We start from the raw sequence: 502,050 nt of genomic DNA, 5'->3' as shown, positions 1-502,050 counted from the left end.
GGCTCCTACATATTCTACGAAGATCTTTATCGGTCAGACCGCATAACAACATACGTTGTTCCCTTTGTCATCGGTATGTTACTTGCCCGAGATTCGATCGTCGGTATCCAATACCTAGTTCAATCTCGTTACCGGCAAGTCTCTTTACTCGTTCCACAATACATCATCTCACAACTAACATATTAGTTGTAATGCTTGCAAGGCTTATGTGATGTGCATTACCGAGAGGGCCCAGAGATACCTCTCTGACAATCGGAGTGACAAATCCTAATCTCGAAATAGGCCAACCCAACATGTACCTTTGGAGACACCTGTAGTACTCCTTTATAATCACCCAGTTACGTTGTGACGTTTGGTAGTACCCAAAGTGTTCCTCCGGTAAACGGGAGTTGCATAATCTCATAGTTATAGGAACATGTATAAGTCATGAAGAAAGCAATAGCAACATACTAAACGATCGGGTGCTAAGCTAATGGAATGGGTCATGTCAATCAGATGATTTACTTAATGATGTGATCCCGTTAATCAAATAACAACTCATTGTTCATGGTTAGGAAACATAACCATCTTTGATTAACGAGCTAGTCAAGTAGAGGCATACTAGTGACACTTTGTTTGTCTATGTATTCACACATGTATTATGTTTCCGGTTAATACAATTCTAGCATGAATAATAAACATTTATCATGATTATAAGGAAATAAATAATAACTTTATTATTGCCTCTAGGGCATATTTCCTTCAGTCTCCCACTTGCACTAGAGTCAATAATTTAGATTACACCGTAATGATTCTAACACCCATGGAGCCTTGGTGCTGATCATGTTTTGCTCGTGGAAGAGGCTTAGTCAACGGTTCTGCAACATTCAGATCCGTATGTATCTTGCAAATCTCTATGTCTCCCACCTGGACTAGATCCCGGATGGAATTGAAGCGTCTCTTGATGTGCTTGGTTCTCTTGTGAAATCTGGATTCCTTTGCCAAGGAAACTGCACCAGTATTGTCACAAAAGATTTTCATTGGACCCGATGCACTAGGTATGACACCTAGATCGGATATGAACTCCTTCATCCAGACTCCTTCGTTCGCTGCTTCCGAAGCAGCTATGTACTCCGCTTCACATGTAGATCCCGCTACGACGCTTTGTTTAGAACTGCACCAACTGACAGCTCCACCGTTTAATGTAAACACGTATCCGGTTTGCGATTTAGAATCGTCCGGATCAGTGTCAAAGCTTGCATCAACGTAACCTTTTACGATGAGCTCTTTGTCACCTCCATATATGAGAAACATATCCTTAGTCCTTTTCAGGTATTTCAGGATGTTCTTGACCGCTGTCCAGTGATCCACTCCTGGATTACTTTGGTACCTCCCTGCTAGACTTATAGCAAGGCACACATCGGGTCTGGTACACAGCATTGCATACATGATAGATCCTATGGCTGATGCATAGGGAACATCTTTCATATTCTCTCTATCTTCTGTAGTGGTCGGGCATTGAGTCTTACTCAATTTCACACCTTGTAACACAGGCAAGAATCCTTTCTTTGCTTGATCCATTTTGAACTTCTTCAAAATTTTGTCAAGGTATGTTGTTTGTGAAAGTCCAATTAAGCGTTTTGATCTATCTCTATAGATCTTTATGCCTAATATGTAAGTAGCTTCACCGAGGTCTTTCATTGAAAAACTCTTATTCAAGTATCCCTTTATGCTATCCAGAAATTCTATATTATTTCCAATTAGTAATATGTCATCCACATATAATATTAGAAATGCTATAGAGCTCCCACTCACTTTCTTGTAAATACAGGCTTCTCCGAAAGTCTGTATAAAACCAAATGCTTTGATCACACTATCAAAGCGTTTATTCCAACTCCGAGAGGCTTGCACCAGTCCATAAATGGATCGCTGGAGCTTGCACACTTTGTTAGCTCCTTTTGGATCGACAAAACCTTCTGGTTGCATCATATACAACTCTTCTTCTAGAAATCCATTTAGGAATGCAGTTTTGACATCCATTTGCCAGATTTCATAATCATAAAATACGGCAATTGCTAACATGATTCGGACGGACTTAAGCATCGCTACGGGTGAGAAGGTCTCATCGTAGTCAATCACTTGAACTTGCCGAAAACCTTTCGCGACAAGTCGAGCTTTGTAGACAGTAACATTACCATCAGCGTCAGTCTTCTTCTTAAAGATCCATTTATTCTCAATTGCTTGCCGATCATCGGGCAAGTCAACCAAAGTCCATACTTTGTTCTCATACATGGATCCCATCTCAGATTTCATGGCTTCAAGCCACTTTGCGGAATCTGGGCTCACCATCGCTTCTTCATAGTTCGTAGATTCATAATGATCTAGTAGCATGATTTCCAGAACAGGATTACCGTACCACTCTGGCGCGGATCTTACTCTGGTTGATCTACGAGGTTCAGTAGTATCTTGATCTGAAGTTTCATGACTATCATCATTAGCTTCCTCACTTATTGGTGTAGGTGTCGCAGAAACAGTTTTCTGTGATGTACTACTTTCCAATAAGGGAGCAGGTATAGTTACCTCGTCAAGTTCTACTTTCCTCCCACTCACTTCTTTCGAGAGAAACTCCTTCTCTAGAAAGGATCCATTCTTAGCAACGAATGTTTTTCCTTCGGATCTGTGATAGAAGGTGTACCCAACAGTCTCCTTTGGGTATCCTATGAAGACACATTTCTCCGATTTGGGTTCGAGCTTATCAGGTTGAAGCTTTTTCACATAAGCATCTCAGCCCCAAACTTTAAGAAACGACAACTTTGGTTTCTTGCCAAACCACAGTTCATAAGGCGTCGTCTCAACGGATTTTGATGGTGCCCTATTTAACGTGAATGCGGCCGTCTCTAGAGCGTATCCCCAAAACGATAGCGGTAAATCAGTAAGAGACATCATAGATCGCACCATATCTAGTAAAGTACGATTACGACGTTCGGACACACCATTACGCTGTGGTGTTCCGGGAGGCGTGAGTTGCGAAACTATTCCACAATTTTTCAAATGTACACCAAACTCGTAACTCAAATATTCTCCTCCATGATCAGATCGTAGAAACTTTATTTTCTTGTTACGATGATTTTCAACTTCACTCTGAAATTCTTTGAACTTTTCAAATGTTTCAGACTTGTGTTTCATTAAGTAGATATACCCATATCTGCTTAAGTCATCTGTGAAGGTGAGAAAATAACGATATCCGCCACGAGCCTCAATATTCATCGGACCACATACATCTGTATGTATGATCTCCAACAAATCTGTTGCTCTCTCCATAGTTCCGGAGAACAGTGTTTTTGTCATCTTGCCCATGAGGCACGGTTCGCAAGTACCAAGTGATTCATAATCAAGTGGTTCCAAAAGTCCATCAGTATGGAGTTTCTTCATGCGCTTTACACCGATATGACCTAAACGACAGTGCCACAAATACGTTGCACTTTCATTATCAACTCTGCATCTTTTGGTTTCAACATTATGAATATGTGTATCACTACTATCGAGATTCATCAAAAATAGACCACTTTTCAAAGGTGCATGACCATAAAAGATATTACTCATATAAATAGAACAACCATTATTCTCTGATTTAAATGAATAACCGTCTCGCATCAAACAAGATCCAGATATAATGTTCATGCTCAACGCTGGCACCAAATAACAATTATTTAGGTCTAATATTAATCCCGAAGGTAGATGTAGAGGTAGCGTGCCGACCGCGATCACATCGACTTTGGAACCGTTTCACACGCGCATCGTCACCTCGTCCTTTGCCAGTGCCCGCTTATTCCGTAGTCCCTGTTTCGAGTTGCAAATATTAGCAACAGAAGCAGTATCAAATACCCAGGTGCTACTGCGAGCTCTAGTAAGGTACACATCAATAACATGTATATGACATATACCATTGTTCACCTTGCCATCCTTCTTATCCGCCAAATACTTGGGGCAGTTCCGCTTCCAGTGACCAGTCTGCTTGCAGTAGAAGCACTCAGTTTCAGGCTTAGGTCCAGACTTGGGTTTCTTCTCCTGAGCAGCAACTTGTTTGCTATTCTTCTTGAAGTTCCCCTTCTTCTTCCCTTTGCCCTTTTTCTTGAAACTAGTGGTCTTGTTGACCATCAACACTTGATGCTCCTTCTTGATTTCTACCTCCGCAGCTTTCAGCATTGCGAAGAGCTCGGGAATAGTCTTGTTCATCCCTTGCATATTATAGTTCATCACGAAGCTCTTGTAGCTTGGTGGCAGTGATTGGAGAATTCTGTCAATGACGCAATCATCTGGAAGATTAACTCCCAATTGAATCAAGTGATTATTATACCCAGACATTTTGAGTATATGCTCACTGACAGAACTGTTCTCCTCCATCTTGCAGCTATAGAACTTATTGGAGACTTCATATCTCTCAATCCGGGCATTTGCTTGAAATATTAACTTCAACTCCTGAAACATCTCATATGCTCCATGACGTTCAAAACGTCGTTGAAGTCCCGATTCTAAGCCGTAAAGCATGGCACACTGAACTATCGAGTAGTCATCAGCTTTGCTCTGCCAGACGTTCATAACATCCGGCGTTGCTCCTGCAGCAGGCCTGGCACCCAGCGGTGCTTCCAGGACGTAATTCTTCTGTGCAGCAATGAGGATAATCCTCAAGTTACGGACCCAGTCTGTGTAATTGCTACCATCATCTTTCAACTTTGCTTTCTCAAGGAACGCATTAAAATTCAACGGAACAACAGCACGAGCCATCTATCTACAATCAACATAAACAAGCAAGATACTATCAGGGACTAAGTTCATGATAAATTTAAGTTCAATTAATCATATTACTTAAGAACTCCCACTTAGATAGACATCCCTCTAATCTTCTAAGTGATCACGTGATCCAAATCAACTAAACCATAACCGATCATCACGTGAGATGGAGTAGTTTTCAATGGTGAATATCGTTATGTTGATCATATCTACTATATGATTCACGCTCGACCTTTCGGTCTCCGTGTTCCGAGGCCATATCTGCATATGCTAGGCTCGTCAAGTTTAACCTGAGTATTCTGCGTGTGCAAAAACTGGCTTGCACCCGTTGTAGATGGACGTAGAGCTTATCACACCCGATCATCACGTGGTGTCTGGGCACGACGAACTTTGGCAACGGTGGATACTCAGGGAGAACACTTCTTGATAATTTAGTGAGAGATCATCTTATAATGCTACCGTCAATCAAAGCAAGATAAGATGCATAAAAGGATAAACATCACATGCAATCAATATAAGTGATATGATATGGCCATCATCATCTTGTGCTTGTGATCTCCATCTCCGAAGCACCGTCGTGATCACCATCGTCACCGGCGCGACACCTTGATCTCCATCGTAGCATCGTTGTCGTCTCGCCAATCTTATGCTTCCACGACTATCACTATCGCTTAGTAATAAAGTAAAGCATTACATCGCGATTGCATTGCATACAATAAAACGACAACCATAAGGCTCCTGCCAGTTGCCGATAACTCGGTTACAAAACATGATCATCTCATACAATAAAATTCAGCATCATGTCTTGACCATATCACATCACAACATGCCCTGCAAAAACAAGTTAGACGTCCTCTACTTTGTTGTTGCACGTTTTACGTGGCTGCTACGGGCTTAAGCAAGAACCAATCTCACCTACGCATCAAAACCACAACGATAGTTTGTCAAATAGACTCCGTTTTAACCTTCGCAAGGACCGGGCGTAGCCACACTTGGTTCAACTAAAGTTGGAGAGACAGTCGCCCGCAAGCCACCTGTGTGCAAAGCACGTCGGGGGAACCGGTCTCGCGTAAGGTTGGTCCGAGTCGTCTCGTCCAACAATGCCGCCGAACCAAAGTATGACATGCTGGTAGGCAGTATGACTTATATCGCCCACAACTCACTTGTGTTCTACTCGTGCATATAACATCAACATAAATAACCTAGGCTCGGATGCCACTGTTGGGTTTCGTAGTAATTTCAAAATTTTTCCTACGCACACGCAAGATCATGGTGATGCATAGCAACGAGAGGGGAGAGTGTTGTCTACGTACCCACGCAGACCAACTGCGGAAGCGTTGACACAACATAGAGGAAATAGTCATACGTCTTCACGATCCAACCGACCAAGCACCGAAACTACGGCACCTCCGAGTTCGAGCACACGTTCAGCTCGATGACGATCCCCGGACTCCGATCCAGCAAAGTGTCGGGGAAGAGTTCCGTTAGCACGACGGCTTGGTGACGATCTTGATGTACTACAGCAGCAGGGCTTCACCTAAACTCCGCTACAGTATTATTGAGGACTATGGTGGCTGGGGCGCCGCACACGGCTAAGGAATAGATCACATGGATCAACTTGTGTGTTCTTTGGGGTGCCCTGCCTCTGTATATAAAGGACTAGAGGGGGGAGGCTGGCCGGCCAAGGGAGGGCGCACCAGGAGAGTCCTACTCCCTCTGGGAGTAGGATCCCCCCCCCCCCAATCCAAGTTGGAATAGGATTCCTTGAGGGGGGAAAGAGAGAGAGGGGGCCGGCCACCTCTCCTAGTCCTAATAGGACTAGGGGAAGGGGGAGGCGCACAGCCACCTTGGGCTGCCCCTTTCTCCTTTCCACTAAAGCCCACTAAGGCCCATATAGTTCCCGGGGGGTTCCGGTAACCTCCCGGTACTCCGGTAAAATCTCGATTTCACCCGGAACACTTCCGATATCCAAACATAGGCTTCCAATATATCAATCTTTACGTCTCGACCATTTCGAGACTCCTCGTCATGTCCGTGATCACATCCGGGACTCCGAACAACCTTCGGTACATCAAAATGCATAAACTCATAATATAACTGTCATCGTAACCTTAAGCGTGCGGACCCTACGGGTTCGAGAACAATGTAGACATGACCGAGAAACGTCTCCGGTCAATAACCAATAGCGGGACCTGGATGCCCATATTGGCTCCTACATATTCTACGAAGATCTTTATCGGTCAGACCGCATAACAACATACGTTGTTCCCTTTGTCATCGGTATGTTACTTGCCCGAGATTCGGTCGTTGGTATCCAATACCTAGTTCAATCTCGTTACCGGCAAGTCTCTTTACTCGTTCCGCAATACATCATCTCACAACTAACATATTACTTGTAATGCTTGCAAGGCTTATGTGATGTGCATTACCGAGAGGGCCCAGAGATACCTCTCCGACAATCGGAGTGACAAATCCTAATCTCGAAATACGCCAACCCAACATGTACCTTTGGAGACACCTGTAGTACTCCTTTATAATCACCCAGTTACGTTGTGACGTTTGGTAGTACCCAAAGTGTTCCTCCGGTAAAAGGGAGTTGCATAATCTCATAGTTATAGGAACATACTAAACGATCGGGTTCTAAGCTAATGGAATGGGTCATGTCAATCAGATCATTCTCTTAATGATGTGATCCCGTTAATCAAATAACAACTCATTGTTCATGGTTAGGAAACATAACCATCTTTGATTAACGAGCTAGTCAAGTAGAGGCATACTAGTGACACTTTGTTTGTCTATGTATTCACACATGTATTATGTTTCCGGTTAATACAATTCTAGCATGAATAATAAACATTTATCATGATTATAAGGAAATAAATAATAACTTTATTATTGCCACTAGGGCATATTTCCTTCAAGGGGGAGGGGAGGGGCTGCGCCCCCACCTAGGTTTCCACCCCTAGGGGTGGCGGCCAGCCCTAGATCCCATCTAGGGGGGCGGCCAAGGGGGAGAGAGGGGGCGCACCACTAGGTGGGCCCTAGGCCCATCTGAGCCTAGGGTTTGCCCCCTTCCACTCTCCCTTGCGCCTTGGGCCTTGGTGGGGGGGCGCACCAGCCCACCAGGGGCTGGTCCCCTCCCACACATGGCCCATGCAGCCCTCCGGGGCTGGTGGCCCCACTTGGTGGACCACCGGGACCCTCCCGGTGGTCCCGGTACATTACCGATAAAACCCAAAACTTTTCCGGCGACCAAAACAGGACTTCCCATATATAAATCTTTACCTCCGGAGCATTCCGGAACTCCTCGTGATGTCCGGGATCTCATCCGGGACTCCAAAGAATATTCGGTAACCACGTATATCTATTCCCTATAACCCTAGCGTCATCGAACCTTAAGTGTGTAGACCCTACGGGTTCGGGAACCATGCAGACATGACTGAGATAACTCTCCGGTCAATAACCAACAGCGGGATCTGGATACCCATGTTGGCTCCGACATGTTCCACGATGATCTCATCGGATGAACCACGATGTCGCGGATTCAATCAATCCCGTATACAATTCCCTTTTTCTATCGGTACGATACTTGCCCGAGATTCGATCGTCGGTATCCCGATACCTTGTTCAATCTCGTTACCAGCAAGTCTCTTTACTCGTTCTGTAACACATCATCCCGTGATCAACTCCTTGATCACATTGTGCACATTATGATGATGTCCTACCGAGTGGGCCCAGAGATACCTCTCCGTTTACACGGAGTGACAAATCCTAGTCTCGATTCGTGCCAACCCAACAGACACTTTTGGAGATACCTGTAGTGTACCTTTATAGCCACCCAGTTACGTTGTGACGTTTGGCACACCCAAAGCACTCCTACGGTATCCGGGAGTTGCACAATCTCATGGTCTAAGGAAATGATACTTGACATTAGAAAAGCTTTAGCATACGAACTACACGATCTTTGTGCTAGGCTTAGGATTGGGTCTTGTCCATCACATCATTCTCCTAATGATGTGATCCCGTTATCAACGACATCCAATGCCCATGGTCAGGAAACCGTAACCATCTATTGATCAACGAGCTAGTCAACTAGAGGCTTACTAGGGACATGGTGGTGTCTATGTATCCACACATGTATCTGAGTTTCCTATCAATACAATTCTAGCATGGATAATAAACGATTATCATGAACAAGGAAATATAATAATAACCAATTTATTATTGCCTCTAGGGCATATTTCCAACAGTCTCCCACTTGCACTAGAGTCAATAATCTAGTTCACATCGCCATGTGATCAACACTCACAGGTCACATCGCCATGTGACCAACATCCAAGAGTCTACTAGACTCAATGATCTAGTTCACATCACTATGTGATAAACACTCAAAGAGTTTTGGGTTTGATCATGTTATGCTGTGAGAGAGGTTGTAGTCGACGGGTCTTGCCATATTCAGATCCCTATGTATTTCGCAAAACTTTATATCGTAGATGCTGCTACCATGTTCCACTTGGAGCTATTCCAAATTATTGCTTCATTATACATATCCGGTATCTCTACTCAGAGCTATCCGGATAGGTGTTAAGCTTGCATCGACGTAACTCTTTACGTCGAACTCTTTATCACCTCCATAACCGAGAAACATTTCCTTATTCCTCTAAGGATAATTTTGACCGCTATCTGGAGATCTACTCCTAGATCACATTTGTACCCTCTTGCCAGACATGTGGCAAGGCACACATCAGGTGCGGTACTCAGAATGGCATACCGTATAGAGCCTATGACAAGAGCATAGGGGACGACCTTCGTCCTTCCTCTTTCTTCTGCCGTGGTCAAGCTTTGAGTCTTACTCAACTTCACACCTTACAACTCAGGTAAGAACCCCTTCTTTGACTGGTCTATTTTGAACTCCTTCAAAAACATGTCAAGGTGTGCGTTCTTTGAAAGTATCATCAGGCGTCTTGATCTATTTCTATAGATCCTGATGCCCAATATGTAAGCAGCTTTATCTAGGTCTTCCTTTGAAAATCACTCTTCAAACAACCGTTTATGCTTTCCAGAAATTCTACATTATTTCAAATCAACAATATGTCATCCACATATACTTATCAGAAATGTTGTAGTGCTCCCACTCACTTTCTTGTAAATACAAGTTTCTAACTAACATCGTATAAACCTAAAAGCTTTGATCACTCCATCAAAACATATATTCCGATTCCGAGATGCTTGCTCTAGTCCATAGAAGGATTGCTGGAGCCAGCATACATTTTAGCATCCTTAGGATCGACAAAACCTTTTATTGTATCACATACAACTTTTCTTACGAAAACTGATAAGAAAACTTGTTTTGACATCCATCTGTAAGATTTCATAATCGAAAAAAACAGCTAATGCTAACATGATTCCAACGGACTTAAACATCGCTACGGGTGAGAAATTCTCATCGTAGTCAACTCCTTGAACTTGTGAAAAGACTCTTTCCCACAAGTCGAGCTTCATAGACGGTAACATTACCGCCCACGTCCGTCTTCTTCTTAAAGATCCATTTATCTCAATGGCTTGCCGATCAACGGGCAAGTCCACCAAAGTCCATACTTTGTTCTGATACATGGATCCTATCTCGGATTTCATGGCTTCTAACCATTTGTCGGAATGCGGGCCCACCATCGCTTCTCCATAGCTCGTAGGTTCATTGTTGTCTAACAACATTATATCTAAGACAGGATTACCATACCACTTAGGAGTAGTACATATCCTTGTCGACCTATGAGGTTCGATAGCAACTTGATCCGAAGCTTCATGATCACTATCATTAAATTCCTATTCAACAGACATAGGTGCCACAGAAAACATCTTTCTGTGTTGCGTCACTCTCTGGTTGAAGTGAAGGTTCGACAACCTCATCAAGTTCTATCTTCTTCCCACTCAATTCTTTCGAGAGAAACTCCTTCTCGAGAAAGGACCCGTTCTTAGCGACAAACAATTTACCCTCGGATCTGAGATAGAAGGTATACCCAACTGTCACCTTTGGGTATCCTATGAAGATGTGTTTGTCCGCTTTTGGGTTCGAGCTTCTCCTGCTAAAGCCTTAAGCATCGCAGCCCCAAACATTAAGAAACGACAACTTTGGTTTCTTGCCAAACCAATGCTCATACAACATCGTCTTAACGGACTTAGATGGTGTCCTATCTAAAGTGAAGGCAGCTGTCTCTAATGCATAACCTCAAAATGAAAACGGTAGATTGATAAGAGACATCATAGATCGCACCATATCTCATAGGGTTTGATTACGACGTCCGGACACACCATTACCTTGTGGTGTTCCAGGTGGCTTCAACTGTGAAACAATTCCACAATGTCTTAAGTGATTGCCAAACTCATAACTCAGAAATTCTCATCGATCAGATCGTAGGAACATGATCTTATTGTTATGATGATTCTTAACTTCACTCTGAAATCGCTTGAACTTTTCAAACGTTTCAGACTTGTGCTTCATTAAGTAGATATACCTATATCTACCCAAATCGTCAGTGAAGATGAGAAAATAGCGATATCCACTGCACGCTTCAATTCTCATTGGTTCACACGCATCAGCATGCATGATCTCCAACAAGTCACTTGCCTGTTTCATTGTACCTGAAAACGGGGTTTTAGTCATCCTGCCCATGAGGCATGGCTCGCATGTGTCAAGAGATTCAAAATCAAGTGCCTCCAAACATCCATCGACATGGAGTTTCTTCATGCATCTTACGCCAATATGACTTAAGCGGCAGTGCCACGAGAAAGTGGTACTATCATTATTAACTCTACATCTTTTGGCGTGAACATGTGTATTACCACGACCGAGATTCAATGAACCATTCACATAGGGTGCATGACCATGAAAGGTATCATTCATGTAAAACAGAATAACCAATATTCTCTAACTTAAATGAATGACCGTATTGCAATGAACATGATCTAATCATATTCATGCTCAACGTAGACACCTGATAACATGTATCTAGGTTCAATACTAATCCCGAAGGCAGATGGAGTGTGCGATGGTGATCTCATCAAATTTGGAAACACTTCCAACACACATCGTCACCTCGCCCTTAGCCAGTCTCCGTTTAGTCCGTAGCTTTTGCTTCAAGTCACCAGTAATAGCAACTGAACCGGTATCCAATACCCATGTGCTACCAGGAGTACTAGCGAGGTACACATTAATAACACCTATATACTTTGTTGAAGTTGCCAGTCTTCTTATATACCATGCATTTGGGGTAATTCCGCTACCAGTGACCTTTCCCTTACAATAGAAGCACTTAGTCTCGGATTTGGGTTCAACCTTGGGTTCCTTCACTAGAGCGGCAACTGATTTTCCATCCATGAAGTTTCCCTTCTAGCCCTTGCCCTTCTTGAAACCAGTGGTCTTGTTAAACCATCAACACTTGATGCTCCTTCTTGATTTCTACCTTTTGCGGTCTTAAGCACCGCGAACAGCTCCGGGATCAACTCCATCCCTTGCATGTCATAGTTCATCACGAAGATCTAGTAGCTTAGTGATAGTTTCTAGAGAACTCTATCAATCACTATCTTATCTGGAAGTTTAACTCCCACTTGATTTAAGTGATTGTAGCACCCAGACATTCTGAGCACATGCTCACTAGCCGAGCAATTCTCCTCCATCTTGTTGGCAAAAGAACTTGTCAGAGGTCTCACACCTCTCAACACAGGCATGAGCCTGAAATCCCAATTCCAGCTCTTGGAACATCTCATATGTTCTATGGCGTTCAAAACGTCATTGGAATCCCGATTCTAAGCCGTAAAGTATGGTGCACTAAACTATCAAGTAGTCATCAGGATGTGTCTGTCAGGTGTTCACAACATCCACAGACGACGTTGTAGGGGTTTGCACATCGAGCGGTGCATCAAAGACGCAAGCCTTCTGTGTAGCAGTGAGGACACTCCTCGGACTACGGACCTAGTCCGCATTAGTGCTTACAATATCTTTCAACTTGGTCTTTCTCTAGGAACGTATTGAAACAGGGAGCTACAACATGAGCTATTTATCTACAACATATTTGCAAAGACAATTTAGACTATGTTCATGATAATTGAGTTCATCTAATCAAATTATTCAATGAACTCCCACTCAGATAGACATCCCTCTAGTCATCTAAGTGAAACATGATCCGAGTCAACTAGGCCGTGTCTGATCATCACGTGAGACGTACTAGTCAACATCGGTGAACATCTTCATGTTGATCGTATCTTCTATACGACTCATGCTCGACCTTTCGGTCTTCCGTGTTCCGAGGCCATGTCTGTACATGCTAGGCTCGTCAAGTCAACCTAAGTGTTTCGCATGTGTTCCGAGGCCATGTCTGTACATGCTAGGCTCGTCAACACCCATTGTATTCGAACGTTAGAATCTATCACACCCGATCATCACGTGGTGCTTCGAAACGACGAACCTTCGCAACGGTGCATAGTTAGGGGGAACACTTTTCTTGAAATTTTAGTGAGGGATCATCTTATTTAAGCTACCGTCGTTCTAAGCAAATAAGATGTAAAACATGATAAACATCACATGCAATCAAATAGTGATATGATATGGCCAATATCATTTGCTCCTTTGATCTCCATCTTTGGGGCTCCATGATCATCGTTGTCACCGGCATGACACCATGATCTCCATCATCATGATCTCCATCATCGTGTCTTCTTGAAGTTGTCACGTCAACTATTACTTCTACTACTATGGCTAACGCTTTAGCAATAAAGTAAAGTAATTACATGACGTTTATGTTGACACGCAGGTCATAAATAAATAAAGACAACTCCTATGGCTCCTGCCGGTTGTCATACTCATCGACATGCAAGTCGTGATTCCTATTACAAGAACATGATCAATCTCATACATCACATATATCATTCATCATTCATTACAACCTTTGGCCATATCACATCACAAAACACTTGCTGCAAAAACAAGTTAGACATCCTCTAATTGTTGTTGCTAGTTTTTTACGTGGCTGCTATAGGTTTCTAGCAAGAACGTTTCTTACCTACACCAAAACCACAACGTGAATTACCAACTTCTATTTACCCTTCATAAGGACCCCGTTCATCGAATCCGATCCGACTAAAGTGGGAGAGACAGACACCCGCCAGCCACCTTATGCAACTAGTGCATGTCAGTCGGTTGAACCGGTCTCACGTAAGCGTACGTGTAAGGTTGGTCCGGGCCGCTTCATCCCATGATGCCGCCGAATCAAGATAAGACTAGTAACGGCAAGCAAATTGACAATATCGACGCCCACAACTACTTTGTGTTCTACTCGTGCATAGAAACTACGCATAGACCTAGCTCATGATGCCACTGTTGGGCACGTAGCATAAATTCAAAATTTTCTACGCATCACCAAGATCAATCTATGGAGTAATCTAGCAACGAGGGAAGGAGAGTGCATCTACATACCCTTGTAGATCGCTAAGCGGAAGCGTTCAAGTGAACGGGGTTGATGGAGTCGTACTCGTCGTGCTCCAAATCACCGATGATCCTGTGCCGAACGGATGGCACCTCCGTGTTCAACACACGTACAGCCCGGCGACGTCTCCTACGCCTTGATCCAGCAAGGGGAGAAGGAGAGGTTGGGGAAGACTCCATCCAGCAGCAGCACGACGGCGTGGTGGTGGTGGAGGAGTGTCGTACTCCAGCAGGGCTTCGCCAAGCACCGCAAGAGACGAGGAGGAAGAGGGGTAGGGCTGCGCCAAGAAGGATATTGGATCGTGTCTATGGCAGCCCAAAACCTCAAGTATATATAGGGGGAGGGGAGGGGCTGCGCCCCCACCTAGGTTTCCACCCCTAGGGGTGGCGGCCAGCCCTAGATCCCATCTAGGGGGGCGGCCAAGGGGGGAGAGAGGGGGGCGCACCACTAGGTGGGCCCTAGGCCCATCTGAGCCTAGGGTTTGCCCCCTTCCACTCTCCCTTGCGCCTTGGGCCTTGGTGGGGGGGCGCACCAGCCCACCAGGGGCTGGTCCCCTCCCACACTTGGCCCATGCAGCCCTCCAGGGCTGGCGGCCCCACTTGGTGGACCACCGGGACCCTCCCGGTGGTCCCGGTACATTATCGATAAAACCCAAAACTTTTCCGGTGACCAAAACAGACTTCCCATATATAAATCTTTATCTCCGGACCATTCCGGAACTCCTCGTGACGTCCGGGATCTCATCTGGGACTCCGAACAACATTCGGTAACCACGTATATCTATTCCCTATAACCCTAGCGTCATCGAACCTTAAGTGTGTAGACCCTACGGGTCCGGGAACCATGCAGACATGACCGAGATAACTCTCCGGTCAATAACCAACGGCGGAATCTGGATACCCATGTTGGCTCCCACATGTTCCACGATGATCTCATCGGATGAACCACGATGTCGCGGATTCAATCAATCCCGTATACAATTCCCTTTTTCTATCGGTACGATACTTGCCCGAGATTCGATCGTCGGTATCCCGATACCTTGTTCAATCTCGTTACCGGCAAGTCTCTTTACTCATTCTGTAACACATCATCCCGTGATCAACTCCTTGATCACATTGTGCACATTATGATAATGTCCTACCGAGTGGGCCCAGAGATACCTCTCCGTTTACACGGAGTGACAAATCCCAGTCTTGATTCGTGCCAACCCAACAGACACTTTCGGAGATACCTGTAGTGTACCTTTATAGCCACCCAGTTACGTTGTGACGTTTGGCACACCCAAAGCACTCCTACGGTATCCGGGAGTTGCACAATCTCATGGTCTAAGGAAATGATACTTGACATTAGAAAAGCTTTAGCATACGAACTACACGATCTTTGTGCTAGGCTTAGGATTGGGTCTTGTCCATCACATCATTCTCCTAATGATGTGATCCCATTATCAACGACATCCAATGCCCATGGTCAGGAAACCGTAACCATCTATTGATCAACGAGCTAGTCAACTAGAGGCTTACTAGGGACATGGTGTTGTCTATGTATCCATACATGTATCTGAGTTTCCTATCAATACAATTCTAGCATGGATAATAAACAATTATCATGAACAAGGAAATATAATAATAACCAATTTATTATTGCCTCTAGGGCATATTTCCAACAGACGGCGGGGCCATCGGCGGCATGACGCAGTCGCCCTCCGCGGAGAGCCTCGAAAGCCGCCTCGTCCGCCTCCCTCCACCGCTCCTCCTCGCTCTCCTTGATGGCCGCCTGGTAGGCGGCCTCGGCCTCCTCGGCCTGGTGCAACGGCACTTTGATGCGCTGCCTCTGCCGGGGAGCGCGCGCCGGCGCGGGGAGGACGGGAAGGGAGGGGGAATGGCGGGCGGGGTCTTTGCCCTTGCGGCTGCTGCTGATGCCGGAGAAGAAACCCATGCTGGCGGTGGCTAGGGTTGTCGCCGGCGTGGGGGCAGGGGTGGCCAGATGGGGACGTGGGGCGAGTGGTAAGTGGATGAGGACGGCCCCGCCGCACGCCCGACTTAAAAAAGGACGACCGCCATCGCTGACCCGTGGGCCCAAGGTGGGCAGTCGTCATAAATTATGTTGACCGTGGCGGTTGGGTGGCCGCCAGGTGGGGACGCGGCGGACGGCGAGGAGACGCGCGACGCGTCCGCTTCACGTCCGCGCCGACGTATTCCAGGCACAATTTTGGGCCGGAAATGGGTCGGCGCGGACGCCGGGCGGACATGATTTGAGTTTGAGTCGGCGCGTTGGGCCGCCACTTTTGTCCGCGCCGACCCAAACGGACGCGGGCGGACGAAATGGGTCGTCCCATTGGAGTTGCTCTTATGCATTATACCCACACGTAGGGGTCTGAGAAGGACCGCAAGAAAAAAAAGACGTGTGGATGCTAATTGTTTTGCTCCCACATACGCGTGTGGGCTGGTCCTTTTAGACACCAAAACATATGGACTTCCTTAACGCCCATACGTGTGGCAATTACCGTCGTCCTTTTCAAAATTGCCTAATAATTTACGGAAAACAGAAGTCAGAATTCACTCGTGCCAACAATATTTCCCGCCAAAAAAAAACAGTGCCAAAATAGCTGGCCAACAGTCGTATCACATACTCTCCTAGCTAGCTAGTTAAACCCTAAAATACCATGTACGTATAAGCTAGCAAACGTTTTCCCTAACCTAGCCACCGCCACATGAAGGCAACTAGGGAGGCGGTCCTCTACCTCTAGGGCTGGTCCCCGCTCCCTCAGATTACTGCTCCGACAGCGGGAGGGAGGGGGGACTCCGTTCCTCCGCTTTGTAGTTGGGGTTTTGTTTACTAAGTCGTGGTGCATCGTTGTGGTGGTGGGAGCGGTGCTCGGATGAATAGATCTGGTTCAGTTCCACTCCCACGCCGGCGGTGTTCTTCATGACGGCGTATCGGAGTTGATGGCTTCGTGTGTTTGCCAATCCTTCAGATCGATCCACGACGTTAGGGTTCATGGATGGTGTCGGCGAGGAGACGGCAGCGACCCCTTCATGTGTGTCTATACTTCTGTTTTGTCCCTGTTGTTGTGGCGTTGTCTCCGATATCATGGTGGAGCAGGGTGGTTTTGTCGTCCGGGAGTATGCGTGGACGATTGTCTACACAGGTGACAGCTGAAAGAAGGTGTATATATCCTGTGTTCAGTTGGTAGTTGGAGGCTGACATTTACGGTTTCCTTCAGCGACGTTGTAGTCGTGCGGGAGTGTCAGTTCTAAAGTTCAATGGTATGATCGGGGACACGTTGCCCCGGTCTGATTCTTTCAATGACAATGATTTGCTTCACGATAACTGTTTTGGAGGTTCGTAAAGCTGCAGATCAGCGATGAAGCTGTGTCGAATTCGGGTGAAGAGATGATCTGTCACCTTTTCCTTGGTGGAGAGCGATAGGCTGGTTTTTTGTGTAGGATTTTCCTATCTTTCCAGTCCTATAATGTTGGTGTTTACGTGGCTTGTAATTAAATCTTTATTTTATTAAGAAGACACGTGTTATCATGAAAAAAAAACCCTAGTTAAACCCTGGTTGATTACCAAAAGGCTCAGTCTTTGCATAGCGATCGATCATATGGCTTCCACGTAACAAAAGCGCTCACTGTCAACTAACACGAGTTGCTCACAAAGGCATCTACCCAAGATCTCGTATCACTCGCAACCAGCAAGTACGTCTTACGTGGCCACTGCTAGCTTAATCAGTTGGCACTTGTCAGCGCAGTTGGAGAAAATTATAACAACAAAAAATGCAACTGTTATATAGTAATCTAAAGGTTGGTTGCATTATTTGGACGACGGTACATGCACTGCAACTCATGGCCTGAAAACCATACAAAATAAGAATTTTATGTCTTATCAGCTTGAAAATTTTGAAACTGGGGGCCTCTTTGTTGAGCATCTCTAGCCGACCCCTTATAATTTAACTCCACGAACAATGGTTCCTAGCCGGCACCTTAAGTCCTTGTAATTGGTCCTCTAAAAAAGGGTTCTTAGCCGAACCGCTAAAACATATAACTCCCTAAAAAATCTGTTCCTCCACTCTGCTAAGTTTTGTGTACTTATTATATTTCAGCTACATATTTGCACTTGTATTGAATTTAAACTTACTAATCAATGTTCACACAATCCACGAATATCACAAATTTAAAGTTTCCAATTAAATTATTTAGATTCAAACACATGAAAGAGTCCAAATGAAGTAAAGAGCATGATATAGATAACAATCAACTAGTGCATCGAGTAGCCATGAATGCTCAACAAGATCATCTTGGAGCTCGGCATGAACTTCGTGGTTCTCGATGCTTCGATGCGTTGCGAGAAATATTTTGTATTCCGTTTGCATCGTGTTATGGCTCAACAGGATCCCCACGGGTGCTGTACCGAAAGTCCACGGCCGTAGATGCTCTAATTATTTTTTTATCAATGTCGAGCAATTGGGGTGGATGGGGAGGGGATGGCACACTCCAGGGTGGCATTGGCGCTGTCTCCGAATTGCAGTTTGTTCGTGAACCGTCTTTGTTTCCTGGATGCCAAGATGTCCCGGTTTAGCGTGTGAGACAACCGGCGTTGATCAAATTGGTCAAGGTAACTTCAACTATCTATTTGAGAAACAAAAAAAAACTATAACTAGTCAATTTTATCGATGATCACCTAATCTTGGGCAGGAGCTCCATCTCCATCCTACGCTGGCAGTACACGGAAGCTGCCCATTGCCGGTCCTTTTCAGGCCTTCGTTGTCCCTGGATCGGTGTTGTTTTTGTCCGACGAGGGCTAAATTTCGTGTTTTGACCTTTTTCTAAAACCTATTCGAGATTTGACCCTAGTTTGAAAAAAATTCGAGATCTGACCCTTTTGCTACCGTCAGGGATGATGGTGGTAGGGTATAACAGCCTACCGCCAAGGTCCCTGGCAATAGGGTTGCATGCCCTATCGCCAAAAACCTCCTAAGTATTGAACACAGTGTGTGCTCGTGCCTACCGCCAAGCACCTTGATGGTAGGATTGTGCAGGCTACTGCTAGCCCGGTTGGCGGTAGCGATGTTTCCTACCGCCAAAGTCTCTGGCGATAGGCAGTTAGACCCTACCGCCATGAACTCTGGCGGTAGCAAAAGGGTCAGATCTCAAAAAAATTCAAATTAGTATCAAATCTCGAATAGGTTTTAGAAAAGGGTCAAAACACGAAAATTTGCCTCCGACGAGCAGACCAGCCTGGTTCCTTGTCTCGGTCCATTAATATCGCAGCATTCTTTCTTTCCCATGACGCAAACCATACCACGTAGCACAAAACCACAAACTACTTCCCCGGCTACTAGCTATTCCTTTAGTTTTTACGAATCTAGTCAGAAGGGCTCCTGTGATTTTATTAACAGGAAGAGAAAACACAGAGATGAAAAATCATACAACATGATTGATCAGAGGACAACCATGCCAAAAAAAACCAACGACGAACACAAGCACGCCTTAAAGGAAACTAGACTCTGCCACCAAACGCAAGTCGACGTCCGAGGGTCAAATTGAGCCGGGATGGATAGAGGAGGAAGCTCTTCAACAACACCTTCGAGAAGTCATTTAGGGTATGTTCAGTTGCTGTCACCGGATGGAATGGCATGGGTCCGTCCCGTCCCGAGAGCCTGTTCCCACGTTCAGTTAGCCGATTGAATCGTAACCCACCGGTCCCAGAAAAGAGCATATTCGCTCTATATGCGGAACCCAGGCATACCTCCGATTCGAGCGGACGACAGAGAACGGGCCTCGTTCCCCTCGCACGAACCCAAGCCCTATCCTCTCCCGTCTAACTCTCTCAGCCCCTCACGCACCTCTCCAGCGCGGCTTCCCTCTCCTCCCCGTTATCTCTCACCTGTGATGGCGCGCATCAGGGGCTTGGCGGCGACCTAGAAGGCAGTGGCAGCGGCGACTTAGCATGCGGCGGCGCGGCGGCAACCTAGCAGGCAGCTGCGCGGCGGCAACCTAGCAGGCGGTGGCGGCAGCAGTGGCGACCTAGCAGGCAGCGGCGACGAACTAGTAGGGCGGCTAGCAAGTATCAACGGAGGCAAGGTACTGTTCCATTCCCTTCTCTGTATATACATGCTGATGCTCACATTGGATTGATGAACAGATCTATGTTTCTGTATGTGCAATGTTCTTCCTCAATTTCTTCCACATATTGTTGTCTAGATCCATAGTTAGAAGTAATTGGTAGGCACATTTTTGATAGCATGTATCATTGTAGATGGTCAAGATGAGCGAGAGAAAAAGGATGGCTAGGGGAGCACCTTGTAGTTTTAGATGTATCATTGTAGATGATCAAGATGAGCAAAAGAAAAAGGATGGCTAGGGGAGCACCTTGTAGATGGTCAAGATGAGCAAAAGAAATAGCATGCTTTTGGATATTTGGTATGTGAACATGTATGGTTGTAGTGCGCTTTGCTTTGATTATTTGTATGTGGGGGACATGTACTGACTGATTGCTTTTGGATGTGCCAAATGAACTTGCTACCTTGATATTGTTGCTGAAAATTGTGTTCTATGCCACAGTAACGTAGCGTCAAGGTGAACTCTTCGGCTACTAGCTACTACTCCTGGTCACAGCGGCCTCAACAGGTAGCTGCTGCTCTCGTGTCCGGGGTCCGGGCATGGAAGGTAACACGTCGCGCGCGAGGCAAACAGCAACTCCATCGAATCCTGGTCCTAATAATCATCGCGACTATAAACACATGTACTAGTCCTGTACCATCCTTGTACAGACAGCACAGGCACGTACGGCACATTGATTCTAGGCGTATTGGCGGCGTTCTAAATTGTAGTATCACCTGTTTGTATATCGGCATATCGCTTTCGAATTTAGTGACCGTTTCTCACAAGGCTGGAGCCTATTCTCATCCTGGTTTCCTTATCCTAGGCAGCGGCTCCGTCTTGTTCCACGTAGCCGCGCACCAGCCGGTACACCGAATAGTGTCCATCCTTTTCAGGCGTTCGCTGTCCTTTTGTTGTTTTGCTGTACAGATCCAACGAACGAACGCAACAGCTAGCCACTCCTAATCACGTATACTACAGTACGTAAGTGCCAAAAACAGCTGTGCGCTTTCCACGGGCCGGGGCCTGGACACGGACGCTAACACGCCGTGGATCATGGGGCAATCTCTGATCCTGCACGTTCTACTAGCTAGACATACTCCACTACATATATAGCTATAGGTGTTCAACTTGTGTATATAGTCCTGCTAGATTGATCGCTTTCAAAGTGATCGGAGCTCTACTCCTCGTGTGCAAAGTGCCACCCCCTGTAGGATGTGATCGTGCATGGCGCTCACTCGAGCCGCGCGCAGGTCCCTACTAGGCTACTACTACTAGCCACCTATATATGTGGTTAACTCGTCATGGCTCCAACTTCCCAGCTAGCATCGACCTCCAGAGCTTTCTGATCACTCGATGAACATTGGCTAGATTCCAAAACCAATCACAGAAAAGCATCTCACTGGTAATAATAACACCGGTACGTACGCACGCACACATGCGTCCACGGTCCATGGAGACGATGATCGTCCATGCATGCACATTCTTTCGGTTGCTCGCCAGCTTGTTGATGATTGATCGTCTGATTGTTGCACGAGCTCTAGGCCACCCAACGCTTGCTTTAAACAATGGTTACACCTGAAAAAAGGTGTGTGTGGACGAATGTGTACGTGTTGTACAGTGGCGGAGCTTCATGGGCAGAGGGGACTATTGCCCCCTACTTTAGATTTTTTTTGAAGTGTATGCTTGAATATCAAAGATTTCTCAGACTTCATGCATAACTTAGAGCTTGTTTGGTTCTAATAAGTCATCTGACTTATAAGTCAGGTGACTTAAAACCAGTGACTTATAAGTCACGCCTGTTTGGTTGTCACCTGACTTATAAGTCACCTGACTACACCTTCCCATCTTGTTTTTTTTATGTAAAGATGATGGGACCCACGCAAAAGGGGGTGACTTATAAGTTTTAAGTTGGGGTGGCGCAACTTATGACTTATAAGTTGGGTCTGTTTGGCAAAATAAGTCATTTTTTTCATTTTTCGATTTATAAATTGGTGACTTATTTGGAACCAAATAGGCCCTTATGTTCTTCACCCCCTCAACTCTGATTAACCTGCTTCACAATCTTTATCAACCTCCGCCATTGGTGTTGTAGCCCGCGCTTTAGTTCCTACCTTTGGCCACTGTTTAGCTGGCTCTCTATCTGCTGCTTGCCGATGATTGGAGAAGAAGGGGTCTTGTGCTGCCACCTGGCATGCATACATACAACAAAGATGGACCGGCCGTGTCTGCTTTGTACTACTATATATATCCAAAAGCAACACGTACACTGCACTACTACGGCGATGCTTGCATGATTGATATCCTATCATCCGTCCATCTGGCTTAATTAGGTTCTTTGCATACTGGTCGCAGAACATGCGTGCAGTCGGTGGGTAGGCCTTCCTGCCTGGTCGATCCAGGCGAGACACCGGCCGGAAACTTGCAATTTGATGCCGGCACAAATAAGCTAGTTTTAGCAGGCTCTGACAGCAATGCATGTACTACGTAATTGATTCAATTCGTCACCTTTAAGGTACGTATATGCATGCACTTTTTGCTGCACGGTGGTCAATTGTCAGAACGAATCAACGAAGGTTCATATGCATGCATCCACAGGCCAGCCGCAGGCCGATCAGCACAATCAGTATGTCCCTGGCTGAACTTGAGCTGAAAAACTGAGCATGCAACACTAATCAAAGCATTTTCACGGTTGCCACGACGAACAAGCAAAGGTTTATCATAGACCAATATCCCCCCTGCTCAACTTGATCTGAAAATTTTGTGCATACATAGCTGATATCATTACCACTCCAGCTAGGTGTTGTTGGTGATGCTGAATTAACCAGGGAAGGCCTGTGATCTGTTGTTTAATTAGTGTCTGACACGCTCACATTAATGTTTATGAACGGAAGCTAGCGAGTTGGACATATTTATGTATTTTTTCCGTCTAAAAATACTTGTCATCAAAATAGACAAAAAGAAATATATCTAAAACTACTAAAAAAACACGAACAGTGAACAGCACACACACAGCTGGGTTGTGGCAAAGTGAAGTGAAGCTGCCGCAGTCAAGCTTTGGATGACACCGCATCCCTGCAACCAAAGTTTTTAAATCACACGACGTTGGCCGGAGATACCAACCCCAGCACATCACATGCATGCAGATGCGGCCGTACGAGGCGCGCGGCGACGAAGATTAAACAGGAGCGCGGGCCACCTCCCTAGTTAACCTCCCGCCGCGTATGTCCGTCCACTCATGCATCCACCAATATTCCGGCGTACGCGGAATCGAATCGCAGATCCCATCCAAGTTAAAGAACCTTAGCTAGTAGAGTATAGATAGGCTTAGTTGTCGTGATTAGCGTCCTGAGGGTAGCCTTGCTGGTCACGATCGCATGTGCGCATGATCCGTCACCAGTCACCACCTGGTCGAGCAACATTTTTTTTCGAAACGAAGGCAAAATATTTGCCTCATCCATTAAATAAGAGGAAAAAAGAGTTTTACAAGTAACCCACGATCACAGCATGGCGATTACTCGCGTACAACAACAAGCCCTAATTTCTTAGCACCCGCGGTAATCCAAAGGTTGGCCTCAACAACTATGTTATTGAGGATGATTGGCGGCGGGGCACTCTTGTGTCGGAAAACTCGGGTGTTTCTCGCGTTCCAAATAGACCAAGAGACAAGCATGGTGAGGGAGGCCATAGCTCGCCTGTTGGGGTTACGCATGTCAATTCTTTGATCCCACCATCTCACGAGTGAGTCCTCAAGCTGCCAGCTGAAGGTGTCCATGTGTGCGAGCACAAACTTTTCAATGATCAAGCGCCACAATCTAATAGAGAAGCGGCATTGGACGAAGAGGTGGATGCCCGTTTCTTGCTGTCTCTTGCAAAGAGGACATAGACCACAATTATCCCATCCACGCCCCTCCAGCCGGTCGGCGGTCCATATCCGATCTTGCAAAGCAAGCCACGCGAAGAATTTTACCTTTGAAGGAGCCCACGCTTTCCAAACCATGAAGTCCATGGGAAAGAGCGCCAAGCCAAGAAATTGAGCCATGTATGCAGTTGCCATCGTGTATATCCCGTCCACTGCATGCTTCCAAACGATGTCATCCTCGGCACGGTCATCAAGTTGAAAGTCATTCACAAGCATCCATAAGGAGAAAAGCTCCTGAATGTGGCCTCCGGAGACGATGGTTTGGGGTTTGATTTTTACCATCCAAGCATTCCCATGAAGGGCCTCTCGTACTTTCCAATTCTTTCTTGTGGAGGCCTCATGGATCAGAGGAGCAACATCCTTGGGCTTGCGGCCAAACAACCATGGGGAGTCCCAGAAAGGCGTTTTAGCCCCATTCCTAACGGTGATGGTGGTAGAAGCATAGAAGAAGTCCAGATCTTCGACGGTACACGGGTTTTCCAGCCCGACCCAAAGTTTGTTGGGTTCCTTCCATTCATACCATGGCCATCGTAGGCGCAAAGCTCTAGCGAATCTGTCGGTGTTGAGGACCCCAAGGCCTCCGAAAGTGTTAGGCCGGCAAACAACATCCCAATTGACCTTACATTTTGCACCGGTCGTCTTGTTAGAACCCGACCAATGAAAGGCCCTCTCAATCTTGTTGAGATTATGAGGGTACCCTGTGGCACAATGAGAGGCGTGATGGAGAAAACTGCTTGGGAGGTGATGACTGATCTGACAAGGGCCGTGCGCGACATTTGTTTAGTTGTTTAGGTGGAAAGAAGGGACCGAAAGGTGCTGAAGCGTTAGGGCATCTCCAATATCCTAAAGCAAATACCGCATCTGTCCATGAACCAATGAGGCCCAGTCTATGGACTCCGATGCATAAACCGGCCATCCAATCATAGCCGCATACAATTCAAGCCATATTTCACAAACCCGACGAATTACATGCAAGCCGGATAATTCTCATATATACCGGAACAAAACATATACATTTAGGACATACTAGTAAGCGTGCACGTGCAACGCACGTCTCTCAAATATAAAAGATGCCTTCTGAATTCTATATATGTTTAATCGAGTAAATATGCTAGTGTGTTGCAACGGGAGAAACAAAATCCTTGCACCCTCTAACAACTAATAAGTGTTCTACTTATCCTCTTCCCATCATCGGGTACGGGGACACATGCTTGGGGGTTGTCGCGGTCGAACATGTACTTCACGAACTCTACCTCCTTACGGGCTCTTGACGCGTGGCCATCATGGGAGTTCTCGATGTAGAACTCGATTTTATGATGAAATTGCTTTCACTAAAGAAAATTTGATAAAAAGATAACTAAAATAGTAACAAAATATGTTGTTTACCGTAAATGGTTATGGTTGGGAGGATTTCCATGGGAGGATTTCCGAGGAATCATGAACCGGAGTTAGAGAAACTTAACATGTCCCCTAAAATATCTCCCATCAATCTATGTATAGGGACTCATCTATAAAGATCCTCACCTAAATATTTTTTAACTCCAGTAGACTTGTAAACCTCAACCCCTACATTTCAATGTCCTATATTTTATTTATTTTATGGAACTACCAAAATCATACATTCATCATTGTAGTACCCTGCATTTTCGTATGAATGGACATTGGTACAATTACATAATTAACACATGAAACAAACAACCAAATAAAACTTGGTAATTCAAAGGCATGTCGCCTCATGCCAAGGAGAATCCAATTCATTGTGTATTGCGTTGCGGAACACACCCAATAGTTATTAATTATTAAACTTCATAGTGAAAATACATCTTCGTTAAGTAAAAAAAATGAAAAAAAATCAGAACAATCGAATTACGATGGACCTACAGGGCCGGTAATGGTACTCTGAAATCATCTCAAACACATATGTATCTCTAAATTCACATAGATATCTAATTAGTTCACATACATGGATTAAACTCCAGTGCATATAGCCAGAATCATTGGACATCCGCAATGCAAAAATATCGTATTTAACGAAGATGTTGATAATCACTATAAATGTTAATTAATACCTACTATATTATTGGATGTTGCACATTTTCATTAAAATTTTAAATATTTCGTTGACTAAAATAACAATCGAGCTGACAATATCGTATTTTACTTCAAGAGTTCCCACACATATAGTTTTTAGAGATACCGAGTGCTGATGTGTACATGAATTTAACCCAATTGCCAGCTGAAAGGGAAATTATCTTGCATATTTTTTAGAAGTGTTCGAAGTTCATGATAGAAGGCAAACTGTACCACGCCACATTAAAGCGGTACTATCTAAAATATATCACAAGCACTAAAATATTTGAAATGTCTTTCAACAAATTTGTTTGAAACAAATGCTCCAATAAATATTTTCAGCCATTGTTTAGATCATACCTAGTGTTGTGGAAACCCTACCGGTGCAAGGCTCAAATCATCAAATATCATTTAGTCCAACACATGGATAAAATCAGGCTGTCCATTTGTAGTAGCAAGGTGGACCACCAGTTCCTCTACATGCTTATACTTCTTTAGATCCAGAGTCAATCAAAAAGGGAAGTCTACCACTGTACATGTAATAGGGCAGTGTCAACAGTCTAGAAATGGGGATAACAATCATATTCAAAAGAAACTTAAAAGAACATAATCAGATTTTTTTTACACATTGGTAACATTTATTTGGGATTGATTTAGCACCAGAGAAATTCCTTTAACATGATGGGTGGGCATTACTCTAAACATATAAAATCAAGAGGCAGCAAGAGCGCAATATGAATATCTTTAGAACATGTCAGTAAAAATTCCAACCACTTATAAAACATGTCCATAAAAATTGCAAGGCTTGCAAGACGTCATGTATAAGCTGCAAGCTCTCATTCCATGACCAGAAAATAAGACTGTCTTATTATAGGATTAAGGTAAAAAAAATGGCATCAAATCCTTTGTTAAGAATATATCATGTGATAGGATTACGGTAATAAATGGCATCAATTACTTTGATAACCACATGGAACAAATGGCGTATAACTGCATACCTGGTTGGCTGTCTATCCCTTTTCAATACAGTATTAGTGTGCTCCAACCCATAAATCGTTCTTAAGCTCTGCAAAGACACCTCTTATGTAGTACTCCCTCCGTTCCGAATTACTTGTCTTGGATTTTTCTAGATACAGATGTATCTAGACTCATTTTAGTGCTAGATACCTCCGTATCTAGACAAATCTAAGACAAGTAATTCGGAACGGAGGGAGTACTCAAGAGAATAAAATAAGTCAAAAATAAAAGATAAAACAAATACACGGGTATAGAAGCAGTCAAGAATTTGTAGGATCATAGCGCTCTCATGCTTTGTCTGCTTGCTCTTCAAAAGAGAACACGTCATTGAAGAGCGCCACATGCCGAGAATTTTTTCAAGTACCTCACGGGCAACAGCAACAACAATAAGGCGCGAAAAATTAATCATGTGTAACACACGTCTCAAGCGTTAACCAAGGGAGATTCACACGGTATAAAAAATAAAGCAACTGTTGAAAAAAATGTCTACTAAATGTTGTGATGCCATTCAAATTGTATTTTCAAAACCAAGGCACCATTGTGGTCATGATGCTGCAGAGTAACACGCCCTGGATCTCTCACGGGCCTATATGGCAGGAGACCTTGGCGAGCGTGTATCCCGACAATGCCATCCCGCATCCTAATGACTACGACAAAGATCTTGGCGAGCGTATATGGCAGGAGACCTCTCTAGGTGCAAATTGCAGCACACAAACAAGCATGATTCTCGGATAGGTTTTCAATTGTCAGACTTTTCCATCTTAAAAAAATCTAGTCTGTGTGATCAATGCTGAATATAAGGTAATCCAGGCCACCTTTTGAAGTGAGTTAGCTTCTAAAAAATCAAGATGAAGAGGTTGGCCGGGATACAAGCTCGCCACTGTATGATTCAGTCAATGCCAAGCACGTGCCAAGCAAGGCTCAATTGCCAACAAATAATGTGTGGAGGATTCAGTCAATGCCAAGCAAGGCTCGTTTTGAGTGACGTCAGCATCTCTCTTCTCTGATGACCCCTGGCTCCCGGCACCACCACTGTGCAATCCACCCGGCAACAGACAAACAACACATGCACATGCCAACAAAGAAACCACGCCATACCTCCCGGAACTGGAACCACATTTTGATTTTTCTGTTTGAATCGAAAGATTATTCATGCCCATAGAGAATTCGGTTTTCTTATTTATGTTTAAGCACTCAGAGAAGTAAGAAGCATGCAATGCAGATGTTTTAGTGGATGGAAGAGGAGAAAAGAAGAGAATAAAGCTCTGATCATTCAGTGTTAAATAACCAGTCCATCCATTGGATAGTTTCACTGAGCATTTCACTTTGATAATGAGAAAGAAGTACCTGATTATTTATAGCAGATGTCCACCTGCGGTCCTTTTTATGGGGTTAACATCACTACAAGAAACACTTCCAAGTTGTTAAACAAAATACAGTGTGTTAGAATATAACTTGCCAGTAATAATCAGAATATTCAGAATATATTCAAGCTTGCACTTCCATGAATCGATCAGAGATAAAGTTGATCTTTATTTGACATCAATCAAAGAGTCACAATCAAATTAAATTTGAAGCAAGGTAGAAAGATCTAAGTCACAGCAGGGAGAAAAGCTATCAATTGATGAATTACCTACTCACAGATGTGATGACTGCATCCTCGTGCGGCATGGAGAGACGGGAACACACAGAGGAGATGCAGGTGATGACACTTGTGCATGGCTGCAGGCGGCAACTACCTCGGAGGGAAAGCAGTGGGTGCGATGAAATTCTTGACAACACCCTGTAATTAAGAATATAAATGTTTTTTTGCGGGAAAAGAAATATAAATGTTGATATCATCTTAAAATTAAGGACTGCTTGATGACTATAGACTTGACAGTAAAAATGTGCGTCACTGAAAAATTACAAATGAAGTTCAAAACCACGGGTAGATGGCAATAATCTTCAGAATCTAAAACGGTGATTCAGGACATACTGTTGGTTAAATCAATTTGAGGAGTACTGGAACAAAAGTCGAAGCAGCACATCACTGAGGAAATACGATAAACAAAACAAACCTGAGATGGAAGAACTCTTACTCTAATAGAAGAAGAGGTGGAGGAGGACCTCTAGCGGGGATGTCACTGGAGCCGAGTTTGGGCGTCGGCCCACCCGAGGACGGCTGGCGATGGGCTTCGACGGCAGCGGCTCCAGAGCTCAACGGCGCATAGCAACAGAGAGCCATGGATGAACGACATGTTATAAGCGGAGTGGAGGAGCACATTAGGGGAGTTTCGGATGCGGCACGCACACCCTGAGAATCAGTGGTGACAGCGCCCGGCATCCTCGCCGGATTGAGTGGCTCCTGCATCGTTGGAAGCGGCAATCGATGCCGCACAAGCGGCGGCTCACGCATCGCCGGCACACGCGGTGGTACCCTGGCGGTGCGGTGGCTGTACTCCCGCGGTGCCCCCTGATGGTGCGGTGGGGGCACTCGTGCAGTCCAATCGGGTACTGGAACGAAGGAGGGACGCGGGGATGCTAGCCCTCGAAGCGGCGGCGGACAACCTGTGGGCGGGCGGCGTGTGGCGGGCGGCTGTGGAGAAGGCGAGTGGCATAGGAGAGGAGGCCGAGTCGAGGCCGGAGGGGATGAATTTTCTCGGGAGGAAGTTGGATCGGGAGCGAGAAGGTTGGGTGAGAGACGTGCGAACGTGTGCGCGTGGGCCGCGGTTGTTGCTTTTCTGTGACGTGGCTGATGGCAGCGGGGTAATTAATTAAGCATGGCTAAACATGGTTGGTGTTAAACATCCAAGCAACATAGAGCGTAGGATTCGATGGTCTGAATGATGAAGATGATCCGGTTCTCCGCCCTCTCGTGCTTTTATAGTGGTAGTAGATTTAATGATACTATTGCGGACTAACCCACCAAGCACGGCTTTGTCTTTGTGCTCGATGTTTTCTTTTAATCTTGGACCTATCGGGGAAGGTGCCATGTTCCATCACGCACGATATGCTTTCGTGGTCTAATTGATCATTAGTTAGTCTTCCATCGTACTCTGCTACTCATTTCGTTTCGAATTACTTGTTTTGAATTTGTGCTAGATACCTTCGTATCTAGACAAATCTAAAACAAATAATTCGAAATGGAGGGAGTAGTTATTAGCGCACCACAGTGATTAGGATAATCTTGTGTAGGAGTATCGATCGATCTGGGGAATGAATGAATTTTGTGGAACAGAAGAGAAGAGGGCATCGTGAAAGCGTGCCTGCCTGTCGGTGACACTCGTGATTAGATTAGCTTTGGTACAATGTTAAAAAGAGCATTATTAGTTAATTAGAGGAACATGCATGATTGCAGTACGGCCGTGTGTGGTGCAAAAGCGCCAAGAAGTTCCGGCAATTAGCTAAGTTGTTGGCCGGTTACATCGACGGTCGATCGCTGATTGTGGATACTGAAGCATCCGATCGAGTAAAAATAAGAGATGAAACCAGCTAGTGCCGGCAAAGCTGAATCGTGTCATTCCAGAAGAAGCAGTCGTTCTTCCTTTGAAGGACGCGTCGACGACAGGGACACCAAACGCATGCAGGCACGGTCAAGCTAATTAAGAGCCGCCCACGATACTTCAAGTCAAACCCTTCCTGGATTTACGAAGACGTGATGGTCCGGTCAAAGCTAACCCCTACATCCTCTGTTAATTTTGCAGTGAGTCCATGCTAGTAATTGAGCATAACTAATGCCAACTCCACCGCGCGACCTCAAACGGATTGTCCGTTTTGTCTGGATTCTGTCCGTTTGGGTAGGGATTTGAGGTCGTGTCCGGACATGTCCTGAGATACGGTGGCCGTGCGCCCATCGCGCAGACGCATCTTTTTGCCCCATTCTGTCCGTCAGGGCCAAAAATGCCCAAATTTTCATCAAAACTAGTTTCCAACCCAAATATTTGTCTGAAAATTAAAATAGTTTTACAACCCAATTGAAATTGTCTTTAATAAAATAGTTTTACAACCAAATCGAAATTGTCTTGACTAAACATAAAATGGATCAATACATCTATTGGTTGCCAATGTGATCCCACACGTGCTCAACCAAGTCATTTTGAAGATTTAAATGAGTGTGCCAATCACGCATCTCACGGTGGAATTGGGCAAACTGTTCAAATGCGGCGGGGTCTTGGTGCAGGGGCTCAATATTTTCACCTTGATAGTCAAATCCTTGGTCGAAGATACTCTCATCACGCTCGTCCTCGACGATCATGTTGTGCATGATCACACAAGCAGTCATCACCTCCCAAAGCTTCCTTTCATCCCATGACAGTGCAGGGTTTCGAACGATACCCCACCGGGATTGAAGCATACCAAAAACACGTTCCACATCCTTTCTAACACTCTCTTGCATTTGGGCAAATCTCTTTCTCTTCTCACCTCGGGGTTTCGAGATTGTCTTCACAAAAGTTGACCACTGAGGATATATACCATCTGCTAGATAGTATCCCTTGTTGTAGTGGTGGCCGTTGATCTCAAAGTTGACAGGTGGGGAGTGGCCTTCTGCAAGCCTCGCGAAGACTGGAGAACGCTGCAGCACGTTGATATCATTGTGAGAACCTGCCATGCCGAAGAAAGAATGCCATATCCAAAGATCCTGTGATGCCACCGCTTCTAATATGACAGTGCACGCCTTGACATGCCCTTTGTACTGGCCCTGCCAAGCAAATGGACAGTTCTTCCACTCCCAGTGCATACAATCTATGCTGCCAAGCATGCCTGGAAAGCCTCTATCTGCGTTGGTCGCCAACAATCTCTCTGTATCAGCGGCAGTTGGCTGCCTCAAGTACTCTGGGCCAAACACCTCGATCACAGCCTGGCCAAACTTGTACATTGACATCAGACATGTTGTCTCACTCATACGCACATACTCATCCACCAGATCGCCTCGAATTCCATATGCAAGCATGCGGATGGCCGCGGTGCATTTCTGATAAGAGGAGAATCCAAGCTTGCCAAGGGCATCCGTCTTGCACTCAAAGTATGGTCATGAGCAACCACTCCCTCTCGGATACGATTGAACACATGTCTAGCCATTTGAAAACGGCGACGGAATTTATCCGGCTTGAAGAGAGGGGTGTTGGCAAAGTAATCAGCATAGAGCAGGGCGTGATCTCTCTCCCTGTTGCGGTTCAGGTTGGGAGCACGGCCAGGGAGTGACCCCCTGTACCGAGGAAGCTGCCGTTGAATGTGGACGTGAACGACCAGTGCAACCACCACAATATCTTCATCATTCGACGACGAATCGTCCGATGAACAAAGGAAGTGATGGAAGAAAAACTCGTCTCCACTGTCCATACCTTTGTGGGCAAAATGCCGAACACCTTGCGGGCGTGGTGGCGAAGAAGCCGTGATGATCACCTCGACGCAGCAGGGGTGGTTGCCGGCCGGCTACTGGCCACTGTGGAGCTCTCGTCGGAAGCTGCCGAGGAAGCCGTGGTGCGTCGCCGGCGGTCCTGTCCCCTCTGCGGCCGGCAAAGACGGCGACGGCCAAACCTCCGATCGACGGCCAAAACTACGGCCACAGCACGGGCGTGGTGGCGGCCATGTCGAGAAGTGGTTTGATAGGGACGATCGTGACTGCGCGGTGAGGAGGCGGCCGGAGAATACCGGCGGCGGGGCGGGGCGAGAGAGAGAGAGGGTGGAAGCGTTGGGAGCGAAGGGACTGTTAGTGTCCCCGACAGGCGGGCCACAGGGCGGGTGGGGGGCAAGGGCGTGCGTCCAGGCCGTCCGCGCGCGTCCATTTCACCCCAAACCGAGCATAAATTTGAACCGGGATGGATCGAAAACGAACGGAATCCGGACATTTGTCCGTTTGAGGCCGTTCGCTGAGCCGCGATATTCATCCGTTTTACGCCAAATGGATGAGGACGGACAGAATAAGATCGCGGGCGGTAGAGTTGACCTAATTGGCCTAGCCTTTCAGGACCGACCTCCTAGCTATGGCCTAGCCTTTCAGGACCGACCTCCTAGCTAGCCCAGTGGTTTCACACACACACACTCACAGAGAAATGTTAATTAAGTTGACAGCGGCGCCCTTTGAAGGAACCACCGACCACGCAGCTGTGACTTTGGCTTTGTAAAATACTTTCTTCTTGTTGGTACACAGTTGCTGCCGTTCGATCGGTCGGCCGAAAAGCCAAAGATATCGGGCCTTTTTCACTGTTTTGACCTTCTCAGTAAATCTTAGCACAAAATAAACTATGTACAAAACTATTTCACGATCTGATCCTTTTCAGAAATGCCATGGGTCGTGGCGTTGCTACACTATATGAAACGCCAAATAGCTCGCGTTGCTGGCTTGATCAAGGCGTTACGTGGCAGTGCAGAAACGCCTAAGTGTCTGGCGTTCCTGGAAACGCCAAAGGGTGTGACGTTGGTGCCCAACTATGAAACGCCAATATTGGTGGCGTTGCAAGTAGCTTTTTACGTTTGCCACTTATTTATATAGGGGTGCAATGCTAGCTAGGTAGGCGTCTTTAAAGAGAAAAGAAACACCGCGGCTTGTGGCGTTATCAAAAAGGTCAGATCGTGAAATAGTTTTTAAAGAAGTTTATTTTATGCTAGGATTTGCTGAGAAGGTCAAAACAGTGAAAAATGCCAAGATATCGTGCGTCGTAGGTCTAGCTAGGCCCAGGCGAATCACGCAAAGCATATCTCTAGTCTAGGCTCTAATATATATATATAGAGAGAGAGATAAGAGTTGATTTCGTTTGACCCCTATAAATCGTCTCCTTGTAGTTTGTGTGACCCCCAGTGCGTGCGTGCATTTGCATCCGAACACAGCAGCCGAAGTGTCTCGGTCCGACATCACCCACCCTCCAGTCTAGTCTAGGTAAAGCAGGATCGACCGATCGACCGATCAGGATCGGTGCGCGCTTCCCATTTTTATCCAAGCATGCATGTGTGCATCGGTAACGTACGTGAAAACATAATAACCGAGACCTCAAAGGCTGATCACCATCCTGCTAGCTAGTCGAAAACGACAGAAATTCACGGCCTAACCAATTGCGATGGATGATTCGACGAGGCCGAGCTGCTTTGCGTGAGGTGATGTGTGATCCGCGTCCAGTCGTCTTCGGCGTCGCCGCTGCGCTTTCTGAGTACTAGTGGCTGGGGCACGCCCTGGGCGCGCCTCCTATGCGGTCCGTTGCGCATCTGTCTTGATGGCGCAATTGTAAACATGCATATATGCGTGTTAGATTAGCTCAGTTGTTAAAATATGAATAGAGTTAAGACAAGCTTGGCAGAAAAGTATTCAATCATCAGGCATAACAAGCATAGCAAGGTAATAGGTTCATATTATCAGATAAGTGACTGTCTTATAAGATGGATGATAGAGCACAACATTGAATTGAAATCAAAGTCTAAGATGCTCCAGAAAACAAGCGGTCTCCAAAAGAAAAGCAAATTTCATCCGGCCACAATGCAGGATTATTAAGTATTAGAGATAAGCTAAAGACGATAAATGGTTCATATATATACACATATGTGCTACTGAGGGCGTTACATCTAGAGACAATGGATGATGAGGGAGAGGCAACACCTTTCCTTGCGCTTGAAATGGAAGGTGCAGATGTCGCCTTCCTGGATGTTGGCGTGGTGGCGAAACACGACCAGTTCATCTTCATGGGTGGCCCGCTTGTCAGTTCGAAGCATGAAGCGAGTGTCGCAGCTCACGGTGCCGTCTCCAAGCTTGATTAGAAGGGTGTCATCATCTTCATGAATGTATTCTGCAGGTTGTCTTGTGTGTACTCCACCTGAAAGTACTGTCAAGAAAAAGAAAAGCAGTCAGTTCATGGCAAGACTGCTTCTCAAACATTTCACCTGTGAGTATTAGAGTCAGAAAGGATGGTGGTGAAAGAAGATTAGCCTTACAGATAGACATGGCAAATCAAAGTTGTGATTTTCACATGCAGTGTGAGCATGGCACTAAAGAATCAGTAGCGCGGACAACGAATCCACGGTATCTCCTATGGCTCGTCGTTGTTGTCGTCCCGGGCAGTCGGGCACCCGTTCTCCTCATGTCGACGACCAAAGAGGAGAGCTTTCATCGGTGATGGCTAGTCTAGATTCTTTGAATCTTCAACAAAATGGTCTAATTCAGGTCAATAGCATTAATTTCCATTTTTTTGACTTTCCGATTTCTAAGTTCAGTACATGATGGAAAGTAAGATCTTGACATTACAGTATGCAGTAGTTTAACCTTTAAAATGACCATTTGTTCATAGGTACTCCTGTAATTCCGAGTGGCTTATAGATATTGAGTATGAAACCGAAAAGCAGTATATATCATGCGTAGAAAAAATCCCATTCAACAATAGTATGCACATGGAAAGCATGTACATGGAAAGACAAATTATTATCTAGTTGATACCTTCTAAATCTATTTTCTCCAAAATAACACCAACAATCCTTATCTGGGTGTGCATACAATTCAGAGATGCAAGCAAATCGTATTATAGTAAATTGGTAATACAAACTGACGGGCGAATGAAGACAACTCTTTCTGCATTCAAATCTCCTCTCAGTGATGCTATATATGAAGCAGCCCACATCAAATATATCTTGGAACTCAATGCCGATGAAGCAACATAAAATGATAAAACTAAGTCAAACCTCCATTGGATTATAAGAAATTGTGGTGCAAACCCAAACTGAAGTTTTGTAACTGAACTAACAAATCTAAAAAAATGGCAAGCTGCACAAAACAGTCAAGCAAGTGCTTTCTTACCTTTTAGAAATCGTGGTGTAGACCCAAACTTAAGTTTTCTAATTGTACTGAGAAATCTCAATAAAGCAGCAAGCTGCACTGAACCCGAGAAACACTAATACATGTATATGACATAAGCAGGAAAGTAACACTTGAATGAGGTTCAATCCTTGCTGTGGAAGCCGATATAGAAAAGCGCACAGATGAACATCTAATGCCTTGTTTTAATATCAAACCATGGGCTGCTCATGGATAATGCTACGAGCCAACAATAGATGAAGCAAAAATTACCAACTCCCAAGCCCGTGGCCCTGTGAGGCCCAATGAATCCCCACCAGGCCCCCACCAACTCGAGGGCACGGTTTCCCAACCATGTGTATCAATAAACCCATGAAGATCCCCTAAAAACACCCATGAAGAGATCTCAGCGAAAAAAACCCATGGAGCAAAGATTCGACATAATTAGATGACTCTCTTCACATTATTTGTTTTGCTCAAGTTGGAAATGAAAGCTCTACGTATGGGAGCAGCGCATTTCACAATCCACATTCATATCTGAAGGGCAACAACAATTGAGCTAGCAAGGCTGAACACCTCAAATGGAGGGTTGACTGATGGCTTTCACTGTCTGAGGGCACGAATACGTGATCCAGAAGTAATCAAACTGCTCACCTGGCCCAGCTGGAATTAAGAGAAAGAATGAGCAAAGTGAAGTTTGCCTAGCTGAAAAATAGGGAACATTGAGAAATCACCAATTACCAGAATTCACGGTCATGAACTGTTCATACGACTGACTGGGGAACACAGTTTGAGTGACATGGGCAGTAACTTTTGAGACAACATAAGCAGCCAAAACTTTCTGCAGAATGAACAGAACATAAATACTCATGGGGCAAAAAGGAACAACACAGTATATGCAACTGTAAGTCACATGTAGCATCATAATTGACACTTGAAATGTATTACTTCCATTTCACTGAACAATGATACGAAGTAAATATGTCACACCAAATTGACCCACAACATGAAAATTCGCATGCCACATACTCTATTACCAGGTTTGGAGAAGGAATGAAATTGAACGTCTTAACTTTACATGACTAAGCTTGCTGGTAATACTATCAAATGTGGACTCGGGTAAAATTTGAATTCTGAAGGGCATTAAGTTTTTGGTCCGACAACTTGAAATGATAGCACAAGACTGTACCCATCAGCGATTGTAACAGAATTGTAATCTGGCATTTTCTAAGAGTTCCACTAGAATGCACTAAATCATCAACAATAACGACATGTCGCCCTTCAGAATAGCAGCAACACAAGAATTCATGACACAGTTGAAATTAGCAGGAAGGGGTTGCACATTGTCACTCAAACCTTTGCTTGGCCCTCTTTGAGTGACACTAATAAATTGCAGCTAGTTCCATAGAAATTTCCATGCACCCTATGCCACTTAAATGAGACAAATTAATAAGACGAACCTCAAAAATAAAAATGAACCTCTCCTAAAAGGATGCCTAAGAATAACTGGGAAAGATAAGTGAAAACATATACTGAAAAAGGCCGTACCTCATCATCTCCTGCTTCTCAAACTAATACTTCATCAGATGCTTCCTAGATAAATTTTGTGCAAAATACATTTGCTGGATGGCCAATATCAATTTCCTGAAACACCTCCTGATTAGCAAAACTCCAAAATTAGCTGCAGAACAAGTATTGATATTGGAGTAAAATGTATTGCCATTGAACTCTTCAGCCTTTTCAGTCGAATAGGTACAAGCAAACACAAGGCAAGGCCAAATTGAGAGGGTCAGAGAGACAGAGCAGTGTACAATAAATTAGCAAGAAACAACAAATGCATAAGGGAGAAGGAAGATGGATGCATACCTGGGTGACTGCACGAAGGTGGAGGGGGGCGTCGCCGCCTTATCACCGATGGCCAGATCTGCTCTTGGTGGAGTTTCTCCATGGGCTCTCCGTCTCCGTCTCCCTCCTCTCTTCATCTCACCCTCCCTCCCGTTCTCTATTTGACGACGGCGCCGTAGACGGCCATATCCATGGCTAACCCGCTTCGGCCGCCCCTCGACCCAGCACGATAAAATCGCTCTGCACCTCCTCGGCGCCATCGACCTTAGGGCCCCTGCTAGCCACCTCGGCGAGTCCGGATTCATGGATGGGGGCGGCGGCGACAACCCTGGCTGGGAGGATGAGAGGAGAGGGGATGCACCGCGGGCAGAGAGAAGTGGCAGAGCAGTGTCCCGCGGATCTTCTTGAGCGAGAGGAGTGAGACAAGCGGGAAGAGGAGGAGGCAGCTGCGGCCGACGGCGTGTGGGGGAGAGGAAGACGTGCGCGTGTGACATTGCGGACCTGCCTTCGTTGGGAAGGAAACGATCCAATCGGGTCATGCGCCAACGAGGAGGAAAGGACTGAGCGTTGCCCTCTCTCGTCATTGGCTGCGCCGCACAGTGCGCCTCTGTCAACGTGGCACGCGTGAGGAGACGCCATTGACGCCACCGTTATTGGGTTTTATTTGCCGGCCGGAATCCACGGGGGCCGGCCGGAGTTTACATACGTAACTGCCGGCCTAGCTAGGTAGCCTAAACACCGCCCAACTCTTCGACTTGCACGGGCGCTGACTCGTCGCCGCCGCGGCCGGGGGTGCGCTGGGCGAGCCGGTCCACGCACGGACAGAGCATGCATGCCACGAGGTAGCCAACTTTCTCCAACCGCGAGGTAGCGGAAAATAATCCTATACACGTATCGATCGTACGACCCTATCGATTGAACGACACCTGGATTCCTGAATCTCAAAGCAATCAACTGAATGCTACTGAATCTCATCTTCCCCATCAGGCCATCCACGGTTCTTGCGCCGCAGCGCCTCGCCGCCGTACGGGCTTCAGTCGTCCACCGGCGTGATTGACATCCGGCAGGCTGTCCGCGGCGCCGAGTAGCTCGCCGGCAACCTCGGAGTTGATGCGCGCCTGTTCGTTAAATCCATGGAGAAAGAAAAGATTGGCGGTGGCGGTTCCTTTTTCTTGTTCTGCCGCTCTTGTTTCTTTCTTTGGCTCTTCTCTCGCCGGCAGTGCATGCGGCGGTGGTGACATGCCATCCAAACCACCTCATCGAGACATGCTCACCGTCACCGCCATCGGCGTCCTTCACATCACGTGGTCCGGCGGCGAGTGAGCCAAACACTGTACGGTAGTCCTGCTCCTGATGGACCATCACGACTGTGCGGCCTTCCTTGTAGTGCGTACGTTCGTACGTACGTACACATGCATGGCCGCTCATTCTTCTGGCTCAGAAAGGGGGGTTTGAAAATTGAGAGATCGAAGAGTGTGGAAACGGCCACGTCCGTCTTGTCGGATGGGGTCATGGAAATGTGATCGTCTCGTGCATGGCGCTCACTCGCGCCGGCCCCTACTAGCTTAGCTAGCCACCTATGGCTCACTCGATCGTCATGGCTCCAAATTCCCAGAATCGACCTTCACACATGCGTCCATGGAGACGGCGACTGATTACTCCAACTAAACAATAGTCCATGCACGTTCTGTCTCCGATGATGATCATCTGATGTTGTACAAATATCTAATCTAGCGGCCAGATCATGTGCCCAAGCTCCAGTCCAGGCCACACAACGCCTGGTTTATAATAATTAAACAATGCATGGCACGGCCGGACCACCGTGTAACAGCTGAGAAAAAAGGTGTTGGTATGTATGTGGACGACATTGTACTACGTGTTGTACACAGTTGGTGTGTGCGCTTTAACGCTTTAGGGGCTGTTTGGTTCTCAGCCACATCTTATCACATTTTGCCACGCCTAATCTTATGCAAGTTTGACCAAGTTAGATAGATGTCTGGTTCTAGCCACACCTAAGGCAAGGATTTTTTTATGAGCAGTGAACCTCACATGTCGTAGATATAAAAAGTGTGATAAGATTCTCTTAGGCAAGCTAAAGTGTGGCTAACAATTTGAACAACTCAAATAAGACAGATATGACAAGTGTAGCAAAAATCATGTGACAATATATAGCAAAGATAGTCACAATTCAAACAGCCTCTTAATTTCCTCGTTGTGGCCACTGTACATATATCTGCTCCTGGCCGATGATTGGAGGAGGAGGAGTCTTTGTGCTAACACCTGGCATGCATACTCCGGCCGTACGTGTGTGTTTTGTAGTGTATCCAAAACCAAAAGTAACACGTACACTGCACTACTCACATACTCCGATGATTGATATCGTATCACCCAACCCAACTGGCATAATCAGGCTCTTCACATGCTAGTCGCAGAACATCACTGATAGAAAAAGGGTCTGTTGTCCCGGTTCATAAGGGTTTTTTGTTCCGGTTTTGAAACCGGGACTAAAGGGTTGGTACTAATGCCTTGTCCCTTTAATCCCGGTTCAATCCAGAACCGGAACAGATGGGCCTCCACGTGGTCTGTGCGCGGAGCCCAGGCAGAAGACCCTTTGGTCCTGGTTGGTGGCACCAACAGGGACCAATAGGCATCCATGCGTCAGCATTTCTGTGGCTGGGGTTTTTGTTTTTTTTAAGGGGGGGGGGGGGGTTTGGAGGTTTTGGGGGGTTAATTTAGGTGTTTCATATATTGTGTTAGCTAGCTATAATTAATAGAGAGAAGTGTCCTCTCCTATGTCCGTGCTTGGTCGACGCTACGTACTATACATACGTATAGAGAGGACTAGACACGCTAGCTAGCTAGTAAGCAAACGAAGGAAACAGAAGATCGTCATGAACATATATGCATACAGAGAGAAGTGATATCGACCATCTCTCCTTCTCCGAGAGATTGGTCGAACAACAAGTTCTCGTATATCTATCCGACATTACCGGCTACATATATACAATAATTATCTCTTACAAATATAATCATACGGACTCAGGGTCCACATAGAATTCTCCGTCTTCAGGGATCACGTGATCAAGAAAGATGCCGCCAATTCCTCTTGAATTACTCGCATGCGAGCTGGTGCTAGGAGTTCATCCCGCTTCCGAAACATCTAATTTAAAGAAGGGGGTCAATACATATATATATATATATATATATATATATATATATATATATATATATATATATGAATGAATGAAACTCAACACAAATGATGGTAATAAAATAAAATTGTGAATGTTGTTATTTACGTACTTCATATTGTTCGTCAGTGTAGCCCCGCTCACAGGTCATGTGGCGGATGGACTCACAAACGTAGTATCCACAGAAATCATTCCCTTGTTCCTGCCACAACCACTTTACAAGAAATAGAGGTCAATCAAACTGATAAGTAAGAATGCCAAATGGTATTGATGAAACTAGCGCTTGAATCAATAGGAGATGCGCGGAACATGCTACTATAGTACTTACTTTCAGGTGTCTAAATTGCAGCTTCTTCGGGAGTCCCGGCGCTTTTTTGATGAATTTTTTCTAAACTCTGCCAGACAAAGAAAACAATTACTTGATATATCAGGAAATGAACAAAGTTGCTGATATGGTAGAGAATGATCGTTTTAACTTACTTCTCGAGCATTTGAGTCATGTCTGCATAGTCCTGGGGATCTTTTCGTCTTGAGTCTAAGACGGTTACTAGTCCCTGCTCAAGCTTAATCTCTAGAAGAATATAGTGGGAACTGCACACGCATGCATAACTCATCAATTACATTACTATAACCTTGACTAATATATAAGGGAAACCGAATACGCACAAGACAGTAACACTCACTTGAAGTTGTAAGGAAAGAGTATTATATCTTTGTTTTCATTTATTACGAACGATCGTAGCAAGTTGGCCTTGGTAGTTGCGGCATGAAATTTAACCTGAGTTGCATCTATGAGATATGTGTTAATGAACCCAATATCACCGACTTGTCTTTTCTTCAATTCGGCGATCTTCAATCTGCATAATATAGTGAGGATGATTATAAATACATGCAATGAAAGAGCTGAGCTATATAGAGAAACTTAATGACAGAAGTAGTACTACTTACAGACAGTAGCAGGCGACCGTTGTTTTATCGAGGGCCAATTGATTGAAAAACTGATAGAACTCCTCAAATGGAACATGCAACAGTTCAATTTCAACGAGGTCATACTCCTTTTTAACTTTCACATACAAAGTACTCCTCCCCCCAGAGTCTCTGCAGATTTTCAAGTACCAATCATGCAATCTTCGCATTATCGTTGATAGAGATCTTTCATCTTTGACGAGAGGCTTCCCGTACTCGTATCTTTGTATCTGCACGTCCATGGGTTCATAATGTACATCGTCGGGCAGGTAATCTGCAAGATTGCTATAACCGGGTACCATCCTCGGATCATTAGCGACGTTGTGGCTAGGCACCTTGAGCGGGGGGCACGATTTCTTCGCTTGTTCGCTGAGCTGGGCAATTTGTTTCCCATCGTCGTTCTTTCAGCCTTTGATCACTCAGTACTTCCCGACCGCTCCACTTCGGCATATTCCTTTCCAATAATGCGCTCATAGTTTCCTTTCGGCGAAGACTTCGGTGGTTTTGTCAGGGCAGCCAGAGTGCGCTTCGCTTTCACCGGATTTACCTTCTCCTCCGGAAGTGGATGTCTCTTTGCTTTCAACCCTTGAAACCAGTCATCCACTTCGGTTCATGCGATCTCGGCGTTCTCCTCCGGGGTCCTCTCGTATGGTAACTTCTCTGGAGTCTTCAGAGAAGGACCGAATCTGTATGTCCTCCCGCCTCTGGTTGTACTGCTAGACGCCGACCGAGCAGACAGAGCGGTTGTCTTCTTTACTTGCTTACAAGGCGGAGGAGAATGACTACGACGCGCCGGAGCAGCCGGAGCGGCGGCAGGTCTCTTCCGCCCTTGCTGACGAGGCGGAGAAGGAGGAGGCTGGCTGCTCGGGCGCGTCGGTGCAGGCGGAGAAGGAGGCGGAGTGCCGCCACGTGCTGGAGAAGGAGCCGGTCGAGTGCCCTGATCGTCACTCGCCGGAGGAGGAGGCGGTGGAGGAGGCGGAGTGCCCTGACTCGCCGGAGGAGGAGGCGGTGGAGGAGGCGTCCAGTTCGGAAGGTTGATGAGCTCCTTCCGCCATAGGCATGGAGTCTTCAGAGCAGACCCCAGCCTAGTCTCCCCTTCACCGGTAGGGTGGTCAAGCTGGAGGTCCTCAAATCCCTCCGTTATTTCATCCACCATCACCCTAGCATATCCTTCTGGATTCGGCCAGCAGTGAAAAGTTGCGTCGGGTTCAGTAGGATAAACAGAGCCAACAGCCGCCTTGACCTTCAAATTCATCCATTGCGTCATAAGGTGGCAATTTGGAGACTCCGTGATAGCATCCACGGGATAGCTGGCAGGAGCCGTCAAGGCATGCTCCGGCTGAAGCAGCTCGATGGAAGCCATGCTGCTTCTGCGCTGAGATGGCGGGGTAGCTTCGGGGGAAGCTTCGGCAGTACGTTTGCTGCGATTTGCTTCTCGTTCCTCTATCGCGTCTACCCTTGCTTGCAGCGCCTGCATTCGGGTCTGCTGCACTTTTTTCCTCCTCTCATGGGATTTGTAACCGCCTGCGTCCGGAAATCCAACCTTCCACGGAATGGAGCCTGGCGTGCCTCGTGTCCGTCCAGGGTGTTCAGGATTCCCGAGGGCCATTGTGAGCTCGTCGTTCTCTCTGTCTGGAAAGAACGTCCCTTCCTGCGCTGCTTCGATATACTGCTTAAGCTTCCTGACTGGTATGTCCATTTGATCGTTCGTCCAAATGCACTTCCCTGTTACAGGGTCCAAGGTTCTGCCAGCCCCGAAGAACCAAGTCCGGCAACGGTCTGGCCAGTGAATTGTCTCTGATTCGATCCCTTTATCCACCAGATCATTCTCAGTCTTGGCCCACTTAGGCCGGGCTACGAGGTAGCCACCTGACCCCGTGTGATGGTGATGCTTCTTCTTCGCAGCATTTTGCTTGTTTGTCGCCGACATCTTCTTACTCTTTTCCGATGTCTTGTGAGCCATAAATGCGGGCCAGTGATCTCTGATCTTCTCATATCTGCCCTTGAATTTTGGTGTCTCATCATTTTCGACAAACTTATTCAGCTCTTTCTTCCACCTCGTGAATAGTTCTGCCATCCTCTTAAGAGCAAAAGACTTGATTAATTGCTCTTTAACTGGGTTCTCTGGATTATCCTCTGGCGGTAGGGTGAAATTTGACTTCAGCTCAGTCCAAAGATCATTTTTCTGCATATCATTGACATAAGACACCTCAGGGTCTTCTGTAGCCGGCTTAAACCATTGTTGGATGCTTATCGGGATCTTGTCCCTAACCAGAACCCCGCACTGAGCAACAAATGCGTTCTTTGTTCGGATGGGTTCAATCGGTTGGTCGTCGGGCGCGATTGCTATGATCTCAATCCTTTCATCCGAGCTCAACTTTTTCTTCGGGCCTCATCTCTTTACCGAAGTTGTGCTCGATCCGGAGGGCTAGAAAAAAGAACAAAGACTTAATTAATATGTGTACATACCAAAATAATGAATGCATCAATCAGCTAGTCAGCACAGGCTTAACTAATATATATACCTGGCCGGACTCGGTTCGGTCACCGGAGCCGTCATCACGGTCTCCTTCTTGCACCGGCATTGGGTCACCGGAGCCGTCCTCATGTTCTTCTTCTTGCACCGCCATTAGGTCACCGTAGCCAGCTTCTTCACCCTCTCCTTCCAGACCATCGGTGTCGTTGAGAAACAACGAGACGGCATCACTTCCTTCTGCGATTATGTCCCTCAACAACGCTTCTTTTGCTTCGTCTCGGGCGATGTCCATAGTTTCTACAAATATTTACAACATGGCAATTATTATTCAAACATGACAGATGGATATATTAGTGGCAAACGTAGAACTAGCTACCTAATCATAGTAAGGAATCATATATATTAATTAGTGGCCTCGACGCTGCTTCTTTAGGGTTTGGGGTGGCCTCGACAACGCTTCAAGGGTTTGGGTGGCCTCGAGAACACTTCAAGGGTTTGGGTGGCCTCGAGAACACTTCAAGGAGGGGGTAATATCGGCCCCCCCCCACGTGTTGAAGCTATCGGGAGAGGGTATATATCGACAACGACGACACTACATCTATGTCCCTCGACGACCCTCGTTCCCGATAAAAAAAAGAGGAAGAAGAAGAAAAAAAAGAGGAGAAGAACTCCTCTATTCTTTCTTCTCCTCTTTTTTTTCTTCTTCCTCTTCTTTTTTTATCCTCTTCTTCCTCTCATGTTCGAGAGGATCGCCGAGGGGTCGGGAGGTTGCCTAGTGTCAAAGGATTCAACAAAACCATGTCTTCATCATTAGGCGAAAGTAACAGGTGCATGATGGTACGAAGCTCTCCAAAGTTATTTTGGAACGGAGTCCTAGATAGGATAATTCGTTTTTTGGTACAAAGTTCAGTAAGAACCTTCCAAATATCGTTATTTGGAAGGTGTTTGCTGAAATTCATACAAAAAGGCAAATTATCCTATCCGGGACACCATTCCAAAATAACTTTGGAGGACTTCGTCATACCCTGGTTACTTCTGGCTAATGATGAAGCCATGGATTTCTTCAATACTTTGACACTAGGAAATCTCTCTCTCGACCCCTCGGCGATCCTCGACCCCTCGAACCCTCGACGACCCTAGAACCCTCGACCCCTCGGCGACCTCTTCTTCCTCTCATGTTCGAGAGGATCGCCGAGGGGTCGGGAGGTTGCCTAGTGTCAAAGGATTCAACAAAACCATGTCTTCATCATTAGGCGAAAATAACAGGTGCATGATGGTATGAAACTCTCCAAAGTTATTTTGGAACGGAGTCCTAGATAGGATAATTCGCTTTTTGGTACAAAGTTCAGCAAGAACCTTTCAAATATCGTTATTTGGAAGGCCTTTGCTGAAATTCATACAAAAAGGCAAATTATCCTATCCGGGACACCATTCCAAAATAACTTTGGAGGACTTCGTCATGCCCTGGTTACTTCCGGCTAATGATGAAGCCATGGATTTCTTCAATACTTTGAACCTAGGAAACCTCTCTCGACCCCTCGGCGATCCTCGACCCCTCGAACCCTCGACGACCCTGGAACCCTCGACCCCTAGACGACCCTGGAACCCTCGACCCTCGATCCCTCGACCCTATAGAACCCTCGAACCCTCGACCCTGAAACCCTCGACCCTGAAACCCTCGACCCTTGACCCCTTAACGACCCTCGACCCTCTACCCTAGTTCCCGACCCTCGACCCCTCGGCGATCCTCGACACCCTCGTTCCCGATAAAAATTAAGAAGAAGATGAAGAAGAAGAAAGAGGAGAAGAAGAAAGGAATAGCTATAGGAGAAGATCGAAGAAAAAAAGAAAAAAAAGAGGAGAAGAAGAAAGGAATAGTGGAGAAGAAGAAAAAATAGAATATATTCTATTTTCTCTTCTTCTCCACTATTCCTTTCTTCTTCTCCTCTTCTTTTTCTTATTTTTTCTTCTTCTTATTTATTTCTCCTCTTCTTCCTCTCCTCTTCTTCTTTCTTTCCTCTTCTTTTTTTCTTTCTTTCCTATACTTCTTTTCCTTCCTTCTTAATATCACTTAGCAAATTTTGCAATGATAGAGAGGGGATGCTCCCGTGGTCTAAAACCCGTCTATGCATGATAGAAAATTCTAAAAAAATACATCTATGATCCCTCAACGTCCCCGCCTCTCTCATGAACAAAAAAAATGTGAATTAAAAAAACATCATGTTCTATGAACAAAAAAACATCATATTTCATCCACATTTGTGCATACATCATATATGTGATCATCTATAAAAAAACATCATATTCTATAAAAAAATCATTACATATATATATATATATAAACAAGCATATATATATGTATATAAAACAAGCATATATATGAAGAAAAAAATTGCAAAGGGAGGGCGCCGGCGGCCGGACCAAGCTGAGGAGGCAGGCAGGGGCGCAGGCGACGGCGAGGGCGGGCCGGGGCGGCGCGCGTCGGGGCAGGGGCACGGGCGACGGCGACGGGGGCGGGCCGGGGCGGCGCGCGTCAGGGCAGGGGCGGGCGGCGACGGCGAGTCCGTGGCAGGGGCTCGGGGCGCGGGGCGGCGCGCGCGAGCAGGGAAGCTCGAGGCGACGGCGGGGGCGGCGAAGGCGCCGGCGCGCGGGGACGGGACGAGGCAGGGGCAGGGCGACGGCGACGAGGAGCGGGTGGCGATGGCGAGCACGGAGCAGGGGCGCGGGGCGACGGTGACGGCGAGCACGGGCAGCCTGGCGGCGTCGGGGGCAAATGGTCGATGAGAAACTGAAAATTTCTTAAGTCCTGCTTATATACACAAAGTATTGGTCCCGGTTCGTGGTATCAACCGGGACCAATGCCACCTTTAGTCCCGGTTGGTGCCACCAACCGGGACAAAAGGCCTGATTTCGCCAGCCTAAAGGGCGGGAAGCGGCGGCCTTTGGTCCCGGTTGGTGGCACCAACCGGGACTAAAGGGGGGCATTGGTCATGGTTGGTGGCACCAACCGTGACCAATGCCCCCCTTTAGCCACAAACCGTGACCAATGCCCCCTTTAGTCCCGGTTGGTGCCACCAACCGGGACCAATGGCCTAGTGCTGCCCCGCACCCAAAAGTTTAGTCCCACCTCGCTAGTTGAGACGGCTCGGGAGTGGTTTATAAGCGCTGCTGCGCCCACCCTCCCGAGCTCCTCTCAACTTCAGGCTTTCGGGCCTAATCTGTCACTGCAATGCCTGTGGGCCTACTGGGCCTACTGCGGGCCTGAATCCTGGCCCATGGTAGGGTTTCTAGTCGTATTCTGGCCGTGGTGGCCTAGTAGGTGGCATTTTTTTTGTTTTTTTGTTGCTTTATTTATTTTCCTTTGTTTTTTCCTTTATTTTTTTAATTCTTTATGCTTTTAGTTTTAGAAAAATTATAAACTTTTTGTTAATGCCATTAGTTTTCAAATTTGAAAACACTTTTTTAGTTTTTTTGTTTTCTTTGTTGCTTTATTTATTTTATTTTGTGATTAACTTTACTATAAAAATAGTTTTTTCCTGTTTTTTATTTGTTTTTTGCATTATTTATTTTCTTTTGTTTTTTGCTTTAATTTTTAATTCTGTTTGCTTTTAGGTTAGCAAAATTATAAACTTTCTGTTAGTGCCATTAGTTTTAAAAAAATTATAAACTTTCTGTTAGTGCCATTAGTTTTAGAAAAATTATAAACTTTCTGTTAGTGCCATTAGTTTTCAAATTTGAAAACACTTTTTTAGTTTTTTTGTTTTCTTTGTTGGTTTATTTATTTTGTTTTGTGATTAACTTTACTATAAAAATAATTTTTTCCTGTTTTTTGATTTGTTTTTTGCATTATTTATTTTGTTTTGTTTTTTACTTTAATTTTGAATTCTGTTTGCTTTTAGGTTAGCAAAATTATAAACTTTCTGTTAGTGTCATTAGTTTTAGAAAAATTATAAACTTTCTGTTAGTGCCATTAATTTTCAAATTTGAATAGTTAAAATTTGAATTCTTTGAAAATTGTTTGAATCACAAGTTTGTGATTAACTTACTAAAAAAATGAGAATAGATGCGCTTATAAAGAAAATTCAACCTAAATTCCTTTGTAAGTCAATACAGTCAAAGATGGTCCCCTGGACAACAAGTACAACTCATCACAAATAGTGTTGTCACCTCTGAGACGTGTTTCCAACCAACTGCTGAAAGTCCTGATGTGTTCACATGTAATCCAGTCGTCGCACTGCTCCGGGTGTTTGGAGCGCAGACTGTTCTTGTGTTCATCGACATATGGGGTCACCAAGGTAGAGTTCTGTAGAACTGTGTAGTTTGCTTGAGACCAAGAATATCCGTCCCTGCATATTATTGAGTCTCTTCCAAGAGTGCCTTTTCCAGTCAGTCTCCCCTCATACTGCGATTTAGGGAGACCTATCTTGTTAAGGCCAGGAATGAAGTCAACACAAAACCCGATAACATTCTCTGTTTGATGGCCCATGAAGATGCTTCCTTCTGGCCTAGCGCGGTTACGGACATATTTCTTTAGGACTCCCATGAACCTCTCAAAGGGGAACATATTGTGTAGAAATACGGGCCCCAGGATGACAATCTCGTCGACTAGATGAACTAGGACGTGCGTCATGATATTGAAGAAGGATGGTGGCAACACCAGCTCGAAACTGACAAGACATTGCGCCACATCACTCCTTAGCCTTGGTACGATTTCTGGATCGATCACCTTCTGAAAGATTGCATTGAGGAATGCACATAGCTTCACAATGGCTAATCGGACGTTTTCCGGTATAAGCCCCCTCAATGCAACCGAAAGCAGTTGCGTCATAATCACGTGGCAGTCATGAGACTTTAGGTTCTGAAACTTTTTCTCTGGCATATTTATTATTCCCTTTATATTCGACGAGAAGCCAGTCGTGACCTTCATACTAAGCAGGCATTCAAAGAAGATTTCTTCTCTTCTTTCGTAAGAGCGTGGCTGGCAGGACCTTTATACTGCTTCGGAGGCATGCCGTCTTTTTCGTGCAAACGTTAGAGGTCCTCCCATGCCTCAGGTGTATCTTTTGTCTTCCCATACACGCCCAAGAAGCCTAGCAGGTTCACGCAAAGGTTCTTCGTCACATGCATCACGTCGATTGAGGAGCGGACCTCTAGGTCTTTCCAGTAGGGTAGGTCCCAAAATATAGATTTCTTCTTCCACATGGGTGCGTGTCCCTCAGCGTCATTCGGAACAGCTAGTCCACCGGGACCCTTTCCAAAGATTACATAGTGTAAATCATTGACCATAGCAAGCACGTGATCACCGGTGCGCATGGCGGGCTTCTTCCGGTGATCTGCCTCGCCTTTGAAATGCTTGCCTTTCTTTCGACATTGATGGTTGGTTGGAAGAAATCGATGATGGCCCAGGTACACATTCTTCCTGCATTTGTCCAGGTATATACTTTTAGTGTCATCTAAACAGTGCGTGCATGCGTGGTATCCTTTGTTTGTCTGTCCTGAAAGGTTACTGAGAGCGGGTCAATCGTTGATGGTCACGAACAACAACGCCTTAAGGTTAAATTCCTCCTGTCTGTGCTCATCCCACGTACGTACACCGTTTCCATTCCACAGCTGTAAAAGTTCTTCAACTAATGGCCTTAGGTACACATCAATTTCGTTGCCGGGTTGCTTAGGGCCTTGGATGAGAACTGGCATCATAATGAACTTCCGCTTCATGCACATCCAAGGAGGAAGGTTATACATACATAGAGTCACGGGCCAGGTGTTGTGATTGCTGCTCTGCTCCCCGAAAGGATTAATGCCATCCGCACTTAAAGCAAACCATACATTTCTTGGGTCCTTTGCAAACTCATCCCAGTACTTTCTCTCTATTTTTCTCCACTGCAACCCGTCAGCGGGTGCTCTCAACTTCCCATCTTTCTTTCGGTTCTCACTATGCCATCGCATCAACTTGGCATGCTCTTCGTTTTTGAACAAACGTTTCAACCGTGGTATTATAGGAGCATACCACATCACCTTCGTAGGAACCCTCTTCCTGAGGGGCTCGCCGTCAACATCACCAGGGTCATCTTGTCTGATCTTATACCGCAATGCATCGCATACCGGGCATGCGTTTAGATCCTTGTATGCACCGCGGTAGAGGATGCAGTCATTAGGGCATGCATGTATTTTCTCCACCTCCAATCCTAGAGGGCATACGACCTTCTTTGCTGCATATGTACTGTCGGGCAATTCGTTATCCTTTGGAAGCTTCTTCTTCAATATTTTCAGTAGCTCTCAAATCTTTTGTCACCCACAGCATTCTCTGTCTTCCACTGCAACAATTCCAGTACGGTACCGAGCTTTGTGTTGCCATCTTCGCAATTGGGGTATAACCCTTTTTTGTGATCCTCTAACATGCGATCGAACTTCAGCTTCTCCTTTTGACTTTCGCATTGTGTCCTTGCATCGACAATGACCCGGCGGAGATCATCATCATCGGGCACATCGTCTGGTTCCTCTTGATCTTCAGCAGCTTCACCCGTTGCAGCATCATTGGGCACATCGTCTGGTTCCTCTTGATCTTCACCAGCTCCCCCCGTTGCAGCATCACCGTATTCAGGGGGCACATAGTTGTCATCGTACTCTTCTTCTTCGCCGTCTTCCATCATAACCCCTATTTCTTCGTGCCTCGTCCAAACATTATAGTGTGGCATGAAACCCGTGTAAAGCAGGTGGGAGTGAAGGATTTTCCGGTTAGAGTAAGACCTCGTATTCCCACATTGAGTGCATGGACAACACATAAAACCATTCTGCTTGTTTGCCTCAGCCGCATCGAGAAACTCATGCACGCCCTTAATGTACTCGCGGGTGTGTCTGTCACCGTACATCCATTGCCGGTTCATCTGCGTGCATTATATATAATTAAGTGTCCAAATTAATAGAAGTTCATCATCACATTAAAACCAAAGTGCATACATAGTTCTCATCTAACAACATATAGCTCTTCAGAGCATCTAATTAATTAAACCATACATTGAAACTATGTAAAATATTTTAATGCGAAAACAAATGCGATCATAATCGCAACCAAGGTAACAATTGATCCAACAACATAATGATACCAAGCCTCGGTATGAATGGCATATTTTCTAATTTTTCTAATCTTCAAGCACATTGCATCCTTCTTGATCTTGTGATCATCGACGACATCCGCAACATGCAACTCCAATATCATCTTCTCCTCCTCAATTTTTTTTATTTTTTTCCTTCAACAAATTGTTTTCTTCTTCAACTAAATTTAACCTCTCAACAATAGGGTCGGTTGGCATTTCCGATTCACATACATCCTACATAAATAAAATCTATGTCACGTTGGTCGGCATAATTTTCATAAACAATAAATGAACCAATAGTTATAAAGATAATACATATACCACATCCGAATCATAGACAGGACGAGGACCGACGGGGGCGGATACCAAAACCATCGCACTATATAAGATGCAATAATAAAAGTAAGAAAATAATACAAGTATCTATGTAAACATACAAGTAAGAATATTTTTCCTTTCAGAAAGAAGATAAGAACAAGAGGCTCACCACGGTGGTGCCGGCGATAAGGTCGGCGCGGGTGATCGACGGCGGTGAAGACGGGAACGAGACGTGATGGACCGCTAAACCTAGACAAATATTATGAAAAATGGAGTTTGGAGGTCGAGCTTGGAGAGAAGAAAGCTTAAGTAGTGTGGATCGGGCATTCCATCGAACACATTGTGTGCATAGGAGGTGAGCTAAAGCACCACCAAGCCCTCTCCCCCTCGGCCAGAGAAAAACAGAGCACTGGGATGCTCGCGAGTGAGTGAGAGGTATATATAGGCACCTCATTGGTCCCGATTGGTGACATGAGCCTGGACTAAAGGGGAGCCTTCCCATTGGTCCCGGTTCATCCCACCAACCGGGACCAATGGCCCACGTGGCCCGGCCGACCCCCTGGGCTCACGAACCGGGACCAATGCCCACATTGGTCCCGGTTTGAGACTGAACCGGGACTAATGGGCTGACCCGGCCTGGACCAAAGCCCTATTTTCTACTAATGCATGCGTGCAATTGATCGGTCGATCGAATCGAGAGTCGAGACACCGGCCAGAAACCTGCAAAGATCGATGTTCCAAGTTTAAGATATGCTTGCCTAGGTTTAGCCGGCTTTGACAGCATTCAAATTAGCTCGTATTGCCAGGCCAACTAGCGTTAAGGTAAGTGCACGCGTGCACTTTTTGCACGGTTGCCACAGCGTACGAACCAACGAATGTTCATCCACACACTAGCAGCAGCACTGGTGAATATATATCTTCCTCGGCTGAACTTGGGCTGCAAAACTTTGCATAGTTCGTGTAGTTGCCACACTAGCTAGAGGAGGTACAGTGATTCTGGATTACTAGGTGTAAGGGGTACGTACGTACAGACGTACAGGCATGCATGGACATTTTGCACGGTTGATCTGAAAGAAACTATGGGTACATAGTTGATACAGTAATTACCTCACAAGGTGACGCTGAATTAACAAGCAGCCAGGTGTATATATCACTGATCTGTTTCTAATCAATCAGTGTCCGACACGCTCACATGCCTGTTTATGAGCGGAAGCTGGAGAGCTGGACAATAGTGAGTACATGAGCAGTGAGGTTGGGGCCAAGTGAAGTGAAGCATCTCTAGCAGACCCTGCAAAAACGATTAAACCTGCAAAAATTCGTGTTTGCAGTTTCGTGATGTTAAAAAACGTCCCGAAAGGTGCCGGAGCATTACGCACTTGCCAAGCTAGGCTCTAGCTACTGGGAAAAGCATTATACGCTTACGGTGCAATTGCTCTTGTTTGGTCGCTCCTCCTAACTTTCTAACAACAAAATCATAAGTTCAACTTTGACTCCTCAATAGAAATAGAATTTCCGCAAAAGAAATAAGACTCCTCAATAGAATTGTGTATTTCTCTAAAACATGTGTATCTGCTGATCTGCATATCATTTCAGGCACACACAAAAAAACCAGTGCTTTACATGGACGCACAACTCTAGAATAAAAAAAGAGGAAAACAATCAAAACACTGGAAATGATCAATTTCATTAGCAGTCTGATTTGGACTCGCCAGCATGCAGCCACGCTCGGTTCTCCTTCGTGTTACTTCTTGGGCAGAATCTTATTGCCGTTTTCACGGCACTTGTGTAACCATACCCTCTTTTTAATTAGTGAAAATGGCAAATCTTTTGCGTAGTTTAAAACAAAAATTGTTGGACAGACTTTATTTAGCTTCCTTTTTTTAACAGCTTGCTTGCAGGCAAACTTTTTAGCATGGGCAACACGCCAAATTAATTATTCCACTTTTTATCCCCATGTTTCACTTTTGTGGCAGATTTGACTCTTTTTCGAAAAATTCCTGCAGCTGACAGGTGTGACTTACCTCGAGAGCAAATCACAAAAAACCAATCATGTTTAGTGCGCTTGATCGGTTCACTCTTGAAAAACTAACTAGAATCAAACCAGCGAAAAACAAAAAACAACCTGCGTGGCATCCCAACTCAACACCAAATTGGTGAAAAAATAAATTGAGGGTAAAAGCATTTCTAACCAATCCATTATAACAGCTGGCCGATCCCTTGTCTGATGTAAGGGAGTAAATTTTTATTTACTCCCTCTCCAAAATTCTCCTTATATTTACTCCATCCCGCGGCGGCTGAGTAAAAGCCGCGCCTCTCCTTCACTGCCTCCCTCCCTCCCCTCCCGTGCCGCATCAGCGGCAACGCCGCCCCTCCCACCCCTCGCAGCACCCGCCCGCCACCGCGGATGCTCCGTAGGCTCCGCCACTGTCCTCTACCACTTTGATTTGTGCCTCCTCGTCCCGTCACCAACGAAAAAGCGGTGGATCTGCGGCTGCTCCCCCCGGCGCCGGATTTGGCATTTCCGGACGTCAATGGCTGCTCCTTGCCATGGATTGGCCGGGAAGCGGACCACATAGCCCCTGCAACGCCTCCGCGCCGCATGCAGGTACCGACTTCTCCTCTAGCCACTCAAATCTCTCCCGTCGGAGGTTCGCCAGCAAATACACATCCGGCCGTCGCCCGGACTGGGCGCTGGCGCAGCGCCTCGCCGCTGCCGGTCATACAGTGCGACGACTGCACGTGGCAGCTGGTGCACCGAGTTTCTACCACGCCGCAATATCCCGGATGGGTGTTCTTCAAATGCACAAATGATGGGGTATGTGCTCATTTTGATTCGGTTCTTCACCGGATTCGGTTCTTCTCAAGCTCATTGTTTGCTCATCTATGCGTGTAGGATGATGGATGCAAGTAAGAATACATCGATCTAAAATGTCTAATTGTGGTTCTTGTTTTCTTTGGTCTTACTCTCGTAGCAAATAATTGGTGAATTATTATGTACTCCAATATCGTTGAATGAAATAAAGATGCAAAAAATGTGTTTCAGTGGCCAAAAATGAAAAAAAAATACTCGCTTAAATATAGAGGATCGGCTCGGTCCGTCGAAATTTTAGTGAAGTATATATACTGCACTAGCCCTTTTACTCCCTTAACTTTTAGGGGATCAGTTAGAAATGCCCTAAATTCGGTTACAATGAGGTAAAATGTGGCACAAAGTGCATAAATTGGGGTATAATTTATTTTTTTTGTTGCAAAATGGATAAAATCTGTCACATAAGTGTAACATGGAGGTAAAAAGTGGGATCTACTGAGTTAATTAAAATGGGCCTGGCTAGCACAAGGATAACAGGGACGATGCATAGGAACCAAAGCAAGATGACAAGGGTGTAGTTGTGTTCCCACCAAGCACGCCTTTGTCTTTGTGCTGCTAAATTTTTATCTTGCACCGATCGAGGAAGGTGCCATGTTCCATCAGACACGCTACTTTTTCGTCGTCTAATTATCATTAAAGAATCATCTCGCACTCTAGCTACATAGTTAGAGCGCGACACACACTTACACCACAGTGATTATAATAGTATCATGTGATGGATGGATGGATGCATGATTGCTGGATCGATCTTGGGAAATGAATTTTGTCGATCAGAATAGTAGAAGAGAGCACCATGAAAACGTGCCTGCCTGTCGGTGACACTCAGGACCGCTTGCTTGCTTCCTTGCTTTTACCCGATCTTCATCAGTTGTGTACTCTGTTAGAATTGTGTCAAATATTATTATACAAGGTAGGTTATAGTTGGATTTGGTTTTGAACTGTGTGTAGACAGGGTAGGAGTTGTGTCCTAGTAGGACACCTGTATCCTAGGCCTCTCATATATATCGGGGGTAGACACACGATGTAACCCATGCCAACATAATAGCACGGGCACGTGGGGGAGCCGGCGGCGTGTGCCGGCACCCGGACGACCGGGGTGCGGTATTGTGACGGTGTCATGGGGAGGAGCGCCCGTAGTCATGCCCCGGGGATGTAGCCATATCGGTGAACCTCGTTAACAAATCTCGATGTCGTGCTTGTGTGATTGCTTGGTCCTCGATAGATCGACGAAGCGCCTCGAATTTATTCTAACAAGTGATATCATGAGCTAGGTTGTTCGGAGGCTATGGATTATTGATCTAGAAGATGGTGTCAAAAAGTTGATCGCTCGGGAGAGTTCAGCAGTAGATTGGATAGAGTCGAGACAGCGAGGTGATCCCAGGATTGCAGACGAGCGATCGACCGGGATACATCGGTACTTGGGAAGCAATTGAATCAAGCGAGACAGCGTATGTAGTAGCAGGCGGCATCAGCGAGATCGAGCCTCAGATCAAAGGCGGCGGCGAACTCATGTATGGCAGGCAGCGTCCTTGGGTTTGACATCTCGACGAGTTTGGAAGCAGGTGGAGTTCTCAACTGCGGCGCGGCGTATAGCGCAAGCAGCAGGTCAAATCGGATCGTTCGATCCGATCAAAACCAGGGCAGCGTGCGAGAGAAGTCCAAGGCCATGGTGTGATGGCGGCTGCAATCCCAGTAGCGGCCGAGGCAGCAGCAGCGCAGGCGGATGGCATCCGGTCGGCCCGAGGCATCTACAGGCTGGCGTGTGAGGCGTGCAGCGGAGGCTACTATCCTAGCTGTTTGGCTGAGCGGAACGCCGAGTCTGGACGTGGTGCGCTAGGCGGCGGGCAATGGATCGATGCGCAGCGGAGCACACATGAATCCGTGGAGAGCTATAGGGCTGGTTTCAGTGCAGGTTGGAGGTACGTGAGAACACAGGAACGTGAAGCTACGTGAAGAGATTTGTTTAAGGAAAAAGTCTGGTTCCGGGAGGCTTTGCAGTGTGTCAGAACATGAAAATAGCTGCCCATATCGAGTTTAGATCATGAGAAAGGAAAGAACAAGGAAGATTGCAAAGGTGGTCAAGCACGTGTATTGTTTACTGTTGAGCTGAGAGTTTGAGCTAGTTGTTACATGGGCACAAGGCTACGAGAGACTACTTCTTGGGATTCTTTGCTTTGTAGATGGATTGGAGACGGCATGGCAGTAGTGATGTTGTTCAGCTAAGTCAAAAGGGAACCGAAGACAGCGACAAGCGTATAAGGCTCGGAGGAGTCCGGAGCGTGTCGTGGCAGGATCATGCATACACAAGGCGTCAAGGCAATGCACAGATGTGCGGGCGGACACGACGCGGGGTGGAGCATGGTTGCAGTCGGATAATTTCGGCTGGGTCGGACTAGACAGTCTGGCGGATCGACGTGGATGTTGGTCAAAGCAGAAGACGGTGGTGATTTCAGCGACGACGACATAGGAGCGTGATGCTGATGGTGGCCGACTTCTGGGGCATGGAAACACGTGGTGCAGGCCTGAGGGCTTGTGCGGCTTCGACAAGACTATGGCGCGGGGTTGATTCAAGGCAGTGTACACATGAGAGATTGAAGTCAACAGGGCGCGGGGTAGCATGGCGCAGCTACATGGAGTCATGTTGAAGGTGGAGCTGGAGTTTGACGGAAGACTTCACTCTGTGCTGATGGAGGGGCTACGGTGTAAGATATCGGAGAATCGAAGCCTATTTCAGCGAGATAGCGAGAGACACGTGGATCAGACTTGGTACCAATGGTCTGATGGAGACGTGATACTCGGCATCGGTCGGTGATGATCGGTGGTTCTCTGCAGTGGGGGTTGAGGCAGTGTGGGCTAGCTACCCGAGAGACTCGACCAGGACAGCAGAGACTCGACCAGGACAGCAGAGACTCAACGCGATGATAGCAGCGAGGCGTGCGGTAAGCACGGGACACAGCGACAGGCCAAGGCATTGGTGGTCAGACATGTGGTCAGACAAATTGAGCAGGGGGTGCTGACGCAGTGTTGACGAATACCGGATTCAAGTTGGTGACTGGGTCTATCGGTGCCGGTTGATGGACAGAAGTTGACCATGGAGAATCTGAGAAAGTGACGGAAAGTCTGAAATTGTCAAAAACAGAGAGAGTACATGGCCGTATATTCTGTGGTGTTCGGTGCACATGGCAAAGTGCGGATGACAAGTACAAAAGGAGGTGGAGTGCTATAGCTGTGGGACATGTCAGAGACTATCCGGGCAAAAAGGTGAGACAACTGTGAATTTGACTCAAAGTGACACAGGCGACGGTGAAATTCCTTCAAGTTTCAGACAAGCAGTCAAGAAAGAGCGGTGACGTTGAGTTCAGGTAACTCTTATATGTGGCGTTTAATATGTGAGTTGTTCATTTTTCACGCAGACAGTGGTCGGTGTGTGATGTCGTTGAACGGATATTCCGGAAGTTGGAAGCACAAAGTAGAGTAACGAGGAACTTAATTTTTGCTCGAGTGTTGACTGTGACGAAGACGAGAAGGGACTACAGTTGCAGGTGGAGTCACATGAAGTCTGGGAGTAGCAGGGGTGCTCATGGCGTATCTCAAGTCCAATGTACATGGAGGTTCGACGCATGGATGAATCCAAGGTGATGGAGAATATTCGCCAAGGTGGAGTTTGTTAGAATTGTGTCGAATATTATTGTACAAGGTAGGTTACAGTTGGACTTGGTTTTGGACTGTGTGTAGACAGGGTAGGAGTTGTGTCCTAGTAGGACACATGTATCCTAGGCCTCTCATATATATCGGGGGTAGACACACGATGTAACTCATGCCAACATAATAGCACGGTCACGCGGGGGAGCCGGCGGCGTGTGCCGGCACCCGGGCGGCCGGGGTTCGATATTGTGACGATGTCATGAGGAGGAACGCCCGTAGTCATGCCCCAAAAATGTAGTCATATTGATGAACCTTGTTAACAAATTTTGGTGTCGTGCTTGTGTGATTGCTTGGTTCTCGGTAGATCGAAGAAGCGCCTTGAATTTATTCTAACAATGCAAGCGCGAAGGTAACATTAATTAGTGGAACCATTAGCTTATGTAGAAGCTTAGAAAAGCATTAGTTTGAACTCGGAACATGCATTATTGCAGTACGGCCGTGTGTGGTGCAAAAGCTAGCACGATTAAGTAAGTTGTTGGCCGGTTACATCGCCGGTCGATCGATAACAGCCGACACTACTGAAAGCATGCGATGGAGTTAAAACAAGAGATTAATGAACAAGCTAGTGGCGGCAAGGATTTAAGCCAAAAAAAAAGAGAGAGGAATTGAAGAAACGCAGCTAGCTGAATCATTTCATTACTGAAGCAGTCATTGTTCCTGCAAGGAAGGCTAAGTTAAGACCTCTCCCAATGCTTTGGTGTTAAGATGGAATGCTAAATGCATTAAAATGCTTAGCAACTAATGTCCATAATGCATCGATGCTTAGGTTTTATAGCTAAGCCTTTTTTATTTAATTGTTTAGTAATAAAACTTCTTCATGTATTGGTTGATAGTTTTTTTGCCTAGATTCACGTGTTTAGCATTGGTTCTTAATTACTTTGTCACATTATTTTTCTGTCTATGTGACACTCTTAACACATGTACACCGTGAAGCAAGGGAAACATCGACGGCGACACCAGGCTCAGACTAGTCACAGTGGGAGTAACTTGACTAGTAACATCACACATTTCAATACAAAATTGCTTATGTGGCAGCTAATTAATGAGGAGAGAGAGGTTTGTGGTAACTTAGCTAGTTACTATAACATCACACATTTTAAGACATAATGAGTCTATAGCCTAATAAATAAAAATTTTCATGATACTATTCATAAGTTACTACCCACTATGAAGGTAGTAACATAGAGTAGTAACATCAGCAAGTTACTACTCTATGTTACTTCCTACTGTGAGCAGTCTCATGCCCGCATGAACGAACGGTCAACTTAATTAAGAGCCGCCATGACACGTCAAGTCAAATCCTTCCTGGATTTCCGAGGAAGCGATCGATGGTCCGGTCAAAGCTAACCCGTGGATACCTCTCTGTTTGGTAGTACTAGTTGGAGCAGTGATTAATATTCCAGAGAGTCCATGCTGCTAATAACTGCAGAAGTAATTGGCCTTAGCATTTCACAAGACCGACCTCTATCGTAGCTTAGCTAGCCAGTGGTTTCACACCGTTTGAACGGACGGCTGAGTCCGACCAAGCAGCTGTGACTTTGGCTTTTTTTTAAAAAAAAAATTCGCCCTGTTGAAACACAGTCGCTGCCAGACAAAGATATCTTGAGTCTATCGCTAGGCGAATCAAGCTTATCTCTAGGCTCTACGTGTAGACATAACAATGTGATTTCGTTTGACCCCTAAGTCGTCCGTCCCGTTCATCAGGTCTCCCTCCAGCGTGCGTGCATCCAAAATGAAACGGAGAGCAGTCTCGAACTCTTCCACCGATCGATCAGACAACACCCTCCGGCCCTCCTTCCTTTTTTTATCCAAGCATAGCATGCAGCACGCTCAGAGGCCGATCCCGATCCTGCGCCGCTTTTGTCGCAACATGCATGCGCCTCAGGATATGATGTGCGCACTCGATCCCCTTTTTCATTCCTTCCGGTGGTACAGTACTTCTTTCGGTCGATCTGATCGGCTAGTTAGTGATCTCGTGAACGAAAACGACTGGAATTCCGAGTGCCATTTAACCCGACGGAGAGATGATTACGAACGGGACGGTACCTGCGACGGACGATGTGACGAGGCAAAGCTGCTTTGCGTGCGTGCGCGCACGCGGACGCGTGATCCCTGTCGCGTCGTCGTCGGCGCCGCCGCTGCTCTTCGAGCCCTTGCCGGCCATCCATCCACGGGCGCCGGCCGGAGTTTACATGCATAGTGGTGGCCTAACGTTACCCAACTCCATGCGGTAGCTGGTTAGCTGCTAGCTAGGCACGTATACAAGCTCCGCTGACCTGCATGCACGGACAGAGCATGCCACGCGCGTGCGTGCACATCCCGATCGGCGACCGGTTCCGCGCGCCCACGGCCCCTTTACGTCTCCCGTACGGCACCGCCCCGTTCCGGAAAACAGACGTGTCGCTCGCGGACGCCCAACTTTTGTCCCGCCGCCGCGAGCTACTAGCTAAGCTTCCGTGCCACGGCGCGTACCCCGGATCGGCCGCGATATCTCGTCCCCGGCGCAGGCAGAAAAGGCTGCTGCGTCGCCGTCCTAGGTAGCATCGGTGGATCCATCGATTAGAGTCTGCCTGGTCGTCGACCAAGAGCACAAGAAGTTTAGACTTTACTGTTGCCAATATGTCGGTTTATATTTCTTATTTTTTGTCAGACTTTTGGATTTGGCTGTGTGCATCTTAATTATGCAGAAGCCGGATGTTACTCATAATGTTTTGTATCCCCTTATGCTACATTTTGAGATAATAAAATCGCCCTTTATCGAAAAAAGAAGTTTAGGATGTGCCAGCACATCGATATGGTTGGGCCTGCTATATGCGTGCACAATTCTCTTGTGCTTTCTTCTAAAAAAGACAATTCCGTTGTGCTTTTGCGCCGGCTTGCATCAGGAAAGAACCTACACCTATATGTATGAGCGTTGAGTGATAGCAACGTACATCAGTCTAGCTATTTTGGTCAAGGAAAAGTACTAAGAGCGGTACACCTATCTACTCCCTTCGTTTCTAAATATAAGTTTAATATAAACTACATACACAAAAATGCCAAACGGAGTGCTCTCATTCTGCTCCTGCGTGAGCTCTTTTGCTGTATCAAAACCTCGCTGGATGATATCGTTTAGGGCTAGTTCTGTGTTTCGGTGTCCTTGGGTTTTCGCCCCACGGTAAGCTGCTCGAGGACGAGTGCTTGCAGTGGGTTTCCCAAGGATGCGTTGAACTCGCTTTCCTCTTTCTCGCCTCCTTAGTAACTGCAATGGTGAAAACTTTGTATTTCCGTTATGTCAAAGTAATGGAAAGGGGTTATGCCCGGTTCAAAAAAAAAAGATACGAATGTATATAGATATATTTTAGTGTTTAGAGTGTAGGTTGACACCTAGCAAATACATCCTCCCTACATTGGTAGTATTAATTGGTTGACACCTCCCAGTGCAGTTGGAGAAATTTATAACAACAAAAAGTGCCGTCATTATCCGTTTATATGAAGGTTGCATTATTTGGACCACGGTACCTGCACTACAACTCATGGACAGAAAAACCATACAAAAAGAAACAAGAATGCTGTGACTTATCAGTTTCAAGAAATTGGAATTGGGGGGCCTTTCTGTTCCCAAGTTCTAAGAAATACTCTCTCCGTCCAAAATAGGGAGTAGAAAAATAACATTCTGACCAACTTTTTATTCAACAATTACTCTGCTCCCGTTGGTTTGGAATGGACCAGCTTTCCATGGATTACGGGATATGTGTTCATTAGTTTATCGAGTGGGACAAGAAAACATGCACTGCTTCCATGGCAACATTTGTGGACTATTATAATATTGAAAAAATATAATTTTGATTATGTTGTCCCTGCATGTCTCTGAAGGACATGCTAGTACAAATATGTGGAGGAAGAAGTTCTTATTTATAATAACCTAGTACTTAACTTCAAGAGAGGGGAAACATAGCAAAAACGTATGCATGCTGTGGTTAAGCCCGTTTTTAAGGCAAGTAAACGTCAATAACTTCATCCCAAAACAAATAAATTGGGTTCTCATTTCCATCTCTACCATAACTCACTTTTTTCCTGAGGTAGTAGTTGAGGCGCGGGAGCGGCTTGGACGATGGCGGGGAGGACAGCTCCTCCTTCTTGGTGTCGGGGTGACTGTGCGCCACTGGCCCCCACTGACGACGCGGTGGGGAGGGTGCCTCCTCCTTCACACTGCGTTCGATCTGGACTCCGCGGTTGCCCCGTGGGGACAACGGATCCACCTTCATGCGGCAACGTCCGATTTGGATCTCGTGGTTGCGTGAAGGGACAACGGTGTCAGAAAAAATGGTGTATCGCCTCCGCCATCTGCGGGGCAAACTTGTCGTTCTTTGACGTAGCCATGGCGAGCAGGGGTGGCTTCTGCTGCTCATCGTTGTGCTATTTTGCTTCGTAGTGGACGAAGTCGTGGATAACAACAAGCCCGACGACTGTGTGTGTGTGTGGGGGGGGGGGGGGGGGGTGCGAACTCGACTGGGAGCACCCCCCGGATTCACTGCTTGGCGGAGGGTAGCCACCGAGCAGATACCATGCCCAGGTCCTCTCGATGCCTGCCTTCTTGCCCATCGTGGCGATCGGAGGTTTGGTGGTGTACGACGACGATATAGGTGTGGTAGAGAAGGACTGTGCAGATAGGGTTTGCATGGAGGATGATGGAAAGTTTTTAAAGCCGTAATAAGATTCTTGTTCGCCGCATCATTTTGAATGCGGGTAGGCGGCGTGCCAGCCAGCCAGTGTGAATGGGCGAATGTTTTAGAGTTTGGCGATCGGAGAGGGGTTTGGATAGGTCAGAGTCCGACACGGCGGACGTCTGGACTCTCCCATGGCTTCCCTGATTTGGGGCCGATTCGTGGGATTTCATATGTGCCGACTGTCCGGTCCGATTTCATGACCTGTGGTGGAAGCCTAAAAATGTCCAAATGGTCATGCCTGGACATTTACGGGCATTTTAATGATCCGCGTTGGAGATGCTTTAATCCTGGACAGGCGGATCTTCTACGTAGGCACGCACCAGCCATTTCGTACAAGATACACCGAAGCTGCCCAAACAGTGTCCATCCTTTTCATGCATTCGCTCTCCTTTTTGTCAGCGATCACTTGGACACGGATAGCATGTTGTTTTGCTGTATATTCAGATGCAACGAACACAACGACTACTTCTAATCAGATACGTACATATGCCAAAGAAAGAAACCTGGTGCGCTTTCCCTTCCCCTCCCGGGGTGCGGCCACGGACGGTAACACGTCGTCGATCGTGAGCCAAACACTGTACGGTAGCCCTGCTGCTGCTAAGCGCCTGATCGACCATCACGATTGCGTGGCCGAGCGCATTCTTCTCCCTAGCTAGCTACTTTAGGTGCAATAGGTGTTGAACTCAAGTTGCAGTATATATGTACTATATCGCTTTCAAATTGCTGGTCGGCGTTGATTGAGAGAGGGATGTTTGAAAATTGAGAGAACGAAGAGTGAGGAAATGACCACGTACCGTGGGATGTGATCATGCATGGGGCTTCACTCGTCATGGCGGCATCGACCTTCGGATATTTCCGTTCACTCGAACACTAGTAGATTCCAACACCAATCACAGAAAAGCATATCCCTGGTAGTACAATACCAGTACGTAGGTACGGACACATGCGCCTATGGTCCATGGAGGCAGCCAGCCACTACCCACTAGCTAGTTAGTCGACGATCGTCCATACATGCACCTTCTCTCCCTCACCCATGATTCATCATCTGATGTACGTAGTATCTAATGCCTAATGGCCGGTGTCCTGCATGCGTTATCATGCATGTGCCCGAGCTCCAAGCCACACAACGCCTGCTTTAAACAATGGTGACACCTACGAAAAGGTGTATGGATGGATGGGCGAATGTGTACGTGCTGTACACGGTTGATGTGTGCGCTTTATGTCCTGTTTGGTTTGGCTGTGGATTTCTAAAAGCAACTGTGAAAAATCTGCTATAAAAAAACAGCTGTGGAAAATCTGATGTGAAAAAGATGTAGCTCATTTGGCAAACCAGCTGATACAACATTTTCAGATTTTGGCCCGCAGCGGAATCAGATTTTGGAAAGCACGTCCTGGGCTGCTTCTCCTTTTGGTTCAGATTTTGGCAGCGGATTTCTGGAATCGAATTCTGCTGGGTTCGCCCTTTGGTTCAGATTCTGCTGCGCGGCAGCGTAATCCGTTGATAAAAGCTGAACCAAACAGGGCCTTAGGGCATCTCCAGCCGTTGGCCCCCCAGGGGGCGCCTAAAATCGCCGCCTGGGGGTGAGTCGGCGCAAAAATTGGGCCTGGGGGCGAGTTGATCCCCAGCCGCCGGCCCCAAGGCCGCCCCCAGGCATGTTTTAAAATAAAAGAAGTTCGGCGAAGTTTGGCTTAAATACGATAAAATTCGGCCAAACACGATAAATTTCGGCCAAACACGATAAATTTCAGCACATATACATAAACTAATCTAAAGGAAAAACGGGCTGAAGTCGCCGCCGTCGCCGCCATCGTCGTCGTCGGCCTTCTCCTCCTTGACGCGGGCGCCCCTGTTGGACCCCTGCCCGGCGTCGCCATGGCGGACTGGTGGCGGCGCATCGTCGTCGTCGTCGTCGCTATCGCAGATGACGACGACTCCGCCTTCGTCGCGGCCGCATCGACGCTCCGCGAAGCGAAGCAGGGCGGCGCGCTGGCGCTCCTTCGCCTTCTCCAGGCGCTCCTTCTCCATCGCTATGGAGTCCCTGCGCGCCCATTCCAGGGCCGCGTCGTCGTCGTCGAGCTCCGTCGTCACCGGCACTCCTCCGGCGCTGAGCCTCCACCCCGTCGGCCCGGCGCGCATGTCCGGCGGCGCCGGGATGTTCGCCTGGAACAGGAGCCAGGACTCCTGTTCGCGGAGCGAACGGCGGCCGAAGCCGTTGGCCGCCGCCTCATCTCCGGGGAAGCGTTCCGCCATGGTGACGGGCTCGGGAGAGGTAGAGAGATAGAGGGAGGGGCTGGGCGGCGACGCTCGGGAGAGGTAGGGAGAGGGAGGAGCTGGGCGGCGGCGAGGGGCGGGGCTGGTGTGGGCACAGGCGAGTGCAGGCCACCGGCTATATAGCCGCGCCGCACCCGTGTGTACGCGTGCGAGGGAGGGAAGGCGTCGGCGCGCCGTCCCGTGACGCGCCGCCCGTGAGGAATCAATGGTAAGGCTGACCTTGGCATTGATTCCCCGCGGGAACCGAGGCCGTTGGGGGAAGACGAGGCGCCGTGTCGCTGACGCGGCGGGCCCGCGGCTGTTTCGCGTCAAAACAGTTCGCCCCGGCGCCCCCGGGCGCCCCCCAGCGCGCCGGGTTCGGCCTGGGTCCGCCGGCGCTGTTTTCGGCCCAGGCCGGCGAAAATCGGACTCATGAGACGCGAGTGGGCCGTTTTTTTAGCGCCGGTGCGAAAAAATCGCCTGGGAAGGCCTTCCTGGGGCGCAGCTTGAGATGCCCTTAGTTTCCTAGCTGTGGGAGGCCACTGTTTAGCTGGCTCTATGTATATCTGCTCCTGGCCGATGATTGGAGAGGGTGTCTTGTTCTAACACCTGCCATATATACATACAACGAAGATGCACCGGCCGTTCGTGCGTGTTTTGTACACTGCAACACTGCGCGCGGTGATGATTGATATCATGTCATTGTCATCGATGCATCCACCTGGATTAATCAGGTTCTTTGCATACTACTAGTCGCACAACATGCGTCCAGTCGGTAGGTAGGCCTTTCTTTGTCGATCGAGTCGAGAAACCGGCCGGAAACTTGCAACGATATATATTCCAAGGTTTGGATGCATGCCTGCATAAGCTAGTTTAGCAGGCTTTGACAGTGATTATATAGCTGATATGATTACCACTCTAGCTAGGTGTTGACGGTGATTCTGAATTAACTAGGAGCCAGGTGTGTGTGTATACCACTGACCTGTTGTTTAATTGGTGTGTGACACGCTCACATGGATGTTCATGAGCGGAGGCTGGCGAGGTGGACGACAATAACTACATGAACAGTGAGGTTGGGGCCAAGTGAAGTGAAGCTGCCACAATTGAGCTTTGGATGACACCACGTGCATGCAATCAAACTTTTTAATCAGGCCCGTCCCAAGCTTAATACGATGACACGTCGCCGGCCGGAGTTATTAACCCCAGGCACTTCACATGCAGATGCGCGCGTCCGTACGAGGCGCGCGGCGATGAAGATTAAACTCCAAGCTACCTCCCTGATTAACCTCTTCAACCGCCGCGTACGTAGTACGTCCACGCATGCACGCACCTGCAAATATTCCGGCCGTCGTACGCAGAATCGCATCGCAGATCCCATCTTATATACTGTAGTTATTGAACAAGAACCTTTGCTAGCTAGCTATAGGCTTAGTTGTGTTGAGCTTATAGCAGGTACATAGGTCATGTGCTTAGCGTCCCTAAGGGTAGCCTTGCTGGTCACAATCACATGCGCGCATGATCCCGATCGATCGATGGATCACCACCTGGTTAAGCAACCTATTTGTTTAGTCGTTTGGAGGGGAAGAAGGGGCCGAAAGGTATTACGCGCGTGCCAAGTTAGGCGCTACTACTGGGAAAGTACAAGCGTACGGTGCAATTGCCCTTGATCGGTTCGTCTTCGTCTTCGTAACTTTCCAACAAAATCATCTAAAATTCAACTTTGACTCAAAGCAGTTGTCTATTATATTCTTAAACACATGTATCTGCTTAACATTTAAGAAGAAAAGAAAAAAAACTAATTTACATGGACCCACAAGTCTTAAGATGAAAAAGAAGTCGAGAAACAAAAATCAAACGGACACACTAAAGTCCACACGTGTGGCAACATTGCAACTCGCCCATACGACTGGATCACCGTACAGTTAAGTTTGCACGAATCTTGACACACTGATACAGTTTCCACGTGTCACGTAGGACAAGGCCGGTGTATGGGCGTTGAAGAGGTCACCCACACGCCCCACAGCACGTGATTGCCAGCTCCACTATGTGGGCGAACTAGTTTCTGCACACATACCCACCACCTAGTCCACGCGCGTGTGGGCGAACTGCTTTTCGCCCACACGACAGCCGTACGTTGTTAGATGGTAACTGCAGTTGTGCGTACATGGCAACTAGGTAAACACACATGGCAACTAGGTAAACACACATGGCAAGTACGTAAACACACATGACAACTATGATTCGTTTGCTAGACGGCAACTGCAGTTGCGCGTACCTGGCAATCAGGTAAACATACATGGCAACTGTGATTAATCACACGTGCCAACTAGGTAAACACGCATGGTAACTATTGTTTGATCATATGTGGCAAGTAGTTAATCACACACGACAACTATGATTTGATTACACGCGGCAACTACCATAATTTAGACATGGCAACTATAGTTAACCAAAACAGAAAGAGTTGCCATGCTTTTACAACTATATTTGTCATCCCGAATAACTACATATGTCATCCCGGATGGCGACTAAATCGTCATCCCGCGGATACCTATTGTAGTTGCGCCAGGACGTATGGGCATATTTACTTCGTGCCACACGCGCGGGATGAGGATGAATAGTATTTGTTGATCGTGTGACATGAAATAGCTGCGCTCACACGTGTGGACAATTCTAATGGTCGTCCACACACAGCCCGTGTGGGCTGCCCCCTACTCATGCCACACACGGCGTGTCGGCGGATACGCATTATGCCACATGTGTAATGGATATCGGCGTCCAAATCAAAACACTTAACAGACACGCCCGCATTTGGACTCTCCACGGTATGTTATCATTTGTTTGCTCTCTTGGGCTGAATTTAGCTTCCATTTTTTGACAGTTCGCTTGCTTGCAACGGGTGCAGGATAAGTTTTTAGCTCGCGCAACAGCGCCAAATCAAACGGGCCTAGCTAGCGTAAGGATGACAGGGACGATGCATGCATAGGGACCAAAGCAAGATGACAGGGACGTACGTGCTTGTCAACTTGTGTTCCCACTAAGCACGGCTTTGGCTTTTGTGCTCAGTTTTTAGCTTGCTCCGCTCGAGGAAGGTGCCATGTTCCATCACACACGCTACTATGCTCTCGTCGTCTAATTATTATTGTTAATTAACCCTCTTTGGCGCATAGCTGCATGGTTAGTGCGCCTAGCTAGCTTTGGTTAGAGGGCGACATACAGTTACACCACAGTGATTAGAATAGTCTCGTCTATAGGATCATAGGATGGATGCATGATTGCTGGCTCGATCTTGGGGAATGAATTTTGCGGAACAGGACGCCATGAAAACGTGCCTGTCGGTGACACTCCGTACAGGTTCTTGTTTCCATTCTTTTACCTGATCTTCGTCAGCTAGTACTAGTGGTACTCTTGTTCATGCCAGCGCCAAGACTAAATGTACCGTGCTCTCAAGTCTCTACTACTAGTATTACTTGAACCGTTAGATTAGATTAGTTACTAATCTACTTCTAGTAATCTTGCCATGTAAGCGCGAAGACTACAGTTGCCCTCTATGTAGGAGTAATGCTACTAGTCACTTCTTCTCTGCTACTAGTATTAGTGGAACCATTGGAGTAGCTTGGTTAAAAGTTAGAACATGGATGATTGCAGTACGGCCGTGTGTGTGGTGCAAAAGCGCAAGAAATTAGCTCCGCTGATTAAGTAAGTTGTTGGCCGGTTACATCGACGATCGATCGCTAACTACCCACACTGAAGCATCCGATCGAGAAAGGAACAAGAGGTTAAATTAGTGGCGGCAAAGTTGAATCATGTCATTCCTGAAACAGTCGTTGTTCATCGGAACAAAAAAGAAACAGTCGTTGCTCGTGTAAAGGACGAGTGGAGGACGACAGGGAGCATGACCAGGCGCAAGCACGGTCAAACTTAATTAATTAAGAGCCGACGGGATACGTCAAGTCAAATCCTTCCTGGATTTCCGAAGAAGCCATAGTCTGGTCAAAGCTAACCCCTACCCCTTTCTCTGTTTGGTGTGATGGTGGTGTTCAGCATTGTGATGTGATTGCACAAGTGAAGAGAATGTGGCCCAAGCCATGGACATAGTAAATTTTGCTTCTTATTGCTCCAAATGCTGGTTAACTCATTGATTCACAAATTATTTCAATTTGATAATCATCATTTTGTGTAGTCTGGATGCACCGCCGTGCAGGACTTCCAAACCGAGGGTAGACCATTTACGTTCATACATTGTAGGATGAAATTCAAGGGGCATAATGTGTGGGAGACATGTGCCGATTCTAGATCGAGTATCGTTGAATTTGAATCAACGAATTCAAGAAACTTGTTGAACATCTAGTTATCTAGGATGTATTATTTATATTTAGACAATTGTTGTACTAGAGATATTTGCATGTTATTAATGGACTATATTTATTTTAAATGTTGCGCACTTAGAAAGAACATGCGGAGACATTTAGGAGACAAGGTTAGATGGCCGGCTCCCGAATCCGTGTCTGCATACGAGTCCGGACTATTCCATTTTTCATGAGCGGGAGTCCGGACTATTCGAGGGTTCATTTGGAGTGTCGACATTGGAGATGCCCTTAGGTTGTGTGTAATGTGAGTATCATAGATAACATCATGCATGTCAACTAGACAATTTTATTGAGGCGACATAAAATTAAATAAAGAAAAAGAAGGTTGAATATCGTCTCATTGATACATGATGATAATAAATATTGTACTACTATGTATCTTGCAGGACAAAAATAAGATAATCTAAGATACTAATCTATGATAATGTCTATTACGGAAGCAATATTATGCACTAATATCATACGCATGATAATAGTGCAAATGTATTACTACCTCGTTTTTTGAGGGCAAATGTATTACTACCTCCTCTTTTTATATCACGTAATTACTACCTTGTATACAAGAGTAAAAAAATGCTTACAAAAAAAAAACCCAAATATGACCCAAACCGGCCCAACACCCACTTGTCCACCCATCACTATAAAAACCAACATCCCAACCCTAACCCTAATATCCACTTCCCCTCCCACCCTCTTTGTCCCCCCGATGGCTGCTCTCTTCCCTAATGGCTCAAAAATCAGTATCATGCACATCATATGCATTATATAACAACTTACTATGCTACTACCCGCTATCGGCAGCCTTTCAGTCCTTTTTCGCAAAACAAAAAACCTAGATTTTAAGGAATTCGCTGGAGATGTTGTAACACATCAAAGTTCCTTTTGGCGTCTTCTATGTTTTAGTATGTGTTAAATGTCTCCAGATGTTAATGCTGCTGGGTGGTTGCAGGTTGCAACCACACCTCCCCCTGTGTGTCTGTGAATTTGATGTTGGTGTTCTTTTAACTTGTGAGAGCCTGCTTAGTTGCCGGAGGTAGAAGTTTTAGGTGATCCCTCGACATCTCTGTTCCTGCTATGGTTTCGTTAATGAAATCGAAATGGGAACCATAGCAGGAACATCAAAGGCTTGTCTCGATCCTGCTTTGCTTTTGTCCTCATGATGTGCGCACGCACTCGGTCCCCTCTTTGTTGCTTCTGGTAGAGATTAGAAAAATACTAAAATCGTCTTTCGATCCATAGATTTGATCAGCCAGTTAGCTAGTCGAAAGCGACAGAACGAAATTCACGGACAAACCAGTTGGAAGAGATGGTGAACGGGACGGTAATTTCGATGGATGATATGCGACGAGGCCAAGCTAACTTTGTGTGAGTGCGCGTGATCCGCGTTCCGTCGTCGGCGGCGTCGCCGCTGCTTCTTGAGTCTTTGCCGGCCGGAATCCACGGGCGCCGGCGGAGTTTGCATTAGCACGTAATTGGTGACTTTTTTTTCATGGTAATACGTGTTTTATTTATATAGAGTAAAGATCAAATTACAAGCCACGTAAGCACCAACCATACATAACTGAAAAGATAAGGAAATCCTATGCAGAATACCAGCATTTGTTCATTTCCTTCAACCAGGGCCGGTCCATACATATTCGGGGCCCTAGGGCGAGATGGCAAAATGGGGCCCTTGTGGACAAATAAAAATTTATAACATGTTGTATTTCGAAAGCAATTCAGTACATAGCATAGATTGATGGTCCAGAGAACTACATCATAATAGTATGGAAACAATATAGTTCTACAAAAAATTGCTCTTCTAAGTGGCACAAAGAGACCATCATCTCGCTCTTCTAAGTATGAAAACCTTTTCAAAACTCATAGCAACTTGAACCGTTTGTATTTTTTTTCACTTTCTTTTCTCAGGGATAAACAGTTTTTAGAACGCACGTCACCAAACAATTGCAGAAAACTGTCAGTACAGTGAACAAAAGCACCTAAATATAGGCATATGGCTTGATGTGAAATTGTCTATGTAGCTTTCAAGATCTGCAAGGTTGCAACAGTCATTCCCCGTCCCCCTTCTCATCCCTGGATCCAATGAAGCTTTGAAGAACAAACCAAGAGAAGAGTAGAAACTAGGAAGAGAAGAATTGCAGATGTCAGATGGAGCAATCAGAGACGGAGAGGCGGGCTGTTTAATAGCGAATGAAAAGACTACTTGATTAGGCGAAGGAGGGAGATGTACCATCTCTGATGCGGTGATGCCTCAAACGTCTATTGATGGGGAACGTTAAGGATGCAATGAGAGATGATTGGGGAAGGGAATAGCACCATCAATCTCCATTAATGGATGCACGGGAGCGGCACCTCGAATTTGGAAGTGCACGGGAGCGGTGGTGCTGTTCTTTGGGATTTGAGAATTTGGGGGAGGAGGCGAGGAGACTGGAGGAGATCGATGGAGTTGTTTATTTTTTGAGGCAAAAGGAGATCGATAGAGTGCTGGAGCAGTGTAGCGAACTAGCGATCGATTCTTTCGGCTCGGAGTACTAGCTCCGTGGTGGGCTTGGGCCTTCTTATTTTTCCTCTTATTTTTTTGGACCTAATATGTATAATGTACTCCTACCTGGGCCGGGGCCTCTACCTCCCAGGGGCCCAGGGCGGTCGCCCCGGCCTATGGGCCGGCCCTGCCTTCAACACCACTGAAGCGGCCATCAAAGAATAAAATGATAGATCACCTCTTCATCCAAGCTTGATGCGGCTCTATCGCTGATCAACAGCTTTACGGACCTCCAAAGTAGTTTGCTAGAAGCAAAATCATAGCCGTTGAAAGAACCAGACCGGGGCAACATGTCCCCGGACACGCCATCGAACTTCAGAACTGACACCCCCGCATGACGGCAACGTCGGAGGAGGAAACCAGAACTGTCAGCCTTCGACCACACACCCAACACAAGATACTCCATCTTACAGCTGTCACTTGTATAGACAACCGCCTGCGCGTACTCCTAAACGAAAAAACCTCCCTGCTCCACCATGACGTCGGAGACAACGCCACAGCAACGGGAACGAAAAAACCTCCCTGCTCCTGAACGAAAAAACCTCCCTGCTCCACCTGATGGAGTCGCCGCCGCCGCCTCGCCAACACCATCCATGAACCCTAACACTACTGATCTGAGGGATCGACAGACACACGATGCTATCAACTCCGAGACGCCGCAATGAAAGAAAGCGCCGGTGTGAGAGTGGAATTGAGGCAGATTTATTCGTCCAGGCGTCGCTTCCACCACCCCAACGATGCACCACGACCTACAAATCCAAACCCTAACTACAGAGCGGAGGAACGGGGTCCCCCTCCCTTCTGCCGCCGGAGCAACGGCCGAAGGGAGAGGGGGCCAGTGCCCCGGCCGGTGGAGATCGCAGGAAATAGATCGCCTCACCCTATACGCCTGGTGGTGGCGGCGGCTAGGGTAGGAACGCCTCTCTTCCGTAATTGATGACCTTTTTTGCGGGGAAATTCGGAGCTTTATTCAACAGAAACCACCCCGGCCGAATCAGCCAGGAGGCTAGTTACAAGAAAACTAGGAGTGGAGTCTAACCAACAATCTGTTACATCCAAAGTGCTAGCTTGCTTCGCACAAAGGTGAGCAGGAAAGTTGGCTGATCTCGAAACATGTTGAATAACAAAAGACTTAAAAAAAGAGGCATGCTCCTCAATCTCAGTAAGAATAGGCGCCACCACCGAACGATCATGGCGTGAGTGCCAGAGATTCACCATCTCTAGATTGTCGGTCTCCAAGATGAGTTGATCATATCCTCGAAGCCTTGCAAAAACTGCTCCATCTCGAAGAGCCAATGCTTCAGCTAGGAGGGGGTCCGTGATCCCCGTGTAGGGCTTACACCATGCAGCCTTAAGCTCAGACGATGATCGAGCCACCCCTCCAGCTCCACCTCGACGGGATTCCATAGCAATACTACCATAAGTATTGATTTTTATCCATCCTGCATCAGCGGTCTCCACCCATGACCGGGCAAGATACATGCATGCGCTTGAGGTAATTCCAACACAGCAAGAGCTTCCCGTATTCACTTCATAGCCCGAGCGGGATCAAAACCATCTTTGTCATGTGTAATATTGTTGCGTGAAGTCCAGATAGACCACATGACAGAGATCATCTTGGCTCTGTCCGACTCTGAAAATGAGGAGACACAAAGAATGTCCTTTGCCCAAGTGAGAGGATGCAAGTCTGGTCGCTTTATATCAAGCCATTCAGTTGCTTCGTTCCAGAACCGACTCGCATGGGAACAATTCAATAAAGCATGCATCATATCCTCGTCCGAGTGCAAACAGATTTTGCACTTACTCTCGGTGGATATATGTCGATATTTCAAAGTGCTTTCTACGGGCAAAATCCCACGTAAAACACGCCACCAGAAGACACGAACTTTGGGCAAAACCTTGAGTTTCCATAGCCGAGACCACAACTGTTTATCAGTCTCTGAAGTATCCGTCATCGTCCCTTCTTCTAGAGCTTTCTGCCCGTTCTGAATCATAGGAGAGCGATAAGCTGACTTTACAGTGTATATCCCCGACCTCTCAGGTGCCCAAGCTATAAGATCTTCTCCATCTCCCGTTCTCGAAGGTATATTAAGAATTGCATCACACTAGTAGAAAAGGGGGCAACGGTCCAGGCCGGGTCATCCCATTAGTCCCGGTTCAGTCTAGAACCGGGACCCATGGGGGCATTGGACCCGGTTCGTGAGCCCAGGGGCCGGCCGGGCCACGTGGGCCATTGGTCCCGGTTCGTCTAGACCTTTTGGTCCCGGTTGGTGGGACGAACCGGGGCCAATGGCCTCGCTCCTGGCCCACCACCATTGGTCCCGGTTGGTGGCATGAACCGGGCCTATATATACCCATCGCGTAAGAGCAGAGCACACTGCTCTGTTTTTTTCTGACCGAGGGGGAGAGGGCTTGGTGGTGCTCTAGCTCACCTCCTATGCACACAAGGTGTTCGATGCAATGCCCGAGCCACACTACTTAAGCTTTCTCCTCTCCAAGCTCGACCTTCAAGCTCCATTTTCCTCAATATTTGTCTAGGTTTAGCGGTCCGTCACGCCCCGTCCCCGTCTTCACCGCTGTCGATCACCTGCGCCGAGCTCATCGCCGGCACCACCGTGGTGAGCCTCTTATTCTTATCTTCTTTTTGAAAGGAAAAAAATATTCTTACTTGTATGTTTACATAGATACTTGTATTATTTTATTACTTTTATTATTGCATTTTATATAGTGCGATGGTTTTGGTATCCGCCCCCGTCGGCCCTCGTCCTGTCTATGATTCGGATGTGGTATATATATTATCTTTATAACTATTGGTTCATTTATTGTTTATGAAAATTATGCCGACCAACGTGACATAGATTTTATTTATGTAGGATGTATGTGAATCAGAAATTCCAACCGACCGTATTGTCGAGAGGTTAAATTTAGTTGAAGAAGAAAATAATTTGTTGAAGGAAAAAATAAAAAAAATTGAGGAGGAGAAGATGATATTGGAGTTGCATGTTGCGGATGTCGTCGATGATCACAAGATCAAGATGGATGCAATGCGCTTGAAGATTAGAAAAATTAAAAAATATGCCATTCATATCGAGGCATGGTATCATTATGCCGTTAGATCAATTGTTACCTTGGTTGCGATTATGATCGCATTTATTTTTGCATTGAAATGTTTTACATAGTTTTAATGTATGGTTTAATTAAGTAGATGCTCTGGAGAGCTATATGTTGTTAGATGAGAACTATGTATGTACTTTAGTTTTAATGTGATGATGAACTTCTATTAATTTGGACACTTAATTATATATAACGCACGCAGATGAACCGGCAATGGATGTACGGTGACAGACACACCTCCGAGTACATTAAGGGCGTGCATGAGTTTCTCGATGCGGCTGAGGCAAACAAGCAGAATGGTTTTATGTGTTGTCCATGCACTGAATGTGGGAATACGAGGTCTTACTTTAAGCGGAAAATCCTTCACTCCCACCTGCTTTACAAGGATTTCATGCCACACTATAATGTTTGGACGACGCACGGAGAAATAGGGGTTATGATGGAAGATGGCGAAGAAGAAGAGTAGGATGACAACTATGTGCCCCCTGAATACGGTGATGCTGCAACGGGGGGAGCTGGTGAAGATCAAGAGGAACCAGACGATGTGCCCAATGATGCTGCAACGGGTGAAGCTGCTGAAGATCAAGAGGAACCAGACGATGTGCCCGATGATGATGATCTCCGCCGGGTCATTGTCGATGCAAGGACGCAATGCGAAAGTCAAAAGGAGAAGTTGAAGTTCGATCGCATGTTGGAGGATCACAAAAAAGGGTTGTACCCCAATTGCGAAGATGGCAACACAAAGCTCGGTACCGTACTGGAATTGTTGCAGTGGAAGGCAGAGAATGCTGTGGCTGACAAAGGATTTGAGAAGCTACTGAAAATATTGAAGAAGAAGCTTCCAAAGGATAACGAATTGCCCGACAGTACATACGCCGCAAAGAAGGTCGTATGCCCTCTAGGATTGGAGGTGGAGAAGATACATGCATGCCCTAATGACTGCATTCTCTACCGCGGTGCATACAAGGATCTGAACGCATGCCCGGTATGCGGTGCATTGCAGTATAAGATCAGACGAGATGACCCTGGTGATGTTGACGGCGAGCCCCCCAGGAAGAGTGTTCCTGCGAAAGTGATGTGGTATGCTCCTAAACACCACGGTTGAAACGTTTGTTCAGAAACGAAGAGCATGCCAAGTTGATGCGATGGCACAGTGAGGACCGGAAGAAAGACGGGAAGTTGAGAGCACCCGCTGACGGGTCGCAGTGAAGAAAAATCGAGAGAAAGTACTGGGATGAGTTTGCAAAGAACCCAAGAAACGTATGGTTTGCTTTAAGCACGGATGGCATTAATCCTTTCGGGGAGCAGAGCAGCAATCACAACACCTGGCCCGTGACTCTATGTATGTATAACCTTCCTCCTTGGATGTGCATGAAGCGGAAGTTCATTATGTTGGGGAACGTAGTAATTTCAAAATTTTCCTACGCACACGCAAGATCATGGTGATGCATAGCAACGAGAGGGGAGAGTGTGATCTACGTACCCTCGTAGACCGACACCGGAAGCGTTATGACAACGCGGTTGATGTAGTCGTACGTCTTCACGGCCCGACCGATCAAGCACTGAAACTACGACACCTCCGAGTTTTAGCACACGTTCAGCTCGATGACGATCCCCGGACTCCGATCTAGCAAAGTGTCGGGAAAGAGTTCCGTCAGCACGACGGTGTGGTGACGATCTTGATGTTCTACCGTCCAGGGCTTCGCCTAAGCACTGCTATAATATTATCGAGGAATATGGTGGAAGGGGGCACCGCACACGGCTAAGAAAACGATCATGTGGATCAACTTGTGTGTCTAGGGGTGCCCCCTGCCCCCGTATATAAAGGAGCAAGGGGAGGAGGCCGGCCGGCCCTAGGGCGCGCCAAGGAGGAGGAGTCCTCCTCCTAGTAGGAGTAGGACTCCCCTCTTTCCTACTCCTACTAGGAGGGGGGAAGGAAGGGGGAGAGGGAGAAGGAAAGGGGGGCGCCGCCCCCCTCTCCTAGTCCAATTCGGACCAGAGGGGGAGGGGGCGCACGGCCCACCCTGGCCGCCCCCTCTCTCTCCACTAGGGCCCATGAGGCCCATTACTTCTCTCGGGGGGGGGGGGGGTTCCAGTAACCCTCCGGCACTCCGGTTTTCTCCGAAATCATCCGGAACACTTCTGGTGTCCGAATATAGCCATACAATATATCAATCTTTATGTCTCGACCATTTCGAGACTCCTCGTCATGTCCGTGATCACATCCGGGACTCCGAACTAACTTCGGTACATTAAAAATCATAAACTCATAATATAACTGTCATCGAAACCTTAAGCATGCGGACCCTACGGGTTCGAGAACAATGTAGACATGACCGAGACATGTCTCCGGTCAATAACCAATAGCGGAACCAAGATGCTCATATTGGCTCCCAAATATTCTACGAAGATCTTTATCGGTCAGACCGCATAACAACATACTTTGTTCCCTTTGTCATCGGTATGTTACTTGCCCGAGATTCGATCGTCGGTATCTCAATACCTAGTTCAATCTCGTTACCGGCAAGTCTCTTTACTCGTTTCGTAATACATTATCTCACAACTAACTCATTAGTTGCAATGCTTGCAAGGCTTATGTGATGTGCATTACCGAGAGGGCCCAGAGATACCTCTCCGACAATCGGAGTGACAAATCCTAATCTCGAAATACGCCAACCCAACATTTACCTTTGGAGACACCTGTAGAGCTCCTTTATAATCACCCAGTTACGTTGTGACATTTGGTAGCACACAAAGTGTTCCTCCGGTAAACAGGAGTTGCATAATCTCATAGTTATAGGAACATGTATAAATCATGAAGAAAGCAATAGTAATATACTAAACGATCGGGTGCTAAGCTAATGCAATGGGTCTTGTCAATCACATCATTCTCCTAATAATGTGATCCCGTTAATCAAATGACAACACATGTCTATGGTTAGGAAACATAACCATCTTTGATTAACGAGCTAGTCAAGTAGAGGCATACTAGTGACGTTTAGTTTGTCTATGTATTCACACAAGTATTATGTTTCTGGATAATACAATTCTAGCATGAATAATAAACATTTATCATGATATAAGGAAATAAAATAATAACATTATTGTTGCCTCTAGGGCATATTTCCTTCACATTATGATGTCAGTTCTCATCCAAGGCCCTAAGCAACCCGGCAACGACATTGATGTGTACCTAAGGCCATTAGTTGAAGAACTTTTACAATTGTGGAATGGAAACGATGTACGTATGTGGGATGAGCACAGACAGGAGGAATTTAACCTAAAGGCGTTGCTGTTCGTGACCATCAACGATTGGCCCGCTCTCAGTAACCTTTCAGGACAGACAAACAAAGGATACCACGCATGCACGCACTGTTTAGATGACACTGAAAGTATATACCTGGACAAATGCAGGAAGAATGTGTACCTGGGCCATCGTCGATTTCTTCTGACCAACCATCAATGTCGAAAGAAAGGCAAGCATTTCAAAGGCGAGGCAGATCACCGGAAGAAGCCCGCCATGCATGCCAGTGATCACGTACTTGCTATGGTCAATGATTTACACGTAATCTTTGGAAAGGGTCCCGACGGACTAGCTGTCCCGAATGACGCTGAGGGACACGCACCCATGTGGAAGAATAAATCTATATTTTGGGACCTACCCTACTGCAAAGACCTAGAGGTCCGCTCTTCAATCGACGTGATGCACGTGACGAAGAACCTTTGCGTGTACCTGCTAGGCTTCTTGGGCGTGTATGGGAAGACAAAAGATACACCTGAGGCACGGGAGGACCTGCAATGTTTGGACGAAAAAGACGGCATGCCTCCGAAGCAGTATAAAGGTCCTGCCAGCTACGCTCTAACGAAAGAAGAGAAAGAAATCTTCTTTGAATGCCTGCTCAGTATGAAGGTCACGACTGGCTTCTCGTCGAATATAAAGGAAATAATAAATATGCCAGAGAAAAAGTTTCAGAACCTAAAGTCTCATGACTGCCACGTGATTATGACACAACTGCTTCCGGTTGCATTGAGGGGGCTTCTACCGGAAAACGTCTGATTAGCCATTGTGAAGCTATGTGCATTCCTCAATGCAATCTCTTAGAAGGTGATCGATCCAGAAATCGTACCAAGGCTAAGGAGTGATGTGGCGCAATGTCTTGTCAGTTTCGAGCTGGTGTTCCCACCATCCTTCTTCAATATCATGACGCACGTCCTAGTTCATCTACTCGACGAGATTGTCATCCCGGGGCCCGTATTTCTACACAATATGTTCCCCTTTGAGAGGTTCATGGGAGTCCTAAAGAAATATGTCCGTAACCGCGCTAGGCCAGAAGGAAGCATCTCCATGGGCCATCAAACAGAGGATGTTATCGGGTTTTGTATTGACTTCATTCCTGGCCTTAAGAAGATAGGTCTCCCTAAATCGCGGTATGAGGGGAGACTGACTGGAAAAGGCACTCTTGGAAGTGACGCAATAATATGCAGGGACGGATATTCTTGGTCTCAAGCACACTACACAGTTCTACAGAACTCTACCTTGGTGACCCCGTATGTCGCTGAACACAAGAACAGTCTGCGCTCCAAACACCCGGAGCAGTGCGACGACTGGATTACATGTGAACACATCAGGACTTTCAGCAGTTGGTTGGAAACACGTCTCAGAGGTGACAACACTGTTTGTGATGAGCTGTACTTGTTGTCCAGGGGACCATCTTTGACTGTATTGACTTACAAAGGATACGAGATAAATGGGAATACATTTTACACGATCGCCCAAGATCAAAAGAGCACCAACCAAAATATCGGTGTCCGCTTTGATGCAGCAACCGAGAGCGGAAAGGACACATATTATGGTTACATAGTGGACATATGGAAACTTGACTACGGACATGATTTTAAGGTCCCTTTGTTTAAGTGCAAATGGGTCAATCTGTCAGGAGGCGGGGTACAGGTAGACCCACAGTACAGAATAACAACAGTGGATCTGAAAAATCTTGGGTACACTGACGAACCGTTCGTCCTAGCCAATGATGTGTCACAGGTTATCTATTTGAAGGACATGTCTACCAAAGCGAGAAAAAGAAAAGATAAGGAATCGAATACATCATACGATGAGCCAAAGCGCCACATAGTTCTTTCAGGAAAAAGGGACATCCTGGGAGTGGAGGGCAAGACAGACATGTCTGAAGATTATGAAATTCCTCCCTTCAATATCAAGGCTGACCCAAGCATCCTGATAAACGATGAAGATTATCCATGGTTACGGCGCAATAAGCAAATGACACAAGCGATGAAAAAGTGAAGACTTTCTCCCGCAACTATTATGATGATACCATGCCAACTTTGTAACACACGAGTATGCTATGCCAACTTTTTCAGAGTTCATTTAAAAACTATGAATTTAGGTCGAATTTTCTCTATAGGTGCATCTATGTTCATTTTTTAGTAAATCAAAAACTTGTGATTCACACAAATTTCAAAAAATTCAAATTTGAAAACTAATGGCACTAACAGAAAGTTTATAATTTTTCAAAAACTAATGGCACTAACAGAAAGTTTATAATTTTGCTGACCTAAAAGCAAAAAGAATTAAAAAATAAAGCAAAAAATAAAAGAAAATAAATAATACAGAAAACAAAACAAAAAAACTGGAAAAAAATAAAAATAGCAACAATAAGTATTTTGTTGTAAGTAGAAATAAAATAAAATAAATAAAGCAACAAAGAAAACTAAAAAACTAAAAAAGTGTTTTCAAATTTGAAAACTAATGGCACTAATAGATAGTTTATAATTTTTCTAAAACTAAAAGCAAAAAGAATCTAAAAAATAAAGCAAAAAACAAAAGAAAATAAATAATGCAGAAAACAAAACAAAAAAACTGGAAAAAATAGACACTAAAAGAAAAAAACTAAAAAAGTATTTTCAATTTTGAAAACTAATGTCACTAACAGAAAGTTTATAATTTTTGTGACATAAAAGAAAAAAGAAATCACTAAAAAACTATAAGTACTTTGTTCTAAATAGAAATGAAAAAATAAATAGCAAAAAAGAAGAAAATGCCTATAATATTTGTTATGACTAACTAAAATTACCAAATTGAGTATAATGATAAAACACAGTAATATTAAATAGCAGGAAAAAGAATGACTCAAAAATCAAATTTTATAGTAAAGTTATTCATAAACTAGTGATTCGCACAAATTTTAAAAATTTCAAATTTAAACTATTCAAATTTTAAAACTAATGGCATTAACATAAAGTTTATAATTTTTGTGACCTAAAAGAAAAAATCACTAAAAAACTATAAGTATTTAGTTCTAAGTAGAAATGAAAAAATAAATAGCAAAAAAATGCCACCTACTGGGCCACCACGGCGTGAATACGACTAGAAATCCATCCATGGGCCAGGATTCAGGCCCGCAAAAGGCCCAGCAGGCCCACAGGCATAGCAGTGCGAGATTAGGCCTAGAGGCCTGCAATTCAGAGAAGTTCAATGAAGATGGCGGGGCAGGGCTTATAAACAGGTCCTGCCGCTCCTCAGCTAGCGAGATGGGACTAAACATCCCACCGCACCGCGGCTTTGGCAGACGCGGGCCATTGGTCCCGGTTGGTGGCACCAACCGGGACTAAAGGTGGCATTGGTCACGGTTCCTAGCACAAACCGTGACCAATGCCCCCCTTTAGTCCCGGTTGGTGCCACCAACCGGGACCAAAAGCCGCCGCTTCCCGCCCTTTGGGCTGCTGAAAAAAGCCTTTGGTCCCGGTTGGTGCCACCAACTGGGACTAATGCCCACCTTTAGTCCCAGTTTGTGCCACGAACCGGGACTAAAGGCTTTGCTATATAAGTTCACACTTCGGAAATTTTCACTCTCATCTCTCGCAGTTGCCGCCCCGACGCCGACGCCGCCAGGCTGCCCCGCCGTCGCCTCGCCCGTGCCCTTCGTCGCCCGCGCCCTCGCCATCGCCCGCGCCCTTGCCGTCGCCCATCCCCTCGCTGTCGCCCGCCGTCGCCTGCGCCCCTGCCCCGACGCGCGCCGCCCCGGCCCGCCCCTGCCCCGACGCGCGCCGCCCCGGCCCCGTCGCCCGCGCCCCTTCCCCAACGCGCGCCGCCCCGGCCCGCCCTCGCCGTCGCCCGCGCCCATGCCCCGAAGCCATCCTCGTCGCCGACCCCGCACGTGCGCGGTTCTCTCCTCAACTTGGTCCGGCCGCCGGTGCCCTCCCTTTGCAATTTTTTTTCATATATTTGCTTGTTTTATATATATATGCTTGTTTATATATATATGCTTGTTTTTATATATATATATGTAATGATTTTTTTATAGAATATGATGTTTTTTTCATAGATGATCACATATATGATGTATGCACGAATGTGGATGAAATATGATGTTTTTTTGTTCATAGAACATGATGTTTTTTTAATTCATAGATTTTTTTTGTTCATGAGAGAGGTGGGGACGCTGAGGGATCATAGATGTATTTTTCAGAATTTTCTATCGTGCATAGACGGATTTTAGACCACGGGAGCACCCCCTCCCTATCGTTGCAAAATTTGCTAAGTGATATTAAGAAGGAAGGAAAAGAAGGATAGGAAAGAAAGAAAATAAGAAGAGGAAAGAAAGAAGAAGAGGAGAGGAAGAAGAGGAGAAATAAATAAGAAGAAGAAAAAAGAAGAAAAAGAAGAGGAGAAGAAGAAAGGAATAATCGAGAAGATCAGAATAAGTTGTCGAAAATAAAGAGACAACAGAATTCAAGGGCAGATATGAGAAGATCAGAGATCACTGGCCCGCATTTGTGGCCCACAAGACATCGGAAAAGAGTAAGAAGATGTCGGCGACAAACAAACAAAATGCTGCGAAGAAGAAGCATCACCATCGCACGGGGTCAGGTGGCTACCTCGTAGCCCGGCCTAAGTGGGCCAAGACTGACAATGATCTGGTTGATAAAGTGATCGAACCAGAGACAATTAACTGGCCAGACCGTTGCCGGACTTGGTTCTTCGGGGCTGGCAGAACCTTGGACCCTGTATCAGGGAAGTGCATTTGGACGAATGATCAAATGGACATACCAGTCAAGAAGCTTCAGCAGTATATCGAAGTAGCGCAGCAAGGGACGTTCGTTCCAGACAGAGAGAACGACGAGCTCACAGTGGCCCTCGGGAATCCTTAGCATCCTGGACGGACACGAGGCACGCCAGGCTCCATTGCATGGAAGGTTGGGTTTCCGGACGCATGCGGTTACAAATGACACGAGAGGAGGAAAAAAGTGGAGCAGACACAACTGCAGGCGTTGCACGATACGGTACAAGCGATAGAGGAACGAGAAGCAAATCGCAGCAAACGAATTGCCGAAGCTTCCCCCGAAGCTACCCCGCCATCTCAGCGGAGAAGCAGCGTGGCTTCCACCAAGCTGCTTCAGCCGAAGCATGTCTTGACGGCTCCTGCCAGTTATCCCGTGGATGCTATCACGGAGTCTCGAAATTGCCACCTTTTGACGCAATGGATTAATATGAAGGTCAAGGCGGCTGTTGGCTCTGTTTTTCCTACTGAACCCGGCGCAACTTTTCACTGCCGTCTGATTCCAGAAGGATATGCTAGGGTGATGGTGGATGAAATAACGGAGGGATTTGAGGACCTCCAGCTTGACCACCCTACCGGTGAAGGGGAGACTTGGCTGGGTTATGCTCTGAAGACTCAATGCCTATGGCGGAAGGAGCTCATCAACCTTCCGAACTGGACGCCTCCGCCTCCTCCTCCTCCACCGGCGAGTTAGGGCACTCCACCTCCTCCACCGCCTCCTCCTCCGGCGAGTGACGATCAGGGCACTCGGCCGGCTCCTTCTCCGGTGTGTGGCGGCACTCCGCCTCCTTCTCCGCCTGCGCCGACGCGCCCGAGCAGCCAGCCTCCTCCTTCTCCGCCTCCTCAGCAAGGGCGGAAGAGACCTGCCGCCGCTCCGGCTGCTCCAGCGCGTCGTAGTCCTTCTCCTCCGCCTCATAAGAAAGTAAACAAGACAACCGCTCCGTCTGCTCTGCCGGCGTCTAGCAGTACAGCCAGAGGCGAGAGGACATACAGATTCGATCCTTCTTTGAAGACTTCAGAGAAGTTACCATACGAGAGGACCCCGGAGGAGAACGCCGAGATCGCGCGAGAAGAAGTGAGGAACTTCTTTGAAGGGGTGACAACAAAGAAACATTCACCTCCGGAGGAGAAGGTAGATCCGGTAAAAGCGAAGCGCACTCTTGCTGCCCTGACAAAACCACCCAAGTCTCTGCCGAAAGGCAACTATGAGCGCATTATTGGAAAGGAATTTGTCGAAGCGGAGCGGTCGGGAAGTACTGTCAGTGATCAAAGGCTGAAAGAACGACGAGCTACGATTGTTGCCGCAGATACCAAGGCCAACTTGCTACGATTGTTGGTAATAAATGAAAACAAAGATATAATACTCTTTTCTTACAACTTCAAGTGAGTGTTACTGTCTTGTGCATATTCGGTTTTCCTTATATATTAGTCAAGGTTATAGTAATGTAATTGATTAGTTATGCATGCGTGTGCAGTTTCCACTATATTCTCCTAGAGATTAAGCTTGAGCAGGGACTAGTAACCGTCTTAGACTCAAGACGAAAAGATCCCAGGACTATGCGGACATGACTCAAATGCTCGAGAAGTAAGTTAAATCGATCATTATCCACCATATCAGCAACTTTGTTTATTTCCTGATATATCAAGTAATTGTTTTCTTTGTCTGGCAGAGTTTAGAAAAAATTCACCAAAAAAGCGTCGGGACTCCCGAAGAAGCTGCAATTTAGACACCCGAAAGTAAGTACTATAGTAGCATGTTCCGCGCATCTCCTATTGATTCAAGCGCTAGGTTCATCAATATCATTTGGCATTCTTGCTTATCAGTTTGATTGAACTCTATTTCTTGTAAAGTGGTTGTGGCAGGAACAATGGAATGATTTCTATGGATACTACGTTTGCGAGTCCATCCGCCACACGACCTGTGAGCGGGGCTACTCTGACGAACAATATGAAGTACGTAAATAACAACATTCAGAATTTTATTTTATTACCATCATTTGTGTTGAGTTTCATTTATTCACATATATATGTATTGACCCCCTTCTTCAAATTAGATGTTTCGGAAGCGGGATGAACTCGTAGCACTAGCTCGCATGCGAGCAATTCAATAGGAATTGACGACATTCTTTATTGACCACGTGATCGCTGAAGACGGAGAATACTATGTGGACCATGCGTCCGTATGTTAGGAGATTATATTTGTAAGAGATAATTATTGTATATATGTAGCCAGTAGTGTCGGATAGATATACGAGAACTTGTTGTTCGACCAATCTCTCGGAGAAGGAGAGGTGGTCGATACCACTTCTCTCTGTATGCATATATGTTCATGACAATCTTCTGTTTCCTTCGTTTGCTTACTAGCTAATTAGCGTGTCTAGTCCTCTCTATACGTATGTATAGTACGTAGCGTCGACCAAGCACGGACATAAGAGAGGACACTTCTGTCTATTAATTATAGCTAGCTAACACAATATATGAAACACCTAAATTAACCCACCCTTTTTTCAAAAAAAAAACAAAAAATCCAGCCACAGAAATGCTGACTTGTGGATGCCTATTGGTCCCGGTTGGTGCCACCAACCGGGATCAAAGGTCCTCCTACTTGGGCTCCGCGCACAGGCCACGTGAAAGCCCATCTGTCCCAGTTCTGGATTGAACCAGGACTAAAGAGACAGAGCAATAATACCGACCCTTTAGTCCCGGTTCAGGAACCGGGACAAAAGGCCCTTACGAACCGGGACAATAGGCTCTTTTTCTACTAGTGTCAGCATCCGGAGGTATAAAAGATTGCCTAACAACATAGTTTTCCACGTCCAGTTCTCATCATCAATCAAATCAGCAACCCAGCTGATTTGCGCATATCCCAGGCGGGCTACAGGGGTAGATAGCCTAACGCTGGCCTACCCGAATACAGTACGTAGATGCTAGGCATGCATGGTACTCTACGTACGAGAGCCGAGCACGGCCCGCTGACCGCCCGCCCAACTCTTGGACCCCGAACTATGACTCGTCGCCGCTGTCGCGCGGGGGGCACGTATAGAGCATGCGCGTGACGCGTGTGTGCACGTCCCACTCGACCATCGGTTGCGCGCGCCCACCGGCCACCACCCCTTGTCCCGTACGGCACCGCTCCGTTCCGGTCAGGGGCATGCAGAGCGCGAGACCTGGCCGCGCGCGCGCGTGCTGGAAAACCAAACGTCTCGCTCGCAGACGCCCAATTTTCTTCCGCCGTGCGCTAGCTAGCTACCGATGTGTGGCTTGACAGAGAACCTCATGTATTGAGTATTTTTTGACGTAGGAGTGTAACACTATCTTAACAGAATAAATTATCCCCTCTGTAAATACGATCTAAATACATTTATGAGGGATAGTGGGTACTATTGATCTCGCAGAAAATAAATACACGTATGAGCCATAGTAACAGATACAGCAAGCTAGTCAAGAAAAAGTACTGGTACCGCCATATCTAAGAGCATCTCTAATAGATAAAGTAAATGCAAAAATAACAACTGACGTTTACATCTTTGAGTCGCCAGACCTCACTAACGAAGCTATGTACCTAGGGTAGGGTTATGGATATGTTTAAAATACCCTCCCCAAGGACATCTCTAAAAAAACCAGCAGCAGTCAAAGAAAAATCACCATCCACTCGACCATAAAGCCATATTTCACTCGACAGTCTTGAGGACACTCGATCATGCGAACAACCACTCGACTACCAGAAGATGGGAAGCAACTCATTCTGCAACGGTCGAGCGTTAAGTCACAGCTTTAATAATCATTTATAGCACTTTACTTCGGACGTTACCAGTAACGCTCTTCCTTTATGAACATTGAACCCTGCGTAACGGAGGGGAGCTGGGGTCCTGACGTACTCTATATAAGCCACCTCCCTCCTTTGGGACAAGGGTTCGGACCCTCTGTAATTCACACACATATATCCAGTCAACCGCCTCCGGGCTCCGAGACGTAGGGCTGTTATTTCCTCCAAGAAGGGTCTGAACTCGTAAAACTCACGTGTACAACTTCTCCATAGCTAGGATCTTGCCTCTACATACCTACCCCCTATTCTACTGTCAGATCTAGAACCACGACAGTTGGCGCCCACCGTGGGGCTGGTGTCTTAGCGACTTGTTGGAGAAGTTGCAATTTTTCCGATCCCCTTCATCATGGTTTCCGGCAGAGGTTTGGCTGAGGGCCGCGAGATCCGTATCGGCGCGCTCGTGTTTGTCGCCGACGATTCCGCTTGGCTCCAGAAGGCTCCACTCGACGTCGACGCACTTCCTGCCCGCGGGGCAACGCACTTTCACGCGTGCGTCCGCGGCGTCCTCCTGCGGCAGCCGTCGACCCAGTATCACTTGGCTCCTGCAGCTTTCCCCTCCCTGCGGCCCGCCGGAACAAACGTTCCGGTCGATCGAGGCTCCAGCGGTGGGTGAAGCATGTGGTGGCTCGCCAGTCGGCCACCCCTCAAGTCGCGACGATCGAGCCCGACGAAACCCTCTACGGCCTGTTCGATCTGTCGACTGGCTCCGAAGAGACTACATCCGAGTGCGACAGCAGCGAGCTAGCGGCGAAAGTTTTGATGGTCAATGGACCACGCAGTCCTCCTGGCTTCACCCGTGAAGACGGGGGCGATGGGGACGGCGACCCGTCGCGCGTTCATGAAGAGTACCGCCCCGAACCCCTCTCTTCGCAGCAGAGAGAAGAACTTCGCCGCCGAAACATGGATGCACTGCACACGCCTATCGTAGGAGAAACCCCTGAGGCCCAGGCCTTGGAGGCAGCGCGCCTGGCCAACTTGGCGGAGCGCGCTCGACTGGAGAATCTTCAGCGCGCGCTCGACGAGCGTGCTCAACAGCGTGCTCCTGAGTCCAGTCGACGTCAACTTTTTCCACCTCCGACTCAGGTATACCGGACTCCGATCCAGAATCTCGCAGCTGCTGCCGGGATAGCGGAGTCGATCCAACCTTCCCAGTCAGAAGCTGGCCGAGGTCTGGTGCAAATTCGAGCTTTGCTCCGGGCGGTGGGAGAACAGAATACAGCCGTATCTCAGTCGCGGAATAGGATCCATAGCAGATCCGTGGTTGCAGACACAGTTCAGTCGGCTCACAGCCCAAGATCGCCCCCGAGGCATGAGGGACATGGAGATTGACGAGATCAGTACAGAAACCATGAGCAGTATGATCACCGAGTCGATCGCGATGATCATCGTCGAGTGCCCACGCCTCACCCAAGGAGTGGGTCGTATGTGCCTCAGCAACATGATGATAGACGCCCTCACAGTATTGGGCGAGAGATTCCAGTCGACCCCAGGGAGCCAGGCTTTGATGCGAGATCTATTCTCATTCATGGCTTGGTCGACAGAAACAGAGCTCACCGAGAGGGAAATGACAGGGATCCGCAAATCAGCAGCAGGGCGCATGTCTCAGGTCCAGAGTGCTTCAGCAGAGCCATCAGGGCTGCAGTGATTCCCCCCAACTTCAGGTTGGCGACTGGAGTCAGTAAGTTCACTGGTGAGTCCAAGCCTGACACTTGGCTTGAAGACTATCGAGTGGCTGTCCATATTGGGGGCGGCAATGATGAAGTGGCCATGGAACACCTTCCTCTGATGTTGGAGGGTTCGGCTAGAGCATGGCTGAATGAGTTGGCACCCAGCAGTATTTATACTTGGGAAGATCTCGCCCGAGTGTTTGTCAGAACATTCGAGGTCACTTGCAAACGGCCGACAGGTTTGACAGAATTACAGTGTTGCGTTCAGAAACCGAATGAAACTTTGAGGGATTATATCCAGAGATGGATCACCCTGCACCACACGGTGGAGGATGTGTCTGATAATCAGGCAATTTGTGCCTTTAAGGAAGGCGTCAAGTATTGGGAGTTGAATCTGAAATTCGGTCGGACAGGAAATATGACTCTAACTCGGATGATGGAGATTGCCACCAAGTATGCCAACGGTGAAGAAGAAGAACGACTCCGGAGTGGCAAGCACAAAACAGTCGCCCATGAAGGCGGAGGGGGAAACTCCAGTCGGAAGCAGAAACGCAAAGCCGAGCCAGCAGCTCCTGGCGAAGCCTTAGCCGTGATTCAGGGAAAGTTCAAGGGGAAGCCCAAAGGGCCGTGGAACCCCAAGAAAATAAAAGATCAAGATGGAAACGACGTGCTGGATTTGCCATGCCTCGTCCACACGAAAAAAGATGAAGAGGGTAATTTCATTTACCCGAAGCATACCACTCGACAGTGTCGACTCTTGATCCAACAATTCTGAGAGAAACAACCCAAGGAAAAGGAGAAAGAAACAGACAAGGTTGAGGATGAGGAGGAAGATGATGATGGTTATCCCCACGTGAATTCCACTCTGATGATTTTTGCTGATGTTGAGAGTAAAAGTCGATTGAAAATCATCAACAGAGAAGTGAGCATGCTCGCTCCGGTGACACCCAGTTATTTGAAGTGGTCCCAGACTGCCATTACATTCGACCAGTCCGATCACACAGTGCACATAGCCACCCCTGGGAAGCAAGCGTTGGTGGTCGACCCAGTGGTCGAAGGCATCCAATTGACTAAGGTTCTGATGGATGGTGGCAGTGGCCTGAATATTCTGTATGCAGAGACGTTGAAAGGGATGGGCATTCCGATGTCCAGACTCAGTGAAAGTAATATGAGTTTCCATGGGGTCATTCCAGGCAAGAAGGCTGCTTCACTCGGCCAGATTGCTCTCGACATGCTTTTTGGCGATTCCAAGAATTACCGCAAAGAAATATTGACATTTGAAGTTGTGGATTTCCAGAGTGCCTATCATGCTATTCTGGGCAGGCCATCTTATGCACGTTTTATGGCTCGACCATGTTACGTGTACCTCAAATTAAAGATGCCTGGTCCCAAAGGGGTGATCACTATCACTGGTAGTCGGAAGAAAATGGAAGAATGCTTCCAGAAGGGCTCAAAGATCGCCGATGCACAGATGGCCGTAGCAGAATTGCAAGAGTATCAAAAAACTGCAGATCCGAGTGATTTGTTGCGAGCCAAGAAGCCCGCCACGGATTCAGCATTCCAGTCTTCTGGCGAAACAAAGTCGATTCACATTCACCCGACGGATCCCAATGCTGCTCCGACTCACATTTCAACAACACTCGACTCCAAATAGGAAGAAGCGCCCACCCAGTTCCTCCATGAGAACTGGGACATCTTTGCATGGAAACCTTCGGACATGCTAGTTGTTCCCAGGGATCTGGCTGAGTATCGTTTGCGAGTCGACCCAAAATTGAAACCAGTCAAAGAACATCTTCGACGGTCCGCCATACAGAAGAGGAAGGCAATCGGTGAAGAGGTGGCTCGGCTTTTGGCTGCTGAGTTTATCCGTGAGGTTTACCACTCCGAGTGGTTAGCTAATGTTGTCATGGTCCCAAAGAAGGACGACTCACTTCGCGTGTGCATCGACTTCAAACATATCAATCGGGGTGAATGTGGGATTTACATGACTCCATCAAAGCAGAGATGTCCGCACTGTCAGAAGCTCGTTTATGGGATTTACATGACCACGAAGAAGGTTGCACACTATTTCTCTGATCACTCTATTACAGTCGTCAGCGACGCTCCATTGTCAGAGATTCTGCACAATAGAGATGCAACTGGTCGAGTGGCAAAATGGGCGATTGAACTCCTTCCCTTAGATATCAAGTTTGAGGAAAAGAAAGCTATTAAGTCCCAAGCAATAGCAGGTTTCCTCGCCGAGTGGATTGAACAACAACTGCCGACTCAAGTTCACTCGGAGCACTGGACCATGTTCTTTGATGGATCCAAAATGCTGAATGGTTCCGGTGCTGGGGTTGTTCTGGTATCCCCCCGAGGAGACAAGCTCAGATATGTCCTCTAGATTCACTTTGATTCCTCCAAAAATGAAGCAGAATATGAAGCACTCCTGTATGGGTTGCGTATGGCCATCTCACTCGGCGTCCATCGCCTGATGGTCTATGGCGACTCAGATTTGGTAGTTAATCAAGTGATGAAGGAGTGGGACGTCAGAAGCCCAACCATGACTGGTTACTGCAACGCGGTGAGGAAGTTGGAAAAGAAGTTTGAGGGTTTAGAACTCCATCACATACCCCGACTGAAAAATCAATCAGCCGATGATTTGGCAAAGATAGGTTCCAAGAGAGAAGCCATTCCCAGCAATGTATTTTTGGAACATATTCACACACCAACAGTTCAGGAAGATCCTTTTACTGAAGAGCCCCCGCAGCCTAGGAGCGCCACAGATCCGACTGAAGTCGAGGTCCCAGCCGACCTGATCATGGAGGTTCTGGCCATTACTCCCGACTGGACAGTGCCATACATTGCGTACATCCTTAGGAAAGAACTCCCAGAGGACGAGGAAGAGGCTCGACAGATCGTCCATCGATCCAAGGCCTTTACTATGATAAGAGGACAACTGTTCAGGGAAAGCGTGATTGGAGTCGGTCAGAAATGCATAACGCCAGAATAAGGTCGAATGATTCTCAACGACATCCACTCGGGGACCTGTGGTCACCATGCGTCCTCGCGGGCCATCGTGGCTAAAGCATACCGAGCCGGATTCTATTGGCCACAAGAAAATAAAATGGCGAAAGATATAGTCGATAGATGTGAAGGCTGCCAGTTTTACTCCGACATGTCTCACAAGCCAGCGTCAGCCCTGAAGACCATTCCCCTCGTCTGGACCTTTGCTATTTGGGGATTGGATATGGTTGGACCTCTGAGAACTGGTAGGAGCGGATTCACTCATGTGCTCATAGCAGTCGACAAGTTTACCAAATGGATGGAAGCTAAGCCTATCAAGAACCTTGAAGCTAGCACCGCTGTCAGTTTTATCAGAGAATTGACATTCAGATATGGAGTTCCACACAGCATCATCACGGACAATGGGTCAAACTTCGATTCTGATGAGTTTAGAGCTTTCTGCGCTTCTCAAGGCACACGAGTCAACTATGCTTCAGTCGCTCACCCGTAGTCGAACGGACAAGCAGAAAGAGCCAATGGCCTAATTCTCAAAGGATTGAAACCCCGACTGATGTGTGATCTCAAACACGCAGCAGGCGCTTGGTTCGATGAACTTCCGTCAGTTCTTTGGGGTTTGAGGACAACTTCCAATCAGTCCACCGGACGAATTCCTTTCTTTTTGGTCTATGGAGCCGAAGTTGTTCTGCCAAGTGACCTGCTCCACAATGCACCCCGAGTCGAGCTCTTCTTCGAAGAGGAAGCAGAGCAGGCCCGTCAAAATTCAGTCGATCTCTTAGAGGAAAGAGAGATGGCCCTGATCCGATCGACCATCTATCAGCAAGACTTGCGTCGATTCCACGCCAGAAATGTGAGGGGTTGAGCCTTTCAAGAGGGGGACCTGGTTTTTCGAGTGGATCTGCAGAAACCACACAAGCTTGCCTCGGCTTGGGAAGGTCCCTTCATCATCACCAAAGTTCTCCACAATGGAGCATACCATCTTTACAGCGCTGAGCATCAGAAGGACGAGCCACGAGCTTGGAACGCGAAGCTGCTTTGCCCCTTTTATACTTAAGCACTCGTTCGAATAAAATGTAATAAGAAGTACCTTTGTGATATGTTCATTAAAGACAAGAACTTTTTAGTCTTCTCATTCGATTGTTGTTGGCCTTATGTACCTCCGAAATCCCCAGTGGGTGGGCTTAGCTGTGAATCCGTTTCGCCTAAGTTCGAAAGAAAATCCTCCCGAGTGGAGAGCAATCCTCCCACTCGAGGTCTTAGCTGCAGTCCAGTACTCGCCTAAGTTCTCCCACTCGGAGACTTAGCTGCAGTCCAGTACTCGCCTAAGTTTGAAAAAAACCTATCGAGTGGAGAGCAATCCTCCCACTCGGGGGCTTAGCTGCAGTCCGGCACTCGCTGAAGTTCTCCCACTCAAAGACTTAGCTGCAGTCCAGTACTCGCCTAAGTTTGAAAAAATCCTACCGAGTGGAGAGCAATCCTCCCACTTGGGGCTTAGCTGCAGTCCGGCACTCGCCTAAGTTCTCCCACTAGGACACTTAGCTGCAGTCCAGTACTCGCCTAAATTTGAAAAAATCCTACCAAGTGGAGAGCAATCCTCCCACTCAGGGGCGTAGCTGCAGTCCAATACTCGCCTAAGTTCTCCCACTCGGAGGCTTAGCTGCAGTCCAGTACTCGCCTAAGTTTGAAAAAATCCTACCGAATGGAGAGCAATCCTCCCACTCGAGGGCTTAGCTGCAGTCCGGCACTCGCCTATGTTCTCCCACTCGGAGACTTAGTTGCAGCCCAGTACTCGCCTAAGTTTGAAAAAATCCTATCGAATGGAGAGCAATCCTCCCACTCGGGGGCTTAGCTGCAGTCCAGTACTCGCCTAAGTTCTCCCACTCGGAGACTTAGCTGCAGTCCAGTACTCGCCTAAGTTTGAAAAAATCCTATCGAATGGAGAGCAATCCTCCCACTCGGGGGCTTAGCTGCAGTCCAGTACTCGCCTAAGTTCTCCCACTCGGAGACTTAGCTGCAGTCCAGTACTCGCCTAAGTTTGAAAAAAATCCTACCAAGTGGAGAGCAATCCTCCCACTCGGGGGCATAGCTGCAGTCCGGCACTCGCCTAAGTTCTCCCACTCGGAGGCTTAGCTGCAGTCCAGTATTCGCCTAAGTTTAAAAAATCCTACCGAGTGGAGAGCAATCCTCCCACTCGGGGGCGTAGCTGCAGTCCGGCACTCGCCTTAGTTCTCCCACTCGGAGACTTAGCTGTGGTCCAGTACTCACCTAAGTTTGAAAAAATCCTACCATGTGGAGAGCAATCCTCCCACTCGGGGTCTTAGCTGCATTCCGGCACTCGCCTAAGTTCTCCCACTCAGAGACTTAGCTGCAGTCCAGTACTCGCCTAAGTTTGAAAAAATCCTACCGAGTGGAGAGCAATCCTCCCACTCGGGGGCTTAGTTGCAGTCCAGTACTCGCCTAAGTTCTCCCACTCGGAGGCTTAGCTACAGTCCAATACTCGCCTAAGTTTGAAAAAACCCTACCGAGTGGAGAGCAATCATCCCACTCGGGGGCTTAGCTGCAGTCCAGTACTCGCCTAAGTTCTCCCACTCGGAGGTTAGCTGCAGTCCAGTACTCTCCTAAGTTTGAAAAAGTCCTTCCGAGTGGAGAGGAATCCTCCCACTCGGGGGTTTAGCTGCAGTCCGGCACTCGCCTAAGTTCTCCCACTCGGAGGCTTAGCTGCAGTCCAGTACTCGCCTAAGTTTGAAAAAATCCTACCGAGTGGAGAGTAATCCTCCCACTCGGGGGCTTAGCTGCAGTCCAGCGCTCGCCTAAGTTCTCCCACTCGGAGACTTAGCTGCAGTCCAGTACTCGCCTAAGTTTGAAAAAATCCTACTGAGTGGAGAGCAATCCTCCCACTCGAGGGCTTAGCTGCAGTCCAGTACTCGCCTAAGTTCTCCCACTCGGAGGCTTAGCTACAGTCCAGTACTCGCCTAAGTTTGTAAAATCCTACTGAGTGGAGAGCAACCCTCCCACTCACGGGCTTAGCTGTAGTCCGGCACTCGCCTATGTTCTCCCACTCGGAGACTTAGCTGTAGTCCAATACTCGCCTAAGTTTGAAAAATTCTACCGAGTGGAGAGCAATCCTCCCACTCGGGGGCTTAGCTGCAGTCCAGTACTCGCCTAAGTTCTCCCACTCGGAGGCTTAGCTGCAGTCCAGTACTCGCCTAAGTTTGAAAAAATCCTACCGAGTGGAGAGCAATCCTCCCACTCGGGGGCTTAGCAGCAGTCCGGCACTCACCTAAGTTCTCCCACTCGGAGACTTAGCTGCAGTCTAGTACTCGCCTAAGTTTGAAAAAATCCTACCGGGTGGAGAGCAATTCTCCCACTCGGGGGCTTAGCTGCAGTCCGGCACTCGCCTAAGTTCTCCCACTCAGAGACTTAGCTGCAGTCCAGTACTCGCCTAAGTTTGAAAAAATCCTAGCGAGTGGAGAGCAATCCTCCCACTCGGGGGCTTAGCTGCAATCCAGTACTCGCCTAAGTTCTCCCACTCGGAGGCTTAGCTGTAGTCCAGTACTCGCCTAAGTTTGAAAAAGTCCTACCGAGTGGAGAGCAATCCTCCCATTCGGGGGCTTAGCTGCAGTCCCGTACTCGCCTAAGTTGTCCCACTCGGAGGCTTAGCTGCAGTCCAGTACACGCCTAAGTTTAAAAAAATCCTACCGAGTGGAGAGCAATCCTCCCACTCGGGGGCTTAGCTGCAGTCCGGCACTCGCCTAAGTTCTCCCACTCGGAGGCTTAGCTGCAGTCCAGTACTCGCCTAAGTTTGAAAAAATCCTACCGAGTGGAGAGCAATCCTCCCACTCGGGGGCTTAGCTGCAGTCCAACGCTCGCCTAAGTTCTCCCACTCGGAGACTTAGCTACAGTCCAGTACTCGCCTAAGTGTGAAAAAATCCTACTGAGTGGAGAGCAAGCCTCCCACTCGGGGGCTTAGCTGCAGTCCAGTACTCGCCTAAGTTCTCCCACTCGGAGGCTTAGCTGCAGTCCAATACTCACCTAAGTTTGTAAAATCCTACCGAGTGGAGAGCAACCCTCCCACTCAGGGGCTTAGCTGCAGTCTGGTACTCGCCTAAGTTCGAAACACACCCCCATCCTTAAGGAGGACAAGGTGCAGGTCGACTGCAACCTTCTCCTTCGGAGCTACGCCACAAGTACAATGTGCGCTCTATCCCTATACGCAAGGGCGACGAGGTGCAGGTCGACTGGAGTCACCACCTCGGAGCTACATCTCAAGCACAAAGATTATTCAGAACAAAGAACAAAGTCCACTTGAAGACAGAACACAAGCATATTCGGAAATAAACCAAATTCGGATAAATCCTAAAGTTCCAAGCAGCAAATCAAAAGTATTCGAGCATCAAGCCCGAAGGAGTTTAACGGTTACAGCAATCACTCGGCACTCTGAGGCAAATTTAAGGCAGATTCAAGTCTCGTAAGTTTGTTCACTCGGCAGGAGGAGGGCTGGCAGGCTCGACGAATTCGTCCAAGTCGATCCCATCCGCGATCCAAGTGGCAGCAGCGATGAATGTCTTCATGAAGGACTGGAAGTCATGCCTTTTGTTGTTAGTGTCGTGGATTTGTTGTGGCAGATGTCCTAGGTGTCAGGACTTAGTCGTGAGGCCAACGCATCTATGTGGTAGCTTCAGAGGGGTTGAGCGGGACGAGAGACGCGATGTTTTACCCAGGTTCGGCCCCTCACGGTGGAGGTAAAAGCCTACATCCTGCTTCATTGATATTGATGATGATGATGATCATGGTTATAAGAGTGCTCTATCTCGAGAGTTATTGTCTAAACCTAACTTGTTCAACTTGTGGAACTTGTGAATCTTGTCCCTTTTGGGGAGCCCTACCTCTCCTTATATATGTTGGAGGGGCGGTTTACATGTGGAGTCCTATTAGGATTAGGACTAGTCTATCTCTAATACAAACCGGATATAAGTCCAGGTCTTAATTCCTTGTAAGACAAATATTCCTCATGCCTTTCCTCTTAAACCGGCCCACCATTAAACGTGAACCGGCCTTCTGGGCCTTGGGCCTTGTCATCTGTCTGTCCCGTACCTCGCCGGATCACCAGTGAGTCATAATGACCAGGTGGGTTGCTTGTAAACCGCCAGGTCAGGGCGGGTCGCCAGTAACTCGCCAAGTGTCAGCGGGGTCTTCAGATAAACCGCCAAGTCCGGCCGGGTTAACTTCCGGCCGGTTTACACCGCGGGGTATATCCCCGACATTAGCCCCCAGTTTAATTTGGATTTATCCATGTTAAACTGATCCTGTAAAACAAATACAAGAACAAATTTGATAGATTATGCTCCGGGTTAAGAATTCTTGTAAACCGGTTAAGTCCTTCTTATTTCCCCCTTCTGGGAAGTCCGGGTCAACAGACCAGTTTCATAATCAATTTGCCGATATTGGTTTGTCACTGAGAAATATTGTGAAGAATAACTCCTTTGACTCAGCTCCCAAAGCACCGGTTTAAGAAATATGGGTCTTTAAATACTTATCTGATATTCAGCCGGTTTGAAGATGTAAAACTTGCCGGTTTAATATTACCAAAATGGCCGGTTTATAAATATTGATGGCACCGGGTCATAATTGTTGTCGACACCGGGTCAGTAATTGACCTTCCTGATTTACTCAAAACTGATAAAATGAAGATATTCCTCCTTTATATGCATAATACCTGTAGCCCCCAAGTCTTAAGAGGAGAATAGTGATAACTTAAGACTTGCTCCAATAAGTGTTTCAACCTTCGAAGAAATCCGGTTTGTTCATCTCAATCATATAAACTGAATACTCCATATATGTAGCCCCCAAGTGCCGGGTTGTCATGCTTGCAGCAACCTGGGACTTGTAATTGCTTATAAAAACTTCAATCAGTGTAACCCCCAAGGGCCGGGTAATTATGCAATAATGAGCAGGAACTTTGTAAATATAATTATGTAAATTTTAGCAGTGATGTGTAGCCCCCAAGGGCCGGCTTAGTAAGATAACACTGAACCGGGACTTGAAATATACTTCAATGAAAATAACATCTTATAATGTAGCTTCCATCATATGGCTCGAACCCACGTCCACAAGGTTAAGAGCTTTGTGCTTTACCAACTGAGCAATGGATCCTTCAATATTATGGACGAAAACTTGTGTACCTTGAATTGTTGACAGGAGCAATTGGTAGCCCCCAAGGGCCGGCTCATTATAATATGATGAGTCGGGTCTTCAATAAGACTAGTAAAAAATGACTTTGCATTAGCCCCCAAGTGTCATGATGCATACTTGCAGTGACATGAGACTTGCATGTTTGATATAATCTTAAGTTGAATAATGTAGCCCTCAAGTGCCAGGTCGTAAGCCTGTAGCGACTTGGGACTATTCCTTCAATTGTAAAATAAATCATATCTTTTGATAATATAATAGCCATTGCGCTAAAGCGACTTTGAAAACCTTAATCATAATACTGGTTATTGATAACCATAATAAAATCCAGCCATGTTGGCTATTTGAAGATTTGAATAATATAATCCAATGATTATGAGCGTATGATTCCAATGACGCAATCCAAATATATACTGGCGACTTATAGTCAAAAGCCAGGCCGGTTTAACAAACACCGGATAATTTCTCATCATATACTGGCGACTTATTGTCTTAAAGCTAGGCCGGTTTAATAAACACCGGATCATACTACCGGTTTAATAAACACCGGTGATTTATAATCATGCTTTATTCAACCTGTTTCTCCATACAACAAGTTTAAAGTGTCCTGGCGGTTTACCGCCGGACGGGTCATAATGCCCAACATATAACCTGGGTTTATAACCAAGGCTGCACTTAAGAATAATCAAATATGAAATATATCATACCTGTGATATTGAATCACATTGTTGGTTTTACCAACTTTTTGTAGTAAAGGTGATAACACCAATCTCAAGTACTGATAACTCTTTCCTTATTGTGCCGGCTTATGATAAAACCGTACCGGGTTATGATAGACACCGGATTATCCATATATAATACTGGCGACTTGTAGTCGAACCGGACCGGGTTAATAATCGCCGGATTATAATTAGTCATGTACTGACAACTTGTAGTTGAAAGTCAAGCCGGGTTAATGAACACCGGTTTACTCCATAATAAGATGGTAACATAAAATCAAACCGGGCAGATAGTCTCTGGATCAAGATTTAACCGTGTTCCGTCAATTTGTAATTTGACAGCCGAACCGGTTTAAGAATTGTCAGTTTAAAGACGCAACAAAAATAAAAGAAACAGTTATCAAGGAAAATATTGAAGCAAAGGCAATGATAAAACCATTTGCAAAAAAAGGCTTATTGAGACGATCAGATGGTGTTACCATGGTCGGACACGACCAAGCTCCCCAATGGTGTAGCTATGGTTCAAGTCAGCCAGGTCCCCAAATGAAACCGTGGCATTATGCCGATCAAGAGGCGTGGCAATGGTTTGGGTTCGACCAAGCCCCCAAGTGATTCTATGGCCTTAGGCCGATCAAGAGGCGTGACTGGTTCAGACTTGACCATGTCCCCAAGTGATCTGGTGGCTTTCGCCTATCAAAAGGTGTTGCATTGGTTCGGACACGACCAAGCGCCCAAGTGATGTTTATAAAATTTTCAAGGGGTAAACCGGAGGCCGCTTTAAGACAGAACAGTTCCGTGTAACCACGCATAATGTAAAAGGACAAAGACCCCGCTTTATGAAGCAGAAACCCCCATGTGATCAATAATATGTCAGGCCAGTAAGGCGGGATGCCCATGTTTGAACCGCGCATCATGGCAGCAGGTTCTCTTCGGCAACTTTTAACTTTTTGCAAGAGACAAATTATTCTTGAACCGGGATTTTTAACCGGATATTGAGAGTCTCAAAGCTTTGTGGGAGACATCTTTCCCTTGAACCGGATTTTAAACCGGAATCTTCATTTTCAGCCGGAAATTTTCTGACGGCCTTTAAACTCGAACTTGCGAGAAGTTAATTCCTTTTTGAACCGGACATTGTTAAACCGGATTTGAGCGCTTCAGAGCTTTGTGGGAGAAAGATGTCTCTTGAGCCGGATTCTAAACCGGAGTCATTTCTGATGACCTGGAACTTCTTCATCGAGCCGGGATTTTATAACTGTCATATACTTTCTAAGCCGGAAATTTTCTGACGGCCTTTAAACTTTCATCAATATAACAGTAGCCTCTGGGACCGGGTTATCCTTCCCTCCGTCGTCCTGGGGTCCTTAAATTTGCTAAAACTGGCAAGATTCGCTGAGTCATGTCATCGTAGCCCCCGAGTTTCAAAGGTGACTCGAGGAGTTGGCTTGAGACTCTCCATATTTGACCATGATATAAACCGGCATAACTTGTATATCATTGGCGTTGATAGGACGATGTGAATCCATAGAAGGTTGAGGTGACTGCGGCGGGTTGTAAATGATCCCATATGAGCCGTGTCAGCAACTCGGCCAATGGTTCCTTCCAATTGGTGATTTGAAGTTAATCAAAACTGTAATGGCGACGACGTGTGCGCCTGCCCATTGAACCATCCAGTGCAAACGGCGGTTGATGATAATTTTTCTCCAATTTGAGAGAAAACCAGGCTAACCAAGCTGTGACTTGCTCATACCCAATAAACAGCTCATGCAGACAGGTGCGGCCCGGTATGTTGATGTAGACCAGGCCGCGAGAGACGGACAGCAAAGACGACCACAGTATCAGAGGCAGCTCGGACAGATGAGTCAGCCGCATGTCACGGCATTGCAAGCCGGTGCGGACGGGGAAAATCGGTACCGGTGTTGTAAACTGGCATGGACAGACGAATTAATGAAGACCGGTCCACAGAGGCGACAACTTTGTGCATGCTTTATTGGGTAATTCGCACGGTCCTGACGAATTCATGCGGACTGGATCGCGATATAGACCGGCATGGGTTATCCAATAGCTCAGCGATATAATAATCCCTTTTTGCAATAGACCATTTGTCCTGCATTAGAAAACTTGCAAGCCAGAGTAATTGCTCTTTTTAAAGAAAGCAATATATAATATGAAAATATAATGGATGGATTTCACCTGATATGTTAGCCAAGAAACATCCACCGCAGAATTGATGATCACCACGGTGAAACTGAAATCAATCACGGACGAGTCGGCCATGCGAGCAGACGGATGAATCGGCCGCGGCGTTGTAAACCGGTGCGGACGAGCAAGTTGCCCTCCGCGTTGTAATCCGGCGCGGATGCATGAACCGGCGGCGAGGGCGGACGGGTGAGTCGTCCGTGGCGTTGTAAGGTGGTGAGGACGGGCGAGTCGGTCGGCGCGTTGATGTTAACCGGGCCACAGGGATGACGACTTGCGCACGTTCATTCACCGGGTGGTATGACACGGACGAAATACTGGTGCAGAACATTGCTAGCGTGTGCTCCTTGCCCGTAATATAACGACTCATTGATAATGAACGATTGTCCTGCGTCAAAAAATATCACATGCCCAAGTAATTATTCTCAGACGAATTTACATGTTGATAAAATATAAAGGAAAGATATCACCTGATGCATCGGGATAACCAATGATCTTTGCACGTCCATAATTTAGCTGGAATACGGAGCCCAACAGCAACGTGAATGATGACTTAACCCACGTCCACCCCTCTTTTTTTTTTAATGTTAGAAACGGGATTGACTTCTCTTCATGAGTTAATGGCATGCCTCTGGCTGGTTTGACTTGCCCGGAGTGTGTGCACGGAGCGATGGTAGCAGCAAGAGGATCGCCCGGCTCTTCATGTAAAAAATATGGATCTTTGATCGTGGTTGATCACACGCCCTGTTTGCATCTCCGTAATTGTTGGTTTGGGCAGATTGTTTCTTACACGATGTGTCCGCCGAATATGGCCAGTAGGCAAACTTCTCGGCGCTGCAACGACCACGTTTCCGTCTTAGTACATGTTTGATGCTTGCTGTCATTTGACTCTTGATGTGATGGCTTGTCCCTTGTGACCACGTGAGAGCCTCCTTCGAGGTCTTGTTGGCATCATGTTCTAAGCAGATGTAGTAATTAAAGATGAAAAGTCCAAAAGTTGAACTAGTAGCACTAAACTTTTGGCCTTCACGTGATGCAGCAGCAGCGTAACACCTCAGCTGGGATCTGAAATTTTTCTGCAAACAGCGCACTCTCAACTCGAGGCGAAGCCCAGGCAGCTCAGCGGCCATGGCAGAGGAGCGCCGGTGGCTCGGCCGCGGAGGTGAGAAGGCGACATCGGCTCAGCAACAGAGGCGCGCCGGCAAGGCACAGCCGCGGCCGCAGAGGTGACGAGGGTGAGGGCGGTTTGGCACGCGGCAACGGAGGCAACCAGACCACGTGACGACGGCGAGTCAAGGCAAGCCCAAGGCGGCGGTTCAACCCCAAGACTAGTGACTCGGAGTCGGTTTGCAGAGAAACGGAGCGAGGGTGACTCGCAGGTCGGAGATTTGAAGCGACTCGGCACGAAGCCCTCCCGGTGACTCAGAGCAAGGCTGAAGCGGCGACGGCGGAGGTTGGCCGGCTCGCGGGCGGACTCGGCCCGCAGGAACGACGGCGCCTCGGAGTAGGCGGCAGCAGGTCGGTTTGACTCGGACGGAGCAACGACGCATCGACCACGGTGGGTCAACCACGGCAGAAGAGGATAAGGGCGCGGGTGCTGGCAGTAAACCGGTGCGCGTGGAAGGCGGCTCGTCCGGTGGAGCGGCCACGAGGAGGAAGGACGCAGTCGACGAGGCACGGAGGCATATGAGCCGGAGGCCGGGTCGGAGACGCGCAGGCCAGAGACCGGGACGGAGGCGGCTTTGCGCAGGCAGGCTCAGAAATGCTGCGGCGGAGACGGCAGGGCCGAAGCCGGCAGTCGCGGCGCAGATGCCCGATCGTGGAGCCCAAGATCAAGGAGTACTACTAATCCCATCAAGAATATGTGCGTACATGCATGCCTCACTTTTCCTTTAATTGATCCTTCCGTGGGGTCATGGTAGCAAGTACTAGTTGATGCCCTCGGGACTTGAACTGTGTCTAATCCGTAAATAGGCTCCAGAAGAATTGATAATCTTGGCTACTTAAACCGGCTCTCCTTCTTTCTGTAAACCGGACAAGCACTATTACCAATAGAAATTGTTCTGATCTACCCCAATTAGTCTCAGACTCGGCGGGTTATCATGGCCCTTGTAACGGGCGCTGTTGGGGATATTACTACTGGGCGTAAACCGGTCTATCTAGACCGGGTTAACTTCCTCAGTAGTTAAGTAAGTTAAAGTCCAAGAAGACAGAGGAGGGCTCAAGGCCCATGGTCGGCTCAAGGCCTGCAGCCGTAAACCGGCGTTAGTAGTTAACCTGTATTGTAAGTTAGGAATAAGAAGAGACCAAACCGGACACATCTATAAGCCGGTATTGGGACTCCGTAAGCCGACGAGATTCACCCGTGTATATAAGGGGACGACCCGGCGGCGGTTCGAGGACAACAGACAACAACTCGAGACATAGGCGAAGCTTGTTTACTCTCTAGTCATCGAAACTCCATCAATTCTATCACAACTAGACGTAGGCTTTTACCTTCATCGAAGGGGCCGAACTAGTATAAACTCTCTTGCGTCCTTGTGTCCGCTTTAACCCCTTCAAGCTAACCCGTCGCGATGGCTCCACGACTAAGTCCTTTCTCTAGGACATCTGCCGTGACAAAGCCATGACAGTTGGCGCCCACCGTGGGGCCATCGCACGATGGTTTCCGGTTCTTGGAGGGCCGCTTTGAAGGACTCGAGGGCTACGCTGTAGGCCGGATGACTAAGAGTCGTCGCGGCAAGCTCTACATCGACGACGCAGGCTGGGGCCCCGAGGCCGGCTCAATTGAGTACGGGTACCGGGTCCCCTTTGGTAGCATTCACGTTTTTATTGGCAAGATCAGTGAACCGGGCCCTGAGCCGGACATCTGCACCGACCTCGTCGAGACGGCTCAGCGTGCGCAATCCGCCCGGGTTAAACCGGCCATGAAGCGTGCCTTCGTGGAAGTCATCCATGGAGGAAGTTATGAGGACGGATCGGAATTTCGCGGGGCGACTGTCGTTTGTTCCGGTGATGAATCTTCGACCGGAGAAACCGAATCTCTTTGTCAGCTACAAGATGGCCGGATTGGGAGCTGTTCCGATGGCGACAGTATTCCGGACCCCTCGGATCTGCCCAACCGGGTTGGAATATTCATGGCCGGAACACAAGCAGCGCTTCATTCTTCGACAGCTGCGGCAACGATCTCCGGTTCAGCAGCGGCGACGACTGCTGCGGCAGGAGGCCCTGTGTGCCCGCCGGCTCAGGTTCTATCAGAACTATTTGATGCGTTGGCTGTGCTTATGGCGGAAGTTAATCCGTCAGATCAGGACGTTCACAACACGGAGATTGCAAAGGTAAAGGAACAGATCACCCAGGCCAAGGCGGATCTGGCTGCTGAGGACACCAGGATGGCCGCAGAGCGGGCCGCTTTAGACGCACATGCCTACAGGCTTATGTTGGACCAGAGCGCGTCGCATGAAGTCATGAGGAGGAAGCACCGATCCCGCTTACCTCCGGTTTTCGAGGCCAGAGACCTTTTCAACACTAGAAGACCAAGAGCCGGCAATCCGCTGGAGGGGAACCGGGCAGAAGCCCCTGGGACCGGTGCACCGGTTCAGCCTCGTCAGATGGACCCACCTCGTCAAAACACCGTTATACCTCAGGATGCTTTAACACCTCCGGGTCACTACTCCAACCCAATGGACAATTTTGTTGCCGCTACTGCACGGCTGGAGGCCATTCCAATTCAAGGTGACTCGCCGCAGGAAGTAGAGACGCGACGGGTCAAGGAACTTCTGAGGACAGCTTTGGACCAACAGGAAGCGTACTCGTACAGCCGCGACCGGATCCACTCGACCTCCCGTCCAAGCCAGAGCTATAGCAGACATATGGATGAACCAGCAGTGTCGAGTAATGAACGACGTGGAGCACCCCGTGGCAATAACCCGACGGGTGGTGCTGATGACGCTCAGGAAGTGGTGAACCGGGCCCGAGCGCGCAAGGAGGCCGAGTTAGCCGCACAGCATCAGGCTCGGCAGCTCACGCCGGTTCGTCCAACCATCTCGATCGAACCTGGTGTTACTTCTAGTTCTTTGGGGGTGCATTGCCTTATCCCCGCTTTACGCAACGTGCGTCTGCCCAAGGATTTCAAAGGCCCGCGCAAGGTACCAAATTACACGGCGGATCAACCTCCAGAAACATGGGTGGAGAGCTATGAGATGGCCATGGAGATGCTTGATGTGGATGACATGGCGTGTGCGAAATACTTCACCATGATGCTTGAAGGAACGGCCTGTAGTTGGTTAAAAAGCTTGCCAGCTAATTCTATCAGTTCATGGGCCCAATTACGAGCCCGGTTTATCAGCAATTTCAAGGATACCTGTAAACAGCCTATGTCGATAGTGGACTTAGCTGCATGCGTCCAGGAGGAAGGAGAATCAACGACTCATTGGGTGCACCGGGTTTCACAAGTGTTACACTCCTCAGACCGCATCAACGCTGACACCGCAGTATTAAACCTAGAAGGCAACTGCCGGTTTGGGCCCCTGAAGTTGAAATTGGGACGGATGAAGCGTCATTGCACCGACATGGGGACCCTCATGGCCGCTTTGGTGAAATATACTGATTCTGATAGTACCAAGGATCCCGAATCTGATGATGACAAGACAGGGAAAGGGAAGAAGAACAGCAGCTCCAAAGGTCAGCAGCATCACTGGGTAGGCAATGGCGGAGGAGGCAAGCGTAAAGCGGATGGTAACATGGACTTTGTGGCTAATACCAACGCACAGGACAATGGCCAGCGACGCAAGGGTAGGCCGAAAAATCGTAATGGAGCACCCAACCCTAACCCAAACCGCCTAAACTATCTGCTAAGCCAGCCCTGTCCAAGACATGGGACAAAGGAGGCGCCAGCAAACCACCTTTGGAAGGATTGCTTTATTATGCAGGAGTTCAAGAATTCTAATAATTTCCGGTATGATCACGAATCTGGCGGTGGCTCAGGATCCGGGCCGGGTTACGGTGGAGGAAGTTCCGGTTCAGGATTTAATGGTAATCCGGGCGGACATAATGGTCAAAATAGTCAGAACAATCAGGGTGGTTACAACCAACAGCAGCAACAGTCAGGTTACCAGAGCAATCCAAAGCAGTTGAGTAGTGGGCAGTACCATGTCTTCACCACTAGTTTGGACAAGCGATACCGGAAGGTTCAGAGGCGGGCAGTCAACTCTGTTGAACCGGCCATACCCCGTTATCTACGTTGGTCTGAACAACCAATCATATGGAGCAGAGAGGATCACCCACCCCAGGTCGATAATCCGGGTCAGTTGGCTCTGGTGGTGGCGCCTCAGGTGGGAGGTTATAAGTTCACCAAGGTGCTCATGGACGGAGGGAGCAGCATTAACATCCTGTACTATGAGACCTTCCGCCGTATGGGACTAACAGATAAGAATCTCAAACCGTCTAATACAGTATTCCACGGTGTAGTGCCTGGCAGATCAGCATATCCCATTGGTAAGATAGGTCTGGAAGTGGCCTTTGGGGATGATCATGATTCCAGGTCGGAGACATTGACGTTTGAAGTGGTGAAAATCTAAAGTCCATATCATGCCCTGTTTGGGCGACCGGCATACGCCAAGTTTATGGCTCAGCCCTCTTATGTGTATTTGCAGCTCAAGATGTCGGGTCACAAGGGGACAATAACGGTTCACGGAAGCCACAAAATCGCTTTGGAATGCGAGGAAGGAGATGCGGCTTATGCAGAGTCGGTTTGTGCCACCGAGGAGTTGAAGTACTATAAAGACAATGTTGATCCGGCGGACATGACTCCGTTGAAGAAGCTAACTACGGAGCATGATCCGGCCCTGAAGTTCAAATCGGCAGCAGAAACTAAGCTTGTTGACTTCGTACCTGGCGATTCATCTAAGCAGTTCAGCATCAGTGCCGACTTGGATCCGAAATAGGAAAGCGCGCTCATCGAGTTCATCCGTGAGAATCGGGACATTTTTGCATGGAAGCCCTCCGACATGCCAGGTGTACCGAGGCAACTCGCTGAGCACACACTTAATGTGGATCCTAAATATAAACCGGTGAAACAGTTCCTCCGCCGGTTTAACGAAGAAAGACGCAAGGCGATTGGAGAAGAGGTAGCCAGGCTCTTAGCAGCTGGCTGAATTGTTGAAGTTTTTCACCCTGAGTGGATTGCCAATCCGGTGCTGGTCCTCAAGAAAAACGGCACCTGGCGCATGTGTGTGGATTACACAGATCTTAATAAAGCTTGTCCAGCAGATCCTTTTGCCCTCCCCCGTATTGATGAAATTATTGATGCTACGGCAGGTTGTGAGCGTTTAAGTTTTTTGGATGCGTATTCTGACTATCATCAGATCAAAATGGCAGTTAAGGACCAGGAGAAGACAACATTTATAACTTTCTTTGGAGCCTTCTGCTATGTGTCTATGCCCTTCGGGCTCAAGAGTGCCCAGGCAACTTACCAACGGTGTGTATAAAATTGTCTTCACAAACAGATTGGCCGTAATGTACATGCTTACGTGGATGATATCATGGTTAAATCCAGGGAGAAGGAGACTCTGATTGATGATTTGAAGGAAACCTTTGATAACCTGAGAACATACAAGATGATGCTTAATCCGGACAAGTGTGTCTTTGGTGTACCGGCGGGCAAACTATTGGGTTTTCTAGTGTCCAACAGGGGAATTGAGGCTAATCCGGAGAAGATCACGGCTATCACCTCCCTGGCTAAACCGAAGTGTATCAACGATGTTCAACGCCTGGCAGGCCGGATTGCTGCGCTAAGCCGGATTATCAGTCGCCTGGGTGAGAAGGCAATCCCTTTGTATCAGATGTTGAAAAAGACGGATCAGTTTGTCTGGAGTTCTGCTGCTGATGAAGCATTTGAGGACTTAAAGCAGCAATTGGCCAATCCGCCTGTGCTCGCCGCTCCCATTGACAAGGAGCCATTACTGCTATATGTTGCTGCTAATGTTCGGGCGGTCAGTGTAGCTATTGTAGTGGAGCGAAAGGAGGCAGGTAAGGAGCATCCGGTTCAACGTCTTGTCTATTATATCAGCGAGGTGCTCATTGAGTTCAAGTAAAGGTATCCGCATTGGCAGAAGCTGGTGTATGGAGTTTTTATGGCAAGCCAGAAGCTTAAACAATATTTCCAAGGGCACTCAATTACGGTGGTCAGTTCTGCTCCTTTGGGAGATATCATCCAGAACCGGGAAGCAACTGGCCGGATTGCAATGTGGGCCATAGAGCTGGGGCCGTACGGTTTGAAGTATGTGCCTCGGACATCGATTAAGTCTCAAGCACTTGTTGATTTCATAAGTGATTGGACAGAAATGCAAGCACCCGAAGAAAAGCCGGATCATACGTATTGGACCATCCATTTTGACGGATCCAGGCAGTTGGAAGGCTCGGGGGCTGGAGTCGTATTAACTTCCTCACGAGGTGATAAGTTTTGTTATGTTCTCCGTTTAATATTCCCTTCTACTAACAATGCAGCTGAGTATGAAGCCTTGCTCCATGGTCTCCGGATGGCTAAGGAGATGAATCTAAGTCGAGTTAAGTGCTTCGGTGACTCGGACCTTGTGGCTCAGCAAGTGTCTGGCACTTGGGACTCCAAGGACCCACTCATGGCAGCATATCGTCGTGAGGTGGATACTGTCACAGGTTATTTCAAAGGCTATCAGGTGGACCACGTGGACCGGCGGAAAAATGAAGCGGCAGACGCTTTAAGCCGGCTGGGCTCTCAGCGCAAACCGGTCCCACCCAATGTTTTTCTGGATGTGCTGCACAACCCGTCGGTCAAGATCCATGGTGAAGAGGATTTGGCTATTCCTGATCCAGAGGCTCAATTGGTGGCGGCTCTTCATGTTATTCCAGATTGGACTCTTCCTTACCTGGCGTATAAGAACCGGGGTGAGTTGCCAGAGGATGAGATTCTAGCCCGACAGATAATCCGGCGATCCAAGTCCATGGCTATCATCAACGGCGAGTTGCATCATTGCAGTATATCAGGAGCTTTTCAACGCTGCGTGTCTCCTGAAGAAGGTCGTGAAATTTTGCGTGAGATCCACGAAGGAGATTGTGGTCACCACGCCGGTTCAAAGTCTCTGGTGGCTAAAGCGTTTCGCCATGGTTTTTATTGGTTAACTGCTCATGCTGATGCGGAGGATCTGGTCAGACGATGTGATGGTTGCCAAAGGTTTTCAAGGCATGCTCATGTACCAGCTCAAGAATTGAGAATGATTCCAATTACTTGGCCATTTGCGACTTGGGGGCTGGATATGGTTGGGCCTTTCAAAAGGTCCAAAGATAAGAAGGCCCACCTCCTGGTGGCGGTTGACAAGTTTACAAAGTGGGTGGAGGCAGAATCTGTTAGCAAGTGTGATGCGGCCACGGCAGTTCAGTTCATCAAAAAGGCGATTTTCCGATTTGGCTTTCCGCACAGTATTATCACAGATAATGGTACCAATTTGTCCAAAGGTGCTACGAAGGAGTTCTGCGAACGGGAGCACATCCGGCTCGACGTTTCATCAGTGGCACATCCACAGTCCAATGGTCAAGCAGAAAGAGATAATCGAGAGATCTTGAGAGGCATCAAGCCCCGGCTCATGGTTACTTTGCAGAGAACGCCGGGTTGTTGGGTAGAAGAATTACCATCTGTGTTATGGAGCATCAATACAACACCCAACAGATCAACAGGATACACACCGTTCTTCATGGTTTATGGATCAGAGGCGGTTCTCCCCAGTGATATCCGTCACGATTCACCTCGTGTCACGGCTTATATTGAAGCGGACAACGAGACAGCACGGCAAGATGCTTTGGACCGGTTGGATGAAGAGCGTGACATCGCAGCCGCCCGATCGGCGATTTACCAGCAGGATCTTCGTCGTTATCACAGTCGCCGGGTTAGAACCAGAACCTTTCAGGAAGGAGATTTGGTGCTTCGGCTCATCCAAGATCAGACTGATATGCATAAGCTATCGCCACCTTGGGAGGGGCCTTTCGTGGTCAGCAAGAATCTGCACAACGGGTCGTACTATCTGATCGATATTCGAGAGCATAAGGACTCATGTACATCAGAGGAGGAGACTAACAGGCCGTGGAATATAGCTCATCTTCGGCCTTACTATACCTGAGCCATTGGCTATACTTATGTACATATTACGACAATGTATATATTATGACTAAATATAATAAACCGGAACCTCAGCTAAAGCGGGGTATCTGTTCTTTTACATCATGTGAGGTTACACGGAGTTGCTCTAAAGCGGCCTCCGGTTTACCCCTTGAGTTCGCTTTGCTAAAAGCATCGTGTTATATCACTTGGAGGATTGGTCGTGTCCGAACCAATACCATGCCTCTTGATAGGCGAGAGCCACCAGATCACTTGGGGACTTGGTCATGTCTGAACCAGTCATGCCTCTTGATCGGCCTAAGGCCACAAAATCACTTGGGGCTTGGTCGAACCCGAACCATGACCATGCCATTTGGTCGGCATAAATGCCACGGTTTCATTTGGGGACCTGGCTGACTAGAACCATAGTTACACCTAACGGGAGCTTGGTCGTGTTTGGCCATGGTAACGCCATTTGATCAGCTTAAATAAACCTTTTTTGACAAACGGTTTTGTCATTGCTTTTACTTCACACTTTTCTTTGAAGGGGGATTTTTGCTTTTCATTGTGTTTTTTAAACTGATAAAGTTTTTTTTAACCAATCAGTTGACGGAACACAGTTCACGTCAATCCGGAGACTATTTGTCCGGTTTGATCCTTGTTGTTAACATCCTTTTATGGAGTAACACGGTGTTTATTATAACCCGGCACGGTTTACATGGTAAACCAGTGTCATATATATATACAGGAGCTGTTATCTCCTCCAACAGTGTGGGTTTGCAAAACTCCGCTTCAAGATTGGCCAAGCCAACTTCACGCTCAATGATGGCAGGTATTATGTATCTCAAAAATTTGATCATATACTTAAAATTTTGTTTTGATTTCATATATGCAGACATCATATTCCGCCTGACGGTACAACCGCGGTGGCACTTGACGAATTTTTCATTTCAGAAAGTGTTTTGGAAAGTTCATTACCACAGGAAGAACAAATTATGCACGAAGGCATATCAACATCAAAGGTATCAGCTAGCCTATTACAAGGCAACATGGTGCCCATAATAATATAATTGTTTTTCGCAAAGGAGAGGCAGTTTAAAACCGGCTTCCGGTTCAAGTTTGGTCACCAGCCTGGCCTGATGGTTGTGGGTCATCCTGCGCCGCTTCAGCCTCCGTTTCTCTACCCAGTGGCTGGAAATCCACAGTTGTCCAGTCGATTCCCATTAATGCTTGAAAAACAGCTTTTTCATGGATCAGCAATGACGGGTCAATATCGGGAGCGTAAGTATGCTTACGGATTGGAGGGATTAGATTTTCCGATTCATGGATTGATGCAGCTATTCGCTTGTTCTGACTGTCATATTGGGCTTGATAATGAGACAGGTCTGCTTCCTCAGCCAGTTGACAAGCTAGCGGACGTACCTCCCGGTTTATTGCTCGCAGATCCGCTTCGCCAAATTCTGACCCATCTTCCTTCAAGCTGAGATAGCCCTGAGCCGCTTCAATAGGATCAAAATCCGGCACCCAGGCTTTTGCCCGGATTAAGGCATTGATTGCACCGGTTCAAGCAGCAGATTTCTTCAGCTCTTCAACCCGGGCAGGAAGCACTGACAGTTTCATCAGAGTATCTTGAATCAAAGTGGGCGCCGGTTTGTTATGAGATGCGGTACAGATGATCCGCTGGGCACCAGTATACAATTGTTCAACCAATGTATAGGCGGCTTTTAGTTTCTTCCGCATATCTGACCCCAAGTGACCAATGCGTGTCCCTGAAATACCATAAAGGGTTAATAAACCGGCGACTCTGTCAGAAGGCAGAGCCAATTCAGAAGGCAAACTGGCTTACCAAAGATAGCAGTAGTCATGGCATGCACGTGCCGCTTTATGCTGGTTAGTTCATCCGCCACTGGTTTTAGTGCAGCCTCGGCATCCTCTGCTCCTTTGATCAAAGCGTACTTTTCAGTGGCCCAATCTGCCCGCTTCTTCTTGAAGCTCTCCTTAAGCTGTTCCATGGCGCTTAAAGCGCTGGCCAATTCCTCTTTTGCTTTGGAGGTTTCAGCCTGTTGGGTTTTCAGGTTTTCTTGGAGATTGATGACTTGGTTTTCTTTCGTCTTCAGCTCCGCCTGCATGCATACAGATATATGCTTCAACAAATCGGTATAAGGATTCAAGTACCAATCACATAACAAGTTATGCACTTAGCACTTGGGGGCTAATGCATATTCGGTCTTCATCTTTCAATTGCTTAGAAAGTCCCAAGATCAATACAAGTATTCAACTTGGCACTTGGGGGCTAATGGCTATTTGCTCGTATATATTCTGATGCGGCAATTTCAATTACTTAAAGTACCGGTTTAACTACGTTAAGTTGAACCGGCCCTTGGGGGCTACATCAGCGAATTTCAAAGCATCAAGATTTATATTGGTAAGTCCCGGTTTGAAAGAATATTACAAACCGGCCCTTGGGGGCTAGGAGAGTCAGCAAGAATGGAAGCATACAAGCAGGAAGGAGTATATGGAAGTTACCTCATATTTCTCTTTCATCATATTAACCAGACCGGCTTTATAGTCACGACTGGTATACAACCGGTTCAGATAGCCGGAATGGATATCTTGGGCGTTTAGAGCAGCATAAGTCGTCAGATCAGCGTTCCACTTGCCTTTGCCAAAGGCAGCAAATTCTTCCTTGGCAGAACGTTTGGATAAAGCGACAGGATTGCTTGGCTCAGTATGGCCAGTGCCAGTAATGACAACCTCATCATCCTGGGTACCGCCGGTTTGCACTGGGGTTGTTGGCTTGTTAGTAGGTTTTGCTGGACCGGTGGAACTTTCAATCCAGATGGAACCTGTGGGTTGATTGACAGGACCTGAGGCGTCAGTAGGTCTCTCTTCAGCAATAAGATCATCGTCCTGCTGCGGTGGATCGTTGGGTATATCCTCAGGAATAGCCGCTTCAAGATTATGTGTCTTGCCTGGTTCAAGAATGACATCTTCTTCGGCCGCTTTGTCCAGGCGGGCCTTCTTGCTTGGCCTAGGTTTGGCCCTGAGAAGAATAACAAAATCAAATACAGCATATGTTCTAAGGCAATGTACTGCAAACATCACAATAAGTATAGCTTACCCAAGCACCGTTTTGAGCGGTGGGAGCTGAGTAGCCGATGACTCGCCAGAATATGAGTGGGAAGTAACCTGGTAATCGGAGTCAGACGGATTAAGAGGTTGACGAAAGCAGCCCGCTTTAGGACAAGCACTGACAAGCAAATTAGAGACCTCTGAATGGCGTTTTCGAACCGGACTGTTCGGTAAACCGGCGGAGGTAACTACCTGGCCGCTGTGCCGGGTGGTGCGACGAGCTTCGTGTTGTTGGGTCTTCATAAGAAGTTTAGGATCCAAATAAGCAAGAGGATGAGAAAATTTAAATTTCTGGTTTGCCTGACGGGTTTTTTGTGAACGCAAAGTTTCTGAATCGGAAAAGAGAATAATTACCTCTGCAACATCCGCGTGGCTGGCTTCGGCATCATCCTGACAAATATCATCATCAATAAAATGCATGAAAAATAAACCAAGTGAGTCAAGCTCTACCTCAAAGTCCGGATTATCCACCTCATCATCAGGGGCCGGATTAGAAGATGCAGTGGTTCTTTTCCTGTGGGCGGTCTTCTTCACAGCTTTAGTCTTTTGCCGGGTTGCTCTTTCCGGTTTGTCTGGTTTTTCTGGTTTCTCCTGCGGCAGTTTTTTGCTCCAAAACGGATCATTGCCCTGATTATGCAGACACTGATATTAAAAACAATGACCAGACATATCAATAACAGATTCAGCAAAGAGAAAAATCAAAGTCTTACAGCTGGCGGTTTGTTGGTGGCACAGAAGGGAAGCAGGCCGGTTCTAGCGTAGACGTGTTCCGGTTCATTCAGTATCTTATGCACTGCCTCTGTGATTTCTTCATCGGAGAGCTGGAGTTTTGAATGTCGCAGTGGGTCATCAACACTGTCAGTATACTCGCACATCAAACCGGAGCGCTGACTAAGGGGCAGTATGCTCCATGATATCCAACAGCGAGCGAGATCAACCCCTGTTAAACCGTTGGCCATAAAGACTCTGAGCTTTGACAGCTGGGGAGCATATTTGCTTCTTTCCTGGGCAGTCAATCTTTGAGGAAAAGGGTGTGTATTGCTGAGCCGCTCCGGACGAAAGCCAGGCAAGGGATTCTCACCAGCAGGGGAGGTGTCTTTGCAGTAGAACCATGTCTGATTCCACTCCTTGGGGTGACTGTGTAGCTTGGCGTGAGGGTATGTGACCTCTTTCCTTTTCTGAATCGCCATGCCACCCAACTCCGTATTAGAGCCATCGGTAAACTCAGTACGACGGTTTAGATGGAAAAGGTCTCTGAACAATTCCACTGTGGGCTCCTCTTGAAAGAACACCTCACAGAGCACTTGGAAGTGGCACATATTTGTAACAGAGTTGGGGCCAGTGTCTTGCGGATGGAGTTGGAAATCGGCTAAAACATCCCGGTAAAATTTAGAACCGGGCGGCTTAAAGCCCCGGGCTAAGTGATCTACGAAAACAACAACCTCTCCTTCTCGAGGTGTGGGAGGTCATTCTTTGCCAGGAGCCCTCCAATGGATGGTATCTTTGCTGCCTAAAGCGCCAATCAGGACTAAATCGTCCAGTTGATCCTCTGTGACGCGAGAAGGAACCCAATTGCACTCATATACTTGCTTGGCCATGATGGAATCTACAAGGTAGAAGATCCCGGTTCAAAAATGCATTTGATCAAGGTACGTTGGTATGGGCACTGTTAAACCGGAGACAGAACTATCTGAACCGGAGTTTCATGAAGCAACCAACATCTGGCGGTTCAATAAGGGGACTAATGGCATATACCGGTTTGGAAAATTTTCTATAAGGTTAAACCGCCTGATCTAAGCATTGAAAAGCTGAGATTGCGTATGGACAAGTACGCACAAACAGGTTTCACAAGATTTCTTTACAGCATTGGATCTAAAGCAAGTTCAGAGAAGAGATAAATACTTAGAGGTTCAAAGGAGCAGTACCGAACCAATGAGCAAAACGTTCATATAGACCCATGGTTTGAGATGCATAAGTAAAGGCGAAGGTCAAACAACTATCATTGCACAGAATAAAGATTTGCGGATTCATCTAAAGATCTATTGTATGAGCAAGAGGCAGACGATGAACACTGAAGAACTGCGAAACCCTAGGCCAGATCTGTGGGGGAAAAGATAGAAGATTTACCGGAGCTGAGGAAGATGCGGAAGGTTGCCGCGATGTTCTGGTGCGCTCAGGTTGATGCAGCAGCCAAGGATGAGGCAGAGGTTGACGGCGGCGGCGGAGCTCCGAGGCTGGCGACGCGAGGAAGATGAAGAAGGCACGGAAGGAGAAAAGAAATAACCCTTCGGTCCTATTTATAAGGCGAAAGAACATGAGTTAGGCGTGACAATCAAGGGGCCACAAAACGGAGCTGTCGCCTCGATTTCCGCCGATCTATTAAACAAAGAAGCATAATGGATAGCTTCGTTATGACAGGTGACGTCACTCCGGTTTACAGCAATCAGAGAATATGACATCATGGCGGTTTACCAATTTATAAGAAGATGTTGAAGATGAAGCTTTTATTAAAGGATTGACATGAACCCGTTCAAATCAATCTGGGGCCTAATTTTGGGGATATTACTACTGGGCGTAAACCGGCCTATCTGGGCCGGGTTAACTTCCTCAGTAGTTAAGTAAGTTAAAGCCCAAGAAGACAAAGGAGGGCTCAAGGCCCATGGTCGGCTCAAGGCCTGCAGCCGTAAACCGGCGTTAGTAGTTAACCTGTATTGTAAGTTAGGAATAAGAAGAGACCAAACCGGACACATCTATGAGCCGGTATTGGGACTCCGTAAGCCGACGAGAGTCACCCGTGTATATAAGGGGACGACCCGGTGGCGGTTCAAGGACAACAGACAACAACTCGAGACATAGGCGAAGCTTGTTTGCTCCCTAGTCATCGAAACCCCATCAATTCCATCACAACTAGACGTAGGCTTTTACCTTCATCGAAGGGGACGAACTAGTATAAACTCTCTTGCGTCCTTGTGTCCTCTTTAACCCCTTCAATCTAACCCGTCGCGATGGCTCCACGACGAAGTCCTTTCTCTAGGACATCTGCCGTGACAAAACCACGACAGGCGCTGAACCTGCAACCCTAATTTTTTGACTGTTCGTCGGACGTCTTCTACACCAGCTGTTCTTCATCCAATACATCGCGAACTTCTCAATCCCTGAGATGGATCCCTCCAAGAATCTCCACACCACCGTGCGCAGGCCCCACGGTGGGCGCCAACTGTCGTGGATTTGTCACGGCAGATGTCCTAGGTGTCAGGACTTAGTCGCGAGGCCAACGCATCTATGTGATAGCTTTAGAGGGGTTGAGCGGGACGAGAGACGCGATGTTTTACCCAGGTTCGGCCCCTCACGGTGGAGGTAAAAGCCTACATCCTGCTTCATTGATATTGATGATGATGATGATCACGGTGACAAGAGTGCTCTATCTCGAGAGCTATTGTCTAAACCTAACTTGTCCAACTTGTGGAACTTGTGAATCTTGTCCCTTTTGTGGAGCCCTGCCTCTCCTTATATATGTTGGAGGGGCGGTTTACATGTGGAGTCCTATTAGGATTAGGACTAGTCTATCTCTAATACAAACCGGATATAAGTCCAGGTCTTAACTCCTTGTAAGACAAATATTCCTCATGCCTTTCCTCTTAAACCGGCCCACCATTAAACGTGAACTGGCCTTCTGGGCCTTGGGCCTTGTCATCCGTCTGTCCCGTACCTCGCCGGATCACCAGTGAGTCATAATGACCAGGTGGGTTGCTTGTAAACCGTCAGGTCAGGGCGGGTCGCCAGTAACTCGCCAAGTGTCAGCGGGGTCTTCAGATAAACCGCCAAGTCCGGCCGGGTTAACTTCCGGCCGGTTTACACCGCGGGGTATATCCCCGACAGTTAGCGACCTTGATCGTCGCCAGCTTGTCTTCACGAGCTTTCTTGAAGTGGACTCGCACCAAGGATAGAGCCACATCAGCACCACACCGGGCGGAGGACTTCTTCCATTCTTGCACTTGGTCAGGGATCTCACTGAGTCGAGCCATCAGGGATTCCAGGTCAGCTTGAAGCTTCGCCCTTGGCCAGAGCAATGAGTCAACTCGTGAGACTGCTTCCTTCAGACGTGTGAGGTAGCTTGTGACCCCGGCGACACGAGACTCCAGTCGGAGCACGTTCATTGCAATTTCGTCGCAAACTGGAGAAGCGATAGGGTCCAAATCCGTCTCGACCCTTCCAGTTTCCTCGTCAAAGTCTTGGCAGAATTCTGCGGTCAAAAAATTAGTGAGTCGACTAGACAAGGTTCATTTGCAAGCATCAACACAGTCGGGTTGAAAGGAGTACCTTCCAGCATCAGATAGAGCTTCTTGGCAAGGGTTCTCAGATAAGCTTCCATGTCATTCATCTTGTGGACCGCAGACTCCAGCTTTTCATTCACGACAATCTTGTCCTTCTTCAGATGACTCACTTCTTGGTTGGACTCATTGAGGCAGGACTTCAGTTTGTTCACCTCCCCATCCAGCGCTCCGACTGAAGCCAGCTTCTGGTCTGCAAGGGCAGTTTTATCTTGGGCATCCTTCTGCGCAGCGGCGAGGTCCGAGTCCTTCTCTAGAGCCAACTTCATTTTCTCTGCAAAAGAAGCAATCGAATCAAATAAGAGATCGAAGAAATATATTGAAAGACAGTCGACAGGCAGTTACCTTCCATACCAGCAGCTTCATCTTGAGCTTTCTTCAGATTCTGCTGGGCCAATTCCAAGTCGAGGTTGAGTTGCCTCTGCTTCTCCTCAAGTTCAGCAAACTTGAAAATGAGAGTACAAAACTTCTGCAGAAGGCAAAAGACATGTCAATCGGCACGATCAAAGGTTGTTTACTTCCGAGTAGATAAAACCTAAAGAGTTCACTTAAGACCCCAGCCGACTGCACGCAGTCGACTGTGGTCTCGGGGACTACGCCCAGCGGGTGCACTTGGCGTGCCCCCGCTGATTCAGACCCAACTCGACCGGCCTGCCCAGGTTAAAAAAAGAGAGAAAGAACTCAGACCCCAGTCGACTGCCAGCAATCACTGCGGTCTCGGGGACTACACCCACTGGGTGCACATAGCGTGCCCCCACTGGTTCGAAGGAAAAAGAACTCAGACCCCAGTCGACTGCCAGCAGCAGTCGACTGCGGTTTCGGGGACTACACCCAGTGGGTGCACTTAGCGTGCCCCCACCGGTTCAGATGCTACTCTCCCAGACCGAGTGGATGAACGCAAATACCAAAGACAACAAAACACCCAATGGGTGTACAGATTCGACGCAAACAACATGAGATTGTATGGAAGAAAAATTTTCAGGTAGCATATCATGATAGAACAAGGTCAGTTGAAAAGTCTACTTACCTGGACATTGGCCCAGAGAGAAGCACTGGCGTCGTAGGTAGCCTGGCTATGCTCATGCACCGTCTTCATCCGCTCCATCATCACGTCAGCCTGACGGATGGCTTCCGCAGCCGCTTCTGATTGGTTGTCCGGAACGGGGTAGCTGGCGAAAAGGAGGGCAGACGACCCAGGTGTGGCAGCTTGGAGCTCCGTGGCGTGGAGTTGGACGACTGAAGGAATCACCGGTGCAGTCGACGGGGCGGGGTGCTCACTCGACAAGGGTGCAGCGAAGGTTACAGAGGCCCCGCCCGCGTCTTCAGATTGACGGACGGGAGGAGTTGTTGTTGGACCCAGCTGAGACATCCTGCCAGCTGCTACCTTTTTGCTCTTCCTAGGCTTAGGAGCCACATCTTCATCGTCATCTGGGAGATCGATGACATTGGGTGGAGCTGCAGGGAAGATCAGTCGACCCCAAGTGAACCACTAGAATGCAATCGACCAAGTAATCAAGAACAAGATCATAAGAGCTTTTACCTGGGTTGGAGGTAACCGTGTCTTCCATCTCCTCGTCTCGGTACTATTAAGAAGAGGTTCCTGATGTAGCAGCACTGCAAATGTCCGCACTCAGTTGGTTACGTTCTGTTGCTCGAATCGACGAAAAGAACAGGTCAGATGATTACCCGGAGATGGTGGGGACGGCCACTTTGATCCTGGGCAAAGCCTTTGGCAGTTTGGAGGAGGTGGCTTTCGGTGCTTTTGGCGTTGGAGGCAGCACAACCTTGGGCTGTTTCGGAGCTTTCTCAATCGGCGCTGGGGAAGGCGTTCGGGGGCACTTCGAAGATTGCCCACTCGGCGCGGTCGCCAGGTTCGGGGTGCTTGCCGGGTCGTGAGCGTGCTTGGATCTCCTCTCTCTGCGAGGAGGCGAGTCGACCTCTTCGTCGTCGCTCGAGTCGTCGCTCTCCTCGTCCTCCTCTGCATCCGAGTGCCACTCACCGCTCTCGCCCCCGCTCGCTCCTTCCTCGACGTCTTGCCCCTGCACTCCGTTGGGCATCGAGTACATGTCAATGAGGGCCTGAAAGGACAACGAGCAAAAGAAATTCAGCCGACCATTAACAAGGTGTCACACAAAGAATCAAGAAGATACTCGACAAAGCAGAGTCATACCTGTTCCGGCTGGCGCTAGTTGTCGAATGGAATCACCCTCCTAGACCCCCGGGGATTGTCTTTGTTGCTGGTGATTCCCTTCAGCCACTTCTCCAAAGTGTCTTCGCTGACGTCCTCCGGGTGGATCCGAGTGGAGTCCTCAAGCCCCGAGTACATCCACATTGGATGGTCACGGGCCTGAAGCGGTTGGATGCGTCAACTGAGAAAGACCTCCAGCAGGTCCATCCCAGTCACCCCGTCGCGGACAGGTTGGACGACCCGCTCGACCAACACCTTGACCTGTGCCTTCTCTTCTGGGACCACCTTCAAGGAGGAGGGCTTCTCCACTCGAGCTAGGGAAAAGGGAGGAAGTCCAGTCGACTGACCCGGGGTCGGATGGTCCTTACAGTAAAAGCAAGTCGACTGCCAGCCCCGGACTGAGTCGGGAAGGATCATCGCTAGGAAGGTGCTCTTGTTCCTCATCTGGATCCCCAGGCCCCCGCACATCTGGATCACGTGCGTCCTCGCATCACTCGGATTGGCCTTTTGACCGACTGGGAGCGGCAGGTGAAGATGTGTTTGAAAAGACCCTAGTGCGGTCGACAGCCCAAGAAGTTTTCACACATTGACACAAAGGCAGCCAGATAAACTATGGTGTTTGGAGTGAAGTGGTGGAGTTGAGCCCCGAAGAAGTTCAGAAAGCCACGAAAGAAAGGATGGGAAGGCAGAGAAAACCTGCGATCGACGTGGGTGGCGAGGAGAATGCACTCACCCTCCCGCGGCTGCGGCTCGGTCTCGTTCCCCAGGAGCCGCGCCGATTTTTGGGGGATCAGTCCCCCCTCCACCAGGTCGTTGAGGTCGTCCTGGCTAATCATCGAGCGGATCCAATCGCCCTGGATCCAGCCCGGCGGCAGGCCGGATCTTGACGAAGATCTGCCCCGACTGGTCATCTTGCCCTTCGCCTTCGCGGTTGCCTTCTTCACGCGCTCCAGCGTCACCGTCTTCTCCTTTCCCATGGCGGCGGATCGAGTTCGAGCGAGGTTTCGATGCAGAGAGCGGATGCGTGCGCGGCGGAGAGGTCTGAGGAAGAAGAAAGATAATGGGAGCGCACGGTGCAAAGACCCGGTCTGGTACCTTTTATAAGGTCATTCCCCGAGTGACTGACTGGTAGGCCCAGACGATCTAAACAAATCCTGCAATAGTCGCGCGCGCAATACGTGGCGAAAAAGGTGGCGCGGAGATCGAGGCGACCTGCCTAATCCGTCCCGATTACCACGACCTCACCCGTCCGGCGCGCTTCCCAAAATTCGAATACCACGAAATCCGCGGAGAGCAGAGACTTGTCAGGCTGAAAACATCCTCCACATTATCATTCGGAATTCTACCGTGAAAATTCACTCGACAAAAGCCAGGAATGGACCAAGGCGACTGAAAAAGAAGTTGTCGTTGTCTCCTCAGTTCATGGCTCCAGAACAAGTTATACTCGCAGCATGAAGAATGAGTCAGAAGTGTTCTCAACTCCTTCTCCACTCAAACCCTGATCCATTCGGGGCTAATGACGAAGCTATGTACCTAGGGTAGGGTCATGGATCTGTCCAAGATACCCTCCCCAAGGACATCTCTAAAAGAACCAGAAGCAGTCGAAGAGAAATCACCATCCACTCGACCATAAAGCCATGTTTCACTCGACAGTCTTGAAGACACTCGACCATGCGAACAACCACTCGGCTACCAGAAGATGGGAAGCAACTCATTCTGCAACGGTCAAGCGTTAAGTCATAGCTTTAATAATCATTTATAGCACTTTACTTCGGACGTTACCAGTAACGTTCCTCCTTTATGAACATTGAACCATGCGTAACGGAGGGGAGCTGGGGTCCTGGCGCACTCTATATAAGCCACCTCCCTCCTCTGGGACAAGGGTTCAGACCCTCTGTAATTCACACGCATATATCCAGTCGGCCGCCTCCGGGCTCCGAGACGTAGGGCTGTTATTTCCTCCAAGAAGGGCCAGAACTCATAAAACTCGCGTGTACAACTCCTGCATAGCTAGGATCTTGCCTCTACATACCTACCCCCTATTCTACTGTCGGATCTAGAACCACGACACTCACTTCAACAGATGATTTAGATTTGAAAAGTTTACATCTTCACCTATCGGAGATGTAAAATACAACACATCGAGTTGCAAATTTGCATCTCCACCAGTAGGAGATGTAAAAATGGTGTCACGTGCCAACTGCCCCACTGCCTTCAGTCGGCTTCCACCTGCCCACCTTCGACCCCACCGCGATTTCGCCCGTCTGTCCCCTGCCGCCTGCCTTGACGGAGTACCGACGGCTGTCCCCCGTAGCCGCTGATTCGATTTCAATCGCCGCTTCAAATCGAAGCTTCGACGAATGTCCAGCTGCCGCAATGGCTTCCACGGCGTGGTCATGGGTAGGCTGAGCTTGTTCCTAGCCTCGACACCGCCGGAGGAAGGGGAGGCGCGCCACACCGCCCGCCTGATGACCGCCGTTCTTCCCACCGCGCGAAGCCGGCTGCCCGCAGCGCCGAGCTCGCGTCGCCCATCCGAAACTTCTCTACCGCCACTATGCCACTCCTCCTCCTCTCTCCTTCTCGAATCGCCGCTCCACTGCCGCAGCACCGCCCCTGCTCCATCGCCCCGATCCGCGCTGTCGTTGTTCTGATTCACCACCCCTGCCGCCCTCCGACGCTCCTCTACCGCCCCTATGCCGCTCCTCCTCCTCTTTCTGCCTCCAATCGCCGCTCCACTACCGCCGCTACTCCGTCGCCCCGATTCGCGTTGCCGTCATTTCGATTCACCACCCCTGGCGCCCCTCTGGTGCTCCTCCACTGCCGCCACGTGCAGCAGCCGCCGCCCCGACTCGTGTTGCACCGCCGCCGTCCCCATTGCCGCTGCCTACTAGTTTTTACATCTCCATTTTGCATCATCTATTGGAGTTTCTTTTTACATCTCCAATATACATCATCTGTTGGAGTTGCCTCTTTTTCAAGATGTAAAAAGAACCTTTTAAAGATGTAAATTTTTATATTTTCTGTTTTACATCTTCAAATTAGCATCTTCTACTGAAGATGCTCTAACTATACCATCTATCTATCTTGATCGTTATCCGGTTGAGAGGGACAGGTAGGGATTCGGTTCGCCGTCACCAACTAACCCAAAGCATTGGCGATTAGCGTGATTGCTTGTTTCATCAGTGCTCTTATGCACCCAATAATCATCCACGTACGCACATACGCACGCCCTAAACAAGTCACACCTAACTGCTTAATCTACGGAAAACAATAGTCAGAAGTCACTTGTGCCAACAATATATATAGTAAGTACGACTGAACAGCTGATCAACAACCGCATCACATAATAATACTCCTACCAGCGCTAGAAATAGACTGCTGATGGCCTCCTAGCTTGCTAGTTAAACCCCCTGTTGATTAACGAAAAGCTCACTGTTTGCAAGTAGCGATCGATCATATCTAGCTTCCTCATAAGAAAATAAAAGCGCTCCCTGTGCTGCCAACTAACACGGGTTGCTCGCACACGGAAAGGCATCTACCCAAGATCTCGTATCACTCGCAACTTGCAAATACGTCTTCCCTGCCCACTGCTAGCTTAATCAGTTGACACTTGCCAGTGCAGTTGGAGAACATTATAACAACAAAAATTGCTGTCATTATTAGTTTACATCAGGGTTGCATTATTTGGTCCACGGTACCTGCACTACAATTCATGGCCGGAAAACCAGACAAAAAATAAGAATGCTGTGTAATATCAGTTTCATGAAATTGAAAACTGGGCCCTTTATGTCCCCAAGTTCGATTTTTTTTTTCACAAAAATAACATTTTGACCATGTTTTCGTTCAACAGTTACTCCTAATCCCTCTGGTTGAATATATAAATCGGGCATGGATTTTTAAGTCTTCACTTTGACTAATAAAACATGTGCAATATACCACAAGTATATTTTTGTTGTCGTCGGGGCGGGCGGGGGGGGGGGGGGGGGGGGGGGAGGGAATATAACATGTATTTACCTAGTGAAATTATGGAACTAAGAATCTGTGCCAGACTTACAAAACCCAACCGGAGATTATTGGCATATCCATTTTAGATAAGATTGGCGCCATTTGATTTGTATTCTGAAGAACTTTTTTGGTCAAATATTTATGCAAAAAAATTTGAAACCAAATATGGAGAAATCTACTTCCTTACCTGTAGTAAGTGCAAAGTCCATATTATTGCCAAAAATCATTAAACAACATCCCCCGGCAAATTAATGAATCATTGAAAGCAAGTAGCACCTTAAATTGGATCAACAAATGACCATTCAGAATAGTGGCCGTCTAGATCAGCAATTAATGCAGTAATCTCTTTTTCCAAAAATAAGTTATGCTAGATGACCTACGTCTCGTGAGAGAGAGGCGACCAGGGAGAGTCCCAGCAAATCCCCGGTCATCGCCGGCGAGGGCGTGGATCCTTGCCTCCTCCGCTCAGCGCCAGCGGCAAGAGGAGGTGGGGACCCCGATCCTCTACTTCTGGCGTGTGGGAGGGTAGGAGTAGTTCCCATCGGCGTCGGTTTGGAGAAGGTTTCAGAGGTGATTTGGTGCTGGCATACGAGCAATGTTCTTTTCCCGTCAATATGCGCATCGGGCGGTGCTGTGGGTCCTTTTGAGTTTCCCCTTCTACTTCGGCGTTGCGACGGCGAGTTTCCCATTGGTGGTGTGGAGGTTGGGCCCTGGTGTGCTTGTGGGGGTGGATCTCTTCATCTGCGCAAAGATTCGTCTGCGTTGGTTGTGTCTCCGGTGTGTTCTTCCCCATGGCCGTGGTTGAAGACTTCCTGTCTGTCATGGCTGTCTACACGGGTGTTGGCTCCGGGAGGAGTGGCAGTGACGGCGGTGTGCCCTCAACCCGCTCTGGTATGCGTGGTCTTCGCCGGTTGGTATGTGGATCTTGTTGCAAATTTATTTACTTTCAGGTGCTTTGTACTACATCTGAGTTTTCAATATAGTCCTGAGGGCCAAAAACTTTTTATACTACTAGAGCCAACTGTTTGGCCGAGCATTTAGATGGAACCAAATAGACAAAGATGTAATATAGTTAACATTATCTTATTTCGTCTCAATAAACATTATCTTATTCATAATAAATGTGCGATATGGGAACGAACTGTTGCAGAGCATCAGGTACCATACCACAGGGGGTGCAAAAATAAACCTCAAATGAAACGATGCCATGCCTTTGCCATATAAAAGAATACGAAAATGATGCTACGGAGGTTGCGCATGTGCGAGTCCAATTTAAATCTCTATTTCTAATGGAGCAGTTGGTAGTCTCGTTTCCAGATTTTTTTCGTCCCATCTCCTATAATTTTTTTGGTACCTCCTCCCATCTTCGCTGGTTTTTTTTCATAGATTTTTTTTCGTTTCCTTCTGCCACTTCATCGGTTTATTTTTGCATCATCCTCTCAAACAACGAAAGAAATCTGAACAGATCAGAACTTTCCATACTGGCACAAATTATTTAGTAATGTAAAATCAATCACGAACAATCTCTAAATATCAAATCTAAATTAATTAACCTTACCTTAAATCACTCAATCACATTAATTAGAAAACAAATAATTGATTTTCAGAAAAATCGATCAATCGCATTAACCTTACCTTAACTCACGAATGGTAATCAATCTTGAAACAAAGAAAACAATACATTGATGGAGCAGTAAATAAAGTCCCTTTCTTATGACATGTATATGATCTTCCCTCCCCTCTCTGTTGTCGAGCGTTCTTGATTCTCGAGGCCGATGCTTGGGCTGCGTCACTGGGTCGCGACAGTGTCGGAGGACGAGGACGGCGAGGCCGGGTATCGCGGCACCGCGTTGGTCGCGGCCGGTGAAGGGGGCGAAGAAGGGCGACTTCCCTGGCCATGGCCGTGGCCGTGGCCCTGGGAGTTGGCGCAGTGGAAGCGGCACTTGAAGGACCCGGCGTGGGTGGCCGGCGCGCAGACGCACTTGGAAGCGGGCCCATGGCCCGCGCCGGACGGCGCCGACGCCGACCCGGGCCACCTCCTCCGTGTATTCTTGGAGCTGTGACTGGCCGATTTACATGAAATTGGTTCCCTAGGTTGTGTGACAAATATAATACACATAATCCATATTGTTATGCACTAGCGTATGTATGTGAAATAGATGGATTATGATCCCGTATCCAATAAGATGGATATGTGTGTGTGTGTTAGAGAGAGAGGGAGAGAGAGAGGAAGATGGAGGGAGAGAGTGTGTGTGTGAGAATTTGATGATAAAAAAGATCATCAATGTCACTTGATATGTATGAGAATATTAACATTGAGCTTTTAAAGTTAATGTGACCCTATTACAATGCACGAGCGTTCTTCTAATAATTGGAAAATGCCGCTGTCTGTTGCCAATATCGACTCCCGTACTAGCAGACTCGGACCGGGTGACTAGGCGACTCACACACACAAACCGCTCCAAATCAATCAAAATCATTTCGGCGTGGATTTCCTTGGCCAGGGAGAAGACGCCTTTAAAAATACTTCCTTTTCTTTATCACAGTACCGACGCAAACGTTTATATATACGCATATATACTTATCCGTATGAACGTATACATATACACCCTATCTTTATGAGCATCTTCGAAAGACTGAGCCAACATATCATCTTGAGATTTACGAAATCACCATAGGTGTCTCGTAGTTGACGGAAACGTCTCCTTTCACTGAATGTACATCGTTGGAAATGTTGAAATAAATTTAGGATCAATTCGAGCACCAGGACTTAAACCCTGATGGGTCGGGCTATCACTATCCACCTACCCTCCTCCGATCCCTCTGTATGTAAATAGAAGACTTTTTTTAACACGACAATGTGCAAAGGTGTTTTATATTTTTGATACGGATTTTCTTGTGCATTTCTTCTTAGTTTCTCTCATAGAAATATAGCGTTGATTTGGAACGGACCAACTTTCCATGCATCACGGGATCTGTGTTCATTAGTTTATCGAGTTGAACTAAAAAACATCCATTGCTTCCAATGAACCATTTGTGGACTATTAATATTAAAAAAAGACACTTCTGATTATGTTGTTCCTACATGTCTCTAAAGGACATACTTGTACAGATATGTGGAGGAAGAAGTTTTTTGGCCAAAACCCAATCCAGCTTCGCGTCGCCTGGTCCCCTAGAGCTAGAGGACCTGCCTCTATCTACCCCTACTTGCATTCGCCGCCACAGCCAGCAGGCCCCGCCGCCGAAGGTGGCGGGGGTGCTCCCTCATGCAAGCTAGCGCTTGCGGTCGGTCCTGTTGGCAGGGATGGCGGTGGTTGGAAGACCAGCGCGAGGAGGCCACGGCGGCGGCCTCGGGCCTGTCGGCGCACTTTTGTGCTGGGTGGGGGAAGGGTACGAGGGCGGCTCGGGTGGTAGTCAGGGCGGAGGACTCTTCAGCGTCCGTTCTTGGCTGCAATGGCATCGGGCTGCGACCATGGGGGTGGCGCGGTCACACCAGATCTGGGCTTTGGCGCCTGGATCTATGCTAGTGGCAGTGGAGCTACGGGGCCCAACGGCGACTGGGTGGGCAACGAGTTACTCGTGGTTGGCCTAGGCCAGTGCGGGTGCAGTAGCCGTGAGTGACCTGTTCTAGCCAGATCTGGCGAGTGTGGTCGGTTGAGTACTTAGATTTGGAGCGGGGTGTGAGGATGCTGGGGCACCGGCTCCTAGTTAGAGTTGTGGCAGCTTCAAGTGTTGAATCCTGGCGGTAGCGGCATTCTACAGATCGCGGTGGTACGTGGTGGATGTTGGACACTTGGCTACCGGTGCTTGAGCAGAGGTTGGGACGTGATGCTATGACTTTGGGCATCAGGGCCGGTCCCGAGATTTCGGGGGCCCGGGGCCAAACTAAAATCCGAGGCCCTTTTATTAGCATACTAGATGATTTTTTTTGCATTGCAACAAAGACACTTATTAGCTTACCAAACAGTAAGTCAATAAAACATGGGTTAGTTGAGGCGGTTTTGAGAAAAAACTGTGGGAAAACCAAATATGAAAGAAAAAAATCAAAATAAGGAGGAGGCATAGGGAGGTTGGACTAAGGATAAACTTAAGATCCCCTAAAAAAAGGATAAACTTAAGATGGAACATTGCGTTCTTTATAAATAGTAGAGATGGTAATAAGTTAATAAAACATTGGAAAGTTGAGGGTTTTTTTCAGCAAAATTAGTGGGAAAATAATCAAAGATGGGAGAGAGATAAACAAAAACAGACGCGAGCACGTAGAAAAACGAAGGACAAACGTAATACAGAACCTCATTATTTTAGATAGTATATATAGAGATAGATGAAATAATAAGTATATCAAATATTTTCTTCATACATGAAATGTTACCAAGAACATTTATAGATTACCTTGGGATTTTCTTCAAACATTCCATGTTGTCAGCATTGACTTCTATATGGTCATCGTCTCTTGATTAGCATTAGTTTGCTCATCCACAACGATCTCTATGATACTATCAACTCATCAAATCATTTTCTCATCTCTTTTTTCTCACCACCGGACATAGTAGATCTGAAATTTAGAAGAGACAAGTACTAATTAAAAACTTAACACAAGGTCTTGTGGAAAATTCTAGGGCAGAAGATAAGACCAAATCACTAAGACATAAGCTATCTTATTTCAAATCAATGATGGTGTGTATGGCAAGGACCGAGGTAGCCTATGCACGGTGGGCATTCTGTTGCGTCCACTGGCGGGCGGCGGCCGGCGGCCAGCGCTCGTTGGCTCAGGCGACTTTACAATTCGCGATTAGTGGAGATAGAGACGAGGACCGCCAATCCATAGAATGAATCAATAGTGCGTGTGTAATGTACGGTTAGGCTGCCAAAGCACGTACTTGCACGGTTCCACGAAGCCCAGTTTGTATTTTTCTTCGCCTCACCCAGCAAGGCCCAGATCACTAACGTATGTATGTATATGCGGGCCAGGTAGGAGGGGGCCCCAAGATATTGGGGCCCGGGGCGGCCGCCCCCCTGCCCCCATCAGGGCTGGCCCTGTTGGGCATGGTGTGCTCTACGCAAAAGCCTTGTAGCGACTTCAGTCAATGACGAGGATAGTGGCGGCCTTGGACGCCGTTCACCTTCTTCGAGGTGTCGTTGTCAAGACCTTTCACCTCCCATGTTATTTGAATCTCGAAAGCTCCAGGTGACAACCTTAGCTCCGGCAATGGTAGGGGCGGGCGGCGACTACGTTCCCGCCTCATCCCCTTTGGGGCATTGTCTTGGATTCCAGGACTTCTGGCAGACCTTTGGCTGGTGTGGTCCTACGGTTTCGTCTTCGGCTAAGTAGGTGCATGGCCTCGGGGCCGGCAGGAAAGTCGGAGCGACGACTCCAGTGAACACCTCAGTGTTGTGGAGTATCTGATCTGGTCGTGTGAGCAGCAAAGTCGTTGGCTCGTGTGGAGTGCGACATCGGGGCCGGCGGGGAAGTCGAACCGGTGGCTTCAGAGAGCACCTAGGTTTTGTTGAGTGTTGGATCTGGTCGCCTTGGTGGCAGAGTCGTCGACTCATGTGGAGTGTGGCCTCAGGGCCGGTGTGTGCGCGTTGCTAAGGTTCGTACGCTAGAGTGGCGACTCCGGGTCATATGGTAGGGCGTCAACTCTTGGTCGTTTGGGTGATAGAGTCGTCGGCTTGTTTCGGGCCGCAGCCCCAGGGACAGGTGGGTGTTTCGTTGTATTCGGTTTTTCGCGGGTTTTACTTATAAAATGGTTAATTCTCTTCTTCTTAAAAAGGCAAAGCTTATGTTGGTTCCTTCGAAAAATAGCATACTTAACTTGAAGAAATGGGAAACGTAGCAGAAACGTAAGCATGATATAGTAGAAACGTAAGCTTTGGCGGAAACGTAAGCATGATGTAGTAGAAACGTATGCTTTGGCGGTGGGGGTGATAGAGTGGGACGGTCAGAGAGGTGGATGGATCCGGGTTCTCGGAGTCCGACATGACGGACGTCCGGACTCTCCTCTAGAATCCCGATTTGAGGCCGGTTCATGGGATTTCAGACGTCCAGGTCTGTTCTAATTTTGTGCCCTGCGTTGGCAGCCTAAAAATGTTCGGGCGGTCCGGCCTAAACATTTGTGGGCATTTTGATGATCCGCGTGCAATAATCCTGGGCAGGCGGATTTTCGAGTAGCCAGGCGCCATCCATTACCATTACATGCGGGTACACCGAAGCTGCCCTGACAGTGTACATCCTTTTCAAACATTCGCTAGCGATCAGTTGGACACGGATCTCTGTTGTTTTGATCTACAGATCCAACGAACACCACAACATTTCCTCCTAATCATATACTCCCTCCATTCCAAATTATTCGTCGCAAAAATAAATGTATTTAGAACTAAAACACATCTAGATACATCCATATCTGTCAAAAGTTGTTGCGCGCTTTCCGCTGTCCGGGGTGCGGCCACGGACGGTGACACATCGTCGATCGTGAGCCAAACACTGTACGGTAGCCCTGCTAGCTACTGTTCCTGTTCGTCCATCACGAATGTGCGGTCTTCCTTGTGCGTACGTACGTACACATGCATGGGCACGCATTATATTCTTCTCCCTGGCTAGCTAGGTGCAATAGCCTAATAGGTTGTCAACTCAAGTTGTAGTAGTATATGTGTACATCGCTCTCAAATTACTGGTCAGAGTTCAGAGAAGATGTTTGAAAATTGAAGGAACTCAGAGCGTGGAAATGGCCACGTCCGTCCTGTGGGATGTGATGTGATCGTGCATGGCGCTCACTCGAGCCGCCGCCAACTTAGCCACCTATGGTTCACTCGTCGATATGGCTCCAACTTCCCAGCATCGACCGACCTTGGGAGCTCTAAGATCACTCGATGAACGCTGCTACTACGGAGTGGATAAGATTCCAACACCAATCACACAGAAAAGCATCTCACCAGTATAATAACACCGGTACGTACGTACGCGCACATGCGTCCACGGTCCATGGAGACACCCACCACCCACTAGTTAGTCGACGATGATCGATCGTCCATGCATGCACATGCACGTTCTCTCGCTCGCTGGCCAGCCCGTTGATGATTGATCGTCTGATGTGCTAGTATATATCTAATGGCACGCCTGGCTTTAACAATGGTGACACCTGAGAAAAGGTGTGTGTATGGACGAATGTGTACGTGCTGTATACGGTTGATGCATGCGCTTTAGTTCCCAGCTTTGGCCACTGTTTAGCTGGCTCTATATCTGCCCCTGGCCGATGATTGGAGTAGAAGAACTCTTGTTCTAACACCTGGCATATATGCATACAACAAAGATGCACCGGCCGTTCGTGTGTGCTTTGTGCTACAATATCCTAAAGTAACACGTACACTGCACTACTGCGGTGATGCATGATTGATATCTTATCATCCGTCCATCCACCTGGCTTAATTAGGCTCTTTGCATACCTCCATCTGCATGCGGTCGCGCGCAGAACATGCATGCAGTCGGTGGGTAGGGCTTCGGTCCATCGAGACACCGTCCGGAAACTTGCATAGATATTCCAAGTTTTAGATGCCTGCCTGATTAAACTAGTTTAGCTAGCTTCGACGACGAAATAATGGAGGGTTAGGCACAGGAAAATATATCCCTCCTCTGAACTTGATCTGATATTAGTGTCTCACCGCTCACATGTGTGTTAATGACCAGGAGCTGGAGACACTAATGTCCAGCTCTCCAGTGTTGAGATATGTATATTGCATGTATATTTCTTGTACCACAAGCCGTCCTTCTTTCTTGTATAGTTGAGGACTTGGCTACCTTTGTATCTATATATATACGTGCATATGCACCCGATCAATATATCGTGAGTTGCACTAATCCTCTAATCGTCTATATGGTATCAGTCTAATTAGGTCCTCCCGCGCGCCGCAACCCTAGCTGCTGTTGCGCGACTCTTCCTCCGTCGCTGATCTCGCTGCTGCCGCGTCCTGCCTCGTACGCCGCTGCCCCGATCGCCGCCTGCACCTCGCGATCCACTCCCACCCGCGCGTCGCTACCCTCCCTGTCGTGCCCTCGCTCTCGCTTCCAGCCGCGCGCCTCGCTTCCCAGCCACGCCCTCGCTACCCTCCCAGCAGCGTGTCGCCTCTCTCCAGCCGCACGCTGCCTAACCCTAGCTGCACCACTACTCCCGCAGCCCTCCCTCCATCGCCGCCATGTCGCACTCCAGCCGTTCTGCCCGCAGCAACCCCTTCGCCTCATCCTCCGAGGCTGGTTCTCTCCTTGACCCGGCCTACATCCGCGATGTCCCGATCTTTGATCGCGTTCCAATCAAGCTATCCCACACGGAGGCCAACTTCTATGCATGGAAAACCTACTTTAACCTCCTCTTCCGTGAGTACAACCTCCGTGACCACATCGACGGCACCACCGACTTCCTCGCCATGCGTCGCAATGAGGACTGGATGGCGGTTGACGCCACCATCATCCGGTGGCTCTTCCTTACCGTGTCCAAGGACATCTTTCACACTGTTGTTCGCGACGGTGATGATGCCTACACGGTGTGGACGAAGATCATCGGCCTCTTCATCGACAATAAGCTCCAACGGATCGTCTTCTTGCAGCAGGAGTTTTTTGGTTGCCACCAAAACGACTCCTCCATCGACACCTACTGCATGCGCCTCAAGACTCTCTCCGACGAGCTCAACGACGTCGGCTTCAAGGTTGGGGACGAGCTCCTCCTCTCCACCCTCACCGCCGGCCTCAACGAAGATCTCGGTAATGCCGCGTCCAATCTTACTCTTATGGCTAACCCTACTTATGAACGGGCGGTGGACTATCTACGTCTTGAGGAGCGTCGCCTAAAGAACCTGCGGGCTCGTGCAGTTCATACCGCCTTCGCCGCCGGTTATTCCCACGGCGGGTCTACATCAGCACCTCCCACCGGGGGCCACGGCGCCCCACTTCCTCCGCAGCCTCGCCTGCCGGTGCCTCCAGCACCTGCTGGCATGGGAGGTTACGACGCCCCCTACGGCGCCCTTCTGCCTCGGCCTCCGGCGCCGGTTCCCCCGCCTCCACAACAGCAGCAGAACCAGGGCGACCGGCGCGGCCGTGGCGGTGGACGTGGATGTGGCAACCGCTCCAACACCGGTGGTGGACAGCAGCGTGGTGGTGGCCAGCAACAGCAACTTCCTTCGCCGCCATGGGGCACCGGCCACAATCCCTGGACCGGGGTTGTACACGCCTATACAATGCCGGTCCCTCGCGCTCCACTTCCAGGACTTCTCGGGCCTCGTCCCGCGGCACACCAGGCCTTCTACGCGCCCCCCCAGCTCGGCGCTCTGACACAACCGCCTCCCCCCTACCCTGCACCGTTTGGCTATGGCGCGCCAAACCCAAGTGGGGGGTGACTGGGTTTGCTGGCTACACTACCCCTCCGGTCTCCTACGACCCAGCACTGCTCTCGGCGCTGCAGTACACGCCTCAGCCCGGTTCTTACACCGGCGGTGGCGATTGGTTCATGGACACCGGTGCATCATCTCATATGGCAGCCTACCCGGGTAACCTCTCCTCCGCATCTCCTGTCCACACCTCTTCTCGTGTCATCGTCGGTAACGACGCTGGTCTTCCCATTACTCACGTTGGTTCTACTCCTTTTCTTTATACGTCTAGGCCCTTGTCTCTTAATAATGTGCTCGTGTCTCCTCAACTTATTCATAACTTAGCCTCGATTCGTAATCTTTCTCGTGATAATTTTGTAACTGTCGAATTTGACGAAGTTGGTTTCTCTGTTAAGGACGCCCGCACCCGGATGGTTCTTCACCGATGTGACAGTCCCGGAGACATGTACCCCGTCCAGCCTTCATCATCCTCACGCACTGGACCTCTCGCTCTTTCAGCCGGCATTGATCTTTGGCACGCCCGTCTCTGTCATCCTAGCTCCACCGCACTTCGTCAAATAGTCAAGGATTTTTCTTTTTCCTGTAATAAAGCGGATGCTCATTCTTGGCAAGCATGCCACATGGGCAAACATGTTAGACTCCCATTTAGTTCTTCTTCGACAGTTGCTTCTTATCCTTTTGAATTAATTCATAGTGATGTGTGTACGTCGCCTATCACAAGTAATTCTGGTTTTCTATACTATCTTGTTATTCTCGATGACTACTCTCATTTTGTGTGGACCTTTCCGCTTCATCGGAAATCTGACGTTCCCGCCACTCTCCTCGCCTTTTACTCCTATGTGTCTACACAGTTCGGTCGTCCCATCCATGCTCTCCAAACTGACAATGGGAAGGAATTCGATAACATCACCATCCGTACACTTCTCTCCAACCACGGCACCATCTTTCGGTTAACCTGTCCATACACCTCCCAGCAAAACGGTCGGGCAGAACGCGTTCTTCGCACTCTCAATGACTGCGTCCGCACCTTTCTGTTTCACGCCTACATGCCACCCTGGTTTTGGCCGGATGCCCTTGCCACCGCCATCCTCCTCGTTAACCTTCGTCCGTGTCGTGTCCGTTGGAACTACACCCCGCATCATCTTCTCTTTGGGTCTCCTCCATCCTATGATGGTCTTCGCATTTTCGGATGCCTTTGTTATCCTAGTGCCGCAGCCACCGCCCCTCATAAACTTGCCCCTCATTCCTTGCATTGTGTCTTCCTCGGTTACCCGGCTAACACTAAAGGCTACCGATGTTATGATCTGGTGTCTCACCGTGTCATCACCTCTAGGCATGTTTATTTTGACGAGTGCACTTTTCCTTTTGCACAGGAACAATTGGAGATGCCACCCGCTGGCAAGGATCACACGTTGACTGGCTCTACTCGTCGACGTGCTGCACTGGGACCGTTCCCTTTGGTTCCTGCACCGTTGGCCTCACCAGCTCCTTTGCTGGCTTTGTCGGAGTCTTCGCCGGCCTCGCCGGGCTCGCCGGCCAAGCCGGGTTCTTCGTCGGCCACGCCGGTCTCGTCGCTGGACTCGCCGGCCACACGGCCTCTTTGCCAACCTCGCCAGGCTCGCTGGCTCACTCGCCTTCACTAGCTTCGTCGGGGCCGTTGCCCAGCCCGGCAATACCTGTCGCGCCCTCGGCACCTGCTTCTACGGCTACTGCACCACCACCAGCCGGACCTATTACTCGTGCACGCATGGGAGTTCATCGGCCGAGTCTCCGCTATTCCGCTGATGAGTACGCTTGTCCGGCCTCTACGGTGCCCCTGTCGCCTCTTCCGACCTCCGCTCGTATGGCTCTTCGTGACCCGCTTTGGTACGCAGCGATGAAGGAGGAATTTGAGGCTCTACAACGCAATGCGACTTGGCAGCTTGTCCCCCGTCCCCGGCACGCCAACATCATTACCGGGAAGTGGGTGTTCAAGCACAAGTTTCATCCCGATGGCACCCTCGACCGCTATAAAGCACGTTGGGTGGTCCGCGGCTTCCGACAGTGCCCTGGTGTTGACTTCACGGATACATTCGCACTGGTTGTCAAGCCCGGGACGATTCGCACTGTTCTTCAGCTTGCGGTATCTCGTGCCTGGCCGGTACACCAGATGGACGTTTCCAACGCTTTCCTCCATGGTCATCTTGAGGAGCAGGTCTATTGCTAGCAGCCTACGGGGTTCGTCGACGACACTTGTCCGGAGCATGTTTGCCTGCTTTCTCGCTCCTTGTACGGGCTCAAGCAGGCTCCCCGCGCTTGGTACCAGCGCATCGCAGCATTTCTTCACCAGCTCGGCTTCCGCTCCGCCCGCTCCGATGCTTCGCTGTTCATTTACCACCACGGGATGCTACCGCCTATTTATTGCTTTATGTCGATGACATCATCATGACAGCTTGCTCTACTGTTCTTCTTCGACAGCTTACCGATCGTCTTCGCGCTGAGTTTGCCATTAAGGACCTGGGTCCTCTGCACTATTTCCTCGGCATCGAGGTTGTTCGACGTGCAGATGGCTTCTTTCTTAATCACCGAAAGTATGCTCATGAGCTTCTTGATCGCGCTGGGATGCTTAATTGCAAACCCGCGTCTACTCCTGTCGATACGAAGGCCAAGCTCTTTGCCACTGACGGCTCACCTGCTCCGGACGCTTTGTTTTATCGGTCTATTGTGGGCGCCCTTCAGTATCTCACTTTGACACGACCGGAGCTCCAGTACGCCGTACAGCAGGTCTGCTTACACATGCATGCTCCTCGTGATGCTCATTGGACTGCGGTCAAGCGGGTCCTCCGTTACATCCGCGGCACCTTGGATTTCGGATTGTCTCTTCATGCCTCTCCAACTCTGGACAACACAGCTTACTCGGATGCTGACTGGGCCGGCTGCCCTGACACGCGACGCTCCACTTCGGGCTATTGTGTTTACCTTGGGCCGTCATTGATCTCTTGGTCGTCCAAGCGGCAACCTACTGTTTCTCGCTCCAGTGCTGAAGCCGAGCATCGAGCAGTAGCTAATGTTGTTGCAGAGTGCTCCTGGCTTCGTCAGCTTCTTCATGAGCTCTCTTGTCCCGTCGCCAAGGCCACAATTGTCTACTGCGACAACGTCTCTGCTGTTTACCTCTCCGCCAACCCAGTTCATCAACGCCGCACCAAACATATTGAGCTCGATATTCATTTTGTTCGGGAGCAGGTGGCCCTTGGACGCATCCGGGTTCTCCATGTCCCTACTTCCCAACAGTTTGCGGACATCATGACCAAAGGGTTGCCTACGGCGTCTTTCGAGGATTTTCGCTCCAGTCTCTGCGTCGGTCGTCCCGATGCTTCGACTGCGGGGGGGGGGGGGGGGGGGGGGGGGGGTTGAGATTGTAATAGGATGACACGATCGCTCAACCCGAGGCCCCAGCTCAATCGGTCGCGGCAACTCACATGCATGCAGTGTACGAGAGCTGGAAGGATTCGAAAAATCTTTATTCAGCACCGTCATCGTCGTCGCCGAAGCCAACAAGATGGACAACGTAAAAACCTAGATTACGAGGGAGTAAAAATGATCCACGCACGTAGATACGGCGACCCCCCTCATCACCAACGACCGAGGTCGTCGGTGCAGGGGAGCCGCCGAAGGACGGAGCTGGAAGATTGGCCTCTGCTGGCGGCTGCTAGGATTCCAGCCGCCAGTGACGAGAAAAAACAGATAGATCTTCTTCTAAGAGAACGTTTCCTAATTTGTAAAGCTGGGTGAAGGCCTGTTTCTAGAGAGATAGGTTCATCACGCATGCACCTGTCAATATACTGTCCAGGGTACGCAGAATCGAATCGCATCGCAGATCCCATCCTAGTTAAAGAACCTCAGCTACTAGAGTAGACTGTAGGCTTAGTTGTTGTGATTAGCGTCCTGGGGGTAGCCTTGCTGGTCAAAATCACATGTGCGCATGATCCATCACCACCTGGTTAAGCAACCAATTTGTTTAGTCGTTTGTTAAGAGGGGGGGATGGACCGAAAGGTGCTGGAGCATTACGCACTTGCCAAGCTACGCGCTTGCTACTGGGAAAGAGCACTCGCCATTACCGCAGTCGCTCTTCGTAACTTTTTAGCGGAATCGAAAATCGAATTTCAACTCGGTGAAACTGTCTATTTTTCTGTAAACAAGTATGAATATCATTTCTGAAACGAGAGAATGCAGATTCAAGACACCGACGGCGATAATGGCAAGACTAATTGACAGCCTGGTGGTTTGAGGTACTACCTCTCTCTCAGTTTACAGGACGTGCGTGTGTTTCTAGATCGTTAATTTGATTAACCTAATACAAGTTATATATTACAAAAAATATATCAATATAAACTTCAGATGTTCTATTTTCAAACTGTATAATTTTTGTGTTATATAGTTTATATTAAGATGATAAAATTAGCAACCTAGGTATACGCATAGGACTTGTAAACTGAAACGGAGGTAGTAGCTATCTAGCCACCACCATACATCTCGTGTTAAATTTACAACATGCATTGAGTGCATTTTAATTTAGTATTAAGCTTGACGCGAATTCCAATCAAACGACTTCTTCCCTGGGACATAATCGGTCTTTGGGATGACAAATTGAAATCGGCCGAACTAGTACAAGGAGGACACGGATGATGCACAGTACTCTCTTCAAACCATAACGTAGTGCATATAGATTCTTTGAAAACCCAACTCTCATAAACTCTTCATATGATATGGAACGAAGGGAGTTTTGAAACTGAAACAAGATAACAAGGGTGTACTTGTGTTCCCACCAAGCACAGCATTGTCTTTGTGCTCAATTTTTATCTTCCACCGAGGAAGGTGCCATGTTCCATCAGACACAAGCTATGCTTTCGTCGTCTAATTATCATTAATTAATCCTCTCCCACTCTAGCTACATAGTTAGAGTGCGACACACACTTACACCACAGTGATTATAATAGTCCTGTCAATAGTGGCATCAAAGGATGGATGCATGATTGTTGGCTCGATCTTGATGAATGAGAGGGTGCTTGGATCCAAGTGACTTATTTTAGTCTGATTAAAAATAATGTTTTTAAGAGGCTAAAGTTCCCAGCACCCCTGACTAAAGAGGGGATAAAACTAGTTTTGAGACTAAAAAAATTTAGTCAGGGGTACCCTACAAAAATATGGATTAGTCATCTCTCTCCTCATTTAACTCCTCTCCTTTAACACATGTGAGTTCTGGATTGGAGAGTTTGGAGAATAATAAATGCTCATTAACTTGATTATAGTCTCTTTAGTATTTGGATCCAAGCATAAATGAGGCTAGAAAGTTTTAGTCTCACTATTTTTAGTCCTGAGACTAAAACGTATTCAAACACCCTCTGAATTTTGTGAAACAAAACAGAACAGGCCACCGTGAAAACGTCCGTACCTGTCGGTGGGCACTCAGGACTGCTCGCTTGCTTCCTTGCTTTTACCTTATCTTGATTGGTTAATTATTAATCTGCTAGTACTCCTGTCATGTAAGCGCGACGACTAAAGCACGGTACTCCTGCTGCTAGCATTAGTGGAACCGTCAGATTAGTTTAGATACTACAAGGTTAAAAAAAAGCATTAGTCAGTTAGAACATGCATGACTCCTCTACAGCCGTGTGCAGTGCTAGTTGCTACTCGAAGCAGGTTCTCACTCTGCTTTATAGATAAAGTACACATCAAAGCTCACGGTACTCCTGCTACTAGCATTAGTGGATCCATTAGATTAGCTTAGGTTGCGGGAAAAACTTCTTACAGCGCAGATTTTGGGATTGCCGGACAGCATAAAAGCACGTGACTGTGTTGTGTTAGAGTTGTGTCGAATATTGTGTACGAGTTAGGTTACAGTTGGACTTATAATTGTATTGTGTTTAGATAGAATATGGAGTCGTGTCCTACTGGACACTTGTATTCTAGGCCTCTTATATATAGCGGAACTCGACACACGATGTAACCTATGCCAACATAATAGCATCGGAACGGAGGGGAAGCCGGCGGCATGTGCCGGTGTCCAGGGCGACCGGGTGCGGTATTGTGACGGTGTCACGGGGAGGAGCGCCCGTAGTCAAGCCCCGGGGATGTAACCATATCGGTGAACCTCGTTAATAAATCTCGGTGTCGTGCTCGTGTGATTGCCTGGTTCTCAAATGATCGACAGTATGCCTCGGATTTATTTTAACAAGTCGAAACATAACATAGGCAGGCTTGAATACAACATCACGGCACGCCTTATAAAAGTTAAGCTCCACAACAACACCTTCAGGAGAGAAAATGGTGCTAAGAGTCGTTGCTATTGAGTTCTAGACGGGCAAGGGTGTTCGTCTGGAACCTGACACTAAGAGAAGAATCATGACGGATACATCTAAGATATATGGGCCATCCGTTTTAGTGAACCAACGCATCGGATTGACCAATACTACCACCCAATTTGTGCAGTATATTAAGGCATTAAGGATATTTTAGGCAGTTCACAAATCAAACTCAGCTCCCCGACGACATGCGAGGTTATTGACGCAGGCACACCTTGGCGATATGACGCAGCCACGCCACGCCACGCCGCCCGGCGGCCATCCACTGACGCATATGAACTGCTCTCTAAATTGCACGGAGCCCCAGGCCACGGACCTCACCTCCATCCGCTGCCCTGAGATCACTTCCTCACTGCGTCGTCAAGTCAACGACTTCCTCTCCCTCACGTAGATAGTTCGGTCCTTCACCTCTCTCTCCACTGTTAGATGTGTGTGCCTGCTGATGGATGGTGCGCATCTGTGCTAGCTAGTTCTGAATGTCTGTGTGTGTGCTTGCGGATTAGTAGTTTGCGTGGTGGATTGGTGATGGATTAGTGATGAAATACTCAACGAATCAATCCAGTGGCGACATAGGCTTGACACTTCAACCAGCGGATCTTCTGATATGCGCGCCGGGAGGAGAGCAGGCAGCATACGTCAGGACGGCGGAGGTTGTGGGGGCCGGCGGCTTGCAAACGGCTTTGGGCATTAGGATGGCGAAGGTTTTGGGCTGCGCCGTGCATGCTGAGTCGGCGGCGATTATTGGCCACGTCGGTATGGCGGAGCTTGGCGACGACGGCCTGTCCGCTAGGATGATTGCAATTAATTAGATAATCATATTTTAATTAGTTAACTAATCATTACAGTTAAATCTCAAAGGACAGATTTACCTCTCATAGGGAATTACCAAGACCATTGGATTGATTTAATACTACTTATTATATTGGGTAGTATGATGCATTGTAAAACATCTCTTCGTTTGGAACCCTGACACTAAGAGAAGAATCATGACAACGTCCTCAAAAGGAGAGCAACACCATTGGGTGTTGCCGCCATCGGCGCCAAAGTACGGAGCTTTCATTCGGCACATCACCTCTAGTCCTCTACCACTATGAGGCATCCTAGTCACGACAAGCACATGCCTCCATATCTGGATCTGGGCGTCCATACTGCCAAGAAACGATTAGAGCCCGAGCCACCCTCCGCAACACCCCTCGCCACGCACATAACTAAGAGGCATCGCCATCACCATCGACATGGTGCAAGTGGGAAAGCCACCCATGCGGACCACCATCAGAGTCCCCCGCCCTGGCATCCAAGGACCGAGACACCGCCAGCCGCTCACTTCACAGCGCATCAACCACATTAGCAAGAGGAGAGGCACTCCATCCACTCTAGCCCGGTATCAGCCACCAAGCCTGGGTCAGCTCCTCCACGGTAGGACGTGCCCATGATTGCGTCTCCGGCCAGACCGGGGAGGAGTTGGCACTACCGAGTGATTGTCGACTAATGTTGCCTAGCCAGCAATGACCATAGCCCTCTGGCCTTGGGCCAGGCGAGCTCGCACGACGCCATGTCCATAGCCTGCGGTGCCGATCCGTCCCTCAATGCAGCAATGTCACGACCAGCACCGCCGCCCACCATGCCCGCGAGGGGAGGAACATCTCCGCCCACGGGCACGACCCGAACAGAGCCCAGCCTCACCTACCTGGAACAACCGTTCCGACACATCTCGAGCCTATAAGATGTCCGCCTGAGTGAAAGCCCTAGGCCCAAGCCACCGCCTCTGGCACAGACCCAAGACACGATAGGTTGTCGCCACCACCTGCATCCCATGGCAGATCGCCAACCGCCGCCGCCAAGGATGCACTGACCGCACAAAGGATGTGCGCAACCACCTCTGCCACATCACCGACACCTCGGTGCCGTCTCCCGACCTGCCTCAGCGTAGATCCCGACGGTTGAACACGGGCTTTCGGACCAAGCCGATGAGCATCCAGTAAGGTCAACGCGCGCGACACAACGTGACTAGCTAGTCCCTTCGGGATCATGTCGCCAACACCACCAGCGCCGCTTAGATCCAGCGACTCAGGTGCCCGCCACTAAGGCCTTGTACAATGCGAGATGCTTAGGGGAGGTGCTTAGAGAAATAAACCAGACTTTCTTTAAGCAACAACGTCTCTCCTGTAGAAATAGGCACCGGTGCTTCAGAAAAACCTGGTTTATTTTTCTAAACATCTCTCTAAGCACCTCCCATTATACAATGCCTAAGAGCAACTCCAAAGGGCCGACCCATTTCGTCCGCCTGCGTCCGTTTGGGTCGGCGCGGACAAAAGTGGCAGCCCAACGCGCCGACCCAAACCCAAATCACGTCTGAATCGCGTCCGCGCCGACGCATTTGCGGCCCAAATTTGCGCCCCAAATGCGTCGGCGCGAACGCCGAATGGACGCTTCGCGCGCCTTCTCGCTGTCCGCCGCGTCCCCACATGGCAGCCGTCCAACTACACGCTGCCCACGCGGTCAACTTAATTTATGACGACGGGCTGAGGGAGTCCTGGATTAGGGGGTGTCCGGATGGCCGGACTATACCTTCAGCCGGACTCCTGGACTATGAAGATACAAGATTGAAGACTTCGTCCCGTATCCGGAAGGGACTTTCCTTGGCGTGGAAGGCAAGCTTGGCGACATGGATATGTAGATCTCCTACCATTGTAACCGACTTTGTGTAACCCTAACCCTCTCCGGTGTCTATATAAACCAGAGGGTTTTAGTCCGTAGGACAACATACAGAACAACAATCATACCATAGGCTAGCTTCTAGGGTTTAGCCTCTCCGATCTCGTGGTAGATTTACTCTTGTACTACCCATATCATCAATATTAATCAAGCAGGACGTAGGGTTTTACCTCCATCAAGAGGGGCCGAACCTGGGTAAAACTTCGTGTCCCTTGCCTCCTGCTACCATCCGGCCTATACGCACAGTTCGGGACCCCCTACCCGAGATCCGCCGATTTTGACACCGACATTGGTGCTTTCATTGAGAGTTCCTCTGTGTCGTCACCGTTAGGCTTGATGGCTCCTACGATCATCAATAGCGATCCAGTCCAGGGTGAGACCTTCCTCCCCGGACAGATCTTCGTCTTCGGCGGCTTCGCACTGTGGGCCAATTCACTTGGCCATCTGGAGCAAATCGAAAGCTATGCCCCTGGCCGTCAGGTCAGATTTGGAAGTTTAAACTACACGGCTGACATCCGCGGGGACTTGATCTTCGACGGATTCGAGCCACTGCCGAGCGCGCCGCACTGTCATGATGAGCATGATCTAGCTCTGCCGCCGAACAGTGCCCTAGAGGCTGCACCCACATCAGCTCCGACTCTTAATTCGGAGCCAACTGCGCCGATCGAGGATGGGTGGTTGGACGCCGCCTCGGGGGCTGCGATCCCAACGGCGATCGAGCCGAACACCAGCCCCACACTCCGCGAGACTCGTGACTCCAAGGAGCCGGACTCCTCTCCGGACTCCGAACCCTCCGCGCCCCTGCCGATCGAATTCAATTGGGCGCCGATCATGGAGTTTAATGCCGCGGACATCTTTCAGCACTCGCCTTTCGGCGATATTTTGAAGACACTAAAGTCTCTCTCTTTATCAGGAGAGCCCTGGCCGGACTACGGTCAGCAAGGTTGGGATACGGACGATGAAGAAATTCAAAGCCCACCCACCACCCACTTTGTATCCACTGTCGACGATTTAACCGACATGCTCGACTTCGACTGTGAAGACATCGATGGTATGGACGCCGATGCAGGAGACGATGAAGAACCAGCGCCTATTGGGCCCTGCAAAGCCACCTCATCATATGACATATATATGGTGGACACCCCAAAAGAAGGAGATGGCGATGGAACAGCGGAGGATGACCCCTCCAAGAAACAGCCTAAGCGCCGGCGTCAGCGGCGCCGCTCAAAATCCCGCCAAAGCAAATACGGTGATTCTAGCACGGGAGATAATAATACTCCGGAGAGTGCCGAAGAAAACCACCTCCAGCAAGATTCAGCACAGGAGGATGGAGAAGCCAGCCCTCATGAGAGAGCGGCAGACAGAGAGGTCGAGGACGATAACTGTATGCCTCCCTCCGAAGACGAGGCAAGCCTCGACGACGACGAATCCGTCGTGCCAGAGGATCCCGTCGAGCAAGAGCGTTTTCAACGCAGGCTTATGGCCACGGCAAGAAGCCTTAAGAAAAAACAGCAACAGCTTAGAGCTGATCAAGATTTGCTAGTCGACAGATGGACTGAAGTCCTTGCGGCCGAAGAGCATAAACTCGAACGCCCCTCCAAGAGCTACCCAAAGCGCAGGGTGCTACCCCGATTAGAGGAGGAAGCACTTAAACCTACATCACCAGCACTTGATACAGCTGACCGGCCACCTCGTGGCCGCGACAGAGAGGCCTCTCAGCCCTCCACTCAATCCACACCCCGTACCAAGGCATGGGAAAATGCGCCAGACCTGCGAGATATGTTGGAGGACAAGGCAAGGCAAACAAGATCGATCTACGGATCGCGTGGGCGCCCCATGACTCGAGACGGTAACCGTCACGCCGGACACAAATCCGGTAGGGCCGAACACAGTAGACAAAGCTCATTGGAGCTACATCATGATATAGCCCAGTACAGAGGCGCCGCACACCCACTATGCTTCACAGACGACGTAATGGATCATCAAATCCCCGAGGGTTTCAAACCCGTAAACATCAAATCATATGATGGCACAACAGATCCTGCGGTATGGATCGAGGATTATCTCCTTCATATCCACATGGCCCGCGGCGAGGATCTCCACGCCATCAAATACCTCCCACTCAAGCTTAAAGGACCAGCTTGGCATTGGCTTAACAGTTTGCCAGCATGATCAATCGGTTGTTGGGAGGACCTGGAAGCCGCATTCCTCGACAATTTCCAGGGCACCTATGTGCGACCACCAGACGCCGATGACCTAAGCCACGTAATTCAGCAGTCAGGGGAATTGGCCAGGCAATTCTGGACACAGTTCCTAACAAAGAAAAATCAAATAGTCGACTGTCCGGACGCAGAGGCCTTAGCAGCCTTCAAGCACAATATCCGTGACGAGTGGCTTGCCCGGCACCTTGGACAGGAAAAGCTGAAATCTATGGCAGCACTCACAACACGCATGACCCGCTTTTGCGCGGGAGAAGACAGCTGGCTTGCTCGTAGCAACAATATGACCAAGAACCCTGGTAATTCAGATACCAGGGACAGTAGTGGCAGGTCGCGTCGCAACAAGCAGAAGCGCCGCATTAACGGCGACAATGCTGAGGATACGGCAGTTAATGCCGGATTCAGAGGCTATATATCCGGTCAGCGGAAAAAGCCATTCAAAAGAAATCCTAGGGGCCTGTCCAGTTTGGACCGAATACTCGACCGCTTGTGCCAGATACATGGCACCCCTGAAAAGCCGGCCAATCACATCAACAGGGATTGTTGGGTGTTCAAGCAGGCAGGCAAGTTAAATGCCGAAAATAAAGACACGGGGCTGCATAGCGATGACGACGAAGAGCCCCGGCCGCCGAACAACAGTGGACAGAAGGGTTTTCCCCCACAAGTGCGGACGGTGAACATGATATACGCAACCCACATCCCCAAGAGGGAGCGGAAGCGCGCGTTAAGGGACGTATACGCGGTAGAGCCAGTCTCCCAAAAATTCAACCCATGGTCCTCCTGCCCGATCACCTTTGATCAAAGGGGCCATCCCACTAGCACCCGTCATGGCGGATTCACCGCATTGGTTCAGACCCAATCATTGACGGATTTCATCTCACTAGAGTCCTTATGGACGGCGACAGCAGCCTGAACCTGCTTTTCCAGGATACAGTGCGGAAAATGGGCATAGATCCCTCGAGGATTAAGCCCACCAAAACGACCTTTAAAGGCGTAATACCAGGTGTAGAGGCCAACTGTACAGGCTCAGTCACACTTGAAGTGGTCTTCGGATCTCCGGATAATTTCCGAAGCGAGAAGTTAATCTTCGACATAGTCCCATTCCGCAGTGGCTATCACGCACTGCTCGGGCGAACCGCATTCGCCAAGTTCAATGCGGTACCGTACTACGCATTCCTTAAGCTCAAGATGCCAGGCCCCCGAGGAGTAATTACGGTCAATGGAAACACCGAATGCTCTCTCCGAACGGAGGAGCACAAGGCGGCCCTTGCTGCGGAAGTACAAAGCAGCCTCTCCAGGCAGTTCTCTAGTCCGGCCATTAAACGTCTGGACACCGTCAAGCGCCCGGAGTAACCTACAACAAGACCGCCGGGCACGTTCCGAGCAGGCGTAGCAATGCGGCCCCAACCCCAGCCCTCGCAAAAATGCGACACCAGTACTTCGCTTACATAACTACGCTCTAGAAATACCATGGGTACAGGGGGAGGGGCACGATCACGGCACGCCCGAAATACGGCTTAAACCGCACCAGGGGCTGCCGATTTTTTAATTTTCTCTTACTTTCAGGACTCCACTCTTCGGAAGGCCTGTTTGGCAGTTCAATTCCCGCACAAACGATGCAAGAAACAGGGAAGCAGACAAGCCATGTCGCACTACGGAACTCCCAGGTGGTCTCTGTCACGAGCAGTATACCTGTTTCGCATACCATTCCGTAGCCTGCCCCTGGAACGGACATGTTAAATAGTCCAACCTTTTGCTTATCGCATTATTTGTATCGTTCCGCTTTGATCGTAGCCCTTTTCAATAAACAATGCATAGCTTTTGTCTCTTTTGCATTACTCTTTTTTTTTTATAAATATATGTTCCTTAACGACATGTTGCACCCGTACACTATGGTATGGCCAAAATACACCAGGGGCTTTAGTACCCCTCAACATGGTGTGAGAAGTCCGAACACTTTAACAAGTGCGGCACCCCGAACTTATAGCATTATATGCATCGGCTCCGAATCATGTCTTGGGTCAATAGTTGGGTTTGTCCGGCTCCTATGTTTTGGTGCCTTACGTTCCGCTATATCGGCTAAGGTAGCACTAGGAGAACTACTGCGATTGTGCCCTAGTTGAGCTGGGTCGAGCACCTCAGTAGAGAAAGCTAAAACTGACTGTCATGATGAAGCGAGAGCCGGTCGCTGTTCGAGAGGTTTTTCGAGTCCCTAAAGACTTATGCCGCTTAGAGCGAGGAGTCGGCTCTGTCCGGCCAAGGCGTGGATAGCGCCCCGAACACGGTCTTCCGAATACCAGGGGCTTCGCCGAAATTTAAAATTATAGAATTATATGGCTAAGTGAGAGTGTTCACGCATTATGGTCCGATTGCCTTGTTCGTTGTGCTGAGCGCCTCCCTCGAAGGACCCAAACATGGGAAAAAGAGCGCTCAGGTTTATCCCCAAACACCCCAGCACTAGCGGCACGGGGGCAGAAGCCGACGACTCGCCATCTCTCAGAATTGATAAACAGCCGCACAGAAGGTAATATTTTAAATTCCAACAGCATTGCTTAGCGCATATGAACAAGTTTTCAGCGCATAGGACAAAACAAGCGAGTTTTACTCAAAAATTACATCCCTGGAACATTTATCCGCCACAAGGTGGGCACCCTTCAGAACATCCGTATAATAATTCTCGGGCTTGCGATGCTCTTTCCCCGGCGGTGGCCCGTCCTTCACAAGCTTCTCGGCATCCAGCTTGCCCCAGTGCACCTTAGCACGGGTAAGGGCCCTACGGGCACCTTCAATGCAGACGGAGCGCTTGATGACTTCGAGCCTTGGACAGGCCCCCACCAGCCGCCGCACCAGCCCAAAATAGCTCCCAGGCAGAGCCTCTCCATGCCACAGCCGAACTATGAGGCCCTTCATGGCCTGTTTGGCCGTCTTGTGAAGCTCGACCAGTTGCTTCAGCTGGTCGCTCAGGGGCACAGGGTGTCCGGTCTCAGCATACTGAGACCAGAACACCTTCTCTGTCGAGCTGCCCTCCTCGGCTCGATAGAATGCGGCGGCATCGGACACGCTACGGGGAAGATCTGCGAATGCTCCTGGAGAGCTCCGGATTCGGGTAAGTAACAAGTAACTCACGCTTATGTGTTTGCTTTGCATAAAGAATGCCTTACCCGCCGCTATCTTTTTCACCGCATCCAACTCCTGGAGGGTCTTCTGGGATTCGGCCTTGGCAGACTTGGCATTTTCAATAGCCATCGCGAGCTCGGACGCTCGCGTCTTTGAGTCAAGCTCCAAACTCTCATGTTTTTTCATGAGAGCCTGGAGCTCTTGCTGCACCTTGCCAACCTGGGCCTCATACTTCTCCCGCTTGGTGCGCTCCGTGGTCGCCCTCTTCTCGGCCTCGACCAGCGCTTTCTTAAGGGTCGCTACCTCCGACATGGCCCCTACAATAGCCACGATAATCTTGTCATTTTTTGCAATTGCACCTTTTTTATATATATTTAAACAAGGTATTTCTTACCTTCCTTGTCCTCAAGCTGCTTCTTGGCACGCCCGAGCTCTTGCTCGGACTGCTCGAGGTTCTGCTTTAGCGTGTCCACTTCCGCAGTCAGTGCGGCGGACGCCTGCAGAGAAGCCTGCATACGCATATTGAGTCCTTTTTGTTAGACTCCTGCGAATTTTATTTGATCCTCTCTTCGGCTTTTCTTCCCGAATGCCAAATAGAGCATCAGGGGCTACTGTCTATGCGGTAATATTATTTACACATTCTTTACTTACCTCAAAGCCTGTTAAAAGGCTAGTACAAGCTTCAGTCAGTCCGCTCTTGGCGGACTGAACCTTCTGGACCACCGCACTCATAATGGTGCGGTGCTCCTTATCGATGGAGGCGCCTTTGAGAACCTCCAACAGATTGTCCGGCGCCTCCGGTTGGACGGGGGTCACCGACACGGTGGGCATGCTCCTCTTGGAAGGAGATCGCCCGCCGGACTCTGGAACCTTTGAAGGTTCCGGAGCGGTGTCCGGCCTAGAGCCGGACTTGGAGCCCTGGGGGGTTTTATCCCCTCTACTCCTGGGATCTGGGAGGTCGCCTTGCGGCGCCTCCAGGACCACCTCCTCCTGGCTTGGAACCTGTTGGGACAACACTTCGGCGTCGTCCGTAGGGCGGGGGGAGGAAGCCGTCGGAAGCGAATTCACATCCGACGAGTCCAGTGAACCACTCGACGACGCGTCGAGCCGGTCTTTGGGTGGGCTGCATAAACATATTCGACATAAGGGAAAGCTGTGCAATAAAGGAATACTATGAATTACTCTGGTATCCGGATACTTACGATTTCGCCAGGGGCTTGGCCCTGAGCGGCCACTCCTCTCCGCCGTCGTCGGCGTCGGTGGAGTAGTCCGGAGGAAGGGTTTTCCCCTTCTTGGACCCTTCGGTCTCCCAGTGAGGGCGGCCTTCCTTTTCTTCTCTCCCCCCGCTGGAGGGGGAGAGGTCTCTTCTTCCTCCTCCTCGTCTTCACGGGAGGAATGCGCCTTGGAGCCGTCAGATGATGAACCCGACACCTCCCGGCGCCGGGCACTTTTTCGAGTCCCCGTGGCCTTCTTCGTGGCCTTCTTCTCCGGCACCACATAGGGTGCCGGAACCAGCAACTTCGTCAAGCGGGCATCGGCTGGGTCTTCGGGCAAAGGAGCCGGACAGTCGATCTGTCCGGACTTCGCCTGCCAAACCTGTCAAAGGTAAGGGAGCTTAGATCCCGCATAGAGTTAAACTATGAAAAACTAATACCCTGTAAAAGGCACAAACAACTTACCGCGCTGGCATGACGCTGCGCGCTGAATCTGCGATCCTTGGTAGCGGATGCGGGAGCCTCGGCGCCCTTGAAAAGCACCTTCCAGACATCTTCGTACGTTGTGTCGAAGAGCCTGCTCAGAGTTCGGTGCTGCGCCGGGTTGAACTCCCACAGATTGAAGGCCCGTTGTTGACACGGGAGGATCCGGCGGATGAGCATGACCTGGACTACGTTGAAAAGCTTGAGCTGCTTGTCCACCAGGGTTTGGATGCATGTTTGTAGTCCAGTCAACTCTCCTTTGCTGCCCCACGACAGGCCCGTCTCTTTCCAGGACGTGAGCCGCGTTGGGGGTCTGGACCGGAACTCGGGGGCTGCGACCCACTTAGGGTCGCGCGGCTCGGTGATGTAAAACCACCCCGATTGCCACCCCTTCAGGGTCTCCACAAAGGAGCCCTCGAGCCATAAGACGTTGGGCATCTTGCCCACCATGGCGCCTCCTCACTCCGCCTGGTTGTCGCGCACCACCTTCGGCTTGACATTGAAAATCTTGAGCCATAGGCCGAAATGGGGGCGGATGCAGAGGAAAGCGTCGCACACGACGATAAACGCCGAGATGTTGAGGATGAAATTCGGGGCCAGATCATGGAAATCCAGGCCGTAGTAGAACATGAGTCCCCGGACGAATGGGTGGATAGGATAGCCCAGTCCACGGAGGAAGTGGGGAAGGAACACTACCCTCTCATGGGGCCTTGGGGTGGGGAGGAGCTGCCCCTCTTCGGGAAGCCGGTACGCGATGTCGTTAGACAAGTATCCGGCCTTCCTCAGTTTTTTGATGTGTCCCTCCGTGATGGAGGAGACCATCCACTTGCCTCCCGCTCCGGACATGGCTGGAGAAGGTTGAGGTGGGGAGTGCGGACTTGGGCGCTGGAGCTCGAGTGCGCGAAAATGGATAGGCAAAGGAGGAAGAAGGCGTAGGTGAAAAGGTGGATCCTTATCCCCTTATATGGGTGGACGCAACTACGTGTCCCCACCAGCCTGGTAAAACTCGCTTATCTCCCAGCGCCATAATCAATGGCGCGGTTGGGTTACCCATGCCCGTATTGATGAGAATCCCGGAATAAGGGGACACGATCTCTGCTTTAACAAGACGTGCCAAGGAAACCGCCTCGCATGACGCGCTGAGGTGGGATAATAAAACGATTCGAATAAAGGCTTGGCCGTGGTGCATCACACTACGGAATACGTCAGCAGATTAGATTTGTGTAAATATTATTCTCTCTATGGCAATATGTGGAAACTTATTTTGCAGAGCCGGACACTGTCTTTGTGTTCAAAATCTTCTATGAAGTACTTGGAGGAGGAACCCGCCTTGCAATGCCGAAGAAAATTTGCGCGCCGGACTCGTCGTCATTGAAACCTGGTTCAGGGGCTACTGAGGGAGTCCTGGATTAGGGGGTGTCCGGATGGCCGGACTATACCTTCAGCCGGACTCCTGGACTATGAAGATACAAGATTAAAGACTTCGTCCCGTGTCTGGAAGGGACTTTCCTTGGCGTGGAAGGCAAGCTTGGCGATACGGATATGTAGATCTCCTACCATTGTAACCGACTTTGTGTAACCCTAACCCTCTCCGGTGTCTATATAAATCGGAGGGTTTTAGTCCGTATGACAACATACAGAACAACAATCATACCATAGGCTAGCTTCTAGGGTTTAGCCTCTCCGATCTCGTGGTAGATCTACTCTTGTACTACCCATATCATCAATATTAATCAAGCAAGACGTAGGGTTTTACCTCCATCGAGAGGGCCCGAACCTGAGTAAAACTTCGTGTCCCTTGCCTCCTGTTACCATCCGGCCTAGACACACAGTTCGGGACCCCCTACCCGAGATCCGCCGGTTTTGACACCGACACGGGCCCACGCGTCAGCGACGGCGCTCGTCCTTTTTTAAGCTGACCGTGCGGTGGGGCCGTCCTCATCCAAACTCGCCGTCCCCATCTGCCCACCCTTGCTCCCTCGTCGCCGGCAAACCCTAGACACTGCAACCACAGCGACAATGGGCCTCTTCTCCGGCGCCAGTGGCAGCAAGGCCAAGGGCAAGTCCCCCGCCACCCCTTTCCCCTCCGAGTTTCTCCCACCCCCGCCGGCGCCTCACCGGCAGAGGCAGCGCGTCAGCGTGCCAGTGCACCAGGCGGAGTGGCACTGGCAGAACCGCCAGCCGCTGCCGTATCCCGACGTGATGCTGTCGCACGACTGGCATCTGGATCCAGATAGGATCCCAGTGCCGGCGGCACCGCGGTCGGCTCGTGCTCACGCGGAGGAGGTGCGGCACCGGCGGGCGCTTCTGACGGCGGAGCAGCGCCGCGACAACGCCTACGCAACCGACTCGCCCAACTGGGCGAGGTGGTTCGCCTTCGAGCACGAGGAGGCGAGGCGTCGGGGCGTGCGCGAGGTCGACCGGAGGCCAACACCGCTGGTCGTCCGCCAGGAGGACCAGGCGGCGGAGGACGCCTACCAGGCGGCCCTTGCGGGCATCTACCATGAGGGCGAAGAGGACGAACGGCGAGGCGGCAATGGCGCAGGCCCTTTCCCTCTCCGCGGCGGGCAACAGCGTGGTGCCGCCGGTGGCCCCGCCGTCTCCCATCAAGCCGGAGCCGCAGCCGGAGCCCGAGCCCGAGCCCATCGGCACTTCTCCTGGAATGGAGTGGTGCGCGAGTGGGTGTCCGCGCCACCGGTCTGGCTGGGGGCGACGCCGGCGCAGGAGCAGGCCTACCTCGAGATGTGGCACCAGCGCCGGCTGGCAGAGGAGCGCCGGCAAGGCGAGTACGAGGAGATGCTCGAGCGCGACCTCGAGGAGGAGGCGCACGAGGCCGAGGAGGAGGCGCGCCAGGCCGCGGCTGCACAGGCGGCCGCACAGCCCCCCGCTCCGGCACAGCCCGACATGGCAGCGCTCTGGAACACGGCGTTCGCCTGGGCCGTGCCGGTGCCGACGCTCATTGACCTCACGGACCCCGAGGACGACGCCTAGGGCAGCGCGCCGCCTCGTAGTTTAGGCTGTTTTTATTTTTTTTTAAATGCAAATGTGGACGCGTGGACTTTCGCCGGCCTTCGTGGTCGGCTTAATGTTTAATTAATGTAGTTTCTCTTTTTTGAATATGCATGTGTTCATTTTTTTTGGTGCCATCTAAAATGGGTCGCAGGCCAGCGTTGGGCGCAGGTGCCGACCCAAATGCGGAAGCGGACATCCGTGTCCGTCTGGCCGACCCAAACAGACAAAAAGCGGACGAAATCGACGTCCGTTTGGGTCGGCCTGTTGGAGTTGCTCTAACGCGATCACCAACACACGGCTCGCCCCAGTGGTGCCATCCATGCCACTATTGGAAATATGCCCTAGAGGCAATAATAAATTGGTTATTATTATATTTCCTTGTTCATGATAATCGTTTATTATCCATGCTAGAATTGTATTGATAGGAAACTCAGATACATGTGTGGATACATAGACAACACCATGTCCCTAGTAAGCCTCTAGTTGACTAGGTCATTGATCAATAGATGGTTACAGTTTCCTGACCATGGACATTGGATGTCATTGATAACGGGATCACGTCATTAGGAGAATGATGTGATGGACAAGACCCAATCCTAAGCCTAGCACAAAGATCGTGTAGTTCGTTTTCTAAAGCTTTTCTAGTGTCAAGTATCATTTCCTTAGACCATGAGATTGTGCAACTCCCGGATACCGTAGGAGTGCTTTGGGTGTGCCAAACGTCACAACGTAACTGGGTGGCTATAAAGGTACACTACAGGTATCTCCGAAAGTGTCTGTTGGGTTGGCACGAATCGAGACTGGGATTTGTCACTCCGCGTAAACGGAGAGGTATCTCTGGGCCCACTCGGTAGGACATCATCATAATGTGCACAATGTGATCAAGGAGTTGATCACGGGATGATGTGTTACGGAACGAGTAAAGAGACTTGCCAGTAACGAGATTGAACAGGGTATCGGGATACCGACGATCGAATCTCGGGCAAGTATCGTACCGCTAGACAAAGGGAATTGTATACGGGATTGATTGAATCCTTGACATCGTGGTTCATCCGATAAGATCATCGTGGAACATGTGGGAGCCAACATGGGTATCCAGATCCCGCTGTTGGTTATTGACCGGAGAGTTGTCTCGGTCATGTCTGCATGGTTCCCGAACCCGTAGGGTCTACACACTTAAGGTTCGATGATGCTAGGGTTATAGGGAAAGTATGTACGTGGTTACCGAATGTTGTTCGGAGTCCCGGATGAGATCCCGAACGTCACGAGGAGTTCCGAAATGGTCCGGAGGTAAAGATTGATATATAGGAAGTATGGTTTTGGCCACCGGAATTGTTCCGGGCATCACCGGTAGTGTACCGGGACCACCGGAGGGGTCCGGGGGTCCACCAGGTGGGGCCACCAGCCCCGGAGGCCTACATGGGCCAATAGTGGGAAGGGACCAGCACCTAAGTGGGCTGGGGTGCCTCCCCACCAAGGCCCATGCGCCTGAGGGGAAGAGGGGGCAAACCCTAAGGGCAGATGGGCCCTAAGGCCCATGCCTGGTGCGCCTCCCTCTCCCCCTCCACTTGGCCGCCACCCCAGATGGGATTGGGGCTGCCGCCACCCCTAGGGTGGGAACCCTAGGTGGGGGCGCAGCCCTCCCTCTCCCCCTATATATAGTGGAGGCAAAGGGGCAGCCCAACATGCGATTCAATCTCCCTGTTGGCGCAGCCCTACCCCTCTCCCTCCTCGTCTCTCGTAGTGCTTGGCGAAGCCCTGCTGGAGTCCCGCGCTCCTCCACCACCACCACGCCGCCGTGCTGCTGCTGGATGGAGTCTTCCCCAACCTCTCATTCTCCCCTTGCTAGATCAAGGCGTAGGAGACGTCACCGGGCTGTACGTGTGTTGAACGCGGAGGTGCCGTCCGTTCAGCACTAGGATCATCGGTGATTTGGATCACAACGAGTATGACTCCATCAACCCCGTTCACTTGAACGTTTCCGCTTAGCGATCTACAAGGGTATGTAGATGCACTCTCCTTCCCTCGTTGCTAGATTACTCCATAGATTGATCTTGGTGATGCGTAGAAAATTTTGAATTTCTGCTACGTTCCCCAACAGTGGCATCATGAGCCAGGTTTATGCGTAGTTTCTATGCACGAGTAGAACACAAAGCAGTTGTGGGCGTCGATATTGTCAATTTACTTGCCGTTACTAGTCTTATCTTGATTCGGCGGCATCGTGGGATGAAGCGGCCCGGACCGACCTTACACGTACTCTTACGTGAGACTGGTTCCACCGACTGACATGCACTAGTTGCATAAGGTGGCTAGCGGGTGTCTGTCTCTCCCACTTTAGTCGGATCGGATTCGATGAAAAGGGTCCTTATGAAGGGTAAATAGAAATTGGCATATCACGTTGTGGTTTTCACGTAGGTAAGAAACGTTCTTGCTAGAAACCATAGCAGCCATGTAAAAACTTGCAACAACAATTAGAGGACGTCTAACTTGTTTTTGCAGCATATGCCTTGTGATGTGATATGGCCAAAAGGATGTGATGAATGATATATGTGATGTATGAGATTGATCATGTTCTTTTAATAGGAATCACGACTTGCATGTCGATGAGTATGACAACCGGCAGGAGCCATAGGAGTTGTCTTAATTTATTTATGACCTGCATGTCAACATAAACGTCATGTAATTACTTTACTTTATTGTTAAAGCGTTAGCCATAGTAGTAGAAGTAATAGATGACGAGACAACTTCAAGAAGACACGATGATGGAGATCATGATGATGGAGATCATGGTGTCATATGCCGGTGACAATGATGATCATGGAGCCCCGAAGATGGAGATCAAAAGGAGCAAAATGATATTGGCCATATCATGTCACTATTTGATTGCATGTGATGTTTATCATGTTTTACATCTTATTTGCTTAGAACGACGGTAGCTTAAATAAGATGATCCCTCACTAAAATTTCAAGAAAGGTGTTCCCCCTAACTGTGCGCCGTTGCGAAGGTTCGTTGTTTCGAAGCACCACGTGATGATCGGGTGTGATAGATTCTAACGTTCGAATAACGGGTGTAAGCCAGATTTACACAGCAAAAACACTTAGGTTGACTTGACGAGCCTAGCATGTACAGACATGGCCTCGGAACACGGAAGACCGAAAGGTCGAGCATGAGTCGTATAGAAGATACGACCAACATGAAGATGTTCACCGATGTTGACTAGTCCGTCTCACGTGATGATCGGACACGGCCTAGTTGACTCGGATCATGTTTCACTTAGATGACTAGAGGGATGTCTATCTGAGTGGGAGTTCATTAAATGAACTCAATTATCATAAACATAGTCTAAATTGTCTTTGCAAATATGTTGTAGATAAATAGCTCATGTTGTAGCTCCCTGTTTCAATACGTTCCTAGAGAAAGACCAAGTTGAAAGATATTGTAAGCACTAATGCGGACTAGGTCCGTAGTCCGAGGAGTGTCCTCACTGCTACACAGAAGGCTTACGTCTTTGATGCACCGCTCGATGTGCAAACCCCTACAACGTCGTCTGTGGATGTTGTGAACACCTGACAGACACATCCTGATGACTACTTGATAGTTTAGTGCACCATACTTTACGGCTTAGAATCGGGATTCAAATGATGTTTTGAACGCCATAAGACATATGAGATGTTCAAAGAGCTGAAATTGGGATTTCAGGCTCATGCCCGTGTTGAGAGGTATGAGACCTCTGACAAGTTCTTTTGCCAACAAGATGGAGGAGAATAGCTCAGCTAGTGAGCATGTGCTCAGAATGTCTGGGTGCAACAATCACTTAAATCAAGTGGGAGTTAAACTTCCGGATAAGATAGTGATTGATAGAGTTCTCTAGACACTATCACTAAGCTACTAGATCTTCGTGATGACCTATGACATGCAAGGGATGGAGTTGATCCCGGAGCTGTTCGCGGTGCTTAAGACCGCAAAAGGTAGAAATCAAAGAAGGAGCATCAAGTGTTGATGGTTTAACAAGACCACTGGTTTCAAGAAGGGCAAGGGCTAGAAGGGAAACTTCATGGATGGCAAACCAGTTGCCGCTCCAGTGAAGGAACCTAAGGTTGAACCCAAACCTGAGACTAAGTGCTTCTATTGTAAGGGGAACGGTCACTAGTAGCGGAATTACCCCAAATGCATGGTAGATAAGAAGGCTGGCAACTTCAACAAAGTATATACGTGTTATTAATGTGTACCTCGCTAGTACTCCTGGTAGCACCTGGGTATTGGATACCGGTTCAGTTGCTATTACTGGTGACTTGAAGCAAAAGCTACGGACTAAACGGAGGCTGGCTAAGGGCGAGGTGACGATGTATGTTGGAAGTGTTTCCAAAGTTAATGAGATCACCATCGCACGCTCCATCTGCTTTCGGGATTAGTATTGAACCTAGATAAATGTTATCAGGTGTCTACATTGAGCATGAATATGATTAGATCATGTTCATTGCAATACAGTCATTCATTTAAGTTAGAGAATAATGGTTATTCTGTTTACATGAATGATACCTTTCATGGTCATGCACCCTATGTGAATGGTTCATTGAATCTCGGTCGTGATAATACACATGTTCACGCCAAAAGATGTAGAGTTAATAATGATAGTACCACTTTCTCGTGGCACTGCCGCTTAGGTCATATTGGCATAAGATGCTTGAAGAAACTCCATATCGATGGATGTTTGGAGTCACTTGATTTTGAATCGCTTGACACATGCGAGCCATGCCTCATGGGCAGGATGACTAAGACCCCGTTTTCAGGTACAATGAAACGGGCAAGTGACTTGTTGGAAATCATGCATGCTGATACGTGTGATCCAATGAGAATTGAAGCGTGCAGTGGATGTCGCTATTTTCTCATCTTCACTAACGATTTGGGTAGATATAGGTATATCTACTTAATGAAGCACAAGTCTGAAACGTTTGAAAAGTTCAAGCGATTTCAGAGTGAAGTTAAGAATCGTCATTACAAAAGATCATGTTCCTAAGATCTGATCAAAAGGGGATTTTCTGAGTTATGAGTTTGGCAATCACTTAAGACATTGTGGACTTGTTTCACAGTTGAAGCCACCTGGAACACCACAAGGTAATGGTGTGTCCGGATGTCGTAATCGAACCTTATGAGATATGGTGCGATCTATGATGTCTCTTACCGATCTACCGTTTTCGTTTTGAGGTTATGCGTTAGAGACAACTGCATTCACTTTAGATAGGACACCATCTAAGTCCGTTGAGACGACGTCGTATGAACATTGGTTTGGCAAGAAACCAAAGTTGTCGTTTCTTAATGTTTGGGGCTACGATGCTTAAGGCTTCAGCCGGAGAAGCTCGAACCCAAAGCGGACAAACATATTTTCATAGGATATCCAAAGGTGACAGTTGGGTATACCTTCTATCTCAGATCCGAGGGCAAATTGTTTGTCGCTAAGAACGGGTCCTTTCTCAAGAAGGAGTTTCTCTCGAAAGAATTGAGTGGGAGGAAGATAGAACTTGATGAGGTTGTCGAACCTTTATTTCAACCAGAGAATGATGCAACACAGAAAGATGTTTTCTGTGGCACCTACGTCTATTGAATAGGAAGTTAATGATAGTGATCATGAAGCTTCGGATCAAGTTGCTATCGAACCTCGTAGGTCGACAAGGATATGTACTACTCCTAAGTGGTACGGTAATCCTGTCTTAGACATCATGTTGTTAGACAACAATGAACCTACGATCTATGGAGAAGTGATGGTGGGCCCGTATTTCGACAAATGGTTAGAAGCCATGAAATCCGAGATAGGATTCATATATCAGAACAAAGTATGGACTTTGGTGGACTTGCCCGATGATCGGCAAGCCATTGAGATAAATGGATCTTTAAGAAGAAGATGGGCGTGGGCGGTAATGTTACCGTCTATGAAGCTCGACTTGTGGGAAAGAGTCTTTTCACAAGTTCAAGGAGTTGACTACGATGAGAATTTCTCACCCGTAGCGATGCTTGAGTCCGTCGGAATTATGATAGCATTAGCTGTATTTTTCGATTATGAAATCTTACAGATGGATGTCAAAACAAGTTTTCTTACCAGTTTTTCGTAAGAAAAGTTGTATGTGATACAATAAAAGTTTTTGTCGATCCTAAGGATGCTAAAAGGTATGCTGGCTCCAGCAATCCTTCTATGGACTAGAGCAAGCATCTCGGAATCGGAATATATGTTTTGATGGAGTGATCAAAGCTTTTAGGTTTATACAATGTTTGCTAGAAACTTGTATTTACAAGAAAGTGAGTGGGAGCACTACAACATTTTTGATGAGTATATGTGGATGACATATTATTGATCCGAAATGATGTAGAATTTCTGGAAAGCATAAACGGTTGTTTGAAGAGTGATTTTCAAAGGAAGACCTGGATAAAGCTGCTTACATATTGGGCATCAAGATCTATAGAGATAGATCAAAACGCCTGATGATACTTTCAAAGAACGCACACCTTGACATGTTTTGAAGGAGTTCAAAATAGATCAGTCAAAGAAGGGGCTCTTACCTGAGTTGTAAGGTGTGAAGTTGAGTAAGACTCAAAGATTGACCATGACAGACGAAAGAGGAAGGACGAAGGTTGTCCCCTATGCTTTTGTCATAGGCTCTATACGGTATGCCATGCTGAGTACCGCACCTGATGTGTGCCTTGCCACATGTCTGGCAAGAGGGTACAAAGGTGATCTAGGAGTAGATCACCAGACAGCGGTCAAAATTATCCTTAGAGGAATAAGGAAATGTTTCTCGGTTATGGAGGTGATAAAGAGTTCGACGTAAAGAGTTACGTCGATGCAAGCTTAACACCTATCCGGATAGCTCTGAGTAGAGATACCGGATACGTATAATGGAGCAACAATTTGGAATAGCTCCAAGTGGAACGTGGCAGCAGCATCTACGATATAAAGTTTTGCGAAATACATAGGGATCTGAATATGGCAAGACCCGTTGACTACAACCTCTCTCACAAGCATAACATGATCAAACCCAGAACTCTTTGAGTGTTTATCACATAGTGATGTGAACTAGATCATTGAGTCTAGTAGACTCTTGGATGTTGGTCACATGGCGATGTGACCTGTGAGTGTTAATCACATGGCGATGTGAACTAGATTATTGACTCTAGTGCAAGTGGGAGACTGTTGGAAATATGCCCTAGAGGCAATAATAAATTGGTTATTATTATATTTTGCTTGTTCATGATAATCGTTTATTATCCATGCTAGAATTGTATTGATAGGAAACTCAGATACATGTGTGGATACATAGACAACACCATGTCCCTAGTAAGCCTCTAGTTGACTAGCTCGTTGATCAATAGATGGTTACGGTTTCCTGACCATGGACATTGGATGTCGTTGATAACGGGATCACGTCATTAGGAGAATGATGTGATGGACAAGACCCAATCCTAAGCCTAGCACAAAGATCGTGTAGTTCTTTTTCTAAAGCTTTTCTAGTGTCAAGTATCATTTCCTTAGACCATGAGATTGTGCAACTCCCAGATACCGTAGGAGTGCTTTGGGTGTGCCAAACGTCACAACGTAACTGGGTGGCTATAAAGGTACACTACAGGTATCTCCGAAAGTGTCTGTTGGGTTGGCACGAATCAAGACTGGGATTTGTCACTCCGCGTAAACGGAGAGGTATCTCTGGGGCCACTCGGTAGGACATCATCATAATGCGCACAATGTGATCAAGGAGTTGATCACGGGATGATGTGTTACGGAACGAGTAAAGAGACTTGCCAGTAACGAGATTGAACAGGGTATCGGGATACCGACGATCGAATCTCGGGCAAGTATCGTACCGCTAGACAAAGGGAATTGTATACGGGATTGATTGAATCCTTGACATCGTGGTTCATCCGATAAGATCATCGTGGAACATGTGGGAGCCAACATGGGTATCCAGATCCCGCTGTTGGTTATTGATCGGAGAGTTGTCTCGGTCGTGTCTGCATGGTTCCCGAACCCGTAGGGTCTACACACTTAAGGTTCGATGACGCTAGGGTTATAGGGAAAGTATGTACGCGGTTACCGAATGTTGTTCGGAGTCCCGGATGAGATCCCGGACGTCACGAGGAGTTCCGAAATGGTCCGGAGGTAAAGATTGATATATAGAAAGTATGGTTTTGGCCACCGAAATTGTTCCGGGCATCACCGGTAATGTACCGGGACCACCGGAGGGGTCCGGGGGTCCACCAGGTGGGGCCACCAGCCCCGGAGGCCTACATGGGCCAATGGTGAGAAGGGACCAGCCCCTAGTGGGCTGGGGCGCCTCCCCACCAAGGCCCATGCGCCTGAGGGGAAGAGGGGGCAAACCCTAAGGGCAGATGGGCCCTAAGGCCCATGCCTGGTGCGCCTCCCTCTCCCCCTCCACTTGGCCGCCACCCCAGATGGGATTGGGGCTGCCGCCACCCCTAGGGTGGGAACCCTAGGTGAGGGCGCAGCCCTCCCTCTCCCCCTATATATAGTGGAGGCAAAGGGGCAGCCCAACATGCGATTCAATCTCCCTGTTGGCGCAGCCTTACCCCTCTCCCTCCTCGTCTCTCGTAGTGCTTGGCAAAGCCCTGCTGGAGTCCCGCGCTCCTCCACCACCACCACGCCGTCGTGCTGCTGCTGGATGGAGTCTTCCCCAACCTCTCCTTCTCCCTTGCTGGATCAAGGCGTAGGAGACGTCATCGGACTGTACGTGTGTTGAACGCGGAGGTGCCGTCCGTTCGGCACTAGGATCATCGGTGATTTGGATCACGACGAGTACGACTCCATCAACCCCGTTCACTTGAACGCTTCCGCTTAGCGATCTACAAAGGTATGTAGATGTACTCTCCTTCCCTCATTGCTAGATTACTCCATAGATTGATCTTGGTGGTGCGTTGAAAATTTTGAATTTCTACTACGTTCCCCAACAGCCACCACCATGACAACCCAGCACCGGTGCCTGTCGCCACCCAGACTGATCAGAATGACCCGTGTCGATCACGCCACGCGAGAGGGCCGCCGCCTACGTTGGACGGACTTTGCCCACCGGCACTCCAGGAGGGGCGCGGGCTGGCATCGGCTAGGGTTATCTCCCCTGGCAACCGCAAGAGCGCTAGAGGAGGAGAAAGGGAAAGCGTTTTCATTTTTATACTGTTTCGGTGATTAAGCAAGTTGTTGGCCAATTACATCGATGATCGATCGCTAACTGCCACACCGGAGCATCCGAGTAAAAGCAAGAGATGAAAACAGTAGTGGCGCCGCAAGGAATTGAGCGTGCAGCGGAATCACGTCGTTTCTGTGAAGCATGTCATTCCTGAAGCAGACGTTGCGTCCTGCTGCAGGGAAGGACGACGAGTCGACGACCAGAGCGACACCAGGTCCATGGCACCGTTATAACTTAATTAAGAGCCACGACTCTACGTCAAGTCAAATAATCATTCTTTTGCCTTGAAAAAGAAGTAAAAAAAACTCCTTCCTGGTTTTCCGATCGAAGAAAAGGGATGGTCCGGTCAAAGCTAACCCCTCCTAGTCCTCTCTCTGTTTGGTACTCCGTCCGTCCCGAGGGAGTAATTAATTCAGGTCCATGCTAAGAGCATACTACCTCCGGTCCGTGCTAGGAAAAAAAATCATTTTTCACGGTACGAAATCAATATCACACACACACACACACACACGGTAATTAAGTAAACAGCGGCGCCCTTTGAACGATCGAGCGACCAAGTAGGTGTGACTTTTGCTTTTTATAAAATATAAAATTTCCTCCTATTGAAACACAGTTGCTGCCGTCCGTCCTGCCGATCGGTCGATTGAAAGGTATCAGAAAGCCAAAGATATCGTGCGCCATCATAGGTCTAGCTACTCCTACTAGGCGAATCAAGCAAAGCATATATCTAGGCTCTATGTAGCATAGAGAGAGAGAGAGAGATAACAGTGTGATTTCGTTTGACCCCTAAATCGTCTCCTTTGTGCTAGCTAGCTAGCTTGCGTTAATCCAGGCCGCGCATTGTTCCAGCGTTCATGCATGCATGTGCATCCAAACACACAAGTGTGTCGCTCCGACATCACTAGTAGTGATCTAAACTCTCTTATACTATATTTTTAACAGAAGACAGAGTAGAAGTCTAGGTAAAACGTAAAGGAAAGCGGGACCGACTGACCGATCAAGATCGGTGCGCGCCTTCTTTTTTCGTCCAAGCATGCATGCATGCATGCATCACGCTGTCTGTGTACGTACGATAGATGCATGGATGTGATCGGCATCGTCTAGCTGGTGATCTCGTGAGCGAGAACGAAGGCAATTCTCAGTGCCAGTTAAACCAGATGGAAGAGGCGGTGACGAACGGATACGGAACGGGGCGGCAACTGCGACGAGGCCAAGCTGCTCTGCTGTGCGTGGCGTGACTCGTGATCCGCGTCCCGTCGCCGCTGCATGCTTTCCCAGTCTTTGCCGGCCGGAATCCATGGGCGCCGCCCGGCCGGAGTTTACATGCCTGCATGCATAATCGGTGCCCTAGGTGTTGGAAATATGGGCAAATTACTACGAGATTTAGTCCGAATAAACAGAAGATAAATTATGACCACAGCAGTAGAGATTAAACTAATCATGTGAACTAGCATAGCAGATGAACATATCACATCTAGGGCACATACTAGAAGCATGAATTCTACCACGATCTCGAACAGGAAGGATAGAATCACATATGGTGCAGCGGGTGCAGCACCGCCGGCGTTGACGTTGTCGCCCATGTCGTCGAGGACGAGGTTGCCGAGGTCTGGAAAGAAGTCGTCGTTCGCGAAGTCGTCGTTGCCAGCAGTCGCGCGAGTGCGCTCCCCAAAAATCTGATCGCCCCTCTCCCGTACAGGATCACGAGAGGCGGGGTTCCGGAGGCCTGCTGTCCCTTCTCGCGGTGCACGCCGGAAGGAGGGATGGAGAAGACTTGCTTGGCGGCGCAATGATCTGGAACGGTGGTGAGAAACCATACGAAGCGGCGGCGGCTAGGGTAGACGTCTGCCTAACTATATAGTGCGGGCTGGGTAGGTCGTGAGAGTAAACCCCACGTCCGAGTCATCACGATCCAAAAGAATCGGAAACGGTTCAGTAATTAATGCGTCCGTTAATTATTAATTAATGACTCATTAATTTTCCCATGCAGCAAAAATATAGACAACGTGCATAGCTCTGTCCTTGGTTCGGCTCAATCCCTCAACCCGCAACCCGCGACGCGTCGTGACGTGGCGTGACGAGGCGAGCGAGGAGGAGGAGCGCGCGTGTAGGTCTCCTCTTCTCATGCTCATACAAGTGGTAGAAAAACTCACCTTATAAAAAGGTGCAACCCTTTCTCAACTTTCGAAGTAGAACTAAACTTTAGTCTCACTCACTCCACTCACATGTGTGCATGAATAAAGCAAGAGAATTTCTACTACTCGTCGCCGCCGCGCGCGCAGGAATTTCTACTACTCGTCGCCGCCGCGCGCGCAGGCGGCACGGGGTAGGGCATGGCATGCTGGATGCTCCTGACGCTTACGTGCACATCCCGATCGGCGACCTTCTCTTCTCCCGTACGGCACCGCCCCGTATGGAAGCCTGGAAAACGAACGTCTCCCACCGCGAGGTAGGAGTAGCTAGCTAGCTTCCGTGCCACGGCGCGTACGGAGCCATATTTTCTTACCGGCGCAGAAAAAGCTACGCCACGGCGTCGCCACCGTCGTAGGGATGGATCGCGCGCTCCGTCCGTTTAGGGTGTGTATGGCCGATCGACCAAGAGCACACCAACATCCTTGGGGTTTCCAGATGGTCCAACAGATCGATATGCATGGTTTGGCACGGATCACCTGCTATATAAGTTAGTACACATACCTACACAATTCTCTTGTGCTTTTGCGCCTGTCTGCTCCAGAAAACAACTTACTACATCTAAATGACTACATGTATGAGCAACAGTGACCCATAGCTAGCCGGTCAGCGGCGGCACACATCTACTAGATCTATCTGAATATCTAGATGGTTATCCCGTCCGTCACCAAGACACCAACTAACCCCGATTGCTTCTGTCATCAGCGCTCTTGGTTGATCTTGATCGACCTCAATAATCATCCACGTACGCACACACGCACGCCCTAACCAAGTCATGCCTAACTGCTCAATCTACGGAAAACAATAGTCACAAGCCACTTGCGCCAACAATATATACAACTACGTACGTCTGAACAGCTGACCAACAACCGTATCACATAATAATACTAGCTATACCTAGTTAAACCCCTGGTTGATTAACCAAAAGCTCACTGTTTGCGTACTGATCGATCATACGTATCCTACCCTCCTCTTATATAAGTATTAAAATAAAGCGCTCCTGCCAACTAACACGGGGTGCTCGATCGCGCACGGAAAGGCATCTACCCAAGATCTCGTATCACTCGCAACTTGCAAAAACATCCTCCCTGTACTGTACTGTAGCAGCAAGGTGGTTTAATCAGTTGACACTTGCCAGTGCAGTTAGAGAAATTTAACAACAAAAAATCCCGTCGTTATTAGTCTATTTATTACAGGTTGCATTGTTTGGACCACCGTAGTACCTGCATTGCAACTCATGGCTCATAGTTAAACCATACAAAAATGAGATGCGCAAAGTTAAACCATACAAAAATGAGATTTTAATATAATAAATTCAGACATGGCAAATAGATTTACTACTGTTCTCCCTCCCTCAAGTGACTTGCGTGTATCCATCCAAAGAATTTAACAACAACATAAATGTCACCGTCGGTAATGTTAGGGTTGGATTATTTAGACAGCGATAACCTGCATTATAATTCATGACATAAAAAGCCGCACAAAAAAAGAGAATTTATCCCCGGACATCGAGTGATCAAAGAAGAATTCGGATATGCAATATATTTAGTGTTCTATCTCGTTTATTGCAGAGACTTGTGTAGTATTCTATGTGTGATCATTCAAATTATAAATTGTGCCCCGCTTTTGTATGCTAGACATGCCGAATTTGATTCTCACGGTGTGGCATTGATATCACACGAACACGCAATTAAATATTTATGAATCAATTACATATGATGTAATTAAATTTGCACCTAAATGTCTAAAATTGCTTAAGTACTTATATATCTTTGTACTCGTGCGTGTAGATGATATCTACCTTATATGTGTATTTTCTAACAAATGATATAATTTGGCCAAAGTAAATAATTAATACTCACTCCGATACTATATTAATTGTCACTGATTTAGTATAACTTTGTACTAAATCAACGACGATTAATATTGGACAGGAGGTAGTATCCTATTTGAGTAGTGTCATGACTCAACTATTAGAAAATAAAAGAACGGATAACAACTTTTAACACATTTCTAGAGTCATTTTCCTTGTTTATATTCGTGATTTGGTAAAACCATTCCCTTGCTTGTATTTATTTATCATTAATATCATATCACATTGAGTTAATGGCTCATATTCATCTGGGCGTGTCTTAAAACATATCTAAAAAATTGTACAGTGCCATCTTTGTGTGCAGAGTTTTCTTTTTGTGTGTGTGTGTCACTTAACCGTTCAGAGCTGTCAGTATATAGTTTGCAACTTTACACAGTACAAAGTCAGAATATGTACATGTAAGACCTGAAAATTGACCTGATATCTTATCAATTGCTTGACCGGGCATTTATATGGGACCAAATAAACAAGTTGGGAATCTGCTACTCAATGTTATCTTCCAATAACTGCACGATATGGGAGCGCACTGTTGCAGAGCGTCAGGTGCCATACAGCGGATGCAGAAATGCTACGACGATGCCATCCATGCCTTTGCCACAAAAGGAAGAGGCAAATCATGCCATGTTGCTACGGAAGTTGCGCATGTGCTAATGCAGTTTTTAAAATTGGAAAACGCCGCTGTCTGCTGCCAATATGGACTCCCCATTCTGCCAATATGTAGCCAATTGACCCGGCCAGGACGCACGCGAGACCGCGAGAGGCGACGCGGACAGACAAACCGCTCCGGACCAAATCAAAATCATTTCGGCGTGGATTTCCGGAGAAGAGGTCCTTCAAATATATAAGTGCAATTAGTTTTGCGTGCATTTCTTCGTACTTTCTCTCATAGACATATGTATATAAAATATAGTGCTGGTTTGTTATTCACGGGAGGAAGGGCAAACCAGCAAAAACTGTGATCAAGGAGAAGTGGAAACCCCCGGAGGTGGGATGGGTAAAGGTAAACGTAGATGGTGCTACGAAGAAGGGAGGCGAAGGAGGAGGCACTGGAGTGATTTTCCGGAATCATGAGGGAGCCTATATGAGTGCAGGGTGTCATTTCATCCCACGGTGCAACAACCCAGAAAGAATGGAGCTTCTGGCCTGTAGGGATGCTGCAGCTATGGCGGAAGAACTCGATATTCCATATCTACACATCGAAACGGACTGCAGAGAGATTGTGGGGAAGCTTCAGAGCAGCAAAAGGGACCTATCGGCGCTGGGACCGACCGTCGAGGAAGTAAAGCTGCTGCTCGCGTCGAGGGAGAGTTGGAAGGTGTCGTGGGTTAGGCGGGAGGCTAATAAAGCAGCTCACTTGGTAGCTAGGGAAGCTGTGGCAAATCAGTTAGACTTTGTTTGGCGTCTAACGCCCCCAGACTTTATCTTGCATGTAGTTTCGGATGAGATCCCCACGTGGGATGACTAAATAAAAGTTTTTGATGAGTTTCAAAAAAAAATATAGTGTTGGTTTGCAATGGGCCAGTTTCCCATAGATTACGGGATCTGTGTTCTTTAGTTTATTGGGTGGAAAAAACAAAACATCCGTTGCACCATTTGTGGGTTTTCTTTTTCTTTTTCTTTTCCGGTTGGAGTGCCATCTCTGATTATGTTGTCCCTACATGTCTTTAAGAAGTTTTGTGCAGTAGATTACGGGATCTGTCTTTAAGAAGTTTTTGGGAGTACTTATATGTGGAGGAAGAAGTTTTTATTAACAACTTACTTAATTTAAAAAGATGTGAAACGTAGCACAATGTACATGCTGTAACTACCCTCATTTTAAGTCAATTAAACGCCAATGCTTCATCCCCCCAAAAAATGTAAACCTCCTATAAACTAATATAAGACCGTTTAAATCACTCTTTAGTTTACAAAGGGAGTATTCATTAATCTGCCATGCAAGTGTAGCGCGGTCTCATACATGTGCACCTCAAAGACCCATAGATTGAACCGGTGAAGTTTGCTTTGTACAGACATTGCACACACATGTATTTTTTTTCCTTTTTTTTGTCTCCACAATGGTACACACGAGATTGGTTGGAGATTAGTGATTGTTTGCATGTTCACAACTGTTTCCTTTTACATATCTCTAGACACGCCACCAGACTTGCAAAATATTATGACTATACTTTTGTTCATCCCCGTGAAATTGTAATGCTCATGTCGGTTTCTTGAAAAATATACGACACCTTTACCAAAGCCTTACATTTTTATGTAAAACTTTTGGGTTGTTTCGGACACAGTTCTTACTTCCGTGTCCACCGTTAACTTGACATTATGACCTACACCCTTTATACTACTCCCTCCGTTCCTAAATATAAGTTTTTGTAAAGATTTCAATATGAACTACATACGGATGTATATAGACATAGTTTAGAGTGTAGATTCACTCATTTTGCTCCGTATGTAGTCCATATTGGAATCTCTAAAAATACTTATATTTAGGAACGGATGGAGTATATTAATTTGTCACTTTGATTTATTCCAAGTATAATCCTTGTACAAAACATTAATTTCTCATTTCGACATGTACACCATTTATATGTTACACCGTATATAAAATTGGGTTCTCATTTCTATCCAAAGCATTAATTCATAGTCTCTTCAATAATAAATTAGACAAATTAACTTCCCTGATATGAACCGACGAATCAAGTATGTAGAGAGATTTCGCAAAAAAAAAGAATCAAGTAGAGAGATGATATGAGATACTCCCTCCGATTCAAATTAAATGTCGCAACCTTTATACATTGTGCACTGTATGGATACCGCGTCATTTACTTTGGATCCAAGGGAGTATAAGAGGTCCACTAATGCACGCTTGTGATCTTGAAAATATTGGACTTGTTGCTGCTATTCTCTGTGTTTTCAACGGCCCACGCCACCTTATAATAATCACCATAATATCATTTTGCACATCTCATGATTTATTTAAGTCAATTAAATGTCATTAACTTCATCACGAAAAAGAACAGATACTCCATACCCATTCATTGTCACAAAGTGTACTGTGTGGCAAATGGAATAACATACATGTGCATCTTTTTTTTTTTTGAGGGGAACATACATGTGCATCTCATAGGCGAGATAGGTTGAAGTTTGCTTGGTAGTACAACATGATTTACATAATTGGCTGGATTTTTTTTAGGATGGCTGCAGATTAGTTGTTGTTGTGTAACTGTTTTTTCTTGTGTGCATACCTATAAACATGTCACGAGTCTTGCAAATATTATAGCTATATTTTACGCTCATCTAAGTGAAAGTACATTTTCTTGTTGGTCTGTAAAAATATAATATTTTATCAAAGCCCTTTTATGCAAAGTTGTGAGCTATCTGGGGCACACTTCTTACTTCTGTGACAATATTAATTTGTCATCCTCAGCCCTATGTATACTATATATTATATTGGGCTTTCATTTCTATCACTAATATTAACTCGCGGTAGCTACGTCTTCATTATGTCCTTTCATCTACTTTTTACCTTTTATCTAAAACATAATCGATATGAGCAGACAAATCAAATGAAAAAATATATGCTGTAAAATATCAAACGATGGAAATGGATGCTCTTAATTTTCAAAACTTAACCTTTATTACGGTTGTTGCCATTCTCTGTGTTTTCGACGGTCCACGCCACACTTTCTATCCCTAGTAGTTATTTGTTGCAGTCACTTCCATCTCCAATATTTTTTATGTATATATAAGTGTACATAATGAATATGTTTAGTTGACTGGCGATACAGAAGAAGCCAAAAAATATAAAACAATATATTAACACACGCTCGTGGTCTTGCAATTGTTAGGCTCTATTGTTGCCACTATTACTTGGCCTTCGGGTCTTCGATAGTCCATGCCACGCTTAAAATCATTACTACAAAACGTCGTTTTGCACGCATTATCATGATGGGATCAACGGAAACGACATGCGCCTTATAACCGCCACAACTTAGAGAAACAAACACGGGACTTGTCCTCTAAAACCTCTTGAAAAGTCAAGAGACAAGTCACCCAACCATCTCGCAATCCCAAATAATAATGAATTGGACATTTATTCTCATGCAAAAGAAAGAAAAGAATTCAGCGATAGCGATTATTCATCATTGAAATGCCCATAGACGTCGAAATGAAATGCTCCATGGAGCAAGAGAAGGTGAATGGGGGAGGCGTCAGGCTCAGCCGTAGGTTCCGTTGCGGGTTGCAGGCACATTAACTTTTCCTGATATTGCCATTCTTCGAGTTTTCGACGGTCCACACCATCCTCAGTATGGTATTAATTTGGGATTTTACTTCTGTTCGTAGCATCGTTTCGTGGTCGTCAATTCTGCCTTCACTATATAGTCAGGGAAAATGAATGTGCATAGCCAATTCGATGGCTGACCGGTCAGACAGAAGACGACACATAATATAATATAAATGACACACTAACGCACGCCCCTAGTCTTGGAAATATTAGACTCTCCATCGTTGCCGCTATTCCCCGAGTCTTCCACGGTCCACGCCACGCTAAAAAACCATTGTTACAAAACGATGTTTCGCACACATCATCATCACGGGATGGCCGAAAACGATGCGAAACTTCGAACCTGCCATGGCTTAGAGAAAGAAACAAGCACGAGACTTGGCCTCTAAAACCACCTCTTGAATTGAAAAGTCAAGAGACAGGTCACCTAACCATCTCACAATCCCAAACAAACCAAATTAGACAATTTTTCACCATCAGAGAAATATTGCTTTTTCTTTTACATGAGAGAAATATTGCTTGTAGAATAGAAACATAGAAATAGTCAGCATGGAGGAAGGAAAGGTGAGAGGGAGGAGAGGGGAAGGAGGGGGAAGGGAAGGCAGTCAGCCATTGTGGTGGGTGCGACTTTTTACCGGGCCGGCTGGGATGGATCCCGACCCTGACCCCAACCGATCCCAGGGATTGATCAAGGTCCCCTCCCCTACCTCGCTCGCTCCTGTGCTAGCTAGCTAGCTATCGTGAGCTATCCGGGGCACAGTTCTTACTTCTGTCACACTATTAGTTTGTTATCCTAAGCCCTTTGTATAGTATATATTACATTGGGGTTTTATTTCTATCACTAATATTAACTCGCGGTCGCCATTTGCGTCTTTAATAATAAATTGGGCAAATTAACATAATTGGTATGTCCTTTTATCTAAATTTTTACATTTATCTAAAACATAATCTATATGGGTAGATGAATCAAATGAATATATATATACTGTAAAATATCAAAAGATGGAAATCGATGCTCTTAATTTTGAAAACTTAACCTTTATTATTGTTGTTGCCATTCTCCGGGTCTTCTACAGTCCACGCCACCCTTTCTATCTGTAGTACTTATTTGGTGCAGTCACTTCCATCTCCAGTATTTATTATATACATACAGTGTACATAATGAATACGTTGAGTTGACTGGCGATACAGAAGAAGCCATAAAATATATAAAACAATACATTAACACACGCTCATGGTCTTGCAACCGCTAGGCTCTATAGTTGCTGCCATTCTTTGGGTCTTCGATAGTCCATGCCACGCTTATAAATCATTACTACAAAACATCGTTTTGCACACATCATCATGATGGCATCAATGAAAACGACGCACACCTTTATAACCGTCACAGCTTAGAGAAACAAACACGGGACTTGGCCTCTAAAACCTCTTGAAAAGTCAAGCGGCAAGTCACCCAACCATCTCGCAATCCCAAATAATAATGAATTGGACAATTATTCTCATGCAAAAGAAAGAAAAGAATCCAGCGATCATTTATCGCTGAAATGCCCATAGACGTTGAAATGAAACGCTCCATGGAGCAAGAGAAGGTGAATGGGGGAGGCGTCAGGCTCAGCCGTCGGTTCCGTTGTGGGCCATTCTGTGAGTTTTCGACGGTCCACACCCTCTACATGGTATTAATTTGGGGTTTTACTTCTGTTTTGTAGCATCGATTTGTGGCCGTCAATTCCACCTCCACTATACAGTCATGGGGAATGAATGTACGTAGTCAATTCGATAGCTGACCAGTCAGATGGAAGACGACACACAATATAAATGACACACTAACGCACGCTCTTAGTCTTGAAAACGTTAGACTCTCTATCGTTGCCGCTATTCAATGGGTCTTCCACGGCCCACGCCATGTTAAAAAAGCATTACTTCAATACGATCGTTTTGCACACATCATCATCACGGGATGGCAGAAAACGACGCGGACCTTCATAGCCCGTCACGGCTTAGAGAAACAAACAAACAAAGAAACATGAGACTTGGCCTCTGAAACCTCTTGAATTGAAAAGTCGGAGACGGGTCACCTAACACCATCTCACAATCCCAAACAAACCAAATTAGACAATTTTTCACCATCAGAGAAATATTCCTTTTTCTTTTACATGAGAGAAATATTGCTAGTAGAATAGAAACATAGAAATAGTGAGCATGGAGGAAGGAAAGGGGAAAGGGGAGGAGAGGGGAAGGAGGGGGAAGGGAAGGCAGTCAGCCGTCGGTCCCGTTGTGGTGGGTAGCGGCTTTTTACCGGGCCGGCTGGGATGGATCCCGTCCCCGACCCCGCCCCCAACCGATCCCTCCCCTACCTCGCTCGCTCCTGTGCTGGCTAGCTAGCTATCGTGGCCTTTTATTGCTGCTCCCCTCCTCCCTCCGTCCGCCCACTCTACTCGCTTTTGGGTGTCGTGGTGGATGGTTGGTTCCCTTGCGCTCCTTGTTGACACCCAACCCCACGAGAGGTAGCAGAGAGAGGGAGCGGCGGGGTAGTACCACTGCCACTGCATCATCCGTCCGTCCCCCAACAGGACAGAGAAAGAGAGAGGGCCGTGGCAGGACGCCAGCGGCAGGCAGAGGCTGCCACGCAGTGGGCGCGCCATAAAGGACCCGACGGACGGACGGACGGACGGACGGACTCCACCGAGATCCGGGAGCCAGCGCCGCGAGATCCGCTGCCGGATTCGCCGCCCCCGCTCCGCTAAAGCTCGGTTCTTGGCGGCCTGCCGGCGGGGCTGAACTGGTTGTGGTGGAGCCACCTCCGCTTGGTCGTGCGGGCGTGCCCATGGCGCGGGCGCGCTCGCTGGACGCGGACGCGGGCGAGGAGGAGTTCTTCGACTCCAGGGAGGCCATCTCGCCGCCCTCCGTCGCCTCGCCGGCCAGCTCCGGCCGCCACAGCGGCGACGGCGAGGGCTGGCTCTGCGGCGGGGCCCTGCTCGAGGTCTGGGCCACGGGCCCCTTCAGCGTCGAGGAGCGCCGCCAGCGGTTCGTCCGCTCCCTGGGCCTCCTGGATCCCGCCGAATCGGAGCCGCGCTCCAGGCCCCGCGCCGGCGAGGAGATCGTCGTCCTGGGGAGCCCCGGCGCGGCGCCGGCCTCGCCCGCCCCTCGTCTCGCGCGCGGGGCTGCGGGGGACGAGGAGGCGGGGGCGCCCGGCCGAAGCGCCGGCGGCGGCGGCGAGGAGGGCCTGGAGTGCGTGTTCAAGAACCTGGACGACGGCACGGTCTTCGTGGTCCACGAGCTGGGCAAGGACGGCAGCTTCCGGAGCCTCAGGGAGCGCCGCTCCAACCGGACCGTCACCGCCGCGGAATTCGAGAGGATCTCCGGCTCCTCCCCCTTCATCCGCGAGATGATGCGCCGGGTGGACGACTCCTCGGACGAGCCCTCCACCCCTGAGAAGTCCTTAGCGGCGAGGAAGAGCCGCCGGAGGAGGCGGTTCGGGTGGCTCCGGAGGCTGGGCATCGGCGCCTGCGTCGTCGACGCCGAGGACGACGACGAGGCGAATTCGACCTCCTCCAGCTCCTGCCGGAGTTGCGCCGGGAAGCCCGGGAAGGCCCTTGACAGGGTCAAGGTCAGGCCATACAAGAAGCGGTCAAAGGAATTGTCAGCTGTGTACAGGGGCCAAGAGATCAGGGCGCACAAGGGCCCCATTGTGGCCATGAAGTTCAGCTCCGATGGGCAGTACCTGGCCACCGGAGGCGAGGACGGCATGGTGCGGGTGTGGCGGGTGGTGGAAGGCGAGAGGCCCGACGAACTCGACTTCGCCGAGGACGATCCGTCGTGTGTGTTCTTCACTGTCAATGAGAACTCTGAACTGGCCCCTGTCAACTCCAGCGAAGGGACCAAGAGCAAACATGACAAGAGCTCAAAGGGGCAAGCAGATCCGGCCTGCGTTGTGATCCCTCACCGCACCTTTGCGCTGTCTCAGGTCCCTGTGCATGAATTCCATGGGCATGATGATGCCATCTTGGATCTCTCATGGTCCAAAAATGGGGTGAGTTGCAGTCCAGACAGTGTGTTTCCATGCGCTTGAAGGATCTACCACAGATGTTGTTATGCTCATCTAATCATCTATGTACACTTGGTTTTGTGCAGGACTTGATTTCTGCATCTATGGATAAAACTGCTCGATTGTGGCGGGTCGGGTGCAACAGTTGTCTCAAGGTTTTCTTCCACAATAACTACGGTAAACCCTTCGCCCCCATGAGCGAATCCATTTCACAACCTGCCGCTCTTCACCATATGATGCTGACATCAACTTTGTTATCTATTATGCAGTGACATGTGTTCAGTTTCACCCTACGAGTGACAATTATTTTATCAGCGGTTGTATCGATGGATTGGTTCGCATTTGGGATGTTCGTAAATGCCTAGTGGTAGACTGGGCTAATAGCAAAGAGATCATAACCGCAGTCTGTTACCGGCCTGATGGAAAGGTTCGCTTGAATATCCTTGTACTGGCCTGTTTTTACGAAGTGACCATTTGTTGATTCACTGAGATGCTTATATTTCTGCTGGTTTCATTCAGGGGGTAGTGGTTGGGACCATAACAGGAAATTGCCGCTACTACGATGCATCAGGTAATCATGAGTTGGTTTGTTTGTGAGATTTGAGTTGTACTTCCTGATGATTGGCAAACTAATGATTTTGGAAATAGTAGCTTCAGTCGACATCCTCATTTGTTTGTTAATATGTCGATATCGTTTGCTTTCATGAGGACATCCAAAATGTATATGCACATTAGTAATGATAGGGATACCTCATTTTGTCCTCGCTATAAAAATAGCGAAAGCAGGATTGTTGCTATCCTCTAGTTGCTACGCAAGTCATCCTGTTTGAGCTTATGGATGTAGTTTCCTTGGTTTTATTAGAAAGAAGATAACGCTCAGAGATTTTTCATCAACTCTAATCCAACAGTTGTTTCCTTGATTTTCCCTGTTTGCGCTCCTCTCCGTCCTGATGAATAAACAAGAATGTGCCATTAACGGATATTAAATATAGGCATCCAACAGTTGGAAAATTAGCGAAACAAAAGAAATACTCTGTATATTTGGCGTTGAATAGGTGGCATGTGCTGTCGACAATGTATTACTTAATAGGATCATTGTCATGTTGATGTAATACAACAGTGGCTTCTGTTTTGGCGGGAGTGGAATTCCAACTCCTAAGATTGAAATGGAAAAAATAATAATGAAAATTCTAGTCAAAACTCTGTATTTCTGAATGTGGGTATTCCTGTACTGTCAATGAGTGAACAGTAGGTAAAATATTACTTTTTGGTAAAATGGAATCCCAGAATTTATAATGCTCCTTTGGAGTAATTATGTTGTCCTGCTTATATATAGATCTTGGAGAACACATAACACCTTACATTTACCATCGTTGCGTTGAAAGTTCATATTTAGAATTTTAATTATGATACCATCAATTCAGTGTTTCTGGAAAAGGCTAGTAAAAATAATTGAACTTGCTAGTAAGGCAGCAAACTATTGTTAACCCGATCGATTTTGTGGGACACAAAGAATCTTAATTTCTTTATCTGATGTTCTTTTAATATGCTGAAGTGTTCATTGTTTGCTAAATCATATCAGTATCTTATTTCTAACTTATTTTCCTTCTTTACACAGAAAATCGTCTAGAACTGGAATCTCAGGTCTCTCTGAATGGCAGGAAGAAGTCTCCACTTAAAAGAATAGTTGGTTTCCAGGTACTGTCTTAAGATCTGTTGACTGCACAGGATCTTTTTTTCTGTGATACTTATTTGGAATCTACTTATTGTTGTGAGTGATTCTTACATTATCTTTTTCTTCAAAACTTGTGTTGACAGTACTGCCCATCTGATCCAAAGAAGTTGATGGTAACATCTGGTGACTCACAAGTTCGCATTCTTGATGGGGTTCATATAATTTCCAACTACAAAGGTACTGACACCATATTCTTGTCTTGGGTTAACTCATAGTATCCGTGACCCTGAAGTTCACATTTCTATCTCCTATTCTCAGGATTGCAAAGTTCAAGCCAAGTTGCTGCATCATTTACCCCAGACGGAGATCACATAATCTCTGCTAGTGACGACTCCCGTATCTACATGTGGAATCATGTGAACCAACTTGCCCCAGTCACAAGCCGCGTGAAGACAGTGTGGTCATACGAGCGTTTTTTCAGCAACGATGTCTCCATCGCCATACCGTGGAACGCCTCACAATCAAGGAACTCTATTTCACTGGCCTGCAACATCCCTTCTTTACGGCAAGAAGTGTCCGGCGACCTCTGTGACATACAGGACAGTAGCACATCACGCTGCCAGACTGAAGATTGCCTCGAAGATGACAACATGTTCCGGTTACCATCGGGCAATTTCACTCTTAGCAGGGCGTTCCTCGCGGAGTCTGCTCCAAGGGGATCAGCCACGTGGCCGGAGGAGCATCTGGCATCCAACTCCGCGACGGCATCTACTTTGCGTAAATCTCAGTACAAGTTCCTGAAGGCGTCTTGCCAGAATGCAGCCACACATGCCTGGGGCCAGGTCATAGTCACCGCAAGCTGGGACGGCCACATCAGGTCATTCCAGAACTATGGCTTGCCGGTGCAAGTTTGACATCGCGTCTTCTCGGCATTGCTTCATCAGTGGGTTTCCCAGAAGCACGGCGCCTCTCGACTTCACGGCGAATGCTTTGATGCCCCGCCTCGAGAAGCCTGGCTGGCCCGAGCTTGACGGTCGTCCAGATATACTGTTATGGTACAAAGCGTCACATGGCTGGTTTCTTGTGCTAACATGCTTGTGGACCATAAGTTGTATGTAGCCCGGGTGGTCCTCCAAGATCCCGCCAGCGTCGACGGTGTTGTAGCAGCAGGCCCGGGGGGAAGACGGGCCGCCTTCCTTGGCTGAATTATGCAATCCTTGTGGTGGGGTCTGTGCATCCAAGACCTCTTTGATGCCGTTTATCTTCGCTGTTCCGGAGCCCTCCGTGAAGTAAATATATAGGAGAGGATGAACATATGTTTTTGGCCAGTTTCGACTTCCCTCGCCCCGGTCGGCATGTCGATCGAAGGGGGCGAGCGGGGAGCTAGCTAGGGTTGGATCTTGAGGATGGAGTGCACATATTGGATTCATTTCATTTGTTGTTACATGTTGTGTGTGAGTTTAATGGTGTTGTACTGTGCACATTGACGCCTCCATTTCAGTGTGCTGGTGAGGTGTGGTGGACATGGTCAGGTGGGGGTGGGGGACCTCTCTCACCATCCTCTAGATGATGAGGATGGATAGATAGGGATGGTGCAGTTGCAGTTGGGGTCTGATGGGATCCCTAAAACTGCAGGGACCAGCCTGAGCCTCAGCCTGGGTATGGTTATGGTGATGGTATGGGGCTCATCTATCTCTCACTCACTCATGCCTGCCTGCCTGTGTCTCCTTCTCAATACCTTTGATTGATTAAAGCTGGCTGGGTGAGTGAGTGCTCAGATCTTGACCTTTTTACCTCCTGCATTGCCTTGCCCCTCCCTCACTTATTATTTGGCAGTGATGATATCCTGACTTCACCAAGCTGAAACTGGCCTTTCCAGTTACCAGTAGCACTGTACTTTCTTGGCCGTGCAGTTTACACCTCGGAAAACTTCTTGACCTTGACCTCCAGCTCTGAACCAAGAACAGGTCTCTCTTTCTCTCCCTCTCTCAGTGTCTGTTTAGTAGGCCAACTATGCGACGACCCATCTCCTCCGTTTGGGCCGCCACAGCCAACCAACGAGGCGACACAAACGGACATATGTCTGTTTCTTTTTGTCCGCTCAACGCATTTTCGGCCAAAATTTGGGCCGGTTTAGTGTTGGTGCGAACGCCTGCAACGTCCTCACTTGTCCTCCCTTTGCCCGCTCATCGGTGGCCGGTGCCACAACCACCCTATTTCCCCATTCTCTCTACCAAAACTCTCCCGTCCTCGCGCCATGGTTGACGCGCCAAACCGTGCTGCCACATCCTAGGCCATGTGTGTGCGTAAGAGAGAGAGAGATTGCCAAGTGGTTTCAATGTTTGCTAGTATTACTTTCTTTAGGCCAACTCCAATACGACGACTCACTTCATCCGACCTCGTCCATTTGGGTCCGCGAACAAAAAACGCGGCCCAATGCGGGGACGCAAACGAACTTCTGTCTGCTTTTTTTGTCCGTCGCAATGCATTTCCGGCCCAAAATTTAGGCCGGGTTTGTGTAGGCGCATACGCCCGCAATGCCCTCACTTGTCCTCCTCCTGGCCCACTCATCGATGGCACAACCACCTCGTTTTCCCATTCTCACTCCCTAAACCCTCCCGCCCTCGCACCATGGTCGACGCGCCAAACCTCGCCACCACCTTCTTCCCGACCGCCACGGGAAAGGCGTGGCCACCGGCACCATGCACCCAAAGAAGAAGCCGAAGAAGGTGCACACTCCGAAGGAGACGCCTGCCTAGTCGGCGAAGAGGGCTAGAGGAAGGTCGCGACAGACAAAAAAAAAACAGTCGTTGCGGCAGTCGTCGTAGCTGAAGCCGTGCGGCGCCAGACCGCCGTGCTTCTTCGAGTCACCTTGGGGTGGCTCGCCGGAAGTGAGTGAACTCACACAGACATTCCCGGTGGTGGCGGCCCTTGACCTCAATGCCACACATGTGGCCAGCCAGTCCACTGGGACGCAAAGGAAGCATCTGCAGGAGATCCCTACGGGCAACTTCCCGATGCCCACAACCTGTTCGACGAACCGCCGACCCTGACGCCGGCTGATGAAGACTCGACCTACTATCATGAATTCATGGAGGACAAGATCTGAGGGTGGCCAAGTGTACGATGGCGATGAGACCCAAAGCCAAGACAGCCAGGGCCAGTACGCGGAAGGGAAAGAAGACACAGACGTCCGTGGGCAAGAAGACATCGACAACCATGAGAACCAAGGGAAAGAAGATGGTGTGGACATCGACGATGAGCCATTGTTCCACGAGGAGCTCTCTCACCAAGTAAATGCACAAAGGAGGCGACAACAATGCATCCAGACGGGAGTCTACACACAAGATGAGGAAAAGTTGATTTTTCGAAGCATGGATGGAAATTGGACAAGATCCCAAGACCGACGCCGAGCAAAAAGGCTCAATGTTCTGGAGGAGGGTTCATACATACTTCCATGAACGTAGGAAATTTGAGCCCTACAAATTTGAGAGTAACTGTGATGACGTGTTCATCGCAAAGAGATTGGCTTTCATTCAATTGGAGTGCATCAAGTTTTGTGCCTCCCTTGAGAACATCACCGGTCGTCCCATGACTGGCCTAGGCGTCAAAGACATGGTATACAATTGCTTCCCCTGGTCCATATTTGTGTTTGATGCATTCATCTCATTTGCATATCAATGTATATTGTTGCTTTTATCTTCATTTGCAGGCATTCCAATCTTTGAAGACCTTCAAGACCCAGCATAGGGACATGCCATTCACCTTGACCCATTGTTGGACGATGATTTTTGAGTGCCCAAAGTTTAAGGAGCAATATGCCGCGCAAAAGAAAGGTGAGGGCGGGGGCGACGACGATTGCTGAACCAAGTGAAGGTGAGAAGCGGCCGAGGGGGAAGAACAACTCCAGGTTGGATGACAAGTGTGATGCTTCGACACCCGTGTTGCAAGAAACTTTGAAGGGGTTCATGACCCAAAAGGAAGCGAGGGAGGAGAGGAAGTGCCAAGAGAAAGAGGAGCAAATAAAGGCCTTCTTTGACATACAAAATAAGAAGCTTGAGATCAAGCAGAGCTATGCCCGGACAAAAGCAAACGAGGTGAAGCTCACGCGGATCTAGAAGGAAAATGAAGATCATGATGGTCGACTTGAGCAAGGTGTCCCCAAGGTAAAGAGTTTGATTCGAGTAGAAACAAAAAGAGATGCTCGAGATAGATGGATGAGCTATAGGTGAGACGCGATCATTTTGTATGTCGGCATGAACTACGGTCGAGAGAGACGAGTTTTTTGAGTGCTTGCATGTATGTAGGCCGCTGGCAAGTATGCCGGCATATGAACCATGGCCGTCGGCTATGAATTCTAGATTTATTTGTGTAAGATGTGTTTATTGGACAACATTCGGCCAAACAGATCAAATGGGCCGGACGGTTGGGTGCACCCACCTGATTTGGCCAAGCAGGACCGTACGCCGTACCTTAAAGCTGACCCAGACGAATAAAAAGCGGACCAAATCGGTGTCTATTTGGGGCGGCAGGTTGAAGTTGGCCTTAGATCTGTGGAGTAAAAGCTACTAGCAAACGGCGGGCGGCGTGAAAGCATGGGCACGGGTGTGGCGCCATGAAGCACACACTCTTCCCGGTTTATGCCGGCCGGTCAGGCTATCCACTGTCCGTCCACGGCTGCAGTGCTGAAAAATCTCTCTGCCCTGCCATGCCATGCCACGGCTTCTCTGACAGACAGGATCACTACTTGCCCTTACCGCCCACCTGCTGAAGAGCATGATGGCGCCCATGCCGATGCCATGCGGCCGGTCGATCGACTAGTGAAGTTGAATCAGACAGACAGTCATCGATCTCGAAGCAGCAGGCATTGCCACTCCTCATTCTCGGCCAACAGTCGACTTGGATGGATGGATGAACGGATGGACGGACGGATGGCGTCGTCTCTGTGCTGTGCTGTACGTGCCGTGTCAGTCTGGGCAAAGGACGGACAGATGGATTCTGAGTTTCTGACGGACGAGTGTGAGCGAGCGTGAATGTCCTCAACTTCCCCATGGCTCCTGTCGGGCAAAGGTAAGTAAGGTCGTCGGGGCAACAGCACGGCAGCCACTGTAAAAATCGTCAGAGACGCAAAGGCTGTGTTGCCCATGAGATGAGATGTGTAGTCGGCGCCAAAGCATGGCTATGGCCATGGGCTGCCATGAAGTACGTGGGCACTCTCCGGTTTATTATGTCAGCCGGCTCATCAATGGCGCCCATGCGGCCGGGCCCTGGATGGAGTGCTGCTTAACGACCTCTCCATCACCATGCATGCGCGCGGTGGTTCTGACAGGCAGGATTGGCCGAGCATGCATCAAGTTGCCCATGCCATTGCCATGCCAATGCCATGCAGCAGTGAGCGAGTGGATGTGAAATGATACTGGATTTCATCGTCGATCTCGACTGATCCGGCCGGCGGCGGCGGGCACTGCCTCTTTTCGTCCAACAGTGGACTTGGATGGATGCCCCGTCGTTTCCGAACGTGCCGTGCCAGTCTGAGTGAGTCTGGGGGAAAGGACGGACGGAGGGGTTCTGATTCTGACGGCGAGCGTGAATATCCTGACCTCCCCGATGGCTCCTGTCGGCCGCCGGGGCAAAGCTTGTCTGTCCTGTCCAGCCAACAGTAAGTACTTAAAATCAATCTTCAGAAGAGCGACGCCTCGGGGTGGCAGGCAGGCGCCACCTGGGGGCTGGTGGCCTCTGTCGTCGCCTCTCGGCTCGGGTACGCCGCCGCCACTTGCCCGTGGCCGCCGGCGTCGCTGCCGGCCGGCCGGCCGGGATGGATGGACGGTGATGGTGCACCGCGCTTGCGCTCTGCAAGAGCTTTCCGTCGTTGCATTGTTCCAGGCATTGCCGCCGGTATGTTTTTTTTTTAGGAATCTCGCCACTTTATTGATTATCGATAATGTTCATGGGTACAACACGTTGATCATAAGGGTTGACCAACCAAAGATGTCTATCAAACTGAAGATTACAAGCTAATTTGGCAAGATTGTGAGCCTCGAAATTAAAATTTCTCCGCTCATGAACAAAAGAAACAGAAATGAACATATTTCTACGCCCCAAAATCTCCTGGATGATCGCAGAGTGCGGTCCCCCTGTTCCTTGGTTGATGTCATTGACCACCCCTTGGCAATCCGATGCTATTATCATATGTGACACTTGCAGGTCACTAGCAAGTGCCGGAGCTTCCCTGCACGCATAAGTTTCCAAGATAGTCGGATCAAAAACTCCATTATAAACCACCGCCGATGATCCTAGGTATAGACCCGTGTGGTCTCGGCATACTGCGGCAACCGCCCCACCACGGCTACGCCTTGCCACCGCTTCATCGATGTTGAACTTTATCAACCCGGTGGTGAGGCTATCCATCTTTGTTCAACTTCCCTCGTAGGTGTAGCAGAAACCCGAGGGGGTGTTTTTTCCCTGACTTGCTCCAGCTCGCGGAGATAGGACTCCACAAAAGAATGGGTCTGCATGGGTGATTGAAATATTCCTTCGTGTATCGCCTGCCTCCTTGCATACCATACTGCCCATAAAGTTACGACCATCTTTGTGAACAGCTTGTGCTCAAGAACCTCATGAAGCTGGAAGATCCAGTTCTTCGCTCGGGGTTCGGTGTTCTCCGCCATCCTAGCCACCAGCTCCGGTATGTGCCGTCGTGATTGTCTCGTTACGACGTGAAGTGTCAGGAGCCCATGCATGAGCCATGACGTGAAGGACCTTTCAACGCCATGCAGCTCTACTCTACTCTACTTTGGTGCTGTTACAGTCCACTTCACTGTGGAAAAATAAATATGCGTGTCCAAGTAAGAGTACGTGTGGAAAGAAGAAGAGAAAAACTGTGCACAAACATGCATGTCCTGTAAAACACAATATGTTGGGAACTTGCTCGACACCCTAAATGGGGTGTGGCTCTTTCATTATATAGAGGTACCAAGGGATACAATATAATGTTACAATATTAATACACAGACTACGTATATATACAGTCTAACACCCTCCCTCAATCTTAACTGTGGCCTGAAATACAAAGCAAGTTAAGATTGTGCCTACAGCCTACAAACTGTGGTTGTGGAAAATGCTTCGTGAAGATGTCAGCAAGTTGATCCTTTGATGGAATGAACTTGATACAAAGTAGCTTCTGTGCAACACGTTCCCGAACAAAATGATAGTCAACCTCAATGTGCTTCGTCCTAGCGTGAAACACTGGATTAGATGAAAGATATGTAGCACCAATGTTATCACACCACAGAACTGGAGGATGTGCTGAAGCAACTCTCAACTCTCTCAACAGAGACTGTACCCATATGATCTCAGCAGTGGCATCAGCAACTGCTTTGTACTCAGCTTCAGTACTACTGCGAGACACTGTGGCCTGCTTTCGAGCATTCCAGACGATCAGGTTAGAACCCAGAAATACCGCATATCCCCCCGTGGATCGCCTGTCATCAGGACTGCCAGCCCATTCTGCATCTGAGAAAGCTGAGAGCTCACACGAGGGCACAGACTGAAGAAACAAACCATAGGTGACAGTAAGACAGATGTAACGCAGAATACATTTCACAGCTGACCAATGAGATGTCCTGGGAGCATGAAGAAACTGACAGACACGGTTGATTGCATAGGAGATATCAGGCCTGGTAATAGTAAGGTATTGCAGACCACCAACGAGACTGCGATACTCAGTAGCATCCTCAGGTGAAAGAGCATTTCCATCAAGGGCAGATAACCGATCAGTGGCAGACATCGGAGTAATAGCATGTTTGCACTTCAGCATACCAGCACGACGCAGCAGATCCAGGGAGTACTTCTTCCGTGTAAGAGTCAAACCAGCAGAAGAACGTGAAACCTCCAGACCAAGGAAAAAAATGCAAGGCACCCAAATCCTTGACAGCAAAGGCACCACTGAGTGCAACCACAAGACGATCAGCAGCAGCATGGGATGAACTGATGAGAATGATATCATCAACATAAACCAGAAGATACATCGTAACCTCAGGACGCTGAAGAAGGAACAGCGATGTGTCTGCAGTGGAGGGAGTAAACCCAAGTGCTCGAAGAATAGAGCCAAGACGAGCATGCCATGCACGAGGAGCCTGTTTCAGTCCATATAGCGCCTTAGTCAGACGACAGAGATGACGAGGGCGTGCAGGATCAACAAATCCAGGTGGCTGACGCATATAAACCTCCTCCTCCAGAATTCCATGGAGGAAAGCGTTCTGCACATCAAGCTGACGAAGAGACCATCCACGAGTGACAGCAAGAGACAACAACAAGCGAATGGTAGTAGGCTTGCTGACAAGCCGTGCCTTGTAGCGTTCGATGGAACCATCAGCATGTCTCTGACTTTGAAAACCCACTTGGAATCAATAACATTGACACCAGATACTGGAGGAACAAGCTGCCAAGTGTCATTTTTCTGGAGAGCCTGAATCTCCTGTTTCATAGCAGCGTGCCAGTGAGGAATACTCAGTGCAGCCTGGAAGTGTCGAGGCTCAGCAGTGGGATCAGCATCAATGTGAGCCATGCACGCGGCTAGCCATGCCACAGTCCCGTCCTTGCGTTCCTTCGGACAGAAAATGCCCGACTGACTCCGCGTACGAGGACGAAGAGGGACCACAGGCCGTGTCGGCGAGACCGTCGCAACCGGTGATGGAGACGAAGCTGCAGCATCGGGAGAGCTGGCACTAGGGCTCCCTGACGACGACGAGCCAGGCGAGGCTAGCCCACTAGCAGCCGAGGCGGGACTGACCGGGTCCAGCTCCAGGCCGGTCAAAGCAACCGCCGACCGAGGCGAAGATGCCTCCAGGTCGGGCGTGACCCCTCCTGGGTTAGGCGAAGCGCCAGCCGAAAGATTGGGCGAAGCCAGCCGAGGGCCAGGCGGGGCGCCAGCCGAAGGACTGGGCGAGGCCAGCCGAGGGCCAGGCGGGGCGCCAGCCAAAGGACTGGGCGAGGCCAGTGGCAGGCCAGGCGAGGCCACCCGTGGGCCAGGCAAGACCGGCGCCCGCACGGCAGCCTCCAGTGGCGATGCAGGGGCGGGTACGCGGGTCGAACCCGTTATGCATGGGACATGCACGACCCGAGCAGGAGCTGCCGCGTCGGTTTCCCCTGGCAAGGTCTTCGCCCGGCAAGCTTTTCCCCCGGCAAGTTTCCTGTTCATCAAGAAGCTCAAGACGAGCGCCACGTCCAATACCTGCAGCATGATTAGGCAACAACGCAGGGGCATATGCAACATCCACAAATTGATCAGGCAAAGGTGTGGACATGTGCACCGGTTGTGAGGAAATGGTAGAGTTTGTCGGAAGTGCACGAAAAGGAAACACGTTTTCATCAAACACCACATCACGAGAGATGTAAACGCGATTTGTAGGAACATGGAGGCATTTGTACCCTTTGTGAAGAGAACTGTACCCCAGGAAGACACACTTCTTAGACCGAAACTCTAACTTACGCTTGTTATATGGGCGAAGGTGAGGCCAACATGCACACCCGAACACCTTAAAAAAGGTGAAGTCTGGAGTCTCGTTGAGCAAGAGTTCAAGCGGAGTTTGCATTTTCAGGAGTCGTGAGGGAAGCCTATTTATGAGAAAACAAGCTGTGGAGAAAGCATCACTCCAAAACCGAAGCCAATGTGCTGTTCACGGCCAAGGAGGCGGGCATACAGCTCACGAGGTGGAAGTGGATCGTCACGGCCATGAACGTTCTCAACGAGATTGTCATAATCATCGTCGAGCCCGTTAAGAACGAAAGTGGTGAACTCCTCATCCTGCAGAGACTGGCCAACCGAGGCCAATGTGTCGGTGGGACCCCGGATCTTGTTGAAGCAGTCCGTGATGCTGAGGTCACCAAGCTTGGTCTCACCAAGCTCGGTGCGTATAGAGTGAGCACGCGCCTGAGACTGCGAGGAGAAGCTGGTGTGAAGCGCCGCCCACGCCTCCCGGGATGTAGTAGCGAAGATGACCAGCGACGAGACGCTCGGAGTGAGCGAGGACTGGATGGCAGAGAGAATGGCCTGATCCTGGGCCACCCATGTATGATACGCCGGGTGATGAGTGGGCGGACACGGGATGGATCCGTCAACATAGCCCTCCAGATAGCAACTGCACAGAAGAGGCAACACCTGGGCACGCCAGGACAGGTAGTTGTCCGGCGTGAGCTTCACCGGCAGCAGATGCGAGAAGTAAAACGGTGACGGCGCCGTGACCTGAGCGGCGTGAGCATGCATCGATGGCGCGTAGGGACCCGTCGACGGGGCTGTCTCGAGATGAGGAGCACCCGCCGAGTAGACGCCATGAGCACCGAGAACGAGGGCGTCGGCTCCGTAGTTCACTGCGGCCCCGTAGGATGGCTGCGGCGGTGCAGCCACGAACCCGGACGGCGCGGAGTAGGGTTGGTGCGGCGACGGCGCGTAGGGCTGCGGCGGCTGCGCCAGAAAGTGCTGCTGCGGTGGCGGCGCGGAGTAGATCGGCGTCGACGGTGGCTGGTGGTGATGCGACGGGAGAGCCGCATAGGGTAGGGTTGGTGATGATGCGGCGCCGCGTAGGACGCCACGGGCCAGGAGGACGGCGACGGCTGAAGGGAGCCCTGGGCCGCCGGCGGCGCACCATACACGGCAGGAGCAACGCCACCGGGCGTCTGCGCGACGGCGCCGTAGGGCGGCTGCACAGCAACGCCATGAGATGGCGGCACAGTGAACTCAGCAGAGGAGTCGGCCGATGGATTTGATCCGATCGGGGACTCGGTCGGCGGCAGGGCCCCGTAGGCCGACGCAAGGGGCCGAGAAGCGAGGAACGGTGACATAGGGGCGAGGGCCGGCCCGGCGGCGGTGGCAGCGACGAAGGTCGGCGCACCGGCGACGGCGGCGGCGGGAGACATCGAAACCCTAGTCTGATACCATGTAAAACACAATATGTTGAGAACTTGCTCGACACCCTAAACGGGGTTTGACTCTTTCATTATATAGAGGTGCCAAGGGATATAATACAATGTTACAATATTAATACACAGACTACGTGTGTGTGTATATACAGTCTAACATGTCCACTCGTTGCTGCCTGAGCCTGACGGGTCGGGTGACACAAGCCCAATGGCCGTGCCAGCGATATCTGGAGGTGCAGTACTAGGTGTTAGATAGATCGCTGTCGTATGCCATGATGTTCTCATGGAAAGAATTTACAGCGTAACTTAAAAAGTCAGGCAGGATGCCTGCAAGCTAGCGGCCGGCATGGCGAGGAGATGAAAGCTGCGTTGCGTTGCGGATAACAACAGTTGAGGTCTGGCACTATGTGTCATCCGGCCTTTTTGCACGGCTCCAACAGGACAGTGGAGGTCCTGTCTCATCGCCGTCCCGTCGTCGGGCTTATAAACTGCCACACACCACACGCGCGTGAAAATGAACACCTGATTTTGACGATCGAAACTCGTTTTTTCTTCTTTGGCCTTTTCATGGAGCGGAGCACCGCTCCCAATTTTATTTTTGAATGAAATTGATAAACAGGTAACAACCTCACACAGAGGGGGAAGCTACCACCAGTCCGCCACGCGGCCGACAACTGGGCTGCTGGGGCGTGGCGGTGTTGTCGCAGGAGGCTGTTGGATCCGGTCAGGCGGCTGGATATATATGGGCCGCCGCCGAGGCAATGGTCTATGGTGGCTCTCCCATGCCGTCGGCACGGGAGATGGGTGGTCCAGTGAAAGTGTGGTGTGTAGGGGTGTTGTCTGCGATGCTATGGACGGAAGTCGGTCGGGTTCTTGCTAGTTGACTACATCTTCTCGGAGGCCTCCAACCTCTCCCTTCCTCGGATCATGCTCTTCGGATGAAAGCCTAAGGCGCGGTGTTGGGTCAAGCGAGGGCGTCGACATCGTCATTCCCACCTTTGGGGTGTCGTCTTGAACGCCATCGATCCTAGCCGTGCTCCCCTTTTGGGGCGTCATTTTGAAGGTCATTGATCCTAGCCGCGCTGCCCCTTTGGGGAATCGTCTTGAAGACCATTAATCTTGGTCGTGCTCCCCCTTTGGGGCATCGTCTTGAAGACCATCAATCCTGGTCGTGCTTCTTGGAGCTGGATCCAGGGATGGTCGCCCGGGTCCGTTTGGCGTGGTCGCCTGTTTGGTGGCAATGGTGGCTTCGTGCAAAGTTGGGTTGAGGTGTCTCCCGACATGTTTGAGGGGTATCCACGCCTCGGCTTGTCTCTGTGGAGCATGCCTTGGCAGCTACGATGGCATCATATCGGATTTAGCTACAAAGGCTTGTGTGACGCAAGCTCGACCCTTTTCTCCAACAAGGTTTGCCGCTTGAGTCAGAGTTGTCTGGTCTCCAGCATGGGTGGTCATCTACTTTTGCATGGGCCGACATGAGCTCCAGCGTCTGTTTCGATGAGGGCTTCGTTGGTGGAACTCGATGGTGAAGTCGGAATCGCTGGCTCGTGGAGGGATGAAGACGATGACGCCTAGTGACAACCTCAACACAATGTATTCTTTTTGACGGCGTGGAGGTTTTCGCGTGGATGGCCATGTCGGTGGATGTTGCGCCAGTTTTAGCCCAATTTTCCTTGTATTAACTTGGCAATTCTCTCCCCCTTTTTTAATGAATCGAGATCCTTCAGGTTTGACTTTTTTGTTATAGAAAAAACCAGAACAAACATAGCTTTAAACAAATAGCTTCTGGATATTTTCCGTGGCCATCGGAACTAGAAGTGCCATTCCCTTAGTAATTCGAAAAATGTTTATAACCTGACGATTATATGATACTTTATTTATCGCACACAGAATTTGTTATGGCTCGTGCAGCGGGGGAAGAGTGTACTGAGGATTTCTTGCCTCTCAATTGTAACTCTATAATTTTTGAATAAAACTTCTTTTACCCCGCAAAAAAGAGGGAAGAGTGTAAACCCGTTCCCTGTCACTGACCTCCCGGGCCCATGGGACATAGCCCAGGCAATGCGATCCTAGCCGTTAATCCGCTCCCATCTCCCCGCAGAGCATAAGCGACATCCACGGCTCAGCGAGGTGAAACAGCGCGGAGGCGGCGACAGGTAGAGATGGCCGGCGGTGGCGCCGCCGCGTCGGCGCTCTCGAGCCCGTGGAGGGCGCTGCTGCAGCGAGCGTTGGACGCCAACGCGCACCTCAAGCACTCCACCTTCTTCCAGCTCGTACGCTCCCATCTCCCATAGTTCCCCTCCCCGTGCCCTTTTTTGGGGGAAAACTTGGTACCCTAACGAACGGTCCGTCGTTTCAGGCCACGGTGGGCGGCGGCGGCAGGCCGGCGAATCGCACCGTCGTGTTCAGGTGCCCGCCTGCTCTGGTCTAGTCCCCTCCCTTTCCCCTCCAGCTCTTACCGGTTTTGATCTGAAACCTTGGTCTTGTTAGGGGGTTCCAAGAACACTGCGACAAGATTCAGATTAACACGGATGCGCGGAGCAACAAGGTCGCTGCTGCTATTCCCCCGTGCTTTCTAACCTTGTTATTATATATACAATCATAATTCTTTCTCGCTGCTCGCTGATTCCCTTGCTGGTTTGGATGTGCGATTTGCGAACGAACAGATTGGGGAGATCAAGGAATGGCCCCTCGGCGAGGTAGGTTGTGAAGAACTTGCAGAATTGCGTGTCACAGTTTTGAGCAGCACAAGTGCCAATTTCCTGATCTTGAGATTCTTGCAGATATGCTGGTATTTCACTGATTCCTGGGAGCAATTCCGTATCAGCGGTATCATAGATGTGATTGATGGTTCCAGTCCGGATCCTGCCAAGCTCCAGGTTAGAGCTGAGTAGACTCTGCCTTGTGCTCTGTTCTGTGTAGTGGAGATGTCTTGCAAACGAAAGGATAACTGTAGTGAAAGATTTGGTTATGCACAAAACTGAACATATAACTGTTCTATTAGATTAGTTTTGTATAGTTTTTGCACACATGGAGTTTCCTTGTCTCATCAAGAGCAAATGCATGACCTTGTATTAATGTCTCCACAACTTTCACCTTTCAAACCTTTTGGCGATGCTCAGAAGCTGCACAAACTCAACTCTTCTATTACACATATAAGTAGTTTTTTCTTCTCTTGACGACATGTAGCAGCGCTGCTTTCATTGATATTAGGTGCTCCTTTATAATCTTTTTGCTCAACATTGGTTGTTTTACCAAACAGCAACGGGAGAAAGCTTGGTTCGCCAGTTCAGTGAAGTCAAGATCACAATACTTAGGACAAAGTCCAGGGGTTCCCGTCGCAAATGATGACCACATTAAGGATGTTCATATCGATCCATCAGCTGGCCCAGTTGATGCCTACTGTCTTCTGACTCTTGATCCAGAAAAGGTTAGGTTAAAGCTTTCTTGTGCCTCATGCTCATGTTTCTGTATCTGTATCTTCACCTACTTTGAAATACAGAATCAGTTATACTTAAATTGGTTAAATGTATTGCAGATTCATGTGCCCCTATTGTGTTTCTCAATACTCTTGGTTTTCATATTCAGGTTGATTATGTGAACTTGAAAAGTAATCAGAGATTGATGTTCACAAGAACCCAGGAAGGAGATGAGTCCAGTGACTGGATGGCCGAAAAAGTTAGCCCATAATGACTTTTTTTGTTAAGGAAGAACAGAAAGGTGTTATTGGCTGCCACTATTTTTATTTTGTGATTTTCCATGGCAAGGAACTGTCTTCATTCTACTCCCTCCGTTCCCAAATATAAGTCTTTTAGAGATTCCAACAAGTGACTACATACAAACCAATGTGAGTGAATCTACACTCTAAAATATGTCTACATACATCCGTATGTTGTAGTCCATTTGAAATGTCTAAAAAGACTTATATTTAGGAACGGAGGGAGTACAATATAGTTTCTAGCATGTCAAAATGTATTTTTTTGGTAGAGCATCCATGGATTACCGGGTCTGAACAGCTGTGCTATGTGCTTTATCTGCATAACAGTCATTTGTTAACATACATTATGACTCTAATTAACATTAGTGTTCGCTTTTAAATGTTTCTCTTTTCTTTCTGGGATTCTTACATAGCGTCTTTCTTGTAACACTCAAAATATATATTTGGGCATGTACCATTCAGGATTTCTACTGGAAATGTTAAGAATATGTGCTTAATCTGAATTACAGTCATTTGTAAACATTTAGTATCTTTCTTGTAAAAATCAGAATATATTTGGGCAGGAGCCATTGAGAGGTGTTAAGAATATGTGCTGAATCTGATTTACAGTCATTTGTAAACATTTTATTTAATGGCCGAGCCCTGCGATTTCTGATAACCACTTATAAACATGGCACTAATTAATGTTGATATTCACCGTTGTAGGGTTTTTCTGAGACGCTCACTTAGCCAGTATTCTTATGGAAAGCTTTGAGGCCTAGGTAGACACCTTGATCTGGTATGCAATAATTGGACGACGAATCAATCTAAATTATTCCTGTAACTACAATAATACTCCCTCCATCCGAAAATACTTGTCATCAAAATGGATAAAAAAAGATGTATCTATAACTAAAATACGTCTAGATACATTCCCTTTTATCCATTTTGATGACAAGTATTTCCGGACGGAGGGAGTATCACGCACACAAACATGCATGATTGCATGGAATTCTGCAATTACTATGTTTTTTCCAGTAGGGGTTAAAGGAGTATCACTTTCCTAATTTTGGACCCAGCTAGTTAGTTGGCCTCTGATCAAGATCGGAATTATGCGTGCTCTGCACAAATTTCAACCCATTGGCTGTAATTACAATGATATTTACAGAGTTAGTTGGCCTCTGATCAAGATCAATATTATGTGTTATCTCCAAAAATTTCATTCTATAAGCTCTCAGAGCCTCCAATGCCATCAAATCAGCCACGGTGATCCTGCTCCTAAGTCTGAAGCTGCCCGCCACCCTGCCGACTTCAGGCCTATTAGCCTTGTTCACAGTTTCGGCAAGCTTGTTGCCAATAGAGTGCAACCTCTGATGCCCCTGCTAATTGAGAACTACCAGAATGTTGTCATCAAGGGAAGCTGCATCTATGGTAGCCTCGTCTGTGTGCAAGGAATTGCAAAATCTCTGCATGAGGGCAATCTCCCGAGCCTCCTTGTTAAGCCACACATATCAATTATCAAAGGCATTCAATTTCGTCTCCTGGGAGTTTCTTCTCCAACTTCTTGAAATTCAGAGGGTTCAGCCTTTGCTGGAGAAACTGGATTGCAGGACTATTAATGGTAACCTCTGTAGCTCAGTTCAGCACCGCCGAGGACTGCTTTTCGTCGTGATCATGAACTGCTTAGAAAGACTGTTTGATGAAGCTCATGGAAGTGGCGGCCTAGCCCCATTGGGAGCTCTAAACATTCTGCACAAATCTTCTCTCTAACCGATGAAGTTGCCAACTTCATCAAGCCCACACCTGCAGATACAAACCGAAGTTCTCCAATCCTTCGCATCTTCGGTCAGTCTACTGCTGTTTGCACCAACCTCTCCAAGACCAGAATCATCCCAATCCAGTGCAATGGGATCGACCTGACAGCCACCCTGGACAATCTCCTGCGCACCATATCCTCATTTCCCTGTACCTACCTTGGCATGTCGCCTGTCCGTTCACCACCACAGAAATAATGACTATCAAGCTATCCTCGACAACTTTGCCAAGTTATAAGGGTGTCATGGGCAAAGCAAGCAAAGTGGTGTTGGTTCGACGTGTTCTCTCTGCAATCCCCTCTTTTCAGATGATGGCCACCAACCTATCCAAGTGAGCTGATGCTCAGATGAACAAGCTTTGAAGATCTTCTCTTTGGGCTAGCTCTGATAAAGTGTCAAGTGGTAAATATCTTGTAAATTGGAACAAAGTTTGCTCCCCGACTGAATTTGGAGGCCTTAGTATTCCTAATCCTGAAGCTTTCAGTAGAGCCTTGAGGGCCTTAGTATTCCTAATCCTGAAGCTTTCAGTAGAGCCTTGAGGGTTACACAGCTTTGGTTTAAGATGGGTGGACTAGCATAAACCTTGGACTAACCTGCAAATTACCATGGATAGTTTTTGCAAAAGCAGGTTCAACTCAGTCCATATAAAAGTAAATCTGTTTTATCTGTGCTCATGAGCAAAATAAACAGGTTTGACAAAACTATTAACCATCATCGGTTTACAATATTCTCGACAGAGTATCGTAATTCTGTTCTGAACATAACAAATTGTTTTCCACTCACCAAACAAAGACGCGCCGCACGGAAAAAATAGTAACTGGTAAAATAATGGACAATATTAACACGAGTTGTACTAAACCCATACCCATCACTAATCATGCAATGGGGACTTAGAGCATGGTTAATAATATAGCCAGCAATCGGCTATAAGGAGTTGGCATGTCATCTACAGCCAACCTTGTAGCCGGCATGTACAATAATAAGTTATATATGTGTACTACTTCATTAGTAGTTGGCCCACCTTACAACCTCATAAAGCGTCTTGGGTCTCGTGCTAGAGCCGGCTACTAACCAAGAGTCCGCTTCTCTCCTCTCTCCTCTTCTCTCTCCTTCAACTAAGCAAAGATATAATATTCTAGTCCTTATAGCCTGCTTATGTCACCTTATTGTACTTGCTCTTATGAACTCAGCTGTTGCGATTCTAACTGAAACATAGTAGAGACCATACTCTGATGCAAACATTAGGAAATAGCTGCAATTGAAGCGTAAAATTGGTTGTACTTCCATGTTAACTGTTTGAAGTACCAATGCAGGAATCAATTCCAAACTAAAATATGCCCAACAATATCGATGCACATATCATTCTCACATAAAACATTCCAGTTAGCATTAGCATGGTTTCTGTCTTCATATTCACTACTCCCTCGAGAGAGATTCTTTCATGGCATGAAGTTCCTTGACGATATCTCCGGTTGGCATTCTACTTGACGGCAATTCCTGAGAGCAGGAAATTCCGAGTTTAAGTAGCGAAACAAGGCAATCAATCGTTCTCTTGTATGCAGAAGCATTCACAGTTTGGAGCCCATACTCAAGATCTAATGATAGCCGCATGTCCACAACCTCCATCATACTATCACATAGACCAAGCTCAACATACTCACGAAGGCTCAATCCTTGTCTGAATTTGCTATCGGTGGGCCTCTTTCCAGTGGCTGTTTCCAACACAAGAATGCCATAACTGTAAATATCTCCATGCTTGGACACGGGGTTTCCAACACCATACTCTGTGACAATAACAAGTTCGAATAAGTAGAGTTTTTATGATGCATAGAGTTCTATATTTACATTCGTTTTTAAAACTTTATATAACTAGGCACAGAATAGGTAGAGTAAACATAGAAGAGGTGGGCTAACCTGGGGCAGCATAACCAATTGTCCCTCGAAATCCCATTGAGCTCGTGGACTGCTCGAGAAATGAGCTTCCCTTGTTAAGAATCTTAGCAAGACCAAAATCTCCAACATGGGCTACCATATTATCATCTAGGAGCACATTACTTGGCTTCACATCGCAATGTACAACAGGTGCTGGACCATGGCAGTGAAGATAGTCCAAGGCATAAGCCACATCAAGTAGTATTGTCACTCTTTGATGCAGATTCAAATACTTTTGCTCTGCTTGGTCACTTGTGTCAAGATGTAGCCAACCTTCTAGACTACCATTAGGCATGAAGTCATACACAATTGCTTTGAATTCATTCCCTCTGGTATCAATGCTTGAGCAAACTGTAACTATCTTGAGAAGATTGCGGTGTCGCATATTTCCTAATGCTTTGCATTCGGCAGTGAAACTCTTCGGCGCCTTTGGAGTTTGAAGTTTTAATACCTTGACAGCAACAAGGTTTGAATTTTCTCCAGCATGACCATCCAACTCTCCTTTGTACACAGACCCAAATGATCCAGAACCCAGCAAATTCCCTGCCGAGAAACCATCTGTTGCCCTCGCCAACTGACTATAAGAAATCAGTTGGTAACCTTGCATGGACGTTGTTGACGGGATTGTTGCTTGTCTTTTGTTTTGCCAGGTAAGAAGAAGCTTGTAGAGGAAGGCAAGAACAACCAGTGTTGCAATGATAGAAATAGGCATACACGCAACCAGGAATTTATGTTTTTTCTTTGCTAATTGCAAGGAACAAGGGGCCAAATGTAAATTAGGTACACCGCCACAAAGGTTTCCATTTCCTTGGATTGATATTGCTGAAGAATTTGCAAAAACACCAGTGATTGGCACTTCCCCAGCAAGGCTATTGAATGAAAGGTTGAGATAATAGAGTGTGGTAAGGTCTGCAAATGATTTAGGTATCTGGCCTGACAAATTGTTGCTCGAAATGTCTAGAGTTTGTAGACCTTTCATCTGACTAAGGATTGATGGGATGGTACCTTCAAATTTGTTGTTTTGGAGGTAGAGTTACTGGAGAAGTTGACATCCACCGATGGTGCTAGGGATTTCACCTGATAATTTGTTCGACTCTGCATGGAATTCTACTAGATTTTTTAGATTCCCTATTTCGTGAGGCAGTGATCCCTCCAAGTTATTACTTGATAGAGAAAGATATTCTGATAGTGTTGGGATGTTGAATAATCCGCTGGGTATTGGTCCTGTAAAGTTATTGCTTGAAAGATCTAGTGTCAACAAGTTTGTTAGGTTTCCAAGTGTGCGTGGTAACCTACCACCGAAGGCATTCATGCTGAGGTCCAAAGAAATTAGTTCGGTAAGATTTCCTATATTCTGTGGAATAGACCCACTTATTTTATTTCCGTATACTTGGAGTAGGGAAAGGAATTTGAGGCTACTCAAGGAAGAGGGGAGGGTTTGGGTGAAAGAGTTAGTCTAGAGAATGATAAATTGCAAGTTAATGAGGTTACCTATATCTTTAGGGATGCTTCCTGATATTTTGTTCTCTTGAAGGCCGAGTTGCACCAAGGAGGTGGAAAGGTTGGAAAGTGAATCAGGGAGGACTCCCTCAAACTTATTGGTTCCCAACCCCAAAACTTGTAACTGTGTGCAATTTGTTAACGTGGTTATGAACTCCCAATCTTTGGGCTCTTTTGCGCGAAGCAAATTCTGTTGGAGATTGATCCGGAAGAGATTCGGGAAGCTTCCAACCTCCGGAGGAACGATGCCACTGAAAAAGTTGTCTGACATCTGAAGTAATGCGATATTAGAAGCATTAGCTATTGCAGCTGGGATGGGGCCATGGAAGTGGTTAGCATCCAACGATATGTCTTGGAGAAGGTGAAGATTACTGAATGCGTTTGGAGGTATTGTTCCAGTAAGCATATTTTCCTGGACAGAAAGCAGTGTTAGAGAGGAGATGTTCCAAATGGAATTGGGGATCACTCCACTCAAGTTGTTAAAGCCGATGCTGAGCCGAGATAGTTTGGGTAACATGCCCAAAGACGGCGGGATAGGTCCGGACAGGGCGTTGTGATCGACTTGAAGATATTTGAGGTTGGAGAGGTTGCCCAAAACAGGTGGTATCCTACCAGATAATCTGTTGAGAAACATAGACAAGGTTTGGATGGATGGTGATTGCACCAGCGAGCCAGGGATATGCCCTGACAAATCATTTCTGGAAAGGTTCAAAGTGACAAGATTCTTCAAGCTGGAACCTATCTCGCCCGGGATCTCATCTTGGAGATGGTTTCTACTTAGGTCAAGCGTGGTGAGGTTGGTGCATCCTCCAAGAGCCACAGGAATGCTTCCCTGGAGAGAATTCACCCTCAGGCTTAGGAGCCGAAGCCTGGCAAGATGGCCGAGCTCCGGGGGTATCTGACCCGCGAGGTGGTTGTTGCCGATCGAGGTCAAGCTCCCTGAGAAAGGAGAGGTTGCCCAAGAATGGCGAGATGTGTCCCGACAGGTTGAAGGAGGCCATGCGCAGCGAGACAACCCTGTCCGGGTGCCGCCGCCCGCAAGCAACTCCTGGCCAGCTGCAGTGGTGGGTGGAGGTGTTCCATGAAGCCAGCAACCCTCTCGGGGGTGCAATGGCGGACTTGAAGGAGAGGAGCGCGAGTTGGTCGCTACCCCTACCCGGAGCGGGGGACACAGCAAGAGCGTGGGAGCAGAGGATGAAGAAGAAGAAGAAGCTGAGCATTGCCATTGCTCCTGCTATAAGGAGAGGACTGCTAGCTAGCTAGCTAGGTGGCGGTTACGTGTGTGCACTAGCTCGCATACACTAAAGGGTTTATATAGCTGGAGCTGGTGCCTCGTCTCTAAAACCGGCAAGCAAGTCGTCTTGCTTGCCGGTCTTTGGTCATTGGTCGTTGGTGCTGTCTCCATCTTCCCGAGTGGCGTGGCGTGCGCGTTGGGCGTGGTAGCCGTGGATGGTCTTTCCAGCCTGCCTGCATCTGTGCCATGCTTGTGGGACCCTAGCTGGTGCGCGTTGTGCTGTGCTGCTGAGCATCTGATCTGCGGCTCGTCTCCTGTCCCGATGGAAGGTGGTTTCTGATGACAACTCCGGGTGGTGGGCACGGCGGGTGGCGCGGAGGCGTTTCTGGTGCTGGTGCAAGGGTCGCCGTGTGCTCTGCGAGTAAAGTCTATTTTAAACCTTGAATTTGTATGGCTCGTCGAAATCATACCTCGAACTCTAAATCCCTGAAATTAACACCCTATACTTTCTAATCCCGGTCAATCCTGACCTTAGGCCTGTTTGGCGCACTAGAAAAGGAACCATCCCGACCGGGTTCACTGGCTACTCTCACTGACGATGCGGGTCCACAAGTCAGATTCGTCTGCTTCCTTGTTCTCTTCCAGGCAGCCAAATGGATTGATCCCCTCCTCATATTATCTTGAGAAAATTCCTTGTGTTTGCATACGACATGTAGCCAAAACGATCAATCAGGTAGTTGCGTAGCTTTGTACTTGCATCTCATCGGGTTAAATCAACCTAGAGCTGGGGACACGGCGCTGCACCTGGCCGCAAGGCACGGACGCACGGTCATCGTGCGACGGTGGAGAAGCTCATGCTGCTGGCGCCCTTCTCTTCTCATCTTCGGCAGGGAGCCGCGGCGGTACTTCTCGCTGTCATCTTCCTCGAGTGCAGCTGGAACCAAGACGAACTCCTACCCCTCCACTGGTGCATCCTCCGGATTGAGGCCTGAAGTAGCGGTATTTGCTCGTTGGAGCTTGTGGATCATGCCGCTGGCCGGAAACGTGTCCACTTCTACGACTGCTTCACTGGCGCGTGGGCGGACGTACAATGCGAGGCCGGCATGGTGTTCTTCCGTAGCGCGTGCGACGCCGACCGACCGACATGCACGACGCCAACTTCCACGCCTCTTATGCGCGGGGCGAAGCGGTGCTCGAGGGTTGCCGGGCTTGCTGTTGCGCGCCGCTGCCATACGTTGACGTCACGTTATTGCCCTGAGCTGGTCTTTGCGTTGCTAGTCATGTTGTTTCCGCCGTCGTCCGCCTCGGCGTCAATGGGCACACACTGCTCCGGCTCGCCAAGCCGTATGCACAGCAGGTGCTCGACAGCAGTGGCGGAGCTTCATGGAGTGCAACCTGGGCCACCGCCCTCCCATCCCATGAAGAAATCCATCACTACCCCTAGGCATTTGGGCCATAAGTACAGGAAAATAAGGCCAGACCTCATAACTTAGCCCCCCCTCAGCCCATTGCCCCTCTAGAATTTTGGCCCAAGCTCCGCCACTGCTCGACAGTTCGGTCGAGTCATGGAGGTGCGCACAGAGGGGATGACAAGGTCGACGGGACTTGAGCTCAACAGGTCATAGAAGCACAAAGGAGATTAGATAAGCTCAGTACGGGGGCGTATTGGGTATTCCTGGACGCTTGTCCAGCAGCCAGGTAGACACCATGCGTGCGCTAAGGAGGGACGCGACGGCACTTTGGATGGCCCTCGCCGACGTTCAATGGTCATCCTTGTGCCGGCCATCCTCTCGGGGCAGGATGCACACCAGGAACAGAAGACGACATCGGGGCGTTGAGGGCAGGCGGCACACCGCTCGGATGAATGGAGTGAGGAAGATGAATATGACATGTAGGCCCGCGGAGTCAGTGACAGAAACAATTGTTCCCAGCTGGGATTGTCTTTTTCCCGATGCAACAAACAGTGTCGGGTCGGCTTAGGGTTGAAATTGACCGGGATTGGTGAATATAGGGTGCCAATTTCAGGGATTCAAAGTTGAGGATTTAATTCAGACTATCTCTACGAGTTCAAAGTTTAAAATAGACTTTACTCGTGCTCTGCTGTGACCCAACACCAGCCACGAGACCGATCGAGGACCTGGCTTCAACATGGTATATGCGAGCACAACTCTCGTCCCCTGATGGTATTATTCGCTATACTATATATAGCAAGCATGGTTTAATGTGTAGCACACACTTTCATCTCCTCTACCATGCATGTTATTCATATATGTACGCAATAGCGTCGTACTTGGTCTATCCTGTGCAGAGGCTAAAGGACAGGGACCTCTTTTTTTTATCATGACGTCTATCCGGCTAGAGCAAACAATATGACCATTTGTGAAATGGAGAAACATAACCATCTTTTAACCCTAATCAGGCCCTGAGGGAGGGGGGCAGCCGCCTCGGGCCCCCAAGATCGAGGGGGCCCCTCCAAAAAGTGTATACATATAGGCTATGACCCAACATATCTATGGACTGGACTGTTGGGCCTCACGCAGCACGACGGAATGTACTCGCACGACGAAAAAAGGAAACTGACTGATCCCTTCCGATTCATACCTTGGTTAGTAACTGCATGTCAGAAAAAAAGAACAGATTGATCCCTTCCTATTCCATTACGCATGCATTTAACACAACGATTCCCAATTTCTCAGCGGCCGCCAAGGCTTCGTCTCTTCGTGACTGCGAGTTCGGCGCTCCTTTTCCATTTTCTTCTAATAAATTGAATTTTCCTCCTCAATTCAGATCGACCGTCAATTTCAATTCCCTGGGGGCCATCGGAACCCAGGCTTTGCTCTTCGTCCATCAACGATTCGACCATCCGAGATATATCTTCTATTCATATTAAGGTTCCTAGTCTCCTAGCTAGATGAATGGCCGGCACATCGTTACTGTTCAACAGTTGTCCATTGATGCAGTTTTATTTATTTACAGCATTGTGTCTTGTCATCTGTAAGAAAGTATCCATCCGGTAGTAATGAAAGGAGAAGGAAGAAAGCTGTGGATGATTTAGTTCAATCACGGTGCGGAAATATTCATAATTGTTTCTAAGAGAGTTGGCGATAGTTGTCATAAAGGAAGGGCAACCAACTAATGGCAATTCAGAATTTGATCAGCCAGAAGAAAATATCGACACCAACATCAATGATAACAACGTTAGTGGCTCTAAGCATGTGTATGTAATTCACCAGATGCACATGCACAATCCGCTAGTGATGATGATGAACAACCAGTTTATATTAATGGTATTTATGAAAAAAATTGGGATAATCTTGATAATAAAGTAAGAGACATCTTAGTTGAGAAAGGGTCTATGAGAGACGACAAAAAATGGCATACCGACGATGCAGGAAGATGTTTTTCATATGCCCATTATCATAGGATATTAAGCAATGGGGAGGAACATGATACAAAATGACTAGTTTATTCAAAAGATGTCGACAAAGTTTTTTTGCTTCTGATGTAAGATCTTCAAGTCTAGCATTAGCAGAGGTTTATTCAAAAGATGTCGTCAATGTTTTTGGCTTCTACTCTAAGATCTTCAATTCTACCACTAGCAAGAATCAGAGATCCTTAGCACATGATAGATTAGGATTTTTTGGGGTAATATGTATGAATTACTTGATATATATACTGATTTTGGAAACATTTAAGTGTTATTGGTAATATTTCATATATATGCATATTATTTTTTATTGTTATGACGACTACATTTAGGGCCTCGGGTTTTAGTCTCGTCCCGGGCCCCCAAAATCTCAGGACCGGCCCTGACCCTAATCGCCGACATTTCCCATCTCTCATCCTTGGGCAGGTTGCAATGCTCTGGGCGAAAGTCTCTCGGGTTCTTGCCAGCCGAGCGTCCGTGGGTGCTGTCTCACCTCCTTGGAGGCGCCCGTCATGGAGGCTTGAACCTCTCCCATCCTCGGATCATTTTCTTTGGGTGAAATCGTCAAGCCTAGTGTTGGGTTTGGCGATGGCATCGACATTGTCGCTCCTGCCTTTGGTATGTCATCTTAAGACCATCAATCTTGGTCACACTTCCGGGGGCTGGACGCTCATGACATTGGGGAAGGGCAGGTATCAATCCAACGATGTGGGGATGCTAGGTCTATTTAGCGTGCTCTCCTGTTTGGCAATGATGGCGGCTTCATGCAGAGCTGGGTCGCGGCCGTGTTTTTTTTAGTCGGTGTCTCTCGGCGTGTTCGAGGAGTCTCCGTGCCTTGTCTTTGTAGTTTTGGAGTTGCGTAGCAGGGTCTCGACATGGTTTGACTGCGGCGGCTTGTGCGGCCCAAGCTCTCCCCTTCTCTTCAACATGGTTCGTCACTTGAATCAGAGTTGTCTGGTCTCCAGCGAGGGTGGTTGTCTATTTGGCATGTGCCGACATGACCTCCGACATCTGTTGCGGCGAGGGCTTCATTGGTGGAAGTCGACTATGAATTCGATATTGCTGGCTCGTGGAGGGGTGACGACGATGACGCCTTGTGTCAACCTCGACAACGTTTTCTTCTCGGCGGCATGTAGGTCTTCGCTTGGGTGGCCAGGTTGAGCGGTGTTACCTTGTGTGGGCTATGTGATGGTTTTAGTCCGATTTTCATATATTAACCTGAAAAGTATTTTCTCTTTTTAATGATTCAAGATTCTTACTTTAAAAACCCAGTACAACCATAGCTTTCGACAAACAGCTTCGCAACAAGATGACCATGATCAGCAGCTAAGTTTGATATTGTACTTTTTCTGTCAATTTTCTATTATGAGGATAAGAGGCTCCCATTCTTCCATGGAACTCTCTCCCTATGAACTTCTAAATAACACTATTTACAACTTCTAAAGAAAACTATCAACCTGAATATACGATACCTTACTGAAGCATCTACAACAGGACTCAGTAAATCTGGGCCTCTATACGCCCACTGGCTCGCGGATGGCGCCGGACAACCCCTCATATATCGTGTCCGGCAGCCATGTACCTCAAATTTGAACTTTCAAATTCATGCAAATTCATGCACGTCCATCATACAAGTGAATGTCACACTTAAATAACAAATGTTGGTACCGAAAATACATAGTTCAAGCATAAAATTTATCTTATTTTCATCGTAGGACCACATATGCTCCACAAGATCACCGAGTAGCTATGCGTGCACCTGATTATCTCGAAGATTCTGATGCATCTACAGAAAATTCACAACTGATCTACATCTTGTTGCTCCGGAATGTGGACTTGTTCTCCCGACATCTCAAAATCATTGGTTTCGGCCACCCCGTCATCATCGCCCTTGGCAATCATATTATGCAAAATGACACAACATGTCATAAGCCGCCACAAAGTCTACAATTCCCATGTCATTCCTAGCTGCCTCTTGCATTGTTGCAAATTGGCTTTGTTTGTTGCCTTGGGGTTCGGATATAGTCTTCACAAATGTCGCGCACTGAAGATAGATACCATGGGCAAGATAGTATCCTATGTTGTAGTCACGAACGTTGATAGTGTAGTTCCACGGCGGCGATTCCCATTACAAAGTCTCCTGAACACACGGCATATCGTTGAAGCACATTGATGTTCTCCGCGGGGGCGTCCGGGCCGGTGACAATGTCCGCGGTGGCGAGAACGGATGGGCGGACTGTTGGGGTGGTGCAGGCGGCGCTGAGGGTTCACTACAACGGCGGAGCAAGGGTGGCGACAGAAGTAGGGATGGGTGCAAAGGAGGAAGAATAGAGGAGAGGAAAACTAGAATCAGTGGTGATGGTGGTGGTAGTGGGGGGGGGGGGGGGGGGGAGGGGTTGGTGCAACTTGAGGTAGGGTCCGCCTATCTGATCGACGTCGTGGACGTGCTCGGGCCTTCCCATATCCGGCCAGATTTGACTAGATATGAGGGGTGCCGATCAGTCCGGGCATTTTCGACCGATATAAGGAGCCTACCTGGGTCAGATTTTTATTTTTTACCGTTCAGTAACCAGGCCGTTCGCCCGGAATGGTACACATGATTTCTTATGACTCATGCAGCGGGGAGAGTAAACTCGTTCCGTTCCCTGTCACTGACCTGCCGGGCCCCACGGAAGGCCATGCAATTCTAGACGTTAATCCACGCCCATCTCCTCACAAAGCATCAGGAAGCGACATCCGGCTTGTGCTAAAAAAAAAGGAAGCGACATCCGGCCCAGCAAAGTGAAACAAGTATAGATGGCCGGCGGTGCGGCGGTGGCACCGCCGCGTCGGCACTCTCGAGCCCATGGAGGGCGCTGCTGCAGCGAGCGTGCACCTACTTTGAAATACAGAATCAGTTATACATAAATTGGTTAAAACATTGCAGATTCATATGCGCCTATTGTGTTGCTTAATACCTGAAAAGTAATCAGAGATTGATGTTCACAAGAACCCGAGAAGGAGATGAGTCCAGTGATTGGATGGCCCAAAGTGTTAGCCCATAACGACCTTTTTGTTATAAAGGGTGAGCATAAAAGTGTTATTAGCTACCACTAATTTTATTTGGGGATTTTCCATTGCAAGGAACTGTCTTCATTCCTCAACATCTTTTCCAGCTTGTCAGAATGCATCTTTGGCAGAGCACCCTCGCACTAGAGAGTGAGCTGTGTGCTTTACCTGCACTACAGTCCTTTGTGATACATGATACTCTTAATTAATATTGTAGAATGGTTCAAAGGCCAGGAAATACATCGAATCAATCTACATTTATGGCTGTAATCACAATAATATCACGCACACAAAATAGAAGATCACAAGGAATTGTACAAGTATTAAAGTTTCTCACTGGTGGTTACAGGAGTAGTTTTCTGAATTTAGATACTGCAATATATACTGGAGTAAATCTGGTTATTTTGTTCGGCAGCCGTGAGGTACAAGGAAGCTATCTTCTAGGTGATATACTTTGATTGCAGCAAATTAATGGTGATATTTTTCTTTCAGGGAAGATTAATGGTGAGATTATATATTGCATTTTTCGTCTAAATATCTCCACCATAACGTCTAAAGATCGCATTTTTCGTTTTCTTTCCCTTGGTTCCCACATCGTATTTTGTGTGTGGTGGCCGGCGAGATGGACGCCAATGACGATGCCAATGGTTTCTGCTTCCCCTATGACGTGCTCCTCGAGATCCTCCATCGCCTCCCAGCTCGCGCCCTCGCTGACTCCCGGCGCGTCTGCCACGCGTGGCGCACCATCATCGACGCCCACAGCCTCCTCCTTCCCCACGCCTTCCCGCGCGAGTTCCCTGGCATCTACACCATCATCTACTATGGATTCACATCTGACTCTGCCTTGTTCGTCCGGCCTATGTCACAGTCGGATGAGCCTGGCTATCGACGCCCTTTCAGCTGGGGCGATTGGGGCATGTGCACACAACAACACTGCAATGGCCTCTTCCTTGTCCGGGATAGTTACCACCTGGAATATGCCAATGAAATGTACGCGTGCAACCCAACGACAGTACGGGCTGCCCATCTGCCAAGGCCTCCGACACCGTGGCCATGCAATGTTGAGGGAATGTATCTCGCCTTCGACCCGGCCATGTCACGGTATCACAAGGTATTCCTCCTTCCTTCAAAGAAAGTACCCTACCGTTGGTTCACCGAAAAAGAGCAGTGGGATTTAGAAGAGGAAGAATCCTATGGTTTTGCTAGCCAGTTTGGTGAGCTCGATGGCAAGGTAATAAAGATGCTGCCTTTGCTGGTGTTCTCGTCACAAACTGGGCAATGGGAGGACAAGAAGTTTGCACCTGGGCGTTGCGCCCCAGGGCACATCTATGACGTGGTGACCACACCGCGTGGTTTCAAAAGGTTGGCATGGTCAGCCGAGTACTGGCATGGATCGCTCTATGTGCATTGTCACAGTGGCATCCTCTTGATCTTGCGTTGCTCAGAAGGGGTGTACGACATGGTCCAATTGCCAGGGGATTTGGCTCCGTATGATGACGAAGAGGATAAGGAGTCATGGGACCTTCCCAAGAGATCTGTTTTAGCGAGCTATGAGAGAGGGGTTTGCTATGTGACCCTCAACAAGTACCATCTTATGGTATGGGCACTGATAGAATCTACCGACGGTCAACTTGAGTGGACGTTGGCACACGAGGCCGACCTTAGACCGCATAGTCGTAGTATGGAATCTTTGAAGAGAAAAGCAAGACCGAGGATGAAAATGGAATGGGAGCTGGTCGAAACGGATGAAAAACTAATTAGCTTGTCAGGACAAAGCAGTAATGAGGAAATTGATGAGGATCATGATACTGGAGAGGAAGAATACAACGAAGGCGAGGTCAAAGAAGTGGAGAGGAGTAATGAGGAAGATGACAAGAATGATGATATTGGAGAAGAAAGTAACGATGACGAGGCCGAAGAACTTGGGAGCAGAGAGGGCTCCGTGTACTCATGGAACTCGGACGAGCACAACTTCATCGACTTAGACGAAAGTGATACCACCGACTTAGAGGGATACTTGTTCAGGATCATTGGTTTACATCCGCACAAGGATGTGCTTCTCCTAAATTTTTGCTCATGTGTGGTGGCATATCATCTTGGTACCTCGAGAATGCAGTACTTAGGTCACATTTTTCCTAAACAACTGACACAGAATGCTGCAAACGTCCGTTGTGCCTTCCCTTATCGCCCTTGCTACTTCGATGCGCTCCCTCAGAGGAAGTCCCAACCATCTTAAAAACACCGCAATGTAGTTTCAGACTCACCCTATCCTTATTATGTTTTCTAGCATCTAAATGTATTTTTCGCAGCTCTTGTGCATGTTGTCGACAATAAATAAATATGTTTCATAGCATTTGAGGAATCCTTATAGGGAGATGATGTGCTATGTGCTTTATCTGAATCATAGTCATTTGTAAACATGCAAGATGGCTCTTATTTACATGTATGCTTACAGTTGAAGGTCTACCTTCTTTTCTTATTTTTTTCTTATATGCTTACTTAGCTAGCCTTGTCTTACCAGATGATTCAAAGCCCGGTATATACGTTGATCTAGACCAGAGAAATGAGAGATACAATAAATAAATAAATCTAGATCATAACTGCAAGTATATAAACTGCACAATGACAATTTGTATGTATAGTGCATCAACGAAGTGCTTCTTGATTTTCACTGATTCAGTAGCTAATTTCGATGTGTGGTTTAGTTGTGATCAAATAGACCAGTGGGATCTAGAATTGGCCCCTCTGACGAGGTGCGCTCAGGAATTAGCACTATTATTTATCATTATTTCAAGTATCACAAGTGCCTAATAAGTTCCTGTAAAGAAAGTCCTGATTTTGGATATCCCTGCAGATATGCTGGTGCTACACCGATTCGAGGGAACAGTTTTGTATCAGCGACATTACAGATGTGATACATGGTTAATGCTTAGTAGAATATGTCTTGTGCTCTATTCTGCATAGTGGAGATGTACTCTTTTCATGGAACACGCATGAGCTTTGTGTGTTGATTCATTAAGAAGGGGAGAGCAATACAACAAGAGTTAGGTTACCTATAAGAGCCGGTTGTCTCGCTCAACTCTACTATTCTACCCGCATAACTCTTACGATCCCAAGCGAGCAGCCAAAGCTTCCAACCTACATAAGTTCTAGCAGAAGCTGAAGTGTCCTTCCAAATAGAGAAAATAAGTAGTGTGAAGGTTGTGTTTGAAATGGAAGGATACTCTTGGTTTATTGAAAAGCAACAAGAGGCGGATGCTTACACTAGGCCAGGAGGGATATAATTAAGCCCAATGATTACAAATATAATCAGATGCGCATGGGAAACAGGCTGTATATCTGTTTTTATCCTAGATGCTTACTTTTACTTTTGAGGGGATTCAGATGCTGACTTTGTCAAAAAAAATCTTCTAGCATGATTAAAATCTCAGAACAAAATACATTGACTAGACTGGATCGAGTAGTTAGACAACAGATTAATCTACATTATTACTGGTCGTTATGAGAGTCTTGTAATTTTAGGCCCAAAGATATGCGCGACAGTAAATTTGCCTCATTTTTGGCAAATATGACATTGAAGGACTTTGATTACAGATTAATGGTGAGACTACATCTCTGTACAAACACAATATCTTTAGATCACATTTTGGTCTTTTTATTGGTTTCATTCACATGGACTGCATAGTGTGTGCTCTAGCTAGCTGCAAAGTGCACAGTGCATGCGACCCGGCTGCCTAGATGGAGGCCAACGGCCTCTGTTTCCCGTAGGATGTGCTCGTTGACATGCCTCCCGGGTCGTGCCCTCGCCGAGTCGCGGTATATATATGAGAGAGGGATTTGCTATGTGACTCTTAACGAGTTCCATCTTTTGGTTTGGGCACTCGCAGAATCGGTTGATGGGCAACTTGAGTGGATGTTAGCACATGAAGCTAGCCGACCACAAACCTTACGAGTTACGATTATATGACAAATTGATTGAATAGAAAAGCGGAGCCAAGGATGAAATGAAATGGGAAGTGGTCGAAAGAAAGAGGAGAGGTACTGATTAGAGGAACTTGGGGCGGCAGCAGATATGGTTATGAAAACTCATTCAGATTCACCAATGCTGATGGAAGTGCTGCTACCAACCTAGTCGTTGAATCCTGAAGATGACACGGAAAAGATCTGAATCACGCTGGCGACTTGTTCGCCGGCTGCATGAACTTCCAGCAGGGAACGTCAGGATGCATGAAGTTGCAGAAAGTATAGAGGACAAACAAGAAAGAGAAAAATCTTCTGCTAGCTATTCGACCTGCGCGAGGATCAGGTGGGTATGCTCAGGTGAATACCGGCGTGGATCACTTTACGTGCATTGCCATATTGACATCCTTTTTTCAAGGATACGTCAAAGGTTGACGCATCAAGAATTCAAGATCATAGATAGAAGATACCAAGAAGACATCCTCATGATTCTCCGTTGCTCGGAGAACATGTATGGCATGGTTAAGCTCCCGGATGATCCACCTGCCGATAACACGGAGCTGCCTAAGGGATCTGTCTTAGCCAACTATGGAGGAGGAGTTCGCTACATGATGCTCGACAAGTACCGTCTGCTGGTATATATGGGTACCGAGTGAATCGACCGATGACCAGCTTGAGTGGGTGCTGGAACATGAGTCTGACGACCTCACGCCACACTATTACGCAATAAAACTTTTGATTCGGAAATCAAAAGCGAGGATGAAAATAGAATGGGAGGTAGCCGGCCGATAGCAGACAAGAACTAAATAGTTTACCCATACATTACAACAATTACGATGATGACACTCTCGATCGGCAGTAGAGAGGGCTCTGAGCACTTATGGAATTCGGACTAACACAACTTCATCCACTTGGACGAAAATGTTGTTGCCGATAACCTAGGCACTCCAAAGTTATCATGCCAGATCATTGGTTTCCATCCGCACAAAAAATGCTCTTCTCCTGCATTTAAGATCCGCGGTGGCGGTCTATCATCTTGACAGCTCAAGCATGCAATATTTGGGTGAGATTTTTCGTTTCCGGGGTGCTTTCCCTTACCGTTCTTGCTACTTTGATATACCACCTCCTAAGGAGTCCCCACCATCTCAGAAAAGCCAATGTACACTTTCAGACGGTCTGTTTTAGTCAAAATTGCAGATACTCCATGTCCTAGTAGCGTTCAAAAGGAAGAATTACGGTGGTTAACATATGTTTTTGTGTTTATTTAATCTTATCTATTTTCCGCTGGAAGATCAACACGGCTTCTTTTGGTTAATCAAAGTGATTGAACACATGTACCTTTCACCCTGTAGTGTGTTATTATATACTCGCTCTGTTTCTAAATATAAGTCTTTTTACACTCTAATATGTAGTCCATATTCAAATCTCTAAAAAGACTTATATTTAGGAAGTGAGGGAGTACATCCTATGTATCCATGGCATAATGTGCGTCTGAAATCATTTGTTTTTTTCTTGTATCTCTGCCGATAACTATGAAAGCACCTACTGTGCATAACAGGTTTAAGATAAAAAAAAACATTGCCTGGCTAGGTTTCTTTACTTGAGAAGCACATGATTTTTCTTTTGAATTTAAAAAGCACAAGAATTTCATTCAGCACAAGCCAAGCCGATGGCTGAAATTGAGTAGGAGATGCTATTTTCCCTGGTAATACAGATTGAGCTATTTGATTATAGGGACGTAAATAGCACTCTTCTTTTATCAATGCAACAAAGTTTCTTGTGTCTCATCTAAATATAGGCCGACCAATGTGTGGGGCTTCTATTCTGGTCGATTCCTACTTAGCGCGTTCAACCCCGCTTAACGCCTTGTTCGTCAATGGCGCCTATGCGCCTGTTCCAATGGGCCAGCCCATTTAAGCGTATTATAGCGGAGGTTCAGTTGTCCCGGTTTTGAGAAGCGCCTGGAAGCTTCCGGCATGGTTTTTTTACCTCCCGTTTTCCTAGCTACTTGGTCTTTCTGCTGTTTCTTCACACGTTTTTCTATTTCAACTTTTTAATTTTTTAAAATTAGTGTTTTTTCAAATTATGTTTTTTAAACATTCATGTTCTCTTAAATTAGTAAAAAAAATCGTATTTGTGATTTTTTTTCAAATTTGTAATACTTTTTGAATTGATCAATTTATTCAAAGTTCTTGAACATTTTCAACTTCACATACTTTTTTCAAACTCATGAATATTTTTCAGATTCGTGAACTTTATTCAAATTCATGAAACAAAAACAGGTTCTATGAAATTTTTACAAATTCACGTTTTTTGCAAGTATGTGAACTTTTTTCAAATTTATGATTTTTTTTCAAATTCGGTGAACCTTTTCCAAATTCACGGTTTGGCAATTGTGTGAACCTTTAAAGAAAGTTAATGATCAATGCTCGCCTAGTTAACCAGTCAACATGTCAAACCAGTCAACCTGTTAACCGAGCGAAAAAAGGGCGGAGGCGACTTAACGAGCGAGCCGCTTGTGTTGTTGAGCCGGCCCATGTGTGGGCTATGTGCGCTGACTAAGAGGCCTATCTATTTGCCTAAAAACAGAGGTCTCTCTATTTCCCCATCCATTTTTTTTGAAGGGTTAATTCCGCATCATGAATGGTATATCTCGCTTACGAGTATAGCATTTGTCTCGCTTCAAGGGTGCGCGCATATGGGTCGGTCCATTAGCGCAGCTCATTTGTATCACTGTAGTTCATTGTTTGCCTAAAAAAAGTTCATTCTAGTTCGCTTGTGTTTGTTGTTTGCTATGCTTGGGATTTTTCTTTTGTTTTTAATCAATTTTCTATGGTTCTTTCATGATTTTCACTGGTTTTTTCTTTTCTTTTCATTAGTTTTCTTTGTTCCATTCTCGGTTTTCACTATTTCTTTTCTTTTCTTTTCTTTCTTCATTTTTTTGTTTTCATCAGTTCTCTTTGTTTATTTCTCAGTTTTCACTATCGTTCCATTCTTTTGCATTGGTTTTCCTTGTGTTTTCATTTTCATTTTTCATGTTTTCTAGTTTTTCTTGTTTTATTATTTTTCGTTTTTCCTTGTTTATTTACCGATTTTCATTTGTTTATTTTATGTTGACCACATGTCAACTTTTAAAAACAATTATAAACTTATTTTAATTATATATTTTGTGTTGTCTACTTTATTTTAATGTTGTACATTTATTTTATATATCAAAAACATTTTTAGTACATGTTTTAACATTTTTAGTACATGATCAACATTTGTTTTGAAACACGTTGCATTTTTTGTATATAGTTTTTCATATGCATGATAAATTTATATTCTCATACAAATTGACATTTTTTCAATGCTTGATTTTTTTAATACACGATCAACTTTTCATATACGTCGTATATTTTTTTGTATGAGAGACATTTTGTATATACACTCAGTGAAAACATCAACCAAGCGGCCAGCTTGGTAAGCTACCAGCAAAAAATGCAATCAATGAAAACATTTGAAGTTTCCTGCGTCTTGTCTGTCTTTTTTTTCGAACCGGCGTCTTGTGTTTTGTTTTGTTTTGTTTCTTATGCGAAACTTGCAAGAGCAACTAATTGAGGGGTACCCCTCGCGGGAGCCCCTCAAAGGTTATTTTTGGTGGGCTAAGAATGTGCCACTTGGCGCTTTCAGCTGTAGCCATCGCCATGTGTCGCGTGCTGAACGCTCCCTCTGGATTTTTAAAATTAATTTTCTGTATCCGTGTTCAGATTTTAGATGATTGTTTCGTATTTTTTTTACTAGGTTTTTTCTCAGGTTTGGGAAAAATATCGATCTTTTACACGAAAAATGCGTTATTTTTGCTTCCTTGAGAGGCGCAGATTTGCTTCTCGTGGAGATACAAGATTGCTTTGGCAGAGGCATAGCTATGCCTCTCGAAACGACAAAAAAAATACACATTTTTTCTTTCGCAAGAGCCACAAATTTGCTTCTCGTCAAGGCACAATTTTGCTTCCATGAGATGACCGATATTTGGCGGCACAACTGGATCCCACGCGATGGTCTTAAGCGTCCCATATGCTCTCTAGCTCAGAACCCTCCGGCGAGAGTGGCGCAGCTTATAGATCCAACATCGGCAACGTGGAATGAAAACCTGGTACGTTCGGTGTTCACTCACTTTGACGCAGAAGAGATTCTACGGATCCCGCTTTGCACTCGCCGCGTGGGAGATTTCTGGGCCTGGCATGAAGAGCCTCAAGGTAATTTCAGCATTCGTTCTGCTTACCGAATGATTCTAAAAACAAAACACAGCAGGGAGGCTTGGTTAGCTGAGGAGGACGGTACATCTTATGAGCATCAAGACACCAAGAAGTGGTCCATGATCCGGCACATGCAAGTACCATCCAAACTGAAGGTGTTCGTGTGGCGGCTAGCCCGTCATTCCATGCCCACGGGATCGGTCCTCAGACGTCGTCATATGGCAACAGAGGACACTTGTTCGCTATGTGGGGCGACTGATACATGGAAACACGCCCTCATTGCATGTCCGATGGCAGCAAGTGTTTGGGCTTTGGCACCGGATGAGTTGGTCCAGCATATGGTTGAGCGCGAGGAGGATGGTCCGAAGGAGTGGCTGTTTGCACTACATGAAATATTGACGAATGACCTTTTCGATCGCCTGGTGGTGACGCTCTGGGCACTTTGGTATGCGAGGCGTAAAGCAATTCATGAGAACATATTTCAGGCACCATACTCTGCCAACAGCTTCATATCAAAATATTTGGCTGAACTACGAGTGACCTAGAAGAGGCATCCTTCCTTGCCCCCTTCTACCAGCGCCCGACCAGCGCGGTGGCTTGCACCACCATCAGGTTACGCGAAGTTTAACGCCGATGCAGCAGTAACCAGAAATGGTGGGACAGTGGGGGTGATCTGTAGAGACGACATGGGTATGTTTATGGGAGCCTCGACTCTCTCTTTTAGATACATTGTGGATCCCTCGACTTTGGAAGCACTTGCTATTAGAGAGGCACTTGCACTGGCTGATGATCTCTACCCGAGGCACATCCAAGTGGCATCGGACTGCAAAACGGTGGTGCAGGACATACACAAGGAGAATTTGGCAAGCTATAGAGCAGTCATTCATGAGATAGTTGAACGTTCTTTAGCTTTTGATTTCTGTAATTTCAGTCATGAGTTTAGGAGCTCAAACTTTGAAGCTCACAACTTAGCGAAGCATGCTTTATCTCTCGGTGGTGGCCGCCATGTTTGGTTAGGTCATCCCGGGAATTTACCATCCGTCCCTGTAAACATTGTGCCGACTTAATAAAAGCTTCGTGATGTTGCCTCAAAAAAAAGTTCCTTCCACTGAAAAAAAAGGAGTCGACTCCTCGCCGCCGGCCACCTCCCCTCTCGCCGCCGCAGTCAGTGGCAACCAGTGACCGGCGTCGGGGGAGCGGCCTTGAGGGATTTGCTCCAGATCCGCGTCAAATGCGCTGAGGTATTTATTTGCTTCACTCCGCCACACCCCATCTTAGTGCGGAAGTACATTTTTGGTTGGATAATGGTAGATTTTGCATCCGGCTGAAGCCCCAACCTCAAGTATGTAGAGTGCTCAAATATTTGGGACTTTAGAGAGAAATATCAGAATAGATTCTGCGGGTTAGTTAGTCGTAGGACAAATCATGGAGGGACAGATGGAACAGTTTCAATTTTCTTGTAAAGCATACGTGTGAGTTGTGATTTACAACAAGTGTTTTTTTACCTTATGTGTACCAGTAAGCTTGATTTCTTATTGTTCATAGCCATGTTCTTAGCCTTAATAACTCCACCACTGCTGGATTTTCTTTTCTTATTCAGCCACTTGGAGTGGAACATGCCTGACAGATCTATCTACTTTGATTTATTCCACTCACTCTGAGTGGGAGACCCACCATTTAGTCAGTCATCCACCGGCGGCGACTACCAATTTTGCTTTTCCAAACAGTTAAGAAGACTAACACCACTCGAGAGACTGACTAAATTCCTGTAAACTTCCAAGTCGACCCAAAAGAAATATATTATGGTCTTTAAATGGTCGAATTATACACAGATATTTTTTTAAAAGTGATATATTTCTCAGCACAGATGCTGCAAATGATTGAATTATACAGAAAAGATTTAGAAGTGCTGCAAATGCATAGATATTTTTGTATGGGTTGTAGCAGGTCATGGAAGACTGTTCTTTATCTTCCTTTACCCTGTCAGCCATCTCTTTCTCTCTTTTCCCAATGAGTTGCTACGATCCTCTTTTAGGAATATAAATGCTAGGATGCTTAGGAAAATAACATTTGTGCTGAGAAAAGAACTCGCCAGTTCCTCCCGAAGAAAGAAAGTTCCTAGACCTTGACTCAATAAAGCTTGTTTGACCATTGATGGCTATGTTGAAACTCAACATAGCCATCAATGGTCAAACAAGCTTTATTGAGTCAAGGTCTTGCAACAACAGTACCTTTAGTTTCAACATAGCCATCAATTTGCATCAATGGTGGAACAAGCTTTATTGAGTCAAGGTCTTGCTTTTCTGACCAACTTTTGCAATCGGTGCCTGGGGTACTCAAGAGTCAAGACTATTATGATTATCCCTCTCCTTGAGAAGATACACCATGTAAGAGCTTTATAAGTAAACCATGCACATGTAGCAATACCAGCATTCTATAACACTCCCCACAAATTCAAAGCTCTTAAACAGGGCGAGCAGCCACCACTGTCATGGCCATGGCATTTCCCCTCATGATACTCACACTCCTCTTCTCGCTTCAAGCGACCATGTTAGCTGATCCTTTCCTCCATAGAAATAATGACACTGACCTAGCTGCGCTGCTAGCCTTCAAAGCACAATGCTCCGACCCTCTTGGTATTCTTGGTAGGAACTGGACCACCGGTATATCCTTCTGCCACTGGGTTGGTGTCTCTTGCAGCCGGCGTTTGCAGCGTGTCACCGCCCTTGTGCTGCCAGGCATACCACTCCAAGGAGCGATCTCCCCGTATCTTGGTAACCTCTCTTTTCTTCATGTTCTAAACCTCACCAACACAAACCTCACGGGCTTCATCCCACCTGATATAGGTAGATCGATTTGTCTTGTTGTTCTTGATCTTAGCCGTAATGGATTGTCAGGTATTATCCCTCCTACTATAGGAATCTCACAAAGATAAAGACCCTTGGTCTAAGCCAAAACGATCTTGCTGGGCAAATACCATATGATCTGCGAAACTTGGAAAATCTTAGGCATATTGATATGGGGACAAACCACTTAAGTGGCCTGATACCAGAGCAATTATTCAATAACACGCCTCACTTAATCGATCTTAATTTTGGAGACAACAGTCTATCAGGGCCGATACCACCCAGTATTGCCTCATGTTCCATGCTTGAAACCTTCGTGTTGCAACGGAATCAGCTATCCGGTCCAGTACCTCCAACTATATTCAACATGTCTAGACTACAGGTTCTGGTCCTCACCAAAAACACCTACTTAACAGGACCCATCCCTGGCAACAAAAGCTTTAATCTGCCCATGTTGCTAAATTTCCGTATGGGTGGCAACAGTTTTCAAGGTCGTATTCCATTAGGACTTGCATCATGCAGATATCTCAAAGCAATTTCCCTATCCGACAACTCTTTTGTGGACTTTATCCCAGCATGGTTTTCTAAACTGGCACAACTCACTCTCCTTAGTTTAGCTGTAAATGGCCTTGTTGGTTCAATTCTGGCTGAGCTCAGTAATCTCACTTTGCTAAATGGGCTTGACCTCTCAAGTTGCAATCTAAGTGGAAAGATCCCGGACGAATTAGCGGAAATGGGTCAGCTCACATATTTACATTTGTCAGATAATGAATTAACAGGTTTGTTTCCGGCTTTTGTCGGTAACCTATCCCGACTGTCTATGCTAGGAATACAATCGAACCATTTAACTGGATTAGTCCCGATAATTTTCGGCAACCTCAGATCCCTTAAATTTCTTGACATTGGAAGCAATCATTTCAATGGGACACTCGATTTCCTGTCCACTCTCTCCAACTGTAGACAACTCCAGAACATCGTCATAGAAATGTGTTCTTTCACCGGGAGCATTCCCGCTTACATTGGAAATTTCTCTACAATGCTAAATTCCTTTTTTGCAGACTTCAACCGTTTAATTGGCATGATCCCGGCAACAATATCAAATCTAAGTGATCTTAGTGCAGTATCTTTTCCTGGCAACCAATTTGTTGGATAATCAGCAACTAAGATTTACTGAGGGCCAACGCCAGTACATATACAGATGTGGTAAAGTGCAGAAAAGCCCCTTATACAATGGAGATGTACACACTGAACTATACACATCTAACACCCCCCTCAAACTCATGATGGATCAACAACACTGAGTTTGGAGAGGAAAAACCCATGCTGCGCTCGAGTCTGTGCCTTCGTGAAGAAGTCAGCCAACTGTAACTCAGAGGGCACATAGTGAAGCGCAAGAGTCTGATCCTGCACAGCAGCATGCACAAAGTGGGCATCCACACCGATGTGCTTGGTGAGCTCATGCTTCACCGGGTCACGCGCAATACTGATAGCACTGGTACTGTCGGACAGTAGAGGAGTGGAGGTAGTAGCAGACACACCAAAATCCTCAAGTAACCACCGTAACCAGATCACCTCAGCCGTCAACATAGCCATGGCTCGCAACTCAGCCTCTGTACTCGAGTGAGAAACTGCAGTCTGCTTCTTTGTCTTCCAGGCAATAAGAGAGCCACCAAGAAAGACACAGAAAGCAGACAGCGATCGTCGATCAGAGGGATCACTAACCCAGGTAGCATCAGAATAGGCCTGGAGCTCAAGAGAGCTGGAGCGGGGAAAGAAAAGGCGCTGAGAGATCGTGCCACGAAGATATCGTAGAACACGGAGAAGGTGACTATAGTGGACAGAGGTGGGGGCGGAAACAAACTGACTCAGGATGTGGACATGATAGGAGATGTCAGGACGCGTAACAGCAAGATAGACAAGACTGCCAACGAGGTGGCGATATCGAGTGGGATTAGGAAGAGGGTCACCATCAGAGGCACGAAGCTGAACGTTGAGCTCCATAGGAGTCACAACAGTGCGCTCATCACCGAGAGCAGCGCGAGCAAGAAGATCCTGAATATATTTTTCTTGGGAGATGTAGAAGCCATCAGAGATCGAGGAGATCTCAATCCCCAAAAAATAGCGAAGTGGACCAAGATCAGTCATGAGAAACTGGTCGCGAAGGCGAGCCTTAACAAAGGCAATGTACTCAGAGTCGTCACCAGTGATGATCATGTCATCAACATAGAGAAGGAGAAGAGTCCGACCACGAGGAGACGTGTGAACAAACAACGCGGGATCATGATCACTGGGCAAGAAACCAGCGGCAGTCACCACAGAGGCAAAGCGCTCAAACCAGGCGCGAGAGGCCATTTTAAGACCATAGAGGGAGCGCCGAAGTCTACAGACCATACCATCAGGGGCATAGTACCCCGGTGGTGGCTGCATATAAACCTCCTCATGCAACTCGCCATTGAGAAAGGCGTTCTGGACATCAAGTTGAGAGATAGACCAATGACGAACAGAAGCCACAACAAGGAGAGTGCGGATAGTGGTCATGTGGGCCACAGGAGCGAAAGTCTCATCATAATCGCATCCCTACTCCTGCTGAAAACCACGGGCCACAAGGCGAGCTTTGTAGCACTCAAGAGAACCATCAGAGCGAGTCTTAATCTTGTAGACCCACTTGCAGGTGATGGGACGAACACCGGAAGGGAGAGGAACCAAATCCCATGTGCATGAGTGCTCAAGGGCAGCAAGCTCTTCGGCCATCGCAAATTGCCATTCAGGATGAGTCATGGCAGTCCGATAGGAAGTGGGCTCAGCAAGAACAGAGAGACCGTACCGATCAGGAGAGTAGCGATCAGGCGGGGGGCAAGGCCGAGCACGGAGGTTATGTATCAGGGGAGGCGTGAGGGGAGGTGCACCAGAGGTGGAAGGTGCGTCAGGGGAGACATCCGCAGCACGAGGGCGACGAGTATAGTGGAGAGGGAACGGTGAGAGAGGGTGACTGACTGGAGATGATGGTGGAGAGGTGGAGGAGTAGGATGGAGAAGATGGGGTCGGTGGTAAATGCAAAGGAAGGAGAGGTGCCGGAGGAGGAGGTGACACATGAGGCACATAACAGGGTGTATCGGGAAGGAGAAGGAAAGAAAGGTTTTCCACAGAGAGACTTGAGGAAGAAGGACGTGGGTAGTAAGAACGAGACTCGTCAAAAGTCACATCACGCGAGATGCGCAAGCGACGACCCACGGGATCCCAACATCGATAGCCCTTGTGCTCATCACTGTAGCCAAGGAAAACACACTCAACCGACTGAGCAGTCAGTTTGGTGCGTTCTCGGGGGGCAAGAAGAACATATCACACACATCCAAACATACGGAGAGCTGAGTAGTCAGGAGAGAGTCCAGTGAGGCACTCCATAGGAATACCACCCTGCAGAGCAGTCGATGGCTGAATGTTGACGAGATAAGTGGATACAGAGACAGCCTCAGCCCAAAAATGGGCTGGAAGGGAAGCAGCAATCATCAGCGCACGAGCAGTCTCAAGCAAATGACGATGCTTACGTTCGGCAACGCCATTCTGAGCATGGGCACCAGGACATGAGAACTGGGCAAGAGTACCCTGTTCCTCAAGAAAACCACGCAACAACTGAGAGATATACTCTCCAGCGGAGTCAACACGAAAGGTACAAATGGGCGCGGAAAACTGGGTGTGAACCATGACAGCAAATCGTTTGTATATCGGAAGAACCTCGCTACGAGATTTCATGAAGTAGAGCCAAGTGTAGCAAGAGAAATCATCAATAAACAAAACATAGTAGCGATGACCACCTTTTGAATCAAAGGGAGCAGGACCCCAGACATCAGAATGAACTAAGTCAAAAGGACGCTGAGATACAGACTCACTAGTAGGATAAGGTAATTGAGTCTGTTTGCCAATCTGCAACCATTACAATGTAAGGAGACATCTCCACATACAGACCCTAAGAGGCCCTGACGAACTAAAGAAGACAAACGAGAGCTACAGATGTGACCAAGACGATGATGCCACTATTGGAAGGACGCAGACGAAGAGGCAGCAAGAGCATGGGAGTTGGCAGAAGTGGTGGCAGCGGAAGGAACACAAAGCCAGTCAACCTCCCGAAGACCCTCTGACTCACGACGCCGGGGGCCAGCACCAACCAAAGCCTTGGTGCGACGATCCTGAATGGAGCAAGAGTCAGTATCAAGAATGACACGACAACCAGAATCAGTGAGTTGGGCAGCGGAAAAAAGATTCATGGTAAGGCGAGGAACATGTGAAACACTAGGAACAGAAAATGATGGAGTGGAAAGAAGACCACGACTAGCAACATGAAGAGATGTGCCGTCGGCGGTAAGAACATTGACAGGCGATGGCACATCTCTTCCTGTTGCTAGTTGTGGTCTTCTTTCCACTCCATCCTTTTCTGTTCCTAGCGGAACCGGCGGAACAGGAGCCACCGGAGCAACAGGGCAGGGCGGACAGGTCACCTCGCCAGAGAGAACACTCCATAGTAGAAGACCGCGCATATGGATACGCATGAAGCCCACAAACTCTGCATAGTTGGTGCCATCAAATATCACTGAGCAGCGAGGAACAGCCACATAGCCCGAAGACGACATACTGAGATATCTTTCCTTAAATCTGCTCCTGTTTTTTGGTCAACGGATCCAGAAACTGGATCGGGATCAGGGGACTCACGCGCCCCCGATTTTGGATCGGGCAGAAGGCAAGTTCGCTCGAGGGGGAAGCCGGCGCGCAGAAACTGGATCCCCCGAGCAGGAGCAGCCCAAGCAGAGCTCCCGAGCGGAAGCAGGCACGCCCAAGCAGAGACCCCCGAGCGGGAGTAGCCCCCGATCGAAGATGCAGCCAAGCCGGAGATGGGCTTGGGGCGGCTGCGCCTGTACGAGACAGGGATAGCGGCGGCGGCTGAACAAGCTAGTAGATCGGGGGCCGGACGGAGAGGAGGAACGGGCGGCCGGACATAGAGGGAGAGGAGGCAGGCCTTGAGCGACCACGTACGTGCTCGGTGCAGTGGCCTGAAGAAGACGAGACAGACTGGGAGTGAGGCAGGGCCGGGGAGCGAGGAGGGAACAGCCGGAGACGGCCAGTGGCCGCCGGAGACTAGGTACGAGGCGCATGGAGTTGCATCGTGCGGGAGGAAGGGGCTAACCTAGCATCTGATACCATGTTGGATAATCAGCAACTAAGCTTTACTGAGGGCCAACGGCCAGTACATATACAGATGTGATAAAGTGCAGAAAAGCCCCTTATACAATGGGGATGTACACACTGAACTATACACATCTAACACAATTAAGTGGCACCATGCATTCTGTTACACTATTAGAGAATCTCGAGGAACTAGACCTAACTCAAAATAACATGTTTGGCCCGATCCCAACTCATATTGGTGCACTAACAAGATTGCATCAATTAGTCTTACAAGACAACAATTTTTCTGGTACCATACCGGATGGTGTTGGTAACCTAAGTATGCTAGAGCATCTAATGCTTGAAAATAACCATCTGTCGTCAACTATACCTGAAAGCTTATTCCATCTCAGTAACCTTCGAGAATTAAGTCTATCTCACAACTTCCTTATTGGTTCATTGCCCAGTGATTTCAGTTCCATGGAAGCAATAGACATTATAGATGTATCTGCTAACTACTTGGTTGGTAACCTCCCGACTTCATTTGCACAAAATGGACTGTTAAGCAACCTTGATCTATCACACAACATGCTGCAAGATTCAATCCCTGCCTCTTTCAAAGGGTTACTCAACCTAGAAGTTTTGAACCTATCCTGTAATAACCTTTCTGGCACTATTCCAAAGTATTTGGCCAACTTTACTTCTCTGACTAGCTTGAACCTTTCTTTTAATAAGTTTCAAGGAGAGATACCAGATGGAGGTATTTTCTCAAGAAACATCAATTCACAATCTTTAATTGGAAATGCCGGGTTATGTGGTGCCCCACGTCTAGGATTTTTGCCATGCCTAGTTGATTCATTCCCATCCAACAAACATTTGGTATGTTTTTTGGTTCCAGTTCTCATGATAATACTGGGAGCTATAGCAATTATCCTATACCTAATGGACAGAAAGAAAAATAGAAAGCAACCAGATGCTACGACTTCTATGGACATGGCTGACGTGATCAGCCATAGGCTAGTCCTACCATGATATTGCTCGAGCCACTGATAATTTCAACGACGACAAGATACTTGGAGCTGGAAGTTTTGGCAAAGTTTACAAGGGCCAACTGGATGATGGTTCAGCCATGCAAGTCGAGCAGGCCGTGAGGAGCTTTGATGCTGAATGTCAAGTGCTGCGAATGACTCGGCATCGCAACTTGATACGGATGATGGCGACGTGCTCCTGCGACCTCGGTGGCGACGCGCCGACCACCGCCTTGGCGCTGCCGTTCGAGCCTCCGGCCGGCCTTCCCTTGGCCGCCGGTGCCGCTCCCCTGCCCTTCGTCGACCCTGCTCCCCTGGTCGGGACCTCGCTGCCTCCGCCTCCCCAGGCCGTTGCCGCCCCCGCCGCGACTGTCGCGCCGCTGCGCTGGGCCGATTTGGCTGAGGACGATGACGCCGCTGTCGGCCGCCTCATCGTCCAGCAAGACCTGCCGGCCCGCCACGCGGCGCCTCGGCTGGGGCTGGTGGCCTCGCCGCGGCACGGCTGCCCATCCTCCCCTTCGGCTCGCCGGCCTCCTCCTCTCCCCCTTCTGCTGACCCCGCGCAAAAGGGCCTCCCTTGGGTCCAGGACCGCTCGCCGCCACCGCGCTCCGGCGTGGGGTGTCGCGGGGCGGTCCGACCTGGGCAGTGCTCGGCGCTCTTGGCGCCCCACCGCGGTCACCGGCCGGCCCACCGCGTCTTCGCCGGTGGCTGCTTCTTCGGTGGTCGGCCGTCGTTCCCCCTTCCGCCCGTTCATAGCCGCGTTTGGATTCTCCTCGCTCCGGTTCTCCCCCTCCCAGCCCCTCCGCCGCCCTTGGCTCGCCGTGGCACCTAGGCTGACGCCGGTGCCGGCCGTGACGGTGGCTACAACGTCAGGGGAAACCCTAGGTGCTGCCGCCCCGCCCCGCTGGCTGGGCCATGCCGCTGAGGGCCAGAAGGCACCTGGGCCTGGCGCTGGGCCCCCACCTGATGCGGCTACGCCTTCGGGCCAGCCCACTTTGGCACGTTCCTGGGCCGGTCCGACCGGCCCGGCGATTCGGCCTATTTGGATGCCGAGCGGTTTCCCCAGGCACCCCATCTGGCCCCTCCCACCTCTGTTCGAACCCTAGCCCGCGCCCCATCCTCCCCCGCTGCCGGCGACGTCCCCCTCCCCGCCGGCATGACCCGGGACTGGCATGACGCGGCCCCGCGGCCCAAACGACGCGCTGATGAGCGCAGGCCCGACGACGCCCGCGTGGACGACTGGCGTGACGACCGGCACAACTCCTCCCGCCCCTCCCCCGACGCTCTCCGTCATGAGGCCGACCCCCGTCGGTAACTCACTGGCCGCGGTGACTGCTGGTCGCCTCCTCGCGAGGCTCGCCGGTCCCCTCCTCGCCGCTGGCCCGGCCGGTCGAACCTCCGGGGCTAGTCCCGTTCGCCGCCTCCCACCTCCGAGTGGCGCGACCAGCGCCGCCGCTCGCCCTCCCGGGTTTGCCTGCGGGACTCCAGTCGCTCCCCTCCGCGCTCCGGTCGCCCCCGGTCTCTTGACCGCTCCCAGGCCGCGGCCCGGCAAGGCCCTCCGCCCCCCGCTGCCCAATCTCACCGATACCAGCCCCCGCGTGGGGAACCGAACTCCCCCCCCCCCCCCGCGGGCAATGGCGCGGGTCGGGGCCGGCCGGGCGGCAAACGCAAGAAGAAGAGGGGTTTGGGGTGTGCCAATGCCGCGGCCCTGGCCATTGGTTCTTCTCGGGACCTGGCGGCTTCCACCACAACGGCGCTTCTCCCTGATGACCGCATCTCCGACCTCGTCAAGTGCTTCAACTGCGGCCTTTCCGGCCACTCCCAAGTCGCTTGTACTCGTCCCCAGGGTTGCTACCTCTGCTCGGGTCCTGACCACCCGACGATCCTGTGCCCCGACCGCCCGGTGCCGGAGGAGTGTTGGATGTACGGACATGGGATTGAGGGCCTCGGCTTCTTCCACGTCAAGGTGCCTGACATCCCCTCCCCCTCACCATCGCTCCTGGCGCTTGTCACCGTGAAGGACGGGGTCGCCTCGCCGGAGATGTTAGAGGAAGAGCTCAACCATCTCTACCACTGCTCATGGGATTGGCAGGTCACCATGCTCCCCGGAGGCCAGTTCTCGGTTGTGTTCCCCGACGCCATCAGCCACGGCTACGGCACCCGCAGCGGAGACATCACTCTAGCCCTTCACGGCCTAGTAGTGGACATCTCTGTGCCGGTGCGGGACCCCCTGGCGGTGGCGGTCTTGGACACTGCTTGGATCCTCATCGAGGGCCTACCCGACATCGCTCGTTCAGAGCGGGTTATTCGGAGCATGTCCCGCATCCTCGGCAAGGTGGTGGTCATGGACGAGCTGTCCCTCCGCAAGGAGGAGGAGGTTCGCGTCAAGGTCAAATGCCTCGACTCATCCAAGCTTCACACCACGATCCGGGTGTTCTTCAACGATCAGGGTTTTGACCTCCGCATCTCCCCCGAGCCGCCCAACCACATTGGCCGCCCCCGCATCCCCGATGACAGCTTCTTGGGGGGTGGGCCAGGCGGAGATGGGGCGGGGGATCGGCGCAGCGACCGCGACCCCCGTCACGGACACCGCTCCGGCTCAGAGGAGGACGACGATGACTCCGAGGACAGTCCTCCTCACGACCACCCCCCCGCCCCTGCTAGGAGTGGCGGCGGGACCGGCCGCACCCGCTCCTCGGCCGTTGCACCGCCCCCCGACGATGGCCTCGACGCTTTGGACGCCAGCCTTCAAGTCTTCCCCGCCTCATCACCTCGCTCCCCCGTCGGTCAGCTGCTTGATGTCTTCACCAACCTCTCCGCCGAGGCCGCCCCGGACCCGCCCCGCTTGGCCACTCCCATGCTTCCCGCTCCGTTGGTGGGGTCCCTGGGGGTGGTCGTGGCCACCCTGGACCCGACCCCCTCTGATCCGGCCGATGGTGAAGCGGCACTAGAGATGACACTGCTTTCCTCCCCGCTGCCTGCGGCAGCCAGGCCGCAGCCGGGGGTGGAGATCCAGCCTTTCGATGACGATCTGGCTCCGACGCCGCCAGCTCCTCCGGCTTCCGTACGGCCTTGCGGCCCGACGCCTCCGGGTCCGTCTCTGATGCTCCTGGACTCCGCTGCCATGGGGCTGTAGGTGGTGGTGACCACCCCGGTGGCCGCCCCCCCCTCCACCCCCGGACCGCGGCCTACTCCAGGCGGGCTAGGTCGACCTCGTCGCCGGTGACCTCCTCCCGCCGCAGTGCTCGGATCGAGGCGGCCAGGCCGGTTGGCAGCCCTGCTCTGCCTATTCCCGAGAAGGCAGAGCTCAGGGCCGTTGCTCGGAACCTCGAGCCAGGTACCCCGATCATCCCTGCCACTTCAGCTACTCGTTCCTTTTTGGCCTTGGAGTCGACTCCGCTTGGCCACCTCACGAAGGTGGCAGCGAACTCGGCGATTGTGTTTCGGGGGGAGGTTGCCCCCCGCTAGTTCAAATTGAGACTATCCGTGCACGGGAAATCCTAGATGGTCGCCTCGCCGAGGCCCGTGCACACGCTTCCTCGTCTTCGGACGCCCCCTTGGGGACGGCTCCGAACCCTCCGCCTCGCCTGCCGGCCGCCCCAGTTGAGATCCGCGGCCGCACTCGCTCTCGTACCGCTGCCCTCCGTGCCCAGAGCGCTTCTCGTGTCTTGGGGTCAAGCAGCCCCCCGATGGATGAGTGATGCGGACCCTCTTCTGGAACATCCGCGGTTTCGGCCAAGATGGCCGACGCCGCCAACTAATCGAATACATGCGATCTGAGCGAATCGACATTGTGGCCATTCAAGAAACCATGCGTACTGAATTTTCCCTGTCGGAGCTCGAGCCCTTGAGCTCCGACCTATTTGCTTGGCACTGGCTCCCTTCTAGTGGGAGTGCGGGCCACTCGGGTGGCATCCTCGTAGGGGTGAAGGATGCCACCTTTGAGGTAGGCAGCATGGATCGGGGCGAGTTTTCTGTGAGCATGGAGATTTTTGAGCGGGCTCTGAACTTCAAATGGGAAATTATTGCGGTATATGGGCCGGCCGACCACCGCCGGTCTGAGGCTTTCCTCGGTGAGCTCAGTAGGAAGGTCGCGGCTGCGCAACTTCCGGTTGTGGTGGGAGGTGATTTCAACCTCATCAGGTCAGAAGAAGACAAGAGCAATAACTTGGTGAACCTCCTGCGGATGTAGATGTTCAATGACTACATCGCGGACATGGGGCTTCGTGAGCTTGATCGTGTCGGGGCCAGGTTCACTTGGACTAACCGTCAGGTTGAGCCGACTCGATCAGTCCTCGACAGGGTCTTCGCTTCCCCTGAGTGGGACATTCGTTTCCCCCTAGCATTGCTCTGGGCGAGTACGCGCATTGGCTCAGACCACGTCCCCCTTCTCCTCTCTTTGGATAATGAGCGTCCTCCTCTCCCGACCCGATTCCGCTTCGAGACCTTCTAGTTACGCCAACCTGGGTTTTCTGCCGCCGTGGGCACGAGATGGCTCGAGGTGAAGGAAATATGCCCTAGAGGCAATAATAATGTTATTATTTTATTTCCTTATATAATGATAAATGTTTATTATTCATGCTAGAATTGTATTATCCGGAAACATAATACTTGTGTGAATACATAGACAAACCAAACGTCACTAGTATGCCTCTACTTGACTAGCTCATTAATCAAAGATGGTTATGTTTCCTAACCATAGACATGTGTTGTCATTTGATTAACGAGATCACATTATTAGGAGAATGATGTGATTGACATGACCCATTCCATTAGCTTAGCACCCGATCGTTTAGTATGTTGCTATTGCTTTCTTCATAACTTGTACATGTTCCTATGACTATGAGATTATGCAACTCCCGTTTGCCGGAGGAACACTTTGTGTGCTACCAAACGTCACAACGTAACTGGGTGATTATAAAGGAGCTCTACAGGTGTCTCCAAAGGTAAATGTTGGGTTGGCGTATTTCGAGATTAGGATTTGTCACTCCGATTGTCGGAGAGGTATCTCTGGGCCCTCTCGGTAATGCACATCACATAAGCCTTGCAAGCATTGCAACTAATGAGTTAGTTGCGAGATGATGTATTACAAACGAGTAAAGAGACTTGCCTGTAACGAGATTGAACTAGGTATTGAGATACCGATGATCGAATCTCGGGCAAGTAACATACCGATGACAAAGGGAACAACGTATGTTGTTATGCGGTCTGACCGATAAAGATCTTCGTAGAATATGTAGGAGCCAATATGAGCATCCAGGTTCTGCTATTGGTTATTGACCAGAGACATGTCTCGGTCATGTCTACATTGTTCTCGAACTCGTAGGGTCCGCACGCTTAAGGTTTCGATGACAGTTATATTATGAGTTTATGAGTTTTGATGTACCGAAGTTAGTTCGGAGTCCCGGATGTGATCACAGACATAACGAGGAGTCTCGAAATGGTCGAGACATAAAGATTGATATATTGGAAGGCTATATTCGGACACCGGAAGTGTTCCGGGTGATTTCAGAGAAAACCAGAGTACCGGAGGGTTACCGGAACCCCCCCCGGGAGAAGTAATGGGCCATATGGGCCTTAGTCGAGAAAGAGAAGGGCAGCCAGGGTGGGCCGCTCGCCTCCTCCCCCTGGTCTGAATTGGACTAGGAGAGGGGGGGGGGGGGGGCGGCGCCCCCCTTTCCTTCTCCTTCCCCACTTCCTTCCCCCTCCTAGTAGGAGTCCTACTCCTACTAGGAGGAGGACTCCTCCTTGGCGCGCCTATAGGGAAGGCCGGCCTCCTCCCCTTGCTCCTTTATATACGGGGGCAAGGGGCACCCCTAGACACACAAGTTGATCCACGTGATCGTTTTCTTAGCCGTGTGCGGTGCCCCCTTCCACCATAATCCTCGATAATATTGTAGCGGTGCTTAGGCGAAACCCTGCGACGGTAGAACATCAAGATCGTTACCACACCGTCGTGCTGACGGAACTCTTCCCCGACACTTTGCTGGATCGGAGTCCGGGGATCGTCATCGAGCTGAACGTGTGCTAAAACTCGGAGGTGCCGTAGTTTCGGTGCTTGATCGGTCGGGCCGTGAAGACGTACGACTACATCAACCGCGTTGTGCTAGCGCTTCCGCTGTCGGCCTACAAGGGTACGTAGATCACACTCTCATCTCTCGTTGCTATGCATCACCATGATCTTGCGTGTGCGTAGGATTTTTTTTGAAATTACTACGTTCCCCAACAGTGGTATCAGAGCCTAGGTTTTATGTGTTGATGTTATATGCATGAGTAGAACACAAGTGAGTTGTGGGCAATATAAGTCATACTGCTTACCAGCATGTCATACTTTGGTTCGGCGGTATTGTTGGACGAAGCGGTCCGGACCGACATTACGCGTACGCTTACGCGAGACCGGTTCTCCCGACGTGCTTTGCACAAAGGTGGCTAGAGGGTGTCAGTTTCTCGAACTTTAGTTGAACCGAGTGTGGCTACGCCCGGTCCTTGCGAAGGTTAAAACAGCACCAACTTGACAAACTATCGTTGTGGTTTTGATGCGTAGGTAAGATTGGTTCTTGCTTAAGACGTAGCAGCCACGTAAAACTTGCAACAACAAAGTAGAGGATGTCTAACTTGTTTTTGCAAGGCATGTTGTGATGTGATATGGTCAAGACATGATGCTAAATTTTATTGTATGAGATGATCATGTTTTGTAACCAAGTTATCGGCAACTAGCAGGAGCCATATGGTTGTCACTTTATTGTATGCAATGCAATTGCGCTGTAATGCTTTACTTTATCACTAAGCGGCAGCGATAGTCGTGGAAGCATAAGATTGGCGAGACGACAACGATGCTACGATGGTGATCAAGGTGTCGCGCCGGTGACGATGGTGATCACGACGGTGCTTCGAAGATGAAGATCACAAGCACAAGATGATGATGGCCATATCATATCACTTATATTGATTGCATGTGATGTTTATCTTTTATGCATCTTATCTTGCTTTGATTGACGGTAGCATTTTAAGATGATCTCTCACTAATTATCAAGAAGTGTTCTCCCTGAGTATGCACCGCTGCGAAAGTTCTTCGTGCTGAGACACCACGTGATGATCGGGTGTGATAGGCTCTACGTTCAAATACAACGGGTGCAAAACAGTTGCACACGCGGAATACTCAGGTTATACTTGACGAGCCAAGCATATACAGATATGGCCTCGGAACACGGAGACCGAAAGGTCGAGCGTGAATCATATAGTAGATATGATCAACATAGTGATGTTCACCTATGAAACTACTCCATCTCACGTGATGATCGGACATGGTTTAGTTGATTTGGATCACGTAATCACTTAGAGGATTAGAGGGATGTCTATCTAAGTGGAAATTCTTTAGTAATATGATTAATTGAACCTAAATTTATCATGAACTTAGTACCTGATAGTATCTTGCTTGTTTATGTTTGATTGTAGATAGATGGCCCGTGCTGTTGTTCCGTTGAATTTTAATGCGTTCCTTGAGAAAGCAAAGTTGAAAGATGATGGTAGCAATTACACAGACTGGGTCCGTAACTTGAGTATTATCCTCATTGCTGCACAGAAGAATTACGTCCTGGAAGCACCGCTGGGTGCCAGGCCTACTGCTGGAGCAACACCAGATGTTATGAACGTCTGGCAGAGCAAAGCTGATGACTACTCGATAGTTCAGTGTGCCATGCTTTACGGCTTAGAATCGGGACTTCAACGACGTTTTGAACGTCATGGAGCATATGAGATGTTCCAGGAGTTGAAGTTAATATTTCAAGCAAATGCCCGGATTGAGAGATATGAAGTCTCCAATAAGTTCTATAACTGCAAGATGGAGGAGAACAGTTCTGTCAGTGAGCATATACTCAAAATGTCTGGGTATAATAATCACTTGATTCAATTGGGAGTTAATCTTCCAGATGATTGCGTCATTGACAGAATTCTCCAATCACTGCCACCAAGCTACAAGAGCTTCGTGATGAACTATAATATGCAAGGGATGAATAAGACTATTCCCGAGCTCTTCGCAATGCTGAAAGCTGCGGAGGTAGAAATCAAGAAGGAGCATCAAGTGTTGATGGTCAATAAGACTACTAGTTTCAAGAAAAAGGGCAGAGGAAAGAAGAAGGGGAACTTCAAAAAGAACAGCAAGCAAGTTGCTACTCAAGAGAAGAAACCCAAACCTGGACCTAAGCCTGAAACTGAGTGCTTCTACTGCAAGCAGACTGGTCACTGGAAGCGGAACTGCCCCAAGTATTTGGCGGATAAGAAGGATGGCAAGGTGAACAAAGGTATATGTGATATACATGTTATTGATGTGTACCTTACTAATGCTCGCAGTAGCACCTGGGTATTTGATACTAGTTCTGTTGCTAACATTTGCAACTCGAAACAAGGACAACGGATTAAGCGAAGATTGGCTAAGGACGAGGTGACGATGCGCGTGGGAAATGGTTCCAAAGTCGATGTGATCGCGGTCGGCACGCTACCTCTACATCTACCTTCGGGATTAGTATTAGACCTAAATAATTGTTATTTGGTGCCAGCGTTAAGCATGGACATTATATCTGGATCTTGTTTGATGCGAGACGGTTATTCATTTAAATCAGAGAATAATGGTTGTTCTATTTTTATGAGTAATATCTTTTATGGTCATGCACCCTTATAGAGTGGTCTATTATTATTAAATCTCGATAGTAGTGACACACATATTCATAATGTTGAAGCCAAAAGATGCAGAGTTGATAATGATAGTGCAACTTATTTTTGGCACTGCCGTTTGGGTCATATCGGTGTAAAGCGCATGAAGAAACTCCATACTGATGGACTTTTGGAACCACTTGATTATGAATCACTTGGTACTTGCGAACCGTGCCTTATGGGTAAGATGACAAAAACACCGTTCTCCGGTACTATGGAGAGAGCAACAGATTTGTTGGAAATCATACATACAGATGTATGTGGTCTGATGAATGTTGAGGCTCGTGGCGGATATCGTTATTTTCTCACCTTCACAGATGACTTAAGCAGATATGGGTATATATACTTAATGAAACATAAGTCTGAAACATTTGAAAAGTTCAAAGAATTTCAGAGTGAAGTTGAAAATCATCGTAACGAGAAAATAAAATTCCTACGATCTGATCGTGGAGGAGAATATTTGAGTTACGAGTTTGGTGTACATTTGAAACAATGCGGAATAGTTTCGCAACTCACGCCACCCGGAACACCACAGCGTAATGGTGTGTCCGAACGTCGTAATCGTACTTTACTAGATATGGTGCGATCTATGATGTCTCTTACTGATTTACCGCTATCGTTTTGGGGATATGCTCTAGAGACAGCCGCATTCACGTTAAATAGGGCACCATCAAAATCCGTTGAGACGACGCCTTATGAACTGTGGTTTAGCAAGAAACCAAAGTTGTCATTTCTGAAAGTTTGGGGCTGCGATGCTTATGTGAAAAAGCTTCAACCTGATAAGCTCGAACCCAAATCGGAGAAATGTGTCTTCATAGGATATCCAAAGGAAACTATTGGATACACCTTCTATCACAGATCCGAAGGCAAGACTTTTGTTGCCTAATTCGGAAACTTTCTAGAGAAGGAGTTTCTCTCGAAAGAAGTGAGTGGGAGGAAAGTAGAACTTGACGAGGTAACTGTACCTGCTCCCTTATTGGAAAGTAGTACATCACAGAAACCAGTTTCTGTGACACCTACACCAATTAGTGAGGAAGCTAATGATGATGATCATGAAACTTCAGAACAAGATACTACTGAACCTCGTAGATCAACCAGAGTAAGATCCGCACCAGAGTGGTACGGTAATCCTGTTCTGGAAGTCATGCTACTAGATCATGATGAACCTACGAACTATGAAGAAGCGATGGTGAGCCCAGATTCCGCAAAATGGCTTGAAGCCATGAAATCTGAGATGGGATCCATGTATGAGAACAAAGTATGGACTTTGGTTGACTTGCCCAATGATCGGCAAGCAATTGAGAATAAATGAATCTTCAAGAAGAAGGCTGACGCTGACGGTACTATTATTGTCTACAAAGCTCGACTTGTCGCAAAAGGTTTGTGACAAGTTCAAGGGATTGACTACGATGAGACCTTCTCACCCGTAGCGATGCTTAAGTCTGTCCGAATCATGTTAGCAATTGCCGCATTTTATAATTATGAAATTTGGCAGATGGATGTCAAAACTGCATCCTGAATGGATTTCTGGAAGAAGAGTTGTATATGATACAACCGGAAGGTTTTGTCGATCCAAAGGGAGCTAACAAAGTATGCAAGCTCCAGCGATCCATTTATGGACTGGTGCAAGCTTCTCGGAGTTGGAATAAACGCTTTGATAGTGTGATCAAAGCATTTGGTTTTGTACAGACTTTTGGAGAAGCCTGTATTTACAAGAAAGTGAGTGGGAGCTCTGTAGCATTTCTGATATTATATGTAGATGACATATTACTAATCGGAAATGATATAGAATTTCTGAATAGCATAAAGGGATACTTGAATAAGAGTTTTTCAATGAAAGACCTCGGTGAAGCTGCTTACATATTGGGCATTAAGATCTATAGAGATAGATCAAGACGCTTAATTGGACTTTCACAAAGCACATACCTTGACAAAATTTTGAAGAAGTTTAAAATGGATCAAGAAAAGAAAGGATTCTTGCCTGTGTTACAAGGTGTGAAATTGAGTAAGACTCAATGCCCGACCAATTGAGAAGATAGAGAGAAAATGAAAGATGTTCCCTATGCTTCAGCCATAGGCTCTATCATGTATGCAATGCTGTGTACCAGACCTGATGTGTGTCTTGCTATAAGTCTAGCAGGGAGGTACCAAAGTAATCCAGGAGTGGATCACTGGACAGCGATCAAGAACATCCTGAAATACCTGAAAAGGACTAAGGATATGTTTCTCATATATGGAGGTGAAAAAGAGCTCATAGTAAATGGTTACGTTGATGCAAGCTTTGACACTGATCCGGAGATTCTAAATCGCAAACCGGATACGTGTTTACATTAAACGGTGGAGCTGTCAGTTGGTGCAGTTCTAAACAAAGCGTTGTGGCGGGATCTATATGTGAAGCAGAGTACATAGCTGCCTCAGAAGCTGCAAACGAAGGAGTCTGGATGAAGGAGTTCATATCCGATCTAGGTGTCATACCTAGTGCATCGGGTCCAATGAAAATCTTTTGTGACAATACTGGTGCAATTGCCCTGGCAAAGGAATCCAGATTTCACAAGAGAACCAAGCACATCAAGAGACGCTTCAATTCCATCCGGGATCTAGTCCAGGTGGGAGACATAGAGATTTGCAAGAGACATACGGATCTGAATGTTGCAGACCCGTTGACTAAGCCTCTTCCACGAGCAAAACATGATCAGCACCAAAGCTCCATGGGTGTTAGAATCATTACTGTGTAATCTAGATTATTGACTCTAGTGCAAGTGGGAGACTGAAGGAAATATGCCCTAGAGGCAATAATAATGTTATTATTTTATTTCCTTATATCATGATAAATGTTTATTATTCATGCTAGAATTGTATTATCCGGGAACATAATACTTGTGTGAATACATAGACAAACCAAACGTCACTAGTATGCCTCTACTTGACTAGCTCATTAATCAAAGATGGTTATGTTTCCTAACCATAGACATGTGTTGTCATTTGATTAACGGGATCACATTATTAGGAGAATTATGTGATTGACATGACCCATTCCATTAGCTTAGCACCCGATCGTTTAGTATGTTGCTATTGCTTTCTTCATAACTTATACATGTTCCTATGACTATGAGATTATGCAACTCCCGTTTGCCGGAGGAACACTTTGTGTGCTACCAAACGTCACAACGTAACTGGGTGATTATAAAGGAGCTCTACAGGTGTCTCCAAAGGTAAATGTTGGGTTGGCATATTTCGAGATTAGGATTTGTCACTCTGATTGTCGGAGAGGTATCTCTGGGCCCTCTCGGTAATGCACATCACATAAGCCTTGCAAGCATTGCAACTAATGAGTTAGTTGCGAGATGATGTATTACAAAACGAGTAAAGAGACTTGCCGGTAACGAGATTGAACTAGGTATTGAGATACCAACGATCGAATCTCGGGCAAGTAACATACCGATGACAAAGGGAACAACGTATGTTGTTATGCGGTCTGACCGATAAAGATCTTCGTAGAATATGTAGGAGCCAATATGAGCATCCAGGTTCCGCTATTGGTTATTGACCAGAGACATGTCTCGGTCATGTCTACATTGTTCTCGAACCCGTAGGGTCCGCACGCTTAAGGTTCCGATGACAGTTATATTATGAGTTTATGAGTTTTGATGTACCGAAGTTAGTTCGGAGTCCCGAATATGATCACGGACATAACGAGGAGTCTCGAAATGGTCGAGACATAAAGATTGATATATTGGAAGGCTATATTCGGACACCGGAAGTGTTCCCGGTGATTTCGGAGAAAACCAGAGTACCGGAGGGTTACCGGAACCCCCCGGGAGAAGTAATGGGCCATATGGGCCTTAGTGGAGAAAGAGAAGGGCAGCCTGGGTGGGCCGCGCGCCTCCTCCCCCCTGGTCCGAATTGGACTAGGAGAGGGGGGGGGCCCTTTCCTTCTCCTTCCCCACTTCCTTCCCCCTCCTAGTAGGAGTCCTACTCCTACTAGGAGGAGGACTCCTCCTTGGCGCGCCTATAGGGCAGGCCGGCCTCCTCCCCTTGCTCCTTTATATACGGGGGCAAGGGGCACCCCTAGACACACAAGTTGATCCACGTGATCGTTTACTTAGCCGTGTGCGGTGTCCCCTTCCACCATAATCCTCGATAATATTGTGGCGGTGCTTAGGCGAAGCCCTGCGATGGTAGAACATCAAGATCGTTACCACGCCGTCGTGCTGACGGAACTCTTCCCCGACACTTTGCTGGATCGGAGTCCGGGGATCGTCATCGAGCTGAACGTGTGCTAAAACTCGGAGGTGCCGTAGTTTCGGTGCTTGATCGGTCGGGCCGTGAAGACGTACGACTACATCAACCGCGTTGTGCTAACGCTTCCGCTGTTGGTCTACAAGGGTACGTAGATCACACTCTCCCCTCTCGTTGCTGTGCATCACCATGATCTTGCGTGTGCGTAGGAATTTTTTTGAAATTACTACGTTCCCCAACACGAGGCACGTGAGGCCCCCCATCGATCCCTTTCGGCCGTGGACAACTGGCACTTCTGTGCCAAGCGGTCACGACAATTCATGAAGGGTTGGGGTGCAAACGTTGGCCGCGACATCCGGGAGCGTAAAAAAGCTCTCCTTCAGGAAATCCAGGCTCTAGACCTTCGGGTGTGACTCCGCTGGCCTCTCGGCTGATGAATGGATGCTTAGATATGACTTGGAAGACCAGCTCACGGTCATCTACTCAGACGAGGAGGCATACTGGCGGCTGAGAGGTACTCAGAATTGGGTCCTTAAAGGGGACGCCAATACCGCCTACTTCCAGGCCATTGCGAACGGCCGCCGTCGCCGGAACTCCATCCCCCTTTTGTGGGATGGGGAACACCTCCTCTAGAGTCCCGAGGACATCCGGGCCCATGTAGATGGCTTTTACAGAGACCTATTCTCTGCTTCCCCTCGGGGAGGTCTTGCCCTGGCGCAAGACATTTGGCCGGCCGATAGGTGCGTTTCGCCTGCGGACAACGAGGCCCTCACGGCTCCGTTTTCCGAGGCGGAAGTCTGGGCGGCTATTAAGGGCATGAACCCATCCTCGGCGTCGGGCCCCGATGGTCTTCCTGTGAAGTTCTTCCAGACCTTCTGGGAGGTGATCAAACCGGAGGTAATGGCACTCTTTGACGAGTTCTTCGTCGGGTCCATCGACCTCACCCGACTCAACTTTGGGGTAATCACCCTCATCCCCAAAGTAGAGGGGGCATCGGAGATCCGCCAATTCCGTCCAATTACGGTGATTAACGTCATCTTTCGCATCCTCGCAAAGGGGTACGCCATTAGGGCGGCCCCTTTTGCCGACCGGATCACTCACCCAAATCAGTCAGCCTTCATCCAGGGCCGTTATATCCTTGACGGAGTCCTGCTGTTTCATGAAGCACTCCATGAGGTTCACTCCAAACACCTCAAGGTTGTCTTCCTGAAACTTGACTTCCACAAGGCATATGACATGGTGAGTTGGGCTTTCCTTCGTGAATGTCTTCTTCGAAAGGGCTTCGATGATCGGTGGGTGACTAGGGTGATGCAGATGGTTTCCTTAGGCCGGACTGCGGTGAACATTAATGGGGAAATCGGCCCCTTATTCCCCACCTTTTGTGGGGTGCGACAGGGCGACCCTTTCTCCCCGTTCCTGTTCAACATGGTGGTTGACGCCTTGGCCGCCATCTTGGATAAGGCCAAGGCGGCTGGCCACATTAAGGGGATAGTCCTGCATCTGGTTGGGGAGCACGGGATCTCCCTTCTCCAGTATGCGGATGACACCATCATCATGGTGGAAGGCTCGGAGAGTGATATCTCAAACCTCAAGTTCCTTCTGCTGTGCTTCCAACAGATGTCTGGCCTCAAGATCAACTTCGACAAGAGCGAGGTGATGGTCTTAGGATACTCCCAAGACGAACGCCAGAGTATAGCGGATCGGCTTAACTGCCAGCTTGGGAGCTTTCCCACGACCTATCTGGGGATACCCATTAGTGATTCTAGGCTCACAGTGGCTGACTGCGCCCCACGGTGGGGAAGCTTCAGCACCGGATCGAGCCTTGGCAAGGCCGGTGGCTATCCAAAGCTGCCCATACGGTGCTAATCAACTCATCCCTCGCTAGCCTGCTCTTGTTCATCATGAGCTTCTATAGCCTTCCGGAGACGCTTCATCACGAGATCGCCATTGTTCAGGGCCGTTTCTTTTGGGCCGGTGAGGGAGACAAGCAGAAGTACCACATGGTTAGGTGGTCTGAAATCTGCAAGCCTCACGACCAGGGTGGCCTCGGGATCATGTCTTCCAAGCGCATGAACATCGCCCTCCTGACTCGGTGGCTTTGGCGGATTGCCAACGGTGATGGTGGCCTGTGGCTTCGCATCATTCAGCAGAAATACCTCGGAGGCCAGCCTCTTGCATTCTGCCAGCGATCTAGGGGGTCTCAGTTCTAGCAATCCGTCATCCAGCTCCTCCCTGTCCTCCGAATCGGGACCTCGATTGAGGTCGGATCAGGCACCGCGACCTTGTTCTGGTTCGATAGATGGTCTGGCGACCTTCCCCTTGCGGCCCGCTTTCCAGGCCTATTCAACATTGCGGTGGCCCCTCACATATCAGTCGCGGCAGCCCTTATTGACTTAGGGCAGCCCGCGTTCCGGCGGCCCTTTGGTCTGGCTGAAACGGCCGATTGGCAGGAGATGCTTGACTGCATTGCATTGCACGCACCTGATCTTACCTCCGAGGATGATACTTCCAGATGGCGTCTAGAGCCGTCTGGACAATTCTCCACCAAGTCCCTGTACCAGGCCATTGCCCCCTCGCCTGGCCATGAAGCACTCACCCTCATCTGGGAGATTCGCCTTCCCCTGAAAATTAGGATTTTCCTGTGGCAATGGATCCGCGGCCGCCTCTCGTCTGGCGTCGAGGTCCTGAAGCGTAATGGTCCGGGTGATGGACGTTGCCCGCTCTGTGGGACGGAAGATGATTCAAATCATATATTCTTCACCTGCGTGTCCGCGCAGTTCTTATGGAGCTGTTTCCGCGAGTTAGTGGGTGGTAGCTGGGATCACAACAACTTCCCCACCCTCTTCGCTGAACTCTAGGCAATTCCACCCGCGGTGCGCCGCATTAGGTGGTTGACCATTGGGGTACTAGCCTGGACGCTGTGGACTGTTAGGAATAAGGTTGTGATTCAGCGCATCCCTCTTCGTCGTGCTACTGACGCTTTGTTCAAATGGTCTGGTTACTTGCAGCTTTGGGGGCCGCTTAGCCGCCCCAGGGAGAGAGACGCCATCACCTCCATCATCACCTAGCTTCGCGCGATGGCTCTCCGCATGGCTCCTCCGCTCCCCCCCCCCCCCCCCCGAGCTAGACTAGATCGTCGTCTACTCCGCCATCGCCACCGCCTCGCCATTATTTTGTTGTCTAGCTTTGTGCTTTGCTGGGCTTGTTGTGCTGTGCCCACAGCGGAACTTGGGTCTTTTTGTCTGTGTGTTGATCGTTGTGTTGGACCGTGCCAGCGATGGCCTTGGGTGCGTGTGTGTGGTGTGTTCGTGAGACTTTGTTAACTTTGTGATTGGTGGTTTGCTTTATTTATAAAGCGGGGCGAAAGCCTTTTTCGGTAACTTGATACGGATATTGAATACTTGTTCCAACTTGGATTTCAGAGCATTGCTGCTTCAGTACATGCCCAATGGTAGCTTGGAGGCACACCTGCACACTAAAAATAAGGAGCCACTAGGGTTCATCAAGAGATTATACATTATGCTTGGCGTGTCTGAGCGATGGAATACCTGCACCACCATCACTGTGAAGTTGTTCTACACTGTGACCTGAAGCCTAGCAATGTGCTCTTCGATGAGGACATGACAGTGCATGTTGCCGACTTTGGCATTGCAAAGTTACTTCTAGGCGATGAAAACTCCATGGTCTCAGTGAGTATGCGAAGGACAGTTGGTTACATGGCCCCAGGTATGTGTACTTATCGTGCTTTAGCAAATTATTTGGCAAGACATTTGCTATTACTTTCGTTAGTTAACACTTCTCATGAAAATTTTGAGCAGAGCTTGCATTCATGGGTAAGGCATCACGGAAGAGCTCATAAGTCTCAATTGCCTGATGAATGACTTATTCTATGGTTGCTGAGTGGAAAACAAATGGTTATGTTTGTCTTAAGATTAAGATACTTGGCCAAAAATATTGTTGCTCGATGATGGATAATGGTTTCGCCATACCTGTTTATTTTATTCATGTGCTCAGTTAACAGTTATAACATATTTACTCTTTCTATGGACTTAATTGAGCAGATTTGATTTTCTTGATGGGAAATATCACGACAGTTTTTCATTTCTCCGAGCATTTTCTTATGAAGATACCGTTTTTCTTTGGGATCCAATCTCCCAGCTTTTGCTGACGCTATGTGTCTGGATGCGTTCTGTTTCTGAAACAATGAGCTTCCTCTTTATGTTAAAGAAACCACCATTTTTCCGACATGACAGCAGAACAAAATAAAGTGATTACAGACTAAGGATGCAAAGAACTGCCGCCATGAATGCCACACAGGGCTAGAGCAACAAATCATGCAGGTAGACACAGCAAAAGGAAAAAAAACAGAGGTTTAAACCACTACATCAGATAGTAACTGCAGAGTCATACACTTTTGTCTTGGAGATCCGAAGATGTGCAAGCCGGCCGAAGTGGATGCCTTTCCAGGTGAAGATTCGTGAAGATTGAAGAAGATCAGCTTGCTTCTGAGGTGATTCTACGTATCGTCGTGGCCCGACGGTTGTTTCTGGATGTGTGGGCGCATCTTTTTTGTCCACGGGAATGAATTTTTGCCTGACCGACATTAATATTTTGCACTTGGCACATTTTCTACGTAGCGGAAATATGTGCCGTAAGATGACACAGCGGTCGAGCCAAGGTTCGGCTCACGCATAATACTTTTCTTGAGAATCTCAAGAAAATCCTGAATCATGAACTTCGATATGAATGCATTGCCGCTGTCTTGTTATGTGTGGCTTGCTGTTAGCCTATCCAGGTTGAAACAACAGAGCAGAGCAAGGACTAAACTGAAATTCCTTCTGAAAATGTGTTTAATACATTTTGTTGTAGTTGAGGAGATATAAAATCCATGGCGCAGTCCCGTCACAAGTCACAGGATCAGTAACCAGAGCAATTTTCCAGGTACGGTCGATCGCGACTTATCCCCATATATTACTCTTCCTATTAATGCATGGTCCCGCATCATCTAAATAGTAACTGTTCCACCTCACCTGAACTACATATAAGCTATCAAACAGACAATCTATGTACTAACAAGTGACGAATGTTGCGTGCCCGAGCACATTGCAACTGATTTACCCTCCTGACCGATAGTTAGCACAATGTGACGGTGCTTATGAGCGCGCATGTGAGAGAGATGACTAGAAGAACGAAACCAGCAGCCAGAACCCGGAGAAAGAAGACGCAGCTTGCAACAACCATGTAAAGAACGCCAGGGTGACCGAAAGCGTGAACTGAATGCAGTCCAGCCGCGAGTATTCCGCGCAGAAGTTCATATCCTTCATGAAGAAAATCGTCACGCTGGCAGAGGCACAGAATCCCGAGAACATGAGAATCGCCAGGACCTGCAATGCGTTCACAATTGATGTGATCACTGACATACCACTGGTCAACCAAAAGGTAATGCAAAGCATAACAGTTGTTAAAATGTCTTGCTCAAATGGACAATTTTTTGGCAAAGTTTGATCGAGCACCTGTGATAAAGAGTCTCTTTAAGGCTGTCTTATATTCTCATAAAGGAAGGCAAAACGAAAAAAATCTGGGTGCGGTTTTCCTGAATTTCATTTTTCGTAAGAACTAATTGGCATTGATAAAAAAACTGGGTTCAGTTGTTTCAGTGCATGCCTTCAGATAATTCAGGCATAGCTGCATGGACAATAGAAGTGATAAAGTGCACGACTTACCCAATCAATGATAACAAAGAACAATATAAAATCCGGGGCATGAAGATCCCTGTTATTCCTCAGAGAAAATATATCCTGACAAGCCAAGTACAAACTCCACAAAAGCTGCAGGATCAACACTAGATTCATGTAGCTGAAATAAAGAGAGACCATAATATACTCGTTAGTTGATATCAACAAAACAAACTTAACCTCCTGCCCAAGCAATTGTGGGAGTAATCAAGACATTTAAGACTTTATGCAGTTCATAGTCACAATGATATGAACTTGATATGAAAAAGATACATCATTGGCGCACACCGGCACACTCGTACAACAGTCAAGACATGTCACATGCTGACACAGAACCTAACTTGCACAATCCTCATAAATTCTTTTACCATGGGAGTAGGTATTGAATGAAACACGAGGCTTCGTTGTGAGTTTTGGATGATACAGACTGGTCCCTGACTAGATCGTGCCAAGTGAATGTTAACTCGGAAAGATTCTAGGGACAGGTCAATTGGTAGGATAGCCTAACCTGCATGTTTCCTAACTTGTGTAAGTTCTCAACAAGTGCACATGCCTAGAAGTTGGGCTGTGTGACATATAATCTTTGGGAATATTCAACTTGAATATTGGACGGCAACAAGAGATTTGACACTGACAATCAGGATTCACTGGAAAACTAAAATGCTGCAGCGCACATATTAGACAAGTACTGTATCTAGTCATTCACAGAAAACATTAGTAGAGGATACTCTTGTTAGGGAAAAGAACACTTAAGTTCATGTAAACTCTCCAGACTATCGACGACTGAATATAAATATGTACAATGTCGAGTTTCTAGTGCTGCAAACAGGTATGAAATTTGTAATGGAACGAACTCTACTACTACATAAACACTCTTCGAACTTGAATTAGGAAATCACCTAATGAAGTGTCATTTCGTTTGTACCGGTGAGGCCATATATTTAGTACTTAGAACTTGAACTAGGAAATCACCTAATCACCTAATGAAGTGGGTGGCCGACTGGACAAATACGTTTACCAAAACGAGGCCTCCTACTTGTGTATGCATGATGGACTGATTAGCAGATATAGTTAAGAAGTCAATCCATGTCATGACGCTAAAGGAAAATGTATAGTATTCGACGGGGATGCCATCTAGCCTTTTGTGTATGAAACTCCCCAAAATTACTCTTGAAAGAAAGAGAAGAACTCACGCAACTTAACCAAAACCTTGAAAGACCCAAAATGAATTTGCAAGAAAACACACAAAGGGGGAAGAAAGAACAGAGGAAGCATCTGCGGGAGAATGAAATTACAAGTAGGCGCTGTAGTTGGAGAAGCCGAAAGCGGAACACATGGCGAGGGAAGATGCGGCGGCGAAGAAGCACTGCGACAGACGCAGCGCCATGCCGCTCCATGTCCCTGGGCTCCCCACTATGCGCTTCATCGAACCCCTGCCTCTTCCTGGGCTCGGCTCTGCTCTGCGGAGAGGTGTGAGGTGAAGAAACCGATCGATGGAGAGGAGTCCTGGCTAGCCGGCCGGGCAGAATCTGTAGCTGTAGCACTTGCTAAGTGTCGCGTGGGATGGGAAAGGTGATGGCTATCAGCAGGAACCGGGCAGGATCTCTTACCTGCAACTGGCTTGTGTGAGATGAGATGGGAGAGGTGAACCTATGTTGAAGAAATATCGTGCTTTGCCGGTTTTGGCTACGGTGGAGTAGAGCCATGTGAGCCCTGCATCGATACATTAACACAACGGCATTTCTAACGGAATCCCTATCCAGCGCTAAAGGAGTAAAAAATTGGTGTTACTCCTCTAACGCGCACCTAACAGATCCATAATCCACCGTAAAAAAGTAAAATTTATACTCTGACCCTTATCCCTTCCTTAGTTTTACTCAACCGCTCTGGCACGAAGTAAAAATCTCACACACCTCTCGCCTCTCCCTGCTACTCCTGCGCTCAGTTGTCGGGCCTCCCATGAGCTCCCCGCCATCGCCCCCTGCCCCAGTCGTGCTGTCAGCCTACGCCACCTCCGCGGCCGCACTGGTCGCCGTTCCGGCGGCCGCACTGGACGAGCTCCGTCGTAGGCTCCGTCATGTTCGAACTGGTCCATGTAGGCCATGGCCAGGTACACCGCTGGCCACGCCGCCCGGCGAAGGTGATGTTGCCCGTGGCGACACTATTAGAGAAAAGCTTATAGGTAGATGCTTACTAGTAGCGCGGGTTTATACCTTTCACTACTGCTACTTACTAGTAGCGTGGGTTTTTACCCCTCGCTACTCCTAAGTACGAGGTAGGTGAAGTCCCCATATCCTCGGCCGGATCCCTCCTCTCTCCCTCAGTCTCCCATCCCCCTCCCCCCACCACCCTTTCTTCATAGGATCTCCCATGGTGCTCCTGCCCAAGCACATCTCCTTCTCCATGGCGCCCAACGAGTCCGCCTCCTCGCGTCGCTGGCGTCCAGGAGCTCGCCCGTCTTCCCCCTCGCCTCCATGCCACCGCGACGGAGCACCTCGCCACCGGTGACCAGCACCGATGCGCCCTCCATCTCCTTCCTTTCTCCCTTGTTTCTCTTTTCCCCTCTCTGTAACGCCCCGAGACCGATGTGCCAGGTGTCTTCCAGTTATTCGCTGACGTTGTCATGTCATTTGCTTGCGTGTTGCATCTTATCATGTCATCATGTGCATTGCATCATCATGTTTTAAAACTTGCATTCGTCCGGGTTCTCCGAGTTCTCTCCGTTGTCCGTTCTGAGCCCAACCACATTTGCACACGCCCGCGGCATGTCCGAAATAGTATTTTATAAGTGGCCGGAAAATATTCTCGGAATGGGATGAGAGTTGACGTGTGGTCTTATTATAGTGTAGATAGACCGCCTGTCAAGTTTCATCGCATTCGGAGATCGTTTGATGCCCCAACGGATAACTATAGCGGCAGTATAGCCGGTCTAACGTCGGACGTTTTCGGTCTCAGGAAACCGTGCCGGGCTGCATCTCTCCCCTCTTCTCTCAGACCAACCCGCTCTTCACAATCCTCCAGACCCAACCTAACCTCTCTCGTCAGCCCGCGGCCCTCCTCGCGCGCGTCCGAAAGTTGTCCCGAACCCGACCCGGACTATCGCCACCGTTGTGTCCGGATCATCCCCAAACATATACAAAATATCTCCGTTTTCTTATTTGGACTCCCTAACTATTTTATTCGCGATCGTGCGATTATGATCGGAGGGACGGATTAGCCGCTACCCAAAAATCTAATTGCTATATATAGTCCAACCCCTAGACCAAACCCTAAAATTTAGGAGCCTTGTCCCATTGAGCCGCCGCCACTCATCCTGTCTCTTCCTCCTCGGGTTCCTCCCCAATTCAAAAGCCCCTCCTCGCTTTCACCACCACACCAACCAGAGCCCCCTGCTCCCTGCCTCCTCCTCGTCGCATTTGAGCCCGAGCGCGCCACCAGTGACCCACAGGCCGACCCCGTCGCCGCTCCTCCCCTGCTCTTTTCCTTCTCCTTCCCTGACTCTACTCCATCCTCTCACCTCTCTCTCTCAGGAACCGAACGCCGCCGCCGCCCTTGGAACTCCTCCGCCACGGACGCCGGGTCCCAAGGTCCCCGCGCCCGTCCTCATGGTGCCCCGCAGCCTCTTCGTCGTTTCGAAGCTCCTCGCCATCGCCCGCGTAGGCGCCATGACCGCCACCCCGCTGCCTCCTCTTCGATCCGGCAGGAAACAGGACCCGAAGACCTCTCGCGCTTGGATCCGAACGGCACCGAGCTCCCGCGTTGACCTCTCCCCATCCTGCCACTCGCCGGAGTCCTCAGCGCCGGCGTGCCCTGCTGCCTTGTCCCGTTCCTGGCCGCCAAGTCCCACGCCGCCGCTGCTCGTCTTCCTGTCGAGAAGAGGAGGATAACGCCTCTGCTCGCTGCGTTGACCCTCTGCAGCGGCCTCGTCCAGCCCCGATCCGCCAGCGCCTCGCCTCGATCTGGAGAGGCCCAGCTCCATCCCCCGTCGGGCCGCTCCTGCTGGCCTGCTTCCCCGGCCCAAGGCCCGCTAGGAGCAGCTCCCTCAGCCCCTCCTCTCTGTTCAGCCCAGCAGTGCACTAGATTCGGCCCAGTGTATATTTTTTTCTTTCAGATCAGCGATTTATCTTTTTATCCAGAGCCGTCCAGTTTTACAGAAAAGCCCTTGTTGATCATGCATTTAATAATTCCACAACCGTGCATCGGATTGAAATGTTTTATATATGAAAGTTGCTTAAAATTTTGTCTAGTTTAATAATATGCCACTTTCATCCATGTTTAAAATGCTTAAAATGCTGTTTGGTTAATTTTGCTCCTATGCCATGTTAAAATGCTTTAATTCATAACTTAATAACCGTAGCTCGGTTTTTAATAAACTTTATATGTAATGGGGTGGAAAAATGCCTAGTTTAACATGGTGGCCTCAATTTGCATGTTTAATAACTCTAAAATTGTGTTTAGGGCAGAATAGTACCAAATCCATAAATACGCACATGAGGATTTTCCGGACTTGTTGTTTGTTGTTCCGGCCTCATTTAAACTTGCCTAGATAGGTAGTTTTCTTTTGCCTCACCCCTTGACATGTTAAGAACATTTAATTTGGTTCGGTACATAACCGGGAGTGAACTAAATAATTGATGTGGTGTTCCGTCAATATGCAACTCGTTGTATATTGAGCTCCACTTAATTTGTAGTGTTGTTTGTTGCACTTTGCCATGCCATGCATATTTAAACCGGACATGCATCATACTTGTTTGCGCATTATGCCATGCTTATGTGATGGTTGTTTAGTATGTTGTTTGCTTCTTTCCGGTGTTTCCTCTTCGGGTTAGTTCCGATAACGTCACGTTTGTGAGGATCCGTTCGACTTCATCCGTTTGTCTTCTTCATGGACTCGTTCTTCTTCCTTGCGGGATCGCAGGCAAGATGACCATACCCTCGAAATCACTTCTATCTTTGCTTGCTAGATGCTTGCTCTTTTGCTATGCCTATGCTGCGATACCTACCACTTGCTTATCATGCCTCCCATATTGCTAAGCCAAACACTAACCCACCTTGTCCTAGCAAAACGTTGTTTGGCTATGTTACTGTTGGGGAACATAGTAATTTCAAAAAAATTCCTACGCACACGCAAGATCATGGTGATGCACATCAACGGGAGGGGAGAGTGTTGTCTACGTACCCTCGTAGACCAGAAGCGGAAGCGTTATAACAACGCGGTTGATGTAGTCGTACGTCTTCACGGCCCGACCGATCAAGCACTGAAACTACGGCACCTCCGAGTTATTGCACACGTTCAGCTCGATGACGATCCCTGGACTCCGATCTAGCAAAGTGTCGGGGATGAGTTCCGTCAGCACAACGACATGGTGACGATCTTGATGTTCTACCATCCCAGGGCTTCGCCTCAGCACCGCTACAATATTATCGAGGATTATGGTGGAGGGGGGCACCTCACACGGCTAAGAGATCAATGATCAATTGTTGTGTCTCTGGGGTGCCCCCTGCCCCCGTATATAAAGTAGTGGAGGAGGGGGCCGGCCAAGGAGGATGGCGCGCCCAAGGGGGGGAGTCCAACTCCCACCGGGAGTAGGACTCCCCTTTTTCCTATTAGGAGTAGGAGAGGGAAGGAAGAGGAAGGAGGGAGGAAGGAAAGGGGGGGGGGGGCGGCCCCCTTCCCAATTCGGATTGGGCTTGGGGGGGGTGCCCCCTCCCTTGCTCCTTTCCCCTCCTTTCCACTAAGGCCCAATAAGGCCCATATACCTACCGGGGGGTTCCGATAACCTCCCGGTGATCCGGTATTGTCCCAATCTCACCCGAAACCTTTCCGGTGTCCAAATATAGTCGTCCAATATATCGATCTTTATGTCTCGACCATTTCGAGACTCCTCGTCAAGTCCGTGATCACATCCAGGACTCCGAACAACCTTCGGTACATCAAAATATATAAACTCATAATGAAACTGTCATCGTAACGTTAAGCGTGCGGACCCTACGGGTTCGAGAACAATGTAGACATGACCGAGACACGTCTCCGGTCAATAACCAATAGCGGAACCTGGATGCTCATATTGGCTCCTACATATTCTACGAAGATCTTTATCGGTCAGACTGCATAACAACTGTTGGAAATATGCCCTAGAGGCAATAATAAATTAGTTATTATTATTATATTTCATTGTTCATGATAATCGTTTATTATCCATGCTAGAAATGTATTGATAGGAAACTCAGATACATGTGTGGATACATAGACAACACCATGTCCCTAGTAAGCCTCTAGTTGACTAGCTCGTTGATCAATAGATGGTTACGATTTCCTGACCATGGACATTGGATGTCGTTGATAACGGGATCACATCATTAGGAGAATGATATGATGGACAAGACCCAATCCTAAGCCTAGCACAAAGATCGTGTAGTTCGTATGCTAAAGCTTTTCTAATTTCAAGTGTCATTTCCTTAGACCATGAGATTGTGCAACTCCCGGATACCGTAGGAGTGCTTTGGGTGTGCCAAACGTCACAACGTAACTGGGTGGCTATAAAGGTACACTACAGGTATCTCCGAAAGTGTCTGTTGGGTTGGCACGAATCGATACTGGGATATGTCACTCCGTGTAAACGGAGAGGTGTCTCTGGGCCCACTCGGTAGGACATCATCATAATGTGCACAATGTGATCAATGAGTTGATCAAGGGATGATGTGTTACGGAACGAGTAAAGAGACTTGCCGGTAACGAGATTGAACAAGGTATCGGGATACCGACAATCGAATCTCGGGCAAGTATCGTACCGATAGACAAAGGGAATTGTATATGGGATTGATTGAATCCTTGACATCGTGGTTCATCCGATGAGATCATCGTGGAACATGTGTGAGCCAACATGGGTATCCAGATCCCGCTGTTGGTTATTGGCCGGAGAGTTGTCTCGGTCATGTCTGCATGGTTCCCGAACCTGTAGGGTCTACACACTTAAGGTTCGATGACGCTAGGGTTATAGGGAAAGTATGTACGCCGTTACCGAATGTTGTTCGGAGTCCCGGATGAGATCACGGATGTCATGAGGAGTTCCGGAATGGTTTGGAGGTAAAGATTGATATATAGGAAGTATGGTTTTGGCCACCGGAAGTGTTCCGGGCATCACCGATAGTGTACCGGGACCACCGGAGGGGTCTGGGGGTCCACCGGGAGGGGCCACCAGCCCCGGAGGCTTGCGTGGGCCATAAGTGGGAAGGGACCAGCCCCTATGTGGGCTGGGGCTCCTCCCACCAAGGCCCAAGGCGTCCTCAAGAGGAGAGGGGGCAAACCCTAGGCGTAGATGGGCCCTAAGGCCCACCCTAGGTGCGCCCCCCTCTCTCTCCCCCTTGGCCGCCTCCCAGATGGGATCTGGGGGCTGCCGCCACCCCTAGGGAGGGAACCCTAGGTGGGGGCGCAGCCCCTCCCCTCCCCCTATATATACGTGAGGTATGGGGCTGCCCAACACGTGTGATTTGCTCTCCCCGTTGGCGCAACCCTACCCCTCTTCCTCCTCGTCTCTCGTAGTGCTTGGCGAAGCCCTGCTGGAGTCCCGCGCTCCTCCACCACCACCACGCCGTCGTGCTGCTGCTGGATGGAGTCTTCCCCAACCTCTCCTTCTCCCCTTGCTGGATCAAGGCGTAGGAGACGTCACCGGGCTGTACGTGTGTTGAACACGGAGGTGCCGTCCGTTGGGCACTAGGATCATCGGTGATTTGGATCACGACGAGTATGACTCCATCAACCCCGTTCACTTGAACGCTTCCGCTTAGCGATCTACAAGGGTATGTAGATGCACTCTCCTTCCCTCGTTGCTAGATTACTCCATAGATTGATCTTGGTGATGCGTAGAATTTTTTTTGAATTTCTGCTACATTCCCCAATAGTGGCATCATGAGCTAGGTCTATGCGTAGTTACTATGCACGAGTAGAACACAAAGTAGTTGTGGGCGTCGACATTATCAATTTGCATGCCGTTACTAGTCTTATCTTGATTCGGCGACATCGTGGGATGAAGCGGCCCGGACCAACCTTACACGTACGCTTACGTGAGACCGGTTCCACCGACTGACATGCACTAGTTGCATAAGGTGGTTGGCGGGTGTCTGTCTCTCCCACTTTAGTCGGATCGGATTCGATGAATAGGGTCCTTATGAAGGGTAAAGAGAAATTGGCAATTCACGTTGTGGTTTTGGCGTAGGTAAGAAACGTTCTTGCTAGAAACCTATAGCAGCCACGTAAAAACTTGCAACAACAATTAGAGGACGTCTAACTTGTTTTTGCAGCAAGTGTTTTGTGATGTGATATGGCCAAAAGGATGTGATGAATGATATATGTGATGTATGAGATTGATCATGTTCTTGTAATAGGGATCACGACTTGCATGTCGATGAGTATGACAACCGGCAGGAGCCATAGGAGTTGTCTTAATTTATTTATGACCGGCGTGTCAACATAAACGTCATGTAATTACTTTACTTTATTGCTAAAGCGTTAGCCATAGTAGTAGAAGTAAAAGATGACGAGACAACTTCAAGAAGACACGATGATGGAGATCATGATGATGGAGATCATGGTGTCATGCCGGTGACAACGATGATCATTGAGCCCCGAAGATGGAGATCAAAAGGAGCAAAATGATATTGGCCATATCATGTCACTATTTGATTGCATGTGATGTTTATCATGTTTTACATCTTATTTGCTTAGAATGACGGTAGCTTAAATAAGATGATCCCTCACTAAAATTTCAAGAAAAGTGTTCCCCCTAACTGTGCACCGTTGCGAAGGTTCGTCGTTTCGAAGCACCACGTGATGATCGGGTGTGATAGATTCTAACGTTCGAATACAACGGGTGTAAGCCAGATTTACACAGCAAAAACACTTAGGTTGACTTGACGAGCCTAGCATGTACAGACATGGCCTCGGAACACGGAAGACCGAAAGGTCGAGCATGAGTCGTATAGAAGATACGATCAACATGAAGATGTTCACCGATGTTGACTAGTCCGTCTCACGTGATGATCAGACACGACCTAGTTGACTCGGATCATGTTTCACTTAGATGACTAGAGGGATGTCTATCTGAGTGGGAGTTCATTAGATGAACTCAATTATCATGAACATAGTCTGAATTGTCTTCGCAAATAAGTTGTAGATAAATAGCTCACGTTGTAGCTCCCTGTTTCAATACGTTCCTAGAGAAAGATCAAGTTGAAAGATATTGTAAGCAATGATGCGGACTAGGTCCGTAGTCCGAGGAGTGTCCTCACTGCTACACAGAAGGCTTACGTCTTTGATGCACCGCTCGATATGCAAACCCCTACAACATCGTCTGTGGATGTTGTGAACACCTAACAGACATATCCTGATGACTACTTGATAGTTTAGTGAACCATACTTTACGGCTTAGAATCAGGATTCCAATGACGTCTTGAACGCCATAGAACATATGAGATGTTCCAAGAGCTGAAATTGGGATTTCAGGCTCATGCCCGTGTTGAGAGGTGTGAGACCTCTGACAAGTTCTTTTGCCAACAAGATGGAGGAGAATAGCTCAGCTAGTGAGCATGTGCTCAGAATGTCTGAGTGCTATAATCACTTAAATCAAGTGGGAGTTAAACTTCCAGATAAGATAGTGATCAATAGAGTTCTCTAGCTACTATCACTAAGCTACTAGATCTTCGTGATGAACTATGACATGCAAGGGATGGAGTTGATCTCGGAGCTGTTCGCGGTGCTTAAGACCGCAAAAGGTAGAAATCAAGAAGGAGCATCAAGTGTTGATGGTTTAACAAGACCACTGGTTTCAAGAAGGGCAAGGGCTAGAAGGGAAACTTCATGGATGGAAAATCAGTTGCCGCTCCAGTGAAGGAACCCAAGGTTGAACCCAAACCCGAGACTAAGTGCTTCTATTGTAAGGGGAACGGTCACTGGTAGCGGAATTACCCCAAATGCATGGTAGATAAGAAGGCTGGCAACTTCAACAAAGTATATACGTGTTATTAATGTGTACCTCGCTAGTACTCCTGGTAGCACCTGGGTATTGGATACCGGTTCAGTTGCTATTACTGGTGACTTGAAGCAAAAGCTACGGACTAAACGGAGACTGGCTAAGGGCAAGGTGACGATGTGTGTATTTCCAAAGTTGATGAGATCACCATCGCACGCTCCATCTGCCTTCGGGATTAGTATTGAACCTAGATACATGTTATCAGGTGTCTACGTTGAGCATGAATAGGATTAGATCATGTTCATTGCAATACGGTCATTCATTTAAGTTAGAGAATAATGGTTATTCTGTTTTACATGAATGATACCTTTCATGGTCATGCACCATATGTGAATGGTTCATTGAATCTCGGTCGTGGTAATACACATGTTCACGCCAAAAGATGTAGAGTTAATAATGATAGTACCACTTTCTCGTGGCACTGCCGCTTAAGTCATATTGGCGTAAGATGCATGAAGAAACTCCATGTCGATGGATGTTTGGAGTCACTTGATTTTGAATCGCTTGACACATGCGAGCCATGCCTCATGGGCAGGATGACTAAGACCCCGTTTTCAGGTACAATGAAACGGGCAAGTGACTTGTTGGAAATCATACATGCAGATGTGTGTGATCCAATGAGAATTGGAGCGTGCGGTGGATATCGCTATTTTCTCATCTTCACTGACGATTTGAGTAGATATAGGTATATCTACTTAATGAAGCACAAGTCTGAAATGTTTGAAAAGTTCAAGCGATTTCAGAGTGAAGTTAAGAATCATCATAACAATAAGATCATGTTCCTACGATCTGATCAAAAGGGGATTTTCTGAGTTATGAGTTTGGCAATCACTTAAGACATTGTGGAATTGTTTCACAGTTGAAGACACCTGGAACACCACAGGGTAATGGTGTGTCCGGACGTCATAATCGAACCCTATGAGATATGGTGCGATCTATGATGTCTCATACCAATCTACCGTTTTCATTTTGAGGTTATACGTTAGAGACAACTGCATTCACTTTAGATAGGACACCATCTAAGTCCGTTGAGACGACATCGTATGAACATTGGTTTGGCAAGAAACCAAAGTTGTCGTTTCTTAATGTTTGGGGCTGCGATACTTAAGGCTTCAGCCGGAGAAGCTCGAACCCAAAGCGGACAAACACATCTTCATAGGATACCCAAAGGTGACAGTTGGGTATACCTTATATCTCAGTTCCGAGGGCAAATTCTTTGTCGCTAAGAATGGGTCCTTTCTCGAGAAGGAGTTTCTCTCGAAAGAATTGAGTGGGAGGAAGATAGAACTTGATGAGGTTGTCGAGCCTTTATTTCAACCAGAGAATGATGCAACACAAAAAGATGTTTTCTCTGGCACCTACGTCTGTTGAATAGGAAGTTAATGATAGTGATCATGAAGCTTCGGATCAAGTTGCTATCGAACCTCGTAGGTCGACAAGGATATGTACTACTCCTAAGTGGTACGGTAATCCTATCTTAGACAACAATGAACCTACGATCTATGGAGAAGCGATGGTGGGCCCGTATTCCGACAAATGGTTAGAAGCCATGAAATCCGAGATAGGATCCATATATCAGAACAAAGTATGGACTTTGGTGGACTTGCCCAATGATCGGCAAGCCATTGAGATAAATGGATCTTTAAGAAGAAGACGGACATGGGCGGTAATGTTACCGTCTATGAAGCTCGACTTGTGGGAAAGAGTCTTTTCACAAGTTCAAGGAGTTGACTACGATGAGAATTTCTCACCCGTAGCGATGCTTAAGTCCGTCGGAATCATGTTAGCATTAGCTGTATTTTTCGATTATGAAATCTAACAGATGGATGTCAAAGCAAGTTTTCTTACCAGTTTTTGTAAGAAAGAGTTGTATGTGATACAATCAAAGTTTTGTCGATCCTAAGGATGCTAAAAGGTATGCTGGCTCCAGGAATCCTTCTATGGACTAGAGCAAGCATCTCGGAATCGGAATATATGTTTTGATGGAGTGATCAAAGCTTTTAGGTTTATACAATGTTTGCTAGAAACTTGTATTTACAAGAAAGTGAGTGGGAGCACTACAACATTTCTGATAAGTATATGTGGATGACATATTGTAGATCCGAAATAATGTAGAATTTCTGGAAAGCATAAATAGTTGTTTGAAGAGTGTTTTTCAAAGGAAGACCTGGATAAAGCTGCTTACATATTGGGCATCAAGACCTATAGAGATAGATCAAGACGCCTGATGATACTTTCAAAGAACGCACACCTTGACATGTTTTTGAGGGAGTTCAAAATAGATCAGTCAAAGAAGGGGTTCTTACCTGAGTTGTAAGGTGTGAAGTTGAGTAAGACTCAAAGCTTGACCACGGCAGAAGAAAGAGGAAGGACAAAGGTCGTCCCCTATGCTCTTGTCATAGGCTCTATACGGTATGCCATGCTGAGTACCGCACCTAATGTGTGCCTTGCCACATGTCTGGCAAGAGGGTACAAAGGTGATCTAGGAGTAGATCACCAGACAGCGGTCAAAATTATCCTTAGAGGAATAAGGAAATGTTTCTCGGTTATGGAGGTGATAAAGAGTTCGACGTAAAGAGTTACGTCGATGCAAGCTTAACACCTATCCAGATAGCTCTGAGTAGAGATACCGGATACGTATAATGGAGCAATAATTTGGAATAGCTCCAAGTGGAACGTGGTAGCAGCATCTACGATATGACATAAAGTTTTGCGAAATACATAGGGATCTGAATATGGCAAGACCCGTTGACTACAACCTCTCTCACAAGGATAACATGATCAAACCCAGAACTCTTTGAGTGTTTATCACATAGTGATGTGAACTAGATCATTGAGTCTAGTAGACTCTTGGATGTTGGTCACATGGCGATGTGACCTGTGAGTGTTAATCACATGGCGATGTGAACTAGATTATTGACTCTAGTGCAAGTGGGAGACTGTTGGAAATATGCTCTAGAGGCAATAATAAATTAGTTACTATTATTATATTTCATTGTTCATGATAATCGTTTATTATCCATGCTAGAAATGTATTGATAGGAAACTCAGATACATGTGTGGATACATAGACAACACCATGTCCCTAGTAAGCCTCTAGTTGACTAGCTCATTGATCAATAGATGGTTACGGTTTCCTGACCATGGACATTGGATGTCATTGATAACGGGGTCACATCATTAGGAGAATGATGTGATGGACAAGACCCAATCCTAAGCCTAGCACAAAGATCGTGTAGTTCGTATGCTAAAGCTTTTCTAATGTCAAGTGTCATTTCCTTAGACCATGAGATTGTGCAACTCCCGGATACCGTAGGAGTGCTTTGGGTGTGCCAAACGTCACAACGTAACTGGGTGGCTATAAAGGTACACTACAGGTATCTCCGAAAGTGTCTGTTGGGTTGGCACGAATCGATACCGGGATTTGTCACTCCGTGTAAACGGAGAGGTGTCTCTGGGACCACTCGGTAGGACATCATCATAATGTGCACAATGTGATCAATGAGTTGATCAAGGGATGATGTGTTACGGAACGAGTAAAGAGACTTGCCGGTAATGAGATTGAACAAGGTATCGGGATACCGACGATCGAATCTCGGGCAAGTATCATACCGATAGACAAAGGGAATTGTATACGGGATTGATTCAATCCTTGACATCGTGGTTCATCCGATGAGATCATCGTGGAACATGTGGGAGCCAACATGGGTATCCAGATCCCGCTGTTGGTTATTGGCCGGAGAGTTGTCTCGGTCATGTCTGCATGGTTCCCGAACCCGTAGGGTCTACACACTTAAGGTTCGATGACGCTAGGGTTATAGGGAAAGTATGTACGCGGTTACCAAATGTTGTTCGGAGTCCCGAATGAGATCCCGGACGTCACGAGGAGTTCCGGAATGGTCCGGAGGTAAAGATTGATATATAGGAAGTATGGTTTTGGCCACCGGAAGTGTTCCGGGCATCACCGGTAGTGTACCGGGACCACCGAAGGGGTCCGGGGGTCCACCGGGAGGGGCCAGCAGCCCCAGAGGCTTGCGTGGGCCATAAGTGGGAAGGGACCAGCCCCTATGTGGGCTGGGGCGCCTCCCACCAAGGCCCAAGGCGTCCTCAAGAGGAGAGGGGGCAAACCCTAGGCGCAGATGGGCCCTAAGGCCCACCCTAGGTGCGCCCCCTCTCTCTCCCCCTTGGCCGCCTCCCAGATGGGATCTGGGGGCTGCCGCCATCCCTAAGGAGGGAACCCTAGGTGGGGGCGCAGCCCCTCCCCTCCCCCTATATATACGTGAGGTATGGGGCTGCCCAACACGTGTGATTTGCTCTCCCCGTTGGCGCAGCCCTACCCCTCTTCCTCCTCGTCTCTCGTAGTGCTTGGCGAAGCCCTGCTGGAGTCCCGCGCTCCTCCACCACCACCACGCCGTCGTGCTGCTGCTGGATGGAGTCTTCCCCAATCTCTCCTTCTCCCCTTGCTGGATCAAGGCGTAGGAGACGTCACCGGGCTGTACGTGTGTTGAACGCGGAGGTGCCGTCCGTTCGGCACTAGGATCATCGGTGATTTGGATCATGACGAGTACGACTCCATCAACCCCGTTCACTTGAACGCTTCCGCTTAGCGATCTACAAGGGTATGTAGATGCACTCTCCTTCCCTCGTTGCTAGATTACTCCATAGATTGATCTTGGTGCTGCGTAGAAAGTTTTTTGAATTTCTGCTACGTTCCCCAACAACAACATACGTTGTTCCCTTTGTCATCGGTATGTTACTTGCCCGAGATTCGATCGTCGGTATCTCAATACCTAGTTCAATCTCGTTACCGGCAAGTCTCTTTACTCGTTCCGTAATACATCATGTTGCAACTAAATTATTAGTTGCATTGCTTGCAAGGCTTAAGTGATGTGCATTACCGAGAGGGCCCAGAGATACCTCTCCGACAATCGGAGTGACAAATCCTAATCTCGAAATACGCCAACCCAACATGTACCTTTGGAGACACCTATAGAGCACCTTTATAATCACCCAATTACGTTGTGACGTTTGGTAGCACACAAAGTGTTCCTCCGGTAAACGGGAGTTGCATAATCTCATAGTCATAGGAACATGTATAAGTCATGAAGAAAGCAATAGCAACATACTAAACGATCGGGTGCTAAGCTAATGGAATGGGTCATGTCAATCACATCATTCTCCTAATGATGTGATCCCGTTAATCAAATGACAACTCAAGTCTATGGTTAGGAAACATAACCATCTTCGATTAACAAGCTAGTCAAGTAGAGGCATACTAGTGACACTTTGTTTGTCTATGTATTCACACAAGTATTACGTTTCCGGTTAATACAATTCTAGCATGAATAATAAACATTTATCATGATATAAGGAAATAAATAATAACTTTATTATTGCCTCTAGGCATATTTCCTTCAGTCTCCCACTTGCACTAGAGTCAATAATCTAGATTACACAGTAATGATTCTAACACCCATGGTGCCTTGGTGCTGATCATGTTTTGCTCGTGGAAGAGGCTTAGTCAATGGGTCTGCTGCATTTAGATCTGTATGTATCTTGCAAATCTCTATGTCTCCCACCTGGACTAGATCCCGGATGGAATTGAAGCGTCTCTTAATGTGCTTGGTTCTCTTGTGAAATCTGGATTCCTTTGCCAAGGCAATTGCACCAGTATTGTCACAAAAGATTTTCATTGGACCCGATGCACTAGGTATGACACCTAGATCGGATATGAACTCCTTCATCCAGACTCCTTCGTTTGCTGCTTCCGAAGAAGCTATGTATTCCGCTTCACATGTAGATCCCGCCATGACACTTTGTTTAGAACTGCACCAACTGACAGCTCCACCGTTTAATGTAAATACGTATCCGGTTTGTGATTTAGAATCGTCCAGATCAGTGTCAAAGCTTGCATCAACGTAACCATTTACGATGAGCTCTTTGTCACCTCCATATACGAGAAACATATCCTTAGTCCTTTTCAGGTATTTCAGGATGTTCTTGACCGCTATGCAGTGATCCAGTCCTGGATTACTTTGGTACCTCCCTGCTAGACTTATAGCAAGGCACACATCAGGTCTTGTACACAACATTGCATACATGATAGAGCCTATGGCTGAAGCATAGGGAACATCTTTCATTTTCTCTCTATCTTCTGCAGTGGTCAGGCATTGAGTCTTACTCAACTTCACACCTTGTAACACAGGCAAGAATCCTTTCTTTGCTTGATCCATTTTGAACTTATTCAAAACTTTGTCAAGGTATGTGCTTTGTGAAAGTCCAATTAAGCGTCTTGATCTATCTCTATAGATCTTAATGCCCAATATGTAAGCAACTTCACCGAGGTCTTTCATTGAAAAACTCTTATTCAAGTATCCCTTTATGCTATCCAGAAATTCTATATCATTTTCGATTAGCAATATGTCATCCACATATAATATCAGAAATGCTACAGAGCTCACTTTCTTGTAAATACAGGCTTCTCCAAAAGTATGTACAAAACCAAATGCTTTGATCACACTATCAAAGCGTTTATTCCAACTCCGAGATGCTTGCACCAGTCCATAAATGGATCACTGGAGCTTGCACACTTTGTTAGCTCCCTTTGGATCGACAAAACCTTCCGGCTGCATCATATACAACTCTTCTTCCAGAAATCCATTCACGAATGCAGTTTTGACATCCATCTGCCAAATTTCATAATCATAAAATGCAGCAATTGGTAACATGATTCGGACAGACTTAAGCATCGCTACGGGTGAGAAGGTCTCATCATAGTCAATCCCTTGAACTTGTCAAAAACCTTTTGCGACAAGTCAAGCTTTGTAGACAGTAACATTACCGTCAGCGTCAGTCTTCTTCTTGAAGATCCATTTATTTTCAATTGCTTGCCGATCATTGGGCAAGTCAAGCAAAGTCCACACTTTGTTCTCATACATGGATCCCATCTCAGATTTCATGGCTTCAAGCCATTTTGCGGAATCTGGGCTCACCATTGCTTCTTCATAGTTCGTAGGTTCATCATGATCTAGTAGCATGACTTCCAGAACAGGATTACCGTACCACTCTGATGCGGATCTTACTCTGGTTGATCTACGAGGTTCAGTAGTAACTTGTTCTGAAGTTTCATGATCATCATCATTAGCTTCCTCACTAATTGGTGTAGGTGTCACAGAAACCGGTTTCTGTGATGTACTACTTTCCAATAAGGGAGCAGGTACAGTTACCTCATCAGGTTCTACTTTCCTCCCACTCACTTCTTTCGAGAGAAACTCCTTCTCTAAAAAGGATCCATTCTTGGCAACAAATGTCTTGCCTTCGGATCTGTGATAGAAGGTGTACCCAACAGTCTCCTTCGGGTATCCTATGAAGACACATTTCTCCGATTTGGGTTCGAGCTTATCAGGTTGAAGCTTTTTCACATAAGCATCGCAGCCCCAAACTTTCAGAAACGACAACATTGGTTTCTTGCTAAACCATAGTTCATAAGGCGTCGTCTCAACGGATTTTGATGGTGCCCTATTTAACGTGAATGCGACAGTCTCTAAAGCATAACCCCAAAACGATATCGGTAAATCTGTAAGAGACATCATAGATCGCACCATATCAAGTAATGTACGATTACGACGTTCGGACACACCATTACGCTGTGGTGTTCCGGGTGGCGTGAGTTGCGAAACTATTCTGCATTGTTTCAAATGTAAACCAAACTCGTAACTCAAATATTCTCCTCCACGATCAGATCGTAGAAACTTTATTTTCTTGTTACGATGATTTTCAACTTCATCTGAAATTCTTTGAACTTTTCAAATGTTTCAGACTTATGTTTCATTAAGTAGATATACCCATACCTACTTAAATCATCTGTGAAGGTGAGAAAATAACGATATCCGCCACGAGCTTCAACATTCATTGGACCACATACATCTGTATGTATGATTTCCAACAAATCTGTTGTTCTCTCCATAGTACCGGAGAACGGCGTTTTAGTCATCTTGCCCATGAGGCACGGTTCACAAGTACCAAGTGATTCATAATCAAGTGGTTCCAAAAGTCCATCAGTATGGAGTTTCTTCATGCACTTTACACCGATATGACCTAAACGGCAGTGCCACAAATAAGTTGCACTATCATTATCAACTCTGCATCTTTTGGCTTCAACATTATGAATATGTGTATCACTACTATCGAGATTCATCCAAAATAGACCACTCTTCAAGGGTGCATGACCATAAAAGATATTACTCATATAAATAGAACAACCATTATTCTCTGATTTAAATGAATAACCGTCTCGCATCAAACAAGATCCAGATATAATGTTCATGCTTAACGCTGGCACCAAATAACAATTATTTAGGTCTAATACTAATCCCGATGGTAGATGTAGAGGTAGCGTGCCGACCGCGATCACATCGACTTTGGAACCATTTCCCACGCGCATCGTCACCTCGTCCTTCGCCAGTGTTTTCTTAATCCGTAGTCCCTGTTTTGAGTTGCAAATATTAGCAACAGAACCAGTATCAAATACCCAGGTGCTACTGCGAGCTCTAGTAAGGTACACATCAATAACATGTATATCACATATACCTTTGTTCACCTTGCCATCCTTCTTATCCGCCAAATACTTGGGGCAGTTCCGCTTCCAGTGACCAGTCTGCTTGCAGTAGAAGCACTCAGTTTTAGGCTTAGGTCCAGACTTGGGTTTCTTCTCCTGAGCAGCAACTTGCTTGTTGTTCTTCTTGAAGTTCCCCTTCTTCTTCCCCTTGCCCTTTTTCTTGAAACTAGTGGTCGTGTTGACCATCAACACTTGATGTTCTTTCTTGATTTCTACCTCCGCAGCTTTTAGCATTGCGAAGAGCTCGGGAATTGTCTTATCCATCCCTTGCATATTATAGTTCATCACGAAGCTCTTGTAGCTAGGTGGAAGTGATTGGAGAATTCTGTCAATGACGCAATCATCCGGAAGATTAACTCCCAGTTGAATCAAGTGATTATTATACCTAGACATTTTGAGTATATGCTCACTGACAGAACTGTTCTCCTCCATCTTGCAGCTATAGAACTTATTGGAGACTTCATATCTCTCAATCCGGGCATTTGCTTGAAATATTAGCTTCAACTCCTGGGACATCTCATATGCTCCATGACGTTCAAAACATCGTTGAAGACCCGGTTCTAAGCCGTAAAGCATGGCACATTGAACTATCGAGTAGTCATCAGCTTTGCTCTGCCAGACGTTCTTAACATCGTCAGTTGCATCAGCAGCAGGCCTGGCACCTAGCGGTGCTTCCAGGACGTAATTCTTCTATGCAACAATGAGGATAATCGTCAAGTTACGGACCCAGTCCGTATAATTGCTACCATCATCTTTCAACTTTGCTTTCTCAAGGAACGCATTAAAATTCAACGGAACAACATCACGGGCCATCGATCTACAATCAAACATAAACAAGCAAGATACTATCAGGTACTAAGTTCATGATAAATTTAACTTTAATTAATCATATTACTTAAGAACTCCCACTTAGAAAGACATCCCTCTAATCTTCTAAGTGATCACGTGATCCAGATCAACTAAACCATAACCGATCATCACGTGAAATGGAGTAGTTTTCAATGGTGAACATCACTATGTTGATCATATCTACTATATGATTCACGCTCGACCTTTCGGTCTCAGTGTTCCGAGGCCATATCTGCATATGCTAGGCTCGTCAAGTTTAACCTGAGTATTCTGTGTGTGCAAAACTGGCTTGCACCCGTTGTAGATGGATGTAGAGCTTATCACACCCGATCATCACGTGGTGTCTGGGCACGACGAACTTTGGCAACGGTGCATACTCAGGGAGAACACTTTTATCTTGAAATTTAGTGAGAGATCATCTTATAATGCTACCGTTAATCAAAGCAAGATAAGATGCATAAAAGATAAACATCACATGAAATCAATATAAGTGATATGATATGGCCATCATCATCTTGTGCTTGTGATCTCCATCTCCGAAGCATCGTCATGATCACCATCGTCACCGGCGCGACACCTTGATCTCCATCGTAGCATCGTTGCCGTCTCGCCAATCTTATGCTTCTACGACTATCGCTACCGCTTAGTGATAAAGTAAAGCATTACAGCGCAATTGCATTGCATACAATAAAGTGAGAACCATATGGCTCCTGCCAGTTGCCGATAACTTGGTTACAAAACATGATCATCTCATACAATAAAATTTAGCATCATGCCTTGACCATACCACATCACAACATGCCCTGCAAAAACAAGTTAGACGTCCTCTACTTTGTTTGTTGCAAGTCTTACATGGCGGCTACAGGCTTAGCAAGAACCAATCTTACCTACGCATCAAAAACCACAACGATAGTTTGTCAAGTTGGTGCTGTTTTAACCTTCGCAAGGACCGGGCGTAGCCACACTCAGTTCAACTAAAGTTGGAGAAACTGACACCCACCAACCACCTGTGTGCAAAGCATGTCGGTAGAACCAGTCTCGCGTAAGCGTACGCATAATGTCGGTCCGGGCCGCTTCATCCAACAATACCGCCGAACCAAAGTATGACATGCTGGTAAGCAGTATGACTTATATTGCCCACAACTCACTTGTGTTCTACTCGTGCATATAACATCAACACATAAAACCTGGCTCTGATACCACTGTTGGGGAACGTAGTAATTTCAAAAAATTTCCTATGCACACGCAAGATCATGGTGATGCACAGCAACAAGAGGGAGAGTGTTGTGTACGTACCCTCGTAGATCGGAAGCGGAAGCGTTATAACAATGCGGTTGATGTAGTTGTACGTCTTCACGGCCCGACCGATCAAGCATGGAAACTACGGCACCTCCGAGTTATTGCACAGGTTCAGCTCGATGACGATCTCCAGACTCCGATCCAGCAAAGTGTCGGGGATGAGTTCCGTCAGCACGACGGCGTGGTGACGATCTTGATGTTCTACCATCGCAGGGCTTCGCCTAAGCACTGCTACAATATTATCGAGGATTATGGTGGAGGGGGGCACCGCACACGGCTAAGAGATCAATGATCAATTGTTGTGTCTCTGGGGTGCCCCCCTGCCCCCGTATATAAAGGAGTGGAGGAGGAGGGGCCAAGGAGGGTGGCGCGCCCAAGGGGGGAGTCCAACTCCCACCGGGAGTAGGACTCCCCTTTTTCCTATTAGGAGTAGGAGAGGGAAGGAAGAGGAAGGAGGGAGGAAGGAAAGGGGGGCCTGGCCCCCTTCCCAATTCTGATTGGGCATGGGGGAGCGCCCCCTCCCTTGCTCCTTTCCCCTCCTTTCCACTAAGGCCCAATAAGGCCCATATACCTACCAGGGGGTTCCAATAACCTCCCGGTGATCCGGTATTGTCCCAATCTCACCCGGAACCTTTCCGGTGTCCAAATATAGTCGTCCATTATATCGATCTTTATGTCTCGACCATTTCGAGACTCCTCGTCAAGTCCGTGATCACATCCGGGACTCCGAACAACCTTCGGTACATCAAAATATATAAACTCATAATGAAACTATCATCATAACGTTAAGCATGCATACCCTACGGGTTCGAGAACAATGTAGACATGACCGAGACACGTCTCCGGTCAATAACCAATAGCGGAACCTGGATGCTCATATTGGATCCTACATATTCTACGAAGATCTTTATCGGTCAGACCGCATAACAACATATGTTGTTCCCTTTGTCATCGGTATGTTACTTGCCCGAGATTCGATTGTCGGTATCTCAATACCTAGTTCAATCTCGTTAGCGGCAAGTGTCTTTACTCGTTCCGTAATACATCATCTTGCAACTAACTTATTAGTTGCATTTCTTGCAAGGCTTAAGTGATGTGCATTACCGAGAGGGCCCAGAGATACCTCTCCGACAATCGGAGTGACAAATCCTAATCTCGAAATACGCCAACCCAACATGTACCTTTGGAGACACCTATAGAGCACCTTTATAATCACCCAGTTACGTTGTGATGTTTGGTAGCACACAAAGTGTTCCTCCAGTAAACAGGAGTTGCATAATCTCATAGTCATAGGAACATGTATAAGTCATGAAGAAAGCAATAGCAACATACTAAACGATCGGGTGCTAAGCTAATTGAATGGGTCATGTCAATCACATCATTCTCCTAATGATGTGATCCCGTTAATCAAATGACAACTCATATCTATGGTTAGGAAACATAACCATCTTCGATTAACGAGCTAGTCAAGTAGAGGCATACTAGTGACACTTTGTTTGTCAATGTATTCACACAAGTATTACGTTTCCGGTTAATACAATTCTAGCATGAATAATAAACATTTATCATGATATAAGGAAATAAATAATAACTTTATTATTGCCTCTAGGGCATATTTCCTTCAGTTACCGCTTTGCTCAGCCCCTCTTATAGCGTTCCTAGTTGCAGGTGAAGATTGGAGTTGTTCCATGTTGGAACATGGTTATTTTGTTGGGATATCACAATATCTCTTATTTATATTAATGCATCTATATACTTGGTAAAGGGTGGAAGGCTCGGCCTTATGCCTGGTGTTTTGTTCCACTCTTGCCGTCCTAGTTTCCGTCATATCGGTGTTATGTTCCCGGATTTTGCGTTCCTTACACGGTTGGGTTATAATGGGAACCCCTTGACAGTTCGCCTTGAATAAAACTCCTCCAGCAAGGCCCAACATTGGTTTTACCATTTGCCACCTAGCCTTTTCTTTCCCTTGGGTAGGCCTGCCCAAGGGTCATCTTTATTTAAATCCCCGGGCCAGTGCTCCTCTGAGTCTTGGTCCAACTTGTCAGCCGCGGGTGGCCACCAGGGGCAACTCTGGGCTGGCCTACCGGAGGTTTGGACAATCCGGTGTGCCCTGAGAACGAGATATGTGCAGCTCCTATCGGGATTTTTCGGCATATCCGGGTGGCTTTGCTGGTCTTGTTTTACCATTGTCGAAATGTCTTGTAACCGGGATTCCGAGCCTGATCGGGTCTTCCTAGGAGAAGGAATATCCTTCGTTGACCATGAGAGCTTGTGATGGGCTAAGTTGGGACACCCCTGTAGGGATTTGAACTTTCAAAAGCCGTGCCCGCGGTTATGGGCAGATGGGAATTTGTTAATGTCCGGTTGTAGAGAACTTGACACTTGACTTCATTAAAATGCATCAACCGCGTGTGTAGCCGTGATGGTTGATAACCCACAAGTATAGGGGATCAATTGTAGCCTTTTTCGATAAGTAAGAGTGTCGAACCCAACGAGGAGATAAAGGCAGAACAAATATTCCCTCAAGTTCTATCGACCACCGATACAACTCTACGCACGCTTGATGTTCGCTTTACCTAGAACAAGTATGAAACTAGAAGTACTTTGTAGGTGTTGCTGGATAGGTATGCAAGATAATAAAGAGCAAGTAAATAAAAGTAGGGGCTGTTTAGATAAAGACACAACTAAGTTAGGTTTAGTAGAGAGTTTGTTGTTATGAGAAAGTTATTTGTCCCTAGGCAATCGATAACTAGACCGGTAATCATTATTGCAATTTTATTTGAGGGAGAGGCATAAGCTAACATACTTTCTCTACTTGGATCATATGCACTTATGATTGGAACTCTAGCAAGCATCCACAACTACTAAAGATTCATTAAGGTAAAACCCAACCATAGCATTAAAGCATCAAGTCCCCTTTATCCCATACGCAAACAACCTACTTACTCGGGTCTGTGCTTCTGTCACTCACGCCACCCACCATAAGCAAATCATAAGCATATTGCAAACCCTACATTGGTAATCCCTCATGCTTGTGCGACACGGAGAGCACCATAGGAGAGCACCAATAATAAAACATACAACTCAAACCAATCACGATCATCAAATAGCCATTAGGACAAAACAGATCTACTCAAACATAATAGGATAGCCATACACATCATTGGGAAATAATATATAGCGTTGAGCACCATGTTTAAGTAGATGGTACAGCGGGTTGCAGGAGAGTGGACCGCTGTAGATAGAGGGGGAAGGTGATGGAGATGTTGGTGAAGATGGCAGAGGTGTTGGTGTAGATCGCGGTGATGATGATGGCCCCCGGTGGCACTCCGGTGCCACCGGAAGCGAGGGGGAGAGAGCCCCCCTCCTTCTTCTTCTTCCTTGACTTCCTCCCTAGATGGGAGAAGGGTTTCCCCTCTGGTCCATGGCCTCCATGGCACGGGAGGGGAGAGAGCCCCTCCGAGATTCGATCTGTCTCTCTGTCTCTCTCTGTTTCTGCGTTCCCAGATTCTTCCCTTTCACCATTTCTTATATTCCCGGAGAACCGTAACTCCGATTGGGCTGAAATTTTAACACGATCTCTATCCGGATATTAGCTTTCTTGCGGCGAAAGAAGGGCTCCAACCGCCTTATGGGGTGGCCACGAGGGTCGGGGGCGCGCCTGACACCCTGGGGCGCGCCCCCCTAACTCGTGCCCCCCTCGGGCACCGTCTCGCGATGATTCCACTTCCCAAAATTCATAAATATTCCAAAATAAATCTCCGTCAGTTTTTATTCCGTTTGGACTCCGTTTGGTATGGGTTTTCTGCGAAACAAAAAACATGCAACAAACATGAACTGGCACTAGGCACTGGATCAATATGTTAGTCGCAAAAATAATATAAAAAGTTGCCAAAAAGTATATGAAAGTTGAATTATATTGGCATGGAACAATCAAAAATTATAGATACGACGGAGACGTATCAATGGTCTCTTTCCGGCGGAGTCCGGGAAGTGAACACGGTGTTGGAGTTATGCCTGACGTAAGTTGTTCTAGGATACTTCAAGCAATTATGTCTTATTGAAATAACATAGCCAAAGAAAGCTCATTGTCGGTGTCAAAACCGGCGGATCTTGGGTAGGGGGTCCCAAACTGTGCGTCTAAGCCGGATGGTAACAGGAGGCAGGGGACACGAAGTTTTACCCAAGTTCGGGCCCTCTCGATGGAGGTAAAACCCTACGTACTGCTTGATTAATATTGATGATATGGGTAGTACAAGAGTTGATCTACCACGAGATCAGAGAGGCTAAACCCTAGAAGCTAGCCTATGGTATGATTGTTGATGTGTATGTCGTCCTATGGACTAAAACCCTCCGGTTTATATAGACACCGGATAGGGTTAGGGTTACATAGAGTCGGTTACAATGGTAGGAGATCTGAACATCCGTATCGCCAAGCTTGCCTTCCACGCCAAGGAAAGTCCCTTCCGGACACGGGATGGAGTCTTCAATCTTGTATCTTCAAAGTCCAGGAGTCCGGCTTGAAGGTATAGTTCGGCTATCCGAACACCCCCTAATCCAGGACTCCCTCAGTAGCCCCTGAACCAGGCTTCAATGATGACGAGTCCGACGCGCAAATTGTCTTCGGCATTGCAAGGCGGGTTCCCCCTCCAAATACTTCATAGAAGATCTTGAACACAAAGATAGTGTCCGGCTCTGCAAAATAAGTTTCCACATTTTGCCATAGAGAGAATAATAATATTAACACAAATCTAATCTGCTGACGTATTCCGTGGTGCGACACGCCACGGCCAAGCCTTTATCCAAATCCTTTCATTATCCCACCTCAGCGCGTTATGCGAGGCGGTTTCCTTGGCACGTCTTGTCAAAGCAGAGATCGTGTTCCTTTATTCTGGGATTCTCATCAATACGGGTGTGGGTAACCCAACCGCTTCTAGGACTCCTAGATCGTAGGCAAGTCCAAACGGACATGGGGAGGACGCTTGATATCCACCCTCTTTATAAAGGGGCAAAGCTTTTACTTTTCCCTCCCATGCTCAATCGAATCCTTCCCCCGCCTCAAGCTCAAACGCCCAAAGCTCAGGTCAGGTGCTCCAAACCTTCAGTCATGTCCGGATCCAGCCTTCAAGGCCGATGGATGCCCTCCTCCGTCACGGAAGAAGACATCAAAAAGTTGAGGGAGGCCAGGTATCTGACCGCCAAATATCACATCGGCTGCCTCCCCGGGGGCAGGCCGTCCCCTCTCCCAAACCCAACGAGAGCGTTGTGTTCGTCCCCCACTTCCTCCGGGGTCTAGGTTTTGCACTGGATCCTTTCGTTAGGGGCTTGATGTTTTATTACGGGCTAGATTTCCATGATCTAGCTCCGGACTCCTTCCTGCATATCACGACTTTTGTTGTCGTATGCGAGGCCTTCCTCCGGGTTACCCCCCACTTTGGCTTATGGCTCAATACCTTTGAAGTAAAGCTGACGTTGATCGAAGGGCAACATGCAGAGTGTGGAGGCGCCTCAATACGCAAGATGACGGGAGCTCCATGGCCCAAAGGTTCCATCCCAGAGGTGTCTGCATTGTGGCAACAGGAGTGGTTCTACATCACGACTCCTAGAAGTGCCAAGTGGGCGGCCGCCCCCGTTTTTCGCTCGGGCCCTCCACCACGACTGATGTCATGGATCAGCAGAGGACTGAGCTGGGGTCCAGCCAAGGACGTGCCTTTACTGCAAAGCCGCATTCGAGATCTCTTCAATGGAGATCTCAGTTTGGTCGCGGTAATACAAGTTATGCTGGTTCGTTAAGTCCAGCCTTGCAAACGTCGGCCCCTTTGCTTGTGGGAGTTCAATCCCGAGGGTCCGCGTGCCATTCAAAATTTTCTCGGCCTGACGCACGAGGATATGTATAAGTCATTCTTCGGACCTCAAGTAGAGTGTCCGGAAATCACCGAGGACGTGGGCCTGAGCAGTAACCGCGCCGCCGAACAGGTAAAGAATCTTCCGGCCGAACATATTATCTTTCCTTTGTTACGAATTTATTTCTGAGAGTTTGCTTTTTCGACCAGGACTGGCTAACAAAGGCGAAGTTGATTTGGTGTTCGGCCCCCCTCCTTGAGGGTTTGGAGAATCCGGTATTGGAAAAGATGCTCTAGACCGCACCTTGCCCGGATCCCTTGAAGGAAGATACTGTGGAGGGTAATGCGGGCGGACGCGGCCCCCCAACGCTGCCTATTCTAACCGAGGGAGTGAGCGTCTCCATGAAGGAAGACGACCGGAAGAGGAAAAGGACTGCGCCCGGGAATTCAGAAGCCGAAGCTTCCAAACGGGAGAAGAAATCTTCCACCGGGGGCCCTACCTTGGGGGTCGCTGCTGCCGCACAAAGTCCGCGGGGGGATCAATTCTCCCGGAGTCGTATGTGACCCGAAAACTTTAATAGTACAGATATGCCATCTTTTTCTCCTGAGAAAATAACCACCGCATGTATTTGTGCAGTTTGGGCCTTAGCCCCTCTCAAATGAGCTTTTCTTCGGGGGATCTTCTTCCAGAGATGATGGAGAGCGAGACGCCTCCTCCGGACTCCTCCGCTCCGGAAGCGGGCGACCCTGAAGTGTCGTCGTGGAGGGCCTCTCCGAGTGCGGAGAGGCCAGAAGGTGATCCAATTGATCCCCGAGGCTCCCAGTGTCCGGCTCCCGAAGAGAGTAGACAAAAGAGTCCGGTGCCGTCTAGTGTGCGATCGGACGTTCTGAGGGAGTTGGTGGGGCGAGCGGCCATCTCAGATGATCACCGTGTGCTGATGAATATGGTGATGGAGAGGATATCGTCTGCCGAAAGCGGATTGCATGAAGCTTTTATGAGTCTACTGACAGGCTTTGAGGTATGTAAAAAGGAATGTGTAATAGTCCTGCACATGTTAGGTGTGCCCTGTGTAGATAGTAGCCCCTGAGACTCTGGTTGTCGTCGGAAACGATGATGAACGGAGGATCATACACCCAGGTAATAACCATACTGCCTTTATGTGCAGGAGATGGAAGCTCCGGTGGCCAGCCGGACTAGCCAGTTTGCCCATTTAGAACGGCAGTTGGATGTGGCAGATGCCGACATCGAGCTTGTTAATAGAAGGCTTGACGAGGCGCAGGGTAAGTATCCTTGTCTGGTAAACGCCACATAGGAAGAGTATGATGCCAGTGTTTTCAACATGTTATGACTGCAGATGGAGCTGCCACTGTTGAAGCCTTGCGGGCGGAACTTGCCCGAGCCAAGGAACAAGCAAGATTGGGTAATGCGGCTGCTTTGAAGGCTGCCGAAGAGTTGCGGGCCGAGAAGGCCGCACATGGTGAGAGCCGGAAGAAGATGGCCAATATGGCCGTAGAATTAAAGGCCGCCGTAGACCGTTGCCAGGCTCTTAAAAAGGAAAACCAGGCGAAGGCATCAGACCTTGAGAAGGCTGCTGTAACGGGAAAAGACCTCCGCTCTGCTATGAGGGCAAAGAAGGAGGAACTGCGGGAAGCCGGGGATATTGTAGCCGGGAAGTCCTTTATGCTGCAGAGGAAGTACAGAGATCCACGGTATGCCCCTCTGGATCGGCTGTGGAGTTCGGAGGATGCGTATATGGATTTGGCGGCGAGCGCTGCCGATGCGGCCAAGTACTTCCAGAGTCAGACGAACCGTGAAGTAGACCGGCTGTTTTGGAAGCAATTCCTTTCTCCCGAGCGTCCGCTTTTGTTGACGGACCAATTAGCCGAGTGGGCCGAACTAAATAGGTTGTCCAGACTCTTCATGAGGTTTGTTGTGGATCAACTATGGCCCGGAAGGTCAAAACCGAGCAGCTATTTCAGCTTGGTGCAGCAGGTCCTCGATGTGGTGCCGCGCATAAATGCGATGAAGAGGTCGGCATGCATAGAAGGCGCACGGATGGCCTTTGCCCGTGCTAAAGCATACTGGGCAGAGATGGATGCTACCACTGTTGCAGCGCAGGATTCGGCCATAGGTCGAAGGGCTGCTGAGCACTACTTTGAGGAAGTTCTTGAGGGTGCTCGTTTGATAGAGACCCAGTGCTAAAAAAAATATTATGTTTGAATGACATGTAATCTCATTGTAAGCGAAATGATTTTTAAATTTTTATGAGGCTACTTTTATACTTTTGCCTGAAAGTAATGTGATGCCTCTTGGGCTGCCGTTTATGTATACATGTGTATAACCTGAAAGATTGCAGTCGTCGGCTTCAACCCCCACGCATATAATGCGGAGGTGTTCGCAGAAACACGCGTTCACACTTAACCCAACGTCTTGGTCCTATTAAGGAGGTGATAGCGGAGCGAGCGAGGCAACCGGACTATAATGCTTTAACACTTTCACTTAGCCATAGGAGTTTGACAGTGGGGCTACTAGATAGCCCCTGGTGGCTCCGCACTCTCCCGATCCTGGGGTGCGTATATGCCTGGCCGGAAAGCGGCCCTTCGTTAAGGCAGAGGAATTCTAACATTCACATGGGTCATCGAGTGGTTGACCAGTCTCACGCTAGATCATGATAGTCAGTTTTCGGCTTTCTCTACTAAGGTGCCCGTCCAGATGAACCAGGACACAATCGCAATAGTTCTCCTGGTGCTACTTTAGCCGGTAAACCGGAACGTAAGGCACCAAAACACAGGAGCCGGGAAAACCCAACATTTGACCAAAGACAATGATTCGGAGCTGATGCATATAGGGCCAAACTCGCGACGCCGAACACTCCCTAAGGTATTCGGTCTTTGTGGTATAAACCGGGCCTGAAGAATGGCCTTTGTAAGAAGCCCCTTGTGTCCAGGTACGTGCATTGTTCTGGCGTGGCCACATGCCAAGACATCAGCATCCTTCTCAACGGTGGATATGTATCAACAAGAGACAATAAAAAAGGTTTACGCAGGGTCTTAATCTAAAAAGAATCCTTGTGTCGGGTCCCTGCTGCACGTCTGCGCCTGTGTCTCCATTGTGCCGTATCCTGGACGGGTGTACCACGATGATCATCTGTAAAAGAGAGGAATTTAGGTAAAAAGGTTGTCGTGCAAAAGGATAGTTTTCTAAAGAAACCATGTATAATTCAAGATATGAAGAAATCTCCACTCGTCTGCGTGCGTTGAGCCCCTTGTAGTTTTGAAAGATAGGGGTGTGACCGTTTATTTGATATGAGTAGCGGCACCGGACTTGGTTAGTTGTGTCTGAGGTCTTGACGACCTATTGGATGCTTTTGCTGGTCTGGGCGCCTTTAGTGTGCGGCTGCCAAGGCAGCCTCACTCTCTTCGGCGCACAGAGATCGCTTGATACTTCTATGCACTGAAATGATTCCACGTGGACTGGGCATCTTGAGTGTTAGGGAGGCGTAGTGTGGTATTGCATTAAAGCGAGCGAAAGCTTCGCGTCCCAGTAGTGCTCGATAGCCACTTTTAAACGGAGCGATATGGAAAGTTAAATGCTCACGTCGGAAGTTATCGGGGGAGCCGAATATAACTTGTAGTAGGAGGGAGCCCGTACAACGAGCCCCTGGGCCTGGCGTTACTCCTTTAAAGGTAGTATTGCTATGGCGAATATGTGTTGGGTCTAACCCCATCCCACGGATTGTATCCTGATATATTAGGTTTAGGCTACTGCCGCCATCCATCAAGACTCGTGTGAAGTGGTATCCGCCAATTACTGGGTCTAATACCAGTGCAGCCCATCCTGCGTGCCGGATACTTGATGCGTAATCACGATGGTCGAAGGTGATCGGTTGAGACGACCAGTGGCGGGACTTCGCGGTGACGGGCACTTGGGTATATTTTTCAGGGAGTGCGGCAATGTTTTTTCTCTTGATCATGTGTAACACATTTACTGTTTTGACTTCGGGTGGAAATTTCTTTTGTTCCCCCTTGTCTTGCTTGGGAGGCTCATCCTCGTCTTCACTTGGTGTATCTTCCCCCTTGTGTATGGCGTTAAGCTTGCCGGACTGCTTGAAGACCCAACATTCTCTGTGGGTATGATTAGCAGGTTTGCTAGGGGTACTATGGATCTGACATACTTGGTCCAGAATTTTGTTGAGGCTGGATAGTTCATCCCTGGTGCCTTTGGAGGGCGACTTTTGGTTTGGCCGAGGGACTTTGAATCCGGTATTTACTGCCGTGCCCTTCGTGTTGTCTTCTTTATTCCAGCGTTTGTTATTGCTGTTGCACCGTGATTTCCCGTTTCCATCTCTAACTTCAGATGTACTGGGGTCGCTGGTGCTGCATCTGGCTAGCCAGCTGTCCTCACCTGCGCAAAAGCGGGTCATGAGGTTTGTTAATGCGGCCATCGTTCTCGGCTTGTTTTGGCCGAGGTGTCTGGCGAGCCATTCATTGCGGACGCTGTGCTTGAAAGCCGCTAAAGCTTCGACGTCCGGACAGTCGACAATATGGTTCTTTTTAGTAAGAAACCTATTCCAAAGCTTTCGGGCTGACTCTCTGGGCTATTGAGTTATGTGGCTCAGGTCGTCCGCATCCGGAGGTCGGACATAAGTCCCTTGAAAGTTTGCCCGAAAGGCGTCTTCGAGCTCTTCCCAACTTCCAATGGAGCTTTCGGGGAGGTCTTTGAGCCAGTGACGAGCTGGCCCTTTGAGTTTGAGAGGTAAGTACTTGATGGCATGGAGATCATCCCCTCGTGCCATATGTATATGAAGGATATAGTCCTCAATCCAGACCCCAGGGTCTGTTGTTCCGTCGTATGCCTCTATGTTTACGGGCTTGAATCCCTCTGGAAATTCATGGTCTAGCACCTCATCGGTGAAACATAGGGGGTGTGTGGCACCCCTGTAGCTGGGTGTGCCGCGTTGTTCGGATGTTTGTTGTGTTGCATTGTATGCTGGTGCGCGCTTGCGTGGTCCATAGATGGATCTTGTTGCACCGTCCTTTGGGTGCGAGCCCTCGCATGGGTCGCGTGTTGTATTGTGAGCGGCGTTGAATGCCGTTCTGTGGTGGTAGATGGGTCTTCTATCCGACCGGGTGGCTGCTTTGATATTTGGTTGTGGGGGGTCTGAGGCCCCCTCATCGAATTCGGTAGCAGCTTCCGCTTTGGGTAGCTCTTGGAGGGGCGATTGTCGCCGTACCTTGCTACAGTGTTGAGTATTTTGCTCCATCTGAATTGGAGCGTGTTTTGCGCGGCCTTGAGCCTCCACTTCTACTTTTTGAGGCTCCTTGCGGTGGCAACGAGCCTTTTACGGGCATTCTGCTGCTCCGAGTGCCTGTCCGGCGTTATGTCGTCCGGACCATTATCATTGATAGGATTTGTTCGTTCGGTTTGATTATCCGGATTGCCGTTGTCTGGCAGTGGTTCGCCCTGCTCCAGCGCTGGATCAGTGTGATCGCTATTTCTATCGAGGCGGGATTTGGGGCGGCGCTTGCGTCGCTGCTTTGACTGCTTTTCGAGGGAACAATCCTTCGGTGCGTCCTTCCGCTCCTCGCCGTCATCTTTGGGTGCGTCCACCATGTATACGTCATATGACGAGGTGGCGTCCCAGGTCTCGATAGGTGCTGATTCTTCATCGTCTCCTTCATCGGCGTCCATACCGTCCATGTCGTCGGAGTTGAAGTCAAGCATGTCGGTTAAATCGTCGACAGTGGCTACCAAGTGGGTGGTGGGTGGGCTTTGAATATATTCATCTCCCGAGTCCCAACCTTGCTGACCGTAGTCCGACCAGGGTTCTCCTGATAAAGAGAGAGACTTCAGTGACTTCAGGATATCGTCGAAAGGCGAGTGCTGAAAGACGTCCATGGCCGTGAACTCCATGATCGGCGCCCAATCGGATTCGCTCGGCAGGGGTGCGGAGAGTTCGGAGTCCGGCGAAGAATTCGGCTCCACGGAGTCACGAGTCTTACAGAGTACGGGGCTGGTGTTTGGCTCAACCGCCGTTGGGATCGCAGCCCCCGAGGCAGTATCCAACCGCCCATCCTCGATCGGCGCGGCCGGCTCCGAACTGGGGGTCGGAGCCGATGCGGGTCCGGCCTCCAGGGCACTGTTCGGCGGCAGAGCTAGATCATGCTCGTCGTGACAGTGCGGCGCGCTCGGCAGTGGTTCGAATCCGTCGAAGATCAAGTCCCCGCGGATGTCGGTCGTGTAGTTTAAACTTTCGAATCTGACCTGACGGCCAGGGGTGTAGCTTTCGATCTGCTCTAGATGGCCAAGTGAATCGGCCCGCAGTGCAAAGCCGCCAAAGACGAAGATCTGTCCAGGGAGGAAGGTCTCACCTTGGACTGCATCGCCATTGATGATCGTAGGAGCCATCGGGCCTGATGGCGACGGCACAGAGGAACTATTAATGAAAGCACCAATGTCGGTGTCAAAACCGGCGGATCTCGGGTAGGGGGTCCCGAACTGTGCGTCTAAGCCGGATGGTAACAGGAGGCAGGGGACACGAAGTTTTACCCAGGTTCGGGCCCTCTCGATGGAGGTAAAACCCTACGTGATGCTTGATTAATATTGATGATATGGGTAGTACAAGAGTTGATCTACCACGAGATCAGAGAGGCTAAACCCTAGAAGCTAGCCTATGGTATGATTGTTGATGTGTATGTCGTCCTATGGACTAAAACCCTCCGGTTTATATAGACACCGGATAGGGTTAGGGTTACATAGAGTCGGATACAATGGTAGGAGATCTGAACATCCGTATCGCCAAGCTTGCCTTCCACGCCAAGGAAAGTCCCTTCCGGACACGGGACGGAGTCTTCAATCTTGTATCTTCATAGTCCAGGAGTCCGGCTTGAAGGTATAGTTCGGCTATCCGAACACCCCCTAATCCAGGACTCCCTCACTCATCCCTACAAAATCATATAGTCTGGCTATGCTCCATCTTCACCACACAAAATATTCACATCATGCACAACCCCGATGACAAGCCAAGCAATTGTTTCATACTTTTGACATTCTCAAACCTTTTCAACTTTCACGCAATACATGAGCGTGAGCCATGGACATAGCACTATAGGTGGAATAGAATATGATGATGGGGGTTATGTGGAGAAGACAAAAAGGAGAAGATAGTCTCACATCAACTAGGCGTATTGACGGGATATGGAGATGCCCATCAATAGATATCAATGTGAGTGAGTAGGGATTTCCACACAACGGATGCACTAGAGCTATAAGTATATGAAAGCTCAAACTGAAACTAAGTGGGTGTGCATCCAACTTGCTTGCTCATGAAGACCTAGCGCATTTGAGGAAGCCCATCGCTGGAATATACAAGCCAAGTTCTATAATGAAAATTCCCACTAGTATATGAAAGTGATAACTCAAGAGACTCTCTATACGAAGAACATGGTGCTACTTTGAAGCACAAGTGTGGTAAAAGGATAGTAACATTGCCCCCTTTTCTTTTTTTTCTTTTTTTGCGGGCTTCTTTGGCCCCTCCCTTTTTTTATTTAGGCTTCTTTGGCCTCTCTTTTTTTGGGCAATGCTCTAATAATGATGATCATCACACTTTTATTTACTTACAACTCAATATTACAAATCGATATCTAGAACAAAGATATGACTCTATATGAATGCCTCCGGCGGTGTACTGGGATATGCAATGATCTAGTGTAGCAATGACATCAAAAAACGTACAAGCCATGAAAACATCATGCTAGCTATCTTACGATCATGCAAAGCAATATGACAATGAATGCTCAAGTCATGTATATGATGACGATGAAAGTTGCATGGCAATATATCTCGGAATGGCTATGGAAATGCCATGATAGGTAGGTATGGTGGCTGTTTTAAGGAAGGTATATGGTGGGTTTATGGTACCGGCGAAAGTTGCGCGGTACTAGAGAGGCTAGCAATGATGGAAGGGTGAGAGTGCGTATAATCCATGGACTCAACATTCGTCATAAAGAACTCACATACTTATTGCAAAAATCTATTAGTCATCGAAACAAAGTACTACGCGCATGCTCCTAGGGGGATAGATTGGTAGGAAAAGACCATCGCTCGTCCCCAACCGCCACTCATAAGGAAGACAATCAATAAATACCTCATGCTCCAACTTCGTTACATAACGGTTCACCATACGTGCATGCTACGGGGCTTGCAAACCTCAACACAAGTATTTCTCAATTTCACAATTACTCGACTAGCATGACTCTAATATCACCACCTTTATATCGCAAAACTATTGCAAGGAATCAAACATATCATATTCAGCGATCTACAAGTTTATGTAGGATTTTATGACTAACCATGTGAATGACCAGTTCCTGTCATCTCTCTAAATAGATATAAGTGAAGCAAGAGAGTTTAATTCTTTCTACAAAAGATATGCCCACGCTCTAACAAATATAAGTGAAGCAAAAGAGCATTCTACAAATGGCAGTTGTCTAAGTGAAGAGAAACAGGCAATCCAAACTTCAAATGATATAAGTGAAGCACATGAAGCATTCTATAAAGCCATACTCAAAAGATATAAGCGAAGTGTAAAGAGCATTCTATAAATCAACCAAGGACCATCTCATACCAGCATGGTGCATAAAAAAACCCTAAATGCAAAAGACGCTCCAAGACTTGCACATATCGCATGAACGAAACGAATCCGAAAACATACCGATATTTGTTGAAGAAAGAGGGGATGCCTCCCCAGCATCCCCAAGCTTAGATGCTTGAGTCTCGTTGAATATTTACTTGGGGTGCCTCGGGCATCCCCAAGCTTGAGCTCTTGCCTCTCTTCCTTCTTCTCACATCGAGACCTTCTCGATCATCGAACACTTCATCCACACAAAACTTCAACAGAAAACTCGGTAAGATCCGTTAGTGTAATAAAGCAAATCACTACTCTAAGTACTGTTGCAAACCAATTCATATTTTTTTTGCATTGTGTCTACTGTAATATAACTTTTTAATGGCTTAATCCGCTGATATAAATTGATAGTTTCATCAAAACAAGCAAACTATGTATCAAAAACAGAATCTGTCTAAAACAGAACAATCTGTAGCAATCTAAACATTCACCATACTTCTGATACTTGAAAAATTCTACCAAAATTAGGAAAAATAAACAATTTGTATAGGAAGACAGTGCAAAACGAATTAGAACCATTTGACGTTCCAGCTAAAAATGTAAAATCGCGCACTACAGCCAAAGTTTCTGTCCTGCACGGTAGAAACCATCAAGCAAATGTAAACCTCCTAAAGGCAAACCTTGGCACATTATTTTTATAATACAAAGGAATTGTACAAGGGGATAATTATTTTTATTGAAAAGTTTCTGTAATCAAGATTCACAAAGTTCCCATGGGCATGAACAAAGTTCAAGGACGTCCCCCACTTTCACAATGCTCGTCTCTCTCACTTTCACTTTTCTTTTAGAAAAAGTTTTGGGTTCCCCTCTTTATTTTTGTTGTTTTTAAACTATATGAAAGCACTCAACAGAAATAAATGACTCTCTAAAACTTCCGGGTTGTCTCCCTGGCAGTGCTTTCTTTAAAGCCATTAAGCTAGGCATATAGTGCTCAAGTAGTGAATCCACCCGGATCCCAAGGTATATCAAAGCCAATTTGAATCAACAATGATTTGTAATTTAGTAGTGAGCACAAAGTAACATATTTCAAGCAATGATGAAGTCTAACTCTCTTCCTATGCATTGGCATGTCATAAAAGATCAATTCATGCACACCTAGTAAAGGCCAATGCATAGTATAAACAGTTTCTTGCAATTTTATTGTATTGGAAACATAGAGAGGTGGAGATATAGTTCCTCTCTCATAATAATTGCAAGTAGGAGCAGCAAGCACATGCATATTATATTCATCAAAATCATCATCTGCTACGTTAAAAGGCAACCCATCAATATAATCCTTAATAAAAGCAAACTTCTCCGATATAGTGTAATCGGGAGAATTCAAAAAGATAATAGGACTATCATGCGTGGGTGCAATAGCAACAATTTCATGTTTAACATAAGGAACTATAGCAAGTTCATCTCCATAAGCATCATTCATATTGGCATCTTGGCCACAAGCATAGGAAGCATCATCAAAAAGGGATATTTCAAGAGAATCAATGGGATCATAACAGTCATCATAGCAATCATCCTTCGGTAAGCACAAAGGGGAATTAAACAATGTATAAGTTGAAGAGTTACTCTCATTAGAAGGTGGGCACGGGTGATCAATCCGCTCTTCCTCCTTTTGTTCTTCGCTCTCCTCCTCATCGTTTTCATCCAATGAGCTCACGGTTTCATCAATTTCTTCTTCCATAGACTCCTGCAAAATATTAGTCTCTTCTTGGACAGCGGAGTATTCCTCAATATATTGTTTAACATAGGTATTAGAAGCATAATTCTCATAACAATATTCAAGTATGGCAAAATTTTCAGATTTGTAAAGAGTAGCATCATACTTTTCAATCAAAGAAGCAATTTCAAAAGCACCCTTAAAAGCAACAAATTCTTCAATTTGTTGAACATCATAGTAACTGTAAGCACCTTTAGCATACGAAGATACGATTCCATTATCACTAAACTCACGTTGGTAGCGAAGGTGTTTCTTAGGGTTTTCAAAACAACAAGTAAAATCATAATAATAGCATAAATTCCAAGCATAGCATTGCATAGTATTAATTTGATGCTGTAAAAGTTTCCCTTTTTGAGATATACAGTGTCGCACATAACAAGCATGCTCATCTAAAGATTTGCCCTCAACTAAGCTAGTTGGGGTTTCAGCACGAGCACATAGGGATCGAAGATGATCCAAGTAATAAGCTTCAGCAGTGTGATAGATTTTGATTGGTTCTTCAACCATTGGTTCAGTAGGTACACCTAATTTTTTTGGTATTTTGCGTTTCCTACCCATGACTAAAGATAGAAAACAACTAAGAACAGCAAATAAAAATTACTTAGTGATAAAGCAAACAAGCACACACGAGAATATTCACCCCACGCTATAGCTCCCCAGCAACGGCGCCAGAAAAAGGTCTTGATAACCCACAAGTATAGGGGATCAATTGCAGCTTCTTTCGATAAGTAAGAGTGTCGAATCCAACGAGGAGCTAAAGGCAGAACAAATATTCCCTCAAGTTCTATCGACCACCGATACAACTCTACGCACACTTGATGTTCGCTTTACCTAGAACAAGTATGAAACTAGAAGTACTTTGTAGGTGTTGTTGGATAAGTATGCAAGATAATAAAGAGCAAGTAAATAAAAAGTAGGGGCTGTTTAGATAAAGACACAACTAAGTTAGGTTTAGTAGAGAGTTTGTTGTTACAAGAACGTTATTTGTCCCTAGGCAATCGATAACTAGACTGGTAATCATTATTGGAATTTTATTTGAGGGAGAGGCATAAGCTAACATACTTTCTCTACTTGGATCATATGCACTTATGATTGGAACTCTAGCAAGCATCCGCAACTACTAAAGATTCATTGAGGTAAAACCCAACCATAGCATTAAAGCATCAAGTCCCCTTTATCCCATACGCAAACAACCTACTTACTAGGGTCTGTGCTTCTGTCACTCACGCCACCCACCATAAGAACATCATAAGCATGTTGCAAACCCTACAGCGGTAATCCCTCACGCTTGCGTGACACAGAGAGGACCATAGGACAACACCAATAATAAAACATACAACTCAAACCAATCACGATCATCAAATAGCCATTAGGACAAAACAGATCTACTCAAACATCATAGGATAGCCATACATCATTGGGAAATAATATATAGCGTTGAGCACCATGTTTAAGTAGAGGGTACAGCGGGTTGCGGGAGAGTGGACCGCTGTAGATAGAGGGGGGGGGGAAGGTGATGGAGATGTTGGTGAAGATGGCGGAGGTGTTGGTGTAGATCGCGGTGATGATGATGGCCCCCGGTGGCACTCCGGTGCCACCGGAAGCGAGGGGGAGAGAGCCCCCCTCCTTCTTCTTCTTCCTTGACCTCCTCCCTAGATGGGAGAAGGGTTTCCCCTCTGGTCCATGGCCTCCATGGCATGGGAGGGGCGAGAGCCCCTCCGAGATTGGATCTGTCTCACTGTCTCTCTCTGTGACTGCGTTCCCAGATTCTTCCCTTTCACCGTTTCTTATATTCCAGGAGATCCATAACTCCGATTGGGTTGAAATTTAACACGATCTCTATCCGGATATTAGCTTTCTTGCGGCGAAAGAAGGGCTCCAACCGCCTTACGGGGTGGCCATGAGGGCCAGGGACGCGCCCCCCTACCTCGTGCCCCCTTTGGGCACCGTCTCGCGATGATTCCACTTCCCAAAATTCATAAATATTCCAAAATAAATCTCCGTCAGTTTTTATTCCGTTTGGACACCGTTTGGTATGGGTTTTCTGCGAAACAAAAAACATGCAACAAACAGGAACTGGCACTGGGCACTGGATCAATATGTTAGTCCCAAAAATAATATAAAAAGTTGCCAAAATGTATATGAAAGTTGAATAATATTGGCATGGAACAATAAAAAATTATAGATACGACGGAGACATATCAACATCCCCAAGCTTAATTCCTGCTCGTCCTCGAGTAGGTAAATGATAAAAAAGATAATTTTTGATGTAGAATGCTACCTAGCATAATCTTGATCATATGTCTAATCATGGCATCAATATTAAGACACGAGTGATTCAAAGCAATAGTCTATCCTTTGATATAAAAATAATAATACTTCAAGCATACAACCAAGCAATTATGTCTTATTGAAATAACATAGCCAAAGAAAGCTCATCCCTACAAAATCATATAGTCTGGCTATGCTCCATCTTCACCACACAAAATATTCACATCATGCCACAACCCCGATGACAAGCCAAGTAATTGTTTCATACTTTTGACGTTCTCAAACCTTTTCAACTTTACGCAATACATGAGCGTGAGCCATGGACATAGCACTATAGGTGAATAGAATATGATGATGGGGGTTATGTGGAGAAGACAAAAAGGAGAAGATAGTCTCACATCAACTAGGCGTATCAACGGGATATGGAGATGCCCATCAATAGATATCAATGTGAGTGAGTAGGGTTTGCCATGCAACAGATGCACTAGAGCTATAAGTATATGAAAGCTCAAACTGAAACTAAGTGGGTGTGCATCCAACTTGCTTGCTCATGAAGAACTAGGGCATTTGAGGAAGCCCATCATTGGAATATACAAGCCAAGTTCTATAATGAAAATTCCCACTAGTATATGAAAGTGATAACTCAAGAGACTCTCTATATGAAGAACATGGTGCTACTTTGAAGCACAAGTGTGGTAAAAGGATAGTAACATTGCCCATTTTTCTTTTTTTTCTTTTTTTTGCGGGCTTCTTTGGCCCCCCCTTTTTTATTTAGGCTTCTTTGGCCTCTCTTTTTTTGGGAAATGCTCTAATAATGATGATCATCACACTTTTATTTACTTACAACTCAATATTACAACTCGATATCTAGAACAAAGATATGACTCTATATGAATGCCTCCAGCGGTGTACCGGGATGTGCAATGATCTAGCGTAGCAATGACATCAAAAAACGGACAAGCCATGAAAACATCATGCTAGCTATCTGTCGTGGAATTGTCACGGCAGATGTCCTTAATGTTATGACTTAGTCGCGAGGCCAACGCATCTATGTGGTAGCTTGAGAGGGGTTGAGCGGGACGAGAGACGCGATGTTTTACCCAGGTTCGGTCCCTCACGGTGGAGGTAAAAGCCTACATCCCGCTTCATTGATATTGATGATGATGATCACGGTTACAAGAGTGCGCTAACTCGAGAGCTATTGTCTAAACCTAACTTGTCCAACTTGTGGAACTTGTCAATCTTGTCCCCTTTTGGGGAGCCCTGCCCCTCCTTATATATGTTGGAGGGGCGGGTTACATGTAGAGTCCTATTAGGATTAGGACTAGTCTATCTCTAATACAGACGGATGACAAGGCCCAAGGCCCAGAAGGCCGGTTCACGTTTAATGGTGGGCCGGTTTAAGAGGAAAGGCATGAGGAATGTTTATCTTACAAGGAGATAAGACCTGGACTTGTATCCGGTTTGTATTAGAGATAGACTAGTCCTAATCCTAATAGGACTCTACATGTAACCCGCCCCTCCAACATATATAAGGAGGGGCAGGGCTCCCCAAAAGGGGACAAGATTGACAAGTTCCACAAGTTGGACAAGTTAGGTTTACACAATAGCTCTCGAGTTAGAGCACTCTTGTAACCGTGATCATCATCATCAATATCAATGAAGCAGGATGTAGGCTTTTACCTCCACCGTGAGGGGCCAAACCTGGGTAAAACATCACGTCTCTCGTCCCGCTCAACCCCTCTCAAGCTACCACATAGATGCGTTGGCCTCGCGACTAAGTCCTAACATTAAGGACATCTGCCGTGACAATTCCATGACACTATCTTACGATCATGCAAAGCAATATGACAATGAATGCTCAAGTCATGTATATGATGACGATGAAAGTTGCATGGCAATATATCTCAGAATGGCTATGGAAATGCCATGATAGGTAGGTATGGTGGCTGTTTTGAGGAAGGTATATGGTGGGTTTATGGTACCGGCAAAAGTTGCGCGGTACTAGAGAGGCTAGCAATGATGGAAGGGTGAGAGTGCGTATAATCCATGGACTCAACATTAGTCATAAAGAACTCACATACTTATTGCAAAAATCTATTAGTCATCGAAACAAAGTACTACGCGCATGCTCCTAGGGGGATAGATTGGTAGGAAAAGACCATCGCTCGTCCCCGACCGCCACTCATAAGGAAGACAATCAATAAATACCTCATGCTCCAACTTCGTTACATAACGGTTCACCATACGTGCATGCTACGGGGCTTGCAAACCTCAACACAAGTATTTCTCAATTTCACAATTACTCGACTAGCATGACTCTAATATCACCACCTTTATATCGCAAAACTATTGCAAGGAATCAAACATATCATATTCAGCGATCTACAAGTTTATGTAGGATTTTATGACTAACCATGTGAATGACCAGTTCCTGTCATCTCTCTAAATAGATATAAGTGAAGCAAGAGAGTTTAATTCTTTATACAAAAGATATGCCCACGCTCTAACAAATATAAGTGAAGCAAAAGAGCATTCTACAAATGGCAGTTGTCTAAGTGAAGAGAAACAGGCAATCCAAACTTCAAATGATATAAGTGAAGCACATGAAGCATTCTATAAAGCCATACTCAAAAGATATAAGCGAAGTGTAAAGAGCATTCTATAAATCAACCAAGGACCATCTCATACCAGCATGGTGCATAAAAAATAAAAACCTAAATGCAAAAGACGCTCCAAGACTTGCACATATCACATGAACGAAACGAATCCGAAAACATACCGATATTTGTTGAAGAAAGAGGGGATGCCTCCCCAGCATCCCCAAGCTTAGATGCTTGAGTCTCCTTGAATATTTACTTGGGGTTCCTCGGGCATCCCCAAGCTTGAGCTCTTGCCTCTCTTCCTTCTTCTCACATCGAGACCTTCTCGATCATCGAACACTTCATCCACACAAAACTTCAACAGAAAACTCGGTAAGATCCGTTAGTGTAATAAAGCAAATCACTACTCTAAGTACTGTTGCAAACCAATTCATATTTTTTTGCATTGTGTCTACTGTAATATAACTTTTTCATGGCTTAATCCACTGATATAAATTGATAGTTTCATCAAAACAAGCAAACTATGCATCAAAAACAGAATCTGTCTACAACAGAACAATCTATAGCAATCTGAACATTCACCATACTTCTGATACTTGAAAAATTCTACAAAAATTAGGAAAAATAAAAAATTTGTATAGGAAGACAGTGCAAAACGAATTAGAACCATTTGACGTTCCAGCTAAAAATGTAAAATCGTGCACTACAGCCAAAGTTTCTGTCCTGCACCGTAGAAACCATCAAGCAAATGTAAACCTCCTAAAGGCAAACCTTGGCACATTATTTTTATAATACAAAGGAATTGTACAAGGGGATGATTATTTTTATTGAAAAGTTTCTGTAATCAAGATTCACAAAGTTCCCATGGGCATGAACAAAGTTCAAGGACGTCCCCCACTTTCACAATGCTCGTCTCTCTCACTTTCACTTTTCTTTTAGAAAAAGTTTTGGTTTCCCCTCTTTATTTTTGTTGTTTTTAAACTATATGAAAGCACTCAACAGAAATAAATGACTCTCTAAAACTTCCAGGTTGTCTCCCTGGCAGCGCTTTCTTTAAAGCCATTAAGCTAGGCATATAGTGCTCAAGTAGTGAATCCACCCGGATCCCAAGGTATATCAAAGCCAATTTGAATCAACAATGATTTGTAATTTAGTAGTGAGCACAAAGTAACATATTTCAAGCAATGATGAAGTCTAACTCTCTTCCTATGCATTGGCATGTCATAAAAGATCAATTCATGCACACCTAGTAAAGGCCAATGCATAGTATAAACAGTTTCTTGCAATTTTATTGTATTGGAAACATAGAGAGGTGGAGATATAGTTCCTCTCTCATAATAATTGCAAGTAGGAGCAGCAAGCACATGCATATTATATTCATCAAAATCATCATGTGCAACGTTAAAAGGCAACCCATCAATATAATCCTTAATAAAAGCAAACTTCTCCGATATAGTGTAATCGGGAGAATTCAAAAAGATAATAGGACTATCATGCGTGGGTGCAATAGCAACAATTTCATGTTTAACATAAGGAACTATAGCAAGTTCATCTCCATAAGCATCATTCATATTGGCATCTTGGCCACAAGCATAGGAAGCATCATCAAAAAGGGATATTTCAAGAGAATCAATGGGATCATAACAGTCATCATAGCAATCATCCTTCGGTAAGCACAAAGGGGAATTAAACAATGTATAAGTTGAAGAGTTACTCTCATTAGAAGGTGGGCACGGGTGATCAATCCGCTCTTCCTCCTTTTGTTCTTCGCTCTCCTCCTCATCTTTTTCATCCAATGAGCTCACAGTTTCATCAATTTCTTCTTCCATAGACTCCTGCAAAATATTAGTCTCTTCTTGGACAGCGGAGTATTCCTCAATATATTGTTTAACATAGGTATTAGAAGCATAATTCTCATAACAATATTCAAGTATGGCAAAATTTTCAGATTTGTAAAGAGTAGCATCATACTTTTCAATCAAAGAAGCAATTTCAAAAGCACCCTTAAAAGCAACAAATTCTTCAATTTGTTGAACATCATAGTAACTATAAGCACCTTTAGCATACGAAGATACGATTCCATTATCACTAAACTCACATTGGTAGGGAAGGTGTTTCTTAGGGTTTTCAGAACAACAAGTAAAATCATAATAATAGCATAAATTCCAAGCATAGCATTGCATAGTATTAATTTGATGCTGTAAAAGTTTCCCTTTTTGAGATATACAGTGTCGCACATAACAAGCATGCTCATCTAAAGATTTGCCCTCAACTAAGCTAGTTGGGGTTTCAGCACGAGCACATAGGGATCGAAGATGATCCAAGTAATAAGCTTCAGCAGTGTGATAGATTTTGATTGGTTCTTCAACCATTGGTTCAGTAGGTACACCTAATTTTTTTGGTATTTTGCGTTTCCTACCCATGACTAAAGATAGAAAACAACTAAGAACAGCAAATAAAAATTACTTAGTGATAAAGCAAACAAGCACACACGAGAATATTCACCCCACGCTATAGCTCCCCGGCAACGGTGCCAGAAAAAGGTCTTGATAACCCACAAGTATAAGGGATCAATTGTAGCCTCTTTCGATAAGTAAGAGTGTCGAACCCAACGAGGAGCTAAAGGCAGAACAAATATCCCCTCAAGTTCTATCGACCACCGATACAACTCTACGCACACTTGATGTTCGCTTTACCTAGAACAAGTATGAAACAAGAAGTACTTTGTAGGTGTTGTTGGATAAGTATGCAAGATAATAAAGAGCAAGTAAATAAAACGTAGGGGCTGTTTAGATAAAGACACAACTAAGTTAGGTTTAGTAGAGAGTTTGTTGTTACGAGAAAGTTATTTGTTCCTAGGCAATCGATAACTAGACCGGTAATCATTATTGCAATTTTATTTGAGGGAGAGGCATAAGCTAACATACTTTCTCTACTTGGATCATATGCACTTATGATTGGAACTCTAGCAAGAATCCGCAACTACTAAAGATTCATTGAGGTAAAACCCAACCATAGCATTAAAGCATCAAGTCCCCTTTATCCCATACGCAAACAACCTACTTACTCGGGTCTGTGCTTCTGTCACTCACGCCACCCACCATAAGAACATCATAAGCATGTTGCAAACCCTACAGTGGTAATCCCTCACGCTTGCGTGACACGGAGAGCACCATAGGACAACACCAATAATAAAACATACAACTCAAACCAATCACGATCATCAAATAGCCATTAGGAAAAAACAGATCTACTCAAACATCATAGGATAGCCATACATCATTGGGAAATAATATATAGCGTTGAGCACCATGTTTAAGTAGAGGGTACAGCGGGTTGCGGGAGAGTGTACCGCTGTAGATAGAGGGGGGAAGGTGATGGAGATGTTGGTGAAGATGGCGGAGGTGTTGGTGTAGATCGCGGTGATGATGATGGCCCCCGGTGGCACTCCGGTGCCACCGGAAGTGAGGGGGAGAGAGCCCCCCTCCTTCTTCTTCTTCCTTGAGCTCCTCCCTAGATGGGAGAAGGGTTTCCCCTCTGGTCCATGGCCTCCATGGCACGGGAGGGGCGAGAGCCCCTCCGAGATTGGATCTGTCTCTCTGTCTCTCTCTGTTTCTACGTTTCCAGATTCTTCCCTTTCACTGTTTCTTATATTCCCGGAGGTCCGTAACTACGATTACGCTGAAATTTTAACACGATCTCTATCCGGATATTAGCTTTCTTGCGACGAAAGAAGGGTTCCAACCGCCTTACGGGGTGGCCACGAGGGTCAGGGGCGCGTCCTGACACCCTGGGGCGCGCCCCCCTACCTCGTGCCCCCCTCGGGCACCGTCTCGCGATGATTGAACTTCCCAAAATTCATAAATATTCCAAAATAAATCTCCGTCTGTTTTTATTCCGTTTGGACTCCGTTTGGTATGGGTTTTCTGCGAAACAAAAAACATGCAACAAACATGAACTGGCATTGGGCACTAGATCAATATGTTAGTCCCAAAAATAATATAAAAATTTGCCAAAAAGTATATGAAAGTTGAATAATATTGGCATGGAACATTCAAAAATTATAGATACGACGGAGACGTATCAATGGTCTCCTTCCGGCGGAGTCCGGGAAGTGAACACGGTGTTGGAGTTATGCCTGACGTAAGTTGTTCTAGGATCACTTCTTGATCATAGTTTCTCGAACGTGCTTTGCCTTCTCTTCTCGCTCTCATTTGCGTATGTTAGCCACCATATATGCTAGTGCTTGCTGCAGCTCCACCTCACACACCTTTTTCCCTACCTATAAGATTAAATAGTCTTGATCGGGAGGGTGTGAGATTGCTGAGCCCCCGTGACTCACAGATAGTTCCAAAACCAGTTTGCAGGTGCCGACGATACCGTGCAGGTGACGCAACTGAGCTCAAGGAGGAGCTCGATGAAGATCGTGTTCGTTATGTTGTTTTCTGTTTTCAAGTTGATCAGTAGTGGAGCCCAGTTGGGACGATCGGGGATCTGTGTAGCATTTGGGGTAGTCTTCTTTTATTTTGGTTCCGTAGTCAGACCTTGATTGTATCTGGATGATTGTAATGCTTTATTCATGTATTGTGTGAAGTGGCAATTGTAAGCCAGCTATGTAACTCTTTCCCTTATGTATTACATGGGTTGTGTGAAGATTACCTCACTTGCGACATTGCTTTCAATGCGGTTATGCCTCTAAGCCGTGCTTCGACATGTGGGAGATATAGCCGCATCGAGGGCGTTACAAGTTGGTAATCAGAGCCTTCCCCGACCTTAGGAGCCCCCTGCTTGATCGAATCGCCGGCGTTGTTGAGTCTAGAAAAATGTTTTGAGTCATTTAGGATTATATATATCGGAGAGTAGGATTCTTTTTACTCCTCAGTCCCTTCGTCGCTCTGGTGAGGCCTCCTGACGTAGAGTTTTGACTCTTCTCTTCTCAAATTTCACTAAAAAAATTTAGGATCATGCGGGTATCTTGGAATCGTTCCGATGGTTTTGTGAAGAGAACATTGTTCTTGGTGCCTCCCGACATTTAGGGGTTGTGGCAGTGTCCCGGGGAGTTGAGCTCCGAGGTGTTGTCGTCACAATTTTATCGTTGCAATTCTGGAATACCTGAGTTTCGCCGACATCGAAAATCTCTTCTATGCAGTTGTTGGTGAGATAACCTCGACGTCACCCAGTACTGGGGCGGGAGTTCGGGAGTATTGCCATAACTCGTATAACGGATGCTTTTCGAAGGTTGAGGTAAATGATTTCCAAAGGTTTCTTGGTTATGTGTTGAAGGATGGATACAGCTGGATGTAGGATTTGCTAGTTTTGGGTGAGATATTATGCTTCCCTTGTATCCCCAACACCTGATTGCATAACCGGAAAATTTCGGGAGTTTATAAGTGGGAATTCAAGTAGCTCTTAGGATATCTTTCCGACAGATGTATGATATGAAATTGGGGTTCGACGTCTAGTGGTCCGCCTATCCACGGTTGGTTTTATAGTGGTCTCGTTGTGTCTTAAAGAGTCCTTGGCTATGCTGACTCGGGGACGCTTCGTATGTCATGTGCACTGCCTTGTACATGATGGTGCTGTACGATCGAGCCCGTGTAGGCCCCACCACGAAAACTTCGGACGAAATCTCTATCATATGTTTGTTCCGGCTTATTCTGCAAGCCAATCCTTTGTTTTTGTTTTCAGTTGTGGTATTCGAGTTGCTTCAAAGTCAAATGTTGATTCCATACCTTTCATAAGTGGTGTTCCCATATTCTTATGTGAATACTAATTCTTCTCGATCATCGAGATTGTCATGTTAATTCTTTTTCAACCGGCGTGTTTTTCTCATAAAGTGGATCCGATCATTTCAACATCAGCAAGATCAATTATCAGTTCTTCTCAAGGGTGTTTGTTTCATCCGTCTCCAAGTTGCCTTTGTTTTCCCACCCTCCCACCCCTTTTTATTCAAAGACTCGGAGTTCTTAATCAAGTATCCTTTTATTGTCGTGAAGTCTCTTCATCCTTTTCAATCAATGTTCTTACCCGGTGGTTCTCATGAAGATACTCCACAAGTCTATTATTCTTCCTGTTCTTTTCTTCTCCGGTGGATCCAATTCAAGCTTTGTTGATCATATCCTTTCATCGTTTCAATGTTTTCTTATGTCGGTGCACCTCATAATCATCCACTTCTCGCTATTCATATATTCCGGAGTGCTGAAGATATCTCAGAAGATGCTAGTGTTCATTCTCAATTCATTCAAGTTCTTCTGAGGTTGTTATCTTATTCAAACCATTTAATTCATCCGGTGCAATCTCCTTTTCAAGCAATCGTTCAACGGTGTGTCTTGTGAGTGGGCCCATAACCCATAGGTCTTTTTCCAGGATCTTACCTGACTCCTCTATTTTCTCAGAGTCTTCTCCAAGTTTGACGTAAGAATGAATTTTCATCAGTCAAATGTCTTTCTCCAAGATCTTTCAAATCCTTTTCATTGTTGATTCAACCTTTATATTCTTCGTCATCCCGGAGTATCTCAACAATTTGGGTGGTGTTCTTCTCGTCATTCTCGGATTTGAAGACCGAAGAGGAGTTCCTCTTAAATCCTTACCCGTTCTTGCAAAGATTCTTGGGTCTAGCTTGATGCCATCCTCTCATAATTGGTTTCGGTTGTGAGAATTCTTTTCACCTATCCGGAGAAATTCAAGAGTCTTCTCAGTTTGATTATCCGGAGTCCATCAATTCAGGTTTATTCATTCTCAGCTTTTAGTTATCATTCTCCGATCTTACCGGTGCATCGTTCAAGTGATCTCTAATCGGTCCGTGATCTATTCGTTTCACTTGTATCTAAATTCTCTCAAACATCTTCGTTCTTTTGCTAATTCTTCCCGGTGCTTCGATATCTTTCCTTTGATTGTTTCCAATTCTTACGGTGGTTTGCTCAAGATTCTCTTCCATGGTGATCATATCAATTCATTCGTTGTTTCAATCCTACTGGTGTTTCGTTGAAGACCTTATCAAGTTATCGATATCTCTCTTAATCCTTTTCAACAAGAATAAGTAGTATGCCAAATCCGTTTGCTCGTCATCAATTTAAATTGATGAAGGATAAGCATAATGTAATTCTTGTTCTTGTTTCATCCAAGTGATTAATTCCTTATTCCGGAGGTTCATCAAAATTCTCGGTTTCAATTGTTTCATCTTTTTCTTCCCGGAATTCCAAGCTCTCTCAATTATACCATCGCGAAGCTCCATCTAAATCATCGCAAGGCTTCAACCTTATTCTTTTCATCCTTATTTTCGTGTGATCATTCTTCTGTTGCCGGAGTTCTTCATGGAGGTCCTACATGTTGGTTTATCAAGGATTTAATTCATTCTCGAAGTGGTCTTTGAGATTATTTTCAAAGGAGCTCAAGCATTCTTCATCTTGTAATCTGAAGTCCAATTCGTCCTATCTTATCTTTGAGGTGGTGTTATGTCATTCGTGATAATTTCCCGTCGTGCTCCGTGATTCACAAGTTATCAAGAATGAGATATTTTAAATCCATCAATCTCGTCATTTGAGTTATCTTGGGTAATATTTTCACCTAAAACCTTCCCTAAGGATTGTTGCTATTTATGGCGCTCATAAATGACCCAAGTTCTTCATTTATCCTCCCGGTGAAAAAAGTTCTCGTCTCCTTGTTGATATCAATCCAATCTATCGTTTCCGTTAGTGGCAGAATTTCACCACATAGTTTTGAGATGTTTTCCATAAGACCACAACAAGTTTACTCTATTCTTTGTTGGTTTTCCAACAACTCCGCTCGACCCCTCTCCTAAGGATGTCTTTTCAGCTCAATTGTTGTGGTAGAAGTGGCATTTTCTTCTCAATTATTTTATTCCAATGATTTATCTTCTATTATTTTCTTCTGGAGGCATCATGATGTTGCTCTCTGCAAACCTTCTTCTTGTTCTTGTCAGGATCTTGTTCTTTTCATGCTTATCCATTTAATCGGAGTGTTGTGCCCTCTGCTCAACTTATTTTCATCTTATCAAGTTTCATATCACTTTTCAAACGGAGTGTTGTCCGAATTTGTTCTTCCTTGTTCCTCTTCCCTACCGGAGTGTTTTCAACTTTGTTCTTCTTCGTTGCATTCTTTCTTTCAATTTGTTCAACCTTCCAAGGTTCTTTGGTTTCACTTGTTTGTCAAAGAAGCAACTTAGTTTTTACCTCTTCTCTTTCTCTTCCGTTTTTTCCTCCAGTGCCATTCTAGATCTCGGGACGAGATCCTCTCGTAGTGGTGGACTGTTGTAATGTTGGAAATATGCCCTAGAGGCAATAATAAATTGGTTATTATTATATTTCCTTGTTCATGATAATTGTTTATTATCCATGCTAGAATTGTATTGATAGGAAACTCAGATACATGTGTGGATACATAGACAACACCATGTCCCTGGTAAGCCTCTAGTTGACTAGCTCGTTGATCAATACATGGTTATGGTTTCCTGACCATGGACATTGGATGTCGTTGATAACGGGATCACATCATTAGGAGAATGATGTGATGGACAAGACCCAATCCTAAGCCTAGCACAAGATCGTGTAGTTCGTTTGCTAAAGATTTTCTAATGTCAAGTATCATTTCCTTAGACCATGAGATTGTGCAACTCCCGGATACCGTAGGAGTGCTTTGGGTGTGCCAAACGTCACAACGTAACTGGGTGGCTATAAAGGTTCACTACAGGTATCTCCGAAAGTGTCTGTTGGGTTGGCACAAATCGAGACTGGGATTTGTCACTCCGTGTAACGGAGAAGTATCTCTGGGCCCACTCGGTAGGACATCATCATAATGTGCACAATGTGATCAAGGAGTTGATCACGGGATGATGTGTTACGGAACGAGTAAAGAGACTTGTCGATAATGAGATTGAACAAGGTATCGGGATACCAACGATCGAATCTCGGGCAAGTATCATACCGATGGACAAAGGGAATTGTATACGGGATTGATTGAATCCTTGACATCGTGGTTCATCCGATGAGATCATCGTGGAACATGTGGGAGCCAACATGGGTATCCATATCCCGCTGTTGGTTATTGGCCGGAGAGTTGTCTCGGTCATGTCTGCATGGTTCCCGAACCCGTAGGGTCTACACACTTAAGGTTCGATGACGCTAGGGTTATAGGGAAACTATGTACGCGGTTACCAAATGTTGTTCGGAGTCCCGGATGAGATCCCGGACATCACGAGGAGTTCCAGAATGGTCCGGAGGTAAAGATTAATATATAGGAAGTATGGTTTTGGCCACCGGAAGTGTTCCGGGCATCACCGGTAGTGTACCGGGACCACCGGAGGGGTCCGGGGGTCCACCAGGTGGGGCCACCAGCCCCGGAGGCTTACATGGGCCAATAGTGGGAAGGGACCAGCCCCTAGGTGGGCTGGGGCGCCTCCCACCAAGGCCCAAGGCGTCCTCAAGAGGAGAGGGGGCAAACCCTAGGCGCAGATGGGCCCTAAGGCCCACCCTAGGTGCGCCCCCCTCTCTCTCCCCCTTGGCCGCCTCCCAGATGGGATCTGGGGGCTGCCGCCACCCCTAGGGAGGGAACCCTAGGTGGGGGCTCAGCCCCTCCCCTTCCCCTATATATACTTGAGGTTTGGGGCTGCCCAAGACACGTGATTCAATCTCCCTGTTGGCGCAGCCCTACCCCTCTCCCTCCTCGTCTCTCGTAGTGCTTGGCGAAGCCCTGCTGGAGTCCCGCGTTCCTCCAGCACCACCACGCCGTCGTGCTGCTGCTGGATGGAGTCTTCCCCAACCTCTCCTTCTCCCCTTGCTGAATCAAGGCATAGGAGACGTCACCGGGATGTACGTGTGTTGAACACGGAGGTGCCGTCCATTCGGCACTAGGATCATCGGTGATTTGGATCACGACGAGTACGACTCCATCAACCCCGTTCACTTGAACGCTTCCGCTTAGCGATCTACAAGGGTATGTAGATGCACTCTCCTTCCCCTCGTTGCTAGATTACTCCATAGATTGATCTTGGTGATGCGTAGAAAATTTTGAATTTCTTCTACGTTCCCCAACAGTGGCATCATGAGCTAGGTCTATGCGTAGTTTCTATGCATGAGTAGAACACAAGTTGTTGTGGGCGTCGATTTTGTCAATTTGCTTGCCGTTACTAGTCTTATCTTGATTCGGCGGCATCGTGGGATGAAGCGGCCCGGACCGACCTTACACGTACTCTTACGTGAGACTGGTTCCACCGACTGACATGCACTAGTTGCATAAGGTGGCTAGTGGGTGTCTGTCTCTCCCACTTTAGTTGGATCGGATTCGATGAAAAGGGTCCTTATGAAGGGTAAATAGAAATTGGCATATCACGTTGTGGTTTTCGTGTAGGTAAGAAACGTTCTTGCTAGAAACCTATAGCAGCCACGTAAAAACTTGCAACAACAATTAGAGGACGTCTAACTTGTTTTTGCAGCATATGCCTTGTGATGTGATATGGCCAAAAGGATGTGATGAATGATATATGTGATGTATGAGATTGATCATGTTCTTGTAATAGGAATCACGACTTGCATGTCGATGAGTATGACAACCGGCAGGAGCCATAGGAGTTGTCTTTATTTATTTATGACCTGCGTGTCAACATAAACGTCATGTAATTACTTTACTTTATTGCTAAAGCGTTAGCCATAGTAGTAGAAGTAATAGATGACGAGACAACTTCAAGAAGACACGATGATGGAGATCATGGTGTCATGCCGGTGACAACGATGACCATGGAGCCCCGAAGATGGAGATCAAAAGGAGCAAAATGATATTGGCCATATCATGCCACTATTTGATTGCATGTGATGTTTATCATGTTTTACATCTTATTTGCTTAGAACGACGGTAGCTTAAATAAGATTATCCCTCACTAAAATTTCAAGAAAAGTGTTCCCCCTAACTGTGCACCGTTGCGAAGGTTCGTTGTTTCGAAGCACCACGTGATGATCGGGTGTGATAGATTCTAACGTTCGAATACAACGGGTGTTGACGAGCCTAGCATGTACAGACATGGCCTCGGGACACATGCGAAACAATTAGGTTGAGTTGACGAGCCTAGCATGTACAGACATGGCCTCGGAACAGGGAAGACCGAAAGGTCGAGCATGAGTCGTATAGAAGATATGATCAACATGAAGATGTTCATCGATGTTGACTAGTCCGTCTCACGTGATGATCGGACACGGCCTAGTTGACTCGGATCATGTTTCACTTAGATGACTAGAGGGATGTCTATCTGAGTGGGAGTTCATTAAATAATTTGATTAGATGAACTCAATTATCATGAACATAGTCTAAATTGTCTTCGCAAATATGTTGTAGATAAATAGCTCACGTTGTAGCTCCCTGTTTCAATACGTTCCTAGAGAAAGATTAAGTTGAAAGATATTGTAAGCAATGATGCGGACTAGGTCCGTAATCCGAGGAGTGTCCTCACTGCTACACAGAAGGCTTACGTCTTTGATGCACCGCTCGATGTGCAAACCCCTACAAAGTCGTCTATGGATGTTGTGAACATCTGACAGACACATCCTGATGACTACTTGATAGTTTAGTGCACCATACTTTACGGCTTAGAATCGGGATTCCAATGACGTTTTGAACGCCATAGAACATATGGGATGTTCTAAGAGCTGAAATTGGGATTTCAGGCTCATGCCCATGTTGAGAGGTGTGAGACCTCTGACAAGTTCTTTTGCCAACAAGATGGAGGAGAATAGCTCAGCTAGTGAGCATGTGCTCAGAATGTCTGGGTACTACAATCACTTAAATCAAGTGGGAGTTAAACTTTCAGATAAGATAGTGATTGATAGAGTTCTCTAGACACTATCACTAAGCTACTAGATCTTCGTGATGAACTATGACATGCAAGGGATGGAGTTGATCCCGGAGCTGTTCGCGGTGCTTAAGACCGCAAAAGGTAGAAATCAAGAAGGAGCATCAAGTGTTGATGGTTTAACAAGACCACTGGTTTCAAGAAGGGCAAGGGCTAGAAGGGAAACTTCATGGATGGCAAACCAGTTGCCGTTCCAGTGAAGGAACCCAAGGTTGAACCCAAACCCGAGACTAAATGCTTCTACTGTAAGGGGAACGGTCACTGGTAGCGGAATTACCCCAAATGCATGGTAGATAAGAAGGCTGGCAACTTCAACAAAGTATATACGTGTTATTAATGTGTACCTCGCTAGTACTCCTGGTAGCACATGGGTATTGGATACCGGTTCAGTTGCTATTAATGGTGACTTGAAGCAAAAGCTACGACTAAACGGAGACTGGCTAAGGGCGAGGTGACGATGTGTGTTGGAAGTGTTTCCAAAGTTGATGAGATCACCATCGCACGCTCCATATGCCTTCGGGATTAGCATTGAACCTAGATAAATGTTATCAGGTGTCCACGTTGAGCATGACTATGATTAGATCATGTTCATTGCAATACGGTTATTCATTTAAGTTAGAGAATAATGGTTGTTCTGTTTACATGAATAATACCTTTTCATGGTCATGCACCCTATGTGAATGGTTCATTGAATCTCGGTCGTGGTAATACACATGTTCATGCCAAAAAGATGTAGAGTTAATAATGATAGTACCACTTTTTCTTGTGGCACTGCCGCTTAGGTCATATTGGCGTAAGATGCATGAAGAAACTCCATATAGATGGATGTTTGGAGTCACTTGATTTTGAATCGCTTGACACATGCGAGCCATGCCTCATGGGCAGGATGACTAAGACCCCGTTTTCAGGTACAATGAAACGGGCAAGTGACTTGTTGGAAATCATACATGCAGATGTGTGTGATCCAATGAGAATTGGAGCGTGCGGTGGATATCGCTATTTTCTCATCTTCACTGATGATTTGAGTAGATATAGGTATATTAACTTAATGAAGCACAAGTCTGAAACGTTTGAAAAGTTCAAGCGATTTCAGAGTGAAGTTAAGAATCATCATAACAAGAAGATAAAATTCCTACGATCTGATCAATGAGAATATCTGAGTTATGAGTTTGGCAAACACTTAAGACATTGTGGAATTGTTTCACAGTTGAAGCCACCTGGAACACCACTGGGTTATGGTGTGTCCGGACATCGTAATCGAACCTTATGAGATATGGTGCGATCTATGATGTCTCTTATCAATCTACCGTTTTCATTTTGAGGTTATGCGTTAGAGACAACTGCATTCACCTTAGATAGGACACCATCTAAGTCCGTTGAGACGACGTCGTATGAACATTGGTTTGGCAAGAAACCAAAGTTGTCGTTTCTTAATGTTTGGGGCTGCGATGCTTAAGGCTTCAGCCGGAGAAGTTCGAACCCAAAGCGGACAAGCACATCTTCATAGGATACCCAAAGGTGACAGTTGGGTATACCTTCTATCTCAGATCCGAGGGCAAATTGTTTGTCGCTAAGAACGGGTCCTTTCTCGAGGAGTTTCTCTCGAAAGAATTGAGTGGGAGGAAGATAGAACTTGATAAGGTTGTCGAACCTTTATTTCAACCAGAGAGTGATGCAACACAGAAAGATGTTTTCTGTGGAGCCTACATCTGTTGAATAAGAAGTTAATGATAGTGATCATGAAGCTTCGGATCAAGTTGCTATCGAACCCCGTAGGTCGACAAGGATATGTACTACTCCTGAGTGGTACGGTAATCCTGTCTTGGATATCATGTTGTTAGACAACAATGAACCTACGATCTATGGAGAAGCGATGGTGGGCCCGTATTCCAACAAATGGTTAGGAGCCATGAAATCCGAGATAGGATCCATGTATGGACTTTGGTGGACTTTCCCGATGATCGGCAAGCCATTGAGATAAATGGATCTTTAAGAAGAAGATGGACGTGGGCGGTAATGTTACCGTCTATGAAGCTCGACTTGTGGGAAAGAGTCTTTTCACAAGTTCAAGGAGTTGACTACGATGAGAATTTCTCACCCGTAGCGATGCTTAAGTCTGTCGGAATCATGTTAGCATTAGCTGTATTTTTCAATTATGAAATCTTACAGATGGATGTCAAAACAAGTTTTCTTACCAAGTTTTCGTAAGAAAAGTTGTATGTGATACAATAAAAGTTTTTGACGATCCTAAGGATGCTAAAAGGTATGCTGGCTCCAGCAATCCTTCTATGGACTAGAGCAAGCATCTCGGAGTCGGAATATATGCTTTGACGGAGTAATCAAAGCTTTTAGGTTTATACAATGTTTGTTAGAAACTTGTATTTACAAGAAAGTGAGTGAGAGCACTACAACGTTTATGATAAGTATATGTGGATGACATATTGTTGATCCGAAATAATGTAGAATTTCTGGAAAGCATAAACGGTTTGTTTGAAGAGTGATTTTCAAAGGAAGACCTGGATAAAGCTGCTTACATATTGGGCATCAAGATCTATAGAGATAGATCAAGACGCCTGATGATACTTTCAAAGAACGCACACCTTGACATGTTTTTGAAGGAGTTCAAAATAGATCAGTCAAGGAAGGGGTTCTTACCTGAGTTGTAAAGTGTGAAGTTGAGTAAGACTCAAAGCTTGAACACGGCATAAGAAAGAGAAAAGGACGAAGGTCGTCCCCTATGCTTTTGTCATAGGCTCTATACGGTATGCCATGCTGAAGTACCGCACATGATGTGTGCCTTTCCACATGTCTGGCAAGACGGTACAAAGGTGATCTAGGAGTAGATCACCAGATAGCGGTCAAAATTATCCTTAGAGGAATAAGGAAATGTTTCTCGGTTATGGAGGTGATAAAGAGTTCGACGTAAAGAGTTACGTCGATGCAAGCTTAACACCTATCCGGATAGCTCTGAGTAGAGATACCGGATACGTATAATGGAGCAACAATTTGGAATAGCTCCAAGTGGAACGTGGAAGCAGCATCTACGATATGAAGTTTTGCGAAATACATAGGGATCTGAATATGGCAAGACCAGTTGACTACAACCTCTCTCACAAGCATAACATGATCTAACCCAGAACTCTTTGAGTGTTTATCACATAGTGATGTGAACTAGATCATTGAGTCTAGTAGACTCTTGGATGTTGGTCACATGGCGATGTGACCTGTGAGTGTTAATCACATGGTTATGTGAACTAGATTATTGACTCTAGTGCAAGTGGGAGACTGTTGGAAATATGCCCTAGAGGCAATAATAAATTGGTTATTATTATATTTCCTTGTTCATGATAATTGTTTATTATCCATGCTAGAATTGTATTGATAGGAAACTCAGATACATGTGTGGATACATAGACAACACCATGTCCCTAGTAAGCCTCTGGTTGACTAGCTCGTTGATCAATAGATGGTTACGGTTTCCTGATCATGGACATTGGATGTCGTTGATAACGGTATCACATCATTAGGAGAATGATGTGATGGACAAGACCCAATCCTAATCCTAGCACAAGATCGTGTAGTTCGTTTGCTAAAGCTTTTCTAATGTCAAGTATCATTTCCTTAGACCATGAGATTGTGCAACTCCCGGATACCGTAGGAGTGCTTTGGGTGTGCCAAACGTCACAACGTAACTGGGTGGCTATTAAGGTTCACTATAGGTATCTTCGAAAGTGTCCGTTGGGTTGGCACGAATCGAGACTGGGATTTGTCACTCCGTGTAACGGAGAAGTATCTCTGGGCCCACTAGGTAGGACATCATCATAATGTGCACAATGTGATCAAGGAGTTGATCATGGGATGAGGTGTTACGGAACGACTAAAGAGACTTGTCGATAATGAGATTGAACAAGGTATCGGGATACCGACGATCGAATCTCGGGCAAGTATCATACCGATGGACAAAGGGAATTGTATACGGGATTGATTGAATCCTTGACATCGTGGTTCATCCGATGAGATCATCGTGGAACTTGTGGGAGCCAACATGGGTATCCAGATCCCGCTGTTGGTTATTGTCCGGAGAGTTGTCTCGGTCATGTCTGCATGGTTCCCAAACCCGTAGGGTCTACACACTTAAGGTTCGATGACGCTAGGGTTATAGGGAAAGTATGTACGCGGTTAATGAATGTTGTTCGGAGTCCCGGATGAGATCCCGGACGTCACGAGGAGTTCCGGAATGGTCCGGAGGTAAAGATTAATATATAGGAAGTATGGTTTTGGCCACCGAAAATGTTCCGGGCATCACCGGTAGTGTACCGGGACCACCGGAGGGGTCCGGGGGTCCACCAGGTGGGGCCACCAGCCCCGGAGTCTTACATGGGCCAATAGTGGGAAGGGACCAGCCCCTAGGTGGGCTGGGGCGCCTCCCACCAAGGCCCAAGGCGTCCTCAAGAGGAGAGGTGGCAAACCCTAGGCGCAGATGGGCCCTAAGGCCCACCCTAGGTGCGCCCCCCTCTCTCCCCCCCTTGGCCGCCTCCCAGATGGGATCTGGGGGCTGCCGCCACCCCTAGGGAGGAAACCCTAGGTGGGGGCACAGCCCCTCCCCTTCCCCTATATATACTTGAGGTTTGGGGCTGCCCAAGACACATGATTCAATCTCCCTGTTGGCGCAGCCCTACCCCTCTCCTTCCTCGTCTCTCGTAGTGCTTGGCGAAGCCCTGCTGGATTCCCGCGCTCCTCCACCACCACCACGCCGTCGTGATGCTGCTGGATGGAGTCTTCCCCAACCTCTCCTTCTCCCCTTTCTGAATCAAGACGTAGGAGACGTCACCGGGCTGTACGTGTGTCGAACACGGAGGTGCCGTCCGTTCGGCACTAGGATCATCGGTGATTTGGATCACGAAGAGTACGGCTCCATCAACCCCGTTCACTTGAACGCTTCCGCTTAGCGATCTACAAGGGTATGTAGATGCACTCTCCTTCCCCTCGTTGCTAGATTACTCCATAGATTGATCTTGGTGATGCGTAGAAAATTTTGAATTTCTGCTACGTTCCCCAACATGTAACGCCCCGAGACCGATGTGCCAGGTGTCTTCCAGTTATTCGTTGACGTTGTCATGTCATTTGCTTGCGTGTTGCATATTATCATGTCATCATGTGCATTGCATCATCATGTTTTAAAACTTGCATTCGTCCGGGTACTCCGAGTTCTCTCCGTTGTCCGTTCTGAGCCAACCACACTTGCACGCGCTCGTGGCATGTCCGAAATAGTATTTTATAAGTGGCCAGAAAATGTTCTCGGAATGGGATGAGAGTTGACGTGTGGTCTTATTATAGTGTAGATAGACTGTCTGTCAAGTTTCATCGCATTCGGAGATCGTTTGATGCCCCAATGGATAACTATAGCGGCAGTATAGCCGGTCTAACGTCGGACGTTTTCTGTCTCCGGAAACCGTGCCGGGCTGCATATCACCCCTCTTCTCTCAGACCAACCCGCTCTTCACAATCCGCCAGACCCAACCTAACCTCTCTCGTCAGCCCGCGGCCCTCCTCGCGTGCGCGCCCGAAAGTTGTCCCGGACCCGACCCGGACTATCGCCACCGTTGTGTCCGGATCATCCCCAAACATATACAAAACGTCTCTGTTTTCTTATTTGGAATCCCTAACTATTTTATTCGTGATCGTCCGATTACGATCGGAGGGACGGATTAGCCCCTACCCAAAAATCTTATTGCTATATATAGTCCAACCCCTAGACCATACCCTAAAATTTAGGAGCCTTGTCCCATCGAGCCGCCGCCACTCATCCTGTCTCTTCCTCCTCGGGTTCCTCCCCAATTCAAAAGCCCCTCCTCGCTTTCACCACCACACCAACCAGAGCCCCCTGCTCCCTGCCTCCTCCTCGTCGCATTTGAGCCCGAGCGCGCCACCAGTGACCCACAGGCCGACCCCGTCGCCGCTCCTCCCCTGCTCTTTTCCTTCTCCTTCCCTGCCTCTACTCCATCCTCTCACCTCTCTCTCTCTCTCTCTCTCACAGGAACCGAACGCCGCCGCCGCCCTTGGAACTCCTCTACCACGGACGCCGAGTCCCAAGGTCCCCGCGCCCATCCTCATGGTGCCCCGCAGCCTCTTCGTTGTTTTGAAGCTCCTCGCCATCGCCCGCGTAGGCGCCATGACCACCACCCTGCTGCCTCTGCTTCGATCCGGTAGGAAACAGGACCCGAAGACCTCTCGCGCTTGGATCCGAACGGCACCGAGCTCCCGCGTTGACCCCTCCCCATCCTGCCACTCGCCGGAGTTCTCAGCACCGGCGTGCCCTGCTGCCTTGTCCCGTTCCCGGCCGCCAAGTCCCATGCCGCCGTTGCTCGTCTTCCTGTCGAGAAGAGGAGGAGAACGCCTCTGCTCGCTGCATTGACCCTCTGCATCGGCCGCGTCCAGCCCTGATCCGCCAGCGCCTCGCCTTGATCTGGAGAGGCCCAGCTCCATCCCCCGTCGGGCCGCTCCTGCTGGCCTGCTTCCCCGGACCAAGGCCCGCTGTGAGCAGCTCCCTCAGCCCCTCCTCTCTGTTCAGCCCAGCAGTGCACTAGATTCGGCCCAGTGTATATTTTTTTTCAGATCAGCGATTTATCTTTTTATCCAGAGCCGTCTAGTTTTACAGAAAAGCCCTTGTTGATCATGCATTTAATAATTCCACAACCATGCATCGGATTGAAATGTTTAATATATGAAAGTTGCTTAAAACTTGTCTAGTTTAATAATATGCCACTTTCATCCATGTTTAAAATGCTTAAAATGATGTTTGGTTAGTTTTGCTCCTATGCCATGTTAAAATGCTTTAATTCATAACTTAATAACTGTAGCTCGGTTTTTAATAAACTTTATATGTAATGGGGTGGAAAAATGCCTAGTTTAACATGGTGGCCTCACTTTGCATGTTTAATAACTCTAAAATTGTGTTTAGAGAAGAACAGTACCAAATCCATAAATACGCACATGAGGATTTTCCAGACTTGTTGTTTGTTGTTCCGGCCTCATTTAAACTTGCCTAGATAGGTAGTTTTCTTTTGCCTCACCCCTTGACATGTTAAGAACATTTAATTTGGTTGGGTACATAACCGGGAGTGAATTAAATAATTGATGTGGTGCTCCGTCAATATGCAACTCGTTGCATATTGAGCTCCACTTAATTTGTAGTGTTGTTTGTTGCACTTTGCCATGCCATGCATATTTAAACCGTACATGCATCATACTTGTTTGCGCATTATGCCATGCTTATGTGATGGTTGTTTACTATGTTGTTTGCTTCTTTCCGGTGTTGCCTCTTCGGGTTAGTTCCGATAACGTCACATTTGTGACGATCCGTTCGACTTCGTCCGTTTGTCATCTTCATGGACTCGTTCTTCTTCCTTGTGGGATCTCAGGCAAGATGACCATACCCTCGAAATCACTTTTATCTTTGCTTGCTAGATGCTCTCTCTTTTGCTATGCCTATGCTACGATACCTACCACTTGCTTATCATGCCTCCATATTGCTAAGCTAAACCTCTAACCCACCTTGTCCTAGCAAATCGTTGTTTGGCTATGTTACCGCTTTGCTCAGCCCCTCTTATAGCGTTCCTAGTTGCAGGTGAAGATTGGAGTTGTTCCATGTTGGAACATGGTTATTTTGTTGGGATATCACAATATCTCTTATTTATATTAATGCATCAATATACTTGGTAAAGGGTGGAAGGCTCGGCCTTATGCCTGGTGTTTTGTTCCACTCTTGCCGCCCTAGTTTCCGTCATATCGGTGTTATGTTCCCGGATTTTGCGTTCCTTACACGGTTGGGTTATAATGGGAACCCCTTGACAGTTCGCCTTGAATAAAACTCCTCCAGCAAGGCCCAACATTGGTTTTACCATTTGCCACCTAGCCTTTTATTTCCCTTGGGTAGGCCTGCCCAAGGGTCATCTTTATTTAAACCCCCGGGCCAGTGCTCCTCTGAGTGTTGGTCCAACTTGTCAGCCGCCGGTGGCCACCAGGGGCAACTCTGGGCTGGCCTACTAGAAGTTTGGACAATCCGGTGTGCCCTGAGAACGAGATATGTGCAGCTCCTATCAGGATTTGTCGGCACATTCGGGTGGCTTTGCTGGTCTTATTTTACCATTGTCGAAATGTCTTGTAACTGGGATTCCGAGCCTGATCGGGTCTTCCTGGGAGAAGGAATATCCTTCTTTGACCATGAGAGCTTGTGATGGGCTAAGTTGGGACACGCCTGCAGGGATTTGAACTTTCGAAAGCCGTGCCCGCGGTTATGGGCAGATGGAAATTTGTTAATGTCCGATTGTAGAGAACTTGACACTTGACTTAATTAAAACGCATCAACCGCGTGTATAGCCGTGATGGTCTCTTTCCGGCGGAGTCCGGGAAGTGAACACGGTGTTGGAGTTATGCCCGACGTAAGTTGTCCTAGGATCACTTCTTGATCATAGTTTCTCGAACGTGCTTTGCCTTCTCTTCTCGCTTTCATTTGCGTATGTTAGCCACCATATATGCTAGTGCTTGCTGCAGCTCCACCTCACATACCTTTTTCCCTACCTATAAGCTTAAATAGTCTTGATCGCGAGGGTGTGAGATTGCTGAGTCCCCGTGACTCACAGATACTTCCAAAACCAGTTTGCAGGTGCTGACGATACCGTGCAGGTGACGCAACCGAGCTCAAGGAGGAGCTCGATGAAGACCGTGTTCGTTATGTTGTTTTCCGTTTTTCAGTTGATTAGTAGTGAAGCCCAGTTGGGACGATCGGGGATCTGTGTAGCATTTGGGGTAGTCTTCTTTTATTTTGGTTCCGTAGTCGGACCTTGATTGTATCTGGATGATTGTAATGCTTTATTCATGTATTGTGTGAAGTGGCGATTGTAAGCCAGCTATGTAACTCTTTCCCTTATGTATTACATGGGTTGTGTGAAAATTACCTCACTTGCGGCATTGCTTTCAATGCAGTTATGCATCTAAGTCGTGCTTCGACACGTGGGAGATATAGCCGCATCGAGGGCGTTACACTCTCCCACTCCCTCCGGTTTAACTCAGCTCCCATGCCCATGCCTGCGCAGGTCATCGACATGGCCAACTAGGAGCTCTCTTCCTTGGCCGCGAAGAGGATTCTCACACCGTCATCTTGCTCTGCACTAGATCCGGTCCCTTTCCAACAGCCATCGCCGGATTTGGTCTGCCGCACCTCCGGCAACCCATGTCGTCGCTAGATCGAACCATTGACAACATGCATGGGGTCGAGATATTTTTTAGTTTTTGAAATTAATAGTAGTAGCGCGGATCACAGACACGCGCTACAGATAGTTAGTAGTAGGGCGTGTGGAAATCCGCGCTACTACTACCAGTTAGCTGTAGCGCAGTAGTAGTAGCACGGGCACCCGCGCTACTATTGGATGTTTAAGCCGCGCTACTACAAGGCTTTTTCCTAGTAGTGCGACGACGCCCCGGTAGACCTGCAACATGAACATGGGGTTGAGGTCCTTCCACAGCAATGGGAGGCTAAGCTCGAGCTCTGGGAAGAGGAAGAGCAGCGCGAAGGAGGCGCATAAGTGCATGTCGTAGGTGTTCCACATGTGGTACTCCATCGCCTCTAGGTACACGAACTACCCCACGTTCTCCTCGCCGTCGCCAAGACACATAGATTTGTTTGTTGTCAGCTCCGTGCTATTCACCTGTCCATATGATGCCTCCAGCGATCAGATAGTAGAGTTCGTTGAACAATGCAACCGGGTACCTGAATACAAACATAACATCAATTGATTTAGGAGTATCCTTGACACTGCTGCTGCGGCGCGGCCTTGGGCAACAGTGCGGCGAGGTCTTGGGGAGGTGCGCGATGAGGTCCTTGACGCTGCTAGTGCCCTCGCGTCGAACACCCTGATCAACAGGAAATCGGCGATGAGAAGCCCGACGAGGCGTGTCCAACGTGCTCACTACCCGTGCCAGCTTGGGGGGGGGGGGGGGGGGGGGGGGGGGGCATAGCACGACGAAATGCATGAGCTAAAAGTAAGCTTTACTTAGGTCTGCCCAAAACTTAGTGAAATAAATTTTAGGTTGTACCCTCGCATCAGATGGAAAACGGCCTTTAACGATTCTAAGAGCATACTCTAGCACGGTTGTCATATTGGGCCAATCGATATAATAACATTGATTTTGGCTGAAAAAACCTTAGCTGAATGGGCATCCCATGCTTGACTGACATAATTTTTGAAGGCCGCTTCAAATTGAAACAAAATTAGACACACCTGCATGTGTAAATTATGCTGCCGATTTTGCAGCACACTTACATGCACTACAGGAAGAATTTTGTTTGCTGAGTACCGGAAATACTAGGTAAGGGCTAAAAAACACTCGGCAAAGGCTTCGCCGAGTGTAACACTCGGTGAAAGGTTCCTGGCATACCCCTGGCCGGCAAACCGAGATGTCGTGCCATTAGAGCATCTATAACCCTTCCCCTAAAACTTAACTCCTTGGACTACCCAAAAATTAACTGCTCAAAATTTGAGTTAATTTTTTTTGCTCCTAGCCACCCGCCTAAACTTAACTTTGTAAAAAAAAATTAGCTAATTCAATATTATTTTCCATATAAAAAACTCATGTTAAAACATGCATGTCTTCTAGGTTTCAAGAGTTAAGTCCAAGGAACTACATCTTTTGATGCAATAAAATGCCTCTTGGTGGTCGGAACCTTATCCCCTCCCTCATCGTCCCCGCATGCGACGGGGAGGGCACCAGAGGCACCTCTGCCGAAATTCCCCTCCTCCCTCGCTGTCGCCAGAGGGCAAGCCGGGCGAAGCCCAGTCGTCGCAGCTGGCGGCAGGGTTTTTTCGTCTCCACGCACGGGGGTGTCAGCGCCGGCCTTCGGTCTCGAGCCTGGACGGGGTACTGCTGTAGGGTGCGGGTGCGGGCGCTGTGTGACGGGCTTCATGCAGGTGGTGCTCGCCCAGGAGGTGACGGCGGTCTGCCATTCACGGCGTGGTCAGATTTGTCCTTGGTGGCGCGGGCTGTGGGCGGCCGCCCCTACCGTGGCTGTTGGCTGGCGGAGGTGGCGGTGCGATAGTGGGGGCTCGACCCTTCCTCTTCTCCTCAGGTATGCATTTGGTGTAGATGCAGCGACCGGTGGCGGATCCCTTTGGGCTGGTGGTGGTTGCTCTACGCGTCACGTAGTGGATGGCCGAGGTGGCAAGGGTGCTTCAAGGGGGAGAAAGGAGGCCTCCCATACTCGACCTTGCCGCGACCTGGAGGTGCCAAATTGGGCGTGAAGGTGATGGTGGCGTGGCGAACATCTTCATGTCTTGTTGTGCTACGTCTCGGAGGGGAAGAGTGTTTACCGAGGTGAAAACCCTCTCTGGTTCTGCCAGGCCGACGGGGGCGGCGCCTTTGGGAGTCGTCTTCTTCTTGAAGGCGTCATCGCGGTTTCTCTTTGCCATCGATGTTGCTCTGGGGGAAACCTTGATCCCTATATCCGGTTGTGGTGGCACTCCGGTATCGTGCCCTTCTTGAAGGCGCCGCCTTCGGATATACAGTTTGTCGTTTCACGGTTGAGGGCTCCTGAGACTTCAAGTGGTGCTCTTTCTTCCTGCATGTAGTTTGCTTGGAGTTCTAAGGGGTAGTGCAGGTGTTCATCAACACCGTTGTATCCTGCTTTGAGTGTGTGGTGTGGTCAAGTTGTACGGGTTGGATTTATGTTGTTCGTTGTTTCATATACAAAGTGGGGCATCAGCCTTTTTCGGAAGTCCGAGGAGCCCCTCTCTAGCTCTTAGTCTTAGCCCAACTAATCTCTGAATGTTAGCGATCATGTAGAAGTAGAATAATCTTTTTTACTCCCTCCGTAAACCAATGTAAAAATGTTTAGATCACACTATTTTAGTAATCTAAACACTCTTACATTAATTATATTTATTTACAGAAGGAGTACATGAAATAGAGTAGGATTCCATGTGCATCAGAGTCATCAGACACCCCTCAAAGAAAATCAGAGTCCACATACATATCCTGTGTATACACGTACCCGCAAAAAAAGACGTACGGAGCTGTATATCACCCGTGATACCCAAGGCATCTTTTTTCCGGACTTCCGTTACCAAAGCATTTCTGAACTTTAGTTTTTTTCGTATTTCCCATTGCCCACGGGCTTGTAATAAGGTGGCAGACGCTCTTGCGCTGTTTGGGTCGAAGATGGTTCATGAACCCCAGGCCGCATGGCCGGGTGATATTCCTACCTTTGCCCAGTCCCTAGTGGCCGACGACTTTGCTCGGCACCTTGGTTAATGGAATGAGAATTTCCAAGCTCAAAAAAAAAAACATATCGCCGCCTCAGCAACCACCAGACGCGTTTGTCTTCCCACGCCGCCACGATCGCGTCCCCTCCGACGGTCCGACCCTGCAACCTCGCGCCGCGCGATCGACACACACGACCGTCCCCGACCCCGATCGATGGACGCGAACGACGCCGACGGCCTGTGCTTCCCGTACGACCTCCTCCTCGGCATCCTCCGCCGCCTCCGAGGCCGCGCCCTCGCCAGGTCCCGGTGCGTCTGCCGCGCGTGGCGCGCCGTCGTCGACTCCCACGACCTGCTGCTCCCCCACGTCTTCCCGCGCAACTTCCCCGGAGTCTAGACCACCTACAGCGGATGCCCGTCCGACTGCGCCTTCTTCGCCCCGCCGGCCTCGCGCTCCTCGTGCCACCAGCTGCACGACGCCGACGAGCCCGGCTTCGGACGTCCTTTCATCTGGGGCGATCAGGCCATCGTGCAGCAGCACTGCAACGGCCTCCTCCTTCTCCGGGACCGGCAATATTTCAGTGATGTCAGGGATGTCTACGTTTGCAACCCGACGACGAGGCGGTGTGCCCGCCTGCCGCACCCACCGACGCCATGGCCGTGCGACGACGAGGGCATGTTCCTTGCCTTTGACCCGGCCGTGTCACGACATCACCAGGTGTTTCTCTTTCCCAGGGAAAAGCTGCCGCCTCAATGGCAAAGAGGCCGCGTCAAAATAAAACCTAGGAAGCCTTGGTGGACCGAGCTATTCACGGAAGGGAAACCAACTGAAAAGATAGGTCAACAGAAGAGAGACGTCAATGAACAAATTGATTCTCTCATGCCATTTGCTGAGGCGCCCAAGGAAAAGGTAGTGTGCATGCTAGTCTTCTCATCGATTACCGATTTGTGGGAGAGCCAAGAGTTCGTGCCGGGGCGCTGCGTACCATGGAATACCTACAGTGTGGAGACAACACAAGGTGATATCAGTATCGAAGATATGGAATTAGTGCCAACATGGTGGTCTGCCGAGTATTGGCGGGGGTCACTCTACGTGCACTGCCACATTGGTGTACTCATGATTATGCGGGTCACGGAGGGAAAGTATGACACAGTCCAGCTCCCGAGGGACCCCCCGGACTGCGATGTGAGAATGGGATACTATAATGGGACATTGCCCAAGAGGTCCATCTTAGCGAACAATGAGAGAGGGATATTCTATGTGGTGCTCAATGTGTTACAACTCCATGTGTGGGCACTGTCAGATTCGCTTGACAGCCAACTAGGGTGGACACTGGCACACAAGACGGACATGAATGCACAATATCATATGATAGATCAATGGGGATTTAAACCAGTATGTACATTTGAACCAGTATGTACATGGGAGGTGATCGAAAGCAAGGAAGAACTACTCAGCTTGCTTCAACATGAAAGTAGCGAGGAAAGTGATGAAGAATATGATGAGTTTATCGATGGAGAAGAGGATGCAGACGAGGAAGAAGAGGAGGATGGTGACAATGAACACGGGGAGGATGAGGAGGAGGAAGAAGAAAATGATGGAGAAGATGATGAGATTGTCGATGGAGTGGCATATCATCTTGGACATAAAAGCAGGGAGGAAAGTGATGAAGAAGATGATGAGATTATTGATGGAGAAGAGGATGAAGACGAGGAAGAAGAGGCGGAGGAAGACGATGAACAGGGGGAGGACGAGGAGGAAGAAGAAGAAAACGATAGTGATTGTGAGACAAGAGAACAGGCAAGCACTGATGGTTCTGAACACTCGTGGAACTCAGATGAACATAACTTTGTCGAGTTGGATGGGAGTGAAGTCAAAGACCAGGATCATTTTGTGTGGGAGTATGGGATCATTGGATTCCACCCACACAAGTACGCGCTCCTCCTCTGTGCCAACAATTTTGGGGTGGCTTATCATCTCGACACCTCAAGAATGCAATATTTAGGTCACATAATGCCCCGTCAACATATACAAGCTGCATGCATGCACAATGCTTTCCCTTACCGATCTTGCTACGTCGATGCACTCCCTGTTAGGAAAACCACCCATTAGAAATACTAGGGCTCGGTTTGACTCGCTTCATGTCCTTAACTAGTTTCCTTTTTTTTTTGAAAAGGAGGTTATCCCCCGGCCTCTGCATCGGAAAGATGCATGCAGCCACTTTATTAAAAATCCGAAAGAACAAAGTCTGGAGTGCAAGATAGTGCTCACAAAGCACAAAGAAAATAAAAATACAAGTATGAAAGCCGCATCCGGCTTAACGAGGATCCACTAAGGACCAATCCTATGCAGTGATCGCCATCTAAACCGGTTGAAGAAAACCCGAGCTACCATCTCCCATCGGTTGCACCCAGTAGCCAGCTGCTTCCTGGAGGCCGTAGGAGTGAGTAATGACCAAGTACGGATCCATGCCGTAGCCCGGAATACAACCTGCAAGAAATTAGTCATAGGTTTTCTGTTAAAAATTATATCATTCCTACAGTTCCATATAGCCCAAATAAGTGCACATATTCCAATCCGAATATTACGCGCGAGATGAACAGTCACTCCATCAAGCCACGTCCCAAACAACATCTCTATGCTATTAGGAGGTGAAATATTAAAGGCTATATGTACCGATCTCCAAAGTAACTTCGCAAGCGGGCAATCAAGAAAAAGGTGTTGTATTGTTTCATCATGATCACAATAGCAACACCTCGAGCTACCTACCCATCTCCGCGTGAGTAAGTTATCCTTGGTTAGGATCACTTGTTTGTGGACAAACCACATAAATATCTTAATTCGTAAGGGTACTTTAACTCGCCAAATATGGAGTGATCGCGGGATTGGGCCCGAGTTGATGAGATCTAAGTACATAGACTTGACGGTGAACAAACCATTATTCGTGAGCTTCCATCTAAAGGAATCCTCCTGATCGGAGAGGTGAACCTCCATTAGCCTCCTCACTAAGTGCAGCCAAGAGTTCCAGCGTCCCCAACTAGAGATCTCCTGAACTGGATATTCAAAGGTACTGTCTGCAGCACCGTTGCCACGTACTCTTCCTTACGTTGAGCAATGTGATACAGGGACGGATACTGGAGAACCAGTGGCCTATCACCTAACCACGTATCCTCCCAAAACCTAATTGTTCAGCCGTCCCCAACATTGAACTGCACCCTGTGGAAGAAAGTATCCTTCACTCGCATGAGCCCCTTCCAAAAGGGTGAATCATTAGGTCTGACAGTAACCTGGGCTAGAGTTTTGGAGTGTAAATACTTGTTGGGTAGGATCTGTGCCCACATTCCTTCGGAATGCAGCGATAACCGGTATAACCACTTACTCAACAAGCATTTATTTTTCACCTCGAGGTTTTCAATCCCAAGACCCCGCTGGTCCTTCGGTCGACAAATAATATCCCATCTTGTCAGGCGATATTTTGTCTTAACCTCATCTGATTGCGAAAAGAATCGAGATCGATAGAAGTCTAATCTCTTGCGTACCCCTTTGGGAACTTCAAAAAAAGACAAGAGGAACATTGACATGCTCGTGAGTACCGAATTAATTAATACTAGCCGTCCTCCATATGACATAAGCTTACCCTTCCAGCAGCTAAGTTTCTTCTCGAATCGATCCTCGATACATTTCCATTCTTTATTAGTCAATTTCCTATGATGTATTGGAATACCAAGATAACTAAAGGGTAGCGATCCCAATCCACAACCGAATAGTTGCTTGTATTCATCTGGGTACTCTTTGGCCCTTCCAAAATAGAAAAGCTCACTTTTGTGGAAATTGATTTTCAGCCCCGATAATTGCTCGAAGAGACATAGAATGAGTTTCATGTTACGAGCTTGAGCAAGGTCATGTTCCATAAATAATATCGTGTCATCCGCATATTGTAAGATGATCCGCATATTGTAAGATGGATACCCCCCGTCCACCAGATGGGGGACTAATCCACCAATCAGTCCCTTTTCCTTGGCCCGGCCTATGAGTACTGTCAACATGTCTGCCACAATATTAAACAGTATTGGGGACATTGGGTCGCCCTGCCTCGGGCCCTTATGCGTTTGGAAATAATGACCAATATCATCATTAACTTTTATTCCAACACTGCCTTTCTGGACAAAAGAATCCACCTGATTCGTCCAGGATTCATTGAAACCTTTCATATGCATAGCTTGCTATAGAAAAGGCCACTTGACCTTATTGTACGCCTTCTCAAAATCCACTTTGAATATCACTCCATCGAGTTTCTTCGAGTGGATTTCATGTAAGACAACTACCCCTTCTAGTATGTGTCTTCCAGGCATAAAGACAGTTTGACTTGGTTGCACCACCGAGTGTGCCACCCTTGTCAGCCGGTTGGTGGCCACTTTGGTAAAGATTTTGAAACTGACATTCAATAAGCATATGGGTCTGAATTGTTCAATGCGGATAGCCTCCTCCTTTTTAGGTAGAAGAGTGATCGTGCCAAAATTCAAATGGAATAGTTGAAGATGGCCATTGAAAAGATCATGAAACATAGGCATAAGATCATCCTTCACGATATGCCAACATTTCTTATAAAATTCTGCCGGGAACCCGTCTGGTCCCGGGGCCTTGTTTGGTTTCATTTGAGCTATCGCCTCGAACACCTCCTTCTCAGTAAAAGGAGCAGACAGGATATCATTCTCCTCTGACTGCAACTGAGGGATATCCACCCGTACACTCTCATCCAGAGTCATGGTGTTATCTTTCGGAGGACCAAACAACTGCTTGTAATAGTTGGAAATATACAGCTTCAAATTCTCATGTCCAACAACCGTTTCCTCATCCTGTTCTAGCTGAATGATTTTTTTCTCCTATGCTTGCCATTCGCAATCATATGAAAAAATTGTGTATTGTCATCCCCTTTTACCACCTTAAGAACTTTGGCACGCAATGCCCACTTCATCTCTTCTTCTCTAAGTAACGAACGTAATTTGGCTTCGGCTTCCGACTTGCAAGCTTGCTCAGTCGGGTCCAGCAAATTCGTTTCTGCCCGTATATCTAGTGTCCCAATTAATTGGAGCAGCCTCTCCTTCTCTTTTTTATAGATCCCACTCTCATTTTTAGCCCAACCCCTCAGGAATTGTCTAAGGTGTCTGATTTTGTTCTGCCAGCGTTCCACGCTAGATGTGCCATGCACTGGTTTAGCCCACTCTCTTGACACCATCTCGAGAAAATGCTCTTTTTCAAACCAACTTAATTCGAACGAGAAAATATTCTTATTACCAATATGCGTGGCGCTCCCTGAATCAACTAACAGGGGTGTGTGGTCTGAGATCACCCGTTCCATCGCATGCACCGACACCAAGGGGTACTTCTGCTCACATTCCACACTCGCCAAAACCCTATCGAGTTTCTCGTACGTAGGAGTAGGAAGAGAATTTGCCCAGGTAAATTGTCTTCCTGAGAGTTCAATCTCCCTCAGATTGAGACTCTCAATGATCATATTGAACATAAAAGACCACCGTCCATCAAAATGATCATTGTTCTTTTCTTCTTTCCTCCTAATGATATTAAAATCACCACCTACCAAAATTGGCAATCTTTCATCTCCACAAATCTGTACCGGATCTGCCAAGAACTCCGGCTTAAACTTAGGTCGAGCAGCCCCATATACTGCCACTAAGGCCCAACGGAACCCATCCAATTTGGACCTAACCCTAAACTTCACCGTATATTCTCCTCTTACTACATCTATAACCTCAAGGGTTTCACACTTCACTCCCAAGAGGATCCCACCGGATCTCCCTCTTGGTGGAAGACAGTGCCAATCAAAGGCCACTCCCGCTGTAAGTGAGCCCAAGTATTATGGCGTGAAGTTATCTCTACCTGTCTCTAGAAGAGCGATAAACTCTAGTTTATCCTCTAAAGTCGTTTCTGCAAGGAACCGTTGCTTAGCCAAGTCTGCCAGACCTCTGCTATTCCAAAAGATCCCTTTCATAAATCATCATGAAATTTTTTTCTTGAGTTTCACTCTCGCACTCCTACGGACCCGCTAGATAGATCTTCCTCTTCCAGGGTCGTTTAGGTTTATTCAATCCCGTCACGTCCGCATCAGGAGCCATTGCCTCCGGTGACACCCCCACCTTCGTAAACACCTCGCTTGACAGCGTAGTATCTACTTCTCCTGCCTCCTCATCGACCTCCGATGCAGGCATCATCTCATCACAGAAATTCATCAGTATGGGGACACTCAAGCTATGAATGTCAGCATCAGACACAGGTTTAACCGCCGCTAACTGTCGAATCAACTCCGAAGCTCTTTCAGCCTCGAGGTCTAAGATATCATTAACGGAATTAACAATTTCGATCCCATTTGCCCCGAGTGAGATTCCTATGTCATGTGCTCTACTCATAATCTCATGTTCAGAAAAGTGCAAAATAGAGCAATGCTTATTAACTGACATACCTGTCTGGGCCTCGACGTCCATAAGCTTGGCGGCTCTCATTGCGCGCCCAAGCTGAAAGTCGTCGGCGTCCGGTTGACCCTGGACCCTAGCACTAACACGCGTGCCAGATAGTGCCGGGTCCGGGTGACCGCCGAACGCGATCACCTCCTCGGTGGATCGCAAGCCCTGCATCGCCTCTGCAGGCACGTCCGCCATGGCGCTACCACGGGAGTGGGGAGTAGGTGACCTGGCGCCTCCAGGATCCCCCTCCTCCCCTCCCACAAGACCCAGGATCGGCCGGCGCGCATCTAACGGGGCCGGTGAAGATCGCACCCAAGGTGAACCCGCGGCCGAGTCCAGAGCCACCTGCCCTGAAACTGGCAATGCCAAAGGCCCCTCAGGCACCCCCTTATGATATGCAGGTACAAACAGGGACTCAGGACACGCCTGTGCCACAAGTCCATGCACGCGGGGCGGCTCGTCAGCAACCCGCTTTGGAGTGCAAGCAAAGGCCCCCGACACACCATCGTCCACCTGCTGATCCATCACTGGTACTGGCGCCACCATGTGTTCCTGCCCAGCTGTTGTCATGCACGTCGGAGTCGAAACACGCGCCACTCTTGGCAAGGCCGGTCCACACTGTGGCAACAAGGTACGAAGCTCTGTCGGAATGGGTGGCAAAGCAGCCTCATCACTATCGACACGGTCACTCCACAGCCGAGGTGGTGCGGAGTTCGGGGTCTCAAAGGACCCAAACCTCAGCGTCTGAACTGGTGTGGACGTAGCCGGCACTGAGCCCCTTTCCGTCACCTGTGGGACGGGACGGCTTGCGGCTGTATCTGAACCCTTACTTGGTCCATCGCCACCATTATTGTCCCTATTGCCAGTACCATCATCTTTATCGGACATGGCCACATCACCTCCATCTAGACCTGCTTCCTGAAACATCTCAGCGTCTTCTAGTTCAATATCTAAGTTGTAGATCATTCCTCCATATGTCCATGCAACCACATCAGGAATATGCTCGATTTATCAAACACTGACAAAAAGCCTGGCCGCTCCATTAGTCCGAGTAAACGGCATATCCACTTGCTCGGTCTTTCCGATCAAAGAACCAAGACTGCAAACCACCCTAGCATCACCAAGAGGCTTGGAGGGTGCCCCCGAAAAACGCACCCAGACTTGTGACATCGGTGTGCCTTTGGGTTCTGTTTGTTTCCAAGCATCAAATTCAAGAATACAATCAGTACCCAGCACTCGAGCTACACCAAACTTAAGCAATTTCTTCAACTCTTCCACTGACGGGAAATCCACCTTGTATAGATTATCATCAAGTCGAATAAGCTCCCAACGAGAATTCCCGGGAGCGAGCTCGTTCAGGCGCTGCATAACTCGTGCCTCAGATAGGTATCCCTTCGTTACCTTGACCAGCCATGTAGTTAAGTTGCGTGGTGAGTCCGGGACTACGGCCGGCGTGGGTGACTCAAAGAACATCAATTCCTCGCAACACACGCCATACATGGTCACCGTGGGTAGGGGAAGCATCAACAAAAGACACCCCCCCGAATCATGAGCAGGTTTTGCACATGTGTCACACAACTCCGTGGTACACTCAGCAATAAAATGCCCTTGCTCACCGCAACGATAACAGATCATCTTCTCATTCCTGCGCGCCCATTTAGCAGCCCGCTCACCATCTTTGTCCGAAAGTCCGTCCGAACCAGTCTCCCGACCCTTGGCCCATCCTGCGAGGGCAATGGGACCTTGGTAGAAGTCAGTGAACTAGTTTCCTGGTTGTGTAATTCCCTCAAGGACTACATTATTATGATGAATATATATATGCTGCTGATTGACTTGGTTATTTCCATGGATTAAGTTTTATTGTAAGCAGGACTGTCACTGGTAGAAAAAGAGCCTGTTGTCCCGGTTCGTAAGGGCCTTTTGTCCCGATTCCTGAACCGGGACTAAAGGGTCGGTACTAATGCCCTGTCCCTTTAGTCCCGGTTCAATCCAGAACCGAGATAGATGGGCCTCCACATGGCCTGTGCGTGGAGCCCAGGCAGGAGGACCTTTGGTCCCGGTTGGTGGCACCAACCGGGACCAATAGGCATCCACGCGTCAGCATTTCTGTGGCTGGGGTTTTTGTTTTTTTAAGGGGGGGGGGGGTTGGGGGGTTTTGGGGGGTTAATTTAGGTGTTTCATATATTGTGTTAGCTAGCTATAATTAATAGAGAGATGTGTCCTCTCTTATGTCCGTGCTTGGTCGACGCTACGTACTATACATACGTATAGAGAGGACTAGACACGCTAGCTAGCTAGTAAGCAAACGAAGGAAACAGAAGATCGTCATGAACATATATGCATACAGAGAGAAGTGATATCGACCACCTCTCCTTCTCCGAGAGATTGGTCGAACAACAAGTTCTCGTATATCTATCCGACACTACCGGCTACATATATACAATAATTATCTCTTACAAATATAATCATACGGACTCATGGTCCACATAGTATTCTCCGTCTTCAGCGATCACGTGGTCAAGAAAGAATGCCGCCAATTCCTCTTGAATTGCTCGCATGCGAGCTGGTGCTAGGAGTTCATCCCGCTTCCGAAACATCTAATTTGAAGAAGGGGGTCAATACATATATATATGAATGAATGAAACTCAACACAAATGATGGTAATAAAATAAAATTGTGAATGTTCTTATTTACGTACTTCATATTGTTCGTCAGTGTAGCCCCGCTCACAGGTCATGTGGCGGATGGACTCGCAAACGTAGTATCCACAGAAATCATTCCCTTGTTCCTGCCACAACCACTTTACAAGAAATAGAGGTCAATCAAACTGATAAGCAAGAATGACAAATGGTATTGATGAAACTAGCACTTGAATCAATAGGAGATGCGAGGAACATGCTACTATAGTACTTACTTTCGGGTGTCTAAATTGCAGCTTCTTCGGGAGTCCTGGAGCTTTTTTGGTGAATTTTTTCCAAACCCTGCCAGACAAAGAAAACAATTACTTGATATATCAGGAAATGAACAAAGTTGCTGATATGGTGGATAATGATCGATTTAACTTACTTCTCGAGCATTTGAGTCATGTCCGCATAGTCCTGGAGATCTTTTCGTCTTGAGTCTAAGACGGTTACTAGTCCCTGCTCAAGCTTAATCTCTAGGAGAATATAGTGGAAACTGCACACGCATGCATAACTCATCAATTACATTACTATAACCTTGACTAATATATAAGGGAAACCGAATACGCACAAGACAGTAACACTCACTTGAAGTTGTAAGGAAAGAGTATTATATCTTTGTTTTCATTTATTACCAACGATCGTAGCAAGTTGGCCTCGGTATCTGCGGCATGAAATTTAACCTGAGTTGCATCTATGAGATATGTGTTAATGAACCCAATATCACCGACTTGTCTTTTCTTCAATTCAGCGATCTTCAATCTGCATAATATAGTGAGGATGATTATAAATACATGCAATGAAAGAGCTGAGCTATATAGAGAGACTTAATGACAGAAGTAGTACTACTTACAGACAGTAGTAGGTGACCGTTGTTTTATCGAGGGCCAATTGATCGAAAAACTGAAAGAACTCCTCAAATGGAACAGGCAACAGTTCAATTCCAATGAGGTCATGCTCCTTTTTAACTCTCACATACAAAGTACTCCTCCCCCCAGACTCTCTGCAAATTTTCAAGTACCAATCATGCAATCTTCGCATCATCGTTGATAGAGATCTTTCATCTTTGATGAGAGGCTTCCCGTACTCGTATCTTTGTATCTGCACCTCTATGAAATCATAATGTACATCGTCGGGCAGGTAATCGCCAAGATTGCTATAACCGGGCACCATCCTCGGATCATTAGCGACGATGTCGCTAGGCACCTTGAGCAGGGGGCACGATTGCTTCGCTTGTTCGCCGAGCTGGGCAATTTGTTTCCCAGCTCGTCGTTCTTTCAGCCTTTGATCAATGACAGTACTTCCCGACCGCTCCGCTTCGGCAAATTCCTTTCCAATAATGCGCTCATAGTTTCCTTTCGGCGGAGACTTGGATGGTTTTGTCAGGGCAGCCAGAGTGCGCTTAGCTTTCACTGGATCTACCTTCTCCTCCGGAGGTGGATGTTTCTTTGCTTTCACCCCTTCAAAGTAGTTCCTCACTTCTTCTCGTGCGATCTCGGCGTTCTCCTCCGGGGTCCTCTCGTATGGTAACCTCTCTGGAGTCTTCAGAGAATGACCAAATCTGTATTTCCTCCCGCCTCTGGCTGTACCGCTAGATGCCGGCAGAGCAGACAGAGCGGTTGTCTTCTTTACTTGCTTACGAGGCGGAGGAGAAGGACTACGACGCGCCGGAGCAGCCGAACCGGCGGCAGGTCTCTTCCGTCCTTGCTGACGAGGCAGAGAAGGAGGAGGCTGGCTGCTCGGGCGCGTTGGCGCAGGCGGAGAAGGAGGCGGAGTGCCGCCACGCGCCGGAGAAGGAGCCGGTCCAGTGCCCTGATCGTCACTCGCCGGAGGAGGGGGCGGTGGAGGAGGCGGAGTGCCCTGACTCGCCGGAGAAGGAGGCGGTGGAGGAGGCGGAGTGCCCTGACTTGCCGAAGGAGGAGGAGGAGGCGGAGGCGTCCAGTTCGGAAGGTTGATCAGCTCCTTCCGCCATAGGCATGGAGTCTTCAGAGCAGAACCCAGCCTAGTCTCCCCTTCACCGGTAGGGTGGTCAAGCTGGAGGTCCTCAAATCCCTCCGTTATTTCATCCACCATCACCCTAGCATATCCTTCTGGAATCGGCCGACAGTGAAAAGTTGCGCTGGGTTCAGTAGGATAAACAGAGCCAACAGCCGCCTTGACCTTCAAATTCATCCATTGCGTCATAAGGTGGCAATTTTGAGACTCCATGATAGCATCCACGGGATAGCTGGCAGGAGCCGTCAAGGCATGCTCTGGCTGAACCAGCTCAGTGGAAGCCACGCTGCTTCTCCGCTGAGATGGCGGGGTAGCTTCGGGGGAAGCTTCGGCAGTACGTTTGCTGCGATTTGCTTCTCGTTCCTCTATCGCTTGTACCCTTGCTTGCAGCGCTTGCATTTGGGTCTGCTGCAATTTTTCCTCCTCTCCTGGGATTTGTAACCGCCTGCGTCCGGAAACCCAACCTTCCATGGAATGGAGCCTGGCGTGCCTCGTGTCCGTCCAGGGTGCTCAGGATTCCCGAGGGCCATTGTGAGCTCGTCGTTCTCTTTTTCTGGAAAGAACGTCCCTTACTGCGCTGCTTCGATATACTGCTGAAGCTTCCTGACCGGTATGTCCATTTGATCGTTCTTCCAAATGCACTTCCCTGTTACAGGGTCCAAGGTTCCGCCAACCCCGAAGAACCAAGTCCGGCAACGGTCTGGCCAGTTAATTGTCTCTGGTTCGATCCCTTTATCAACCAGATCATTCTCAGTCTTGGCCCACTTAGGCCGGGCTACGAGGTAGCCACCTGACCCCGTGCGATGGTGATGCTTCTTCTTCGCAGCATTTTGCTTGTTTGTCGCCGACATCTTCTTACTCTTTTCCAATGTCTTGTGGGCCACAAATGCGGGCCAGTGATCTCTGATCTTTTCATATCTGCCCTTGAATTCTGGTGTCTCTTTATTTTCGACAAACTTATTCAGCTCTTTCTTCCACCTCCTGAATAGTTTTGCCATCCTCTTAAGAGCAAAAGACTTGATTAATTGCTCTTTAACTGGCTTCTCTGGATCATCCTCTGGCGGTAGGGTGAAATTTGACTTCAGCTCAGTCCAAAGATCATTTTTTTGCATATCATTGACATAAGACACCTCAGGGTCTTCTGTAGCCGGCTTTAACCATTGCTGGATGCTGATCGGGATCTTGTCCCTAACCAAAACCCCGCACTAAGCAACAAATGTGCTCTTTGTCCGGAGGGGTTCAATCGGTTGGCCGTCGGGCGCGATTGCTATGATCTCAAACTTTTCATCCGAGCTCAACTTTTTCTTCGGGCCTCATCTCTTTACCGAAGTTGTGCTCGATCCGGAGGGCTAGAAAAAAGAACAAAGACTTAATTAATATGTGTACATACCAAAATAATGAATGCATCAATTAGCTAGTCAGGAGAAGCTTAACTAATATATATACCTGGCCGGACTCGGTTCGGTCACCGGAGACGTCATCACGGTCTCCTTGCACCGGCATTAGGTCACCGGAGCCATCATAATCATAGCCAGCTGCTTCCAGACCATCGGTGTCGTTGAGAAACAACGAGCAGACGGCATCACTTCCTCGTGCGATTATGTCCCCCAACAACTCTTCTTGTACTTCATCTCGGGCGGTGTCCATAGTTTCTACAAATATTGACAACATGGCAATTATTATTCAAACATGACAGATGGATATATTATTCAAATATTGACAACAAATATTGACGCTGCTTCTCTAGGGTTTGGGGTGGCCTCGACGCTGCTTCTCTAGGGTTTGGGGTGGCCTCGACAACGCTTCAAGGATAAAAAAGAAGAGGAAGAAGAAAAAAAAGAGGAGAAGAAAGAATAGAGGAGTTCTTACTCCTCTATTCTTTCTTCTCCTCTTTTTTTCTTCTTCTTCCTCTTTTTTTATCAGGAACGAGGGTCGTCGAGGGTCACCGAGCGGTAGAGGAAACCCTAAATAGAAAGTATCGTGGGTGTGAGATACATATAGCCGTCGGTGTCGGACACTACATCCACATCCCACAAGTGACGTGGGTGTGAGAACTCCTCTATTCTTTCTTCTCCTCTTTTTTTCTTCTTCCTCTTCTTTTTTTATCCTCTTCTTCCTCTCATGTTCGACGACCCTCGACCCCTCGGCGACCCTAGACCCCCTCTCGACCCCCTCATGTCGAAGTTATCGGGTAGGGGGTATATCGACAACGACATACCCGATACATACATACATACATATCACATGCATCCATACATATATGAACAAAATTAATATCTACTAATTAACAACCTAAATAAAAAAACTAATACATATAGGAAGAAGAAGAAAAAAGAAGAGAAGAAAGAATAGAGGAGAAGACTTCCTCTTCTTCCTCTCCTCTTCTTCTCCCTCTTCTTCCCCTTCTTCCTCGCCTCTCTCATGAATGTCCGACGTTCTCGACCCTTGACCCCCTAAACTAGTTCTCAACCCTCGAGCCCCTAAACTAGTTCTCGATCCCCCCCTCATGTCGAAGTTACCAGGGAGGGGGTATATCGACCTCCCCTCATGTCGAAGTTATCGGGGAGGGTTATATCGACCCCTCTCCTGTCGAAGTTAACGGGGAGGGGGTATATCGACAATGACATGCATACATGGAAAAAAATGCTATCCATCTATACATACATAGCCACATACATATATACATGGAAATAATGCTATTAAAAAAGAAAAAAAAGAGGAGAAGAAGAAAGGAATAGAGGAGAAGATCGAAGAAAAAAATAAGAAAAAAAGAGGAGAAGAAGAAAGGAATAGAGGAGAAGAAGAAAAAATAGAAAAATTTCTTCTTCTCCTCTATTCCTTTCTTCTTCTCCTCTTCTTTTTCTTCTTTTTTCCTCTTCTTATTTATTTCTTCTCTTCTTCCTCTCCTCTTCTTTCTTTCTTCCTCTTCTTATTTTCTTCTTTCATATCCTTCTTTTTCTTCTAAATTTTAGCATATTCTAAATTTTCTTCTAACTTTCTATATATGAACAAAAAACTTTCTATATACATATGAACAAGATTTCTATGAACAAAATTTTCTTCTTTCTTCCTCTTCTTTCTATGAACCAGAAAAATTACATATATGGAAAAAGATTAATACACATATAAACAAAAAAATACATATATGAACAAAAACATGCTCTGAACAATTTTTTATACATTTTGAACATATACATACACATAGCCACATACATACACATATACATTATATATATATGAACAAAAAAATTAAACTAATAAAAATGAAGGGCGCGCAGGGGCGGCGGCACGGCAGGGCAGGGGAGGCGCGCGGCGGGGCGGCGTGCGGCGGCAGCGAAGGGCAGGGGCGGCGCGCGGCGGCCGCGCAGGGCAGGGCGGCGCAGGGCGGCAGCGCGCGAAGGGCAGGGGCGGCGGCGACGGCGGCCAGTACAAGAGGAGGATCAGGGAAACGGGCGGCGCTCACAGCGAGGTGGCGTCAGCGACGAGGAAGGCTCGGGGACGGCGGACGGTGAAGGCGCGCTCGGGGGCGAGGGCAGGGGCGCGCGGGCTCGGGGCAGCCTTGCGGTGTCGATGAGCTCGGCGTCGTCGGGCGGGCCGGGGGGCAACTGGCGATGAGTTCGTCAAATTTTCCTAAGTCCTGCTTATATACACAAAGTATTGGTCCCGGTTTGTGGCATCAACGGCGACCAATGCCCCTTTTAGTCCCGGTTGGTGCCACCAACCGGGACCAAATGCCAATTTTCAGCAGCCCAAAGGGCGGGAAGCGGTGGCCTTTGGTCCCGGTTAGTAGCACCAACCGGGACTAAAGGGGGGCATTGGTCATGGTTCGTGGGACTAAAGGGGGGCATTGGTCACGGTTCGTGGCACCAACCGTGACCAATGCCCCCTATAGTCCCGGTTGGTGCCACCAACCGGGACCAAAGGCCTTGTGCTGCGGCGACGTCGAAAGTTTAGTCCCACCTCGCTAGTTGAGAGGGGTGCGCAGTGGTTTATAAGCCCCACTGCCGCACCCCTCTCGAGCTTCTCTTCATTGCAGACTTACGGGCCTAATTGTCACTCCTATGCCTGTGGGCCTACTGGGCCTCCTGCGGGCCTGAATCCTGGCCCTTGGATGGGTTTCTAGTCGTATTCAGGCCGTGGGGGCCCAGTAGGTGGCATTTTTTTTTGTTGCTTTATTTATTTTATTTTCTTTTGTTTTTTGCTTTATTTTTTAATTCTTTATGCTTTTAGTTTTAGAAAAATTATAAACTTTTTGTTAATGCCATTAGTTTTCAAATTTGAAAACACTTTTTTTGTTTTTTTGTTTTCTTTGTTGCTTTATTTTATTTTATTTCTACTTACAACAAAATACTTATTGTTGCTATTTTTTCTAGTTTTTTTGTTTTGTTTTCTGCATTATTTATTTTCTTTCGTTTTTTGCTTTATTTTTTTATTCTTTTTTGCTTTTAGTTTTAGAAAAATTATAAACTTTCTGTTAGTGCCATTAGTTTTCAAATTTGAAAACACTTTTTTAGTTTTTTTGTTTTCTTTGTTGCTTTATTTATTTTATTTTGTGATTAACTTTACTATAAAAATAGTTTTTTCCTGTTTTTTTGATTTGTTTTTTGCATTATTTATTTTCTTTTGTTTTTTGCTTTAATTTTTAATTCTGTTTGCTTTTAGGTTAGCAAAATTATAAACTTTCTGTTAGTGCCATTAGTTTTAGAAAAATTATAAACTTTCTGTTAGTGCCATTAGTTTTCAAATCTGAATAGTTAAAATTTGAATTCTTTGAAATTTGTGTGAATCACAAGTTTGTGATTAACTTACTAAAAAATGAGAATAGATGCGCTTATAGAGAAAATTCAACCTAAATTCATAGTAAATTTCTATGAATTTCAGAGAAATTCACTATGAATTTAGGTTAAACTTTTCTCTATTAGGGCATCTATTTTCACTTTGAGAGGAGCTCAACAAGGCAGAGAGGGAAGGGCTTATAAACCGGTGTGAGCCCCCTTCGGTTGGCGAGGTGGGACTAAACTCTGCCCGCAACGAGGACCAACTCTTTAGTCCCGATTTGTGGCACAAACCGGGACTAATGGTCATGGGCCAGGGGCGAGGAGCAAAATTATAAACTTTCTGTTAGTGTCATTAGTTTTAGAAAAATTATAAACTTTCTGTTAGTGCCATTAGTTTTCAAATTTGAATAGTTAAAATTTGAATTCTTTGAAATTTGTTTGAATCACAAGTTTGTGATTAACTTTACTTTTTCCAGTTTTTTTTGTTTTTTGCATTATTTATTTTCTTTTGTTTTTTGCATTTTTAATTCTTTTTGCTTTTAGGTCAGAAAAATTATAAACTTTCTGTTAGTGCCATCAGTTTTAGAAAAAATTAAAAACTTTCTATTAGTGCCATTAGTTTTCAAATTTGAATAGTTAAAATTTGAATAATGGTATTACGAGGGCCGAACCATAAGACATTAAAGCATTTCAAATGAACTATGAAAAAGTTGAAAGTTGGCATGGTATCATAATTTCACCCACATAGCATGTGCATGTACAAAACGGACAATGGTAGCATGTTCGTGTGTTACAAAGTTGGCATGGTATCATCATAATAGTTGCGGGAGAAAGTCTTCACTTTTTCTTCGCTTGTGTCATTAGCTTATTGCGCCGTAACCATGGATAATCTTCATCGTTTATCAGGATGCTTGGGTCAGTCTTGACATTGAAGGGAGGAATTTCATGAAACTTTTCATAATCTTGAGACATGTCTGTCTTGCCGTCCACTCCCAGGATGTCCCTTTTTCCTGAAAGAACTATGTGGCGCTTTGGCTCATCGTATGATGTATTCGCTTCCTTATCTTTTCTTTTTCTCGGTTTGGTAGACATGTCCTTCACATAGATAACCTGTGCCACATCATTGGCTAGGACGAACGGTTCGTCAGTGTACCCAAGATTTTTCAGATCCACTGTTGTCATTCCATACTGTGGGTCTACCTGTACCCCGCCGCCTAACAGACTGACCCATTTGCACTTAAACAAAGGGACCTTAAAATCAGGTCCGCGGTCAAGTTCCCATATGTCCACTATGTAACCATAATATGTCTCCTTTCCGCTCTCGGTTGCTGCATCAAAGCGGACACCGCTGTTTTGGTTGGTGCTCTTTTGATTTTGGGCGATCGTGTAAAATGTATTCCCATTTATCTCGTATCCTTTGTAAGTCAATACAGTCAAAGATGGTCCCCTGGACAATAAGTACAACTCATCACAAACAGTGTTGTCACCTCTGAGACGTGTTTCCAACCAACCGCTGAAAGTCCTGATGTGTTCACATGTAATCCAGTCGTCGCACTGCTCCGGGTGTTTGGAGCGCAGACTGTTCTTGTGTTCATCGACATACGGGGTCACCAAGGTAGAGTTCTGTAGAACTGTGTAGTGTGCTTGAGACCAAGAATATCCGTCCCTGCATATTATTGAGTCTCTTCCAAGAGTGCCTTTTCCAGTCAGTCTCCCCTCATACCGCGATTTAGGGAGACCTATCTTCTTAAGGCCAGGAATGAAGTCAACACAAAACCCGATAACATCCTCTGTTTGATGGCCCATGGAGATGCTTCCTTCTGGCCTAGCGCGGTTACGGACATATTTCTTTAGGACTCCCATGAACCTCTCAAAGGGGAACATATTGTGTAGAAATACGGGCCCTAGGATGACAATCTCGTCGACTAGATGAACTAGGACGTGCGTCATGATATTGAAGAAGGATGGTGGGAACACCAGCTCGAAACTGACAAGACATTGCGCCACATCACTCCTTAGCCTTGGTACGATTTCTGCATCGATCACCTTCTGAGAGATTGCATTGAGGAATGCACATAGCTTCACAATGGCTAATCGGACGTTTTCCGGTAGAAGCCCCATCAATGCAACCGGAAGCGGTTGCGTCATAATCACGTGGCAGTCATGAGACTTTAGGTTCTGAAACTTTTTCTCTGGCATATTTATTATTCCCTTTATATTCGACGAGAAGCCAGTCGTGACCTTCATACTGAGCAGGCATTCAAAGAAGATTTCTTCTCTTCTTTCGTAAGAGCGTAGCTGGCAGGACCTTTATACTGCTTCGGAGGCATGCCGTCTTTTTCGTGCAAACGTTGCAGGTCCTCCCGTGCCTCAGGTGTATCTTTTGTCTTCCCATACACGCCCAAGAAGCCTAGCAGGTTCACACAAAGGTTCTTCGTCACATGCATCACGTCGATTGAAGAGCGGACCTCTAGGTATTTCCAGTAGGGTAGGTCCCAAAATATAGATTTCTTCTTCCACATGGGTGCGTGTCCCTCAGCGTCATTCGGAACAGCTAGTCCACCGGGACCCTTTCCAAAGATTACGTAGTGTAAATCATTGACCATAGCAAGCACGTGATCACCGGTGCGCATGGCGGGCTTCTTCCGGTGATCTGCCTCGCCTTTGAAATGCTTGCCTTTCTTTCGACATTGATGGTTGGTCGGAAGAAATCGACGATGGCACAGGTACACATTCTTCCTGCATTTGTCCAGGTATATACTTTCAGTGTCATCTAAACAGTGCGTGCATGCGTGGTATCCTTTGTTTGTCTGTCCTGAAAGGTTACTGAGAGCGGGCCAATCGTTGATGGTCATGAACAGCAACGCCTTAAGGTTAAATTCCTCCTGTCTGTGCTCATCCCACATACGTACACCGTTTCCATTCCATAGCTGTAAAAGTTCTTCAACTAATGGCCTTAGGTACACATCAATGTCGTTGCCGGGTTGTTTGGGCCTTGGATGAGAAGTGGCATCATAATGAACTTCCGCTTCATGCACATCCAAGGAGGAAGGTTATACATACATAGAGTCACGGGCCAGGTGCTGTGGTTGCTGCTCTGCTCCCCGAAAGGATTAATGCCATCCGCGCTTAAAGCAAACCATACATTCCTTGGGTCCTTTGCAAACTCATCCCAGTACTTTCTCTCGATTTTTCTCCACTGCGACCCGTCAGCGGGTGCTCTCAACTTCCCATCTTTCTTTCGGTTCTCACTGTGCCATCGCATCAACTTGGCATGCTCTTCATTTTTGAACAGACGTTTCAACCGTGGTATTATAGGAGCATACCACATCACCTTCGCAGGAACCCTCTTCCCGGGGGGCTCGCCGTCAACATCACTAGGGTCATCTCGTCTGATCTTATACCGCAATGCACCGCATACCAGGCATGCGTTCAGATCCTTGTATGCACCGCGGTAGAGGATGCAGTCATTAGGGCATGCATGTATCTTCTCCACCTCCAATCTTAGAGGGCATACGACCTTCTTTGTTGCGTATGTACTGTTGGGCAATTTGTTATCCTTTGGAAGCTTCTTCTTCAATATTTTCAGTAGCTTCCCAAATCCTTTGTCAGCCACAGCATTTTCTACCTTCCACTGCAGCAATTCCAGTACAGTATCGAGCTTTGTGTTGCCATCTTCGCAATTGGGGTACAACCCTTTTTTGTGATCCTCTAACATGCGATCGAACTTCAGCTTCTCCTTTTGACTTTTGCATTGCGTCCTTGCATCGACAATGACCCGGCGGAGATCATCATCATCGGGCACATCGTCTGGTTCCTCTTGATCTTCAGCAGCTTCACCCGTTGCAGCATCATTGGGCACATCGTCTGGTTCCTCTTGATCTTCACCAGCTCCCCCCGTTGCAGCATCACCGTATTCAGGGGGCACATAGTTGTCATCGTACTCTTCTTCTTCATCGTCTTCCATCATAACCCCTATTTCTCCGTGCCTCGTCCAAACATTATAGTGTGGCATGAAACCCTTGTAAAGCAGGTGGGAGTGAAGGATTTTCCGGTTAGAGTAAGACCTCGTATTCCCACATTCAGTGCATGGACAACACATAAAACCATTCTGCTTCTTTGCCTCAGCCGCATCGAGAAACTCATGCACGCCCTTAATGTACTCGCAAGTGTGTCTGTCACCATACATCCATTGCCGGTTCATCTGCGTGCATTATATATAATTAAGTGTCCAAATTAATAGAAGTTCATCATCACATTAAAACCAAAGTGCATACATAGTTCTCATCTAACAACATATAGCTCTCCAGAGCATCTAATTAATTAAACCATACATTGAAACTATGTAAAACATTTCAATGCGAAAACAAATGCGATCATAATCGCAAACAAGGTAACAATTGATCCAACGGCATAATGATACCAAGCCTCGGTATGAATGGCATATTTTCTAATCTTTCTAATCTTCAAGCGCATTGCATCCATCTTGATCTTGTGATCATCGACGACATCCGCAACATGCAACTCCAATATCATCTTCTCCTCCTTAATTTTTTTTATTTTTTCCTTCAACAAATTGTTTTCTTCTTCAACTAAATTTAACCTCTCGACAATAGGGTCGGTTGGCATTTCCGATTCACATACATCCTACATAAATAAAATCTATGTCACGTTGGTCGGCATAATTTTCATAAACAATAAATGAACCAATAGTTATAAAGATAATATATATACCACATCTGAATCATAGACAGGACGAGGGCCGACGGGGGCGGATACCAAAACCATCGCACTATATAAGATGCAATAATAAAAGTAAGAAAAGAATACAAGTATCTATGTGAACATACAAGTAAGAATATTTTTCCTTTCAGAAAGAAGATAAGAACAAGAGGCTCACCACGGTGGTGCCGGCGATGAGCTCGGCGCGGGTGATCGACGGCGGTGAAGACGGGGACGGGGCGTGACTGACCGCTAAACCTAGACAAATATTATGGAAAATGGAGCTTGGAGGTCGAGCTTGGAGAGGAGAAAGCTTGAGTAGTGTGGCTCGGGCATTCCATCGAACACCTTGTGTGCATAGGAGGTGAGCTAGAGCACCACCAAGCCCTCTTCCCCTGGGCCAGAAAAAAACAAAGCAGTGTGCTCTGCTCTTACGCGAGGGGGTATATATAGACTAAAGGGGAGCCTTTGGTCCCGGTTCAAGCCACCAACCGGGACCAATGGTGGTGGGCCAGGAGCGAGGCCCATTGGTCCCGGTTCGTCCCACCAACCAGGACCAAAAGGTCCAGATGAACCGGGACCAATGGCCCACGTGGCCCGGCCGGCCCCCTGGGCTCACGAACCGGGACCAATGCCCCCATTGGTCCCGGTTCTGGACTGAACCGGGACTACTGGACCAAAGCCCTGTTTTCTACTAGTGTGAACTCCTCTACTTGATATGCATCTCATTCATTGGAAAATCTCATTGGTCATGCATGATTGCCGCTGCCCCATGCCATGATTATCTGTTTCTTATTGTGTACCAAGTGGGTATTGACTACATCAGTTTTCATCGTATACATTTATATGGTTAAATGAAGCTTTAGTTGATCAACAAGTGTGTGCCTGAAACCCAAACCTGTACTCCCTCTGTAAAGAAACTAGATCATTAATGGCGCGCGTTGCTGCGCCCGTATATTTTGACAATAAATCGGTAGGTATTTCTAAAAATAAATAGGCATACATCAGAACAATGAAACATCAAGGTAATATAAATAGCATGATGTAATAGTTGTTACATCTCAGGAACAATGCAACAGGGTAAAAAGGCCTTCTTGGACTCAATTTTGATCTAGTACATGAATTTATTCATAAAACTGTGCAATTTTGAAAGCTTTGAAATCTAACCTACAAGAGAATCATTCTATAAGAAAATCAAACCTGGATTTATGCATGAAGCTGAACAATGTTGGAAGTGCTAACATATAATAAAATTATTCTTCGAGAAAAGCAAACCTGAATTTATGCATGAAAATGAACAATGTTGAAAGCTTCAGATCTAGTTTTTGTACAAAACAATAACTCGGATAGAAACCTTGATACAAGCAGACACGTTCACAACACCACATCCGTCCACAAAGCTGAAATATACCAACTGGTTGATGCTTTATCTGTCGTCCTTTTGTAATTTTCTCTTCATGGAAGATGTGTACCCGTCTGCATCTCTAAAGAAAACCTTGAATATTTGAGAGATCAAGTAAAGAAATGTATGGATATATAATTCAAACATCGTGCACATAAACCATTCAGTTATGCATATATATATATATATATATATATATATATATATATATATATATATATATATAATTCAAACATCGTGCACATAAACCATTCAGTTACTATTCATCACCCAGGGTGCAGAATAAGTTATTCTTCACCCGAGGTAATCTTACGATCATTTCATAATTAAATTACGTTTCGAATTCAAATAGTTACATTCGTATTGATTCACTACGTAAAATTTGACATAAGAAAAATAAAAATATAGGTCATAAGACAAGAAAGTTTACAGTTTATGTGTATTTTAGACTATGTTTTTACGTTTGTAATTTTACATAACATAAAATATTTTTTACGGCGATTATATATTTTCTTACGGTCCCTTTTCACGTCGGAAATAAGACAAAACTTACGGAACGTAAAATTACGGTGCATTGATGGTAAAATAGAGAGGGGTGAAGAATAACTATTCCTCACCTAATATATAAAGAGGATAACATGATTTGTTGGCATCCCGGTGAGAGACTAATATTCGATGTAGAGATAGCTTGTAACAATAAAGTGACCCATAGGGTACGCCATAGGGGAACAATCAAAAGCTGACATTTGAGGAGATTGTATTTGTACTACTACATGCACGCATTGGCGAAATGCAGAACTGGATCATAGCATCACGAGACATAAGTAGACAATTCCAAGCTACAAAAGCATTAATAAAATCCCACATAGGATTGAAGTAGCATATATATGCATGTTTATTTCTACGATGAAGCAGTTATAATCAACTGAAACTTTTTGCCTAACTATTAAACATGTTCACATATATTACCGATATAATATAGGAAAACGCTAGATTACAGGAGTGCAGCTTAACATTTTTCAAAATTCGCCAAACTGTGGACATCGGTAATATATGGAGTATACCAATTCATTGGAGATCTAAGATAAAGTAGGCGGTGTGGGTGAATGCAGACATCAAGATGGCACCCTCTGAAATGATGAATAGGACAGTGCACGGTGTGCCACAATGCCCTGCTCCAGATAAACTTCAACCCACTGCTTCCATTCACAAAACACCTTTTTTTTGTTGATGACAAGGTCTGCAGCTTTCATTTTCAGAATAGTTAATTTACCACATGAAATTAATCCATACAGCCAAGCAAGATTAGCTAAAGAGCTTGATTGTGTCCTATATTCTGCATAAGGTCGTTGTATTAGCTCCCCTGCAATCTTAGAGATGGTCTGACTAACCCCATGCGGAATAAGCATGTCAAATATAAATAATCAATCAGCAAAGAAAAAAGTGACCAAATCTACAACTGTATATGTCTCCATTACTTCAGAAGAAAGCAATTCAGCTCAAGGAGTCTTAGGTTCATTGGTAACAAAACTTTCAGATAGGAGTATATGTGCTCTCCTATATAAATGTTTGAGGATTGTCTGGCAGAACTGACTATAATTGTATGATTGGCCAAATTAGCTAGTAACAGTAATTAAACTATACTCTGGCTAGTAAGTAGTATTACATCCTCGGCGTTATCCCAAATAATACTGCATGTGAATCTCTTTAAAAAACTGGTAATAACAATGCTATGCCATTGTTTAGACATTTCAATGGCAATAGTTGAGATAGGTCTAAAACAACTACTGATGTAATGATTATGTAGTTTACCTATCAGATAAGAACAATTCTACTGTCTCGGTGGACTACATCTTGGGACCCTGCAAATCATTTAGCCATGTTAAGTTGTTAACTGTACCCATTTATGAAAAGCTAAGTTTAGGCCATGAGCAAAAAAGAGCATCTAGGATCCACCTAAGTAGCAAAAGAGCAGAGTTCAAGCAAAGTCCAGAACTACATACTGTATCCTCTGAATTAATTAAACATCAAGAACAAAAAAGATAACCTTTTTATGTGATTTTTCCAAAGAAATGTTGCTGACATGTGTGTACCATGGACTTTCAGGATCCCTTCATTGGGTTCCATTTCCTTCGTCAGCGACCGGCCGCCTGCGATTGTCAAAATGTCAACACCTCGGTGTGGGCTCAATCCGCTATAATCAGTCTCAACCTGGCCAATGATGGCCTGTGAAGCTCCGTGATGCGGGTGCTGTACTTTTTAAGATTGGGCCCGCCGGATATGACGGTTGTAACTGCACAGACACCCATTGCAAGGGAAGTTGCTCCGCTGCTAGAGCATGGTAGGGTTTCGTCCCACGAGATAAGAGATGAAGCCGAGGGGTCGAACGAGAGGCGGACAGTATAACGGGAGGCGCGAGAGGGGATACCACGACGGCGATGAGGAGATCAAAAACGGGGGCGGCGGGGCACCTAGGATCCATCCAGGTCACGATGAAGAGGAGAGGTCGCGAGGAGAAAGGGGCGTAATTTACCATCAGCGCGACGACGAAGATCCATGGGCAGGAACCCAGGCACCCAGCAAGAGGGCCTCCGTTGAGATGTCATCGTCCGCCTGCTTGGCGCGCCGCCGTCGCCTAGGTTTACTGCTTCTCGAGGGATTTTTTGCGATGGGGAGAGAAGGGGAAGGAGACGTACCGACTGCCTACAGAGCAATACCGAGCAACAAGTGCAATCAGAAAGCCCATATTGGCCCAATTAACCATATATGGCAGAATTTGTTACGGGAGTAGCTGCCCTAGAAACATCCATCCAGGAGTCAGATTGGCCGGCCAGAAAATATTCATCCGCCAGATTCGATGGCCAAAAACCTTGATAGCCTGAGAGAGCAGGAAAAGTGCTCAGTTATAATGTCTTTAAATATAAAAGCGTATATTTCTTTACGGAGGGAGTACATGTTTTTCTTTCCGCCGAATGATTTCCCTGGTAATGGTACATCAAGTGCGGGGGCATCTGGGATTTAAGCTACTATTGTTTCAGCTTATGATAGCTGAACCAATAATACTGAGCATTTTGAAGGCCGTGTAGTTTATCGAGTATAGTGAAGGAGAAATTTGTTTTGTAATTTAAAAATACACGTGCTCCAGTCCCCTGATAATTGAATTTTTTTGTCGCCCTACCTTTGATCCTCGAGGAGCTCGTCAAAAGAAATGATGCTCCTGTGAGCATAGTTGTGATTTTTTTTAGGGAAGAGCATATTTGTGATATGCGCATATTTGTGATATGCTCCCCTTTATGTATTGCCGTTGTAGAAGACAAGAGCTGATGGAAGGACGGCTACTGGTGAATGCATCACTAGCTTTTACCATGTCTTTAGTTTGGCCTCAGTTTGCAAGATGGGTACTACTTCAATTTGTTGTTGCGGTTTGTTATTCGTTTCTCATGTCTCTATACCCGTCAAGGTTTGAGAGCCTGGCTTATTATTCTCTTTCAATTATGCCATTCATTTGCTGATGTAGTAGATTGTGAACACTTGCTCTGGGTTGGTAAAATTTTAAATTTTGAATTCTTCGCTGCAATAGTCTCGGCGACCTCTACGTCTTCCCATCATTGGTCATCCACCACCACGCTCATGGACTCCTCGCCACCACCTCCGCCGAGCTTTGGCACCGTCGCTTAGGACATCCGGGACGCGGTGCCATGTCCCAACTTCACAAGAACTCCTTTATTTCATGTAATAAGGCAGCCTCACATATTTGTCATGCTTGTCAGCTTGACAAACAAGTGCACTTGCCCTTCGCTAGGTCTACCTCAATAAGCGTCGAACCATTTAAGTTGATACATTGTGATCTTTGGACTTCTGCAATTTTGAGTAATTCTGGTTTCCGATACTATCTTGTTATTGTTGATGATTTTTCTTATTTTATGTGGACCTTTCCTCTCCGGAAAAAGTCCGACACCGCGGGTATTCTTCTTAACTTTGTTGCCTACATTCACACACAATTTTCACGTCCTCTTGTAGCCATGCAAGCCGACAATGGGACTGAGTTTATCAACTCCACGGTCACCTCTTTCTTTTCCACTCATGGTATTCACCTTCATTTTTCATGCCCCTACACGTCCGCCCAAAACGGCAAGGCCGAATGTGCTATCCGCACGATCAACGACGTCACTCGCACTCTCCTATTCCAATCCTCCATGCCACCCTCCTACTGGGCCGAGGCTCTCGCAATGGCAACATACATTGTCAATATACGCCCTTCACAATCCATCGGTTTTTCGGTTCCCTACATTCGCCTCTACGACACACAACCGAACTATGCTGCTCTTCGTGTCTTTGGTTGCCTCTGCTATCCCAACCAATCCAATACGGCCAAGCATAAACTAGCCCCTCGGTCCACTGCTTGCGTCTTCCTCGAATACCCATCCAATCACAAGGGATACCATTGCCTAGATATCTCTACCCGTCGTGTCATCATCTCTCGCCATGTCCAGGATCCAGGCCCGGTTAAGAAGACCCTCATGGACGAGGCGCTTGCTACAGCGTCCTCGGGGAACCAAAGCGGCAGGCTCGGTGCGATCTCGGCAATCGACTTGCCATCCAGCCAATGATCTGTCTAGAAACGACAGGTATGTCTGTCACCAATAGTCCAGGATGTGGAAGGACGAAAGATGTCGCACGCGTCAGCGTCGTCTGGCGGGTGGAGGTGATGCCAGGGCTAGAGGAGTAAAAAATCAGTTTTACTCCTCTAACGCGCACCTAAACGATCCATAATCCGCCGTAAGAAAGTAAAAATTATACTCTGGTCCTTATCCCTTCCTTATTTTTACTCAACCGCTCTGGCACGAAATAAAAATCTTGCACCTCTCTCGCCTCCCCCTGGTGCTCCTGCGCTCAGTTGTCGGGCCTCCCATGAGCTCCCCGCCACCGCCCCCTGCCCCAGTCGTGCCCTCAGCCTACCCCAGCGCGACACCACCTTTGCGGCTGTACTGATCGCCGTTCCGGCGACCGCCATGGACGAGCTCTGTTGCGGGCTTCGTCACGTTCGAACTGGTCCATGTAGGCCATGGCCAGCTACACCGCGGGCCACGCCGCCCTGGCGAAGGTGATGTTGTCTGTGGCGACACTACTAGGGAAAAGCTTATAGGTAGACGCTTACTAGTAGCGCGGGTTTATACCCCTCGCTACTTCTACTTACTAGTAGCGTGGGTTTTTACCCCTCGCTACTACTAAGTTGATAGTAGTAGCGCGGGTTTATACCCCTCGCTACTACTAAGTGGTCTCTACCGTGCCTCCTCGGGACATGCCATAGTAGTAGTGAGGGGTATGAACCCGCGCTACTACTAAGTTGATAGTAGTAGCGCGGGTTTATACCCCTCGCTACTACTAAGTACGAGGTAGCTGAAGTCCCCATATCCTCGGCCGGATCCCTCCTCTCTCCCTCACTCCCCCCCCCCCCCCCCCACCCTCTCTCCATAGGCTCTCCCATGGTGCTCCTGCCCAAGCACATCTCCTCCTCCATGGCGCCCAACGAGTCCGCCTCCTCGCGTCACAGGCGTCCAGGAGCTCGTTCATCTTCCACCTCGCCTCCATGCCACCGCGGCGGAGCACCTCGCCACCGGTGACCAGCACCGATGCGCCCTCCATCTCCTTCCTTTCTTCCTTGTTTCTCTTTTCCCCTCTCCCACTCCCTCTGTTTTTACTCACCTCCCATGCCCATGCCTGCGCAGGTCGTCGACATGGCCAACCAGGAGCTCTCTGCCTTGGCCGTGAGGAGGATTCTCACACCGTCATCTTGCTCTGCACTGGATCCGGTCCCTCTCCAAAACCATCATCGGATTTGGTCTGCCGCTACCCATCCGCACCTCCGGCAACCCATGTCGTCGCTGGATCGATCCATTGACAGCATGCACGGGATCGAGATTTTTTTAGTTTTTGAAATTAATAATAGTAGTGCGGGTCACAGACACGTGCTAGAGATAGTTAGTAGTAGCGCGTGTGGAAATCCGTGCTACTACTACACATGTAGTAGTAGCAGCCACGCAGGATACACCGCGCTACTACTACCAGTTAGTTGTAGCACCGTAGTAGTAGCGCAGGCACCCACGCTACTATTAGCTGTTTAACCCGCGCTACTACAAGGCTTTTTCCTAGTAGTGCGACGACGCCCCGGTAGACCTGCAACATGAACATGGGGTTGAGGTCCTTCCACAGTGATGGGAGGCTAAGCTCGAGCCCTAGGAAGAGGGAGAGCAGCGCGAAGGAGGCGCAGAAGTGCATGTCGTAGGTGTTCCTCATGATCTTGCGTTGCTCAGAAAGAACTTATGACACAGTGGAGCTACCAAGTGATCCAGATACCGATGATGAGGAGGAGGGGGGGGAGGAGGAGGAGATGGGGAGGGGGGGGGGGGGGGGGCAGGAAGAGTTGAGGAATACGTGGACACTGCCCAAGAGGTCCGTCTTAGCAAGCTATGAGATAGGAGTTCATTATGTGGTGCTGAATAAACTGAGGCTCCATGTATGGATGCTCACAGAATCGACCAGCAACGGACTAGGGTGGACAATGACACACAAGGCCAACCTGAGGCCGCACGATAATGTATTGGATTTGGTTACGGTACAGCCAAGGATGAGATGGGAGGTGGTCGGATGTAGTAAAAGGGACTTGTATGGTGTTATTATGAACAGGGAGATAATGAAAAATAATCAGGCGTGTTTGTCCAATTCTCGGTCCAAATACAATAGCCATGAGAGAAGCAACAACGCTGAAGAGGAGGATAACTATGACAAGGCAGAAGAACTCAATAGGAGAGAGGGCTGTGGACATTCGTGGAACACAGAAGAGCATAGCGACGTTAGCATGGACGAAAATGTTGCGGCTGCCCTAGGTCTTGAAGGAGATAGCGATGACGAGACAACAAGAGACGATTCTGAGTACTTGTGGAATTGGAAGAAGCATAACTTCATCGACATGGGTGAGGGTATTGCGGCCAGCTTAGTTGATGATGATGATGATGACGAGGTAGAAGAGGATGATGATGCATACGGCTCTCAACACACAGACGACATAGGGTGGGGCTGTAGGATCATGGGATTCCATCCACATAAAAATGTGCTCCTACTACATCTAAGCCATGTGGGGGTGGCGTATCATCTCGATGCCTCGAGAATGCAGTATTTGGGTTACATGTTTCCCAAACAAGCGAAGAAACAAACTAGAGGCATCCACGGTGCATTCCCATATCGCCCTTGCTTCATCGATGCCCTCCCGGTCTGAAATATGTCCCGTGACAGTAGGATGATCGCACAACAGTTTCACAGGCACCCCTTCCACCCTTTTTCTTTTGATGGAAAACGGTAGGAATCTCCTACTGCATTTACATTATAAAATAATTGTTTGTGAGTTACACAAAGTCAAAAGTAAGTTACATGCATGCACCCCCTTTTTTTAACCACCAGGCTCATGGTAATGCAATAATTTGCTGGCAGAAAGGACCATACGAATGGGTCATATTTTTTTTTCCTTTTATTGATTTCAATTGATTCGATTTTACTAGTATATTAATTGTTAGACTAACTCATGTACGCAATACTATATTAATATACTTATATACAGCTCATTCGTTGCACAATGTGTTAGGATAAGTTGTATAGGGAGAGGAAAGTAGTTTTAATTGTACTCTGTCTTAACCTTGATCGATCATGTTACGATCGATCGTTCCTTGTAAGCCACGGCAATGTTTCTATATAATGCAATGCGGCCCAGACGAAGGGTTCTACGCTTCCCACAATAACTTATATAGTATCAGAGCCCCTTCCTCTCGTACATCTAGCCACGACAATTAGATCGATCTAGTTGATCGAGAAGACAGAAAAAAGAGAGCCGAGAGAAAGCACCGTCACATTGTTGAAGTTGGTCTCTCTTTATTAGCTCATGCTTCCATGCCACTTAAATATTGGGATGAAGCTTTCATCACAGCTACTTATCTCATTAATCGTCTCCCTAGTAGAGTTATTGGCAATACAACTCCTTTGGAACGTCTGTTTCATCAAAAACCAGACTATAACTCTCTCAAAAAATTTGGGTGTGCTTGCTACCCAAATTTGCGTCCTTATAATCGCCACAAACTTGAGTTTCGTTCTACTCAGTGTGTCTTTCTTGGCTATAGTAATCTTCATAAGGGATATAAGTGTCTAGAAGTTACTATAGGTCGCATCTATATTTCTCGAGATTTTGTCTTCGACGAGACCTTGTTTCCTTTTGCAAAACTTCATCCAAATGCCGGAGCCTTGCTTCGTTCTGAAATTTCCCTTCTTTCAGACTCTTTATCTAATTCTGATCACAAGGGTGAATTAATTAGAACTGATCATGTGGAAAAATCCATGAAAAATCTGGAGAATTTTGATAATTGTGCAGCAGAAGGGCGTGATTTTATGTGTGCAGAAAATGCCAAAACTGGCGCTGGATTCCAGGACGATTTTCCTGCAGGCGCGGGATCTGAGGCGCGGCGATCCAAGGCAGATCTCCCTGCAGGCGCGCGATCCCAGGAGGGAATCGGCGGGGCTGCAGGCGCTGCGCCTGACACTGCATGCGCGCCCAGCGCGGGGCCACGCGCTTCTGCGGGGCGGATGGCCGACAACTGCCCCAAAGCGGACCCCACCAGCGACAGCGAGGCTGGTGGCCGCACGCGTTCTCCTGCGCCAACGGGCGACACGCGCTCTCCTGCGCCGACGGGCGGCACACGCTCTCCTGCGCCAGGGGGCGCTGATTCAGCAGGCACTAATTCCGGCGCCGATTCTGCCGAGCCCAACGAGGTGCGCTTGGATCTGGAGCCAGATTCGGCTGATCTGGTCGGTTCGGCTGCATCCTCCGGATCTTCTGTGGCAGGGTCTACAGCGGTGCAACACACAGTACTTCCGCGCCGTCATACAAGATCTCAGTCTGGAATTACCAAAGAGAAGGTTTATACTGATGGTACAATCAGGTATGATAAAACCAAGCGAGCTTTTCTTATTAGTACCAGTGAGCCCACACATTTGCATGATGCTCTTGCTCACAAAGATTGGAAGAAGGCTATGGATCGATGAATATGATGCACTCATGAAAAATAAAACTTGGCATTTAGTATCACCAAAAAAGGACAGTAATGTGATTGATTGTAAGTGGGTATACAAGATCAAAAGGAAAGCTGATGGGAGTATAGACAGATACAAGGCTAGGTTGGTTGCAAAGGGTTTTAAGCAAAGGTTTGGTATCGACTATGAGGATACTTTTAGTCATGTTATTAAAGCAACTACTATTCGCCTTGTATTGTCTATTGCTATTTTCAGAGGATGGAGTCTACAACAGCTAGATGTTCAGAACGCGTTTCTTTATGGTGTTCTTGAGGAAGAAGTGTTCATGCGGCAGCCACCAGGATATGAAAATAAAAACACACCACACTATGTTTGTAAGTTGGATAAAGCATTGTATGGGTTGAAGCAGGCTCCAAGAGCTTGGTATTCAAGGTTGAGCACACAACTACAACGGCTTGGGTTTACACCATCAAAGGCAGATACCTCTATTCTTTTATAGTAAGAACAGTATTACCATGTTTGTTCTTGTCTATGTTGATGATATAATTGTTGCCAGTTCAAATTCAGATGCAACTACATGTCTCCTTATGGATTTGAAACTAGAGTTTGCTCTCAAGAACTTGGGAGATCTTCATTATTTTCTTGGAATTGAGGTCAAGAAGGTAAAAGATGGTATACTTCTTACACAGGAAAAATATGCTGCTGACATTCTGAAACGGGTACATATGGAAAAGTGTAAGCCTGTGAGTACACCTATATCCATGTCAGAAAAGCTTACTATTGAAGCTGGAGAAGCTCTTGGAGCAGAGGATGCAACAAACTATAGGAGTGTTGTAGGTGCTCTTCAGTATCTGACTCTTACACGTCCTGATATTTCTTATTCTGTGAACAAAGTTTGTCAGTACTTGCATTCTCCTACTACAGCTCATTGGACTGCAGTAAAAAGGATCTTGAGGTATCTTAGATATACAGAGGGACTTGGTCTTCAGATTGTCAAGTCCTCATCTCTTCTTGTGTCTGCCTATTCTGATGCAGATTGGGCAGGGTGTGCTGATGACAGAAGGTCTACAGGTGGCTTTGTTGTGTTTCTGGGAACAAATCTTGTGTCATGGAGTGCAAGAAAACAGGCTACTGTCTCAAGGTCGAGTACTGAGGCTGAGTATAAAGCTTTAGCAAATGCTACAGCTGAAGTCATGTGGATTCAAACATTGCTTCATGAACTTGGAATTAAAATTCCTCAAGCTGCAAGGTTATGGTGTGACAACATTGGTGCAACCTATCTTTCAGCTAATCCTGTTTTTCATGCACGTACAAAGCACATTGAAGTTGATTTTCATTTTGTAAGAGAACGAGTGGCTCGAAAGCTACTTGACATCAGGTTTATACCTACAGGGGATCAACTTGCTGATGGCTTCACAAAACCGCTTACTATGAAGAGACTGGATGAGTTCAAGTACAATCTTAACCTTGGTAAGATTACACTAGTAGAAAACGGACCATTAGTACCGGTTTGTAAGGGCCTTTAGTGCCGGTTATGGAACCGGCACTAACATTTCGGCACTAAAGGCCCCCCCCCCTTTAGTACCGGTTCGGCACGAACCGGCGCTAAAGTGCCACCACGTGGCGTGAGCTCGCGCCCTGGTACGGGGGACCTTTAGTACCGGTTGGTGTTACCAACCGGTACTAAAGGGTTTTTTTGAATTCTTTTTTTGAAAATTTTGGGAAAAAAATTTGTTTTTTTATTTTTAATTTTTCTGAATTATTTGATGATTTAGTCTCTAATCACCTCTCTTAACTGCTCAAGTGTGGATCACTCATTCCAAATCATCTAACTTCCTGACCGGTCACCCATCCCTCTCACTACTCCAGCCCGAGCATGCTTAACTTTCAGGTTCTATTCTCCTTCGTTTCCGAGTCTGCACTTGTTGTTTTCCTGACAATAATAAGATGTCAATCCTATTAACCTTCAGGAATTTTGCTTGAGCATGAAGTGACACATGTCACTGTTTGAGTTTGAAACTATTGTTTTAAAAAACAATAATTATTTAGTAACACTAATATTTCTTGAATAATTAGTTTGACCATTGTTTGACCATAGTTTGACCACAGTTTGACCAGATTTGACCAAAATTGAAATAACTAAAATAATTATTTAGTAACACTAATATTCTACAATAATTAGTTTGACCATTGTTTGACCACAGTTTGCCCACTGTTTGAATATTTTTCAATTTTTTCCACTCTAGATCTTAAAAGCCCCGTAACTTTTTTTCTATTAGGTTTTTGAGGATTTTGCAAATGTTAAATTCGGATGTAACTTTTCGAGTAGATAATTTTTCATATAAAAAACTTTTTCATCCGAGTTAGTATGCAAAAGTTATGCCCATTTTTACAAATTTCAGAGAGATTTTGCAAATAAAGTCAAAATTCACATTTGCAAATTTTCCCAACAACTAGACCACATATCACATGAGAAACTTATTTTCTTTTATTTTTTTGACATTTCCATTATTTTCTTTTATTTTTTTTAAACTGAAAAGGCGATCCACAGGGGGGGTAGAGTTTGAAAATGGGACCTTTAGTACCAGTTCGTGCCACGAACCGGTACTAAAGGTTAGACCTTTAGTACCGGTTCGTGCCACGAACCGGTACTAAAGGTGATCGTGGGGCCCCGGCCTGACGCCAGCCTGCCACCACCCCTTTAGTGCCGGTTCGTGCCACGAACTGGTACTAAAGGTTCAACATGAACCGGCATTAATGCAAATCCGTTCGAACCGGCACTAATGGTACCATTAGTACCGGCTCAAATACAAACCGGCACTAATGTGCTTCACGTTTGACCCTTTTTCTACTAGTGTTACTTGAGGTTTAGATTGAGGGGGAGTGTTAGGATAAGTTATATAGGGAGAGGAAAGTAGTTTTAATTGTACTCTGTCTTCTATCCCTTCTTCTATTCCAACTCCTGTAATCTTGATCGATCCTGTTACGAAGGGTTATACGCTTCCCACAATAACTTATACAATGTTGGTCTTCTTTTCTCTTGCCTCGCTACTGATAATGATAATTATCTATTTAGTTAGGCATATTGGCGTCACCTGAATTTCACGGGTAGGGAACAGGATGAATAAGGTCCTACCGGAATTTCAGATTGCTACTGGATGATCTATGCCACGTAAATTCATTACATCGTCACAAAATTGTTTCTGACATGGCCACTGCCATCAAGTACCCATCGGTGTAGTTTATCTGTTATGCTGCTGGCAGCCATCCCTTTCCCTGAGCTCTGACAAGAGTTACATTTGCTCCTGGCAATTTGGCGTTGAACAAAAACCTCCTCTACCTTTAATTACCCCTAAATCCTATATCAGCACCCACTATGTATCTTATAGCGGTGGAAACCAGACATCCGCCGTTGTATAGTTTACATCAACGAGAGCCTCCAGTGTGTTGGTGGTGATCAGGCCATGGATTCAATGGACTATTGCACAGTGATGGTCTTGTTTTTTCTAATGATTGTAATTAACTAGTAATAATGTGCCGCTAAACTACCATCTTGGCATCACCTGAATTGTCACTGGTAGGGACCACAATGAAAAAATCGTATGAGAATTTTCATTCCTCATTGGATGATCTATAACACGTAAATTCGTTATTGATGAAAAATTATTTATGGCATGCCCACGACCGTCGAGTATCCATCGCTCTAGATTATATACTATGTTATGCTGAAGTTGGCGGCATTCCCTGAGCTTTGACAAGTGTTAACATTTGTTCCTAGCAACATTGAACAGAAACATCCATCTACCTTTAATTACCCCTAATTAAAGGATATATCTACCTTTAATCAGCACATACTATATCTTGTAGCCGTGGAAACATACCATCCGCCGTTATATAACTTTTTTTTGAAACACAGTACAGACGCAAGCGTTCATATACACGCGCATACACTCACCCCTATGGACGCACACATGCACACCCTACCCCTCTAAGCACCTCCGAAAGACTGAGTCGGCCTATCATCTTGAAATTTACGAAGTCACCGTAGGCACCTCGTCGTCGACGGGAACGTCTCCTCCCACTGAATATGAATCGCCAGAAATCCTGAAATAAATCAAGAAATAAATGCGAGCACCGAGATCTGAGGATACCACATTCCCTCTAACCATCCAACCACAGGTTGGTTCGCATTATATAACTTTTGTTAACGTGAGCTTCCGAAGTGTTGGTGGTGATCGGGTCATGGACAGAATGTCTAATTATCAACCATGGTTTCATTTGATGCAGCTAACATTTTATTGAATTTCTAAAGTCTAAATTATGTCATTACAAGCCACTGACAAATTGTCTAATTCTAAACCATCGTTTTTTAGGGATAAACCATGGTTTCATATGATGCAGATAGTAGTTTTTTTTTTCAATTCCAAAGTCTGAACTATGGTATCACAAGCCAGCAACAAGTTTGTTAAGAGTTGGATCTGCATTGTACTACCATGTCCCGGGCAAGAAGGGCGCTATAGGAAGCGGATATTTCCACTTCAATTACACAATTCGTATGAAGTTTCTTAAAATCTCCGTGCCATCCTTGTATTGCATGCCCACTCATCCTCTCTCTCTCTCTCTCTCTCTCTCTCTCTCTCGCGCGCGCGCGCGCGTTGAAGCTTTGGTGCTAGAATCTAAGCACCAAGGTGTCACTTTCAAATTTGTAAAAATTGTACATTATACATAACATAATTTCAACTAAACATCATTATAATCTTAACTAATAGTTCTAAATAAAATTATTTTGTTGGAGAATTAGTATTAAGTACATACTATAGAACATTTTTGCATTTTTAGAGGCACCCCTAGATCCTAATAGTCATGACATCTCGGATGTCCGAGTGCTTATGCATGTATCCCACACCGCCTCGGGACTCCATATGAACTTCTCCAAATGTTTTGTCATGCCAATCCAATGTTCTAATGAATACCTCACCAACGTTGCCTCAGAAATGATGTGTCCCGTTGCCACCTTCCCGGTGCAGTATCCTGGTCTCCCTCTTTCCAATTGGAAAGAACCCACCTCGACCTTGTTAGCACTTGTCCACAGTCCCATCCCGGTCCACTACCTCATCATCATTGCCTTCAAGAAGATGATCCTCATGCAAGTGATCTGTGTCATTTGAGGCTTCCTATGGGTTGCTCATAAGGATGCGTGTGGTGGTCAATGCCTCGTCAACTGGGATCGTGTTTGTTGTTCGACCTCCCTTGGCATACTTGGGATTCGTAATCTCTGGCGCTCAAGCATTGCTTTGCGAACTTGCTAGCTTTGATTCCAGAAGATTGACCCATCTAGCCCCTACCAGCATCGCCATATTGCATGTGGCCCCGAGGGCTATCTTCCGGGATCCACCGTATGGACTATTGGCGATGGGTCCTCCTGCCTTTCTAGATGGATCACTAGATTGATGGAAAGTCCATCTCGGAGTTACCCCACTTGGTCTTCGCCCAAGTCCCGTGTTGATGACAAAAGACTTGCACTCTTCAGGAGGGTTTGCACCTCAGTTCCTGGGTACATGACATCCAAGGCATGCTTGGTCCTGCGGAGATGGTCCAGTACATCGAGCTTTTGCTCCGGCTTCAACACACTCCCCTCTCAGCCAACCCGGACATGCTTCGGTGGCAATGCACCTCGTCTCGGGCTTACTCGGCCAAGTCTTGATATGGTGCCCTGTTTTCTGGTGCTATAGAAGCCCCCATTGGAGACTCACTTTGAAGACATTGGCTACCTTGCGCGTCAAGGTCTTCATCTGGCGTGCCCTCCAAAACAAATGTTGTATGGTGGATTGCCTCGACTGTAGGCGCCTCCTTCATTCCGACAAGTGTGTTCTCTATGACCACGAGAGTGATGATATGCAGCACATCCTCGCAGGTTGCTCCATATGCCGACAGGTATAGCATGAGGTCCTCTCTTGGTGCCGCACAACTATTGATCTTCTTCACCCGAAGTTACCTTTCCTTGACTAGTTAGTGTCGCATTGTCATCATGCTCCGCATGCCTATGGAAGGGGTTTTCCTCTCTCTTACTACGACTGCATGGTGGATACGGAAGTACCAATGGATGCGTCTTTGATAGACTCGCGGTGGTTATGCTTTGGGCTAGAGCTGGAACCAGAGAGATCTAATTGTTATTACCATAGTTCTGTTGGGATCAACACCCCTACACCTTCTTCTGCTAGCTCGTGCACTTACTAACAAGCCAGCTCATGTACATGCTCTCGCACTTACTACCTATTGACACAAGATTTTAGCATGCCCAAAAACACAATTAAGATGGACTAAAATGACAAAGGTTTCAACATGAAAAATCTTCATCTTGTCGAAGTGGCCGACTTTGATATTTAGATCATCTCAATCCAAGGTCAGATGCAACTTGTAGAGTCAAAACAGGCCAGGGGCAGAAACTGTAGAGTCACTTCGGACAGACTGAGTGGATTTGACTCGGTAAGACCGAATGGATGTCAGAAAATTTATCACAAGGCACCCAATTCACTTGGTGAGACCGAGCGAAACCACTTTAGAATTTCAAGTGCAATACAAGAAGAATACACAGTCACTCGGTGAGACCGAACAAAATCACCCGGAAATTCCGAATGGAAACAGAAGAGTACAGAAGGTTGGCCACGGTCACTCGAAGAGACCGAGATACTCGGATGGTCCGAATGGATCCGAAAATTGCCGGCTTGTGTACCTTATAACCATTTCACACTCTTTGTGATAATGACACGCAGTCTTGCGTATTCGTGAAAATGATAGAAGACGGGGGCGCCTATGGGGAGGAGGACGACGCCAATCTAACGGTTTTGTGCAAAAGGATCTAACGGCCCGTAGGGTGACCGATCCGATGATTGAGCTGGTTGGTGGACGGTTTTTTTTTTTTTTTTGCACGGGCCAGATGGTCGTATACAAGGCAGCTATGCCGGTTCGCTTGTATTTGCAAAAGAACAAAAAAAAACTCCATCGCCAGATCCCATTATTATTCCTCTCTTTGTACCCGAGATCGCCCACCCCGACTTTTGAGAGTGACCTGGCCGGCGTGATGGACGGCAACGGCGTAGCCCTCCCCAGCGACCTCCTCCTCGAAATCCTCAGGCGCCTCCCCGGCCACGCCCTCGCCGTGTCCCGCTGTGTCTGCCGCGCGTGGCGCGACCTCGTCGGCGCCCACGCCCACACCCTCCTCCTCCCGCAGGTCTTCCCACGCGAGTTCCCCGGCGTCTTCGCCACCTACCACAGCTACGACCCCGACTTCGCCTTCTTCGGCCCGCCGCCATCGCCGTCGGCCGACGCCCACGTGCCCGGCTACCGGCGTCTCTTCTGGGACCATTGGGATTGCATCGTAAAGCAGCACTCCAACGGCTTGCTCCTCGTCACGGGGAAGCGCTCGTTCAATCCTAATATGATATACGTGTGCAACCCAGCCACGTCGAGTGAGGCGTCGAAGAGACCAGGCTCCAGAAAGCCCGTTTTACCAAAAAATATATCAAAATACATTTAAAAGTTTTAAAAAATGCCAACTTTTTTTACAAATACATATGCATATTCTTTAAGTATGTATAAATTTTCAGTAACTAATTTGATCATTTGCATGCTACACAAAAAAGACAAAAATCTGACACAAATACAACAAAGAAAAAGCCTATTTCAATCTGTGTATTTGTCTTTTTTGTATACATCACATATGAATACATATGTTTATGAAAATTTGTACATGTATACTATAAGTATATGTCTACATGAAAACATTTTTTCAGATTTTTTTGAGTTATTGAAAAGGTATTTTGGCTAAGAAATGTATATAGAGCTCAGTGGAGCTCGGCCTCTGCAGCCACTTTTCGAGCCACGTCGCAGTATGCCCGCTTGCCGTGTCTGCCGACACGCTGGCCGTGTAGCGTCGAGGGCGTGTTTCTCGCCTTTGACCCGGCCGTGTCGCGGCACTATGAGGTGTTCTTCTTACCCACGGAAAAGCTAGATCGCAACGATGAGCAAGATGAGTGGACACGCCGACCGTGCCCGTGCTGGATCGATTGGGAGGACACGTGGCTACCCAACTTGTTTGGACAAGACGAACCATTCTCTGAATCTAAGGAAGAGCCCAACCAAAAGGTGCCCAAGGAGAATGTATTCCACGTGTTGGTGTTCTCTTCACGGACAGGCCAGTGGGAGAGCCGCAAGTTCACGCCAGGGCGCCGCGCCTCGGGAAACCTGTACGATGTGGTGACCACGCCGCTCTATAAGGATCTGCGCACGTGGTGGTCGGCTGAGTACTGGCATGGCTCACTCTACGTGCACTGCCATAGTGGTGTCCTCATGATCCTGCGTTGCTCGGAGGGGACATACCAGATGGTTCAGCTTCCAGGGCATCCTTATGGCGGCAAGAGATTGCGTCAATGAGCACTGCCGACGAGGTACTTAGGGAGTTGCAATAGAGGGATCCGCTATGCCGTGCTCAATGATCTCCTGCTTGAAGTATGGGATCTAATGGAGTTGGCCGATGATCAGTTCGGATGGACATTGGCACACCGTGCCGACCTCAAAGAGCATGACCGTATGATGAAATATCTTAGTAGTGAACCGAGGATGGAACCAAGGATGACATGGGAATTGGCTGAAGGCAACAAAGACTTAATCAGCCTATTCGAAGATGGCAACAATGAGGAAATCGATGATGATTGCGATGACGGGACCGGAGACTACGAGGATGGTGGAGAGGAAGAGGACAAAGATAACTATGACGAGGCACAAGGTGAAGAGGATGAACAAGAAGATAATGATGACGAGACACAAGGTGAAGAGAAGGAAGAACAAGATAGCTATGTTGATGATGATGATGATGATGACAACGATGACTATGATGATCATGATGATGAGACACAAGGTGAAGAGAAGGAAAAACAAGATAGCTATGTGGATGATGATGATGATGATGATGATGATGATGATGATGATGATGACGATGATGATGATGGTGACGATGAGGACGAGGACGAGGATGGTGATGATGATGAGGAGGAGGACGAGGAGGAGGAGCAATTGGAGAGTAGAGACGGTTCCGACTACTCATGGAACTCGGATGAACACAACTTCACTAACTATGATAACATTACAGTTCCAGATGAAGACCTTTGGAGGTGGGGCTGCAGTATTGTCGGATTCCATCCGTACAAGGATGCGCTTCTTCTCAAATTTAGTGACACGGTGGGGACATATCATCTCCAGACTTCCAGAATGCAGTATCTAGGAGGCTACATATATCCTGAGAAACATCACCAACAAGTTAGAGGCATGGACCATGCATTCCCCTACCGCCCTTGCTACGTTGATGCACTCCCGCCCAGAAATGTCTCGTTCATCTTAGAAACTCGACACCGGACACCTTTTCTGCAATTTTATTTGCACCGTACGTTCTTTAGTGAGTTAGTCTTATGACATTCTTGTGGTTATGTAATTCCCTTGGAAGAAATACAGCTGTCATGGAGAATGAACTTATTGTGGGTGAAGTCACTAATCCAAATGTACTTATTGTGGTTATGTAGTATACTGCTCTGTACTTTAGTTACGTATTTTGATTAGCAAACCACTTGTGAAATGAACTTATTGTGTATTAGGGTACAGGTGGCATTTGCATTGTCACTAATCCAAATGGAGCTATGTTCGTTCTTCTGGGAATCCCATTCTTGTCCGATCGACCTCCCCAGCTCAAGGTGATTTTTAGATGTGATTTTTTGTTGTCGGAGTTGATTTTCATATGTGATATTTTTGGAGCTAGAGCCTAGAGCAGAGCAAGCCCAAAGTGTCACCAGTTTCGAGATCTCGTGATAAAGTGTCTAAACCGGTCCAAATGAAAACCTGTATTACTATTTCTGTACCTTATTATGTTGCAGACCATACATAGACATGCTCTTACATCAGCTACATATAGTATATATAATTAGAAATTCTCCTTGTGGAAGTCAAACTTTGTGTTTGTATTGTGGGTGAAGTCTGCCGACAGCTGCCGCAGCTGCGCCACAAGAACAGGCTCGCCGCAGTAGAAAACCCCTGAAGCAGAATTATATTAAGGTGCGTTAGCAGACGATCGATGGTAACTAGTCACCAACATTCGTAGTACCGGATCAATGTGAGAATGGCAGCAGCGAGAAGACGTACCAACGCGTTGGTTCTCATGGTTGACCGCGATACGCTTGAAGACGCTTCGCCAATTAGGCCTGGCAAAGTGGGTCTTGACGCTGGTCCCGGACAGAATATCAACCCCCTTCTTGGCATGGTTGAGTTCCTGGAGCATGACGATGAGCGCGGAACGAGCATCGCCCTCCTGATACACGCTCGAGCAGTGGTTGTGGAGCTCAATCACCCCATCCTTGTCCTTCTCGGCCACCTCGTTCATCACCCCTCTGAACCATTCAAAGGAGCCTTCCTCTCTTGTGACCCAGTAGGAGTAGGCCCTCTTGGTCATGAATGGTTTCTTCTTTCCCTTGCTACTGCCCTCCGGCTCTGTTCCGCCAACCGATCCCCCACGCTGGATGTGGTTAAGCACATCCTTCACAATGCTGATCAAAGGGGTGGCTCCGATGCCAAGTCCGATGAGCAGCAGCACATCGTATTCCCGGTAATCTTGTGCTGGAGCACCATATGGTCCATCGATCATAAGTTTAGGGAATCTAGTACATGTCAAACAAAGCTTGGGATCAGAAAAAGGAGTTTGAAATATATATTGCATGGTTAAACATTTTTTTTTGAAGCAACTGAAGATGTGCCTTTTCACCTTGCGTTGCTGTCAGTGATTCCCACGGAGAGGTCAGCTCTAAGGAGTCCACTTTCTCCATCAGTGGGAGGCCGACACGCCTGGTTTACATTTAAGGTTATTATCAGTTCCATCAAGTAGAGCAGTGGCATTGATATGAAAAATCAAAACCTTAACAATTCACAATGCTTCAGACATCTAAGTATTTTAAGCAAGATTACGCTACATTTGGGACAACAAGTATTTGAAGCACCCCCTATAGGTAATTCTGTCACACGTTGTTATTGGCATATCTCTATTCGTTCTCCAAAACATCCTTTGACATGTTTCTCCGGTTACACAAACTTCCAACAGGATGTGGTCACTAGACAAACCAAAGACCCAAAAAGGCTGATTTACCTCAGAGAAGACAGTCCTAAGCCGAGAAGTCCAATCACCCCTTGTGCGAATGTGGACACTGAGGTAATTATCTCCTGGTGCCGATGTAACGGAAAATGGATGCCTGTGATAGAACATTTTTTCCATACTATTAGTCATCTGCTGATTTCATAATTATATTAATGCAACTGTTTTCTTTTTCTCAAAGTGTGTGGCTTGGGTACCATTCATATGGAGATACAGCGCCGCAATTTATGAAGATGTACTGCCCACTCCGGTATTTGAAACCAGGTGGCTTGGACATATAAAGAGCCAACACATTCCCAGGATATACCGCAACCTGTTTAGGATACAAAAATTAAAGGCTAAGAAAGAGTGAATTCAGAATTTTCAATAATTTAAGGCTTCTTTGCTGTTCAGCAATCCATCTCCCATGTTAAATGGCTTGGCACATATTAAGGTGCACTATATTTAAAAGAAAAGACAGTAAATTTGTGTCCGATTATTTAATTTTAAGGTCAAAAAGACAAACAATGAAAAGCCATATGAAAGGGATTTCGTCATGGTGGTACCTTCTGAATCTTAACTGAATCATGTCTCCTGAATAACCGAACGATGCGCTCGCATGAATATAGGAAGACAGGATAAGCGATATACATCCATGTCTGAAAATATTAAGAAAATTTATCAATAATTCTGATCATTAGAATTTTCTATTGGCATTATTAGGGCATAGATAGACTTTTACCGTTTTCTTGTACCACTCCTTGGTCAGATACAGACTTGTTCCGTGTACGATGAGCAGTGCATACACAATAGCAAACAGGTGGTGTGTAAACCAGAAGGCATTGAAACCAGTCATCTTCTTGAGTGGATTAGTGTCCTTGAGCTTGTTACGTCGGAACCATGGCTGGGCTAACACAAAGGATATTGACATGAGCACTACCATGACAATACCTGTCCACCCCGCAGTTCCTTTTACAAACCACCAGTAATTTGGTGGCCTTGTCTCCCCAAAGAAAGGCTTCATTGGTTCGTATTTTGCATCACTTGCATGGAGCAGGAGAGGAAAATCACATGTCAGATGGGCACCTGCATGCAAAACTACACCAACTGCAACCCCTGCTGCTATTACCTGCACAATGGTAACATACAAGTGCTAGCTATGTTAAGTGCTAAATTATCTATCAGACATCGTCAGCAGGTTATTCTCAGGATATATCCTTACTTAATGCAGAAATACCACTTATTTACATTACCTTGTGGAAGTTTATGTTGTCATTGAAGGGTACAACAGCTCCAATCTTTGTCTTCGATCGGATCCAAGTGATTGTATTTCGGCAGACAGGAAAAAGGACGAGGGCCATATTGAATTTCAGGGTCTCGGCGGCACCCTTTGCAGTGGCCACACAGTAGCCCATGATGTTAAATACAGCTCGGTTGCGGTACTGGATGAACTTCCAAACGAAAAGGGCTATGCAGATGGAGATCCAAAGAGCCGCGACCCATATGCGCTTCCAGTTCTCCTCTACAAAGAAGGTAAACTGCAACCAGTAGTGGCGAAGTGGGCTTGTGTCCTTGCTAGGCGCGAGCCTCATGCTAAGAGCTTTGCTGAGCTTGGAGCTGTGGGTGATGGTCGATCTTGCAACGGCTTCAGATGGTGTCTGCAGTAAGAGCGACTCCAAGCTCTCGAGCTGTAAACGTTTAGATCGAGTGATTAATTAGGAAGAAACCATGCTGCGAATCTCTGATTGTTACTACCTCGTCTTATATTTAGGAACAGAGGATGTACTTTTTTTGTGAACAAAGAACAGAGGATGTACTTGATTGAACATAATACCTCTATGTAGCCCAAGTTTTTAGGGTCAAGCTCTTCCATGATGAGTGCTGCGTACTCATCAGCGCGCTCCTTGATCTTGGAAAGTTTGTTTGCTGATGCACTGAGGGCGATAATCTGCGAAAGCGTGCATCATTTGCTTAATATATGCTTCAAATTTACTCACTAAGACTAGATCTTTTCAGTTTGGGGTCTTGTGAGTTGTGACTAACCTCCTTGACCTCCTCTACTGTGATTCTCCCATCGGCATTTTTGTCAACCCTGAACAAAGAGGTGGTAAGTGCTGTGCACCTATGTTCAGAAGGAAGGAACCCATGACAACATCTAGCAGAAGAGAAGTACTAACATGTCGATGAACGTTTGGAGACGGTTGTCGAAACCCTGATCACTGAGTTGCTCCCAGAACTCTTTGAGCTCCGGCTTGGTCAGCACCTCCTTGACGATCCCTCTCTTCCTCGCCAACGCATCGAACATCTGCACCGCAAACTCGTCGGACCCGTCCATCCCTGCACACACACACAACGAAAAGCAATTACTACCTGAACTATATACTTGTCTGCATTCACTGAACAGACTGTTCTAGAAGTAGTTACCAATGCATTTCCCAAATCTGGAACGGAGCAGGACGCCATCAACCTGCAGGTGGTTGAACCGCTTCTCCACGGCGGCCCAGCCGTCAGAGCCGACTTTCGCCGTCACAAACTGCAAGCCCTTGAGCGCCACTGCAGCGGTGCTCTTGCTTCTGTCATATCTCTTCCTCGCGGCGGCCACCGCAGCCTCCGCGGCCACCGGCCTGACAGCTTGGACCGACGCTGAATCGCGCTGAACATCAAGCGTGATCTCGACGACCTCGTCGTCGTCCTTGAACCTGCAGGTCTTTGTGGCCTTGCTTGAACCTTCTAGGTTTCCACTGTTTGGGATCAATGTTGCAGTGTCAGACTCAGTGGCTGGCTTGCCGCCAGCTTCAATGTCAGCCATGTCCTTCTTCTTTTTTACCTAACCCCAGGACAATTTTCCCTTTGTGCTCCCTGAAAGGGTGGCAAGTTAGTTAGTTAGCTGTCCAAGAGGGCAAGTCAAGTTACTACTGACGTCCCTTTTCAGAAGCAAAACAAACTTTAGAGAAGATGTTTCTCCTCTTGTATCCACAAACAGAAAGGTAAACCAAAAATAAAATTTCGAAGAGCTTACTAACTTATGAAAGACGAATAGAAACCAGTACTCCCTCGGTCCGGAATTACTTATTGGAGAAATAGATGTACAAGAGAACAGGGTGAGTGTTAGATTCCTAGCTAATTTCCAGCTGCTCAGATGTAGCTAGCTAGCTAGCATCTCTCCAAGGGGGGGAGTGAAGCAGCAGCATCCACTGAAGCAAGAGTAACAGAAATTTGTCTGAACCCCAAGCAGATAAAGAGAAACAAACATACTACACTAACCAAGAATCAAGCACAGAGGAAAGAAATACTCTGCTTTTTTCCCCTTCTTTTTGAAAACTCGAAGGGGGAAAAGAGCAAAGATTGTACCTTAAACCCGGAGCATTTCTCAGCAGAGCAAAGAGCAAAGAGAAGCCTTAATAATAAATACACATCACTACATGAGAGAGACAGAGCTGTCTGGGACCTAAAGGCAGGAGGGCTAGCAGCAGCAACCAAGCTTGCTGGTACTGCTCACTCACTCACTCGCTGCCTCAATGGTGTCCTCCGAATGCGACGCGCTGGCCTCGCGACAAATGACACACGGGAAATTGGTTGCTGTCAGCTATAGGAAACTTATAACAAGATGAAAAAGACAGAATGTTAAATCTCTTTCTGAATCAGATCCAGAGATATTTTCCGATACGGAACTTGGAAGCTGACAGAAACGGTAAAAAGCTGTCGGCGGCTCCACACTCCACAGAAGAAGAAGACGATGGTGACTGAGAGCTATCCTCCGGAGATTTACATACGGACAGTACATGTTCCTCTTACGGTAACAGGAATTTGACAGTCGTTAAGAAGAAGAAACAGATTATGGAGTGAGAGAGATTCGCTCACACCAAAGCTCCCAATCCGGCCGCTCAGATCTGGATAGAGCCTGCGCCAGACCCCCCCTCAATCAATCAGCAGCACATTTCTTGGTGCCAGCAGGTTTGTGAGAGAGGGGAAATGGAAGAGGAGCTCAAGGAGATTCCGTTCTACTGTTGTAGGAGTAGGGGAGTGAAGGAGTGAACCGAGATTTGACCATGCTGGCTGAACCGAGAATCAAGCACACAAGAAATAAAAGCCATTTTTTTTCCTGTTTGAAAACTCGAAGGGGGGGCGGGGGGAGATTGTACCTTAAACCCGGGAGCGATTTCTTGAGCCACTGACGGGAACCCGGAGCATTTCGCGGGACTCCACCGGAAGAAGAAGAAGAGAAGAGAGTTGTCTGGAGCTGTTTCAGATGCAAGTGTCACTTGCCCACCTGACCTGACCTGCTGCCTGGTACTCAGGGCCTGCTTGTGTTTGGCTGGAGGCCTGGAGCAAAATTGCCTTGCCTGGCCATTAACTAGTGATGATGGATGGTGTGCCTCGCGACAGATTGACACCGCGAAAATGGTTTAAATTTGCCCACAGGCTGACGGGCCTTTGGATCCTGCACCCAAGGTTGACTGTCAGTCAGTTGGCACAACTTGACCGGCCTTGGATCCTGTACCTGTACGCACCCAACTAGTTCCTCCATTGCTGTATATAAAAGATAGTTAGAAAGTAGTGCTAATCGAACCATATTTAGTAGCTGAAATGCACCGTTGTTTGTAGGTACTGACAAACGTGCCAGTGATGCCGATGCCGGAAACCACCGTTGCACTGAACCCGTCCCCGGTTTGTGCAAGCAGTTTCTTCTCGGAGGTTTGCCTCCAGGACCAGCAGTTTGTTTCTTCTTCTACTTTTTTACTGAAAGTGGAGTCGCCCATGTGTGAGACTGATTGGGGTGCATGCATGTTGGGCTTACATTAGTTTAGTTCCAATACTTGCCTCAATGAATGCACTGCACATGCCTTCCTTGGGCCATGTACCTTTGATTACTAGTCAAACGGCCCAATCAGTGGTTAATGACATGACACATGACAGTATTGGAGTTTCCTGCAAGCTCGTCAAGGCAGTCCCGACGCTTCATACTACATGGAAGCAGGCAGGGGTTAGTTCATTAATCAAATGCCATGTGATAAACAACGGCCTCTCACCCACCTTCCCAGCCTAGCTAACAAAACACAACACACAACCAAGCAAGCCAGCAAGCAAGCAGCATAGGGTGCTCCATCTCCTCCTCCTGCACTCATCTGCTGAAATACAAATTGATAAATATATAGAAGAAGGGAAAATACACAGGAGCTTCTGGGTGCTCCACACACCTATACGAATATTAAATGTAAAAAAATACCAAAACAATTCAGAAAGGTGTGACATTTGGGGATATCCAACCTGGGTTCCCAATCTACTACCGCGTGAAGTTTCGTGAAAAAATACCAGAAAACGTATCCGTGACAAAAAAGATAAAATAAATCCTATGTATAGAAGAAGAAAAAACTGTTCCTGGTATTTGTTCAGTTACACACGCAGTAAAAGGGGGAATCGACCATCTTGCCGCATTTCTTTGCCATACATACATTCGCCTTTTAGCAAACCACTTCCGAAGAAACTGAACATGTTGTATAGTAATTCAGTACAGGTCGCAATACAAATTCATAAATATATATACAAGCCCTTACTTGCAAAGATTAACACATGGACCAGAGTAGGAGGGCATGGGTCTGGTAAAAAATATTGGCATTTGTTCAGTTACACACACACACAGTAAAAGGGAAAATCCACCATCCTGCCGCATTTATTTGCCATACATTGGCCTTTTAGCAAACCACTTCTCAAGAAACGGTCCCAAACTTGTCACTCAATTAAGTACAGGTCGCAACTGCATCCATTTCAGGGACAAGCTTTTTCTAACGGAGAGAATAGTAATTAAGTACAGGTCGCAACTGCATGAGCACTAATCTAAACAGAGAGCCACAAATCAGTCGCGAAAAATCCGCGTTCAGAATCAGGACAGGTGCACGAGAGACGATGGTTCCAACTTCCAACTAGTAGTAGCAGGAACGTGAAGGGCCTGTATTTTTCAGGCCGCTAATTAAGCAATCAGTGATCAGTCAAGAGTAGGGATAAACAAATAGCCAGGCCACATGGCAGTCTCGTAGACTTGCAAGAGCATATATAAGTAACCAATAATTGAGATGATGGAAACAATAACTATATCTTGCAATCATAATTAAGCTTGACACTTCCCAAGTGTAGCAGCGTTATTAACATGTGTGATTTGCAGGTTAGCTAGAATTTGTACTGTCAACTTATTGGTGCAGGCAAGGCACAACCAACGACATTTTCGCTACTTGTAGTTGTAACACATGTATGAAACCAAGATTTTTCACATGCAGCGACGACCTAACGAATCCTTTTTTTTTTGCTAGCCGTACATTGTGCAGCATCAGACTGACAATCGGCCTTGATGTGTTTTAGCAAAGTCTTGTCAGTTGGTTGGGCTTTACCCATCGACAGTGATCGACGAGCCCCTCCCCTCCCTCATGGCCTCATCGATCCATCCAAGTGGCCATGCCCATACTCTCTCTCTCTCTCTCTCTCTCTCTCTCTCTCTCTCTCTGTCTCTCTACATGTCCTGTTTGTGCCGCTCTTCTGAATAAAGCATTGGGCCGGCTATCAGCCTATCACACACGCGGCCTTAATCTACTGTTGAACGGTCCTATTCAGAATTTCTCCCCAGATACTAACGTCTTTTGACTTTTTGGCCACGCTTTGTGGCCTCTGCTCTTTCGTCAGGCAGGGTGTGAAGTAAAATGATCCATCTCCCAAGACCAGCAGCACTTACATTTCTGGCTCAAAGTTTCATTCTTGGTCCAACTTACTCAGCCCTTGCATTGCAGGGTCACCACTCACCACAAGTTTTAGACGCTAGGTGCCATGGCAGCACAAGACTTCAGCTTAGTGCTGCCCTTTCCCTTCGCCGGCCTTGTACTGCTGCGCCACCATCTTCTTCTTCGGGGAAGCGTGCCGGTGTCAGCGTCTGGGAAGTTCGTCGACCCACCCCACCCTGCTGCAGCACGACGGCGTCCTCTTATGTGAGTCGAAGCGTCAAGGCTCAGGTCTGAATTTCTCTAGTCAGGCTCAGGTCTGAATTCTGATAATGCTCCAGAAGCACACTAGCTAGCAGAGTTTCATGCTAATCCAGCGACATTCATATTGGTGCAACATAGAAATTCAAAACATTTAACCACGATTCTGGATTCAGATAGGTTCCGTTCGCCAATTTCGGTATCCCAGTGGAAAAAGACATTTTTTGACATTTCAAAATCTTCCTTCTTAACATCCACAAAGTAGCTGCAGCCTTAACAGATTGATCGCGGATGAAATTTCTGAGAGGTACCGGTTACCATTCACACAAGATCACAAGCCAGGTTCACAACCTCGACAGGTTACAGAGACATGAGAAACCAACAGGTGTTCCAGGGAACCGCAGCATATTCTTTCAAACTCCACAGGTATCTTGCAAACTGAGGCTGAATTAAAGACATACTAGTAAGTAAAGAGAAAAGGTAGTGATGCATTCTTTCATCAGTAGCTACCAAAGTCACTGTAGTCTAACAGGTCAAAGCTCTCATTCCTTCATCCCCAGGGCAACTTCTTCTCTCTACAGGAGGTTTTATCCGGTCACTGGCATAGCTCAAGCATCCGCTCCAGGCAGCGTACCCAGTGGCGGAGCCAGAAAAACTTAATCAGGGGGGCCAACTGATGTTAAATCATGTTGGGGAGGGCCAAAGCCAGCAAAATCATCATAATACACACAATATTAGCAGCAGATAATCCCTCATGTAGTGGCAAAATCTGCATGTTGACCTGCCCACCCCCACCCCCGGCGGCGTACACCCTCTTCAGGTCCGCAGCTTCACCACGAATTTCCAGCAGCCGCGCGTTAGATTCATCGTTGACAGCTCTGATCTTCATGTAGCACCTCATGTACTCTGCCATGCGCCGATGCTCAAGCTCTTCCAGTTCAGCAATCGTGATGCCTGGCTTGCTAAGCATGGCATCGGCCTCGGCCACATTCTTGATGCGCACTTCTTTGTATTCGGCCATGACAGCCTTTCGTGTTTCACTTAGTGACTTAGGCTTTTCTGGGGGCAGATTATCAAGGCTTTGTATTCGGCCATGCGCACTTCTTTGTATCCATCAGACTCGAGCGAGGCCACCTCATCGTCAAGCAGGGTATCTTCAGGCTCAGACTTTGACATGGATCCAGCAGGTGCGCTTACCATCTGCAGAATGTAGGCCGGATATTTTAGGATGGATCGATATATGGAACACTTTAAGGAACTATTGTTCAATAAGGTTCACAATAGTAGCAACAGTAAAGCACAAACTGTTCCCATTAGAGCAAAAACTAACAATAATATTTTAGAAAAGGTACAAATTGACCGTAGAATGCATGGTCTGGGTTTAGAGAAACTAGATGACTCGTTGCGCCAATGGCGCAAATGCCGAGAGGGAGCCAAGTATTGTGAGAATATTTAGACACCCAAGTCGAAAACCAAATGTGGCCAACACTCCCGCATCCTCTGCTTGAAAGCCGCCTTTTCTCACCAAATCAAACATAGATACATGATTCTTCAAGAGCAAATTTCAAAGAAAATATAAAGCATGGAAGGCTTTAAATTGTATTATTGAGACTGTACCACCATATCTTCATTTAGTTTCTTTGGAAATCTAAAGGTCTAAGAAGATGGTACATGTGAGAAGCTGTGAATCCACAACAAAAAACTAAACTAACTTCCAAACAAACATTTCAAGTTTGGAAGCCACAAAGAAGCAGCCCAGATCTCTCGTTGTAGTGCAGGTACATGTCCTTAATCCTACATCCACAGCCCATAATTTTTCAACACCTAAATCCACGAAATCCAACCGAAGGAAATCATGGCAGAAACATGCGTCATGGCTTACGTCTCCGAGAAGGACTTCTTGGCATTCTTGTGCAGGTTGAACACAACAATCCTCGTTGCGAACTGCAAAAGAACCACACAGGCACCTTCCTTCACCTTGCCCTTGGGGAGGAGGGGGGCAACACTTGCAGCGCCGTGACAAATATATCTTTTCTGTCCCTCTATCCCTGCTATTTGAAAACAAGGATCTCCACTGATAGAAAGATGCCAAGGAGAACCAGAATAAGGACAATAACCAAAGTGTACCCGGCAGTTCAGGCTTTACCCCAACAAGAACAGACCATGGTCAATTCACACAAGCATGAAAAAGCAGGCAAAGCACACCATGATACACGGCTAACAATTGAAATAAGCACGCAAATCATGTCCACACGCAACCACAAAATATGAATGGCATGAGGCAAAAGAAAACACAATGTCGGGCCAAACCCAGAATATCAACACGACCAATGAAGCAAGAATAATGAAAATACATAGGTCACACAATAAATGCAATTTCCAGAAAAAAGGAAAGGAAGAAACCCTGATAAGCAGAAGAAAGAAGAAGAAAACTTGATCAACAGAAGAAAGAAAAGGCGACCTCCAAGAACGTACAACATAAAAAAGGAAAGAAAAGAAGTAATCAGGCCACATGCATTGCACTAAACAGCTCATTATTATTAGGACCTGTGTGCATACCCAAACTTCTTAAGATTCTGTGTAGAGCAGAAATTTTGAAACGACCCAGAAATAAAATACAGGATTATGTGGTCGGCTTTTTGTTGATGACCAGCAACTATGTCAAACTGGGATTAGTCCACCAAAATTAAAGCTTGTTCAGAACAGGGGGTAGCATATGTAGCTAACAAGATCAACCATCAATGAATTATCTAAGTAAATGCGGCCAATAATCAAGCAAATAAACTGTAATCCCATCTCAGCTAGCAATATAAACAAACAAGGGGTAGCATATGTACTTAACCAGATCAACCATCAATGGATTATCTAAGTAAACATGACCAATAATCAAGCAAATAAACTGTAATCCCATCTCAGTTAGGAATATAAACAATTACACAACAATCCAGAATCACCTGATTCTTCCTCGGCTGAACTCTACTGTGTAGTTCATCATGCGTTGCAAGATGGAGAACACAACGCAGAGGCCAAGCTCCGTGAGCACGATGTCGGCGCGGACCTGGCAGCGTGCATCACGTCCGAGGATGGTACACGTGAGATGTGGATCCAACACAAAGAACTAAATTAACTATCCAAACAAACTTTTCAATTGTGTGCTTGCATAGGAAATAATGGTCATAATGGTGCCAATGGCATGAAATTTCCTGTGGAACTGAACAGTGCAGACCAAGGCATACATTTCAATCACTTTGAACATAGATGAGTAACAAAATAAAAAAAAACCAGAGAGCTATGGAAGCACTGACCTCGGGCGGTGCCGCCCTTGTGCTCCTGGCCCCGGTACTGCACGGCCATGTATGGGTCTATCTTCCCTGCAAGTACAGGTTAATCAGATTAATGTCCATCAGCAGAACAACCCAAGGCAAGCCAAGAACATGTGTGGTGGTCGTGATAAATGTTCTCTCTGGATTTGACGGAAGGTGTGCAGTGGAATATTCACCAAGTGCCGGAGTACACAGTGAATATTCAAGTAGCAAGGTATTCATGAATACACAGTGAATACATGAAAAAAAAACTTGCATCCATCATGCACCGTGAATTCTGAAAGTAGGTGTGATGCTAACCAAGATATCTAAGAATAAAGCAATCATAGTTTTACCGAGAGGAGAGAATTTAGCATGGGCAAGCATGAGCGCATATAACACACAACTTCACCTGGAAGAACTTTATTATCTACAAAGAAAGTATTAACCTGATGTACTACTAAATCAGGAAGAACATGATAAACCATTGCTTTTGGTCTGAAGCGACTAATGAAACTGGAGATTGTAAATATACCAAGATTGGATAAAAGTCCGAAGGTAAGATATAAGTAGTCATTCGATTACATCATGTGAAGATCATTTGGAGATTATAGGTCATGAAATTCATCTTGTTATGACTTATGATTGACTGGAACTAAAGCGAGCAAATATACAGCAAAGTTCACTTCTGAATTTGGGCAAACAACATGAAGAAATCATATTATTACCTAACAAATACACATGCACACGTACACCTAGAAAGCGTAGAGTTTACAAGACACACTGCAAGCAATTATACAGCAAAAGTTCACTTCTGAATCTTGGCAAACAACATAAAGAAATCATATTAGTACCTAACAAATACACATGTACATGTACGCCTAGAAAGCTTAGAATTTACAGGACACACAGCAGGCAAATATACAACAAAAGTTCACTTCTGAATTTGGGCAAACAACACAAAGAAATCATATTATTACCTTTGGGATTAGGGAAGCCGAGAGAAACTGGAAACAACATGTATATCTAGAAAACTTCCAAGTTTACAGGAACTTGATAAAGCACTTCTGAACAAGGCTGCTTACTTGCATTTCTTGCACATGTCCACGTAGCGATAGAATTACAACATGGGGCATCACGCAGTGATCTACTGATCACGAAGATACACTTCATCTTCTGTTGCAATGACAGCTTGAAGGAAACGACACATAAAAGCGCAGTCTTATGCATAGAATAACCTGACAGAAAACAGAGACAAATGCAGGTATGGTTATCTATTATGCCGCTGATAAAAAGTAATTAAAACACCAATAGAAGAATAGTGCCTTACGTTACCTACAAATGCTTCTTCAGTAGAGAGCGGAGCAGCAGCTACTTGGCTTTGTTTGTGATCGCAGTGGTCCTGACACCAGCATTGGCCCTGAGTTTCAGAAATTAGTACTGAATAAGCATTTTGCTGTGCATGTTAGAAATTTCAAATAGAACAATCAATCAACCAACCATTGGATTTGAATGGCTGTCCATTGCGTCAGTAAGGAAACAATACATTGCTAAGGAAAGGAAAAACACAAACCTTGACGTGCCAAAGCAGCAGATGATCAACAAGAAGCACGTCACAAACAGTAGAACCTGCAAAGTAAAATAAAATGATAGAAGAACATGGAGTTAGCTAGTATACATTTCATCAAATGGAAAATATGCAGGGCAAGCAGGTGGGGAATCACAAGACAGTCGATACAGTGAGCAACCCAAAGGCAACAACAACCCGACAAATGGTCATTGCTATGTTGTCTGCACGGTCGGGCAACAAATCGGCACGAGGGAGAGGATGCCGCGGGGGTGGTGGGATGAAAGATACATATGATGGATAATTTATCGGTCAATATTTGTAGGTTGTCCTGCAACTGTAAAAAAATACTCCCCTTGGTTATTAGTTTCCAACTAAATGGAAGATACATGACACAAATATGAAATGTTGGTCATCCTGTATGCCTAAATGGAAGATACATGGCAAAAAAATAAAATTGAATAGAAACATCAAGCCATTCATATCCATTAGAGATCGAAATATATCATGCACGAAAAAATGGAATTAGCTGCGCTATCGTCACTCTATTTTGTTTGCAGAGATCATGCCAAATATAAAGATTTTAACCAAGAAAATTTCATAATTCAGATCATCAAAAACCTCAAAAAAATACATGCAAACAAACTGCAGATATGAAACCACATGTAACTACTGAATCTTTTAGAGCCTAGTTCTCTGCAAAAAAAACAGCTATCCTCTCTGCCAAGCTTAGCAAATCTTGGTTCAACAACAAAAATGCAGTCTTAGTGGAGAAGGGGTTCAAAGTCAACTTGTGTTTTATGTCAAAAGTAAGACTGAATAAATTATTGGGGATATGAGGAACATAAATAGCATAGGAGAAGATAATAATGGTAGGCGTACAACCTTTTGGTTCAGGTAGGAATATTTCGATCTTAGGTTGTGTATCTTCTGAATTAGATTTCAAACGGCTGCCCCCATTCAAATCCAACCATGGCATGAACGATCCGTCGATCCCAAGCGTGTCAAAGAACCTGAACACACACGCTGAATGTACCGAGTTGACAGTACGTCACAAACTGCCCATTCAATAGGTAAAAATCAAATTAGGTGAACGCCGACACTTATCTTACTACTTTGTATTTCATCCTATCAATTAATTAATAAAATTAAACATGGTCACTTTTATTGCCTCTTGCAGAAGGTTCATTCCATCAAAATGTTAGACACTGTATTTGTACAATATAATAAATAATATTTTTCCATCAGAAACAAAGTTAAATAAAAAGCATAATATGCAAGGACGTCTTCAAAGAACAACTGAAATGAGAGAGGTGTAAATTTCTAGGATACTTTTTTAGGTTTGATTGCTTCCTAAATACCCTCACGTATGCCCTCCTCATCTCAGAGCAACAACCACTGTTAAAAACACCGAGGAGAGGGAATGGCGTGCTAAGAACTTAAAGTACGAATAACTTAAGGCTAGAATGCTAGCAAGCAACATATTCCAAGCAGCAAGTACTGAAGTACCAGAAAGAGCAATAATTTGGTTAGATAATAGAAGAACTGACCTCCCTTTGCAAATATCTCACAACAACATCACCTTGGTCCTCTTAGATATCCATTCAACTGAACATGTGTGATTCAAACCTGAAAAAAAGGCAAGTCAACCATTATTCATAGACCTACGCACTGAAGCATGTGTATAAGGAGGTAAGCGGTAGTAGGAGAATTACCATGGCAACAAGCTGTTGATGCCTGAGCAAGGGTGCGGTGGAGAAGAAGAGGCGTGAAATCGAGAGAAACAATCAGCACCTATGGACACACATCAATAACAATGCAAAATAAAGACATAAGCCAACCAAACACTCAGCAACCTACCCAACGTTAGGATTAAGACATCCAAATGCTCCATAGTTTTTTCTTCTGGTGGAGAACAATACTTACTCGAGATCAGATTCTACCCCGAATGAGTGTGTGCATCGACAGTAGTAAATTTCTCTCCAAGACTGTTGAAAAGAGCGAAAGGCATGAAGACAGTTACCAAGCCAAGCAAACAGTAGCAGGCACACAAAACAGCTGATGTATAGATTACCTGTCACTAAACGAATTTATGTCAGGGATATCCTCATTGATATACCAAAAGCAGGCCAAGCGACCAATGAGCCCCTTGTACCTGTCGGAAAGAAACAACAAGGAACAAAAATATCAAGCACACTGAACATAAAGAATATGTGACTGAGGTTAATACGCAGCAAATTACTGAAGCTTATATGCACATAGCTATATTACTCCCTCCGTTCCTAAATATTTGTCTTTCTAGGCATTTCAACAAGTGACTACATACGGAGCAAAATGAGTGAATCTACACTCTAAAATATGTCTACATACATCCGTATGTAGTAGTCATTTGAAATGTCTAGAAAGACAAATATTTAGGAACGGAGGGAGTAATTCCTACAGGTATTTCTTGGTACAGAGCAGACCTAAGAAATCTATTATAAAGCATGATGCAATCTATTTCTGCACATGGAAATGAACACCATAATGAGAAGATCAAATATATAAGAATTCATTGGTTGACAAATTATATCGCAACCTCTCGATCAGGCGGACACCATGCAAATGCAGAACAACCAACCGCTGAATCTAAGCTTGTAGAAACAGTCATACATGGAGATCGCCATTTGTTTTTCCTCCTCCATCACCATTTGTTTTTGCTCCTCCGCGTGCTTCCTCCACTAAATATATAAGAATTCATTGGTTGACAAATTATATCGCAACCTCTCGATCAGGCGGACACCATGCAAATGCACAACAACCAACCGCTGAATCTAAGCTTGTAGAAACAGTCATACATGGAGATCGCCATTTGTTTTTCCTCCTCCATCACCATTTGTTTTTGCTCCTCCCCGTGCTTCCTCCATCAACCACATACTACAAAAGTACCATACATATAAGCTGAGAACATGAATCGACCGTACCATGTCAAATTATGAATTAGCGTGGCTGTAACACTTCCACTACACAACCCAGTTAGAGCTTGAGAATATATAAGTACCAGCAGCATCAATCTAACCGTGAAACAGCCATGCCACGAAGAAGAGAGTTGTTAATTGCCAACCTTGTCATTGTGTGGCCGTCGTTACCAAGCTCTAACACGAGATAGAAGGAGCCCGGCTTGGTAAGGCTAATTGGTAGAGACAACAACTGCAAATATTGTAGAAAAAAGAGAGAAATGTGAATTACCAATGGGTTCCCACAATGAATTGGCCGAACTCCACACAAGTGGAGCAGGGGCCATAGAAAATCTATTGATTAAGTATACCAAGAAGAACAGGCTCTGTCCAACATCATCGCTGGTTTTGGCATTTTGTCAAACAGACAACACCACACAACGACGATAAAGTGACAAACGCACAAGCCGAGAGAGAGGACCGGAAAGAGCTCACCTTGCAGTTTCAGCCAGCGGTTCCCAAGCTGCGCATGTTGTCTTGAACGCTACTCTTGTATGTAGGCTGCTCCGGCGCTCGTTGCAAGACAGGCAGCGGCGCGGGTGGCGAAGCCGGCGAGTAGCTGGAGGCGGCGGGCGAGATGTGTGGGCAGGCGTCGTCGGGGAAGAAGAGGTAGCGCACAGGAGGCCATCGGCGAGGTCATGTCAGGCCACAACAAGCCCCAGAACATTCAGTTATCGGACGACCAAGGAAGGAGATCATCAAGACAATGGACGGCTCGCATCGCTCGCCGTTTTCACCTTATTGTTGCTTTTCATTTTCGTCCTGTTGCTTTCCAGCGTGTGCCAGCTGAGCTTATAAAAGCCAGCCATCCCTGTTGTAAACCTTATGCTATTCTGATGAATCATTGATCAATACTCTAAAGCTAATACAACATATACTTTGATTCCTTCCACCAAACACGTCTCTTCTAGAACTCTCCTTCCCCCAAATCTCGATCTAGTTCGTCCTAGGGCATGACAATTGGTATCAGATGCCAGGCCGCTCCTCGGCGTTGAGTTGAGCTGTGTAGGAGAAATTTTTTCCCACCCTCCTCTCCCAATTCCTACGGTGACCCGGCGGGCGGCGGGGTAGGGCGCTGGCGGCGGTAGACTTGTTCGGCGACAGCTCAGGGTCGGAACTGGTTGCCGGAACGCATCGTTCCTGCGATAAAATCCCAGGTTCTCACTGAGTGGTGTTGTAGAAGGAGGCGAATCTCGTCGGCGGCGGCAGGAGTTCCAGATCCGATCGGGTTTCCAGTTCGCTGGTTGTAAAATTCCTCTCAGCCACCTGGAATCTCGATGGGGCGTTCGAAGCCAAGCGTGGATGACGGAGATCTGGCGGAGTTGGTAGCCATGAAAGGTGACGTGCTGCAGAACCGAGAAGAAACAGCGGAGCTCCGCGGCGACATGGAGGATTTGCGCAGGGATGTGCACGCAATCCACCTCAAGCAAGATGCTATGACCCAAGTCATGACAGGGGTACACGATGCGGTCTCAGCTTTGAACACACAGCTGGCTACCATGGGTGATGTGCTCAAATCCTTTTCTCCGCCTCGGATTCCATCCCCAGTACAGCCAGTTCCTCAACCTCGAGCTCCTCCCGAGGCACAACCATCAGCAGGACAAGTACCAGAACAAGCGCAAACTCGACCAACTACAGAAGAATTGCGCAAACGCCTTGCTGAGGAACAAGAGAAAACAAGACAGATCTCACTGCAGATACCTCCCAACTTACCACCTATCAGAATTGCCAGCACCTCAGGCCCCCCCAGGGTTTGTGGATCACAACAGAAAGGAAGGGCAGTCAGGAAATGTCACGCCCTCAGCAGCCTACCGGACAGCACACACTCCGGCCTTCCACAATTTTCAGCCACCTGCTGTTCGTGCACACTGGGAAGACTACTACCGACAGTATGAGCAAGAGATGAGGACTCAGTTTCTGAAATCTATCACAAAAGGCCCTCGATTGGATTTCCCCACATTCGATGGTACCAATCCTGTAGGCTGGATCAGACAAAGCGAGAAGTTCTTCCAAATGGCTAGCACTCCCACTGATTACAAGGTTAACTTGGCACAAATGCACATCGTCGGCAAGGCTGATGTGTGGTTGCACAGGTCCAATATCCTGAAGAACAAACCTAGTTGGGATCAACTCTGCACTGAACTACTTCACAGGTTCTCTGCATCTAGTTCTTATGATCTCACTGACAGATTCAATAACCTGAAACAGAACACCTCTACTGTAGCTGACTATACTGAACAGTTTGAAGAAATCATGGCTGAGGTACAGGAAGACAACCCACAAATATCTGAAAGTTGGTTTGTCAGGTGTTATGTAAATGGGCTGCGCTCACAACTTAAGTACTAGCTCAGACCCCTCAAACCAGTCACACTCACAGATGCCTACTGGCTGGCAATTGATTTGGAACAAGGAGCACCAGCTAAAAAGCAATTTCAGCAGTTCTCTACCTCAACCAAACCAACTCCAGTGTTTTCCAAAAACACTACAGTAGGAACAGAGAAACCTACTGATTTTAAAGCCCCTGCCATTACACAGAGAGCTAGAGAACCTGGGAAGTGTTAGAGATGTGGGGACAACTGGTTCCATGGGCACAAGTGCAAGCAAGCCCCTATAATTTATTTGCTTGTTGGTGAGGAAGCAAAAGAGCCACCCCCTGATCAGGAAATATTAGAAGAAATTGGTCCACCAGATCAAGGAGCAGCTGAAGAGCAATGTATGAAAATTTCATTGCAGGCAATGCAGGCAGATAGTGTCAATACACTGTCTATTTCAGTCAATATTGGAGGCAAAACAGCTATTGCATTAGTTGACTCTGGGAGCAACTCTACCTTCATGAGTTTGCAATTTTCCCTCCAAACATCATGCACCATTGTCAAGGATAAATCAAGGGCAGTATCAGTTGCTGGAGGGGGTAAACTTTGGTTTGGCTCATATATTCCAGCTACAAATTTCACAGTAGGAGAAACACAATTCACTCAACAGTTCAGAATTATGGATTTACCTGGACATGATATTGTGTTGGGATGTGATTGGATGGCACAACACAGCCCAGTAGCCTTCTCCTATGACCCAAGGGAACTAATTATTAAGCACAACAAAACAACAACAATGACCATCCCTGCTTGTGAGCCAATTACTAATGCAGCTGAAATAGATTGTGTGGAACTTAACAGACTGCTTTTAAGTGGGGCTCCTGGATATGTGTTGCAGTTAGCAGAAGATACATCACTCAGTTGCAAACAAATCAAACCTGTAGAACCAGCCTTTGAGACAGTTTTGCAAGAATTCCCTGAAGTTTTCCAGGAACCTGTGGCTCTTCCCCCAAAGAGAGACTGTGATCACAAGATTCCCCTTAAACCAAACTCTGCTCCTCCAAACTGTAAACCTTACAGAGTGCCCCACATGCAGAAAAATGAGATGGAAAGGCAAATTGACCAGTTGCTGCAATCCAAAATAATTAGACAAAGTCAAAGCCCGTACTCCTCTCCTGCTATACTGGTCATGAAGAAAGATGGGACTTGGAGACTGTGCATTGATTATAGGAAATTGAATGCAGCCACTATTAAGAACAAATACCCAATCCCTGTCATAGAGGACCTCCTGGATGAACTACATGGAGCAAAGATATTTTCCAAACTGGACTTAAGGTCAGGATACCATCAAGTGAGAATGGATGAGCAAGACATACCAAAAACTGCCTTCAAAACTTACTTTGGACATTATGAGTTTTTGGTTATGCCATTTGGACTGAGCAATGCACCAGGCACTTTCCAAGCACTGATGAACAGCATATTTGGTCCATATTTGAGAAAGTTCATCTTGGTTTTCTTTGATGACATATTAATCTTCAGCAGAACACCTGAGGAGCATGTTGAACATTTGAGAATTGTCCTCCAACTCCTAAAAGAACATAAACTAGTAGCAAAACTCAGCAAGTGTGTTTTTGCTGTTCCCCAAGTGGACTATCTTGGACATATTATTTCTGGTGAGGGAGTACAGACAGATCCTACCAAGATTAGTGCAGTTGCTGACTGGCCAATCCCTTCTACTCCCACCAAACTCAGAGGATTCCTAGGGTTATGTGGGTACTACAGAAGGTTTGTCCACAACTTTGGCACCATTGCAAGGCCCCTACATGACATGCTCAAAAAGGAAAGTTTCCAATGGACTTCTGCTCAAACCACTGCTTTCAATCAACTGAAATAGGCCATGATTTCTGCTCCTGTCCTAGCCCTCCCAGACTTCTCTGCTCCTTTTGTCCTTGAAACTGATGCTTCAGCCCTTGGCTTAGGAGCTGTCTTGATGCAAAAGGCAGGCCCTTAGCTTACTATAGCTCTTCCCTGGGCCCTAAAAATGCAGCCATGTCAACATATGAAAAAGAAGCATTGGCAATCATTGAAGCTTTGAAGAGGTGGAGGCATTACTTCCTTGGGAATGACCTGATCATCAGAACAGATCACAAAAGCTTGCAGTTCATGACTGATCAGAAATTGGCCAATAGCATACAGCACAAACTCATGTTGAAGCTGCTAGAATTTAATTTCCAACTGGAATATAAAAAAGGAAAGGACAATCTAGTAGCAGATGCCCTTTCAAGAAAACATGCCTGCATGGCCATTTCCATGGTCACCCCAACATGGATCTCAGCTATAGAAGAGTCCTACAAGCAGGATTCCCACTGCCAGCAGCTACTGGAACAATTACTACTATCTCCTGACCACACATTCCACCAGAACCAACTGCAAGATGGCATTATCAGACACAAGGGAAAAATCTATGTGGGCAAAGACCTGCCACTGAGGAACAGACTAATGCAAGCCCTACACTCCTCTGCTGTGGGGGGACATTCAGGAATGAAAGCTTCTTATAATCGTTTGAAGCAAATCTTTTATTGGCCAGGCATGAAAAAGGACATGGACCAGTTTGTCACCATTTGCCCAGTTTGTCAAAAGAACAAAGGGGAAACTTGCCCATACCCTGGTTTTCTGGATCCTTTACATATCCCAGATATGGTATGGACACATGTCGGCATGGACTTTATTGAAGGCCTGCCCAAGTCTGAAGGGAAAGAAGTCATATTCGTGGTGGTGGATCGGCTCTCAAAATTTGCACATTTTATTCCCTTGTCACATCCTTATACAGCACAAACTGTTGCAAGAGCATTTGTGGATAATGTACTGAAGTTGCACGGGCCACCGGTTGCTATAGTTTCTGACCGCGACACCATCTTCACCAGCAAGCTCTGGCAAGACATCTTCTCAGCGATGGGGATTGACTTGCGATACAATTCTTCGTACCATCCACAGTCTGATGGTCAAACAGAACGTGTTAACCAATGTATTGAGAATTATCTTCGCTGCATGACTTCTACTGCACCAAAAAAATGGATCAAGCACCTTGCTATGGCTGAATATTGGTACAACACCTCATTTCATTCCTCACTGAAGAAGACGCCGTTCCAAGCTCTGTGCGGCTACCCGCCTCCAGACATCAACCGACCCTTGCCCTCCCTAAGTGCTACTACTGAAGAAGCATCTTTTCTGTCTGAGAGAAATTCCATGTGGCAGCAATTGAAAGCTAACCTGACAGCAGCCCAAGCTTGCATGAAAAATTATGCAGACAGAAAACGATCAGAAAGAACCTTGGAAGTGGGCGACATGGTGTACCTGAAGATGCAACCATACCGTCTCAATGCCTTCGGTTTGCGCACCCACATCAAGCTGCAGAGCAAGTTCTACGGTCCATTTCGCATCATCAAATGAGTGGGCAACGTAGCCTACAAACTCCTTCTGCCAAGCTCCTCCACCATCCACCCGGTCATGTAAGTCAGCTTAAGAAGCACATTGGGCCACAAGCTGTTCCATGCGCTGATCTACCTCTGGTTAGTCAAGACGGCACGATCCGCACCGAGCCAATCCATGTCCTGGAGACAAGACAAATTCCCCGCAACAATCTTCCCGTGGTTCAATGGCTCGTCCAGTGGGAGAATTTACCTCCCGATGATGCTTCTTGGGAAGACGCTGATTTCATCAAGAGCACATTTCCGGCTTTCTTCAAGCAGACAGTGCAAGCTTGGTTCAGTAAGCAACCTCCTTGAGGACAAGTTCGATTTCAGAGGGAGGCATTGTCAGGCCACAACAAGCCCCAGAACATTCAGTTATCGGACGGCCAAGGAAGGAGATCATCAAGACAATGGACGGCTCGCATCGCTCGCCGTTTTCACCTTATTGTTGCTTTTCATTTTCGCCCTGTTGCTTTCCAGCGTGTGCCAGCTGAGCTTATAAAAGCCAACCATCCCTGTTGTAAACCTTATGCTATTCTGATGAATCATTGATCAATACTCTAAAGCTAATACATCATATACTTTGATTCCTTCCACCAAACACGTCTCTTCTAGAACTCTCCTTCCCCCAAATCTCGATCTAGTTCGTCCTAGGGCATGACAGGTCAGCGCTACCAGGGCCGGGCGCCGCGCACGGGAGGCCAGCGGCGAGGTTCCTGCAACGAACGCCCCCATGGCTGGAGGCCCTGCGTCAGGAGCGGAGGAGGCGGCGGGGATATTCCTCCCCAGACGCCCCCACACTCTCCTCCTCCTCCCCTGTCTCATCCACCCCTCCTCGTCCCGGATCCCGCCGGATCCGAGGCTTGTGGGCGCGGAGGCGAGCTTCTCCGGCGACGGCGGCGGCGACGGCAGGAGAGGAGGCGGGGGTCGCGGGGAGACGTGCGGGCTAGCTCACGGGCATCGGCGGCGAGCTTCTCCGGCGGCGGCGGCGGCAGGAGAGGAGGCGGGGGTCGTGGGGGAGACGCGCGGGCCGGAGCTGGCCAGAACCGGCCGGCGCGATGGGGAGAGAGAGAGAGAGAGGAGGGGGAGGCGAGTGGGACGGGAGGCGGCGGCTAGGTCTTCTCCCCAGGAGTGGCTCCCTTTTATACTCCGGTGCGTGAAATGATGAAAATGCCCCTGGTGGGGCACCAAATTAACAGGCGGAGACGTGGATGCAACGGTTGTGACTATGAGTTCTTCAGGGTTTATATGTTCAATACAACTAGAGTGTACAATCTACAATGCATGGTCTGGGTCCAATTAAAGAAACTAGGACATCATCACCAACCAGCAGCTTTAATAGGAGAACAAGTGACTTAGGACCGGCTAGACAGGTGGATGGTTCACTCCATTATCAAAAACTAACAAGTGACAAGGACATGCGAAATGTGATATTTCTTTTCAAGCTCTGAGCCTCTGATCGTGCAACCAATTCCGTATCATTGGCATCTGAAGCATGCATTATGACTATGATGATCAGAGTAGGCTTCAAGGATATGTAGAATGATCTTCCATGTGGAAAACACCAGGCCATAAGTTTACCAACTTAGGATATTTGCAGTTTTTCTTAAGCAGAAAATGTCTACACTCTCGTTCTTAAACAGCACGTTCCTCCATTGATTAATTAAAGATTTCATCACTTTCTACACGCTACACTTTCATAGAAGGTCTAACTTTGGATCAAAGCACTAACGAAACCGATAGCTATCCTGCAGAAAATTGAGAACATTGCTTAATAGGGTCCACAATAGCAAAACTAAAACACAGACAGTTCCTACTAAACGAACGACCTAACAATAATTACCTAGACAGATAGAAATTAACTGTACAACTTATGGTCCAATGAAGGTACAATCCCTGTCAAACTTCACTTTTGTGGGGAGTGCTTAACTATGAGAGCTACAAAATACAGATCCACAACTTTTATACACTTCTTGTACACTTTTAAGCCTCTACTGGATACACTAAACAGAGGCGCACGACACAGTCGACTTGTTAAATTCACCACCAAGAAAAAGAAATCAGCAGGCAGCAGCTCTGTTAGCAAAAGAAGTGGGGCGGAAGTGCGGAACTGTCTAGAGAGGTGGATCAATTCATTATCAGGCAATCAGTAGTGACTAGGACATGACATCCAAAATATTATGGTATGTCTTTGAGGTACAGTACAATACAGGGCAGCTCTAACCATGCAATTCGATATCAATGGCATGTGCAGCATGTTTTATGCATCACGGCGATGACATTTCTCAATATGCTTAAATCAAGGTAACGAGGAGGTAATGTGCATAACTGGAGCCAAAGCCTTGCTCTTGCGACAGTATAATCGGCTCACTTGAGCAGGATACAAGCATATATAGAATGATCTGCAACGTGGAACACATCAGGCCCTGAATTTACCACCTTAATTGGAAAAGGACCAGCAACACAATATCCTTCTTAAACATAACTTCCTTGCAGCGACCAGTTACAAATTTCATCACTTGTACTGTTGTACACTTCATTTACCCCATAACATTGCATGCCACATTGGTACGTTTTCAGTTTTTCACACAAGTTGTAGTTGGTGTGGTGTGGAGTGGACCCAACAAATCCTCACCGAAATTCTACTTGGAGCAGAGTGCTCCATGCATCAAACCGTCCGGAGCACTCCATCCCTCATCTGAAAGCACAGCACAAATCAACATTTCATCACCCGCATCAAATCCCTAACAAAATCGGCAGAAAACCCGCAAAGCATGGACATGCCTCCCAACAGAAATCGCAAAGTGGGCCTCGATTTCCAGTCTGCACTGCGTGCCTTCGAAGAGAAAGAAACGGCAGGAGCCCAGACCCCAAGTCTGATCTCGCGCGCGAGCCCAGCCGCGCCCAAACCCATGACGCCGTCCGGCTCCGGCGCGAGAGGAGAGAGAGAAAGAGCAGTGCGGACGTGCGGTGGCTCGGCCAGTGCGAGGGTTTGTTTCCGACTGGACTATTTTGTGCTATATCTGCTGGGCTTGGCGCCCATGGGCCGGCGGCATCTGCTCCTGGCTACTACTCCCAAAGAACCATAAAAGGGGCTCCTAGTCTTGGCAGTTATAGTTCTAACAAAAAAAAGTCTTGGCATTTATTGTTTCGTCAATTCTCATGTATCAACTCCCTCCATTCACAAATACCGAGTATATGCTTTTTTAACCTTTTCCCGAACCGAATGTATATGGTCATGTTTTAATGTTTCTTCACTCATTTCAATCCGTATGTAATCCATATTAAAATCCAATACATCTTATATTTATAAATGGAGGGAGTACCTAGTATCTATTAAGATACTATAAGCTCCCTGGATTTTGAACCCACTAGTACATCGCCGGCCGTGGAGCACGCTATGGGCCTCGCCTGCAAGGGTGTGTCTCTAGACCGGTGGATTTTATTTATTTTTTTGGTTTTGGGAAGGTACTGACTGGTTTTTATTTTTGGCTTTTTTGTGTGTTTTTCATCGATAGTTTTTATTTTGGTTTTTTCCTTTGTTTCCTTTCCCCTCTCTTTAAAATTTTAATTTTCAACATAATAGTTCATGAATATATATAAAAGACACAAACATTTTTTAGAATAGTAAGCGTGCACGTGTAACACACGTATAATCATAGGAAAGAATTTCCTCCTTTGTCACAATTGGCAGACAACTATTTAAAATAAAAAAGTCTTGCAATCATATGTAAATGTCACACATCAACGGCAATCAACTGGTTGAACTTCTCCATATAGAAGATAGAGGCATAGGCTATTTAGTCTAGTGCATAGTAAAAAAGGAGTCAAATATCCTAGAATGTCTATATTCTATAATGCAAACTTCATAGTAACTATGGAACGTGTAAGAATTGTCCAAATGAGCATGGCCAAGATGCAAACTTGGAACAAAATTGTACAGTTTCTCAGAGGTACAACTCATAAAGGCCATATACTGTGGCATGGGATAAACATTGGCTTTTAAAGCAGTGAACAAAAGAAGTAAAATTGTAATATGATTCTTCATAGTTATTACATGGACCACAAATTTTCCCAAGAATATAAGGAGAAAAGGATAATATATTATCTGATTTAAGAACAGGCTCATGTCATACATGCATGAGAATAACGGCAAATTCACAAATAAACTTCAACCTTAATAAGTAGAACAATGTCATGTGAAGGCTTTGAATACTACATGAATCATCGGTTATAATTGTGCAGGGCCACAAAACAACTCACCAATCTAACTGATCACAATGTCATTCAATTTTACACATAGAAGCATTGGACATAGTGCTTTTAAAGGCAATGCTTTCATCTTGGTAGAGTTCCTGTTGATTGATAATGACACATAAAGTGCAACACCTTGATACAGGTACGATTGTGATAACAATAGCTTCTATCCTGAAAGAAAAATATGAGATACCATACCAATCATTATCTAACAATAGCATACTTAAGAGAAGTTGGACCCTCTCAAGGTTTTCTTCAAGCTCTGCACCAATACTTCTTATCGAAAAAGAATCAGACACGCCTACTTACATATATTATGATATAGCAAAAACCTGTTCTAAAATGATACCATGAATCCAGTGAATCCACAATGAAACTTTTAACTAATATTTCCATGAATCCAGTGAATCCACAATGAAACTTTTAACTAATATTTCCATGGTTTGGGATTGTGCAATGGAATAAGGATAGGTTAATCTTAAGGCCCATGAAAATATTCAAAAGTGAATTAACCTACAGTATATAGTAAGACAAGAGTGAACTAAAATTGATTGCAGAATTTATTGCCAATAAAATTCACTGCAGATTAGTAGGCCAAATTTCTTCCAATGATGGCATGATCTTGAGGAGGAGTATCAACGTAATTGCAGCGTACCTAATGCTCAACCACTGAATCTTCCTTCAACTATTTTCATGCCCACACCTGCACCGTGAAACTCAATCAACTGAAGAAAAGCTATCATTTCAACAAATGTCACCTCTTTATTTGTAAGTTTGTCCTCTTGTTTAGCGTACTAAACTTTCCTTTCTCTAAAAGAATTTTTTCATACACAATATGTACACAAAAGGAAATCCAATAACTCCAGTTCATGACAGGTCGATAGTTTGGTAGACAGAAAAACTCTTATGATATGGATCATAATATAATTTGCGGGAATATATGTATGTCTGTCCTTAAGTAGATTCAAGGTCTTAGCTCAGAGAAAATAAGAAGTACAAAAGAAATTTTCAACGGTTCTACATTCGACACGGCTGCAAAACTTCAGTTAGTACATGGTATACATGGCATACGTTTCTTTCCAATATATCACATACCTATAATTGCAAGTCAATCCAAATGGTGGTTTGCATGCATAAACTGCAACAAAGCATTAACCATGTGATTGCATATAAATCAAGCTTGCCTGCATAAAACAAAAGAAATCACTCGTAGAAAAATCAGATCACCATATGAAGTTATTAAGATCCACCTTCTCATCACTCAAACGCACCCTCTAGGAGCAGCGGAAAATAAACTAAATCCATGCAAGACAGGAACTGAATCCCTAGCACAAGAATATCAGTTCTGCACGAAAAATAACCTCACAAACTACAAAAAAAAACTGAATCCACGCAAAAACAAAATCTAAACTGAATGTCGTGCAGAACATGCCACATATGCTCAAAACAGTGAATCAAATCAACAAGACAGTAGGTTAATATATAACGGGAAAGAATGAAGTGGGTGGATCAACTCACAGGAATAGAGAAATCAGCGTCTGGGGGCATCAACTGCAAGGAGTCGATGAGAGGGGAGGCGGAACATTTGTGATATTTCTTAGGCCACAAAAAGTGTCTGAGACCAATTAAGTCATTCCCTAACAAAGATGAGGCGAACCTGACGGATCATCACTTCAATTTTGGCCACCGCATTGTATGTGATCCCTTGATTCTAAACTGAACTAAAATATTAATGAGAATTCTTCTAGCTTACAGTGTACATGACCACACCGGCAATATATATCTACGTTGATCCAATATAAAAAATTAGATAAAAATATCTAATCTGCATTTTATAATATATATATATATATATATAGATGATACAATCATACCGGTAGTTGAGCCATGTTGATTCTCGAATACATCAGCCAAAACTGCACATGCAACGGGAAAGTATGGTTAAATGAAAAACAATCATATTATAAATGCAAGAATAACAGCATGGGGAGATGGAAAAAGATTACAAGAAAACTGTACCGGCCAACAAAAAAACTTGCATAGGCCATGATGCTTTGGACGTGGTATCCCAGTTTTATTTTGCCTTCCAAACATAATTCTAGACTACATCAGCAGACTCTCCAAAGAAATTTGGTTGCTTAGTACCTTATTTGTTTGGTTCAGAATAAAAGCATCCACACACTTCTGAACATGCCAGAAAACAAACACACTTCTGAAGGATAGGTCCGTATAGCGAATTAGCAATATGATGTCTCTTAACACAAGTACAGAAAATAAATCTATATCTTCTACTACATTTTCTGCCAATTATTTGCAAGGCAATATACTAATAGATCTAATCAAGACTGTCGTATTGTGTGGGGTGCATGTGCAGTCTAATAATCTTGACAGAAACAAAAAAGTGATTATATTGACATGGCGCAGTTCATTAATCTTGATAGTTAGTGAATATCAGTGATGTAATAGTTCAGGCATTTCACACAACAAAGGTGCCCGATCTATCTACATCCCTACAAACCTCAAGCATGTTAAAACCTCCCGGATATACTTCTTTTGCAAGCTAGAAAAAGATCTACGTAACATAGCACAAGTAGATGAAGGACTTCTTTTGAATGATGATTTGTGGAGAACTCACCTAGTTATTAAATAAGTAATAGATGGTAAGGATTGGGTAAGCATTACAAGGAGTCAGACCATTGTCACAGATATTAGCTGATGTTAGTACAGGGAGATGCAACTGAAGAATAGCAATGCAGAGATAACTTTTTTAATACCATTGAGGAATAGCGTTAGCAAAAATGATTTTAGTCAAAAAGAAGAATTAACCCCTCATGATTTGTGAACTGCAAAAAGTGTGAACTAAACTGAACTGGACACTGTACATTGTCAGAATCTTCAGAACCGGACAATGACTCGCACAGAAAATTGGAGCAATTCCCTTTGACGACCTCCCCTGCAACTGAACTTTGTCAATTTATTTGTCTAGCAACGTTCAGATATTGATCCTCCCCTACAACTGAACTTTGTTAATTTCTTTGTCTAGCAACGTTCAGAGATTGACGAGAAAAATTAAGGGAGAGAATAGAGCAGATTGCTTTTGCTGAAGAATTATAATATTAACCTGTATGATTGTTAAACCTGTGTTATCTCATTAGTATAACCGTCCGTGGTCTTCCTCTCAGGCAGCGCCACCACCGTCGACTTCCCAGACCAGGTGGCGGCAAAAAATTTGTGAACCATACGAAGAGCTTAAATACTCAATAAGCAGACTAACCCCGCCGCGGAAAATGTTCCAGAATAATGGTGGTTAACTTTGTCTGCTGCCTGGAAGGATCATCCATGCACTAACCAGAAAAATCAGATTCTCTTGTGTGGAAGGAACATAAAGCATGCTGTTCTATCAATCCACACTTGAATGTAAAGAAAACTTACTGGCTCGGATGAGGTCGTCGGCAGCAGAGGAGGATGCCGCCACCCCGCCGCGCTCACATTTTTCCGAGGGGCAGCAGAGGAATGCCGGCGGGATGCTGACGCTCTCCCGCCTTGTTGGGGCAGCAGAGGAGGACCGGCGGGGGACTGCTCACGCTCGCGGCGGCAGAAAAGAGTACTGGAGGGCGGCGGCGGACCGGCGGGCGAGGGTAGAGGACCGGCGGGCGGCGACGGACCGGCGGGCGAGGGCAGAGGACCGGGCGGGTGTTGGCACAGCCCGAGGAAGAAGAAGACTCTCTCACACACAAAGGTAGAAGAACACACACAGAGGCTTGGCACCGCACACAACTTGTGCCCTTTTCTCTTGTATAGTAATCGAGCACGCGCAAATGCACGTTGTCATCGTGGCAAAAATCATGCCCTCATAGGGTATATATACACCACCCAATATTTACTTCCACAAAATATGTATAATATGAAATTTCTATCATGATAAAATATCACAAGAATTTTGGGCTCATTGTCAGCATTGTCAAGAGAAATTATGTGATATCTGTAACTTCTCATACCTATATATTGTACATGAGAAAATATTTCTTACATTGATTTTAAACCATGTATTGCCATAATATTGAAGCATATGAACACCAGTTAAAGTAATAACTTTGGCAACTCTCACCCTATAATCTCAGTGATCATGCCATGGTCTATTGACACATTTCCACATAAATGACAGGCAACACATAATTGTTGTGTGAAGTGAGGTCTGATTATGCTCAAAGTGCGCACCTTTATGACCATGAATATAATAATCTATACAAGTTTTAGAGTGGTTGGGCTGTTTTAGAACCGTTTGTTGATGTCGATTTAACGGCAGACAAATACGAAGTAATGGGTAGTACTCCGATGAAAGTACGCGAAAGTACTAAAACAAGTGGGGCCGGTACTCGTGACAAGGTGGGGACGCGTTTTAATCTAGGGGAGTTTAGTCCTAGGAAAATTTGCACGCGCCGCCCCTCTCGTCGAATGCATAACCGCCGCCATGGTGCTACACATTCCACAATTACTCATCGGCGGCCATCTCCTCCCTCTCCTCCAAGTCCACCGCAGTCATCTCCTCCTTCTTGCCGCTGCAACTTCGCTCCACTCAGGCAACCCCCCCCCCACCCACCCCACCCCCTCTTCCACGGCAGATCGAGCTGATGGCCGGCGGCGAGAACACCGACTTCGTGCATATTGCCGGCGGCGACCAGGTCAAGTTGGCCAGGTTGAGGGAGATCCGTTCTTGGTTTGACAACACAAGGCAGATGAGCTGGACGGCAATGGCCACTCTCAAGAATTTGACGAAGAAGGAGAGGGCAAAGCTTTGGCCCCCGCCCGCACAACTGATTCACAAGATCGAGATCCTCCTCTGGGCGATGGAGCAGGCCAATTCGTCCAGCGAGTGGACCAGGCGGAGGTGGTGGGCGTTCAGATCCAGGGTAGAGCATCCACTGGATCAGGAACCCACCGTGCACGAGGTGCCGTTGCAGATTGTGCAGCCTCCAACCGAGTCACCGGAGACTCCGAAGCACAAGATGAGGAGGACAGTGGTCGCGACCTCGCTTCCCCGCCGTTCACCATGCTTCCCTCGCCGCTCTCCTCGTCTGAATGGCGGCGGTAGCTATGTTTAGAGTAAGCTTCCCCACTCCTCATCTTCCTACTGCTCGTGCTTACATCGTGGTGATACTGATCGTAATAGCTCAGAGAGGGAATGCTAGATGGCATTTTAATCTCAATGAATTGCATGAACATTTGAGTACATGGATTTGGAGGATGGATTATGATGTATGTGAACCCTAGGCATCATATGAACCCTAGGAAAAATTAGTAATGTTCTAGTGGTAGACACTGAAATATTTCGGTACACACCGGTAGGCACTGAAATATTTCGGAACTGCCCTAGGCAAAATTTGTAATGTTGTAGTGGTGGACACTGAAATACTTCGGTACACACCGGTAGGCACTGAAATATTTCGGTACTGCCCTAGGCAAAATTTGTAATGTTGTAGTGGTAGACACTGAAATATTTCGGTACACACCGGTAGGCACTGAAATATTTCGTTACTACAATTTTAGTACACACCGATGCACACTGAATTATTTCACTACTGCAGTTTCAGTACACACCGGTACACACTGAAATATTTCAGTACTGCAAATTCTATAGAAAGTTGGCATTTTGTCATTTATGTGTGAATTAATCCATGCATCATATGGCCTAACTTTGTACATGAGTTTGGGTCAATTTCATGTCTATTTATTGTTAAAATTATTGTCATGCCATGAAACACAAGACAAGTCACTGACCTAAGCTTGCAAAGATGCCATATCAATGTTGCTGATATGAATATGCATGTTTTCACCATGTCTTGTGTCTGAATTAAAACTGAGCATTTTTTCTTGATGGTATCCATGGATCTAGAACTCCTATGAATTTGCTCATGTTGGATGTTTTGTTCTCCATCATTTGTACTAGCATTCCATGCGATTAGATGCCATGACAAGACCCCTGGCATATTTATTTTCTTGCCTCCAACATCACATGTGTGTTTTGCAGGAAAAAACCTGGAGTTCACCAGGCTGGCTGAAGTTGTGAGGCTGGGAGGCTAATGGTGCTGCTACTGGCTGATCCTTCTTCTTTTAGTTTTTGTTCGTCATTTCTCAAGCCGTTGGACCAGGGCTACTTCCCTATGTGCTGTTAATGTATTAAGTAGTTCCTTCGAATTTGCAGTATTAGTTAGTTTGAATGTGGAAGTACCTTAATTTTTAGGAACGAAATGTTGCTATGTATGACCAAGGGTTTCATACCTTAATCTTTGGATAATTAATTATGTGAACTGTTGGATGTGGCGCACAACGAAACGCCTCTACCATTGATACTAGTCAACATGTCGGTCCAATTAGAGACCAGCCACTACCATATAGAACAATTAGCATTTCATACTACAACCTGGCACGTACAAAACATCACACAGTGGAAGCACATCCCTAAGCACCTTGCATTGTACAAGGTCTTAGAGACAAGCCTCTACCATATATAACAGTTACCATGTCACACTACAGCCTATAAAACATCACACAGTGGAATAATCATAGCTAGTAGAGCATTAGTTACCAGTTAATAATAGTTGCAATCCATCACAAGCAATAGTACCTAGATATGAGTAGATATAGGTACGGTAATACACGACAAGTACTCGCAAACAAGAGCTAACATAACAAGTTCATTTCACATTGATACATGGCCCACCCCAGTTCTAAATGAGGTGGATGGTGATCATCATCCTCAAGTCATGGCGACGGGTGTTCGCAACAGTGAGTAGGATGGCCTGTCCTACCCGAAGATTCTTGGCACGAAGGAACTTCTTCCACCCTGCCCTGCTCAAGACAGTGCGACCGTCCGTGTCCACTGCATAGGCACAGCTGGTGATGGAGCCCATTCTGGTAAGGCGTAGTCCAGCAGCCATGCCTTCTTCGTCCGGGTCGATGCCACAGCTATCAAGTAACCTCTTAGGTAATTTCTGAAAACAGTTGACATGATATATGATCATGTCACGTGCAATTATCAACAAAGCATACACTTCAAGACACATATATCATTGGATTCAACACTGAGCATATATATCATCACATCACTACACTATACGCCAAGCATCAAATTACTACAGTAATTAGGCATTTCATTAGATTACTGCGTACACTAAGCATATCATCGCATATTACTACACTACATGCATGTCATAAAATTCTTCACTAAATGAATTCTAAACTAGGCCTCTCATCAGAGTACTACAACATGCATATCATATGAACTACTTGAAGGAAATATGCCCTAGAGGCAATAATAAAGTTATTATTTATTTCCTTATATCATGATAAATGTTTATTATTCATGCTAGAATTGTATTAACTAGAAACATAATACATGTGTGAATACATAGACAAACAAAGTGTCACTAGTATGCCTCTACTTGACTAGCTCGTTAATCAAAGATGGTTATGTTTCCTAACCATAAACAAGTAGTTGTTATTTGATTAACGGGATCACATCATTAAGTGAATGATCTGATTGACATGACCCATTCCACTAGCTTAGCACCCGATCGTTTAGTATGTTGCTATTGCTTTCTTCATGACTTATACATGTTCCTATGACTATGAGATTATGCAACTCCCGTTTACCAGAGGAACACTTTGTGTGCTACCAAACGTCACAACGTAACTGGGTGATTATAAAGGAGCTCTATAGGTGTCTCCAAAGGTACATGTTGGGTTGGCGTATTTCGAGATTAGGATTTGTCACTCCGATTGTCGGAGAGGTATCTCCGGGCCCTCTCGGTAATGCACATCACTTAAGCCTTGCAAGCACTGCAACCAATGAGTTAGTTGCGGGATGATGTATTACAGAACGACTAAAGAGACTTGCCGGTAACGAGATTGAACTAGGTATTTGGAATACCGACGATCGAATCTCGGGCAAGTAACATACCGATGACAAAGGGAACAACGTATGTTGTTATGCGGTCTGACCGATAAAGATCTTCGTAGAATATGTAGGAGCCAATATGAGCATCCAGGTTCTGCTATTGGTTATTGACCGGAGACATGTCTCGGTCATGTCTACATTGTTCTCGAACCCGTAGGGTCCGCACGCTTAAGGTTACGATGACAGTTATATTATGAGTTTATACATTTTGATGTACCGAAGTTTGTTCGGAGTCCCGGATGTGATCACGGACATGACGAGGAGTCTCGAAATGGTCGAGACATAAAGATTGATATATTGGAAGCCTATGTTTGGATACCGGAAGTGTTCCGGGTGAAATTGGGATTTTACCGGAGTACCGGGAGGTTACCGGAACCCCCCGGGAGCTAAATGGGCCATGATGGGCCTTAGTGGAAAAGAGAAGAGGCAGCCCTTCATGGGCCGCGCGCCCCTCCCCTCCCTTGGTCCGAATAGGACAAGGAGAGGGGGCCGGCCCCTCTCTCTCTTTTCCCCCCCTCCGCGAATCCTATTCCAACTAGGATTGGGGGGGGGGGGGAATCCTACTCCCAGAGGGAGTAGGACTCTCCTGGTGCCCCCTCCCTGGCCGGCCGCCTCCCCCCCTTTAGTCCTTTATATACGGAGGCAGGGGCACCCCAGAGACACACAAGTTGATCCACGTGATCTATTCCTTAGCCGTGTGCGGCGCCCCCTGCCACCATAGTCCTCGATAATATTATAGCAGTGCTTAGGCGAAGCCCTGCAGCAGTAGTACGTCAAGATCGTCACCACGCCGTCGTGCTGACGGAACTCTTCCCCGACACTTTGCTGGATTGGAGTCCGGGGATCGTCATCGAGCTGAACGTGTGCTAGAACTCGGAGGTCCCGTAGTTTCGGTGCTTGATCGGTCGGATCGTAGAGACGTACGACTACATCAACCAAACGCTTCCGTTGTCAATCTACTAGGTATGTAGATCATACTCCCCCTCTCGTTGCTATGCATCACCATGATCTTGCGTGTGCGTAGGAAACTTTTTGAAATTACTACGAAACCCAGCAGTGGCATCCGAGCCTAGGTTTTATATGTTGATGTCATATGAACGAGTAGAACACAAGTGAGTTGTGGGCGATATAAGTCATACTGCTTACCAGCATGTCATACTTTGGTTCAGCGGTATTGTTGGACGAAGCGGCCCGGACCGACATTACGCGTACGCTTACGCGAGACCGGTTCTCCCGACGTGCTTTGCACATAGGTGGCTTGCGGGTGACAGTTTCTCCAACTTTAGTTGAATCGAGTGTGGCTACGCCCGGTCCTTGCGAAGGTTAAAACAGCACCAACTTGACAAACTATCGTTGTGGTTTTGATGCGTAGGTAAGATTGGTTCTTGCTTAAGCCCGTAGCAGCCACGTAAAAACTTGCAACAACAAAGTAGAGGACGTCTAACTTGTTTTTGCAGGGCATGTTGTGATGTGATATGGTCAAGACATGATGCTAAATTTTATTGTATGAGATGATCATGTTTTGTAACCGAGTTATAGGCAACTAGCAGGAGCCATATGGTTGTCGCTTTATTGTATGCAATGCAATCGCGCTGTAATGCTTTACTTTATCACTAAACGGTAGCGATAGTCGTGGAAGCACAAGCTCAGCGAGACGACAACGATGCTACGATGGAGATCAAGGTGTCGCGCCGGTGACGATGGTGATCACGATGGTGCTTCGGAGATGGAGATCACAAGCACAAGATGATGATGGCCATATCATATCACTTATATTGATTGCATGTGATGTTTATCTTTTATGCATCTTATCTTGCTTTGATTGACGGTAGCATTATAAGATGATCTCTTACTAAATTATCAAGTAGTGTTCTCCCTGAGTATGCACCGTTGCGAAAGTTCTTCGTGCTGAGACACCACGTGATGATCGGGTGTGATAGGCTCTATGTTCAAATACAACGGGTGCAAAACAGTTGCACACGCGGAATACTCAGGTTAAACTTGACGAGCCAAGCATATACAGATATGGCCTCGGAACACGGAGACCGAAAGGTCGAGCGTGAATCATATAGTAGATATGATCAACATAAAGATGTTCACCAATGAAACTACTCCATCTCACGTCATGATCGGACATGGTTTAGTTGATTTGGATCACGTAATCACTTAGAGGATTAGAGGGATGTCCATCTAAGTGGGAGTTCTTTAAGTAAATTAACTAAACTTAAATTTGTCATGAAACTTAGTACCTGATTAGTATCTTGCTTGTTTATGTTTGATTGTAGATAGATGGCCCGTGCTGTTGTTCCGTTGAGTTTTAATGCGTTCCTTGAGAAAGCAAAGTTGAAAGATGATGGTAGCAATTACACGGACTGGGTCCGTAACTTGAGGATTATCCTCATTGCTGCACAGACGAATTACATCCTGGAAGCACCGCTGGGTGCCAGGCCTGCTGCAGGAGCAACACCGGATGTTATGAACGTCTGTCAGAGCAAAGCTGATGACTACTCAATAGTTCAGTGTGCCATGCTTTACGGCTTAGAATCGGGACTTCAACGACGTTTTGAATGTCATGGAGCATGTGAGATGTTCCAGGAGTTGAAGTTAATATTTCAAGCAAATGCCCGGATTGAGAGATACGAAGTCTCCAATAAGTTCTATAGCTGCAAGATGGAGGAGAACAGTTCTGTCAGTGAGCATATACTCAAAATGTCTAGGTATAATAATCACTTGATTCAGTTGGGAGTTAATCTTCCAGATGACTGCGTCATTGACAGAATTCTCCAATCACTGCCACTAAGCTACAAGAGCTTCGTGATGAACTATAATATGCAAGGGATGAATAAGACTATTCCCGAGCTCTTCGCGATGCTGAAAGCTGCGGAGGTAGAAATCAAGAAGGAGCATCAAGTGTTGATGGTCAACAAGACCACTAGTTTCAAGAAAAAGGGCAAAGGGAAGAAGAAGGGGAACTTCAAAAAGAACGGCAAGCAAGTTGCTACTCAAGAGAAGAAACCCAAACCTGGACCTAAGCCTGAAACTGAGTGCTTCTATTGCAAGCAGACTGGTCACTGGAAGCGGAACTGCCCCAAGTATTTGGCGGATAAGAAGGATGGCAAGGTGAACAAAGGTATATGTGATATACATGTTATTGATGTGTACCTTACTAATGCTCGCAGTAGCACCTGGGTATTTGATACTGGTTCTGTTGCTAATATTTGCAACTCGAAACAGGGACTACGGATTAAGCGAAGATTGGCTAAGGACGAGGTGACGATGCGTGTGGGAAACGGTTCCAAAGTTGATGTGATCGCAGTCGGCACGCTACCTCTACATCTACCTTCGGGATTAATATTAGACCTAAATAATTGTTATTTGGTGCCAGTGTTAAGCATGAACATTATTTCTGGATCTTGTTTGATGCGAGACGATTATTCATTTAAATCAGAGAATAATGGTTGTTCTATTTATATGAGTAATATCTTTTATGGTCATGCACCCTTGAAGAGTGGTCTATTCTTGTTAAATCTCGATAGTAGTAATACACATATTCATAATGTTGAAGCCAAAAGATGCAGAGTTGATAATGATAGTGCAACTTATTTGTGGCACTGCTGTTTACGTCATATCGGTGTAAAGCGCATGAAGAAATTCCATACTGATGGACTTTTGGAACCACTTGATTATGAATCACTTGGTACTTGCGAACCGTGCCTCATGGGCAAGATGACTAAAACGCCGTTCTCTGGTACTATGGAGAGAGCAACAGATTTGTTGGAAATCATACATACAGATGTATGTGGTCCAATGAATATTGAGGCTCGTGGCGGATATCGTTATTTTCTCACCTTCACAGATGATTTAAGCAGATATGGGTATATCTACTTAATGAAACATAAGTCTGAAACGTTTGAAAAGTTCAAGGAATTTCAGAGTGAAGTTGAAAATCATCGTAACAAGAAAATAAAGTTTCTACGATCTGATCGTGAGAATATTTGAGTTACGAGTTTGGTGTACATTTGAAAAATTGTGGAATAGTTTCGCAACTCACGCCACCTGAAACACCACAGCGTAATGGTGTGTCCGAACGTCGTAATCGTACTTTACTAGATATGGTGCGATCTATGATGTCTCTTACTGATTTACCGCTATCGTTTTGGGGATACGCTCTAGAGACGGCCGCATTCATGTTAAATAGGGCACCATCAAAATCCGTTGAGACGACGCCTTATGAACTGTGGTTTGGCAAGAAACCAAAGTTGTCATTTCTGAAAGTTTGGGGCTGCGATGCTTATGTGAAAACGCTTCAACCTGATAAGCTCGAACCCAAATCGGAGAAATGTGTCTTCATAGGATATCCAAAGGAGACTATTGGATACACCTTCTATCACAGATCCGAAGGCAAGACTTTTGTTGCTAAATTCGGAAACTTTCTGGAGAAGGAGTTTCTCTCGAAAGAAGTGAGTGGGAGGAAAGTAGAACTTGACGAGGTAACTGTACCTGCTCCCTTATTGGAAAGTAGTGCATCACAGAAAACTGTTTCTGTGACACCTACACCAGTTAGTGGGGAAGCCAATGATGATGATCATGAAACTTCAGAACAAGATACTACTGAACCTCATAGATCAACCACAGTACCAGAGTGGTACGGTAATCCCGTTCTAGAAGTCATGCTACTAGATCATGATGAACCTACGAACTATGAAGAAGCGATGGTGAGCCCAGATTCCGCAAAGTGGCTTGAAGCCATGAAATCTGAGATGGGATCCATGTATGAGAACAAAGTGTGGACTTTGGTTGACTTGCCCGATGATCGGCAAGAAATTGAGAATAAATGGATCTTCAAGAAGAAGACTGACGCTGACGGTAATATTACTGTCTACAAAGCTCGACTTGTCGCAAAAGGTTTTCGGCAAGTTCAAGAGATTGATTACGATGAGACCTTCTCACCCGTGGCGATGCTTAAGTCTGTCCGAATCATGTTAGCAATTGCCGCATTTTATGATTATGAAATTTGGCAGATGGATGTCAAAACTGCATGCCTGAATGGATTTCTGAAAGAAGAGTTGTATATGATGCAACCAGAAGGTTTTGTCGATCCAAAGGGAGCTAACAAAGTGTGCAAGCTCCAGCGATCCATTTATGGACTGGTGCAAGCCTCTCGGAGTTGGAATAAACGCTTTGATAGTGTGATCAAAGCATTTGGTTTTATACAGACTTTTGGAGAAGCCTGTATTTACAAGAAAGTGAGTGGGAGCTCTATAGCATTTCTGATATTATATGTAGATGACATATTACTAATTGGAAATGATATAGAATTTCTTGATAGCATAAAGGGATACTTGAATAAGAGTTTTTCAATGAAAGACCTCGGTGAAGCTGCTTACATATTAGGCATTAAGATCTATAGAGATAGATCAATACGCTTAATTGGACTTTCACAAACCACATACCTTGACAAAGTTTTGAAGAAGTTCAAAATGGATCAAGCAAAGAAAGGGTTCTTGCCTGTGTTACAAGGTGTGAAGTTGAGTAAGACTCAATGCCCGACCACTGCAGAAGATAGAGAGAATATGAAAGATGTTCCCTATGCATCAGCCATAGGATCTATCATGTATGCAATGCTGTGTACCAGACCTGATGTGTGCCTTGCTATAAGTCTAGCAGGGAGGTACCAAAGTAATCCAGGAGTGGATCACTGGACAGCGGTAAAGAACATCCTGAAATACCTGAAAAGGACTAAGGATATGTTTCTCATATATGGAGGTGACAAAGAGCTCATCGTAAAAGGTTACGTTGATGCAAGCTTTGACACTGATCCGGACGATTCTAAATCGCAAACCGGATACGTGTTTACATTAAACGGTGGAGCTGTCAGTTGGTGCAGTTCTAAACAAAGCGTTGTAGCGGGATCTACATGTGAAGCGGAGTACATAGCTGCTTCAGAAGCAGCAAATGAAGGAGTCTGGATGAAGGAGTTCATATCCGATCTAGGTGTCATACCTAGTGCATCGGGTCCAATGAAAATCTTTTGTGACAATACTGGTGCAATTGCCTTGGCAAAGGAATCCAGATTTCACAAGAGAACCAAGCACATCAAGAGACGCTTCAATTCCATCCGGGATCTAGTCCAGGTGGGAGACATAGAGATTTGCAAGATACATACGGATCTGAATGTTACAGACCCGTTGACTAAGCCTCTTCCACGAGCAAAACATGATCAGCACCAAGGCTCCATGGGTGTTAGAATCATTACTGTGTAATCTAGATTATTGACTCTAGTGCAAGTGGGAGACTGAAGGAAATATGCCCTAGAGGCAATAATAAAGTTATTATTTATTTCCTTATATCATGATAAATGTTTATTATTCATGCTAGAATTGTATTAACCGGAAACATAATACATGTGTGAATACATAGACAAACAAAGTGTCACTAGTATGCCTCTACTTGACTAGCTCGTTAATCAAAGATGGTTATGTTTCCTAACCATAAACAAGTAGTTGTTATTTGATTAACGGGATCACATCATTAAGTGAATGATCTGATTGACATGACCCATTCCACTAGCTTAGCACCCGATCGTTTAGTATGTTTCTATTGCTTTCTTCATGACTTATACATGTTCCTATGACTATGAGATTATGCAACTCCCGTTTACCAGAGGAACACTTTGTGTGCTACCAAATGTCACAACATAACTGGGTGATTATAAAGGAGCTCTACAGGTGTCTCCAAAGGTACATGTTGGGTTGGCGTATTTCGAGATTAGGATTTGTCACTCCGATTGTCGGAGAGGTATCTCTAGGCCCTCTCGGTAATGCACATCACTTAAGCCTTGCAAGCACTGCAACCAATGAGTTAGTTGCGGGATGATGTATTACAGAACGAGTAAAGAGACTTGCCGGTAATGAGATTGAACTAGGTATTTGGAATACCGACGATCGAATCTCGGGCAAGTAACATACCGATGACAAAGGGAACAACGCATGTTGTTATGCGGTCTGACCGATAAAGATCTTCGTAGAATATGTAGGAGCCAATATGAGCATCCAAGTTCCGCTATTGGTTATTGACCGGAGACATGTCTCAGTCATGTCTACATTGTTCTCGAACCCGTAGGGTCCGCACGCTTAAGGTTACGATGACAGTTATATTATGAGTTTATACATTTTGATGTACCGAAGTTTGTTTGGAGTCCCGGATGTGATCACGGACATGACGAGGAGTCTCAAAATGGTCGAGACATAAAGATTGATATATTGGAAGCCTATGTTTGGATACCGGAAGTGTTCCGGGTGAAATTGGGATTTTACCGGAGTACCGGGAGGTTACCGGAACCCCCCGGGAGCCAAATGGGTCATGATGGGCCTTAGTGGAAAAGAGAAGAGGCAGCCCTTCATGGGCCGCGCGCCCCTCCCCTCCCTTGGTCCGAATAGGACAAGGAGAGGGGGCCGGCCCCTCTCTCTCTTCCCTCGCCCCTCCGCGAATCCTATTCCAACTAGGATTTGGGGGGGGGGGATCCTACTCCTAGAGGGAGTAGGACTCTCCTGGCGCGCCCTCCTTGGTCGGCCGCCTCCCCCCCTTTAGTCCTTTATATACGGAGGCAGGGGCACCCCAGAGACACACAAGTTGATCCACGTGATCTATTCCTTAGCCGTGTGCGGCGCCCCCTGCCACCATAGTCCTCGATAATATTGTAGCGATGCTTAGGCGAAGCCCTGCAGCAGTAGTACGTCAAGATTGTCACCACGCCGTCGTGCTGACGGAACTCTTCCCTGACACTTTGCTGGATCGGAGTCCGGGGTCGTCATCGAGCTGAACGTGTGCTAGAACTCGGAGGTGCCGTAGTTTCGGTGCTTGATCGGTCGGATCGTAGAGACGTACGACTACATCAACCAAACTCTTCCGTTGTCAATCTACTAGGTATGTAGATCATACTCCCCCTCTCGTTGCTATGCATCACCATGATCTTGCGTGTGCGTAGGAATTTTTTTGAAATTACTACGAAACCCAACACTACTACACTAACTAAGCATGCATATCATGTAATTACCACACTAAGTAACATACCATGATATGCCGTTTAACATTCGTCCTTGTGAGGCGGGTCACGAATGGCTTCCCTAGGTAGTCTTCACGTAGCGGAAGCATGTCCCAGAGGTTGCCGATTTCCTCGTCGCTCAGTCTGAGTCCGTGGGCATACAGGTATTCAATAAGTGGGTTCTCATCATCATCTGAATCGTCATCATCTGAACCAGCACCATCTTCCTCCTCATGAACTTCATCCTCACTATCCGGAATCAAATTTAGATAGATAACAGAAATCCTGGGCCTATCTCTTCTGAAGGAGAAGCTGATCAATTCACCCCCACTAAGACGCATGCGGGCGATGAAACGATCCCAATCATCTCCTCCTATCTGGGTTATCTTTCGCCCCTTCTCGACCTGCATAGTGTATGGGCCCCCAAGAGCGTCGAAGGTCACGGTGTCTGCGATGAGCTCATTGAATGCCAATCTCACATTGCATGGTACGATCTGTGTAAGATAAAAACAAATAACAGACACAATACATTAGTGGAAATAGCAAAAAAAAAGAATGTACTGTCAGAAGATTCATATAAATTGTTACCGCTGCAAAAACAAAAGAAGGCTGGAAGTAGATGCCGAACAGCGTGGCAGTAGAAAGGCTGGTCCGGCACCGTGAGTTGCAGCGTCCACATTGTGCTTCCTCCATTCTACACAGAACATGTTGAACTCTAAGTTGAATTGTACATAGTACAATACAAAGATCATATATATAATAAATCATAGTGATAACCTATACTGGCAATGGCCAATCAATCTATTTTCTATCATCTACATAATAAAGCAATGCCAATGACAATGGCAATGCCCGTCTCATCTAAACCTTGGAATAGTTCGGCATCCAAACTAAAACCAGTCCAATCCACGGCACACATCAAAACCAAACCAATCCAGATATTTTCATTTAGAATCTAGACCAAACTGAACTATACATGCTCGTCATCCAACCCAGTCCAAACCGTTTTCAACTTTTGTATTGAATCCAAAGGTTCAAACCGTGGACACAGCCATATGCGAGGGCACGTCATGAATCTAGATCAGACATGGCGTCAAAGCTCGAGAGAGCCGACGAGCTCCGGCCGGCAACAGTGGCTCTTGGATTTGAAGCAGTAGTAGGTGGTAGTGGCGGCTCAAACTAATTGATTGATTTGGTCTCAAACCATAGAAACCAAATCAAGATCCAATCCAAAAACGAAGTTTCATTCCAAACCAATCGGCTCAGATCCGCCTCCGTAGGGAGACGCGGTTGGGGAAGGGAAGAAGAGGGGAGATCCCACGTACTTGCCGGAGTTGGCGGCGGCCGCGCACTGGCAGCAAAGAGAGGGGTCATCGGGAGATGGCGGCGGCGGCGCTGGTCGAGAAGGGGAGAAAGAAAGATGTGGAGTGGTCGAGACGAGGAGAAAGAAAAATGTGGTACATGTGGTAGCTTGGTTTTGTGGATGACAAGGGGACCCACTTGTGAGACCGATAGCAATTGATGGCAAACCGCAGGAGGTGCACGACCGCGTGCACGACCGCCACGTCCCCACGTGGAATGGGGACGGCCGGGTGGGTGTGTCAAGTCAAATCGGCACCCGCGGCTTCTCGATAACTCCAAGAGGCAGGAGCAGTGCATTTCTTCCCCGAATCGGGTAGAAAACCATCGTCCTCTTCCCACCCTCTCTTCCTTCCTCACCACCTCACCACCCTCCTCCCTTCCTACGCCTCCCTCCTCCTGTCTTCGACCGACGATGAAGCGCGAACGTGAAGATGCGGCGGACGAGCCGAAGGCAACCATCGGAGCAGAGCAGTCTGCTGCCGTGGCTGCAGCCGTAGGTGGAGCGGCTGAGCCCGCCGTAGCGGCGGAAGCTGGCGGTGCAGCGACCGTTGTGTCTGCTCCCGCTGCCATCGCAGCCGTCGAGGCACCTGTCGGCGATCACAAGGTCGGGGAAGATCTGGAGGAGGAGGATATGAGAAGGCGTAAGCGCAAGGTGCATGACGAAATCGAAGAGCTTTTCGAGGAGAACGCCATAAAGGAGTTCGACGTAGATTGCAGGAAGGGCAGCGACTTCGACGAGGATGCCATCGACGAGCTATGTGAGGTAGTACTCTGTTTTTTTCATGACATTGGGGTTTTTCTTGTTAACTAGATGAGCATCAATTTCACTTCGGCGTGCTAGTTCTACGTATGTAGGATTGTAGGAATCTAGCATATATCTTCACGTTGGATGTGGATTTTTAAATCTGATTCACATTCTGATTCCAGCAGATACTCTGGTTTTTTTTCATGGCATTGGGGTTTGTCTTGTTAACTAGATGAGCATAAGTTTCACAAGGGATACATTAATGAAAGAAGTGGGGTAATGAACCCAAATACAAGAAAATGTTCATGGCAGGGATACATTAATGAAAAACTGGGTTAAACAATGGATATATGGCAGGATTCTCCATTGGCTTCCCAAGGACAGTGACAAAATGCTGCAGTTCCTGATTCATTTTAGTTTATGTAGATGAATTAATTTGCACACATGTTCATAGATGATTAGTTTGCACACATGTTCATAGATGATCCATTTGCAAATTCTATACAGATTTCCATTTTGCAAAGGAAGTGGTCGCTCCCTTAATAATTATGGGCTGACAGTACATATCCACTGGATACCAAAAAATCAAAACATTTCATCTAGCCAATTTTCCACAGTATGTTATCTAGATGATCACAGCCACATCTCTCATCAATATGAGCAGTGAGACACCCCATAGCTCCTTTACCAATTTCCTTCTGAAACTTATCAGGGTCTAACAATGTTGGAGAAGCAGTATTGCCGCTGTCAGAAAGAATAATGGTTTCTTCATTCCAGTAGATAGAACAAACCCCCCTTGTGTGAAACATGGAGGAGTATAATGAAGCCATTTTTCTGATTCCAATAAGAATTACACCTGTAACAAGTATCAAATATCATTAAACCAAGCCACTTCATGAAGTCTTTCATGTGTTAATTATGTACTACTTGTGCACTAATCTATAAATGCAACTATTCCACCGTCCATATCTATGCATGTCAATTTCTTTGGCTCAATTATGTATGTGCACATACGCCTTGTTTCTAGCAAATAGATAGTTGCCATGTTACACATGTGTACTTTCAAAACATTGTAATTAAAGTCAATGTACCATAATAGATTAGCTGAGTTCTTCTATGTGTACTAATTCACTAATTCACAGGAGGATGACGACGACGTGGACTACAACATGGACAGCAGGCACAGCAAGAGCCGGTACACCCTGAGGCATATGATTGCTGGGAAGATCAAGTACCGTTTCTTTGGCAAGATTGGGTGCCCTTTCTGTTGCAAGGTGATCGGTGGCGGCATAGATGGCATGATCTAGCATGCCTTCAGCACTGGCAATGGACATGGTAAGAAGCATAAAGCCAGTACTCTGGCTAAACATGCTGCCTACGCACGCTTCCTCGAGATTGTCAAAGTCAATGAGCCCTGCAACATGCATTGAAGAAGGGAGAGAAGTGATGTGCTGCTAGAGTGCTGCTGCCCCAGGACCGCCGTGTCCTCTTATGTTATCTATGTTTCTTTGTTGTTCGAGTCTAAAACTGATGTCCTATGGTGTGTCTGAACCTATGCTGAGCCGTGGTTGATCTGCCATTTATGTTAAGAGTTTGCTGCTACTCTGGTTTAGTGTTCCTAGTTGTTAATACTATTTTGGTGATGCATGTTTAAGCCTTGTACAATGCTAGATGCTTAGGGTGGTGCTTAGAAAAATAAACAGGGTTTTTCTGAAGCACCGGTGCCTATTTCTACAGGAGAGACGCCTAGTTATGCGTCTACCCTGTACAAATAAGCACATGTGCTTAAGAAAAGCCTGGTTTATTTCTATAAGCAACTCCCATAAGCACCTTGCATTATACAAGGCCTTAGCAACTCAAGTATCGTACGGTGGTCTATGTTATGGTTGCTGTGTTATTCTGCCGTACGGTGATGCATGCTAGGAACTCTAATAATATGACTATGGTAGTTATAGCTTGGCATGACTATGTTTAGTGTATAACTCAGCATGTTCCTGCCATATCTATGAGCAGTTACAACTGAACTATGCATTAATTTTTGACAAAATTAAAGCATGCAAATGATTGCCGATTCCACCTATTGCCAAATCAAGCTTTGTACTGATGATGCATTAGATATTGCAATAAATAGAGGATGCTCATGATTGCCAAAAGTACCTATTTCCACTTTCTGATAAGAACTAAACGTGTATCAAATGATGCTAAAAGTAGAGCATGAGCATGAGAATGTATCAATGCATTAGATATTGCAATAAGTAGAGGATGCTCATGATTGCCAAAAGTACCTATTTCCACTTTATGATAAGAACTAAACGTGTATCAAATGATGCTAAAAGTAGAGCATGAGCATGAGAATGTATCAATGCATTAGTTATTGCAATAAGTAGAGGATGCTCATGATTGCCAAAAGTACCTATTTCCACTTTCTGATAAGAACAAAACGTGTATCAAATGATGCTAAAAGTAGAGCATGAGCATGAGCATGTATCAATTGATGATCAATTGATGCTACCTATTTGTGTTTGAATGGGCTCAATAAAGCTGGTGCTGGTTTATGCTCTCTGTGTGACTGTGATGGTAACGAAGACACTTGGTTGGCTATGGTCTTGCTGTCAAATTTAAGTTTCAGTTCTTTAAGACTCTTTGTTTTTGCTGCTTCCTCGGGATCGACTAGCTTTCTCGGGCGTCCACGTGCTCTCTTCCTTTTGGGGGAGTTGGGTGCACCATTTTTGGGGGAGTTGGGTGCACCGGTATCCTTCTGGGAGTTGGATATGTCAGGTTCGTTGGAACCATCAGGATTGTTGACTAATTGTACGTCCTCTTCTGAAGCATCAGGTAGAACTGCTTGCTGGGCATCGTACACCTCCTTCTGTATAAGAGAGAGTGCTGCGTTAGTTCTAATCATGAGACTTATGAAATAAATGATATATTCTTGATGTAGCGCTAACCATTATGGGGAACTTATATGATTCGAGACGAAGCGCATTGCAATTTGAATGCAGTAAGGCTGTACATATTTTCCACCTGAAAAATATCTATCCTTGCCTATATTGGATAACCGACACTGACTTCAGCATAGCTTTCAAGCTAAACAAAGTACAAATTTAAATTAGGCATTCAATTACCTGGTTCAAAATATCGGTCATTTCATCCCCGTTCCATGACAACATGTACTACAGTGTCCAAACCGCACAGGAAGTCCTGCGATGTTTAGTTAAAGATCAGTAATCTTATTCGTGTACGCAAATAATAATTTATGAGGCCATGCGTACCCATCGTCTGTTGTGGTATGTTCTCATAGCGTTTTTTTGTCCATTCGGCAAAATTGATGTTCTTAGCTGGTGATATCAACCCTTTCTTGACAGCTTCGTCAATGCAGAACTGAATCGAGTCCACCTAGGGTACGACGAGTTATACATAGGGTTACGGTACTTCGGGAGCTCATGTTCCATGCGGATCAAAAGAGGCAGCAAGAGAACACTTACAAGAGAATCTTCCTTGGTCTTGTCGCAATGATAATTCATGGAGTTCGGAGTCTGAATTTATTTTTTTTCAAAATTAAACATCATTAGCATCCAATGGTTTTGGTGTACATTCAGTGAGACATGCACCTGCAGTAAAATTTGGGTTGGGTTGAGAACTGAAATTTGTCGTGTACAGTGTGTACGTAAACTATGAAAGTGTGGAAAACTTGTACCTTTCGGCGCCCTACAAATTTTCCTGCTACACGAGCTAACCATGAGGCTGCACGTCCAACAGGAACCACCCCCTTCATTTGTAACAGCTTTTCGGTTTCTTGAGGGGATATGATTGAGGTAGTATCATTCTCAATTTGGCTAATGCGAGCATATGCCATAATAACCTGCCAAATTTTCAATCATACAATAATAAGACAGTTGTTGCAGTAATGATGTAGAATAGAGTATAATGGGCTTACATCACCATAAATGTATTTGTCGTCCAAATTTCGCTTCAGATTTTCTGTTGTGAGGGTAATGTCTCCGATTCTAGCTATTTCAACTGGGTCGTATGTTCCGCGGATGTAAACGGCTGTCTCTTTGTCCTCATCTGTGAACTTGTAATCATTACCAAAGACAGGCTTCATCGGAGTTAATTGTGGTTCCTCATTGTTTTCCGTCACATGTCTTGCACTTGGTGTACTCGAAGTCCCTGTCATGAATTGGCTAGCCCTAGGAGTTCCTGTCAGGGATGAATTGCACACATTGACTTGATCCTACAATGAACAAAGGTAGTTCATCATTAGTTTGTTACTTTTAGATATTAACGTGTTGGGCCATATTGATCACCTGCACGCCTCCTTTCTGTGACACTGATTGTCGGTTGCTTGTAAATTCGTATTTTAATTCCTGTAACAATGCAAACAATAATGAACATGAAGGAACATATTCATAAAAAATACAAAATGCATAGTATGACATACATGGAGTTCCCTCCTTAAGTCTTTAATTTTGTCCTCGGCCTTCGACAACCTAGGATTAGTGCCAGTTTTAGTCTTCATGTCGATCAAGTCTTCACCTAGAGTCTGGTATTTGACATCAAATCTGTGCTCAATTTCCATTAACTTCCTGCCTACCTTCTTTTTATGATCAGCAATGCGTGCATTCATGACTTCAACTACCATTTCAATCTGTGTAAACAAAATAAAACCCCGTTGATAACAATAGCTAAATGAATGAGGTTCCATGACTCCTATTTGTGATATTGCAAAAAAAAATAGTCTTTGGAGTACATACTTGCTGGCTACTAAATTGCTGTCCTTGTGATGGTGCTCGATACGAATCATGTTGATGCACATGTTCATCTTTTTTCTTGAAAAATTATTAGAATTCTCGGACGATCATTGAGGAGCACAAATTTCCATGACAGCTTATTTTTATAAAATATAATGAACCATTAGTACCAAATAAAAAATCGGATATAGAAAGTTCAATTGTAGATAGGTACCAACCCGTTATGAAGACCTCCTTTCTCGTAAGCATCGCTTCTTAAAGTAGCCATCATTTCGTCCCATCGTGCGATCAATGGAGGGGGTCTAGAAGCATACATTAATCGGCCACTACGTACTTGCTCCCAGTACCAATACTACACAATAAATTAGTTCATCACATATAGATATGCAATAGAACAATAATTAAAGGACATTAAGTAGTGATCTAGCACTAACCTGAAGCAGAATTAGATTTCCTTGTAGATTTACGTGATCTCGATTTCTAAACTTGTGAACGGACTTGAAGAAGTGATTAAGTGTGAGTCATCCCCAGTTAAATTTCCGAAGGTTTTCAAGATCTGTAACAAGGTTGAGAAATTTCGAGTCCACATAATGTTGTGTTGTTGGTGCTAGAACAGTACCAATTGCGTACAGAATGAACCGTCTCAGGAAATCGCCGTCTGGGGCTTTGGAAGCTCGAATCGCCGTTTCAAGGTCAGAAATCAAAATTTGCCCATTGTTTGCATAGGCGGTAAACAATTCTATGTCGGTTTGCATTTCCAGATGTGGCTCTATATCCTCCCCTTCTATCGGAATGCCAAATTTTGACATTAAATTCCTATAACAAAAGAGGATGTGCAAGACTGGTTTCTGATATGATGTACTTTTTGTGGTCTTGTGACAACAGTTTCATGGTTTTTCCGAACCTTGTCTGTGAGCATACTAACTTCATATGACCATGCTTTTCGGCGAGTTCCTGTTACATGCCATTAAATTATACTGAGTACACATGAATTATGTGTACGAAACGATTGTACACAAACAGTCAATTACTTACCGCATCGGTAATTTCGGAGATGGGCTTTTCTCCATTATGAAGGTTCGTATCTGAAACTGACATTGCTGGCTCGTATGCAATGATAAAATCCGGCTCAATTAATCTGAACAAAATTGGAAAATGTATAACAAAATTAGCAGAGAATTAATTTTCACAAAATTAACTGGGTCATTTAACATATGATCCACTTATGGGTTTAAGCACAGAACCTATTTGGGTGCAAAACCTATGAGGGTTCAACTACTAAAGGAGCGGCGGACAACGATTATAAAGAGTTATGATCAGGTAATAACTTATCTCGGAGACGGTGCCACCGAGTAGATGGCGGCGGTTAGTGCGTCGGAAACTATAAGTGTCGGTATAGTGCGGTCGACAGTGCAAAGGAAAAATGGCGCGTTCACGCGAGGAGGAGGCGGCGAGAATAACACTGACGTCCGAGCCTCAGATCACGTTGGCGGTGGGCGGTGAGTGGTGGCCGCCGACTCCTGTATTCCGTGGGCGACCGGCGTCTCCGATCTGATCTTGCAGCGGTCGTGGGAGGTGCGGACGGCCCGGGTGGTTAGAATGCGGAGCTGTAATCGCGGGATTTAGGGAGGGGTGGGCCGCGTGAGTTATGTGAGATTTGGATAAATGATATAAAGAAATAAGAAAATATTGTCAACTCGTTTAGGGGTTTAGGGGTTTAGGGGTTCAGTGTTTAGGGTTTAGTGGGGGGGGGGTTAGGGTTATCAGGGTTCAGGGTTTAGGGTTTAGTGGGGGGTGGGTTAGGGTTATCAGGGTTTAGGGTTGAGCGTTGACATGCAAGCCCGGAAATGCGCGTGTCAGAGATCGTACTTGCATGTATATGTACTAATGATCCCAAACTTTCTTAATGGCATCCCTTGACCACATAGAGAATGCATGCATAATGGTTTCCATGTGGGGAAATTTTTTTGAATGTTTTTACGGTTTAGTGGGGGGGTTTAGGGTTATCAGGGTTTAGGGTTTAAGGGTTTTAGGGTTGACGGAACTATGTTTGTCTTACGGTGGACGTAGCACACACACCGGACATTGGTGGAGCGTTGGTCTACAATGGATTCCCTCCGGTAGCATCGATCCAGTCCGTTGAATGGCTCGGCCGACAAACTTCGTGCCACATAGAGCATGCATCCATCCACTGGACCGGATCAATGTTGGGTTGGTTTCATACAGGTGAGGAACCCAGCTAGTGCTTTCGGGGTGTTGACATGCTAGGCCGGAAATGCGCGTGTTAGAGATCGTACTTGCGTGTATAATCCCAAACTTTTTTCATGGCATCCCATGACCCCATAGAGAATGCATGCATAATGGTTTCCATGTGGGGCAAAATTTTGAATGTTTTTACGGTTTAGTGGGGGGGTTAGGGTTATCAGGGTTTAGGGTTTAAGGGTTTTAGGGTTGACGGAACTATGTTTGTCTTACGGTGGACGTAGCACACACACCGGACATTGATGGAGCGTTGGTCTACAATGGATTCCCTCCGGTAGCATCGATCCGGTCCGTTGACTGGCTCGGCCGACAAACTTTGTGCCACATAGAGCATGCATCCATCCACTAGACCGGATCGATGTTGGGTTGGTTTCATACAAGTGAGGAACCTAGCTAGTGCTTTCGGGGTGTTGACATGCTAGGCCGGAAATGCGCGTGTCAGAGATCGTACTTGCGTGTATAATCCCAAACTTTCTTCATGGCATCCCATGACCCCATAGAGAATGCATGCATAATGGTTTCCATGTGGGGCTAAATTTTGAATGTTTTTACGGTTTAGTGGGGGGGTTAGGGTTATCACTGTTTAGGGTTTTAGGGTTGATGGAACTATGTTTGTCTTACAGTGGACCTATCACACACACCGGACATAGGTCGAGCGTTGGTCTACAATGGAATCGCTCCGGTAGCATCGATCTGGTCCGTCGACTGGCTCGGCCGACATACTTCGTGCCACATAGAGCATGCATCCATCCACTGAACCGGATCGATGTTGGGTTGGTTTACATGTACATGTACAGGGACCGGAAATGCGCGTGTCAGAGATCGTACTTGCGTGTACATGTACTAATGATCCCTAACTTCTTCATGGCATCCCATGACCCCATAGAGAATTCATGCATAATGGTTTCCACGTGGGGCAAAAAATTTAATGTTTTTACGGTTTCGTGTGTGTGGGTGGGTGGGTGGGGGGGGGGTTAGGGTTATCAGGGTCTAGGGTTCAGGGTTTTTTGGTTTTTTGGGTTTAGGGTTTAGGGTTGGTTTACAATGGATTCCATCTGGTACCATCGATCCGTTCCATCCACTGGCTGGGCTGACAACCTTCGTGCCACATTGTTCACATTGTCCAATTAACACTTTGTATAGATTTTTTGGGTAAAAAATGAACAAAATAATGCAACTAATCTGAACGTAACGTTTGGCATGTATCAAACCAAGTAGCCACTATTCCTCAAGAAAAACCAATTAGCCACTAATTGCGCCAAACATATCTCGTAATTACCAACGAAAATGGGTTGACAATTATTTCTGGAAATTCTTGGAATGAATTTATTGCTCTTCCTTTTTTAGAGAAGAATAAGTTACAAATTTGCTAACATAACAAATTTGTTGTTCAAACAGAAACTGCCTCATCGTGTTGTGCCCCAAGACATGGCAGAATATGGTGCCATAACCATTGTTTTTCATCCTAACTCTTGATGATGCTGCTGTACCTGGGAAATCAAGGGATTTATCTGTTTGTTTCCCATGTTCCACATGTGCCTCTGGAGTTGTTACATCACAACGTAGTAAAATAATTTGCGTTCTTTATAAATCCTTGATGTAATGTGCTACTTTACAAATCATCATTATCGTACTATTTGTGTTAGATCAACTATATTGATGTTCGTGGTACTATGTTATGTTCGGGCTACTATGTTATGTTCGAGCTATTTCCTCTTTGCTAAATTTTATTTTGGAAACAAGAAATCACTTTTTAATTTTATTTGTCCTTTCCAATAGATTTCAAATGAGCTTTTCCTTGGTCTAGCCATACAAGGCATCAAGCACAAATGACATTGCTTATACAGAAGCTGACTGAAATAATTTGTTAACAACTTCTAATGAGTGATGATGAACAAGTAAACAAATCCCACAACAATTATTGAAAAATAAAATCCCGCGGCCATCAGATTTGCGTGCTTATTCAGATCGATCAACTGCCTTAATTTCTTGTTCATATTCTTCAATTCCACCTTGAGTTCCGCATCCGCCACCATCAGAGGAACATTGGCATAGCCCTTATTATCCACCGTTGATGGCAGATCTGCCTCTAGGGTTGCCCCGTGCCTCAAATCAATGGGCAAATCAATTAAGCCATCCGTTTGAAGCCTCTCAACGTATTCATCCAGCCACTCAAAATGCTTGCATGTTTTCAGCTTCTGAAATAGGGAAGGGAAACCCTAAATCCCAATTCCGAGGAAATAAATATAAATCTGGGGTCAGAATTCATAGCAAAAAGACACAACAAAACATAGATTTAACCTTCCCCGCTTCTGGTTTGCTCTCGCATTTCACAAATTCCCGCCCATGGTTTCCATTCTTCTCTGATATGGTTGTCAAACGCTTCAGTGGCGCGATGCGTGGGCAGTCGGGGCATCTGGTCATCGGCAGTGAACCATACCACGGCCATGATGACGGAGAGGCCGAACTGGACATGGACATCTCTCGTCTCTCACCGTCCGCCGGCGATGGCAGGCTTCGTCGCCGGAGAAGAATAACAATTTGGTGGGGCAAGGGAAAGGGAGGCAATGGTGGGCGGCGGCTTGGCACGGGCACGATGATGGCTCGGGCTTCTATGATATGTGGTTGGACCCGCGGTCAGTGCACATGTTTTGGAAGCCCCGAAAACATCACGCTCGTTAAAAAAAAACTTGCATCGAAGCGCATTACTTCAAAATAACTAATTAACCCTACAATCACGAATATATACCTTCCCATTATACCGCATATCTACCCTATCCTAACCACCCCATCTACCTTGTTTCTCTTCACATAGCCATCGCCGGGATCGCGCTATCGCTTCTCAAGCGACCACGCCAACGCCGGATTAAAAAGGTCTCCTCCACGGCTCCTCCCATCTTCGATTGCAGTGCTGATTATTTTTTCCATTGATTCGACCAAGAAGTCATTTCCGAAGAGACTAGAAAATCCAGGTTTTGCCATAGTTGAGTAGTTCTGGTGTAATTGGAGTACAGGATGTCATGCAAGAGCTTTTTGATTGATAGTTTGTAGTAGTTGATTGTACGAACTGGTTCTGAATATTTTTTCACGGTTGTATTGTTTCGAATTAGTTGGATGAGGTTGTGGATACAGTTTTCATACTATGGGTATATGTGTTGCTGTAGGGACCATGGTCTCAGAGGCGCATAACAACCATGCGGAGTACGACAAGTCTTTGCATGAAGCGCGCCGGGAGATCGACTTGAAGGTGCAAAAGGATCGCGATGAGGTAGATAAGAAACTAAAAAAGAACGTTCATACGTGGACAAGATGATAAAGGAGGAGCGTGAGGAGTTTTCCCGTAAGATGGCGAAGATGCGTCTTGAGATTGAAGAAAAGTATAAGCGGGACTGTGAGTACATGGAAAAAAAAGTGTCCTTGGCTACAAGGAAATGCATCAAACGTTGCAGAAGGACCAGAAGCTTGTGGACAGTATTATAAAGACAGAGCGAGTCAGGATGGATGCGTATGTGTTGCAAGCACGTGCGGATATGGACAGTAAGCTGCTACAGGAGCGGTCGGACATGGATTATAAGGCCATGCTGGAGAAGGTCCGCTTGGAAGGACATATGTTAGAAGACCGTGCGATCTCACGGCCACCCCGACAACATGTCTTCAATTATTCTCCCCCTGTAAGTATCTCGCACCGATTCTATATATTAAGGACCTACGTATTCTATGATACAAACATCTTCAATTTGTGGCAACCTTATGTCGGCGATTGTATGTAGGCTAAGCATCATGAGACGGCACAGTCGCCATTCACTCGAGACATTGCGATAGAGTCACCCGTTCAATGCCACATCAGTCCACCCCAACAATATATCGTCAATTCTCCCCTTGTAAGTACCTCGCAACGATGCATACCCAAGATATGGTATGACCTTCCAAAACTTGTGTGTAAACCCACTGTCGACGTTTCATACGCAGGATAAGAAAGCTGTGATGGCAGAGTCCCCAGTCACACCACATGAAGGATACATTCCACATAACAAGGTGAGAAGGTTTGAGATGGCACAATCCCCAGTCACTCCACATGAAGGATACATTCCACAAAAGCAGGTAACAACGCTGCAATGTTTCTATGCACATAAAAAATTATGTTTTCCCCTTTACTCATTGAATGTATTAACTCTGATGTGAGATACTAGGTGCTGGTCATGGAATTTTTTGTTAGTAGGGATGATGAGATGTCACATGTCCCGAGAGCATACTTTGATGAACACCAGGCAGAAGTCAGAATTTTTGAACCCGCCAAAGTGACCTACGATCTCATTATGAGTGAAATGAGAGATACTTTTGGTTGCAAACTGGGAGCAGAACTGTACTACTTCTTACCCGGGTCTGCATGGAAGCTGCCAGAAGGAATGTTCTTGATTGCAGGACCAGATGATGTACAAAAAATTCTTTCTGATCTGAATGGCAGCAAGACATGTCACCTGTACATTGTGTACAATAAAACTACGGGTTGTTTTCCCGAGGATGACATTGATTCAGAGGTTCAAATTTTACATGTTACATGCATCTAGTTTATGGCTACGTCTTTTTTGAGTTCTTCCTAATACAATTCCTATGGTTTTCTACAGGAAGTGAGAATCCAAGAAATGGAGGGTCTTGCTAGAGAGTTGGCAGAGAAAGACCAAGAACAACTTAAGTTGTATGGTTAATTGATGTTAAAGAGAAAAAGATTGAAGCACATGGGTCGTCGCCAAGCCCGACGCAATCTCCAACGACGCAACGCAAGAGGTCACTGGATTTTGGCAGTGCAGAAGAGAATATGGAGTAGGCTCAATTGTTTTTCAACCAGTTTAAGCTTCAAACCAGGATTATTTTATTGTAAACAAACATTTTTTTCTGTTTCACACTATGTTCGCAATTATGGTACAATTTATTCATGAGACAGTTCTTTGAACAACAATGCATCTGTTTTATGATCAATCATACAGTGGTTTCTGAGTTGTTTGTGAGATGGCATTGCATCTAAAGAAGTTTCCATCTATAAAACTTGGCACGCAGTCGCATCGGAATCGCGTATCACGCGAGAGGCGTGCGTCGCACGGGAGCGCGTCGCACGGGAGCTTGTTTTCGGGTAGAAATCATAACATAGTTCGGATAGATAAAGTTCACGTCCGCCACCCGCGCATGCAAACCCACGTCGCCGCCATTCCCATGCATGCATGCCTCAGGCGCAGACAACGAGATGGCCCAACGGTCCATCTAGCGACCCAGCGGGTGAGGCTGGCGTGGGACGGCCCATCCGAATTAGGCCCAAGCGAGCGTCGCGCCGGGCACATCCCAGGGGTGCAGGGAGTTTAGTCCCACCTCGCCGAGCGAGCGGAGCTAGCACCGGTTTATATAGCGGGCTGAGCTTTCCCTCTCAAGTTCCTTTCTAAAGCGGGCAGCACATTGCCTAACCGTCTCCGTCCCTGCCCTGTGGAGCCTACTTGCTACCTGTTATCACAATCTGATGGGCCTCTGCATCCTGTCCCAATAAATGATTGGGTTACTAGTAAAATGCAGGCCGTTGAATTGTGAACTTTAAGCGGCAAGTAGGCGGGCTTTTTTGTCATATTTCATTTTTTGCATTTGTCACCATTATTTCCATTGCAGCCAGTCCATCATGCTGCATTTTGCACTACTAGGAAAAAGGCTATAGATGGAATGGACACTAATGGCGCACCTGTCATGTGGTGCGCCACTACTATATAGCAGTAGCATCACATCACAACCATAAGTGTTCTGCACCAGCATCATAACAATCACATAACTACATAACAAAAGCAAACTTGTTCATCATTACAAAAGCAAACTTGTTCAACATAACAAAAGCAAACTTGTTCATCATTACAAAAGCAAAGTTATTCAACATAACAAAAGCAAACTTGTTCAACCACATAACTACAAACTGAGACACATAATACAACAAACAACTCAATATCCCTAGTAGTAGGCGTCATCCCAATGATCCTCCGCCTCTTGCCATTGCTCCAAACCTTCTTTGACGGTTTCGATTTTCTTCCATGCCTCGTAGGTGACGTACGCATCTTTCGCTACGTACTCGATGAGGTTGTTTGGCAGTGGGCTGTCCTCCCATCGTTTGTGGTCCAATTTCTTGTTGATCTTCTCCTTCATTTCCTTGTAGGATGGGTGGATGAGGCTGGCTGCAAACTCAGCCAAAGATTGCCACTTCTTTCCATTGTTTGGAACTCTCCATTTGTGCTGAATGTCGACGTACTTGTCGGGGTTGATCTCCAAACCAGACAACTTCAGCTTCTCCTTGTCACCTCCAATGGAGAAGCCAACAAAGGTGTACAGCTTCTTCTCTCTGCAGGAGCGGGCGGAGTTCCTTGGGCCTGCATCAAATTAATCTGGTGCATCAAATTCATCTACTTCAAAAACTTCAGAAACTACTAATTAGACAGAAACTTCAGAACTAGTATTGCATCTACTTCAGAACTTCAGAACTTGTATTGCATCTACTTCAGAACTTCAGAATTATTGCATCTACTTCAGAAACTTCAGAAACTACTAATTAGAAAGAAACTTCAGAACTTCAGAACTAGTATTGCATCTACTTCAGAACTTCAGAACTATTGCATCTACTTCAGAAACTTCAGAAACTACTAATTAGACAGAAACTTCAAAACTTCAGAACTAGTATTGCATCTACTTCAGAACTTCAGAACTATTGCATCTACTTCAGAAACTTCAGAAACTACTAATTAGACAGAAACTTCAGAACTTCAGAACTAGTATTGCATCTACTTCAGAACTTCAGAACTATTGCATCTACTTCAGAAACTTCAGAAACTTCAGAAACTACTAATTAGAGAGAAACTTCAGAACTTCAGAACTTCAGAACTAGTATTGCATCTACTTCAGAACTTCAGAACTATTGCATCTACTTCAGAAACTTCAGAAACTACTAATTAGACAGAAACTTCAGAACTTCAGAAACTTCTGAACTGGATGTTTTTACCATTTGGTTGCCGCGGTGATGTGGTATACCAGGACGAGATCCTCCACGCATAACTGCAGAACTGCAGCCATTTGCGGAGGTTCGTCTTCCCTGGTATACTCGACATCAATGCCGATCGACCGAGAAACCATGCTGCCGAGCCTCCTCCTCATGTCGCGGATCCTCTTGTCGGCTTCGTCTGGATTGCTGGTGCATACGACATCCAGCTTCTCCTTCAGGTGGATATCAACCATGAGCGGCACGGTGTAGTCCTGCTTCTGCCCGGGGTCTGGAACGTCGTCGTCGACCACCAGCGGCTCCTTGCCAGACGCCTCACCACGGTGATGCTTGGCAGACGGAGGGGAGTTGCTCCACGATTCCTCCGCCATTGCCCTCCTGGCCAGCGATGGTGGAGGCAGAGGGGAGTTGCTTGATGGTGGAGGCAGAGGGAGGCAGAGGGAGGAAGATGGAGCGGCAATGGAATGAGGAGGGAGGCAGAGGGAGGAAGATGGAGCGGCAATGGAATAGGAGGGGAGTTACCTGCGTCATGGTCGTGGGGAGTTGCCAGTGGAGGGGAGACATGGGGAGTTGCCAGTGGAGGGGAGACATGGGGAGTTGCCTCGAAAACTCAAACGTCCTGCCCTTTGGCCCTCGAAAACTCTGAAGGGGGACGTGGGCCCTTTGGTTTCTCCTGTTTCTGAAACAAAACAAAAAAATAACAGCCATATTTTGCTCTAAAATTAATGATCACTGCAACCATATTAGGAGATCAAAAATGGCACCAAAACAGTCACTGCAGCCATCCAAAATGGCACCAAAACAACATCAGCCAAAACAACATCCAGTGGCGCACCAGTAGTGCGCCATTAGAAGGCAAAATCGGTGCGCCACTAGCATGCCTTTTCCTAGTAGTGTTGGCAAGAACAAGCTAGAGTTGTACACACCCTGATTTAATGCTGCATTTTCCAAGTTTTTGTATTTTTTGAATTTTTTTGAATTTATAATGCCCTCTAGACTGACTGCTGAAAACATCGGTCTATGTCTCAAGGGGGCATTGTAAAATTATTTTTTTCAAAATTTTCTTTCATAGACATGTTTGGCACATGTGGGTCACCATGTACAAGAAAATTTGGGTGATTTGGAGGTGGTGGAAAAATTCACCTTTTTTCAAAAACTGGCTTAAGTACCAAATAGTCCCTCCGGAATGCGGACATTTTTTCGACCACCTCCAAATCACCTCAATTTTGGCATAGATGATCTCTTCCACAAACAAAACTAGGTTTCCAAGTTTTTGTATTTTTTTTGAATTTTTTTGAATTTATAATGCCCTCTAGACTGACTGCTGAAAACATCGGTCTATGCCTCAAGGGGGCATTGTAAAATTAATTTTTTTCAAAATTTTCTTTCATAGATATGTTTGGCACATGTGGGTCACCATGTACAAGAAAATTTGGGTGATTTGGAGGTGGTGGAAAAATTCACTTTTTTTCAAAAACTGGCTTAAGACCAAATGGTCCCTCCGGAATGCCGACATTTTTTCGACCACCTCCAAATCACCTCAATTTTGGCACACATGATCTCTTCCACAAACAAAACTAGGTTTCCAAGTTTTTGAATTTTTTTTGAATTTATAATGCCCTCTAGACTAACTGCTGAAAACATCGGTCTATGCCTCAAGGGGGCATTGTAAAATATATTTTTTTCAATTTTTTCTTTCATAGACATGTTTGGCACATGTGGGTCACCATGTACAAGATAATTTGGGACCTGCATGCAAGAGTCAGGGACCTACATGCAAGAGTCGGGGACCTGCATGTGAATAGTGATTCATCAAGGCCTTGACAGCTACTGGCACAGCGGCTGTCACCCGATTTGCATGCAGTGAAGATGAACGTGCATGGAGGTTTCTCAAAGATTTCCAAGCACACCCCAGTGGGCCCCGCTTATTTAAAAAATACGTCAGTCATTATTGCTCTGTAAATGAAGAATATGCATGACAACCATAGTAAGGGTGAAGAATCATATTCATCCTACAATGAGGACCAACGCTTGCTAAAATCACCTCGATGAAGGTATTTAAGCAGGTAAAGGAGCTGCTCGAGGGGCGAGGTGGGACTATTTTTAGTTAGACGAGAACAACGCGCGAGATCATATGCGACGCGGGCCGTCCGGAGCTGCAACCTCGGATGGGCCGGTGTTTGGGTCGACGTAGGAAAACGGCATGCCATGCATGCATGGCGTCAGTAGTCTCGCCTAAACGATGGACATGCACCAAGCCAGCCATGTAGACCGTGGGATCGCGCGGGAGATCCGTCTGGCGGCCGTGTGTGCGTGCAGAAATACATCACAATAATTATTCTACTCGACAATAACAAGTGCTCCATGCTAGCCCTTATTCCTGTTCGAAATACATCATCATTCTTAAAGTTGGACATCAAATGATACACACAGAAAATGGAAACGAAAGATGTCGAACTAATACAGTAACATGGCAGTACAACCGCACTTCACTAAATTACTGTCACGATGAAATAAAATGTAAAGACCACGTCACACAAAGATGAATGGCACACGACGTTCTCTGGCTCATCGTCGGTTCATGCTGTATGTAGATATCACAGTTCAGCCTCGAGATCCTACACAGAAGAATACAATAAATCACATGGACATCAATTATGAGTAAAACACATGCAAAAAATAAATATGAACATATTTCGTACCTCTAGCAATTTAGTGCATTTACGTCCATTGTGACCTGGTTTCTTGCAATAGCCACAAATATTCTGTGATCTTGACTTCTTTGTCTTTGCCCGCAGCCTTTTCTTCGGTGCACCTCGTCTTGGCACATGCACGGGATCCAGAACCTTATCAACTTTCTCCGAGTGCGGCATCAACGGCCAAACCTAATGCTGTTATGCTGAGCATTAGTTGACTCCTTACTGTCATCTTGTTCAAAACTTGATTGCTTGCCATGATGTTGTGCTTGCAAAAGCATCTTTCGACAGTGATAGTCCTCATCAGAGTGGCATGCCTTGAAACTTGCGGCGTGACTACAATTCCACAACTCGCGGTACCTCTGCAGGCTTACCGAATAGTCATACATCTGGTTTTTTCTGGTAGGTGCGTATGCACATTTTGCATTCATAGTCCACCTAGTGAGAACGCAACAACCGGGCAGAATTGTTTGTTTTAAAATCCCCAATATGTAAAAAATGTGGGAACATGGTGTGCCTGCGCATTCCAGCTTACGGCAAGAACAACTCACCCTGTGCAAAAGACCTCCTTGCTCTTCAATGCACACTCCAAACTTTTTATCCATTCTTTCCTGCTTGGACACAACATAAGTGGAATCTTCTGATCCATCTAGTATCTCTCTGATCTGACATTTGCTGACAACATCTATGCTCCATAAGACCATCTTAAATACACTAGGTGTGAAAACTGTTGCGGCGTGTTTCTCAAGCGGCGAAGCATTTTCCTCTGTAAATGGAACGGACGGCAAGGCTTCGACGTCATGGAGAGCTTCGTTAATCCGTCGCGACGCAAGGCAACGCTCATAGTGCTCTAGCATTTCAAACAACGACATCTTACCCTCAAGATGCGTATGTAGCACAGAGTTCAATCTCTCACTCCTCTAATTGCTGCTCAATCCTAGGAAAACAACGCCCCTCAAGATATGGAGCACACCACAACTTTCTCATCTGATACATCTGATGCAGCCAAGACTCCTCACTGGTTACTTTATTCCGTTGTAAGAATTGTATCCATTTTATCTCATGCTCTTCAATGGAAGAAGTATCATAAATGAAAGATCTGAATTCCTCCTTTACGTCGTCATCATGCAGATGGCGTACAATGTTCTGCTGAATGTGCCATATACATAGTCTATGGTTTGAGTCTGGCCAGACCACCCTTATGGCCATGCTCGTCTACCAAGTACTTGAAGAAAAAATCCACATCTCGCTCTCGCCTCGCAATCATGTGCATGATCACCATATTAGCATCACCGGCACTGATTGTCTCCTGCTTATTAGCATGGAAGAAATTATAAACGTCCCTCTTTATGCATCCAACCTTATCAAATCCACCGTATTGAAAGCACAAAATATCCATAATACGGTATTTGCAGATCCCACATTTTTCCATGTCCGCAATGTCCGCTTTCTGCTCATCGCTAATTCGTCTGTGCGAACGCAGCAGACAAGAAAGATCCCGTGGGGCTAGGGATGGCTGTGCTCATTGATGAAATCCTTGACAAACCACCGACTGGTTTCCTCCTGTCTCGTAATGACCAATTTAGCATTACACCCAACACGAGTTAAACTTCGTGGCCTCCTCTTTCTATCTTCCATCTTTCTTTTCATGTGCTTCTCTTCACGAAACCCTTGACGACTACACACAATTTTCCTTAAAATTATGTATTTGTTGGATCCATCCCACTCAACGTAGCTTTTCCTCACACTAAAACCTTTTTCAAGAGCATATTTGTTGTAGAATTCATAGCCTTCAGCCTCACTATCAAACATCTTGCTGACAACATTTAGATACTCGAACATACTCTCATCACTTGCATACGCCATGTCTTCCTGCATATGACATGTGAGGGAAACCAATCATCAACATCTTTCTGTTTATCAATGTTGCAGGTGTAAAATAGCTCATAGGCAAAGACAAGTGCATGGAAAAGACTTTGCTCATTTGACATGTGAGGGAAACCAATCATCAACGTCCAAAAAGTAGTATCTCATCTTCCTTTAAACAATATTTCATGCACTATGCAAACCTAAAGTGATGATGACTTTAATAAACTAAATTAAGTGAACTATGGAACCAGTATCTCATCTTCCTTTAGTATATCTCATCTCAAACGTCAAGTAAGTCACTTTTTTTCTGCGGTACCAAAGGAAGTAAGCAATGCCCTCAACATCTTACTTAAACAAACATGATGCGATTAGCTCAAGAGAAACTATGCCACGATGAAGCTTTCCATTCGTTGTTCTAGTCCGTACCCAGATCTTGTGGGGTTGAGGTTTTACTACATGCACGGTGGAGGGTCGCAACGGCCAAGAGAACGAGCAGAACGCCAAGCCGAATTCATACCTTAAGGATGGTACGCGCGAAGAGATGGGATCGCCCGCCGCGGTCGCCGCCGATTCAGCCGGCGCAGATCCGGCCTTCTTCTTCTTCGGTGACGGCGTGGGGGCTGGGGTTGGTTGGGTGGAGGACGAGGACGATGAATTTATTCCTCTCGCCGGGCAGGTCGAGGACGGAGAAGGTCAGGAGCGGCGAGCGGCGACGAATAGATCGGAGGAGGATTCTGAACTGGATCGAGTAGACATGGATCTGGTCCTCAGGTGATCGGTTCAAGAAAAGATATTCCCCCTGGACCATTATGCCCTTATCGCAATTAACATATTAAATTTAATCAATTAAAATTCCCCGCAAGATCTGACGGCTAATAAAAATCAGACGTGATCAGACATGTAAGTAATGCTAAGTACTCCGAGTACTAACCCAATCACCGTAAAACAGCTCAATAATCTATTGTCTCAGTAGTACACTATTCATGTGCAATGGCTGCGATAAAAAAAGTCTAATATAAAATCATGGGCAAACACTATAATCACTAAATATAAAAGGGAGAAAGATAATATACTTGTGTTGAACATGACATTTCACATTTGAGAAAGCAGTATAATCTTTGTTAACAAGGTCACCCTCACCAGATCGAGAAGAAGATGCACCCGGTTGATAAAGATATGCGATACACCGATTTCTGTACGAAAAAGACAAATGCAAATTACAGACAATCGGCAACAAATCATACATGCACCTTCTTTAGAGTACATATATGTCTAATTATCTGTAAGTTCACATCTATAATTTTTATACATGATTGCAGTCCCTGTATTTTTCCAGCTCAGTTTTTCTCATATGAGCCATTTCCTCATATTGCCAATAAAATAGCAGCTCCTGCTACTTTCATGGAAAAAAAGGACTTGCACATACATGCAAATCAGAATGGATAGAGCATGGTTAAATATGGTACCAGTGACATTTAAGTGGTTACGTACGGCTGCTTAATTCCTACCAAGAGAACTGATACACACAGATCAGAGCATGGTTAATTTCTAACATCAGTCATAGCACATCGTAGGCCAACTTGAAGGCAAGAATTTGGATCAGATGAAATACAAGTATGGAGAAACAACTAAAACAGTCAAACTATCCACCCTTCACGTACATACATATATTCTTCAACCACATAATCTGCTATCACTGTAATGTCAAAAAAGGAATATTCTGATCAATGTATTTTTTCAATTATAGATGGGGAACCAGGAAAGCTACATCATGTACCTTAAAAGTCAGTTCACAAAATGTATCATGTATGTTCAATTAAGAGTAACCTTTGATTCTGAATAAAATCCCCATGGTGTGCCAGTTCAACCAAAGAAGGATTGTGCAAAGTAGAGTGAGAAGAGTACCCAAGTTTCTTCCTGATTAGATAATTGACATAAATTTTCATGATTAAATTGATGAACAATTCAGATCAAGCAAATAACAGCAAATGTTCTTCCTGATTACATAAATCAACGATTCAGAAGAGAGTGAATGTAAATTGGTAGGATACTGGGGAAGAGAGTAATTTCGGTATCTTGGTCATCCAGGTTTGATTGTGTCATTGTTTTATGAAGAGAAAAATTGTTTTATCTAAGCGGACTACATTGCTGATATATATGCTGAACATCAGCCGGCACAATAGTAACGCAATCATTCTGTCACAATGCTCTAAATGAAAACAATATATAGAAGGGCATAGAGAGAGTGGTGAAGATCATTTAAAGCATCAGCAATTAGTTTATTATAAAGATAAAATAAAGAATTGAGGATCGACCTCTATATGCCTGGGGGAAATGTACAGTACGTGTATATCTCACAGAATTTAAGATGCATAGAATAAAGAAAAGAATGTAAGATGGAATATGTATTTTGTTAGTAGGAGATATTGAGAAGATCAATTCTTAAATGTTGCAAACAAAGTAAGCACAAACTCTTGTTAAAAGAAACTTACTTGAAGCAGAAGAGGACCGGGGGCGGCGGGGCAGAGGCCAAGCTGAGCGACTCAGGTGGCGAAAGGCGACGAGCGGCTCCCGTGGCGAAGGGGCGGCGGCTCTGACCGAGGAAGGGGCGACGACTCCCGCGGCGAAGGCGCGGCGGCTCCAGCGGCGGAAGGGGCGGCGGCTCTGGCGGCGCGGCTCCCGCGGCGAGGGGGGCGGGGGCTCCCGTGGACGAAGGGGGCGGCGGCTCCGGCGACGCGGCTCCCGTGTCGGCTAACGGCTGCGGGAGGAGGAGGAGGGGGCGAGAGGTCGTGCAGGGCTGCGGGCGTGCTTGGCAGCGCTTTTTTTTAGCGCGAGGGGCGGGGGAGGGTTAGCGATCGATGGACGTGGCTTAATGCGTGGTTTGCAGTGTTAAACATAGAAGGAATAAGGGCTATTAGATATTGATGATGGATGGATCTGATTGTTTGGATCTTCCCGTCTCTTTCTTTTATAGTGGTAGTAGATTCATTGATATTTTAAAGGCCTGTGAATTTTTTAATTTTGTGAACCTTTTTAAAATTCACGAGCACTATTTGAAACCATGAATATGTTTTAAATTCTGTATCATCTTTTTAGTTTGCAAAATTGTTAAAATCCAAGATTTTAATACATCTACTTCTCTTATATTTAATTAACTTTTCAAATCAAAAAACGATAATCAATTGTTTTTAAGCTAGCAGTGTAGTGAGCGAAAAAACTAAGCGAGCTATTCAAAGGACGGCCCATGTGAAGCTCTAGCAATAATTAGATTACTAATGGCGCACGATGCCACGCCTTCCTATTTGAAAATTTCTTAAATATAGACAAACATGATCTGCGGAAGTTAATTAAATTCGCGTCTATTGACCCGTATGTGAGCAATGAAATGAAGGTGACTATTATTTGGTTTGTAATACGGGCGCTGAGATGCGTGCCTCCAGATTCAACCGACAAAAAAACCGACCTTGTGAGAATTGAAAAGGACTCAGATGTTTTTAGAAAAATGTAAGAAGAAACCCACGCTACATGACACAACTAGTGTAACATTAGAAAAACAACTAAAGTACAGACACATATGCTCAGATACAACGTAGCGTCGCCACTACAAATGCATGCACGAACATCTGTCTCTATGGATACCTTGGAGGGCAAACTTTTTTTGCGCAATACCGGTACCTACTGGCAAGAATTTCATTGTTCACGCTCTAGTCTAAGATTCGGGCCATGGACAACTATTATTCCTCATTTTCTACTATACAAATTGAATACTACGAAAATGCATAGGAGCTCTCGGGTGCTACGCTCCCTTATATTAAAAAATAATTTAGTAATTCAAAAAAAGTCAAAAAATCCCAGAACTTTTTATGTAATCAAACATGACCAAGTATTGCATCCGTATAAAAAGATTAAATAGGAAATTCCTTTTATTGTGTCCGGCGTCAAAGATTTTCCAAAAAATGCTAGATACAAATACTATTCATACTATATTGTCGTCATAAATTTGTTTTTTTACCCTGAAGTCAACGAGAATTATTCCTTGGCCAAACTTTTTATATGAGTACAATACCTAGTCATATTTGGTTCAAAAATATATCCAGTTTTTTCTTGACTTTTTTGGAATTATTAAATTATTTTTGAATATAGAGGGATGGAGCACCCGAGTGCTCCTAATCCGCTTCCTTGAATACTAGGCCTACTATAACTATGGGCTCCCACCATTGTCCTTGATATGGCAGTGATGACAGCATTGTGACAACTCTCTCTCTCTCTCTCTCACACACACACACTCGCGACATGTCGCCGTATTTTCATCTAACACTCTCGCGACATGAGTGACCCTAGGTTTTTAGCCCCGGCGGTGATCCAAAGATTTGCCTCGGTCATGATGTTGTTGAGCAAAATGGTTGGTGGCGCGCTTTTGTTGCGGAAGACCCTTTCGTTCCATACGGTCCATGAGAGAAGCATGATACGCGAAGTCATGGCCTTCTTCTGAGTGGTGCCCGCGCTGGCACGACTTTCCCACCACTTTTTTACGGAGCCGTCCAAGTGCCAAGAAGTGACGTCGAAGTTCTCAAGTCATAATTTCGCTTTGACCAAGCCCCAAAGCCTCAATGTAAAACAACACTTGAAAAAGAGGTGAGCGCCACACTCTTGCACTCTGTTGCAAAAAGGATAAAACCCACAATTTTTCCATCCCTGCTTGTCCAACCTATGGGCCATCCAAATGCGATCTTTAATAGCCAACCATGCGAAGAACTTAACCTTTGGCGGCGCCCAAGCCTTCCACACCATTTGGTCCAAAGAGGAGAAGGTCATGCAAAGGAATTGCGCCTTGTAGGCAGAGGCCGCGGAGTAGAGCTCATTTGTCGAATGTTTTCACACAATGCCATCATCAACACTCTCATCAAGTTGTACGTCATGCGCTAAACCCCAAAGGGTGAAGAACCGTCGGATGTGCTCGATGGATAGAGCGATAGGAGGTTTGATCTTCAAGATCCATGCGTTATTTTGGAGGGCCTCACGCACCATCCAATTCTTTCTCGAGGATGCATCAAATATGAGCGGGGCGATCTCCTTGGGCACGTCCAAGTAGCCAAGGGGCGTCCCAAAATGAAGTTCTTGCCCCGTTCCCTATTGTGATTGTTGTGGAGGCGTAGAAAAACTTCAAATCCTCCTCGTCGCACGGGTTTCCCATCCCAACCCACATCTTGCTTGGTTCCTTCCACTCATACCAAGGCCATCTCAAGCGCAAGGCGCGTGCAAACTTATCCGTGCTGAGCACCCCTAGACCACCATATTCACGTGGACGACAAACAATTTCCCAGTTAACTTTGCATTTTGCCCTTGTCATCTTGTCCGCACCGGTCCAAAGGAAAGCCCTTTCAAGCTTATTGACATACCGAAGAGTAGATGCCGGTATGACAAGCGGCGTGATGAAGTAGACCACAAGGATGGTAATCATCGACTTGACAAGGATCGTTCGGCCAATGGTGGTGATGTTCTTGCCCTCGTATGTAATTGGCCTACTTTCCACCTTGTCTTCAAGGAATTGAAGATCACCTTTCTTGAGCTGCCAAACCGAGATAGGGAGGCGCAAGTACCGCATTGGGAAGGATGCTCGCATTGGGAAGGATGCTCGTGTCGCGGGCAGGTTTTGAAGAAGGATAGTAAACTGCATCCAACAGCACTACAGCAGCCATCTATCACCAACGTTGACAAAAATACAACTCGATGGTACTCCATTGTTTATACGTATTCAGCAAAGGAAAGTAAACTGATCTCCACCAGTAGGCAGTAGCCGCCCATGACGAAGGATTGATTCATGGCATCTCTCGCTCGCTCGCGCAGTCAGCTCTTCTCTTCTGACGGCCTCGTCTCGCGTTCAATGCAACGGCGGGATGCTCTGCTCGTTCCTGAAGTAGTTGGTGGGATCCACGGCCGCCTTCACCGCCGCCAGCCGCCGGTAGTTGCCCACGAAGTAGCGCTCGCCCCAGGCCTCGCCGCCCTCGAACGTGCCGGCCTCGTCGTTCTGCCCGACGTCCAGGTCCCGGAAGTTGACGTACGCCCGCCGAGGGTTCTTGCTCACGTGCCGCCCCATCAACTCGTACAGGCCCTGGATCCATGCCGTCGCCGCCGTGCCGCCGTCCCCGCCCTCCTGCGGCCACGTCACGATGTACTGCATCACGTACAGCACGCCGTTCCGGTGCGGGTACGGCGTCGCGGCGGCGGGGACGCCGCCCATGAACCCGCCGTGGGGCTCCAGCAGGATGAACCCGGCGCCGGCCTTGGCGAACCAGGGGAAGATGTCCTCCCACGCCGCCTTGGGGATGGCGCGCCGGACGTAGTCCGACTTGCCCTTGTTGGACCTGCTCAGCCCGGTGGTCCTGTTCAGGAGCGCCTCCTCCAGCGTGCCGTTCCTGCCGAAGCTCAGGAACGGCGTGGCCGCCGACTGCGCCCAGCTCATCGGCTGGCAGTCGGCGCTCGTCATGCCCAGCTCCGGGAACTGGTCGTCCATCATGGCCACCAGCGAGCCGCACCCGCCGAGGTACAGGGCCTGGAACATGGCCTGCCGCCCCCGCACGATCGCCCTTAGGGTGATGTCGCTGGGTAGACACGGCGCCACGTCCTGCCATCTGGTGAGGACGTCCACGGCGCCCTGCTCCACCGTCTTGGCGATGTTGAACGCCACCACCGTCGACGGGACCTGCACGAGCTGGACCTTCCACGAGAGCACGATGCCGAAGTTGCCGCCGCCGCCGCCCCGGATGGCCCAGAAGAGGTCCTCCCCCATGCCGGCCCTGTCCAGGAGCTCGCCGTCGGCGTTGACCAGCGTGGCGTCGAGCACCTTGTCGCTGGAGAGGCCGTGCTTGCGCATCATCATGCCGACGCCGCCGCCGCTCAAGTGGCCGCCCACGCCGATGGTCGGGCACTCGCCGGCCGGGAACGCGAGCCGGGAGTCGTTCTTGGCGATGGCGTAGTAGAGCTCCCCGATGGTGGCGCCCGAGTCGACCCAGGCCGTGGACTGGAGCCGGTTGACGCGCACGGCCCGGAGGTTGGCGCCGAGGTCGACCACCGCGAACGCCTCGGAAGAAGGCCGCGCCGAACGGTAGGACAGGCCCTCGTAGTCGTGCCCGCCGCTGCGCACGCGTAGGCGCACGCCCTGGCCGCGGCCGCAGAGCACGGCGGCCTGGACGTGGGAGGCGTCTCGGGGCGTGACGATGCAGAGCGGCCTCGCCGTGGCGTTGGTGAAGAACTTGCCGTTCCTGATGGAGGAGGCCAGCACGTCGGTGAAGCTGCTGGAGGTCTGCGTGTACACGAGCTCGCTGGGCACATTCTTGGGCCGTAGGCATTGCAGGAAGCCATCACCATCAGGGGACGGGGAAGCAACAGAGCATGAGAAGAAGAAGAAGCTCACAAAGAAGGCGCGTGCTAAGCAGCCGCTGACTCTGGGCATCAGCATACTCATCTTAATATTTGATGCTGCTCTGGAAGCAAGAGTACGTCTGTACGTGCTGTGTGTTCAACTAGGTGCATCGAGCTCGCTCCTTATATACTGCTCCCACCCACACTCTCCGTTCCGAATGAAAGCTATTCTAGAAAAATGTCAAACCTGGCTTATAGTATTTAGCAAGAGTGTGGGCGGCTACTGCCTAGTGGTCAAGATCAGTTTACTTTCCCTTGCTGAATACTAGTGAATATAAACAATGGAGTACCATTGAGTATTTGAGTTGTATTTTGTTATATAAAATTGACATGCATGTGGTGAGGCTGAGCATGCTCATTGAGAGGCTTTAGAAGTAGGCCGGAAAGCTGCGTATTTGGATTAAGAAGATGGGCGAGGATGCCAAAAAAGTGTACAGCGGTAGGCAGGACAACGCGTTCACAATGCCAAAAAACCAAAAAGAAAACAAAAAAGAGACTCCGCCGACGATCAAAAGCCACCACCAGCTCCGTACGGCTACGCTGAACGCTCCTTGTGTTTTTTTAAAAAAATGGGCGCGTTCATCTCGCGCCAAATCCACCAGACGGTAATGATCGATAGCGATTGAGCACGTTTTCTGCACACTGGCTTGGCTTGTTGGACAGACCACCAATCCAGTCAGCAATGGAGGCCGACGCGTCCCACTCCCCCGGATCGAAGCCAGCGATCCCAAAGCTGCCCGCCGCAAGCGGCAGCTGATTGGACAGGACCAAGTGCACTCGATCATGAGATGCACAGAGAGCAAAAGTTGCAATTCCGCCATTGCCGCGCCAAGAGTCTCTCGGCGGGGAGAACGCGGCGCTGCACCAACAAAGGCGACAACCAGGCCGAGAGACTCAAACAACGTTGCCGCAGCACAAACAACGTTGATCCGATCCCAGCATAGGCGTGTAGTGTGCATACTTTTGGATTTTCTGCTCTAAAAGTAGCTATTCGCCCTCTGCCCAAGCGTTAAAAATATACTCCAGATACAATAACAAAATATTACTCCCACTGTAAAATAAATGTAAAACGTTTTATGTCACTGAAGTAGTGACCTAAAATGTCTTACATTTGTTTACAGAGCGAGTATTATGCTATTTCATGTTCATAACTAATTTTATTTTTCTATGCTATAATTGCATTTGTTATTGATTATGAAATTCAGAGAAAAACTCAATTACGTGTGTGAAAAACATAAACATCAAATGGGTCCATAGTCATATATCTAGGACTAGCTCATGTATTTATGATGATCTTGTTAATCTTATCATGAACATTGTTAAAGTAACAACGATGTCAACAATAATGAGTACACATTGGTGTTGGGTAGACCCAAAATTGCTATGATATCACATCATTATTATATCGCCGATATTTTTTCATATAATATCTAACACTTTAGCTACACGTAAGTCGTATGAAAATTGAATTTGGGCCAGTCAATTTTATGTCCGTGCTCTCTTTTTTCTGTTGTGTGGTGTGTCTTGTTTTGGGCTGAAATGTTTTGATTGACCTGTATTTTGGGTCAGTCCATCTGACTCCTCAGTCCTCCTCTCTCTCGCTCTATTTTTCTATTTTCTGTTTCTATGTGTTTTTCTTTTGTTTTTTTCCTTTTCTTTATTAGTTGATTTTTGGTTTTCTTTTTGTGGATATTTTTTGGATCTTGGGTGAGTGTAAATGTACACCTAAATACTATACAATATATGTGAAAACTGCACTATTATATGACCATTCTTCGCATAAAAAGTAGTGCAATTAAAGTGCAAAGTTGTGTGATGTTTTTTGTTTCATTTTTCGTGTGATGCTTATTTATTACATGTTATAAAATATGCAATTTGTGTGTAAATTTTCTCATTAATTGGTTTATTTTAAATTTTGTTTTCTCCTTTTAAAGGTAATACCAGTGCCACTAATTCGTTCATCCTTTAATTTTTTTTCATTTTGTTTTTCTTCTCAAGAGTAATATCATTGCCATTAATTCATTATTCCTTAGAAAATAACTTCATTTTCTAGTTCTTAAAGTTATGTGCTATTATTTTTTAAAGTTTTTTTGTATTATTTTGTTCCTTTTAAAGGGTAATACCAATGTATAATTTGTAGAAAATTTCAATTGCCTGATTTTGCTTTAGTATACATTTTATTTTCTTTCTTCCTTAGTGGTAATACCAATCCGACCAATTCATTCTTCCTTACGGAACTTCTTATTTGGAAAACTTCCACCATTATTGTGACGCCCCCGATTCAATCGTACACTAATCATGCACGCAAATGTGTACGATCAAGATCAGGGACTCACGGGAAGATATCACAACACAACTCTACAAATAAAATAAGTCATACAAGCATCATATTACAAGCCAGGGGCCTCGAGGGCTCGAATACAAGAGCTCGATCATAGACGAGTCAGCGGAAGCAACAATATCTGAGTACAGACATAAGTTAAACAAGTTTGCCTTAATAAGGCTAGCACAAACTGGGATACAGATCGAAAGAGGCGCAGACCTCCTGCCTGGGATGCTCCTAACTACTCCTGGTCGCCGTCAGCGGGCTGCACATAGTAGTAGGCTCCTCCCGAGTGGTAGTAGTCGTTGTCGACGGTGGCGTCTGGCTCCTGGGCTCCAACGTCTGGTTGCGACAACCAGGTAGAAGGGAAAGGGGGAAAAGAGGGAGAAAGCAACCATGAGTACTCATCCAAAGTACTCGCAAGCAAGGAGCTACACTACATATGCATGGGTAAATGTGTAAAGGGCCATATCGGTGGACTGAACTGCAGAATGCCAGAATAAGAGGGGGATAGCTAATCCTGTGGAAGACTATGCTTCTGGTAACCTCCATCTTGCAGCAGGAGAAGAGAGTAGGTGGTAAGTTCACCAAGTATCATCGCATAGCATAATCCTAACCGATGATCCTCTCATCGTTGCCCTGTGAGAGAGCGATCACCGGTTGTATCTGGCACTTGGAAGGGTGTGTTTTATTAAGTATCCGGTTCTAGTTTTCATAAGGTCAAGGTACAACTCCAAGTCGTCCTGTTACCGAAGATCACAGCTATTCAAATAGATTAACTTCCCTGCAGGGGTGCACCACATAACCCAACACGCTCGATCACATTTGGCCGGACACACTTTTCTGGGTCATGCCCGGTCTCGGAAGATCAACATGTCGCAGCCCTACCTAGGCACAACAGAGAGGTCAGCACGCCGGTCTAAACCCTATGGTGCAGGGGTCTGGGCCCATCGCCCATTGCACACCTGCACGTTGCGAGTGTTGGAAATATGCCCTAGAGGCAATAATAAAAGGATTATTATTATATTTCCTTGTTCATGATAATTGTCTTTTATTCATGCTATAATTGTGTTATCCGGAAATCGTAATACATGTGTGAATATATAGACACCAACATGTCCCTAGTAAGCCTCTAGTTGACTAGCTCGTTGATTAACAGATAGTCATGGTTTCCTGACTATGGACATTGGATGTCATTGATAACGAGATCACATCATTAGGAGAATGATGTGATGGACAAGACCCAATCCTAAACATAGCACAAGATCGTATAGTTCGTTTGCTAGAGTTTTTCCAATGTCAAGTATCTTTTCCTTAGACCATGAGATCGTGTAACTCCCGGATACCGTAGGAGTGCTTTGGGTGTACCAAACGTCACAACGTAACTGGGTGACTATAAAGGTATACTACGGGTATCTCCGAAAGTGTCTGTTGGGTTGACACGGATCAAGACTGGGATTTGTCACTTCGTATGACGGAGAGGTATCTCTGGGCCCACTTGGTAATGCATCATCATAATGAGCTCAAAGTGACCAAGTGTCTGGTCATGGGATCATGCATTACGGTACGAGTGAAGTGACTTGCCGGTAACAAGATTGAACGAGGTACTGGGATACCAACGATCGAATCTCGGGCAAGTAACGTACCGATTGACAAAGGGAATTGTGTACGGGGTTGCTAGAATCCTCGACATCGTGGTTCATCCGATGAGATCATCGAGGAGCATGTGGGAGCCAACATGGGTATCCAGATCCCACTGTTGGTTATTGACCGGAGAGTCGTCTCGGTCATGTCTACATGTCTCCCGAACCCATAGGGTCTACACACTTAAGGTTCGGTGACGCTAGGGTTGTATGGATATGAGTATGCAGTAATCCGAAAGTTGTTCAGAGTCCCGTATGAGATCCCGGACGTCACGAAGAGTTCCGGAATGGTCCGGAGGTGAAGAATTATATATAGGAAGTGCAGTTTCGGCCATCGGGAGAGTTTCGGGGGTCAACGGTATTGTACCGGGACCACCGGAAGGGTCCCGGGGGTCCACCGGGTGGGGCCACCCATCCCGGAGGACCCCATGGGCTGAAGTGGGGAGGGAACCAGCCCATAGTGGGCTGGTGCGCCCCCCCCCCTTGGGCCCCCCATGCGCCTAGGGTTGGGAACCCTAGGGGAGGGGGCGCCTCCACTTGCCTTGGGGGGCACTCCTCCCCCTTGGCCGCCGCCCCCCTAGGAGATCCCATCTCCTAGGGCCGGCGCACCCCCCTAGGGGGCCTATATAAAGGGGGGAGGGAGGGCAGCCGCACCCTGAAGTCTTGGCGCCTCCCTCTCCCCTGCTACACCTCTCCCTCTCGCAGAAGAACGGTGAAGCCCTGCTGCGGTGACTGCTGCATCCACCACCACGTCGTCGTGCTGCTGGATCTTCATCAACCTCTTCTTCCCCCTTGCTGGATCAAGAAGGAGGATACGTCACGCTGACCGTACGTGTGTTGAACGCGGAGGTGCCGTCCGTTCGGCGCTAGGATCTCCGGTGATTTGGATCACGACGAGTACGACTCCCTCATCCCCGTTCTTTGAACGCTTCCGCTCGCGATCTACAAATGTATGTAGATGCATCCGATCACTCATTGCTAGATGAACTCATAGATGGATCTTGGTGAAAACGTAGGAAATTTTTTTGTTTTCTGCAACGTTCTCCAACAGTGGCATCATGAGCTAGGTCTATGCGTAGTTCTCTTTGCACGAGTAGAACACAATTTGTTGTGGGCGTAGATGTTGTCAACTTTCTTGCCGCTACTAGTCTTATTTTGCTTCAGCGGTATTGTGGGATTAAGCGGCCCGGACCAACCTTACACGTACTCTTACGTGAGACCGGTTCCACCGACTGACATGCACTAGTTGCATAAGGTGGCTGGCGGGTGTCTGTCTCTCCCACTTTAGTTGGAGCGGATTTGATGAAAAGGGTCCTTATGAAGGGTAAATAGAAGTTGAAAAATCACGTTGTGGCTTTAACGTAGGTAAGAAAACGTTCTTGCTAGAACCCTCTTGCAGCCACGTAAAACTTGCAACAACAATTAGAGGACGTCTAACTTGTTTTTGCAGCAAGTATTCTGTGATGTGATATGGCCAAAGTTGTGATGAATGATGAATGATATATATGTGATGTATGAGATCATGTTCTTGTAATAGGAATCATGACTTGCATGTCGATGAGTATGACAACCGGCAGGAGCCATAGGAGTTGTCTTTCTTTTTTGTATGACCTGCGTGTCATTGAGAAACGCCATGTAAATTACTTTACTTTATTGCTAAACGTGTTAGCCATAGTAGTAGAAGTAATAGTTGGTGAGTAACTTCATGGAGACACAATGATGGAGATCATGATGATGGAGATCATGGTGTCATGCCGGTGACAAGATGATCATGGAGCCCCAAGATGGAGATCAAAGGAAGCTATATGATACTGGCCATATCATGTCACTATTATTTGATTGCATGTGATGTTTATCATGTTTTTGCATCTTGTTTACTTAGAATGACGATAGTAAATAAGATGATCCCTCATAATAATTTCAAGAAAGTGTTCCCCCTAACTGTGCACCGTTGCAACAGTTCGTTGTTTCGAAGCACCACGTGATGATCGGGTGTGATAGATTCCAACGTTCACATACAACGGGTGTAAGACAGATTTACACATGCAAACACTTAGGTTGACTTGACGAGCCTAGCATGTACAGACATGGCCTCAGAACACAGAAGACCGAAAGGTCGAGCATGAGTCGTATAGAAGATATGATCAACATGAAGATGTTCACCGATGTTGACTAGTCCGTCTCACGTGATGATCGGACACGGCCTAGTTAACTCAGATCATGTTATACTTAGATGACTGGAGGGATGTCTATCTAAGTGGGAGTTCATTGAATAATTTGATTAGATGAACTTAATTATCATGAACTTAGTCTAAAATCTTTACAACATGTATTGTAGATCAAATGGCCAACGTTGTCCTCAACTTCAACGCGTTCCTAGAGAAAACCAAGCTGAAAGACGATGGCAGCAACTATACGGACTGGGTCCGGAACCTGAGGATCATCCTCATAGCTGCCAAGAAAGATTATGTCCTGCAAGCACCGCTAGGTGAAGCACCTGCTCTCCCTACAGAACAAGACGTTATGAACGCTTGGCAGACACGTACCGATGATTACTCCCTCGTTCAGTGCGGCATGCTTTACAGCTTAGAGCCGGGGCTCCAAAAGCGTTTTGAGAGACACGGAGCATATGAGATGTTTGAAGAGCTGAAAATGGTTTTTCAAGCTCATGCTCGGGTCGAGAGATATGAAGTCTACGACAAGTTCTTCAGCTGTAAGATGGAGGAAAACAGTTCTGCCAGTGAGCACATACTCACTATGTCTGGATTACATAACCGCTTGACTCGGCTGGGAGTTAATCTCCCGGATGACGCGGTCATTGACAGAATCCTTCAGTCGCTTCCACCGAGCTACAAGAGCTTTGTGATGAACTTCAATATGCAGGGGATGGAAAAGACCATTCCTGAAGTATTTGCAATGCTGAAATCAGTAGAGGTAGAAGTCAAAAAGGAACATCAAGTGTTGATGGTGAATAAAACCACCAAGTTCAAGAAAGGCAAGGGTAAGAAGAACTTCAAGAAGGACGGCAAGGGAGTTGCCGCGCCCGGTAAGCAAGCTGCCGGGAAGAAGCCAAAGAATGGACCCAAACCCGAGACTGACTGCTTTTATTGCAAGGGAAGTGGTCACTCGAAGCGGAACTGCCCCAAATACTTAGCGGACAAGAAGGCCGGCATCACGAAAGGTATATGTGCTATACATGTAATTGATGTGTACCTTACCAGTACTCGTAGTAGCTCCTGGGTATTTGATACCGGTGCAGTTGCTCACATTTGTAACTCAAAGCAGGAGCTGCGGAATAAGCGGAGACTGGCGAAGGACGAGGTGACGATGCGCGTCGGGAATGGTTCCAAGGTCGATGTGATCGCCGTCGGCACGCTACCTCTACATTTACCTACGAGATTAGTTTTAAACCTCAATAATTGTTATTTAGTGCCAGCTTTGAGCATGAACATTGTATCAGGATCTCGTTTACTTCGAGATGGCTACTCATTTAAATCCGAGAATAATGGTTGTTCTATTTATATGAGAGATATGTTTTATGGTCATGCTCCGATGGTGAATGGTTTATTCTTAATGAATCTCGAGCGTAATGCTACACATATTCATAGTGTGAATACCAAAAGATGTAAGGTTGATAATGATAGTCCCACATACTTGTGGCACTGCCGCCTTGGTCACATAGGTGTCAAACGCATGAAGAAGCTCCATGCAGATGGACTTTTAAAGTCTCTTGATTACGGATCATTTGACACGTGCGAACCATGCCTCATGGGTAAAATGACCAAGACTCCGTTCCCAGGAACAATGGAGCGAGCAACCAACTTATTGGAAATCATACATACTGATGTGTGCGGTCCAATGAGTGTTGAGGCTCGCGGTGGCTATCGTTATGTTCTCACCCTCACTAATGACTTGAGTAGATATGGGTATGTCTATTTAATGAAACACAAGTCTGAGACCTTTGAAAAGTTCAAGGAATTTCAGAGTGAGGTTGAGAATCAACGTGACAGGAAAATCAAGTTCTTGCGATCAGATCGTGGGGGAGAATACTTGAGTCACGAATTTGGCACACACTTAAGAAAATGTGGAATAGTTTCACAACTCACGCCGCCTGGAACACCTCAGCGTAATGGTGTGTCCGAACATCGTAATCGCACTCTATTAGATATGGTGCGATCTATGATGTCTCTTACCGATTTACCGCTATCATTTTGGGGCTATGCTTTAGAGACTGCCGCATTCACTTTAAATAGGGCTCCGTCGAAATCCATTGAGACGACACCGTATGAATTATGGTTTGGGAAGAAACCTAAGCTGTCGTTTCTAAAAGTTTAGGGATGCGATGCTTATGTCAAGAAACTTCAACCTGAAAAGCTCGAACCCAAGTCGGAAAAATGCGTCTTCATAGGATACCCTAAAGAAACTATTGGGTATACCTTCTACCTCAGATCCGAAGGCAAGATCTTTGTTGCCAAGAATGGATCCTTTCTAGAGAAAGAAGTAAGTGGGAGGAAAGTAGAACTTGATGAAGTATTACCTCTTGAACCGGAAAGTGGCGCGACTCAAGAAAATGTTCCTGAGGTGCCTACACCGACTAGAGAGGAAGTTAATGATGATGATCATGAAACTTCAGATCAAGTTGCTACTGAACTTCGTAGGTCCACAAGGACACGTTCCGCACCAGAGTGGTATGGCAACCCTGTCTTGGAAATCATGTTGTTAGACAACGGTGAACCTTTGAACTATGAAGAAGCGATGGCGGGCCCGGATTCCGACAAATGGATGGAAGCCATGAAATCCGAGATAGGATCCATGTATGAAAACGAAGTATGGACTTTGACTGACTTGCCCGTTGAGCGGCGAGTCATAGAAAATAAATGGATCTTTAAGAAGAAGACAGACGCGGATGGTAATGTGACCATCTACAAAGCTCGGCTTGTCGCTAAGGGTTATCGACAAGTTCAAGGGGTTGACTACGATGAGACTTTCTCACCTGTAGCGAAGCTGAAGTCCGTCCGAATCATGTTAGCAATTGCCGCATTCTATGATTATGAGATATGGCAAATGGACGTCAAAACGGCATTCCTTAATGGTTTCCTTAAGGAAGAATTGTATATGATGCAGCCGGAAGGTTTTGTCGATCCTAAGAATGCTGACACGGTGTGCAAGCTCCAACGCTCGATTTATGGGCTGGTGCAAGCATCTCGGAGTTGGAACATTCGCTTTGATGAGATGATCAAAGCGTTTGGGTTTATGCAGACTTATGGAGAAGCCTGCGTTTACAAGAAAGTGAGTGGGAGCTCTGTAGCATTTCTCATATTATATGTAGATGACATACTTTTGATGGGAAATGATATAGAGCTTTTGGACAGCATTAAGGCCTACTTGAATAAGAGTTTTTCAATGAAGGACCTTGGAGAAGCTGCTTATATATTAGGCATCAATATCTATAGAGATAGATCAAGACGCCTCATAGGTCTTTCACAAAGCACATACCTTGATAAGATATTGAAGAAGTTCAATATGGATCAGTCTAAGAAGGGGTTCTTGCCTGTGTTGCAAGGTGTGAAATTGAGCTTAGCTCAATGTCCGACCACGGCAGAAGATATAGAAGAGATGAGTGTCATCCCCTATGCCTCAGCCATAGGTTCTATTATGTATGCCATGCTGTGTACCAGACCTGATGTAAACCTTGTCGTAAGTTTGGTAGGTAGGTACCAAAGTAATCCCGGCAAGGAACACTGGACAGCGGTCAAGAATATCCTGAAGTACCTGAAAAGGACTAAGGAAATGTTTCTCGTTTATGGAGGTGACGAAGAGCTCGTCGTAAAGGGTTACGTCGATGCTAGCTTCGACACAGATCTGGATGACTCTAAGTCACAAACCGGATACGTGTATATTTTGAATGGAGGGGCAGTAAGCTGGTGCAGTTGCAAGCAGAGCGTCGTGGCGGGATCTACATGTGAAGCGGAGTACATGGCAGCCTCGGAGGCAGCGCATGAAGCAATTTGGGTGAAGGAGTTCATCACCGACCTAGGAGTCATACCCAATGCGTCGGGGCCGATCAAACTCTTCTGTGACAACACTGGAGCTATTGCACTTGCCAAGGAGCCCAGGATTCACAAGAAGACCAGGCACATCAAGCGTCGCTTCAACTCCATTCGTGAAAATGTTCAAGATGGAGACATAGATATTTGTAAAGTACATACGGACCTGAATGTAGCAGATCCGTTGACTAAACCTCTCCCTAGAGCAAAACATGATCAACACCAGAATTCCATGGGTGTTCGATTCATCACAATGTAACTAGATTATTGACTCTAGTGCAAGTGGGAGACTATTGGCAATATGCCCTAGAGGCAATAATAAAAGGATTATTATTATGTTTCCTTGTTCATGATAATTGTCTTTTATTCATGCTATAATTGTGTTATCCGGAAATCGTAATACATGTGTGAATACATAGACACCAACATGTCCCTAGTAAGCCTCTAGTTGACTAGCTCGTTGATTAACAGATAGTCATGGTTTCCTGACTATGGACATTGGATGTCATTGATAACGAGATCACATCATTAGGAGAATGATGTGATGGACAAGACCCAATCCTAAACATAGCACAAGATCGTATAGTTCGTTTGCTAGAGTTTTTCCAATGTCAAGTATCTTTTCCTTAGACCATGAGATCGTGTAACTCCCGGATACCGTAGGAGTGCTTTGGGTGTACCAAACGTCACAACGTTACTGGGTGACTATAAAGGTATACTACGGGTATCTCCGAAAGTGTCTGTTGGGTTGACACGGATCAAGACTGGGATTTGTCACTTCGTATGACGGAGAGGTATCTCTGGGCCCACTTGGTAATGCATCATCATAATGAGCTCAAAGTGACCAAGTGTCTGGTCACGGGATCATGCATTACGGTACGAGTGAAGTGACTTGCCGATAACGAGATTGAACGAGGTATTGGGATACCGACGATCGAATCTCGGGCAAGTAACGTACCGATTGACAAAGGGAATTGTATACGGGGTTGCTAGAATCCTCGACATCGTGGTTCATCCGATGAGATCATCGAGGAGCATGTGGGAGCCAACATGGGTATCCAGATCCCGTTGTTGGTTATTGACCGGAGAGTCGTCTCGGTCATGTCTACATGTCTCCCGAACCCGTAGGGTCTACACACTGAAGGTTCGGTGACGCTAGGGTTGTATGGATATGAGTATGCAGTAATCCGAAAGTTGTTCGGAGTCCCGGATGAGATCCCGGACGTCACGAAGAGTTCCGGAATGGTCCGAAGGTGAAGAATTATATATAGGAAGTGCAGTTTCGGCCATCGGGAGAGTTTCGGGGGTCAACGGTATTGTACCGGGACCACCGGAAGGGTCCCGGGGGTCCACCGGGTGGGGTCACCCATCCCGGAGGACCCCATGGGCTGAAGTGGGGAGGGAACCAGCCCATAGTGAGCTGGTGCGCCCCCCGCTTGGGCCCCCCATGCGCCTAGGGTTGGGAACCCTAGGGGAGGGGGCGCCTCCACTTGCCTTGGGGGGCACTCCTCCCCCTTGGCCGCCGCCCCCCCTAGGAGATCCCATCTCCTAGGGCCGGCGCACCCCCCTAGGGGGCCTATATAAAGGGGGGGAGGGCAGCCGCACCCTGAAGTCTTGGCACCTCCCTCTCCCCTGCTACACCTCTCCCTCCGCAGAAGAACGACGAAGCCCTGCTGCGGTGACTGCTGCATCCACCACCACGCCGTCGTGTTGCTGGATCTTCATCAACCTCTCCTTCCCCCTTGCTGGATCAAGGAGGAGACGTCACGCTGACCGTACGTGTGTTGAACGCGGAGGTGCCGTCCGTTCGGCGCTAGGATCTCCGGTGATTTGGATCACGACGGGTACGACTCCCTCATCCCCGTTCTTTGAACGCTTCCGCTCGCGATCTACAAAGGTATGTAGATGCATCCGATCACTCGTTGCTAGATGAACTCATAGATGGATCTTGGTGAAAACATAGGAAATTTTTTGGTTTTTGCAACGCTCTCCAACAGCGAGGGCGGCCGGAAGCAGAACTAGCCCCCTTAATACAAGAGCAGTCTTACGTTCCAATCCGGCGCGCGCCGCTCAGTCGCTGACGTCACGAAGGCTTCGGCTGATACCACGACGTCGAGTGCCCATAACTGTCCCCGCGTAGATGGTTAGTGCGTATAGGCTAGTAGCCAGACTTAGATCAAATACCAAGATCTCGTTAAGCGTGTTAAGTATCCGCGAACGCCGAACAGGGCCAGGCCCACCTCTCTCCTAGGTGGTCTCAACCTGCCCTGTCGCTCTGCCATAAAGATCCACTCGCGGGTACTCCTACGAGCCGACCCGTCTTTGGTCACCACATGTACCATGTATAAAGTATATAGTATATACCCGTGATCACCTCCCGAGTGATCACGGCCCGATAGTATAGCATGGCAGACAGACAAGAATGAAGGGCCACTGATGATAAACTAGCATCCTATACTAAGCATTTGGATTGCAGGTAAAGGTAACAACAGTAGTAGCAAGGACAGGCTATGCATCAGGATAGGATTAACGGAAAGCAGTAACATGCTACACTACTCTAAGGCAAGCAGTATAGAGGAGAGTAGGCGATATCTGGTGATCAAGAGGGGGGGCTTTCCTGGTTGCTCTGGCAAGAGAGAGGGGTCGTCAACACCGTAGTCGTACTGGGTAGCAGCGGCGTCGGTCTCGGTGTCTAGCGAGAGAAGAGGGGGAAGAAACAATAAATATAATGCAAACAAATGCATGACGATGCATGACATGACAAAGCGTGATGCTAGGTGTGCTCTAACGCGGTACGAGGTGGTACCGGTGAAGGGGGGAAACTTCCGGGAAAGTATTCCCGGTGTTTCGCGTTTTCGGACAAATGAGCCGGAGGGGGAAAGTTGCGTGTTTGCTATGCTAGGGATGCGTGGCGGACGAACGGGTTGCGTATCCGGATTTGTCTCGTCATTCTGAGCAACTTTCATGTTGAAAATATTTTAATCCGAGTAATGGATTAAAAGATATGATTTTCTAAAGATTTTATTAATTTCTGGAATTTAATTAATTATTTAATTTAATTTCGAAAATGGATTTATGACATCAGCATGATGTCATGCTGACGTCAGCAGTCAACAGGGGTTGACTGGTCAACCTGACCAGTGGGTCCCACTAGTCAGTGACATATTTTAATTAAACAATTTAATTAACCTAATTAGTATTAATTAGGGGGTGGGCCCCACTGTCATTGACTACTTAATTAACTAATTAACAGATCAGGTTAATTAGGTAACTAATGTGTAATTATATTAATTATTTGTTTAGTTTAATTAATCAAAATTAATTAAGTTAATTATTTCTGTAATTAATTATATTAATTATTTTATATATATATTATTATTTTAAATAATTTTTTTATAAACGTTCTGGGGGCTTGAGGCCCCACTTGTCATAGGGCCAGCGGGCCAACAGGGTTAACGGGTGCGGGGTGTGGGGCACAGCCCGAGCGGTTCGGGCGCTGCGGGCATCCGCCTGTTTGGGCGCCAGTGAATGGCGCCGGGACGCCGGCGACAGCGGCAAGCGCAACAACGAGCGGGGCGACTGGCCGGCAGCGGCGACTGAGGCCGGGCGAGGGGAGTAGGGGTGTGCGGTGGGGCGTGGGCGCTCGGGCGAGCCGGGGCGCGGCCAACCGCGGATGCGGGCGGCATGGCGAGGCAACGGCGGGGCAACGGCTGCAGGGACGAGCGGGAGGCGCACGTCAGAGGCAGGCGCAGGTTGCTGCGGTGGCCGCGGGCGGTCTCGAGTGGAGGCGCCGAGCGGGGCGAGGCTGGGCTGCAGGGGGGAGGCCGGAGGCAGGTTCGACGGCTCCAGGCAGTAAGCAGCAGCGCGAGCGGAGGTACGGGGGAGCGGGCGCGCCGGTCGCGGCGACAACGAGCGCATGGCGGCGCGGTGAGCGCGAGTGGGCAGTGGCTCGCGATGCGTGCGGACGTGCGTGGGGGCGCGTTGGGGCGAGCACAGAGGGTCGCGAGGCAGCGCGCGAGCGGCAGGGATGGTGAGCGGGGCGGGCGCGAAGAGCACGACAATCAGGCGCGCGCCGGTGCGTGGCGGGGCGCGAGGAAGAGGAGAAGGAGGGGGCTCACGGGGGAACATAGGGAACGGGCAGCGGGGGGTCGTGGTGGGGGACGGGGACGTCGGCGAAGAGGAAGCAGGCCAGCGGGTGGGGGGGGGGAGGATCCGGCGAGGTCCTCAGGCGGCGGCGGGTGCGTCATCCGAGCGGCGGGGTCACAGCCGTTCGGGCCCCGATCCAGATCAGATCGGGGGAGGGGGGCGCGTCGTGGGGGGGAAGTGGTGGACGGTGGTTAGGGTTACAGGGGGGAGAGGGGATAAGGGAGTGTGGGGGTGGGTCGTGGCCCAGTTGGGCCTGTGGCCTGCTGGGCCGGAGCCCCGGGGGGTTTCTTTTCCTTTTTTGTTTGTTTTTCTCTTTTGTATTTTCTTTTCTTTTATTTATTTTCTCTTCTGTTTTAATCCAATTTAAAATATTTATGCATTTTATAAAACTGTGTCTTCTACACCATAATTACCAGTGCAATATTTGGCCCTGACCGAACAATTTTGTTTCAACTTTTAAAAACTTTTGTTGTTTACCATTTTTCTGAACTGATTTTTGAATCGGTTTGAACTAACGAAAGTTTAGCAACAGTAATCACAGATGACATGGCATCATTAGGAGAGTTTTACTGTAGCCTAATTATCCGGGCATTACAATTATATGCTAATTGTTGCATATCATAAGAAAACGCAAATTATATTTCACATGTGTGCATATTTTACCATTTTTTTTTTCCTTTTTCTTAGAGGCTAATACCAATGCCACTAACTCATTTTACTTAGGAAATTTCAATATTATGTTTACCATGAAATATGCATGTAAATTATACTAGATTGCAAAAATTGCACTATTATATGATTTCTTTTGGCATATTAAAAATTCCCAATTTTAGTGCAAAGTTGTAAGTAAGTTTTTTGGTTTCTTTTTATTTTCTTACTTCTTAAAGGGTAACACCAGTGCCACTAATTCATTCATCCTTAGAAAAATTTATTATTATTATTTGGTTTAGTTTTTTCCTTTTTCCTTCTTAAAGGGTAATACCAATGCTACTAATTCATTCTTCCATAGAAAACTTAATTATTTTGATCTTGTTTTTATTTTTTATTTCATTTTATCTCTTTTTAAAGGGTAATACCAATTCCACTAATTCAATCCTTCTTAGAAAACTTATTGTTTGCAAAAAAATCACTATAATATGCTTATTTTTGCATATAAAAAGTGCAATTTTTTTCACTATTTGTTTCTTTATTTTCACCGGTGCCACTAATTTATTCTTACTTACATAAACTTGATTATTTTGATTTTGATTTAGTTTTATTTTCATTCTTTTTAAAGGGTAATATCGATGCTAATAATTCATTCATTATTCAAAAGCTTCTTTTTTATGGAAATCTCACTACTACATTCTTAATCTTGCATATTTTTTAAAAACACATTTCTTTGGAAAATTGTGCACAAATTTTGTCATTATTTGTTTTCTATTCTCTTTCTTCTTAAAGGGCAATGCAATTGTCAGTAATTCATTCCTATAAAAACCATTCTCAGAGTTTCTGGTTCAAAAGCTTATTTTTATGAAAATTACACTATTATATTACCATTCTTAGACTTCTTGGTTCAAAAACTTCATTTTACAAAAAATCCACTATTATATTTGTATTCTTGCATATTATAAAAAACGCAATTTTTATGTAAATTGTGTGCAAATTTTGTCATTATTTGTTTTTTATTCTATTTCTTCTTAAAGGGCAATGCAATTACCACAAATTCATTCCTATAAACACCATTCTTAGAGTTCTTGGTTTTTTTTTCATCTATTCTTCATGTGTATAATAGGTTTATTGTTGCATATTATAAAAAGTGTATTTTTTGTGTAAATTGTGTGCATGTTTTTTTAAAGTTTCTACTAGATTCTTTCTTATTTAAGGGTAACCATGCCACTACTTCATTCTTCTTTAGAAAATTTCATTTTTTTTTGTTTTCTTCAGTCTTAATGTAGGGGGGAAGGAGAAGGGTGGAGAAAGAAGCCAGCTAGGCCTTTGGATCTAGATCAAATGGTGGAGACCGATTTTATCGACGCAAAAAACATCAAACACCTGACACATTGTCGCCCCATTTTTCAATTTATTTCTTGTTTTAGGTAATATAAATCCCTTAATTCTCCTTAAATAATGTCTTTGTTTTTTTATTTTTTATTTTGCTCCATCTACATGACAGAAGAAGTGAATGATAAGCACACCATGTATGTGATGTGCCTCTGTGTATTGTCCATGTGTGTGACATGCGTGTGGGCTTTTTCGCATGGGCATGTGACCGTTTATGCATGATTTATGTGGTGTGTCGTATACATGTATGTGCTCACCCATCGTAGCCGCTGGTGAAGGAGGTCAGGTCCAATACGGGGGCTACCAGGTTGTACAAAAAGTGACCGACCTGAAAATAAAATTCAGTCGACGGTGCACTAGTCGGTCCCAATATACTAATGTATACTCACATCCTTAGACCATGAGAAGAAGCTCACAAAGAACACGGGTGCTAGGCAGCCTCTAACTCTGAGCATTCTCACCTTAATTTTTGTTGTTTCTCTCAAAGCAAGAGTACGTGTTGTTACGTGAATCGAGGTCGCTCCTTTTATATTGCTCCCACCCCCGAGCAATGCTACATCCATGGGCTTTTTAGTTTACGGGAGCTAAAACATTTGGCAAGCTTTGACTGGAGAGAAGGGGAAGGACGGGCCCACCCACGGTGAAATTCAGGGGGGGGGGGGGGGGGGGGGGGAGGATTAATAGGCAAGTTTTGTAAAAGGTTCATAGATGTAGGATTATTGCCCACCCCCTCTCCCTTTTGAATGAAAGCCTTCTCAGTAATGTGTCTTATTTAGCAAAAGGGAATTAATTAATCATTCGTCATGTGCGGCTACTGTTGGTCGAGGTCGGTGAACTTTCCCTTGCTGTATGAACAACAGAGTACTATTGACTTGCACTTTTTTATTCTTTGTGGTCGGCTGGCTGCTATCGGATGGCTGCTGGTGTTTTATCAAAGAAAGAGGTTTTGACTACAAGACACAAGACCCACACGCCACAACTACCAATGACCAGACAATTATGGAACAAAATAAAGCAAACCGCATGCAGGCGCACTCCCAGGCATACCCAAGAATGTCACCAGTAACCCCAGCCAAACTACTAAGCATCTCTCTCCCATACTCCAACTGATGAATTCGCCTAGATGAACAATACTCCATCCATTTATTTTTAGTCTGCATATAAGATTTGGTCAAAGTAAAACTTTGTTAACTTTGACTAAATTTATAGAAAAAAAATCAAGATTCACAATATGAAAACAATATTGTTAGATGCATTGTGAAATTAATTTTCGTACCATATAGCTTTAGTATTGTAGATGTTGATATTTTTCCTATAAATTTGGTCAAACTTTACAAAGTTTGACTTTGACCAAATCTTATATGCGGACTAAAAAGAAACGGAAGGAGTACTATATAAAACCGTGCTTTGGTTTGATTGCGACATGCATGCGGTGAGGATGAGCATGCTCGTTGAGATGTCAACGACAATCCCAGCATTGGCGTGTAGTGTGTGTTTGTTATGGAAAGTATCAGATATCTTTGGATAGAAGAATGATGTTTATTATGGAGAGTACCATTGTTTTTTAGTATTGACTATAGCATAAGTAGTGTGCTTAAATACCTGATAACCCACAAGTATAGGGGATCGCAACAGCTTTCGAGGGTAGAGTATTCAACCCAAATTTACTGATTCGACACAAGGGGAGCCAAAGAATATTATCAAGTATTAGCAGCTGAGTTGTCAATTCAACCACACCTGGAAACTTAGTATCTGCAGCAAAGTGTTTAGTAGCAAAGTAATATGATAGTGATGGTAACGGTAACAAAAGAGTAACGAAAGCAAATTAATGTTTTTGGTATTTTGTTGTGATTGTAACAATAGCAACAGGAAAGTAAATAAGCGTAAACCAATATATGGAAAGCTCGTAGGCATCAGATCAATGATGGATAATTATGCCGGATGTGGTTTCATCATGTAACAGTCATAACATAGGGTGACACAGAACTAGCTCCAATTCATCAATGTCATGTAGGCATGTATTCCGAATATAGTCATACGTGCTTATGGAAAAGAACTTACATGACATCTTTTGTCCTACCCTCCCGTGGCAGCGGGGTCCTAATGAAAACTAAGGGATATTAAGGCCTCCTTTTAATAGAGAACCGGAACAAAGCATTAGCACATAGTGAATACATGAACTCCTCAAACTACGGTCATCACCGGTAAGTATCCCGATTATTATCACTTCGAGGTTAACGGATCATAACACATAATAGGTGACTATAGACTTGCAAGATAGGATCAAGAACTCTCATATATTGATGAAAACATAATAGGTTCAGATCTGAAATCATGGCACTCGGGCCCTAGTGACAAGCATTAAGCATAGCAAAGTCATAGCAACATCAATCTCAGGACATAGTGGATACTAGGGATCAAACCCTAACAAAACTAACTCGATTACATGATAAATCTCATCCAACTCATCACCGTCCAACAAGCCTATGATGGAATTACTCACGCACGGCGGTGAGCATCATGAAATTGGTGATGGAGGATGGTTGATGATGACGACGGCGACGAATCCCCCTCTCCAGAGCCCCGAACGGACTCCAGATCAGCCCTCCCGAGAGGTTTTAGGGCTTGGCGGCGGCTCCTTATCATAAAACGCGATGAATTCTTCTCTCCTATTTTTTTCTCCCCGAAAGCAGATATATAGAGTTGGAGTTGGAGTCGGGAGGTCTCCAGGGGGCCCACGGGGTAGGGGGGCGCGCCCCCACCCTCGTGGACAGGGTGTGGGCCCCTTGGTCTTCATCTTTGGCGAGGATTTTTTATTATTTATTGTAAGATATTCCGTGGAGTTTCAGGTCATTCCGAAAACTTTTGTTTTCTGCACATAAAACAACATCATGGCAGTTCTGCTGAAAATAGCGTCAGTCCGGGTTAGTTCCATTCAAATTATACAAGTTAGAGTCCAAAACAAGGGCAAAAGTGTTTGGAAAAGTATATACGACGAAGACGTATCAACTCCCCCGAGCGTAAACCCTTGCTTGTCCTCAAGCAATTCAGTTGACAAACTGACAGAAATAAAGAAAAACTTTTACAAACTCTGTTTGCTCTTGTTGTTGTAAATATGTCAAGCTAGCATTCAAGTTTTCAGCAAAGATTATAACTAACCATATTTGCAATAATTCTCAGGTCTCATGATTACCCATATCAATAGCATAATCAACTAGCAAGCCATAATAATAAATCTCCGATGACAACACTTTCTCAAAACAATCATAATATGATATAACAAGATGGTATCTCGCTAGCCCTTTCTGAGACCGCAAAACATAAATGCAGAGCACCTTTAAAGATCAAGGACTGACTAGACATTGTAATTCATGGTAAAAGAGATCCAATCATAGTCACACCCGATATAAGTTAACAGTGATGAATGCAAATGACAGCTGCGCTCTCCAGCTAGTGCTTTTAATAAGAGGGTGATGACTCAACATAAAAGTAAATAGATAGGCCCTTCGCAGAGGGAAGCAGGGATTTCTAGAGATGCCAGAGCTCGGTTTTGAAATAGAGATAATTAATATTTTGAGCGGTATACTTTTATTGTCAACATAACAACCAAGAGATGGCGATATCTTCCATGCTACACACATTATAGGCGGTTCCCAAACAGAATGGTAAAGTTTATACTCCCCCTCCACCAACAAACATCAATCCATGGCTTGCTCGAAACAACGAGTGCCTCCAACTAACAACAGTCACAGGGGGAGTTTTGTTTTGCAATTATTTTGATTTAGTTTGCATAAAGCATGAGACTGGGCATCCCGGTGACCAGCCATTTTCTCGTGAGTGAGGAGCGGAGTCCACTCCTCTTGAGAATAACCCGCCTAGCGTGGAAGATACAGACAGCCCTAGTTGATACATGAGCTATTCGAGCATACAAAACAGGATGAGTATTTAAAGGTTTAGAGTTTGGCACATACAAATTTACTTGGAACGGCAGGTAGATACCGCATATAGGGAGGTATAGTGGACTCATCTGGAATAACTTTGGGGTTTAAGGGATTGGATGCACAAGCAGTATTCTTGCTTAGTACAGGTGAAGGCTAGCAAAAGACTGGGAAGCGACCAACTAGAGAGCGACAACAGCCATGTACATGCATTAAAATTAATAAACATTGGATGCAAGCATGAGTAGGATATAATCCACCATGAACATAAATATCGTGAAGGCTATGTTGATTTGTTTCAACTACATGCGTGAACATGTGCCAAGTCAAGTCAATTAAATCATTCAAAGGAGGATACCACCCCATCATACCACATCATAACCATCTCAATAGCATGTTGGCACGCAAGGTAAACCATTATAACTCATAGCTAATCAAGTATGGCACAAGCAACTATGATCTCTAATTGTCATTGCAAACATGTTTATTCATAACAAGCTGAATCAAGAACGATGAACTCATCATATTTACAAAAACAAAAGAGGTCGAGTTCATAATGGCTTTTCTCATCTCCGTCAGTCCATCATATATCATCATAATTGCCTTTCACTTGCACGACCGAATGATGTGAATAATAATAAGAATGCACGTGCATTGGACTAAGCTGGAATCTGCGAGCATTCAATAAACAGGAGAAGACAAAGCAATATGGGCTCTTGGTTAAATCAACAATAAAGCATATAAGAGCCACTTCAACAATTTAATCATGGTCTTCTCCTACTGACCCCCAAAGAAAAGAAAAGAAATAAAACTATTTACACGGGAAAGCTCCCAACAAGCAAAAGAAGAGCGGGAAATATTTTTGGGTTTTCTTTTTAATTATTACTACAGCAAGAAAAGTAAACTACTACTAATTTTTTTTGTTTTTTTAAGGTTTATCAAACACACAAGAAGAAAGCATAAAAGGAAATAAACAATGAAAAAGTATGAACACCGACATCTAGCAATGCGTGTGTGTGAACATAAATGTAATGTCGGTGAGAAATACGTACTCCCCCAAGCTTAGGCTTTTGGCCTAAGTTGGTCTATGGCCACGGCTGGCCTGACTGATATTCATAATAATAGTTGTTGGGGTCGTACTGTGATGAAGAAGACTCTGACTGCCATTGGCTGACAGCCATCTCCGGATCCCAAGAATAAACAGACTATCGTGGAGGCTCCTCTTGTGATTCCGGTTTCGGGGCTGGTGTAGGGTTCCGGTAGGCGTGAATAGCCGCCAACGGAACAAGGTACGTGCCTACAGTCAAATCAAATAAAGAAGGAGCAGGCAAGGTAATAGTCTCAAGATGATGTTTATTAAAGAACAATTGATATTTAAGCTCTCCTTCCCTATTCTTAACAATAAAATCATGTGCTACCATACTTTTATAACCTAAATAAACACGAGGCAACACCTTTTCTTCCTTCTCATAATGCCTAATAGGTATGTTAAAATGTGCAGCGAGGTGTGAAGCATAAATGCCTCCAAAGATGGGACCCTTAGTACGGTTCATACTAACCGTCTAGCAATAATGCCGCCCATACTAAAAGAGTTATCACCGTATAAGCCGTGGTGCAAAATAATAATGTCAGGGATACCCAGGTTTCCACAGTTTCCGCGACCAATTAAGCAACAACTAGCAAATAATGCAAAGTAGCGTAAAACAGGAAAATGTATGCTAGTGATTCGTGCATCGGAACCCTTCCTTGTTTCCCCTACAATGATAGTGTCAATAAATCCCTCCACATCATCACGATGTGGTTCTTCTATCTTGCCCCCAAAAGGGACTAAACAAATCCGACAGAAATCATAAAGTGACTTCTCCTTATGCTCATCATATAAATGAAATTCCACCGTAGGTGGTGAGTTCTTAGAATGAAAATGAAAGTTTTGCACAAAGGTATTTGTGAGCAAGAGATACTGATCGCATTGGTCGTGGAGGAAAGCGGTAAGGCCTGCAGTCTAAGCCAACTCATGAAAATCTTCATAAATCCCGACTTCTCTTAAGAAATCCTCGGAAGGCCATTCACACGCCCGAACCTCCGCGGTGCGAGGAAAATTATACTTAGGCTTCGGTGCCTTCTCCTTCGAGCTTTGGCTCGATGAGCCCCTCAAAATTCTCCTCATCATTTTCTGAAAAATTCTGAAATTTTTAGTAACTTCAAAATAAAAGTAAACCAAACTCAATAATATTGATAGCAACCACTCCTACAAGTGCCTAGAGCCTATATCATGCATCAAAACTACTTTTGACCATATAAATTTGACATGCAAGCTCAAGAACAGGGTCACCTAAGTAGCAAAAATTTGTAATGAATAAAACACTAGAACAAAAACTAATTGGACCAATGGAGGAGCCACATACCAAGGAACAATCTCCCCAAGCAGTTTTGTGAGAGGTGCTTTGAGCAAGGAGATCGAAAATGGCAGCAAAGAGGGCTGGAACTCGTGCTTGAGTTGGTTTTTCGTGTTTGTGGGAGGAAGAAGAAGAGGATGGGTGCAGGAAGAAGTGGAGGAGGGTCACCGTGGGCCCACGAGGCAGGGGCGCGCCCAGGGGGGCAGGGCGCGCCCTCCACCCTCGTGACCAGGTGGCAGCTCCCCCCGCGGTAATTTTTGCACCATAAATCCTCAAATATTCCCGAAAAAATCATATTAAATTGGCATGTCATTCTGAGGACTTTTATTTTCGAGACATTTTTATATTGCATGGATAAATTAGGAAACGGAGAGAAAAATACTATTTTTACTTTATTTCAACTAAATAACAGAAAGTATAGAGAGGGTACAGAAGGTTGTGCTTCTAGTTTCATTCATCTCATGCTCGTCAAAAGGAATCCACTAACAAGGTTGATCAAGTCTTGTTAACAAACTCATTCCGATTAACATGAAACCGCAGAAATTTCGAATAGCACTAGGTTACCTCAACGGGGATATGCACATCCCCAATAATAAGTATATCATATTTCTTCTTGACAGTAGGAAGAGGAAATTCAAAACCTCCAAATATAATCGATGGAATTTTTCCGATAGAATTCATACTATGAACTTGAGGTTGTTTCCTCGGAAATTTTACCGTATGCTCATTACCATTAACATGAAAAGTGACATTGCCTTTGTTGCAATCAATAACAGCCCCTGCAGTATTAAGAAAAGGTCTTCCAAGAATAATAGACATACTATCGTCCTCGGGAATATCAAGAATAACAAAGACCGTTAAAATAGTAACGTTTGCAACCACAACAGGCACATCCTCACAAATACCGACAGGTATAGAAGTTGATTTATCAGCCATTTGCAAAGATATTTCAGTAGGTGTCAACTTATTCAAGTCAAGTCTACGATATAAAGAGAGAGGCATAACACTAACACCGGCTCCAAGATGACATAAAGCAGTTTTAACATAGTTTGTTTTAATGGAGCATGGTATAGTAGGTACTCCTGGATCTCCAAGTTTCTTTGGTATTACACCCTTAAAAGTATAATTAGCAAGCATGGTGGAAATTTCAGCTTCTGGTATCTTTCTTTTATTTGTAACAATATTTTTCATGTACTTAGCATAAGGATTCATTTTGAGCATATCAGTCAATCGCATACGCAAAAAGATAGGTCTAATCATTTCAGCAAAGCGCTCAAAATCCTCATCATCCTTTTTCTTGGATGGTTTGGGAGGAAAAGGCATGGGTTTCTGAACACAAGGCTCTCTTTCTTTACCATGTTTCCTAGCAACAAAGTATTTCTTATCATAACGTTGATTCTTTGATTGTGGGTTATCAAGATCAACAGCAGGTTCAATTTCTACATCATTATCATTACTAGGTTGAGCATCATTATGAACATCATCATTAACATTTTCATTAGGTTCATGTTCATTGCCAGATTGTGTTTCGGCATCAGACATAGATATACCATTTGGATTATCAGGTGGTTCAGCAATAGGTTCACTAGAAGTTTGCACAGTTCTATCATTTTTTCTTTTCTTCCTTTTAGAAGAACTAGGTGCATCAATATTATTTCTCTGAGAATCTTGCTCAATTCTCTTAGGGTGGCCTTCAGGATACAAAGGTTCCTGAGTCATTCTACCAGTTCTAGTAGCCACTTTAACAGCATAATTATTTTTCTTACTATTCATCTCATTGAGCAATTCCTTTTGAGCTTTAAGTACTTGTTCTACTTGAGTGGTAACCATAGAAGCATGTTTGCTAACAAGTTTAAGTTCACCTCTAATATTAGCCATATAATCACCCAAATATTTAATCATATCAACATTTTGTTTTAATTGTCTACCAAAATAAGCATTGAAGTCTTCTTGCTTAAACATAAAATTATCAAACTCATCCAAGCATTGACTAGCAATTTTAGCAGGAAGGATTTCAGCTTTATCATATCTATAGAGAGAATTTACCTTTACTACCTGTGTCGGGTTATCGAGGTCTGGAGGTTCTTCAATAAATAAAGGATTAAGATCATATGTTTCTTCAATAGGCGGTAAATTAAGACCATGTATTTCTTCAATAGGAGGTAAATTCCTAACATCTTCAGCTTTAATACTTTTTTCTTTCATAGATTTCTTTTCCTCTTGCATATCTTCGGGACTGAGAAATAGAACACCTCTCTTCTTTGGAGTTGGTTTAGGAATAGGATCATTAATTGGAGCAGGAGCTGGCTCAGGAGGTGCCCAATTATTTTCATTTGTCAACATATTATTCAATAAGATTTCAGCTTCATCCGGTGTTCTTTCCCTGAAAAGAGAACCAGCACAACTATCCAGGTAATCTCTGGAAGCATCGGTCAGTCCATTATAAAAGATATCAAGTATTTCATTTTTCTTAAGAGGATGATCAGGCAAAGCATTAAGTAACTTGAGAAGCCTCCCCCAAGCTTGTGGGAGACTCTCTTCTTTAATTTGCACAAAGTTGTATATTTACTTTAAAGCAGCTTGTTTCTTATGAGCAGGGAAATATTTAGCAGAGAAGTAGTAAATCATATCCTGGGGACTACGCACACAACCAGGATCAAGAGAATTAAACCATATCTTAGCATCACCGTTTAATGAGAACGGAAATATTTGAAGGATATAAAAGTAACGAGTTCTTTCATCTTTAGTGAACAGGGTGGCTATATCATTCAGTTTAGTAAGATGTGCCACAAGAGTTTTAGATTCATAGCCATGGAAAGGATCAGATTCAACCAAAGTAATTATATTAGGATCAACAGAGAATGCATAATCCTTATCGGTAACACAAATAGGTGAAGTAGCAAAAGCAGGGTCAGGTTTCATTCTAGCATTTAGAGATTGCTTATTCCATTTAGCTAATAACCTTTTGAGTTCATATCTATCTTTGCAAGCTAAAATAGCTAAAGAAGCTTCTTGATCAAATAAATAACCCTCAGGAATAACAAGTGATTCTTCATCACCACTTTCATCATCATAATCAGATTCAATATTTTCAATCTCTCTAGCCCTAGAAAGTCGTTCCTCGAGAAAATCACCAAGTGGAACAGTAGTATCAAGCATAGAAGTAGTTTCATCATAAGTATCATGTATAGAAGAAGTAGCATCATCAATAACATGCGACATATCAGAACGAATAGCAGAAGCAGGTTTAGGTGTTGCAAGCTTACTCATAACATAAGGTGAATCAAGTGTAGAGCTAGATGGCAGTTCCTTACCTCCCCTCGTAGTTGAGGGATAAATTGTTGTCTTAGTGTTTTTCAAGTTCTTCATAGTGTCCAGCAGATATAAATCCCAAGTGACTCAAAGAATAGAGCTATGCTCCCCGGCAACGGCGCCAGAAATTAGTCTTGATAACCCACAAGTATAGGGGATCGCAACAGCTTTCGAGGGTAGAGTATTCAACCCAAATTTATTGATTCGACACAAGGGGAGCCAAAGAATATTATCAAGTATTAGCAGTTGAGTTGTCAATTCAACCACACTTGGAAACTTAGTATCTGCAGCAAAGTGTTTAGTAGCAAAATAATATGATAGTGATGGTAACGGTAACAAAAGAGTAACGAAAGCAAAGTAATGTTTTTGGTATTTTGTAGTGATTGTAAAAATAGCAACGGGAAAGTAAATAAGCGTAAACCAATATATGGAAAGCTCGTAGGCATCGGATCAGTGATGGATAATTATGCCGGATGTGGTTTCATCATGTAACAGCCATAACATAGGGTGACACAGAACTAGCTCCAATTCATCAATGTAATGTAGGCATGTATTCCGAATATAGTCATACGTGCTTATGGAAAAGAACTTGCATGACATCTTTTTTCCTACCCTCCCGTGGCAGCGGGGTCCTAATGGAAACTAAGGGATATTAAGGCCTCCTTTTAATAGAGAACCGGAACAAAGCATTAGCACATAGTGAATACATGAACTCCTCAAACTACGGTCATCACCGGTAAGTATCCCGATTATTGTCACTTCGGGGTTAACGGATCATAACACATAATAGGTGACTATAGACTTGCAAGATAGGATCAAGAACTCTCATATATTGATGAAAACATAATAGGTTCAGATTTGAAATCATGGCACTCAGGCCCTAGTGACAAGCATTAAGCATAGCAAAGTCATAGCAACATCAATCTCAGAACATAGTGGATACTAGGGATCAAACCCTAACAAAACTAACTCAATTACATGATAAATCTCATCCAACACATCACCGTCCAACAAGCCTACGATGGAATTACTCACGCACGGCGGTGAGCATCATGAAATTGGTGATGGAGGATGGTTGATGATGACGACAGCGACGAATCCCCCTCTCCAGAGCCCCGAACGGACTCCAGATCAGCCCTCCCGAGAGGTTTTAGGGCTTGGCGGCGGCTCCGTATCGTAAAACGCGATGAATTCTTCTCTCCTATTTTTCTCTCCCCGAAAGCAGATATATAGAGTTGGAGTTGGAGTCGGGAGGTCTCCAGGGGGCCCACGGGGTAGGGGGGCGCGCCCCCACCCTCGTGGACAGGGTGTGGGCCCCTTGGTCTTCATCTTTGGCGAGGATTTTTTATTATTTATTGTAAGATATTCCGTGGAGTTTCAGGTCATTCCGAGAACTTTTGTTTTCTGCATATAAAACAACATCATGGCAGTTCTGCTGAAAACAGCGTCAGTCCGGGTTAGTTCCATTCAAATCATACAAGTTAGAGTCCAAAACAAGGGCAAAAGTGTTTGGAAAAGTAGATACGACAGAGACGTATCAATACCTCAAGCGAGAAGCCTTAATTTAGGAAAAGTATTAGTTATGTGGACTCCTCCTAAAATTATATGCCCCCTTTTCATCATCTTCATGTTCTGCCACATGATCCTACCCGACGACGTTGATGTGAGACAAGCCATAGGAAAAGAAGCACTCATGATGTGTTTGTTGGGTCACTCGTAATTGATATTAAATCACTAAAATGTGTTGTCCTCATTGCAACACATGGACAATTAGCTAGTTAAGGGTACATAGGGTCACCAAACGTAACCGGATTAATCGAATAGTAGGTCAAAATTAAGGATAGAAAGAAAGATACACACATTCTTTTATACGTACTATATAGTACAAATATTGGACCCCCATAATGTTCCAAATGTCAGATTCCTGGGCAGGCTAGAGTGAATGTTTTGTTCGCTACTTGGGGTTGAAGGGGGGGGGCTATAGAGAATGAACGAATTCGTTCGGCATGAAACAACACCCCTCCCCTCCATAAGCATGCGCATACATGCCTTAATGCTCTCATACTAAAATATAAAAGTAAAAAGTAAACCCACTTTGGCCAGTTTGTACTATGACAAAAAAGCATAGTTTTGCCTGTGACTAGTAAAGCCTAGCATTTGCCCTACCCTAGCCGCCGCCACGCCAGGCGACTAGGGAGGCGATTTTCTTCCTCCGATCTCAGCCGACCAGGGCGTTGGCCCCCCTTCCTCCGGTTGCTCTGGCGGCAGGAGGGAGGGGGTACCCCGTTCCTCCGCTCTGTAGTTAGGTTTTGGATTTGTAGGTCGTGGTGCGTCGTTGGGGTGGTGGGAGCGACCCCCGGATGAATAAATCTGCCTCAGCTTCACTCCCACACCGGCGGTGCTCTTCATGGCGGCGTCTCGGAATTGATGGCATCGTGTGATTGCCGATCCTTCAGATTGGCTGTGTTAGGGTTCATGGATGGTGTCAGCGAGGCGGCGGCGGCGACTCCATCAAGTGTGTCTCTCCTTATGCTATGTCCCGGATGCTGTGGCGTTGTCTCCGACGTCATGGTGGAGCAGGAAGATTTTGTCATCCAGGAGTACGCACAGACGATTGTCTGCGCAAGTGACAGCTGGAAGATGGTGCATCCCTTGCTGGGTTTGTGGTTGGTGGCTGACAGTTTTGGTTTCCTCCATCGACGTCGTTGTCGTACGGGGGTGTCAGATCTAGAGTTCGATGGCGTGTCCGGGGACATGTTGCCCCGGTCTGATTCTCTCAACGGCAATGATTTTGCTTCTAGCAAACTACTTTCGAGGTCCGTAAAGCTGCTGATCAGCGATGGAGCCGCGTCGAGCTCTGGTGAAGAGGTGATCTGTTTTCTTTCCCTTTGGTGGCCACTTCGATGGTGTCAGAGGAGAGGAACATGCGCTGGTATTTTGCATAGGATTATCCTATCTTTTCAGTCTTGTAATGTCGGTGCTTATGTGCCTTGTAACCGGATCTTTATTTTATAAATGAGCCACGTATTACCATGCAAAAAAAAAGCCTAGCATTTGCCATGTTGTACAAAAAGTTGCCATAGTCCAAAAATAAAGGGTAAAAAGAATGAGAACTAAAAAATCCCATGCAAACCAAAAATGTGATATTCTTTAAAAAAAATTGCCATGGTCAAAAAGATCTTTGGTTATGCAATGGCACAAAAAAGAAAAATATCATGGCAATTTGCATTGTACGTGGTGGCAAAAAATGTTGATTAGATTGTATGGTATTTTTACTATTGAATACACACACAAAATGTGTATTAAAATTTGCCATCATGTGGAACACAAAAGGTGCACCATATATTGTTTATTTTAGTAATGTATAATTGCCGCTGCCATGTTTCGTAAAGTGAAAAAAACGGCCCAGGGCCCGACTTGTCAGGCAGGCAGGCCCTACAGCCTGCATCCAATCGCGCGGAAATATCTGCGCCCGATATTTTTCCGCCCCCGCGCGGCCACGTCAACAAAAAGTACGCCTCTTCCCTCAAAGATGAAATTAAAGTACGCCTCCACGCGCCCTGCGCTGCCCTTTTATTTCTTCGTCTTCTCTGCTCTCTCTCTCTCTCTCTCTCTCTCTCTGCTTGCTGGCGCTGGTGCAGGCCAGATATTTTTCTTTCGATGAGAGTATGCATCTCGGCCTCCTCGTCTCTATCTCTCCAGGAGGAGGACGACGGACGACCAAATCCCACACATCGCTTCCCCTCTTCTCCATCGACTTGAGCTTTTATCTGAGAAAATCGACGGAAGATATCCTGATTTCTACGTCCTTCCCCGGATTTCTGGCGCCGTGCGACGATAGTTCTTGCGGAGGAGAGAGCTCAAATCTTGTCGATCTCTTCGTCCAACCGCTCTTTCCGACCGCCGTCGATTTCGGTCCGTTTTTCTCATCAAGGGGGGAAAGGAGGTAGGAAGGAAAGGACTGAATCTTTGCTTCCATCCATTTCATCGGACACATAAATATACCCTGCTTCTTCTTGATCGGATGGGGGACTTGTCCACGATTCAACAGCCACCCGGCACTGTCGCCAAGGTAATCTAATCTATCCGCGCCTGAATGTTTTTCTGATTCACTGCAAGTACTAGGAGCATATCACTTCGACTTATGTTTGATTTCCTAGTCTCTGATAAATGAAATCCTTGATTAGCTCAGTATTCTCTTGCAATTAGCTCTTGCCAATCGACATGCAAGTTTAATTCGACTCGAAAAGTACAGACGAAGCCAGGCAAAAGTACAAGTCTAGTGACTTAATTTTGCATGGAAATGGAAATGACCTGTAAAGTGGAAAATGATCATATCTTATTCTTCAGCAGGGCGACCAAGTTGGAGAGTTGGTGTCGGCTGGATGGACAAACGACAGCCACAACATGTACATAAGCTCCATGGAAGCCTCCTTTGTGCGGCAACTCCGTGGCCAACAGTTACAGCACCACCACGCTCACGCTCCTGCTAGGAACATCACCCATGTGGCCGGCCATGGGCTCAAGGCACTCCATGTCCAAGATGGAGCTCCCAGTGAGCTCATGTCCGAGAGGAACGTCCCTCGCTCGCGTCATGTGGGCGTAAGAGGCCTGCCCGAGGATCCGTGGGCAAGGCGTTTCAGGCCACCCAGAGATTATTCCGGTGTCAATCGTCGTGGTGATGTGGTGGGTGCTTCGGCCGATGATGGTGAATCGGGTACCGAGACGGTTCCGAAGACGGCTCGGATGCATAGAAGAGAAGTGGACATTTGCGCCGGAGAAAATCTTGTTGGCAAAAGCTCAGGTTGTTACACTTCATTATCTTGTTTGCAGATTGTTTTCTACGGTATGTGTTTTGTTCAGTTTGACAGAAGTTCAGAATTGCTATGCAGTCTTCACTTACTGTTAGTCTGATATGAATTCAGAAGTGTCGACTAAAGAAAAAAGATACATTGTTATCATGTCGTAAGTCGATAAATCCAATAATTGTGATCCAAGGATTGATGTAATTTTGCATGCCAGGCCGCAGGTATTCGTCATGATAGGTGGAAATAGTAAATGATCTTATGGAATTGTTTGTCATATAAAGCGGCTTTAACTGAATTGGCTATTTGGTCGACAACCATGTTTGATGCATTGTCTAGAGTAGCTCTTTAGTAAATAATTACATGAAAATTCACTTAACTGTTAGTCTGACAAGCATTTCGTTCCTTCTCTCCAGAAGCCTCTGGTCAGAATTTTCTTGAAGACGAGGTTCATTCCATTGCTCAGCCAATCAAATCTTGCAAGAAAAGGAGGACTGCCCCTTCCACCGCTGCAGATTCTTTCATGTCGATGCTTGAATGCGGCGACGAGCGGTGATGAAGGCCAATATATGTTTCCGAAGCCCCGGGGAAGCGACGGAAGACTAGTTCTAGAAATTCTTGCTGAAGTAGTTGTGATAAGTAACTGGTGTGGCTGCTAATATTTTTAACTCGACGGATAGCTCTTGGTCGGTCTGCTCTTTCGGCGTGAAGAGAAGGCAATTCATTGGTAGTTTGTATCATCTCTGCAGAGCATCAGGCTCAAGTTTGCAGATCTCCGAGAGTTGAGGTGGTGATGTGATGCCTTGTGATGGTGTATTTCTTCAGCATCTACTGTCTGCAAGTGAATCAATAGAATTTGGATAGTTTATACTACATGACTGTTGATGCCACTGTTGTTTGGTCTGGAGACATTTTTTGCCTGGCAATCTCTCTGTTTCTTCCTCTGCACACTGTTGGTTGTGTTGTGCTAAAACTGGAGTATGTTGTGATTCTGTGAGGTCTTTGTTAAAAAAAAAATCTTGATGCAGGGCATTTCTCATTCAATCCATATATCGAGGTCTTCGCCGAGAATATCGTTGCAAAGACCAAGCTCATGAAGCTCGTTTACAAAATAAATCAAAATATATATAGAAGTTTCAAAAAATGTCAATTCTTTTCCACAAATACAATGCATATTCTTCAAGTATGTATAAAATTTTATCAACTAATTTGATTATGTGCATGCTACACAAAAACAAACAAATATCTGGCCCAAATACAACAAAGAAAAGGCCTATTTTAACATGAATTTTTGTCTTTTAGGTGTACATCACATATGAATATGGGTTCATACTTTCACTAGTGCAAGTTCTCTCAACAATAATAACATAATTGGATCACATAACTATTCCCCAACATGCAACAAAGAGTCACTCCAAAGTCACTAATAGCGGAGAACAAACAAAGAGATGATGGTAGGGTACGAAACCACCTCAAAGTTATTCTTTCTGATCGATCTATTCAAGAGTCCGTAGTAAAATAACATGAAGCTATTCTTTCCGTTCAATCTATCCTAGAGTTCGTACTAGAATAACACCTTAAGACACAAATCAATCAAAACCCTAATGTCACCTAGATACTCCAATGTCACCTCAAGTATCCGCGGGTATGGTTATACGATATGCATCACACAATCTCAGATTCATCTATTCAAACCAACACAAAGTACTTCAAAAAGTGCCCCAAAGTTTCTACCGGAGAGTCAAGACGAAAACGTGTGCCAACCCCTATGTATAGGTTCATGGGCGAAACCCGCAAGTTGATCACCAAAACATACATCAAGTGAAACAATAGAATAACCCATTGTCACCACGGTTATCCCACGCAAGACATACATCAAGTGTTCTCAAATCCTTAAAGACTCAATCCGATAAGATAACTTCAAAGGGAAAACTCAATCCATTACAAGAGAGTAGAGGGGGAGAAACATCATAAGATCCAACTATAATAGCAAAGCTCGCGATACATTAAGATCGTACCACCTCAAGAACATGAGAGAGAGAGAGATCAAACACATAGCTATTGGTACATACCCTCAGCCCCGAGGGAGAACTACTCCCTCCTCGTCACGGAGAGCACCGGGATGATGAAGATGGCCACCGGAGAGGGATTCCACCTCCGGCAGGGTGCTGGAACGGGTCTAGATTGGCTTCCGGTGTCTACGGAGGCTTCTGGTGGTGGAACTCCCGATCTATTGTGCTCCCCGAAGTTTTTAGGGTATATGGATATATATATATGGGAGGAAGAAGTACGTCGGTGGACCTCCAGGCTGTCCACGAGGCAGGGGGGCGCGCCCCCCACCCTCGTGGCCAGCCCGGGACTCTCTTGGTCCATCTCCGATACTCCGTGGGCTTCTTCTGGTCCAAAAATAAGTTCCATGAAGTTTCAGGTCAATTGGACTCTGTTTGATTTTCCTTTTCTGCGATACTCTAAAACAAGGAAAAAAACAGAAACTCGCACTAGGCTCTGGGTTAATAGGTTAGTCCCAAAAATAATATAAAAGTGTATAATAAAGCCCATAAACATCCAAAACAGATAATATAATAGCATGGAACAATAAAAAATTATAGATACGTTGCAGACGTATCAGTGGCATGTCCGAAGAGGCGGCACGCGTCTCCGGGGTGTGCCCCCCTCACGGACGGCGGCGCCGCCGGCACCTGGAGGGGGGAAACGGACGCGTCGGGTCTACACGGAGGGGATCTTGCTGTGGGTCTGGCCCAGATGTTGCTCCAAAGTGTTCCTATGGGCTGACCTAACACAACCGGGTGGAGAGGTCCACTGGTCAAATCTCGTCCGTGCAAAGTCAAAGGGTTAGGTCCTATGGTCAAACACTACAGGGTTAGGCGGGACGGGGGGCCTGGGGGTAGCAATGCCACTAGAGCGTCGCACCGGGACGTACTACATGCCGTACGGTGTGGTGGCATGTCAGAAGATGCGGCACACGTCTCCGGGGTGTGCCCCCCCTCACGGACGGCGCCGCCGCCGGCACATGGAGGGGGGAAACGGACGCGTCGGGTCTACACGGAGGGGATCTTGCTATGGTCTGGCCCGGATGTTGCTCCAAAGTGTTCCTATGGGCTGACCTAACACAACCGGGTCAAGAGGTCCACTGGTGAAAGCCCGTCCGTGCAAAGTCAAAGGGCTAGAACCCGTAGTCAAACGCTACAAGGTTAGGCGGGACAGTGGCCCTGGGGGGTAGCAATGCCACTGGAGCATTGCACCGGGCCCTCATACATGTGGGGTGGTGTGGTGGCATGTCCGAAGAGGCGGCACGCGTCTCCGGGGTGTGCCCCCCCCCTCACGGACGGCGCCGCCGCCGGCACCTGGAGGGGGAAACGGACACGTCGGGTCTACACGTAGGGGATCTTGCTGTGTCTTTGGCCCGGATGTTGCTCCAAAGTGTTCCTATGGGCTGACCTAACACAACCGGGTGGAGAGGTCCACTGGTCAAAGCTCGTCCATGCAAAGTCAAAGGGTTAGATCTCGTGGTCAAACGCTACAGGGTTAAGCGAGACGGGGGCCCTGGGGGTAGCAATGCCACCGGAGTGTCGCACTGGGACCTAATACATGTCGTACGATGTGGTGGCATGTCCGAAGAGGTGGCACACGTCTCCGGGGTGTGCCCCGCTCACGGACGGCGTCGCCGCCGGCACCTGGAGGGGGGAAACGGACGCGTCGGGTCTACACAGAGGGGTTCTTGCTGTGGGTCTGGCCCGGATGTTGCTCCAAAGTGTTCCTATGGGCTGACCTAACACAACCGGGTGGATAGGTCCACTGGTCAAAGCTCGTCCGTGCAAAGTCAAAGGGCTAGATCCCGTGGTCAAACGCTACAGGGTTAGGCGGGACGGGGGCCCTGGGGGTAGCAATGCTACCGGAGCATCGCACCGGACCCTCATACATGCGGGGTGGTGTGGTGGCATGTCCGAAGAGGCGGCACGCATCTCCGGGGTGTGCCCCCCTCATGGACGGCGCCGCCGCCGGCACCTGGAGGGGGGAAACGGACGCGTCGAGTCTACATGGAGGGCATCTTGCTGTGGGTCTAGCCCAGATGTTGCTCCAAAGTGTTCCTATGGGCTGACCTAACACAACCGGGTGGAGAGGTCCACCGGTCAAAGCCCGTCCGTGTAAAGTCAAAGGGCTAGATCCCGTGGTCAAACGCTACAGGGTTAGGCGGGACGGGGGCCCTAGGGGTAGCAATGCCACCGAAGCGTCGCACCGGGACCTCATACATGCGGGGTGGTGTGGTGGCATGTCCGAAGAGGCGGCACGCGTCTCCGGGGTGTGGCCCCCCTCACGGACGGTGATGACACGGTAGTAGACGTTTTGCGGTAACGATGCAGCGTGAATATTATTAATACTCGAAGCGTGATAAAATCATGAGTTTTTTACACGACGTGGGCACATGTGCTATAGGATTGATGGTAATTGTTTATAATTTTTTGTGATGGAGAAGTATCTGAACACTTCCCTCTACGCGTATTACTCTCCGCGTGTCTACGATTGTGGCCGTAGGCCTCCGGGGGATAGCATGCCACCAAATATTGCGTAGGCGGCCTCTCACAAGTCTGGAAGTGTTGTGGCGGTTGCAAACGCCCGGCACGCACCTCCGGCGTGTGGCCCCCCTCACGAACGGCGCCGCCGCCGGCACCTGGAGGTGGGAAACGGACGCGTCGGGTCTACACGGAGGGGGTCTTGCTGTGGCTTTGGCCCGGATGTTGCTCCAAAGTGTTCCTATTGGCTGACTTAACACAACCGGGTGGAGAGTTCCACTGGTCAAAGCCCGTTCATGCAAAGTCAAAGGGCTAGATCTTGTGGTCAAACGCTACAGGGTTAGGCGGGACGGGGCCCTGGGGAGTAGCAATGCCACCGGAGCATCGCACCAGGACCTCATACATGCGGGGTGGTGTGGTGGCATGTCCGAAGAGGCGGCACGCATCTTCGGGGTTTGGCCCCCTCCAAGTGACGGCAGCACTGCCTTGCGTGGAGGGGGGGCACACCGCGGAGCCCCAAGACGGGCGTCTACGCATGCGTGAACACTTTCATATATGCATCGGGACCCGTGCGATTTTTCGGTGACATAGCTACACCCCGAATCCCCCCACTAACCAGATTCCCTCCGCGTCGATCGTCCCCCCCCCCTCCGTGACACGGCGACATCGACGTTCGTAATGGGGGCAATCGATATACCATCAGGGTATGTTTTTTTAGATAAGGCATAAGTATCTTATGGAGAAAATATAAAGTAAAAATAAAAAAATAAAAATAAATTAAATATATGCCGACGGCAAGGCCGTCCGCATAGCTGTGCACAGATCGGTGCAGTCCCACGGATCGATGATGTGGCATCGCACACAGATCAATGACATGGCAGAGGGGCATGGGCCAGGCCTATGCCGACGGCTATGCCGTAGGCATACCTCTGCCATAGATAGTATAAAGTAAAATAAAAAACTAAATAAACATATGCTGACGGCAAGGTTGGGGCAAGGCCGTCGGCATAGCTGCGCACACGGAGGTGCAGTCCCACGGATCGATGTCTTGGCATCGCACACAGATCGATGACGTGACAGAGGGGCATGGGCCAAGTGAAAGGATCGATATGGTTGACTAGAGGGGGGGTGAATAGGCAACTACCAATTTTTACTTTTCTTTACCAAATTAAACTTTGCATCAAAGTAGGTTGTCTAGATGTGCAACTAGGTGAGCAACCTATATGATGCAATAACAATAAGCATACAAGCAAGCAAGAGAAGTAACACTAAAGAGCTTGCACAAGTAAAGGTAAGAGATAACCAAGAGTGGATCCGGTGAAGACGAGGATGTGTTACCGAAGTTCCTTCCTTTTGAGGGGAAGTACGTCTCCGTTAGAGCGGTGTGGAGGCACAATGCTCCCCAAGAAGCCACTAGGGCCACCGTATTCTCCTCACGCCCTCACACAATGCGAGATGCCGTGATTCCACTATTGGTGCCCTGGAAGGCGACGACCGAACCTTTACAAACAAGGTTGGGGCAATATCCACAACTTAATCGGAGGCTCCCAACAAAACCATGAAACTTCACCACAATGGACTATGGCTCCGTGGTGACCTCAATCGTCTAGGGTGCTCAAACACCCAAGAGTAACAAGATCCGCTAGGGATGAGTGGGGGAATCGAAAATCCCTTGGTGGAAGTGTAGATCGGGGCCTTCTCAACCACTCCCGAGAAAATCAACAAGTTTGATTGGCCAGAGAGATAGATCGGGCGAAAATGGAGCTTGGAGCATTTAATGGAGCTTGAGCAATAAATGGAGCTTGGGGGAGGAAGAGGTAGGTCAAAGAGAAGAAGGGGACTCCCTTTTATAGTGGGGGCAACAATCCAACCGTTGCCCCCCACCAACCAGCCCCGCACAGGGCGGTACTACCGCTAAGAGGGGGCGGTACTACCGCTAGGTCAGCGGTACTGCCGCACCAGCCAGCGGCACTGCCGGCAGAGGAGACTAGTAGGGAATAGGACCCAACGCGGTACTACCGCGGTGGTAGGGGCGGTACTACCGCTCCTGAAACGGTACTACCGCCTCTACAACCTCAACTAGTGCCGCAAAACCTGACACGAGAAAAAGACCCCTCGAGTCGAGGCGGTAGGAGCCAGACAGCCCAGCGGTACTACGGCAGCGGGGTCACAGGCGGTACTACCGCTGTGGAGCGGTACTGCCGCTTGTGACCCTTCGGCCGTACTACCGCTGGTAGTGTGGTACTACCGCTAGGACACTGAAGAGAGAGAGAGAATCTCTCCAATGAGGATGAGGACGAGGCGGTGGTGCCAGGCACCCCAGCGGTACTACTGCTGTGGAGATAAGGGCGGAACTACCGCTATGGAGCGGTACTACAACTTGTGTCTCCTCAGCGGTACTACGGCTGGGTTGCGTGGTACTACCGCTGGGACCCAGACAGGACAAGGAAAAGTGGAGAGACCTCTTCAAAGGAATGGACAAGCTTAGAGGGTGAGAAGCCGATGTGTACGTGTTGATTCCACCCATGCAAAACCCCAGCGGACCCCCTCTTGATAGTACGGTGCCCTCTACGCAACTAGTCCACCGAGAGAGAAACGAAAGAGCTACACCGTCTTGAAGGACACTCCGAAGGGAAGGAAACGTCTCGTGCCAGGGGTGAATCTGTGAACTATTCAAAGCACATGATTAGTCCGCAAACATGTTGTCATCAATCACTACCTTGAGAGAGATATGCCGTAACAATCTCCCCCTTTTTGGTGGATTGATGACAACTAGGGATTTGCGCAAGGAAAAGAAATAAATGAAAGAAAACTAAGAACTACAAAATATAGACGGGCTCCCCCAAAATGTGTGCACCTGGTTAGTGGAGCATTCGGAAATCAAGACACAGACATCCGGATCAACACTCCCCCTATATTTTATAGTCCAACAATTCTAAGCACAATTCTAAGCACAAGATATATGAGAGAAGAGAATATAACAGGACAAGAATGCAACTCATAATAAACTACAGTACTGAATAGACATAAGTAATAAGGTAGCAATAGGGAGCATATGTCTCACACCATATGTCTAGAACTTAGGTCTCAAACCAAACCAAACAAAGACACCGAGAGAACACACAAGAAAACACAAGACGACAAACACAAAGCACGACACAAATCCCTACACTCTCTCCCCCTTTGGCAGCAAGACACCAAAAAGGGAAAAGAGCGACACTACAATTCCAGGTGATGGCAAGCTGAGGATCTCGAAACATCAAATCTCAGCGTGATTGTCTGCATCTCCGTCGTTGGTCGAAAACCGCTCTGCGTCGGAGTCGGTCCAAGGGCAGTGCTGATGAATCCACTCCTCCTCTTCAGTGATCTGACCCTCAGAACCACTGGCAACTGTCGCTCCCAACTGACGCATGAGCTCCTTGTGGCGCATCCTGGCATGCTTCTCCGCCACATGAGTCATGTACTGACCATGAGACTCCATGCAGAAAATCTTCTTCACCTTGTTTTTAAGCTTCTTCACCCACGAGGGTTCAGCACTAGAGGGGCCAATATCCTCCTCGTGATCATCAGTGGCTGCCCCACCCTCGGTCTCCATGGCAGCAGTAGCAGCAGCAGCAGACGGACCCCCTGTTTGAGGCGCTGGGGTGACCCAATTGTCCTTCTTCCTCAGACGCTTGATCTCATGAGAAACCAAGTCTCCAGTCTCTAGCAACACTCTGGGATAGGTCTGTGCCCAGGCCCTCTCAATGAGCCTCATGATGAATGGACCATATATCGGGCACTTGCGCTCAGACACGGCAGAGAGAAGTTCAGACCACATGACATGAGAAATATCCAGGCTCTCTCCAGTGCTTGCTTCCTTCTCATGCTGACAGAAAAGGAGCATGTCCACGAGGTAAGAGTGGACCATATCCAGATTCCCGATCCGAGGGAAAAGAGTCTCACGGAAGATGCGATGAAGAATGTCCAGATACGAAGACAGCTCATAGGTCTTCTTCTCAGTTACTGGGTGAACTTTCACAGTGCAGTAGGGCCAAAGGGCTTGCTTGTGGGTGGATGTAGCATTGCGGTGAGGGCGGAAACCGACAGGAGTCTCAAGCCCGTGATCCACCACATCAAGTAACTCCATGAAAGCCTTCCACTTGACGGAAAGCAGCTTGCCATTGGTCATCCATGTCAGAGTCCTGTCGACATCCGTCCCAAGATGGACGGTGGCATAGAATTGAGCCACCAAATCCGCATTGAAATCCTTGTTGAATTGCATGATCCTGAGAATGTTCAGCTGAGTGCACATCTGAAGGGCTTCGCCAAAGTACTCCGGGTCCTTCTCCATAGCATCAGTGTCAATGGAGCGAACATCAACAAAGAGATTCTTCTTGGCCTTGATCACATCAAAGTAGATGGCAAACTGAAAACGGTTCCAGAACGGGCGGTTCACCAAAGTGGGTTCTTGGTCCACCGCATAGGGGTTACGGCGACGCTTCTCCCAAAACACCTTGTTGGTCATCTCAGTCATAGTCTTCCCCTTTGACTTGATGGCAGATCTCTTCATTTGCTGAGGAGGTGGAGGAACACTTGCGGATGCACTTGCTGGAGGCGGTTGGGTGCTCGAGGAGCCACCAGCTGGCTCAGAGGTGCGGTAGCGTTTTGATGTTGCATGCCCGGGGTTGATACGGTGAGCTTGATGCTCAGAATGGTCATCACCGGCATCCATGGAAAGAGAACGGGGTGGGGATCGACTCCACCAATGGAAATGGAGAGGGACGCCCCGGAGACGGAGATCCGCCGGAGCCCTCCCATGGCAAGATGAGGCTGGAGAGAGGAAGAGGAAAGAGGGGGCGAAGCGAACGGGTATGGGGGATAAGAAACCTCCCCCTGCTCGGATATAACCCCCTGGTCCCGTCCCTCAGCGGTAGTACCGTGCTGGGGGGCGGTAGTGCCGCTTATGAGCGGTAGTACCGCGCACCACCAGCGGTAGTACCGCCCAACACGCTGCGGCAACCAAACAACATGGCTTTTGCTTGAAGGAAAGATAAGAACAGCAAGAAAAGAGAGCACACCAGCAAACGACCAAGACACACCTCTTCAAAAGAGGGCGGTGGCCGAGGCCACCTATGTATGAGTCAAGAGGTATGGCGCCGCGAAGATTTTAACCTTGGGCCCATGACCAAAACTCGTCTTCGGAACACAAGTACCATCAACAATGGCTAAAGTGAAAGACTTGATCAATTTATGCATAATGGGGGAGGGAGAGTTCATTGAGAGAACAACACTCCCCCTATGTTCATGCCTACACCTAAACTAGACAGCAAATTGAGCGTGGTGGGGTGTGCAAGGGTTTAAGCCACATTGCTCGAATCGATGATATTTAGCTCATGCCTTAACTCACGAAATCTTGCTTCATCCAAGGGCTTCGTGAAAATATCTGCAAGGTTGTCATGAGTGTTGACATAGTTGAGCTCGATCTCTCCTCGCCTAATGTGATCCCGGATGAAGTGATACCGAATCTCAATAGGCTTCGTCTTGAAGTGTTGCACCGGGTTGAGAGAGATCTTGATGGCACTTTCATTGTCACACCAAAGAGGCACTTTGTCACAAGTGACACCATAATCCTTTAAAGTTTGCCTCATCCATAGGAGTTGTGCACAACAACTACCGGCGGCAACATACTCCGCCTCAGTGGACGAGAGAGACACACAACTTTGCTTTTTGGAAGACCAACTCACCAAAGACCAACCAAGGAATTGGCACCCTCCAGAAGTGGACTTCCTATCCACTTTGTCTCCCGCCCAATCGGAGTCCGAGTACCCTACAAGCTTGAAGTTTGATCCTCTTGGGTACCATAAGCCAAAGTTTGGGGTATGAGCCAAATATCGAAAGATTCGTTTGACCGCCACATAGTGACTTTCCTTCGGTGCGGCTTGAAACCGTGCACAAATTCCCACACTCAACATGATGTCCGGTCTAGATGCACAAAGGTAAAGCAAGGATCCAATCATGGAGCGATATACCTTTTGATCCACCACTTTACCATTGGGATCTAAGTCAAGTTGGCACTTGGTGGGCATTGGAGTGGAAGTCGGCTTGACGTCACTTAGCTTGAATCTCTTGAGCATGTCTTGAGTTTATTTGGATTGATTGATGAAGGTTCCTTCTCTTCTTTGCTTCACTTCGAACCCTAGAAAGAACTTCAACTCTCCCATGGAGGACATCTCGAACTTTGAGGTCATGAGAGCGGCAAATTCCTCATTGAAAGCTTTGTTAGGAGAACCAAAGATAATATCATCAACATATAATTGGCACACAAAAAACTCCCCTTTGACCTTCTTAGTAAAAAGAGTGGGGTCGATTAGCCCAACTTCAAAACCGCGGTCTTGTAACAACTTGATAAGGTGGTCATACCACGCACGTGGGGCTTGTTTAAGGCCATAGAGTGCCTTATCGAGTTGATACACATGATCGGGAAAGTAGGGATCCTCGAACCCGGGGGGTTGCTTGACATAAAACAATTCATTAATAGGACCATTAAGAAAAGCACTCTTCACATCCATTTGTTGTAACTTAAAGTTATGATGAGAAGCATATGCAATCAACATGCGAATGGATTTCAAGACGAGCAACGGGAGCAAAGGTTTCACCGTAGTCGATACCCTCGACTTGGGAGTAGCCTTGTGCTACCAAACGAGCCTTGTTGCGAATGATAATCCCATGGGCATCTTGCTTGTTCTTAAATATCCACTTGGTTCCTATGACATTGTGATTCCCGGTTGGTCTTGGCACCAATCTCCACACTTTGTTGCGCTCGGAGTTGTTGAGTTCTTCATGCATGGCATTGAGCCAATCCGGATCTTCTAGCGCTTCATAGACCTTGTGGGGTTCCACACAAGAGACAAACGCGTGATTCTCACAATAATTTGCTAATTCTTACCCCCTTTCTTAAGCTTCCAAACACATTCGTCATGAGACGATCCTTGGTGGAGAGCTTGGAAACAACCTTGGCGGCGCGACGCTCTAATTCCTCCTCGGGGGTGAGACGAGGAGTGGTCACTTGATCATCTTGAGCGTCGTCTTGGGCTTGTTCTTGTTCTTGAACTTGCTCGGAGGAGAGAACTTGACCTTGGGCATCACTTGATGTGTCAACACCGTCTTGAGCGTGATCTTGCCCTTGGTCATGTTCTTGAAGATGAGGGCCTTCATGTTGAACTTCGGAAGCGTGTGGGCCTTGGGTTGGTGATGGCTCCACTTGAGTGGAGCTTTTTCCTTCTCCTTCGTCCAAAAGGGGTTCCTCAATGGGTAGGATAAAGCCAACACCCATTCTTCTTATGGCTTGGGGAGGAATTTCATCACCTACATCACAAGTGCCACTTTGCTCCACTTGGGAGCCGTTATTCTCATCAAACTCCACGTTACACGTCTCCTCAATAAGTCCCGTGGATTTATTGAGGACACGGTAAGCATGAGAGTTTGTAGCATAGCCAACAAATATGCCCTCAAAAGCTCTAGCCTCAAATTTAGACAACCGAACACCTTTCTTGAGAATGAAACACTTACACCCGAATACCCGAAAGTACTTGAGGTTGGGCTTGTTACCGATGAGTATCTCGTATGGAGTCTTGTTCAAGCCCTTGCAGAGGTAGAGCCGATTGGATGCATGACACGCGGTGTTGATGGCTTCGGCCCAAAAGTTGTATGAAGACTTGAACTCCGCCATCATGGTCCTTGCTGCATCCATCAACGTCCGGTTCTTCCTCTCTGCAACACCGTTTTGTTGAGGGGTGTAGGGTGCGGAATATTGATGCTTGATTCCCTCATCACTAAGAAACTCATCCAAGGTGTAGTTCTTGAACTCGGTGCCGTTGTCACTTCTTATTGTCAAGATCTTTGCATTGTGTTGACGTTGTGCTTCATTTGCAAAGTCAATGACGGTTTGTTGGGTCTCGCTCTTCCTCTTGAAGAAATACACCCACGTGTACCTTGAGTAGTCATCCACAATCACCAAGCAATACTTCCTACCTCCAAGACTATCGAAGGATGGGGGCCCAAAGAGATCCATGTGAAGGAGCTCCAAAGGCCTCTTTGAATAAATGATAGTCGTGGGAGGGTGAGCCTTCTCATGTAGCTTTCCTTCGATACAGGCACTACAAGCATGATCTTTAGCAAAACTAACATTCGTTAGTCCACGGATATGGTCCCCCTTGAGGAGACTTTGCAAATATCTCATATTGACATGGGCTAAACGGCGATGCCAAAGCCATCCCACATCAACTTTAGCCATTAGGCATGTCGCGGTCTTAGTGGGTCGCTCCGAAAAGTTAATCACATATAGACCGTTCTCGACATGCCCAACAAAAGCTACTTTAAGAGTCTTGCTCCACAAGAGGGCCACGGTATCGATATCAAAGAAAGTGGCAAAGCCCATGATTGCAAGTTGACAAACGGAAAGTAAATTGTATGCAAGGGACTCAACAAGCATGACCTTCTCGATCGTGAGATCATGAGAGATGACCACCTTGCCAAGTCCCAATACCTTAGAAGATGAGGCGTCACCCCACTCGACATTGGTGGGCATAGATGGAACCTTGTGCACGTCCACCACCAAGTCCTTGCTTCCGGTCATATGATTTGTAGCTCCGCTATCGAGCAACCATGATCCCCCACCGGAAGCAAACACCTACAAGAGATCAATGCTTGGTTTTAGGTACCCATTTTGTAATGGGTCCTTTGATGTTAGTAACAAGGGTTTTTGGAACCCAAATAGACCATTCAATGTATTCATGAGGAGAACCAACAAATTTGGCATAAACATGCCCATCACTAGCACGGCATAACACATAAGAAGGATTAAAATCGCCGGCTTTGTTGGGAGGGGTGACATTGCCCTGCTTGACATTGTTCTTCTTCTTCTCCTCAGAGGCACTCTCTCCCTCCTTCACAAAGGTTTGCATGAGAGGGGGAGGTCGTTTGGTCTTGTCATTCTTCTTCTTGTTCTTGGAGTCGGGCACGTACCCAACCCCTTCCTTGGCCACAACTCCCTTTTGGTTGATCAAGAGATCGTTGAGGTTCTTCTTGCCTTGTATGCAAGTCGCAAGACCTCTCTCAAGTTGCCCCTTTAGCTTAGCGTTCTCCTCAACGAGATGCACATGCTCACAACACGGGTTAGTAGCATTTGCATTATCAATTAACATCATACGAGGGAAAGTGGCTTTTTCCTTGGTTAGCTTTACTTGAAGTTGATCATGAGACTCTTTGAGGCTAGCATGAGCACCCTTCAAGACCTTGTGAGCCTTGTCAAGTAGATCAAACTCCTCTTTGAGTCTAGCAAGATCAACCTCAAGTTCGGCCTTCTCAGAGTTTAGCACATGAGAAACTATGAGGACATGATCATAATCTTTCTTTAACTTAGCATGATCAACGTTGTGTGACTCCTCAAGAGCCAAACGAAGACCACACTCTTCCTCAAGAGCATTGGAAAGATCCGAAATCTCATCGGCATATTCACGACTATGCCCTTCCATCTTAGTGATGGTGTCTTCGTGTGCCTCGATCATGTCATTGGCTTCACCAAGTTGTTCCAAGAGAGCAACAAAGTGCTTCTTGGATTTTCCCTTGAGTTTGGCCATAAAGGCCTCAAACTCGTTAGCCTCCACATTAGCTCCCTCAAGTTCATTAATGCTATCCGTCGGAGAAGGATGATTAATGATGGTAGTTTTGATATTGGGGGTTACCTTGTTGGTGGCTTTAGCCATGAGGCACTTGGCGGTGATGCTCTCATTGGGTGAGTCGAAGAGAGACACCCGTGAAGTCGTCGCAATGGCAACGGAGGCCATGGCAACCGACTCATCATCTTCATCATCGTCATCGTCCTCATTGTACTCTTCTTGTACAACCAATGCCTTGGGAGGAGTCTTCTTGGTGAAGTTGTTCTTGTTGGGGAACGACTTGGCCTTGTCCTTTCGGATGAGCTTGCCACCATTGTCTTTCCTCTTCTCATACGGGCATTCCGCAACAAAATGACTCATGTTGCCACAATTGTAGCAAGTCCTTACACGTTTCTTGCCCCTCGTGCCACTCGAGTTGTTTTTACTAAAGTTTGGCCTCAAGTTTTTCTTGCTCCAAAATTGCCTTGAAGCAAGTGCCATGTGTTCATGATATGCATACTTCGTATCTTCGGGGTTGCTCTCCTCTTCTTCCTCTTCTTCTTCTTCAACGGTGAGCTTGGCCTTCAATGCAAGGTTAGGCTTCTTTGCCCATTGAGAACGGAGCACCGCATTGTCGGCGGTCTTGTCCGAAATGTTCATGGCCACAAACTCATCCAACACTTAGCTTGAGGTCAAAGTGTGGAAGTCCGGTCTTTGACGAATGACGGAGGACATGGCCTTGTGGTAGGGCATCATTGCCTTGAGGAATTTGCGCTTGATCCAATTGTCATTCGTGTCCTTGCTCCCGTGATCTCGTAGTGAGACCGCGAGTTTGGTTACTCTCTGATAAAGCTCACGAGGTTCTTCATCTTCTTTCATAGCAAACTCATCGGCCTCATCTAGCACCACTTCATAGTTGGAGCGTTGAATGCTTGCGCTTCCCCGGTAGAGAGAGACAACACAATGCCATGCATCTTTGGCCAAGGCGAAGGGACGAAGATGAGATAGGTCTTCGGATGGAATTGCATCTTGAATGATGAAGAGAGCATTCTCATTGAATTGATTATCCGCGGCTTCTCGAGGAGTGAAGTTGCTTGGATCATGCGGATAAAAACCTTCTTCAATGATTCTCCAAAGGTTAGTGTTCACATGATTTAAATGACGTTTAAATTGGTAAACCCAAGAATCAAAGTCCTCATTTTTCACAATCTTAGGGGGAGGACCGGCATGATTCAAATGAGTAGAAGGAACCGGTCCACCATAAACAAGTGGTGGTTCCACATGAGCAAAGATGCCGGTGCCATTTTTACCACTAGAAGATGGAGCCTTTTCACTACTAGCTTCCCCCTTGTCGGGGATAACATCCGTCACCTTGTTGGTGGGATCACCCACTTTCAACGGTGTGGTGGAAAGTTTAAGCCCCTCAAGAAATTTAGTAAACATGCTTTCAACCTCGGTCGTCATGGAGGTCTTCAATGTCTCTAAGGCCACATTGAATTCCTCATGAGAGGCCGAGGTTCCCCCATCTCCCGTGGACGAGATCGGATTCACACTGGAGTGTTCCTCCACACCGTCTACGGTATCAACCATACTCTTTGGACGGTAAAGTCCTTAATAAAGAGACGAGGCTCTGATACCAATTGAAAGGATCGATATGGTTGACTAGAGGGGGGGTGAATAGGCAACTACCAATTTTTACTTTTCTTTACCAAATTAAACTTTGCATCAAACTAGGTTGTCTAGATGTGCAACTAGGTGAGCAACCTATATGATGCAATAATAATAAGCATACAAGCAAGCAAGAGAAGTAACACTAAAGAGCTTGCACAAGTAAAGGTAAGAGATAACCAAGAGTGGATCCGATGAAGACGAGGATGTGTTACCGAAGTTCCTTCCTTTTGAGGGGAAGTACGTCTCCGTTAGAGCGGTGTGGAGGCACAATGCTCCCCAAGAAGCCACTAGGGCCACCGTATTCTCCTCACGCCCTCACACAATGCGAGATGCCGTGATTCCACTATTGGTGCCCTTGAAGGCGGCGACTGAACCTTTACAAACAAGGTTGGGGCAATCTCCACAACTTAATCGGAGGCTCCCAACAAAACCACGAAGCTTCACCACAATGGACTATGGCTCCGTGGTGACCTCAACCGTCTAGAGTGCTCAAACACCAAAGAGTAACAAGATCCGCTAGGGATGAGTGGGGGAATCGAAAATCCCTTGGTGGAAGTGTAGATCGGGGCCTTCTCAACCACTCCCGAGCAAATCAACAAGTTTGATTGGCTAGAGAGATAGATCGGGCGAAAATGGAGCTTGGAGCATTTAATGGAGCTTGAGAAATAAATGGAGCTTGGGGGAGGAAGAGGTAGGTCAAAGAGAAGAAGGGGACTCCCTTTTATAGTGGGGGCAACAATCCAACCATTGCCCCCCACCAACCAGCCCCGCACAGGGCAGTACTACCGCTAAGAGGGGCGGTACTACCGCTAGGTCAGCGGTACTGCCGCACCAGCCAGCGGCACTGCCGCGCAGAGGAGACTAGTAGGGAATAGGACCCAACGCGGTACTACCGCGGTGGTAGGGGCGGTACTACCGCTCCTGAAACGGTACTAACGCCTCTACAACCGCAACTAGTGCCGCAAAACCTGACACGAGAAAAAGACCCCTCGAGTCGAGGCGGTAGGAGCCAGACAGCCCAGCGGTACTACGGCAGCGGGGTCACGGGCGGTACTACCGCTGTGGAGCGGTACTGCCACTTGTGACCCTTCGGTCGTACTACCGCTGGTAGTGCAGTACTACCGCTGGGACACTGAAGAGAGAGAGAGAATCTCTCCAATGAGGCTGAGGACGAGGCGGTGGTGCCAGGCACCCCAGCGGTACTACTGCTGTGGAGACAAGGGCGGTACTACCGCTATGGAGCGGTACTGCCGCTTGTGTCTCCTCAGCGGTACTACGGCTGGGTTGCGCGGTACTACCGCTGGGACCCAGACAGGACAAGGAAAAGTGGAGAGACCTCTTCAAAGGAATGGACAAGCTCAGAGGGTGAGAAGCTGATGTGTACGTGTTGATTCCACCCATGCAAAACCCCAGCGGACCCCCTCTTGATAGTACTGTGCCCTCTACGCAACTAGTCCACCGAGAGAGAAACGAAAGAGCTACACCGTCTTGAAGGACACTCCGAAGGGAAGGAAACGTCTCGTGCCAGGGCTGAATCTATGAACTATTCAAAGCACATGATTAGTCCGCAAACATGTTGTCATCAATCACCAAAACTACCTTGAGAGAGATATGTCGTAACACCAAGCCTATGCCGACGGCTATGCCGTAGGCATATCTCTGCCATAGATATGTCGACGGCCGCCGTTACCTCCCGTCGGCATAGTTTCAACACCGTCAAACGGTCAGCGCTGACCGGGTAGGTGGGCCCGGGCTATGCCGACGGGCCCCGTAGGCGTATCTCGAGCGGTCCCGACGGCCTCATCTATGCCGATGGCCCCGACGGCTTTTCTACGCCTACGGCCTGTCCTAGGCCGTCGGGATAGGTCTATCTATGCCGACAGGGGCCGTCGGCGTAAGCAGTTATTCTGATAGTGAGTGATTTATTTCCTAGTGAATTGGTACTATTGCTACAAGTCAAAGGTTCAATTCACTAATTGGATGCAATAAGATTACAAGTTAGACATCTTATTTCACTTTTTGTTTAACATTTGCACATCGATTCTCTATTTCTGAGGGCCCTTATCAGCCATACACGATAGCATCACCGACTCCAATATAGTTATTTTTCATCAGATTAGATTATTGACATGTTCAACGATGATACTTGTAGAGCAAAAAAAAACTAATAGAAATGTATCTTTTTCTTTGCATTACAGAAATATGTTGCTGGACATTCATACAAGTGCTATTTTTTAACACCATACAAGCGCTATTTTTTAGACTGCATTCTTGCGATGCAGCTCTTGAGCAATTGTTATTTTTCTCGCCCCCCTCATCTGCAAATCCTGGCTCCGCCCCTGGATGGCCATCCCCCGTCACAGGGCCAGCTCTACTGCTCAAATTTTAAGATTATCCCTAATCCAAACCACATGCATGTATGAAATCAGGAAAATGCGGAGGCATGACATACGCTGATCTGATTTTATCTGACTTGATTTTTTTAGTGCACTATACTGTAGTACAATACGCAAAGTGCCTGCATTGCGCTGCACTCTATCAGAGCCTCAGTTGTCATGCATCATGTCAAAGGCATATTATCAGGGTATTATTTTGTTTTGCGGAGCTTCTTCAGCTTCTTGGCAATGGCCGCGGTGTCCATCCTGTTTTGTGTTGTCCTTGAGGTCAGCTGCTATCGAGTCGATTCCTCCATGCAACAAATGAATTCGTCCGCATTGACTGATGGGATCTGCAATATATGACTAGAAGCAACAAATCGTGTGCAGCTGCAGCACATATATCATATTAATAATATCAAGATTTCGATCTTTTCTGCGAGGATCTGCCTTTAACTGGCCTTAGCAAAAATACCTGCCTTTAATTGACCAGATCTTCAAATGTGATTTGATCATCAGGTCATGAACGTGACGTCCAAGTTTTTTTGGCTCTGCATTTTTCATTGTCCCCGCACAGGCGTTATATATACAAGGCAATTTCCCACTACGATTACAATCGCTAGATCCTACTATTCCTCCATCATCTTGCACCCGATCGAGATCACCTCCTAACAGCGCCGCGCCGGCCGGTCACCTCGACTTTCGCGTGCGTCCAGGCCGGCGTGATGGACGACAACGGCATCTGCCTCCCCAGCGACCTCCTCCTCGACGTCCTCCGGCGCCTCCCCGGCCGCGCCCTCGCCGTGTCCCGGTGCGTCTGCCGCGCCTGGCGCGAGCTCGTCGGCGCCCATACCCACACCCTCCTCCTCCCGCAGGTCTTCCCTCGCGAGTTTCCCGGCGTCTTCGCCACCTACTACGGCTTCGACCCCAACTTCGCCCTGTTTGGCCCGCCGGTGTCGGGTGACGCCCATGTTCCCGGCTATCGGCGTCTCTTCTGGAACCACTCGGATTGCCGCGTGAAGCAGCACTGCAACGGCTTGCTCCTCGTAACAGGGAATTACAGATACGACCCTTCATTGAATACCATCGGCGTGTGCAACCCAGCCACGTCGCGGTACGCCCGCCTGCCGCAGCCGCCGACGCCATGGCCGTAGTCGTACAGCGTCGAGGGCGTGTTCCTTGCCTTTGACCCGGCCGTGTCACCGCACCACCAGGTGTTCTTCTTTCCCACGGAGAAGCTACAACGCGACAGCGAAGAAGAAGCGCGGCAACATAACTCATCCTGTGCCAAACGACCGTGTTGGATCGATTGGGAGCGTACGTCCCTACCAAACTTATTTGAAGAAGAGCCTCCATCTGGATCGGAGGAAGAAGAAGAGCAGCACGAGTCACACACCCAAGAGCCACCCCGTTCTCAGAGCCAGTCCAGTCCCAATGTGGCTGCTGCCGAGGTGCCAAAGCTATTCCGAGTTTTCGTGTTCTCTTCACTAACAGGCCAGTGGGAGATCCGGGAGTTCACGCCGGGGCGCTGCACTTTGGGACACCTCTATGACGTGGTGACCGCACCACGTTGTAAGGACCAGCGGACATGGTGGTCGGCCGAGTACTGGCATGGCTCGCTCTACGTGCACTGCCGCAGTGGTGTCCTCATGATCCTGCATTGTTCAAAAGGGACGTACGACATGGTTGAACTCCCAGGGCATCCTCTCGATCGCGAGGGATTGAATCACTGGCAACTGCCGGAGAGGTACTTAGGGAGCTACGGCAGAGGGATCCGCTATGCGATATTCAAAGAGTTACAACTTGAGGTATGGGATCTGACAGAGTTAGCCGATGGTCAGTTGCTATGGACGTTGGCACACAAAGCCGACCTTAAAGAGCAAGAGCGTGCCATGAATTATACAAGGGACCGACTGAGGATGGAACCAAAGAAGACATGGGCAGTGGTTGAAAGCACCAAAGACTTGATTAGTTTATTTGAACGTGAAAACGATGAGGATAGCAATGATGATTGTGCCGATGGGACCGAAGAGGACGCGTATGAGCAAGGAGAGGAAGTAGAGGAAGAGGAAGAAGATAACTACAACGAGACACAAGATGATGAAGAAGAAAAACAAGATCGTTATGATGAGACACGAGGTGAAGAGGATGAAGAACAGGATAGCTATGGCAATGATGATCATGCAGGACTCGAGAGTAGCGATGGTTCTGACTACTCATGGAACTCGGACGAGCACAACTTCATTGAATTTGATGACAGTACAGTTGTAGATGAAAACTTTTGGGGGTGGGGTCGTTGTATTGTCGGGTTCCATCCATACAAGGACGTACTCCCTCTAAAATTCGGCAAGGCGGTCGTGGCATATCATCTGCACACTTCGAGAATACAATATCTAGGTGATATATATCCTAGACAATATCACCAGCCAAATGCTAGAGATGTCCACGGTGCTTTCCCCTACCGCCCTTGCTATGTCGATGCACTCCAGCCCAGGAAAACATCACAGTCATCTTAGAGGCACGTACTATTGTGCTGCAATTTAATCTACACAATATTTATTCGTAATCAGTTGTTTTATCTGGTGGTTCTGTAATCCCTTTGGGTAGAACTACAACTATCATGAAGAATAATATGATATTTATTTTAGTTATTTTGATTTATGCATTCTTGGGTTGAACTCATGTGCGTGGTATATATGGCGTCCATGGGTTAATTTTGGTCTTGGTTAAAGATATTTTTGTCTCGCTTGTAAATAACATTTTACTTCTAGGAGAGTATATGTAAGATGTCGAGAAGAACACTCCCTTGGGTGGTGGAATATGTGATGTGCTGAGCCTGTAGAACGCCTCACCTCCAGGAGCCTCTGTACTGAGCTGTCACATTAAAATATAATACGCTCTTTCATTTCTTTCTTGTTCGTTTTTTATTTTTATATTTTCCCTTTCTGTTTATATTTAAAATTATTACAAATATTAGTTTGATTAAATTGTTTTGAAAAAATATACCGCACATTAAAAAAATGTTCATGTAATGTAAAAAAAATTGTCCGTGTAATTTGTAAAAATATGTTCATGTCATTAAAAAACAATTATTCATTAAGTTTTAGAAATGTTCATGTGTTTCAAAAACATGCCCATGACATTTGAAAAAAATTGATACAATGTAAAAAAAGTAATTTAAGAAAATATTCCATAGCATTCAACAAAACTGTTCGTCACATTTGCAAAATGTTCATAACACTATAATAAATCTTTCACATGATTTATGAAAAATGTTTGTCGTATATTTTAAAAATCTTCAATAAGTATTTGGAAAAATGGCCAACCAGTATCTGAAAAATGTGCAACCTGTATATATAAAATTAAATGTGCATTTGCTAAATGTTTAACATAATTCAGATTAAAAGAAGTTCAGCGTGTGTCTAAAAAATATTCAGTATGTATACCAGTGGCGGAGCCAGCGCCCGGCGACCCTGGGCACTTGCCCGGGCTCGCTAGGTACGCGCTAGTTACGATGGCCTCGTTACGCCACGAAAAATGGTCAACGCATCGTGCCTTACCCGGGCAGCTGGGCTGATTGTGGTTGGCTAATGGCTAATGGGCTTCTTTCTTACTTTAATAATGGGTTAGGTGAGACATGCCTCACGAGCCCTACGTACTCAGATGGAACAAGGCCTGCTGGCCTACAAGCAGACCAGAAGGAACACGATCTTTTATATAAAAAAATATATGCTATTCATACGTTATTAATATTATTATCTTTTTTAAAAAAACTTTCAATCTATTTATCTTCAATCATGGCAGTACAACATACACCAGAAATGAAAATTACATCCAGATCCGTAGACCACCTGACGACGACTACAAGCACTGAAGCGAGCCGAAGGCGTGCCGCCGTCATCACCCTTGCATCGCCAGAGTCGGGCACAACTTGTTGTAGTAGACAGTCGAAAAGTCGTCGTGCTAAGGTCCCATAGGACTAGCGCACCAGAATAGCAACCGCCGCCGGTGAAGAATAACGTAGGTTGGAAGGATTCAACCCGAAGACACACGAACGTAGACGAACAACGATGAGATCCGAGCAAATCCATCAAATATAGATCCGCCGGAGACACACCTCCACACGCCCACCAACGATGCTAGATGCACCGCCGGAATGGGGCTAGGCGGGGAGACATTTATTCCATCTTCAGGGAGCCGCCGCCGTCTCGCCTTCCTAATTAGGACACAAACCCTAACAAGACAGGAAAAAACGACTGAAAAGGGAGCCCTCCCGCCGGCCCTTGGCAGGATCCACCGTGCCCCCATGGCCCTAGGGCCACCAGAGACGAGGCGGACCTGCGGCGGCGCCGACGAGAGGCAGAAACCCTATCTTTCTTTCTTGGAGGAGGAGGAGCGAAGTTGTGGCTTATTCATACGTTACTAGGTATGCACTGGTTCAATTAGCTGTCGGTTATTCCCTCCCTTTCCCCTGGACGGTTATTGTTTTATCTCAAATTATATAGGTTTTTTTAAAAAAAATTGAGGTTTTAATTTTTGAGGTTTGAGAGTAGGTTCTTGGTCACTGAGGTTATATATTACTTCACACTAAAACTAAATGTCTATTTACAATGTTTATAATTTCACTTCATTATTAATGCAAATTTGTGGTTCGGGATTATGGTGCTATTTATATGTTGTGTATCTGAATCATGGTTGTTCTCATTGGTCGAAATTTTTACGAAACCTACCCGTTGCCTGCAATTTTGTCAGCACCCCCCCCCCCACCCCCTTTTTTTCTACACGCCCATTATTGTTTAATAGAACCTATATGCACATTTTAACACAACCTAAGCCCTGCTCTAGTGGCAGTGCTTTCGAGCTCACGGGATCGATTACCTGTCTTGCCAGCTTGATTTTTAATGTTATTTATGGCCATGGTGGGTTAGACTCAAACCCGCTCATTAAGAAAAGGATTGGCGTGTGTTGACCACTAGAATTCAAAGATTTGTGTCTAAAAAGGGTTAAATACTGTATATTTTGTTTGATTCAAAATTAATTTAAGTACTTTCAGGGGGAAAAGCTAAAATTTGCGAGATCTTTAAGAATCCGGTTCTTCTGGTGTCTACCGAAAAAAAGTATTAAGGAAAAAAGACTTGCTCCGAAAATTCGATTTTAATTTTTGCAATGGACACTTCAGTTCAAACTTGCCCAGACTCCACAAAATTCCTGGCTCCGCCCCTGATGTATACGAATGATGCTCAACTTGTATTAGATAAGATATGTATTATAAAAAATATAGGAAACAAAAAAACAAATGAATGAATAAAAAACACAAAGAAAACCCGATGAAAACCAATACGGAAAACACACGGGAAACAAAGGAAAAAAATACCGCACAGCTTCTATTCAAACTGATACTTAGAACCTTGCCAAAACCGGTCAAGAAAACTACAGGAACACAACATATTAGGCTAGCCCGCGAGCGAAAGCATTAGACGCGATAAGGTGTTCGGTGTCATAGTTGGTGATATATAGCCCTGGCGCGAGTTTTCGTTCTGTGGCTTGCCCAAGTCAATGATGAGGCTGGACATGGACCAGCAGATGTGCGTGTTGCAGGTCCATCACCCATTTCGATGGTTGAGAGGGCCATGGCTACGTCTCGTTCCATTTGTTTCTTTGCTTATCATTTTTATTTACTTCTATTTTATTTTTTGAAATAAAAAATATTTTCCCCAATGTTAAAAAATGTTCATCCGGTTAATAATTTTGTTCATGCAATTTTAAAAATATTTGTATATCATTCGTTTAAAATGAGTTTATTACAATTAAAAATAATTTGTGAAAGTGTAATTATGGTTCACATAGTTTGCAAACAAATATTTGTACCATTCAAAATACGTGAAGATTTTCATATCATGCAAAAAAATATAAAAAATTCTCATACAATGTAAATAAAAATTCACATGGTTTTAAAAATATTTTCATATTATGTAAAAAATTGTGCTATTTATAAAATGTTCATACACAGTTAAGGGTTCTTCGCACATTAAAAATTGTTCATAAAATTTATGAAAAATGTTCAATATGTTTCTAGAAAATTTTCACTGTGAATTTTAAAATGTTCTACATTTATTCAAGAAAAGGTTCTATGTTTATTTGTAAAATGTTTAACTTGTATCTGAAAAATGTTCAGCCTGTATATTAACGTACATTTGACTAATGTTACACCATATATTTGGATAAATGTTTAACATGTATTTGAAAAATGTTAAAATGTATCTAAAATATGTTCCACATGTACATAAAAATGTTCAAAATGTATTTAGAGAAGTTGACAAGTATTTGAAAATAGAAAAAACACCAAAAGCAAAAGGGGAAAGAAAACCAGAAAGGACCAACCGAAAGTATAGGGAAAAAACAGAATGAAAAAGACCGGCTGAAACCTTTCGAAAACCGATGGCAACTGTACATAGAAGATTCCCCCGAACCACGTTACTAGGCCAGCCCATCCTAGCAATCAATGAAGGTTAGACAGTACTCAGTATTTCAATGTGTATTTGAAAAATGTTTGACTTGTATCAAAAATCTATCCAACTTGTGAAAACTTTGTTTTTTCCACTCTAGTTTTGCCCACGATGTTTATGCCACTCTAGAATTTGACATCTCACTTTTACCACTCTTATCTTTTCACGATGTATCACAAATGTCATTCCACGGCTAAAGCAAAATGTCTTCATTTCAGTTTTGCTACTCTTAGCTTTTGACAATGAATCACAATTGGCACTCTAATTTTTTTGCTTTTGTCACGGATTGGCAATTATGACGTATTGTCAAAAGCTAAGATTGGCAAAAGTGACATGTCAAATACTATAGTGACATAAACAAAGTGGGGAAAAGGCAGCACTAGTTGGAAAACCCTAATATAAATAGTTAATTAGCAACATCGTCATAAAAGAGGACGTCGATGGTATTTTGGGAAGTGCCAGCGGCATGGACAGGATGAAGCATGTTACTGCCGACCTATCACTAGTGGTCTTGGATCAACAAGGGTACGGCGCTAGTGTGTGGGTTGTATAGACGAAGTACCAAGATCATACTAGTGGTGTCGGACTAGCGGAAACACCGCTAGTATTATGTGTACTGGTGGCGTTGGATCTTTCGCCGAGCACCACAAGTTTGATCAGCCGGTCCCACCAAGTTACAAGTGGCTTTGCTAGTTGACCTTAGACAGTAGTGCGATTGACTTTACTGGTGTTGGTGAAAGTTTTTTTACGCCACAAGTTACTTAAGGGTCCAAAAATCGACGGGCAAACTTTGCGCCCCATATATCAGTGGCATTGTCCTGCAGGTTTTTTTTAGAGAATTCGTGAGAGTCAAGGTAAAGATAGACATTAACAGCAAGATAAAGCGTTTTGTGACGGGTAAGAAGGGAGAAGAGACGGTGAAGTATCAGGTGAAATATGAGAAGTTACCCACTTTTTGTTTCAAGTGCGGTGAGTTTGGGCACTGGTATGAAGAATGCGGAGATGGAGTACATGATGAATCCATGTTTGAATGGGGTGAGTTTGTTCTTGCTGATAACGTGAGGTACAAGCAGGCAGGAAGGGGAAGTTTTGCATCTCAAAGAGGAAGAGGAGGACCTTGGGCAGGTGGAAGGGGAAGAGGAAGAGATCGGTACAATCCAAGCCAGAGTTGGCGTTTCAATGCACGTCCACAACAGAACCAAGCTACGGATGCTCAATCAGGGGCCGCTGCTGATGATCCGTTAGCAGGGCAGCTGACCACCCACGGAGGGGTGATCCAGAAGCTAGAAACAGTCAGACGTCAAACAAACGTACATCAGTGGATAATATACCGAGCTCGTCCGGAACTGCGAACACTGAAGAAAATCAAGATAAAGCAATGGTTCTGGTGTCCAGAGAGCCCCCAGTCCCTCCCCTTCCGCCGGTGTATGTGTCACCAAGGAAGGAACGGAAGAGGCCGAAGAAGATAAACATGGGAGACATGCCAGAGATGGGTAAAGGGACAAGTGAGTTTGAGGAAGAGATGGGAAGGACAACAACCAACAATGAAGCATCATCGGCGGGCTCCGACGAGGAGCACCGCCGGGCGCAATGAGTGTCTTAAGCTGGAACTGTCGTGGCGCGGGCAACGCTGCGACAGTTAGAGAGCTTCGCGAAATCGCGAAGGAGTTTGCCCCTACCCTTTTTTGTATCGCTGAAACACAAATTGAAAGGACGAGGGTAGAAAGTCTAGCAGGAACCATCGGCTATGATCATGGCTATGTTGTAAGTAGTCAAGGTAGGAGCGGTGGTTTAGGAATATTCTGGAATAATCCAATAAAGATCGAAATTCTGGGTTACTCGGTGTACCATATTGATTGTGTGGTGGAAGAACCAAACACTGATCCATGGAGAATGTCATTGTTTTATGGTGAAGCGCAAACACACCTAAGATACCAAACTTGGGATGTTTTAAAAGGAATTGGGTCTTTGAGCAATCTCTCGTGGATTTGCATTGGGGATTTCAATGAGGTGTTATGTCCAGATGAACAAGAAGGTGTTGGAGAGAGGAGCAATGCATAGATTCAGGGTTTTAGGGATGCGGTGGATGTATGCATGTTGATGGATATTGGCTATCAAGGCCATTTTTGGACTTATGAAAAGAAGGTGGCCCGAGGGAGTTATACCCGTGGACAGGGCTATAGCCACTGCTGAATGGAGCGAGAGGTACCCGGACGCCCATCTTAGGCATCTGACGGCGGCAACTTCGGATCATTGTCCTATCTTGCTGAATTTCAATGGAACCCGTCCTCCGGATCAGAAGAAAAGTTTTAAATACGAAGTAATGTGGGAGACCCATGAAACATGGTCAGAGACCATATCATCAAGTTGGGCTGGGGGAGGTCCGATAGGAAGCATGGATGAGCTGCGAACAAAGCTGAAGCGAATATCGAATGAGCTCGGGGCGTGGAACAGGAATACTTTCGGCTCTGTTAGGAAAGAAATAAAGAGTCTGAAATATGAATTGGATCGTTTGCGTAGTGACCCAGCCAGGTCGGCACCATCCCATGTTGAGCTGAAAATCAATGAGAAACTCATTGAGCTTTACCATAGGGAAGAGTTGATGTGGAGGCAACGCTCAAGGCTGGAGTGGCTCTCGGCCGGAGATAAAAACACATGGTTTTTCCATCTGCGAGCAAGCCAGAGAAGGAAGAGGAATATGATCAAGGCACTTTCTGATTCATTGGGAGTGATGATAGAGGAACCGGGTGCCTTAAGATCCCTTGTAACGGATTTTTACAAGAGTTTATATACGTCAGAAGGAGTCTCGGGGATGGAAGAAGTTTTATCAAAGGTTCCAACTAAAGTAACAGAGGAGATGAATGCCGTGTTACTTGCATAGTATACAAAGGACGAGGTAAAAACTGCTCTCTTTCAGATGGTTCCAACAAAGGCACCGGGACCGGACGGTTTTCCGGCACACTTCTATCGAAGGCATTGGGACATTTGTGGGGACGAGGTGACGAATGCGGTGCTGAGAATTGTAAAAGGGGAGGAAGGAGCTGAATGTGTCAACGATACGGTTTTGGTACTTATCCCTAAGGTTTTGAACCCAACCCAACTCTCTCAATTTCGTCCGATTAGTTTATGTAATGTAATCTATAAAATTGCGTCCAAAGTGGTTGCCAACAGGCTAAAGAGAATCCTTCCTGACATCATATCTGAAGAACAGTCAGCGTTTGTTCCGGGAAGGTTAATCACGGATAATATTATTTGTGCTTATGAGTGTTTGCACTTCATGAAGAGAAGCAAAGCCAAATCAAACAGCTACTGCGCCCTAAATCTTGACATGATGAAAGCTTATGACCGGTTGGAGTGGCCTTACCTCAAGGCTATGATGGAGAAGTTGGGTTTTGCACAAGCATGGATACAGGTAGTAATGAACATGGTGCAGTCAGTTAAGTTCTCAGTTCTTTTCAATGGTGAGAAACTAGAACAATTTATACCCACTCGTGGTATCCGACAGGGAGATCCCATCTCTCCTTACCTTTTCTTGATTGCGGCAGAGGGCCTTTCGTGCCTACTAAAATCGAGTTCTGAGTCGACTAGTCTGGAAGGGATCAAGGTGGCACCAACAGCTCCGGTTGTGAACCATCTCCTTTTCGCAGACGACAGCCTGCTGCTTTTTAAGTCAAGTGTTGAGGGAGCTGTGACGGTGTCAAACCTGTTGGAGATTTATTGCAAAGCTTCGGGGCAACGGATAAATAATGAAAAATCCTCCATCTTTTTCAGCAAGGGCTGTCCTCAAGTGATGCGGGATAACATAAAACAAATTTTGAACGTGCACAATGAGTCTTTGAGTGATAGATACCTTGGGATGCCTACTGATGTGGGTCAATCAAAAATGGGCACGTTCAAATATTTGAGAGATAGAGTATGGGAGAAAGTCAGAGGGTGGATGGAGAAATTGTTGTCTGTCGCAAGCAAGGAGGTACTTATCAAGTCAGTGGCCCAAGCTATCCCAGTTTTCTCTATGGCTTGTTTCAGGTTACCCCACGGATTGTGTGAAAATATTACCTCAATAATTAGGCAATTTTGGTGGGGAAGTAAGCAAGGAAGGAGGAAGCCAACGTGGGTAGCATGGGATGTGATGACTCAACCAAAATACATGGGAGGTATGGGTTTCAGAGACATAGAAATTTTCAACCTTACTTTGTTGGCCCGTCAAGCTTGGAGGATTCTGGATGATCCGAACTCTTTAAGTGCAAAAATACTAAAAGCTGTATACTTCCCAACTTGCGGTTTCTTGGAAGCAGAGTTGGGGAATCGCCCCTTGCAAATTTGGCGAGCTTTGATTGATGGAAGGGAGGTACTAAGGCAAGGACTTATTCGGCGAGTCAGAGATGGCCGTACTATAAAGATTTGGGAGACAAACTGGATACCTAGGGCTGGTCCATTGCGCCTATCTATATCAGATAACCCTTTGGTGTTTGTCTCTGAACTGATTGATGCAACGACAGCAACATGGAGAGAAGAGCTGATAAGAGCAAATTTTATACCATTTGATGCTGACGCCATTATGCCCATCCCGTTGTGCACCAGGGTCATTGATGATTTTTGGGCCTAGGAGGCCGAGAGAAGTGGGAGATTCACAGTAAGATCATGCTACCGGATGGTCATGAACAAAAAATTCCATAGAGAGAATTGGATAGAGGAACATGCAGGAGCATCTGATTTTAGTGCAAGAGGCAAAGCATGGAATGATCTTTGGCACATTAAAGTCCCAGCAAAACTGAGGGTGTTCTTATGGAGACTTGCTCAACATTCCATGCCATCCATGGATGTACTGCATCATCGCAACATGGCGACTACACACCTCTACGTGCTGTGTGGCTGTGCCGACTCGTGGAGGCACGCTCTTTTTGATTGCACCATGTCACGATGTATTTGGTCTTTGTCAGAGGTTTCTTTGGTTGAAAGAGTTAGCATGAACACTGATACGAATGCTCGAAATTGGCTCTTTGCAATGCACGATCAACTGCCACAAAGGGAGTTTGTGCCTTTGGTTGTAACTCTCTAGTCGGTATGGAAGGCGAGACGTAAGGCAATATATGAAGGTATCTTTGAAAGTCCAGGCTCCACACATCAGTTTATTAAAGCCTATCTGAGGGATCTTGACACACTTGAGGAGACAAGAAGCAAGCCTCCAGAGAGGCGACAAAGCAGACCGAACCAGTGGCTCAAACCTCCGGACGGAATGTTCAAGTTCAATGTCGACGCTGCAGTACCCCAGAGCCGGAGTCGCGGCATAGCAATAACGATATGTCGTGACCAAGATGGATTCTTCCAGGGAGCATCAGCATTAGTGGTGAAAGGAGGTTTTGATCCTCCGACTGTTGAGGCTCTTGCTATTCGGGAAGCATTGGCACTTGCTGCAGATCTTAACATACAGAGTGCACATGTAGCTTCGGATTGCAGAACGGTGGTAGATGATATTAAGCAAAGGAACCCGATAAGCTATGGGGCGATTCTACATGAAATAATAGATCAGAGCGCTTTTTAAGTAGATGTAGCTTTGTGCATGAGTTTAGGAGCTCGAATTTCGAGGCTCACAATCTAGCGAAGCATTGTTCAAAGTTAGGGGTGGGTCGCCATGTTTGGTTAGGGCACCCCGGTGATCTCTTTTTTGTACCTATGAACATCGTTTTGGTCTAAATAAAGCTTCGCGATATTGTCTCAAAAAAATATCAGTGGCATTGGAACTTTCATTTTTATGCCGTGTATTCCCGGACCGATACCACTAGTGACCGGTCAAAATTCTTTAACAGAAACCAATGAAATTTTGTCTGAAATGCTTTCACACATGGGAATCCACTCTATATTCACGTTGGGTTTGCAATCAAATTAAAAGACATTCAATTCCCGAATGCCCTCTCTCTTCTCCATGCTTTGCACTATAAAAAGCATGCTTCGTTGTTGTTCGACAAGGTCAAACTCTCTCCCTCGCTAATCTCTCTTTCCCACAAAAGCTCCAGAAGAAGTTCCCATGTGAAGAAAAGAATTCGTAGCCAACAACAATGTCGTCCATGTGGTGGATGACTTTGTCCCCAACTCCTCGTTGATTCGGGCCAAGATGAAGAACATCCAGCCGCCAAACTACGAGCAGGGGGTTTGCGATTTCTTGCAGATGGAGTTTCTGGATGAACGGTACTATACCATCAAGCCTAGAAAGGACGACGACATCTTCGTGCAGTTCTTCAACCCAAACTTTGCGCAGAGGGTCACAGTCACGTGTGGGTGGCGACCCTGATTCACGATGCCAAGGACAAAATGTATGTGGTATCGAAGAGATGGGTCTTGCTAGCTTGAAGACGAAGTTATCAATTCATGGATCAATTTTTATGTTTTATTTTCTATATTGTAAGCATGTTCCTATCATGCGGGGAGAACAATTATGTGTGCTCTTTATATTATTCATATGTTTAATTATTTGTGATCATTTATAACCATGTCCGGTGCTTGGCACGTAACTCGACCCCCTTTTGTACCGCTCACTGGCCTCTTCTCTCCTCCCTTATCTCTCCAGCCCCCAGTTCCCATTTTCTTCCTCCGAACTCCCCCGAGGTCAGACGCTCAGGTTTTTTGTTTTTTTTTTGGAAAAAGAGGCTTGCCCTCAGCCTTTGCATCTGAACAATGCATGCAGTCATATTATTAAAAGTCTCAAAGAAGTACGAAGTATTCAAAGTATTACAGCTCACAAAAGGAGCAAAAAGACATAAAAGAACGCAAAGTCACAACCGGTATGAATTAAAGGACTAGGGCCCTAGACTCCTATCTTGTTATGCGACCGTCATCCAAACCGGTTGAATATAGCCTGTGCTACCATCTACCATTGGTTGCACCCAGTAAGTAAGAACCACGTACGGATCCATGCCGTAGCTCTGAAGATGACCTGCAAGAAGGTTAAAATATGTTGTATGTTAAAAATCATATCATTCTTGCATTCCCATATAGCCCACATAAATGCACATGTTCCAATTCGAATACGAGCCACAAAAGATCAGACGCTCAGCTAGCACTGCCCCGCACCGCTTAATCCATGATACCTGTTTATTCGCATCGCTCTCCCACGCACACAGCTGGATCTGGTGAGGAATATGCCCACTAAGGGCCTGTTCTGATCTCCTCCCGCTCCACGCTTCACAAAATCCTGAAGCAGATACGAGCCGAACGAAAAAGCAGCTAGAAGCTAGCTTCAGGAAGCAGGGATCGATCGCAGTGTAAAATCGTGAAGCAGCATTGGCCTAGCTCCACCGATTTGTGAAGCTGGAGCTGGCCGATATTACAAGCGAACTGCCACCGCCAAGTCATACAAGCCGAACCGGTACGCTCGATAAACTGGTCGTTCCACGTTCCCTCGACTGTGCTCCCTCGCTACTCCTCTACAAGGCCGATTTTGGGCTGCCTCCAGTCGGCCCAACTAGCCCAAACATGCCATAGCCCACCTAGCTGGGCTGTAGTGACGCGAGAAGCTGCAAATCGAGCCGAACGGATTTTCCATCGCTGCTTGGAGTGAGAAGCTACTCTGAGAAGCTGAATTTGTGAAGTTTTGGGAAGTTAGAGGACATCAGAACAGGCCTTAAGTTGGATCTGGCTTGACAACGGCGGTTTCAGATCTGCTCTTGGAGGTCGCTTCGTCCCGTGCGATGACGTCATCGGTCCAGGTATGTGTGAATCATTTCTCATACATTAGGGCATGTACAATGGTGGCATATGGATACATATGCCCCATGACAAAAAGTAATTTGAGGCACCTGCATTAACTTTTTCTCTCCAATGCAAGCTATCACTAGTGGGTCTCATTAAAAAATAAAAAATAAAGAGTCTAATACACATGCATCTCTACTTTTCACTCAACCTTTTCAGATTTTGTCACCGGACCACATTTTTTCTGTTCAAGCACCCGCCTCCTGGAGAGGATCCCGCTTCCCTATCCGAACCTACTTTACGTCATATCCGATCCTACATGACATGCGAGGCATCACCTTGGGGCTATGCATTGTACATGCCCTTAATGCATCATGCGTCCCATCTCAATTTAAGTAGTTGGCACTTCTTTTTGAGCGGCTGGATCCCCAAAGCCACCATACAGCCTCCCATAGCAAACCCGCCTGCAACGCACACCTCGGCTCCCCTGCCCCCTCTTCCAATCCACTTACCCTGCCATCGATCGGCCCAAATCGCCGGATCTAGCTGTCGAGGTCCGCTGCTGCTGAATCGACGAGGGAACCAAGGTCGATCCGAAAGGGGGTCGCGCAGCCGCCACGAGCACCCACTGCCACTGCCAGGGATTGCACATGCGAGAGCGATTTCTCGCCTATTGTGACACCGAGTTTCGGCTTGCAGTAGGCGAACGGTACGATGGGCTAGCCCAATTAATACTTGTACTGGTAGTTTTGCAAAGGTTTTCCACTGGTTCATGGAACCTTCCACCGATTTTACGAAGGTTCCACATGTTTGTTTTTTGTTTTTTTCTGTGTTTTTCCACATGTTTTATTTTTCCAGTTCTTTTTTCAAATACATGTTGACATTTTTAATACACATTATACATATTTCATATCCGCACATAATATCCTTGTCGCAATGGTAAAGTTGTTGCCCTGTGACCATGAGGTCACGGGTTCAAGTCTTGGAAACAACCTCTTACAGAAATGTAGAGAAAGGCTGCGTATAATAGGCCCAAAGTGATCGGACCCTTCCCCGGACCCTGCGCAAGCGGGAACTACATGCACCGGACTACGCTTTGAACATTTTTATAATACATGATGATTTTTTTTGGAATAATTATTTGAACATCTTTTCTAATAAATATTAAATACTTTCAAATATGCAATGAACATTTTCTGAATTCCACAAATTTATATAAATGAAATATTTTAAATATTAATTTCGAACTTCTTTTAGTGCCAGGAACATATTTTTCGAATGTGTGAACATTTTTTAATTGTAACCTATAATTTTTTAAATGTACAAAAAACATATTTTTAACTTAAGTGGACATATGTTTTACATTCCTAAACTTTTTTTAATGTCATGAACAGTTTTTGAAATGCGAGAACATTTTTAAAATTTCATGACTTTCTTTTTAAATGCATGCACATTTCTTAAATTTCATGAATATTTTTTTATGATATAAACATTTTTTAAAGTTGCGCGAACGTTTTTTACATTGAATGAAATATTGTATATAGAATGTTTCCAAAATATAAACAAAATTAAAAGAGCAAAATAAAAAAAAGAAACAAAGAAACTCAATTTGACAAACTCTTTATGTCGCTTGCTTCCATTCTCATCACTAAATGTCAGTATAACCTAAAAACATACTAACTGTATCTCATGTACATTGCAGAGTTTTTTTTAAGGAACACAAAATGCATTCCATTAACTTACACGGACTGGACATACGCCAGCAACAAGGTCTTTTACATGGGATGGAAGCGGGTCAAACCATACTTGATAGTTTCCCCTTTCCACACTCACACCAAACGCAGCAAGACAGTGCGCTGATATATTACAGACTCTAGGACAAATCTCTATTTTACAACACTGGAACGAGTACCGAATAACAGATTTCAAGTCCTTAAATAAGACACCTAGTACTGAGTTGTCATATGCCTCGCTGGTCATTGCTTGCTTTAGAACAGTGGCGTCAGTCTCCAGTATGATCTTTTGACATCCCATTCTTGCTGCTTCCTGGATTGCATTAAACATCACAGCTGCCTCTGCGTGCAAGGGATCAACAACAAATGTTAAATTTCCTGCTCCTATCACCAGCGTTTCCTCAAATTCATTTTTAATGGTTAAACCCATCCGCCGGAATGAGTTGATTCTCTGAATGCCCCATCTGAGTTTATTTTCCGCAAATCCTTGGGAGGAGGGGACCAGACATGTATCTTATCTCTTTTCTCCTTTTGAAGTGCTCCCAGTATTCTGTAAAAAGTAGTTGATGAGAGAATAAAATTTCATTTAGGCTCCTAATTTTCTGTTCTTGGTTGGCCTTATTTCTTTCTAGCCACCAAGTCCATAGTAACGCACATACCTTTATACATGTTTCTTCATTTAGTTGGAGGATTTGTATTCATTACCCATTTAGCATTGGGGCAATTCACCAAAAGTAGCCGTGTATCTTCCAACCCCGCAGCCCTCCATAGAGCCTTCACCAATTTGCATTTCAAAAAACAGGGTCCGCCGTCTTCATCTAGCCAGTAACACACTGGGCACCTCGTGTCAAAGCTCAATTCCCCTTCTCTTTAGTTTCACTCTGAGTGGAAGGCTATTATTTGTAAAACGCCATATGAAGTGTTTGAGTTTACTTGGTAATAGTAAAGCCCATAATTTCTTCAATGGTAGCTTAATATTCCCTTCAGGGGTGTGTGTTGTAGACGTTGATGCCTCATCTGCTTCCCTTCCCTAACTGTCCAGAACCACCTGGTATGCTGAATTTACAGAGAAGTTCCCCCTTTTATCAAAATGCCATGCTATTATATCTTCTGCTCCCTCCTGTATTGGGATTGAGAGTATAGTATTTGCATCTTCTTCACTAAAGGTCTGCTCAATAAGTTGTGCATCCCATGAGTGCGAAACTGGGTCAATCAATTCAATCAATTCGGCGACTCTTGTGAGTAAATGATTTCGTCTCGTAGACTTGACCCTTCTTGAGCTATCTCTTGGGAGCCAAGGATCCGGCCATATGTTAATATTCTTCCCATCCCCCACTCTCCAAATAATACCATTTTGCAACACTTTGACTCCTTTCAGTATGCTTCTCCAGCAATAGGAGATTCCACTCTTCGCTTCGGCATTTAAGAGATCTTGGTCCGGGACGGCATTTAAGAGATCTTGGTCCGGGAAGTACTTAGCTGACAGTATTTCGGCGCATAGGGACATGAGATTCTTTAAAATTCTCCAGGCTTGCCTTGCTAGCATGGCCGAGGTTGAAAGAATGCAGATCTCTGAATCCCAGCCCGCCATCTTTCTTTGGCTTTGTCCTATTTTCCCAACTCACCCAATGTATCTTGTTCTCTTTGTCCATATTACTCCACCAGTATTGCCCTATCATCGAGCTGATCTCATCACACAATGATTTAGTAAGATCAAAACATGCCATGGCATAAACATGTATGGCCTGCGCAACCGCCTTGATTAGGATCTCCTTTCCTGCTTTAGAGAGCAACTTCTCTTTCCATCCCTGCAATATCTTCCACACTTTCTCCTTCAAGTATTGAAATGCCTTTGCTTTAGATTTACCGATGTACACCGGCAGTCCAAAATATTTCCCTGAGAAGCCATCCTTTGCAATGTTCAGCTGCTTCATCAGGTCATCTTTATCTTCAACTTTTGTATTTTTGCTAAACATGATAGCTGATTTTTCCGCATCTGAGCCCGGGCTCAGATGCTCCTGCTCAGAAAAAAATCAAAAACAAATACTAGAAAAATTCAAAAAAATCCGATTTTTTTTGTGTGCTAGATAATTTAATGTGTGAGGTCCTCTTCAAATTTCAACTCATTTGGATATCTGAGCAGCTCTCGAAAAAAAAGACAAATTGGGTCAAAACAGTTCATGAACAATAAACTTTTTTACAAACCTCGATTTTGTCTTTTTTGCAGAAAGCTGCTCAAATGTCCAAACGAGTTGAAATTTGCATCGAACCTCACGCATCAAATTATCTACCACACAAAAAATGGAATTTTTTGAATTTTTCTAGTATTTGTTTTGATTTTGTTCGTCGGAGCGGGTGCAGCTGAGCCCGGGAGCCAAATTGGCCTTCTCCTACCACTTGACCTGAGCATGCTTCATAATTGCTTAATATTGTGTTCACTTCCTGCACACTATTTCTATCTGCTACGATGAGGAGGAGTGAATCATCTGCAAACAATAAATGGCTTACACTTGGGGCATTATTACAAATTTTTATTCCTTTTAATCTTCCATTTCATTCAGCTTCATGTAACAAGGCCGAGAAACCCTCGGCACAAATTAGGAAAAAGTACGGGGACAAGGGATCACCTTGGCGAAGCCTGCGCTCTGGAATGATGGTCTCTGTTACATTCCCATTCACCTTTACTTGATATCTGACGGTAGTGACGCATTTCATCACGAGCTCGGTCCATCTTCGATTGAAACCCAGTCGCAGCATCATTCCTTGCAAGAATTTCCACTCCACCCGGTCATATGCTTTACTCATGTCTAATTTAATTGTTGCATATCATTTCCTTCCACTTCATTTTCTCTACAGGAAATGTGTCAGCTCATAGGCTAGAAGAATATTGTCAGATATCAACCATCCTGGAACGAAAGCGCTTTGATTTGCCGAGATAATATCAGGAAGGATTAATTTAAGCCTATTTGTAATTACCTTGGAGATTAGTTTGTAAACCACATTGCATAGGCTTATTGGTCGCAGATCCTTCAACTCTTCCGGTGTTGTAGTCTTTGGGATGGGTACTATCATTGTGTTGTTCCAGCCATCTGGCATTTCTCCTCCATTTAGTACTTTGAGTACTTCATTTCTAACTGATTACCAACAGTATTCCAAAATCTTTTAAGAAAACACTGCCGGCATGCCATCAGGTCCTGGTGCTTTCAGGTCTCCAATGCTTGCTAGAGCATTTTTTAACTTCTTCTTCTGTGTACTCTGAACAGAGGATGTTATTCATTTGTGCTAAAACTCTAGGCTGAACTGCATGAAGAACTTGTTCATAATTTTGTCCAGTAGCCGAAGAGGAGATACTAAAAAAGTATTTTGCAACGTGTTGCCTCAGTTGGTCTGCATTATTTATCCATGAACCATCATCCTGTTTCAGTCTTCTAATGGTGTTCCTCTTTTTCCTTTCCGAAGCAAAAGCATGGGAAAAGGCGTATTTTAGTTGTAGTACTGTATCACACTTCAGACATAAGCAACGTGGGCCCTCTACAGACAGTTCTACACTCCTGCAGCTGCACAGCACTTGTGATCAATAGAGACAAAGAAGAACTAAAAGGAAACACCCTCTTCCCTCTACAATCATACTGCCATGCCCGTCGGCGGAGAACTGAAGAGCAACACCTTTTCCAGTTCAATCGTGTCCGATTCTGCCTGCATGGCCTATATTTTCTAGTTACGCTCATGTATCTCTGTTCCTTCCCTAATACTCTATAACACTAAGCTCTCTAGTTTTAAAGAGCCCATATTCAGTTGAGATCTTCAATTAGAATTAGGTCACCTAATTTTGATCTGGTCAACAATTTCTCAAAGCACTCTCATTCAATACTTAAATACTATACATTATGTTTTCTAACTTTTAAGTCCTTACAGTTAGTTAAGGTATACAATTTAGAATCGGGCCAACCTAGTTTGACCGCGTCAACAAGCTCTTCCATTCAATTCTTTTAATTCATTGTGTTCCTTAGTTTTGAAACTCTTTCGTTCAATTGAGATATTTAATTTTGGATTTGGTTTACGACTTTGACCGGGCCAATGATTTTTCAAATCAATCAACAACAACCGGCCTATAAAAACATATCAATCCCGCGCACCCTCCCACCAGCTGAAAAAAGAAGCACCACCATGTGATATTGTAGCACCAATATATATAGTAATACATGCGACCACCGACATAGAAATTTCCCCACATATATATAGGTTGGTTAGCGGATAACACAGAATCACATAAAGAAAGGCCCCCGTGAGCTTAATGGAGATTTCTTTCACCCCGCAAAAAAAGGAAATAGCCGCATTATAAATAAAAATAAAACACACTCTATCATCTCTCCATTCGCCAAATTAAATATTCCATGGGTCAAAATATAAGGGGTATTAGTTTTATAGAAAGTCAAATTTCTTTAACTTTGACCAAGTTGAGAACAAAAATACCGACATCCACAATATTAAACAAAAAAATATGGAAATTCATTTCATGATGAATTTAGAAATATCGATTTGATATTATGGATTTTGATATTTTCTTTTACAAATTTTATCAAACTTAAAAGGTTTTACTTATCAAAAAGGTAATGCATTTTATATTTTGAGACAGACTGGTTATTTTCTGAAGAAACCCAACAATAATGAAGGAACACAACAACTCCAACAGCGCAGTAAAGCATGCCCAACCCTTCAAGTATAAATGAAAGCCGTACTTTGCAGCACTTCGTCAAAAAGGAAAAACATGGTGGGCGTGATGACTGCTGCCGCACGTTGGCTGGCTCTCCGCCGGAGATCCCTCTTGGGCTTGTGGCGACCCGCTGGTCTTTTTTCCTCTTTCTTTTATAATTTCTCTTGGGCTTCTGGCCGAAGGAAAAACCAAATGGCACTGCTTCCTCAAAGCGAGCTTCGGGTATCCGATCAAGGGACTAATGAAACACCAGTACATGTCATACAGAAGCTCCACTCATCCCTCCGCCAGCCCAACCTAAGTTTCTATTGGACTGAGCTTGTGTTTGTGTTGTTGCCCCAGTAAATTGTCTTATTTTCGGTGCAGCACTTGACTTGCTGTTTGGATATGTTGATTGCTTTATATATAAAGCGGGACAAAAGTCTATTTCAAGAAATAATTTTGTCTGATTACTCTGACACAAAACTAGTATTGACAAAAAAGGAGTTCTTTGACGGGACATGAAGTTTCTACACCTGAGCTCATATGCACCCCCATGAATAGTATAAATCAAAAAATAGTTAAAAATCTGAAAATTTTTGAAGACAAACTTTGACGAATTATGAACACGCATGCAAAATTTCATCAAGAAACAACATTCCAAAAAATTTGGCCGTAAAAGAACAAAATTGATACTCTTGAGAAAGAGACTTTTTGGAGTGTAATTTTTTTTATGTAGCATTTTTGGAATGTTTTTTCCTCATGAAATTTTGAACGCATGTTCAGAATGCATCAAAGTACGTCTAAAAAAATCAGATTTTTTTGACCTTTTTTTTTACTTTTTTATTTTACCATTCACAAGGGTGCATGTGAGGTCGGGTGGAGAAGGGCACTTTCATCTTTGACGGTGCACTAGTGTACATGCTCTCCTTGGGCCATGCACCTTTAATCAGTGGTCAAACAAGCAATCCTTGTAGTAGTAATCAGTAGTCAATGTAAGGATGGCAATTTTACCCATGGGTACCGTACCCGCATGGGCAGGGTATGGACACATTTTTATACCCATGGGTAGTACCCAAACCCTACCCATTAAGTCATGGATAGGGTACAGGTATAACCTCGTACCCGCGGGTATACCCATACTCTACCCGCTTGTGAACTAATGTTAAGTTTTCGTCGATTAATCATTAATTTGTCGTGTGACTCGGCTACTCCTATTATGCGTATGTTGTGATTTCTAAATTTTTATAGTGGTCATTTACTCATGTACCTGTTATTGAGCTGAGATAATTGATTTTTTTGTCAAGTGTGCTATCGATGAGTGTAAAATTGTGAACAACTTGTGTCCTATTTGTTCTACCCGCTGGGTACCCAATGGGTACGGGTACCCGTCCAATATGGATATGTTTAAAGTTTCATACCCATGGGTATGGGTATGGGTAGAATTTTGTACCCATTAACTATACGGGTATGGATATGATATTGCTCTACTCTGTCCATACCCTACCCCTTGCCATCCTTGAGTCAATGGGATAGACTCGTGGACTTTTGATCTGGGAGGTTGGACTCGTGAAGGCACAATGCTTCACGCATGGAATATTAGGTTTGTGTGACAGGGGTTAACCATATAATTAATCCGATGGCTTGTGAATAATAAACAATGGCCTCTCACGCGCCTTCCCAACCTAACGCCACGGACAACCAGGCAAGCTGCATAGGGTGCTCCATCTCCTGCCGTGCACTGATCTGAACTGAATCCAAACTGATAAATATATGCGAGCCCCCTACTTAGATAGATTAACAAATGCCGCAGGGTAGGAGTACCTATAGTCAAAAATCTTGACCGTTCTTCAGTTTCAGTCAGACACTGTAGAAATTAAACCACTCTAGCTAGTGCATCGATCGTCTCCCAAATACATAGGCCGGGTAAATAGGCGTTTAACTATATGTATATGCTGACCAAATGGGCGATTTTCTGGTAAAGCGACACGGGAATCTTGGTGCATAATATCATTTTGCATGGCCAAATGATAGGCCATGTAGAATCAGTAGCAAACCACTACTTCCTGACAGAACATAGTGTATACTCAATATGCACCAAGTAAAACAAAGCCAATGAAAGGTCTCGCAATTTGCAAAGTACTCCCTCTGTAAAGAAAATATAAGAGCATTTAGATCACTATTTTAATGATCAAAACACTTTTATATATTTTTTAGAGGTAGATATGATTTCCGATTGGTACTGTTAACACACACATAAGTCGTGTTTGCTTTTTGGCATCTCAGAGGGCAGAAGACAAGACAAAATTGATCAGATCATAATCAGGACAGGCGCACGAGAGAGAGGCGATGATTCCAACTGGCAGCAGCAATATTTTTTAGGTTAGATACATCAGGCCACTAATTAAGCAATCAGTGATCAGTCAATAGCAGAGATAAACAAATAGTCAGGCCACATGGCAGTTGCGTACTTGCAAGAGCATGATATGAGGTTTGGTGATGAATAAGTAGTTGAATATATGCAGCGTTAGTAGTATATACTAACTAACCAATAATCCAAACTGATAGAAACAAGAACTATATCTTGTGATCATAAGCTTGACACCTCCCAAGTGGCAGCATGAGACAACTGATTAGCATGTGTGATTGGTTTGGGTACAGCAAGAGCTCACAGGTTAGCTAGGATTTGCCATGTCCAACTTATTCATACAGGCACAACCAACATGTGTGCTACTTGTAACACAGGTATACAACAAAGATTTTGCAGATGCAGAGACTACCAAATGAATCCTTGATGTGAACAATGATCAATGTAAACTAACAAGTGATCAAGTTTCCATTGAAAAAATTCCAGTAAATGATCAAGCAGTGGTCAAACAGTTGGTGGGCGAGAAACAAGGTGGGTTTCTTTTGTAAGGTTGAGCATGGCCGAAATTTAGAGTTGGTGTAGGTAATCAACCTGATGAGGCAACTAGATAAGTTTCATGTCAGTTGTTGTAATAAAAAACGCACCGGATACATGCAACAGATGAGGGATCGAATTAAGCTAATGAATACTAGTACTAGCTGTGCATGGTTGGGTGGGTATCTTAGTTTGACATATTCACATCAAGACAAGGGCTATGGAACAAAAGAAAAGGTTAGAAAATTGATCATTATGCAGACAGTTCCCTACGCTGACCTACAAGGTACACCAATGCCTCAGTTGCTTTTAGAGATATCGGCCATTGTATGTGTTCAAAACTCTCGTATAATCTTCAGCAGACTACTTAGGGCATCTCCTACGTACGCTGACCTATAAATTGTCTCCCGAATGAAACTCATCAAACACCACGAAATTTCTCAAAGTTTGGGTAGAAAATAACACAAATCATCCATACATAGCATGTAAGTAAGTCTAGTATAACAATAGTTTCAACAAGAAACAGTTCAAATTCAACGAGATTTACCGGATGTTTAACCAGTTTTGCATGAACGGATCATGTCATCCCACGCATACTGCCCCCTCAGTTTTATCCAACAGTGTATATATGTACATGGTTGTCCCTCTATCATGTGGTACATCATGACAGCGTGTACGGGATACATAATGTGTAGAGCAACATTGAGTGAATGAATGATTCAATCGACAAGTTGAGCACGAAGAAGCAAAATTTACGATCTCTACGGTTGCAGCGTGTAATAGTCACATTGCCTCTAGCCAACCAAGCACGCCACAAACTTAGTGACGGTGGTCTGGATGGTGTACCTTCAATAGACAATGACTTTATATTGCGTTTATGGATGATGTGCATATCGTAGGGCACAATGTGCTTTCACGTTTAAACGAATCATGCAGGCGCTACCGGAAGAGCCCCCTTCCGCTCTACACATAATAATTTTAGATGACATGGCAGCTGCAGATAGCCGGCAATTGGCTATATTATTAACCATGCTCTTAGGTACTTTGTGAAACCTTACCCGTTTTGTCAAGGCATGGTCAATAATTTACTTGATCTAGAGAGCTACTACTCTGTAGGTGTCAAGTGCATGGGGATCTCTTGATTGAAAGAATCTCAAGAACTTTGCTCCTTTGACCAGAGTAGAGGCGACTTTCACTATTCATTCTCGAATGACGAATGTAACATGATGCTACAACTAGGATCTAGTAGTTCGATGTGTTCAAGTAATCCCAAACACAGGAGCAGTTGTTTAACTGTGTGCGAGTCCAAGCGAAGACGACAAGGGCATGGAGATCACCGCTCTTGATTTGACAAGTGCGCTTCAAAGTATGCATGTAATACCTTACCTGGTTCCATGCACGCACGCACCGTGTTCTTTCTTTGTCGTGGGCAAGGATCAACAGTCGGTCATGATGCATTGATGCACATATAATCCCTGCAAATGCTACTATCTCAGTACGTGGTTGATTATCCAAGTGTATTTGATCAACCTAAGCCTCGAATGCGAGTAGCACACACCTGATTTCACATTGACCGCTTTTGTTTTCTGGAAGTATACATCTCCAAACTAAAGTGTACATGTAGGTTGGTTTACAAAGGCGCACAGGTTAGTCGCGAAATATCCATGACGAGAAACGTCAAACGCCCAGCTACTCTACTGCAAACTGCAAAGCTTACGTAGGTGTGCACTCAGTAGAAGCTGCAGCGTTGCATGAGTGCGTACTGTGTGTCTCGACTATGGAAGGTAAACCTGCATGGGCGCACTGCACCCGTGCATGGGCAGAGAAGGCACTGCAGGTGATCGACGAAGCGACGCATCAGACCGCGCAGGGTTACAAACAGTGGGTGAAACCCCTCGTGCGAAAACTGCGACGCGCCATGCCGACAAGGTGGCCGTGCCATGCATGTCGAGGACGACGCCCGTGCATGCAGACGCAACAGCGTAAAGAAGATGGACGGCGATAGACCGATGGACATAGGCTGCATGCATGTGCCTGTTCGCGCTGTGCGACAACAGCGAGCTAGCACACGAACGGTACGTACGCATGGTGCATGCATGGCACACGGCGGCAAGGCGGCGACGTCCCCGGCCGAAAGCCGGGGCCGGGGCCGGAGCGGAAGGGCGGGGATAGGCAGCAGGCAGGCAGGATGGAACCTCTCCTTCATGGTGTTGGGTCCTACTCCTACGGCCTTCTTCCTCTCGTCCGCTCATGTCCGCATCCCAAGAAAAGGCACGAGTACCCAAGCACGCACGGTCGAGGAGATAGATGGGACATGGTCACATGGTACGTGGTGAGGCGACGTCACCAGACTTTTCGTCCGCCGTGCCGTGTCCAAGCCGTGGGCGACATCATGTCCTGACGATTAGTTTAGAGGGGTAGTGCACGTACGCTCACTAAACAAAAACAAGTGTCACTGAGGTCCATGCACCTGCATATGTTGAGCGTCCCAAGGAATGGACTATTGACCACCTGCTATTACCATCACACATGCATATGGTGAGAATTGAGACGATAATTACTTATCACGTCGTAAAGCTCCACACAGTTCTCCTATATTACGTATTTATCTGCCTGATAGTGCATTGCTTTTATCGTAGATCGTGCATGTGCCATGCGGGGTCACTCATCGATCGATCACTAATAAAGCACGCGGGAAAACGTACGGGAACATGGCATTTGGGCGGTGTGTGAGCGGTCGATGGACATGTACGTACTTGTGTTCCGCCCGAAACGGGCATGGATCAGTCTCAATCCATTAGCCAATCTTGACGCCTACACCCTCACGTGCATGCATGTTGCTCTTTGACCGGTAGCACTTCTTCCATCTCGCTCTCTTCAGGGCATTAGTCAACGTGCTCCGCTCCGCTGGCCCCTCTTCAACCCCTCCGGCGGGTGCACCGGCGAAAGCATCTTAAGGCAGTGTAGATTTTTCTTACTCTACCTAGTGAAAGCAGGCGCATCACGTACACTTCACCGGCCTGCTCTCATGCATCCGACCCGGTCCTCTTTCCTTCCCTCGATTGTCGTTGTCTCGCTTTCAATTTAATGCCCGTGTCGAAACCTGTCTGTCTTTTCTTAACAAGCATAGCATAGCATTGATTGATTAATCTGCTGCCACGATCCCTGCTTTGATCATGTCAGCACAGCGTCGACCAGGCCTGCCGTAGTTATTATTCTCCTGCTGCTCTGTTCACAAGTTGATCCATGGGATGGTGCAGACCGATGCGCCCTTGGACAGACCCTGCTGATTAGGTACGCACCTTAACGTTTGGCCTCGCTATTTTGAAGATTTGTTTGGATTGTGATTATGTTTGTCTTATGTTGTCATATTATTTTTGTCACACTTGTCTAACTTGAGTTGCTCGGTGGCTGTTTGGATTGTGACTACCTTTGTCATATATTGCCACATGATTGTTATCACACTTGCCATATTTGTCTTAGTTGAGTTGCTCAAATTGTTAGCCATACTTTGGCTTGCCTAAGGGAATTTTATTATACTTTTTTGTGTCTATGACATGTGGGGTTCATTGCTCATAAAAAAAATTCTTGCCTTAGGTGTGGCTAGAACCAAACACTTACCTAATTTGGTCAAACTTGCCTAAGGTTAGCTGTGGCAAAGTGTGGCAAGGTGTGGCTGGGAACCAAACAACCCCTCAAATTGTTAGCCACACTTTGGCTTGACTAAAAGAATCTTGCCATACTTTTTGTGTCTATAACATGTGGGGTTCACTACTCATAAAAAAATTCTTGCCTTAGGTATAGTTAGAAGCAAACACCCACCTAACATTGCCACAACTAGCCTTAGACAAAGTGTGTCTGCCATAAAAAATATGGCTAACAAAATGACGATCACAAATGTGACAAGATTTGATCAGAAATTGACTCTATGACACGTGGATCATATAACTAGAGAAGTGTGACATGCAACAAGTATGTCAATGAACTAAAAACATGAGCAATATGTTATGGTATGACTAAGGTTAAACGTGGCAATCCTAAACTGAGAACCAAACATGCCCTAAGCAGCTACAGAAAAAGCTAGCTACTGTAGGATCGTCGCGATATTAAAGGTTGGATTTACTAGCGCGGCGGCAGTGGTTGAGCAGTGAATAGTCTGAAAAAGCTAGCTACTACTGTAGGATCGTCGCGATGTACGAGGAGTTTTAACTGCAGAAAAGGATGGGCTAGAAGATCTAGAGTGGACAGGTAAACAGTGAGTAGGTGCGCAGGTACTACAGAGCATGCATGTTTGATCGTCGGATCCTCTTGTTTCTCTGTTTGAGCATGCAAGTTGGGAGCTTCGACTTCGATCAGATCAGATCAGATCAGATCTCAAGCATACGCAGAGGCAGGCCGTGCTGGCTCTATGTCTAATTCTCTAGTTTAGCCAGGAGTCTCGAAGAGCATCTGCTGCACTTTGCGACCGACGTGATGGATCGAGACCGGACGGCCACCTTTGTCCATGACACGCGCGCATAGTTCTGGGGACACAATGTACTCTCCCACTACGCACGACTGGTGCGAGTGCTTGGCTCGGCCATTGATGGAGACCGTGCATGTCAAGTACGCCTACGTACGTTACGCAGTACTCCTAGGCTGCCTGTGTGCCCCCGTGCGTGCCGGCGTCTCGTCTCATCCAGCACACGAGCGCCACAGGCGCATGCATGGGCACGCGCTCCTCCCGAAATCTGGGCACCTGATCGAACTTAGCCGAGCAGGGGATGGCACGAGCCGAGGAGCAGAGCGGCCGCACTCCCTACAGCAGCCACCATGAATCGCGAGCAGGGGGTGCGACCTGCTGCGACGCCTGTCTCGGTCGATCCCAACAGCGCGGCAGCATGCAGCGAGCCGCAGGCAGATTTACGTGCGTTCCGCCAAGGAGATCCATCCACACTAGAGCAGCGTGCGTATCCATCCGAGTACGGGAGTACAGGGCGGTTGACCTTGGTGCATACGAATCGCGGAGAGCTATGCCTGGCTAGGGCTAAGCTACTTTAAGGCCAACTTCACCGCGCGACCCTATTCTGTCCGCCTCCGTCTGTTTGGGGTAAAAGAGACAAACGAGACGGCCCAGCGTGCGGGCGCAAACGGACAAATGTCCGGATTCCGTCCGCTTTCGACTCATCCTTGGCCCAAACTTGCGCTCGGTTTGGGGTGAAACGGACGCGCGCGGACGGCCTCGACGCACGCCCTTGTCCCTCCCGTGGCCCGTCTTTCGGGGACATTAGCAGTCTCTCCGCTCCCAACGCTTCACCCTCTCTCTCCGCCCCGCCCCGCCGCCGGCGCCGCCGCTATTCTCCGGCCGCCTCCTCACCGCGCAGCCCCCCCCCCCCCCCCCGCCGTCCGTACCAAACCACGTCTCGACATGGCCGCCACCACGCCCGCGCTTCCGCCGTAGTTTTGGTCGTCGATCGGAGGAGGTTTGGCCCTCGCCGTCCTTGCCGGTGGCAGAGGGGACACGACTGCCGACGACGTACCATGGCGGCCGAGGCAGATTCCGACAAGCTCCAGAGCGGCCTGTAGCCGGCCGGCAACCACCCTGCTGCGTCGAGGTGATCATCGCGGCCTCTTCGCCACCACGAGCGCAAGGTGTTCGACCTTTTGCCAACAAATGTATGGACAGTGGAGACGAGTTTTTCTACCATCACTTCCTTTGTTCATCGGACGATTCGTCGTCGGATGATGACGATCTTGTGGTGGCTGCACTGGTCGTTCACGACCATATTCAACGGCAGCTTCCACGGTACAGGGGGGTCAGTCCCTGGCCGTGCTCCCAACCTGAACCGCAACAGGGAGAGAGGCCACGCCCTGCTCTATGCAGATTACTTTGCCAACACCCCGCTCTTCAGGCCGGATAAATTTCGTCGCCGTTTTCGTATGGCCAGCATGTGTTCAATCGTATCCGAGAGGGAGTGGTTGCTCATGACCCATACTTCGAGTGCAAGACGGATGCCCTTGGCAAGCTTGGATTCTCCTCCTACCAGAAATGCACAGCAGCCATCCGCATGCTTGCATATGGAATTCCAGGCGATCTGGTGGATGAGTATGTGCGTATGAGTGAGACAACATGTCTGATGTCAATGTATAAGTTTTGCCAGGCTGTGATCGAGGTCTTTGGCCCAGAGTACTTGAGGCAGCCAACTGCCGTTGATACAGAGAGATTGTTGGCGACCAACGCAGCTAGAGGTTTTCCAGGTATGCTTGGCAGCATAGATTGTATGCACTGGGAGTGGAAGAACTGTCCATTTGCTTGGCAGGGCCAGTAGAAGGGGCATGTTAACGGGTGCACTGTCATATTAGAAGCGGTGGCATCACAAGATCTTTGGATATGGCATTTTTTCTTCGGCATGGCAGGTTCTCACAATGATATCAACGTGCTGCAGCGTTCTCCAGTCTTCGCGAGGCTTGCAGAAGGCCGCTCCCCACCTGTCAACTTTGAGATCAACGGCCACCATTACAACATGGGATACTATCTAGCATATGGTATATATCCTCAGTGGTCAACTTTTGTGAAGACAATCTCGAAACCCCAAGGTGAGAATAGAAAGAGATTTGCCCAAATGCAAGAGAGTGTTAGAAAGGATGTGGAACGTGCTTTTGGTGTGCTTCAATCCCGGTGGGGTATCGTTCGAAACCCTGCACTGTCATGGGATGAAAGGAAGCTTTGGGAGGTGATGACTGCTTGTGTGATCATGCACAACATGATCGTCGAGGACGAGCGTGATGAGAGTATCTTCGACCAAGGATTTGATTATCAAGGTGAAAATATTGAGCCCCTGCATCAAGACCCGGCCACATTTGAACAGTTTGCCCAATTCCACCGTGAGATGTGTGATTGGCACACTCATGTGAATCTTCAAAATGACTTGGTTGAGCACGTGTGGGATCACGTTGGCAACCAATAGATGTATCTGTCCATTTTATGTTCAGTCAAGACAATTTCAATTGGGTTGTAAAACTATTTTAATTTTCATACAAATATTTGGGTTCGAAACTAGTTTTAATGCAAATTTGGGCAATTCTTGGCCCTGACGAATAGGATGGGGCAAAAGGATGCGGCCGCGCGTTGGGCGCACGGCCACCGCATCCCAGGACAGGCCCGGACACGACCCCAAATTCCTACTCAAAAAGATAAAAACAGAACAAAACGGACGTCCGTTTATGGTCGCGCGATGAAATTGGCCTAATGGCGATCCATCGATCCATCGAGCGCATGTCTGCATGCATGCACCACTGTGGCACGGGCAGCTGGGCGCAGGGCATGCCCACAGGCCACAGGCCACACAGCCTAACCATGGAGTGATGGATGGCACTGCAGGCGGCTGGCTCTACGCCCTGCGTCCTCCTTCACTCGATCGCTAGCTTGCCTGCCACAAGCTTTTTGTTCAGCGATCGACTTGCTAGCTTTGCTGCATCGTACGTAGGCCCTGGATCATGGGTTAGTTTGACCTAATTGGACTCAAATAGCCCTAAATTATTCAAACATGAGGGTTAGATTGAAACTAGTTGCATCTAGCCCTCCAAAAAAACACAAAAGAGTTAATTGGAGCTAGTTCTTATGGGGCCCACTGAAAAATCACTTTTCTCTCTTTATCCCGCCAGCCAAGTGATGCTAATTGGAGCTAGTTTTTATGAGGCCCACTGAAAAATCACTTTTCTTTCTTCATCATGCGCATATATTGTCAATCTACCCCTGTCATCCAAACACCTTTTTGGCTAGAATTAGTTCAAGGTTAGGGATTGTTTGGTTCTAGGCCTAGCATTGCCACATTTTGTCACACATTTTTGCCAAGCTTGTCTAAGATTATTTCATCAAAATGAGAGTCACAAGTTGGCAAGTCTAAGGGAATTTTGCCACACTTTTTGTGTGTATGCCATGTGGGGCCCAAAAGTGGCTTGCCTAAGGTGTGGCTTGAACCAAACACTCAACTAAGTTGGTCAAACTTGCCTAACCTTAGGTGCGGCAATCTTCGGCAAAGTTAGTCACAAACCAAACAACCCCTTAGTCATGAAGTTAGAAACTAACTCTAACCTCTAACTAAGTTAGAGTATCCAAACGGGCCCGTAGCTGGCCCTGTGATAAGCAATTCAAATTAATCCAAAAAGTTAGTCTAGTACTCCTTCCGTCCCAAAATAAGCGTATTATGTTTAGTATAACTTATATACCTACTAATAAAAAAAATGTATTCTTAGGTTGTCATGCTATTTTATAAAAAACCCTCGATATCTGTCTTTCTTTCATATCGTTACTGATCCGGATTGTGGATAAACATCTCAACAGAATAAGGGTTGAAGACGAAATTGATGTTTCTTTACCCCGCAAAAAAAAGAATTTGATGTTTACATATTAAATCTACATGCAAGCCGTGTTTAAATAGAAGACATGTGAAATCTTGAACTTGCGCTTTTGTAGGCAAAGATCATCTTTGTTTCGGCCGTAACTACAAATACTCAGATTATAGACCATTTTTGTCAATTAAAAGTGCGTGGTATTCTTTTCTCCCGTTGCAACGCATGGGCCCTTTTGCTAGTTGCACTAAAGTCGGTACAAAGTTGAGGCACTTATTTTAAGACGGCGGGAGTATAATTTATACTTTTAAGTGTGCCATTCGGTCTTAAACTCAATATCTCTTGGTTCTAATAGGATATGTGAAAAATGCATTTATAGTTCGTCACTCATATTTGGAAAATGCTAGGTTGGTATCTTAAACTTGTATTGGGAACCCGTTTTTGTTGGTGTAGACAACACCAAGGTGTTGGAGAGACACAAGTGTGTGAAGCTACCTACACCAAATATATTTCTTAAAGCACATAATAGGACATGAGGATTTGGAGGTCTCATGCCTCACTGCATCTCACAGGAAATTGAAAAAAAAACTAGAATCTTATAGTTGCGCCAAACAAGAAAAGCAAAATAAAATAAAATCCATAAAGACTTACTACAAAGCATGGTATTTTAAACAATCAAACTACAGTACTACACTACTGAATACAAAAGTCGTGAAACTTCGATATTAATGAAATCGTGATGGATGTCTTGCTATCGATGAGAACATCACCTCACACAGAAAGAGAAATTTGTTTTTTAGATTGACAAACCAAATAATAAAATCTATGTAAAGAGATAATAACAAGTAGAATTCTTCAAAATTTCTATACAAAATTCCAGCAAAATATGGTTTTGTAGTTATTTTTTAACCAAAGAGGCAACAATAGAAAAAACAATGCATGTAAACATTATAGTACATTCTGGTTTTCGTGACCGTGGAACCAACCGTGTCTTTTGCAGAATTAAGATCGTCATGTGTCTTTTCTTCTTCTTTTAGAATTAAGAGCATCTCTGGCCAAACTCTCAGATTGGCATATTTTGTGGAGTTAAAACCTAACGAAGCCTCAAACCTATAACTCCTCAAAAATTGAGGAATTAACTGTTGAAAGATTTCTCTTTCCCTCAAAATGAGAGAGCCAAGCGAAAGTGCTATTCCAATCCCGTGTTCATGTGCTCGGGTGAATAGTAAAATTACAAAAAAGTTTTTTTTTGTGTGTGAAACATTGACAAATGTTTTGATAGATTGCAAAATTTCATCACCAGATGACATCAATGAAGACGTGGCAAAACAAATCGATGCTCCAAAATGAGTTTGAAATTAATATTTTGCAGCATCCATTCTGTTTTTTGGCCACATTTTCCACGGATGCCATCTGGATCTGGTGATGAAATTTTGCAAGCCATCAAAACATTTGTTAATGTTTCACAGAAAATTTCACATTTTTTTTAATTTTACTGTTTGTTATCTCGGGATCACAATAGCCGTGTCCAACGCCATACATAATATGCATAAGCCGAGACCCACCGACCAATTTTTTGAGAAGTTAAATTCAAGAACAAATTTGAGAAGTTAAGATTCAAGAACAAATAGTCAGCTATAAGCCGAGACCCACCGACCACACAGACCTAACGACGAGTGAGGTGGTGCTATGCAATGCACGACCGGTCGATGTGCCTGCGCCCTTATCCACTCTCCGCCATTACGACTGGACATCCTGGCTTGGTTGGTTTGTCCCGGCACCGGCAGGATGCAGGTCTGCTAGCGACCTCTGCCGTCAACTCAAATGAAATTCGACAGCAATAATGCCACGAACGGCAGCGAGGCCAACGATGCCTGCTGTCGCGGCTAGCTGGGCAGCGCCGATCGGCCGCGATGGCAGTCGCCGGCCACGCGCGCACGGACGTTGGCTAGTTTTTCCGTCCTCCCGACCGAGGTGGGTCGCTCCTTGATTCGCACGGTCAATGCGCCCCGTCGTCCCCTTGCCTTTCCGCAGTGTACTTCCCGTAGTGGTAGATTATTTTTTCGATCGCCCCGGTCCTGTCCCGGCGCGGGCGAGGTCCCCGAGCTTTGTATAAATGTGGGCGGGCGCCATAACTTCCTCAGCTCCTCCCCATCGCCTAGCTCTCCTCTCTGCCAAGCTAGCGAGCTAGCCCCGCGGGCGTGCCGAGCGTCCATCAGGACGATAGACGTGCGGTGCGGACGTGGTGGCCGGCCGTGACCTCCCCTGCGCGGAGGCCGACGATGCTGCAGGCGGCCAGGTACCTGCTGGGCTCCCCGGGCGCCAGCGGGTTCGGCTCCAAGTCCACCGCCGAGGAGGTCACGGCCGCCTGCCCGGACCTCGCCTCGCTCACCGCCATCATCACCGGCGCCACGTCGGGGATCGGGGCGGAGACGGCGCGGGTTCTGGCCAAGCGCGGGGCGAGGGTCGTCATCCCGGCGCGGAGCGTGAAGGCGGCCGAGGACATGCGCGCGCGCATCCTTGGCGAGTGCCCCGGCGCCGACGTCCTCGTGCTGCACCTCGACCTCAGCTCGCTCGCCTCCGTCCGGGACTTCGCTCGCCGCTTCCTCTCCCTCGGCCTGCCCCTCCACCTCCTCATCAACAACGCCGGCAAGTTCTCGCACGGCCAGCTCGCGCTGTCCGAGGACGGCGTCGAGATGACCTTCGCCACCAACTACCTCGGCCATTTCCTGCTGACGAAGCTCTTGCTGGGAAAGATGGCGGAGACTGCGGCGGCCACGGGGGTGCAGGGCCGCATCGTGAACGTGTCGTCCAGCGTGCACGGCTGGTTCTCCGGCGACTGGGCCGACTACCTTCAGCTCGTCACCCGCCGCAAGATGTAAGCATCGCATCTTTCATCAGTCCTTCACCTAACGCTGATTGTTTGGCCATTGTTTAGCCGCCGCCGCTAGTAATTAACATTGGCATGTGCATGTGCACGTACGTGCGTCCAGACCCTACGACGCAACGCAGGCCTACGCGATGTCGAAGCTCGCCAATGTGCTGCACACCAAGGAGCTCGCCGCCCGCCTCCAGGTCCGTTGCTTTCCTCTCCTTTTGCCATTTCAACTCGACTAACTGTCCTTCAGAGGTTAATTTTGTCTTCCGTTTGGGCCTTGTGGTTTTTCAGGAGATGGGCGCGGACGTGACGGTGAACTGCGTGCACCCGGGCATCGTGAGGACGCGCCTCAACCGCGACCGAGAAGGCCTCATCACAGATCTCGTCTTCGTGCTGCTCTCCAAGCTGCTCAAGACCATCCCCCAGGTGATTAATCTACGGTGCCGCCCACCACACGTCCCCTCTAATTAAACCCGGCCATTGCTAGCTCCATGTGTCGGGCAGGCCCCGAGCCATGCATACGTCTCTGTTCTGCGCCCAGCCCCGCCTGCCGGCGCCGCGCCGGAGGGCAAGGCTTTGCCTGCTTTTTCAGAGTTCATGCGCCGCTCGCTTCTCCTTGCTGACGCCCTCTCTTCTCGCGTGCAGGCTGCGGCGACCACGTGCTACGCGGCGGTGCACCCGAGGCTGGCCGGCGTGTCCGGCCGCTACCTCGCCGACTGCAACGAGGCGCTGCCGTCGCCGGCCGCGGCAAGCCGCGGCGAGGCCGCGCGGCTCTGGCAGGCGTCGGAGGACATGATCAGTGCCTCAAGCAGTCAACCGGACTGGAACTTCTGAGTATCCGACTGCTCTAGTTTGTGTCCAACAACCGTATAAACATATTCCTCGCTTGGTAGATGTAACATGCATATATACATATTTTAGTAGTAGCAGTGTCCAATTAGTGATCGTGTTTCTGTAAGAAAGAGCTGAACTATGAGATCCATGTGTATTATACTACCATATACGAGTACTAGTAGACTAGAGGTCGATTGACTTGGTGGTCGGTGACATGCACGCATGTAGTACTAGTAGTACTTCTGTATTTTGTCAGTGAGATTCCGATGTGCATATATGTCCTGTAGTAGCCTGCGCCGTTGGTGTCAGGGAAGTGAGAGATGCCACAGTGCCGCACGCACGCACGCTCTGGAAGTACTACGTACTACGAGATGGCCATGGTGCTGTGCGCGCGTGCATGGGCGAACAGAAGGCCCGAATTGTCTCGTTCGATTGGACTCGTCGACCGGGCGTTCCATATGAGCCCGATGCTTTGGACAAGGGAGGGGCTCCGCTCGTACGCATTGACGGCCGCATGATTGCGCCCGTGGCCTTTCTCCCTTGGGGTTGGACGTTTCCAAAACAAGGGGTGAGTTTTAGGGCATTTTGCATACTTTGTGCTGATTGGGTCTATTAGATCTAATGCAGACTAAAAATCAACATCTACATATAGTTTGGTTGTCTGTATTAGGCTTCGTGCGTGAGGAGAGCAATTAGTTAGCACGCTGTTTGGTTGCCTGTGTCACTGTTGTCAGACAAACAACACATTGTTTGGTTGCAAACGACTATTGATGTGATCATCACTTCTCACTAGTGGTGATCTTTTCACACACTGAACATTGTCTTCTTCTAACAAGAAAACAAATGGCAGTTTATCCTACCTACTAGCAAACGACAGTACAAGTTATTAAGAGCCAATATGATTGAATAGGAAAAAGGTCAACGATACTAACTAGGTGAAAGTTCATCCTCTTCCTCTTCTTATACCGTTGTTGTGTTGCTTCATCATCTTCTTCCACTTCTTCAGATCATTATCTGACCTCTGTTACCCCACATTGTCTGAGCCCACTCCATCTTTTTGTTCTTCC

The 502,050-nt window shown here is 46.6% G+C and overlaps 13 protein-coding genes, 2 long non-coding RNA genes and 4 pseudogenes across 18 annotated transcripts; 9 read left to right on the top strand and 10 right to left on the bottom strand.

The window, feature by feature from the left end:
* Positions 1-26,585: 26,585 nt before the first annotated feature.
* LOC125511471 (uncharacterized) lies at positions 26,586-30,030 on the bottom strand. Of its 2 annotated transcripts, none has more exons than XR_015603057.1 (4): positions 29,441-30,030; positions 28,993-29,142; positions 27,341-28,772; positions 26,586-26,872 (listed from the first exon to the last, which is right to left on the bottom strand). It is a non-coding gene; the product is annotated as an uncharacterized LOC125511471 (long non-coding RNA). The 2 variants fall into 2 exon arrangements; XR_007285006.2 differs by having other exon boundaries at positions 27,341-28,760.
* Positions 30,031-31,392: 1,362 nt separating this feature from the next.
* Positions 31,393-32,681, bottom strand: LOC147973891 (uncharacterized; annotated as a pseudogene).
* Positions 32,682-51,681: 19,000 nt separating this feature from the next.
* On the bottom strand, positions 51,682-326,129 carry LOC147973888 (uncharacterized). Of its 2 annotated transcripts, none has more exons than XR_015603705.1 (3): positions 326,094-326,129; positions 325,928-325,985; positions 51,682-51,920 (listed from the first exon to the last, which is right to left on the bottom strand). It is a non-coding gene; the product is annotated as an uncharacterized LOC147973888 (long non-coding RNA). The 2 variants fall into 2 exon arrangements; XR_015603704.1 differs by lacking the exon at positions 51,682-51,920 and adding an exon at positions 325,509-325,840.
* LOC125511488 (uncharacterized) lies at positions 172,336-177,194 on the top strand. The gene is made up of 7 exons (XM_048676871.2): positions 172,336-174,060; positions 174,162-174,252; positions 174,345-174,502; positions 174,595-174,646; positions 175,694-175,773; positions 175,894-175,987; positions 176,069-177,194. Exons 1-7 carry the CDS (start codon positions 172,855-172,857, stop codon positions 176,662-176,664), a joined length of 2,277 nt encoding a protein of 758 aa, XP_048532828.2. The 5' UTR covers positions 172,336-172,854; the 3' UTR covers positions 176,665-177,194.
* LOC125511486 (pyridoxine/pyridoxamine 5'-phosphate oxidase 2) lies at positions 188,756-190,873 on the top strand. The gene is made up of 7 exons (XM_048676870.2): positions 188,756-188,940; positions 189,027-189,076; positions 189,158-189,215; positions 189,334-189,366; positions 189,451-189,546; positions 189,930-190,097; positions 190,256-190,873. The coding sequence occupies exons 1-7, from the start codon at positions 188,830-188,832 to the stop codon at positions 190,355-190,357; spliced, it is 618 nt and encodes a 205-aa protein (XP_048532827.2). The 5' UTR covers positions 188,756-188,829; the 3' UTR covers positions 190,358-190,873.
* On the bottom strand, positions 193,149-196,842 carry LOC125506424 (receptor kinase-like protein Xa21; annotated as a pseudogene).
* Positions 213,971-215,516, top strand: LOC125507595 (uncharacterized). Its single transcript, XM_087522288.1, has one exon. It carries the CDS (start codon positions 214,536-214,538, stop codon positions 215,514-215,516), a length of 981 nt encoding a protein of 326 aa, XP_087378414.1. The 5' UTR covers positions 213,971-214,535.
* On the top strand, positions 218,834-221,863 carry LOC147973890 (uncharacterized; annotated as a pseudogene).
* Positions 222,235-225,199, top strand: LOC147973889 (uncharacterized). The gene has a single exon (XM_087525130.1). The coding sequence runs from the start codon at positions 222,470-222,472 to the stop codon at positions 223,682-223,684; it is 1,215 nt and encodes a 404-aa protein (XP_087381256.1). The 5' UTR covers positions 222,235-222,469; the 3' UTR covers positions 223,685-225,199.
* Positions 238,319-240,889, bottom strand: LOC125506455 (CASP-like protein 5B3). The gene is made up of 3 exons (XM_048671266.2): positions 240,527-240,889; positions 239,220-239,352; positions 238,319-238,880 (listed from the first exon to the last, which is right to left on the bottom strand). Exons 1-3 carry the CDS (start codon positions 240,655-240,657, stop codon positions 238,677-238,679), a joined length of 468 nt encoding a protein of 155 aa, XP_048527223.2. The 5' UTR covers positions 240,658-240,889; the 3' UTR covers positions 238,319-238,676.
* Positions 326,130-346,250: 20,121 nt separating the features above from the next.
* On the bottom strand, positions 346,251-351,994 carry LOC125511492 (respiratory burst oxidase homolog protein B). Its single transcript, XM_048676872.2, has 13 exons — positions 351,702-351,994; positions 349,984-350,418; positions 349,737-349,896; positions 349,603-349,651; positions 349,394-349,507; positions 348,813-349,247; positions 348,302-348,688; positions 348,126-348,218; positions 347,778-347,893; positions 347,575-347,677; positions 347,197-347,276; positions 346,581-347,092; positions 346,251-346,472 (listed from the first exon to the last, which is right to left on the bottom strand). The coding sequence occupies exons 2-13, from the start codon at positions 350,366-350,368 to the stop codon at positions 346,363-346,365; spliced, it is 2,544 nt and encodes an 847-aa protein (XP_048532829.1). The 5' UTR covers positions 350,369-350,418; positions 351,702-351,994; the 3' UTR covers positions 346,251-346,362.
* A 27,023-nt stretch (positions 351,995-379,017) lies between these two features.
* Positions 379,018-389,122, bottom strand: LOC147973887 (uncharacterized). The gene is made up of 3 exons (XM_087525129.1): positions 389,018-389,122; positions 388,459-388,923; positions 379,018-379,420 (listed from the first exon to the last, which is right to left on the bottom strand). Exons 1-3 carry the CDS (start codon positions 389,120-389,122, stop codon positions 379,157-379,159), a joined length of 834 nt encoding a protein of 277 aa, XP_087381255.1. The 3' UTR covers positions 379,018-379,156.
* A 14,406-nt stretch (positions 389,123-403,528) lies between these two features.
* Positions 403,529-404,935, bottom strand: LOC147973886 (uncharacterized). The gene is made up of 2 exons (XM_087524826.1): positions 404,568-404,935; positions 403,529-403,934 (listed from the first exon to the last, which is right to left on the bottom strand). Exons 1-2 carry the CDS (start codon positions 404,933-404,935, stop codon positions 403,529-403,531), a joined length of 774 nt encoding a protein of 257 aa, XP_087380952.1.
* A 9,866-nt stretch (positions 404,936-414,801) lies between these two features.
* On the bottom strand, positions 414,802-416,637 carry LOC125506429 (berberine bridge enzyme-like Cyn d 4 pseudogene; annotated as a pseudogene).
* Positions 416,638-445,973: 29,336 nt separating this feature from the next.
* On the top strand, positions 445,974-448,243 carry LOC125506470 (uncharacterized). 2 transcript variants are annotated; one of them, XM_048671278.2, is made up of 3 exons: positions 445,974-446,471; positions 446,750-447,203; positions 447,621-448,243. In XM_048671278.2, the coding sequence occupies exons 1-3, from the start codon at positions 446,424-446,426 to the stop codon at positions 447,758-447,760; spliced, it is 642 nt and encodes a 213-aa protein (XP_048527235.1). In that variant the 5' UTR covers positions 445,974-446,423; the 3' UTR covers positions 447,761-448,243. The 2 variants fall into 2 exon arrangements, with proteins under 2 accessions (XP_048527235.1, XP_048527236.1); XM_048671279.2 differs by having other exon boundaries at positions 445,976-446,471; positions 446,753-447,203.
* Positions 448,244-466,145: 17,902 nt separating this feature from the next.
* LOC147973885 (putative F-box protein At3g16210) lies at positions 466,146-466,574 on the top strand. The gene has a single exon (XM_087524825.1). The coding sequence runs from the start codon at positions 466,146-466,148 to the stop codon at positions 466,572-466,574; it is 429 nt and encodes a 142-aa protein (XP_087380951.1).
* Positions 466,575-482,820: 16,246 nt separating this feature from the next.
* On the bottom strand, positions 482,821-484,150 carry LOC147973884 (uncharacterized). The gene is made up of 3 exons (XM_087524823.1): positions 483,973-484,150; positions 483,740-483,831; positions 482,821-483,363 (listed from the first exon to the last, which is right to left on the bottom strand). The coding sequence occupies exons 1-3, from the start codon at positions 484,148-484,150 to the stop codon at positions 482,821-482,823; spliced, it is 813 nt and encodes a 270-aa protein (XP_087380949.1).
* A 10,310-nt stretch (positions 484,151-494,460) lies between these two features.
* On the top strand, positions 494,461-495,887 carry LOC147973883 (uncharacterized). The gene is made up of 5 exons (XM_087524822.1): positions 494,461-494,501; positions 494,606-494,735; positions 494,892-495,029; positions 495,081-495,177; positions 495,337-495,887. The coding sequence occupies exons 1-5, from the start codon at positions 494,461-494,463 to the stop codon at positions 495,885-495,887; spliced, it is 957 nt and encodes a 318-aa protein (XP_087380948.1).
* A 3,379-nt stretch (positions 495,888-499,266) lies between these two features.
* Positions 499,267-501,744, top strand: LOC125506426 (short-chain dehydrogenase TIC 32 B, chloroplastic-like). The gene is made up of 4 exons (XM_048671240.2): positions 499,267-500,149; positions 500,265-500,346; positions 500,441-500,575; positions 500,795-501,744. Exons 1-4 carry the CDS (start codon positions 499,554-499,556, stop codon positions 500,981-500,983), a joined length of 1,002 nt encoding a protein of 333 aa, XP_048527197.2. The 5' UTR covers positions 499,267-499,553; the 3' UTR covers positions 500,984-501,744.
* Positions 501,745-502,050: the final 306 nt, after the last annotated feature.

The sequence above is a fragment of the Triticum urartu genome, chromosome 5A (genome assembly GCF_056163025.1).
Source record: "Triticum urartu cultivar PI428250 chromosome 5A, HENAU_Tu73, whole genome shotgun sequence".
NCBI lineage: Eukaryota > Viridiplantae > Streptophyta > Magnoliopsida > Poales > Poaceae > Triticum > Triticum urartu.
The sequence above is the reverse complement of the archived record's forward strand: the minus strand, read 5'-3'. Positions and strand labels throughout refer to the sequence as shown.

Coding starts and splice junctions, on each gene's coding strand:
- LOC125511488 (XM_048676871.2), top strand. CDS start 172,855: ATGGCGCGGGCGCGCTCGCTGGACGCGGACGCGGGCGAGGAGGAGTTC. Junction 174,253..174,344: donor TTTCTTCCACAATAACTACG/GTAAACCCTTCG, acceptor TCTATTATGCAG/TGACATGTGTTCAGTTTCAC. Junction 174,503..174,594: donor GTTACCGGCCTGATGGAAAG/GTTCGCTTGAAT, acceptor GGTTTCATTCAG/GGGGTAGTGGTTGGGACCAT.
- LOC125511486 (XM_048676870.2), top strand. CDS start 188,830: ATGGCCGGCGGTGGCGCCGCCGCGTCGGCGCTCTCGAGCCCGTGGAGG. Junction 188,941..189,026: donor ACTCCACCTTCTTCCAGCTC/GTACGCTCCCAT, acceptor CCGTCGTTTCAG/GCCACGGTGGGCGGCGGCGG. Junction 189,077..189,157: donor AATCGCACCGTCGTGTTCAG/GTGCCCGCCTGC, acceptor TGGTCTTGTTAG/GGGGTTCCAAGAACACTGCG.
- LOC125507595 (XM_087522288.1), top strand. CDS start 214,536: ATGGGGACAAACCACTTAAGTGGCCTGATACCAGAGCAATTATTCAAT.
- LOC147973889 (XM_087525130.1), top strand. CDS start 222,470: ATGTACGGACATGGGATTGAGGGCCTCGGCTTCTTCCACGTCAAGGTG.
- LOC125506455 (XM_048671266.2), bottom strand. CDS start 240,657: ATGAAGCGCATAGTGGGGAGCCCAGGGACATGGAGCGGCATGGCGCTG. Junction 239,353..240,526: donor TCCAACTACAGCGCCTACTT/GTAATTTCATTC, acceptor TCTTTATTTCAG/CTACATGAATCTAGTGTTGA. Junction 238,881..239,219: donor TCTTTGTTATCATTGATTGG/GTAAGTCGTGCA, acceptor AACGCATTGCAG/GTCCTGGCGATTCTCATGTT.
- LOC125511492 (XM_048676872.2), bottom strand. CDS start 350,368: ATGGCTGACATTGAAGCTGGCGGCAAGCCAGCCACTGAGTCTGACACT. Junction 349,508..349,602: donor CAGTAGAGGAGGTCAAGGAG/GTTAGTCACAAC, acceptor ACGCTTTCGCAG/ATTATCGCCCTCAGTGCATC. Junction 347,277..347,574: donor TTAGGACTGTCTTCTCTGAG/GTAAATCAGCCT, acceptor AATGTAAACCAG/GCGTGTCGGCCTCCCACTGA.
- LOC147973887 (XM_087525129.1), bottom strand. CDS start 389,122: ATGGAGGAAGCACAATGTGGACGCTGCAACTCACGGTGCCGGACCAGC. Junction 388,924..389,017: donor CTTCTTTTGTTTTTGCAGCG/GTAACAATTTAT, acceptor TATCTTACACAG/ATCGTACCATGCAATGTGAG. Junction 379,421..388,458: donor ATGTTAAACGGCATATCATG/GTATGTTACTTA, acceptor AACTGTTTTCAG/AAATTACCTAAGAGGTTACT.
- LOC147973886 (XM_087524826.1), bottom strand. CDS start 404,935: ATGGCGGAGGAATCGTGGAGCAACTCCCCTCCGTCTGCCAAGCATCAC. Junction 403,935..404,567: donor ATCACCGCGGCAACCAAATG/GTAAAAACATCC, acceptor TGCAGGCCCAAG/GAACTCCGCCCGCTCCTGCA.
- LOC125506470 (XM_048671278.2), top strand. CDS start 446,424: ATGGGGGACTTGTCCACGATTCAACAGCCACCCGGCACTGTCGCCAAG. Junction 446,472..446,749: donor CACCCGGCACTGTCGCCAAG/GTAATCTAATCT, acceptor CTTATTCTTCAG/CAGGGCGACCAAGTTGGAGA. Junction 447,204..447,620: donor TCTTGTTGGCAAAAGCTCAG/GTTGTTACACTT, acceptor CCTTCTCTCCAG/AAGCCTCTGGTCAGAATTTT.
- LOC147973885 (XM_087524825.1), top strand. CDS start 466,146: ATGGACGACAACGGCATCTGCCTCCCCAGCGACCTCCTCCTCGACGTC.
- LOC147973884 (XM_087524823.1), bottom strand. CDS start 484,150: ATGAGTAAAGCATATGACCGGGTGGAGTGGAAATTCTTGCAAGGAATG. Junction 483,832..483,972: donor AGAGCGCAGGCTTCGCCAAG/GTGATCCCTTGT, acceptor TATTGTTTGCAG/ATGATTCACTCCTCCTCATC. Junction 483,364..483,739: donor AAGCATGCTCAGGTCAAGTG/GTAGGAGAAGGC, acceptor TTTTCTGAGCAG/GAGCATCTGAGCCCGGGCTC.
- LOC147973883 (XM_087524822.1), top strand. CDS start 494,461: ATGGCGGCCGAGGCAGATTCCGACAAGCTCCAGAGCGGCCT. Junction 494,502..494,605: donor GACAAGCTCCAGAGCGGCCT/GTAGCCGGCCGG, acceptor ATGTATGGACAG/TGGAGACGAGTTTTTCTACC. Junction 495,178..495,336: donor CGCAGCTAGAGGTTTTCCAG/GTATGCTTGGCA, acceptor TCGGCATGGCAG/GTTCTCACAATGATATCAAC.
- LOC125506426 (XM_048671240.2), top strand. CDS start 499,554: ATGCTGCAGGCGGCCAGGTACCTGCTGGGCTCCCCGGGCGCCAGCGGG. Junction 500,150..500,264: donor CTCGTCACCCGCCGCAAGAT/GTAAGCATCGCA, acceptor ACGTGCGTCCAG/ACCCTACGACGCAACGCAGG. Junction 500,347..500,440: donor AGCTCGCCGCCCGCCTCCAG/GTCCGTTGCTTT, acceptor GTGGTTTTTCAG/GAGATGGGCGCGGACGTGAC.